The sequence below is a fragment of the Sceloporus occidentalis genome, unplaced genomic scaffold, assembly GCF_023333645.1.
Source record: "Sceloporus occidentalis isolate IW3139 unplaced genomic scaffold, rSceOcc1.0.p SCAF_3, whole genome shotgun sequence".
Classification (NCBI taxonomy): Eukaryota; Metazoa; Chordata; class Lepidosauria; order Squamata; family Phrynosomatidae; genus Sceloporus; species Sceloporus occidentalis.
The window spans coordinates 186,425,054-187,001,769 of NW_028316983.1; the positions used below are offsets into that span (position 1 = coordinate 186,425,054).

Consider the following 576,716-nt stretch of genomic DNA (forward strand, 5'->3'; position numbering starts at 1 on the left):
TGTTAATGCCAAGCTACTGTACTTTGGCTTCTGTCAGTGCAGTGACAGCTTATTTCTAAATTGGGCTCATGTGGTAGCACATTTTCCTTCAATGCTTAAATGAATCGAGTGCCTATGGCACAACTATATCATGTTAACATTTTTTTCCCAGCTAACAGAAAACTTTAGGACTTGGTTTTGCTAGGGATTGAAGAGACAAAAGTTGTAGCTTGAAGCTGCCTGTCATCATATACAGTATTTGAACAAAGATAGTGAGCACTCTCTCTCTTTGCTGTTGCTATATTTAACCACCGTTCCAGCCATAAAAGGCCAGCTGTGTTGCTCTCACATTCCTCTGACAGCAGGCAATATTTTTGTTCGGGATCTGGGAGCCCCATCCCCAACCCTGGTCCTCTCAACCACTCTGCTGCATTGAACCTCTACTGGATTTCTCTCTCCCTCTCAGTCATCTGTATACAAGGCTGGACTTTTATCATTATTAGTTGGGTTGCTGGTAAGTGTGCTATCTTAAGAAATATTATATGTCAAATAAATTTGGTTTTTATCTTATCAATGTGGGGCACTATTTGCCTTCTTTCCCTCTACCCCTTTCTTGCAATGTTACACTCTTCCCTCTCTCTTATTCATGTAAATTGGGAGAGCTGTAATAATGAACTGGAAGAATTTAAAGACTGAACTCTCAATATTTTGCCAGTCCAACTCTAACAACTCTTCATGTATTTTTCAAATAGACATGAGGTAATGAGTTAACTATAATGTTTTGCTGTGAAATAGTTATTCTCTCAAGATGTTTTCTTTTGTGCTTGCAATAGTTACTTTAAAATGTCTTCACATGAAGTTAAGAATCTCTTCTTGTTTTAATAACCTAATGAAATCTTGAAACAGGAAGAGATTCAATATCACTTTTTGGATGTGGAGCAAAACGCTCTTGCTCCTCCTCTAACCCATCTTCATTTCTGTAGGCAGCTTTGGACAAACAGCTGTTCTTCCTGACACTTTCTGCATATCAGTGAGCAGATCAAGATACTATTTCCCTGTCCATTTGCATTCTTTTAGCCTTACTTTAACATCCAAAGAATTAAAAGACTCACTACATTTTGAAGAATTGTGTTATTAATAAGATGTATATTTGTGCTTTTGTAAATATGCATAAAGAATTACCAAGCAGTTAAAAATAGTTGTAACAGATAAAAATAATGGTTATCCATAGACTGGATAATGATGTTCAAGCTGGAGATGGCAGAAGTTTTATCGGTTAGCTGGTGAGCTACTACAGCAGGTGCTTGTGATACTGCTACACAACTGGGAGTGTATCCACATTGCAGAAATAAAGCAATTTGACACCACTTTAACTGCCATGTCTCCATCCTGTGGAATCTTGGGATCTGTAGTTTAGTGAGCCATCAGAGTTCTCTGACAGGCTCACCAAACTACAAATCCCAGAATTCCACAGGATGGAGACATGACAGTTAACATGGTGTCAAACTGTTTTACTTCTGCAGTGCAGCAATAGCCTGGTTTGAGAGAGGGAGTGTAACTTTTATGTTGGAAGTTAGAGAAATAATGCACATGTCAATCATTAAGGAAACACTATCTACCTGTACTCAGAAATATAAGTGTGGGAAAATGTGTTATATATAGCTGAAAATATTGTATCTGTAATATTAATTCATATCAATTGTAAATGCTAACATTCAAAAGACCTGATTTACAAATATATATCTCAACTCTGAATTCTGCTCCTAAATTTTTATTCTAAAGGCAGCTGTGTGGCAGTATGTTTGATTTTGGACCAAAAATTTGAAATTACAATACAGAGTATTAGAATTTTGAATATTATTTTAAAGTTTAAAGTGGGAGAAAACATATTTGAATTTGAGACAAGTTTTTTTTTAACCCTAAAACAACTGATTCCTCATCCATCTCTTTGCAGTAGAATACAAAGTATGACAAAAGTTAACAACTGAAAAGTGGCCTTGTTTCTTGGCAGTTTCCCCTAGGAAACCCTACTTTGAATGAACTAAATATTTTGCTCTGTTCTTTTCTACCATCAGATTTCCTCTGCAAAAAATTATATCCTAATATCCCCATGGACATAAGTAGTCCGGTTAATGTTAAATAAGTGGTGTTTATCACCTAACTGGATAACTGAAATAGATGTCTTTTGTGCATTCTGAATCTTACATATGAGCATGTGAATATTATTGAATAAACTACCTTAATATTTGTCATACGTGCCATTAATATTACTAACATTTGGTGGCAGAGTTTTTCTGTAGGTCAATCCAATAAAGCCTAACTGGACAACAGTCTCACCTAGAGGTTTAATTTGATGCACCTATAGTCTCTGCTGCATTATTTATGTTTATTGAAACATTCTTGAGCTTAGAATTCAAAGAAGTGATGGGAGCAGTGCTGAAGGTGAAGAGTGTGATAAACTCCATAATAGCTGTTAGTCTGGAAAATCAGTGTACAAAGGGATCTTCTGGCACTTTTGAGACTTAACTGAAAGAAAGAAGTTTGTGTGTGTGTGTGTACTTTCTTAGAGCTTGTAATGGTGTTTTAGCTCTCCCTGGTTAACATAGCTTGTCCCTCTTCTTTTTTTTGGCAGTGTCTCAAAAGTTACAAAGTGCGCTAGGAAAAATCCAGGATGTCTTTACCATTTTACCAGAGGCACCATCAACATTTTGACCGTGCATATCGCCACAAAGAACTGGAATCCACCCTGAGTCAGTACCACAAAGAGGAGAAGCGCAAATCTGCAATCTATACTCATGGATCTGCTGCCTACAGTCAGGAAGCGTCACTGGGCTACCGCCATGGGTCAGCATCTTATGACCAGCAGTCTATAGCATCAAGCCATAAATCAGCTGAAGCCTATGCTCATGAATCAGCAGCCCATAGTAGAACATCTGCAGCTTACAGCCTGGGATCTGAATTGCTCAGTAAGAAGGCTGAGGCCTACCGTCTTGGATCTGAGTTGATCAATAAGAAAGCTGATGCCTATCGCCTTGGATATGAAACATACACTCCAAGGTAGGTTAAAACACAAAGTTTTGTTGAGTAATGGGGTGATAGGTTCATATTCTCTTTTATTTGGCTGAGTAGCAAGCATTCCATCGGCTTCAGCTAGAGCAGAATGACATTCCATGAGCTATATGTATTTGCTGGAATAATTAACTATTCCTCAGTGTAAATTGTTGTGTTTTTTCACTTCATATTCATTTACTAGGAGTTTATCACACGGGAGGCATCCCATGCAGAAACGGGATTTAAAACCTGAAAAAACCTAAGAAGGCATGCAAAAGCACAATTGATTTTCAGATACATTGGGGTTAACACAACATTAAACTGGCTAGAAAGTCAACAAAATGAAATTCTTTTTACTTATGGGATTTTCCGGAAGTAAAAAGAATCTTGTTTTGTCTTCTTTCTAGCCAGGTTAATGTCACGTTAATGCACCTTAACAGCGACGTCATCTGAAATCAGTTGTGCTTTTGCGTGTCTTTTCTACTTGCTGTCTGGGTTAATGTTGGGTTAACCTGGATGTCATCTAATAATCTGCTTTTGTGGGGGGGGGTGTCCACTTTAAATCCCGTTTTTGCACGGGATCCCTCCGTGCAAAACTAAAGAAAATGTCATGTGCAACATAATATTTCCCTCTTGAGATATTACACAACAGAGGGAATTTATAGTCTTTTGAGAAGATTTTAAGTACTCATGTCAGTTTGACCTGATGACCAGGACAGAACTTCTCAATGCTTTTCAACATTTTTCACTAACTTCTCAACAAGCCATTGTCTTTTCTAATTATGGGGAATATATATGTCTTCAGCTGTGGACTGCAAAACCCACTGTGTGACCTTGGGCAAGTCACATGCTCTCAGCCTCAAGGAAAGGCAATGGCAAACCTTCTGTGAATAAATCTTTACAAGAAAACCCCTTGATAGATCTGCATAAGTCAGAAATGACATGAAGGCACATGGCCATTTCTGGTCCCATCCATGCCCTACCCTGTTACATGTGTACTGGCTAACCTGCCTAATGTTTGACTCTGCTGTATAGTACAAGAACAATGCCATTCATGGGAGGGAGATTTAACCATACTACTACTTTACTACTTAGATGGTTTTTATTTCTACCAGGATCCATGCAAGAGTAGTACTTTGCTGTTTCCTGATATTTTACTTGAGGCATGAGCCATGCAAAAGTCAGCATACTTGTAAGATGTGCTTACTTTGCTTGAGGCAAGAGCCTGGCAAAGGCAATGTGTACAGTAGAGGGAGCAGATATTTAACATCTACATGAAACCATGTTAACCATGTTATTTAACATCTACATAAAACTGCTGGGAGAGGTCATCCGGAGTTTTGGGGTGCGGTGTCACCAATATGCTGATGACACCCAATTGTATCTCTTTTTTCCATCTGACTCCAAGGAAGCTGTCTCTGTATTGAACTAATGTTTTCTGTCACTAATGGACTGGATGAGGGCAAAGAAATGGAAACTTAACCAGACAAGTGCTAGGGAATCCTGGGAACTGTAGTTTATTGTGGCACCAGAGCTCTCTGACAGAGAAGGCTAAATGTCTCACAAAGCTACAGTTCCCAGAATTACCTAGCATTGAGCAAGGACCATTAAAGTGGCCTCAAACTGGATTATTTCTGCAGTGTGTTTTGGACCTGTGTCACTTAGAACTGGAATAGATAGAAGTGATGCAGTGCTTGAACCACTGCAAGAAACAGATACTTCTTGTAATGATCAGAGCAGCCTTAATCCATAGAGCTCCAGTCTAGATCTGTAGTAGAAGTGGGCAACTGTCAGGGGGTAAGGGGCTGCACTGGAGACCTAGGAAGACTACACACCCTGCCACACACCCCAGGAAAACAGTTCAATCTTTTAAAAATATATCTTAAATATCATGTTGGTTTTGACATGTTGTTGGCTTCCCCTGAGCCATTTTAAGTTCAAGAGAGCCCTTTTTACATCAGGAATTGATCTCTAGAGGGCTTTATGAACTCATTTGGAATCTGGTGGGGGAGGCAGTAAGGGGATCATATGCAGCCTATGGACAGTATTTGCCCACCCCTGCTCTAGAGCTATACATATATTGCTCCAGTCTACATTTATTTTTAATGAGACAGACAGGAGCTGACAGGGCCCTGCATTGCTTAGAGAAGCACAAGGTCCTTGTCTGCAAGTAAGAAAGAGAAATAACCCTTCTGCTACCTCAGAAAGATAATTGAAGCACTACCCCCCACCAGTTAGTAACATTAAACAAGTTTTGCTATGCAATGGTTTTATCCTTTGTTAGCCTGATAAGTGACTTGTTCCAAATAATCTTGAAAGAAATTACAGTATTTCCAAGCTCTGAGCTATCAGGTGTCTGCATCAAGAGAGCAGCCTGATGGGCAAAAATGTGTGGGCAGGCAGAAAAGGCGAAGTAATGCTGGGTGACAGATCAAGGAGACAGGCAGTGGTAGATGAGGTTAGCAGTCAGAGAAAGAATGAGGCAAGCAAGTAGATAACACAAGTAAGCAATATCCTTGCAAGTTAGGCATGGTTTCTGTGATGGTAAAGGAAGCTGGTAAAGTGAGCTGGTGGCATTGACTGCCAAACACTAAAGTGTCATGCTTTCAACCTGAGACGTCCCTAACTCACTAAGCCCTGCTATTTTATCCAGGTATTGTGTGAGCAGACCTAAGAGAAAGATTTGGTGGTGGGAGGCCAAGAATTGAACAAAAAATTGGTGGTGGTGGGGGGGGGTTACTAGATTACAGTGGATTGGAATTAGTTAAAGGAAACTACAGTCAGGCTGCAAAGAAATTACGAACTCAGTCAGATACTTCTAAACACTCCTGGATCCCTGGGTCAAACTGGACAGCAAGAGGAATTTGGTATTACTATGGGACATTTTCCTTCTGATAACTGGATTTCCAGAGAAATGCATATCTCAGCATTCACACTTACAAATTAAGACTGTGGAGTATATCACACGGAGCTTTCCGGTGGTTTTCTGCGTCAGTTCAGGCTAATTTCTGACGTGACTGCACTTCCAACGATGCGGTTTCACATTGTAAAGTGACTGTGTTATCAGACGCCATTGATTTCTATGGGAGCTCCTTGTGAGGCGCTTCAGCAGTGTTTCTTAAGTGACCCCTCATTTTGGTAAAACCGGTAGAAAAGGGACTTCAGAGAATTCGCTTCCAAGCTCCCTTTGATTGCACTGCGAATTGGTCTGGTGTGGAATGCAGCTTTGCTACTACTCTGGTACTCCACCACAAACGCCCCAGAAGGGAGGAGGAGGAGGCAGCCCCCTGTCCCTTCCTCCCCATCGGTGCCTGGCACCCGCGGGAAGGAAGGAAGGGAGGAGGAGGAGGAGGCAGCCCCGCCCCCGTCCCATTTCCCTGCAGGGTGCCGATTCGAATAGTTGAACCTTCCAGTGTGGTAATACAATGTGCACTCACTCCCCTTTGCTTGAATCCGCATCATGTGACTTGCTTGGAATCGAACTGACTTTGTTTCCTCCTCACTTCGGAAGGACAGCAGAAAGGCAACCAGGTGTGGTAAAACACCACGATTTTACCTTAATTCGCATTGCTAGACAGGAGTGACTCTGGATCTGGTGTGAAAAAACATCACGCTTTGCATTGCTAGAACAGGAGTGACTGTGGATCTGAGCTGCAAATCCCCCACGTGTGATAAGGTCCTGTGTTTATCTCCTGATGACCTATCATAAAATAGCATGCTGGAATGTAAGATACAGAGTTGAGGGAAAACATACGTTAGGAGAAAAATATGTCTTTCACCACTTTCTAAGCATAAGTGTATTGCTTATTTTAGTCTTATGTCTGTCTCTAAAAAATAAACAAGGAAAGGAGGAAGAAGCAATGGTAGCATATTTAACAACCCCATCCCCAAAGCATAGGATTTGGGGAGGCACTGAAAAATATGCCCTAGGATTAGAGAGTGGATATGAAATTGACCACTACAGTATTTTCACAGGGGAAAGAACCTTTGACAAACACAGTTTCTGGAGATGGAGTGCTGGCATTTCTAATGTATTAAAAGGGCTTTGCAGAAGGTCAAAGTTTGCTTCTTGAATTTGTGGCTTTCCCTGAGAAAGCAGCAAAACCAGTCTACGGGGGCCTGATTCAGCTCTATCTCTGTCTCTTATTTTGAGAATTTGAAGTTGATATTGGCAGAGGAAAGTGCAAAGGCAGGACTATTGCTGAACCTAAAGGAAAGAAAATAATGACCACAGAGGATGTACACAAATTCAACCTAGATAACAAGCAAATCAAAATATTTTTTATAGATTTCCTGTACCTTGGATCAAATATTGACCAGAATGGAGACTGCAGTCAAGAAATCAGAAGATGATTAGCAATGGAAAGACAGTTATGAACAAATTAGATAAGATCCTAAAGTGTAAAAGTATACAACTAAACACTAATGTTAGAATTGTCCAAGCCATTATATTCCCCATCACCATGTACAGATGTGAGAACTGGACAGTGAAGAAAGTAGTTAAGAAGAAAGCTGACTCATTAAACATGTGGTGCTGTAGAAGAGTGCTGAGGCTATTGTTGATGGCCAAAAAAATAAACCAATGGTTACTTGAACAGATCAAGCCTGAACTCTCCCTGGAAGCCAAGATGTGGCCATATGTTAGCCACATCATGAGAAGGAAAGACTCATTAGAAAGGACAATAACACTAGGAAAGGTAGAAGATATAGAAAGAGAGGAAGACTGCACACCAGATGGCTAGACAATCAGGGAAGCCATGAGTATGAGTCTTCAGGACCTAAGCAGAGCAGTGGAGGATAGGGGGGCTTGGAGATGTCTCATCCACAAGGTAGCCAAGAGTCAGGGTTGACTTGAAGGCAGTTAACAACAATTGACAGTGAAAATGCAATGACATCTGGAAACAGCATTGAAATATCCAGTCTCTCTCATCACTTTTGAAGGAAAAACTTGACTGAAGCAATTATTTTATTGCTTATTATTGGGTCATAGGCTGGCATTTACTTATTTGGATAAGTAATCTGTATGTGACCTTTATGACTTAATTGCTGGTGCTAATGAGAATATGATTGCATTTATTATTTAATTGGCTATGTTATTTCAAATTATACCAACAACTGAATGGTTATTGTTCAAAGTTTTACTGAAGTTCCGCTAAAACAAGGGTTCTTGATTAGATCAACGCACAATATTTTGTACCCAAAGTATCATACTTGGAATCCAACGTTTATTTTTAGCCCTTGTTGTCTTCTACAATTGTTCTTTCATGTGTTTTTGTAGAAAAGCTATCCTTTTCTGCTGTAATGACTTTCCCATATTAAAGTCTACAGTTTTGATTTTAGTTCTCAGGGAAATTCAAGCATCAGAGTCTGTGATGAACCACTGCAACATTTTTGTACCATGGCCAAAGGGTGACCCACTGTTATAGTAGTTCTCAAAGTGTAACTAAAGACATAGCCTTTTATGTGTTATTAGCTATGTATGTATTCATCAGTTTGGGTGCAGAGGAGGAGACACTGGTCATTTGATATCAAATGAGTTTGCCTTTAAGGTTCAGAGCTAATTTGCATGTCACAGAGGCCACAGGGAGATTGCCACTTTGTGCCCCTTATAGTATGGTGAGCTGTTGATGCATAGAGCAAACAACCCCAACCTCTCTGTGTTATAGATTATTAAGCTAGTAGTAGCTTAAAAAATAGTTCCTAGGATTCTGAATGTGCCACAGGATTTCAAAACTGGCCATGGTGCATGCTCTGTCAGCTATTTCAGCATAGAGCCATAGGCATGCACAAAGATACAAATTTGTTAGTATCGTTCACAGATGCTCAGGACAATGGTGATTTATATGGCTTGAATCCAACTGTTAGTCCCAGCCAAATTCATAAATTTGTCCAACTCACATGTATAGTCCAAACTTCAGACTAATAAATAGGATTCAACCCATTATCTACTGATGTGTTCAAAGGCAGGGGAACTGAATTCCATTACCCATCCCCAGTAGTATCAGATCCAACAAACATACCCATCTATGAGATACTGTTCAAAGAGATAACCATATTAGTCTGTTTTAGCATAAAAGGATTCAGTGAATCCAGTAGCAGCTTTGAGATTAACATGGACATAGTCCACTTTATCAGATGCATAGCATCTGCAAGATGTATGAGTGGACTCAGTTTACTCATATTCCTCTGCGACACAGGCAATATGTTCTGCAGATATCCATATAGACACAGTCTTATATGTAAATTACTTTTGCTAAATCAAGGAGCTTGTGTTTAGCAGTCAAATGTATAACAGAGTCCAATGGCAAAATGTTTCCCTTTATATCATCATATATGCCTGTAAGCATTGTTTTCACTTTATTTACTTGCTGCGTCTGATCCTGAATAGGAGCTTGTATGCATTTATTGTATGTATTTTAATATCCTGTTTTCCTTATAAATTAATTCAAAGCAGCTGTATGTTTTGAGGTTTGGTTGACCGTAGCTTAGCAGTCTGCATTTCCAGGTGATAAACATCTTGTACTGGTCTTTAAGTGCCCTAAGCCTGTTTGTAGCTTGTTGCCAAGTTTGAAAGGTTCTGCACTTGACACTGCAAGTTGAGGACAACCTGCTGTCACATGCTCTTACCCACCCTAATGCATGGAAAAAAGAGCTCTAATTCTTCAGTCATCTGTCTGAAGCAACAAAAGGTGCAGAAAAAGCAAGAAGGAAGAAAGCCTTTATTCATCCAATAGAACTGAACACTGAATACTTTTGAAGAGCTCACCTTCAATAGTCAGATCAGAACTGTCCAAATATGTGTGTCTCTGAAGAGACAGATCACAAAACAGATACTGTAGCTCTACCAGTACAAGTTCAGAGTCTGGGCTATCTCCAAGAGGATCCTGTTACTCTGTTTGACCTAGCAGTATATAGATCCTACTCCACCATACTGGGAGGAATGTCCATATGCAGTATTTTTCCAGAGATATACCTGATAGGTCCTTAGAGTGCATCTGTAGTACCATGTTTGCACACAGTTTAAGCAAACCTAGTGAAAAGGAAACAGTTTATTTCGTGAATATTTGGAATTACCACTGTTGACTAGTGTAAACATATAAACTGTCTACAACCAGTAGTTTGAACCTAAGTGCCAAACTAAATGATACTTTAAAGACATAACTAGCCATTGTATCTTTTTAACCCTATAATAAGCATGGGGGATCCAATTTGAGTCAGGGCCCTAGCATGAGAGCGGGATTTTTTGTTTTGTTTTGTTTTTGCCCATCCTTGTGGTCATGATCTCAATTCAGGGGGCAGATATTGCAATTTTTATTGCCAAAATGATGCATAGAGCAAAATGGGTTAATTTTTACCAATAAAAATAGCAGATGGTGGTTCTTCAATATGAAGCGGGATCACATCAGGAGACAAAAACCCCTCAACCTCCACACCAATGTCTTATTCTGGATAAGTATCCCTAGTTATTCCAGAGTAAGAGAAATATGTAGTTGCTAGGAATGTACTTACAGTATTATTTAGTTTCCCCTTAAGACATAAATGACATTATGAAAATAACTTAACTCCCAATAACCTGCTAGGAACAAATGGTTTCTGATGACTGATATTTGGACCTGACTTACGCTCTTCTAATTTTTAAAATTGTATTTTTATTATGGTTATGGATTTAAAAGTCACAAGCAGGAATGAAAAAATTGACTTTCATGTCATTGCTGTGTGAAGAACATCTGACCTTTAAACAATGTTGGTGATGCAGGTTATGTGATCAGCTATGAACTCTGGTGTTATGATGAATTAGAACAACAGTTAAAATAAAATGAAAACAGAGGTAACTTCTTAATCAGCAGGAAAGGCTTGACACCATCTTTTTTTTTTTCCTGGTGAAGTTTCACATTTATGGTTTGAGGCTTTCTTTTCACAACATTATTCTCTTCAGAGTAAACAAGCAAACAAAAACTGTAGTCTGACAGGAACTGAGTTTAATTTTTACAGTTTCTTACTACGCAGGGAAACATTGTGTTGGATCCAAAGAAAGGAAAGTCTGACTCTAGTTATACAATCCTCCGATGTGATTTATGCCATACTATGTCATCAGTGCCCACCAGCACTCTACATCGGGCAAACAGGCCAGTCCCTGTGCCAGAGGATAAATGGACATAAATCAGACATTAGGAATGGGAATACACAAAAACCGGTGGCAGAACATTTCAGTCTCCCTGGGCATTCCATCTCAGTCAGACCTCAGAACAGCAATCCTGAAGACCATCCTGTTCAAAGAAGCTTTCCCAGGCATTGCATAACTGTCACTTGCTGTTTGATGTTCTTTTGTTGCCTGTTTTATTGAATCATTTCCTGTATTGCTATGTATTTTATATGTATTATCCTACTAGTGAGGCAGGCTAACTCCAACAGGCCTCCCTGGAAGAAGATTAACCATCCATCATGAAGCCAAGGCCTCCCTCCAGTCCATCTGCCTTGGTCCAGGCCTTGGAGGTAGAGAGGAACTGCTGGACCTCATCCCCTTCCCCTCCACCACTCGCTTCTGCTTTTGTGTCATGTCTTTTTAGATTGTTAGCCTGAGGGCAGGGAACCGTCCAATTAAAAAGATTGTATGTACAGCGCTGTGTAAATTTACAGTGCTTTATAAATAAAGGTTAATAATAATAATAATAATAATAATAATAATAATAATAATAATAGAACTACAAAGATAGATTGGAATGAGAAAGAGCAGAATTGGAATTCATCCATAATGTACAGTCCCTCAGCAATGGATCGAACAGGGATAATGGCTTCCTGGCTCACTACATACATTTCAACACTATCTGACCCCATTCTTGGGGATGGGGGGATGTCCTACACGCATCTATTTTCCCACCTACAGGTTAGTTTCCAAAGCCAAACTGGTCTTGCCTCTTCATTTCCATACACATTGGCGAGTTGACCAGGTATTTCAGTGGGACAGAAAAATTAGTATAATAAATACTAAAATGGAAGTTCCTTTCCCTTTGCACAAGAAACTTTTAGATCTAATCATTTACCTGCAGAAAGGTAATAGTCTACTTTCTTACCCTAACTCTAATATTCCCCTTGTTATAATATAATAATAAAGGCTTTATTTATATACCGCCCTTCGAAGCATCAGGGCGGTGAACAGCAATAAATATAACAATACAATGCAGCATATAAAAACAATACAATTAAAACAATAAAAGAACTCATGCCAGGTCACCAGCTGCTAACAGAGGGGGGGGGAGGGCATTCAGGGAGGAAAATCAGGGGTAGGCCTGCTCGAAGAAGAACGTTTTCAACCCCTTCTTGAATTGGGCCAGGAAGGTTGCTGAACGGAGCTCAATGGGCAGCGAGTTCCAGAGGGTGGGGACCGAAGTGGAAAAGGCCCTTCTAGTGGTGTTGACTAATCTAGCCTCCGGAACTCTTAATAGGTGCTGCCCAGTGGATCTGAGTGTGCGGGGCGGATTGTACAGAGAGAGGCGGTCCTTTAAGTACCCTGGGCCCAAGCCATTTAGGGCTATATAGGTTATAACCAACACCTTGTATTACACCCGGAAGCGAATAGGCAGCCAATGTAAGTCTTTTAAGACCGGTGTTATGTGACTGGTCCTAGATGTATTAGTGACCAGTCTTGCTGCCATGTTCTGCACCAATTGCAGCTTCCGGGTATGGTACAAGGGTTGCCCCATGTAGAGCGCATTGCAGAAATCCAACCGAGAGGTTACCAGAGCATGTACTACTGTTTCAAGGTCCCTCCGGTCCAGGTAGGGTCACAGCTGGCGTATCAGCCGAAGCTGATAACAGGTGCTCCTGACTGTCGCATCCACCTGAGACGTAAGGTGGAGCGACGAGTCAAGGAGCACCCCCAGACTGCGTACTGAGTCCTTCACAGGAAGCGTGATCCCGTTCAGGACAGGTGGAACCACCTCCGTCCCGGGGCCCGGAGAACCTATCACGAACACTTCCGTTTTCTCTGGATTCAGGCTGAGTCTGTTTTCCCTCATCCAGCCCATTACCGACTCCAGACAGGCCACGAGAGGAGAGATGCCATCCCTGGTCACTGCATCAGTCGGAGACATAGAGAAAATTATTTGGGTGTCATCAGCGTACTGATAACCCCGCGCCCCATGTCTCCGGATGATCTCTCCCAGCGGTTTCATGTAAATGTTAAAAAGCATGGGAGACAGAATGGCTCCTTGAGGGACCCCAGATGTTAGGGGCCTCCTGTCAGAGCACACGTCTCCCAGCTGCACCATCTGGAACCTCCCAGAGAGGTAGGACCAGAACCACTGGAGCGCAGTGCCCCCGATTCCCACCTCTGCCAGGCGCTCCAGAAGGATACCATGGTCTATGGTATCGAAAGCTGCTGAGATGTCTAAGAGCACCAACAGGGACACGCTTCTCCTGTCGATGCCCAGACGGAGGTCATCGACCAAGGCGACCATGGCAGTCTCAACCCCATAGCCCGCCCGAAAGCCGGTTTGAAATGGATCTAGATAATCCGTTTCCTCCAGGATTGATTGGAGCTGGATCACAACCGCCCTCTCGATCACCTTACCCAAGAACGGCAATAGCGATACTGGCCGGTAATTGTTGTACATCAGGGGGTCAAGGGAGGGCTTTTTTAATAAAGGTCTTACAGTGGCCAATTTTAGATTCGATGGAAATTGCCCATCCCTGAGAGATGTATTGATAATCCGGTGTAACATTGAAATTACAACCGGTCCTCCCTGAGCCGCTAGCCATGAGGGACAGGGATCGAGAGAGCAGGTCGTCTTCCTAACACTTCCAAGGATCCTGTCCACATCCTCAGTACTTACAGACTCAAAGTGATCCAGTTTAACCAAGTCCACAGAGGCTCTGGGCACCTCTGTTCTGGTTTCTGCTCTAATACTGGCATCTAGACCTTCGCTTATCCGAGAGATTTTATCCACGAAGAAGTTGTTAAATTGGTCACAGCAGGCCTTAGAAGGTTCAAGGATCTGGTTCGGGGCAGGAGAGAGCTGAGTTAGCTCCCTCACAACCCTGAACAACTCTGCCGGATGCGACTCCGCGGACACGACACGTGCACCATAGAAAGAATTCTTAGCTGCACGTATCGCCTCTCCGTAGTCCTTCAAAAGATGGTCTAGGAGAGTCTGGTCGGATAAGCGCTGGTGTTCCGTCAGCGGTGCTCTAGCTGTCTCAGAACCCGCTTCCTTGCCCGGAGATCTTCTGTATACCAGGGCTTCCTTTTGGAAGCAGGTCTGAGAGGGCGCTTGGGAGCGATACCGTGTATAGCCCTAGAGAGATTTGTATCCCAGATGTTAGTCAGGGCATCAACAGAGTCGCCGTCGGTTCCAACTGTATACCCCTCTAGGGCTTCTTGGAACCTTTTGGGTTCCATCAGCCTTCGAGGGTGGACCATTTTAATAGGGGAGGATCTGGGTAGAAGCCTTGATTTTTGCCTCCACCAGGAAATGATCCGTCCATGACAAGGGGGAAATATTAGATATTTCCACCCACGGAATTTCCATGTCCGTACAAAAGACCAAATCAAGTGTATTACCCGCAGAATGCGTAGGCCCCAAGACCAGTTGTGACAGGCCCATGGCTGTCATGGTCTCCATGAATTCCCGAGCCGCACCGGATGGAACATAGTTGGCCATGAAGGGGATGTTGAAGTCTCCCAGGACCAGAAGCCTGGGGGACTCCAACATCAGCTCCGAGACCAACTGTGTCAGCTCGTTAAGGGAGTCTGTTAGCGCACGGGGTGGCCGATAAACCAACAGAATCCCTAGACTGTCCCTGGCCTTCAGGGTCAAGTAAATACACTCAATATAGGAAGTTTGACGTACATGGTTCCTAGTTAGAGACAAGCTGTTCTTATGTACCAAGGCAACACCCCCCCCCCCCGCCCACCTAACCTGGTCTGGTCCTTCACTGAGTACCCGGCAGGTAGGGCCTGAGCCCATACAGCTTCTCCCTCAGGCCCCAACCAGGTCTCAGTAATGCAAGCCAGGTCACAATTGTTGTCCTCGAGCAGGTCATGAATAATATGGGATTTGTTCTTGATGGACCTGGCATTGCACAGGAGCAGAGACAGGGTTTGTGGTACGGTTGGAGCGACCCTCAGGTCTCTTTGGTTAGAAGAGGGACAGGAAGGCGGGATAGATATTAAGCATCGATCTCGCCTTCCCCTGTAACGCTGGTCCACTCTCCTACCGCCATACCTCCCCTACCTCCCCTTGCCCCACACTACCTCAATGGGAGCCCCGCCCATGCAGAAAGAGTTACCCTCTACTTCCCCAGCCGAAACATTCCCCGAGTCCATATCCTCCCCCTCCCCTGGCAGTACAGTGAAAAGGGCAGAGAAAAAACACTTCAGTCATTCTCTGCCCCAACCGGCACGGGAACGGCACCCCTGCCCTCAAGCTGCCGCTAAAAAAGCGCAACTGCGCTGCTGCGGAGATGCAAAGTCCAACAGCCAGTCTGTGGGCGGCTCCCCCGGGACGGTGCACAGATGCACACCTCCGACACCCCGGGGAAGACCGCCCGGCAGCAGTCACAGCTCCAGCAGCAAAGCGTCCGGTGGAAAGCAGAGGGGGCGTGGCGAAGAAGGGCCAGGAAGCCCGGCTTTTTATGCGCACCTCTCTCACTGGTGCGCACTCTTCCCCACCTTCCCCCCAGATGTCCTCAATTTGGCTCTCTCCGGGCCGCCGCGGGAAACGCTGGGATGGAAGCAAAGTCCAACAGCCAGTCCGTGGGCGGCTCCCCCGGGACGGTGCGCAGATGCACACCTCCGACACCCCGGGGAAGACCGCCCGGCAGCAGTCACAGCTCCAGCAGCAAAGCGTCCGGTGGAAAGCGGAGGGGGCGTGTTGAACTCACAAGTAGTATATGAATCAATTTTGGAACAGACATCTTTTTTGCACCCATTGCAGTGGCTTTAAAAATTAGTGCTGTTAATGCCAATGTGTAAAAGCATTGTGGAGGAATGTGCCAGTCATGCATCTTCTCTAGTGATGATTCCATGAGCCATATCTCGTTGATATCCAGTGTGTTATTCCACAGGGTCATTTCTGAATCTGTTTTGATTAAGTGTTGTAGCACTGTGTATTTATTGCAAACTTAATCATACTTGGAATAAACCCACTGAAATCAGTGGTGCTTAAATGAAACATGACTCTAAACATGGGCAAAATGCTTATCACATGACACTGTTATACTGTAACTGCAATGACTTTGTGGAGATTATTGCATGATATCATGCTTCTCTTGGCGCTGAAACATGTGGTACTGCTTTGGATTGCTTGGAAATCTAATCTTTTCCCACTGGAAATAATCCATTAATGATCTCCTATTACACTATGATTTAGTTACCATTTTGTTTTGTTGCAATACTGGGAACAAAGTGAGTATAGTTTCATTGCTCCTGTCTTGGGATTCCCCAGGGATTTCCAGTAGAGGAACTCCCAACTACTTTGATTGGACTGGGAGGGCACTGGGATTCCTGGGAGTTCCCAAGAAAACTACTGAATGATTGTGCTCCATTCTCTGGCATTTCTTTTACATTATTTTAAATTGTGTATATATATTTAAAAATAGCATAATAACACAATTCTGATGTAATCCTATTAGAAATTAATTCCCTGAGAAATCATAGGTTTCAGGAAAAGTTTAAAGATTCAATAAAAGTTTAAAGAATAATATATAAAAGCAGAACAAAGCACATTTGGGTTTGCAGAAAAAGGCATATAAAAATGGTGCAAGTGGTGTGTGTTATCTTTCCAATGTGAGCAGGGCCTGGGGGAGGTGTTGTATAATAGCATCACTATTTAACTGTGCAATTGTACAATGCAGCTTCCTGACTTTTATTTTATAAAAAGCCTATCATAGAGTAAGAGTAGGAACAAACAGGGTGGTGTAAATGATATTGCCATATTTTAAATGTTAGAAAGAAAGCACAGGAACTAATGCCATTTGCTTGCAAATGCAATGATGGTAGAAAACAGAACATTGCCATTTGCTACCCTTCTGAGTATGGGAGAAGTAGTTTTCCAGGTGGAATGACCCAAAACAACCAACTAATGTGATAAGCACCCTAGTCTGGAGCCAGTCCTATGTTTTCTGATATACTGCATCTTTATGAAACCCATCTCCTAAATTTCTCCAGTGCAAAATAATATGCCAGACTTTGCCTTTGTAGGGGTTCTCAAAGATACATAAATGAGCAGCACCACTGACTTACATGCTTTTTCATTACACATCAATAAGCAGCAAGAGTTATCAGTCTATCAAAACATTGGCGATTTTTAAAAAGTCATGCCATTAAATACATGCCATTGAAGAATATGAAGCTGCATGGTAATTTGTACTAACCAGGTTCATTAACAAATCCATAACATAAAGATAAATACTGAGATAGTGTTCTTTAAAAAAAAGAGGTTGCTAATTGGCATCAGGATTTTAATTCTGAAATCTCCCAAGACTTTAGCATTCAGGGGCCTCTCATAGGTTGCCCTGCTCTTTAATGGCATGAGCCAGTGGTATAGGGGTGAGATGGAGGAGATAATATAATTCTTCAGCTTTGTTGAGATTTCAAAGTGGTTCAGTCGTTCACTATATGCCATTGTAAACAAGAGTATACCAGAGCTTTCACTCACCTTATCTAGAGATGTAGCTGCTAGTCTCAAAAGTAGAGATGGGGATTCAGGAGTTTCTTTTGAGAATCTACGTCCTTCTACTAGTGGTATAATACATTTGTTTAGTAACTTTTAAAATGCTATTACCTTCTTTTTTCTTTGTTTGTTTTTTCCCAACAGATAAACACAGCTACACTTCTCAAGAATTTAAAAAACAACAATGTGTTCATTGCACATTGTAGCCTCAAGGTTACTGCTAAATGTTCTGTAGGCAGAAAGGTTTCTAGAGTCTCAAGAGGAGATTTCAGAACCTTACCCTTTAGCTGGAGCTAGAGATATATGTTGTAACCAGGGCTTTTTATCTGGTATGTGGAACAGGATCTCCCCAGAGTATGACCTATCACCCTTTCTTTGCTCTCTGGTTTCAAGGAGTACAGCTCCATAACCTTTATGCCAAATTATGTGTGTGTTTTCTGAGTCAAACATAGTCTGCATCTTGTTGTCAGGTAGGCTTCCTAGATTCGGGGACTGACACAGGCATTTCTAGTTAATCCTGCTTATGCTTAGTAATATTTTCCACATGGAGATAAGTTTTGACGTTTGGCATTATCTCTGATCAGTCTAGTTGCCTGATATTAATACTTCCAGTTTTTATCATTTTAGTAAAATGCTATGCAGAAAATCTGGACATTACAGGTTCTGTAATTAGGTTAATCTAATTTCATAATTTTGTATATTTGGGTTATATGTATTTGTTAGCTTGTTTTTGTATTATAGTGCTTTGATTTTTTATGTTTGTATTTGGTTAGATTCTTTCAGAGTGGTATTGTAATGGTTTTAAATCTTCCTTCCTTCCCATATTTTTTTTGAAAATAAGATTATACAGTGGAGCCTCCACATATGCTGTCTTTTTATAGGCGGCTTTGAGCATAGGCGCTCAAAGCCGCCAGTGCGCGCGGGGCGGAAGGGGCGGCGCATCCCATTCAATTGAATGGGTGCGCACACCCGTTGTACCTCCTGCGCTGCCGTGCCGCCGCGCACGAGCCCCATTGGAAACAATGGGGCTCGAGCATAGGCGGATTTTTTTATACGCGGAGGGATCCGGAACGGATCCCCCGCGTATAATAAGGTTCCACTGTACAGAATTGGTAGGGCTGTCTCGTTATTTTATTCTGTGATGTGCTTTGTGTATATTATAGGTACAACAATAGTCATAATCACAATCACAATAGAGACTTGGCCCAGCATGGGGCTGCAGATCCCGATATGAGGCAGAGCATCTGCTGTCCGGTGGGTATCTCCCATCTCACCCCCACACTGAGAAGGAAACATGGAGTACCAACTGTGTGAGCTATTTGGCTTTAGGCCACTGTGTGGTATCCTTGACCCATGGGAATGAGGTGTCCAGTAGCCCCTGAACTAGGCCTGACTTTGTTAGCCTACACCCTCAAAGTCCCTTAGGGGGATTGCCAAACAGGCCCATGCAGCATCATCAGAGTTGTGATAAAAACAAGCAAACAAACCATAAGGAATATAAAGTGACAAAGCACAACAAAACCATGCACATGCCCATATTTTAGGGAGGGTGAATGTGAAGGCAAAGTCCAGCTGAATTCCAGAAGCATGTCAGAGGTGTTATTTATATCTCCAGATTTGGCCACAGAGAAGCCTAAGTGTCCCAATGGCTGCCATCAGAAGAGCCTGCCCACTGCAGCAGTTGACTGGCTGGTTTCCTAGAGATCTGTGAAAACAATGTGCAAGCCTCTGAAGGGGCACAGATGCCAAGGGTCAACTCAGGAGGTTCCTTGCCTGCCCTTCAGTCCACAAACAGCTTGTGTGGTGAATTGGGACGGGCATGCTTACTGGGGTATTAGCTACTCCTATTTTGGTGTCATCTGCAAATTTGATAAGTATACCCCCAATTCTGTCATCCAAGTCATTGATAAGTTCAGTGTTTCAATAGAATAGGGCTGATCACTGCATCTCAGGGCAGTAGGGCAGATCACGTGGCAAATGTTTCTCTGTCTTTCAACAGATTAATGGTCAGGGGGCTCAGAAGGAACAGCCAAGAAAATGCCTTGCTGCCCTTCAGCATCTTGCTCCCTCTGCCTGACACCCTATCACTGTGTTTACTCATAGATTTGCCACCTGAGTGAAAGAGAAATACTTGACTCAACTATGTTGACCTCATGTATAAGTCAAGGGCAGGTTTGGGGGCCAAAATTTTGGATTTTTATACGATCTGTGGATAGGTCAAGGGTAAAACCTAGGGGCATATAATGAAGAATTTTACATTAATTTAGAACTTTATCGCACCCATTTTTGTCTCCACTACGGGTACAGAAAGAGGATGCTTGTGTGTGTGCAGCCTGCCAAAAACGGATTTTACTGTACGCCAAAGCATCCTCCAAAAGGCCCTGTTCCATCCCCCGGCGCCAAGCTGTCCCCATTCAGTGCTGAGGTGTGTGAAATGTTCTGGTCAGAAGTCTTCCGACCGGGCAAAATGGCACCCGTCAGCACTGAATGGGGATGGCTTGGCGCTGGGGGACAGAACGGGGCCTTTTGGAGGATGCTTTGGCATGCGGTAAAATCCACTTTTGGCAGGTCGTGCACATGAGCGTCCTCTTTCCATACCCGTAATAGAGACAAAAACGGGTGCAATAAAGTTCTTAATGCAGCCAAGGAAAACAAGGCCAATGAACTTACAAAATTCCAGCAGGCATGTTTGGTGGGTACAAGGGAGAGGGACCTACTCAATGGTTGCTCCTGAACTTTGAAACTCCCTCTGTAAGGAGGCAAAGATGGTTCTCTCAGTGCCCCCAAGCAAAAATATCCTATACCAATCAGCTTTTAGGAACAGACTGCAATGGGCTTTTAATTATTTATTTTTTGTTTTGTTTTTTGTATCCTGTCTTTTAACACATTTTCAAATGGTTTTACTTCTATAGTTAATTTTTTTTTACAATAACATATATATTTTGCTGATCTTTTTGTAAGTTTTTCATCATTTCTTATTTTGATCTTCTGTAATCCACTTTGAGTCCCAATCATAGGCAGGATATAAATGGGTGATGATGATGGTGATGATGATGATACGGCCTTTCCCTCTTCTAGAAAAATGATAGAAGACCATTCTCTAAAGCTGAGTCCCAAAGCAAAGCGAGCTAAGCAAAGTTGGTTGTTGGAGGAGAAAGAAAATACCACTGTGGACTATGTAGTACCTGTATTCACAGGAAGGTATGTTTCTTTTTTCCAATTTTATGTTTGTTCCGTGAGGGCTAAAGGAGAAGAAGAAATAAATATGACAGTATGTCCCTTTAGCCTGTAATGGCTTTACTGCTAGAATGAACAACAAAGCAAAGCTCCTTACAACATTACTTCTACTACATGCAAACAGTTGGGCATGGAAGGGGACAAGGAAATTGAATACTGGCAGTGCTTATTCAGAAATAAATTCAACTATCCTCAGTGAGGCTTAACTTTCCAGTAAATACATATACATATAGGATGGGAGCTCATATGACTAGCAGAAAAACACTGGAAAGATAAGAATGATGTGTTCTTATGATACTGCTCTTTAGACATTTACAGAGATGGTTTCACATTTTTTTTCCTTTGATGGTTTAAGCATCTTGCATACTGCCTACAAAAACAAAGCTTATCTCAAAACAAAATACATAGTATGCATATGTGACCTGAAGAAATCTTTGTGCAGCAAAACTCAATCTAACACCTCTTTCACAATATAAAATTATAGCATTTTCACACCACTTTAATGGCCATCCCATGCAATCCTGGTATTTGGAGTTGAATGAGATATTTAGAATTCTCACCAAGCTTCAAATTCCTGGATTCGATAGGATGCAGCTCTAGCAATTAAAGTTGAATAATAGTGCTATTGTAACAGAAATTTCAGGAAACTTAAATTTCTAGGATTGGCAGAGCAATAGGATTGGCAAGAGGACCTAGTAATTGAAAATCCATAAGTTTATTTCCAGTTGTCGACAAAGGAAAACAATGAACTCAGTGGAATTCAAGTTCCAAAAGCTGAGACCCCGAACAAGACAAAATGGCTCTTTTTATATTATTCAAGACAAAGAAGCTTCTTCAATACACCTGATTGGCTAATTACAATTTAAACATACAGAATTCTTACAATCAGAACAGAAATACATGCATATATTAAAACTGCATCATCACTCCTTACCCCCTCCTGTAGGAATTCAGTGGCTTTCCTCCTAACCTTGCTTCTGAATGTCCTTATCTCAGTAGTTTATGTTATGTCTTTTTACTGGTGCCAGCTTCCATCCAGGTCAAGACGCACTCATTATTCCTTTGCTCTAGTTTTTCTAAACTCCAAGCCTTTATTTCAAAAACCATCTCTCTGGCTGACAAAGGTGACTCCATTTTTCTATAGTTTTTTATTTCAACAAGGAATATTTCCACCACACTATAATTGTTCATTGTGCAAACACATGCAAACTGAGCATTTCACACAAAAGGCAAATAAAAAACAAACTAAACTGCCTTGCTTTTTCTCTGTTGTAATCATGCAACTTCATCAATTTCTCCAAGGATGCATATACACTGCAGAAATAATCCAGTTTGACACCATTTTACTTGTCACAACTCAATGCTATGAAATGCTGGGAATTGTAGTTTTGTGAGACTTTTAGCCTTCTCAGTCAGACACCTCTGGTGCCACAACAAACTACAAATCCCAGGATTCCATTGCATTGAGCCATGCCAATTAAAGTGGTGGCAACCTGGATTATTTCTGCAGTGCAGATACAGCCTAAAATGCTAGACTGGATGCTAATAATAAGATCTGCTGCAGAAATAGCTAGGAGTTGCTGGCATGTAGTCCAATGAGTAACAGCTAAGAGTGTCTGGGCAAAATGAAGCATGGAAGAAGGGAGGCTGGTCGAAGCAAAATGGGCTTGAGTAATAAAAGCAGTTGTCACAATGACACCTTTATCAATTTGCTAGCAATCTGCATATGACCTTTCAGGGTATACTATAACACAATGTGCTTTCACCACATATTGCTTGGTACTTAAGTGAATCACTTATGTGAAAGCATTGCCAGTGAATATTATTTCTTATTTATTTGTCTGATTTATATTCCATCTTTCTCCCAAAGTGGCATCTAAATTAGTGGCTTTGCCAAGGATTTTATGGACAATTTTTACTATTTAAGCATTTGTTTCTATTGCAGTTTTGTGATTGTTGTATGTTTTCAAGTTGTTTACAACTTAGGGGTGACCCTAAAGCAAATATGTCATGGGGTTTTCTTCATCCCTTTCATTGGATTTGTTTAGAGGTGGTTTGCTTTTACCTTCCTCTGAAGCTGAGAGAATGTGACTTGCCAAAGGCCACCCAGTGGATTTCTGCGATTAAATAGAGATTCACACTTTAGTCTCCAGAGTCATTGTCGAAAACGCAGACCAGCATACCAATGTGGCTGTCTTTTGAAACACTTACTGTTCTTTTTTCATTTTTGCTGCCATCGAAGCATAAATATCCAAGTACATTGCAGCGGCATTTGTTCTTGCTGTAATGGCAGCTGGCAGAGCTAGACCACGGGACAGGCTTGCAAGACTGCAATTCTATTCAATTTTTCGTTTTGCCTCTTGCTTTTTATTGCACATGTTTTAAATATTTGAATTTGATAGGGAGTTTAATTACATTTTTAAAATAACTTTATGTAAGTTCTTTTCTATATGTTTTGTTTTTGGTTTTACTTGTTTTGTTATTTTGTAAGCTACCTTGAGTTTCATCTCTGGGGGGAAAGCAAAATAGATCAAGAAACAAATGCAATTCAAGAAAATATTCTTATTTTGGATCAAGACCTACTGACCTTAGTAGAACTAGCATCAAACCATAGATTGTCTTTCCTGCTCAGAAATGATTTCAAAGCTGGTGCTTTTTAAGTTAATCTAAAAATCACCCATTTGTGAATACTGTACATCCAATATTAGTGGTGAGTTTAAGTAAACCAGTAGTAAATATCTGCACTGTAACAATACCAAGGGAAACAGAATATAACTCTTGTATTATGTGAAAGGTATTTATTTTTAGATGTTTAATATTTAGTAATTGTTCTTGATGGCCAGGATGATGTAGTTGAGAGGGACAGCCACCTACAATGGCCACAGAACGATTGGGCAGTTTAATGATTACAGCATAGCATGGCCATGCAATCTAAACTAGAGATAGGAGGAACGATGGGGATTGTGAAAGATTAACCAGAACTGTGGAAACTTGCCAGGAAGGCAGGAAGGCAGGAATGAGTCAATAAACTGGTTTTGGGAAATGTTAAAAGGTAACTTGAACAAGATGTTGCTTAAAGCTATGCTTGCATTTTTAGAATGTATAAAAGGTTTGAAGAAAGACAATTGGGTGTGACAGTCTTGGAATTGCCATCTAGGCGGCTGTCACCCCGTACGGAAAATAAAGGTGTGCTTATTTTGAACCACAGTTCGGACTCTTGACTCTCTTTGTTGCTGGGTGCTCCAAGGACCCTTCCGGCATAGGTTGGGAGGGCTTGCACCCTCCCCCTTCATAGTGGTTTGAGTGGGTTACAGAAGGCCAGGGTTTCAATCCCTGCTCAAGCATGGAGACCCACTGGGTGACACTGGGCAAGTAACACTCTCTTAGTTTCAGAAGAAGGCAACAACCTACCTCTTCGAAATAAATCTTGCAAAGAAAACCCTATTATTGTATCACCATAAGTTGGAGTAGACTTGAGAACATGCAATGGCAATAGTATTTATTCTTGATTTACTTCCATCCTGCTATGATCTCAGCCTTCATGGACAGGTCTTCTGTAACATGTCCCCTGGAGGTTTGCTCTGGTGTAAAAGGAAGTTAGCATTTCATGCTATGCATTGGGTGAATGTGCATCCCAGGAGGGTCTTCTGTTTGAAAAGGTGTCAAAGGCTGTTCAGTCCAAGTCTTGTTTAAATATGAAAGAGCTTAACAGGGATAAGTTGGGGCTTTGATGTTGGCCATGAGCAATTAATACCTGGGCAGCAAACCAAGCAGACAACCAGCCAATCAACACCTGGATAGCAGACAGTAGTTAGTACTTGAACATAGTCTGTCCCAGTGTGATGAAAAGTACATTTTCCAAATTTACATCTTTAAATATTGGCAAATTTTATGCTTATTTCTGCCCTATTTTGTCTTTCTTTGACAACGAATAAATGGTTCATTTAGCCAACTATGATCAGGCTTCCGTTTTTGCAAGAATGCTGTAAGAATCTCTGCTAGAAAGCTGAGGATGGTATATCTGAAGTTGCAAGTAGTCATGTGCTCTGGTAGAAGCCATATATTAGCTTGCCTACATGCTGAAGTTATAATGAGGCTTGACTTAACATGATACTCGAACAGCAGTGACGTTGCTTGGAAACAGATATTTCCATTGAGACTGGTACCTAAACCTTCAGGGAAGGTCAATGTACAAACAGTTCCTTTAAAATACTTTAAATATTTTGTTTTGCTTCCTAAAATATACCTAGGGGATATTAACTGAGAATATTCTGAGAACCAATTCATCCTGATTTTATTAAATTATATGGAAACTCAAAGTGTTATGCTTTTCTCCTTGAAATGCTGTCCAGCAGAATTATTCCAAGTGGTAAGCGACCAAAATGAGGTTGTCAGAGATCAAGACCGTAACACTCAGTTACTGCCTGTTATAATTTTGCTAGGCACTTAGAATAGAAAATTATACATTTTTGCTCAGAACTTGATGTGACAGCTACTGCAGAGGCTGGAGAAGGGTCCAGTGTTTAGTCTGCTCAGATTTCTTGGGATCAATTTCAGTTTGTGGAGCCTGATAACGTGGACATGATGCTTGAATTTTAAGTGCGATCCTTGCTGTTTTGGAGTGGGAGACCCACCAAAACAGCATTTTAAAGTGTTGCATTTAGTTATTCTGAGTTTTTTCCCCCAATTAAAAATATGAGGAGGGTTTGATCAAAACGTGGGGAGTAGTGAAGCTTCTAGGAGCCACACTGTCCTCCTTGGGCCACATGCTATCTGTAGGCTGCATGATTCCCACCCCTAATTTAGATACACAAGAGTCAAGACCAATGAACATGCCTTTAAAAAATTAACTTGTTCAGGCCCTATTGTAATAATGAGACTAACAAGTGTTTCCTTGAGAGAGAGAGAGAAAAAAATCTACTGTTGTTTCCTTTTTTTAAAAAAAATCTATACACAGGAACATTTAAGGCAGAAGCTACAAAGTTACAATATTCTATAAAGTGTGGAATGCTATAAAAAGTTAATATCCTTTTGATCCTTAGGGCATATACATTGTTGAAACAACTGGTTCACATATATCCTTATGGTCAAATATGCATAAGTCCACTGTCTTTAGACTCCACTAGTCTTGTATTTTTGGCACCAGTGTGTTATGAAGGAGTGAAAGGGCAAAAGCAACTCCCCGACCCTTTGAGAAGACTCTGCTATAATGAATATTCTCTGTCAGTATTTTTTAGAGTGCTGAAAAGCTTATTCAAGCCATTGTTATATGTTTCTACAAGTGTGTTGGCATGACATCCATCTTTAGTGTCAGAATGGCTATGTCACAGCTATTTATTCTCTGAAAAATAATAGTCCAGACATACATGCAGTGTGCAACTTATATATCATGCCTCAACTATTTCTACACAGTCAGCTTGCATCTTTCTGCTGGCAGCTGATTTGCCAGAGAGAGGGTGTATTTTATTTTTAAAAAAACACATCAAAAGGCGATCTAGAGAGCTGAAATATTTGCTGCTCACTGTCCTGGCTGCAAGCCAACAGACCGAGTTGGGTTCAGACTTTTATATGAAGTTGAAGAGCTAAATTAGGAATGGTCTGACTGAATTCACTCAGCTAAATCACCCCCTTTTATGTTTCAGTCCTATATGCACACTTACTTGAGACAAAATCCCATTGGACTCAAGTGCTGTAGCATTGTAGTGCAAAACTTTGTTTTCCACAAAGTTCATATAAATATGAACAAAGTATTAAGGAGATTAATACTTTGATTATGATTATATATATTAAAATCATGATTATAAATATTTGTATATTGTATGTTGTTTGTGTGACTTCAAGTCATTTTTGACTTCTGGTGTTCAGAGGAGGCTTTCCATTGCTTTCCCCTGAGGCTGAGGAATGTGACTTGCCCAAGGTCACCCAGTGGGTTTCATGGGGTAGCTGGGAATCAGACCCTGGTCTCCAGAGTCCTAGTCCAACACTCACACCACTATGCCTCATTGGCTATCATGTATTGTATACATGATACCAATGCTATAGAAATCATCATGGACATGAGTCAGACTCTATCAGATACAGAACAGGATGCAGAATGAGTACAAAATCAAATCATTTGCATGATGATCACATGGACAGGGAGTTTTAGTCAAAACTGAAACAGATATATAACTAGTATGATATTAATTTTGCATTGGATGGTTATGTTATCATACATATATGATAATACTGGTTATAGCACATATATAATTATACTAGTAGTAATGATCTGACGTAAAATACACTTGTCGTACATTGACAAGCATGTGATTGGTAATGCTGATATTGCAGAAGTAACAAGCAAAAAAGGTAATCTCATACATAGGCAGCAGAATAGAATATGTGACAAAGTATCTTTTCAAATAAGCAGCAGCCCCACTAGAGCATCTGTGTTTTGATAAACACATCTGTGGAGTTTCACTAATAGGCAAATATCTTTTATTCTTTTACACCTCTTCTTTATTTAACAATGTTTCAACTAGTTTGAGCTTGTTATCATTTTTGTAATGTAATCCCAGAATCATTAGGGAGATAGAAGCTATGTAGTTTGCATAAGAGATATGGCTGCTGCCACCATTTGTCAAAATAGCATGACATTTTAGGAAGGAGGCTGGGCTGTATCGGTCTCGAATTCTCATAAATAAGCTGAAGTAATGTGTTTGTATCCTGGAAAACATCCAGATTTGATCAGTAATGATGTTCACCCTCACATTTTCTTTGCTGAAAAATATTCTTCATTTGACCTGAAACTCAAGACTCTAATCAAGGCAGTAGTATGTAAATAACTAAGTTAAGACTGACTTTTAAAGCCAAGTTGGTGCGTATTATGTTTTTATTTAACTTGAAAGTGACAATTGCATTTTAAGAAATTCCACATTCAGAAATAATTCCAGATCCTAAGTTTTAAAACATCAGTAGATCCCTTGGCTGAAGAATTAGAATCAAATTAAAAGGGAAGTTCAGTCAGATGTAGGACCACTATAGTGGGACTACAGTACATTCAGCAGGGGTATTTTCCCCAGCTATTGCATTTACTTTTTACATTAGTACAGCCCCATTCAAATTTCTTTGAAACTCACCTGCTGTACCCAACACTTAGGTATGCTCTGCGGTTAGCAGATTCCTTCTCACTACATGTTCTTTGAACTTATAAGCATCTTATCACACCACAAAATGCCATTTTGTGTCACTATACAAAATAATATTTATGTCACATATATATCATTTTCATGGCTGCACCATTCATGGGTCTTTCAAGTAAGAATATTTTATTCCCATTACCAACATATTCCTTTTATCAAAACATTTGACAAATTATGAGGGTCTTTCTATGTTATTCTTCCATTTTCTTCTTATCAGCAGATGCCAGGGTCTTTAATCTCTACCTTCCTGTTTTACTGTAGCTTCACAGTGAGCAAGATGAAAGGTGTATCACACAAAACTCTGTGATTTTCCACCACAGGTGTTTATTTAGCTTCTTTGGTGGTCCTAGAGGAGTTCATAGGTTCAGGCACATCATATGACTCTGGGATCTCAATGAATATGACTAAGGACTTTATCACATGCAGCTTTTAAATCACCATAAAAGTTCAACAATAGCGCCTTTGGCAATGCCTATCACGTGATGACACCTCCCTCTCATTGTTGTCTTGCCTTCCAATCATGGATAGCCTATGCCTTGCAATTGATGAGGAAAACCTGTCAATAAGCTCCCAATCACTCAGGGATAGTGTTAGCTCACAGGTGTTGTAAATTATCTTGTTGCAATTCCAGGATTGTGTGGTCATATGGTGCCAGTGTCTTCTCCATTCCCTGTCCCCCTCTCCTTCACTATTCCAGAACAGCTATTTTTGTTTTGTTTTGTTTATTTTTTGGCTAAATCAATTAGCACAACTCCAGAATTGCATTAAAACACACACATGAAAATCATGCTGAGTAGGGCATAGGGCAGGGAGTCGGGGTTAAGGACAAAGGTGGAAGAGAGTGTGCAGGACCAGCAACACCTCGACCCCGGTCATGCTAACCAAGAGACATGTGTTAGGGAGTACTCTCAAACTGGTATATATCCTCTTCCTTCATTAATGTGATCACAGCAAGAACAGAGGTCTGGTGATAAAGTCCTATGTTATTTAATTTTCCTGCCAAGAATTATACTGATAACGGATATACAGTACTATAGTAGAAATTAATATAGAATTGTACATAGTTGTTCAGTATCTTGCTCTACTGTAATTATAACAAAAGTGCTATGACTAAGGAAATTATTGCATGGACAAATAACCTGACTGCTCCGTAACGCAATACAGTTAGGTTGCAGGATGCAGGCAGGTATTATCACTTGTAATTTGCTGGGGATTCCACTAGGCAGCTGCATCCCGGTTGCAAACCGGGTCTCAGGTGCACTCCAGAGGCTGCTTTTCAAAGACGGAAAACTCCCAGCTTTGAAATGCGGCCTCTGAAGCGCGCCTGGGACACAGCTGCTTGGAGGAATTGGTGGTGAATTATGAGCGATAATATCTGCCTGCATCCCGCACCCTGGCTGCATCCCATTAGAGAGCAATCGGGTTAATTATCCATGCAATAATCTCCTAAACCTTGACTCAGGATTACCAGATTTTCAGAATAAACTGAAAACATCAGAGTATTATTGATTTTTACAGAAACCATGTGTTACTCTGACAATGGTGAAAATGTAAGGCTGAATTCAGGACTGGTCAGATATAAAGAAGTGTAAGACTAAGAAGAACCAGCATTGTATAGTGGGCTGTCAGACTAGGACTCTGGGAGACCAAGGTTTGAGTATCTGCTCAGCCATAGGAACCTCACTGTGTGATTGTGGGCAAGTCACTCTCTGCCTAAGAGGAAGGCAATGGTAAACCACCTCTGAATAAATCTTGCCAAGAAAATCCTAGGATAGGGTTGCCATAAGTCAGAGACAACTTAAGGGCACATCCATGATAGGCATACTTACTCCCACATTCCCAACAGGAAATAAAGTGTGGCATTACTTTCAGAGCCACATCACCACATAGCAAGGACACAGCCATCTGGAACTACCAGAGTCCTAATGAGGATGCACACAAATTAGATTTTGTTTTGTACCAGGAAAAAGAAAATGGAATTTTGTTTTGAGAAATAACCCTGGAATTACAGGAGGAAGATGGAACAGCAGTAACCTCATGCAAAAAGCCCCACTCTTTCCTGTTGCTATCAAACCTCTATTGCACTACATAAGTCCACTGCAAAAAAGACCTAAATTAGGATCCAACCAGTGTACAACTTTGATTAGTTGAAGACTTCCTGTTGCTTTCCTGTATTTGCCTTTCTCTGTTTCAGATTAAAATGACATTAAGGGGTTGTATATCTGAAATTTAAACTAACGTTAAATAGTAAGTGATTTAACATGTTTTTATGTTACAAAAGTATCTAACCAATGTGTGATTATTATTTTTTTTCTTATGGTTGCAGACAAACCTATGTTAGTGGGATTACAGACACTGAAGAAGAAAGAATTAAGGAAAGTGCTGCATATGTTGCCAGAAGGAACCTTATGGCAACTGGAGAAGGAATTACTTCAGTCCATAAGGAAAAGTCATCTTCTGTAGAAGAAGAAACACATGAGAAGAAATCAAGAAAAATAGCAATCCGAGAGACAGCTGAACGAATGTCTCTAAAGAAAACGGTATTAAATCACGTTCATCTATGTAGTGATGATGGGTCTTTTTTTGGAGGGAAAGAGGGGTAAAAGTACTGCCAACAACGGGACATGATGCTTCTGTACTTAAGCACTTTTATGATTTCAGAGGCAGCAAAAATGAAGCATGTTCTTAATTTGCTTGCTGAGATCAGTAGGACAGAAAAGTGCCTCTGTATGGCTAGATTATGACCATAGTTCCTTAAATTCTGATATTTAAATATGTAACAGAATGATTTCTGTAGGAAATACTGTAATTTAACAGATTTAGAGGACTCCAAGGAATGTTAAAATCTCAGCATTCATCATACGAACACTTACATTGAAACATACCACAAACAGTTCTTTTCTTTATCATTATGTATATCTGTCATTTTGTATACACTGGCTATATTCATTGTCATAAAACAATGAGTGAGCCCTGTGGCATTAAAAAAATTAGCACACTGTTCTGAAGGAATACATTTTGTGCCCTAGAACAGACTTCATCAGATGAATGGATGAATCTCTGTCATTCTTTGGCCCGTTACACATGGGCTTAAAAGTACGCGCAGAGAGTGTACTAGGGTTAAGGCGGGGCGGTGCTTCCGCACCGCCCTAACCCTAGTGCGCGCTGTGTGTGCACAAAATGGCGGTGGCCGTTCCACACATCTGCCATCATCGATACATCACGGCCGCGCCGCCTCCAAACGAGGCGGCGCGGTTGTGACGTATTTGGGACGCGGCAGGGCGCCTACGGCGCCCTTTCCGCAACCCCGGAAGGAGCTCCATTTCGGAGCTCCTTCCTGGTTTGGTCCGCTGGGCGCAGCCTTCAGACGGCTGTGCCCAGTGGACCAAAGGAGAAAGGGGCCAAACGGCCCCTTTCTCCTTCTCCCCGCCACCGCGGGGTGTCCTTGAGGCTTGAAGCCCCAAGGACACCCCTTTCCAGGCTGCGGGGAAAGGGCCTTTTGCCGCTTCCCCGCAGCCCAGAAAGCGGCAGATCGGGGCCTCAGCAACTGCCACTCTGGCCGCTGAGGCCCCGATCCGGCGGGGAAAGGTGCGCCTACAGGCCGCCCCTAAGGGGCGGTCTGTAACGCGCCTTTGTCACAATTAAGTCCAGGCTCAAGGCTGGAGTGGGAGAAAAATAAAAACAGCATACTGTATATACTCATGCATAAGTCTAGAAATGTTAGTCAAAAAAATTAACCCAAAAAACTTGAGTGAACTTATCCACAGCTCAATGTAAATATGATACCCCTTTCCTCCATCCGGCCATTAATGTGAGCACAAACAGTTGTAACCTGCTGGAATTTTGTAATTTATTTGGCATTATTTTACTTTACTTCATCCTTTAGATCCTTTGTTATATACGCCTAAACACATGTCCCTAAGTTCTACCCTCAATTTATCCACAGGTCATATCAAAATCCATAATTTTGACCCCAAAACGTGCCCTTGACTGAAGTCAACTCATAGTCAAATATATACAGTAATTTTGTTTCAAATTAGATCTTTTTAAGTAGCTTGCTTTTATGCACTCTGAAGAGGAATGGGATGAAATTCTATTGCATCCCATTTTAAGCAGTGTTTATCATGTGACATAAAAATGACCAGAGCACTTTGATTTAACCCCCCCCCCCCCCCGGCCGCCTTTTTTGTATGTGGCTAAATTGATGCATCTCAATTGTTATACCATTCCCTACCCAAACCTCTGCTTCCATGTAGTCCTGTACCTATATTGCTATGGTAATGTATGGGACTGGCAAACAGGGAGATCACTTGGATTGCATAATTACTTGCCATATGAACACTTCACTTTTAGTAGTTAAAATGTGATGGATACAAATATCTGCAGTGTTTGAACATAAGAGTACTGTTTGATTTTTTTTTAAGTAAAAAAAAAAAATCTAGGACATGACAATGTCAGAGTCATACCCTCTCCCCACATGTTTTGATCTCACACAGATTGACCAAACAAGCACTGATGAAAGAATGCATTCCTACACATGTGTATGTTTGTCATTGTGAATATATATTGCACTAGACAAAAGAATCTATCTTCTCTATTATGAAACTACAGTGTGTCCAGATGATAAATTTTAAGATGAAATCCTTGCCTTCCAGTTAAGAGAGACAGAGGAATTTCACAGAAAACTGAATGAAGATAGCCTGCTACATGCTCCAGAATTTGTTATTAAGCCTCGTTCACACACTATTTGGGAAAAACAGAATGTCAAATTTCACTGCACTGTGACTGGCTGGCCAGAACCTCGTCTTACATGGTAGGCCCACTTCTTTATCCACATTATAAATTGTTGATTATATATGTGCATTTTAAAATAGGGAAAATAAAAATGAAGCTAGTTGTATATTTTACTGAAAGAGATAATCAAATTGATGCCCAGAAAAGTTATTCTGTCTGTTAATCATTATCTTTGGTCAATACCCAATTAGCTTTGTTTGTGTATGAAACCATTCACACTGCTAAACATGTTTATTTTATTTCTCATTTTGAATTTCAGGACAAGCACATATGTGATAATCTGCATCTGGTTTTTATTCTTGCTACATTGTGAAAAGGGCTTGAATATCTTAGATTTTATATATATATATATATATATATATATATATATATATATTCTTTGAAGGGTCTGTAAATTCATGTGCAAAAGACAATTGTATTCAATACAATCCATGTATGGGAGTTGCAGTACACATATGGAGTCATCTTCCATCTCTTTGCGTATACACATTTTAAAAATATTCAAGGATAACTTAGTACATAAAATCTAAAATGGAATCAAAATGCCTTCCTACTGTGTCTTAATGGAGAAAGGTATATAAATTACATGCTTTACATGTGCAAACTGATGTTACATTAAATTAAATCAAATATAAATGCTATATAAATGTAGAAAGACATAAGCAGAGATTCCAAATATAATAATTTACTGAACATTGGGATTCTATTGGCTATTTAGTCAGCAATTCTAAGCATGTTTTCTTCGGAACATTGCACTTACTGAGCCTTACTTTCAACTAAACAGGCATAAATTTACACTGTATGCAGTTAGAGACCATTGGAAAGAATGAAGGTCGGGCTCTGAACAGGTGTTTTGCTCTGGGATATGAAATACAATGGACCTGATCTGACAGCCTTCATTCATCCCTTGTTAAGCAAGTGTCATTCACATGCTCCAATCAAACAGCACTTGTGTGAGCATGGAGAAGTGATAAATACTGTAAATGCAAAAGCTTCTGTGGGCTCTTTCAAATAAATTCTTGTATTATATTGTGAAATTAATCCTTTATTAGCATCACTAAATATCACTGGGGAGGGGGGATATAGAAGCTCTAAGTTATTTGACACCATGAACATATGCACAAAGTGTTAGCACATCATTATAGTGAGAGCCTTACAGTCCCAGATTAGCAAATGACTTGCCCCTCCTGGACTTTTGCATATCAGATTAAATAGTCTTTTATTTCTGGGACTTTTTATTTCTGGTCACAAAGGCCTAAATCCTAGAGTAGACTATTGAATAAGTGGAATTTACGCCTGTGTTAATTTAACAGGTTCCTTAGATTTAGGCCAAATAATTGCTTTCCTTCTGAACCTTAACACAAAGAGGCAAAGGAATAAAGAGTATTAGAGATAACATAGACCCTGTTCGGACCAGCCTGGAAGGCCAGACTTGGGGCAGAGTCGGGACGTCACGTCCAGACGACACATGCCCCGACTCCACCCCCAGGGCGCCATGATGCCGTGCACCGCTCCACATGGCGTGTGGCATTATGGTGCCACACGATGCAATGCCAAAGGAGCACCATATAGCCATGCCGCTGTGGCTATGCTGCCCTTTTGAGGGTGCAAAGGAGCTCTACAGACTGCCCCTAAGAGACGGCCTGCAGCCGCCCCTTTGTGTGCCGGATTGGGGCTGCAGCAACCGCACACTGCAGTCCCGATCTAGCCTTTGCAGGGCACGAAAAGAAGCAGAAAAAAGTGGTGCCTCTTTGCGCCGTGCAAAGGGCGCTATAGCTGTGGCAGAGCAGCTATATGGCGCTCCTTCAGTGCTGCGTCATATGGATGCAGTGCCAGACGCACCATGATGCCATGCACCATGTGGAGCGGCACGCAGCATCATGGTGCCCAGGGGTGGAGTCGGGGTGTGCATCATCTGGACACGATGCACCAACTCCGTCACCAGACCAGCCTTTTAGGCCAGTCTGTACAGGACCAAAAAGGAGCTGCTTTTTTACCAAGAGTTTAGCATGTGATAAACTCCATTTTCACTTGGCCATGCATGTCCCCTGCCCATGCCCAGAACGGCAACAAAAGTGTGTGTGATAAGCTCCTAAGTCAAAACATCCTCTTCAAGGCAAAATAGCAGAGAATTTGTTTCAGTCAGCACTAAATACTGAAATCTAGGAAGCTTATGCCATTAACAAGTAAGCCATCTTACCTCTTCCAGCTTGAATTCAGGATCCAGGATGTCCCCGGATGTTATCATACCTAAATCGGTGCCTATCTAGCCGGGATGCCACTGCCCAGTTGCACCCCGGGTTGAAGACTCGCTCAGCCAGCACTTTTTTGAAGTCGGGGAGTTTTTAAAAAAAGCCAAAAGTGACATCACATCAGTTCTTTGGGAGCAATTTTTGGCTATCATTTCAGGGTTTGGAAAGATGGGGGTTAAGACAAACAAATTGCTGCAATTACAGGTAATTCTTGGGTGTTTGGAGTGATTTGGGGAGTTAAAATCATCTGCAAAATTAGCATAAAGGAATTGAAGAGGTCCCTGGTGTCATGGTGTGAGGTATAGATTTCTAAGTACCAAAGTACCTAATCAAATTAATCAGGACAAAACAAATGAAGCAGCACATTTCCAATTTATTAGCTACAGTCTTGCAAAAAGGGGTGTCTCAGGCAAGTAGTCTTACCTGTCGCAAGTTTTACACAATATTTATAAGGCATTTTCTGTTGCAGTTTTCTTTATCTCAGTTTTCATTAGCTGATATACAAACTTTTAGAAACTCCCATTACATATGTATTTTCCACACCTTCTTCATACTACTTCATACAATGCATGTCCATTTAAAATTTTAAATTAGTTATTATAGATTCATGGGTGTGTTACTAATATTCATAAACCTCATTAGGCATGCTCAGAAGAGAAAATCTCTTGAACTCTAGTTTACCTTTTAGAAAAAGTGAAATCTGTTGCAGTTAACTATAGCCTAAGCTTGTGATTTCTCCTCCAAAAACTCCCACCTCTTTATTTATCTTGTTGGCCTTGTCTGTCAGCTGAAAAGAATGTGTGTTGCTTTGAAGCTTGTACACCCCAAATTGTTACAACTTCAGTGCTAGCTATTCCTTTATCTTAAACTAAAAAAAACAAAAAAAAAAAACATTGAGTCTGTATTCTCGGCACATTATTAAAAGATGTTTTGCAAGGGTTGAAGAATTTAAAAGGTAACCATCTTCTTATCTGGGGCCTGAGGTCCAAACACTCTTTACAGAGGATGTGTGTATGTGGTGTGTATTTTAAAAACCATTCCTGTCTTTTATATGGGGCCTATCTAAAGCCTAAACTCTTAATTTTATTTCTACTTGCTTCATATATACCCACACACACAATTATTATTATTATTATTATTATTATTATTATTATTATCCTTTATTTATGAAGCGCTGTAAATTTACACAGCGCTGTACATGCAATCCATATCTATATATGAACATATATTTATTTGTGTGTTAAATCCAAATATTCATTTTCCTCACCTGGGTGCTTGAGGGGCTTGACAAATATGGCTAGGGGCCATAGGCAGCTCATAGGTTGGTCTCATGCAAGCCTGTTTAACTGGGTTAATCATGGCTTCCCTACAAGCTTCATTAAATAGACCATGGATATCCTTCACTATATGATGCAGAGGGAAAAAGATGAGGAGGGTAGTCTCAGTGTTGCTGTCTCTGAACTGTTCCTTGCTCCCTCCAAGGAAGAGGGCACACATCAGCATGTGGAAGATCCAAAACTGCCGTTTAAAAGTGATGTGCTTTTTTTTTTTTTCTCACCTCCTTCGCTGTTTTATGCCCATACTGTAACTGTTAATTCAGTGCAAATGCTAAATAGTACAGAATCTGCTAACAGCTCCAACTCTTGGCTTTGGAATTCAGTTTAGCACCATTTATTTTTTAACACATGCACCTTTGTGTGGGTATGCTGCTTTTCATTCTTCAAAACAGATGCTGAAGACTGATATATAAGAAGCAATGTTAGTTATGACTTTGTTCTGGAAGAGCAAAAAATACATTTGGATACAGTCCACATGGTGTCACTTCATTGTTTATCAAAATGGATTGTGCCACTAATACATTACTTCTTTTTCATTCTCTTTTTTTGTTTTGTTTTTTATCAAATGGAAAAATGACATGCTTTAATGTAACAATTTCAGCTGTCACTCTTTATTTCTTGTTGCAGGAAAAATCAGTATATCAAAAGTAAGAAAATGGATCTGTTGTGTGCAATATTCAAAATTTATTTCACATGTATAGATGTCTGTATCTCCATCATATGATCTATAACTGAAATAAATCAAAATACTGTAAAATATGTTAAATGAAAACTAGCCTAATTGTAGCATAACAGCAGTATCTGCAGACCATAAACGTTAATGAGAAAAAATATCAGCTGACCAGTTTCTCCAAAGTCTGAACAAAAGGAGAGAGTTTAATGCTGCTTAACATAATTAAGGAAGTCAGATCAGTCCTCCTGGGGAAAAATTTCCCATTATCTAGGTGCCATTACTGAGTAGGTCCTGTCTTGTGTAATCGCCTACTATACCTTAAATGATGAGGAGAAACAAAGCAGAAGGTTGTTAAGTAAATGGGCAGTTTCAAATGAGAGAGAGTAAATGAGAGTCAGGGTAGTGTCGTGCTTTGAGTATTGGACTATAGATGTAGAAATAATGCAGCTTAACATCATGGCTCCACCCTAAGGAAACCTGGGATTTATAGTTTTGCAAAATTGTTAGCCTTCTCTGCCAAATTGCTCTGGTGCTTCATAAAACTACAAATCCTAGGATTCTGTATGATGGAGCCATGGCAGTAGTGTCAAACTGAATTATTTCTACAGTGTAGCTGCACCCAAGATCCTGGAGATCAGGGTTTGATTCCATGATTAGCCAGGAAACCCACTGGGTGACCTTGGGCAATTCATGCACTGTCAGCCCCTAAAATACCCATGATAGATTTATCTTAGGGCCACCATAAGTCGGAAATGACTTGAAGGCACACAACAACAACAACAACAAATGTTAGGTATCCTGGCTACAGAATATTTAAATTTGAGTACAAGCACTTTGAATTGTGTTCAGAAACCAGTTTGAAAGTGGACACGTGCTGTGGTTGTTATGTGCCTTCAAGTTGTTTCTGATTTATGTCAACTCTATCTATAGGGTTTTCTTGGCAAGTTTCTTTGGGGGGGGGGGGTTGGTCTTGTTATCCTCTGAGGTTGAGAGTATGTGGCTTGCCCTAGGTTACTGAGTATGGTTTCAATGGCCAAGCTGCAATTCGAACCCTGGTCTCCCAGTGTCCTAGTTAAAAGCTCAAACCATTATACTTTGTGCATTATATCTTAATTAGAACAGTTGCTGCCCTCTTCTAGATCAGTCGTAGTTTCCATTGTTAAAAAGGCAGGTCCACAGAGAGCTTTTTTCAGAGACAGGTTCATCCTGGTCATTATCAGGTCATGAGTGACAAAGCTAGATTCTCCTTATCCAGAATAAGATGACATTAGCCAACCACCCAGATGGTTAACTCAGCAGCCATCTGGACATTCAAGAATTGTGATAGCTCCATCAGGTGATAGCTGACACCTCCAACCTGTCTAGATGAATTCTCAATTTGCATGCTGAATACCAAAGGAGTGAGGGTGGAGGAATAGAAGTAGCTGAAAAGAAGTAGCCAAATTTCGAAGATGTCAAATTGAATGCATCCGTGACTGATATCAAGATAATATAAGAAATTAAGGTTTCACTATACTGATTGGGCTAGATGCATTATGGGCAAATCCACTGAAATAAATAGGGGTCATGGCTGGCATTCAACATGGTAGCAGCAGTCATCCATTAGCACAACAGAACTTTCTTTCCCCACCTCCTTCCCATTCTGAAATCATCCGTATCATCTGATAATCTGATCTGCAGTGTTCTCTAGCCCTATGGAGCAGATTTTGAGGTTGTAGCCTCTGGTGTAGGAAATGGAATAATTTCCCTCCCAGTTCCACTGATGGAAGTTTTTCTGGATTCTTAATGCTGTTAGTAATGACTAACCTAAATCATACCTAAATACAACCAAATCTGGATTCAATCCATTGCTTCACTCATCTGACTTGAGACTATCTCTAAACAGATATTTATATGAATAAATGTCTGCTGTGTATGCAGTCTCCCCCTTCCCAATTTTTCTTCTCATGTGTATTACTAGTTAGATGCTTTAAATACTCCCAATCAGCTGTTCAGAATGTGAAGCAGGTGGCTGGATTTAATCACTTAACTTTCCATTCTCAGTTGAACAGCTGATACCACAAGAATGTGATGCAATTTTATTGGGATTTATTAATTTGTATATTACTTTTTTCATGATTATTCATTTGCTTTGTTTCATAGGTATAAAAACAATGTTCCCATCAATGTCCATGCTCATCCTGGCAAGTATGTCATTGAAGGTCGCTATGGGATGCATTCTTTGGAAATTAACAAGTAAGAGAATAGCATTTAACTTAAGTAATATTTTCTGTAGTAATTTAGAATTGTGTAGTAATTTTCATTATATATGTGTGCATGTGTGTGCTTCTCTGAAGGTGGTGGTATAAAGCCACCTATGTCAAATGGATGAATCTGCTGTGAGCGAATCCATTCTGGTTTTTAATCTTTTTCGGAAATTGAATTAAATTGCATAGGTTATAATTGTATTGAGGCTTCAATTAATGGTTGTCCCCTTGGGCTAGATGTAATGGGCTCAGTCTATTTCTATTATAATAATGATTAATTAATTCACCTGGCATTGTTGTCTATATAATATCGAGGCATGTGTTTTCCTGTAGTTTAAACCTAACTGAAGCTCTGAGTTTTAGGGTTATGGAGAAAAATGGTCAATTTCCAATGTCTTTACCCCTTTTGTCTTAATGAGTCTGGCTATGGAAAGGGGGTCCTTTCGTTAATATTTGTGTGACCTTGCATTTATACAGCTCCATAGTGGTTGTTAATACCAGCTTTCAGAAATGTTATAATTTTTATATGTGTCATGTAATTTTGATATAAGAATGTAGGTCTGCCTAAGATTTGAGCCTTCAAAGCCACCTGAATCACAGATATTTCACACCCTCAGACCAGCTCTCTTATTATTCTGTAGTATTGATTTTGTAAAGAATGTTATGATCCCTTCATGTCTTACTGGAACAGGTGCCACGTGCATGTTTAACCAGCAACAGATCCTCTTGGTCTAGGGACTTTCACATATTCTGATTTCCCATGACTACAGGGGCCACAAAGAAAACTGCCAATCCTGCTCAAGCTACATATTCTGGGATGCTGTTGCTAGAAGAACAAAACGTGTATATGTTTATGGGATGTAACCCTGGAAAATGTGGGAGGAAGATCTGGATTCAGTTCTCTTTTACCTACTGGGACAATAATCATTTTTCAGAGCTACTAAAATGATATTTATTTGAGTCCATTAAAAGGTGTGATTATTGTGTAATATGATCAAAGAGTTAATATACACATGTTATTCTATAATGTTTCCATAAAGGAGATGGTGCTGTAATGAAAAGCTAGTAAAAAGTACTCTATAGGATTTAGGAACTGCAACAGTTTACATTATGTGAGCCTAGGGTGTATAGCAAGGATGGGGAAACTTTAAAACTTCAGGTGTTATGTACTTCATATCCCAGAAGATGCACCAGCATGACCAATGGGAGTTGTAAACCAGAATATCTGGGAGATCAAAAGGATCCCACTTTCAGAATACCAATTTAAATCCAATCAAATTGAGTTATTCCCAGTAAATATGCATAGGATACTTAGGATACAAAAGCTATACTCGGTGAAAGTAAGAATACTACAGGTTTACTTGATTAATTTGATACCAGAGTAAAAGATGCCACCTAAATCACAATACATTTAAATCACCTATACTGCTGAGTTTGACAGCAAACTAGTAATGCCAACAAAGGCAGAAAGGTAGCTTTCAGATATCTGGTTCTGGTCTTTGAACCCTTGGCAGAAAATACAAAATATTATCTAAAAAGGGTTTGTTCTCTTTATGATGTAGTTCAATAGTTTTCTTTAGAGTGTGAGATGGTTGTTTTTGTGTGGTAGGTAGGACATAGTTCTAGAAACCCTTTTATTTTCATATTTCTGAGTTCCTTAAATTCACATTTTTGCACACCTCTGTTAAAATGCAATCTCAAATACATATACTGATGTAGAGTCGTATAACTTTGTTATACTTTGTTATCACGTGTAAATGTTATTTTCCTGCATTACTGAGATTTTGTTATCTTTTCCCTCCTTCTACTACCAAAATAAGAACATCTAAAAAAGAGATGTAATTGTTGTAGAAAAAAATGTAAGACCTTCAAATTTTTGTAGTTAGGTAGTGATACAACTCATAATACTTACATCAGTGATGGACAACACAAAATAATAACAGCTTATTATTACATCTAACCCTATTTGACCTTATGCTGCATTTTAAGAACAGCCATATTAATTCAAAAGATCAGTGAAACATTCACCTTCATAGTGGTTTGCCTTAATGCCAAACCATGGTTTTGTGGTATAAAAAAACTCTGGATGGTGTTTTAGGTTCACATGCTCTCTCTGCTGTTTTATTTATTATTTCTTAGTTATAATGAGGTCTAAATTCCCTGAAGGTACCAGATCCCATCTAATTTTGGAAACTAAGAAGAGTCAGGCCTGGCTGGTACTTCATTGGGGGCCACTAAGGAATACCAGGTGCTGTAGGATATATTTCAAAGGAAGTCAATGTTAAACCATTAAAAATTAAAAATTCATTATGTAAGAAAATCCTATTAAATTCATGGGGTCATAATAAATTGACAGTTGATTGAAGGTACACAAACACACACATTTAGGCTTAAATCAAATGTTATATTGCTGCTGCAGCTTCAGTGCAATGGGACTTTCTTCCCTTGCTTACTACAGCCATGAAAGTTCTTTTGGTTCTGAAAAAGGAAAGATGAGAGTATGTGTCTTTGAGAGCCAGGTGTGGTCACTGATAGAATGGGTATGGAGGTAAATGTGGTGGAGGTCTGATGAGGTGACAGAAGAAAAAGCAATCTGACTGTATAGTTGGTTATCCTGCTTTATGGGCAATCTCTCGGTCATCCCAATATGTTGTATGATAGACCTGTGGGCTTGAAATTTTTGTTGAGGAAATGAGAAAAGATCTGCCTCCCAGGATTAGATTAGGGATAAACATGTCATCCTGGCATGTATTATGCATCCTAAAGACTGGGCCATATGAAGGGGTTATTAGTTCATTTGTGTCCACCAGGATTTTCTGTACACCAGCAAGCTTAAACTGAGGAATGATACGAATAATCATGGTCTGTTGGGTAACATCACCCTAATGAGGTTTTGCATCCTGTCTTCACCAGCCTTTGAATGTGTGTTTCTAAAACTGGGTGTTGTGTCAGGACAGGGATTCTCTTGGTGTACTACCCACTTCACCGCCCAAAAGTCCCAAACAAATCTGAACATGGTGACCTTGCTGTTTGTTCTGGAGGAGAACAGCATGAATGTTGAGGACTTCCTATTATGATTGGTTTAGGAGACCATGGAAACCATGGGATCTCCTCAGATGTTTTTGGTTTTACACATTCAGTTGGACATACCTTTGGCTTCTTTTCTTTTTTCTTTTTTTGTTCTTATGGAAATAAGGTAAGGATAGTTTACGAATACGGAAATGTAATACATTTCCTGTGTAAAGGAAAATATTACTTCTACTTCTGAGTAGCATGGCAGTAGTGGAGCAGTGTCCTTTCAAAGCATCATGCCACTCTTTGCAGGGAGTACAACAGACTTAAAATTCAAAGGGGTGGTGTAAGATGTGAAACACCAAAAAGAGTATCCTATTTTTCCTCAGAGTAGCTCCTATTTAAGGAAAAGTTAGTTAAATAGTCCTATATTTAAGGAAAAGTTTACTTTGTGACTACATTATTTTTGTTATTTTGTTTTGTTTCATAGGGTTATACCACTAAATGATAAAGCAAGTGGAGAAGAAAGTAATATTAAATAATTTAGACTTTAAAAATATTATTTAAAATTATCATAGGCATTAGAAGAACAAGCTGCCCATCACCACTCATGTCACGTAGGCAGGCCCTAGATGAAATGAAGAAGAATTATGTTTTCCCAGTAACAAAATGTTATGTGTAGGTTGTCATGAAGATGCAACTTCTTTACTCTGAGGAAAAATTCCCACTCATCATATATTAATAATTTAATGTTTGCACACACGCACACACATGTGGTAGGTTTACTCTTATATATTTATTGTTTTTATGTACAGCGCAGTGCAAATCTACAGCGCTAAATAAATAAATAAATAATAAAGTACCTTACAGCTTCTGTGAATGAACTCAGAGTTTCTCCTAAGCCTCAAGTGAGATTTTTTAAAAAATGTTTTTGTGTAGCATGTAGTAGCAGAACTGATAGAAAGATTGCAGGTTGCCAATAAAACATGTAAACTTTGTCTTCAGATCTCCTTATTCTCAAACTTACTTTGGTGATGGGAATTATCTGACTTTTGCGTAACTGCTTGATGAGACAAATTTTATTAGCGAGAGTAAATTAATATTAGGAAGCCCATTTTATAAATAATCTAATTTTTTCCAGGGTCCTTTGATATAGAATTGTGATTTGGATGTGAATATTTAATAATTTAATTCTGTATATTTTAAACAAAATGAATGGTAAAATTGTTGCTTTCTCAGTTATCACCCTTTTCTTCACAGAATGGAGAAGGTTAAAGCAGCTGGGTTGTATTGTATTCTCCTGCATTGCCTGCAAAATAATCTAGTTCCCCTCGTATTGTGTTAAAATCCACTCCATGGCAGTTAGCAGTAAAAGGGACCTTGCACCAGTAGTGTTCTCCTACATGACGTTTAGTATTATGCCCAATTATATACCTAAATAGTGATGTTTTGCACAATTAGTTGGAGGTTACTTAAGAGAAGGTTACTATAGCTGTAAGAGATGTTCAGAACATTTTAACCACTTACACAAAACATAATCTGTTTTTGGAACTTGAGACTGAGCACAGCACCTCCCTCTTCCAACCACTTCTCTGTTTCCTTATCCATCTTTAATGTAATCTTGTAATGGCATATTTAAAAATTGGCATAGCAGGAGAAGTGACAGGAGTACAGAAACCACAAATCAATATCAGTTGTAAGTGGTTCATGTTGATGGATTCTTGAACAATGCTTGCATGGTTAATGTGGTCGGAGACAGCCCAAGGAATAGAATTTCGTGTCTATCATTGTTCACAACAGCTTTCACTAACCTATTGTCTTCTAGATATCTTTTATATAAGAACTCTAAAGATATGAAAGTTTAGACCCAATACATCTGGAAGGTACCAAGTTGGTGAAAGTATGGTTTTCACCCAAAAAGGCTGATGAGTTTTATAAGTTTTACTAAATAATTGTTTTACTGTCTGGCTTCTAAACACCCTCTAAATTCTCAACAAAGTATATCCACATATAATGTAATATTGTGACATATTCATGGCTTACAATTGAGGAAGAAACTTACAGTCACTCAGTCCAACAATTTCTACAGCATCATTATTAGGAAGGAGGTCATTATGTAAGCAGTTATAATTGCTTTTTTCGTGTTTATCTTGTTTTCCTGGTAGGTCCTAATCCAACTCAGAAAGTGGGATTTGAAAATACAATTTTTCCACTTCCATTAACTAGATCATAGAACTTTTGAGTACTTACTAGTCACTAACAGTGAGGCTAAACAGGCCTTTTAGGCTGACACTGCCCTTATGCCAGACATGATTTACACTCTGTATGTGTAATGAGTTCTTTCACCAAAGCCTTCCTCTGATACATTCAGTCTTTCAATAGAGTCTTGTATTCCTGGACTGACTCTGAAATTTATTGACTTTTAATTTTTTTTTAACTATGAAGACTACTTTCTGGAAAAACTATGGGGTCATGCAAATGGGGTGAAAGGAGAGACCAGAGGCTGCTCCTACCCCAATTGGCATGGGGCCGTGGAGACCACATGGTCCCAGTCTCAATTCAGGCTGCCGCCACATTCCCAAATGCGATGACAGCAAAGAGCGGACTTTCTCTACTCCTTTTCTGGCCGGTTTTTCCTAAAAGTTGGCAGTTTTAGCCCATCTGCGTTGATAAACTGTGAATAAATAAGATTTCATTGAGTTTGTGCCTATCTATCTATCTATCTATCTATCTATCTATCTATCTATCTAGATCTATCATGCTAACTGACAAAACATAGGCTGTCATATTTTGAACATATAATTAGAAGACAGGACTCATTAGAAAAAACAGTAATGCTGGGAAAGGTGGAGGGAAGTAGAAGGAGATGAAGGCCGCAGGCTAGATGGATGGATTCCATTAAGGAGGTGACAGATATGAATTTGCAGAAACTAAGCAGAGCAATAGAGGATAGGAAGTCTTAGAGATACCTTATCCACAGGGTTGCTATGGATCGAGATTGATTCGAAGACAGTTAACAACAACAACAAAGGGACTTTCCTTTGCCCTTTCTCTCTCCTTAGGACAAAAGAAATGTCAGGAGGTTCTCCCTGAATGATATGCAGTTTGGCACAGTTGAGGGCATTAGGATCTGATGACAGCTCTGCTATGCACAAGTGGAAATTATTTCTGCTCACACACAAATGGTTGACTTGGCATCCAAGCTGTTAATATGTCTCTTCTTGTATTGTTTCCATGCAGTGAAAGAAAATTATTGTTTATCATTGACTTTTTTTCTCAGTAAAAAACACTATACATTGTCTCAAGTGAAATTTAAAATAATTTGTGAATTACAAAGTGTCTTCTGTGGTCTCTGCTTAGTCTAATATGGTGCTGACTTCTCACCAAACAGAGCTCAGGAGATTTCAATTCCTAATATAATCAGTATATTATTGATAATTAAGACTGGGATATTAGTGGACATGACAAAAGACACAGTGAAAATACAATGCTAGCACAATGCAGCATACTGTCCTGTTTCTTCATTGGGAAAAGACAACCCTGCCCTATAAACCAAACCAAATTGTTCCATGAAGAAAAATATGTCCATACAGGAAACTGCTTTAGTGGAGAAATTTGTTCCAAAGATGAAGTTTTAAGAACGTGAGGTAAGGCTGAAAGAACTAAGACAAACCCTCTTAACAGCTGCTTTTCTCATTCCTCTTTCTGTTGAACCCTTCAATAATATTCCAGCACTCTCCCCTTTTACCAGCTCTAACGACTGTGCTGTATTCCTATGACGTGATTCCTGCTACCCTTCCATAGCTCTGAAAGATGTTAGCTTACATCTTGTGTCTACTAAATAAAATTTGTCAATTCTTTCACATGTGCAAAATCTGAACTCAGCTGAATAAGTACAACTCTTCTCTGTATTTTTGTTGCGTGAGTGAGCAAGACAGAATGCAAAATGTGAGGTGTTTACTTGCATGTATTAGTGTAAGAATGCTGTTGAAATGTTGGAAGTAGGGGAGTGACAATCTGCTGAAATATCCTGTAAAAGTGAATAGGCATTTTAGTTACTAGTGAGTATCCAAGCATAAATAAAAAAATGTAAAAATACATTAATAAAAATATTTATATCCATGCTGTGGATATCCATGCTATTTAATTGGACAATTGAAAACTGTCATTTTAAAAATGATATTGCCTGTTCTAGACCACATCTATTCTAAAAACATTTATCATAAGTGTACTTATTCCTCTCACTCATAAGTTCTACAATAAGCAATCAACCTTCTGGCAGCCATTTTTAATACTAACACATGTAATTTATTTGAATTTATTTGAATACATGTCATGTATGTATTCTTTAAAACATGTTTAGCAACCTTGAGCAACAATTTGCTAGTAATTTTGTGGGAGAATATTTCTTTTAAATGTATAACACAGAAAAGCATCACTTTTTTGTGACATTGATGTTATTCTTGCTCCTCAATTCTTTTCAGATGTGATTTTGAAGACACTGCTCAATATCGTGCTTCCGCTATGAATGTCAAGGGAGAGCTGTCAGCCTATGCATCTTTGGTGGTCAAGAGTATGTTTATCACAAATGCATTCTTCAAATTGTTTTGGTATTACATGCTAAAAATTACATGCTTAAGACCACAGGACCGTTTCCAAAGACTTCTTGCCCTTTTCTTCCCTAGGATACAAGAAAGGAGAATTTGATGAAAGTTTTTTTCATGCGGGAACTGTCACACTCCCTTTGAGCTGTAAGTTAATAATTGATCAGATTCTATATGAGTAAGCCCAAGAAAGTGATTTAGTAGCATCTGGTTTTGGAAGTTTTAATTATCTCTTTTCAGGAGCCTGAGCAGTGAGAGACAGGCAGCAGAAACAGGAAACTCTTCTGTAATTTTAATGGCTAAGTTCCAAAAGTGGACATCCACTGACAGAAACAGATTTATCTGTGCATCCTTAGAACAGTATTTTCTCGAGCTGGCTGGGAAATACTTCAGAGCAAAGTTTTGGGTAGCGAAGAGGACATGGGAAGGAGAGAAAGAAACATGTCTGTTGCGATGCTCTATGGGAGGGGGGGAAATGGTGAAGCTGCTTCCAGGCATTTTAAACAACATGTCTTAAAATACTATCTTATGATAAGCATTTCAAATGTATTTTGGTTGTTCTTGGAAAGGACGGTTCACTTTTGTCTCTTTGTAAATAATCTTCAGTCATGCAGCTTTTATGGCCTTCCATTCTGATTCTGATTTTATTCTGATAGTAGACTTTTAGGTTAAGACTAGATAGGCAAAGTATTTTTTCACTTTTCTAATTCATTCTAGCTTTTGGCATTCTCTGGCATCTGTGCTCTACAGGGAGATTAAATTTTCTGATAATAATAAAATCCTATAAATTGGTGTGGGAGGAAGTTAAAACCTAGTCAAATTTTGAGCCATAATGCTCTACTCCTAGTGCAATGGACCTTCCAGTAGGGCAGTAAAACAAATGGCTACAGTTTTGTTGGCAGAAAATCTGTTTGCACTGCATAGTCTTTCTTTCTGGGCATAGCAAACTTTACCACAGTCTTTTTCCTCTTTGTCCAAGATAGCTGAAGACAGAGAAAATCACATATTGTACGCAGTTTAAAAAGCAGGAAACATGCATCCCAAGTTAGGTTTCACCAAAAGAATTACAGTTTGAATTTGCAGATCAGAGAAAGGATAACCAAACTTCTTTTTAGAATTTAGCCACTGCATTTGGGCGTTTAACCAGTCAATATAAAGCCACTTCAAGTTCTGTATTTTTTGTGCAAATTGGAGAGGGATTACTGATATAAAAGCCATTTAGGTGCAGAACATATTAGTGCTCACAAGGCTTTAGGCAGAAAGTAGGAAATTCACCTGACATATTCATGGGACAGTTGGACATGAGTGCTACTTAAAAGATCAGGTTAGAAAAGGGTTGAATATGATTTTAGGCTTCTGCTATTTGGTTGTGAACATTTCTCCTACAATGAATGTGCCTATCTGTGTATGCCTATGTTTCTGTTGTTGTTGTTGTGTTCCTTCACATCATTTCTGACATAAGGCAATCCTAAGGTGACCCTATCATGGGGTTTTCTTGGCAAGATTTGTTCAGAGGAGGCTTGCCACTGCTTCCCCTGAGGCTGAGAACATATGACTTTCCCAAGGTCAACCAGTAGGTTCCATGGCCAATCTGGGAATCGAACCCTGGTCTCACGGTCATGGTCAAACATTCAAACCACTAGTGGTGTCCCCATGCCTAGTGTCACCTGGTGTGTGTGGGGCCTGCCGGGGGGATGATGGCGGCTGAAAAAGTGTGCTTGCTTTGCTCCCCTGCTGTGGCAGCCTCTTCCTGAGGAGAGAGCCGGTGCCATGGCAGAGCCTGGAGAGATGTGCTTGCCCTTCCCCTTCACTGCAGCAGTGATTTCCTCCTGAGGAGAGAGCTGCCACCACAACAAAGCTGAGAAGGGGAATTCACCCCTTCTCATCCTGGGGGGCCCAACCAAGTGTCACCCCTCTTCTGAGGTATCACCTGGTGCAGGATGAACCCCCCACACTCCCTTAGTGATGCCACCGGGCTTTTAATCTGTTTTTTGTTATTATTGCTAGCCTCTTTGAGCATCTTATTTGTCAGAAATGTAGAATATAGATTTAATGAATAAGCGACTCTCATTGGTAGATGATCTTTTGATTGAAGAAAAACAATATCAGAAATACATTGGAAAGAGGCAGCTTTGGTGAAGGTAAAAGGCATAAGCATGTTTTCTTTTTCTTACAGATGGTGTTACTCCACATGGCTATGCTTCCAGGTTTGAGATCCATTTTGTGGATACATTTGAAGTTTCCTTTGGAAGAGAAGGTGAAACAATGAGTCTTGGCTGTACAGTTATTATTCATCCTGACATTAAGCGTTTCCAGCCAGAAATCCAGTGGTACAGGAATGGTGAGTATGTGTGGCAAGACCAACTTTTTACTTAGAGCATTCATGTATGCATAGCCCGTTTCTGCGCTTATGCATTGTAGAGAAACATTGTGAAAAAGCCTGTGAAGGGAGGTGAAATGAGGTATGGCTGACTCCTACCCAAGTACTGCCCTTTGTATTCTCAAACTGCATTGCCCAAACCCACTCTGACTCCACAGTCATCACCATCCACTGTGCAGGTACAAGATCTTTGCTCTCACTGAACACATGCCACAAGTTGATGCGTGGAGACTGTATACGATAAATGACTGCATGCCTCTGCCAAAAATACTCCATACACTCTCACTGTTAATAATAATAATAATAATAATAATAATAATAATAATAATAATAATTTATTATGCGGTCACAGATCCATCAAAACTAATAAAATATATAATAACAGTTAAAAATTAAAAATTACAGAATATACTTTAAAAGCCAAATTAATTTTGTGAAACAGGGGAAAGAATTTACTTACGTGTTCTTCATGCAGAAAAAAAAACTTAGCCACTATCTCTGTAATGGACTAGTTTGTATTCTGTAGGACTGTGATAGTGAACCTATGGCACGCGTGCCAGAGATGGCATGGAAAGCCATTTTCCCGGGCATGCAGAGGGCAGGGAGGAGGAGGAAGAGGCATGTGCCTGTTCCTCCTGCTTCTTGGCCATCCCAAGCCTTCAGCTGCATCTCTGGAGGCAGCTGAATCCCAGGGCTGGTGTGGGAGAAGGAGGAGGAAGAGGCATTCGCCTGTTCCTCCACTTTCCAGACCCTCCCCGGGCTTCAGCTGCCTCACTAGAGGAAAGTGAATGCTGGGAATGGCACAGGGGGAGGAGGAGAAAGAGGTGCATGCCTATTCCTCCTACTCCCATGCCCTCCCCGGGCTTCAGCTGCCTCTCTGGAGGCAGCTGAAGGCTGGAGATGGCACAGGGGAAGGAGAAGGAAGAGGCACATAACACCCAGTACCAGATTTTGGTTTGGACATTTGGTCCCTAAAAGATTCATCATCACTACTGTAGGAGATGTTTTAAGTGCCAGTCCAAGCTCCTGTTAACTGACATCTACATATGAAAGAAGAATAGGATATAAAGTTTATATGTACAGCTGTCACTTGGGGCTTGTCTACATTGGTACAAAATCCTGGACTTGCCCCCACTGGTGTCCTGGAACATGCTGTCACCCGTTGTGGGAGGCAGAGCTACTGGGCAAGACAGGGGCAGGGCTTCCAACCTGGAAGGGGTGGGCCTCTACGAGTAGGTACACCCTGCCCCTCCTTGTCGCTGCTCAATTTTCCACAGGAGAACTGGGCTGCAGAAGGAGCCAGACTGGCTGTGTGCACCACCCTGCCCCTCCTTGCTGCAGCCTGGTTCTCCCCTGAGGAAAACTGAGCCATGGAAAGGAGGGGCATTGAAAGGAGGGGCATTCAACCCGGCTCCTTGCTGTGGTGCCCCTCGCACTCCCACTTGCTGCTGCTCAGTTTTCCTCAGGGGAGAACTGGGCCATGGCAAGGAGGGGTGAGGTGCATGTACTCAGCCCAGCTCCTTGCTGTGGCCTGATTCTCCCAAGGAAAACTGAGCTGTAACAAGGAGGCGGGCCTAGTGCGCACACACACCCTACTCGTTGTGGCAAGGAGGTGTGGGGGCGTGTATGCTTGGCCCAGCTCCTTGCTGCAGCCTGGTTTTCTCAAGGAAAACTGAGCTGTGCCAAGGAGGGGCAATGCAGGGGGCCCTGACCAGGTGTCACCCCCCTTTGGGGTATCACCCAGCGCAGTTGGCAGCCCCCACATCCCTCCAGTGATGCTATTATCGCCCCCTATCTACTATGATCTGTTTACATGACACAAGACCAGTTCTGTAGTGAGTCTTCTTCTTTGGTGTGGTAATCTGAATTAAAATAAATTCTTTTTTATTCTGGAGTTCTCTGTAAAATGTTTTCTTGGCTGTTGCTATGATTGGACTTGATTTGGGTGGAGCCCTTCCATGTGATCGACCCCCCCCCTTCTTGATAGCATGGCTGGATGCCTCCTAGGGTTCTGCTGGGTGGGGTGCTTGGTTAGGGTGGCAATGGCAGCAGAGGACTCATCGGAGGAGGCAATAACAACACAGTCCAATTTACATGCAGGCTGTGGAACTGTGCAGACATCTGTGTTAGATCGCTTCATTAACAATCGGCGTAGCTCTAATGTGTTGGATCTGGAGCAAATACTCCAGCCTGTGCGTAGAATATTTGTGCTGGTGCAGTCAAGCCTTTGATCAAGGAAATCTAATTGATTAATTGTGATTCATTGGTGTAGCAGTTTGTGTGTTGGACTATGACTCTGGAGAACAGGGTTCAGTTCCCAGCTCAGCCATGAAAACCCATTGCATTATCTTGGGCAAGTTACACTCTCTTACCCTCAGAGGGAGGCAAAGGCAAATCTCCTCTGAACAAATCTTGCTGAGAAAACCCTGTGATAGATTCACCTTACGGTCAGCATAAGTCGGAAGCAACTTGAAGGTACATGGTAACAACAACAAAGTCAAGCCCTTGATCAAGGAAACCTAACTGATTAATTGTGACTAATTATATGAGGCATATTTAATTAGCTATAAATCAGTAAGTCTATATATAATCGTACATTAATACAAAACTAGTTTTTGAGAAAGGTGCATTGTTTCTTTGTTTTCAGATGATGTATGCATGAACTACAGAAAGCAAAAGAGACATTACCTCTCATGTATGAAAGAAGGGAGAAAGCCTCCTGTTACATGCTAATGGTTATCCAAATGAATTAACAAATTTATACTAATGCCATTCCCAGCTGAATCAGTCCAACATGACATCCTTGTTCATATTTATGTACAGTACTGGAGTGTTGTTTTTTAAGTAGCATGTTGCCACTGGTTCTTACTTTTTAAAAAGTACCACTGTTTGCTTTAAAAAGGGATTACAGGAGTCAGTGTGATGTAATGGTTTGAGTGTAGGATTAGAAGTCTGGGAAACCAGAATTTACATATCTGCTCATCCATGGAAGCCCACTGGGTGATCATGAGCATGTAACACTCACTCAGTTTTAGAGAAATGCAGTGGCAAATCTTCTCTGAACAAATCTTGCCAAGAACACCCTATGACAAGGTTGCCATAAGTTAGAATTTACTTCAAGGCACATACCAATAACAGCACATTAATAGCAACTTGCTTTTTATTTATATTATTATTGTTGTTGCTATATTTTACTGTATACTTAGAAATAAAATGGACAAAAATTACCCCCCCCCCCAAAAAAAAAAAACCATCATTATAGAAGTACATAGTAAAGATTATTCATTACCTGGAAGGGCATTACTGGTCATTAGGAGCCTTTAAATTTCAACAGTTACACATGCATAAAAGATTCTGTTTTGCTTCATCTCTTTCACTTGCAGGAATTTTGATTACTTCATCAAAATGGGTCCAGATGCATTGGAGTGGAGAAAGAGCTACACTGACTCTGACTCATGCTAACAAAGAGGATGAAGGTCTTTACACCCTTCGTGTGGTGATGGGAGACTACTATGAACAGTATAGTGCTTATGTTTTTGTTCGAGGTAAGATTTAGTGGTAGTGGTGATGGTGGTAAAAACTTTCAGTAACATATATATGCACACATCTGAATGCATTAACCTGAACACCCATACACAATATAAGCAATATGTTTTAATGTTTTGTTGAAAATAAGTTTTATTTTGCTAGACTGTGAAGATTATCACATGAGGGGAAAAGTGGGGAGTAAAAGGGAGAAACCATGAAAGTAGTGTGATTGTGCCCAACCTTTTCAGATGATGTTGTCCTCATCCGGGACTGCTCTTGTGAAGAACCTGGCATGCTCTAGCAACAATTCAGTCGCAGGGAACTACCGTGAATTAGTTTCCAACAGCCAGATTGAAGTGCGGTTGAGCAGGTGCGAAAAGCAATCACACTTCAACTGCGATGTTGTGGGGGCATCCGGGGACATTTACCTACACTACAGATGCAGTGGATGATGGGACTCTTCCCAGCAGCCAGTTGCAAACAGCCCCTGCAACTATACGTGGTCGCATTGGCAAGATTTCTTCAACTGGAGGGGAAAAAACAAGCTACTGAGGACTTTAAACAATATGCTCTCAAAAGGGTCATTTTTGTTGTTTTGTTTTGTTGTTTTGTTTGTTTGTTTTTTGGCAGATCAGCACTTTTCCAGACTTCCGCTCTATGTTGTTCCTCACCTTGTCATTTTCTTTCTGCCTGAGACACACACACACACACACACACACACACAGGGACACACAACCTGGCACCTTCTCTCTACCCCTCAGATTCCCTTGAATGAAGACTGGGAAATTGTGACACTGCTCCTGTAAAGACCTATGGGGCGAGGAGGAGGAGGAGGAGGAGGAGGAGATCGTCTCCACCCCCAAATATCATGCTGCACTTATTTGATCTCATTTTTTTCTGTCATTTTATTCTGTGCTTGATGGAAACATTAATGTCAGGCATGCGCTGTCATGCCAAAACACCACATGCACAAGACGATCACCCACATTGTACAAGCGATTCATTCATACATTTTCATTCTTGCAAAATTGTGTGACAGTGTGAAAATAACTAGCAGTATAGCACTTCTGTTGCACTTCCCTCCAAAAGCACCATTGTGGCTGAATTGGCCTTGGTGTGATAATCTCCTATGAGTAAGAGTCTTATTGCATGAGAAAAGACAGCTGGAACAGAGTGGGAGAGTAGTGGTTTTCTCCATGCCTCCCTGCATTCCATTATAACACGTCCGTTATCTTCCTGAAGGAGATAGATGTAAAAGTGTGCCTTTTGTCATGCTGGAAAAGTCTGTTCAACAAAAGGCATGCTTTTACAACCATCTTCCTTGGGAAGAAAATGGAAATGTTAAGACAGCATGCAGAGAGACACAGAGAAAGCCATGACTTTTCCACCCCATTTTGGCTTTCTTTTCTCATGTGATAAGGCACTTAGTGGTAGTGGAAATACTAAGCATGAAAGTACACTGTAGGAAAAGGAATTGGGTAAGATAAAGGAGAATAATTTCTTATACTTCTCATAAGAATCTTCAATATATAGGATAGGAAATTAGTGAAAAGGCTGTAAAAAGATGAGATAAAATATTGTAGTCAGTACTAATCTTCCTCGTGCCTTAAAATTATCGTATTCTCCTTCTAAAAAAATTATGCTGATTTGTGGGAGAAACCGTCTACTCACTAGTCAAGAAAAGCTCTATTGCTGTTATTTTTAAGTATACAGACACTCAGTGGAATAAAAAGACAGGAGAAAGTCTACAGCTAACACCCAGTATAGAGGTTTAGTCATGCAGTCCTATACATGACTACTTGAAAGAAAAGATCCATTGAATTCAGTAAAATTTATTCAGGTACGTGTGCAAAGGACTGCATTCTAATTTGTTTTGTTTACAATTAAGAGGTACAAAGATTAAGCATTTTGAAAACTGAGAACACTGATGCTTTCTAACGTGAAGGGGAAAGGTTTTATAAAGCTCTAATAGAATTCTCATGGGTTATTTGAGCAATTTTTGCTGATTTAGTAGCACCTGTTTTTGTGATACCACAAATAACCACCCCCTGGGATTTTTTTCAATAATTTGTGATCATGCCCACTGTGGTCTTGGTCCACAAGCGGACTGTTATCTGCATTTCCCTACATTCTGCTGAACAGGGCAAAGTGGCGCCATTCTGGGCTTAGTCAGAGAGCCAAGAATTTGGGTTGGCATTACTCTCTTCAGCTGCCTTCAGCAGCTGGGACTGATTTAGAGTCACTTCATGAACCAGTGAAATGTGATGATACCAACACTTGTTCAAGAGACATTCAAGCACTTGTTGAGGATAATTTCTCTCCAAGAGAAATTACATTCATTGTTGAAAATTCTAAAAACAAAACAATTAAAGGAAAGGAAAGCAAATATTAGTTATCCCACCCAACACAATCCTGTGCATGCTTACTTTGACATTAGTCTCACTGTATATATAGCATTTGCACCTATAAATTTAAATTAGAATTTCAAACAAATAGTGCATTTTGCCTCCAGGAGAAGATAATTCTGTATGGATTCTGGTATATTTGATCTTACTGTGGTTATTGCATGTTACAAGGCACAGGTCTCATCCATATGTTTGTGTCATAATATTAATATTGGGGGAAGGGAATGTTTCAAGGAGAATATTAGTCGGCAGAAAGGACCTTTATCTTTCTTTGCAATTTTACCATTTTCTATCATGGAAATATTATAGTAGGAACAGTTGAAATTGTTTAATTATTTTCATTTTTTAAAAAAAGCTATCTACACATGCACAGTTATTTTTAAAAGCATGATATATATACAGTCCTGACCAGCCATTTCTCCTAACGTATGGATTTCTGTACATGATTTTCTCTGCTGTATGACTTCTCATATCCATTTTTGAATACGTTGTAAAATATAGGTAAAAGTAAAAATTGCAAGGTAATTTTTTCAGGTCTCCACTTTCATTCTGAAAGTGCAAATGAAGTTGTTTGTAATGTAATGCAAACTAAACAAATTTCTCCCTAATCCCTAGATTTACAAAACTATTAGAAAGAAAAAATTTCCTCCCCTGCCATATTCCATTTCACAGCATTTGACCCACCAGCCACTCTGGATTAGGGAGACAATACCATGAGAGACAGTGTAATACAGTGATTAGAGTGCTAAAGCAGGACTGAGAAAATCCAGGTTCAAATCCCCACCTGGTCATAAAGCTTATTGTGCAATTTTGGACACACCATTATTAGTAAGACTAATCTATCTTGCATGTTTACAGTACAGTAATGATTAAATTAGTATGTGATGCTGCTTTTCTCTATAAGCCTTAATGAGGCTATGCTTTTAGTGCTTCTACCATTCAGTCAATATTCTTTATTTTTAAAACTATTGATTATTTAAAATTATACCAACAGTGCTTCCAATTTTGATGCTTGCAGAGACATATTTTGCCATATTTAAAACTATTCATTACTGGTTGCTCAGCTTTGTAAAATGTGTTTCTCCCTCCATATAGATGCTGATGCAGATATGCCAGGAGCCCCTGGTTCTCCACTGGATGTGAAATGCCTGGATGCTAACAAGGATTATGTCATCATCTCTTGGAAACAGCCAGCTATTGATGGTGGAAGTCCCATCTTGGGATACTTCATTGATAAGTCAGTATTTACACCATGCTGAAATTACAACTAATCTCCATGACAATGTGACCTTAAACATCTCTTAGTCTGGGAAAATATCTATCTTCTTTCCTGATGTCTTGTCAAGTGGTGGGCAGACTGCAGGTCTGTGAAATCTATTCTTAAAACAACACAGAAATCTACAAACCAGAACTGGGTGGAAAAGCAACGGAATTCTGGGATGAGAGATTTGTTTTGTGTTGTTGTTGTTTGATGTTGTGTACCTTAAAGTGGTTTCTGACCCTAAGGCCACCCTATCATGGGTTTTTAATAATAATAATAATGATAATAATATTACTGTGTTTAACAATGGGGGTGTCTAAAATCGTTCCTTATGTACTGCATTGTACAAATTGATTTAATCCTGTAGGTCCAAATATGAGTGTATCTGCACTAAAGAGTTATAGAACCTTGATACCAGTTTATGTATCATGGCTCCATCCTACAGAATCCTGAGATTTGTAGTGTGATGAGTTGCTTAGAACTCTTCGCTTGAGAGCTGTACTCTTTTAAAGCAGTCCATTAGCAGAGAATTCCATGTACCTTAGCTTACCAAACTGCAAATGCCAGGATGAAGTCATGACAGAGTGGTATCAAAGTGATAAACCATGCACTCTATACACACTCTTAATTAACTTATGAAATTCACTGTCATGTGATCTGGTGATAGATTGAAAAAAAAGATAAGAAGGAGGAGATGTCCATCAGTAGTTATCAGCCCTGGTAAAGGCGGTATCAAACTGCAATAACTGAGTAATGGAGATACATTCCTACGTTCTGCCTACCCTTGGTCAAGTTAACTTATGGTCAGAAGTGAGTTTTGGCAAATACTGCTGTGGCACACTCATAAAAATGTCAAGAAACTACTGTGTGCTTAATAATAACATGTTTGATACTTTTTCCTCCGTGTGCTCATTCTTTGTGTAAATATAGAAGCAAAGCACTACGCTCAAGTAGGGCTCTCTTTGCATAATTGCCCTTTCTCACATTCTTGGCTCTATGTGTAGAAACCAGGTCTGGTGCTACTGAAATAATCTTCTTCTTTTCTCCATGCTTAAAATGTAGTTGTGGAGAAGAAAGTATGAAAATTGCAATGTCACAATATTTATAAACTTGAATGCACAAAATTTTATTTAGGTAATCTGAGGGAACTGGCTGATTTTAAAAATGAGAAAGACCCAGTTCCTGTTCTTTCCAATTTTATATTGGAAATGGACACACATTTTGTTTATCCCAGAATATTTTCAGACAGCTCCCAGTACAATCAGAAAATTTTTATGCCATCTCCCCCATGTCAGTTTGTTTTAACTCAATATATTTCAGAGGGAGGAACTGCTAAAACCACCTCTCAGTATTCTTTGCCTAAGAAAATCCTGTGAAATTCATGGGGTCACCATAAGTTGACAGGCACCTTGGAGGCCCGTACACACACACAAAATCAGAAAGCACAATAATAAAATTTGGGACTTTTCCACCAGTCTGGATGTGCCCAGTGAGAGCCACTTCAAACATGAATGCTCAGAAGCCTAATGTGCAGAAGAAAGGGACAGAGGGGCTTGACAGACCAGCATTATACTCCAGCAGAAGGATGGTGTCGAGGTGTGGTGTATGCACGCTGCCCACCCCAACTCTGCCAGCGTATCTCTGGATATGAGTTATGTCAAAGAGGTGCACTACAGTCAACACTGCATGAGAATGTAGCTGGAGATATTTGGGTGTATATTCAGAATTTACCTGAGTTAGTAAAAAGGTTTTTCGTTTCCTCTCCTCATCCTCAGATGTGAAGTTGGCACTACTCGCTGGTCCCAGTGCAATGAAACTCCAGTGAAGTTTGCACGCTTTCCTGTCACAGGCTTAATAGAAGGACGCTCCTATGTATTCCGAGTCCGAGCTGTGAACAATGCTGGAATAAGCATACCATCTCGTGTTTCAGAGCCTGTGGCAGCACTAGATCCTGCTGATAGGGCTAGGCTTAGAAGTAAGCACCTTTATAATAGATTTCCTCAAGATGTTTTAATCTTTAATTTTGGAAAGATAAGCAAGGTGAAAGTGCAAGAACTTTCCAGTAGAGGGAGTAGCCATAAAGCAAACCCTTCATCATTCAAAGTTGGACTTGTTAACAATGACAACAAAAACACTCTTGTTATGTTTCTCATTATTCACTGCTGCTTGAATATCTTCACTTGAAATATCCAGCATAAGAACCAGAACTGGAATAGTCTCCATGATGAAGCTTAAACAAATCATTTCATGCTGAGAAGGAACACATTTTCAATAAGATGTTTATGTTGTGATATACTTAGAATAATGTTTTAGCCATCCCCATTGATTATCTTGTCTCAAACCACTCCTGTCAGATAGGCTGTCAATATCTTGGCATCATACTCAAAAGAATCTTTCTAACTGTGATAATGGAATTTGTCTGAATAATTAATGTGTCTCTTAAGGATCTATATCATGCTGGAGCTCTAACCTAAAATTATATTAGAAATTATCTCTGTCTTTTTGGCCTGGTTAGGATTGATATAGTGCCAGAGAATTCTCTGTGAATTTTCGTATGTTCAAAGACATTTACAAGATACCAAGGGAATCGTTTTCTCTATTGTTTTTGGCCTCTCCCCCCTTCAAAAAAAAATCCAGTTGTGATACACAAGGTTCACTGTTCATTTTTATGGGAATAAGATTGCCAGGTCAGGATAGTGTTATGCCCTGAGATTTCAGCACCAAAACATCAGACCAGAGACCACCCATTGTGATGTCACAGGAAACAAGTCCTGGTATTGTTATAGGGTCAATACATGGTGATCTTATAAAGCACAATGTCTAAAGCATCAGTTACAGTTGCATAAAATATGTTACTCCAAGAAAAAATACCAAGTCTAATACATAAGGAAAATATATATATTTACAGACTTCTCAGGGCAGTGCCTGAAGGAAGTAGGTCCTTAGATCATAGAACCAGTTGAAATGTATATTGAAAAAAGTATATGCTCACATGTGGAACCTTGAATTCAGTTTTGTAAAAACTATAAACGTAATTCTAATGGACGATAGAGTTTGCTGACAGCCATCAGATGTAGTAATCCACTTGCACAGTCGTCCCTTAGTATCCACGGGTATTCTGTCTCAGACCCCCCTGTCAATACAAAAAAACATAGGAACTCAAGTCCTATGGTTTTCAATGACACCACATGCAGCCTTTAGAGATAAATATCTGCTATCTGCGAATGTTTACATTTGCAGATGGCAAGTCTGTGGTTGGGGCGGGCAGGCAGTACAATTCAGCACATTCTGTTTTATTTATTGAAATACTGCTTCCATAGTCCTTTGTTAATATAGAATGTTTCAGATATAATTGCATTGCTTTGTTAGATAAGCCCTAGTCTGGTTGAACTCTGCTTCTGTTTCAGGTCACCCTTCTGCCCCCTGGACTGGACAGATTATTGTCACTGAGGAGGAGCCTACAGGTAAATTCCATATTTTTATGAAAGCAGCTTGGTCTACATTCTTTGTTACATTTGTTTGTTTTTAGACTTTGTTTGTGTTGCTGGTTTCAAATATTTTTTGGGGTGCCTTCCCTCATGAATATTTATTAGTTTTGTGTGATGAATGATTATTCTCTAGCTGTTTAAACTAATTATGAATATTGAATTTATACTAATGATGACTATTGAATTTTGACGATTGAATACTGAGTTTTGTAGCAGATTGTATGCCTCTATGTTAACAGACACCATTTGTGGAAATCATTTAGGGCTGGAATGATTTGATTAATTTTTTAAAAAACTGCACATAAAGCAAGTGAAGGATGAAACAGACTGCCTCAAAGAGGCGGCTTGAAGGCACCCCTGAGAAAGCTAGATTAGGGCCATGGCAACCGCACACTGCGGCCCCAATCCGCCCTTTTGCTGGCCTAAAAATAAATGGTAAATAGCTGCTCCTTTCTGCGCTGGCAAAAAGTCTGCTTTTTCACCTCACAACGGATGGAAGCCAGCTTTCAGGTGCTCCGGTAGCATGTGGCATGTAAATGCCATGCCACCGGAGTGCCCAGAAGCTGGCTCACATGTGGGCAGCCAGGCATTGTGAAGCTGGGTTCCAGGCGGCTTCAGAGCATGCAGCGTCAAAATGCCATTCTCTGAAGCCACCCAGATGGTGACACAAAGGGGCGGTCTGTTTTGCCCCTTAAGTTCCCTAAACCTGTCTGGAGTATAATAAGGTGCTGACAGAACACCTTCCACCAGCACAGCCAGAAGGAGAGTGCCACTCCTCTCCTGTGTAGCATCCAAAGAGTCTTTTTTTTTTCAACAGGAAGAGATCCAGTTGTTGACTTCTACATCACTTCCAGCAGAAAAACAATCCTTTCCTGGGCCTAAAACAGACCACAGGGGACTAAAAGTTTAGTGAAAATGCACACTACACACTTTAGGGAGTGTTTGCAGGCATTTTGAGGGGATATTCCCCACCCCACATTTTGCAGGGGTAATAATGGGCAGCCTTCCAGGGGCCCTTATGAGATGGCCCCCTAATCCCTGACAGTTGACCACACCAAATTAGATGTGTATTCTGGGATAAAAAAACCTAAAAATGAGGAAGTCCATATTTATGTAGTTCAGTGATCTTGCATTATCCTTTTCCCCAAACCATTGTAATTGGAGAGCGCTGGTGAGATTTTTCCCTGGGCTGGAAGTTGGAGTTTGTTAGTGAGCAACCTTCCTCCTCTCCCCCATCAACATACCATGCATTATGTGGTGCTGTTGGAGCCGCACTGTCTGGATTTGTTGAAATTGTCATTTTCACCAGTTGGTCCAAATGCCTCTGAATCTGGACCAAACTATTCCAGATATGAATTGAACTAAGCCAATCAAATTCAGATCTGATGTGAACTGGTTCAAAATTCAAGTTTTGTCTGATTACAGAGCCCTAAATTTTATCTGCCAACCTCAGGTTGCTTGGCATCACAGAAACAAGCCTTACTAATAGTTAAAAGGCTTACCTACTGCATGTCTCTATTGTAGCTTTGGCTTAGTAATGTCAAATATTATAAATACCATTTTTCCTTCACTCTTATTTTATACAGAAGGCATTGTTCCTGGATCACCTTTGGACCTTCATGTTACAGAAGCCACAAAGAACTATATTGTACTTAGCTGGAAACCTCCATATGAACGGGGTCATGAGGGTGTCATGTACTTTGTTGAGAAGGTAAAACCAAATTTACCTTACATTAATTTCCCCTTAGGTCCTTTTTTCTTCTCAGAATAAGAGCTTCAGCCTGCTGTATTTCTTATTTTGAACTATGTTTATTCCACAGCAAGTACAAAAATCATCAGATAATGTTCACTGCAATGAAGAATGAAGATTGCAGTGAACAGACAAGAAAGAACTGAATGGGTAGCAAGGACCTCCAAAGTAATCTCTCCCCCTGGACACACAATATTTTCATTTACTTATATTTACTTTTGTCATGAGCTATTTATTTTGTGCAATACAGAGGATTCAGCTATAATTACAGTCTATAAAAATAAGAATTGTCAACAAATGAATAAGCTAATTGATTCTATTCTGGGAGACATCACATTAATTCTTCCAATTTGTAATTATTTTCTCCAATATATGTTACCTAATATTAAAGTATTAACTGTCTTGAGACAGGACTCAAGACAACTTGGAGGGAAAGGCAGAAAAAGTGATTGATTTTAGTAGTGTTAGACCCTGAGAGCTCTGACAGTTGGCAGAAGATGCCTTCTCCACCTGGTTTCCCAACTGCACTCTTTGGCTGCACCCACACTGAGAAATAATCCAATTTGACACCACTTGAAGTATGCCATGGCTCAATGCTATGGAATTCTGGGAACTGTCATTTCTTGTGGCACCAGAACACTCTTGATAGAGAAGGCTAAATGTCTCATAAACCTACAATTCCCAGAATCCCATAGCATTGAGCCAAGACAAAGTGATATCAGACTAGATTAATTTTGCAATGTGGCTGTAGTCTCCGTTTCCCCCAAAAGTTGCACCTGACAATGAGGGGACCTTCTTTGCTCTGCTCTCAGGTGATGCTTGTTATTGATTTGGTCTGAGTTCTCCCTCACCTATCAGCTTCCTCCATTCTACCAATCCCATTTGGGAGGAAACACAAATCATGAGGACCTGATTTTGGGGGGAATACATGGAAGAAGTAGAAGAAGAAGCTGACAGGAAAGTACCTTTACAGAAACTCCTTTCTACCTGCAAATCTCAGATTCCAACCCTCTTTCCTTCTTCTTCATATTTATAAAATTTGACAAGATTTGATTAATGTCTACTGGCCTGCTTACTATCTTTTTAACTAACTCCATTATTCTGTAGCTTGTATAAATCTGTACAATAATGTTGATCATTCTTGTTGTTGGTAACAACATATTCTTCAGCAATTTAATTAAGGTAATAGTAGTAGTTCACAACTCTAGGGTGACAATTATATCTTTTTTCATTTCGATACTTTGCCTTCCCCACAACTTTCTTTTCTTACAATCCCAAGAGACAAGGAGAGGCAATGCTGTGGTTGCACAATTCCATTACCTACTTTCAGACATGTGTAAATAAATTAGACTTACTTTATTTTTGCAAAATAAGATATAGCTAAGAGAATACTAGAAACAAGAAGAGCATTAATCACCCAAAATATGGACATTTTTGCTGCATTTGGCTAAAAGCAAGTTTGGCTCCCTTCAGACAGAACCTTCAAACACCATCACAAAATGGTACTCCATTTTAGTTTAGTCATGAACCATCATGAAGCACTGTGACAGAATAATTTGCTTGCTTTTTGCTGGACGGCTGCACAGTTCCTTGCTGTGAGAGTTCTCTTTTGTCCAATTTTAAAATTTTGATTTTAGTGTGTTGCAGGAACTGAAAACTGGCAAAGAGTGAACACTGAGATCCCTGTAAAGTCCCCTCGCTTTGCACTTTTTGACTTAGCTGAAGGGAAGTCCTACCAGTTCCGTGTCCGCTGTTGTAATTCAGCTGGAATTGGTGAGCCTTCAGAAGCCACTGAAGCCACTGTGGTTGGTGACAAACTTGGTAAGTGTATAGTTGCAGGTTGGTATTTTCATTGGTAAATGCAAAATAATAATAATAATAATAATAATAATAATAATAATAATAATAATAATAATAGCAAGTCAAAAGTGTTACCCGGTGCAGGTGATGGCTTCAGTGTTAGTGGAGTGGTGAAGTTGCTCCAGGTTTCAATATGAACTTGAAATAAGCTGCCCAAGGTGATGAATCCAGTCCCCAAAATAGATTCAGCATCATGAATAGTGATATTAGAGTTCAGACTAAATTCCAGAAAGGATTCACCATCCCACTGATATGGAAGCTACCAGCCACAACTGGGTGGTACATTTCTAGCTTAGCATTTCTTCGTAGGCAACTACCAGGAGATGTGACTGGAAAGACCCTGTCAACACTTGGCAATAGGGTACTGTGGAACTGTGAATGCTCACCCATTTACTGTTCGGAAGTCATTGGGTGGTGGTGCAATTTGGTCAACCTGCTTTCAGATATCTCAGCAATCAATATGGCCACAGTGATGTCTATGAGACCACCCTCCAATTAAAGTTTGTTACCACTTGCAGAATGGACAGAGCAATTTAATTTTAGTTATTTTGGTACAAATACCTCTGTTTACTAGCTTTTTTTCATCAATATTTTAGATTAATTTAGATTACTTGTAGCTTTTCTGTTTCACCTCTGTAACAATGGCCCAAAACACACAGGCCTAAAGGAGCGGCTTCTGGCAGCTTCAGGTGTGTGGCATGCAGATGACACATGCCCCCGGATCAGCTGGAAGCTGCTCTGGCCAAAGTCCATTCCTTGCCAGTGGCCCACTTTCAGGGCATGTCATGGTCCCAGGCCAATCAGGACTGGAGCAGCCAGAGGCCCCTCCAAGCCACCAATCTGCTTTGCCCCATTGACAATTAGAAAGTAGGAAAACCCACATTTTCTCAGAATTTATAATGTTGTCCTCACCATTCAGCCTTTGGCTCATACACTCAACACATTTTAAAAACTGCTCAGGTAAAATAGATAGACAAAACAAAAGCATTAGATTCATCTACACTACAGCACACCATCTGTGTATTGGAGCTTCTGCAGATTGCCCTATCACCATATTAGCCAAAGGTGACGCACACCCATGGTGTGCTGCCCATTAACTAATATGGACTTGAGCTCCCGTGGATTTTCCCATCCCTGGGAAAACAAATGGTGATTTGCTTTAATTTGCTAGTAATTATTTATCACTTGATGTTCAGTATTATATTTACACTAGCATGGAAAAACAGTATTTTAATGTCAACTATGTTGATCATTATTTTTTTTCTTTTTATCTCTAGATATTCCTAGTGCTCCTAGCCATGTTGTACCTACAAGAAATACAGACACCTCAGTAGTTATTACTTGGACAGAATCCAAAGATGCAAAAGAATTGGTTGGGTACTACATAGAAGCAAGCAAAACTGGATCTGGTCACTGGGAACCATGTAACAATAATCCTGTGAAAGGCACAAGGTAGTAGGCTTGTAGTAAGCTTCTAGGCAAGCTTGCAGTTTTCTGTACATTGAAAAAAATATTATTTTGATATCTCAAAAATGTTCAAAAAAGGACATTTCTTCAACCTCAAATTAAACTTGGGATGAAGTCATGGTTTAATGATGTTATGCTGAAACACCATTTGGTACAGACCTAAATGTCATTTTGCTAGGAAAAAACTTTAACAACAAGGTTATTGTTATTAGATAATAACAACAGATGTTGTTATGATATTTTATCCACAGCAATATGTGTCCTTTAAAAAGCAATGCATTAAGTGGCACAATTTCAGATTTCATTGGGAAAGTAGCAAAGTTATCTGCAAGTATATTTTAAAGGGGGTCTATTTTAAGAAAATTTGCTTGCTTTAAAAACAAACAAACCTCATAATGACTGCAGCACAGCTATCTGCAATGTTATCCTAACTTTTAAAATTTAAATCCAGAATATTGATGGCTTTGGTTACAAATGGACATAGGCCCATTTATTTTTAATTATTTTATAGCAATTGTCACCTGATAGGTAGAAAACAAAGTTAGGATATGTGTGTGTGTGCATATCAAATATTAAAAGATACAATGCATATATTAAATAATTAATTGTTCAGATTTTTTAAAAAATGCACAGCCCAGCCCAGCCTTATTGCTGTTTATAAGGATGAAGGTCCATAAGGCATAAATCAATTATTGAAGGGAAGTAAATGGCCAATGGTCTTGGCAGGATTTCATTTAAATAGAGACCAGATGCATTTTGACCTATGGTTTTCCTCAGTGGCCAGTGAAATTCTTGTATTTTCTAGTTCTTTTCTCCAGACAAAGGTTAATGCATCAATATACATTCCTGTAGAATGAAAATCCTCTTCTGCTTCACTAACGACAGCTTATTTAATATAATTATCTCTTCCCCTGCCTGGATTTGCCCTTTTTCCCATGCTGCTCCCTATTCCTTGAACCTCCTTCCCTTACCTCTCTGGACTGCCATCTCTTTAACCAACTTGAAGACAGAACTAAAAACATTTTTGTTTAGGGAAGCATTCCACCTCATAACTTTACTGAATGATTATTATTGCCATTGGCCATTCCCTTACATGGGGGATCCGTTCCAGACCCCCCCCCCCCCCCAATAAGAGGAATTCCACATATGCTTCAGCTCCATTTAAATGAATGGGGCTTGTGCACATGGTGCGGTAGTACACGCACCCCCTTCCAGAGTGCACCGCCCCTTTTTCCAGCGTGGCTTTCAGCATATGCTAAAAGCCGCATAAGGTGCACCCAGGTCATACACGAGAGCACTGTTTGTCATATTTTATTATATGTTTTAATATTATTATTTTTGTTTCCTTAGATTGTACACCTTAGGCAGGTTTTTAATTTTTGTTTTAATTTTATATACTCAGCATGTATGGTACTGTGCAAATTTAAAGTGCTTTATAAATAAAGTTTAATAATAATAATAATAATAATAATAAGGCTGAATGCATGCACACACGTACACGTTTTATATCTTTGCCCTCTTTGTTTCTACTGTTTTTGTGAGCTAAAGCCTATATCATTTTCTTTTGTTGTGCTTTACCAAGTAGGCAGAAATACTGAGCTGTTCAATAAATATATGTTCCTGATGAATAAATTAAATGTGACTCAAAACATGAAGTGGGATTGCCTCCTTTGCATCCCCAAAATGTCATCTAACTATATACCCTGTCTGCTGAAATGTTTTCTTATCAGGACTGTGCCAGAAGAGAATGTTCCTATTACATCTTGGATATTGCTGTCCATCATAGAGTGGAATGTTTATTTTCTCTGAAAGAACTATTATAGTTCTTTTGGAGTAGGTGGGAGCTTTCACAGAATACTTGGCCCATTCGGATGTATCCACTCAAGTGTTCCTCCAACATATGAAAGAGAAGAGTTGGGACATATGTCCAAGCTCTCCACATGTTGAGGTGTACAAGCAGGATTATAAATTGCACAGAGTGGCTTTATCCAAAGAACAGATTCCCTGTCCCTGCTGCAGACATTCTTCACTAATGCAAGGATAGCCTGAATGATTGGAAACACAGTGAATTCATAAAGTTTGCATTTTCCAGCTTGAGTTTTAGTTTAACTCAGACCTAAAACATCTAGCCAAATTTTCAGACTTCCATACTTCTTCCCTTCTTCTTCTTCTGTCTATTTTTTCACTACTCAGCATGAAAAAGGTTTTGGAGAACCCAAGAGCTTCCACACTGTAGATCCAAAGCTGGTCTTAATATTGCCTCCATGTGGATTTTATATTTGGGTTAGTTCTCAGACCCAGCACAGGAACTTCCATTTTTGTTGTGGAAGTGGGGAATTCAATGAACTCCTCCCTCCCTGTGCCTCATCATTTGAGGGAAAGCATGCCAGAGGAGACACCCAGGAGACAGGACATACTGTCCCAGAATATTATTTCCCCTGGACCTGCCCCATTCAGTGGCCTTTATGGCCCTGTCCCTTGATTTAGTGCAGCCTTAAATAATGAGATGCTAGTGCAGTTTCTTATAGAAGTGTTAGAACAGAGGTTCCCATATTGAAGTGCTCGCACCCCCAGGGAGTGTGAGATGATATTCAGGGGTGTGTGACAAAGAGTGGCTTGTGCCCTTGAGTGATGAGTCACAAGTCATCACTCATTTTTTTCTGAATAAATTAGAATCTAATTGCTCAATTTAGATTTGTATTTAATGCACTTAGTTAAAAGCTTTTTTTTTAAAAAAAAAGTTCAATTTGTTCGCCCACAGTATTGCATGTGGTTCAAAAACTAGAAATGAGACTTCTTCATCTTCAAACATATTACTTTTATACGATGTGCGAACATTAGTCATACATTTCCTAGGGGTGTGGGGCATAGAAAAGGTTGGGAAGCACTATGTTAGATAATAGCATTCACAAAATTTGAAAGCCCATTCAGTAGTGATTTTTCACTATTTGACTTAAGATTCACTTGCCATGGACTTTCTACGGGAGACCACTACATTTTCCGGGTCAGAGCTGTCAATGCTGCTGGACTCAGTGGGTATTCTCAGGAATCAGAAGCAATTGAAGTCAAGGCAGCTATTGGTAAGTGGCCTCCTATTCCTAAAGCATAAGTGGAAAGCAACCTAATTATTATTATTTAGGGATGTGTTATTTATTTACTGTATTTTTGTACATATGCGTTATATAACATTTGATATTTCATTTCCATCATTTCACAGTCATCCAGTCGCTATATATATGTAGACTTTTCACCTTCACCATCCCAGACTTCTTTGAGTGTGTTCCCTGTAATCCTGTATGGAAAATATGCTCACTTCACATTATCCAGTAAAATGACCTGGTAGTTTTCATTCCATAATATGATGCCTAGTCTAACATGCCCTAGCTTGAAAAAGTGCATTCATTAATTGATATGCCTAATTTGCTTAACTGCTTTATTCCATTAACATAGTTATTCTTATTTTGTTTGTGCTTGGATCCTTTTTGGTTTGCACGTTGTCAGCAAGAAACTTGATATGATGACTAAATCAGTAATCCTAACAAGAACAGCTGTTGTGGTTTATTTTATAGATGATATGTTCCTCCAAAGAAAAATTCTGACTTTAACATAATATTGTCTTTGAGCACATTGGACAATGTTCAGTGTATAATGTTGAGTATATAACAAATGCCAACTGCATGCAAGTATTAACTGCTTAGATGTATGATACTTAATACCAACTGACATTTCATATAAATCAAACCATATGTCATACCAATTTCCATGTCCTGTTTCTATCCAGCTATGTGTCCATTTCTTCATTCACTTAAATAATGGAGAATTGGGAATGAATCAACTCTAATTTCAAATGTCTTTATTATTTTCTGGCAATTATAGGGGGAGGATTGCTTCATGGTGTATGTCCTGGACTAAGTGGTAAAGCTGATGGACTAACAGACCACACTACCAACTGGGAAGGCATGCATGAGTCCTCCCAGCCTGTCTTTGACACAGATGCTTTGTTAAAATGCAGTGCTAAACCTAACAGGCAAACAGTGCCCCATAGCAATGGTAAGCAGAGGAGTCCGACAGACAATAAAATGAGTGAAACAGTTCCTACCTCTTCATCACAAAAGACAACTACAAAGCAGGCAAGTAAATCTCATCCTGGGGATCGCTCAGCACTGGAGAAAACGAAGAAGAAAAAAGATATAGGTGAGCTTTAGTCATATGGAGTGACTTCACTGTGTTAGAACCTTCATTTCAGACCATTATCATCTGTGATCTTCCAAACAGCAAATGGACATCTTGCCAATGCTACATTTGGAATCATCTTCATCTAATCAATGCTCAGCATTTCATCTACATTTGGAATCATGCCACATTTGGAATCATCTCCATCTAATAAATGCTCAGCTTTTTATCTAGGCCATTATATGGTGATGATTAGAACTATGGCACATATATACATATGTTGCATTTAACAAAAAGCTTGCATGTTGCATTTGTTAGCTAATTTTATCACATTTGTTTCCTTGTCTTTATGTTTCTGTTTATCAGAGAAAGGCAGATTGATCATCATGCACCCTATCATTTCTTTATATATTATTAACAACTTTGTTATCTGGTAGGACATGGGAACAGACAATTTGCTTCCAGTTGATTGTTTTTAGTTGATCCATAAGCTACTTGGTGTACCTTTCCAGTTGAAGAGCACTGTAAAACATTTTAGATCAATAACAGACATTTGCATTGGTAAGCTGTGGAAACTCTGACTTAGCATAGATGACCAGTGTTGCCTAGCCTTTTGTTCTTGTGGCAGGAGCAGCTATACAATGTTTACTATGTCCTGCCAAAAATGTGAGCATTTTACCTTTTCTGCCCCCCCCCCCCCCGCTTTGTCCCATCAAACCATAGAATGACTCAAGGTTTCATTTTTGGTTTCTTTCTCTGCTTGTATGTGCAAATATCATGGCATACCTATCACATTTGTATATGGTATGGTAACAAAAAACAACTCCATTGACACTCACTAATTGAAAAATTAAGCTCTTACCATTGGATATGATACATTGCCCAACATAAAATTGTGTGTGTGTGTGTGTGTGTGTGTGTGTTTGAAAAACACCTTCGACCACAACCATTCCAAAAAGCCAAATAAAAGCCTTTTCTTGAAAGCATTTAAGAAGCCAGTTGAAACTAATGGGCATCATGATTGATATACTTTGGTTTAATGAGGGCAGCAGAGAGCAGCGGGGGCTGTGTTCCAGCAGGTAGGTGATGCATTCTACTTGAAGGCATCTGTTAAGAAACCCTTATTCCATTCCAGATTAACCAACGTAGTGTAGTGGTTTGAACATCGAACTGTGACTCTATATATCAAGGTTCAATTCCCTGCTCAGCCATGGAAACCCACTGGGTGACCTTGGGAAAGGCACACTCTCTCAGTCCCAGAAAACCCCATGATAGGCCTTAGAGTCACCATAAGTCAGAAACAATGTGAAGGCACACAGTGACAATTAGTTCTTATATGCCTTTTATTGGTAGCACTTCAAGCCCTCATTCATATTATGTGGATCCATGGAATTATTTATAAAGGCAGCTTTGTATTTTACTTTTGCTAGTTATATTTAAAATGGTTTACAAAAAAGTCAGCAAGTAAAAAAAAAAAGGAAATGTAACTAATTTATATCCAAGGTCCTAACCATGGGTAGTACTGGCCTCTGGCCAGTAATCTCAGGAACAAGTGGCATTGCAGTAAAGAGGTAAAATATTACATGGGAATTGTGGTATTGAAAAGAGAGGCCTCCCCACTCATATGCCATGCATATGGAAAAGCATTGCTCCAGATATTTTCAGCCATCCTTCAGGTGCAATCATATCAAACACTAGGAATAGAAGAAAGAGGAGGTGGGAAAGATTTGCAAAACTAAACTGTTTTTACTCAGTAAAATAAAATATACATCAATGATGTTGCCTGTTAATTTAAAAGAATACAATTTAATAGTGGTTTCAGTTCCACAGTTGAATTATTTTGAAGTAATGACTCATCATGACCCATACTCACCTTACATCACATTAGTTTCTATTGACAAGTTCCCTTAAATATTGGGGATTTTAGAGAATTTGAATTTTTAATGCATTAATATTTCTTTCTTAAAGGGTGGAAACCTCAGTATGAACCTAAATAATCCCAAGCAAATGTTTTATTAAGTAATTGAATCATCCTGTATTGATAATAAACTATTCACTCTAAAACAGCTACTCCATCTCCACCATATGACATCACGGTACTTGAAAGTGTTCGAGACTCAATGGTTCTTGGATGGAAACAACCAAAAATTATTGGTGGAGCTGAAATAACTGGCTACTATGTGAATTACCGGGAAGTGATTGGTGGAAAACCTGGGGAATGGAAAGAGGCAAACATTAAACCTGTTAGTGAAAGAGCATATAGGGTAAGAAACTGATTTCATAATGGTAGATGGGTATCTTATGTCTGATATGGGTGATTTTCACCTTTCTGCTTCATTCCAGCTGACAGTTCCAGCTGGTACAACTAGGATGAGGAATAGGATGAGGAATAGGATGCTTCTGTCTCTGAACTTCTGCAAATTAACTTCATTTAGGAACCAATTCTATGATCTGAGTGCTGAGTTAGCAAATGTTGTGTTAATATTAGCAATAGTAATAGCAAGTACGTTTCTATACTGCTTATCAGTGCACTTAAGCACTCCCTAAACAGTTTACAATGTGTAAGCTAATTGCCTACAACAAGCTGGGTACTCATTTTAGTGACCTCGGAAAGATGCAAGGCTAAGTCAACCTTGAGCCCCTGGCTAGTATTGAACTCACAACCTTGTGATTTGTGAGTGGGTGACTGCAGTACAGGCATTTAACCACTGCGCCACCAGAGCTCATTTTGGTGAGTACTATTAGGCCTCTAACAAATTTTCAGTGGTCTGCAGGAAAAAAAGTTGGAGAAGATTATATTAGACTACTAGATATGTTTTCTGTATCAGTATATATGGTTATGTATGTATATAATTAGATATACATTAATGTAAAAGCATGCATAGAATTTCAACATCAGGAAGTTACTTGGCTTCCTGTATTGTGTAACTACAGTGGTACCCCGGGTTACGAAATTAATTCGTTCCGCTGCCGCTTTCGTAACCCGGAAACTTTCGCTAGCCGAAATGCCCATAGGCGCTAATAGCGAAAGCCGCGATTTTGTGTGAAATCGCGCCGAAAAGCACCAAAAATTTTCTTCGTAACCCGGAATAACCTTCGTAACCCGGAAACATTTAATTACATGGATTTTTTTCGTAACCCGGAAATTTCGTAAGGCGGCGCATTCGTATCCCGGGGTACCACTGTATGTTTATACAACCTTAAGCCTGATGCTAAGAAACAAATTATATGGTACCTATTTCTTAAGCATACAAAATTGCTAGTACAGTACCTTTCCATTACTGATTGGTAAAGATTGTAAGAAGCATGTTTGTTACTGTGTAGATATGTCTGTTACTGTGTAGTGTGCAGCACATTAACGTTACCTGTACTACAGGTACATGACATGAAGGAGAACATGACATACCAATTTCAAGTTGCTGCTGCTAACCTAGCTGGACTTGGCATACCTTCTCCAGCTAGCCAATCCTTCAAATGTGAAGAATGGACCATTGCTGTTCCAGGTTAGAACCATATGGGTTATTTAGAATTGACAAAAGATCCTTTTTCAGTGTTTCATGCCGAATTGAATCATAGATAAAATAGAATAATAAATAATAAATAAATAATAAAAATTTTATTTATATACCTCCCTTCCAACAGATCAGGGTGGTTTACAACGGATTAAAAACAATACAATAAAACAATAAATCCATACAATACAATAATTCCATAAAAACAAAGACAGAAAAGCCCCGGATTAGCCGATCCCTTTGCCAGTGCGGAGGAAGGAGGCCTAGAGGACTTTAATCAGGGAATGCGATCCCAAACAGGAAGGTCTTTAAATCCCGTCTAAATTGGGCCAGGGAGGTGGCTGAGCGGAGCTCTATGGGCAGCGTGTTCCAAAGGGCCGGGGCGGCGATGGAAAATGTCCTCCTAGTAGTGGAGACAAACCTCGCCCCGGGAATCCTAAGTAATTGCTGCCCAGATGTTCTGAGGGTGCGGGGCGGAATGTATGGGGAGAGGCGGTCCTTCAGGTATCCTGGGCCCAAGCCATTTAGGGCTTTATAGGTCATCACCAACACCTTATATTGCGCCCGGAAGCGAATGGGCAGCCAATGGAGATCTTTTAGCACCGGAGTTATATGGCTGGCCCTGGAAGTACCAGTGACCAGCCTGGCTGCCATGTTCTGCACCATTTGTAGCTTCCGGGTTTGGTATAAGGGTTGCCCCATGTAGAGTACATTGCAGAAGTCCAGTCTCAAGGTTACCAGAGCATGTACCACAGTTTCAAGGTCCCTCTGGGCCAGGTATGGGCGCAGCTGGCGAATAAGCCGAAGCTGATGACAGGTGCTCTTGACCGTCGCATTCACCTGAGTAGTCAGGCGAAGGGACGAGTCAAGAAGCACCCCCAGACTGCGCACGGAGTCCTTCACAGGGAGCGTGACCCCGTTCAGGACAGGTGGAACCACCGCCATTCCTGGACCAGGGGAACCTATCACAAGTACCTCCGTTTTCTCTGAATTCAGCTTGAGTCGGTTTTCCCTCATCCAGCCCATTACTGACTCCAGACAGGCCACGAGAGGAGAGACGCCATCCTCAGTCACTGCATCAGTCGGAGACATAGAGAAGATTATTTGGGTGTCATCAGCGTACTGATAACCCCGCGCCCCATGTCTCCGGATAATCTCTCCCAGCAGTTTCATGTAAATGTTAAATAGCATGGGAGACAGAATGGCTCCTTGAGGGACCCCAGTTTTAAGGGCCCTCTCATCGGAGCACACGTCTCCCAGCTGCACCATCTGGGACCTTCCAGAGAGATAGGAGCGGAACCACTGGAGCGCAGTGCCACCGACTCCTACCTCTGCTAGACGCCCCAGAAGGATACCATGGTCTATGGTATCGAAAGCCGCTAAGATGTCCAAGAGCACCAGCAGGGACATGCTTCCCCTGTCGATGCCCAGACGGAGATCATCGACCAAGGCGACCATGGCCGTCTCAACCCCGTAACCCGCCCGAAAGCCAGTTTGAAATGGGTCCAGATAATCTGTATCATCCAAGACCGCCTGAAGCTGGAGTGCAACTGCCCTCTCGATCACCTTCCCCAAAAATGGCAGCAGTGAAACTGGCCGATAATTATTATGTACCAGGGGGTCGAGGGAGGGCTTTTTTAATAAAGGTTTTACGATGGCCAATTTAAGATCAGATGGAAATTGCCCTTCCCTCAAAGATGTATTAATAATCCGGCGTAACAATGAAGTCACAGCCGGTCCCCCCTGGGCTGCTAGCCACGAGGGACAGGGATCGAGAGAACAGGTTGTCTTCCGAACACTTCCGAGGATCTTGTCCACATCATCGGTACTTACCAACTCAAACCGATCCAGTTTAATAAAGTCCACGGAGGCCCTGGATGCCTCTACCCTAGGTTCTGCTTGAATGTCGGCGTCAAGACCTTCGCTTATCCGAGAAGTTTTATCCGCGAAGAAGTTGTTAAATTGGTCACAGCAGGCCTTAGAAGGTTCAAGGATCTGGTTCAGGGCAGGAGGGAGCTGAGTTAGCTCCCTGACTACCCTGAACAACTCTGCTGGACGCGACTCCGCGGACGCGATACGAGCACCATAGAACGAATTCTTTGCTGCTCGTATCGCCTGCTGATGAACTGCTGACTGGAATAGTAATTTCTCTTTGCTCCTGACAGACCATTTGCTGAAGTTGTCAGATAAATTTTTATTTTGCAAGTGCTAAACACTTACTCAAAATGTTCATTTTGGAAATTAGCCCCCATTGGAGTCAGTTCCTGAAAATCCAGATCACCCTTTGCTTTTGCAAAAAGGAGGTATTTACTTTATTATTACTTCAGTAGATAAGTTTAGGATGTAGACCATTTGTTTCACGACTCTTCAAAATTTGCAAGCTGAAGTGTATGTACTCCAAAAATGTAAAACCCATTTTATGTTGTAATAAAGTGTGAACAAAGAAGGATGGATGTCATTGTGTTATGACACTTCTGTCTATCTTCTTGTGTAGCATTTTGGTCACACTGAGATTACAATTTGTTCTTCTTCTTCAGTAACCATTTCTTTGGTACTGTGCATTAATCATCACTGTGGTTTCAATTGTCTTCTGTCTCCTGTTCATCTTTCAGGACCACCCCATGATTTGTCATGCAGAGAAGTGAGGAAGGAATCGTTGGTTCTATTATGGAAACCACCAATTTATGTTGGCCGAAGTCCTGTGACTGGTTTTTATGTTGACATGAAACAAACACATGCTTCAGAGGAACATTGGAAGAGTGTGAATGAGAAAGCAACTGCAAACAAATTCATAAAGGTATGACATTTTAGGGGAAAACCTGTACTGTTAAAGAAGTACTAGTACCAGTAGCTCTATTTTTGTGATACTAGTTTCTTGTCTAGGATCAGTTGTATTCCCATATAAAACTACTGTAGTTGCACCAGGAGAATAACTTGTTCACTACATCAGAAATAGAAGTGTTGTGTAAATAGGATAGCATGACTAATGGTTGCTTGTAAACCAGCATGGCAGGGGATTGGACTGGATGGCCTTTGTTGTCTCTTCCAACTTTATGATTCTGTAATTCTACAAGTGCTGAACAAATGCATACCCAAGCTAATATGCATTCTATTCAGATATAGTTGTGAAAATATAGCAAAATTGTTGTTTTTGACTTATTACGCCTTGTCTACTTGTACCACAAGAAATTATTGATTTCAGTTTTTATAGCTAGACTATATAGTGTTACAGAACATGTTCTTAATATAAGGTTACTGTATTTGCAAGTCAGAGGCTTAAACCCAATTGCTAGATCCAACTAGAATATATCTCTATCTATCTATCTATCTATCTATCTATCTATCTATCTATAAAATCAATCAATGGGAACTTGGTAAATCAATACTTACATTAGTTCCATTGATTTCATGGATCTATTCTAGTAGTACTAACAATAGGTTTTAGGCCAGGATAGTCTTCCAGGATGGGCATAATCCAACTAAAGATAGGTTCCTTTACGTTTCATTGGTCTCAATAGCAGAGTTAAACATATATTCAGATGCCTCTAATTGAAATAGAAGTGATCTAAATATGCTTCACTGTGTGGAGCATGCCCTATACTTTAAATTCTTAATTATATTAATGCTGTAATTAAAATGTTTAATGCCTGTCTGTGGATCTGTATTAATCTATTCTTACCCAATGAATTAACTATATAATTAATTCCCCAGGGCTAAAGCAAACAGAGAAAATTTTTTCTTTGCCAAGAGGAGCAAGAATGCTTCAGGGGTAGGGAATGAATTAATAGCTTAATGGTGAAATTGTAGTGGCCTCACCACCTTCATAGGTGTGACTGATGACATAGGAAAGAGCATTCTCATCGGCTGTTCCTAAACTGTTGAACTCCCTTCCGTGGGAAGTTAGTTAGCCCCCTCCCTGCTTTCTTTCTTCTAGCAGGTTAAGACTTACAGTATTTGTTTGGACAGAACTTTGACTGATTTCAATCATATGGCAGAATAAATTTCAAAGAGATGTGCTTCTATTTTTATCATGCTTTAAAAGCATTTTAAAGCTGTTCTTAAGTTTGTATTGTAATAGAATTGATGTTTAATTATTTTTAAAGTTTTGTAATAGTACACTTTTTAAAAAAAGTCATTTAAAAGCTATTTTTAGCTTTTATTTTATTAACTTTTATTTTAAAGTTTATAAGCAGCCTTGGGCCCTTGGCAGGAGAAAGGCAAGATATAAATTGAGATGATGATGATGATGACGACTCAGAAATGGTTTGTGAAAGGGGTTGAGTCTAATGATTTAAAGGACAGAAAATTGCAGGGCCAGGGGAAATTGTTCCAGTCATGTTGAATAACACAATAATAATAATAATAATAATAATAATAATAATAATAATAGATTATTTATTTATAGCCTGCCCAATCACAAGGAATCCGGGCGGGTTACAGCAGTAAAAGTACATTAAAAATACAATAAAATTCAAAATTAATACTTTCCCAACCCCCCATCTCAATTCTAATAGTACAATATAAAATAATCATAATTTAAAAACAGTAAAATACAATAGGATAAAAACTGGGGAAAATTGGGTGGACAGAGAGACATGGATCACAATCGAGTCATATTCGTATTTATATTCGGGGAGAGGAAATGGTAGTGTGCAGATGGAATTGTGAGAAGCAAATACATTAGATTGGTTAGGGATATCTCTGGTGGCAGCTAGAGTGAGGAGGCCTTCTTGATGGCAGATGGTGAGGTATGCCATTAAAAGAAAGGAAACTGTGAAATGTTAAATTCGCCCCATGGGAATCCCAACGTGAGTTTTCTTTCTTGAGCACCAAAACGTCTTGGGCTATCAATAGAGTTTGAGCAGATTAACATTTCTGAAGGAGGGTAAATGCAGAACAAGAAATAAACAGACTCCTTAGTTGTTGGAAAATAAAAGTATAAATACATAACAGCAACAATAAACACCTCATATCTAATAACCCAAAATATTTCTTGGTGTACTATCAGGAGACTACAGACAACTATAATATCAATGCAACTCATTATGCCAGTTCTACATGACATGGAAGCCTCTCACAGGCCAATGTGGTCCATTTAGAGTGCTTTACTGAGTAAATTCAGTAGCTGATAATAGACCTGACCCCAGATGGACAAAATAAGCAATGTGGATAAACAATATCATAGTACTTTGAACCAGTCTGCCAGCAATTTTATTTTAATTTGGATAGCTTGGGGGTGTTACTAATGTACACATTCTGCCTATAAGGAGCCTTTCACTCATGCTCTCCTGTGCTGGTTTTCACTAGATCAGTGACCTAAAAGAAGGTACTAGTTATGTATTCCGTGTAAGAGCAGTAAACAAAGCTGGAGTTGGAAAGCCTTCGGAGCCCACTGATCCTGTAATAGCTGAAACTCGACCAGGTTTGTTAATGTTTCATTGTGATTTAGCTTATGTCGGAAATAAAAATGTCCATGTATATCTGAATGATTAGAACTGGGACACATAAGCTGTCTTGGCTATAGCTATTAATAGGAAGTGAGAACATCATCTCATACAAGCAGACTAACTTTATATTGCCTCTTTGAGCCCTTCTGTCCTAGAACAGATGAAGGCACATACAGATCTTTAAGAGCTCTGCAACCTCACACACTTGATGTATTTCACAAGCAAAAGAACATTAAAGTAGATGGTGGGATGTGAAGGGCAATGCAATATAAAAGAAGAGTATGTACTGTAGATATGGGATAGCCTCTTACCTTATATGTCCAGTGACCTCCTAAGAAGATCATCAAAGGAATTGAGGAGAACAAACAGAGCCCCAGTAATATATTCTTTTCACTGTATGAGAAATTTTAGCTCAGGGCCCATTTCCTGCACCTGAAGCACCTACAGATACTGCTGTTGGTTTTGTATGGAAATCTGAAGACACTACATTCTTGTGTAATAAGACCACATGGGAATTTCCTGTCTTCCACCAGGATCTGAGAATTTAACTATACCTCTGTCAGTAGAGGAGCATGTAGTTTAATCAGGAAGGACTAGAAACAGAGGAAGGAATGGGCCGAGTAAACTTGCCTCTCACTGAAATGACCCATGTACTATGCTAGCCTGACATTAGCACTGAGGTAGTGGCCCCAAGCCAGCTTCTAATTGTACAGACATTTACAGTAGTTTTTTGGGGCAGCGGGGGGGGGGGGGGGGACGACTAAATACATTGTAATTTTGGACCCAATCAACATCTTTAAATTGCACAAAACATTTAGAGTGTACTAGTTTACATGCTGCGGATGACACAGTGATTCTTGAGAAATCCTATGCTTAAAATGCTTATTTCAGGAAAGAGGTGATCAAGTGCAGCTGCTTACAGATGTGCTTTTGTGAAATTTGGACTCCACAAAGGCCACCCCTGATGCCCTCACACATGCCCCCCAAAGAGATTGAACATTTCACATTTGGCTTGTTTGTTTTTTAAATAATAGGGCACAGGATCCCCAAACCTTCCAAAGTTTTTTAAAACCCTGAAGTGAAACTAGACCTCTGTCCACTTCCAGGTTTTTTTAATTTCTGTTAAGTTTTTGGCCTTCCTTGGCGAGATGGTCCTGAGAGTGAAAAACTGTTTCGAAACTGTACAAAGTTGCCCATGAAAATATCCACTAAATCTCTGTAAATCTAGGCCCTTTCAATGCCATCATATCAGAAATAACTCCATACTCATCATGCCTGTGTAATGTATCAATGAAATAATTATCAGCAATATTTATGCTTGGAGCTCAGTTCAGCACCAGTGGCCCTGCAAATAATCCTTCCTCCCCTCCAATACAACCTTATAGGAATAACAACAAATAGATTTAAATAACTTCACATTTTATTTCTGTCATATAAAATATTGGGCCATAAACAACTAATCTGATCTGCAAGAAACTGGAAGGTACATTTCTCACTTCATCATAACTCATGGTTTATCACAAAGATAATAACATTCTTCTGGGTCCACAAGATCCATCTCAATCTAATGGCAATGTGGAGAAGTTTAGAGATTTTTCTTTCTATTTATGAATAATTATGACAGAATTGTTAATTTTAATTATGATTTATTTTAAACATTCAACTTTAAACCATGATTTATGAAGCTACTTTATTTCAACAAACTACAGTTAAAATTTAAGTTTAGGATTCTAATAAAACACTAATTTGCACTGAAGGCGTCTAATGATCTGGTTCAGCTCCAATAAAGAGATGTAGTCTTGTTAGCCCATAGGAAAGCTAGACACATTCCCCTCATGACAAACCAAGGGAGAGTCAATTGTAGACTGAAGGACGGATGGGGCCCCCAGGATCTTGCCTCTAAAACATTTCCAGCAAATAAGGGAATTCCTCTGCTATCGGAAACTTCCAGGATCAATGGTTTTACAGTAAAATGTCTCCCCAACTTTCCATGAACTCAGAAATTGGCTTCTGGACAGTTCTCATTTTTATTTTCTCACTGCTTTTACTCTGCATCAATACTGGCCATGTGTTTGAAGGGGCTTGCTTATGCTTACCGGCAATGTTTCCCCCCGCCCTGAGTTTTGTTTCCAGAGTTGCTTTTCTCTTCTCTTCTGCCTAGCTTGACAAGAGAGGACTAGGCAATACTCCAAATGGAAGAAGTAAGACAGATTTGGCTTAAGGTCTTCCAGTTTCTGATGAAGCAACTTTTGTCTAATAAGAGGTTATATTTTCCATGGCAGGTTTTAGTTAACATCAAATGCCAGATATTTTTTTTCTTTTGATCTTCTAGGGACAAAAGAAGTTGTGGTCGAGGTAGATGATAATGGAGTTATTTCACTGAACTTTGAATGTGATCAGATGACTGCAGACTCTAAATTCATTTGGTCCAAAAATTATGAACCCATTGAAGATGAGTCCCGATTAGGAATTGATACCAAAGGTGGAAAGTAAGAAATTTTAGAAACAGAACAAATCGCTATGCAGAAATACATATTTGGTAACATGTATACTTTATGCTCTTTTCATGAATTAGATTCTTTTAGTGGGATACCAGTCAGTCTGTCCTGAAACTGTGATAGAAATTCAACCCAGTCAGAAGAAGTCCAGGATGCCATATTTTTCCTGTGGCTAGTAATAACTTTACTGTGTGTATGTGTGTGTTTCTGGTAGCTCCAATAGGAATGTATAATTTTGTGTGACTTTTACGACTGGTCAGCTGCACAGGGGAATTGTTCAGAATCGCTCTTCCTGCACCATATCCCAGATCCAAACTGTCCTTGCTTATGGCTACTTTTAAGAGAAGAACAAGTTAATGGGGGAAAGCCACCAGAGAACTACCATGTAACATCTAATCTGATTCCTCTGTGTTATTTGTATGATCCCTTATTGTGTACTAGCAAGAGCAATAGCATTTACATTTCTATACTGCTTCATACTGGACTAAATAGTCTCTAAGGGGTTTACAACATGTATTGCCCCCCCAACAAGATGGGTACTCATTTTAGCGACCTACGGAAGGATGCAAGGTTGAGTCAACCCTAGAACCCTGAAATCAAACTCACAACCTTATGGCTGCAATACTGGCTGCAGTACTGGCATTTAACCACTACGCCATCAGGTCTCCTCAATTTAAACAGATTTAAAAGATTTAAAATATTAATTTTCCAAAAAAACTATGTGAGTTTACGGATGCTTGATTAGCTTCCATGCACAGTTTGTGTTACTAGTTTGTATTATGTGCAGCAGTTTAGATTTTACCCATAAAGCTTTATGTAGTTCTGTATACTTGAAGCATTCATTAGATAAAGAAGCCAGTGCATGCCTGGGCTAAGAGTCCTACATGAACATGCTCACCAGCCATTGCAATTGTATGTGAACATTTCTGAATATATGGTCTGAGTGTGTGCATGTGGCTTAAACAAAGCTCTTCTCTCTTAAAGGTCAAAAGCTGTCTTTAAAGACCTCAGTGAAGAAGATTTGGGTATTTACTCCTGTATTGTAACTGATACAGATGGCGTCTCATCAAGCTATACACTAGATGAGGAAGGTGAGCAGCTAAACCTTCTGTCTACAATACATGTTGGGTTTGCCCTTTGCCTATTATGTCATATAAAAACAAACTATGCTTCAATAAAAATGATAATTGTAAAATAAATTGTGTAAGAATATCAAATGTGTGACATCCCCCCTTATTTCTGTCTTTTGCAGAAATGAAACGCCTCCTTGCTCTCAGCCACGCACATAAATTCCCTGGTAAGTGTTAACAAAGTGGGGAAAGAGTAGTATGTAGCATTAGTATTTCTGGGATACCTTAGAATAGTGGCTTCCACATGTCAGCTTTCGTTACAGTCATATAAAACACACTACTGTGACCTTAGGTTCTGACAGAGGTACCAACCTTTATTTTATTAATTAATTAATTTATGTTTATTAAACTATTTATATCCCACTCTATATAAAGAATCTCATGGGTGGCTTATGAAAAGCATTACACATTTAAACAAGTTACATAATTAAAATAATAAAATAATAAAATAAACCAAAAATATATTAAACTGCAGTAATAAGTTAAAACAGATTTAAAATGTTTTTTAAAAAACTATGTACACCGTATTTGTGATGAGTTTACAGATGCCTGATTAGCTTCTATGCACAATGGGACTTTTTGTATAAATTGCCCAGAACTCCAGCATTCACTTCCTTGCAGTATTTGATTGTTTCTTTCTCTGTCACTATTTTATAATTAAGATGGTGCCTGTTCCACTATGTATTTAGGAACTCGAACTATTCTTCCATTCTGTATTATTTTAATAGGGATTTTTAATTTATATTTTTAAAAATGTGCTTCAGCTAATGTTTTGGACACAATTCTTTGGAACGCAAAAATATATACCATCAGTGAACCTGCAAGTCTAACAAGACTGTTTCTCTCTGTCAGCATGGAAGAGGGGGGAAAGAGAGCATTATTTGTCTAATTCTTCACATGTGTTACAGTTCAACAAAACTGAGCTGGGAGGAAATTCTTTTATACTTTTGTTTTGAGGCAGAATTTGAAAAAGTTACTTTTTTGGATTAGCATTCCAACCCTGGGAACAGGGACGTAGCTAGGATTTTAGGAAGGGGTTTAAGAATAAGTGCCACCATTATAATGGGGCTTGGGTGTGGCAGTGCGGCAGCACACACCATTCATTTTTCTAATGGAAGGGGGGGCGGACCCCAAGAACCCCCACCCCTTGGCTACGTCCCTGCCGGGAATTTAAGGAACTGTCATCTCCAGCTTTTTCCACTCTGGTTTGAAATGAAAGAGGCCCAGTAAAGATCTTTTTTTCTCCACAGCAGTGAAGGGTTTTAAGGCATTCTTAAGTCATTCTGTTTTAGCCTCTGGGTGTTGTGTCTGCTTTTTGTTCTACTTTAGGTTAAAATATTCACAGCTAATTACATACAAGAATTTAAAATTGCCACAGATCTGACAGTAAGACAAAAGCAACATAGCATAATTCCTCTCCCCACTCCCCTTTATACCCATAGGCTGATGCAAGTACTAACACATGTGGCAGTAAGCTTGTCTGGGTTTAGAAGGTACATAAGGTCATGGGATTGTCTCATTCTACTCCTTTTCAAATGCTATCATAATAAATAGGGCTTCTTTTTCCCCCCAGGAGTATTTAAGAGTGATAGAGGCCAGAGTTTGTTGCTTGCATGCTGGTCTATATCTCATGGTTCTTCTTAAGAAGGAATAGTATTATTCAAAGGCAGGCCACAAATTAGGATGCAACTGGTTTTATGGTTTGAGTTTTAGCTCCAGGAGATCACAAGGAAGAGCAAACAAAGTGAAATCATGATTTGCCAATGCCCTACTTCCTTAGGACCTTGGAATCTTTTGCAACATGGCTGTGGAAGATTCCATAGCCTATACTGCACTGTTTCCAGGGAGATATAAAATGAAATAGAATCTAAATTTGGGAATATCATTAGTCTAGCGTGTGCTCTTCTTGTATCTCACTAGAAGTCTGAAATAATGTTTTCGATTAAGTAGGGCACATGGATGTGTGTCATAATACACTTAACTAAGAATTAAACAGTCTCCTTTATGTGGATGTGTAACAGAAGGAAAGTAAGTAGGTGTGTGTATATACATGTTGCTTTCAAGAAAGACGTTAGTAGGGATCTAGCATTTATCTCTGTCACCAGATACCCAGAAGGCTCACTCTATCAGGATCAGCAGAAAACAGGAGACATGTCTGAAGATGCTCAATGGATGAATGATTTATTAATAAAAAGTCAAAAATGTTTCAGCCTCAGAGGCATCACTAGAGAGGTGTGGACTACACTGGGTGTCACCCCAGATGGGGATAACATGCAATAGGGCAGTCCACCTGGAGGGACTGGTGCAGCTACTGGGTGAGCAAGAAAGGGTGTCATCTCCTTTTCCTGTTCATCCAGCTGCTGCACCAGACCATAAACAGGCCCTCTAAAGGCTGCAGTTCTGCCCCCTTCTACACAGCCACATTGTAAAGGACTTCTTAGGGGGTCTGTGCCTTCAGGATCCAGCATGGCTGCTGGAAGAGCAGCCATACTATACTTTGAATGGGCACTCCAGAGCTGCAGTGCTGCCCCCCTCAGCAGCAGGTGGCCCAATAGATAGGAGGGAGGGCAAGGCAACCCCAGTGACACTACTGTTCAGCCTGTATATGCTTTCAAATGCCTTCTTGGGGGCTGTTTTACATTTCACCTCAGACATTTCTGTAGCCAGAACTGTCACACCATTTACTGGACAAAGGCTGTCAACCTTTACAACCTTTAGGAATCACGCAAGCTAAAATAACCCAATGTGTAAAAGAAATACATCCTGGAACTGGTAGCAGAGTCTTTGTTTGGGGGCAGACCACAAATATCCTCTTTGACATTATTTTTCTTTGTTAACAGTCATCCCCCTTAAATCTGAGTTGGCAGTTGAAATTTTAGAGAAGGGACAGGTGCGATTCTGGATGCAGGCTGAGAAATTGTCTGGCAGTGCTAAAGTCAACTTTGTATTTAATGACAAGGGAATTGTTAATGGAGAGGTAAGCTAATCATTGCTTGCTGCTAAAAGTGATCTGCTGTTATGATAACATGAACTTTAAAAAAAAAAGTAAAATGTTCAGATAGAATCTCCTACCAAATTATATTGTATTATATTATACTGTGTTACACTGTATTGGATATGATTTTGTTATCACTTTTGGAAACTGTTTAATTTGCATTTTTTATTATTTGATTGCCCAGTTTTATAGTTATAATCTATGTCATGTGTTTAGTAGAATAGCAGAATGTAATTATTATGTTATATTATTACAGGGATGTAAATCTCATTTGGAGGTGCCAGTTTAGCTCCTGGGGATCTCACTGACAGCCCCCTCACTCTCTCTCTCTCTCTCTCTCTCACACACACACACACACACACACACACACACACACACACACAAAGCGCCCAGCTAAAGTACCCTACATTTTCCAGTCAGAAGTCTCACTTGGATTCTAACACATTAGGATAAGTAATTCTGTTTGATGGTGATTAGTTTCCCCCAAGACAGCAAAAATACCTTCACTGTACCATAGAAGTGACTAGCTGATAATGCTTCACTTCTGTTTATCTAAAATGAGAGCTGTGCTGATATGGAGATCGAGAGAAGTCAGAACATAGGAGTTGGTGTGGGCTTTATGCCTGCAGAGATCCAAATTAGACCCCCACCACCTTTGCTCGCTGGGACTAATTTGGATGTTTCTTCCTCATCCTTTCCCATCGTTGCTTTAGGAAGGCTTTCCAGTATGTGATTTTTGTTTTCAAATGCCTCACTTGTTTTTCAGCCCAAACATGGTATTGTTGCTAAAAACAATACAAATTTAAAATAATTTTAATAAGAAGAATAGAGCCTAAATCCAATTGCTAGACCCAATTAGTGTAGATCCACTGAGTGAATGAAAAGAGGATATATCCCCATATATTCCGTCCCGCACCCTCAGAACATCTGGGCAGCAACTACTTAGGGTTCCTGGGGCTAGGCTTGTCTCCACGACTAGGAAGACTTTTTCCATCGCCGCCCCGGCCCTTTGGAACATGCTGCCCATAGAGCTCCGCTCGGCCACCTCCCTGGCCCAATTCAAAAAGGATTTGAAGACCTTCCTTTTTGGCAACGCATTCCCCAATTAAGTTGTCCTACGGACCTCCTTCCGCTGCACCGGCAAGAGGACTGGCTAACTCGGGGCTTTTGTTTTCATTGTATTGCTTTTAATGTTGTATGTATGATGTTTTTAAATGATGTAAACCGCCCTGATCTGAGGAAGGGCGGTATATAAATAAAATTTTTATTATTTATTTATTTATTATGTCAACGTGTAAATAAGTTCCATTGATTCAGTAGGTCTTCTTTAGTTTAGCCTTGGAATTGTAATTTAGACTTAGATGTTAAAAAAATGTGGATTCCTCTAAGCAGGTGGTAGCAGTGTCTTTGTGACTGAAACAATGGCCATCCCATCATCATCAAGGAAAGGGGAATGTCTCTGTGACTGGCACAATAATTCATCAATCAAACAAGGATTTTGCTGAAACTAATGTAGGGTTTGCTCAACAACTTTCCCTTATGTTTGAGAGGGCAAAACTTAAATACGTATTCAAAGTTTAGCTGATGTGCTGGTTTCATAAAACTTTTAGAGGCTTAGAGAACATTACATTTCAGAAACTCTGAAGATGACTTTTCAACTCATTTTTATGTTTGTTCTTGAAGAAATATAAGATGAAGATTGACCACAATTCTGGTATGATTGAAATGGTTATGGATAGACTTGAAGATGAGGATGAAGGTACTTACACCTTTCAACTTCAAGATGGAAAAGCAACCAACCAATCCAGTCTTGTTCTTATTGGTGATGGTAAGCACTACTGAGATGCTTTATTTAAACAACTACCTAGTACAGTTTGCTATTAAATGCTTTGACTTGAATATTATTTCCATTCCTGAAAAATTGTGATAATACAGGTATCCCACATTTTAGGGCCTATGTAAGCTTTACTTTGTAGTTTCATAGTATGTCAAAATTATTAAGATTTAGAAAGTTACTAGCTAACCAATGGAAGCGAATTAATTTGGTTCATACTGTATAGTCATATTGGCCTGTTACAGACAGGCCAAAATAAAGCTGCTTCGAGTCACTTTGGAGGTATGGTATTTCAATGATGCATGAGTCTTAAGAGTCCAAAAGCCACACAAGAGCTGCACTCCAGTCCTTAGGACTGAAGCGTGGCTTTGGTGTGGCTTTTGGACTCTTCAGACGCATGCATCATTGAAATACCATACCTCCAAAGTGACTCGAAGCAGCTTTATTTTGGCCTGTCTGTAACAGGCCATTGTAGGATTAGTTGTTGGAATGTTCTGTTGAAAGTTCAACTGAAATCATTATTCTGTAAGACTGCAATATTTACAGTTCATAGATATTCAAGACTAGTTCCTCACTTTTAGTGGAATTTGTATTTTTAAATAGCAGCCTTCCATGTTATGTAGGGACATTTATGAAACTTCTGCTTCTGTCCATTGAAGAAACAATAGTAATTCAACTGGACATACAATATTCCTGAAGTATTCTTTGGAGCTTGGCCACAGTATTTTGTAATGACTTTCTAACATATACACTAGTAATAATTAGGCAGTGACTGTATAATTTATATTCTCTGTTGCAAGTCTATGTAAATAAATATTCAGTTTATATTTCAGATGTGATGGTTTAATGGAATCAAAACTATTTCATCTATAAATGATGATTCATATTATAACTATTTATCTAACATATTTTTAAGACAAGTGGTACATTTTCAGTACCTGCTATTTTTATTATACCAGCAACAGCAATATTTACTTATCATTATTGCACTTCCAAAATATTACAATTAATTTAATAGGATTTAGTCATTGATTTGACAGACCCATAACAATTCATGTGATTTAGATATTTGCTTAACCCATGCCAGAATGTAATAATAGCAAGGGTAATCCAGGTCACCTGGGATAATCATTCTGTAGAATTGGTTAGTTCAGAATTTGTGATGTGTAGTGCAATACAATACTCTTTTGCTTAAATCCAACTATGGTTGGAACTCAAAGTTGGTGTAATGGCATGGGTTGCACTTCAGTTCTTTTAATTGGGACTTAATATCATTCTACTTTTTCAAACAGACACAAAAATATCCTGGCTAGTTTGACCTACTTTGAAACAAATGGCCCTTTCATACTTCACAATTGTAGAACTTTGATTGCACCTTAACTGCCATGGCAACATCCTGTGGGATCTTGGGGTTTGTAGACTGGTGAAGTACTAGAGAGTTCTCTAGCTGAGAATTCTCAATTCATCTCCCTAACTTTCAATCATAGGATTCCAGGCTGTTTCCATGGAGGTTAAAGTGGAATCACAGCACTGTAACTGTGTAGTGTTAAAGGCCCCAAACTACATTTTTCTCTTCCCATTTCAAGTAGTAGCTCCAGTTCTCCTTTTAAAAACTAGGTTCACCTTAGGGTTGCTGTAAGTTGGAAACGACTTGAAGGGACACAACAACAACAAAAATATTTATCCCACTGAAATCAGTTTTTTTTTAAAAAAAACAGAATATATGGATGTGCATCTAGTTTATACCACTCAATTTAGCAGCCGATTTGTATGCAGAAGCTTAACTAAGGCTACAATCCTATAAATACTTATGCCCTATTAAATTCAGTTGGGTTTACTTCTAAGTAGACATGCACCAGCTAGCACTTCTCATGTACATATCTTCTTAGCCAGATTAAGGTATCTGTTTTGAATTCAAATTAATGTCTTTCAAGGATGGCTATACTTTGATCTGTTTATTTGTTTGTTTATTTTAAATCCAGTGTTCCAGAAACTCCAGAAAGAAGCAGAATTCCAGAGGCAAGAATGGTTCAGGAAACAAGGTAACACCACACAAACATGACAGGGCTATATAAAGCTGATTACCTGGCTTAATTCATCTGCATATGTTTGAAATTTAATAAAACCTATTTTTGTCATATGCTAACAATAATGTAGAGACTATAAAATGATATACTTGATGAATCTGCATGAAAAATACATTTAATTCTGTTTATGCCATAACATGTGAGGGAGTTTATTTTATAAATCATTTCAAACAGGTCCACATTTTGTTGAGTATCTGGGATGGGAAGTTACCCCTGAATGCAATGTGTTACTGAAATGCAAGGTAAGTAACAGTGCGTCTTGGACAGCATTTGTTTACAGAAGCAAAATTAACCAATATAGACTCTTTTAGTGGTGTCACGTTTTTGTCAGGTGTGTCAGTGGAATCAAACATACTTCTTTTCCACTCTAAGTGAACATCACAATTATAGATTCAGCACAAACATTCATAGATGGATAGTTAGATGGATAGATGTATGCATGCACACACATACATACAATTCATTGGATTGATTCAGAATCAGAAAGAATAAAGTCAGGAGGCAGAGTGGTCTCATAGCAACATAGGAAGGTGCTGTATACTGAGTGAGACCCTTTCCCTATCTAGCCCAGGGCTGTCAGCTCTGAATGGCAGCCCTGGCTTTCCAGGTTTTCAGGCACAATTTTTTCTTAGCCCTACTTGGAGATTCCTGGTGTTCCCTGTTCGTATCCCATCCACGTATTCCCCAGCCGCAAAACTGTTTAGCTTCCAAAATCAAAAGGTCAGCATGTACATTTAGGGTCGTATCCCTTTTAAAGGGATAATTAACACTTCAGTATCATAATATAACTACTGCTCGTTGTGAAATGAGCTGGGGTCTTTCTTTGTAAAAGTATAGGATGCTTTTTAACTGCCTCAAGAAGAAATGCTGAAAAGATCAAATGACTTTCCTTAGCTTATTAAGATTTTGCATAACACGATATCTTGCTTTGTAATTTTTCTGATGATTAAGAAACTGATCCTACTAAAAAAATTCCATTTCAGGTGGCTAATATAAAGAAAGAAACACACATTGTCTGGTATAAAGATGAAAGGGAAATAATGGTTGATGAAGAGCATGATTTCAAGGATGGTGTGTGTACTTTGCTGATAACCGAGGTGGGTAGCCATTTTTCTGTTGAGGGTGGCCACTTTAGATAAGAGAGTTTTCCTAAATGGATAGTATTTTGTGGGAGCAAAAGATGTGCAGACCAACTGATGTGACCAAGGCAGAAGTTACCATGGAACAAAGCTGAAGCAGACTGATGGTGTTTAGGAGACAAATGACACAACTGTGCATGTCTGAATGGTGCAGCAAGGCCTTTAAAGTGTTGCCATGGCATGGCAATGTAATACAACTTTGTGCTTTCTGTCAGGCATTAAAATGCCTTGAAGTAGCACTGAACCTGAGGATCATTTCCTTATTTATTACACAATATATAATGTGTGCACAACTGTCAGAGTGGGGAACCTGTGATCCTCCAGCTGTTATTGAACTACAGCTTCCATCATTACTTAACATTTGCCATGCTGGCTGGTGCTGATGACAGATGGAATTCAACAATGTCTGGAGGACCACATGTAATATGCTTCTGAACACATATGTATTTCATCACCACTGCATGTTTTCAAAGGTTAGATGCTATTTCTCCTTTACGTAATAAAGCTTGGAAGAGTATGGTTTAATTTAATTCACCTCCAGTCTGCTGAATAACCAGCATTATCTGGGTAATACCATACACAAAATAAAAATACCTCTGTCCTATTATGTGATTGTGCTAATGAGTTGTGTGACTGGTTGTACTGTCTCAGAGTAGGCTTAAAGACAATATCCAATACAGTTTTTATTACCCAAGCAAATGACCAATATAGTTGTGTAATCACAACAGGCTGCACAACTTTTAACACAACTACTTGTGCAATCCACTGTAACTGATTTAGTAGGGATTTTCACTCCATTTGCACAAAATTTAGGCCTATATCATTTCCAAGTGGGCAAGAAGAGGGCAAAAACATGCCACAACCACATTCCTTTCCAACTTGGCCCATTAAAAAAAACCCAAAAACAAAACAACGCCCCCTTATGTTGAGATGTTGTATGCCATTTTGAAACAAATTATTTTTATCTCATCTCCTAAATCAGTTATTGAACTATTAGAAATCAAAACTGATACCATGCTCTGTATCATAGAGTCATTGAGTTGGAAGAGACCTCAAGGGCCATCCAGTCCAACCCAATTATGCTATGCAGGAACACAGAATTAAAGCACCCCTGACAGATAGCCATCCAGCCTCTGGTTAAAAACCTCAAAAGACGGAGACTCCACCATACTTCAAGCTAACATATTCCACTGTCAAACAGCTTTTGTTGTCAGGAGGTTCTTAATAATATTGAGGTAGAATCTCTTTCCCTGCAGTTTGAATCCATTGCTCTGGATCCTATTCTCTGGAGCTGCAGAAAACAAAGTTGCTCCATCTTCAATATGACATCCCTTCATTTATTTACACAGGGCTATCATATCATCTCTTAACCTTCTCTTTTCCAGGCTAAACATACCCAGCTGAAAACTTTCGGAATTTTTTTAAAATAGCGAGGGAAAGGGGGGAGGATCAGAGGATGGGACAGTGACACCATGTGACTGCCAATAGTTTGAATGCCCTGGGAATAGCTTTTTGCATTTGGGCATCATGCAATGGGCAGCTTATTCATGGGTTTCCCCTGTCTATGAGAAGGGACAGCAGGGGGACAGGACAGACATGGGACGGAAGTAGTGTCCTGCGATCACCGTCGCTGATACAGCTTCCCTCCGAATGAAATTGCAGTTTAAAAGCCATGTGCCATAAAGCCCTAATAAAGATATTCAAGTGGCAGTGAAGAATGTATTCAAGAGTGATTTGCTAATCCAGCCTGTGCAATAATTGTTTTCTTTTTAGAGTAGCACCATAAACTAGGTCTGATTGATGTGATGTAAATAACTTTAAAATGCTAGAATAAAATGATCTGGAGACAATCTATCTGGATACTCGGTAAAAAAAAAAGTGAATAAAGAATGTTAGTCTCTCACTAAATAAGTGGTGTGGAAGTAATCAGAGACACTGACAAGAGGTGACAATGCTAATAAAAAGGCAGGAATAATTGCCTAATACAATCTGAATTTAGCAGATATGAAGGGATGGAGGAAGGGACTTAAACTGAACAAAGAACTCTTCTTCAAATAAGTGCCTGGAAGAAGGAAGTTAAACTCTGGCTATTCTCCCAGACTTCATTAATTCAGAAGCCAAGTGTCATGAATAATTCCATTCCTGTCAGCATTAGAATATTTGTTCCATGTTTGTACGAGGCTATCAGATCTCTTCCTAGTTCTTACCTCTCTGGCTTTTCACTGCCCAGAGAGTTGCCCTTCTGAATCCCTCCACCTGTGCAAAATCTAAATTACAAGACCATCATTTTAACCTTCACTCAGCTATATAAGAATTAGCTCTTACTGGAAGCAGATTACAGTACATCAGTTAGGGGAAAGCCATGCGTTTTTTATATATATTTCTATTAAACCTTTAGGGTGTATTGCTGTAGAACCTGAACTCACGTTTTTCTTTATTGAATCCTTGAACCACATTAAAGTCATGTCAGCTTTAAAAAAACATATTATTTGACCTATTTTTTTCTTCCCCGTGTACTGAATGGTTGGCATGTCAAAGGCAGTGTGGGAGAAAAAGAGACTTTTGCCTTAGGCCTGGTAGAGGGACTGTGGTGTGGTGGTAGCAGCAGTGTCACACATCAGGATAACATGGCATGGATGTTATAGCTTCAGCATATAGCATCTAATTGTTTTTTTAAAACTTACTATTGGTTCTCTTCAGAAAAGAACAAAAGGCTCATTACAAAAACCTTATTAACATTTTCTGGCCTTCATTTTAAACTTCTATGTTTTCTGTTACTTTTCAGAATAAGGGATATTTCCTTTTATTAACAGCTCGGTTTTTTCTTTATATTCACCAGCTGTTTTATCCTGCTGATTGAGATCTCTGTCATCCCTATATTTCACTCTGTCCTACTTTACTAGGTTGTTGGATGAATTTTAAAACATGAACTTTTTGTGATTAGGGTGAAAAAAATCACTGATTAATACATTATAAGAAATATATATATACACACTAATTATGGCAGAGCTATTATTTGTTCTCTTCCTCAGGCCTCTCAATATTGTTTCTTCCACCCTCACCACCCTCATTGCTACTAATTTATATTCTTTCACAGTTTTCTAAGAAAGATGCTGGCATATATGAAGTAATATTGAAAGATGACCGAGGAAAGGACAAAAGCATACTGAAACTTGTGGAAGCAGGTGAGAATTTAATGTTGTGCAACATGCAGCATATTCTTCTGAATGTTGACTTGGAACTAAGCCGGACAAAATTCATTTGGCTTGCTCCTTAACTAAATACAGTGCGCCCATGTCTTGCACTTTACGTGGCTTTCAGCATACGCTGAAAGCCACATGGGGAGAAGGGGAGGCATGTCCCATAGGGAACAATGGGACATGCGCCCATGGCACGCGCATATCGCTGTGCCACCGCATGCACAAGCCCCATTCATTTAAATGGGGCTCGAGTATAGGCGGAATTTGCTTTACGTGGGAGATTCCGGAACGGATCCCCTGTGTAAAGTAGGGGCGCACTGTATGCATATAATTGTGACCTTCATTTCTTTGTGAATCAGCATGTATTAATCTATTAATATATTTTAATAGATTAGGATATATTAGTGCACAACATGATTCCAGCAGCTCTCGAAATGAACCTCATATTGATGGATTGTTTCTGTCTGCAAAATTGGCAGTCTGTCTCTAGAAAGGGACTAGGAGTAGCCTAAGCTGTTTTGAAACCCTTAGTTGCTTAGCCTTCTGTCCAAAAGGTGTATCCCAAAAGCCCTTGGGAGACCATGGGGACATTCAGATCCACATCTTAAATTTCAAGATACAGCTGGCAATGTATGAAACATCACAGGGGATTTTTTAGGGCACTAGTGTTAAGATTGCTTGGTTAAGCTGCCAGTGCTTTCTTGGCAGTGCAGTGCTGTCACTTGGATTACTTTGAGGTTAGGTCAGTCCTGAAGAAAAATTCAACATTTCCAATGAAGATTTTATATATAATGTTTAAATTCAATTAACTAGGCAACAGCATGCATGGTGTTTTCCATGTCAAATTCTCTTGATGAATAGCAAGCCAAAGGGGTTAAAATGGCACTAAAACAGGGAGGATGCAGATTCCTTGAGAATACTAATAACATTTTAAAAGGCAAGTAAGATTTCCTAACAAGAATCCACTTACAGGAACACTCCAGATTAGCCAGGCAACTTCAGGGCATCCTTCAGTCACAACCAGGCATGTCTCATCTGGGAACACTGAGTCTCAGTCTCTGGATTTGTTTCCACAGCTTTTGCAGATTTGATGACGGAAGTATGCAAAGTGATTGGTGAGTATTTAATTCCCCTTCCTGATGAATGACTCATTTGTACCACTCCATTAATGACTGTAAGAGTCTACAAAAAACATGTGTTGTATTTTCAGCTTTATCTGCAACAGAACTTAAAATTCAGAGTACAGAAGAGGGTATCAGATTGTACTCCTTTGTTAACTACTACTTGGAAGATTTGAGAGTGAGCTGGTCACACAAGTAAGTAGATGAACTCTTACCAATGATTGACACTTAATTCAACAGGAACATTCCATACCTATTTAAATTTAGGATATATTCACACCAATGCATTTCTCCAGGCTAGTTTTAGATCAATACTAACACAACCAACTCACTTGACATATACACTGTACCCATGGGTGTCAGATGTGAAGAAATAATGTACTAAAGCAGAAACAGGACCAAGGGCCCAAATGCCAATGAAATGATACCCACTGAGATGAAATAAAGCACAGCACAATTATAGGCATGGGACAAACTGGCGTGATAGGACGCCCTCGTCATGTGCGAGGGAGCGATGCTTCCAGATGTCCCTCGCCGCTCGCACGTGACGAAGACGTCAAAATGGTGGCACCCTGTACAGATGGGCGCCGCCATTTTGACATGATGGATGCTTAACGTCCTCATGTCACAGCGCCATAATGACGTCGCGAGTGCGCCATTGGCACACTGGCGTCATTATGGTGCTGCAAAAAGAATGAGCTTTTGGCGGGTTCTTTTTGCTGCACAAGGAAGCAGCTTCCTCGCACAGCAAAACAAGGCACGGGCAGTCTGTAGACACACATACTGTGGTTCCTAACTATGCACTGTTTTCCCAGTTCCTGGGAAGGACAATGTATTGCTTTCCCATGTGAACTCAGCAACATGGAAAGGCATCTCCCTGGTCCCAATCTGCCTAGGCCCAAAGATAATGTCATGGCCTCCACAATTTCACAGATGAAAACTGAGACACATATGGCAAAACAACATCAGAGTGTGTCCAAGATGGCAAAGGTTATCAATGAGGAAGAACACACAAGCCAGGAGATGCTGCCAGGAGAGACTGCTACAATTTGATTTTATGTTAGCCTACTGGGAAAGACAATATTCCGCCCCTCATCTCCTCTCCCCTTTCCTCCCTGAGTTAATTGAACTCAGTTTGCAGCAGTTTAAGTAAGCTGAGGACAACATCTGAGTGTGAGAAAAATTATTAATGAGAAAGAACACATAAGATAGGAGAAGCTGTTTTTGTCTGACCCAACTGGAAAAAGTAATATTACACCTTCTCCTCTCGCACAGTTGAATTAAATATGTGCAAACTACTTTTGCACTTTGAGCTAATTTTTCAGCAACTGGAGTAAGCTGGGGACAAAAGGAAAAATGGGGAGAGAGAAACTGGGACATTTTAAAAACAGTTGAAAAAGTGGAATGACAGAGAATTAATAAGAGACTGTCCAGCCAGATTGGGGCAGTTGGAGGGTATGGAAGGATAGCCTTTCCCCTTACCCTGAAATTTTTATTAAAATTGCCTCCTCTGTAAAGCTACTCTTTTCAGTGGGAGAGAAGCTGCAAGCTTTCTGCCGCATAGTACACAAAGAAGGACAGAGAAAAACAAACCTAGTCATGATGATCCATGAGAATAAAAGAAAGAGAGAGAAAAAAAAGAAAGGATGAAACTGAACATGTGGTGCTGGAAGCTTTATGCACCCAACAGAGTTTTCTTTAAGCACTGTTGTCAGTACCACTGACATAATCTAAAAGTATGATGATTAAAAGCTTTTATCATCACTCCAGTTTTAGTGCTCATAGTCCTGCAAGGAAATAGTATGTGTTGAAGTTCAGGTTTGACAGGTAGGGCTGCTCTAGGCTTAAACAGCCCTTTGAAGTAGTTTAGGAAAAACTCCTTTGAAGCATATAGCATTGTTGGTTGGTGAAAGAAAGAACTAGAACAGACATTTCCGGAGGGGTAGCAGTGTAAATCTGATGCAGAGGGGGTTAAAAACCCTCAGTCTGTCTGCTTCTGGAAAGAGGGTACTAAAATCTCAGCATATGCACAATTAAAGGGGAAGTGTCATGCAAATAGCATTTCCATTATTACAAAAAGGCAATGTTTCTTTTTGTTTGTTTTCAGTGAAGTCAAAATTAAGTATACAGAGAGAGTTAAGACTGGTGTCACTGGTGAGCAAATCTGGTTGCAAATCAATGAGCCCACAGCCAGCGATAAGGGGAAATATTTATTGGAACTCTTTGATGGTAAAACTGGACACACAAAAACTGTGGATCTTTCTGGTCAAGGTAAATAGCAGACATTATCTGTATGACTGTAGATTGCATTTTTAATTAGTACGGAAACAGAACAAAGCTGTGATGAGTGATAGTAACAACACTTTTTACCTTCCTGGTTATATGCTTCTTAACATTACTCTCAGTAGCCCAAGATGAAAGCTCTGACTATGCCAGCATTAAGCAACACTTTCCCACCCCTGCTGCCTTTCAGATATTTCCCCCACCGCCAGCAGCATTATTTATTTATTGTTGCAAAGTGATACCATGATTAGCAGTAAATTGCTATTCTAACCTTTCTTTAAATATGTCACAAAATGAACCTGTCTGCCACATTCAATTAATAAGTATGTTTTTCATTATATAATCTGAGCTTCCTTTGTTTTTTATTACATGTTCCAACCTGTTCTAAATTTGTCAACATCTAGATGAAAAAATGATAACACAAATGCACTTTTATAAAGGCTTCTATTAATACAACCCTATTCTTCTCTTTTAAGCATTTGATGAAGCCTTTGCTGAATTCCAGAGGTTAAAGTAAGTAACATTCATGAAAGATTCAATTTAAATAAATTAAAATTAAATTACCATTTTAAAAAATTATGCTGTAATCTAGCTTGTATGTTATTCTCAAAACTGGAGCGTCCAGTGCCTTTTCTACTTATATGAAAGGTAATTTCAGCATTCATTTCAATGTTGAATTGTTGTTGTTGTTCTTGTTATTGCTGAGGTACAAGAAAATTGAATCATTCTGTGATTCAAGTGAGATGTTCTGTCAACAATTTTGTTCAACTGTTTAAAGTTTCGCACAAAAGAGTAACTCCTTTTTAGTCCCCATGCATGAAAGTGAAATTAAACTGAATTTTTTTTGTCTTTTTCAATTCCAGAGCACTAGCTATTGCAGAGAAAAGTAAGTGATATGTCTTTTCATTTTTTGTTTGCTTGCATTATCAGTAGGATTTAATGCTCTCCACTTTCCTGAATATTACAAAGACTATTACTATTACCACAATTTCTTCCTCTTTTCCTTCTGCGTTTTAGAGATATTTTTGTACTATATCTCATTTGCACAAAGTCAGAAGCAGATCACAGGTTTTAGAGCAGTTTTCTGATGTGGAGTGAATACTTTCTGCAAGTTGATAAGCAGGGAGATAGTCAGGTATTTAGACAAGCTGAGCTAGTTTTGAAGCATTATTTCCCTGCTCCCACAGACTGCAAGGGCAACTATAGCACTGTAGAGACTCTTTCTTGCTAGTCAGCTTGAAGAAGGTCACATTGCAAAATGGTCTATCCTAGCAGATGGTTATAACCTGCATTCCTTGTTGTCTCTTAATCCTCACTCATTATTTGAAAGCTGCAAAATGGAACAACATGCAGCACTTTGATAGCACTTACAATGTGCTAACAGAGGATATTAAAGTGTTACCAAGCAATTCTTACTTTGCCAACATTTGTAGATTTATTTTAGAGATATATACTTTACTGCTTTCAATGAATTCTTCTGGCAGTTTACCAAAATAAATTAAAAAAATAAAATAAAAATGACAGTAAAACACAGAACACTGAGATTCGCACCCACTGCTGAGTCAATCAATCATTACATCAAATGTTTTGAGTAGAGGCTTTTTTTTTTTGGTCAAAACATGAAGTTCTGCCACATGGAAGCCAATGGTGAATTACATTTCTATCAGCAACTACTCTGATGGATCCAGCCTTTTCTGTTAGCATTGCCAGCTAGCTGTTATGCTTCAAAGAATAGGAACAGAATCTTGGTCTTATTTGTGGCCTTGTAAAGCATATTTATATAGTTTGCATTAGCAGAACTAGTCATTGGTAATCAAATATTAATAATGTGACATCCACAACAAATTTGACATGACTTTCATTCTCATCATTCTCAGTTTGCATGCATCACTGACAGCTTCTACAAAAATAAGATAAAAGAGGCATCAGGAAAATAAAATCTAGAGCAGAGCTATTTAAAGACATAATGTATTTTTTTCCAGATCGTGCACGGGTGCTGGGAGGCCTGCCTGATGTTGTTACTATCCAGGAAGGCAAGGTACAGTAAATTGTTTAAAACATTTAAAAAGTCTGGTCTGCAGCTTTCTCAATCTCAGAGCAAGAGAGATTCAGAATTACTCAAAGGTTCTGGCATTTATGAAGAGGTAACACTGCTTATTCCTTTTCAAAGTGGAGAGTGTAATTGCACTATTGTACACAGGCTGGCTTTATGTATTTGGGACACACTGACTGAAGTGGTTAGGGAAAAAATGAAGAAGGTGGCAGCCAACATTTCAGGCTACAATCCGATTGAGATCTAAATTATGTTAAGCCCCACTGATTTTCAGTGAACTTCACTGTACTTACCTTTGGTTTAAAGTTCACAGGTCAGTTTCATGGACAACCTATCAATAACTACAAAATCCATCGTTACTTTAGTCTGAATTTTGCTCAGCCAGTCAGCCAGACATATGCATTTTCTTATGTAATGGCACACATTTCAAGAGAAATAAGAGTAGTAATGAAACAAAACCTAATTTTTTTTTAAAAAAAGAAAACCCTCTGAAGTACTTAGATCAGGGACTGGCAAAGTATGGCCCTATGACCACATGTCATAGATGTTTTGTGGCCCTCGAAACCTCCAGAATAACCATTTTCTGACTAACAGAGAGAGTGAGTTGCCCCCAGGTGTAATGGTTTGCCTTTTAAATAGGTTGCAAAGCCTCCCTGTACTGCTTGACTCTTTCTACTGAAAATTAAGATCCAGCTTTTCATTGCATGTCAAAATGAACAGAGGATATTAATCTAACACCACGATGGAGCTAAAACAATGCCAGATAAATATTTTCTCACTATACGCACATACACACAAGTACACACATATCGACACACACCAGAGCTATTCACACCAGATTTTGTTCCAGATGCTGTTAAAATATTGGAAAACCTCATGGCAAAATAATATATAGCTATCAGTGGTAGAACAGATATTGTGATGGTTCTGTTTCATTTAATTCAATCGGAGTAAAAAAAAAATAGATTAGCAGTTATAAGTGTCACATATGTAAAATTCTGAATAAAAAAATTAATTCAGGTTTGCTGCCAAAAATATGCAAATGTTTACTCTGGTCCCAATTCAATTTTTTTTTATCGTCAACCACATTTTGGAGCAATGGAGAGAAGACAACCCATCAGTACTTTCTAAGTACTATTTAATTTTGTAAGAAAAAGGTGACCCGCGGCTACAAAGCATGACTTTGGCTCTGTGATTTCATTAGCATTAGCTTCAACTGTCCTGCTAAGAGTAATTTATTGTGAACTAGCTGATCCTCAAAAGACTTGGCCATTTCCTCCTGTTCTAGTCTGTATGCTTTCCTGAGATCTATAAATACTAACTTCCTGTTGCTGACCTTGGGAAAAAGAGCTGAGGCTAGACAGATGGTGGGAAAAGCAGAAGAAATCCCACTGAATGTACAATTAGAATTAGTCTCATAACATAAGCCCATTATGGTGGTTTTAAAAGTGTAAAACAACAAGCACCTGCTGGAATGAATATCTAGTTGTGGATATGCATTAGAAATCATGTTGTTCCTTCAAGCTGCAGCCTGCGTTAGAAGCTGGGGAAGTTTGGTGTGCATATGTCTCCTTGAATCCTGTTTTCTGGGCCCCATTTTTTAATTTGTCTTGCCTGTCTATTAGAAATTACAGGGGGAATTTACATCAGGGAAATACCATGTGGGAGTGAAAACCCCTCCCTTAGGACTGTGAGCCTTATCCATTTCTGGTCCATTGACCAGCAGCTGCTTTTCAGACTGAAACAAATGGTCCTGGACAGACGGGCCCTTTGCAGCATCATGCCGACGTGCTAGGGTTGCCCCACAACCCTAGCATGTGATGAGGACATTGCAGCTGCGTAGCACCATCTACATGGCGTGCACAGCTATGATGTCGCAGCAGCGCAGCATCAAAGCAGCGCTGCACATCTGTGACGCCATCACACCATCTCTGGTGGTTTATGGTGTCACAACTGCACCGCAAAAAGGAGCTGCTTCTGGGCGCTCCTTTCTTGCTGTGCAGCAGCGTCACACAATTTGGTTGCTGTGGCACTGCTGCGGAGCAAGGAGAGGTGCCTCCCCGGCACCTCTTTTTGGCACTCTGTACCGCGCCAAATGGCAGGAGATCCAGTCACGGATTTCCTGCATCACATCTAGCTAGGGTTTCACCATTTTATTAAGAATGGCTCTGGAGTAGAACAGAAGAAAAGAGTGCTCTCATTTCACACAGCCTGACAGATATCTCATAGGCAGCTGCCTTTCCCTTTATCCCTTCAGCATTGTATAGTTCCATAGGGATACCTGACTTTACTACCTTCATTCTCATTATACATTTAAATAATGAAACAGTGTTCTCAGAACTCCATGACTGGATAATAAAAATTCACTCCAGTCTGACTTTCAGCATTCAAGACGATACATAGGGAGTTTTATGCCATTAGAAAATTGAAACCACATTTTCCAGACCAGTGGAGGGGTGGGGGGACAGACTGAAATGCTGTCGTTTTTCTAATTTTAGCTATACGATAAAGCATTTTTCTAAGAACTAATCAACAGTAATGTAATGTGACACTACGTGTTATAATAATACTTAGTCTACATTATTAGTGTTGGTATAATTAATATAATTGCTTTTATTACCAATTTGTAAAGCATTTTTGTGCATTGGGTCACTATGTCAAAGAGAGTTTCCTCAATGATAACCTGTGTTCTAAAAAAAAAGTCTAATGGAAAAAACCCTACCAGTTTTGACTTTATATTGACTAGCTTCACATAATCGACATTGCACAGAATTGTTCGTAAAGGACTTGGGATGGATGCCATAAATGTGAACAAACTCTTCCATGTTCTCAGCACTTCTGGGGACAAGCAGAGCCAGGAGGAAAGGACTTACAGCAGAAAACTTATATGGGGTCTTAATCCGGGAGGGAGTTTCACAGCTACTCTTTCTCCAAAATAAAGGCATCCATATTACAGACATATTGTACTTGTTTAAACACATGGCTAATATCATTTGTAGCTGCACCTTTGGAATTTGTTTTGATTAGACAGGCTTTGTTTAGCCTAGCTCATTGTTCATAGCCATATCTTCTTTACTTTTATCTACATGACATAGAAGATGGTTTTAGGAGTACTTCCAGATTGACAAGCCACTGAACCTTTGATAGGCACTTGAAAATAAATCCTAATGAGGGTCCCAATTTTCAAAGGTCTCTGATTTGTGCTCCCACCCTGGAACATCTCAGAGGCATGCCAAATGCCCTTAACAGACATAATAGAAATACCAGAGCTTGGCAAAGGGAGATGGGAGCATGTAGGCTAACATTCTCCGTAGTTTATTAGGTCAAAATCATTGTCTGAACCATCTCACCCTCATAAAATATGTTGCCTCTGTGGTTTTGTCTGGCATGCACACCTATTTCACTAAACTAATATTTGTTAAGAAAGATACAGATTCTAATGCTTGGTGGCAGAATAGTAACTCATCTACCCCTGTAGAATTCCATTCTTCTCATCATTCTGGTTCTTCGGAGAAAAGAAACAAACAAACAACCTATTTTTCTTCATGTATGGTGGATTTTTGTTTGTCTTTCTTTAATCTTTTGGTATTTTTCCTCCTCTTTGTTTTCTTGAAAATCCATGGAAAATTACAAGAAATTATCTGCTGTGCTCTGCTTCACCTAACTCCTTTTCACCATTAAGGCATCAAAGATGAAGCAAAGAATAAGACAGTAAACTAAATTAATAGATCATAGGTCTTATCATGAACTGGTAGTTATACAAATGTGTCTCTTAGTGGTATTTTTAGGGTGTTGTTTTACAAGTTGCTCACCAGAGAGAAACACATAATATTGTACAATAGCATCCAAAATCCACAAAACAGCAATACCTTTATTTGACCAGCCAACATGCACAAAATACATGAAGCTCCACTGGCTTCTTCATCAGGCAAAGATGTTAAAAATCATACAGGAGAGAAAACAACAACTTTTGACTGTGTTAGTCACAAGGTTACATTTTTTCCAAGATGTAGCTGTTCTCAGTTCAGATGATGTGGAAGGACATTTATTCAGGCAGACCCTTCCTCCTCCTGGCCATGTAGAAGAGGAGGGCCTTGCCTGGGTGAATGTCCTTCCACATTCCCAAAACATGGAGAACATCTTGACAAAATGCAGATTTGTGACCAACAGCATCATATTTTTTTCCTCCTGTGTGATTTTTAACACCTTTGCTTGATGAAAACACCAGTGGAACTTCGGAGGCTTGCAACATGTATTTTGTGCATTTTGTTGGCCCGATAAAGGTATCACTGTTTTGTGGATTTTGGATGTTATTGTACTTTGCTACATGGCCAACACAGCTATTCCTGGATATGTTTTCAATAAGATAATACTATCCATTCCAGATATATATAAGTATTTCTTAAATATATTCAATTTTTCATGTAGATAATTATTAGAAACAGATTTATTGTGTTTGAAATTTTTCTATAACTTTTAACTATCTCTTTAAACTATGTTTAAGTCTAATTTATTGAAATTATGACATCCTATTGGCTCATATCTAGGTTCTTCCTCACCTCCTCAAACATGTCCAGAAAATAAATTCTCTTGGCAAATCCTAAGCTAGCCGACATGACCTGCTCGCCTTCACATACTGGTGTCCACATTATGATCATAGAGGCTGAGTTTATAGCAACACTGATATCAAAGAGGAGGGGTCAGTCTAGGTATATGTAGGGCTAACACATCCCTATATAGAAGAAAAGTGACAACACCATATTCAGGTAGCTTTGATATGTGAGAGATTTATTCATAATTGCTATTTATGATTTTTTTTCCTGTTTTTTTCAGGCACTTAATCTCACTTGCACTGTCTGGGGAAATCCCGTGCCAGAAGTGTCATGGCTGAAAAATGAAAAGCAGCTGACTGGAGATGACCACGTCATTCTGAAATTTGAATCAGGAAAACTAGCCTGTTTTGGTATCACTGCTGTCAATACGGTGGATTCGGGGAGATACAGCCTTGTAGTGAAAAATCAATATGGTACAGAGACAAGTGATTTCACTGTAAGTGTGTTCATGCCTGAGGAAGCATTGGAGATCCCACATCCAGAACCTAGTAAAGGAGATAAGAAAAAGAAAGCATAAAGCTAAACCTAAGGAGGACAAATGTTGGTGAGAGCTAGACTTCTACCTGGTTTAATCGTGTGTGTAAACTGTTTTGCCTATGCATAGGAGGTAGGTCTGGGTCCTTACACTCACTTCATTTCAAGCACGATGACTTAGTTATACTAGGCAAAATTAAACCACTGCCCTGCACTTCCATATACACGTTCTCCTACTGTTGTCTCAGCCTTCCGTCTTAAATGGAGCACAATTGTTCAATGAGTGCATGTGGCAATAAGGGTATGGATATTCTGTCCTGGTGTTCATAAGCCACAACCATATGTAATTAGTGAGAGGAGTGAAAGGATATGTAATAACTGGATATGTCATAGCTAGTTTACTGGAGATTCTTTTCTCACCAAGAATCTACTGTATATACTCATGTATAAGTCTAGAAATGTTAGTAAAAAAATTAACCCAAAAAAAACTGGGTCGATTTGTTCATGGGTCAATGTGAGTAGTGTACTTTAATTGTTAAATATATATTTAAAAGGTGCCATCCTTTTCTCTGAGTAGAGTGGCAAAAGGCAAGAGCTTAGTCCATCTTGGGAGCACCTAAAAGAAGCATTGGCCCCCTCTGTTCTCTCATCCATGCAGCCTTTAGGGTGAGCACAAACAGTTATGCCTGCCATAACTTTATAAGTTCTTTGCCATTATTTTCCTTTGCTTCATCCTTTACATCCTTTGTTACATGCCTCTAAATTTTACCCTTGACTTATCCATGGGTTATATCACAATCCATAACTTTGGCCCCAAAACCTGCCCTCAACTTATCCACGAGGTCGACTTATAGTCAAGTATATATGGTAGATTTGATCACATTGGTAATCTAATATCAATTGAGTGTACTGTAGCATAATACTAGGAAGCAGATGTTAAAAGTAAACAAATATATGTGTTGAGACTATATTAGTAGGCACAAATGTCAATGAACCCTCCTCAGTGTTCACAAATGAATAAAAGAAAAATTTCTTTCATCTTGGTTTTGTGTTTTGTTTACTTATTCTCTGTTGCCTCCCATCATTCATGTACTCCTTTCTTTATACCTTTTTGGATGTCATAATCTTCAATGAGGTTTCTTGTTGCACTCTCAGAAAGCACAACAAGCTGACATTTTCATGCAATCTGCACTATCCTCTGCCTCTTTCAGTCTCTGCTACAAAAACTACTTAAGCATTCCACCCACTTTAAGCTTGTTAATAACTGCTGAGCTGAACAGAAGGCCTCTTATTCAGTGTCCAAGAAACTCTTAGGTATTGTCCATTCTTGACAACAGCCTTGTCCCAAGCCTTTTAGCAAGTGGGGTAGGGGAGGAGGGTGGCTGTAGAGGCCTTGATGCCATGCAAATGACATGCTTACAGCCATCCATTGAACTAAAGGGTGAGGCAAAATTTCAATGGAGAGTATCTAATTGTCTGGCTATTGGCTTATAATATTATGCTAAGCCACCTGTTGTAAGTATACTTTGAACATGAATTTGTTCACATACCTATAAGATTATTCCATTTTTTAAAAAAAATATATAAATAGGAGAGGATAGGCTGAATTTCTAGCCTTGCTAAAAGGAATCTGTAAATTATAATGAACAGCTCTTTAATGTCATTTGGGACTGCATCAACAGAAATTTTATAGTAGAAAGGTGGGAGATGATGTTCCTACCTTACTGGAGAATAGTTAGGAAGCAATCAAGGTTTCCGTCATCCTGTTTCGATCACCACATTTTAAAATGAGTACAAACAATGGAAATTTCAGGGGAAAGCAACAGAAGATGCAGGAATGATGAGTTCAAACACAGAGAGGCTGAAAAGGCTTGGTATGTTTAGTTTGGATAACATAGGCTAGAATGAATAAATTGACTATCAACATTTTGAGTAATGAAGCTTTCCACATCCCTTTCTTAAAAACTGGCATGCCTTGTCATCATTTTAATAAGCAGATTTTCACTTCTGAGTTTGTTAATCCATTTCTTTCACACATTAGTTTCTTTGGGTGCACAGGATCCTGGAGGTGGAGGTATAGTAGTTACAGATCATAAAACTTAAAATAAAAGTAATACTAGTAGGTATGAGAAAACCAGATAGGTTAATTTACCACACCATGACTCTCACAAATATTTTTGTTTGAATCTCTATTAATATCAGTAAAATAGCAGTGCAATCCTGTATATATATATTTACCCAGCAATAAGTCACATTGCATTCAGCTGGAAACTACCTTTGAAAGACCTGGGAATTTCAAGTGTGGGTTTTGACAGGAAATGTGTACAGAATTGCAGCCTAAATGAACCTCTGGATGCTTATTCAGCTAGAAATAAATACTGCAGTTTATTTATTGCTTCCTCTTAGCTGTCAGTTGAACATTTTGTATTTTTTGTTTTATGAAACTTGAAACTATGATGGAAATGCATTTAAACTCAAATATACCCCCTTAAAACGATTTGGAATTGTAACACAATAATATATTTATTATTTTTAATAATAAATTAATAATACATTTATTTAAAAAATTAAAAGTATTTGATGTATCCAATCAGATAGGGATTGTTATGCCATTGAAACATTATGAAATGACTAAGAAGATCAAGGTCAATCTAAGTTAGCACTGGGTCTTTGTAGTACCACAGTGGTGACAATGGCCACAGATTCTTCATCCACAGGTTCAACCATTCACGGCTTGAAAATATTCAATATATATATACACATACATTCCAAAAGGCAAACCTTGATTTTGGCATTTTATATATTTAACTATGCCACTGGAATTAACAGGAATTGAGCATCTATGGATTCTGGTATCCATAGGGGGTCCTGGAGCCAAATCCCAGCAGATACCAAGGGCTCACTGTAATAACATTTGGTTTCATTCCTACGATCATGGCGGTGTACAACAATTACATAATACAAAAGTACCCAAACAAACCTCCATATTATTACAAAAAAATACAATTCAAAAATCCAACATACAGTCAAATAACACAATAAAAGCAGCTTAGAATACCATAATACAGTGAACACGCATCCAGCAACGACAATCCCTCGCCCAACAGCAACAGTCCCTCACTGCCTCCCGATGGTGTGGGGGTGTGTGCGGCGTCTCCCTGGGCGCTGGCGGGCCGGCTTTATGGAGGCCGCTCCCACCGGTCTCCTCCCTGGGGGAACGCCACAGCTGCAGCGAAGGCAGGGCAGCAGCAGCAGCAGCAACAGTCCCTCGCTGCCTCCCGATGGTGTGTGTGTGTGTGCGGCCTTTGTGTTATCCTTGCTATAAATTATGTCTCAGTAGTGCACTCCTGAGAGTAAGGGGCGAAACAGACCGCCCTGAAGTGGTGGCTTCAAGCTGCCCCTGACAAAGCTGGATTGGGGCTGCGGCAACAACATGCCACACCTCCAATCCGTCTTTTTGCTGGCCAAAATATGCACGGGAAGCAGCTGGCTTTTTTGTCCTGGCATGGCAGGAAGCCAGCTTTAAGGTGCTCCAGTACCATGTATCATATGAATGCCATGCCTCCAGACTGCCTGGAAGCCGGCCCCCATGTAAATGGCTGGGTGGCCTGAAGCCATCTTTGGGGCATGCATTGTCTGCACACTGCATCTCCAAGCCAGCTGGAAGCCGGCTTTTAATGATGGTCTGTTCCAGGTCTTAAGACCCACTTAAACAGATCAGGTGATATCCTCTGTGACAGCAGCATCTCTTAGTGTAAGAGTTCTGATGTAGTGATAAGATATTGTTTAATCCAAAAGTTTGTACTCCACAGGGCCATCCTTACCAATAGTCAGACTGGGGCCACTGCCGCACCAGCTTGTTGTTTCTGAGTCCCTTGGCCTTCCTTTTCTCTTCTCTTCTCTTCTCTTCTCTTTGCTATATGACCTTCTGTGTCCTGTGATCTCATTGCTGATGTTTAAAACTTAAATGTGATTCCTGTTTGCTTCCATATGCAGAGCAGAGAGATACATTGTTCTAGGTCAACCCTAGCCCTCTCATTTAGGGAGGAAAATCAATAATCAGTGGTGTCACCTTACCAATGTTACATCACCTGTTTTATCGCCCTTCATTAATTATGCTTTGAAGTACACAAAATCTTTCATACTCTGTGTTAATTCATAGCAAATGTAAATTGTTACCTCCAATCATTAGCAACAAATTTACTGTTTTTCAAAAGCATGAAGAGATACAATGATTTAATAGTAAAGGAGCCTAATGAAGATGTTGCTGGAAAATAACAGTAATTATTCAGATTAGGTTATCAGAATCTAATAGTGCACAAGACAATTGATATTAAATGACAACAAAAAGTGAAATAGAGATATTAAATATATATGCTCTTATAAAATTATATACTTAATCAGATGAATGGGCTGATGTGAGAAGAGATTCTGAGTTTAAATAGCTCATCTGTCAATACTGATTCTGAAATGAAGAGGCCAGTTTTATAAATGTATAATAGTTATATATTGGTAGAAACTGCCTTCTGTTGATAAAAGACAATTGTTTAATATGTTTTAAAGCATTCTGAGCAGTAAATCACTGGCTGCATTGCTGTTGATGCTATAATAGGATCTGGTTTAAGAGTCACTTTTTGAGAGCATATATTTCCCCTCCTCCCACCAAAGAAGCCAAAAAGGAGATCTCTGTTAACTTTCAAAGCACTTATCAACTTTGAACAGAACATGGTTGAGAAAGAAAGACAAATCTTTTGACCATATGCTAATATAACAGAGCTAAGAGTGTATGACACAAACAGAAACCATATTATGGTATGTTAAATGCCACATGTATAGGAAAGATTTTTTCAAGTACAGCCAGGAGATTATTCAAAGGTTGGAAATATTTTATCTGTTTCCAAGTAAACATACATAGCTTCAGATTGACTGACAGACTGAAGCTTAGATGAAGGACTGCTGTAATTCAGCTGCATCAACTGAAGGACTACTGAGGCACTGGAGAGCAGAGCCTTGAATGATCATGTATCCAGTCCCTTCCCACCAGTAAGGTGTGGTGCAAAAAACAGTTGCGACAGGACCCTCCAGGGCCAGGCCTTGCTATGAGGAATGTGTTGGACAAGCCATCATTGAGCATCTTGCTCTCCAGAGCTTCAGGACTGCTTCGGTTAATGTGGTTGCCTGGCTTCTAAGGTGGTTTGGCAGGCTTGAATCAAAAGATGCAGCTATGACGGGGAGCTCTGTTTTTGTAACTACGTCTGAGGTTCTCCAAGCATAGTAATGGTCAGTTCTACATGAAGAGAATGCGTACTTAGGCTCAGTTTCAATAGGGTGTTGTAGCTTTGTGGCAAAGTGCATGCTTTGCAAACAGGATGGCCCCCAAAGGCCTGGAAATTATTCCCATGTGAAACCTTGGAGAGCTCAGGATACAATACTGAGCTAGTTGGACAAATGGTGTGACTCAGTCAGCATGAAGCAGCTTCCTATGTTCTTCTTATATCCTGGATGCATGAAAAAATTTAATAAGGCCTTGTATACAAAATAATGAGCATTGAGAAAAGTACACAAACAATATGACCCTGTATACGCTTAGGTTGATGGGGTTTCTACATACCAATGCATTAGCCTGATATTATAGCTGTTCTGTTTCATTCAATATTAATAAACACAAATGTAGTAATAATAAACAAATAAGAAATAAATAAATGCCATATTTTTTTAAAAAAATGTAACATATAAAATTAAGTCCAGATTTAAAACCCACTCTTGTGAAGCATCGTAAATTTGATTGTAAAGTGCCTCTCAAGTCCAAGTATTAAAAACTGATGAGCTAGAACTTAAATTCTAGAGGCTGGGTGAAAATCATTGGTTTAAAAATATCCAGCACTTTAAATTTGGAAAAAGAAATCCTACGTTTCATGCAGGGTCCTTGTAGAGTGTCACTTTTCAAAGGTTTCTGCTGTTTATGAAGGCTACAAATTTATACTCTAATACTTAAAAGTGCTCCACTGGCACATGCCCCAGGCCAATAAAAGGCCGGCACTGCAGCTCTTGAGACAGCAAGATTGGCTGTATTCCAATAAATAAAAGCAGAAGTTTTGTGCATCAGTAGCATGATGTCAGCATCAAACAGGATGAATGGGTGATTCATCCTGCATGCTTATGTGTACTGCAGTATTTGCAAATAGACATGCTGCCAACAATAGCTGTTAAAGATTTCCATACTCTACTATTATATACTCATTTAAAAATAAGTATAATCAGCCCTATATTATTCAGACAGGGGTTATCTGAGCTCACCAGTGAAACGCATCTGTTATTAGTAGTATCAGAAAACAAAGATGGAGATTCCCAGTCTTTTGAAAAGATAATATTTCCAGGGAGAGGCTTGGATTTTCAAGAACAAATCGCTCAAAAATACATTATTTCAAATTTCACATGTATTAAAAACAAAACAAATAAGCAACACGAAGAATATGAATATCTTTAACTGACATTTTGTATATAGGCATTATGAGATTATTTTACATCTGTGTCTATGGATGACCACCAACAATTTCATTCAGTATAGGTCAGAGCAGATGGACTGGAAGGAATGGCCTGAGGCCACTCCGGCTGCAAGTGGGTTGGGACTGAAGCGGCCACATGGCCAGCTCCCAAAGTGGGCCACTGCTGCAGGGAGAACCTGTACCAACCGGAGTTGGATTATCCTGCTCCTTTTTGTTCTGGTCCAAAGGACTGGAGCATAGCGCCAGAGTGGCTTGTGGGGCATACGTCATGTAAATGCCACGCCATCAAAGTGGCGAAAAGCCACTTCATTTGGCTTGACTGTTCTGGGCCTATATCATTCCATTTAACAAATGAGCAGAACAAGTTGACGTTTACAACCATCAACCCAACAGAACCTATGGTAAGTTGAAAGCTGTATACTAATAAGTTTACAACTCTGATCTTCCCCTTGCCACATCTCCATATGAACAACAGGTAAAGCAGCAGGTGTGCATCTGGAGGAATGCTGCAGCACGTCCCTTTGTCCATCAACTCAGACTACTGAGATCAGACATCAGATCAGACAGACAAGGAAGAGGAAACAATACTGCAAGTTCAGAAGAATATAGTTCAGAGGAAGGGGCGTGCTTAAATTATTCAAATACAGAAGATAACATTCAGATATCACATCCTATTCCCGGTAAACAAAATTCCAGGATACCCCGCTATTGTCTGCAATTTATATTAACCAGTGTGCTTCTTTATGGATGTTTGAATTCTAACCCCTGAGGGGAAAATAACCATACTGCTGTGGGCTTTGTTGATCCTCTTTCTCTCCATACCAGCATTTAATTCACCCCTTGAATGGGATAAACAAAGCAGAGACTGAACTCAGCTTCTATAAAGCAGGGAACACCCACCTCTCCACTGTGTTAGTAATGTTGCTATAATCACGTAAACACGACTAACAGGAATACCAATACCTGCTATGATCCCCAATGCTATAAAACCAGTTTGTGTGCATCATGATGTATATGAGTCGCTTGTGTCACTGGAAATTGTTTTATGACTAAACAGTTTCAAGAGTTGATAAAGAGAAAGGACACAGGAGCACAGGACTTGTGTTTGTAGCCAATTTTTACGGCAGGTAGTTGACCGAAAATGCATAATAACATATGGAAGTCATGCATGCAGAAGTGAGGCATGGAGGGTATTTACAGGAATACAGAGAGTAGTTACAGATCTGCTTGCAAGTGGCAGGAATATCAAGGCGATGCGCTTAAATCAAGAGAATACAATGTAGGTGTGGCATGCAGAAGTATAGATAAGGCAAAGTGATTTGTTTCTTGGAAATATTAACATTAGTGTGAGACATGCCCCGGTGATAAAAGGCAAATGGGGGCAGACTACTCAAGGTTGAAAGTACTGTTTTTCCTTTCCAAGTACTTCACGTGGCTAAGATAGAGTGTGAGTATTTTACCATCATTGGGATGTTATCACTCAGGACGTGACACTATGAGAGAAGCCACAGCTACACTGATGGATCATACTTCTACCCTGGCAACCATGCAGTGCCTTCTGGAAAGCACCAGGCTAGTTTAGGGGTTGCCCCCATATATTAATGGTGAATGGAATGCATGGATACGGAGGGCGGACTGTGTACAAATCCACCGGATTATACGCGGCAGGGATGTGAAGAGGCAAGGGCCGCATCTGCACTGCATACTTAACCCGGTTTCATACTGTTTTAACTGCCATGGCTCAAGGCTCTGGTGCCACAACAAACGACCATTCCCAGAATTCCATGGCCTTGAGCCATGGCACTTAAAACAGTATGAAACCAGGTTTATTATTATTATTACTATTATTGTATTTATTTTTTATCCCACTTTTTTCTCAGAACTGAGACTCATTAAAAAAAGTACAATTAAAAACACAGAAATTAAAGAAAGCAAGAAAGAGGGAGGCGAGGAAGCCCCGCCCACTCTCTCCATCGGTCACTAATTGGCTCGCTCGGCTTTCAGTCGCAGTTGGGTGGAATCCCTGAGCGCGCGCCAGGCGGGTAATCACACAGTCGCGCGAATGCGCGTGCGCGCACTGCCTCGCGCACAAAACGTCTCTTTCCTTTCCCTCCTCTTCCCCCCTCCCTCATCCCTGATCACGTGGCTTTTCCCTCACTCGCTCCAAAGATGAAAAGCGTGAAGTGCTAGAAACGAGGGGGGAAGGGGGGGTGAGAATTTCCATTCGGCGCATGCGCGCGGGCGTCAGCGCGAGGCGGCGGCTGCTGCTCGCGTGCGTCACCTTCTCTTCCTCACCCCTCCTCCCTCCTCTTTTTTTTTTTTGCTGTTGGGGCCGCGCGCATGCGCGTTCGTCCGCCTCACCCGCTTAGTCGCGCGCGCCTCTCCCTTGATTTCATTCAACAGCCGCCTGGAAGAGGAGAAGGACGGTTGGGCGCTGCTTCCCCCTTTTCTGCGAGGGAGCTCAAAGGCAAAGGTGAGGCGGCGGGGAAGGAGCCTTTTATGAGGATAGCTCTCTTTTTCACCCTCTTCCCCTCCGTAGTAGCGGGGCTAGCAAGCTTGTCTTCTGCTGCTCCAGAGAATAATAGGACTTGGAGCAATGGATGCTAGCCACAGGGAAAGAGATTCCAGCTCGACATTAGGAGGGACTTCCTGACAGTCAGGGCTGTTGGACAGTGGAACACACTCCCTGGGAGTGTCATGGAGTCTCCTTCCTTAGAGGTCTTTAAGCAGAGGCTGGATGGGGATGCTTTGAGTGAGAGTTCCTGCATGGCAGAATGGGGTTGGCCTGGATGGCCCTTGGGGTCTCTTCCAACTCTAGGACTCTGTGAGACCAGGGTTAATTCCCAGCTCTGCCCTTGCCAACCCATTGGGTGGGTGAGTCACGCTCTCTCAGCCTCAAAGCAATGTGGTGTAATGGTTTGAGAGCTGGACTACGACTCCGAAGACCAGGGTTCGAATCCCCATTCAGCCATGGAAACCCACTGGGTGACCTTGGGCGAGTCACGCTCTCTCAGCCACCAAGGAAGGCAGTGGGAAACCCCCTCTGGACAAATCTTGCCAAGAGGACCCCATGATGGACTCTTGCGTTACAGTCGCCATAAATAGGAAACGAGGTGATGGCACACAGCAACAACAGCAACACAAAACTGTTCAGTAGCTCCCAAACAAGGGTCCAAGAGGCATATTCACCAACAGACCAACACACAGATTAACATGTAAGTCTCTTCCTCTCAACCAAGGGTCACACAGTATCTGTGCCCCACACACTTCCATGCCTCCGCCTTCTGAAGATGCCAGCCACAGGCAAAACATCAGGGATAAATTCCTCCAAACTTGGCCACATAGCCCAAAAAACTATGGGCTTCGGCTGTGAAAGCCCTTGACTTCACATTGTTCAGTAGCCATTTGGGGCTTTGCCTTGTGGGTGTCTAGCATTCCCTGGCTTCAGCCCTGAGGACATCTAGGGCCCTGGGCTTCAGAGGGAGCTGTTCAGGATCGTCTTCTCTGGAAGCCTGGCTTTTCCTTTTCCATGCATTCATATGCTTGATGCTCTGTGGGTTTTGCCATTTAGTTGTCTGGATGCTGGTTGTGGGCGTCTGCTCTGCCATCAAAACCACTGTTTGCACATCTTGTGGTGCATCTGTGTAGGTATTTTGTGGTGGCAGCTTGTTTGTTTAAAGTGAAATGTTGTGCTTATACTCCCAGCTCATTTCCGTCCAGTTCCAGTGGTACTGTTTTGATGCTAAACCAGTGTCTTTTGTCAGTAATGGACCTGATGAGGGCGAAGAAGCAGAAGCTTAATCCAGACAAGACAGAGATGTTCTTGGTCTGTCAAAAGGCCAGTCAGGGATATAGTGATTCAGCCTGGATGGGGTTACATTCCCCCTGAAATCTCAGATTTGCAATTTGGGCATACTCCTGGATTCATCCCTGAGCCTAGATGCCCAGGTTTTAGCGGTGACCAGGAGTGTTAAAACTAGTGCACCAACTGCCCTTGTTCTTGGAGATGTCAGACCTGGCTATGGTGATACATGCTTTATTGCATCTACTGTCCTCCCTCCGTTCTCGCAGTCTTTGGACTCGCGTCCTTCGCTTATGCACAAGGGACGAACGGAGGGAGAATGAATGGGGCGTGTGCCCATGGTGTGTGCCTGCACAACCCCGCAGCAAGCACCTGTGCCTATATTCAAACCAATGGGGCTTGAATATAGGGGAAACTCCGCTTTCATGAGGGGGTCCAGAACAGATCCCTCATGAAAAAGGAGGGGCGACTGTAATTTCAGTACTGTAACACACTCTGTGGGGTTGCCTTTAGAAACTGTTTTCAGTGTCTTCCTGGGCTGTACAACACTTTCCCATCAGGTTTTGCCTGCATGGCAGGGGTTTGAACTGGATAGCCCCTAGTAGCCCCTATGGCCCTCTCCAACTCTAGGGCTGCAACCACTCTGCAGAAATAACCCAGTTTGACACTACTTTAACTGCCATGGCTCAGTGCTATGAAGTTCTGGGAATTTGAATTTGTTGTGGCCCCGCCAAAACAAACTCCAATTCCCAGAACTCCGTAGCATTGAGCCAGGGCAGTTAAAGTGGTGTCAAACCGGGTTATTTCTGCAGTGTGGATGCATCCTTAGCTTCTTTGACTACACTTACCCATCACCTTCCCTGCTCTCTTTTCTTCATCATGTAAATGGTTTTTTGCCTATGAACTGTTATAGGAGGGCTTTTAGTGGCGAGCACTCCACTTTTGTTCTTAGTGTGACTTTTAAAATTTGTCATTAGATTATAAAGATCCTTTTTAGTTCCATATTGTTTTAATCTGTGTTGTGAATTGCCTTTGATTACATATTGGGGGAAAGATGGGTCATTAAACAAACAAACAATGTGAACCGCTTTATGGACAGCATTTGAAATTTAGGAGACATACCTGTTGAATGAATGAATATGCTACAGTAGCTTTCTGAAATCTTGGTTGATAGTACCACAAGTGCTTGGCAGGCTGGCTATACACTTGCAAATATTACTCTTTTATTAAGTCTTCATGATGGTACACACATTCTCACGATTTTGAAAAAAAGGTATTTTGTTCCTCTATTCCATCATTCTTTAAAAGCTGTAACCATAAGACTTCATAAACCTTCAAATAATTCATGTCCTGCAATTGTATGTATGGTTAAAACTGGTGCCTGATCTATATGTTTATTCACAGGATATTGTAGCAAGTTTGACTTGTTTGTTATATCTGGTAGTAGGAGTTATGGCCACATACATAGAAGATGCTTATGCTCACGGGCTGAATCACAAGAGAGATCTAAAATCATTAAAATACTTACAAGTGAGGTAAAGCCCTGCGATCTGTGTTATGGGCAGTCTAAGGTTTCCCAATTATTATAAAAAATTAGACGCAATACACTTTTACATCTCTCTTTCTCTGTGTCTGAACTGAGAGTCATTGTACCTTTGTTGGTGGTGTTTGTCCTATACTTTTAGTTGATAGTTAATTCCAGGTAATTTGGAAAGTTTGAATTTGGCATATATACAGCTCAGGACAATGCAGATTACTTGAAAAATCTCATAAGGTGACATTTGTGGATTTCTTCCTAGAAGGGAAGTAATTGGCTATATCTGTATGTCACCATAAGCGAAGGTTCAGAGAGCATTGAACCTTGGCTTGTTTAGAACTGCTTACTAATGGATGCTGTCCAATCCCTCCCTTTGCAAATAGAAGTGGCTGAACTAACCAATGGCCTTCTGTTTATATTTTGCTGGCTGTGATGCCCAAACCCAGTGCTGTGTCCTGTCAGGGAAGAGATAAGACAGATTGAGTTTGAATATCAAAATAAGTAAACCATGTAGAGAAGGTTAGTGGCTTGTTTAGCCATTTCTCCTTGCAGTGGAAGCAGTTGGTAGTGTGTACTTGCATACTGTCTCATTCATGATTGTGAATTGCATAAGTGTGCTTAATGAAATCATTAAAGAACAGCTGAGGGAGCATTCTTCCTAAAATAGTCCAGGAAAATGGCATTTGAAGTACAAGCTGAGTCTCCCTTATCCAGAATTCCAAAATCTTTGGAGCTACAACACAAATAATGTAGTACAGTATGTACATTTGAGAGACTGGGGAGGGATGTGAGTCTGGACATAGATGTGAACTACCAGGAGCCCCGCCATTTTATTTTATATAAGGGACCTTATTATTGTTTAGGAGTTCTCTGTGAAGCCCTCCAGCAACCTGCTTCTGCCTTTGAGGCAATTGGGTAGTATGCCCCTGCTTGTTGGTTCATAAGCTGTCAAATATTCCAAAATCAGCTCCTTTATATAAAACAAATGGATCAGTATTTGTGGGTTGCAGAAAGATGCAGTTGGGGAGAGCAACTTAAATTTTGTGCTGCCCATCATATACAGATTACCAAGGCTGCTCTTCCTGAAGACTGCTCTTACTGGGCCCTATCCCCCACCAGCTTCTGATGCTGCTTGCTTCCTCCCACCAGTGCCCTAGTAATCAGAAAGTTTATTTTTCATGCATCTTTTAAAAAGCAAGTTTTTGAAATCTCATGCCTCTCTCTGCAACATCACATCTCTTGTGTCTATCTGTAGCCTGCAAATACTACACTATTTTATTTTATATAAAGAACATGATTACTTTACAGGAGATCTCTGGGGAGCCCTCCATCCATCTGCCTTTGCCTTCAAGGGGGTTGCTGCGGTCCTCCTGGTCATTCATTCACTTAGCAGTTAGCAAATATTCCAAAAGGGAGAAATTTGCAAAATCTGAAACACTTGTGGTCCAAAGCATTTTGGATAAGGAATACTCAACCTGTATTTAAAGCTCAAGAAATAAGCCTGAAGATGGGAACCTATATCTAATTATCAAGTCAATGTACATAGTTTTCCTCTTAATAAAGATTAGCATTCCACTAGATGCAACTTGAATATGGGAGACCATATTGGTAACTGTGGGATTTCTATTGTGGCTTCATTTGGTTTGGAGAAGGGTTGTTCCAGTTGCAGCAAGAAACTTAATTACCTACTTAACTACTTAACTAAAATTCACATGTCATTTAGTAGTACTCCATATAACCAAAACAGATTTTGTGATTCCTGCCCACATTTTGATTAGATTTTATTGGATTTTTCTTTAAAGTTCTATATACTTTTACCATAACCGAAGATTGCCTACACCAATAATAAGATCTGAATGTTTTGGCAAATACGCCGATGATTTCTTCAGCACAATATTGTTTGCTGCTTCTTAATATTCAGCATAATATTATTCATTGTCTTCCTGGTTGATTGAATTTAAAAGCCAAACATGTCCAGCACTCTATTCCTAGCCAAATGTCTAGGGATAATCACACCAGTGTTTGATACTGAGATAGCCATCTCTTGTTGTCTTTCCTATTACCAGAGACGGTTATTACTTGTGTTGTTGTGTGCGTTATACAGTCCCAGAATCTACAAGTTTTATTCTTAGCTATTATTGATAAGAGTTTTATGATAACTCGTCTTGATCAGTAGAGTTTTCTGGTCCCTTTAGCAGCCAGACAATGGGGTAGACATTGTGATACTACAGGCTGACATGTAGGAAATCTAGGACTCAAGCAGTTTGTAATGCTACTGCAAGTCTGAGCTAATCAGTTCTTCATTACAAAGGGCCAAAAGACATGTGACATTATTATTGCTGTCCTATTGATCCATTCTTTGTTACCAAAGGTCAGAATATATGTTGTTCTTGTAATTAGTAATTGCATGAATGTGTTTTGGTTTAAATACATGTGTGTGAGAGAGAGAGAAAGAAAGAAAGAAAGAAAGAAAGAAAGAAAGAAAGAACAAGGACTAAGGATGGGGGGCTTTAACATGCTACCCCTCACACTGGTTCCAATTGGTGTCAAGGCCAGTGCTGTGGACACTTTTTGCACCGACAGAGAAACTGCTTTTATTTCTAGTAGATGCTTACATCATTCAGCAAATATCGTGATCTTTCACTGGTGCTATTTACTTTAAAAACAATCTCATGTTCACATAGTTATTCATTTTAGCTTGTAAGCTGATCAGAGATCTAAAACCTCGATTGTTCTTTAAACCTATTATTTTTCTCTTCAGCTGTTATATTTCACCCTGATATGTAAGATTAGACAACACATAAATTATTTATTTATTGAATTTATAATGTCATTGACTAGCTGTTTCTAGTCAGTGATAGGAAAACAAACACAAGAATTTTAAGTACTAAAATAAGATGATCTTTAAAATGTATCGGTATCTCATTTATTTGCCCTGTGATTTTGAACTAGACGAGGCAATGCTTATGCTTGATTGGTGTTATATTACCCAGTTACAAGATTATGTTTTCAGGGCTGACCTTAACCTGTTTGTATGAAGTTGGCAGCTAATACTTTGTCAGGCAGAGACTGACCACATTATCGCACTACACTCTTATAGTGCTGCTATTCCACTTTAACTGTTCTGGCTGACTCCTGTTGCATTTTGGGGTTTGTAGTTCCATGAGGCCTAAGAGCTCTCTGGCTGAGAATTCTAAATGCCCCTCCATAAACTGCAAATCCCAGAATGCAACAGGAGGCAGTCAGAGGAGTTGAAGTGGAATAGCAGCACTATAAGAGTGTAGTGCGGCAATCTAGTTAGAATACATTTCTGTAAATATAGGGAATAATTTGGTTATAATGGAATTCACTTATATCTCAGCTTCAGAGGAAAGCAAAGGCAAACTCCTCTGAACAAATCTTACTAAGAAAACACTGTGATAGGCTTGCTTTAGAGTTGCCAGAAGTCAGAAAAGACATGAAGGGACACAAAAATGACTCGCCATTCAGCAATTGATTCACTGGGTCTACTTATGATTCTAATATAAATAGGATCCAGGCCATTTTCATGTTTGCTACTGATCTTTATGTCAGGTTCTTATCCAATTACCTTTGCAGAAAATTTCTTCTGACTTATTGAGATCAGATACAGTGGGAAGAAGTATTCTTTAATATTGCCCTCCTTTCAAACTGCACATTTTGCTAAGTTTGTGTCACTTGTAGAGTCCAATCTACATCTTCCCACAATTCTCAAGGCTTTTACAGGCTAAGAGGCTTCACAATACATTAGGCTATATAGATCAAATTGCAATTGACGAACAGACAGGCCAAATGAAGTGGCTTCAGGCCACTTTGGAGGTGTACTGTTTAAACAGTGCACGCATCCCTAAGAGGCCGGCCTCTTAGGATGCGTGTGTCCTTTAAACAGCACATCTCCAAAGTGGCCCAAAGCCACTACATTTGGCCTGTCTGTTCGGCTCCAGAGATACTAGATTACATGATGCCCTGGTGGTATAGGGACTACCATGCTGTTCTTCTTTAAATAAATAGAACCTAAGAAAAGCCATCCAAATATTTGTTCCAAATACAGTGATATCAAGATTGGCTATGGAAGAGTACTCAAATTAGGCCATATTTGTCAATTATTTGTATGATTTCGGAGATATGCCTGATGATGCAGACTCATTTACGGACAATTAAATTAATCTCAGAAATGGCAGTTGTATTCTTGGATGAATAATGGCTAGTAAAGACCCCCATCAAAATTTCCTGTAAATAGTATTGATTTGCTGAAAGTAAACATGAAAGATATACAATAAGAGAACATGCAATATCTGTGGTAAAGCATCCATCTTATAGAAACCTTGAATATAGGCGCATTTCCGTTTTTTTTTTGGGGGGGGGTCCAGAATGGATCCGCCATGAAAATGGAGGGGCTACTGTATTTCCTAATTTCACACACCAGTGGTTTCAAACATTGATGAAATACCAAAGGGGAGAAAGGAAATCTTTGTTGCATATCCTTGTTCACCTTAAAAAGGAAAAATAAAAAAGCAGAGAATACCCATCTGCCAGTTGATTTTACCAGTATAAAGTGAAATAATGGCAGCATGGGATCAGTCATGGAAAAGCAAGACAGAGAAACAAGCCTGAAGGTGTATGACTCAATCACAGATAGAGATGGGGACTTTGGTTTTATGGAAGAGACTCTGGAGAATTTGAGGGAGATCATGGGGGCTGCAGAAACAACCTGGACTGAAAGAATTAGGGAAGCTGGTGATCAGCACTCATATGAAGATGGGGGTGGGGGCAGTCTGTGAGGAACTGCAGGTGATTGTTAAGGGCACCAAGAATTATGTGGAGTGGAAGAACCACTTCAAAGGGGATGATATAGGCATGGATTTGGGCTACTTTTTGGATGGCTGTTCCTATCCCAGGTTTCAGATAATTTGCACTTTGTCCAACTTGACCCATGCCATGGCAAATATTAGGTAGAAAACCCATTTTAAATTTAAATAAGATGGGTAGCTCTAGCACTTACACTTCTATACTGCTTTATAGTGCTAGGCACTAGTGGTTTGCAATGTGTTAGTCAGTTGCCCCCTACAAGCTGGGTACTAATTTTACTAACGTATGAAAAGATGGAAGGCTGAGTCAACCTGGAGTCCTGCAGGATTGGCCTCTCAACATTTTGGCTGTAGTACTGGCATTTAACCACTGTGCGACTGGACTCTTGCCACCAAGGTAGTGAGAGGAGGGTTAGATTTTTTTGGATTTTGGAATTTGGGTTGTTATTTGAGGCTGATTTAAGGTAATAAATTTATTATTTAAAATAAAGGAACATAATTTTAAGGCAGATTTTAATAGGGTTGAGTCTTTTATGTATATTAAGAATAATTGAGAAGGCACTGGAGACTTATTTAATGGATGATTGTGGTATAATTAACGGCTTTTGAAAACGAAGAGAAGAATGTAATTTTTAGTTTCCTTTTTTAAATGGAGATGAGAGATACAGCTGATGTTCTAATACACTGAGGTCAAATGGGATTGATTTTAAAAGAAAGGGTGAGGGTGTAAACTTGTTATTATATAAAGGTGGTGTGTATTAATTTTGATTAAAACTAGGGGAGATGTAATAGCATTAGAAATAGCTAATGATAATTAATGTTGAATATTAATATTAGATTTTCTGTTCAAGACTTTACTAATAGGAATATAAGGCATTAATTATTAAAAATTAGATTTTATAGAAAGGAGGTGATTTGTTAAATAAGAAGGTTTTTGATCGGTTTTTAAGAGAGTGTGTTGGGTTAACAACCGCTGAAATCGCTTTTGGAGTTGGAAGTCGCTTTTAGCTTTTTTCTTCCTTTTTCCTTTATAATGCATTTAATTCTTGTACTTTTAGCTTTTTTGAATTTTGCAGTTCCAATCACTTTTCTTATTTTTTTCTTTTTCATTCTTTTTGTTTGTTTGATGTGTTGTTGTTGTTGATCTGTTTTAGATATTTGAAAATTTTAAATAAAATCATTAAAAGAGGGAAGATCCAGGCTGTCCCTGTCATGTGTGAAGCTTACTGCTCCTTTGTTAGGCAGCGAAAATTGAATTCCTGGGGGGAAAAAATCCCTATACTATTACATCTGGGGAGAAAATTAGGTTCTGCTTAGGTAAAACTTGCCATGTGTATTCTAAATGCAAAGGTTTTACCTTTGTTGGAAGTAAAATTCTCATAGAGTTAAGTCCTTGCCCATTGGTTCCTTCTTCTTAAAGTTTCCACTGTTGCTGCAAATTTCAGTATCTTCAAATCCAGGAGACATTTTCAGGGTTTGCTGGGTTGGTCATGTGGGAAAATAGAACAAAATCCATAGCTCACAAAAGAGCAATACCTTGAGTAATTGAAAACAAATCATCTTTGTGAATAAGAATGACAACACTTTTGCTTTTGTATAATTATCACTCGTGTGGTTAAGACATTGACTCTGTTGATTGCAAGATCGGCAGGTTGGCAGTTCGAGGCCCGGGTGCCGCACGATGTGGTGAGCTCCCATCACTAGTCCCAGCTTCTGCCAACCTAGCAGTTCGAAAGTATGCAGATGCAAGTAGACAAATAGGTACCATTCTGGTGGGAAGGTAAACAGCGTTCTGTGCAATCATGCTGGCCACATGGTCGCAGAGCAGTCTCTGACAACGGCTGGCTCTTCAGCTTAATAACGGAGATGAGCACCACGCCCTCCTGTAGGACACGACTTGACAACTGTGTCAATGGGGAATACCATTACCTTTTAAAACTTTCAAACCCAGTCTTTGCAAAGTTGATCTTTATCAGACATCAAAACATGAATCTCCAGTGGAAAGATAGCATCAGCTTTTAATTTTTTAGGCATAGCAAAAACCTGTCTTGCCTTGTTAGAGGTCCTTGGACCGTTAAAATTTCACATGATCAAATTTATAAACACATTAAGGTATATCTAGGGTTGCCATAACCCTCCTGCCGGCGGGACATTCCCGGTTTTTCACCACTAGGGGGCGTCCCTGCACGGTTTCCTCCTTGACTCAGGTTTGTCCTGGGTTTTTGTGTTGCCAATCTGGTGACTTTCACACCAGAATGGGTCTTTTTCAGAGCCTTTGGTGTGATTTTGGTGGTTGGTTTTAATGGTAATTTTGAGAGTTGAAATAAGTTCCAGTTATTTTTATTCAATTAGGGCTACGTTTTATTGCCATATTAACATTACAGGGACTTTTCAGGGTTTTTGACTGAATACTTGATGAGATATGGGGGGGGGGGGGATTTGGTGAGTTTTGGCCAAACGTTTGGGGAATTATCTTGGAGGCTTGTTGGCAACAATTGTTGCCAGACTCAGGAAGAGGAGCGCCTCCTCTGTTTGGTCCCAGCAAGGCAGCAGAGGGGAGAGGGCCATTTCCTTTGGCATCGAGGCGAGGATGATGATGATGATGATGAGGAGGAGGAGGAGGTGCATGGCCATTTTTAATATTTATTTTGCCCCCGTGTATTTTTTCTAACTATGACTGCCAGGGCTCAATGCTCTGGAATTCTGGGGTCTGTGAGGCATTTGGCCTTCTCTGTCAGAGAGCTCTGGTGCCACAATAAACTACAATTCCCAGGATTCCATAGCACTGAGCCCTGGCAGTCAAAGCAGTGTGTTTTGGACACAGATATCCTCCTTTTGTGAGTTAATGAATGAATCCAGTCCCTAGCCTTTCTATCTCTCTCACACTCTGCAGGAGTAATAACCCACTTTGAGACTGCTTTAACTCAATGCTAGGGAATCCTGGGAATGCTAGTGTTTGGGAGACATTGAGACTTCTCTGTCAGAAATGGCTCTGAGGCCACAATAGACTCCAATTCCCAGGATTCCCCAGCACTGAGCAGTCTCAAACTGGACCATTTCCTCAGTGTGGATGCACCTGGGGAGGAATTCTAGGCACTGCAGTTATGTCACTCCCTGTCAGAGATAGCTCTGGGACCACAGTGTACTACAATTCCCAGCATTCCTCAGCACTAACCCAGGACAGTTAAGTCACTCTCGAACTGGATTATTTCCTCAGTGGGGATGCAGCTTTGGTGAGGAACTCTGGGCATTTCAGTCCAGCATTGTTTTATTTCTGCAGTGTATTTTGGACCAGAGACAAGGTGACTAGACAGCCTCCTCCTTTTCCAGGACATGTCCTCTTCTGTCAAATTTCAAAATGTCCTCCATTTTGATCATGCCTAAGAAACATGGATTTATATGAACATTTTTTTAAAACCATCAATTTTTTTCGCATGTCCTCCATTTATTAAAAATGTGTCCTACATTTGTCCCAATTTGGAGGTCCTGACTTATGGCAACCCTAGGTATATCTATAACTTAATAGATTAGGGATCAAAGCCAGCTGCCCAATTATATATTTGATCAAAACAATTTGAAGTGAAAAGGAGAGAAAAACAACAATAAATGGATATTATAAAAGGAAAGGCAGATGGAAAGAATCCAGTTTTTCTAGCTGAGAGTATGGTGTGCCCATTGTATCTTCTATTTCTTATCCTCACTTTGAGTCAAATCTGTTCTAAGCAAAAACCATCACATTACTATAACCCACAATAAGTTTAGAATTTGAACACAGGTTTTTGTTTTTTTTTAATGTTTGAAGGGATGTCATATTGAGGAGGGAGCAAGCTTGTTTTCTGCTGCTCCAGAGACTAGGACCCGGAGCAATGGATGCAAGCTACAGGAAAAGAGATTCCACCTCAACATTAGGAGGAATTTCCTGACAGTAAGGGCTGTTCGACAGTGGAACACACTTCCTCGGAGTGTAGTGGAGTCTCCCTCCTTGGAGGTCTTCAAACGGAGGCTGGATGGCCATCTGTCGGCGATGCTTTGATCTGGATTTCCTGCATGGCAGGGGGTTGGACTGGATGGCCCTTGCGGTCTCTTCCAACTCTATGATTCTATGATTCATTTTCATGCCCAAGATTACTCAGAGGCAGATAGTAGATGAGTAATAAAGGATTAAATAGGTAAACATACGAAGTAGTAAATGGAGTAGTAAACAGTTAATTTGAACATGCCATTAAAGACAGTTGTGAGGAACAGTAATTATTTTATCTGAGAAAAGACTAAAGACACCAATGTATCAGTGTTTTAACAAAAACAAAAGTAACACAAAGTACTTTCATCTAGAAATTTACAATCAAGGTTACAATTTAACCAGAGAAGAAAACAAACCAAATTAAACAGCAAGAAGGAGGAAGTGGTGGTGAGACCATTACCAGAAAGGGGGGGAAATGCCCCACCATTTGTAAAATTAATGGCCAATCTCCAGTATTGCTTTCTGGGGTACGTTTCTAGAGCACTGTGACCTCTAGGCTCAGGAGGTGCCTAGATGAGATGTATTATGTAAATCCATTTCAGTATATCTTCAGGCTTATTTAATGGATACCGCTTTGGTTGCTTTAGTGGATGACCTGTGCCAGAACTGGACAGAGGGAGTGTGTCCCTGTTGGTTCAGTCAGACCTCTCAGCAACTTTGATATCATCAATATTGCTATCCTTCTGGGCCACTTCTTTTAATGTGAAGTCAAAGACTTTCACAGCAGGCATCCATAGTTTTTTTTGGTTTTTTTTTTTTGGGGGGGGGGGTATCAGGCTGTGTTCTAGAAGAGTTTATTCCTGATGTTTCACCAGCAGTTGTGGCTAGCATCTTCAGAGAATTTTCCCCGTAACAGTGCATGTTCCATTCGATTATATATACAGTTGGCCCGTGGGGATTTTAAGGTCCTTTTTGCTGTGAGAAAGTGTGGTATGGTATGTGTGTGTCTGTAGCGTAGTAGGAAGGTTAGTGAGCAGAGTAAATGTGCTCTCTTGGTCCAGAGTTTTTCCAGTCTCCGGTTGTCTTGGAACAGTTTCTCCCCATAGAGTTGGCCAATGTGAAATCGAAGGCTTTCATGGCTGGCATCCATAGTTTTTTGTGGGTTTTTCGGGCTATGAGACCATGTTCTAGAAGAGTTTATTCGTGACGTTCCACCAACAACTGTGGCTGGCATCTTTTAATGGGTATTTGTGTGTGCGTGCTTACTTTTATTCTTGCTGCTTTAAAAAATAACTTTCATACTCTTTTAAGGTTTAGGGTTTTAATAGTCTAACTTATTTAATTAACAAAACAAAACCTTTTTAGCAGCAGGTTTTTAGCTAGTACTTTGTTTTGACCTGTATTGTAAGATGCCGTGGGTCCTGTGTCAGGAAAAAGGCAGTACAGAAAATACATACAGTGGACCCTTGTTATACGCTGGGGTTTGGTTCAAAGATCCCCCATTTATAGCAAAATTCATGTATGCTTATGTCTCATTAAATATAATGACATAGCAAAATGGTGTCCTTATAAAAAATGGAAAATCAAGGATTGATATTTGAAATTTATACTTTTTTTAACATTTTCAAACCGTGTATGCTTGAATCCGTGTATAAAAAATCAGTGTATAAGAAGGGCTGACTGTACATACATACATACATACATACATACATAAAACAGGAAAAAACCCAAGTAGTTTAAAACTTAATGAAGACAAATATCATGCCTCATTTTTCCTCTTTTCCTTGTATCTCTTCTGGCCAGTGGAGTTGTTTGGAACATTGCAAAAAGATAGATTTCAGGGAACCTCTGATGTTTTAAACCAGGGGTTCCCAACCTGGGGGTCGCGACCTCTTCGGAGGTTGATCGACCCTTTCTCAAGGGTTGCCAGGTTGGGATTCGCCCCTGCCTCCTCCTCCTCCTCCACTCTTCCCTGCGGGTGCCGGCTCAAACACCACCACCGCATGGGGACAAGGCTGCTTCCTCCTCCTCTCCTTTTCCCCGAGGTACCGGGGCAAGCGCCACCACTGCGCAGGAATGGGGACAGGGACAGGGCTGCCTCTTCCTCCTCTCCTCTGCGCCGCCACCGTGCAGGGATGGAGAAGAGGACGGGGCTGTCTCCTCCTCCTCCTCTCCTCTTTCTTGTGGGTACCAGCGCCAGTGCCGCCACCGCACAGGGATGGGGCTGCCTTGTCCTCCGATGGCAGCCGCAGCAGGCCAGAGCAGGCCTGGCTGGCATGGAGGAGGAGGACGAGGGGTGAGGAAGAGAAGGCGAAGGGGCTTCCAGCAGCCTTTGCGGCTGGAAGTCCCACCTTTTCCTCCAGCTGGAGGCCTCCTTAATTGGTTGGGAGGCCGGGAAGGGGCGGGACTTCTGACTGCAAAGGCCACTGGGGCTTATAAGTGACCAGAAGTCCTGCCCCTTCCTGGCTTCCCAATCAATTAGGGAGGCCGCCGGACGGGACTTTCACCACAATAGGGGGCACGGCCAACAAAGGTTGGGAACCACTGTTTTAAACAGATGAAGATGATTAAACGGATAGAGGCAAAAAGTGGCAGGAAAACTCATCAAATCTTTTAGGTTTTTTCTTTTGCCAATTTATGGACTTAAAAAAGGGACGCCTCTTATCAGCAATCTCTTTAGAGAAATCACAGTGTGGACAATGTCTTGCTTCATTTTTGCTCTCAAAATTGTAATGCATGTGCATTAGATGGTTCGAACAGAAGCCTTCAAACATCGGAATGTAAATGGGCAAGAAATTTTCTGTCAAGTTAACACACTTCTGTGAGGCTTAGGATCTCCAGTAATAAGCTTTCCATAAAGCTTATTTATGGAAAGTGGCCTCCCTTTGTTTTCTCACTGGTCACCAGAATACACAGATGTACTATCAAGACTGAGCTTCCCAAGATATTTACTTGTTTTTTTAATTAATATGGAGCAGTGATACCAGCCTCAGTGTTTACAACATGATTATCCAGTATTGATATTCCAGTCTCTACAGCTCCAAAATAGGAAAAAATATTATCAAAATATGTTACATCCCATTTGCACTGTTGCAATGAGCTTTACATGTCTTTGAAAAGCTCTAAGAAGCTTCACTTGGCCAAAGAACTGCAGCCATATTTGTTAATTGGGGCTTGGTACAAGGAGCATACACTCCCTTGTGCTAACATCACCACTGCTGTCCATTTATGGGCACAATTCAAAGTACTGTTTATGACCTATGAAGCCCCTGCATGGCTCAAGTCCAGCTGTTTGAAACAGTGTGAACCTGACTGGGCTCTAAGATCTTCAGGGCTAGCTCTTAGCTCAATCTCACCATCATCTCAGGCAGACTTAATGGGAACATCAGATAAGGTCCTCTTGGTGGTTGAGCCCAGGCTTTGGATCTCCCTCCTTAGTGAGGCTAGAATTGATCCTTCTGGCAGTCTTTCATTTGGCAATAGAAAAGCTTTCTGTTCTGACAAGCTTTTAGGAAATGACTACAAAGTCTTTTAATGTTGTGCTGCTTTGCTAATTTTTATCTGATTCCTTTTTATCTTTAATCTTTAAATTGTTTTTAAAAGATTTAATTTAATAAATAGTATAATAATGAAAAGTAATAACTTTTTAGACATTTTACCTTTATCGTTGTAAGTGCTTTTAATGGTATATGTTTTAGGTTTTGTAAGCCACACTGAATTCAGTATTAGGAAAATGGTGGGATATAAATGAACTGATAGTGGTGGTTGTGATGATAGTACTGTAATGATAAAGATGATGTTGAGAACAGCAAGAAATATCTTCATAGTATTCATATTCCAGCTACTGTTTTAAGTAGTACATTGAGATCTTCTGCCACTGTTTCTTACTATTCCAGTGGTACCCATTGTTCTTCGGTCTCAATAGGAAAGCAGGGATGGGTTTTTCCAAGACAGGAGAATTCTTTTCCTTTGAGTCTCCTTTTACTGTCATTAGGATCAATAAACAACAGCCAGCTCAGTAGCATGCACACACAAAAAACCTTTGCCTGATTTTTAGTCCAAAATATGAGGATTGAAAACTAGGATTACTGTATATGCTTGACTATAAATCGATCTCATGTATAGGTCAAGGACAGGTTTAGGGACCTAAATTATGGATTTTGATATGACCCTTGGGTAAGTCAATTGTAAAACCTAGGGGGCATGTAACAAAGGATGAAAGAAAGGAAAACAATGCTTAGAATATTCCAACAGGTACAACAATTTGTTTTTACACTAAGGGCTAAGGGATGAGAGTATTGGGGGGGGGGGGGGAGTCAGTGTTTCCTAGACAGATTACACTCTTACCTTTCACCAGGATGGTTTCTTTTTTAAAATAAGAGTTAAAGTACAGTACAGTACTTACCTTGACCTGTGAATAAGTTTAATTGTTTTATAAACACTGTATTTTTAATGTTTCATATTGTTTTCACTTAGGGCCGGTACAGATGGCCCTAAAGGGACGGCTTGATGCCGGCCCTTTGAACGCCAGATTGGGGCCGCAGGAACCACATGGTGCAGTGCAGAAGGGACGTCATCATGGCGCACCACTGAACCTATGACACCCTTTCCAGTGAGCAAGAAGGAGCCACTTTTCACAGCTTCTTTTTGCTCCCTCTGAAGGCCATGGCGTGTGGTTGCTGGAGCCTCCATCCAGGGCAAAAAGGGGCAGCATTTAGCCGCCCATCTGTACAGTCCCTATGTGAGAAAAGGTTGTCTCAGAGACTGTTCCTGTATTCTGGAACTCCCTTCCTCAGGATAGAATGATCCTCTCTTTGCTGTCTGTCCTGTGTGTAGGTAGCAGTTCGTAATTTCCAACAGGTTTCTAGGAACTAGGGTTTTTTTTTAAAAAAGGGAAAAAAAGAAAGGACTTTTAATAAGGTGTTGTACAGTGTTTTCTTAATTACTTCATATTAATGCATATTTTAAATTATTCTTGGTATGTATCACAGATACGTAGTAGGGTGAGGCTGGGGAGTGTTATCTCTCTCAGCTTTGTCCATCTAGATTCTCTGCACAGAAAAAAGGAAGACCTGGGGGAGGAGAGGGGAGGTGGAGTTGCACTGGTCTACTGGGATTCCATCACCCTGACCTGGTGCCCTGTCCCCTGTTCCCATAGTTTTCTGAGTTTGCGTGTGTATACCTGAGGCTGGGTGGCTAGAACAGATTAGTGATTCTGTTGGTGTACCACTCCTCTTGCTGCTCAACGGTCTCACTTTGTAGGCTTGAGGTTGGCATTGGAGTCTCTTTGATTGTAGTGCTGGGATATTTCATTATTCATGCTGAGACTGACCTGTTTGCCATAACAACCATGGGTCTGTCCCAAGTGGCAGGCATACTGTTTTGCCTTTTGAATATATACTCACAAGATTGGACATTGATATTCTATAACAGATTTTCTCTCAGTGATATCAAGAAGGGCCATATTTCACGAAGAAAGAATACATTTACGATCTTAGGTTGTGCATTTTACGTTGACCTTGTTCAGAGCAACCTATTGTGGCATTTAACAGCTACTTTAACAGAGAGGCGTTCCATTTCTTAATCATCTGAACATGGGTTTTTTGCACTTGTTACTTCCAGACTACTGTATTGTCTTTTTCACCCTAGCTCTTCCCATTATCTAAATTAAAGCAAAGATTAGGTTCGGTGCATTTTGTTCTCTGCTTTATTATAGTAATATTGAGACACCTAATTCAGCAATAAACTGGCATACTCAGTATGCTTGTGCAAAAAGTGTGGTAACTGTGTTGACACAGTATTTTAGGCATCCGGATTCACTCCCACATTGTTCTTTCTGAGTACGTAAACAAGTCAGATATGGATAGTTGAGCAGTATGTATACTGAAATTCAGAAATAATGCTAAGCTCCCTATGTCTGGCTAATTTACTTGCTTCTCCAAGCAGGAAGAGGAAATGAGAAATGAACAGATTGCATCTATATGTAGTTTGTGCATGTTACAGTTTGATAAGCCAGCATTTCTGGGTTATCATGGTTTGTACACAGAGTATATTTTGTCTGGCTGGGGTAGCAGAAGTTAATAGTATCCATCATGCCTGTGAAATATGAGAGTAGTCCAAACCTTTACAAATACTGCAAATACCTAAAGTGAGATTCTAGGTCTGTCTGGTCATGTAATGATATAATAATGACAAAGCTAAAACTAAGCTAAAAATATAACACGCGAGCTGTTGTGGATAAAGATATCATTGTAGGATAAGGGAATGATACAAAATATGTCCAGTTTTTTTTTAAAATGTAGAAAAATTATTTTAAAAGTGTATTTCTGATTGCCTTGAGTAGGAAAACAAATAAGTAATAGTTTAACAGTTCTAGAACCTTGTTTGTTGACACACATACATCTGTTGTGTTCTGTAGTATGAATAGCAACATATCCAAGAAACCTTTAAAACTTTCTAATCAGAGCTGGAAGTATATGCAGTCCGCCCTTACCTTACGCAGGGGATCCGTTCTGGACGCACACACCCCCGGTAAGGAAAAAATGCGGATGCTCAAGCCCCATTCAAATGAATGGGACTCGTACCCGCAGCAACACGGCAGTGGCGTGTGGGGCTCATGCCATGGCAATGTGTGTTATTGGCCTGTTACAGACTGCCAAAATAAAGCTGCTTCGGGTCTCTTTGGAGGTATGCTGTTTAAATGATGCGTGGGTCCTAAGAGTCTGGAGGTCGCACCAAAGCCATGCTCCAGCCCTAAGGACTAGAGTGCAGCTTTGGTGCATCTTCTGGATTCTTAGGATGCATGCATCATTTAAACAACATACCTCCAAAGAGACCCGAAGCAGCTTTATTTTGGCAGTCTGTAACAGGCCATTGTATCCTTCTGTCGCAGCTTCCAGCGTATGCTGGAAGCCGCATAAAATGCACCCATGTAAAACGTGGCCGCACTGTATATTTGATTAACCACAACTTCTCATAGAGCATTTCCTGCTGCAGCCCCTAAATTATGGAACAGTCTGCCAGAGGAGATCCCTCTTATCACCACCTTAGATGCCTTTAAGAAGACACTAAAGACAGATCTGTTCCGGTGGGCTTTCCCGTTGGATTTGGTATAGAGACGACGATCAAGACCCCCCTCTCTAAGTATGATGGTATATGAACTGATGTTTGGAGATTTTAATGAACTAATAGGGATGTATAATTCAGTATTAGTATTTTATTGATTGCTTAATTATAGTGTATCATTTTAATTATGTAATCCTGCTTCGATCCTTGGAAGAGGTGGGACATATAAATAAAAATTATTATTATTATTATTATTATTATTATTATTATTATTATATCACATTTTAGGTGTCATTTTGTGGAAACAAATAATACCGATTTCTTCATTGTTTACTTGGTGTGTTCGGAGAATAAAAATGAAGTTTTTAGATATTACACATACTTTATGGCTTTGTAATATCAAGTAGTAAGACTTATTTTCTATGTATAGTGAGCCCTTGGCTTATGCGGGGATCTGTTCTGGACCCCCCCCCCCTGCATAAGCCAAAATGTGCGTATGCTCAAGCTCCATTCACTCCATGCGGCTCTCCACAGGTTTGAGCATATGCTCAAACCCGCATATACCACGCCCGCGTATGATGAGGGCGCACTGTACTTTTGTTTTCATAGATAAACACTACCATTGGTTTCAACTGATATACTGTGGAAATATTTCCCTTTCTGCCACTTTCCCCTGTATTTGTGGGACAGCCCTTCACAATGTGGTATCCTATAGGTTATTTGGTTATACCTCCTGTCAGCCCCAGTGAGTATGGTTGGTAGTCAGAGACAGGAGGCATTCTGCCTCTCCCTCCCCAAATAAAGGCCCTTGACCATAACACTTTGGGAGTAGCTGCTCTAGGAACAGGCAGTTAATATAAAACAATAAAGTCAAAGATCAATTTCTAGTCTCTTGCTTTGCAGATGCTTCATCTTGAAAATTTATGAGACTGAGACATTTTATTTTGGCATATGCCTTTCCCTCTAAAGACAGTTAGCATTAGGTTTTTTGCAACCTATTTGATGGATCACTCAAAGGTGGAAAATGAATGTAAAAATGGGTAGGACTGTGTTTTGTACTAGGATCTGGTTTCTCTTTCTCCACGCAAACCTTCCAACCTAGCTTGACTATAAATGCTTTCTATTTTTATTTGCCTGGGTGACATTCAGACTCAAGCTTTGTTTGTGTAGCCTGTTAATTTTCTTCTACATATCATTGCCTGACATCCTGCCATCCCATCTTGTTTTGGACTCAGCCTGCTTCTCTGAGTTTCTGTGTGCATGCTACATTCATCCTCATTCCAGCTCTTTTCAGTCAGTTCTCTTCATCATGGCTTCAATCATGCTCTTCTCTTGGATTAACATCCTATGATTCAGTCTCAGTTCTCCACTTTGTCTCTTCCAGTTCTACTATGACTTGCATTTGTTTTCACCTGTGTTAACCGATGAATGCTGCCATGCATCCATATATCCCTTACAAATTGGGGATATATATCCATGCCATGTTTCCTTTTTGCACAGATGGGCCAAGATGCAGGTAAGCAGCAAAAAAGTTAACACAAACCCAGATTAAAAAATGGTTGGGGTAAAATAGGGAAAGGAAAATTCCCATCCTTTTATCAACTTAACTAAAAGCTCATGGTAAATATTTGGCAGTGAGCAAGCATATGACTGTTCCATCTGCCTCCTGATTAGGGCCTCAAGGTAATCTACACACTCAGAAAAAGTATGTGGTAAGTACAGCAATCCTGCGATTGCATTATCTTAGAAAACATATGGGGGAAATCACATATTAACCTTAAAAGGAATGAAATGACTATAATGTTATTTGATGTAATGCAACACCATTGCCTATCACTGTAAACAGATGTTAAGTTGTGTCCATGTGACTTATCTCTTGCAAGACTGCTGGGGCAGTCATACAGTAAAATTTCTGCATGGTTTTCTTGAGATTAGTTATTTTTAAACTGCACCACTGCTATGTTAGGAAGCAGAGAATAGCCAAGTACTGTACTGTATTCTTCTGGTAAAAATTGTATCCATTTAAAGAAAAACACACAAATGTAGGTAATGTTTTAGTAGAGTGTTTAGCTGGACTGAGAATAATGGTAGAAGTGATTAGTGGTATTTACAGCTGGCCATTGCTTATGAGTGTGCCTCCTGGTATCATGATGAGTTTTAAGGCTTTTATCATATGAAGTTTGGCAAAATAGTTAACATTTTCTAACTTTTTCTAATTGTAGAAAATAATACTAATAATGGCCCAATCCTGTACATTCTTGTCAGTAAATTGCAGTAAACTCAACTGTATTTTGATTTTGATTAAACCCTTGGTTTTATTATATTTATATGCTTCCTTACACCATTAATTATTCAGGGTGACATAGGCTCACCATGTAAATATTTCAAAGAGTTCTATAAACCTCTCATACTAATCCAGCAGCACAGAATGTAAGTGCATAACTGATTTTTATTAGTAACTCTGTTACTTGTTGCATGTTTTAACTGTTATTGTTGTGCATACTATTTGTATATAATGTAGTTTAAGCCTATTCACATTTATTGGAAAGTGAGTTTTATTGTTTTCACTAGACTTACACTTCATAGGATAACTGCTTTAGTTCTCTTATTTCATTTTGTTATCCAGAAAGTATATAATCCATTTTGAGATCAAATAATCTTCAAGTTGGTTGATAGTTTTTGTTGTTAACTGCCATCGCTTTGACATTGACTTATGGTGACCCTATGAATCAGAGTTCTTCAAGTGACCCTACCATAAACAGTTTTGCTCAGGCCCTGTAGGCTCAGAGCTATGGCTTCCTTGATTGTGTCTATCCATCTGGAATGCAGTCTTCTTGTTATCCAACTGTCTTCTATCATAGCAAAGATTGTTCTCTCTCTTTTTTTACTCTTCTCATGATATGGCCAGAGAATGGCAGTCTCAGTTTAGTCATCTTGGCTTGTAGGGAGAGTTCAGTCTTGTTTTATTCCTTGGTTGATTTGTTTTATTGGCGGTCCATGGTATCCGTAGAACTCTTCTCCAATCCCATATTTCAGTTGAGTTGATTTTCTTTCTATCAGCTCTCTTCACTGTCCAGCTTTCCCAGCCATACATAGAAATGGGAAATGCAATGCCATGGACAATCCTAACTTTAGTATTCAATTATATATCTTTACACTTCAGAATTTTGTCTAGTTCCTTCATAGCTGCCCTTCCAATCCTAATATTCTGATTTATTGACTGCAGGCTCCATTCTGATTAATGATGGAGCCAAGGTATGGAAAATCTTTAACTATTTTAATGTCTTCATGGTTTGCTTTAATGTTTAGTTATAAATGTGTTTTTGTGTTTTCCTCCTGTCTTTCTTCAACAATTTTTCCAAATCTGCTCTTTTCTGCTAGTAGTATGGTATCATCTGCATATACTACATTGTTGATGTTCCCTCCTTCACTTTTCATGCCTCCTTCCTCTGAGTCTAATCCTGCTTTACATATAATAGCTTTATGTATGATATGTTTGGCATACAAGTTAAACAGATAGGGGAATAAAATACAGCATTGCTTGACATCCCTGCCAATTGGAAATAGATGTGATTTGGTACTGAGTATGAACTGTGTTTTGTTCAGTTAGATTTAATAGTAAGACTTTCACTTACAGGGCTTTTTAATGGACTTCCATGTAATAATATATAATTGTATAGCCAGAGTGTAACTGTGAATATATGTGCACAGGGAATCCTGATGTTAGCAGTTTCCTGATGTGTATACAAATCTGGGTTTGTATCTGTGTAGCCTACAAGTTGGGCCATAGTGCAACTGTGACCTGTGTTTTTCATCTTGTGTGGATGACCTGCCTGGGTCACTTCAGTTTGTTATAACATGATAATGAATTTGAGATTTTTTTTTCCTACCTGAATGAACAAACCTAGCCTCTTAATATGATATGCATATTCACCATTTCTCTTTACAAGTTAAATATGTGTGCTAGTTTTTAAGTGTCCATCTAAATCTTTTCTAGCCCATTGAAGAAATTATAAGAGATAATAAGTATAGAACAAATTGTTCAAATCTGTTTTCCTATAGCATGGAAAATGTCTACGTAATCTCTTGAATGAAATATGTGACCTTTGAATCTAGAACAAAAGTTCCAATCCATCTCTTTTCTCCCCACAGCCTTAAAGTATGAATTACGTAGGACAGCTTGCAGGACTTTTGGTTACTGTTAAGGAACTGTACAAAGGCATCAATCAGGCTACGCTTTCAGGATGCATTGATGTAATCGTAGTTCGACAACAAGATGGTACATTCCTGTGTTCTCCATTCCATGTCCGATTTGGAAAGCTTGGGGTCTTACGTTCCAAGGAGAAAGTGGTGAGTACTGTGTATAGATGTATAGAAGGTGTATAGAGATTAAAACTATTCTGTACATACACAGACCACAGCTTCAGTGTTAATGGGTCATTGGTGAGGGGCTTTGGGAGTTTAGTATATGAGCTGAGAGAGTAATCCTGTGGGTCTATAATAATAATGCAAAGTCTTGGTGAGCTCTTCTTGAATATCTGAATCTGAAGCAAATGTGTCACAACTTTACTAAAAATGTAATGTTTTAAACAACTATGTCTGGGCCATGTGCCTTCCATTTAAACAAATGCATGATCTCACTAGTTGCATTTAGGAAACATAGTGAAACCAATTAGGAAATATCTAAATATTTTATTTTTAGATATAATCATACATATAAACAATAAAAGCTCTAAGACTTAAAGTGGCAATTCTGCTTTTGTTCCTTTCTTTTAATTTGACCTTTATGAGTATGGCGTTGCCAGCTCTTTTCTGTTGTGTCTCAACTTTAGCCAAAGAAGCATTACTGTTGTTCTTTCTTATCTTATTCAGCCTTCCTGACTTGTGTTCTTCTTACTGTAGTGGTGTACTAAGTTCAGGTTGACCAGGAAGCCTGCCTGTGCAACTGAATCATATGTTCCCTGATCATACTTGCTGCAGGTGCCAGTCAGAAAAATCCAAGGAAGTGTGGTCATTCATTCAGCTCAATAATTTTGGGAGCACATCTAGCCAGATTGCAGGGGTCAAAGGCTCTACTTTGGAGGCCATACTGTGCTGCACCTACCACTGTCCCCATACCCTACAACTCCCAAAATTTTGGCAGTCCACTTCTAGATGCCTCTAGTGAGTTGATTTACCATTTGGGGTCATTTTCAGGACAGGTAGGCCTGTTATACAGGCCATGTTTCAAATGACTTCTGGTCCCTTGAAAAAGCCCCCCCCCCCATATTAGAAGCCTGTCACTCCCCCAGAAATGACCATTTGTGCTCTCTAGAGGCTTTGAAGGATTTGATTTGACAATTTTAGAGGCATTGGGGCAAAACACTCTAAAATAACCTTTGAGTTGTATGTGGTCCATGGCCTGCACTTACACCCTTCCTTACACAGTGGTAAACAAGGTTGTTGTAGGTATTTTTCTTGTAAGTACATAAAAGGCAATTATGTTTTCCACAGATTGATATTGAAATCAATGGAGAAGCAGTTGATCTTCACATGAAGTTGGGTGATAATGGCGAAGCTTTCTTTGTGCAGGAAACAGAAGAAAATTTTGTAAGTAGTATAATGTAAAACTCAAGGCCTTTTGTTCAGCTAGAACTTTAATAAAGAAATAAGATCTTTCTTTAAAAGAAATAGAAAAAAGGAATAAAATCAGTTTTAAAAAGGAGTTGAATATTGTTTGCTTTCAGTCCACATGTTAAGTCACAGCATTCTCCTAATCCCTCATTTTTTGATGTTACCACACCTTTTTTCTTTCTCTTAGTTGTGCTTTCTGTTCTTAATTTTCCTTTTTAATTTTCTGTTTCTTCTCATACTTGCTTTTTCTCTCTTCTTTTCCAAAATTGGAAGTTGTTTTAGCTGGGTGGTGTTAGCAGATTGCAGGGGTTGGGGGGGTGTTAATTTCAGAATATATTCTGGCAAAATTTGACAAAATTTCACTCATAATCAACCTGTCAATTTGATTTCAATGCTTTTTCTAGTTCTTCTAGTTTAGTGATCCACAAACTTTGGTCCTCCAGATGTTTTGGACTTCAGCTACCAGAAGCCCCAGCTAATGTGGCCAGCAGCATGGAATTCTGGGAGCTGAAGTCCAAAACATCTGGAGGACCTAGGTGTGGGGACCACTGTTCTAGTCTATAGAATTGCTTAACATTTCCCAATACCACATTTGGGGCTCTAATTAATGTTATTTGTAACTTGATTGCTCATTGTTAAAATAACAATTGGTGTAATACTGATGTCAGAAGTAAGATTTATCATTTTTAAGTTTTAAAAATTCAAATACATGAGGGTATATTCTCTTTCAGCTTTGCTCACTGGGTTTCTCTGTAAAGCAGCAGGTGAGGCCTAGGGCAGGGAGGTAAAGATGCAGTAAACTATTGGACTTTCACCCCCTTGACCAGGTGACCTATCTCACAGTCTGTTTGGTTTGAGCATGTGCATTTGAGGATGAGACACTCAGGAGGGATGATATCTACCACCTTGGTCATTTTTCCATCCCATGTTCAACCAATTCAATCTAATTATCTGTCATGGTATCAAGAAAATCCTAAAGAACTATCAGGAAACCACCTGGATCTGTCAGTCTCCTGGGACTGCCTCCCACCCTGCTAGGGCCCCAAGTTCCAGTAGGTCTAAACCCCACCATATATTTAGCCATCTGCAACAAAACAAATTAGACATTTTTTTCTACTCCAAGATCATCACTATCTAATCACCAATACAGCAAAGAAAATTAGGTCCAGAGTGTATCAAACAGTATGAATTGGGCTAGATACCACTTGGGACATAGCCCTGATTATCATGGCAATACATAAAGTACTGAACCACAGGGAAGTATGAATGATTAAATCCTCTAGCACAACAAGCTGAAGGAAGTCATAACACCGCTGATATCACTCCAAATTTCTCAGAAAAGAAGACTTAAACAGCAGAATGGACAGTACCATCAACAGAATCCCTATTTTTGTCTTGCCTTGTTGCAAGCATTTGGCAGTACTTTTGGTTTAGGTGTAAAATTAAGATGCAGGTAATACAAATGGAAGGGGGCACTTATTATCTCCTGAGTGGGGAAAAGGGTATATGAGCACAAAGCTTGCTGCATCTTTTTCTTGCTATCATCAACTGTGGCTTAATATGAAATTTGAATATAATTTAGGAGTACAAAACTTGGTGACTGTTTTGACAATCCTAAACATATTTTATATCCAGAAATTCACATGTGTCTGTGTGTGTCAGCATTCAATATTATGTGTCTGTGTGTGTCAACATTCACTATTTGTCTAGAAAGAGAGGAATTTTTTTAACCTTTAGGCAGTTTCTCCACTTTTGAGGATGTGAGTGAAACTTATGTCTGGGCATCATGACATGTTTTTGGAATCACACATAAATTTGGACCTGCAACATGTATGTCATATCTTTCTAATAGTCTAGTAATGCATATGTAATGCAAGTTATAGTCATTCTTGCCTAAATTACTTTTTAAAGGAAGAAGTACCTGCTCATCTGGCTACATCTCCAATACCCACAGAAGCACAGTTCTTCAAAGATACTGATGATTATTTGTTAAAGTCGGGTGCAAATGAAAGGATGTATCCAAGATCAGAAATCCCACAGATTGAAGAAACAGAGCCTATTTTTTCTTCTGGGTCAGTGAAGAAGAAGAAACGGAGGAAAAGAAAATGTAAACAAGATGCCAAGAAGGAAGATCAAATTTCTTCTCTTGGAATGGAAGAAGTTTTTGAAATGGAAATAAGCTCAGATGATGAGAGAAGTGTTCAGCCTGTGAGGTAAATGTTCACTTGCCTAAACTGTCACATTATGAAAAGCTCCATAGTGATATGTGTCTTACTGTATATACTCATGTATAAGTCGACTTCTGAGGGCAGGTTTTGGGGGCAAAATAATATATTTTGATATGACCCATGGATAAGTCGAGGGTCAAACTCAGGGGCATGTAACAAAGGATCTAAACGGAGGGGAAAACAACCCCACTTCACTTCCTCCTTCTCCCTCTCTGGACCTCTCCCAAGGGTCACAGTCTGGCCATGCAAAATGTGGAAAAGGGGGGCACAGACCTCCGATTTCCCTCCATTCCCCACAACTTCCCCAAGGCTGATGGCTTGCAAAAAGGGGAACAGAGACCTCTGATTTCTCTCGTCTCTCTCTTTCCTCCCTTCTCCACAGTTTTCCCAAGGCTCACAGAGAACTATTACCGTATTGTCTCGTATATAAGTCTACCTAGGATTTTGGAGCCCATTTTTGTGCTTAAAATTTTTGACTTGTAGACGAGTATATATGGTATATTTCACATTGTGAAATTCAAAAAGAAATTTTCTCAAATTTTATGATAATACTGTTTAAATGTTTAATGTCTTAATGTTCAGATATTCAAAGTAAATAATAACATTTGAATCAAAAAGAGCTAGGTGAATGAATAATAGTAAAAGTTATAGTATCACAATTATGTTTAATTACAACAGAATTTTTATCAGGATAGACATACTGTACTGTACTTTTCTAACACCATAATTATCCACTTGAGATTATTTTTATTATTGTCAAACAGGAAAAATTAAAAAGTCTTATAAATGTGTGACATTAAACATACTTAACTCATTAGTAAGTACACTACATTCCATAAATTTATTATGTACAGTGTGCCTTTTGTTTACGCGGAGGATCCGTTCCGGACTCCCCCACATAAAACAAATAACGCCTATGCTCAAGCCCCATTTAAACGAATGGGGCTCGTGCACGTGGCGGTGCGGCAGCGGATACACACCCCATTCAACCCTATGGGATGTGCCGCCCCTTCCTCCCTCCGCGGCTTTCAGCGTATGCTGAAAGCCATGTAAAGTGCGCCTGCATATGATGCGGGCGCACTGTACGTATTTAATCTCATACATTTATATGAATTTTTCATTTTTACTGTTTGACAATAATAAAAATAAAATTCTAAGTGAATAATTATGGTGTTAGAGATATGTATCTATATTGATAACAATTCAGTTGTAATATAATTGTGCATACTATAACCTTTGTCATTATTCATTCACTCACAGTAACTGTTTTTGATTGATACAAATATTATTTACTCTGGATATGAATCTCCAAACATTAAGTAGTTAATTTAAACAGTGTTGTGGTAACTTTGGGAAAATTTCTTTTGGGATTCCACATATTGGAGCAACTGAAGATACCTTTGTGAAGTCGAAGGCTTTCATGGCCGGCATCCATAGTTTTGTGTGGTTTTTTCGGGCCATGTGGCTCTTCTAGAACATGGCCACATGGCCTGAAAAAACCCACAAAAACTATGAAGATACCTTTGTTTATAAGGGACAAAATATTTCCATACAAAAACCCAAAAGGTAATTGTGCAGCATATTTTTCTAGACTGGAGTGGGACTCATTTAACGTCCAGATGTTGCTGGACTGCAGATCACAGCAGTCCTAGCCAGAAAATTCAGTGGTGAGAAATTCTGAGTAGCAGTTCAACAATATCTGGAGGAGCATGTGAATCCCAGCCATGGTTTAAACCTAGAAGAAAAAGTACAGTCTATCATAGAGAAGCTTTGGGACAAATCTGGTTCTGAAGGCACACATATCATTTTTTTTCATGCTGAGGCACAAAGAGATGCTCTTTAACCCTCCCAGATATCATGTGATAGTGAACAGTTTGCTGCTTTCTCTCTCCCTCTCCTTCCCCCCTCTCTCTGTGTGAAAGAAACTCTTTTTTGCCTCTGCCACAGCTCACAGTGTTGATTATATTATTTAGATCAAAATACAGTAGACCCTTAGTATCGGCAGGTTGGCAATCTGTGAATTTGACGACCCGCAGCTTGCCACTGCTCTTATTACTCAATGGCAGGGCTTGCACATGGATGTGCTAATGTGGGTGTTCACATCTTGCTACCATTACATAATATAGGATGCAACCATCTGTGTTTTTTGCCATCCATGTGAAGGCTCAGAATCAATCCCCTGTGGATGGGAAGGATCCACTGTATAGCCCCTTTTGAAAAGGAATTGTTGATCTATAAGGGAGGGTTGTCTCACAGCTTTCCTTTCATTTTTTTTAACCCTTTGAGCATGTTAGCTACACTATGTTATCATGATTATTTCTGGAGACCTCATTTTTAATATGCTAATTCTTTATTTCCATAGAAGTTCTTCAGATTCTCCACCAAAAGATGAAGACTATAAAGAATCATTGATTTACCATTCAAAAGACCATTACCCTTTGTCAGATGGAGACTGGTCTCCTTTGGAGAAGTAGGTCATTTTCATATGAAGAACAGTGATATTACAGACTAATGATTTTCTGACATTAATATTATATAAGATGTAGCTATTTACATCTGATTTCTACTGCTGTAGTTTACTGTATTTCCAAAGATGATGTTTTCCTGCATTTAACTACTAAGCTTTCCTCATCCTAACATCTGATGTTAGAAGCTTTTTAAGGGTATGGGGAAGCCGTTACCTTAGTAACAGTGGGAATTCTTTTATGATATTTTGGTATTCTGAGCACTTTTCATATATCCTGAAATTGGCCAAGAACTAAAGCCCCTGTGCTTTGTAACTGAGAAGGATCAAATTTTTAGTGTTCATAGCCTGAGTGGAGTCAGCCAGACATGGCTCTTGGAATTCCAAGAAAAGGAGGCTGAAGAGGAACAATTGGAGGTTTGACTATCCAGCTGTCAAAATAGGATCAGTTAGAAATAGACATAGGGTTAGAGATAGGAATGGATATGATCAAAATAGATTAGTTGGATGGTAGCTAACAGGGTAGTGATGCACGGAGTAAAGAGTTCAAGGAAAATCTGAGACTTTGGTTCAGACTGAGTTGTTACCTTGAAATACATATGGGCCAGTGTCAAGTGATACATTTAACCTGTTTGTCAACATGCCTTTAGTAAAGCCTACTTCTCTGCCCTAGGTATATCTGCAGTAATATCAGCCAGTATCAGTTACCTGTTCTTTTCAACAGTGGTGTATTTTAGCCATAGTAGAAGAGGGCAAATTGGAGAATGGTCATAGTAACAAGAAGATAGCCCACTGAAAGCTTATGACACAAAGACTCCCTAAAGTATGTAAACTGAATTGGTATGAGAAAGTAAAATGGAAATGGACAGTAACGGAGTTATGAAATCATACTGGACAAATCAAAGAATGTTCTTCCTTTGAGGCTTTAAAAACTATACTTCCTCCCTAAAAGAATACCATATATACTCGACTATAAGTTGAGAAATTTATGCCCCAAAATTGACTCTAAAATTTTGGGTAGGCTTATATAAGGGTGAGTATATCAGTAGTGCTTAGAAAGGTCCTAAAGCAAGCAAGCCTGATGCCCCAATCTCCAGTGAATACCAATTCTTTCTTCCTTCAGTCTGTTTTGCAAGCCTTTGCTTCCTAACATTTAAATCCACTTGCTTTTCTCTCTGCTCCTTTTTGCAAGCCCTGGCTTCCTGTGTAAAAACCTCTCCATTTAAATCCACTTGCTTCTCTCTCTGCTTCTATGGAAACAACTCTCCATTGAAATCCACTTGCTTCCTTTCTCAATCCAATGTTAAAACCTCGCCTTCAGCACCTGGGAATTGATTGGGAGAGGTACAGAGAAGGAGAAGGAGGGACGGAAGTGGTATTTCCCCCTTTCCATCCTTCCTTATAGCCCCCTAGGTTTTACCCTCGACTTGCCCATGGTTCATATGAAAATCTAGGATTTTGACCCTGAAACCTTCCCTCGACTTCTACATGAGGTCAACTTGGTACACGAGTATATACGGTACAACCCATTTTTAGTTACAACCTGGATTGCAAGTTTCATACAATGTATTTGCATTACTATGAATATTCCAGTATAGTTTTTTTTTTAAGTTGGCTGTGTCTTACTTCTATTCATTCCTATAAAATAGGAACATTTTGGTGACAGGGAGAAGTGTGTGTGTGTGTGTGTGTGTGTGACATATAACGTATTTAAATTGTAATAAATCTGTTTAGAAAAATCAAATTAATTCATTTATTGTAGTTTTTAGTTTTACTCTCTTATCTCACAGTCTGGAACCCCAACTTGGCTTTCTGCCTTTGTACTGAACAAGTGGGCCTCTATTATACTGGAGAAAACAAATTGTAAAAGGAGATGTACAACGAATGCCTTGACACACAACTTTGTTGTTGCTTTTTACAGCCAAATTTGCAAGTCAACTTGTCCTAAAAGTGATTCAGAACTGGAAGTCAAACCTGCAGAGAGCTTACTTAGAACAGAGTCTCACATGGAATGGACATGGGGAGGCTTTCCAGAATCTACCAAGGTAAATATATTTATAAATAGATGTTGTTGTTTTTTTAAGGAGCATGTCTCATATGCTGAAAAATACGAGCTGTTGTGAATACTATTTTAGTAGAAATAACATGGATGCAGCCCCCTTTTGTGGTTAAAATTATTGATCCTCTTCTAAAAGAAGTTGTGAATAAATTTTGTATGTCTTGCATTACTGTGTATGTGACTGAACAAAGGAGTAACCTGCATAGCTCCTGCTATAGTATTTTGTGCCCCTGGCATCTCATGGCTGCTTGGGAATGGTTTTATTGTCATTTTTGGTGGGTAGGTAGTGCTAAATCTGGGAACAAATTAAGCAAAAGATCCAGTCGTTTGGTTGATGCAGATTGTGTGTCCTAAATGATAACAGCTTGCAATCTAGAGTAATTTTTCCTATTGTATCTTAGAAATCTAGACTTTAAAAATATTAAAGGTATAAATAGCTGCCTATAATATGCATGGTCACTTTAAATTATCATAATTTTATTTTGTATCTTTCTTGGGCATTGTGATGTTGAAGGCTTTCACGGCCGACGTCCATAGTTTTCTCTGGGTTTTCTGGGCAATGAGGCTGCATTCTGGAAGAGTTTATGCCTGACGTTTCACCTGCATCTGTGGCTGGCTTTCTGTGGCTCTCATGGACATTATTTGCGTAGTGTTATGCAAAATGAATTGGTATTCATATTGGAATTGTCTATATTATTATATAATACAGATAATGAATGAGATCAAGACATTTTTTTTTTAAAAAATGGATGATTTCCCTTTCAGATAAGCAAGAAGGAAAAATGGGAACATCCTAGAACAGCCACCATTGCTCCATCAGAGAAGACTCATTTCAGAGTTATATCTAGCATCGATGCAGTTGAAGATGATGTTTTGGTTAATGAGTCTGTCTGTACCGTCCTAAAACCTGAACCAAGAACTCACCCGCTACTTAAGGAGTTAGATATTAAAGAGAGACTTAGTACTGTACCAACAGAACCTGTTTTGGAAATACTCCAAAGTTCACCAGTATTAGAGTCTGATACTATCCCCAGTCCATTGGTAGATTCTCCATCAGATATTAAACCACCAGCAAAACTTGATTCTCCGTCAAAGAAAAAAGGTATCTACCTTTGACTGGATTCCTGTTAACTAAATACATTTCTGTTTCTGCTTCTCTCCAAATATTTAACCCTTTTGTAGTAAACAGTGCTGTCTGTGTTTTTGCTGTTTTAGCCTTGGTTGCAACCATTTATTCAGCATTGCATAAATAATTAGGAATGGCTAACTGAGGCCTGAAAGAGAAAGGTGAAAAAAGCTCACTTCTGGGTGGCTTGGGGTATGGTAATTTTATGCCTCCAAGCTGCCTGGACCCAGAAAAGCTGCCCTAAAAAGGAGCGGTAAAAATCGCTCCTTTTCAGATGGCTGTTCGGAACCACAGCGGCAGGGCAGATTGGGGCCACACGCATGCAGTTACTGCAGCTCTAGGGCAAGTGGCTCCAAGGCAGCCTCAATCCTCCCTTTTTGGGCGGTCTGTTTTGCCCTTTAGAGATCAAATTTTAAATCTCTCAGCATAAAGCTTATACTGTTTTCTTTTTCTCTTTCTGCAATGGAGGATATAAATTCATATTAAATAAAAACTATACAGAGATTTAAAATGAATGTGTTACAATTAATTTCTCACATTTTAACACAAATGCTTAAATAGTCCTAAAGGCAATTCTGTGGATTGTAGTAACTTATTATAACTGGAGCCCTAAGTATGTGTGTGAAAGGGAGACTGAGGGAAGGTGACTTTGCCATTCTCTCCTTTCCTTTGTAACATTTCTTTTGTAACAAAAGCATTTCTGAAGGAAGCTTCCTAAAGATTATGGGATGGAATGAAGGAGCTGGGTGGTGGTGGTGAATTGCCCTAATCAAGTTGAAGCAGTTCTTATGGCTCACTCATTAATTTTTTGTTCATCAAAAATTCTGACAATGAACACTTTGTGGAAATGTTACAATTTAGTGGTTTTTAATAAGCCTTTGCTGCCTTTTAATATATATCAATCTCTTGTCTGAAATGCATCCTTTCTTTCAGGAATACATAAGAGAAGCCAGCACCAAGGACCAGATGACATATATTTGGATGACCTGACAGCTTTGGAACCTGAGGTTGCTGCTCTTTATTTTCCCAAAAGGTATTTTGGGCACAGTCTGGCACACTTAAACATTTAGTTATATGCAGTTCTTCAAATGGATGTGAATAAGTGAATTCTAAAACTTTTTCTAGAAGGAAATAGATTCTTTGAGAATTTTTTGGTTTGCAAACCAGAAAACTAAGCAGAGGCTTAAATAGGTCTTAGAAAATGCTTGTTTTAGCTTTGCATTAAAGAAGTTTGAATCAAAGTTTCAAACAGTGTGCAGGCTCTTATATAAGCAGAAGAATAAGAAGTGCTGCCCCCTACCTGTTACAGAACTTTCTTAATATTTAAGGCATCCTTCCAAAGCCTGGTGTCCTCTAAGTCAGTTGGACTATAATGCTGTAGTTCTCTTTAACCTCAGCCAACATGACCAGCAGTTAAGAATTATACAAAATGAAGTCTAAAACATCTGGAGGACACCAGGGTAGAGAAGGCTGCTTTAAGTGTCAGTAGTATGAGTGATTCTTTTGTTCTGATCAATAGATTTTTTTAATGCAAAGCACTGAACTTTAAGGCATGGTACTTTTGACTTGTATATCGTACGAGCATTTAAAATACAAATAAATAAAATATAGTCTTGCATGCTAAGCTCACCTGCTCCTTATTTTCTATGCAGTCAGTGTCAATGTTTTTTACTCTGTCTTCTTCCTGCATAGGTTTTGAGTGTCACTGATATACTGAAGAAGAAATTAATTATTTATCATAATTTTAAGGATGCATTCCATAAATCACTTATTTTCATCTTTCTAGATTACTGCACTGCACTCTTATAGCACTGCTATTCCACTTTTACTGTTCTGACTGCCTCTTGTTGCATTCTGGGATTTGCAGTTTAAGGAAGGGCATTTAGAATTCTCAGCCAGAGAGCTATTAGGCCTCACTGAACTACAAACCCCAGAATGCAACAGGAGGCAGCCAGAGCAGTTAATGTGGAATAGCAGCACTGTAGGAGTGTAGTGCAGTAATGTGGTTAGATTTCCCCTTTCTACTAAAGAAGAAACATTTCAAAATAAGTTATAGAACATCTTTAAATTCATCTCACTTTTTACACAGACAATTAAGCCATGCAATCCTACCTACCTACCAGTCATAGAGTTGGAAAAGATCACAAGGCCATCCAATCCAACCTCCTGCCATGCAGGAATGCACAAAGCACTCCTAGCAGATGGCTATCCAGGCTCTGTTAATAACCTCTGAAGAAGGAGACTCCGCCACACTCTGAGGCAGCCTATTCCACTGTCAAACAGCTCTTACTATCAGGAAGTTCTTCCTAATGTTGAGGTGGAATCTCTTTTCCTGTAGTTTGCATCCATTGCTCTGTGTCTTAGTTTTTGAAGCAGCAGAAAATAAGTTTGCTGCCTTTCAAATGTTTAAATGTAGCTACCATTTCACCTCTCAACCTTCTCTTCTTCTACCTAGCCCCCTAAGCTTCCATCATAGGGCATGGTTTCCAGACTTTTAAAAAATAATGCCGCTGTCCTTTCTTCTGTTGTGATAGCCTAAGCCATTTCTAGCTTTATTTCCCAAGTCACACACTGAAAGTCCCTCCCACACTGCCAACATATTTGGCTTGTTATAAAGTGACCAAGTTGTTGCTCTTGTCAGTACATACTGGGAAGCAAAAATATTGTAAAGAAGCAAAAATGCCTTTTCTGCCTGATGGTCTCTAAGGCCCGTTACAAACGGGCAGGAAAGTACGCTCGGAGCGCGTACTAGGGTTAGAAAGGGGCGGTGCTTCCGCACCCCCTAACCCTAGTGCGCACTCTGTGCGCACAAAATGGCAGCTGCCGTTCCACATGGCTGCCGCCATGAGGACGTCACGACCATGCCGCCTCTATACGGGGTGGAGCGGACGTGATGTCCTCGCTCCGCGCCAGGGCGCTTAGTGCACCCTTAGCGCGGAGCAGGAAGAAGCTCCGCTTCGGAGCTCCTTCCTGGTTTGGTCCGCTGGGCGCAGCCTTCACATGGCTGCACCCAGCAGACCAAAGGAGAAAGGGGCCAAGCGGCCCCTTTCTCCTCCTCCCCGCCGCCACAGGGTGTCCTTGGGGCTTGAAGCCCCAGGACACCCCTTTCCAGGCTGCGGGGAAGGGGCCTTTTGCCGCTTCCCCACAGCCTGAAAAGCAGCGGATCAGGGCCTCAGCGGCTGCCGCTCTGGACACTGAGGTCCCGATACAGCGGGGAAAGGGGCGGGTGCAGCCCGCCCCAAACGGGCGGTCTGTAACCCGCCTAACTCACAGTATTGGGTTACCCTGCACATGCTCAGTGCATCTTCAAAACCTTCTGGATTAGTTCCATGTGCTTTTGTGTGGTAGATTCTCCCACCCTCAGCTCTAGCCCTCACTGTTCCTGCTTATTTACCTCAGTTCCTTTTTGTCTGCCACATGAGCAGCATCAGAGGAAGCTCCCTAGCATATTTGTCTCTTTTTTCAGAAAATATTTGCAGTTCAATGAATTTGGCTAGGTCTTTGATGATTTCGCCTTTACCTTCTGATTTGGCTTCTTGTGATTTATTCAACTTTGAGCTGGCTTGTCTATCACTGTTCTTTCGAACATCCCTCAGCTCGGCTCTTCTCTCAGTCTCTTGATAACTGAGTTGGCCCATTCATCATTGTCAGCTTTCTTTATTAGTCAAGATAGTGTTGTCTGCTTCTTTTAAGAGGTGTCCTTACTGTAGGACTAAATTGCCTGATCGTGATGGCCACTCCTGGTGTCTCCTGTGCCTAGGAGAGAAGCATGATGTGCGAACATACACTCACTGCAAGGTGTTTACACCCTAGGCCCCAAAGAATTTGGAATCATGCCTAAAGGCTGTGCTATTTGAGCAGGCCCTAAAACCACACAACTCTAATGACAACAGTGTCTGCTCCATTTTTGCTAGTACACATATTTTTGTAAGCAGTTTCCTCATATCATGTGTTGTACATATTCTAATACATGCTTTTTTGGAGCACATTTGTCTCCTATATATGTACCTTGTACACATTTTTTGTTCGATGAATATTGTCACATAATTCTTAAAAGAGCAAATGCTGAAGTCTCTCTTTCTGGCACACAAGTCCAGTCAAGAATGGTAAACATGATACGCTTGTTTCAAAAGGCAATGAACAGAAGTATCCCCATTTACAAAAGTAAATGTCTACTTTACTGTTTTCAGTGACTCTGATCCAGGTACCAGGCAGTGGGTGGAGTCTGATACCCTTTCTGGTTCCCAGTCTCCACAGTCAGTGGGAAGTGCTGCTGCAGATAGTGGTACAGAGTGCATGTCCGATTCTGCAATGGATTTGCCTGACGTCACATTATCTCTTTGTGGAGGTCTTAGTGAAAATGGGGAAATATCTAAAGGTATGTACGAATGCCCAGTTTTAAAATAAGGTTTTGTAGCATTAATTTGCATAGCTTTTAAATAATAATTTATTATGAAACAAAATGCATAATCAACATGTAGCACATATGAAGTGTTTTAAGAATTTGCTTCACCATTAATATAGCTCAATTTCAGGGGTCAATCTACTGTTAGCATTTTCACAAAATACTATTGGATTTCTATTTTGGCATTTGAAGTTTCTTACTGGCTGTTATATTAGTGAGTGAGTTTGAGGGCTAAGTTATCACTTGATAAATGATATTGTCCTTCAGAATTACCCCTGCGTTTCATCATGAGATACGTCTACCTTTCCATATAAAAATTATGGTGTTAGATGATTTCTCTGCCCCATATCAAGAAAATTCCCTGAAGTTGTGTGATCTACCCTAATCACTGTATCTTCCATACCACTGAGAAGCTATACCTAAGAGTTGGGGAACCTTGAGAACCAGTACGGAGTCTTGGATTCCATCCCAGGAGAAATGAAAGGCAGGGTATAAATCCAATAAATAAAATAAAAATATGGGGTGTAGTGTTGTGGACTGCAGCAGCTCAGAGGGACTGGTGGAAACTAGAGCCCTGCCATACATGCAGTAGAAGTACTTTTCTCTTATCACAAGCATCTTTGGATGCAAGGTGATCATGCCAACAAGTATGAAAAAATGTACAGGTAATAAAAATTTTGCCTGTTTACATGTATCAGAATGATGAAGTGGTAAGTAGGAATCTGTCTGCTTAGAAGAAGCTGTTATATTAGCTATGTTTATTGTAGTGGAGCCTTTAAAACTACAGTTAAGTGCTTGAATAAGAAAATTAGTGAATTCTAGCTAAACAAATGTTTATAAAGTGCAATGAAGACATTTAGAGGCAAATGATTTTTAAATAGTCACAGTATTGTTTTATCTGAATGGTGCCATCAGACTTTCTTCTGGAAATTCTGTAAGTTGTATATACAGTGGAACAATTGTATAAATATGTGCTGTGGTATAAAGCTGCAGCCATTAACATTTCCTTCTTCTTGATAGCAAATTAACATTTGATCTATGTTGTAAAACTGTTTCATAAATAAACTGACATTTAAAAAGAAACAGTTTAGTTTAAGATACCTGGCTTCTCCTTCACCTTTTTCTGCATTAAACCACTGTCTGTCTTTGAAGCCTTCTGTATATTCGCCATGGACATAAACATGAGAAATGAGAATAGATGAGGAACACTTGTTACAGGAATGTCTCATTTTGTTTTAGCATATTGCTTACCTTCTTACCCCATTGATCATTCCATGTTTGAGGCAATTGGTAGTAAGACTATTGAGTTTCAAAACAAGGTGGTATTGACCTATATCATGGGATGGAATGTGTAAGCTCCTACTGAGACATTATATATGTAAAACACTGGGAAGTGCTAATACATCTCTTTCTTCCTGGCACATCTTATATCATAAAAAGCTCCAATCTTTCTATAGGATATACAGTGGACCCTTGTTATATGCTGGGGTTTGGTTCCAAGATCCCCCGTGGATAACAAAACCCATGTATGCTCAGATCCTATTAAATACAAATTGGTGTATAAGAAGGGTCAACTGTACTTCTGAAATTGAATCAGTATTCCATCTAGAAGAATATTCTGCTTTTCAAGGAGATCAGTAACAGGACAGAGAACTCCATTCCTGTTTTTTCCACTTCTAGCTTAATTCCAAGTGGCTGTTTATTTTCTTTTTTGTTGAAAGCTACTTTTCAGGCCTTTATGCCAACTTTCCTCGTTATTGCCTTCAAAGAATTTATGTGAGACTGTTTGAATTTGAATTGGAAGGTACTAGGAAATATATTCAGCAGGTGGCAGTATGTATAGGCTTTTTAATATCTGGACAGAATATAAATATTTAATTTAGATCAATCCACTTGTAAATAGCCTGTAATGGTACAGTTACTATAACAAGAAGTAGATTAAGTCATTGTTTGTAAACAGGAGCAAAACATTTTAATCAACTGATACAGTATCTTTGTATTGCAGAAAAATTTATGGAGCATATCATTACTTACCATGAATTTGCTGAAAACCCAGGACTTATAGACAGCCCTAATCTGGTAATAAGGATATATAACAGGTAATATTCCCTGACTCTTCTATTTCTTTTGCTACAGTGTTTCATAATAATTTAACTTTTGTGAATAATTTTTGACAATTTGCAAATGTTGTCCTGCAGTAGTTATACTTTATCAAATCTGCCAAAGGAATTAGAAAAGATTATCACAACTAAGGCACTCATCTGTGTTTAACATAGTTACCATACTTCTACTGAGAATATGTTTTGTACTAGAGCCATACTTTTAAAAAAGCTGTTCTCTGTATAACAGGTATTATAATTGGGCATTGGCTGCTCCCATGATTCTCAGCTTGCAAGTGTTCCAAAAGAGTTTGCCACAGGTAATTCCATGACAGTAAATACTGCAGTCACCAGCTTTGATCAACCATAGGGGCAGAGTAGAATAGCAAAGGTCATGCTCTCTTCTCACAGCAGAGTCACAATGGAAGCAGGAGTTGAGGTGATATGGTGTGCAAATTTAGGTTGTGCCTTATAACATATATTTGGTGCATCTCCTTATTTTGTGAGGGGAAAAGCATTGCAAATGACACAGAGTAAGATACAGCCGACACCGTACACTCCCTCTGAAAATTGTATACCTGCATGATGCAGCAGTTACATTTAGGAAAAAAGATTCCATCTGCATGAATAGGACCTTTTTTCCTAAGCAGAATTATTGGGTGAGATGGAGAAAGAATGGGGAGGGCTTACTGTAGATGTGTGTAAATTAGTAGTAAGGATGGATGGATGAAAATGAATGGGGTTGCATGTGTGTGTGAAAGGAATTTGTCATCCCCACCTCAGTCTTCCCCATTGCTGGTATTTTCTTGCTAGTGTATTTTCTTGCTACTACTGTGATTTGGCTCCTATTACTGGTCATCCAGTGAACTGGAAAAGGAAACAACTACAAAGTCAGAGTACTCCATAAAAAAGGAGTGGCAGGCACTGGTTTGACAAAGATATCTTGCAACGTGCTTTAATGGAGTGGTTCTGATAGAAGCAGGTATCATTAGCTGCTTTCTGGAGAAGATTCCACACTGGGGAAAGCTTCACCAGTTTAGGTATACCTCTCCCATTTTAGTAGTTTGTTGAGCTGAAATAAGAAGACAGGCACATTTCAGAAGTTCAGTATGATCAAACATGCATGTATGCAATACTGTACAAGCAGTTTTCAACAAGAAGACAAACTTGTGTATTCACACTAAATGTTGATGTGTTTAGGCTACAGTTGAATCTTGGATTAAAGATAAAATGCCCAAAAAATCTGGGAGATGGTGGTTCTGGCGTAAGAAGGACAGCTTGATTAAACAGGTAACATGAATTTCTCAGCTTATGGTACTGTGTCAGGTCAGATGTAGCATCCCCAGGTTTATCAGTCATAATTTATTCTCTTAAGATATTAAGCCAAAAATTAGCACTGGGCTTTCATACTCTTGTTCTGTGTACTCATTGTATGCTGATTTCATTCCAGAAGAGGAAATTGTGGCTGAATGGTGGTTTCCTGACTAGAACCTTAAACACATTGTGATCCTGGCTTAAGATCCTAGTTAGTTAACTGTCTTTGAACCATAGTTCCATGATTTAGACTTAAAGATGAACTGTGTTTAAAGAGATTCAAGATTGCCATACTGAAGCCAGGAGAAAAAAACAGGAGAGAACACTCATTTCTGAATTCTTAAGCTGTTGTTTGGGAAGCTTTAATTGTTATATGTGAAACATTTCACAATTGCCTTTCTGAAAACTTATTTTCTCTATGCTTATCAAATCGTTGGCAGTTAGTGATCAAGTGTAATTTAACTCAGTTTAAATACTTGATTATATTGTCTTGAAGCCGTTCTGATTTTTTTCTAATGAAGTAACAAAGCAGAATTCTTTCCCTCTTCCTTGTAGAACTCAAATTGTACATATGTCATCTTATAATGACAGTACTTTATAGCCAATAATGTGGAGCTGGAAAAGGGAAATTCTTAGAATAACATATTTTGACATGATACCCATTGAAATTTGGTGTGAGAAGCTCATGAGTCTTTTTTAAAATCTAGTTCTTTATTGCATAAAGACCTAATAATAATAATAATAATAATAATAATAATAATAATAATAATTTTATTTAATTGTTTTTATCTGTCACCTCTCTAATATAAACGTATCAAGTTAAAACCAACAATTTTAATACAAGACTGCTATCAAGTAATGCTGATCCTGTTCTAGAAAAGAAATACATTTGCATAATCTATTTTTCTTTTTTTAAAAAAATCTTTTTCTGCATAAACTATTAAAAACTTATTTTGGCTAAGGAACAGAATGGTTTATTTTTCTATATTAATTTATAACTTGTTATTTGCACAATAACCTGGCAGCCTGTTCAATAAGTGTTGCAAGCTGGTTTTGGTTTAGCAATTAATTATACATGCAGTTTCATCTTACGCGAAGAAAGAGTTAAGTTTTGTGAAGTATGATGAATGAAATCACTGGCCCTGAAGTAGATTTCAAATAATTGATCAGTAAGTACTGCTGGGGTTTTGTTTTGTTTTGTTTGTTTTTTGGAACTAGATTGACATGTCAATCAGAAATACTGCAGGTTTTCTTTCTGTTCAGGTGGCAGTACTAAATGCTGTCCTGTGCTGATGTGGTCTCAATGTGCTTTTCATATACTAGCTTCCAGAGGCAAAGGAAGGGAAATCTGAAGCTCCAAAAAATGACTCATCAGCCAGTGCAAAGGAAGAAGTTGAAAGTCGGTATGTTTATTTTGAAGCATTTTGTTTTTAGAGTCAATAGCATAGGAATCTGCTATTGAATAATTTGAGAAAGGGTTATGGCCTAGTGGTAACGCATATTCACTTAATACAGAAAGTTTCTGGTGTTTCTAGGTATCACTGAGAAAATCCCTGAGACATTGAAGAGTTGTTGCCAGTCAGTGTAGATAGACCAATAGTCTGACTTAGTGTGAGAAAGGAATAATAGGAAAGTATTAAAAGAAGGAAGCAGTGAAAGAATATTAACTTATAATTAAGTAAGTTAATTATTATTAACTGAATAAAAAAACTGGGTAGTAAATATGGATCATTTCTTCAGTACATGAAAACAGCAGCAAGAATATTGTTTGCTCTAATTTGGAGTAAAGGACTGACGATGGAAGAATGGATTTTTAAGGTTGCTGAGCAGCCAAATTAATGTGAGGTCTAAAGGATAAGCTAACTGAAAGCTTATTGGAAATGTTGGAAACAATGTATGGATTTTTTGAGCAATAAGTAATATAATGATGTAATAATCAGTGGCTATGGCTATAGTAATTTTAGTAGGATTATGTAATTAAAAGTGTAAAGGTAAATTCCCCCCTCCCCTTTTCTTTTAATTACTGTCAGGCTGGGGAGGGGGACAGGTCAAGGACCTACTGCATATTAGTTGTACTGTATCTCTTTTTTTCTTTTTCTCCTTTTTTCATTATTTCTGTTTCTTTGTCTTTGATTGTTTATTACTTTGATTGTACATTACATTGTTCTCTCTAAATGTTAATAAAATTTAATCTAAACAAGAAAATAAATAAAAATTAATTTCAAAAGTTAAAATCCTCTCTGCCCATTGTGTCTAAGGCTAAATTGATTACAAAGGCATATAGGCATCTGTTTTCATAATGAAGGGAAACAGCATTTTTGCTTTCATTGCCACCCTAAACTCAAGCTGGAAAATATGCTTATCTTTTAAGTTTTATTCAGAAAGAGTCCTGCATGTCATAGAATGTATGAAAATATATTTAAATTGTTTCTGAAGTGTCTGATATGCTGTTATTTTAATGTCATGTTAGGCCTTTAAATGATGATTCTTCTACTGATGATGAAGGATCACAAGAACTGAAAGAATCCTTAAAAATAGATTCTTCACTTGAACATACAAGCCACGGAAATACGACTTCTTATAAAAAGTCTCTTAGGTTGTCTTCAGATCAAATTGTAAGTGATTGGTTCTTTTAAGTGCCCTTGTAATTTTAAGTAATTCTGTATCTAATTCAATAAAACTTTCAGAGAGAGAGAAAACAAGAACAAGAACAAATAGTGGTGTTTCTAGGATAATTGAATACTGGAATTGATAGGGCAATTTTTGCAACTCCAAAGAAATCTTTCTACACCAATATAGATCATAGAATCATATAATTGTAGAGTTGGAAGAGACCACAAGGGCCATCCAGTCCAACCCCATTCTGCCATGCAAGAACTCTCAGTCAAAGCATCCCCGACAGATGGCCATCCAGCCTCTGCTTAAAGACCTCCAAGGAAGGAGACTCCAGTACACGCCGAGGGAGTTTGTTCCACTGTCGAACAGCCCTTACTGTCAGGAAGTTCCTCCTAATGTTGAGCTGGAATCTCTTTTCTTGTAGCTTGCATCCTTTGCTCCAGGTCCTAGTCTCTGGAGCAGCAGAAAACAAGTCAGCTCCCTCCTCAATATGACATCCTTCAAGTATTTAAACAGGGCTATCATATCACCCCTTAACCTTTTCTCCAGGCTAAATATCCCCAGCTCCCTAAGTCATTCCAAATAGGGCATGGTATCCAGACCCTTCAACATTTTAGTCACCTTCCTTTGGACACACTCCAGTTTCTCAACATCCTTTTTAAATTGTGGTGCCCAGAACTGGACACAATATCCCAGGGGCCTGACCAAAGACACTATACTTCTATTGATGCAGCCTAAAATTACATTGGCCTTTTTAGCTGCCTCATCACACTGTTGACTCATGTTCAACTTGTGGTCTACTTGGACTCCTAGATCCCTTTCACACATAGTCTCCTTAAGCCAGGGTCCTCCATCCTATATCTATGCATTTCGTTTTTCTGCCCTAAGTGCAGTACCTTACATTTTTCTGTGTTGAATATCATTTTGTTAGCTTTGGCCCAACTTTCCAGTTTATTCAGGTCATTTTGAATTTTGGTCATGTCCTCTGAGGTGTTAGCTACTCTTCCTAATTTGGTGTCATCTGCAAATTTTATAAGTATACCCCTAATTCTATCATCCAAGTCATTAATAAAGATACAGATAACACTGGGCCTAGGACAGAACCCTGTGGAACCCCACTGGTCACTTCTCTCCAGGATGAAAACAGAAATATGTTTCTTTAGTTCCATAATTTGGATCTGAGTGATAGGAAATCGTTGATAAAAATCATGTTTCTGATGATAGGCACAGATTATAGGAAAATAGGCATATAACTATCAAAAACACATTATAACAAAATTATAGCAACAACTATATGTTTTTTAAAAGTATGTTTTGGCTGAGGGAAATAATGTTTTATCCCATTGCTAAGTTGGTAATTACAGTACTTTGAAGTGGTAATAGTGATACATCATTTGACCTACCTTATCATTTGACTCATGGGCGGGTTACAGACCGCCATAAGGGATGTCCTTAGGACGTCCCATTTTGAAAAAGGGCGTCTCTTCCAGACGCCCCTTACCCTGTTATGGATAGAGTCTGTAACAAATGGCGGCGGCCGTTCCAAACGGCCACCGCCATTTTGACGTAACAGACGCTCTGCGTCCGCACGTTGTGGCCCGGAAGTGACGCCACGAGTGCGTGCTTTGGCACTTGCGTCGTCTCTTCTGGGTTGCCGGAAGGAGCGCGATTTTCACGCTCCTTTGCAGCGCGGAGGAGTCGTGCAGTTTGGCTGCTGCGACTCCTCCGCGCTGCAACCGGGAGCGGCCCAAGACTGCCCCTTTTGGGCGGTCTGTAACGGGCCAATGATTGATATTTGTTAAGGTTAGCATGTAACAGCTGTCATCTTATGCTAAGTGAAATAACTAGAAAGTAGAAAATAATTTTAGAAGATTCATAATGTTCCTAGTGCCCTGAAAAGCAAATAGAATAAATCCAGGTTTTAGTGTGATAGACACTTCAGTTTTAAATGTGTATTAACTTTTATTTTGGTCAAATGTTACTGGCTTGCATGCTTGGTACCCTTGCCTCATGAATGCATCTCATAAAATAGAATAAATTGGTTCTGCTTCCACCCTAGTGTTGGATGTGGTAGTTCATTTAATCTGGAGAAGGCAGGTGCTGGTACAATCCTGAGATGTGACTTGTGTCATTCCTGTGTGCTCACTATTCAGGTCTCACCATTAAGTGATTGCTTCCCTTACCACCTTTAGCATATTGTTTATAGATGGTAGATTTTCTAAACATCATTTACAATTATTGCACGAAGATCTGGAAATGGTGCCAGCTTGAAATATTCAATGTATTATCTGAATGTTTTAATTTTGGCATCAGCATAGGAAGTATTTTGGAAAGAAACTAAAAAAGTCTTGTTGTTGTTAACATTATTGTTTCTTTTTATTTTAAAGGAGAAACTGAAGCTCAGAGATGGACCAAATGATGTTGTGTTCAGCATTACAACCCAGTATCAAGGAACCTGCCGTTGTGCAGGGACAATATATCTATGGAACTGGAATGACAAAATAATTATTTCTGATATTGATGGCACAATAACTAAGTAAGCTACAGTTTAGTTTTACTCTACTGAATCATTGCATTGTTGTGTTAAACTAATTTATGTAGAATAATCTCTATAATCAGCCTGATCAGGTTGCTCACACAGACACCGACCCTGGGCTCCCATCCCTCATCTTGTCCCTAAACCCTTTAAACCACTCCCTGGCTTTATTATTTGAAGGCCCTGAGCTGACTAAACATTGGACCAATGAATATGTTCTGTGCTAGGTTTGGTTTTGTATATGCATGACCAATTTCCTCTAAAATCTTCAACAATCAGACAGAGGTGTAAAGAACAACAACAGTTTACTGAATCAAAAGCTGCTAATGGTATCAAGCTTGTAGGTTCACTCAGTACTTATTGTAATGTAAAAAACTGTTTCTGTTTAAAACTCTCCATACTCTCCCTTCAGATACTTAACCACCAACTTCTCCTCCCTAGTTGTCAACTTAGTAAGATCAACCATATTCCCTATCTCATTTGGACTCCTTCTCTATCTGATGGTTAAACAACCAAGCCTCCTCATTTTAGATCCTTCTCCTTCAGCATCCCTTCACAGTATTCAAAGGGTGTGATTGGCCAGTTATATGCTGGGCATTTGTCCTGCAGTCCATCATACCCTACTGTAAGATTTTGTGCTAAAACCAAGTAATTTGACTTAAATTCTTCTGTTCCTACCTCGCAGCTACTTCTGTGCAAAGTTTTATATTTTATAGCTAACAGTATAAGCAAGAGAAGGCAAGTGTTTAATTAGAAAAAGAAATATGGTAGGTGTATCTTGAATAGAATATTAATTTTATTTATTAGATAGACTGGTATCCTGTCTTTTGTGCAGTGAGCTCTTCGTCACTGCTCTGTCAGCTGGCATTAGCTGTTCTTACTCTGTTCAATTAAAATGTTTGTTCACACTGTTCTATTTCTAACTTTTCCTGGTTTAGGTCTGATGCTTTAGGACAAATTCTCCCACAGCTTGGCAAAGATTGGACTCATCAGGGTATTGCAAAACTCTATCATGCTATTAATGAGTGAGTATATTGCTTATGAAAGATTTATGGTACATGACAATAGCTAAAAGCCTGAACTTAATGTTTACATATTTTCATGGTTTGGGCTGATGAAAGATGTATGTTAAAGTTCTTTACTGTAGAGTAAGCAAAGCAGTTCAGATGTAAAAGTTATCCATATAGAAATATGTTGGAAGTTTTAAGGCAGTTCTGCTATGATTCTTATGATAACAACATAAGCAAGCATGAGTCGGATGTTGAATTTGCAAGTTGAAAAGAAGAAAATGTCAGTCAAATGATCTGAAAGAAAGCTTGCTAGGTTTCTTTTTCTTCTCATGCTAGCTGAGAGAGAGGGAGAGAGAGAGAGTAATGGTTTAAAAAGGTTTAATGCAGCCTGATGGGTTGTTCAATCTTAATAAATCCAGCTTGATCTGGTATTTTAATGTTTTAAAAGTTAACCTCATCACAGAGATGTTTCTGACTTAACACACCAGCTAAGCATTCTATTCTTTCTTAGGAATGGCTATAAATTTCTGTATTGCTCTGCTCGTGCCATTGGAATGGCAGATATGACAAGAGGATACTTGCACTGGGTCAATGACAAAGGAACAATCTTGCCCAAGGGTCCATTGATGTTGTCTCCTAGCAGTTTATTTTCTGCTTTTCATAGGTATGTAAGCTAAATGTAAACAAAGTATATCTTAGCATCTTTATAACTGATTGTACAATATCATGTAAGGAACTGAATGAAATAACTACTTTTGACACCAATGATGATTTGGTTGTACAATTGCATATTACATGATGCTCCTAACAAACTGTATATTTCACCTGTGTACTGTCAAATGTGGCATTGAATTAAAAACAAACAAATTCCTGACTCTGGAGAAACACTGGCAAAATGGATTGTTCAGAACAACCAGTTGGAGTCAGGCTGGCAAAAAGGTGTGCGCCTGCCTGATGAATGACTATAAAAGGAAGAGGAGCTGTTAAGAAGGATGAGTGTGTCTTAGAACTGCCAGGAGGGTAGTTGGAAATAAAGTTTCAGCCTGAATGGGATTCAGACTCCCATATAAGGAGAAAAGGATTTAAAAGGACAAAGGAAGTCCTGTGAAATCAGTTCAAAATACACTCATCCCCCATATTTGTGGCTTTGATATTTGCAGATTTGATTAATATGTTCACTTGAGGAATATCTAGGTCCTCCAGTGCATCTCTGTGGTCAACTTTAACTAAAAGTTGCACTGAAAGACCTAGAGATTCCTAGAGAGAATATTCTACTAGGCATTTGTAGCTCCTCCAGTGCAATTCTGTGGTCGGTGTCTGTCAGATGTTGACCACAGAGTTGCACTGGAGGACCTAGAGATTCCTAAAGAGGTGTCCTCTCAGCTAAAAACATGGTGTTTTTGTTATTTGTGGTCTTTCCATATTAATGGGGGTCTTGTGCCCCAACCCTAACAAATATGGAGGGACAAGTGCTTTACCTTTTGGGGGAAGTGGAGAGCCAGTAAAGGGAAAGCTCATATCTGCCTTATTCCGAGGAATTGTAACTTATGAATAAAGGTAGAGTTTCATAGGATTTATACTCCCAATGAATGAGCTTTAGTGGAAGGTATGTGTAAAGAACTAAAACACAATTGAAGTGTAACAAGTTATTGACTGAACTAGAACAGAGTCCATTTGAAACAAGTTAAGTGAAATACATGTTGTAACCACACACTTTGAGAAATAACTACCAAAAGAGATAGCATCACACGTTATTTCTGTAAATAAAAGTTATTCTCTTCTTGTTCACAAAAGAGTAGCTACTAAGAAAATTAGAAACACTTAATATTAAAGAAACTGAAGAAAGTAGGAGGACCAATAGTTAGAGAAATAGTTCTGAGGGAAGAAAAGCCTCAAATTATTTAGGATAAAACAGGAGAAAAACTCTTTGTAATGTGGTGGTCACAATGACATACTGAATACAAAAATTAGTCTAGAACAGGAGTGGACAGATGGTATATCATGGTCCATTTGAGGACTGTGTAGTCTTTGCTGGACCCTGGTCTGAACCTAAAAAGTGCTTCTTGTATTCTTGTTTTAGCATGATCACTAGAAGATGGAAGTAATTTGACTTTGTCACCAACTCTCTAACAAGCCTAGAGAAAAAAACCTCTCCACACTGTATTTGGTGGGGAGATATGGGAATTGTATATAGGCTTTTTGTTTACAGGGTTGTAAAGATTACCAAAAGACAATACACGTGAAACACGTATTATAATACACGTGACATAGATGAACTGGAGATATCAGGGATTGAACCATTTAATATGTGTGCTCTTTCACTGAGCTATGGCTTATCCTTCCAGATTAATGCAAGAAGGTAGCCAGAAGTTGCAAGCAGTTAAGTGCTGAAAGGGGAATTAAAAGGGCATTAAATAAATAGTTTCACTGATTTATTATGAGCACCCTCAGTGCCTAGCTGTTTTTACACCATGTTTAAATAGCCTTTGGCCTTCCTGGAAAGGGCTGATTTATCATTAAAAAGTATTGATCTGCCTTTTTCAAAAAAGAAAAAGTGCCTGGAACTATTTTCCTATATATCTGTATTCTTTTTCCCCAGGGAAGTGATAGAAAAGAAGCCAGAGAAATTTAAAATTGAGTGTCTAAATGATATCAAGAACTTGTTTGGACCATGTGAACAGCCCTTCTATGCTGCTTTTGGGAACAGACCTAATGTAAGTCTTCATCATGGTAAAGCAAGCAAAAGAAATGCTAAATGGGAATATAGGTGTGTTTTTTAAAAAAAAAATTATTACAGATTTCATAAGGAATCTGACAGGCTAGGATATTTCAGGCCTGTGTGAGAAATCACACCACAGTCTCTAGCAACTTTAGTTTTCTTTTGGCTTCTCCTTCTTTTTCATTTGGTCTATTTGTCCTTTATAGCTTATATCAAACAAAGAAAAGGGTAGGAGTCCTGAACAAGGCTCTTTCTACTTGGATACTGGACTTAGCAGGTGGTGATGCTTTCCCAAGCTACCTTTTCCAATAGAGAAACTGTTTCCATTATGGCTGGGAGATATGAAGTAAATACATAGGTTTTCATTTTAAGGTATTTTGACTTAAAGGGGTTTATGGAAGAAAAACTTCTTTTCACTTCTACATTTTATGATGTAGTGTCAGCGAGATTAAAAATGGGTGACAAAGTCTCTTGATTAAAATGAAATGATGATATATTTTGTGGCATTCAGGACGTGTACGCCTACATGAAAGTTGGAGTTCCAGATTGTAGAATATTCACAGTCAACCCAAAGGGTGAATTAATTCAGGAACAAACAAAGGGAAACAAATCTACGTAAGTACCTCTTTGAAGCAAAGAGAAGCTGTTTTAATCATTTGTATAGGAATGGTGTGTAATTCAGATTTTAAAGAAAATATGTAAAATCCTGTGTAAAACAGTAAATTGACTAAAATGACAGTAACCAGCATTCTAGTATTGTGACTAGACATTGTTGAGTGGAAATATGTATACTTTGAAGGGCTTCTTTTCATGCAAGTATGCTCGGAACCAGACTCAGATGGCTAGGTTAAGGCTGTGGTCCTGTGCACACTTACCTGACAGTAATTCCCATTAAACATAGCGGAGCATATGAATGAGTAGAAATTGCATTATAAAGTAGGCTGAATATGGAATTTGAAAATGAGAATAATTAATAACTATTATTTATTTTTGAACACAGATATTACAGACTGAGTGAACTCGTGGAACATATGTTTCCACTTCTTAATAAAGAACAGAACTCTGCTTTTGTATGCCCAGAATTCAGCTCATTCTGCTATTGGAGAAAACAGCTTCCAGAGGTGAACGTAGATGATTTAGCTTGAACAACGTCCATTGTTCACACTGAACCTTTTTCCAGAGAGGCTACTTTCAGTGCCATGTGTCTTATTAAATACAGGAAGCATCATGGGTTTGGCACCAACCAGTGAAATGCAAGGCTGATATCTCTTTGTTCTTTAGATGTTTATACTGAATGATTGAAAGCATTGTAAAGATAATTGTCCTTTGAAATAGTAGACCACCAAGAAGACAAAAAATGAATAGGAATTTATGGGCAGCTTTGCATCTTCATACATACAAGACACAGTCGATATGTGTAATGTTTTGTTTACTAGTCTTCTTACTATAGCATCTTGGAGGAAAACAGAAAATGTTGTAGAACTGATAGGCAAGATTATATTAGGCACAATATAGAATGATAGGAAAAACTATATGAGGTGCATTATAAGAAGTATATCTAGTGTTTAAATACCCACTTACACTATTTCAGGTACAACATGAGATTTTGATAATTCAGGACTCTTAAAAATCTCTTCAACAATTTACAAGTTAATATGTAATGGACACTCAATTTTTTGTCTAGAAGAACTTGAGTGTTTTAGTTGAGATGGCACTTTGTTTAGCACTCACTTTGTGGTCTTTGCCTCTTGCAGTTGGTAAGAAAGAAACCAAAACGATACAGCAAGTGGGCTGCCTGAGCTGCCTTTTGTTACTTGTGACATTTTATGTTTTGTAAGATGCTGTGTGAAATTGGAATCTATAGAATCGATATTTCATTTTTGCTGCAACAACAGTACAGTTGACATCTCTTAACTGCCTTTGGTATGTGTGCAATGTATCATCAGTAGGCAACATATACATGCACTTTTCAGGGATAAATTCTTATCTTATAGTAAAGGTAATGTCTATAGTCAGACTTTAAAACTGGGAGTACTATTATGCCTTTACAGATCTTTCTATTGGGGTTTTTCAGTTTCACAATAGAATCCAGTGAAATGTACTATGTATCAGCTATAAGTGTCAGTTTAGATATTCTGATTAAATTTTTATGTGTCACTTATACCGTGAATCCAGCAGCAAATGGAGTGCTGATTCAGTGCTGGCATTATTTGAAGATAATATTCCTGTTCACCCTGTAAATCCAAGATTAAGAGTTACAACCTCCCCAATTTTGTTGGACCTCAGCTTCCTTAAGCCCCTAACCATTGTCTGTGCTGACTAGAACTGATTGGAGTTAGAGTACAACAACATCTGGAGGGCCAAAGTTATCCATTCTCATGTGAATGTATTAATACTGTACATTATTTGCCAGGTATGAATTAACTCAGTTTTGAGGTTTACTACTGATTCTGGTTTTATGTTGAGCCAGGTGTGGTGGTAAGTGCCTGAGGTCTAGGTTCATTAGGCTCTCTCACAGTGCCCAAAACATTGGCTTGCTCCATAGTGAATTTGTAAAGGAAATATATTGGCGTCAGAATTAGAAATGCCAGCTAGCATCCTGTTAGCTAATTACACTAGCATAAGTCAGACTGAGGCTTGCACCCTCACAAGTCACTTTTTGGCCAGTACTGAGATTGGAATTATCTTCCAACCACCCAAAGATCAAAATCCCCCCTCAACCATGTAAGCAGTGCAGCTGCCCCACCCTTCCCAAAAAAGCATGTCTATTCCCAGGTTGCTGGAGAGTGTGAGTTTGTAAGGACATACCCAGTTGTTTTCCTGTAACTAGATGCACTCCAATGATGTCACTTCCCAGCATCTCCTGGGGACTCCCAGAAGTCCTGCAGATTCCTGTTGCTGACTTCCAGATGCAGGAAAATAGCTTTTGTCTCCCTACTGATTCTCTCCCCCCCGCCCCACTTTCCTGTGACAACAAGGAAATGACCATGTTGCAGGTGGCTATTGCCATGTTTTAGCTGCTTACAAGGGAGACATAGCTAGAAATGTAGCAAGATGGTACACATACATTTCCTGAAGCAGGATCTTGGCTGTTTTGTCAATCATTTTTTCTGAGATTGCACTAAATCATCCATGTAAACTTTATATAAACAAGCAGTATTTGGATTGTGCTGATGTGTTTGAAATTACTTTCTAATTAGACTACAGCTATGGAATCTCTGGCCCTCCAGTTGTTGTTGAGGTCTAGTTCCCCTCAACTACAGCTGGCCTGGGCAAAGTTAGGTATGATGGGAATTGTAGTTCTTCAGCATATTGGGCCGAAGTTTCCACATCCCAAAATTATACTTTAATCTCTCAGCTGAGTACAAAAAACAAAAGTCTACTAATTCAAAATCTGCAATACTGGCTGAATTTCATCAGTATGTGAAATTTGCTAATTTTTGTATGACCTTGTATTCTGTAAAGGATTCTGAAAATTTGCCGTCTGCCTGTATTCTGTCCCTCTACATTCCAAAACCAAATAATTTATTCCACACTTTCAGTAATACCTAACTTATTTTAATAGCTATTGCTCTCTCAGTAGTAGTAGTAGTAGTAGTAGTAGTAATTCTGAGACAAGTAGAGTGGAGCAATCTGTATTTGCCACTTGAACATTAAGAATTTCCAAAAAGCTTCTGGAAAGATTTTCTTTCATAATTATAGACAAACAGAGTTTATATGTTTAATGCTGAAGTAAGTTACTGAGCCATCATAATCCAAACACTTTCAATTTAGATAAATAGGCACGCACATCTAAAGAACTGTATACTTTTGTTTTATGCTCTGTTGATCTCACTTTAGGTATCTCTATGCAGGACATTAGATACTCATTTTGGATTTTACCTCAGTAATTCTAGAACTGAACAGTGGTATACAGTGCCCTGATGCTGACAGGCAAACTGTCTACTAGAGCTCATCTTTGGTCTGTTTTCCTTGCTGTAGTAGAAATGAATGGCTTGGATCTGTTTTTGGGAAACTAAGCTAAGTATTTCATCTATCTCAGATCAGCATGTTACATTATTCTTTCTGTGAAAGAGATTTGTGTTTATGAACAATCGTCTTAAGGATCTTTTTGAAAATACATTTCCTTTTACTTTGGAAGTGTATTGAACAGCTTCTGTGCACGTCTGAAATTATTTACTTAAAATTTGTCATTTAAAGTAAATATGACAGTTTTAAAGAAGAAGTGGGAAATAGTCAAAATTTCTGCTGCATTTAGTAAAAATAAATAAGACAAACTCTGTTTGTTATGCAAGAAAACAATCATTTTATATTACCATTTAAGGTTTGGGATTTATTTTTTCTTTGATGTGTTCAAACTAGTATTTGGAGAAGAGAACCTGTGTGCCTGTGGATGGATGTGAGAAACTCTCATACAAAAGTATTCCTAGTACAGAAGAACTGGTGTAGTTCTTTAAAAATATTACTGTGTTGTTATTGATATAAATTACATGACTCAGAATTGGAAAATTCTAATGGATCCAGTTTAATTTAGTATGACTGTGTGATGTAGGCTAACTGTTGGTGTAAAATATAGCTGCTGGAGTTCCTAACAACTAAAGGAAAATATCAGATGTATTTGAACATATGGCTTTGAGGTTAGCCTTCTAAGGAAGTTGTTTTGTTAACCAGCAAAATATTTAGAGACTGCTTTTGAAAACAAATTTGTATTTTGATTGGTTCTGAATGCTAGGGAGGAGAGAACGCCTCAGTAAATTCTGTATAATTGTGTTACAGTTTTTGCTTTGACATAATTTTACTCACTTATTGATCAGTGAACATTCCAGTACAGTGTTTTTGTAAAGACTGGGTCTGTTAGGGAAGAAAAATGTCATTTTGTTGTATTTAATAAAATTGACACTAAAACCTCACCTGATCTTGTCATTTGTGTACCTTTGAAGTTGATCCTAGTACAGCTTAAAATGACCTGTGGCCTAATAATCACAGAAATGCTGACAGTACAATAAAGGAGGAAAAAGAAATACATCATCTTGGATGCAGGATGAACTTTGCTGGTGCTAAACTAATTGAAAAAGTGAATATACAGCTTAATTCTAACTGACAGGAGATAGAAAAATCAGTGTCGCAGTAGAGTTAAAATTCATTTTTAAAAAATACAATTATCTTGTAGAGCCAAAGATGAGCATCATGTTGTTACTATTACCTGCAAACAGCTCACAGACTGAATGACTGCACTGAAATTATTGGTGTCAATATGTTTCATCTTTCCAAAGTTTATGGAGTAGTTGCATATTGCAAATTTTTAGAAGAACTGGTCTGGGTGTTGAATGGTTCTGTTAGTACTTGATATTCCTATAATTGTATAAGGGAAATAAAAGCTAAAACCATTACAAACCAGTGTTCGTACATATGTACTCATTTCCAAAATGACTTATAGTGGTTGGTAGTGTACATTTGATAATATATAATTCTGTGAAGATGCCAGCCACAGCTGCTGGTGAAACATTAGAAATAAACTCTTGTAGAACACAGCCTCATAGCCCGAAAAACCCACAAAAAACTATATATAATCTCTCTTTTCCAAAAGATTAGATCTACGTGGAAAACCCTCCACGTTGAACAGGGAGCTACCAAAAAGGTTACATTAGTAGCCCTCACCCACCCATTCCCAAAAACCTGTAGAAAAAAACTTAAAGGGCCTGGGCTAAAAGAGCCCAGTGAGGAGTGGGCACATTCAGAGGACAAAGAATACTTACTTGCTCATTGGGGGTGGAGGATGGCATGGGTAGAAAGGAGTTGCTCCAGACTTGAACAGGATCCCTCTGCACAACAATGTCTTGTTGTAATTCCCACTTGTAATTTTTATTGCTAATTGGCTTTTTGTCAACATTCAGACCTACTTATCCTAAAAATCACTCAGACATCAAAAATAGATAAAATCCTTTATGCAAACTTTTGCACAGTCAGTCTTCTTAAAGCCATATAAGGTAGAGAAGGAGGGATTATAAAATGAATTGATTCTGGCAGCTTTTCTCTAGGAATGCAAAATGTCTGCTCCTATAAGGTTATGGAATGTGGGGTGGTAAAGAGGGTCACGGAATGTGCAGAGGAAATCAAGCAGAAATGAGTTGGTGACAGACAAGAGAAGAGCATGATAAAGAAAGGGACACCTCTCCGTTCCTGAGTGTGCACATCCAGTGTATAATTGCCTCATTTGGTTGCACAAATTAGCTAAAAGCCAGAAAAATGGATGTATACATTCTGGGTTTCAGCTTATCTGTATAACTATTTTCTCATTGTTTAATAAGTACTTAAGGTAGTTAATGCATAGCGTAAAGAAAATATTTAAAGCATCTTTGAGACTGTCAGTCTGCCTCTCTTTATATCTAGCTCAGATACTCTTACTCATTATAGGAAAAATGAGTTTCTTTGAGGACAGTAGTTGTACCTGGATAAAAATAGGCTTTGCCCCAAGTGTCTAGAAGATTTTACATAAGATAATATCCTCTATGTAAACTTGGGAATATTTACCATTTATTTGCTTTGTTATCACAAAATGAACAACAACAACAACAATTCCAATGAAAGCAATCCCTTAGAATTGTTTTGGTTCTATTGTTCTTCTTCATGATTACACTTAGAGGTAAGCAACCTGTTCTTTTAATTGTATGCCACCCTGAGACTCATGCTAGAAGAAAGGATTGAAGTGTTTTGATAAATAATCAATAAATAAAATTAAATTTCCACCTTAGCAATTTTGAGAAAATACGTAGTTTTGGATTTTCTCAAATATTTGAAGACAAACGGTCTGAAAATGTGAAAAAAGGCCCAAATAATCTCAGCTTCAGAAGGAAAGAGAGAAGACAAAAACCTGTCTTTCCTATAATGTGTTAAGTGGCCCTGAATCATGATAGTAGCCTGATTATCTCATGTTCATATTATGTTATGTTTTAATAATTTATGTTTCAATTTTTTAAGAATGTAGGGTACAAACTAAAATATAAAAATAAAATTATTGTCCAGTGAGCAACAAAATGAGCTTATAACCTGTAGAACAAGGAGAGGTAGCTGTAACTTCAGTATTTTTGTGAAGAAGATATTCTGTGTACAACTTTTAATCACTTGACTGAACTGGAAAGAGTAAATATTTTAATAAAGAATGTATACTATAGTTTCCTAATAATAGCAGTTCACTATGAAGAAACTAGGAAATGTAGAAGACATTTTTTTGTAACTCATGCATCAGCTTAATAGTGTGAGCTCATCATTTAGGAGGACGTTTGCTTTATGTTGCCTGGAAACAATTCTTAAGGGGATAGCTGACATGACTATGAAATAAAACCATAACTATTTCTGAGACCTCAGGGGAGAAGACTAATAAGAGAGATATTTTACAAGCTGGTTCATCAAGCAAGTTATTTCCTTAACTGCAGGAAGTAACTTTCTGAACACTGTTAGTAGATCACCAAATTGGGGAAGAAAAGAAAACAGGGTGTGTCTTCCTTAGCAGGATGTTTTTAACATTGTCTGTTACCACAAGGGGAAAAAATGTCACATGAAGAGGGAGTCATAGGTTTTTGACCATGTTGTGTGAGGTCTGTTTTTGATTTCATGATTTTTGTCATGAATACGTGAGTTCGTTAAAGAGGTAACAAGTGAAAACAGCATTTTTATTATCCAGCCCCACGGGAAGAGAGTTGCACCAAATATCAGGTACCATGTTATACATGAAACCAGATACTTTGGCCACAGGGAGAAAAATGACACATGAGAGCTCTTAAGAGATCAACAGAATTTTGTGACACCTTCTGATATTCCTAGTATGGTGGCTAACAAAGGCCTAAATACCCTAAAGGCACAAGATCCTGTCTGGTCTTGGAAGCCAAATAGAGCCAGCCCTGGTGCTGTAAGCTATATTTCAGAGGAAGGAACTGGCAAAACCACCTCTGAGTATTAATTGCCTAAGAAAACCTTAAGAAATTCACGGGCTTGCCTTAAGTTGACAAGATGCATACATAATGGCTGATTATAGCTATGAATCAGAATGGCTCTGATCAGAGTTCACTTCACTTTTACATGTCTTTACAAAAGGTACAGGCTCAGCAGTCACACCAATTAGCAGTAGGCAGCTAACAATTGCTCGGACAGACTGCCCTAAAAGGGCAGCCTGCCGGTGGCCTATTTTCCTTCGCAGGGACAGCGCAGCCCCCAAATGGCATTCTGTCAATGTGGAGGAAAAAGAACCTGGTATTTCCAGGTTCTTTTTTGGGCACTGCAATGATGTCGCGAGTGCGCCACTGGTGCACTCACAATGTAAGCGACGTGCGGCACTTGGACAGGATGCCACCATTGTTACGCTGCCACTGCGTACTAGGATTAGGGACTGTGAGGTTGTCGTGCGGTCCCTAACCCCAGTATCAGCGCTGGGACGCCGCTTGTTGGCGGTGTATACCAGGCCAATGATTTACATAATTGTTTAAAGATTGCAGTGCTGTATGAAAATGGGGAAATTGACAGCTCAAAATCTAATCATAAGTCCTAAACAAGCAAACAGGTCAGAAATCTGATGAGCACTCTTGTCCCTGATGAGCCAGGAGAAAGGAGGAGAGAAGAGGCTGAAGAAGACACTCTGGCCTGCAACGTAAACTCCCAAGAAAGTATGGCTCTCAACAAAAAGAAAGGTTCCCATTCTTGAAGTAGATGATGCATTGAATGTGTTTTGAACCTTTATGAGCACTATTTAAAAATCAACACAGAGAGCCAGAACTATTGGTATAATTTTCAATACGTAGCTCAGGTTAGAAGGAATAAAGCCTCTGCTCCTTTGTTTCACCATCTCTTTCATGATGATATATAGTGATAATGAACAGCAACTATATTGTAAGGACAATATAGTTTAAAAGCTGACTAGGTTCCAGTACTCAGATTGACATTAACTTCTAGAAATTAGCAAATGTTGAACATTTTACACTGATAACACTACTGCAACTACTTAGCTCTTTTAGTGTATCTAGAAACCCAGAATTTAGTAAATGAAAGCAAAGTGAGGAAAATAATATACAAGTATCCTATATCACAGTGGCAGAATCTAAGAATTTTAGAACCAGATGGGGGCTGTCCCTGATCTCGTCTTTCCAGGGCGCAAAAAGGAGCCGCAAAGAACGGGTCCTTATTGTGCCCTGGAAAGGGTGCTGTAGCCGCCCTGGCTTTATGGCGCTCCTTTGGTGCTGTGTCATCTAAACCCAGCGCCATAGGAGTGTTGTGATGCCGTTTGGTGCAGCATGGGGCGGAGTTGGGGCATGCGTTGTGTGGACGCCATGCCCAAACTCTGCCCCCAGGTTGGCCTTAATGGCTGGTCTCCATAGGCCCTCAGTCTCTCCCAGCACACTTATGGAAAGTGCCAGAAGCTGATCCTTTTGCCTGGCTACTTCCTCCATTTCCCCCACCAACAGCTGCAATCTATCTCCAACATGCACTTGAGCTTCTTCCAGCTGCTCTTGAGCACAGAGAGGGAGCAGTCCCCACCCCAACATCAGGTTGCTCCTTCTAACCATCTGTGCTTAAAAATAGCTGAAGCCTGGCCAAGTACACACTTGAGAGATGGCTGTGCACTCAGCAGCTTTCTAGCTCTTAGTGGGAAAATAAGGTAAATAGCCAGCTAAAACTAGTGAAAGGCCAGTGAAATGGAACTGTGTCCAGCAGGAGCACCTCCTGACTTTTGTGTATCAGGATTAGCTCTTGTAGAAGGAGAAACAAAAAATACATATGCAGGTGTGACCACCAACCACTCCATTACATACATACATACATACATACATACATATATATATACCATCAACAGAATGCTGACCTTAATGTCCAATCTTAAACATACCTCCTATTGGTGCCCATGGAAATTCCACTTTGAAAAAAATGTGCATATGCTTGCATCCATAAGCATGTAAAGGACTATACTGAAGTCTTTAAAGTTAGAAGGGAAAAAGTCGAGAAAAAGGCAAAACACTTCACCATTTATTACAGTTACTTTCTTCAGGATCATTTTACTCATCTTCTCTTGCAGCACACCCTACACATGAGAAACAGAAGGGTATAGAAAAACCCCACTGAATGTGGAATACATTTCATCAGAGTCTGTGTAGGCCAGCTTGCCCCCAGTAACGACAATGCTTACTTCTGCTCCAGCTTTGAGGTGAACAACAAGATGGAAAGCACCAGTTCCACCACAAGTCCGTTTTCCTGATCTCGGTTTGTGATATTCAAGCAGCTCTCTTCTATAGCCAGCTGTATGGAGCTGAGCAATACTTGAATTGGATACAGACAGTACAGCTTCTACATATTCATCCCTCTCAGGAGCTAGAACAGCTGTGATCAGATAACGGCCTTCATAAGGTGATGTGAAGATACCTGCACAAAATACACAACTTTACTTAAAAGTCCACTGTTGGTATAAGATCAATTCCTACTGGATCCCCCCCCCCCCACACACACACACACACAATCATGCAAGTATTTGTGCAAAGAGATGTTATTAATCTGAAAAGTTTACATTGGCTTTTGATTTGAAAAGAAATGGTGTTCTTCACATATTAGTCCTCTTACACCACAGATTAACTCATTCTCCCTTAGCTCCTGCACATGCTTATTATACATTTTTTATCCACTGAACTGACTGTGATTTCATTTCAGCTCCCAAATGTATACAAAGGAGTGCAATGTATACAAAGGAATGTAATTCTATCTTCTGCTAGGGAGTTCCTCATCCTTCAATTTTGTCACTTTCATGGAAGCCTCTGGGAGTGAAGTAAGGACACTTCTCTCAGTGCTTGAACAATTTTAAGAAGATCAAGCAAGATAGGGCAACACCACCCTATGAGGTCTGAGAGATCTGAAAATGTAGTAAAGCAAGTCCATCAACGCACCAACTTGGGCCGAAAGGACAACCAAAAGGAAGCAAAGCAATTAATACTTTTCTTTCATTTATGCAAGCTAGCAGGCTGGCCCAAAATGTGGAATTAAGATCTTGACTGTCATAGGAAGGATGAGGAATGTGTTTACCATTGGCCTGCAGCTCCTGCCACAGACTACCTAGGGATGCAGCCCAACAAGATGCAGAGAAATGCCCATTTCCTACTCCTATAGCTTACAGGTTATTTTATCTTTGAATTCTAGCTTAGATCAAGGCATTTCTGCACGTGGATTGTTATTATTAAGCAAACAGAGGGGTGAAGATGACTATTCCATCTTGACTAAACTAAACCAGTCAAAGGTTTGTAAGATGCCTTGATCATCATCTGTGAACCTGAGCTGGCACTACATATTCTTATTACAAGAATTGTCTATTAATATCACTAACCACAGCACAGGCAACTATGCAAAGTGCATGATTAAATAATAATAATATAATAATATGTTTTATTTATAGACCGCTATTCCGCGATGATCATAGCGGTGTACAGTAAAATCGTTAATACAATAAAAATACAGTTAAAGGAGGGAGAAGTCTCATCCTTCAGGCAGTCCAAGATGTTGCTGGTCTGCCTGCTGGCTCCCTCTGAGGCCGAAATGACAGCCGAGGAGGGAGGGGCCTCTTCCTTCAGGCAGTCCCTGATGTTGCTGGTCTGCCTGATGGCTCCCTCTGAGGCTGAAATGACAGTTGAGGAGGGAGGGGCCTCTTCCTTCAGGCAGTCCAAGATGTTGCTGGGTCTGCCTGATGGCTCCCTCTGAGGCCGAGATGACAGTTGAGGAGGGAGGGGCCTCTTCCTTCAGGCAGTCCCTGATGTTGCTGGGTCTGCCTGATGGCTCCCTCTGAGGCCGAGATGACAGTTGAGGAGGGAGGGGCCTCTTCCTTCAGGCAGTCCCTGATGTTGCTGGGTCTGCCTGATGGCTCCCTCTGAGGCCGAGATGGCAGTTGAGGAGGGAGGGGCCTCTTCCTTCAGGCAGTCCAAGATGTTGCTGGGTCTGCCTGATGGCTCCCTCTGAGGCCGAGATGACAGTTGAGGAGGGAGGGGCCTCTTCCTTCAGGCAGTCCCTGATGTTGCTGGGTCTGCCTGATGGCTCCCTCTGAGGCCGAGATGACAGTTGAGGAGGGAGGGGCCTCTTCCTTCAGGCAGTCCCTGATGTTGCTGGTCTGCCTGATGGCTCCCTCTGAGGCTGAAATGACAGTTGAGGAGGGAGGGGCCTCTTCCTTCAGGCAGTCCAAGATGTTGCTGGGTCTGCCTGATGGCTCCCTCTGAGGCCGAGATGACAGTTGAGGAGGGAGGGGCCTCTTCCTTCAGGCAGTCCAAGATGTTGCTGGGTCTGCCTGATGGCTCCCTCTGAGGCCGAGATGACAGTTGAGGAGGGAGGGGCCTCTTCCTTCAGGCAGTCCCTGATGTTGCTGGTCTGCCTGATGGCTCCCTCTGAGGCTGAAATGACAGTTGAGGAGGGAGGGGCCTCTTCCTTCAGGCAGTCCAAGATGTTGCTGGTCTGCCTCATGGCTCCCTCTGAGGCTGAAATGACAGTTGAGGAGGGAGGGGCCTCTTCCTTCAGGCAGTCCAAGATGTTGCTGGGTCTGCCTGATGGCTCCCTCTGAGGCCGAGATGACAGTTGAGGAGGGAGGGGCCTCTTCCTTCAGGCAGTCCAAGATGTTGCTGGGTCTGCCTGATGGCTCCCTCTGGAATTGGAGGAAGTGGACAACTCTTCCTTCCAGAAATAGGGGCTATTTGCCAAATTATCCAAATATATTCCTAACTGTGACGAAAGTCTCTAGAGCACAGTTCATTGCTGCGTACATACTGGACAGGTTCATCTTAAGCACCAGTTCACATGTCCATTAGCTTGTGGCAGATGTGTTGTAGTAGGATGAGATAACTGTAAGAATACTGATGTCAGAAACTGAGATCAAAACAGATAGGTTTTTGATCCTCTGACCATAAGTTAGTTTCCAAAGTTAACAAACAACTAACTTTTAAGTCACAGCAACTTTCAGCCTGTAAATGAATAGTCATTTACATTGTTTAAATGCCGTGTTTACACCTTTACACTGTTTAAAACAGCCAAAACAATTTACAGCAGTGGGTTAAAGACAATGTGCCTTAATTTATTTGTCTGCAACTGCTAACTCATACCACAAGGTTGTATTAATAAGAGCACCTTGAACATTTTCTTTTGAAATTAGAAAGAGAAAGATGCAGTGACCACATGGAAAGAAGAGCAGGCTTCCTGTTCCATGAACATTACCATCCTCCTTTACATCTGGTTTCTGGAGACAGAAAAACTGACAAATTACATGGAGTTGTTTCTCCTGTTTCTCCTCCTCCTCCTTACAACAACTATGACAATATAAAAGTGGGTCCCAGGATGTAAAGGTGAATTCCAGAGCTGACAATACTGAGCATTGTTCTCTTAATTTATATAGCACTAAATAATTATCTGGTAAAATATACTGACCAGGAATTCTCTTGTCGTTTATGCACAATTTTCCTACCTGTGTCAGGGTTATAATAGTTTCCATCATTTACAAGCACTTTGTTAAAATGTACCACACCAACATCATTAGGAAAAGGCTTCTGAGTGAGACCAGCTGAGAATGAAACCGGTGAAGTGACAGCTGCTCCTGAAATACACAAGTCATCATAATTCAAATAAAAGTGCTCTATACATACACAAAAACGTCTCTTACTTTTTAAATGAACACTTTAGGTGGGAATAAGCACACTCTTGCAATCAGTTGTTTGCAGCAATATTACCAATGTTACACTGAACAAAAGTTATCATCTATTTGCACTTGTCATCTATGAAATGGATTGGAGTATTTTTCCTGTTTTACTGAGTAGTATGTAAAGTGGAAATGACTGAGTCAGATACAATAAGTAATAATAATAACATTTTTTTATTTATAAACCGCCCTGTGGCGAACCAATCTGGGCAGTTTACAACATTAAAATGACATACAGCATAAAAACAATATATTTCCCTGCCCCCTTAAAAAGTTATTAAACTGCATATCTAATTTAAAACCACAATAACTAGTTAAAACAACAATAAATTAAACAAAATAATACCAACCAATAAACCACTGCAATAAGAGACAGCTCAGCCAGATCAGTGAATCAGGGTGGATTGCCAGTTGCTTGGGACATTTCTGGCAAACTGATACATGATTAAGAATTTGCAATGTACGTCTAGATCACAGATTTGCAACAAACAAAAGCAAAACCCAGTGGCAGGCAAGTCATTGGGGTGAATGTATGTTTTTAGATGAAGAACTGCTGAAAAGTTAAATCGATTTACCCAAAGCTACCTGTCACTGCAAAGGAATTTGAACATAACTTCTCAGATCTTAGAGTAAAGGCTAATAAAAATATTACAGCCACTGACAGATGTTGCTTTAAAGCACACCACGTGATGGTGGTGGGGTTCACTTTTCAGACCATTTGTTGAGAACATCTTATTTTTGAGGTATCATTGTCTTTGTTCTATTGCAAAAGTATATGAAAGGGAAAAAACAATGGACTAAGTCCAGACTAAATTAGTTGCATTTTGATACCATTTCAATTATTGTAAACTGTCATAACTCAAGACCCATTTACTGTTTCAATGGAACTAAGTGTGACTAGCTCAGCCTTGATCAAACCTATAATGTTTATATAATATGTAACCTTGTGCTCCATATAAGTGACACTAAAAGAGGACATCAAGGCACGAATGGAGATGGCCTCCATTAGTTTACAAGAACTTCAATTAAAGCTCTTGGTCTTGGACTGTATCATTCCAGCACAGCCAAACCAAAAGTGCTTGGCCAGTCTGCAGATTATAACTACCTGGTGGAAGTCACTCCAAAGTGTTCAATTTCATAACCATCTCCCTACCCTGGTTATGGCTGGGGTTGTTAGTTTCTTATCCATACATCAGTTGATTACAGAGCCAGCTGAACATTCTTGTCCTATGTGCAATTTCTCATTTAGGTCTAGGTCAGGAAGGCAAAGTCGTACATGGGGTGCTTCCCTGCATGCAGATGTGTGTTTAGTTATACATTCAGTTATGCGACATGGTCACTCAGAACATGGGTTGCATAACACAATCAATGCATTGCTCCACATGCAGATATTTATGCTATGCAATCCTGAAGTAGGATTTTGACCTCAGTTTTTCACTGCATCTCTTTATTTCTGGATATCTGTGCTGGCATATGACAAAGGCCTTGCCATATATAAGTGCATAAGCACCAAGTGAACACTTGTTCCACTCCAGCTCAAGATCATATGTGGGTAGTTTTGTTTCCTGACTTTCTGCTGAAGCACTGGATGAACAGCCCAGCCTAGAGTAATTCTGAGGAGTGGTGCACCTAAATCTAGCTTTTCTTCCAAAGCCACCTGTCACAGAGGAGAATCCTTCACCAAATGATCAATCAATCAATTGGTTAGTTTATTTGTCTACCACTTTCCTATATACCAAACTAATCAAGCAGTCACAATAAAGCACAACAAAAGAAGATAACTTAATATCCATATTAAAGTGGGAGAAAGGATTGCTGCTTTTCTAAAAGTAGCTAATACTCCCCTGAATGTTTTCTGATTATTTATTGTTGTGTGCTTTTAAGTCGCTTCCAGTTTATAGCGACTCTAAGGCAAACCTATCACACTGTTTGCATGGCAAAAGGATTTGCCTTTGCTTTGCCTTTGCCTTCCTCTGAGGCTGAGAGGCTGAGGCTGATTTGCCCAAGGTCACCCAATGGGTTTCTATGGCCAAATGGGGCCACTGGTCTCCAAAACTGTACTCCAATGATCAAATCACTGCATTGTGCTGGCTCTTTATCTTGTTGTAACACCAGTTTTTTTACATTCAAAATCTGTCTTTCACTTAACTAAACCAATTCATCTTAAACAACTTCCTTTCGCTCTTTAATCTAACCATTATTATATATTTGATATTCTTACAGATGTATTCCTATGTTTTAACTATACAACTGCACAATAAAATTCAGTCTACGGGAGTCTACAGGAGGTTAAGGCATTGTCATTTTTAGTTGCAGGCTGTTCCCCCCCCCCCCCCCCCCATTTTTTCCTACTGTATTTCTTGCATGAGAAAACTCATGGAAGGAAAAAGATGAGGAGCTGCACAATGCTTTTCCACCATGAAGGGTAGAAGTCCTCTGTATGGAACCTCTCTAAGAATTAGTAAATTTCAGTAGAAGTCTAAGGAGGCTGTCCTGGTCCTAAACCAGTGTTTGTCATCACTAATGACATGGATGAGGGCAAATAAGTTGAAACTTAATCCAGACAGATCAGGTAATAGGGATCCAGCCTGGATTAGACGGGGTCACACTCCCCCTGAAGACACAGGTTCACAGTTTGGGTACTCCTGGGACTCAGCTTTGAGCCTTGAGGCCCAGGTCTCTGCTGTGACCAGGAGTGCTTTTGCACATTTAAAACTTGTGTGCCAACTGCACCCATTCCTTGAGATGCCGGATCTTGGTTCAGTTGTACATGCTTTGGTTACATCCCATTTGGACTACTGCAATGCCCTCTACTTGGAGCTGCCTTTGAAGAATGTTTGGAAACTTCAGCTGGTCCAAAGAGCTGCAGCCCGGATGCTAATGGGAGCAAGTTATAGAGGTCATACAATGTCCTTGTTCAAACAGCGCCTCTGGCTGCCAGTTTGTTTCTGAACACAATTCAAAGTGCTAGTTATGACCTATAAAGCCCTATTTGGCTCAGGTCCAGGCTATTTGGCAAACCGTATCTCCCTATATAAGCCAGCCTGGGCTTTGAGATCCTAAGGGAAGGCCCTTCTCTCCATTCCACCACCATCACAAGCATGGTTTGTGGGAACACAAGAGAGGGACTTTTCCATGGCTGCCCCTAAACTTTGGAACTCCCTGCCCAGGGAGTTCAGAATGGTTCCCTCCTTGATGGCCTTCTGCCGACAAGTGAAGACCTTCCTCTTCAGACAGGCTTTCTAAACAGAAAGCTTTTAAAGAATGGCCTGGGGTGCTATCCTGTTTTAATATACTTTAAACATTTTTTGTCTTTTTAAAGTATTTGATATTTTAGCATGTAATTTGTTTTAATTATTGTAGTAATTTAATTCTATTTGAATGGACTATTTTTGTACATTTTAATTGTACTGTTTTTTTAATGTTGTAAGCTGCCTGATAATAATAATAGTAACGACAACGACAACAACAATAACAGAACTTCTCTCTATTGATTTCTTATTAATTCTTATTAAATTAGGTAAGATAGCTTCACAGTTTTGCAGCCTGATAATGAATCTGTTATTACAATCATAATTTTATTTGATGCCTTTACTGGATGATGAATTTACAAGCAACCTTTTATGAGCAAGCTGAAATTAATCTAAGCATTAGTGGCGCTGTGTGCTCTCTGCATATTTTACACTAGCAGTCACCTGCGGAGAAAGAGGTCTGGAATATGTCAACAATTAATTACTTTGAACAGTTTCTGATGTAACTAACAGCTCTGTATTTTATTTAGGTAGTTCCCTATGCATTTACCCTTGTATGGGGATAATAAACTGAAACAGATGTACCTCTCTCTGGATGCCATGATACAAAATCTGGTCAGATCTGTACCCACTGAAGATATGGGTGGGTAATAGCTGCTGTTTCCTCCTGGCTGAAGAAGTACAGCCAAATGATATCTAGTCACCATGTGTCCTCCTTTGGCAATCCAATGGTAATGGGGATGCAGTATGCTGCTGGAAAACTCCCTTCCATATGAGGCAAAAATGGCAGAGGAATTGTTTGGGCATCTCTGCCTGTGCAATGTAGGATCCCAGTCTTAGCGCAATTTCTAGGTATAACAGATACAGTATCTGCAATAGCATTTATAGTGCAAACTGCTTCAATAAATACCAGCAAGCATCTTATGGGAACTGAGAACATAACACAGAACAACAACTATATTACCTTTTGCTGCTGTAGTTGGAGATTGTGGTTTTGGCTTTACTTTTGGATAACCTACAAAATGAATGTGTATAAAGAAGATAACAACATTACAGTCTGCTAGTGCTTCATCACCTCCAGCACCCCCACCAAATGTGATTCATTCCAGCACCAATACCCACTGCTGCAGCCCTCAGATAATTTTGGAGTGGTCCTTTTAAAGCCAGTGGCATCATTCAAGTCTAAGTGGTTTGAATACTGATATCTAAAATCAAGAATTTAGAGAGCTATGCTTGGAGTGTTCTCATTTGTCTCTTTCTAAAGTGGTATAATAGAGAAGAAAGGAAGGGATTGGTTTGTGGCATCTGCACAGTGTCAGAAGCAATCCGTAATCTTGTAGATAAGAACTGCTGCTATCTTCAGACCTCTGCTAAAAAGTCCAAAGAAAATATTGGAGAGTGAACTGTTAGAAGACACTTGTAATCTGGTGGCATGGGCACTGGACTCTCCAGAGCTGGAGATTTTTCTTAGGAAGCCAAATAGTAACACCAGATATCACAATGAGTGAAAGCTATTTATATTCAGTGTTAACCACTACAAAGTCATCCCATTACTTATCGCACCATATTGAGAATGGCTATATACATAATTTCATTAGTGGTAAGAAAACCTCAATCTGACACATTATCAGAATTCAAACCATCAAGAAGTTTTCAATATCAGGGCAGAACTCCTGTAGTGTAATGCAGTTTGGGCAATATGCAGAATTTGTTTCTCTTATAGATTAATAACCAGTTACGGGGAGAGAATGCTAACCATAGAGTTCATGCAATGTTAGTTCCAGAGCAACAGAATTGCAACAGAAGTTGCACTTGTACTCTGTATTGCACTTGGTGCCACTTCTGGCAAGTCACTACAACAATTATTAAGAACAAACCCACATGGATAAATGCTGGCAAAAATGCACCAAAACACGCCCATTGATAAATAAGAGGGAGATATCCGCTCTCTTGGGCCTGCTGAAGTATGCATTAAGAATAATATTTAACCTCTCTTTAAAAAAAAACAACCATATGAAGCAATCTATCTTTATCCCCTTCTATCAGGCCCATATAGAAATAAGGGCTTTATGTAGTCATGGAGTGTGGAAAATCAGTTGTAACAGAATACAGTTGGGAAGATTGCTGGAGATGGGAATGTCTGGCTATCTGAAATCTTGAACTGGAGCACTTCTACTAAGGTGGGCAAATTGCATCACTAGGACCACATACAGTAGTCCCACCTCCTGTCAACTTTTTTATGGCCTTTAATCATCCTCCCCTGACTGCCTTCTTTCTTTATAGAAAAAGGGAATTACCCACACTTGGAGCAGTTCAGGAGTGGCAATTTATTTCTAAAATAGATCACAAGGCATCCTCTGCACTCATTAATACCTATTCGTTTTTCAAAGCAGTAAGGTTTTTTGGGGCTGAGGTTGTACTTTTATCAATCTATGCAGCCCCAGAGAATCCTGGGGCAGAAAACTGATTTGCCACAATTGTCCAACCATGTACTAGAAGGTGAGGATATATTTCAACTTTATGTTGCAACAAATCCAAAACCATAATGACAAATGTATTATTACTCACATCTCTTTTTCAAATCCTGTACTACAGTTTTAGTCACAGGCTGCTGTGACCTGCTCTGCATCTGTTCTCAATGCAATTGGTATCCAGACACAACATGCTGGTTTGGACCAAGTGCCACTTTTCTTTTACACATAAAATAAGATCACCAGATTCCTAAATGTTAAAAGATAGATGCTAATTTTGTCAACAACTGGAAAGAAGAGATCCCTTAGATGAAACTTTGACTTTGCTCACCTGGTGCTCCAGCATACCCTTCAGAAACAGGCATGCTTCTGTGGCCATCTTTGCCATTTATGGTTTTGGGCCGCCCTCTTCCTGACATTACAATAGTGCCAGGAGGACCTGCCTCTCCAGTCACCATAAATATCCCACTTTTCCCAGGTAAGGAAGGTAAGTCTGATTTTGATCCTGGTAACGGTTGCCATCTGGAATCTGGTGGCTGAACAGGCACTCCGTGTAATGGTGGCTGCAAAGGTATTCTTATTTCTGGAATCTGAAGTGGAGTTCTTGGGTGTGACGGTTGCATAGGCTCTCCTGGATGTGGCTGTACTGGAGTCATTGGTTGTGAGGATACTGGGGGTATCTCTGGCTGAGATGGCCGTAATGGTTTTCTTGGATCTGATGGTGGCAGGGGAATCTTTATTGTTGGTTTCCTCGGTGCTAATACTGATGGCTTTTCAGCTAAAAGCAAAGGAAAGAAAATTTTCTAGTTATCAGCATTTACCAATTTAACATGGAAGAATATACTTACAAAACAACTCAAAACTAAATAGCGAAGCGGAAGTGAAAATCTAATCATGTGCTTCTGTTTTCAAAACAGACAGAACATACCAAGCAACCCGTTACAACTGCAAAACATGCCTAACTCCTCAAAATACCACAGATCATTATTCGGTGGAGAAACCTTTGCTAGAACAGTATTTAAAAATCTCTTTTGATGCTAAGTACCATATAAAAAGTTCACTTAGTAAATTGTTAATTAACAAGTCTCACTGATTCAATCTACTACATATGGCTAACAATATGTCTTCTACATAACCCTAACGTTGGATCCAACCCTTTTAATTTAGTTATTTAAACATTTCAGTACTACTAAAATATTTTTGAGTCAGAAAGATCAAGTAAAATTCTGAATATGAAGGCAACACAGAGAACCATTCCATTTCCACAGAAGCTCTGGCAATTGCTTACTCCTGAAATATTAACAATAGTAAGCAAAACAGGTGCACACACAAATTAAAAATAAGCTCCAATATGAATGAATTAATATACAATTTTGTCATCCAGTTTTTGGCTGAGTTGCTGAATGCCACAAAAAAGTGCACAGGCCATAGTGTCTCATATGTATTTTAGGAGCAAAACCTATTCAAAGTGTGTTAATACTGAATGTGGCTACTAACATGGCATTTTGCACACAAACATTCAAGCAAACGTACTGAAGTAATTTCTAAATAATGCTTTCCCCTTTAAAGGCAAATACAGTCAGCCCTCCATTTTTGCGAGGCTCCACCTCACGAAAATAGAGACTCACCGATATTCAAGCCCCATAGGCTTGAATGGGCCGCATGCTTGTCAGGATGCACAGGGTATGCGCCATGGGAACACACCCCATTGAAATTAACGGAGGTCGCCCCTCCGTGAATATTCAAGACCACAGATCTCAAGTTTGCAAGAACAGAGGGGCGACTGTAAGTGTGGGTGTCATCCTTTCTCCATTTACATGTATTTTTTAAAAGACAGATAAGTACAAATTTACATACATGTGCCTCCTTGCTCCGCATTTGTGTGTGTGTGTGTGTGTGTGCCATGCCTTCAAGACAACTGTTGACTTATGGCAGTGCCATGGATTTCATACAATTTCCTTGGGCAAATACTCAGAGTTGGTTTTTCCAGGTTCTTCCTCTGAAACATAGCCTATAGGGCTGGGTATTCATTGGCAGTCTCCCATCCAAGTACTAACTAGGGCTGACCCTGCTTAGCTTCCAAGATCATATGGGATCTTGTGCCTTTAAGTTATTTAGCCCCCACCTATTTACTTCTCTTTACTTATGTTTTTACTAAAGTGTAATACAGCTTAAAACAATCAGTCATGCTAATCTTCTTTGCAGTATATCCCAATATCAATATATGTTTGACCAAAGCAATCTATTTTCACTTGTCATTCTGAATTCCTTGGGTACAAAACATGTCTTGTGTCATTAGTGAATGGCCATTGAACAGTAATTGATGTTTTTCTCTCCAAAATATATGGACGTGATGACTGAAGAATGAAGGAGTTTCCATGCAATGTTCCAAGATAAGCAGCAATCAAAACATGCATGTGACATTCACAACTGATGTAAGACCTTACATATTTCATATCGGAGTATTTGTATGTGAGAACAAAAGGTCACATTTTGCATCCCTCAGTGTATCTGCCAAAAAAGGAAAGTGAAGGTTGGTTGGGCTTGAAAAAACATCCCCCCAAAGCCTATGCTAAGAAGGAAGTATGTGCTAATGGTAGGTAGGAAGCTGAGTGAATAAGGAAGAACAAGCCAGGAAGCTAAAGGAGCTGAATTTTTTTTAAATATATGGCCAAACCTTACATTTTCCATTGATTTAGTGCTTGGAACTAAAAGGAAGAAAGTGAAAAGAAGGTTAACAGTTGAACATTAACAAAACAAAACAAACATAATGATCACAGATAATTTACAGAACTTTCAAGTAGATGATGAAGACATTAAAATAGTTCAAGATTTTCCACCTTGACTCAGACATTAATCAGAATGCCATCAAGAAAGCAGAAGGCTAGGACTTGGAAGGGCAGTTATGAAGGAACTAGACAAGATCCTGAAGTGTAAAGGTTTATAAAAGGTAAAGGTTTCCCCTTTGACAAGGCTATCAAGTCGTGTCTGACTTGTGGCCCTTGGGCCTCAAACTGCTGACCTGCTGATCTTGTGATCATCAAAGTCAGCGTCTTAACAGCTGAGCCACCACATTGTCCCTGCCATCTTATTTCAATTTCTATGTATGAATGTGACAGCTGGACAGTGAAGAAAGCTGATAGAAAGAAAATAAACTCATTTGAAATGTGGTGCTAGTGAAGAGTTCTATGGATATCATGGGCTGCTAAAAAGACACATAAATGGGTCCTTGAGCAAATCAAGCCTGAACTTTCACTAGAAATCAAGATGACTACACTGAGGCTGTGTTACTTTCATTCACTAGAAAAAATGGTAATATCTGGTAAGGTAGAAGGCAATAGGAAAAAGGAAGAGTGCATTCCAGATGGAGAGACATAATTAAGGAAGCCACAAGTCTGAGTCTGCAATACCTGAGTAGAGCTGCTGATGAAAGAGTGACTTGGACTTGGGTCGCCATAAGTCAAAATCAACTTGACAACAGTTAATAAGAAGAAATGCTGAATATCCTAAGAGCCTTTATACCTACTAAAGCTTTGTCTAAACAGAGTTTCCATAGCTTTGAATGAAATGATCAGTCAGGGGCACACTTTGTATAAGCAGAATGGCAAAGCAGGTTGCTTGATTACCTCCTTAAAAGAAGGATAGGATGGTATCGCTCTCCAGATGTTGATCAAATGCAATTCTCAGCATCTTTTACCATGGCTATATTAGCTACGCTCTTAAAAGTTTGTTTCATTTTATTTATATCACATTTTTCTGCCAATATCAAGTCCCAGGCAACTCACAGCACAGATTAAAATGAAGAACTAAAAAACATACACCCTGCAACTGTCCCAGTCTGTCAGGGACAGTCCCAATTAATCCTCTGTCATCCCATTTTTTCAACTGATTTTCAAATGTCCCACTTTCCCCTTTCTCCTTGGCTTGCTTCAATTCCTGCAAACTGAATTCAAAGCCTCAAAGTAATTTGCACCCATTTAATTCTGCAGGGGAGAGAGGAGAAGAAGGGAAGTTGTCCTTCTGAAGACACTCAGGCAAAAACAAAGTGCTGCACCTCTTCTAGATTTTGGAGATTACTTCATGTGCCCTTCAAATCATGATTAGATCCAGGAAAAAAAGAGGTTTTGTAATACTTATCACATGCCACCATCTCCAGCCTGTACCTGCTGGGGCCCCAACCACAATTAGAGTGTCCCTTTCCATTGACAGAGGAAACCCATTAATGAGTTCTCAATAGTGCAAGTCCACAGGTAAGAAATGTTGCTGCTGGGGCAATCATATTATTGATAAGCATGTGGTGTCAGAGTCTCCCCTGCCTCCCTCACTATTCCCAAGCAACCTGATTAGTCCCTCCCCATTTCTTCTCTTTTTTAAAAAAGCAAAAACAAATTAAATTCTATGATTCTATGAATCTAATTAAATTGCAGTAGCAGAGCTCTGGAACTGCACAAAAAATGAAAATGTTTAAAACATTAAAAAATAGAAGGCATGCTCAGTATGGCAAAGGGCAGAAGAGCAGGATTAAGGAGTCAGTCAGGAAAAGAGCAGAATGGCAGCAGTCACACAATTGTGAAGATGTGCGGTGATACAGTGAATAAAACAGGTATAATTCCATTTTCACTGACAAGCAAGTCTGTGACAAAGTTATACAAACAGGTCCTTGCCTGCTAGTGAAAGGACAGCACTGAGAATAGCCCTCAGTGAAAGAGAGACCTCAGAGTCTTGGAGCAGCCAACAAGATGACCCTCTCACATATCCTCACCAGATGTTCCTTGTGACAGTGGGAGGACTGAGAGAAAGCCCTCTCTTGAGGATCTTAAAACTTAGGCACGATCATATAGGAAAATTAGGGCTTTCAGATAGTCTAGGTTGACTATCTGGAAAACCCAGAGGAAAAGGTTAGTTTTTAAAATGTTGGACAAGGGGTGGAAAACTGAAATTGGATCCAGGTATTGTGTAAACAGCCTTTAACCAATTCAGGAGTTTGGGGCTGTGTGGTGTAAATGTCATGCAGTCACCCTGGGGGCAATTCAGGGTATAGAGCTAATGGAAACAAGCCTTGAGAAAGCCAGAGAAGTTGCATTCATAATATTCCTAAACTCTGTAATAATGAGTGTCGAGGCATTTTGGGTCTCCAGTGCTGAGTTGCTGTGTATCTTGGACTGCTGATTTGAAAGGCCTAGGGAATCATGTTAAAGGAGACATCATATGTTAGACAAAGCACATGTTAATAATCCAGACAACAAAATTCATCCCAGGTGTCAACTCCGCTATAGTCAACTCAGTGAATTACAAGGGTACATTCAGAACCGTCTCCTTCTAGCTTTGTGTTGGATAGACTGGAACGCAGACACATGTTTCCACAGCCTGCAAAGCAGCTGGAAAGCCAACAGTACTTAGATCATTGTTGCATTTGAAAATAGAATGTCCCTAGGGCACCATCTTTTTCAGCAGTGCTCATAATGCTTTGTTTACTATTGCCAACTTAGAAGATGACACAGCAGGAGGCAACATGCCAAGTAACGTCATTCTTTTCTTCTTGGTCAGATGTCAGCCTAGGAAATGGGTTTTTCTACAGGCTTAGAGTTTAAAACTTTTGACCCACCATTTTCACTAACTTAACAGCATTTTTACTAAGCTAGAGATATGTCAATTATGAATAAAGGGAAATAAAAGCTAAATCTTGTTTACTTGCTTGTGCAGAAAATATAATTCTCTTTAAAAGAAGAAACACTCATTTTGGAAGAAAGGCAAGGTGGAAAATAAATAAATAAAATAAGAGTTGAGCAATGGTGGTGGATAAAATTGGCTAAGAGGTAGTGAATCACTGATTCCATTTGTACAAAATATTGAAGACTTATGACTTAATATTGCAATTGTAAAATTACAACCCATCACCATAAATCAAAATGAAAAATCTCATTAAATCACTGCAATAAGGAAAAATGGATTAGGAACATAAGGCTATGAAATTTTGCAGTCATCTAGAGCCTTTAAAGAAACTTATGAAGGAGGAAAGGATATTGGAATCATCTTGAACCTAATTTTTCTAGTGTGCACATGAGATAGTTTTAACCCAAAACATTAATTTAATTCAAAACGTTAAAGGAAAACTATGACCATAGGAACTTACATGCAGACTCTTAGGCTGCATCCACACTGCAGAAATAATGCACCACTTTAATTCTATGGCTCAATTTTATGAAATACTGGGATCTGTTGTGGCACCAGAACACTCTGACAGAGAAGGCTAAATAGGTCACAAAACTACAAATCCCTGAGATTTCCATAGCATTGATCCACGGCAGATAAAATGGTTTCAAACTGCATTACAGTCAGATGCGATCTCATTCTTTTTTGCAGGGGAAATGCTGAAATTTTCAGAGAAAAATGCTGATATTTAAAATATGAAGTTGCCTATCTCTTAAAATTTAACATGCCCTTAACATCAGCCATGATATCAAAGGACTGGAAACTGGGTGATATAATATCAGTTTTTAAAATGGAATATAGGGGAGGGTATTCAGGAAATTACAAGCCAGTCAGCTTAATGTGTATTCTGGGTTAACTGGTGGGAAGTATAATTAAATATAATATTATCAAATACACAGAAAGACAAGTCCTGAGAAAAAAGGATCTTTATTTCTGAAAATACAAGTCCTATTTCCTAATTTTTAGGCATTTTTCAATATACCGTATATTTTTATTGAGCAAAATTTGTAATAAATGGAAAATTCAAAATCAGGTGTCATCCTCATTTAGTGTTGGTCTCCTCATTTGTGGGGGCTCTCTACATTAGCAGAGGAGCAGAGGAGAAAATTCTGTATGGTTGGATTTCACTCTTCTTAGGTAACCTCTGTATGAAAGAATCATGTGATTTAGGAGATTACTTCCATTCCTTACATAGGGTCATTATAGTATCCTGCACATAGGTTCTTTGGTCACTTTATGAAGATGGCATGATTGGAAGCTAGCAACACAGGAACGAAACAGACCGCCCAAAAATACTGGCTGGGGGCTGCTGCGGCAACCACATGCTACGGCCCCAATCCAGCTATTTGCTGGCACAAAAAGAAGCAGCAGAAAGCTGCTTCTTTTTGAGCTGGCAAAAAGCCAGCTTTTCCACTGCCACCACAGCTTTCCAATGCTCCTGCAGCATGCACTATCTAAACACCACGCCACTGGAGCGCCGTAAAGCTGCCACCATGTAAATGGCTGGATGGCTTTACAACAGCTTCCTGATGGATTGGGGGCATGCATTTTGCGTATGCTACGCCCCCAAGCCATCAGGAAGCTGGCTTTTTCTGCCGGTCTGTTCAGGCTCATAGACATCATTATTGTGTTGTGTATCCCTGACAGTTATTATTCCTAGCATTTTATTCATTTAAGATGGCTGCCTTGTACTTCTGGATTATAAACACTTGGACTGAAGCATGGACAGGGCAAGATTGTTTTGTCCCAGAAAAGACATGCTCATTATTCATAGGCTTTGCCATTCTAATATTGTTGGAAGGTATCCATAATGTATCATATCCTCTTGCTATGCCTAAGCATAGCAAGTATCCTATTACCTTTAATGGAAGTGCTGAGTATTCAGGAGTCAGGACCAAATAAGGATTTGGCTTGTGGTTTAGTCTACACAATAACATTAATTAATCCATCAACATACATTTGGACTGAGTCATTTAAAATGTTCTTGGCTCCATGCTGTTTAAAGTAAAAATTGAAGCTAAAGCTAGAATACACTTGGCTGCAAATCAGCACACCTTTGCCCTGTTTAAATGTTAACAGGGGCATATTACATAACAGGGTTTTGTTTTATTGTTCTTGTGATGTCCCACCATAGTTCTGCAAATATATAAACAGAATACTATTTAGGCTGGAGTGGTCCAAACCAAAGTGACATCATTTAAGTTAGTGCTTCTCAGTCTCTGGTTCTCCAGGTATTTTGGACTGAAGTTCTCAGAATCCTTGAGCAGCTGGCTGAGCCTTCTGAGAGCTGAAGTCAATAATACCTGGAGAGTCAAAGAAGGAGAAGCACTCATTTAAGGTATAGAATATCCCTGTTCAAGCAGATTTTCAGACCTTTGGTTGAACAGATACATAAAATTAAAATTAACATATATAAGACAGAAGTTAAAGGCTGTTAAAACACATAGACACTGTGTGAGATATTGCAACAAGGCCAGAGTTAACCATGATTGCAATGAAATATATTTTGCAGCCAGGGAAAGTCCTACAGTGACAAATGAAGGGAAGACAAGAGGCTACAGGCAAAATGGATATAAGAAAGCCTTCTTTGGAATCAAAGGTTAGGATCTCTGCTTAGGTTGAAAAATAATTCTTACGTTGTTTTAAAACTCGCAGAACGTTCATACAGACCTTTCCAACAGGTGGCTTTCTAGAAACTAATGGACTGCAACTTTCATGAATCCATGGGTTGGCTAGGGCTGATGAGACTTCATGTTCCAACAACAACAGCTGAAGGCCTAAGGTTGCCGAGCCCTATCATACACATTGCGCAGGTGATACGCTCGATGTCGTCTTTAGTACAGATTGGGATAATCCGTGGGCAGAGGTATGTAGTACCTCTGCTCTGTCATGGACGGACCATTTTCTGGTCGAGGTCCGACTTAAGGCAACTACCCAAATCCCCCCCGGGGGTGGATGACCTATTAGGATGGTCCACCCTTGAAGGCAGATAGAACCCAAAAGATTCCAAGAAGCCCTAGAGGGGTTTATGGTTGGATCTGACGGCGATTCTGTTGATGCCCTGACCGACATCTGGGATAATGACCTCTCCAGGGATATACACAGTATCGCTCCTAAGCGTCCTTTCCAGGCCGCTTCTAATAAGAAACCCTGGTACACAGAAGATCTGCTGGAAATGAAGCAGGCCGCGCAATGACTAGAGCGCAGCTGGCGGAGACACCAGCGCTTATCCGACAAGACACTTCACTTCATCAGGTCCTTTTGAAGTCTTATGGAGTGGCAATAGGTGCAGCAAAGAATTCCTTCTATGCTGCACGTATTGCGTCTGCACAGTCACATCCAGCAGAGCTGTTCAGGGTGGTGAGGGAGCTAATCTAGCTTCCTCCCACTCTGAACCCTATTTTAGAACCAACTAAGGCCTGCTGTGACGATTTTAACAACTTTTTCGCAGATAAAATCTCTAGGATAAGGACTGATCTTGACACTGGCATTTCAACAGAAACAATAGAAGAGGTGTCCAGAGCTTCCGTGGACGCTATTAAACTGGATCACTTTGAGTTTGTGCATACTGATGAAGTGGACAAGCTTCTTGAAAGTGTTAAAAAGTCGACATGCTCTCTCGATCCCTGTCCGTCTTGGCTGACCGCCCAGGGTGGTGATGCTGTAACATCATTATTACAACATATAATTAATGCATCCTTCAGGGAGGGAAAATTTCCATCGAGTTTAAAACTAGCTATGGTTAAACCGTTGCTCAAGAAACCCTCCCTGGAACCCCTGGTAAGAAATAACTATAGACCGGTCTCATTATTGCCATTTTTAGGTAGGGTGATCGAGAGAGCAGTCACCTTCCAACTCCAAGCAGTTTTGGATGAAACCGATTATCTGGACCCATTTCAAACTGGCTTCAGGGCGGGATACGGAGTTGAGACTGCCATGGTCGCCTTGGTCGATGATCTCCGTCTGGGCATCGACAGGGGAAGTGTGACCTTGTTGGTGCTTTTGGACATCTCAGCGGCTTTCGATACCATTGACCACGGTATCCTTTTGGAATGCCTGAGGGAGTTGGGCATCGGGGGCACTGCGCTCCAGTGGTTCCGTTCCTACCTCTCGGGTAGGTTCCAGATGGTGCAGTTGAGGGACACTTGCTCCTCTAAGAGGGAACTGACATCTAGTGTCCCTCAGGGAGCTATTTTGTCCCCCATTTACATGAAACCGCTGGGAGAGATCATCTGGAGACATGGGGCGCGGTGTTATCAGTACACTGATGACACCCAAATATGTTTCTCTGTGTCTCCGACTGATGCAGTGACTAAGGATGGTGTCTCTCCTCTGAATGCCTGTCTAGAATCAGTAATGTGCTGGATGAGGGAAAACAAACTCAGTCTGAATCCAGAGAAAAGGGAAGTGCTTGTAATAGGTTCCCCAGGCCTGGGGAAGGAAATTTATCCACCTGTCCTGAACGGGGTCACACTTCCCCTGAAGGGTGAAGTTCACAGTTTAGGAGTACTTCTGGACTCGTCCCTGCAGTTGATATCTCAGGTAGATGCAGCGGTCAGAAGTGCTTGCTATCAACTTCGGTTGATACGCCAACTGCAACCCTACTTGGGCCAAAGGGACCTTGAAACTGTGGTACATGCTCTGGTAACCTCTTGCTTAGATTTCTGTAATGCACTCTACATGGGGCTACCCTTGTACCAATCCCAGAAGCTTCAGTTAGTACAAAACATGGCAGCCAGACTGGTCACTGGTGCATCCAGGTTTGACCACATAACACCTATTCTGAAAAATCTTCACTGGCTGCCCATTCGCTTCCGAGCACAATACAAGGTGTTGGTTATTACCTATAAAGCCCTACATGGCTTGGGCCCAAGTTACTTGATGGACCGCATCTCCCCATATGATCCGCCCCGCACACTTAGAACGTCCAGGAAGAATCTCTTGGAAACACCATCTTCCAAATATGTCTCCACATCCCAGATGGCTTTTTCAATACCAGCCCCGCGGATCTGGAATAGTCTTCCCGAGGAGCTCCGTCTTATGACCCCCCCGGAAACATTTAAAAAGAGACTTAAAACCGTTCTCTTTCGTCAAGCCTTTCCCCCTGAAGAACAAAGTTTTACATCCTTGTTGCCACCGACCCTCTGCCTTACCCTGGATACGTATGTTGTATCACTGTGTATTATAGAGTTTGTATTTTGAAATTTATTTATACTTTTATAAGATTTTTTGTAATGGTTTTTAATAGTCTGTAACCCCGCTTCGATCCAATGGGAGAGGCGGGGAAACATAAATAAAATTTATTATTATTATTATTATACAGGTTTACCATATATATTCAACTATAAGTCGACCTCGTGTATAAGTTGAGGTCAACTTTTGAGGGCAAAAGTATGGATTTTGGTATGCCCCATGGATAAGTTGAGGGTCAAACTTCCTGAGGGCTGTGGACAAGCTGCAGGGCGATTTCTCACCCTGCCCAGCCTCTCCGTAATGGGGCTTTCTCTCGCGGAGGGAGCCGGGCTGGGAAGAGGCTTTCAGGCGAGAAAAGCCCAGCCAGGAAGAGATTTTGGGATGGGCGATTGTCCTTCCTAGTCTCTCCCCAGCCAGGCTGTCCCTTGTGGAGGCAGCCCGGCTGGGGAGAGGCTCAGGTCAATTACTATGGACCTGTGTATAAGTCGACCCAGGTTGTGAAGTTGAAGGCTTTCAATGGCCGGCATCCGTATTTTTTTGTGGGTTTTTCGGGCTATGTGGCCATGTTCTAGAAGAGTTTATTCCTGACATTTCACCAGCATCTGTGGCTGGCATCTTCAGAGAATGTTGTCATAGAAGAGAGCTGGATATATATATATACTGTGTGTCACTGGGTAGGGAGGAAATTCCATGTTAATCTGTGTATTTTTCTGTTGTTTATGGCAGAGCCACAGGGTGAGAGGATATGCAAAGTATTAGCAGACACTAAATTAAACTGTCCTGCCATTGGACAATGCAGGCATCCTCTTGGATATTTCTGGGTCCTCCAGAGCACCCAGGCAATAATGTCATCATGGTGAGTCAGTCTTTAAATACATAGTTAGGCATACTTCTGTTGCCCCAACTCCATATTGGCGGGTAAATGGCCAAGTTTGGGGAAGTGTCAGGAAAACAATGGGTCTGTGAAAGGGAAAACCTTTCTCCCTGTTGTGAGAACTATTTTGAAAACTGCACAGTTTTTGAAGGTATTCTTATTGCAGGAAGGAAACTGAATAAACTAGTATGAACTGAACAAAAATAATATGAACTGAATGAATACTGAACAAAATAGTATAAACAAAAATGCTTGTTCATCCCACAGGAATGAATTTACATTTACAGCATTACACCCCTAGTCAGACCACAGGGGAACAGGACCATCCTCCGAGAAGCTATATAGTGGAATTCATGTCTAGTTTTCAGACAAATCTAAAATTTAGGTCAAGATCATGCATAAAGCTTGCAGACAATAAAGTGCAGATAGCATATTTACAAAGAAGCTGGAAGGGAGGACAGAGGTGGCAGTATGTGGAAGCTTTCTCAATATGCATCCATGGCAGTGGAACATACCTTGGAATGTGGTGGAGTTTCCTTCTTCGGAGGTTTTTAAACAAAAGATGGATGGCCATCTGTCAGGGGTGCTTTGATTGTGTATTACTGAATGGAAGGGGGTTGGACTGGATGGTCTTTGTGGTATCTTCCAACTCTGTGATTTTATGATTGGCCTTTGGGGGTTGGAAAAGGTGATACTGTGTCTAGGCAACATGCAGTTGCAATTCCACTGCCAAGAAAACCTCTTCTCAAGGAGATATTTGATACCACTTTACACAACACTACAAAAAGTAGATCAGCTAATTGAAAATCTGGTTATGCTAAAATAAATCCTCATCGATTCCAACTTTAGATTAAATTAAAAACCACAAATATTTAATTCTAGTACTTTGCAACACATAAAGCACTGTGATAAAAGTAACATATGTTTAAGCAGTGATTCCATATTGTATAGAGCAAAACTGTAATAGATTTGGCTCAAACTGGAATTATTTAAATACTTAAATAAAATAAAAGTTTAATAACACCATTTAATAAGTTTAAATATACTATAAAAAATAAAAGACCATTTAACAAACCAAGAAAAAATAGTAAGGGAAATCATGAAAAAACCTATTCTCCCAGTCAAACTGGTATTTTAAAATCAGTTTAATTTCACACCATTGTCACTATAAATTTTAGATCTAAAAAATTGACATATAAAAAGGCAGAGTAACTTACATGTAGATGTATGAGTTTTCATGAAGTCCTGAAGGTCAACAGCAACTTTGTGGATCTGGCCATGGAACTGTTGGGTAGAATTCTTGAGAAGGAAAATATCCTTAGAATGGACTCCTATGGTTTTGTTCATCTGATTGACACAGTTCCAAAGACTGGAGATATGTTTATTTAATCCTTCCTTTATCCTTTGAAGGCTGCTAGATACTGCATCTAATTTCTTGCAGGTTTTCTCAATGTGCGACACTCTTCCCTCCAAGTTTGAGATGCCTGGGAATTTATCCTTACATTTGTTCAAGTTATAAAATCCTCTCTCATTTAACTGTTCCATCTTCTCCTTCAAATCATTGCAACAATTATCACTTGGATAAGTCGTTTGATTGCCTACTGTTTTCTGTATTTCATCTATCTTTCTGAATACACCAAGCTGTGTCTTTTCACAGGTAGAATTAATACCTAGAAGCTGCTCTCTGCAGCTGTTCAAACCACCTTGAAAGTTTTTTACATCTTTATCAATGGCATTCAGACCATAACGGACCATTCGTAAGTCCTTCTGAAGTTTCTGAATGTCACGTTGGCTACCTTTAATCAAATTAAACTTTTCATTTAAAGAGCTATTTAAAGATTTTAAAAGACCCAGATTATTCTCTGTTTTCAAAAACAGTGAATCATATTTACTGTTGCAGTTTTCTATGTCTTCACGGACGCCTTCCATATTTTGTGGTACAGACTGGCATTTCTGCCAGCATAGATTTTCAACATCTTGTAGTTTGTTCTTTATAATACTAACCTCTAATGTAAGTTGCTCATTTCTAGATCCTGAACTGCTGTGTAAGTATGGCCCTGGATCAGTATGTATTTCATATGGATCTGTGACATTAGCAATATCTAGAACAGTAGCACTGAATCTATTTTCCAGTGCTTCAAGTTTTTTGTCAAATAAGTCTCTGACTTCATCTACTTCAGTTGCTATAACACCACGAAGAGTTTCCTCAATATAAAAACAGTGTTCTTCAGCATTTCTTTCTGTAATATTAAGCCTTGCTTCTACTTCCTCCCATTTTGCATCAAAGCTGCCTTCTGAATATGGACTGGAAATATGCTTGATTTCATTATCTATCCTAGCATTTAAAATGTTGTTTGCTTCTGCAATTCTGTCAATCTTTTCATCCAAATGTTTTATCTGTTGTGTAATTTCATCTCTTTTAGCATCCTTGCAACACAGTGACTGGTTTGATGGAGCTTGAATAAGACTCTGGAAATATTTTATTTCTTTTCTCAGATCCTTTTCTTTTTCTCCAATAAGTTGTCTTAGTTCTGAGCAGCTGGCTTCATGATCATCACAATGTTGCTGAAGATCCATCAGTTTATACTCACAAGAATTTTTTAGATCTGCCATTTTCTTTTCAAATCCTTCTAACATTTCTTGTCTCAGGGCTTCGAACTTAGCATCTATATATGCTTGATACAACTGGCTGCTAGGCATGGTTATTGTTGGGCCTTGGGCAGCTTCTTGGTGCTGCTTCAGTTGCCCTTCATAAACATTTACTTTCCCATTCAGCTCTTCCAGCTTTTCATTTTTGGCCTTCAAGTCATCTTTTTCTTCAGATAATTCATATTTCTCATTTACTTTTCCAAATTCCCTTTGGTTTTTATTTCTAGACAGATCATTATTCTCTGTTTCACCCTCACCCATACTATCAGGCCCTGGATGGTCACGAAGGTTGTTCAACCACGAGACAAGCATCCGACTTGCATCTTCTTGCACTGTAAGCTTCAGGTTTTCATTCACACCTGTTAAGGAGGACTGAAGTTCTAGGACCGTCTGTGTAAGGCGAAACAATTCATCCTCAAGGTATTGAATTTTTTTATCCTGTGCATCCTGTTGTTCTAGTTTTGGATTAGAATCTGTGGAAAGAAAAGGAGGAAAAAGAGCCTTTGATTCATTTTCCAAACAACTCATTCACCCATTCTTGCCCAAGAGAATAAGTTAATTCACATGTATACATTTAACTGATTTTTAGTTTTAAACTTTGATTCCTTGTTTGCATTTTAAAACATGTCAGAAACATATTGAAATAAAGCTGAATTCCAGATCTCTACAAGGAAGATCCCTACAAGGAATCCTATCTGCTTATGACTATATTTCCTACCTATGGATTGCAGCCCAGGGAGTGAGGAGATTCCCCACTCTATGATATAAATAGACACATATGCTACAATTCAGTATTGTATATCAAACTTTCATAAAATGAAATCTGTTGACATTATTAAGAGATATTGAGCTAAATTCTCTTTTAGTCCTCGCTAGAGTAGAGTAGAGTAGAGTAGTAATACAGATGTGACAGTTGGTCAGTGAAGAAAGTGGATAAGAAGAAAATCAACTCATTTCTGATGTGGTGCTGGAGAACAGTGCTGAGGATACTGTGGACAGCCAAAAAAACCACAAATGGGTCCTTGAACAGATCAAGCCCAAACTTCCACTAGAAGCCAAGACAATCAAACTGAGACTGTTGTACTTTGGTCACATCATGAGGACGCATGAATCATTAGTAAAGACAATAATGCTAGGAAAGATAGAAGATAGTAGAAAGAGAGGATGATTACATGCCAGATAGATAAACTCAATCAAGGAGGTCGTGGGCCTGAATTTACACTACCTAAGCAAGGCAGTGGAGGATAGGGGGGTCTTAGACAAATCACTGAAGTTGGAGTTGACTCAAGGGCAGCTAACAACAACAACAACAACAACAGATTAGACCCAATGAATCTATCACATTTATTTATATGCTTATTCACCATGCAAAAACTGATTTAATGGGCCAATTCTAGTTGGAACTAACCAATAAGATGCCATCTATAATTTCAATCAAAGATCTATATGTGTTCAGTTAATGGCTAATTATTTTCCTTAAAAGCTTGTTTGTTTTGTTGTGTGCCTTTAAGTAATTTCTGACTTATGGTGATCCTAAGGCACACTTATCATGGGGTTTTCTTGACAAATTTTGTTCAGAGGAGGTTTGCCATTGTCTTCCCCTGAGGCTGAGAGCATGTGATTTGTCCAAGGTCACCCAGTAAGTTTCATGGCTGAGCTGGGAATTGAACCCTGATCTCCAGAATTGTAGTCCAAAACTCAAAGCACTATACCACACTGGCTCCTTTACTCCACAGAAAATATAAATTCCATAGCCTTCCTGATCTCCACTTCTGCAAAGCCATCTTTTCATGTTCAATTCCAGTTAGGGGATATATCATATTGAATTTACAAATGTGCCTTATGTTATGCTTCAGCCCTCAATCAGTATATTTTCAAGTAGTGCATATTAAACAAGAGGTCTACATGTTTGTCATTTTTATTTTATTTTTTTTAAAAACTAAAACCCTTCTAAGAAAAAAAATGGGACAATTAGGACAATCACTAACTATGGGAAGGGATCTTTACAACTTGCCTCCCCTGCAAGTAAAGTACCTCCTTTATAAGATGCTTCTTACATTATCAGGTACATTAAAAAGCGTGCTAGCACCAAACAAGAAATATGGAGCTCAAGATTCAGGAAAAAAAATGCTGTTTTCAGACTACGCCACACCAGTAATCAGCCAGTCTGTCATTCAGAGCATGGTTAAGCACAAAGAATTAGTACCAAAAAGGCTTATTGCAGAAGCACCCACACAACTCCCCAGTAAAGTTAGTATTTAAACATTCATAGTACTTAGATGGGCACTATTTAGCCAATGGATCATTTTCAGCTCCCCCTATCAAAGATATACCATCTCTATGTTGACCTACTGCTGTTGAATTCTGAACATTTTCTGAACAAGGAAGGCAGAATTGCTTGTAACACGACATCAAACAAAGCAAGAGGGAAAACAGATCTTGTCCACTGAAATGGAGAGAAATTGCTTTGCTAATTAGAATGTATTGCCAGCAGGGTGACTAAATGTCCTCCTTTGCCAGGACCTGTCCTCCATTTCAACCTTCTGTCCAGGAGGAATTCCAAAATGTCCTCCCTTTTGAGCATGACTAAGGCTTTTTGCTTTTAATTTGTAATGTCCTTCTTACATTTTTCTGGAATATCCTACATATTGCGGTGCCTTATCCACTTTTGTTAGGACATCTGGTTATCCTAGTTGTCACAGTAATTGTGATAGTTTCTGCATCAATTACTGAGCTGAAGTTATGAACTAGAGTTTGTGGGAGAGTAAGATCTAGGAGTTTCAAATTTACAATGATTGCATTTTAAAACAGGGCAGGAAAACATGTAGCTGTCCTGATGTACTTTCTCAGGAAAAATCCTGCAGAAAGAAATTTAGTGTAGCTCCATTCATTTTAAGAACTGTTCACTAACACACTGTTTTTAACTATATATAAAATGAAATAGCAATAATGACCAACCTCACGGGTGTGTTGAGAATAAAGAGTGAGTATAGGCATTATAAAGCACTCTGAATGCTGAAAAGTATAAAAATACACCAAAAAAAAAAAAGTTCAATGCATGGCCATGAATAACAAAATCCAAAGAAAAAGTTACCCAAACTGGTCTTGATATCATGTGGTGATAAGTCTGCTGGGTAAATTACTGGTTTTGACTTTTGCGGTACAGCTTCTTTGCAATCTACACCCATGTATCCAGGACAACATCTCCATTCTAATTCAGTCACTGTCTTGTACTTTATTGTATATTTAGGTCTGAAACTTGTACGATATCTGCAATAAATAAAAGTGAAAAATGATGTCAACTTTAGAATAATCAAATAAAGCAAACAAAATGCAAATGGAATAGGAAGTACTATCGCTGGAATAAGAAGTATGATTGCTGTAGTTACGAAAGATCAGTAAGCCATTCCTGAAGTATAACTGTGATGAATTTATTCTTCCACAATTTAGAATGGTGTTCAGAGAAGAATTACATAAGTTAAAAATGCAATTACAGTGGGTCCTTGATATCCACTGGGGTTTGGTCACAGGACTCGCTGTGGATACCAAAATCCATGGATACTCAAGTTCCTTTAAATACAATGGCATAGTGAAATTGTATTCCTTATATAAAACAGCAAAATCAAGCTTTGCTTGTTGGAATTTATATCTTTTTGGAATATTTTCAAGCTGGGGATAGTTGAATCTGTGGATACGGAGTACCAACTGTATTTATTTTGTCAACTGTATTCACTAAGAAACTGTATATGAAAGCAACTCCCCTTCCACAGCACACACTTTATTGTACAAAAGAGATTATGCTGACAGAAAAACAAACAACCAAGCAACTCCCATTAGCTATAGAAAAATAGATGTATTTTACTTTTATATGATTGGAATAGAAATGTGATTAGATCCAATTCAATCTAGATGCATTGGGACTCTTAATTTCTATTTTTACCAAGGACAGACTCGCCACAATTATATGTATTCTGCTATGGTTAGCATTGCACAATTGGAAAGAAAACAGGTTAATATAAAATAGAATGCATTTAAATTATGATTCCACTTTAGTTGGCATGATTCTATCTATGGAATCCTGGGACTTGCTGTTTAGGGAGGAGTACTGAGATTTCTCTGTTAGAGAAGTGTAGTGCCACCCTAAAATGCAAATTTTATGATTCTGTATGGAGCAGCTATGGCTATTACAGTGCTATTAAAATGTTACCATTGTGTAGTGTGAAATAGACCATAGTTAAACTGATCTAAGAATCTTATAACATGATAATATAGTGATAAATAAAATGATCAAATTGATCCAATCCAATTGCTCCACAAAACAAAATTGCAATCTTATAGCAAAACTGAAAGTAAAGTCCATTGAAAACAGTAAGACTTGCTCTTAAATACATGATTGTACTATAGATAAGTGGAACACACTCCCTTGGAGAGTGGCGGAGTCTCACCTCCTTGGAAGTCTTTAAGAAGAGGCTGGATGGCCATCTGTTGGGGATGCTTTGATTGAGACTTCCTGCATGGCAGGGGGTTGGACTGGATGGCCCCTGTGGTCTCTTCCAACTCTATGATTCTAAGATTTATAATTGCTTTGATTTTCAAACTTTCTTAATATGAGAATCAAGCAGTATCTGCCATTATATTGGGGATGCCAATGTGGTCCAAGTAAAGGCAACTGATCCTATCTGAGCTTAGAAGCTAAGCAGGACCAGCCCTAGTCAGTAATTGGATGAGAGACTGCAAATGAATACCAAGTGGCTATATTTTAGATGAAGGAATTGGCAAAACCACCTCTGAGTATTTCTTACCTAACAAAACCCTATGAAATTTAAGGGGTTGGCCTAAGTTGACAGGCAACTTGAAGGCACATATATACCCACAGGGAATGTCAAACTTAGTCAACCAACAGGAGAGAACTATAGCTCCAGTGAAGCCAATCTAAAGAATTAAGTCAACATTTCCTTTTCCACTTAAGTTACATATTTACTGGATACACAGAGTAGACCAATTGCAAATTTCCTGCTAAAACAGTAAAATATATGCAGCTTTGGGTCATTCAGTGAGGTAAAAGAAGTTTGAGAACCAAAGACAGCAAAAGCTAACTACTGAGCATCATGGCAGAACCAAGATTAAAAACACAATTGTCTTGTATCCCATTTTATATGTCTATTGACTGCATCAAATGACTCTGGGAAATTTAGTAGGTACATGATGCATGTATATACATGTACTCTGCTAAAAAGAAATACATAAATACTTCCTTTAGTTTCAAATGAAAAGTATACAGCAGCTAAAGAATACAAACATAACAAAACATAACAAATGAGTATATGGGGATCTCTTTTCCATGACAACTTTATCGTAACAGGGATCAGATGCCCAAACAGCAAATACAGCAGGAACGGAATGTTTCTTTAAAATGCAACAAAAGCCACTGGCAAGACTGCTAGTGAAAAACAGACATCCTAAGCTGGGCAGGGCTCCGACTGCAGTTGTTGCTCTGCTGCTGATCTCTCCCCTCCTTCGTTACTTAGGACCTGCTCTGTTAATAAGGTTCTACAGTTTTGGGATTTTTATGTCTGCTTTAGCTGGTTTCGTTATTTTAGATAAAAACCAAAACCAACGGTGTCCTGTTGTACACAGTATTATATTTTTAATTTTAATTATTCCTGAAACATCTGTCAAAACCATTCATTTTAGCCAAGTATTTAAAAGGCAAAAACAATATCCAGAGCAAACCTATCCATGTTCACTCCCACTCGTCCTACTGTATTTCTCATAATTGTTAGCTGAAGACCAAGAGTATATGTTTATGTTAACATAAACATATTAAAAATTCATCTAACAGAATAGAGAAGACAGAAATTCTAACATCCTGGCCACCCAAGGTGTTCTCTGGTTCCCTTGTTCTCTTGTCTGTAATATAAACCTACTTATTACAGTAGTACATAAGTAATTTAGGTAGGATGGCTGTAGTCAGTGGCAAATGGAATACCAAGTATTTAAAGAAATCTGAAGTAATTAGAGAGACACCCCTACCATGATAATATTTAACTCTGAAGCTGATCTGGTAACCCTGACGCATATACATGTTTCTTCATCTTGACTTCAGTATCTGAACTGAAGCAACTGGGTAAAGGTATGAAAAACAAAGAAGATTACCGCATTGGGGATAAAACGTTCCCCGATGTGTTACAATGGGCATGAGCAGAGCCACACACGGAGCGTGATGGGAACCCGATGGGGCCCAGAACGCTAGTTTACCACACAGGGAATGCCGCCGCCGCTGCGCATTCCCATCGGGTTCCAGGGGATGCCATTTCTGGGAACTGTTTAGAAACTGTCCCCAGAAATGGTGTCCCCTGGAACCCGATGGGAACGCACGGCGGCGGCGGCAGCGTTCCCTGTGCAGTAAACTAGTGTTCTGGGCCCCATTGGGTTCCTATCACGCTCCGTGCGCGGCCCCGCTTGTGCCTGCTATAACGCATCGGGGAACTTTTATCCCTGGTCCGGTAAACTTCATAGTCTTTCTAAAATCCATCTTACAACAATTAAAAATTTCTGTGAACAATTTTTATTATCAAAGGTATATCTTGAATATTGGAAATTTCAGTTATCAATAGCATTTTGAGATTATTTCAAATCCATTGCATTTCAAGAATGGATATTTGATGTTATTGGTCAGTTAAATAATTCATAGATATCAGAGTGAAATATCTGCTTAAGATCTTTGTACTACAAGCCATTTAACTGGTTTTCTTATCAGTGTGTGCGTGTGTTTTTGCTTTCAAGTTGCATGTGGAAGTATGTAATTCAAAATACTGTTTGTGTCACATTTTGAAACTATCCATCCAATTTTCTAACAGTGTCACAATTTCCAAATGTTAATAAAAATGTATGAATTACAAATTCTAAGCCAAGTCCCTCGTGTCCTTTAATTTTAAAAAATCTGTAATCCACTATCCTCATAAACCAATCACACTCGGTAGGTATTTAAGGACTACTCATTATTCCAACTGGTAGTTCATTCCCAATGTTCATAACAGTGGGAATCAGGAATGAACTATAAATCAAGTAAATAAAACTAAAGAGGCACATCTAGTTCTTATAACTGTGCAACTCCTATGGAACTGAAAATCCTCTCCTCTCTCTCTTGTGTATAACACTGATTTAATGAGTCACCTCTAAAATTCTGAGGCCTGATCTTTGTGAATCATTGCCTCAGAATGATGACTATGACATCAGAACTGAAGTACTCAATACGACTGTGTTGAGCATACAGTGAAGGGAAATCTGATTTAGTCTTAAACATAATCTGAATCAGTCCTTGCTACTCTTTCGATATGGATTATACTGATCTGAAAAAAGACATTTATGAACAGTTCTTGGAGTTAATCCTAGTTGGTAGACATAAGTGCATTCCAAGTTTTATGAACTATAAGGGAGCATACTGAGACATTTTGGGGAAGCTAGTGTCTGTCCATAGTACGCTTCTCTGTGGTCTGTCATCCATCACATTGCCCCACAGACTGTCCAGGGTTCACATTCTTCCTGTGACATCTTTTGCTTTCTCCATTTTGCTGGCAGCCATAATTTTTATAGCCATCTTTGACACATTATATGCAAGCTGATACTAAGCCAGAGAAACAGCAATGCACATACATATGTTGACGGCATGTGGTCTGTGGAGCAGAATGGAGTGTGAACAGCTTCATTTACCTCTACTCCATTGAGTTGGAAAGTTTCAGCAAGTGTGTGGGCATGTTTTCTTCAAACATTGTCTCTATGTATGCATGTACCTGCCTGGATGTCATGTTGCATAATATAGGTATTAGAGGGGGAGAAGCCACAGTTGGAAAGGTACAGAGCCGGAAGAGACAACGGCAGTACAAATAGAATAGTACCAAAGGGGAAGCTTTACTATTTCACTGCCCAAGGCCTGCAAAAATCTTGAGTCAGCTTTACGTGAGTGAGCTTTACTGAATGACAGAATAAGAAATTCTGTTCTTGTAATATATATCAAAGGTATTAGTCTGGCTCCATATTACTTTATTTAAAGTCTTATTTAAAGGATCAGATACTGTATATTTTTATACTATAACTGTTAGAAACACTTAGTACCATTCCCTTTTATTCATCTATGAAATCATTTGCTCCTCATGGAAATTAACTTATTCACTCTTATTAAGTAAGAGGGTACAATGAACACATAGCCATGTACTGTTATGTTGTAAATGTTCAGACTTCCCAAGGTTTCTTTCTAAATATTGCTTAAAGGAGGGTGAAAGCCCCAAATAATCTAGAAGACTGTAAATTATGTCTGTTGGGGATTACTTAAATGTTAATTTGCTTCACAAACATCAGTAAACTAATTAGTTCACAGAAGTGTTTGAGGATGAAATAAATACTACATGCATTTTGTATGTGTGTGTGTGTGCATGCATTGTGTGTGTGTGTGTGTACCGTAAATTGCCTGGTGACTTTTGCCAACCCCATGAATTTCAGAGTATTCTTAGGCAAGGAACGCTCAGAGGTGGTTTTGCCAGTTCTTTCCTCTGAAATACTGTATAGTCTACAGCATCTGGTATTCATTAGTGATCTCCTATCTAAATGTTAACCAGGATTGGTCCTGCTTAGCTTCCAAGATCATACAGAATCTGGTGCCTTTGGGGTATTCAGGCCCCCATCTGCATTTTTGCCAGAAAGAACATATTTGGACTGAATGACTAAAACTGCTTTTCTGAAATTGAAGTGCATTTCACATGAAGTCCCACTTAAATTAATAGGACTAAGAACACTTGAAGTTATGTGTATGGGTCAAACCTAAATAGTTGATTCAGCATATTTGTTGCTAGCAAATGAATCTAAATCTCCTAACTCTGAACTGCAGTTCCTTTATTTATTTGCTCATATCCTTTTAAAATAGTCAGAACTATCAGCAAAGTGGAAAATCACTGTGTCACATTACCTCCAAAATCTAGAAAAACGGAACTAGAAATAAGAATTATCTGCATTTGTACTTTAAGAGTCCTCATATCACTTCTTCTTCCCTCAGCACCTATACAGTGATGTCCATTTTGCAAATACTGGTATGAAAGAAAATGCTGCTTGAGGTCTTTCACATGTGGCTTTTTTCATTTGTAACACTAAACTATAGTTCTGATAAGTTCTCATAAATTATTAAACAAGCCAGCAAAACAATCTCAGGTTTGTAGCCAGCTTGTTCAGTAAATAACATTATTTACAACTACCCATTCCAAATTCATATATAACCACCAGTCAGGAAACAAGCAAAGTTCAACCAGATACTCTTGGCTATGCTGGAGTAAAAGAGGAGCAGGCTTTACTTGAGTAATGAGGCATTATTTGGAGATGCCTCCACTTCTGGAGGTAGCACTAAACCATGGCTTAATGTTACAAGTAAATGTTTTTGGTATGTATAAGTTGAAGAGTCACAAAGCAGCTTGTTAGCAGAGCTGTGGGGCCAGAGAAATAAACCAAAACTTCTGACAGAATATTGTACTTTCTCTTTTCCCACAGATATGCTAAGTACCATTCTTGCTAACATGACAGTTCACCTTAAACTTCTAGAGCACCATTATCCCATATGGCTGTTCTCTCCTTTTCCCAGTTGTTCTGTAACACGAACAAGCAAGACGACCCTCTTCCTTCCCATGTCATGTTCTGTCCATTCCTGCAAACAATAGAAGAAGTTCCACTTCCTAGACTGACCTTGCATTAACATATATTCCGGCAATTGTGTCTCCTCTCATTGAACTGAATTGTGCCTTCAAAGGACCTTATTTAGCACAATAAGAATGAGGAAATGTGGAAAGTGAGTCATAGATATGCTACAAAAATAAAGCAAGATCTGGAATATGAATTGGCCACTATGTCCAGAGAGTACACATCATATACAACAGAAGAGGAGATCATGTGGCCTTACTCAACTTGTTGAACTCCACCTCAATTTAGTCACAGTCAGCATGGCCAATAAACATGCATAATAGGAGCTGCAGTTTAAGAACCTCTGGAGGGACACAGGATTCCTATCCTTGATATACAATTCCCACTTAATTAGTAATCCTGTTTTACTGTTCTCATCAATGTCACTACCTATCCATGGTTTTACCATATATTACCTTGTGTTATAATTATTCCCAAATCATCTATAGACGCAGCCAAATATTACATTTGTAGAGCATTTGTGTACCTCCCTTATCAGGGCAGGATGCATGTGGTCAGTCAGTTAATACCACAAAACTAATGATTCTTTAACCTACAGTGCTGTGTTATAATATTGGGCAATTCTTGGTGCCAGCATGAAAAATTAATAAAATGTTTACAAACTGAAGTGTTGATGTCTTTTTTAAAAAAATCAAGCTTCCTCTATAGATTAAAGAGGTCAACTGTACACCTTACTTACTGATGAAAATATTAAAAATTGCACTGAAAAGCATTTTCTTCTTTTGAAATGTAAGAAAGGAAAATACAGAAGAAGCAGGCTTCTCAATAGGAAGCAGCTGAGCAAAAGATCTTCTATTTGGTGGCTATAATGAGTTAAAGATTTGGGCATTTGTCCAGAATGAATACAAGCAGTAGCTTGTTTAAATCTCTATCAAGTATTATCAAAGCCCAAACACAGAAGTATGAGCACTATTTGTAGTGAGAGAGAATTTATGTGGATTTTTTGGAATTGTTATGAATGCATGCATGAAATACAAAATTGCTATGGAAATCATGTACTGTATAAGAAAGAGTGAATTGTTATGCAGTGTTTACACAGAGAGAGAGGTAACACAAGGTCAGAGACATACAGCCAAAGTTGTTCATCCCACCCAGCAATCTGAGATCATGAAACAAACATGCCAAGATGGTGAAGTGCGTGGTTTTTGTTTTTAATACAAGTCTCTCAAATTGCATGCCCCATGGAGTCAACCATCTGGCGCCTACACCAAAAGCCTCTCCCTGGATCAGACAGTAGTCCTTGTTCTATAGTCAACAATCTCCACTCTTAATTTATTTGAAAACATTTCTGACTACTTGAAAACATTAATGAAAGCTCAATGTTTTTGCTTGAGTTGGATGAGCATACAACTGTATCCATCTTTACAGTGAATCTACTTAAATGTTTGTTCACATCTGCTTATCTATAAACATGATTATGGAAAGAAACAAAGTAAATTAAATATTCTAAGGATGAAGCACATGGAAAGTGACCAGTGCATGGAGACTGATCATGGGGAAAGCTATGGTTAGTAATCTGACAATCTAGTAATCTCCAACAGGCTCTTTCCATTCTGCATGGATGAATCAGAACAGGACTTGGACTGAAGCTCAGGGTTCTTAGCTCAGACCTCCTGCTCAACATCAGACCAAAGAAGGAAACTTTCCTCCTTCATAGCCTCAACTTCTTGGTATCGTGCCACGTCCCAGGAAAATACTCCTGTTCCCAGCTTCTCCTAGTCCTTAAATGTAACCATTTAATCAGTGCTGATTTCTCACAGAGTGCATCTCTATTATCCGAGGCAAAAGCGTTTCAACTTTTCTAATGTCTCCTGTGGCAGATAGTGCCATGCCTTCATTTTCCTAGCATCAGATCAACTGGTCCCAGCCTACATCTCCTCTCCTCAGTTCCTTACCTTTCACAACCTGTGGCACCACCTCTGCCCTGACCTAAATCCAACTGCTAGTCCCATTTAGAGCACACCCAATAAATCCATTGGTTTTAGATAAGTACTGACTTAATGTTCATCAAGCAATTCAAGAAATAGTTGGGACTGGACTTAGACCATATTCTTAAAATAGTTTCTTACAGCCGGTAAGATCAGACAGAAAGAACAATGACTAACATCTTGTGAGACTTCAAAAACCAACAGATTTATGACATACATATTTGAATACATCATCTTTTAAGTGATACAAGAGTTCCCCCACACACATACACAACAGACTATCATATACCCACCCTCTGAAACTTATTATAATAATAACTACCAGATACCTGGCTTTCCTTTCAGACACCATATGCACAAAAACACCATTCCAAAATCTCTTTTAATCTATTTTTGTCCCTGATTCCAGTGTTATCTGGAAATGTGTAAATATTCTTTATACCTTGTGCAGTTAAAACCCTTAAAAATATTGATAAACTCAAACAGGGATCCAAGGAGTTCTTAGAAAGAGGGGGAAATGATTAAAGATCTTGCTTGTTTCTTCACAGGTAAATTCCACTGATATCATTAAAAGTCATTTTTGAAAAGAGTTTGTACTGCACTGTGATATAAGTCAAGAAATTATAGTCAAAAAATTGACCCCCAAAGACCTGAATCAATTTATCCACGGATCAATGTAAGTTCTATACGTAACTCTTATTTAAAAAGAAACCATCCCTTGGTGAAAGGCAAGAGCATAGTCTGTACTGAAAGCACTGACCATCCTCTACTTTCTCATTAATCCAGCCTTTAGTGTGAGCACAGTTATGCTTGCTAGAATTTTCTAATTTATTTGGCATTGTTTTCCTTTGCTTCATCCTATAGATTTTTGTTACGTGCCCCTAGGTTTTACCCTCGACTTATCCACGGGTCGTATCAAAATCCATAATTTTGGCCCCAAAACCTGCTTTTGACTTATATGTGAGGTCGATTTATAATCTAGTATATTTGGTATCTGATTTTCCCACCTGTTGCTATACTTTATTGTTCTCTGTTTCTATTTATTATAACATAGGTATAAACCAACTACTTCTGTCTGAGAAAAAATAATGGAACTATTTTGCATTCTTACACTGGAATCTTTTTGTTACACACACACAGTTAATATACAAATTATATTTACATATGACTGTTTCTGTGTGCTTTATTTCATCTCTGTCCATTGTGTCTTGTCTTTTTTCTGCATTTACTGTATTCTGGCTTAAGTTGCATTTCTTTATAGCAACAGCGTATTTAAGGAACAACTGACTGGAGAGCACTAATTTAACAAAACTGCAATTTAGGATTTTGAACAGCTGTCATTGAAGATCTCTCTCTGAACTCTGTTGAGAACACCATCATGAAAACAAATCCAGTATGTAATCTTCCCAGACAAATGATCCTGAAAAGAATACTTTTACAAAAATAACTTGGAATTTCCTTTCAAAACTACCTTTTATGGACCTAGAATTCTTTATTGATGGCAAACACCAATTCAGACCATCTCATATGGACATCAAAACATTATCTTAACAGTTGGATGAATTAAAAAATTAAGGGATTAAAGGAGAAGTGCTTTGAATGATTTGAAACATCCTCTGAGATACCTTTGGAGAGATCAGACTATTTATGGTAAGGGTTTGCGTAGTCACAAGCCACAAACTGGACCAAGACTGTCTCTTCCTTTTGGAAGACTGGGAATGCATGCTTTTTGGATTTGATGCCTGATGACCAAATTGTTATACAGAATAGCCAATGGATCTGGCATTACTATTTCCTTGAGCTCTCTTCTTCACTGACAGATTTCATATTCAGAAGACCTGAAGCAGGATGCATACTACAATTACACTATCAGGGCCTTTTCCTGTCTTGTAGTGTTGTGAGTGCCTGCCCTATAATTGTGGAGTTCCCCTCCACAGTGATTCCATCAAAACCAGAAATAGAATACAGCTTGAGCAAAAGATAACCCCCTTGAAGAATTGGTTACAATCTAATGACTGGAATAAGACATTGAGGGATGTGGCTTTTAAACACCTGCCATCTTTTTTAGCTGTTTACCATCACTTTCCCAGCGGCAGCATGGTCTATACCCCCAAAAGAGTATGCCATTGCAGACATGTCCTTCTCCTTGGCTTCCAAAAGGTATCTGGTTAGTTACTGTGAGAACAGAATGCGGAATTAAAGCAGCCTTTGGTTTGATCTTTCTGGGCCTTATGTTTTTAAAGAGCAGAAGCATGGGTCAACCCAGTACTTTTGTTTATTTTGCATGGATATTTTAGTTAGCTATTCTTTATTTATTTTACTATGCTTAAAAATTAGACAGATCATAAAGGTGCTTTCTTAAGAGTAAATGTGTGTAAGATTGTATTACATATTGTAACTTCTTAGAACATCTTCAATTCCTATCAAAACCGAAACCACAGATGACATATTAGTGGAAGTGACAATCTTTTTACATGACTATGAAGAAATACTAAATGTAGATTTGAAAATATCACAGTACTTGCATTCTTCCAGATGCAGTCATACTTTGGCCAAGTTTGTACAAGTTTTTAAAGGTATTTCATTTCAATTTGACAGTAAGACCAAAGTTTCCATTCTTAACACTTATTCCAGGATACTTTAACCAAAGCCAATAGACTTTTCTGGCAGGTTTTCATATGCCCCTCTTTCAGCTCCTCATCCCCCACTTAAGAACTTAACATCTAGCAAGACCAGCTTGAGAGTAAGGGTTCCACGTTATACAATGACAGGTAGAAGGCCTCCCACAGCAAAACGAATAATAGGAAAAGTACATTAGCAGTTTGCAGTTTGACACCTGTAAATAATTATTATACTGATGGACTGTAAACATTTAAAGAATATTCATGATCTTCCTATATCAGGAACAGAGAAAAAGAACCAAAGGGAAATATGCCACTGATGCAGAAACCCTCTGGAAATAATATCTAATATAAACTTTATTAACTATGATTTTAGAGCAATTGGGTCATAGCTGGGCACAGACTCCTCAGAAATTCAGGGTGGGAACTGCACATATGGTTGGACGCATGGGATTTTTAATCCTCTTTACCACTGATGGGCTAGCAAGAACAACTAATTTCCCTCCCCACTGTCCTGTCACTTTCCACTAGTTGCTTGAAAAGTATGTCTCAAAATCCCCAGTAAAAGTAAAAGATTAGTAGGGAACCATGAGTTCCCATTTTTTCTTTTCCCCTAGGGTTGCATGCACCCACATCCACACCCACCTGTTTTCAATGCCAGCAGCAATCATGGGTTTAGAACATGCCATCAAGTTTAAAGTTTGGAAGTGAATTATATTTTTCACAGCCTTCAAAGAACATTATAGCAATGTCTGTCTGAGTTCATTTAGGAGGCTACGTCAATGCTCCTAGCTCCTGATGCAGAAACAGGTAAGAACTGATGGGTAAGAACATCTGAGCTGCTTGCTGAGATGATAAAAGTATGTCATTTGTCCAGACCTTCAAATGCTTTCTAGTTTGAGAGAAAAATAGTGAGGTGTTTTCCTTTGGACTTGGCAACATTTCTCAAGGGAGGTTGGCTGGCCAGGGTGTCTCATTTGCGTATCTACTTATCCTATTCAATAAAAATCATTGACTCCATTTTAAGACAAAACCCTTTTTCCACTGGGATTATGGAGCAACACACATTGTAAGCATGTTGGCTCAGAATTACTGGTACATTTGGGCTTCTTCCCAGTCATTTCAAAGAAGAGGACCTGCATTGATTTATAGCAAAGTTTATGGCTGCTCTGCATGACTAGAGCCTGAAGGTGAATGTAGGCCAAGGAATGTAATTGCACTCAACAGCAGGTGTTCACAAAACTTGCACAAAAATCCAGGTGCTAATTACTCTAACTCTGACAGAAATTTTATAAAAGGATATTTAACTGATGCCTGCTCCAAATTAGTGACACAAGGATGAAGTTTTAGCAATTTCCTTCTTTTGTCTGAATATTGTACAGTAATGTGTTGCATGGTCTGTTGACAGAAGAGTCAACATGGCTCTAATTAGTTGCAGCTGGAATGTGTTTGCAGTTTTAAAAAGAGTTTCTGCTGTAGCTTACAAATCAGATGTCAGAAAATGGTACACAGCCTAATGAAGTACCCACATGGTGAAGATTTTGAGTTTGAAAAATCCAACAGTCTGGCTAAATTGTGTGACAAACCAAAGGCTTTTTTGCCTAAAATACCTCATTGCTAGAAAGATGAACACATTCTTCCCCACCCACCAACCCATTCTCCTCTTCAACTTCTTCTGTTACTTACACTGGGGTGTGTGGGCAGGGCATCTGATTCCAGGCACAACTGTACTGTACTTGAACGTAACTCTCAGTGCCATCCATTACGGAGCAGCTCACATTCTTGTTCACAATATACGCACACCAATTTCTGAAGAGGAATAGGAGACAATAACAAGACAGAAACACTGTCTGGGTCAAATGTGCAATAACAAATGCTTTATTCAGGACAGGTCAAAGCAGACTTGTAATTAACTGGTTCCCACCTTTATAAGCACAGCACATGAAGGGGGTACAAGGTCAGATTTCAAAACTGTACAGCAGTTAGGAAACACAGGAAATCTACTCTCTTGAAAGCTCTTGTGGAAACTCAAGTACAGTGTGCCCTTGGTATTTGCTGGGATTTGGTTCCAGGACAGCTAGTGGATACCAAAATCCATGGATGCTCAAGTCCTTTTAAATACAATGGCATAGTAAAATGGTGTCCCTGATATAAAATGGCAAAATCAAGGTTCTGGACCCCCCTGCGAAAACAGAGGCTCGTGCATATTCAAGCCCCATAGGTTTGAATGGGGTGTGCCCCTGTGCACGCGCCCTGGGCATGTGCGCCATTGGAAATTGCAGAGGTGGCCCCTCTGCGTATATTTAAGGGTGCAGATCTCAGATCCGCGAGTTAGGAGGGGCAACTGTACTACAAATGCAACACAACGCTCCAATGCTCTTCCTATTTAGAGAGAGCGTGGGCATTTTTCAACCCTGCATTCCCCACAGGGGCCACACCGCTACCTCCAGTTCAACCAGAGGTGACATTATTTCACTTCCAGTTTTGGTTTGTTTGCTTGTTTGTTTACATTGCTAAGAAACTTGGGGTCTTCGTAGATCTTACCAGCAACACCACTGCATTTTGTGGTGGGTTTTAGTATTGTTGTGCTTTTTGGGCAAAATCTTTGTTTGTTTGTTTGTTTTTAAAATAATCTGGGAGCCTTTGAGGGCTGCAAAATGACTCCCTCCCCAGGGTTGCATGTTGCACATGGGTCATACTTTCCCCACCCATGATAAATAAAAAAATAATAATAAATAATAAAAGCTTTATTTTTATACCGCCCTTCTATCAATCAGGGTGGTGTACAACATAAACACAGAATACAGTGCAATAATAATAAAAATACATTAAAATTACATTAAAAATACCTTTCTAGTCAGTTCACCATTGCCGTCAGAGGGGGGGGGGGGGACTAACTAGGACTTATTTCGGGGAATGCTTGCTTGAACAGGAAGGTTTTTAGTTCCTTCCTGAACTGTGCCAGGGAGGTGGCCGAGCGGAGCTCTATAGGCAGCGTGTTCCAGAGGGTCGGGGCCGAGATGGCAAATGTCCTCCTCGCAATGGAGGATAGTCTTGCCCCTGGAACCCTCAGTAGCTGCTGCCCAGATGTTCTGAGTGTGCGGGGCGGATTGTATGGGGAGAGGCGGTCCTCAAGGTATCCTGGGCGGTCCTCAAGGTATCGATGGGATAAAAATTATCCCTCATTCTTTCTATCTAATAGACATAAAACTGAAACCAGCATCTTTTTGCTGCTTCTAGAAGAAAGGGAGGAAGGGGCATAAGATACCAAGCACATAAACTATGTGACAGAGGCAAACTGGATAACAAACCCAGAGACAGAATCCTCAAAGTAGTTATACAATGCGCTCGCACCATGCGTGGATGCATTTTATGCAGCTTCGAGCCGCTCTGATAGCCTTGGCTGAAGAGCGGGATATAAATAAATAAATAAATAATAATAATAATAATAATTATGCAGAAGCTGCTTGGGGAGGAAAACAATGGTGCGTGTGTGTGCCCGTGGTGCATGCACACCGCTCCGCCCCATGCACACGCCCCTTTATTTCCTATGGGGCTTGAGCATAGGCGGATTTTCCCTTATGCGGGGGGATTTGGAACGGGTCCCCTGCGAAAGGAGAGGGCCCACTGTATCTCAATATGTAGTCAGTGTTCAATACGTTCATGAATTCATGAACACCGTGTCCTAAATTCTGTGGATTAGTTCTAATTAGAGGAGATCCACTGAATCAACTGTTGAATGGTAAATCACCACATAGGTGAATCTCAGGCGGGATACAGACGGGCAAAAAGGGGTGTGTTCATGATGTCATGAAGGTAGAGCCTTCAGACGGCCCTTACCTGAATGCCGCCATGAACACGCTGCCCGCACGCCCCAAGCGGGAAGAAGCGGCATTAAAAAGGTGCTGCTTTTCCCCGCTTCTTTTCTGTATGATGCGCAGCTGCGCAGCTCCATCTGTAAGCTGCTGCACCGGTATGCCAAAATTGTTACGCTGCTAATTTAAGTTGCCCATTTAAAAGCTTCGTGTCTGCTGCGTCACATAATGAGTTGGGGTCCTGGAACGTGCGCAGTTTGCAGTCAGGCTTTAATTGCAGCGTCAGCTGCCATGCAGGTGTGGAAGCTGCAGCACAGCTGCAGTGCATTTTAAGACTCGTAACCCTAACCCTAACCCTAGAGCAACATGTACGCATGCGCTGCTAGAATTGGGGAAAGTTTGGAATTTAAAGTGAACCCCTACACACATTCCTGTGCCATTTTCACCTAACAATAAAAACCCCTAAAACTTTAAATATTTACATATGTACAAGGGAGGTGATGGGGGATGGCAGGGGGACAGCGGTGGCAGCGGCGACAGCTGTGGCTGTGCATTGCAGATTCAGCAAGAGCACGGGGACCAAAGGAGAGGAGGCATCCATGATGCTGGTGACATTGGCAACGTGCAAGCGGACAAGGATGCCAACACCAGCTGATCACCAGCTGGCAGGAGACCACTATTGTTCTTGGGCAGGGCGAGGGAAAAAGTTTTAAAGGGGCTTGGGCGCTTTAAATGTGCACATAGGCTTTCTGCCGCCGGTGCTGAGCGCCGCAGCTGTGCAGCTGCGCATCCGCCAGCCGGCAAAAGAAAAAAAAAGCCCCGTTTTTGGCCGCCCGTGCAGAAGCTGCCTCTCTCTTTGCAGCGTCCTCCGAGGTGGCGGTTTGGAAACTGTGGGTCAGAAACGGCCCCAGGTGAGGCGTCTTCACTGCCCCCCATGTGGAAGCCCCAACACCTGAGCCACGCCCCCGGGGTGGGCGGTCTGGAGGCTCCGTATTCAGCAGGATACACCTCCAAGACGTCTTCCCCTGCCCGTCTGTATCCCGCCTCAGTGATTAAATGAGTTTACTCAAGTTAGGACTAACATTAGAATTTAGGACTGTGTATTTTTGCTGAGTACTTCACCGATCCACCAAATAAGGAACATGCAGGCACAGCCTTGACATCTGCCTTATCTGCATTGTTGCGGTTGTTGTGTGCCTTCAAGTTGTTTCTCACTTATGGTGACCCTAAAGTGAACCTATCATGGGCTTTTCTTGGCAAGATTTGTTCAGAGGAGGTTCTGCCATTGCCAAAATCTGAAGTAAATTTAGGTGGTGCATACATGTAATGGGGACTGATGATGTGGAATGATGGGAGGGAGGTAACACGAAGATGTTTCTTTAAGCAGTGGACATGTTAAAGGTGTAACAATACATTTAACAACAGGTGGCATGAGGTGCGGTGTGTGCGCGCACTAAGTGATGAGTTGCCTGTGTCAGCCATTATAATACTGCACAGAGGCTGCAGAATTTAAAAGATGCAAACCCTGACCTCTGCCTTCAGCCATGGGACTAAGGAACAATGGGAGTTGCCCCTTCTGCTTGCCAAGAAGAACATCACACCAAGAGGATGACCAGCCTTGGCCTCTTCAGGGACAAAAAAAGCAGCTGCAAGTAACTTGTTTCCACTTCCTCTGCCAGAAGGAACAATCCCACTACAAGAGGTTCTGTGATTTAAGATCTAAAGAAAAGCATATTTTTGCTTAACGGTTAGTCAAAGGTTTTGTTTGGGGAGGAGGGTATCCTTGTTGTTGCTATCTGTTGTAAAACTTGGGTGATCATTCTCAGTCAAAGGCAGGAATAAATTTAATTAGTCTTCATAATCTCCAAAACAATTAGTATTCTACAGACTAAAAAATACAGAAAGGACTTTCCTACCCTTTCAGGTCAGATAAGCAGATTTCTATAGTATACTGCCATTAAACTCAGTTTACACCACAGGCACCCCAGCCCCAAATCTATTTCCCAGGCCGCTGGATATCCTCCAGACATCTGAGCGAATGTCAGCATTACTGCCAAAACTCCCCTTCCCAAGTTTAAATGCGATGTAGGTGGTAATTTTCAAAGGGAATTGCAGCTGGGGACTGCAACGATTAACCTCTTCTTCTCCACACAGTGTAACGCTGCCCATCTCCTTTGCATAACAGTTATATTCAGGAGGGGAAATCCCACTAGTTCTAACAGAAGTGAGATTCCCCCACCGATATGAAATGAAAGCAATTATCTTGCATAATAGAAAGAGCAATAAGAGGGCCAACAGAGCAGCAACAGCGACAGATGTTGAGGAAGAATGAGAGAAAAGGTGTGCCTATGCTCTCCTAGGAGCTTATCACATGGAGAGCAAACTGGTAAAATCCCATGCAGAAACTGGATTTTAAAATCTGGGTGTTGTCTGTCAGATGCGTTGGTATGAAAGAGAAATAACGCAAAAATAATCCAAATAGAAAGCTCCTTTGTACTTTCGGAATTTAGCAAAAGTAAAAAGGAGCTGGTTTTAACGACTTTACGTTCGGATTATTTTCATGTTATTTTTCATTCATGCAAACTTTGTCTGAAAAACATCCTGCAAATGTGAGTTTTTTCAACTTTCTGTTCGGATTAAGCCCGAACATTGTCTGAAAAACGTTTTCAGTTTAAATTTAGTTTCTGCATGGGATTCGTCCCATGTGATAAACTTCCTAGAAGGTTGAACAACCTGAGAAAGAGGTCCTTCTCCAGGTATTCCAAGTATCTGTTAGGTGTGTGTGGTACAGCTCCTTCTAATCTTTGTGTGTCTCTTTGCTTTACAAGCATTGTGGCACACAGAGAGGTGGTTGTTATTTTAGGTATTTTCACTTTCTTTGCATATATGTGCATTGGGATTAGGAGGAAATGATACAAATCCTCACAACACAGATATGCAACCTCAGAAACTGCAGAATAGAAAAAGGGTAAGAAGGGCCACCTTCCATCCCCTCTGCTTCTTCCCCTTTCTCCTTCCAAATTCCCTCTGTTTCTTCTGTGCTACCTAGTCCTTCCTCCATCCTTCCCCTTTTTCTGATCCAAACCCCTCAAACCTAGGTGTTCCTTCCTTCCAGCTTCTACCTCCTTCCTAATCTTCTCTTTCTTTGTTTCCTTTGCTGTACCATCTCTGTCCTGCACCCTTGCCTTCTTTCACCACTCATTTAGCATCTTGACTCTCACCTCAAGAATTGTGCCTTTCATTTTATTTTGAATGTAACCTATGGGGGTAATGATGACTGATGAATGGGAGCAACTGACTAATTAAATTTTGGAATAATCTCAGAGGACACTGGGGAATTATGTGGAGGTGATTCCATGATCCAGTCTTTGCTTGATTGGCATCAGTGGTCAGTCAAATTTTTGAAACTCCATTTTGCTGCAAAAGTTGACAATTGTAAGAGTGCACAAACGGTGTCATTAAAAAACACTAGCTATTCCTTCCATGTGCATTTTTGCACACTTGTGTGTGGTCACTGCTGATTTCTTTTAACTGAAGCGAAACTATTTATTGAGCTTCCACACTGATTTATGATGATATAGGGCTGAGAGCCAGCTGGTGTAGTAGTTTGAGTGCTGGACTAGGATTCTGGAGACCAGGTTTCGATTCCCAGCTCGCCCTTTATACCCACTGGGTGACCTTGGGCAAGTCACATGCTCTCAGCCTCAGGGGAAGGCAATGGTAAACCACCTCTGAACAAATCTTGCCAAAAAAAAACCCCTCAACGGACAACCCTTAGGGTTGCCATAACTCAAAGGCAAACAACAACAACTAGTAATGGGCTTTACCTTGAACAAAATTGGTATATTTTCTAGTTACAAATGTAACATCTGTTGACTGCATGCAGTCATCCCCTTAAGTATGTGGAGAATGCTCCAATTCACACATTCGGCTGGGTTGACTATTAAATGATGGCACATTCATTACAATGCATCCTTTTGAACTCTTCCCAAATTCTGTGGGTGGGTGACACAACTCCAGTAGCACATACTCCCTGCAAACAAGGGGCAGCTGTTGGCCCCTCTGACAAGTGATGGGCCCCCCAAATGCCTCTAGCCATGCTCTGGTGCCACAACAAAGTACAATTCCCAGAATTCCACAGCATTGAGCCATGACAGTTAAAGTGGTATCAAAATGGATTATTTCTGCAGTGTGAATGCAACCCGTGTCTCCAACAAGGAAGGAAAGGCTAAGCTTCCCCACCACAGAGAGACGAGTCCTCTCTGAAAATTTTCTTTTAAAATTATGTGTTGGGTTCTTTTTGTGTTTTTATATACTACGGTGGGCATCGGGTTGTCCTGTTACTCTGGATGCAAGATGGATAATTTATGATTAATGGGAAATATCAAAAATAATACAAATGAAGAAATAAGTATTGCCCCAAAGTCAAAGAAAGTGCAAAGGTAGGCTTAATGCTGGACATAAAGAAAACAAAAATAATAACCATGAAAGGATTACATAAATTCATCCTAGAAAATGAGGAAATAGAAATGAAGAAAGAGAAGTCAGAAAGGGCCTGAAGGCACACAACAACAAAGCAAAAAGAGAGGAAGACCGCATGCCAACTAGACAGAGTCAATTAGAGAGGTCAGGGGTCTGAAATTATAGGACCTGAGCACAGCAGGGGAGGACAGGGGGGTCTTGGAGCAGAGTGACCAGATGTCCTCCTTTTCCAGAACCTGTCCTACTACATTTCAACCTTTGGTCCAGGTGGAATTTTTAAATGTCCTCCATTTGAACCATGACTAAGGCTGCATCTGGGAGTTGTAGTTTTGGGAGACATTAGGCCATCTCTGTCAAAGAGCTCTGGGGCCACAAAAACCTACAAATCCCAGGGTTATCCCATGGCAGTTAAAGTAGTGTCAGATTGGATTATTTCTGCAGCGTGGCTGCAACCACTTATATTTATATATTTAAAGCTTTTCTTTGGTCGTGTCCCACATTTCCCCTGGCATGTCCTACATTTTTGCGGGAGCCAGGTCCTCCATTGTGGTTATGGGGACATCTGGCCATCCTGTTCTTGGAGATGTCTCATCCATAGGGTTGCCATGAGTTGGGGGCAACTGGAGGGCAGCTAACAACAACAACCACCACTAATGGTGTCACTAAGGGGATGTCTGGGGTGCGAACTACACCAGGTGACATCCTAAGCGGGGGATGACACCACTGTCCCTCAAACATCTGCCTTTGGGCAGAAACAGGCCATGTGTCCCTTTAAAATGCTGAAAAGATGGGGTGAATGGGGCTAGACTTAGTGGGAAGAGACAGGAGTGGCCCCTGTTTTTAATGTTACTTTTAAAACATCACATGTTTATCTTTAAAAACATCACATGTTCAGGGAAGTCAAAGGGAAGGCAGTGAGAGGGTGAAAGAGAGATGAAAAGGAAGGAAAGGAAATGGAAAGGTATTTAGGAAGACGAGAAAAGGGGATGAGAAAAACTGAACGATAAGTGAGGTAGGATGAATAGGAGAGTAGGCAGTGTGGTAAGGTAATACAGAATTTAAAAAGCTTAGTGATAGAGTTAATAAGTTTAAATACATAGGTAAGGGGAAACGTATGGATTGTTATGTTATGGTACCGGGTAACGCATGGGACTGTTATGGGGTAATGTATGGGAGGGTAGCTGCAATAGCTCTGAATGGTATTTTATTTGTATGTTCTGTAGAAGATCTGTCTGTGTTTTATGAGTGAAGTTGAAGGCTTTCATGGCCGGTATTCATAGTTTTTTGTGGACCTTTTGGGCTCTGAAGATGCCAGCCACAGCTGCTGGTGAAATGTCAGGAATAAACTCTTCTAGAACATGGCCACAAAACAACTCTGTTTTATGTTAATACCATTTAATAATAATAGATATATTTTTAAAAATCACATTTTACTCGCAACTTTTCACTCTGACCCCCTGGAAACTACGCAGGCCTGCCTACTATCTCAAGGCATCTGGTCTTGTCATTTACAGGTAGCCTTGGGCAGGTGTTGTTTTATGCCTCACAAGTGTTACACTGGCACTGAGTGGCAGATGGGCATTAAGAGCGAGGAGCCAGCTGAGGGCAAAGCAGCCTCCCTGAAAGGGTGGGATGGGAGGGGGCCAGGGAAGGTGAAGCTGGGCTGACCCCCAGAGTGACCCCCCTAGGAAGAGAGGGAGGGAGGGAGGGAGGGGGGCCCTGAGCTGCTCTGCTGGAGGCCATGGCTCTGGGGAGAAAGCAAGCAGAGGCTCACCTGCTCCTGGCTCCTGGGCGTCCAGAGCGGGGCTGCTGCGGGGCTGAGTCCTGGCTGAGGCAGCCTCCCTCCAGGGAGAGCAGGAGGGCCAGAGCCCAGCCCAGGGCCTTCCAGCAGGGCCCCTCCATGGCTGGCCAAGCGAGCAGAGCCCCAAGCCCTCCTCCTCCTCCTCCTCCTCCTCCTCCTCTGCGCCTTCTCTCCAGCCCAGCTCTCCTCCTGACGCCAGAAGAGCCAAGAGCAGAACTCTCCTTCTCCTTCCAAAGTTCCCTCCCTCCCTGCCTCCTCTCCCCACGCCCACCGCCCAAGCCTCCCCTCGCCTGGCCTTGCCTTCTCCCCCCCCCCCACTTTCCCTCAGGGCTGGTGGGGGCCACAGGGCCAGACCCAGGGCAGGGCCAGAGGCACCCCCTCCTCTTCTTGCCCTGCAACGTTTCAGCCTCCTCTCAGGAGGGACTCCCAGTCAGAGGTCCTCCTTGCTGAGCAGGAAGGACTAAGAGGCATGGATGGACATTGATGTTCCCAAAGGTCTTTCCTTTAGAGCAGGGCTAAGAAGCATTACATTCCCAAAGGTCCTCCCTTTTGTGTAGGACTAAGAAGCATGGATTGACATTTATGTCCCAAACTGTCCTCCATTTTGAGCAGGACTACAAAGCACGGATTGGTAGTGATATTCCCAAAGGTCCTCCATTTTGAGCAGGACTAAGAAGCATGAGTTCATATTTGTAAGTGTGTTTTTAGCTCAGGGTGACCAAGAGTCCTCCTTTTCCAGGACACATCCTACTACATTTCAACCTTCTGTCCAGGAAGGATTCCAAAGTGTTCTCCATTTTGAGCATGGCTAAGAAGCATTAATTTATATTTATATGAGTGTTTTGCCTTTGTTCAGTCACGTCCTATCCTACATTTTTTCTTGAATGTCCTACATTTTGCGGTGCCTTGTCCTCCTTGGTGGCTGTGACCATCTGGTCACCCTGTCCTACCCACAGAGGACAAGGCACTGCAAAACGGAAGGGATTCCAGAAAAATGGAGGGCATGCCTACAGAAAAGTTCGAAACATCAATTAATGCTTCTTAGTCATGCTCAAAAAGAGGACATTTTGGAAGCTTTCCTGGACTGAAGGTTGAAAGGTAGGACAGGTCCTGGAAAAGAAGGACACCTGATCACCCTGGATTAAGAGCCCCAGGGGAGAGGTTTGACAGAGGAAAGGGCTCATTGGAGTTTCATCTTCCCTCTCTTCCCAAAATGGAGGACATTTTGGGTTTATCCCAGACTTCTGCCAACATAAGGTTAAAATGTTGGACATGTCCAGGAAAAGGAAAACATCTGGTCACCCTGGGCTAAGAGCCCCAGCAGAGAGGTTTGGCAGGAGAAAGGGCTGAGTGGAGCCTCGTCTTCTCTCCTGGACATAAGGTTGAAATGTAGGACATGTCTGGGAAAAGGGAGATGTCAGGTCACCCTATGGAGGAAGGCAAGACGTCCAAATGACTTCATGGTGGCATTCCTTTGGGAACTGACCCCAACACTCCTTGCGCCCTACGTGCGAATGACAGTCTTATGGGTATGGCCAGCTTTGCACACACTTGTGTCTTGTGCCAGAGACCTAGTTCAACTGGTGGGAAGAAGGGATGTGAAGAAATGAAGGCATTGCCTCCCGCTATTAAGAAGTCTGTCCCCCAAATAGAATTTCTTTTTGGACCCCAAATTTATTGCATGGCAGTAACTTAACCCTTGAGCATTTGGAAATGCAATGTAGGCACCCAAAGAAAAGGGAGAGGCAAAGCTAACCAAAGGAATAGGAACACCACAAATGGAAGAATTCTTCTAAGTCTGGATGATTTTTCAGTCTCCGTTTTTCACTGCAGTGCTAGGAATTTGGAGAGTAAAGGGGGGGGGGAATCAAGGAGGGGGCAAAATTCTTTTGGGAGGCAATGCTCTTATTTTAACACCCTCCAGTAGCTACAACCCGGGACACGTGCACCATTTTTGAGCGAGCCATGAGTGAGAAAATCTGCTTTCCCCCTCCTCACATCCACACTATTTCCCCCCCCCCAACCCCCCTTTCTTTCCATTCAACTGAGAACTGGATGAGCCGTCCTCTTTTTCCAGGAACACTATTAGGCAAGAGGAGGAAGCGCATCCAAAAAACAGAGTTTAATAAATGAAGCCTGCATTATTTTATGAAGTCAGGCCTCACGAACAGAAGGGGAGACACATCACCCTCCTAATCTACAGCAGAACTGGATTTGTCACAATACTCCCACCCTGTACCTATGGCAATAAAATCTTACTTGTTAGTTAGGACATCAGGGGGTGCACATACACTGTAGAAATAATGCAGTTTGACACTTTAATAGTCATGGCCCCATCCTACAGAATCCTGAGATTTGCAGAATTGTGAAGCATCAGCTTTCTTTGACAGAAAAGGCTAAGGACCTTTTAAAACTACAGATCTTAAGAATTCGTTGGATGGAACTACTGCACTTAAAGTGGTGTCAAACTGCATTACATCTACAGTGTACATGCACCCAGAGAGGACCAAACTATCCCTGTATGAAAGTACTCACCCCAGAAATAGTGGTTGGTTGGATGCAAGCTCCTGTGAACTGTAGTGTGATTATGATGGGGGAAGAAGCTGCATATGTTTCAGTATAAAACACTGGATTATTATACTTGAACTGATTCTTCCTTCTTCAAACTATTAAAAAAAAAACCCTATTTCTGTCATTTGTAACAGTAGATGGGTAGGCATGCTTAAATATAACTGAAGAAACTTCAAATAAAAGCAGACATGGTTCATGTCTTAGAAGTATGAAGAAATATTCCTTCAAGCGTGAGAAGGAAAGACAACAATTACATGATAATATTTTCACTTCCCCTTTCCTTTTTACGTTTTAATATACTGCAGTATATTTTCAGTACCAGCAATTTGTGGTTATGAATAGATTTTATGAGGAGCATAACTCAAACTGCATCTTTAAATTCACATTTTTAAATGTTTTAAAAATAAAATGTGTTTATTATTATTTTTAAAGGAAGTTAAAAGGCTCCACTATGAACAAAGAAAAGCAGCTTCCACCTACAAACAGACTAAGTGTGCAGTCTGATATTTCTGCACTTGGAGATATGTCCCACTGAATTTGGTGATGCTTGTTCCCAGGTAAATAGCTACATGACTGTAATTAAACTTATACAAGTACTGCAGAGGCAGAGGAGAAGGCACAGAAAAGAAAAATGGTAATAACAACAGATCTTGTATGATCAAAGGCAATACATGGTAAAGGTAATAACACCCTTTGGGAGGTATTAAATTTAAGCACACTCTGCACATGCAAAGTGACATGTACTAATAGTATACTAGAGCAAATCACATTAAGCCTGGCTAATATAATTTAAGCATTTCATGGCATAGTGGTTTAATTGATGGACTACTACTCTGGAGACCAAAGTTTGATTCCTAGCTCAGCCATGAAACCCACTGGGTGACCTTGAACAAGTCACACTCTCTCAGCCTCAGAGGAAGGCAATGGAAAACCTGCTCTGAACAAACCATGTCAAGAAAACCCCTTGATAGGATCACCTTAGGATTGCCATAAGTCAGAAACGACTTGAGGGCACACAAATACACAACACAAAAGTAACCATATGTTTTCTCTGGCAGTGTTTCTATTTCTTTAACAAGTACATGCATGTGCTAGGTTGACAGAAGAACACACAGATTTGAATAAAATTTGAGCATGGTTTTATATATATTCACACACACACAACTACTGGGAAATACCATGAGCAGGTGACTTATCAATCTGCTCAATCTGCTGCCCAGTTACCAACTCAACAGAAGATAAGCAACTGCTAGATCCTAGTTCTTTCTTATCATCGTCCTTAAAAAGCTGGGCTTGGATTGGACAGCCCTTAAAATATAGGTCACCTTCAAACAGAGCACTGCCCTTGGTAACATAGGACCTGTCACTGTTTGAGTGAGAGAGTTTCAATTTCATTTGGGATACAGCTGAGAGGAAATTAAACCTGCCTTTCACCCCAAACAGGATTGGGAAAAATGGTATCTGTAAACAAGTTTCTACTTGATATAACTGTTATGTCATGTACTTTTGATGTAAAATGTTGTTTAACTTAATGCATACATTGAGATAATTTATGTGTATTCGAGATAGCAAGGTAAGGAGGAAATAGAAAGCTGAGAATGAATGATGAGTGGTGGAATGTCTGAGTGCAGGTCTACACTTGTCAACATACTCTGGGGTGTCCCTGAAGTATTCTAGCTCCAAATCCCCCCCCCCACTGAATTTGCCCCTTACCTGCTCTATTTTGCTGCCGTGTTTCAGCTCTTGCAATGAGTGACTCTTGCCCACAGCACTGGTGCCAAGCATCCCACAGGGACTGTGAGTGAAAAGGCAGCCACTACTGTCACTATGAAGAGAGCCAAATACTGCAGCAAAAGATGAGTAATTTGACTGCAGGTTAGGGGATGAAAGCTCCGAATTGAGTGTGGGTGTTGTGAAGACAGTCCATACCTGAGTCAGAGGGCTCATTCACACTATGAAGTAACCCGGTGTGGAAACCGGGTCATTCCCAAGGCATTTATACTTGCACTGAGTGTACTCAGTGCAGTTTGCAGAGGGGCTGCCTCGAAACCCACTTGGTATATTCAATACCAATTTTTTTTCTGCATCTTTGAAAAGATGTGGATCACCACAAATGAGAATGTGCTGTTGATTTGATTCAGTGCATTCTGAACCGATTCTTACAAAATAGGGAGGGGTTATGTAAAGAGGGGAGGAACATGCACATCCTTCCTGGGCTTGCCAATGAAGACACTGGCTCCATAAATATAGCCAGTATTTCCACCACTACCTCCATTTAACATCAGAAGGCTTAGCACCAGAAGGCTTATTTATACATTTATACACTTTTTGTGTTCAGATTTGAACTGCCCGTGACAACAGAAGCAGAGTCACATCACCAACAGTGAAAGCAGAAGTGGAATGATGAAGATGTGCATCACTTCAGTGGCATTTTTAAAAAATAAGAACGACTGAATGCATTCGAAATGGAGGCTCTATTTTAAATCAATACGATGGTAGTGTGAATAGCAGTAGAGTTAAAATGCCACGGAGAGATTTGATTGTGGTAAACGTATTGGGAACTTTGATTCAGTATCGCATCGCCACGGAGATTCGGAACTCCTTGCTGCAAAAACATAAGTGTGAATGCACCCACAGTTTTAACCTTGAGTTGTATAAACAGGAGGCACCAAGATGCAGGGATGGGGATATAATTTGGGGATAAATCACTCATGTAGGCAAGGCCAAAAAGGGTTTAGATAAGGTTGGTAAATGACAGTTGTGGTGACAATTGGTATAGTCAGTTAGGGAAATTAGTTAAAGGAGTGAGTGAATGAGGAATAGGGTTAAGAGAGTCAAACAACCCTTTACTATATAATTAAATAGTTGCCATAATTGCTGTGAGAGAAAGAAGGACATTTTGCATTTTGCCAGGGATTTTCTCTTGTTCTTTGCAGATGTTGGGCGGTACATCAACCTCTAAGTATCAAATACATTCCTCAGATGCTTATATCATGCAGGAGGAACCTCTGGCTTAGATTGTGCTAAATCAATGTAGTGAACACTTTACTTCTAAAATGCTACAGTGGTCTGCAGCAAATTTTAACTAAAACTTGAAAAAGTAAAACAAATAATAATAATAATAATAATAATAATGTTTATTTATATACCGCTTTTCCAAATTAGATCAAATAGACCTGGAGTAGATAAGAAAGGATGTATCAGGAGTTCGTGCATTTACATAACCTTAAAATAAATGTGGGTTAGACATTCCCACACCCAGTAGGAAGAAAAGAAATTGATTTGGTAAGTACTGTCCAGGAGAAACATCAACCTATAGGGAACTTTGGGATATTTGTGTGTAGTTTCATCCAGTGATGGAAGATTCTACATTATGCTATTATTATTATTATTATTATTATTATTATTATTATTATTATTATTATTATTATTATTATTATTCCCTCTGTGACTGATATCAGCTCTGGAAGTGGGATGATTTGCTCTGTTGCTTGTTCTCCTGTGTTGTGGTCTTGTTCTTGCCTTTTGCAGTTGATTGAAGAATAAGAGTATGTTCTGGGATCCAATCCCATATTTCATAGGGCAAACTACAGGTTCTTTGGGTGCAGCTTTTTTTTATAGCACCCATTCTTTTTAGTTTAAGAACTCCTTTCTTGCAAGACTAATTTTTCCACTTGGTGACTGAATGTACTTCCAAGATTGATTTATGCTTCAAAGTCCAATCCTGCTCCACACTTTGGTTACACACCAGAAGAAGATAAAATGTTCATTCTCCCTTATTCAGCTGCTGGGCAGATCTGGGGTGGTGCTCCATTCCTACTGTTAGTTACATAAATTACATAGTTGTATATGATTTTGCAGGACAAAATTGCTCTGAACCTCCTTGCCCAAAATCCTAGACAGAAGATGAATTATTGAGGTATGATTTATCAAACACAGAGGATAGTGCTGTGTATTTAATGAATGAGAAGGCAGGTAACCGGGCTTTAACATAGTCAGTTGCTACTTCTAGATGATGCTGAGTAGGACAAACATTTTCTTGTATTGGTGGATTTAGAGGCTTGAAAGTAACAATATCCCTTCCCCCTCATGATTTGACTGGAGCTATCAAAAAGACAATAAGCTGATTATATAAAATAATACTGATAATAATACTGACTTGATTGAGGCTTCATGTGATACAGTAGAGACCCAGTGATCCCTTCTTACTGCCGCTGAGTGATGGCTGGCCTGGATATGATGGGAACTCTTTCATGAATTAATAAACTGAGGACTCTGTGCTATCCAAAATAGGTGCAATCATTGATCTATGGCTAGTGGAGAGAGAAGGAAATTGCTACTTTTGGGAACATCTTATTGTGAAGGAAAAGCTGCTTTCCACGTCTGACACAGAGACCACAGAGGCTTAAATATACCCATATGGCAAAAATACAGAAGCACACCACATGTGTAATGCCTTTTGGTTTGCTTGCTTTCATTTCTGTACAACTGAATAATTGAACAGATTTCTTGCTTTAACTGGAATGATATTCTTCCAGGAGGGATCTACAGAAGACACTTACACATTTGTTCTAATTTACAGTGACAGACTTGGATTCGAAGTGACCCTGTTTCTCCCTTGCTACAGAAGGGCTGCGGAAGGGCCCCAGATTGGACCTCCAGTTTCATGTGTGATAAGGCCCAGAGGCATAGTTCCACTTCTCTTCATAGTACAAGAAAATCTTTGATTAGAGTTTGGAATAGGTATAAGAGAAGACTCTTACCAAAAATGGGGTGGTGGATTTCCCCCCATGAGGCTTTTTTCAGAAGAGAAATGATCAAAGGTAAGAGATGGTATAGATATGAAGATATTCTGGAATTAAAAGATGACAATTGGGTAGTTAAACCAAGAGAGAAATTAAACTAAGAAGGCTGGAATGTTACGTGGTTTGCTCACAGGCAACTACAGGAAAGATTTAAAATTGATCAAAAAATATATGGTTTTCAATCAAGAGGAGAAAATTCAAATTTAGAAGAAATTCTAATGAAAGTAATAAGTTGATTGGGAAAATGTATAGTATATTATTGGAATATGACACCGAAGAAGAAGTAGTAAAGGATCAAATGGTTAAATGGGCAAAACATATTGGTCACCCTATCCTAATGTCGCAATGGGAAAAGGTTTGAAGAAATGGATTTGTTTTCACCACCTCTCAAAATTTGAGAGAAAACTTCTACAAAATGTTTTATCAATGGTACCTTACGCCAGAGAAAATAGCAAAAATTTACAAAGTTAAAAACGATATGTGTTGGAAATGTAAGAAGGAAGTTGGCGCATTTTATCACTGCTGGTGGACATGTAAATGGGCAAAATGTTACTGGGCAATGATAAATGATTCTATTGAAGAAATGTTAAAGATTAAACTGCAAGCAAAGCCAGAACTTTATCTATTGGGGATATTTGGTGATGAGGTTGGAGCTAAATATCAAAAATTTTTATTTTATATGATCTCTTTTGCTCGTGTATGTTTTGCGCAAAAATTGAAATGTAAAGATATCCCACTGAAAGAAGACTGGATGTTAAATTTATACGAGGGAATAGAGATGGATAAACTTACGCAAGCATTAAGAGATGAATCGAAAGGATATTCCTCAGAAGAATGGGATGCAGTGATTGAATTTCTGGAATTAAAGTGGGGGGAAATGGCAACTCTTAATTTACATTAATATGATTAGAGATTGGATCTATGAATTTAGTTATAAATGTAAGAAAGTCATGATAGAGAATATTGATAGGAAGGAAGTCGGTTTTATGTTTGTGAGTGTGAATGCAGGAAGAGAAGAACAAAGTAAAAAGAAATAGAGATGATTTAGCTTAGAGAAGATTTGTGAAGAATGAATGTGATATTGTATATGTAGGTATGTATAAACATATAGAGATACTTGTCTATGTATTGTTTTGTATTGGCGATGTATGATGTAGAATGTAATGTGTTTGTTTTTAATAATAAAATATTTAATTTTAAAAAAAGAAATATTTGCAAGGGCAACCACTGATGCTTTTTCCATGGAGCTTACTGGTTTGTGGCATGTTCTGCTACTGCTGATTTTTCGGGCTGGCCCAGTCTGCAGTGTCTCTCATGTTCCTTACATTCCTCATAGAAATGTAAACTTTTAGCTCTGCTCAAAATGGAGGACATGACCAAATAAAAAGCTGAAAACACTCAGAAAAATGTTAACTCGTGTTTCTTTGTCCTGCTCAAAATGCAAGACTTTGGAATTCCTCCAGCTGGACAGAAACATGAAATGGAGAACATGTCCAGGGTGACCAGATGTCCTAAATGCAAAAGAGGATAATGCATCATAAAATGTAGGACATTCAAGGAAAATGTAGGGCATGACCAAATAAAAAGCTAAAAAACCTTATAGAAATGTAACCTCATGCTTCTCCGTCCTGCTTAACATGGAGGACATTCCCAATAAATAAAAACACTCATAGATACTCAAATCCATGCTTCTTAGTCCTGCTCAAAATGGAGGACATTTTGGAATTCCTCCAGGACAGAAGGTTGAAATGTAGGACATGTCCAGGGTCACCAGATGTCCCCGCTGCCAAGGAGGACAAGGCTCAGTAAAATGTAGGGCATTGAAGCAAAAGGCAGGACCTTACCAAATAAAAAGCTAAAAGCACTAATACAGCCAGCCCTCCTTATCCACGTGTTATCGAGTTTGGTTTTATATAAATTTTGGGTGCCAAGCGATCAAAAATCATGACCCCTGACTGACCCCATCACAGCCGCCATTATCCCAAAAGCGAGCTGACCACATAGCCAGGCAGCCTAGCAAGGCATGGCTTTAGAAAAAGGTAGAATTCAAACCTTTCAGAACTAGTTTTGGGAGTCACCATTCGAGTTTCGCCGGTGACACAAGAGAATGAGGACAAAAGAAGTTTGCCTCGCCTATTGATGGCATTAAGTGCTCAGCCATCTACATAGTATTCTTCTCCCAAAGAAGTAGCAGACCCCTTTTGTGTATCCATTGTTTAACTTTAGAACAAGTGCTCTATATTAATGGTACTCAAAGGGCTCCTTCACACTATGAAATAACCCAGTGTGGAAATCGGGTTATTTCCATGGCATTCATACTTGCACGATGTGCACTTGGTTCAGTTTGCAGGGCAGCTGCCTGAAAACCCACTTACCTCAGTATATTCAATACCAGGGTTTTTTATGCATGTTTTGAAAAGATGCAGATCACTGCAAATGAGAATGTGCTTTTGATTTGATTCGGGGCACTCTGAACCAATTCTTCCAAAACAGGAAGGGAGGGATTACAGGCAGAGGGGCAGAACATACACATCCCACCTGGTCTTGCCAGTGAAGTCACTGGCTCCAAAAATTCAGTCAGCATTTCCACCACTGCCTCCATTTCCCTCGGCTTAGCATCGAAAGGCTTACTGATACATTTGTACACTTTTTGTGTTCGAATTCGAACTACCCAAGATAACGGAAGCAGAGTCACATCACCAACAGTGAAAGCGGAAATGGAATAATGAAGATGTCCATCATTTGATTGACATTAAAAACAATAACCCAAGAACGACTGAATGTGTTTTAAATGGAGGCTCCATTTTAAATTGATATGATGGCAGTGTGAAACAATATGGTGAAAATGCCACGGAGAGATTCAATCACAGTAAATGTAGTGGGAACTTTGATTCAGTACTGCATTGCCACATATTCTGATCTCCTCAATACAAAAACATAAGTGTGAATGAGCCTAAAGCGGTGGTTTAGGCATCAGTGTCAATTCCTTAGTCATTGGCTACCAGTCCCTGGTGAATTTCCAGGAGATAAAGAAGCAACTGTAGTAAATACGCACAGTTTTGATTCTGGTCCTTGACACAATGGGAGAAAAAAAACTGCTGGGTCTCGCACTTCATATAAGATGAGAAACACTGCTCTACATCACAACAGAACTAAGGAGGTATAATATGATACATGTGAGCCAGCATGGTGTTGTGGTTTCAGTATTGGACTAGATCTATAGCAGACCTGGGTTTGAATCCCCGCTCACCCATGGAAACCCACTGGGTGACCTTGGGCAAACCACACTCTCTCAGCCTCAGACGAAGGCAAAGACAATCCTCCTCTGAATAAATCTTGCCAAGAAAACCCCGTGAAAGCCCCTTACCCACCCAATTTATCAGCATGTAATGGGCATGAAAGATCTATAGGCAGATTGATGTATATATGCATCTCACAGCACAAACACCACAATGAAGGAAAAAATATATAACTTGACTGCAGTATGACAGCCTGTGCAGAGAGGGAGAGGGACAGACAGATGTCACACCATCAGAGGTTTGGGAAAGGATGGAAAAATTTCCCCAGGAAAATAAAGCATTGGGTTTTGTTGTTGTTGTCATCGTCGTTTTACAATCACATCACTGGTGAACAGCCTGGTGCTCCCATGCTTACCTTTGAGCCAAGCTTTGAGTGGTTTCTGGAAGATGGACTGAAAGGTTTCCACAAAGCTCTTGAAGTGGTTTGTAATGTGTTCAAATGTCACAGGCGTTGAAGCCAACTGATGTGCAGGGAACCTCTGCTTCAACATTTCCTTTTCTATCTCACTCTAGTCCTGGCAGGAGAGAAGCACATTTTACAAGCTCCGAATGTTGCCTGCTTTGTGTTCTTGTGTATCCACACTTCAGCTACAGCATGGGAGCTACTTAGCCATGGACTTAATCCACTGGGTTTCTGTTACATTTAAGAACCTGAAACTAAGTGGGAGAGACCAGTTGCACAAATTCTTCCTCAATTGGGTTCGGGGGAGATGATCAGGTGGGAAAGATCCAGATGACATACAGAATCAAACTATTGGTCCATCTAGCTCAGCTTTGTCTCACTTACAATGGCTAGCATCCTGTTGATGAAATATGCAAATGTAATTCCACCTTATGCTTGCCTATGTAACGTTTTGTGTAGATAGGTATTCCCTTGTTCCATCTACAATGACCAAAGTCATAATTCAAAATGACTTTAATAGATTAGAAAGCTAACCCAAAGCTAACAACATTAATTTCAGTATCGAGAAATTTAAGGTACTGTACTTGGACAGAAAAAAATGAAATGCATAGATATAGGATGGGGACACCTGGCTTAACAAGAGTACATGTGAAAGGGATCTAGGATTCCAAGTAGACCACAAGCTGAACAGGAGTCAATAGTGTGATGAGGCCAATGAGATCTTAGGCTGCATCAATAGAAGTATAGTGTCTAGAATGATCAAGGAATCTAATGGGACCACTATATTCTGCTTCGGTCAGGTCTCACCTGGAATGCTGTGTCCAATTCTGGACACCACAATTCAGAAAGGTTGTTGAGAAACTGGAGCGTGTCCAGAGGAGGGCAACTAAAATAGTGATGGATCTGGAAACCATGCCCTATGAGGAGAGACTCAGGGAGCTGGGTATGTTTAGCCTGGAGAAGGTTAAGAAGTGATATGATAACCTTGTTTAAATATTTGAAGGGATGTCATATTAAGGAGGGAGCAAGCTTGTTTTCTGCTGCTCCAGAGAACAGGACCCGGAACAGTGGATGCAAGCTACAGGAAAAGAGATACCAGCTCAACATTAGGAGGAACGTCCTGACAGTAATGGCTGTTTAACAGTGAAAAATGCTTTCTCAGAGAGTGGTGGACTCTCCTTCTTTAGAGGTCTTTAAACAGAAGCCGGACGGCCATCTGTCAGGGATGCTTTGATTGAGAGTTCCTGCATGGCAGAGGGTTGGACTGGATGACCCTGTGGAAGACCATCCTAGTATTCTATTTTTTAAACAATTTAAACTTTATTGAAAAAAGACAAAAAAACATACATTCATCAAATACAATCAAATTAAAACCATAAAGACATTACGAAAAGAGAGAAAAAGCAAATCTATATATCCATAAAGCTTACATACTACCACTCAACACTACTCGCTTATAACCTACCATCATTATAAATCTACTTATTCCTTTCCAAGTCTTCTTATTTCAGACATTCACTCTTCCATATCTTCCTTCCTACCTACCAGCTTTGTCTCTAATTTGTCAATATGTGGCTATCTTATCTTTGAAATACGAAGATTTAATTTCTTTATCCAAATCTAACTTGATGATTATCTATTATTTATCTATATTATCTTTCAGATCCACCTTAAAGTAGAAGGACTTGGAGTTTATACAGAATAAAATTTAATAACTGCTGTTTTACCCCATTCTGCATCAAAGAACTTGATTACCTTCCTCCATTGGTACAGCACTTTTGTGTCAAGATCATTTCTCAAAGTTACGACTTGTAACTTGAGGTGTCAAACTAATTAACTTGCTTGTGTGTGAACAAAGTAAAATTTAGGCAAAGGTATATTAAGGAACAATTTAGATACAATAAAGCTAACATAACAACAATAAAAATTTAAAACGAAAATCAGAATCAACTGCCAAATAGAGCATCTTATATTTCCCTTAAATCCTTTAAGCTTGGAAATTAGCAATTGAAATTAGATTGGTGGCCGGCAACCTGAAATTCGAAATTTAGAATTTGAAATTTGAAACCGAATTTTTGAAATTTGTAATTTCAAGGTTGAAATTGATGTTTAAGACTGGAGTCTTAATCAGAATCTGGATTTTCAGTAGCTCCCATTTTTGCTTCCTTATACCTCCTTTTGGCCCTTTCCCCCTTTGCCTTTTATCCTTTATATTTAGCATTTTTCTATCTTCGTTTAAATTCTGTTTCTCAAGATGTCAGCAAAGAAAGTTACATTTCAGTTACCAAATACTACTCAGCAAAGACCTTCAAGCGAATCAGTGGCTAAAACAGCTGAACCAAATGAAACAATGATGGAAGAAATTAGAAGAATGCTACAAGAAACAAACGCTGAAATCCAGAGATCTAGAGAAGAAATAAAATTAGAATTCAAGAAGGAACTGAGAGGGGTATCATCTAGATTGGATAAAATTGATGGTGATATAAATCTAATTAATGGGAAAGTTGAGAAATTGGAAGAAGATGTGAAGAAAATAGAACAGAAGGTGGAAACTCTGAGTAAGGACCAACAGGAGGATCGTGAGGCAATCTTAAGACTACAGATGAAACAAAGAGAAAATTCCTTGAGACTACGTGGTCTCCCTGAATGAAAAGGTGAAATTTTGGCTAAATTTATTAATGAATCAGAAACTCTTTTCCATTGGGAAATAAATCAAATTCACAGGGTAGAGTCCCACATAGCAAAAACCAAGAATCTCTCAAGAGATGTGGTAATTTATTTTGTCCGAAAACAAATCAAAGAGTTAATTCTTCAACAAAGTTATAAATCAAAACTTCTAACTGAGGGCAAAGAGATCAGAGTCATGACAGAGATTCCTGGGGGCATTTTGAAGAAAAGGAAGGAGTACAGTTTCCTGATAGAACAGTTGAAATCTTGGGGAATCACTTATAGATAGGAAGAAATTGAAGGCGTGTCAATAAATTGGAAGAAAAGAAAAGAAAGACTGAATTCGATCGAAAAGTCAAGACATTTTTTAATCGAATTGAATAATAACCTGGAGAAGACGAATAAGGATGAAGCAGGTGGAGGGAGTGGAGAGGTGAGGGAGGAGGACAGATCAAGAGGGGGGAACAGATACAAGAAAAAGAAAAGTCTGAGAAGAACTATTAAGAATTAATATTACTTTTAGTTAAATTGAATTGTGTGACTTTGTGGCTATCTCTTCTTCTACTAATGTGAGATCGAGTTGGATCGACTTAATATAAACTACATAGTCTCAATAAAATTATATCGAGAGAAGTACTGCTGAACCTTTCTTATTTGAGTCAATCAAAGGTAATAGAATGAAGATATTTTCATGGAATGTAAAAGGATTAAACTCACCACAGAAAAGGAAAAGAGTGTTCCTGCTATTAGAAAAAAATAATTTGGGCATTGTTTGTTTGCAGGAATCACACATAAAACTGAAAGATACTAGACTAATCAAAAATAGTAAATTAGGTAAGGAATTTATTAGTTCAATAAATAAAAGTAAAAAAGGAGTGATCACCTACGTACGAAATTTTCTAGAACCTAAAGAGATCTTTAAAGATGAAAATGGGCATTATTTAGGCATAGAGGTAGATTGGAGTGGGAAAAAGATTATAATTGTAAACGTTTATGGCCCACAAGAAAATAAGAGCACCTTTTATAATAAAGTGTAGAGGAAAATCTAAGAATTTGAATATGAACACAGGATAATAGCAGAAGACTTCAACGGTGTTATAGAACCCAAGCTAGATAAAACCTCACAAAATAAAAAAAATTGGAGAAAATCAAGATAAACTGCCCAGGAGTTTCTTTCAATTACTAGACAATTTTTCATTGACGGAAGTCTGGAGACAACTTTATAACGAGGAGAAAGTTTATACATTTTTTTCTGAGAGACATGAATCTCTATCAAGGATTGATTTCTTTTTGACATCAAAATGGTTGATTAAATAAATCAGAGGAATGGAAGTATTAAATAGAGAAATCTCCGATCACAATCTCTTATTATTAAATTTGAGGGAACCAGCTAAAAAACTTAAATGGAAATTAAATGATGACCTTCTTACAAATAAAGATGTAATAAATAAAGGGAAGGAAATTATTAAATTCTTCTTTAAAGAGAATGCGAACAAAGAAACCAAATTATCAGTGGTGTGGGATGTAGGGAAGGCAGTGTTAAGAGGTTTTTTTACACAACAAAATATAATATATCAGAGACAAAAAAAAAGATTGACTCTTCTAAGTACTACATTGAGAGATAAAGAGGAAGAGTTAAAGAAACATCCCCAAAGCAAAAAAGTGCAGAAAGAAATTAAAATGCTACAAAAGCAATTATAAATAGAAGCTACTACTGAACTAGAAAAGAAATTGAAAGCAACAAAACAGAAGAATTTTGAGCAGGCAAATAAATCAGGAAAATGGTTAGCCCATAAATTAAGAAAGGAAAAAGAGAAAAAAATAATAAATAAAATTTAAAAAGGGGAACAGGTGGTTACACAACAAAAAGAAATAGAGGAAGTTTTTGTGGAATTCTATGAAAAACTATATAAGAAACAAGAAATAGAAAAAACAAAAATTACCAAATACGTGTCCAATAATGATATAGAAACTCTCTCCCAAGCGCAACAAGAAAACTTGAACCAATTGATAACCAAGAAGGAGATAAGGGAAGCAATACATCACATTAAGATGAGGAAAGCCCCGGAGAATGATGGTTTAAATGCGTTGTTTTATAAGACATTTGCGGAGGAATTGATAGACCCCTTACAACAGGTGATGAATGAGGCATTAAAAGGAAATCTACCAGATTCGTGGAAGGAAGCCGAAATTATTTTAATCCAGAAAGAAGGGAAAGATATACAGGACCCATCAAATTATAGGCTGATGTCACTCCTCAACAATGATTATAAGATTTTTACAACTATCCTATCCAAGAGATTAAAAAATATTCTAAAAGAGACAATAGACAAAGATCAAAGAGGCTTTTTGCCTAATCGTTATATGAGGGAAAATATAAGAATTGTACTTGATATTCTGGAATATTATGAACACCATAATAACAAAAAATTAGGAATGCTTTTTATAGATCTAGAAAAGGCCTTCAATTCGGTGACATTAGTGGAACTATTTGGGGAAATAAAAGCTGGGGAAAATTTTATAAATTGGATCAGGAAAATTTACAATAATCAGAAAGCTCAAATCAGGATTAATGGGGAAAGAACAAAATTTATCAAAATTCAAAGAGGAACTAGGCAGGGTTGCCCACTTTCACCCTTGCTATTCCTGTTGATTATGGAACCCTTAATAAAGGAAGTAAAGACAAATGATAATTTAAGAGGGGCGAGGATTAAAAAACACGATTACAAAATTAGAGCATTTGCCGATGATGCTGTTTTAATAATAGAAGACCCCCAAGAAAATGTTGAAGAAGTTTTAAAAGTGATAGATATTTTTGGAGCGATATCAGGATGTAAAATTAATAAAGACAAATCTGTTATTATAACAAAAAAAATACGAAAGAGTGAAGAGAAAGAGTTAGAAGAAAAAGTGGGAATGAGAATTGTGAAGAAAACTAAATACTTGGGAGTTCAAATTACAAAAAAATCGGCAGAACTATTTGAAAATAATTATAAGCCCTTATGGGCAAAGATAAGGAAAGATTTAATGAATTGGAACAGACTAAATTTATCTATAATGGGAAGAGTGTCAGTAATAAAAATGAATGTTTTGCCGAGGATATTGTTTTTATTCCAAATGATCCCTATAATAACCACACTTAAATATTTAAAGAATGGCACAATTTATTTGGAGGGGAAGAAAACCAAACCTGCGGTTTAGTATGGATAAAAGAATGGGTTACTTTATCTGATGAAAGTTTGTTAGATCTGGAAGGAGATGGTACAAATTGGGGGTGGCATGCTCATTTGGCATATGATAAACAAAATAAAAACTATTTTAATCACCTTACTGTAGTGGTTTACATATGCAATAACATTACGTTTAAAATCACCCTCTTGAGCTACCAGCTTTGGAACCTCTTCTTGATGAGAAAAAGTGAGTGAAAATACTAACCTACCAAGTGTCATAGGAACGTATTGTAGGCTATTCCTGTTGCACTTACGCCCTGAAAAGAAATAAAAGTAGTTACATCCCTAAAGACTAATAAATGACCAGGCATCCCCAATACAGCAGAATAAACAGTCAAACTAACATATTTATGAGGCCATTGCTACGTTCTGCTTGGAATGACTAAAGTATTTAAAGTGACTAACCAAAAATAACAGGAAACACTGTCATGCCTTTATATAGAAAATTTTCTTGATTGTATTTTAAAATCCCTTTCCAGTAGATCTTGCTTTCAGCAGACTTGTGTCCTTTTGGACGGCAACAATACATTTGTTACTTCTATGGTAGCAAAATTTGGTTTAGCTGCTAGCAAGATTAGAATTAACTTTCTTGATCGGAATGACGGCTAGATCCATTCTAGTTTTATGGTTTTATTATTTTATCATTTATGATGTATTATTGGTTTTTTGTTGATGGATCTCTTTTACTAACTTTACCATGTTGTTTTTGGTGATTTTTATGCTTTGGTGTTTTAACATTGTTTTTGTATTTACTGTTTGGATATATTTTATATTGTGGCGGCTTTTAGTTTTTAACAATAAACTTCTATTCTATTCTATTCTTACTCACTTTAGATGGCAAATTTGTCTGTATAGCAAAAGGGAGGGAGATTGATACTGTATTTAACTGTAAGATGTGAGCTTATATCAACCAGCAGCTGCCTCAGTTATTCTTCTCCACCCTTTAGAGACATACAAGAAGCCAAGCAGAACAATTTTTCCACATGTGTGCTTCTCTTTAGGTTTGTAAAGGATCCATGTGATGGTGCAGAAGAAAATGTAAATTTTGCTTCATTATTATGCTTGTGTTTGTTTTTTTAATTATTGTTTTGTATAAGCAGTGTTAAGTCCACATCCTTTTGTATGGCCAAGATGGAAACTAGCCGACATTCAGTCACAAAACTCCTACTCATTAAGAAATCTAGAATTAAGAGTAGAATAATGTATTTGATGGGCCTGACTAAAACATTATATAGTACTTAACAGGGTTTCACATTCTGCAAATACCCTGCTTTTATTTATTCATTCATTTATTTTGTTTTTGAGGTGGTTGTTCAGGGAAGAAAAAGATATAACTTGGTGTGGGAGGGTTGAGCTAGCTTTTACTAGCTAAGGTTGACATCGGTGGTGGGCTCATTTTAATTTTTTTAAAATTTTATATATGTATTTATATATACTATTGAATTGTTGTGTTCTTTCAAATCATTTATGACTTATGGTGACCCTAAGGGGACCCTATCATGTACAGTGTTCCTATTATATTACTTTTAATAATAGTCAGTAGCCTTAAGTGTAAGGAAGAGGCAGAAAAGATGAAATAAACAGAACTTTACAACACAATTTGTTCATTGTGCTCAAATGGCAAAGGGTGGGTCAGAGACGAAGAATTCTTGGCTGTCTTTTATATGTGGAACTCCTTTTTTTTTCCTTGGAGTTTTCCCAGTATCTTTGTCTAAATGTTTTCTGCATGTAGTGCAAATCTCTTCTGTTGGAGCTGACTGCTAAACTATCAAGGGCATCTTCATCATCAACAACAGCATTAATGATTTACAGTATGCAAAATTAAAAGCTTCTAGGATAGTTTGCAAATTTTAAGTACAGCAGAGCTCTAATATCGAAAGATTTGTTTTTGGCACATACTGCTCTTTGGAAAAATGTCACAGACATTTTTTAATGTATGTTGGCAAGGCTTTCATTTATAAAATTAGGAGGTGAGACAACCATCCACAATCCCAGATTTGATGGGGTTAAGTCATATGTCTTTTGAGACAGACACCAGAGTGATGAGATGCATATGACAGATCTTGTAGTTGCTTTGTGACATTCTTGACTTACGGTGATCCTAAGGCAAACCTAACATGGGGTTTTCTTGCCAAAAATTGTTCAGAGGTAGTTTGCCATTGCCTTCCCATGAGGCTGAGAGCATGCTACTTGGTCAAGTTCCCTCAGTGGGCTTCAAGGCCAAGCTGGGAATGGAACCCTGGTCTCCAGAGTTATAGTTCTTCCAGGGGGAAGAAGCAGCTGCTGGTTCTACTGCTGCTTGGACCTCTGCCTTCCAAGTGCCTTCTAAGAAGCAGAGCCCTCTCTTCAGTTCATCTGGTGCCATCTGGCCATGGAGGGAGAGAATGGCCCAGCTCCATCAGGCCTGGCCTGAGCTAAGAAGAAGAGCCCTCCCTTCAGTCCATCTGCCTTGGTCCAGGCCTCAGAGAGAGAGAAGAACTGCCGGACCTGTTCCTCTTCCCCACCACCATTCCCTTCTCCTTTTGTGTCGTGTCTTTTTAGATTGTAAGCCTGAGGGCAGGCAACCGTCTAATTAAAATAATAATTGTAAGCTGCTCTGAAAGCCTTTAGGCCTGAAGGGCAGGGTATAAATACGTCAATAAATAAGTAAATAAATAAATAACAGCCCAAGACTAAAACCACTATGCTGCACTGACTTGCTAATATCTCTTTAATAGTGGTTTAAATTATGGAGTTTTGTTGTTGTTGTTGTTGTTGTGTCTTCAAGTTGTTCCCAATTTATAGGCAAACTTTATGCAACCCTATTGTGGTTTTCTTGGCAAGATTTGATCAGAGGGGGGTTGCCTTTGCCTTCCTTTGAGGCTGACAGAATGTGACTTGCCCAAGGTCCCGAGTGGGTTTCATGGTCAAGCAGGGGTTTGAACCATGGTCTCCAAAGTTGTAGTCCCGTTCTCAAACAACGACACCATGCTGTCTCTCATGGAGGTCTCGTTGTTGCTAACTGCTCTCGAATCAACTCCGACTCATGGTGACTTTGTGAATGAGACATCTTCAAGCCCCTCTGTTCTCCACTACTCTGCTTAGGTACTGTAGATTCAGGCACATGACTTCCCGAACTGAATCTATTCATCTGGCATTCAGTCTTCCTCTCTTTTTACTACTCTCTACTTTTCCTAACATTATTGTCTTTTACAATGAGTTATGCCTTCTCATGATGTGGCCAAAGTATGTCAGCCTCAATTTGATCATTTTGGCTTCCAGGGAGATTTCTGGTTCAATCTGTTCATCTTTTTGACTGTCTGAGGTATCCTCAGCACTCTTCTCCAGCACCACATCTCAAATGAGTTGATTCTCTTCTTATCTACTTTCTTCACTGTCCAGTTCTCACACCCAAACATGGCGATGGCTGTATTGAAAAGGTGTCTGCAATGAATAGGTTGTTGGCCTCATAAAATTCTATCAGATGGGCTCCTGCTTCATTTCTTATATGTAGGCTGAATCTTCCTACTGTTTTTGATCCTTCTTTGCTGCCATAGATTGCCAAGAAGATCAGCATTTCCTAATCCTCCCTTTCCTAGGTAGAGGTTGTTGCCTTTTGTGGCACTTAGCACATGATCTCATGAATTCCACAACTCATCATCAGAGAGTCTTAAATGATGCATAAGTTACCTCAAGAAAAGTCAGTGGTTTGACAGCATGTAAGGTCACTTGCTTTTGTAGCAGAGGATACCTCTAAAAATGCATTAATATGTATATATTAATGTGTTTTGGGAGTGAATCATAGCCTGAGAAAGTAACTTATACTTTTTGATTTCAACTCCCAGAATTCCTCAACCAACTTGTCTACTAATTATCATGGGATTTTGGAAGCTGTAGTTCAAAAGTAAAATTCTCAAGATCTGAGTCAGTCTTGGCTCAATTTAAGTCTTGCATAGCTTGCAAATTTCTATTTGCACTGTAAAAAAAACAGCGACAACCCTGAAACTCTATTCAATAGGGCTAGGAATGATAAATGAATTGCTTTTATTATGTTCTTGAGTACAAGCCTGGAGTATATATTGCTGCCATAAATGGCAAACAATCTTTGGATAGCAATCATATGGACTTCATTACTCAGATTGAAGTCTTTTGCTTCTCTCTTTCCTTTTGTCAATTAGCTTACTAAACCCACATTTAAACAAGCAAGTCTGACCACAAAACGAAATAAAGTATTTCACAACCAGTAACAACAGTGTAGCTCTATACAGTGTAAGCTTCTTAAATTGGGTTAATCTATACATATGACTACATTATAAGCAGGTTTCCAGTAAAATCTCTTCAGTCTGGATATTTTGTTTTATATCCAAAGGAAAACAGCAGTCCCTCTTCTTTGCCAAGATACGTTCTGAAGTTATGTGAAAAGATTAATCAGGCACACAGAAAGGTAAAAACAAAAGTACTGCCTTCTACCCTCCTTCTTGTATAATAAGTCAGTTAGCTTATAGGTTGCTACTGCTTGACCCTTCATTATGTTTGCTGCAAAAGGCTAATACAATTGTCTCCTTAGAAATTGTTATATATCTTCCCTTTTCCTATATAATGTACAGAGAAACCCTACTTAAGTCTGCAGGAAGTAACCCTACTTGAGTTTAGTGGAACATAGTCCCAGTTAAATTATATTCATTTATAGCCTTAGAAATGTAAAAATTTGTTTCAAAGACTTAAGTTCCCAGAATTCCCAAGCACTGAGCCCAGGCAGTTAATGTGGTCTCAAACTGGATTATTTCTGCAGTGTGTTTTGGACCAAAGAGTATTTCCCATGTAACACAGCATAATAAACATGTAACATAATAATCTATACAGAATGGTATTGGGCTGCATTTAATGTTTTCATAAAAGAACTTTAATTAGAGTTTACTAGTGAGGTGGCCAAGTTTACAGACAGTGCCAAATTACTCAGCCCCATGATGTCCTCAAATCCAGTTCTATATATGATCAAGGAAGACAGAATCTCTTTTGACTGTTCCCAGACTGTCTGTCCTGGCTTTGTTAGATCAAGAAGTGTCCCATGAATTTCACATATGTGAATGTTTAAGATCTGTAACTCTGTGTAGTTAGTTCATCTCAGTTCAGCATCCTTTAGAATGAGAAATTAGCGCCGGGCTCACAATCACTGGTTGTTGTTCTGAAAGCTAATGTTTCCCATACTTAAAAAAACCCAGCTCTGTAATTTAGGATAATGGTCTTGGTATGTGAAAACCAAAAATCTACAATCAAGTCTGTAATCTCTTTCATGAATATATAATAGCAGTGTAGCAAAATCTGCAGCTGTTTGACTTATTTGACAATGAGTTCGTTACCCACTACCTGTACCTGGTATATTTGGAGCACTGGTGGTAACCGTGCTTCAACGGAAGGTTTAGTTGACCATCACTTCCATAGAGAAATGAGTAAATAACAATATATTAGGCCAATTGAGCTGTTGCTTCTTTATTGAGGGGAATACAGTTTTTTTTATCTATGGATTCAACTGTCCACTTGATGGATGGCTTGAAAATATTGTGTGTGTGCATGTATTCCAAAAGCAAATCTTGATTTTGCCATTTTTAAGGGACACAATTTTACTATCCTATTGTACATAATGGTCCTGGAACCAAACCCCAGTGGATACCGCCCTATGGCAAACCAATTCGGGCAGTTAACAACAGTAAAATATAAAATACAACAATTAAAAACACTTTATCCCTCCTCCCCTTAAGACAATATTAAACAGTATAACATATTAAAACACAATATCAAAGCATAAAAACAACAATTAAAAACTAAAAACCCTGATATCCCTCTGTTGATCCTCAACTATCACTAAGATGGGGCCATGGGAGGAATGAGGGAATCAGGGAACCTGGGCCGGGATGGTTAATCTGGAAAGGCCTGCCGGAAGAGATCCGTCTTGACCGCTTTTTTAAAGCTGTCTAATGATGTTATCTGACGGATCTCATCCGGCAGGTCGTTCCAGAGTTTGGAACTATACTGGCATTTCTACTTAAAGAGCATTAAAACTGTATTTTACCATGAAAAACCAATGTCCTCTACCATGGGAGGACCGTGACCAGTTTTTAAAAACAATGTTTTACAGAAAAAAACCCTCAAGGCGATACAGTTCATGAAACAGAAGTAATTCAGGCATGGTACACACTGACCTTTTGCACCGTACTGGCACTGATTCTAGGGTTAGGGACTGCATGGCAACCGCATGGTCCCTAACTAACCCTAGCATGGCACAGTGGTGTAACAATGGCGCCGTCCCATGTACATGGGCACCGCCATTGTGACATAAGTGCCGCATGGTGTCTGCATGGCACCGTGCGGCACTTATGTTGCAAGTGCGCCATTGGCGCACTTGTAATGTCCTTGCGGTGCCGAATAAAGAGGACGGTTTTTCTGGGTTCTTTTTCCTCCGCAGTAATGGTGCACCAATTGGGGGCTGCGCCATCCCTGCGGAGGAAACTAGGCCGCTGGCAAGCTGCTGTTCCTCAGCGGTCTGTCCCAGGCCTCAGTTTGACACCACTTTAACTGCCAAAGCTCAATGCTATAGAATTCCAAGATTTGTAGTTTGTTGTGGCACTAGAGCTCTCTGACAGAAAAGGTTAAATGTTTCACAAAACTACAGTTCCCAGAATTCCACAGCATTGAGCCATGGCAATTGAAGTGGTGTCAAACTGGATTATTTCTGCAGTGAGGAAGCAGTCAAAATTTACAAATTAACTAACACCATTGTAAAACAGTCCCATAATGGATATCATTGGCTATCCAGAGTTAATGTCTATTTCAATCAAATGCATTATTCCATATACAGCCATGAATTATTGGTGCTTGTTGTGGCTCTGTTAATACAAAAAATAAACACAAGCCAAGTTTCTGTACTTATGTGTACATAATTCAATTTTTTTACTCTTTGTGTTAATTTTTCTGATAGAGCTAAATCTCATATTTTTGCATACCATGAGGTGATGAGGCTCAGTGTATTTCCTGATTTCCAAGTGCCCTGCTATTAACTGCCTAATCCAGCAGATAATAGCAGAATTTTTTATTAATGTGATATGTGGTAATTGAATATTGAACAGTGCTAAGTCTGACACACAGTGAATCTGCTGGATGATAGTATTACATATTTTTAAAAAAGATTTTCCTCCAAAATGTTGAGACAACTCTACAGTCTTTAAACATGGCTTTGGCAGGTGGAATTTTTGGGTGGCAGGTTGTAGCTCTCTCTCAATAGTGTTAAGTAAGAGTTGCATATTCCAGACAAGGTATGGGTCTGAAGTGACTATTCTTGTTTTGGAGATATTTGGACTTCAGTTGGAATCAATGGCAACTTTGATTCAAGAAGCAAGGTAGGGCCAAGGCCTTGAAGTCTTTGGTGTTTGACTTTTCTAATCCATGTGTTACCTTCTCCATTTATTTTTAAGTTCTCCATAAATGGAAATGACCAGATAGATAGAAGTGGGAGACAGTATGGCCTGTTACAGACAGCCAAAATAAAGCTGCTTTGAGTCACAGTGGAGGTATGGTGTTTCAATGATGCATGCGTCTTAAGAATCCAGAACTCGCACCAAAGCCACACTCCAGCCCTAAGGACTGGAGCATGGCTTTGGTGTGGCCTCTGGACTCTTAGGACACATGCATCATTGAAACACCATACCTCCACTGTGACTCGAAGCAGCTTTATTTTGGCTGTCTGTAACAGGCCTAAGTGTTTTTTTAAAAATAGTGTTGGTGTTCAATCATATAAACAGAGTTGGAAGAGGCCACAAGGATCATCCTGTCTAACCGCCTGCCATTCAGGAAGACATAATCAAAGTATTCCCAACAAATGGCCATCCATTCTCAATTTAAAACCTTCAAAGGAGATACTATCACACTCCAAGGGGTATAGAGTAGTGTTGGTACAGGCAATAACACTCTGTGTATATGCTTGTATATAAGAAAAGTCACATGCCACCCATAAAGAGCATAACAAATTGCCCACAAAAATGCTGGATGTATGAAAAGAGAAATTACAAACACAAGCAAACTCCCAGACTTTAAAGATGACAAGAGTAAGTCCACCCCTTCCTTAATTCTTTGAATTCTGGCAGTCTTAATCCTCTCAAAGACAACCGTGCCTGCAAATTTAAGACAATTTTGATTTTTAAAAAGGTGGTATTTGTCAATTTTCCTGTTGTAGTCAAGGAAGAAAATATCAGGTTTGGGAAACAACAGAAGGCAGTTTAAAGATGTATTTTTGCCTCTCTTTGATAAATTCTTGACTCTCCTTGAAGTTCAAAAACAAGCCCATAAGGACCATGCTTATCCCTTACTAGTGTTGTGCTACACAGGGGTCTCAACAGCATCCGTTTTCCCCAGCTTTAATGCAACTTACTTCAGAACGTCCTGTTTTGGTTTTTGCATGGGACAGAGCAAAGGAAGTATATTGGAACACTGATCCTTACTATGAACGTTCATTCTGATTTGGCACACGTGGGTTCTTATTAAATGAACTTATTCTTTTGATGATTTTTATGATGGTGATATTTGGCATACTAGTTCTTTCATGACAAAGCTATGAATGCTAGAAAACAAGAGATAAAGCAGAAATCAGAGATTCTTTCCCATCAAAGGGAATGGCAGCAACTGAGGTGTGACAGGAGTCCTAGCAGGTGAAATGGGCCCTATCAGCTGGTTTCTGCACCCAACTCTGTCAGTGGGAATTATTTATTTTTTGAAGTTGAAGGCTTTCATGGCCGGCATCCATAGTTTTTTGTGGGATTTTGGGGCTATGTGGCCAGGAAGAAACTCTTCTAGAACATGGCCACATAGCCCAAAAAAACCTACAAAAAACCTATGTATTTTTTATTTCTAACTCACCTTTTCCCCCAACAAAACATCAGAGATTTGGGTTGTGGGGAAAGACATTTTCTTCAAGGGTGGTGCTTTGCACATGAGGACAGCAGTGATAGAGGGGGTGAGGCTATGTGCTCCCATGTACAAAAAAGCATGTTAATATTGAACAGAACAAATGAAATAAAGAGCTAGCAAGTACTGAGGTTTGATTCTGTCTGCTGTGAAGAGACCGTCACGAATGGGATGTATAATGGTGTGTAAAAGTTGTAGAGCTAGACCAGAAGGATGCTTTCCATATTTCAGAGGGTGGGAGTGTTAGTAGAGAAGGTAACAAGAGATAGTGGATCCAGTGGAGACAAGTTATGCTTATGAGAGATACTGTGTCTTGTATGTGGTAAAAACAAACAACCTCTGCAGGCTTTCAAATGCCTGATTATACAGGCCTTTCTTCCAAACAAAGAGCAAATTTGTCAGAATCACTGAGTCCCACATATGTAAATTGAAGTGATTTGGTTATAGAACTGGGTTGTTACTTAAAGTGAGGAAAATGGAGTAGAACTGCAGGACCCAACCATTATCCTGAACATCATCATCTTAAGAGGCACTGTGAGGAGTTAACTCATTCATAGAGATCGAATCAAACCTAACATTACTGTAACTTTATACAATATATTTTAGTTCCCTCTCTTTTCTATCCATTTTACTAAGGAAAATATTAAGTGGGAGTGGAGATTCCTTAGCTCTCCAGATCTTGCTGAAATGCAATTCCAGCATTCCTCACACTGGCTATGTTGGCTAGGGCTGCTGGGACTTATAGCCCAACAGCTGAAGGACCCCATGGAAACCAAGGTTTTTTTCCTCATCTGATTTATATGTGGTTGATACTGGCTCAGAAGTATGTCATACCTACATATGCAGTCCCAAAGCATAACTGAATACACTAACTAAACTGACTATCAAAATATTTCTGAACCCAATTCAATGTGCTGGATTTAATCTGCAAAACCTTAAAAAATTCATTCCAGGTTATCAACAGACCATGTTCATTGATATGCTCGTATGTTATAATCTGCCCCATCACTCTCTTGAGTGTCCACTGTCAAGATCCATCAGGATCATGGCAACCTACAAGAAATACCTTACATCTCAGTCACACAATACCGGATCGATGTTCACACTACGGTTTACATGCCCAAAACTCTTTGTGGCATTTAAACCCTGGGTGACATTCACACATGCACTGGATTCAAAATGGAGGTGTATCTACTTCCAGAAACAATATTGCAAGATCTGGATCCTTTCAGTAGTGTACTCACACTTCCGAAGATCTGGAGCAATCCAGACCTTTGCAAAAGAAGCAGTAAGGGATCCGATGTCAAATACACCAGGTTAAGTGGGGTTCTCCGTGGTCCCCCCACAAACGGCACTGAGTGTATTCGGGGCCAGTGTGAACATCGCAGAAATAACCTGGTTCCACACCGGGTTATTTCTTGGACTTTGGAATGCTTTGTTCCCAGTGCCACATTAGCAGGAGGAGGGGGCTGCGTACATAAATATCCCTCCACAGTGCAACACAACAACAATGAACAATACAGAAAATGCAGCACTTTGACTAACATCATTTTATAATTTTCCCCCTCCTAATATGATTTTTTAAAAATATCTTTGCCTGATGAAGAAGCCAGTGGAGCTTTGAAAGCTTGCATCATATATTTTGTGTATTTTGGATGTTATTATACTTTGCTATATAGCCATTACGGTTATTCTTCAATAAGTTTTCTCAGTGGTGGCCCAACAAATAATTTTTATTGTGCCTTACCCCTTCTATAGTAGTGTCAACTGTGACTTGGAAGACTTACTTTTAATATGAGATTGTAATTTATTTGTGTATTGGTGGGCACCTGCTTAATGTATCATTCATGTTGTTTAATCTAGCAGTTTGGAATCTTTTCTCATGATTGCAGGTTCTTTGTGAAGATGTACCAAAAAACTATAAATACAATTGTCCCTTCTTATCTGCAGGGGATTTATTCTGGACCCTCCAACAGATAACAAAAAATGTGGGATCTCAAGTACCATTCTTTCGTATGGCTGTGTGATCTTGATAGGTCCCACTTAGGGTTGCCATAAGTCAGAAACAACCTGAAGGCACACAGCAACCCCACTTCCCTCCCCTCCTTCCTTAGCAAGGAGAACAAGTGATAGCCTCCCTGAGGAGGCGAGATTGGAATGTTGCCACGATCATTGGGTCTCCTTGCTGAGGAGTCCGTCTGACCCTCTGCCATCTTCAAGCCTCATGGAAAAGGAAGGAGGCAGAGACGCTTGGGATGGTTCCCTGCCTCTCTTGTGAGCCCTCCGACTATCTTCCAGCTCTACCTGACCTGGCTTCTCTCCCCTCAGCCAGTCACGGGGGAGTGCCCACTTTGGCTGTCAAAGTCAAGGCAGTTCTACTCCCTCCTGGGCTTGTCACTGCTCTTCCTCCTCTTCCTTGGTAGAGGAAAGAGAGGGAAGAGAAGAAAAAGGTTGCCCTGAGGAGGGCAAGGAGGGTGGCTGTGGCAGCTCCCGCTCTTGATAGTTTTTCCCATGCTATGGAATTCTGAGAAATGTAGTTCATGTGCATCCATTTAAAACAACAGGGCTTGCCATACAAGGAAGCTCAAATTTGTGGATGACAAACCCATGGATAAGAAGGGCCCACTGTCTGTATCTAAAGAATACTTTTTGACAAATTGAGGAAGGCTGTTAAGGAAAATGAATTAATTCTTATTTGGGCATATTCTAGGCATGTGTGATCTACTTTCTATTTTACTAGACTCTTGGGATGCTCTAACTGGAGTCTCCTACTACCATTGACAGCTAGTATGTAAAATATGAATTTTCTCTCATAGTTCATGGTACAGTTGGCCCTTCGTATCAGTGGGGGCTCTATTCTTCCTCCCCCATGCCAAATACCATAAGATCTCAAGTTCCATTCTTCTCAATGGCAATGCAAGGTGCGCATGACTGCATTGGTATGGCGGCTAATGAGCAGAACGGGGCGGAACTATCCATAGATGTGCCAATCCGTGGATGGCAAGCCCACAGATATGAAGAGCCGACTGTACACACATCCTTGTCTTCAGTTCTCCCCATTATTCACTACAGTTTCACCTGTAAGGACTTTACATTTGGACACAAGTTGCTTTTAAATTAACATTTATATTGTATATTTTTACTTGGTAGATATAAAGCAGTTTACAATGGAATATTCTACATAATAATATATTCCAAAAGAGAATTTATCACACTCAGCAATATAAATTAATAATGCTATATTGCACTACAAACTCTTTTAGTATTGCAATATTTTTATTGCAAAATTTGAAACTTTTCATAAATAAAACGTGTTTTATACTTCCACATGTTGAAGTCTAATAAATGCAGTTCAAAAATAAAAAAGTATACAAAATTAAGCTGCTGTTGCTGCTAACAAGAATATTTCTGTATCAGTATAAAAGTATTAACGATAGTAACAACTTGAACCTTCTTTCTGCAATTACATATTTAAATATATAGTTACTTTTAAACAAATCTAATTATTCTATGTTTTCTTTTTTCGAGATGTTCCATTAACGTCTGATGTGACAGTTACTGTTTGCTGCTGTTTTTTCATGGGAGAAGATGAGATCCATTCTTCTGAACTACAAAAAAAAAATACAGAAGTCTTTTAAAAAAATGAAAGTAACTGAAATGTCACCACTTTTCTTTTTGCTATATACTAAACATTCTGTTTACTACAATTCAAAACAGCATTAATGATCCCTATAAACAAAGATAATTTTGAAAATTAAGTAGAAGTAAAAAAATTGTTTGAAGATCATGGATCAACTCAAACCCATCTTCTTGAAAGTAGGAGGGAATAAACCAGGATTAAATTATGTAAGATTACATTCACACGCCAAAACAAGCACTTCACATGGAATTTATTTGCCAGTCAAAGTTGGGTAACTAATTACCATTATGTTTATTGAGTGGGAGACTCAATATGGTCATTGGGGGCTAACTCCAATGTATGGTTCTACTTTGTAGAACAACTACAGCAGTACAACTTTAATGTAATATTTTATGTCAGGAACTGACATATTCAACATTAAATAGACAGAAAAATCTTGCACTGGTGTAACAAAATTTCTGTATGAGTGGAAATCTTACCCTGCTCTTTAAGGTTAGACTCTGCATTAGAACAATAAAGAAAACCGGCTACTACTGAGTGAAAGTTATGGACTATCCCACTGGACGCCTACAAAGGAGTGGTTAAGAAAAGTTGGAAGTTATACATCAGATTATGCTGATAAGGTGCCATCTTGTATCAAATGGCACTTGCCCCTTTTGTATAGGATCAGCATGTTTAAGAATGTTTCTCAGGTGTAACAATCTACCCTCTATTCCATCATCTCATACACACATTGAGACTCCTCAAATTTGCCTGTCTAGCTGTTGTTGTATATGGAATAGGCTGGGAACCCCATTGTACATGGCACCTTTTCCCATGAATCAGAGGTGGGGAAGTTTTGGGGTTATTTTTTTAAACTCCAGGGTGCTTTAAGGGAGCTTAAATTCACTCCTTGTGATCCTGAAAAGTAAACTGCCATTTGAAAGGAAAAATAAAACAAATCCAAACACATCTATTTTTATAGCAGATTTTCTGTTTGAAGGGGATAATCTTGCTATATGAAGGTAGGCAAACTCACCTCTTGGGACCCCTAAATGCAGTCTCACAAGCCCTCCAGAAGTATTCCAAAACCCTCAGACTGCCCCCTTCCATTTTAACTGCTTTTCCAGGGTTATTTTAGGGCAGTGATGGTGAACCTATGGCACGCATGCCAGAGGTGGCACTCAGAGCCCCATCTGTGGGCACATGTGCCATCACCCCAGGACAGAGTTTGTTACTAGAAAGCCAGAGGGACATGGCACTTTGCAATAAATAAGTGGGTTTTGGGTTGCACTTTGGGCACTTGGCTTCTAAAAGGTTCACCATCACTGTTTTAGTGCATCTCCCCCCGCCCCGCCCCCCAAAAAAACCAGGGGAAAGACTACCAAGCCACTTGGCAAATGCACCTGTTTGATTCTCCTAACCTTCCACTGTCCTAATTCCACCCCCCCAAAAAACCCAAAATAAAATGGTAACATTAGTGATGAAATGTCACTTCCAATATACCAAAATGAGCTGGTGTAGTCTGGTGGGGTGGTGAATGACTCTTCCTCTTCCACAATTGTCCACCCTTACTCTAGAATGTAACTACTACCCTTGGAGATTTCCAGAGTAGAAAAAAAAGTGATGGAGGCTCAATACCTACAAAAATGGTCTTGGGAGGACAGTGTGTCCCAAAGGCTAGTCTGTTTGGCCTCCTGAGAATGTGGCACAAGAGGTGAGATGCTGGGAATTAAGTTGGTGGAGGCCTTAACTTGAACAACCCACTATTTTAATAAATTAGAATAGGTAGAATGCTAAAACTTGAAGCCATTTGCGCATTGATCAAAATCTTGCTGTTTACCATATGTCAAGAAATACTACATGCAGATCATTATAGCCAATATTTACCTTGATAGTCTATAAGGATGTACATAAATATTAATATGAAAGGAATGCATTTCAAAACAAGAATAAAATATTTCTATTTAGTATGTATATGAAAAACAAACCTATATAATCGTTTTGTTCCTTCTCTCCGCATTCTTTTTGGTGGACTTGGACAGTCAGTTAAATCTTGCTCTTCTTGAAGAAATGAAGATGTTGTGCATCGACCTGATGAAGTCATCCCTATAAGGATCATGAAAATAATATTTTAAACACTACTCATTTAAAAAAAAGCCATTTCCCTTTTTGCTGAAAAGATCCTGTGTGTGTTTGAGGAATTGGCCAGAGACAATGCACATCACAAAAAGCACCTTTTCTGGGACCAAACCTGTTCCACCATTGGTAGCAGCTAGATTGCAAGTTAGCAACAATCTACTTACTTCTATTCAGGGATGAACAGTGGGTGTGCCACGATGGAAACAACAAATGTACTTTGGATTTTACCCTCACATCTCCCACAGCTGCTTAAAGTTAAACAGCAGGTTTTCCAATGCTGGATGCTAGTTTGGCACTGTTCCTGTTCAACTGAAGTCAGCTGTAAAAGGAGTGAGAGTTAAATCCAGAGCAAATTCACTAGCCATCCCTGTTTTTGTTTGTCCTACTCAGTTCCCAGTAGCTCATGCTACTCCCTGTTAACATTTCCTAGCAGTATGTATTGAGAGGCCTTAGCATCTGCCCATTTTCTGATGGAGTGGTTCTCTGTTCATCTCTCAAAATTTTTGTATAAGGGCAGGGGGACACTATCACATGTAAGGTCTTTTTTCTGTCTTGCCCACCATTTAATCTCATGATGTCTGTATGTGAGTAATCCACTTGAGAAATACTGGTGGTAGTGCTAGTCAGAAGAAAGTATTTACTGAAGATCATGAATCAAAATATATTGGAGAACATTTATTGTTTGGAAAAACAAATACTTTTTTGGAGCACAAGTAACTAGATTGTGAGCTCATTACTTTACTAAACAAACATATCAGTTTTCTTAATGCCATCAGCTAGATTTATGCATGGATCCAGAATTGCAGAGAACAAAGCTCTACAGACAGAAATTGTGTGTGTGTGTTTGTGTGTAACTGATCCCACCTCCTTTTTGCATCCTACATGCTCCTGAAAGTCTGTTCCAGAGGGCTGGTGATCATTCTGAAATGGCACTGAACACTGGGATGGGAGATGCAGAATGAAAGAGAAACTGACAAATATTGCAACATATCCCCTACCACTTTTGCATGTAAGACATATCTGTTAGTGACCTAGGAGCTCTGCTGGATCTAACAGGTATAGAAACAATTTTAATGTTTGTGTTTTCAAGCTGACATACTATATTTCAAATAATGTGTTTTGCTAAAATGCCTAATCAGGCAGTAAATAGCTGGGTGGGGGTTGTGAAAAAGGAACATTGGTTCTTACCTATGAGATATTTCTTTTCAGTGATGGAGACAGAAACACTGTAGTAAAGTTGATTCCCTTCATTGCTCTAGTAGTCAGGAAACAAACTTAGTGGGATGCACAACCCCGGGGAGCAACCCACTACAATCTCTCTGTCCATGTTATAGCCAAGGATACAAAACAAAAAGAGCACTCAAGGCCAAACTTAAGTTTCAAAGATAGACACTCCCAAAAACTTAAACTAAAAAGTAACTAATTTACAATTATCCTTTCAGAGCCAAAGGAAACAGCCTCCTCAGTTCTGGGTGGGGATGATGTTTCTGCCTCTTTTGCTGAAAAGAAACATCTCACAGGTAAGAATCAATGTTCTTTTTACCAGTGATAGAGGGGGAAATATCCTATCATGGGACATACCAAAGTGAGGCATATCACTTACCGTACTCGACTATAAGTCGAGAAATTTATGCCCCAAAATTGACCCTAAAATCCTGGGTCGACTTATATACAGGCCAATACACTAATACTGGTTAGAACAGTTCTGAAACAAGCACCGCTGTGACACCCCTTCTTTATGCCACAAGGCAGGAGGTTTGTATGTGTATGTGTGTGAAAAAGTTTCCCAGTCTGATTTGAAAGCTTCTCTTCTCATCAAAGAAAAACAACTATTAGCTCCACTTCTGTCCCTTCCCAGTTCGATATGAAATCCTTCTCTTCCCATTAAAGAAAGACCCCTTTTAGCTCCACTTTGTTTCCTCCCCAACCTGATATTAAAATCTCTCCTCCAGCATCTGGGAAGTGGTGTTTGATGGTTGAGAGAGGTACAGGGATGAGAAGGAGGGACGAAAATCGTGTTTTCCCCTTTCCATCCTTTGTTATAGCCTCCTAAGTTTTACCCTTAACTTATCTACACGTTATATCAATATCCAGGATTTTGACCCTGAAACTTTCCCTCAACTTATATGTTAGGTCGACTTGTACACACATGTATACAGTATGTGGGAACTACAGATTATAATACGCATCTTCTGAAGGAAGACTCCTCTGATTCAAAGGCATTCAAGCAGTAAAGACATACAAATGTGGAAGACGACCATGTTGCAGCCCTACATATATGAGTGTTTGTTGCTAGTGTGGCAGAAGTAGCTGCACCATGAGTGGGGTAAGGGACAAGTAATAATAATAATAATAATAATAATAATAATAATAATTTGTTTTATTTATATACCGCTATTCCAAAGAAAATAGCGGTGAACAGCAAGTAAGCTAATTAGCAAGTAAGCTAATTTGCCCCCAACAGTCTGGGTACTCATTTTAGCGACCTTGGAAGGATGCAAGCCTGAGTCGAGCTTGGGCCCTTTTGCTGGTCTTGAACTCGCAACCTTGTGGTTTTGAGTGAATGGCTGCAGTACAGGCATTTAACCACTGCACCACCAGGGCTCCAAGTGTTCTTAACAGTAATAGCCCAGCCTTGTTGTAGCATGTTCCAAGGTGTGCCATGATTTTTCTAATTCCCTTTTTGTATTAGGAGAAAAGGATGGTAAAATTACAGTCCATCCTCGCCTTACGCGGGGGATCTATTCCGGATCCCTCCGCGTAAGGCGAATTCCGCCTATGCTCGAACCCCATTGGAAACAATGGGGCTTGTGCGTGGCGGCGCGCACGCGCGCAACAGGTGCACGCGCCCATTCAATTGAATGGGACGCGCCGCCCCTTCCACCCCACCGCTTGAGCGCGTATGCTCAAGGCCGCGTATGGCGCGCCCGCGTATGGCGTGGGCGCGCTGTATTTCTTGAGCTGTTTGAGATATCATGCTGTCTGATCTATCTCTGTCATGTTGAACCTTTTTTGTGTTTATTTCTACCTTTATGTGATCTGCTTTTAGAGAGATTAAACTTTAAGATAAAGCAAAGGAATGAGCAAAAAAAGAACAAATAAATAAAAACACAGTCTACATGGAGCCAAGGCAGGAACCAAACTAAGGAATTGTGGGAGTTGCTGCCCCTGTCTGTTTCCTGCCTACTGGAGTAATGAGGAGAATCAACACATAATAGGATGTTTCTCCCTCCATCACTGAAAAAGAGCAATGCATTTTGAAGAATGGTTCTACTACAAATTTCTAAACATGATATAGTAGCCCACTGCTTTAAGTTAACTGTATTGGCTTAAATCCAACTGCTAGTCCTGATGAAAAGAGACTCCTTCAATCAATGGGGTTTACATAAGGACTGACTTACTTTTCCACAACTGATTTAATAGGTTTACTCTAGCTGAAATTAATTAAATCAGATCTAGGGCATTCAGATTTATTAACTCTTTATTTCCATGAGATGAAAATAATATGCCATATACCTAATTCCTGCTCTATTAACTTGAGATCCCTCTCTTGGTCAGCAAGCTCTTGTTTCTTTGTTTGCATTTCTGGCGTTTTTACTAATTTTTCTTGATCTTCAAGTTCTGCCTTTACTTTATGAAGTCTGATAACAGCTGTATGGTATTGCTGAAGGAGATCTAAAAGGTAAATAAACAGATCGAACATTAAAATAAAAGGCACAAACACTTTTGCTCTAAAACAAACAAAACAACAATAACAAATAATAGTAAAGAAGTTAAATGGTGTTATTTAAAATATTATTATTGAAGACTACAGTACTTCAAGTGTAGACAAATGGTTGTTTGCATCTAAGATGGCCAGAATAGAGCCCATAAGCACTATGACAGCCCAGGCACCTGCACAGATGCTGAGGTCTTCCCATGTATATGTATATCTGTGCATGTGACCTGGCTTGAATGCTGTCTTCTAGCTAGTTTGTCACTTCGTTTTATTTCTCCCAAAATGTCTTAGGCTCACACATGATCTGCTCTAAAAGAAAGAGAGAAAGAGGGAGAATGCTTGGCAAGTTTTGAGTACTGGGGATGATAGCAAGGAGACACTTGGGGTAATACCATATACAGGTATTTCTTTTTGGGAGTGGGACACACAGGTTTATCCTGTATGTGAGTATGCTTTGCCTGCATATTCCTGTCTCTTTGGAGTGTGTGTTTGCGTGCTTCTGTATGTCTTTGTATTTTTTTGTGCTGAAAGAGTCCAGTATGTGATTTTGGTATTTGAGTTCAATCCCAAACTCTGTTTTCAGTTTCTTGAACATGTTATTTGTCCTTTGTGACTGGCAGGTTTCTATAAAAGGTATTTTGTTGTTAGCACTTTTCCTGCTTCATGACAGCCATTTTGTGATGGTGCCCACAAACATTTCCCAGATCTCTGTATGAACCCAGTAGTACAAAAATGTGGATGACCTCTAGTTTACACCATAATCTTGGATGTTTATCACACTATACTCTTAAAGTGCTACTATTCCACTTTGACTGCTCTAGCTGCCTCCTGTTGCATTCTGGGATTTGCAGTTTTAAGGAGGAGTATTTAGAATTCTCAGGCAGAGAACTTCTCTGCCTGAGAATTCTAAATACTCCTCCTTAAAACTGCCAATCCCAGAATGCAACAGGAGGCAGCTAGAGGAGTCAAAGTGGAATAGTAGCACTTTAAGAGTATAGTGTGAGAAACATCTTGGTATCAACTTTCATTTTGTGTTCTATACATTTTATTACACATAAGTGATAGCTGTAGATAGATCAAAAACATTTGTTGGAATAATTTTAAATCTGTTGGTATGGGTGTTTAAGAAAATGTTCATTTATGAAATGGCATTAAAATGCATAACGATGATTAAGAATATCAAATCAGTGTTCTCCATCAGAAACAACTATCTATAATTGTGAAAATCTACTACTGTTAGAGGCCATGTCCTAATGGCATTTAGAAATGGGCTGAAAAGTACTTTTATGTCACAATGATGTGGGTTTTCTGATAAAGTTCCCATTGCCTTGAATTAGTGGGAGCTCAGATATACAGTGGGCCCTTCCCTTATGTGGCGATCCATTCCGGATCCTCCCACGTAAGGGAAATTCCGCATATGCTCACGCCCCATTGCAAACAATAGGGCGCGTGCTTGCGGTACAACACATCATGGGCACGCACACCATTTATTTGTTATGCATCTTCAGTGTATGCTTGAAGCTGTGTATGGTGTGCCCGCATATGGTGCCGGCGCACTGTATATTGTGTATTGGACTTATACAGTAGTCTCTCAATTATCCATCCTTTGGTCATCCAACATTCCGGATTATCCAACGTGCGGTTGCTTGGAGTGGCTGTAGGCATTTCCACACCCCCAGATATGCCCCCAAACAAAAAAAAGGTTGTTACTGTAACCCAGTGCTTCTCAATTATTTTCTGTCATGCCCCCCTAGGAAGAAGAAAACATTTCGCGCCCCCCGCGCGACTGTAAATCGTATCATTTGTCTATAAAATTGTTATAAGTACACCTCTGCATAACGGAGCCTCGCGCCCCCCCGGGCGGCCCGCCCCACTATTTGAGAAGTACTGCTGTAACCTTACTGCAACGTTATTTTTACTGTTATTGCAATAAAACTTCAATACGTTTGCAATTCACAGTGATTTCAAGGCTTTTCTTGGACCCTCTGGATTATCCAACATTTTTTGCTATCTGCCTGTTTATGTCGGATAATCGAGACTCTACTGTTTATAGAACAAAATTAAAACATTAGTAAACTTAATTTAATGTGCTGAATATTTTCCCAGTAGCCAATATGATCTGAACGGAACTAGATGCTTTTTTTTAAAGGGGGGGATACTTTGTATATATGGATGTACTATTTTAACTGTTGTAAGCCGCTTTGATTGTTTTAACAAAAAGCAGGGTATAAATAACAATTTTATTTATTTAAAATACGAATATACATGAATATTTGAATAAAAATATGCATACAAAACGAACAAAATATTTTTATTCATATACTATGCCTGGGTGGGGGGATGAGAACAGCTTGTAGATGTAAAGTGGGTCACAAGGGTAAAATGCCTGAGAACCACCAGTATAGTGGTTTGAGTCTTGGACTATCACTCTGGAGACCAAGGAGCTGTGCAGACTTGCCCCTAAAGGATAGCCTGTAGCTGCCCCTTTTACAGCCAGATTGGGGCCATGACAACCGCACGCTGCTGCCCCTATTTGGCTTTAGCAGGGCACAATAGCTGCAGCTTTACGGCACTCCTTTTGGCACTGCGTTGTGTGGACTCAGTTCTAGAGGAGAGTTGTGATGCCACATGCAGTGTGGAGCAGTGCACGGTGTCATGCCCGCCAGGGGACAGAGCCCCCAAGGAATTTAGACCCCACATGGTTGTGGAAATTTGGCAAGTTACTCTCTCAGCCTCAGAGGGAGGCACTGAACAAACCCCACTCTGAACAAAGCTTACCAAGAAAATCCTGTGATAGGCTTGCCTTAGGATCGCCATGTCACAAATGACCTGAAGGCACACAATGACAACAACTAGCAGGAGTACTAGCAATACCAGTAGCCAAAGTGGTGTAGTGCTTTGAGTGCTGAACTAAGACTCTGGAGACCAGGATTCAAATCCCTGCTCAGCCATGGAAACACACTGAGTGACTCTGAGGAGGTCACTCACTCTCAGCCTGAGAAAACCCTGGAGAAGATTCTCTGGGATCCCATGGTTGTTGTGTGCCTTCATGTCATTTCCAACATATGACAACCCTAAGGCAAATCTATCACTTGGCAAAATTTGTTCAGAGGGAGTTTACCTTTGCCTTCTGCTGAAGCTGAGAGAGTGTGACTTGCCCATTGGGTTTCCATGGGGATCTGAACTCGTAGTTTAATGCTCAAACTACTACACCACACTGACTCCTAGTAGGATAAAGATTGGATAGCAAAAAATAAATCTTTGAACACACCTATCTGTGTAGAAAGAATATTGTAACGCTGTGGCAGAGGTGCTCCGAAAACCATCCCTCGAAGTTTATCCATAGGAGGTGCTTTATTTTGAAGGCCTCCAAACTTCCCATTGCTGCGAATTCTGTCTCCTTCTCTTGTCAGTAAAGTTGGGCAATGTGAAATTTTCACAATCTGTATATAAAGAAGCAAAACTTATTTAATTAATCAGTGACACGTCAGTGACATAGCTATTCTTTTAAAATTCAATGTTGCTCACTGTTGAAAGGTAATTATACAAAGTTTCTGCTTAGAATTAGTTATTTATATCCAAAAAAATCCCTCAAAAATATAAATTTAACAGTGTCAATGTATCAGCTGTAAATACTGCCTAATGTACTAGTTAGCAATGGTAGCCATCCTAAAAGTACTAGGAATTCCCTTTCTTGGAACTAGTGAAAGTAGGAACAAACTAGGACGCTGGATTTCTACAATGAAGGTCTATTCTTGATTGTGAGGCAAAAACCTCACAGTTTGGACAACATCTCTCATTGTTCAGACAGAAGCAAAGAATTACAGGACCTAAAGTTGGCTCCTCCTTCAGGGCCAACCTTAAGAATGAAATAACTAGAAGAGAAAGACCAAAGGAATACAAACAGGAAAGAACAAACTAGAGCTAAACATATAGCACACTAAGGAACCTCCTTTGAAGAGAGTTAGAGGATAGTCAGCCACTTTCTGGATGGGGGTGCATTCTTCCTTGTAGCCAACCAAGAATGGTTCTTCAGGGTAAATGTCTAATGTTCCATTCCCTGGCTGATGCAAGGAGGAATTCACATAGTTTGTGACATACACAAGTTATCCAGATGCCCATAATTGTTACTGATTAAGAACTGGAACTACACTTTGAAACTTCATTCTCACAAGGCAGCATTGCTGCCATTTACTTCTCTATTTCTAACTTAGTGTGAATGTAACTGAGCAGCTTTACAAATTCTAGCAGAGAAACATTTGTAAGAAAGTGCTACAAGTATACTGAGATTAGATGTCAAGAATGTTTTATGTGTCATAGGCTAGGGTGACATATTCCATAATTTCATATACAATAGAGAGTTTGGAAAAACTAGAACAGTAGAACCGAATGACACTAATAAAGATTCAACCTGTCTGAAGTGCTTAGTTTAGAGATGTTCTCTTTGAGAATACTAGAAATGTCTAGATCATGCCCAGCTCCCTCTGAAGTGTTTAAAGACCTTGGACAGAAAGAGGGGAAATTATTTCATGTAAGCAATTAAAACAGAGTTATTATTAGGTATAAAAACAGAGATTGAGGCAAAGTGCTATGAAGGAAATCCTATATTGCCTCTATAGGCAGATGCTGCTGAATTGTTTGAGCTATTGTAGTTATCTTGATTGGCAAACACAATCCCATTGAGGGGAGAATTTGGCTGAATTCTATATTCATGCCATTTGCAGTGTGCAATAAATAGATTTGATCATGATGGGATTTAATCTCATCTTCCAGAGAACGGGAGAGTGGTCCCTATAGATGCTGTGGGCCATTAAAACCACTGCCTTGCCCGACAGAATTCTGACTTTTTACAGGAGAATGTATTTGAACTGGGTTGGAAGCAATTAATGATTATATAGAAAGGAAATTTCTAAGTTAGGAACTAAGCTCAATGGCTCAAATAGAGATTGACCAGGATCCTCAAGACTCTATGTTCCAAATAGGTTCAAAAGAGCTGTCATTCCCACAACAATCTGTCCTCCATACAAGGACAGCTATATACCTAGATACATCACAGAGGGCAACATGAAAGCCAGTATTTTCCTTTTCTGACTATTGGAACATTAGATCATTCACTGGCAGCCTGGAGGAAGTCAAACATGATTTTAACCTCTGCTTTCATTTAATTTACCTTTTTTTACCACTTGACAAAGAACAAACCAGTGCACTACACTCCAGATTCATTGTTTAATGTCAGCCATGCAATTGAGGCCAGACTGAATCTTGGCTTAAAGGCTTCTTTATGTTAGAAGATGGCAAGATCACTGCACTGCAAGTGGCACCAGATACCAATAAGAAGTAGCTATCTAGAGCATTCCTAAAGTCCAGTAACTGAGGGAATAATAATTTGTTACAGTCTAAAGAATCCTGCTACTAAAAGCAACATCTATACAGTCCAGAAATTCAACTCAGTTCTTACTGAAGCAAGCTACTGTCCCCTTAACTCTGCTGAGACAATCTCCCTGATCCCATACAATGAGCCATAATCCATTCTGGCACTGTTCCACTATAAGGTGCCTATTAGTCAGCTTATTAGTATAAAATTCAATATTATTTTTCTTAGGGATTTCAGGTGGAAAGCCCATGTAAGTAGCATCATTAAACTCCTTGGTATGCTGAAAATAAAACTAAATCACATAATGTTACAATACATACCTCTTTTCTATAATGATTGGCAGCATCCAGATTGTCAACAATAATAGTATCTCCTAAGAGCATCCCAAACACTAAAATTAATGAAATGGAGAGACTTCAATACAGGATTCAGAATGTTAATCATTGTGTAGACCAGTTTCAATTTACAATAATGCATCAGCAGACTGAACATCAACATTAAATGTAAGGTTGGTATTTACCAGGAATGGATGAATGGAGGACAGCCCATACATTCATAGGTTATTCCCTGCATACCAGCTGACAATGAGGAGTGCAAAGTTCTTTTTAGTTATGATTGTTAACTCTTCTCTGTTCCACAACCACATTATTAGAAAGTTTTGCCTGTTCTATTAAGTCATTAATGGCACCTAGAAGTTTGTTAACAAAATAATTAGGAAAGAGCTGTGTGTGCATGTGTGTTTAATGTGTTGTCACATCTCTGGATGGAGATGGATCCAAGAATGATCTGTCACAGTGAGTAACATCCTGTCATTCTCTGGATGGCACAGAGGAACAATCAGTGGACTCACGGAACATATGTAAGCTTATTTAATTGTCTGGATAGGTGTAGCTACCTATTTTCTACTTTACAAAGTGCAACACCGTGCAACCAAAAGCCATGTGTGCAAATTTATGCTTGTCTATTTTGTAGTGCCTTATAAATCCAGAGGGTTATTTTCACCCTGCTGAATTGCAAACATCTTTTAGTGATGCTGACATATACGCATGTATAATTCTAGAAATATTAGTTAAAAATCAGCTTAAAAAACCTGGGTCAACTTATCGATGGGTCCGTGCAAGTACTGTACCTTTCTTTTATCAAAATAGAAATCATCCCCCTCTTTGAGTAGAGTGGTGCAAAGTGAGAGCTTAGTCCATCCTGGGAGAACCTAAAAGGAACACTGACTCACTCTCTCTTCTACAGCTTTGCTTTTGGCCTTTTTGAATGCCTGGATGGGAAAATGCCATCATTTTTCTTTGCTTCTTCCTTTACATCTTTTTTACATGTTCCTAAATTTTACCTTCAACTTATCCACGAGTCATATCAAAATCCATAATACTGACCCCAAAACTTGCCCTTGACTTATACATGAGGTGAACTTATAGTCAAGTATATACAGTAAGCTGCAGTTGTTGCCACTGAATAAGTAGACTGTGACCAAAACTGTGGCCTTGCTACCTTTGCATAGTCATACACTGCCACCGAACAATAATTGATTGTGTTGCTCTCTTTCCTAACAGAAATGAACAGTGATTCTACATGTCTAATATGGTTTTTTTCTTTTAATACAGACTTTTACTGTCATTTTCACATCCAAAGTATGCTACTTACTTTCTAAAGGATGTGCCAGATATAGACAAAAGGTGGGCAAAATGTATAACATGTACATAGTTCTTTGTGGGTTTTTCAGGCTATGAGGCCGTGTTCCAGAAGGGTTTATTCCTGACATTTTGCCAGCAGCTGTGGCTGGCATCTTCAGAGAATGCTGGCATGGAAAGGAGCGGGGTATATATACTGTTGGTTGAAAGGAGGTGATTTGCATGTTAATCCGTGTATTGTTCTGTTGTTGAGTGGCAAGGCCTACAGGATGTCCATTTATTTAATGATCCATTGTCTGCTGGGAATCCCCCTTACCCTGGGGGGTTTGCATTTGCAGAGTCCTGATTTTTGTGTTTTTCAGGACTGGTGGCCAAACTTTGTTTACTTTAAGGGTTTCTTCTTTCCTGTTGAAATTGTCCAGATGTTTATGGATTTCAATGGCTTCCCTGTGCATTCTGACCTGATAGTTGTTGGCATGGTCCAGAATTTCAGTGTTCTCAAACAGCATTTTATGCCCAGGATGGTTTATAATGTGTTCTGCTACTGCTATTTTTGTGGCTGACCAGTCTGCAGTGTCTCTCATGTTCAAACACTGTGTTTGTATGTAGACTTGTTCGCAGCTGCACAGTATGCAGTAAACTCCTGTAGCCGTGAGAGAGTCTCTCCTGTCCTTCGTTGAGTGCAGCATTTGCTGGATTTTCTTAGTTGGTTTGTAGACCATTTGGAGATTGTGTTTCCTCACCAGTTTCCCTATTCTGTCTGTGATTCCTTTGATGTATGGTAAAAATGCTGGCAAAACGTCAGTAATAAACTCTTCTAAGACAGAAAAACACACAAAAAACTACTGACGCCGGCCACGAAAGCCTTTGACTTCACATATAACATGTCTAGCTGCCCATCAATTTGGCCAGAAGGTTGGGTCTAATGTTAAAGGTGTCTTCATAAAACCTACACAAGTCAGGATTGATTGACAGTGCAGCAAATTCTAAAAGTTAATTTAAAGGTTGATAGCCTCCAAGTGGCTCAAATGGTATGCTTGTCAACACATTCCAGTCCCATGTAGGGAATTTCTGAATGGTTAGAGGAGCCTTAAGTGTTATTTCTTTAGGAATCTTTTTATGTGTAGATAGGTTGATCTTGTCTAATAACATTAATATTGTCTTTTTAGTGTATTTGGTTTGAGACCTTTTGATATTCCTTCCTGCAAGAATGATAGCACATGTGTGATGTCCACTTGTCATAACTATACTGTAAGTGCAATGTACCATGCCCTAAACATTTTCCAAGTCATGTTGGAGGTAATCTGAGTAAATATATTTTGGGATATATTGCTCTCCATGGGGGATCTGTTCCGGACCCCCCCCCCTGCAGATAGCAAAAAACTGGGATCTTAAGTCCCATTCTTTTCAATGGCCATGTGCCCATCCCCCTTATTTATTTGAAATGGACCATGAACTTACTTGCCTCCCATCATATATAGATGGATTTTGAATTTTTCTTGCCATATATGTATAGTTCCTTTTGGCTACAGAGAATGTTATTTTGCATATTGTATATATGTCTTTCTATTTAACTGTATACCTTTCCATTTTTCATAACTGTAATAAATATTATATTCATTTGTTGTTTGCCTTGTTCATACGATGGTCTTTTATGTCCTTTGCATTTGGAGCAGAGATCCTGCCCTTTTACTGTTGATTATACAGATCCTTGATGGACTAAATCTGGTATTTGATGGAAATGATGTGGTTCCAACACTGACAGACACCACTTGAGCTCCCTGGAATCTTTTTTTGGTAAGAATAGTCTGTATTATTAGTAACTCCTCTGGCCACATCACATTATTAATGTAGCATCATGAAATTCTGCTTTTACCTTTTCATCTTTTGAAAAACTCTTTTTAATTTGAAATTCTCACCAGAGAAAAATAGGTCTACCTAAATCTTGTTGGTTTGGGCTCCATTCTCCAGGTGAGATTTTGTGTCTGCTTAGAAAATCCAGCTTCTGATTTAATGTCCAGTTTAGATCAATTGTTGCTAATGAATTCTTGTCCCAATGCAAAATTCTTCCTGATTTTTTATGAGATGTTGAGAACAGGGTCCCAATGGGTACAAAGGTATACTTTCACTGTCATATTCTCTGGGTAGATCTGAACATCCAGATCTGTTTAATGGTTTGCTCTAGAATTTTTCCTGGTATTGTTGTCAGGCTAACTGGGTGGTAATTGTTCTCTTTTTTCCCCTTTCTGAAAATGGGGACAACATTTGTCCTCCTCCAGTCTGCTGAAACTTCTCCTGTTCCTGTGAGAAGACAGGGTGAGAAATTAATGCTGGAGCAGGGCCATCAATCAGTGGCACAGATAACTGGTCCATCAATTCTTTTTCAAATGTGTAGATTTTACTGTATCCAAAGAACCTCTTTAAATTAGGAGATTTTTGTTCCCTACTCAGATTCAATTAAACATTTCAGGCATTGTAATGTGTATGATTTGTAACAGAATTTTCTGTATCATTGATGTTGCTTTATTACTTTTTTTTCTTAATTTTCTTCCTTATCTAAAATTTGATCTGTGTGTAAAGCTAAATTTAACAGGACTTTTAAATACAGACATTTAAAACACTCTACTTCAAAGAGTCTGGTTTTGCCACTGTTTTTATTGGAGTCTATTTTTGAGGATTCATCATATACTCTCTGAACCACCTTCAGAATCTGAATCCAAGTCTAAAATTTCCTTTTTGTCAACTGAGGCATTTTTATTTTTACTGAATTAACTACATGTCTGGATTTTTGCATGCATTTCTCAGGTTGTTATGGAATTAAATTAATAACTATCTCCTTGTTTTGTGATTTTGAACAAATTAGTTGCCCTGACACATTTCTTGTACCTCTGATGAATTTAAACAGCCATCTCTGTTTACTTCTGTGCTATGCAATTGTTTAGAATGCATTCCTAATCTACTTTACCTTAGAATTGTTGTTAAATCATGCTGAGTAAAGTAATTCATTGAATTAAGTAAATTATTAAAATTTATTGTATTTAAAATGTTTTGGTTATCAAGTTATTTTTGTATTCATGCTTGGAATTCTGCATTTACTATGCCTTTCACTATATTTCTGATTATTGATACTGGAATGTGAAGCCTGTGCTGCTGCACAAGTCTCACTGTGGCTGAATCTATTTTCCTGTACCTTTGTCTAATTTTTGGCAAACACAGACATAAGATAATGTAAAAAAATGCTCTTGTGCACTTTTTTTGTGATCTGAGTTTAGAACTGGTGAATTCAAGATGGCGTCACAGTTGTCCTACCATCCTCTGCACATCCATTTATTCCCTTTAGATCCTTTTGTGGTAAGTTTAATATTTTCCTTTCCTTTAACTTGTTTATGTTTCTTTTCCTTTTCCAACTCAATCTTGGTCATTTTCTTCATCAACTACAACCAGTGATCTTCGGGGAGAATTTTGACGTTTCATCCTCTGGTTGCTATTTCTTTCTCTCAGCAGGCAAGTGGGACTCTTCTCTGTCACTATCTAATCTTGTAATTTTCACTTTTTAGTTGCAAAATCACAAGACATATTTTATATTTATCTTTACATAAAGGTTGTAAGAAAGAGGAAGAGAGAGAGAAAAACATGACCAGCTGGCAAAGCAAGAAAATAAAAAAATGTTAAGAGAGAGAGAGAAGAATCAATGGACCAAATGGAATTAGAACTTTGGGTCTCCTGTCATGATCGGTTGACAAAGGAAATAACCCATTAATTGTAAGTTGCTCCTTCAGTCAGTCTGAGAATTAAAAATTATGAGATCCTAACAACCCTACATGAAAAGATCTCTGGACTTTGGTTTGTCATAGCTTTCTTAATACATTGCTCTCTATATGGTGGTTAGGGATAGTAAAGTAATTCTGGAGGGTGCCACTTGGGGGCTGGTGTTTTGTTTGTGTGTGGTCTGTATGTGCCTTCAAGTCACCTACTGACTTGTGGTGACCCCATAAATTTCATAAGGTTTTCTTGGATATAATGCCTCATGTGATATTCTGAACAACACCTAGTTTTCCTAGCTGTAAAGCAGTGGGGTGGGAAAAGAGGGAGATATAACCTGAAAGAAAAACTATTTGTCACAAAACATATGAGGCCTGCTTACTTCTAGTAAAGCTACAGTTGAGAAAAAGTCCCTCCTATGAAGGAGTCTCCTTCCTGCTGCCCTCTCTGTTTACTAGAGGAGGTACTTCTTCTCATCTGCCAGAAACCCATACAGCAATCCAGAGAATTTTTTGTTTCTCTTGCTATGACAAGATTTCAACCCACTCAGTTTAATAATCTGTTGCCACTAAGCTTATTTTTGAGCAATTCAGCACCACATTTTGCCCACTTAATGACATTTACCTGTGTGGCAGTTCTCTGTATGTTCTGGAAATGTTAGCAAGTTCCTGGCAAATACAGGATTCCCCATAGGCTTGAAATAGTTTTTTCCATTTCGTAGGTGAGGTAAAGGCCTGGCCAGAAGATTAAAAAAATATTTTATTTTTCTATATCTGTTGTTAGTTTTAACACATGAAATAGTATATAAAATCTTGTTAACATGTGGCTATCCTGTTGCTGAATACTGAGATTTCCATGAGCAACCAGAATTACAACACAAAGCATACAAAGCAAAGCTATACATGAAAGCTTGAAAAAATCACCATCGGGATTGTGCAGATGCAGTTTATGGCAAACTATTTTTGTCCAGCTCTTACTCTTTTGAGTAAATCTTGTGAAAGAGAGAGGAATACTGGAACTTAACCGTGATATACCTATGTCAGCTGCCTCGAATCCCAGGTTGTGGGAGTAAAGTGGGACTGGCCCCTCCTTACTTATCAGACCTTCTTTCTCCTCACCTTCCCACTCGGGCCCTCCGTTCTGGTAGTCAAGGGTTCCTGTCTCAGCCCAGGATTTCCTCTGCCCCATCCCGGATTCGCCCCTTTTCACTTGCTGCCCCTCACTCCTGGAACCTTCTTCCCCCACAAACAAGAGCCATCACTTCTTTAACTAGCTTCAAAACGGAGTTGAAAACCATCCTGTTCAGAGAAGCCTTCCCAGGCATTGGATAATTGTCGCTTACTATCTGATGTTCTTTTGTGCCTGTTTATCGAACCATTTCCTGTATTGCTATGTATTGTATATGTATTATCCTACTTGAGAGTATGTATTTTCCCTGGAAGAAGATTAACCTTCCATTTTGAAGCCAAGCCCCCCTCCAGTCCATCTGCCTTGGTCCAGGCCTCGGAGGTAGAGAGGAACTGCTAGACCTCTTACCTTTTCCCGCCACCACTCCCTTCTCCGTGTCATGTCTTTTTAGATTGTAAGCCCGAGGGCAGGGAACCGTCTAACTAAAAAGATTGCATGTACAGCGCTGTGTAAATTTACAGCACTTCATAAATAAAGCTTAATAATAATAATAATAATATATCCCATAAATAAATAAATAAATTTAATTATATTCATTTTATTTTAATTCTACATTATCAGCTGCCTTGGTTTTCACATTGGGAGAACAGTGGGATACAAATTAAATTAAATTATAAAATAAATAAAGTAAAATAATACACAGTTTACAAAAGGTATCTTTTGATGAGTTGCTCTTCTAAACACTCTGATAAGCATTATGCTTAAAATGGTGCCCTGGAAGACTTACTGTGAAAGTCCATTCTTGCCAAGGAGAAGAACTCATCCATGAATGGCCTTCTGTATATACTCATATATTAAGTCTAGAAATTTTAGACAAAAAATTGACCCAAAAAAACTGAGCTGACTTATCCACGGGTCAACGTAAGTACTGTACTTTAACTCTTATTTAAAAAGGAAGAGCATAATATGTTGTGATGGATCCCTGAGGGCAAAGCCCTGTGCGTGACTCTTACTCCCAGGGAGTCCCTTAAAAACAACTTTTCTTTCGCTGCCACCACCCAGTGAATATTTATTCGTAGCCCCACAGCCACACCTCCCTACACACACACTGGGACTTGTGAGGGATAGAGAGAGAGATCTAGTTTCCTTTCTTGCTAACCCAGAGCAATTAGTAGCCGAGTTCAGGCACGTGTATACGAGTAGAGAGACAGTAGATGCTTTTAAAAGAAAGAAGTTAATTTTAAAGGAATAGTGTAGAATATAGAGGTATCATTCGTGCAAGAGCCTCCTTGCCTTGCAGGCATAGAAGTATGCTATAAAGTATTCATTTCAGGCAAGCTATTGGATAAAACATAATAAAAACCTAGACGCACTAACTAACACACTTTTCCTGAGCTACTCACACAGTGATGGGATTTGTAGTCCGTGTTGAGTTTTTCGGATACCAGGAGCTGCCCTCATGGCCTAACTCCACTGGCATCGCTTTGCCTGTGTGCAAGCACACAGCTGGTTTCCCCAAAACAAAACCAAGATGGAGAACAAAGGACGCATGGTCCTACAGGGGTATTTAAAGCCCTCTCTTTGAATCTTCTTGAAAAGGCCGCGCTGCCACTGTTGATTGGCCAAGTGAGCCTTACGTCAGCTATGATGTAGCTGCTCATTAGCATGTGATGTCAGCTCTCATTAGCATGTAACTCCCCCCAGGTTAACCCTTTGTAGTCAGGAGAAGTTTCCAAATGACCAGATGACCTAGTCATCACATATGTCCTGGAAGCACTGATTCCCCTCTATTCTCTCATCTATCCAGCCTTTAGGATGAGCACAAACAGTTGTGATTGTTGGAATTTTGTAAGCTGTTTGCCATTGTTTTCCTTGCTTCATCCTTTAGATCCTTTGTGACATGTCCCTAAGTTTTACCCTCGACTTACCCACACGTCATATCAAAATCCATAATTTTGGCCCCAAAACCTACCCTCAACTTATACATGAGGTCGACTTACATATGAGGAATTTTAAAATATCAGAAACATAATTTGAAAATGAAACATTTTTGAAATTAGGAAGGAATACATAAACTTACTTGTTCCAGTCTGGTAGATTTTTCTTATAAATAGAATCAAGAGGCAGTACTTGCTGTCGCCCTTGGGTTTCATCAAAGATACGGCGGGCAGCAGAAGTTGTTAGAGTGATTACACAGTCCATATCACTTGCCAGATGCCAAGAGATGACCTTTGCAGCTTCATTATCTTCAATGTGTGCCAAGTGTGAAATCTGACAAAAAATCCAAATAATGTATTTAAGAGGATGAGTTTTCAGCCCATTAGGAGGAAGGATGAGTTTAATATCCCCTTTCCTTTAGCTGAGCTAGAAGGAAAAGCCATCTCTTCTAATCCTGAGGAACAGCTATCTCCCTTAGAAGATTTTCTTTTTAGGTTGCTATAGAAAGGAAAGTTGATACAAAAACCCATCTGAGACTACTCTTCTCTTGATCTCACCACACTTTTCTACTGTTGGTAATGTTAGAATGCACTGCAAAAAATTTTTAAAAAAAAAGGGGGGGGGGGAAGCAAGATTTTGGTACAATCCAGTTTTATATAGTCAGATAAAAATTACATTTGACAAAACCTCCACAAACAAACAGGAAGAAGGCTTGTTCACATTATATGATGTGATAGATATGTGATAGAAATGGACAAATTTTATCAATTATTAAAGTACAACTCCTTAGAAAAATTTAATAATGTATGGTCTACAATATTTAACTTTTTTTTTACAAAATACATGGTGTAAATAGCAGTATTGGATTTCCAGACAGAGAATGTTTAAATTGATGATAAGGGGAAATCTATGTTATTATTATTTGAAGGGATAGGAAGCATGATGCTGAAATTTGGATGATCAAGTTAAAAAGAGAAAGTAGATGGAGTTACATGAAACTGTTACTTTTAAAGAAAATCATCAAGTTAACAAAAATGGAGTGGTGCTGGCACAGACAAAGTGAGAATGACATATAAATGATGAATGAATTAAATAAGTTAGTGAAGGTATGAGAAAGTGTGAAGGTATGCATGTGAAGGTATGAGTAATATTAAAGGGAATTTTATGAAGGGTAAGGAAAGGATATGTATGTGGGGATGTATATGGGAATGGAAAGAAAGAAGAAAAAATAAAAATGGAAAAATGGGTAGAAAGTGAAGAAGAAGGTTGCATACCTGTAATTTTGGTTGTTCAAGTGGTTATCTGTAAACTCACATACTGGATGTTCTGCGCCTGCACAGCACATCTTTAGAACCTTCTAGATTACATTTGTTAAAACTTTTTTGTGGTAGCTCTGCCCTCCCATCATCCTATTCTCCTCTATTCCTGTTCATTTACCTCAGTTCCTAAGGATGCAGGACACCAGAGAGGGGATTATGGGCAGGTTCGTGTGAGTTCACAGATGACCAGTGTAAGAACCACAGTTAGAGGTATGCAACCTGTTCCTCTTTCCCATGGTCTCTGTGATACACACACTGGGGAGATTAGTAAGGTTCTTGCACAGCTCGTATAAGTGTCATGCTGGAATACAAAAAAACAATCAGTTCAGTGGAAACACAACTTTAATAGATACCTTACCAAAACACCAATAACTAACGTTTATTTGAGACAAGAGAACAATAATGCCTGCCCAAGAGCTGCATCTAATCTGACCTGGGCATCCAATCAATAATGGGAAATAAAAGTTAATAGATGGGACCAGACAGCAGCTCTGCAAACATCCATGAGACACCCATCAGGAATGTTGAGGAGGTACCACCTGAATAGAATGAGTTCAGATCCAAGTGGGTGGTTCCTTCTTCATCAGTTCCTAGACTTGTTGGAATGTCGAAACCACCCACTCTGAGAAATGCTGAGGTGATACTGGATTCGAGGCCGAGTAGCAAACAAAGAGTATCGTGTTGTACCTCGAACCTGATGTTTGGTCAGTACAGAAAGCCAGAGCTCAGCAAACATCCAATGAATGCAGTGTACATTTGAATTCAGAGATAGGTTGCTGCATGAACACAGGTAAGATGATGTCTTGGTTCAAGCAACCTTGGGTAGGAAGATGTCAGGAAAGAGAACGACCTTGTTATAATGAAAGTGCAAATATGGAGGTTCATCTTGCAGTGCACATTGTTAACTCACCTGTTGAGCTGACCTTATGGCAACCAAGGATGCTATCTTCCACGTAGGTAGGCAAATATCACAAGAAGCCATTGGTACGAACAGCTTCCTAGGCAACTGAGACAAAATGAGCTCAAGGCTCCAATCTGGTGTCAGTCCCAACACAAAAGGGTGTAGATTCTTGTGGCCTTAAGAAACATATGAATCCCCTGGAGAGTACAACCTCTTAGAAAGTACAGTCCGCCATTCTCTTACGTGGGGGAGTGTTGAGGAATCATAAAATCATAGAGTTGGAAGAGACCACAACAGCCATTCAGTCCATCCCCCTTCCATGCAAGAACTCACAATCAAACCTCCTCCTCCTCATTTTATTTTCTTATATCTCACCTTTCTCCCAATATAAGGACTCAAGGCAGTTCCTTGACAACATGGAGGACGCAGGAATCAGTTTTAATTGTGGCCAAAGGTGGTGGAAGTACTGAGAGTGACTGCAGGGGAGAACTCAAAGATGCTTCCTGACCCGTTTGTGTAGGTGTTTCTTGAAACTCAGCTGGTACTTAGTGGCAGGTTGTTTCTTTCCAGATGAGGAAGACTGAGACTGGGGCTGATAATGCTTCAAACTCAGCGGACTGAACAACTGTCTTGGTCCCAAAGATGGGCACTGCTAAGGAGGTTGAGCACTGTACAATTCCTGGAACTGTGTTGGCATACTGTACGTCCAGGCCAAGGTGCATATATTTTGAGTATAACTGCAACTTTTTACCAATGCCCTTACTGAAGAGATCAGATTGATCAAACAGCAAGTCAATGGTGATGTGAGCTTGCATTGGAAGAACCAATGAATGCAGTCAGGCATGTCGATGAAGTGCCACTGCTCCTGTGATGATTTTAGCAGAACAGTCTATGACACAACAGGCTTTTTTGCCATTAGATAGTTTTCTTCCTTATCACCTGGAGTTGAGCCCATTTTAGGTAGAGATCTAGATTGTGAGGTCTTGACAGTTACAGAGTTGGGCCTGGGATGTTCCAATAGCCAGACCGATTCTATATTAGCTACCCAGTAGAGGGAATCTGTTTTCCTCGATGTAGAGGGGATAGTTAAAGGAGTAGTCCAGGACCTCTGAGAGATCTTCAGCAAGGAAGATAACAGTGGAATAGAAGCTGATGTTGGAACCTTGGCTTGGATTCAACAGTACACCAGATCCATTGGTTCCAACTCCTCGTGCTTGACTTGGAACTCCAAGGTATTGGCCATCCTGAGCATTTGTTCAGAAAAGGTCTAGACGTCATTGCTGGGACAGGCCAGCGCATTTTCCACCAGGTGTTGTTAAGGAGATCTATCCAGCTGAACATTTAAAGATGAGGTGTTGGAGATGTCTGCTCCCAACTCTGGTTAAGTGGAACACTGGGAAGCTTCAGGTAAGTTGTGGTCAGTGAGACAGACATCCTGAGGATGCTTTGGAGGACGATCCTTGGGAGCATCTTCATCATGTGGTTGTTTTTCACGTTGGTATAGTTGTGCCTCTGTATGGTGCATCTCCGTTTGCTGAGTCATGGTATGGCGGGCTTTGATATGGTGAGTCTCAATACAGTGAGTCTTGGTGCAGTGAGTCTCGGTACAGTATTCCTTTGAACACTGAAATCTCTTCTGTGTGTGTGTGCGCTCTGTACTTCTATGGTGTGGGCACAACACTGGTGCAGACTGCAGTATTATCAATCTACCTGGAGAGTGTCCAGAAAATACATGACAACATGGTACTTTGTACATCTGACCCTTGTCTATATAATAGCAGGTGTGACGTGAGCCATAATATGTGTCCCTCAATTGGGAACAATAAGGGGATTAGTACTGAGAGTGACTTTCATATCAACGTGTACATTCAAGATCTCTAGAATCTTCTCTAAATCTGCGTCTGGACAAATATCTGGAACCAGACCTATGATGGTGGACTGTTGATCGAGAGCCAACAGATGAAGAAGATAAAACCTGAACAACCCATCAAAGTTGAGGTGGGGATTGGAGAAGGGCCTCTCTAACGCCATGGCATAGAGTGAATGTCAGAGTGCCACTGCTGTGCAATCACCTGGATTATAGGGGTTGCCCTCAAATTTAATGGGGGCACATATGTACATTGTGTGCCTCATTCAAAAACAAAAGGCAACACAAATTACCATTCCTGTCTGGTAGCTTCACCGCACAATCAGTGCACCTCTTAAAGGAAGAGGAGGCAAATAAGCTCCAAGTCAAGTCAAATGTATCCAAAGAACAGGAGATGAAAGAATAGTAAACAAAACAAAGGAAAACAAACAAAGTCAGATTGGGTACAGAAAAACAATCTAAGAGCAGTCTGAGAAGCCAAAGTCAAGACCCATAAAACTGTAATCAAAACTAGCCTCAAAAGTAAGGGAGCAGGAATAGTGGAGAATAGGATGGAGAATGGACAGAGCTACTGCCAAAAAGCTTAACAGATTTAGTCTAGAAGATTCCAATGATGTGCTGCGCAGGCACTGAACACCCAGTGTGTGTCACAGAGACCACAAAGAAGAAGAGGAAGTTATGTAATGTATTTGGAAGTATCAGAGGTTAAACATTGATAGAATGTCAATATTTCAGTATCAATATGTAAATATGTGTTTGTATATATGTCTGTATACCATATATATATATATATATATATATATATATATATAGCACTTCAAAAAGATCCTAAATAACACCACATACATTGAACAGCAAACAGATCTCATTTAATTGCAAACTGTAGATCTTATGTAAAGATAATAAAACCAAGCAGGTAAAAACATATAAATAGAAAGAGGAAAAACAGATAAGGGAAATACACTCACTTTGCCCAGCACATCTTGACTACCTTTGGGATAATTGCTAAGTGTGCATGTTCTTCTAGGTTGTTTCATTATTCCTTCCTGCTCAGACTTTTTCTGCTTTATTAGACAATCAAGATACTGCAGCTAAAAATAAAGAGGAATATCACCATTATTTATTAGACTTTTTAAAATTAAATGTTGACATTGACATAAAAAATGATAGCAACAGAGGTTGTTATAATTTTATTTATAAGCAATGGGACTGGGAATACTATTCCTTCCTATTAGCTGATTTTACCCCAGAAAATGAAATGTAAAGGTGCAAGTCCAACCAACTAAGGAACTGGAAGGTCAATATCTTGGAAATGCATTACTGATTGTGTAGTGTACAGAAAATTCAATCAGAATGAAATTATGAGTAATGAAAAATGCATATCATTCGTCTAAAAAGCATTTTTCAAATACATTAATTTTATCTTTTGAGTCAGAAATAAAAAAGTGAATTATGGCAGGATACAGACCGCCAAAATGTAGCGCGGCGGCAGCGATTCTAGGGTTAGGGAGCGCACACCATTCACACGCTCCCTAACCCTAGGATGTACTCTATATGTCCAAATCGCGTTGTCCTGTCTACATGGGCGCCGACATTTTGACGTGACGTACATGCTGTGTCCAAACGGCGCGGCACGGGAGTGATGTCCTGGCACTGCTGCAGGCGCTTGTGGCGCCCTTTTAACAGCGCTGGAAGGAGCTCTGAAACTGGAGCTTCTTTCGCCGGGCGTATAGCTGGTGTGGCCTTTAAACAGCCACGCCAGCGATACGGAAGAGAAAGGGGCCGAGCAGCCCTTTCTCTCTTTCCCCGCTGCTGTCGGGTTGTCCTTGGGGCATGAAGCCCCAAGGACACCCCTTTCCAGGCTGCGGGGATGCAGCGTTTTGCCACTTCTCCGAGGCCTGGAGAAGTGGTGGATTGGGGCTTCTGGGGCTGCCGCTGTGGCTGCTCCAGCCCCGATCCGTCGAGAAAAGGGGCGGGTAAAGGCCGCCTCAAAGGGGCAGTCTATATCCCGCCTTAGGCACTTTCTAAAGGCTCTAGGGGTAGTTTGGGCTTTTCTATGCCCACTTGATACTTTAAAAAGTTATGCAGTGCTCTGCAGTACTTTAAGATAATTTTAATAAAAAGTGGTCTTTCCTGGGGAAATCTGTTATCTGATCAGATAACCACCCAGGTAAGAGGAAAAGAAATGTACATTCATTTCAATATACTTTTATCTGATCCTTTGATGCTAAGCATCTTCATGATGACAAATGCAAGAAAATTAAGAAGATCATACCCCCTCAGCATGAGGTATGTCAATCTGGTGGTGTCTTTTCAGATCATCCTTCAGTTGAGCCTCTTTTATTTTAGCTTCTTGGACTTGACCTAAAATTTAACAAATTAGTAGAATCAGTTAAACCTTGGCTGACACTGAATTAAGATAGCATATTTGTCACTTGATGAAACATCAACTGATGGCTGACATATGAATAAAGGTTTAAAGTCAGACAAAAATCATTATCAACTTAAATTAAAAACTCTCAGTGGGAATAGTTTACACATTCACAGTTAAGAATCATCACATAATTATGGGCCAGTTCAGTTAAAATATACAACTACAGGACTATACAAAGAAAGACTGATAATACATATAGCAAGATGCATGCAGTATGAAATAAGGGCTTTAACATCTGTTTGTTGTTAACTGCCATCAAGTCAACTTCAACTTATGACAACCCTATGAATGAAAGTCACTCTATCACTAACCCACACGTTCAGGTCTCCCACATTCAGGGCTGTAGTTTCTTTGACTAAGTCTATCCATCTGGAAAGTATTTCTCTTTTCATATTGTGTTCTACTTTACTAAACATTACTGCCTTTTCTGGTGAGTCATGTCTTCTCATGAAGCCTCAGTTTAGTTATCTTGGGCGAGTTACAGACCGCCCCTTTGGGGCAGCCTGTAGGCGCACTTTTCCCCGCCGGATCGGGGCCTCAGCGGCCAGAGCGGCAGCCGCTGAAGCCCCGATCCGCCGCTTTCCGGGCTGCGGGGAAGCGGCAAAAGGCCCCTTTCCCGCAGCCTGGAAAGGGGTGTCCTTGGGGCTTCAAGCCCCAAGGACACCCCACGGCGGCAGGGAGAAGGAGAAAGGGGCCGTTTGGCCCCTTTCTCCTTTGGTCCGCTGGGCGCAGCCGTCTAAAGGCTGCGCCCAGCGGACCAAACCAGGAAGGAGCTCCGAAACGGAGCTCCTTCCGGGGTCGCAGAAAGGGCACCCTAGGCGCCCTGCCGCGACCCCAATACGTCACAACCGCGCGGACTCGTTTGGAGGCGGCGCGGCTGTGACGCATCGATGACAGCGGCCGTGTGGAACGGCCGCCGCCATTTTGTGCGCGCACAGCGCGCACTAGGGTTAGGGCAGTGCAGAAGCACCGGGGGCCTTAACCCTAGTACGTGCTCCACACGTACTTTTAAGCCCGTGTGTAACAGGCCTTGGCTGCAAAGGAGAGTTCAGTTTGATTTGCTCTAGGACCTACTTATAGTCCAGCTCCCTTATTCACAGGGGATCTGCTCCCATGGTTACCATGGACACTATTTTCTGACAGAAGATGACAGCACAGTTGTGCTGGAGAGCCACCAGATGCCTAGAGAGATGTTTTTTCCCCAAAATGTGGGTAAGTGAAACCATGGTTACAGATTCCGTGGATACACAGGTTGAGTTGTACTTGTCTTTTTAGCAGTCTATGATCTTTGCAAAACTCTTCTTCAGTACCACATCTCAAATGAGTTTATTTTCTTCTTATTAGGTCTTTTCACTGTCCAGCTTTCACAACCATGTGTCTTTCTGATTTCTTGAGTACAGTCTGGATTCTGACTAATGACTGAGCCAAGGTATGGAAAATCTTGAACTTTTTTTTTACCCTTTATTTGTTAAAAAAAGGTAAAATAGCACAGTATTACAAGATATATATAATTTCTAGGTTTTGGTGTAAATTTAAACACAGATCGTCACGTCTCTATGTTGTACAGTTGATCCTTATCATAAACAACTTCAACTTATTTTTTAGTCTTGTTCTAGAACGTCTGCTAGGAGCGTAGGCAGAAAGACAAAAAGCAATTATTGAAGGTACCAGACAGGATGCTGAAGTGTAAAGATATATCAATAAATATTAAGGTTAGGATTGCCATTGTATTTCCTATTTCTATACATGTAGCTCATAGATTGGGTAGGATCAGGCATGGTCAGGGAGGTGAGGCCATAGGCCCTAGTTGAACCCAGTAATAGACCCCCAGTCAGGAAGAAATAAAAAACAGAGAAAAGCTGTCCTAGCTGACTTCCGTGGGCGAAAGAGTGTGACCTCCCCAAGGTCGCACTGACTGATGAAGGGCTTGTGTCCGATCAAGAAGCCCAGGCCAAGTAAATAGCTTATTTTATTTATCTTTATTTAATCTATATCAATATCACTATCTATATCTATATAAAGTCAAACTCAGAAGTCGGATGGTGGTCACCCGAAGAGAGGAGCACTGACTAGATGGTGGTGATCTCGCCCTGAGTGGCCCCCTGACAAGAGCGGGAATGATATATAAGTTCAAGGCTAAGCCCAGGGTAGCCCATAAGCGGTCAGAGCAAAGCGACCCTGAGATCTAAAGTGAAACTGTCTCATATGGGAGTCGACGTTTAAAGAAGTATGTATATAAATCTATAGCTATATCTGTATATATGGCTATATATCTATATATATAACTATATATATATATAACTATATATATATATATATATATATATATATATATATATCTCCATATGGCTGGCTATCTATATATGTCTGTCTGTCTGTCTATAAATTTGTATCTATATCTATATATCTATAAATATATACATATATCCATCTATATATCATCTCTATATATCTATATTGATAGCTATATCGCTATATCTATCTTGTGATGAGGAGGAAGGCCTGTAGAAAAAAAGGTAGGGGAAGGGCTGCAGCCACCATGGTATAAAGGAAGAGCTCTCTGATCCTCCAGAAGGTGGCACCCCAGCTGACCATGGAACCAAAGTGGCTGTCCCTATAATATGCCATGCGGCCCAAGATGGCTGCCCCCATAGTATGCCATGCGGCCAAAGATGGCTGCCCCTATAATATGCCATGTGGCCATGGTGGCACAGCAGCTACTGTAAATGCCAGCAAAACACAGAGTCTTTCCAGGCCAAGTCAAGGCACAGAGGCTTGTCCAGCCTGACTCAGAGGGTTGCTGGGGCTGCTGCTAGGGGCAAGCAAGCAGGCCCTCTCTCATCCCAGTGGTCTGGCCTAGGGTATCCCAGTGCCCAGAATGGGGGGTGAGGCTGGAGAAGAGCCCCCCCCCCCCGAGAGTCAGGTCTATCGGGAGCTCCCCAGGAAGGAAGGAGGGAGCTCTGACATTAACAAACTCTTGTAAAAATAGAGAAGTTTAAGACCGACTGTTGGAGTGGTGTCAGGGGAAGGGTGAATAAAGAAGGGTCCAGGGCTAATCATCACTGGGAAGGCCTCTCACATCCCCAAATGGTGGTCCCTGAGTATAATAAATGTGCTCGCGGCAAGTACTCACTGTTTAGTGGGAATGACCATCAGCAGGCTTGCCTCTCAGACCCCTGACCCTGAACAGAAGGGTGGAGGGAAGGGACCTCCTCAGCAACTCAAGAGAGTGAACTTCTCCCTGTCTGAGTCTCTGAAATCATTGTATAAGTTGTCTCTTGAGGCTCTGCTGTTGTGGTCCCAAGCCAGGGTGTGTGTGTGTGTGTGGGTGGGTGTCAGTGGAGATAACCCCCCCCCCCCCCCAAAGCCAGGCTCATGGTCTTTCTCCCAGTCATAACGTCCCAAGATAGGAATAATGGGGGAGGGCAGAGAAGACCCCTCAGGAATGCTGAGGAGAAAGGCTCCAAAGGCACGCACACACACACACACACACACACACACACAAAGAAAGGAACAGGCTCTGACCGCTTTGATGCAGAAGTTTGCTGGCTTGAAGAGACACATCCTGCTAGGAGTTATTTTTTAGTTAAATGTTAATAAAATTCAAAGTTTTATCTTATTGATGTTCCTAAAGAAATAGGGTTATTGGTTCTTACCTGTGATATGTCCATTTCCAGTAGATAAGAGCCCCACATCCTGTATCTGGAGTGAGTGAGAGGTGCATAACCCAAACTACAGGATGTGGGAGTCTTATCTATTGGGAAAATATTAACTCAATCATCTGCTATAAGCATTATTTTTGAAAGATTATTTCTTACTACTCCAAATTTTCTCACAATACATGTAAAGGCATTTCCAACTTTCCTTATTTTCACTATAAGATTCTCTGTCAATAACACAGGATATGTTATCCATTTCAGACGTTTCAATCATTTTATACAGTGCGCCCTTTGTTTACGCGGGGGGCCCGTTCCAGACTCCCCAGTGTAAAACAAATAATGCATATGCTCAAGCCCCATTTAAATGAATGGGGCTCGTGCATGTGGCAGCGCGTGCCCCATTCATCCCTATGAGACGCGCTGCCTCTTTCTCCCCACGCGGGTTTCAGCGTATGCTGAAAGCCGCATAAAGTGCGCCCACATATGACGCGGGCGCAATGTATAACCAATTATCCAAAGACGGTACATGGACTGTTTTCCAAGTTTATGTGAACAAGATTCTTGCAAATGAGATCATATTTAGAATTATTTTCCAGAATCTTTTTCAGTCTACAGTTTGTATATCTTGCAACATATTTAACAGATATAGCTTTGGTGTACATACAAAAGATATTTTCAAAATGTCACAAATTGTAGTATGGATGGCTTTCCAAAATGTTGCCGTAACTGGACATGTCCACCACATGTGGAACCAAGAACCATAACTTCTTTGGCACTTACAGCAGACTGGATTATGAGCTTTGTAAATGTCTGCCAACCTTGCTGGCTTCAATTGCCATCTGGTCTCCATTTTGAAGTATCCAGTTTTCTAAATGTATTTCTTTTCCAGTGTAATTGGTCCATTTTATCATATGGTCTTTTACAATTTCATCTTCTAGTTTTCTTTCAAGAAGAACTCTATATAGGCTAGCTATTTGTTTGGGCTTCTCAAGTAATATTATATTGTCAATCTCATTTTTTATAATGCATAGGCCTTGGTTTTTTTTTTATCAGTCTTGAAAATGTCTTGTAATTGATGATACCAGTTTATCCTCTGGTCCAAACTTTGGATATTATTTAGGTTTTTTAATTCTATATTTCCTGCATGTTTCTTGTCTTATGATGTCCTCATATCTCAACCAATTTTGGGTTGACTTGAATCTGCTTAACAGGGCTTCCGGTGAAGCCCTGAAAATCCTGAACTTTTTCAAGATTTTCATCATTTACTTGAAAGTTATGTAAATCACCTGTGTTCATTATTTTTGTTTTCTTAATGTTCAGCTGTAAACGTGTCTGCACTTTCTTCCTTGACTTTCTTCAGTAATTGTTCCATATCTTTGCTATTTTCTGCTAGCAGTATAGTGTCATCTGGACATCTGAAGTTATTGATGTTCTTTCCTCCAATTTTCATGTCTCCCCTTCTTCCATATCAAGTCCTGCTTTATGTATGACACTTCTGACATACAAATTAGACAGGGTGATAAGAAGTAGCCTAGTCTTGCTCCCTTGCCAATTAGAAAATTTCCTTTTGATTTTTTGGATCTTGTGGAAGAGGTCTCTTGTTCTTCCTTTTTGTTGTTACCTTTTATTTCTCTGTATTGATTATTATAGTAGTTTTCCTTGTCCCTGTGCATATAGACATCTGTTCTTAATCTATTACAGTGGGCCCTCCCCCTTACATGGGGATCCATTCCAGATCCCCCCGTGTAAGGGGAAATCCACATATGCTTCCGCCCCATTAAAAACAACGGGGCGCATGCTCGCAGGTTGGGACAGCACACACCCCATGAGTGTACATACCATTACTTTAATTGGTACGCGGCTTACGCATAAGTTGGAAGCTGCATGTACTGCACTCGCGAATGACATGGGCGCACTATACCAAAATTACACCTGAGTATTATTGAAAAAGAACAGTACATACAAAATCAAAAGATAGCTTTGCAAGACGACCTGTAAGAAAAAAATGTGTGGTCTACAATGCATGCAAATATAAATCAATTAATCAATAAATATGACATTATTACATTACTTACACTTTAATTCATCAAGAAGCTGATTGGTGGTGTCAAACAAATTTCTATATGCATTTATTGATTGAGAGAGCCTGTCCTTCTCTTTAGTAAGTGTTGCCATCTGCTGTTGCCTTTTATATCCTAGAGAATAATTAATACATTTTAGTCTATCCCAAAAAATATCAGAAAATCACACAGTGAAATGGCGTATGAATATTTGATCGAAAGAAAGCAACAAAAGTAGATTTTAAATGCTACAGGGAGAACATAAGTTAGATTTTAGGAGGGGTGGGGGAGAAACACTGAATCTCACCATTGAAAAAGAAAAAAGGCAGGCAATAAGGCTTCAAATGTCTTTTCAAAGTTGGTATTACTGGCTGAAATTCAAGAATATATTCAGTACTATCTTTTCCTGGACTATTTTCTGCTAGCACAAGATCCTGAAAAAACAAAATATATTTGTTATTTATATTATCTATTTAAGAATGCTTCTTCCTAATTATACTTGTACAAAAAGATTTAGCTATACCTTCATTCCATGCTGATGTACATACAGTCCTCCTTTCCCTTACGTGCGGGATCAGTTCTGGACCCCCGCCCCCACGTAAGGGAAAAAACACGGATGCTCAAGCCCCATTCAAATGAATGGAGCTCGTGCCCGTGGCAGTGTAGTGGTGGAGTGGGGGCACACATCACAGGAGAATATGTCATTGTTTTCTTATGGTGCGCGCCTCCCTCCCTTCCGGCGTGGCTTCCAACGTATGCTGGAAGTGCATAAAATGCGCCTGCGTATAAGGCAGGCGCACTGTATTTCCTAATAGTCTTTTAAATGCTTTGAAAACATATTCCATTTAAAATACCTATTATTGATCAAGCTTATCTTATAGACTACTATATAAAATAAAAAAACAGCTTTACTCTTCTAAACAATGACAGGTTTTAACTATAGTACAGTGCACCCACGGCATATGCAGGCATATTATATGTGGCTTTCAGCTTACACTGAAGGTGAGCTGCAATAGAATGCCGCGCCTGAGCCCCATAATATTCAGTGGGGCTCAAGCATACGTGGTATTCGCCTTACGCAGGTGGTGGTGATCTGTAACTGTATATCTTCAGAACTATATTTAAAAGCGCAATTTAGACATTACATCTTTTTTATTTAGGCTTTTATTTGTAATCATTAATTTTATTTATTTAAAAACAGAACAATGTTCAGTAATTCAATGTTCAGTGAACCCAAACGAGTAACATATTCAGTTCAATTCAATCTTTATTTTCAGTCAATAGACCTGTCGAGACACACTATAACTTAAAACTATATAAAAGAGAATAATGACTAATATATCGTCAACCCTCTGTTTTCACAGGGGATCCATTTCTGATCCCCCCGTGAAAATGGAAACTCACAGACATTCAAACCCCAGAGGTTTGAATGGAGGCCTTTACTTCCAGTGCGCGCCTTTTAAACCCCCTCCATTTGCTCCTCATAGCTAAGTGAGAGTTGCCGATCTGAAATCCGCACAAATGGGGGGGGGGGGGAGGCAACTGTATAGTAAAATAAAGCATTAAGTTCTCAATGTGAGATAGAAATCAAGAAATTACAGCTTTTCCAGGAAACATTAGATACATCCCATTTACAAATACTACATACAGTGGGCCCTTGTCTTACGCAGGGATCTGCTCCAGACCCCCCCATGTTAAGGCGAAAAATGCCTATGCTTGAGCCCCAATGGATATAATGGGGCTTGGGTATGGCGGCGCGTATGTGTCATTCATTCCATTGCCGTGTGGCTTCAACGTAAGCTGAAAGCCGGGTATAGTGTACCTTTGTATGGCGCGAGCGCACTGTGAAGATAACCAATTTGCAAATACTGAGCATGAGCTATCCAATTCATATAAATATGAACTATTTTCAAGGCCTAATTATTTTAATAATTTAATGGCTTTAAATTTCCCCACTAAAATTATCACAATGATTTAGATTCAAAATCACCATGAATGGCAATCATGCAGGCTTTCATATTTTGTCACGTATTCCTCATCACTGGCTAAACTGGCCAAAGCTGCTGAGAGTTGCAGGGCTATATGTGTAGGGCTACACAATTCCCACCTCCAATTAAACATATGTAATTTTGTGTGATCATTGCAACTTATATATAAATAACAGGGAAAGCTCTCTAGATATAAAGATTCAGAAGTTGTATTTGCCGTGAAGGGTCATTCTGAGATGGCGGGAGGAGCAATCCACTCTTCTTGGGTTTAACCTCACACACCATCTGCAAGTCATCATTCTTTTCAGTTATTTTTTCTGTTAAGATTCCTAACCCCCTTCTCCATCAGTTCCTTTATCTAGTAATGCTGTCCTGTTGTCACTATAACCTTTGTTGTATGTATGTACATAGATCTGTGTAGTTATTATCTCTTTGTATTCCTTTGTAATTATTATTTCCCTCCCTTTCCAGAAAAAAACGCCTTACTTCGAGTAAGGGAAGGTATGGATTGCCGACTCCTTTCCTATCTCTTCCTATCCCTGACTCCTTTTCTATCTCTTTAGTTGTTTTACCTGTTTAGTTCTAACAATTTTATCTGTTTTAAATCGAATAAAATTTTGGAGAAGAGGTTGCCTTCAACCGGACGGCAGGCAGGAAGTTAAAAACTGTTGGAGAAGACAGTTAGGAGTCATTTTAAAAAAGGATGGGTTGATCCTGCCTTGTGGATGATGTGTGGGGTAAAACCCAAGATATCAGTAGATTACTTTTGCTGTCATCCCGAGAATATTGTTGCAAAGTGAGTGCGCAGCCCTGTGTCAGTCACGCAGAAGCTCCTGTGAGAAGAATCACCAAGCGAACTGTCTCGGAGCGGTCTGGCTGTTGAGGAATCTCCTCCTTCTCTCTGGATGCTGATAAAGGCACACTAATTCAAGTGTCTCTTTCAAAGAGTCTCTTTAATCTTTCAGTTGCACTATATACAGAAAGCAAAACTCCAAAGCTACACATCCACCACCTCCAACCAACAAAAACCCACACTGTACGATGGAGCTTGGGCTTTTGCCATGCGGCCACCAAGCTCAGCCTCTTCCTGCTGTATCACCTTAATTGTTGTACCCCAACCAAGATGACCAAGCATATTCACAGTAGTTTCTCAACACTTCACAGTGCTTTCTGGCACATGATGACCTTGCAGATACATCACATGTCCTGACCCAGCTGTAACCAATTCCCTGGTTATCAGGCTACAAATGACCCATAGTTATCTTTGTAATTTTCTTCACATCTGGACATTTTACTTCAGGCTTTATTATCTAACAAATATTATGCGACATGTTTTGGGAGGAACACTTAAAGTCTTGGATTCACTGGTACAGATTGAACATCCCTTTTTTATAAACCTAAAATTCTCTGAAACCTGAAAGTTTTGGCTCCCAGCTGCCTTCAAATCTAAATCAATGTACTAAGTGCTCATTCTTTCCCTCAAGTCATTTGCATTTCCTCTTGCAACATGAAACAAAGGATTTCCTTGCACCAAAAGCAGTAAGCCAACCTTTCTGCTATTCCTTTTGTGTTTCCAGCCAACTTCCCTATCCATCCATCCAGGGGATATACTGATCCAATTGCTATTTTTGTCACACTAAGATTATAGCCATCAACCAGCCTGGAATCCTACTGTCGATTCCTGGGAAAGGACATCCACCCTTTTTTACCTTACCCACCACTTGAGGCTAGATTTTAGGTATAAATATGGATCTCAGAAACCTAGTCACATGTGCGTACAGTACACATGCAGTTCACTCAGGTTGTACTCCATGTTTGAAATGGCGCCCTCCCAGTCCGATCCACTCCAGCTTTCTGTGGTCTATTCATTGGATAGGTAATTACCAGCACCCTTGCAAAACCCTCAAATTCCACTGTCCTGTTTCTATATTTCCATTTCAGTTGGCTCTGGATGCGGTGTCTGTGTTGATTGTTGCTGCATGTGTAATTGCACTCTGCATTTTTCTAAATAAAACTCTCTTAATTCACCCCAAACCTGGAGTTCTCCTCAGTTATTACTGGTATATACAGATGGAAATGGTCCTAAAAGTTACCCAGCTTCTTGAAAAAGCTAATTTCGTCAAGAATTAAAGTAGCACTGTCACATTTGGTAGGGCCACTTCCCCACCTTTCTTTGTGTAACCCTGGTTCCTGCGGTTCTATTTTCACAAGGGACCTGTAAAAAGCAGACATCCCTGATACTTTCTTAGCTGTCAATACATCTTTCCACCCTTTTAGAAAAGTAGCCCTTGTAGCTGGGAAGTAGGAGATACATCCAATTGGATCCGGCTAAGTGAAGTGGTAATTCACAGTGGCAGTCAAATCCTGTGGAAAGGGTTGGAAACATTCATGTGGATTTGGCTGCCACTGCCAACTACTACTTCACTTGGCTGGATCTGCTTGGATTTTTCCCTCTCTCTCCAGCTACGAGAGTTATAGTGGCTGAAGAAAGCACCAGCTGGCAGCAGTGACTGAATCCACTTGGATATTTCCCTCCTTTCCAAGCTAAGAGCTCTATTTTCCTAGTAGAAAGTGTGCTGACAGCTGGGGAAGGATTTGGGATGTCTACTTTTTACAAGGGCCCTATGTGAGCATAGCTGCAGGAACCTGGGTCCTCTCTTTCCCTCTGCAAATTTCTGACAGTGGTAGAGTAAGGGACCCTTGATAAAAAAACTGAGGAGGTACTGAAATGTGTGACTAACCTCTTTCACCCATCCCTCATTATTTATAGGCGTTCCAAAATCCACCCCCTCAAAAAACAAAACAAAACAAAACAAAACAAAAAAGCCAGAATATGAAATATTTCTGGTTCCAAGTATTTTAGGTAAGGGATGCTCAACCTGTATTTAATACTAAAGTACACCACTGGGTCTTGCCAGTAATACACTAGTATTTTTCAGATCAGAAATATTACTTGAAAACTTACATTTATTAGAATATATATATTAGAAAACTCACCTCAATTTCAGCTACTCCTCTATGAAAAGGAAACTCAACTGCACTTGTTTTCCCATGGAACAAGGGGATGTCTGTATCTTTCTCAATCAAACTTTTAATTTTAGCTATTATTTTTCCATCTAAATCATTTCCAGTAGAGTTTTTGTATTCATCCTTAAGAAAACACAAAAATTGCAGTAGTAATATTTGCTCATGGCATTTTCACATTAGGACCAAATGGCTTTTTCATCTTTTTTTTTTTTTTTTTTTTTTTTTTTTGGTGGGTTTCTAGAGGTATCTGAAAATTTACAGGAACACTTTTTGGCAAAATACACTGTAGGTTGCTTAAAATATGTTTGGCAATTGGGCAAAAGATTGTTTCAGTAAAATAACATAAATAAAATACGGAGGTTACACAGCTCACAGACCAAAGTCTCTCTCTCTCTGAAAAGCTTTTTGATATTATCACTAAAATGCCGTATTAACTTAGAAGGCTCTTGGAGAGTATCTGCTGGGGGGAAAACTTTTTAAAAGATTAAGTGTTCTTGTCACAACTAATACCAATTAAATTGCAAATTAGATTTGACTTTTCACATATGTCTAATATTCCAATTTGACTTTCATTTGTATAGAATAGCTTATACTTATTTATATTCTTCTTTTGTTGTTGTTGCAATAATTAAAGGGTTTGAAATTATCATGTTGGACAATGGTGCCACAGTAATGGGCAATGGTTCTAATGATGTCTAATAAGATGAAGCAAAACCTAATGAATTTCCACAACAAATCTTAGAATTGCCAAATAACATGGCAGCTGATATATTTCACTTTCTGTTCTCCACAATGTCATTGCCATAGCTGCTACTACTGTGGTTATAATTGTTTTCCTGACTGTTTCCCCTAAACTGGAACTCAAGATAGCTTAGAAAAACTGAAATACATTGTGTATAAAAACACTTATAAGTAAAAATAAATAAATAAATAAAAAATAAAAAGAGTAAAAGTTATTGTTAAATTTTAATTAAATCTTGTATTTCTGCACTCATACCAGAAGGGAAAGCTTCTACAAAGGAATTTCTAAATGGGGAGACACTACACAGCTAAAAAGCATCAAGTACCATACAGAAAAAGCCCTGGAAAGTATTCCATAACGTTTTAGAAAACTGATATACAAAAGCAGGGCCCAGCAACAAAATCTTGTGTGTGTGCAAACTTCCCTTTCTCAGGAAAGGAAAGAGCGTAGATTTGGCCATTTCCTCTGGTTGTGGGACAGATAAAAACCTCTGAACAAACTGGCTGCGAGCTCATCCAATTTGTTTTCAAAAACAGTCCTCCTCAGGCAGTTGGATATCTTGAGAATGCTATGAAAGCCAACTTAACTTCAGGGGCTCTCAAGACATCTCTTCTCAAGTTTATTCTGTCAGTGCTGAGCAGACTCAATGGTCTTCAATCACACTTTCCTCCAACAAAATATGATCTTCCAACAAAACACAACACGATATTGTGTTTTGTTGGAAGATCATAATAAATCAATTGCAATCAAGGCCATCACCTTCTCATTAGCAATCCAAAACCCCTGCTGCAATTTCTAAAGATGTGGACACTAGACTCCAAAGGGGATCAGTTGTTTTTATTTATACTGTTAATGCTGGCTTGAAGTGTTATATTATCAGTACTAACATTTTGTCTTATTCCTTAATTTTTGCATTTCCATGTGATTTCTTTTTCTTACACTATTAAGTGTTGTGGTTGCCTTCAATCTCTTTCAATAGGCATATTGTGTTAACAGAGTATTTTGTAGTGGATATCCTGACACAGACAGAACTAACTTAGATCTTGATTTTCCCCTAAGGATTTAGACAGAAAGATCCTTTAGAAGAGTTACTGTGGGGCAAGTTGAAAGCTGTATATTTTTTTAAAATGAAAAGGAAGAATTACATTCTCCACTTTCAGGGAAATGGTAAATCAAATACAACTTGACTAATTATAGCAACAAAATTTTCATCTTTAGTAAAACAAAACAAAACAAAAGCTAACAATTAGATGACCCTTAATCCCCATTTACTTCAAAATACTGACTCTTAAGTAGTGAACACTTGCTTCTAGAGAGAATTAATGGTTCAACTTTAACATACAACATCTTTCAAATGTGATTCCCACCCCATTTTAAACCAGCTATTACATACAATTCAAATTAATTACCATTATAATGAGGGTCAAATCCTTGACAAGAGTCCGACTGCCAACAGCCCGAACATTAGAAACAGCAGGAGTATTTGGCAAAGTTCTTGGCATCAGCTGTGTTGGCTCATTAGGCACTACTTCAATTATAATCTTAACAAAAAATGACAATACATAGACTAAATTTACAGTTTGAAATGTGATCAGAGGTATTTTTAAAATCAAAATTGGCGATATCTTCTGAAGACTAATTCATTATGGTCATTAAAGTCTTTGTTGCAGGCTTGTTTTTCTAAACACTCCTCAGTTCAGAAGATACAGAAACAAGTAATTAGAAATAAAGGCTTGCAAGAGAGACCTTAATTTATGGCAGATGAGTTAGAAAAACCTGTTTTTTTTACTTGTAAGGACTATATACAGTATTGTACATTTTCTGGCAAAATACAGCATGGGGACAAGGTGGGAAATACCTCCTTTCTGCTTCAGCCCTCTGACCCATGCATGCATAACCACCGATCTAGTCTGATGGCTTGGGAAACCCTCTAGAAGCAGTTTTTGGGTATTCCTTAGGGATTAGGAAGTTCCATGGCAGAATTGGATTTAGGGCTAAGCATCTAGTAAAGATGACCTGAACTAAGCAGACTACTAACAATTTAACATATTAGCTTGTAATTAGTCCAAGTCTTCTCAGAATAATTGTAGAAACGACAATTACCGCAAAGTGTTTAGAAACATTTATTTGAATATGTAACTTAAAAGACAAACCTGTTCACTGTTAAGAACATTTATTTTGTCGATTGCAAACATAAACTGGATGCTGTATGGACCCACTTTCTCTGGAACAATTTTGTTCCTAAATTAGAAATACAGAGTCTTAGTAATAAATTGAAACATATAGCATTTATATTTTCTAACAGTTCTCCTCCCCCCCCCCCCCCCTTTAGATGTGGTAGCATTTTATAGATGCATTGAAATGTTCCCTTCTAGAAGATATTCTTTTGCCAGAGGAAGAGAATCTTCAGACTTCTTTCAAGTGAAGATTTTCACTTCTCCCTCTCATATCTATCTGTATCTATGACTGATCATTTTTATGTCAAGTTTATCAGGCAATAACTTTTATTCACATCTTTGTCTCCATCAGATGCCAGTTAAATATACCCAATTCCTTCAAATTGCATCCTATGACTTATATCCTAAAGGGAACCTACTTGGTTCCTTTTAAATCAACCATCAGTTTGTATGTAAGATTCTGACATATTAACCTAGAAAAAAAGTACCAAGTAAAGACCTTGCTGTAGCTACATAGAAAAAATTACCACAAAGCATTTGTATGTGTGTGTGTGTGTGTTGTGTGCCTTCATGTCATTCCTGACTTATGGTGACCCTAAGGCAAACAACCTATCATGGTGTTTTCTTGGCAAGATTTGTTCAAAAGAGGTTTGTCATTGCCTTCCCCTGTGGGTGAGAGTATGCAACTTTTTATGACTGAGCAGGAATTGAACCCTAGTCTCCAGAATCGTAGTCCAACCTTCAAACCACTATGCCACACATTTACTAAATATTATACTATTGTCTGATATTGTTTGTAGTTGGATTTAACCTATAGTTGTTGTTGTTGTTCTGTGCCTTAAAGATTTAGAGATGCTTAAAACAATTATGGCATTTTTGTATTTGTAAAAGGATTATACAGTAATTCAAAGGCACCTTGAGAAATAAAAGCTGTCTGTTTAGCTTATACAATTATCTTGCTTCTCAGAATCATGTATTTAAAAATATATTGGAACGTAAAACTATTTTTTACCTGAAGTAGAAAAAGCCGTCATCCTTATCTTTTGTTTTGGTACAGCCAAATGTTGTAACCTTGAAAAAAAAGAGCCTTATCTATGAAAATGTTTTAAAATTATTTTGTTAAATTCAGTGGTTGTGAAACATTAACATACAAGATATATAAATAAAACCCACCAGTAGAGAAAAGCACGTCAATAACTACATAGCAAAGACTGTTGTGCATGACTCTACACCAATCCCTCCACATTAGCGGCTTTGACTTTTGCAGATTTGATTATTCACAGATTTTATTAATATGTTCTCTCTAGGAATATCTAGGTCAGTGTTGCCAATAAGCCTCAAAGATATTCCTCGAAACGTTTTACCAAAATCCAAAATCCCCGGAATTCCCCAATATTTATCGGAATATTCCATCAAAATCCCCAGAAAGAAATTAATTAAATTCCCTGGATTCTGAGGAATTCCCCAGAAATTGACAACACTGATTTAGGTCCTCTAGCACAACTCTGTGATCAACTTGAACCAAAAGTTGCACTGAAGGACCTAGAGATTGCTAGAGACAACACTCCACTAGGCATTTGTAGCTCCTCCAGTGCAATTTTATGGTCAATGTCTGGCAGATGTTGCCTACAGAGTTGCACTGGAGGATCCAGAGATTCCTAGAGAAGTGTTCTCTCAGGTAAAAACATAGTGTTTTTGTTATTTGTGATTTTTCCACATTCATGGGGGTCCTGTGCCCCTAACCTCAATGGATGTGAAGGGACGAGTGTATTTGCCTATTCCTCTTAAAACATTTTTCGTCTTTCCCCCAAAAAATCAAAACAATGCAATCCTTCAGCAGATCATATCCCAACTTTGTATATTTATTTATTAAATATTGTTAATTGCTGTCAGGTTCATTTTGACCCTGTCATCAACAGCTCTGCTCAGGTTCTCCAAACAAAAGGCTGTCATTTTCTTGATTGAATCTATCCATGTGTTTTCCTCTTTTCCTACTGCCTTCCACTTTACCAAGTACAGCGCACCCGTGTCATACGTGGGTGCGCCTTATGCGGCTTCCAGCAAATGGGGATTGAACATCCATGTTTTTTTTCCCTTATGCGGGGGTGGTGGGTCCAGAACGGATCCCCCACGTAAGCGAAGGGACGACTGTATTATTTTCTTTTCTAATGAGTTATTTCATCTCATGATATAGCCAAAGTACAATAGCCTCAAGTTTTAATTATTTTGGCTTCTAGGGAGAATTCAGGCTTGATTTGCTCTAGTACCCAATAATTGGTCATTTTGGCAGTTCATGGTATTGGCAGAACTCTTCTTCAGCAGCACATTTCAAATGACTTGATTCTCTTCATTTCAGCTTTCTTCGCTGTCTACTGTCTAGTTTTCACAATCACACATAGAAATCAGAAATATGATGGCATGAACATTCCTGACTTTGGTATTCAAAGGCATAGCCATGTTAGTTGGGAAAATCAGTATGCAAAGGGATCTTGTAGCACCTTTGAGACTAACTGAAAGAAAGTTGGTAGCATGAGCTTTTGTAGAATTCAGCCTACATCCTCAGATGCATATTTGGTATTCAATAATATATATTTACACTTAAGGAACTTATATAGGTCCTTCATAGCTTGCCTTTCCAAGTCCTAGTCTTCTGATTTCTTGACACAGTTTCCAGTTTGACTGAGGACTAAGCCAAAGTACAGATTTTTTTTTAATATTTCAAAACATTAAAACAATTAAATACAAATCAGGATCTTAAAACCACGTAATTTAATACAGAAAAAATCCAGCACCAGGCCTAATAAGAACATGGATCTCAGGCAAATCTTTCCGAGGACATTCCATAATTGGTGTGTCTCCAGTTCAGCATTAAATGAGGTGAATGGGTGATTAAAAGAGAGGTCACTGGTGATATGACACCCTAACTGTGGCATGTCCTTTCCCCTAGAGGTCTGCCTACTAGTACTGTCCAATTACCTACTAATTGACTCTTTATCTTCTTTGGAGTATTTATTGGCCTAATCCAGATCATTACTGCACCAAGGTAGCAAGTCTCAACACCAATTCTAATCACTCTCTGCCTCACCTAGTTTAGAAAGAAGTTGTGTGATCTGCACAGCATGAACACAGTATATCTGCCAAAAAGCAGAACAATTATGAGTGAGTAGCAGACCAAAAAAGGAACACAGATTGATCAAGTAGTTGGCTCAGTGGACATTGTCCTCATTCTCTGCACCTTATCCACACTGTTTTCAGCAAGTGGAATTAAAAGCGACCTGATGGTGCTCTGGACACCTCTACTAATTGGATAGTAACTGTTGCAATCTAAGCTGTAACAGCTATGAGTGACTTCATCTTAGAAGTGTCTTGCAAAACCTGTTACTATTGCTGATTATTTAACCACACATTTTTCTAGATCAGCCTGCAATAGAACTTAAACCACTGAAAAGGTTCAGATGGACAACACTAACAAGATGTTTTGGTGATGGAAAAGGACTTTGCCACCATCACCACCACAGATTAGAGGTGATAAAAACCTCTACCCTGTGTTTGGCTAGACTCAGCCTGGGTCTTCCTGCATCTGCATTCTAGCTGTATCCCATTTTATTTTATTGTCCTAAGTTCACAGATATAACAAGGAGTTGCTCAGGACCTGCTCAGAGTGAGAATACTATATGGCTGCTACATGAAGGCAATTCTAATATGGGGTAAACCATTGTGGAATGTGTGGAATGGCTCACCATATAACTATAGCTATCTATCTATTAAAACAGACACAGTAATATAGGGAAATCATCTTATTCTACAAACTCAAATAATCTCTGTGAAGAATAACTTAAAGTGATACAGATTTGGCAGTCACATGTAAATCCATTTCAAATACTGATGTTTCCTCTAACTTACATTTTGTGATAAAGCACCACTACTGTGCCCTTTCCACATTTTCATGCAAATTCTTCCTGGATTTACGCTTACAATAATATTGCCATCTTCAGAAATAACACTAACCATGAAGTCTGCATGGGAAAAAAAATACAAAGAACATTCCACATAACAATGTGGAAGTAAAACCAAAACAAACACACAAGCAGAAAACTGTAAGATGCTTACAACATTAAATGCATTTAATTTATTTTACATCTTTATAAACCACTCTTAATGAAAAAGTGTCTGGGTATCTGGATAGCATTCTGGAGAAAGAGGGTCCTATTCAGGAGAAAGGTAGGATATAAATTAAATAAATAAAGTTATTAAAACAAATGACAGTAAGATTACAAAATAAGAAAGTCCAACACTATTTAACCAGAAAATAAATGAATTCATTAATAAATTAAAATAAATCAAATGTCTGAATAAAGGGAGTGTTTTGATTTGAAATTATAAAGAATGTAAGTTCAGTACAGTGAAGAGGTTCTGTAATTACAAAACTATATGCAATTGTATTTCACAAATGCACTGGTGGAACCTATTTCCCCAGTTCCCTTGTGTCAAGATATATTTATTTTTAAAACCCTTTTGAACCCATACTGGGCCCCTAAAATCACTAGCATAACTTAGCTGAAACATAATTTACAACGAGAAGAGAAATTTAATATAAAAATTAAATCCAAAAATTTATATAACAGCAATGAGATGGGCCTTTTCTAAACATCTGTTGACTGAATTAAATGGGAGGGATTCACATACAATATGGTTTTTTGTGGGCTTTTCGGGCTATGTGGCCATGTTCTAGAAAAATTTCTTCCTGGCGTTTGGCCAGAATCTGTGGCTGGCATCTTCAGAGAATGCTTTGCCTGGAAAAAGTTGGGTGCATATATACTGTGTGAGCCTGGGAGTGCAGGAGTGATTTGCATGTGTATTGTTCTGTGCTGATGGCTGGCCTCAGGCTGGGAGGCTAATGTAAAAGAGGATGAATGTCTGCTAATTGGTGATCATTATCTGCTGGGAAAGCCCCTGACTCTGAATTTGCATTTGCTGAGTCCTTATTTTGCTGTTCCTCAGGACTGGTAGCCAAATTTTGTTCACTTTAAGGGCTTCTTCTTTCCGGTTGAAATTGTCCAGGTGTTTGTGGATTTCAATGGCTTCCCTGTGCATCCTGAAATGGTAGTGGTTGGCATGGTCCAGACTTTCAGTGTTTTCAAACAGTATTTTATGCCCAGGATGGTTTGTGGCATGTTCTGCTACTGCTGATTTTACTGGCTGGTCCAGTGTGCAGTGTTCCTTGATTCTTGTTTGCACACTGCGTTTGGTGGTCCCTATGTAGGCTTGTCTGCACAGGGAAGCCATTGAAATCCATAAACATCAAAAGTAGAAATAGCCAAGTGAACAGTTCCCTGCCTTAGATAAAGGTCACTTGAACATAAGTAACTGTTCAGGCAAGATGTGCTTGGAGGAGGTTTTCCATTGCCTTACCCTGAGGCTGAGATCTCTCTCTTTTTCTGAACACTTTTCATTATCTCTTACCTCTGTGAGCTATTAAATGTGTGAGTATAAAGGGATAATATGTCTGGCTGGCAATGCAGAAAAAATAAAAACTATTCGTGAAGGAAGTGGAGCCAATGGTAGGGAAAAAAAACCTTTGACATATGCATTGTTGCCTGGCACGTGGGGAATAACCCATGAGTGTGTGAACTGCTCCTCTGTGCTAACTACAGAATGCACCTAGTCCTGTGGAAAACTACTCCCTTATAAAATGCTTCTGCACCACTTGCGATGGTGTTGTGCCCTGGTTTTGGTCCAATTGCCTCTTCAGTTTAGCACTTCTTTGAACGTAAAAACTTTACCACCACTTTTCTCAACCATTGTCCTGTTCAGGTTTAACTGGTAGCTGTCAGTTCTGTAGGTACAGATAATTCCATACTGTGGGATTACACAAGTGTGTCTAGCATCAGAAGCAGAAATAACCAAGTGAACAGTTCCCTGCCTTAGGTAAAGGTCACTTGAACATAAATAACTGTTTATGATTTGCAGTCTACAAAGGTACAGAGGAGGCTATTTAGTTTCTCTATGAAGCATCTGTTCTAAAATCTTGGGTTCAAATGGGAATTAGCAGCTCCTGCCTAAAAAACAAATGCCAATTAGGGAGTTGTTGGAATAATGGCTGGTATTTAGGACAGTAATTAAGGACTGAGTCTCCAAATGTTAATTTTTGGATAAAAACTTGCAGAATCCCTGACCAGTGGACACACCAAATGGAGCTTTTGTGAGATGACGATCAACAGCTTCTCAGGATCCACAGTTAGGAGCCACTTGATTAGAAAAACAAAGATCTTCCAAATGGCTACATTAAAATGTCAAATAAAGTACTTACCAGGAAAGGTGTTTCCAGCTGTAAAGGTGGCATCCTTGTCATACTTGACATTCAAACATATAGGTTTCTCGGGATCAGGCAGAACATTTAATTTAATTACTGGGCAATTCAATGTGTTTTTGTAGTATGAGGCTTTAAACTGCAATGTATATTCTCCCCTGAAACATAGAACAGTAGCTAAATCTCAATATATCCTTCCTAAACACTTTCAACATGTTCATAATGAAGTACATGGAGTCATGTATATCAGTGTTACTCAAGAGTTGTTGTCCATTCACCTGTGACAGTTCCTGACAAGTATCCAGGAAAGAAAGAAACAATTGTAGCCAACAGACACAAATACAGTGCTGGTCCCTGGCACAACAGGGGAAAATAAGAGAACTGGTCCCCTACATCACATGGTTTGAAAAGCACCGATATATATGAAACTACTGGGAGAAGTTGTCCCAAATTTTAGAGCTGGCTGCCATCAATATGTGAATAGCAAACTAGCTCTTCCCTCAGGTGTAGCTGCAGACATCATGAACAAGTGGCAAGAATCAGTGAAATGTTAAAAGATGAAGGCTAAATAGTAGCTAAATCTCAATATATCCTTCCTAAACAGAAAGTCAAATATATCCTTCCTAGTCCAGAAAGTCAAAGGTGCTGCTATTAAAAAGGAAAGAGTATTCAACCTGTTCTGGATGGGTTCAATTTCCCCGACCCTACTAAAGGTTTTTTCAGGGTTTGCTCATACTGCAGCAGTAGCTCACATTAAATGAATTAATTTTCACCATGTTGGCCAAGGAAAAAAATTCTACCCTTTCCTGAAGAGATGAATTGTCCACTGCTATCCATTCCTGGATAATGTTGTACAAGGGGCTGTCCTTGAAAAGCACCTGGAAACTACAACTGGCTCAGAATATGGTAGACAAATTCCTAACTTAAACTATCAGATATGCATTACGCTACTGTCATAGGATCCTCAAGTGCCTCTCAATTTGTTTATCAAGCATGATTTAAGTAAGGTTGCTTTTCTTTGATTTTACAACCCTAAATGCTTTGGACTGGGGCATCTGGAAGACTATCTTGTTCTGCATTGCTATTAATTAAAATCTTCTTTGCAGGATGTTTTTCAGTGTCTCCACTTTTGCAGGTTAGACTGTTGGCCTTCTTGACTGTGGTGTATACCACCTCCCTATATTTTATTAGTCTCTTCAATATTAATAACTAATTCACTATGGCCAAGGTCTAATTCATGGAGTTTCGTTGCCACTATTCCATTTGGTATATTCCCCTTGCTCAGATGGAAGCCGAGCAGACAAAACAGACTGAAATTAAGGTGCCACTGGGAGATCCACAAGAACTAAATATTTAAGTTCAGGCTAGAGGATTCACTGAATAAATAAAATGAAGCTTACTAATTCAAGAGTAAAAAGACGGTATTTACAGATGGAACACAAGAACTGACAAACAGATATTATTGTTGTTGTTAGCTGCTTGAGTTCAACTCATGGGGATCCTGTGAATGAGACACCTCAAAGTCTCCCTATCTTCTACTTCCCTGCTCAGGTCTCTCTGATTGAGTCTATCCATCTGGCATACAGTCTTCCTCTCTTTCTACTGCCCTCTACCTTCCCCAGCATCATTGTCTTTTCTAATCAGTACTGCCTTCTCATGATGTGGCCAAAGTATGACAGCCTCAATTTAGTCATATTAGCTTCCAGGGAGAGTTCATGCTTGATTTGTCTAGGACCCAGTTGTTTGTCTTTTTGGCCATCCATGGTATTCTCAGTATTCTTTTAAAGCACCACATCTTAAATTAATTAATTTTCTTCCTGCCTGCTTTCTTCATTGTGCAGCTCTCACATCTGTACACGGTAATTGAGGATAAGATAGCTTGGAAACTTTAGTGTTCAGTTGCATATCTTTACACTTTAGGATTTTGTCTGTTCTTGCATAGCCGCTCTTCTCATTCCTAATCTTGCTCTGAGTTTTTGACAGCAGTCTCCGTTCTGATCAAAGTTTGATTCAAGGTATAGGAAATCTTTAACTATTTTTGTTTCCTCATTATTTAGCTTGATTGTATGTAAATCCCCTGTGTATTTTTGTTTTCTTTATATTTAACATTATGCCTGCCTTTGCACTTTTCTCTTTATTTTTCTTTAGTGATTGTTCTAAGTCTGTGATGTTTTCCACTAGTAGTATGGGGTTGTCTGGATATCTTAGATAGATGATGTGCATTCCTCCTATCTTCATTCCACTTCCTTCGGTGTCTAACCTGCTCTATGTATATTTTCTGCATACAAGTTGAACAGAAAGGGTGATAAAATGCAGCCTTGCCTGACCCTGTTACCAATTGGGAACCATTCTGTTTCTTTGTATTCTGTTCTTACAGTAGCCTTTTGTTTAAGTACAGATTCTTCATCAGGACTATCAGATGTAATGGCACTTTCATTTCCTTAAGAGCATTCCACAGCTTTTCATGATCTATACAGTCAAAGGCCTAGTTATAGTCTATAAAGCACATGCTGATTTTTTACCTAAAATTCTTTGGCTCGCTCCATTATCCATATGTTTGTCATGTGATCCCTAGTGCTTTTTCTTTCCTGACCCCCGCTTGGACATCCACGATTTCTCTCTTCATATATGATTGGAATCTATGCTGCAGAATTTTGAAGCAAAGTTTTGCTTGCACGTGAGATTAGAACTATGGTTCTATAGCTACTGCAATCTTTTCTGCCTCCTTTTTTGTGAATGAGAATCTATACTGATTGTTTCCAGTCTGTTTGCCACTGTTTTGTTTTCCATATTTCTTGGTCTATTTTGGTTGATTCTGTTTGTATGGTTTGAAGCCATTCAACTGCGGTATTGTCTGTCCTGGTGATTTATTTTTTCCAGTTTCTCTGAGTGCCGCTTCCCAGCTGTTTTCCAAAATTTGGGGTTCATCTTCACATGTTTCTTGATTCCATGTGATAGATCAGGGGTAGGCAACCTGCGGCCCGCGGGCCGGATGCGGCCCGGCGAGGCCTTGGGACCGGCCCCAGCCCAGTCCTGCCGCCGATTGCCGCCGGGGCCTTTGGGGAGCAATTGTCTATAGAAGCCTCAGAAACATGCATTTATATTAACATTTTTTAAAAAAATCAGTAAAAAATTTTTGCGTGTCCTCCATTTTTTTAAAAAAAGTGTCTTCCATTTGAAAATTTTGTCCTACATTTGTCCTGGTTTATTTATAGATTTAATTTTTTAAAAAAAATTTAATTATTTATTTTTTGGCTTTGGCCCCCCAGTTGTCTGAGGGACAGCAACCCGGCCCCCGGCTCAAAAAGATTGCCTACTCCTGTGATAGATAATAAAGAAGACTGTCCTACCTCAACACTAACTCTAACGAATTTTGACTGGCTCTAACTGCATCAATTTTAATATGTTAAAGGGCGTACAATTAGTACGATAAGAATAGCTTACACTGAATCTACAAACTTGTCTCATAATCTAAGTCCAAATTTCAATCGACGAATCCTAGTCACCCATGACTCTGTGTTCTGCCACTCCTCACCCTGATTCTAACATGGAGGGGAGGGTTTCAGTCTCAACAGACAACTTGTCAGATCTCGATGACAAATGTTTCATTTTTATAAAACTAATCATCAATGTTACATTGGTACTGATGTGTGTGTGTGTGTGTGTGTATCAAAGTAAAATATACACAAATATTTTCTATTACAGTGCTAGAAATTTAAATTTGTATCTCTAACATATTTACATATTTTAATTAACATGAAATTAATCACTTACCTAGGAGCATGAATAGTAATGACTCCAAAATTTGCTCTACCATTTTCATCTGTTTTAAGAAGCAGATTTGAAGGAGTCATCTGTGAATAAAAATGTATTTTTTTTCTTAATAGCAAAAAGGCATGAGTAACAGTCACTGAAAAACAGGCTTTTCATTTAATTTATGTTTTCTCACGTTAGATGTTTTGCCTATCTAGCCTATGTACACTGAACTGATAAATTTGTAATTTTCCACTTTTTTCTCCTGAAGCTAAATTGATAATGTTGGTTCTATCAGAAGAGCATATTCAAATAGAGGGACAACTAAAGGCTGACTGTTGGATAGACTTGGTCAATCTTGTATTCCCTCTCTTACAGTATCTCTTCAGTAATCCTAGTATATAGCTTGCAAAACACTAGGAGATATTTTTATATCTTGAAAATGTATACAGGTACTTTGGTCATCCTCAGATTGTTATTAATCTAGCCATACAAGAACTGTGTTTCATATATGAAAAAGGTAAAGGTTTCCCATTGACATGAATGTTTGGTCATAACTGACTGTAAGGGGTGGTGCTCATCTGTTACTAAACTGAAGAGCCAGCGTTGTCTGAAAACGACTCCGTGATCATGTGGCCAGAATGACTGCACAGAATGCTGTTACCTTCCTACAGAACAAAGTGGTTCTTGCTTTCGAACTGCTAGATTAGCAGAAGATGTAAGATTATATAATAGGATTCCAGAGTCTTTAAAAAGATGAAATATAAATTGAATTAAAACTATTTAAAATTCTTCATTATTTAAAAATATGCTCTACTTCCAATCACAAAAGCTCTTCATCTTTACTTAGAAAGTACTCTACTTTAAACTCCAGTACACCCTGCTCATGATCATTCTCTCCCATCTGAAAGTATCCTGCTGCCTCAAAATAACCTGTTTTTCTCCCTTGTATGCTTGAAACTGCCTCTCAAAATGCTTGATGATGCTCCATGAAGAAAATATTTATTATTATTTAATATTTATTTTATTTATTTATATCCAGCCTTTCCCGATATTGGGACTCAAGGTGGCTAATAAATTTTGAACAATACAAGTTAAAAACAACATAAAAGCATTAAAACATGTGGAAAATGTGACTCTATGTAACACATGCAGAATCCCTATTCTCAGATTTGTCTTTCAATTGATCAAGAACACCTCTGTCTTGTCTGGATTAAGTTTCAATTTGTTTGCAGTCATCCAGTCCATTAAAGCTGCAAGTCACCAGTTTAACAGAGAAACAGCTTCCTTGGAATTAGGTGGAATAGAGGATAAAGCTGGGTATTGTTAGCATACTGGTGACACCTGACCCCAAACTCTGGTCATCTTTTCTCAGCAGGTTCATGCAGCTCCACCCTTTCAGAGTGCCTCTCCAAGAAAGAGCAGAACCTCTGCAGAACTGTACCTCCAAGCCCCAATCCAGAGAGGTGACTCAGAAGCCGCTGAGAGGTCCAGCAGAACCAACAGGGACACATTGCCCCAGTCCAGTTACCTCCACAGGCCATCCATCAAGGTGAGCAAAGCTATTTCTGTTCCATAACCAGTAGGGAAGGGGCATAATGAAGTATTTTGTGAGGCAATTTCAAGTCCTTCAAGACCCATCTTTCCATGAGGACTTCAGCAAAAAACAAAACAAAACAAACCCCTTGTTCTCAAACTCTTGTTTCCTTATTCCCAATCTCTACTATAACTAAGTCTTACATAATGTCAGTCTCATAATTTCTTCTCTGATTATCCCCTGCCTTGATTTGCCTTCTTCTGTTTTTCCTGTGTAAAAACTTACGACTGAAAATTAGAGGAGCAAGTATCTATCCTACTGTAAAGAACCAAACTGATGGCACCATATATACATTGTTCTAATCATTCCATATTTTGAAAAAAAGACAGGTTGTTTACCTGTAACTAGGGTTGCCATAATTGTCCACTTTTACCAGGGACAAAATGTGGAACAAATTCAAGACCAAACTGTAGGACAACTGCAGGACAAAACTCAGCCCAAAATGTAGGACATTGAAGAAAAATGGTGGACCTTAAATGTCCTACATTTTGAGCTGAGTTTTGTCCTGCAGTTGCCCTACAGTTTGGTCTTGAATTTGTCCTACATTTTGTCCCTGGTAAAAGTGGACAATTATGGCAGCCCTACCTGTAACTGTAGTTCTTTGAGTGGTCATCTGTGAATTCACACAAATGGGTTATTCTGTACCACATAGTAAAGCTCAGAAACTTCTGGAATCACTAGGCAAAAAGTTTGCAACTTTTTGGTGGTATCTCCACCCATCCCAATATAAACCCCCCCATCAGTCCCGTGCTTCTCCAGTTCCATAAAGTACACCACATAGCAGTGACAGAGTGAATTAGTAATGAGGAGGACACAACTGAGGGGAGGATGGGTGGGATTTGTGTGAATTCGCAGATGACCATTCGAAGAACTACAGTTACAGATAAGCAATCTGTCCTTTTTCTTCATGGTCTCTGCGAATCACACAAATGAGTTAGATTGAGAAGCTTTGGTCAGTGGAGGAGGGAGTATCATGAAACAGATATAAAGCAAATTTTGGAGTACCGTATATACTCGACTATAAGTCAAGAAATTTTTGCCCCAAAACAGTCTCCAGAATCCTGGGTAGACTTATGCAAGAGGCAATAGGTCTTTGACCAACCTTCTCCCCAGCTGGGCTGCCTCTGCAAGGGGCAGCCCAGTTGGGGAGAGCCCGGAAAGGACGTGTGTTCGCCCTGGAGTTTCTCCTTCGCTGGGCTGCCTCTGCAGAGGAAGCTCAGCGAGGGACATGCTTCCCAGGGCGAGCCTTCACCCTGGAGACCTCTCCTTCGCTGGGCTCTTTCCTCAGAGGAAGCCCAGTGAGGGACAGGCTTCCCAGGGCGAGCCTTTGCCATGGAGACCGCTCCCTCGCTGGGCTGCCTCCACGGGGGAAAGCCCAGCTGGGGACAGGTTTGCAAGGGCGTGCGTTCACCAGCAGCCTCTTCCCCGCTGGAGTCCCCCTTAAGTCGGACCCTCGACTTATCGACGAGTCATATAAAAACCCACATTTTGGCCCCTAAAGTTGACCTCAACTTATACATGAGGTCGACTTATACATGAGTATATATGGTAATTACTATTCATGCTCCTAGGTAAGTGATTAATTTCATGTTAATTAAAACAGGCAGAAACAGAGAGTCCACACTTCAGTTCCAAGTAGCATACACTCTATCGGAATGTCTCGAAACCAAAGTCCTTTGTATGTAAAAGGCTAGGGCATCCAGCGCATGCAAGCGCCACTCGGTATCAGAAGTCGGGTTCGATGCCAGGGTAGGCAACACAATGTCCTGTTCCACGTGGAAGGATGACACTTGGGGAGAAAGGATATGTCGGCCCGGAGCATGACCTTGTCTTTATGAGAAAAAAGTAGGGCTGGTCAGCCTGTACAGCACAAATCTCACTCTCACGTCAAGCTGAGGTGATGGCCACCAGGAAGGCAGTTTTCCAAGTTAGGAGTCTAAGATCTGTAGTGACCATGGGTTCAAAGGGCTTCCCCAATAGGAAGGCAAAGACTCCAAGATAGTGTCGGTACCGATGCAGGAGGATGAAGGCTGGTGAAGCCTTTGAAGAACTTTTTGATGCATTGATCCTAAAAGAAGGAGGGTTTTCCATCGAACTGATAATGGGAGCAGATGGCAGCCAGATAACACTTTAGAGTTGAAAAACTCAGTCCTGCGTCAGCCAGGGACATCAAAAAGTCCAAAACAACTGAAATTGTAACATCAGATGGTGAAAGACCTCTGGTGGTAAGGAAGTCTTGGAATTTTTTCTATTTGAAGGAGTAAGACCTGATGGTTGAGGGATTTTGAGCCACTAGGATGACCGTATGCACCAAAGCTGATAAGAATTTCTAAGGATGGATCCTCCACGCAACCAGTGGAAGCATGTCCATGTCTGACCCAACCGCCATGGAGGGTCAGGGGGTCTGGGCGGGGTGGCAGTTGGACGAATTGTCTCTGGGCCAGATGAAGCAGTGATGCAAAACATGGCTGCCTGGGCCACCACGGGGTTAATAGGATGGCATTCAAGCTGTCAGTCTTCATTTTTGCAATGACTCTTGTGATCAGAGGGAAGGGGGAAAGTTGTAGAGGAACTTTCCCGACCATTGAAAAATGAACACACCTCCTCAGAAGTTTGCAGACTGAATCCTGGAGCAGAATTGTTGGCACTGATTGTTCAGGTGCGTGGCAAAGAGGTCGATGTCCAGTGTTTCACATTTGGAGAAAAGGCTCCATACCGTGTTGGGCCTGACAACCTGCTGAGTTGGTCTGCTACTGTAGGTAGTTTTGATTCCCCTGGGAGATGGATGGACTGCAACTGTATTCCTCTGAGAATGCACCAGTCCCAAATGCAGAGTAATTTCCAGTAGGTCCGGGGACAGGGTTCCTCCTTGCTCCATTATCGTGGTGCTGTTTGCCATAAGGAGAACCGTCTGCCCTGTAAGCAAAATCTCAAAGGCCTTGAGAGCTTTCCAGCACATTGATGTGGAGAGTTCTCTCGATGAGGGACCACTTGTCTTCTACAGTCATGTTTAAAGTGTGAGCTCCCCTCCCTTCCAAGGAGGCATCTGTCGTGAGACTTGTCTGTGGTTGAGGAGAGAAACGGCATCCCTACACATACAGTGTTGGGATTGAGCCATCACTGAAGTGTCCTGGTGACTGGCCTTGGTATCGATAGCTATTTGTCAGGATGGTCAGCACCAGGGTTGAAGAACGAAAATAGCCAGGTTTAAAAAGGACACATCCTGAGACGTGCATGCGGGGTGACATAAGTGGTGGAGGCCATGTGTGCCACAGCCACTTGGGCAGTTCGAGCTGTGATCCTTCTGTGAGTCAAACAGTCTCTGGCCACATTGGACAGAGCTTGGAACCTGTCTCGGGGCAGGTATGCTAGGGACCTTTTGGAATCTAGCATGGCCCTGATGAACTTGGCCTGTTTGCTTGGTGTCAGGTGGGATTTCTCCAGATTGACTAAGAAACCGAGTGAGTCCAGCAAAGACAGGGCAAAATCGATATAATCAGACAGTTCCTCTCGGGACGGGGCCGCAAAGAGCCAGTCATCGAGGTAAGGGAAGATGACAATGCCTCATTGCCAAAGATAAACTGTTACTGGAGTCATACTTTTGGTGAAGATTCTTGGTGCCATGGAGAGACCAAAGGGTAACATTCTGAACCGGAAAGCATTGGACCCGACAGCGAATGCTAAGAACCTTCTGTGGTCTTGCCTGATTCTTATATAGAAATATGCATCCTTTAGATCCAGAATGGCAAACCAGTGGTCCCTGTGTATCAACAGCAAAATAGAAGAAAGAGTTACCATACAGAACCGAATATGACACGTAGAAATTCAAGTGTCTTAAATCCAAGATGTGTTGAAGGCCGCCATCTGTTTTAGGCACCAAAAATAACAGGAGAAAAAGCAGCTACAGGCCCGAGCAGAGTCAACGCCTTTTTGCAACAGAGAGCACACTTCATCGAGTAGAATGTCTAAGGGGGTGGTGGTGGAAATCCCAGCTCCAGTGGGTGGGAGCACTTTGAACTCTAGGGCATAGCCCCTACAGACAATGGTAAGAACTCACGAGTCAGAAGTCACCATGGCCCATGAGTTAGAAAAAGGGCCAAGTTTATCCCCAAAGGGGGTCAAGATGGCATTCTATCCCATCAGTGTTGTTTTTTTTTTTGCTTAATCTGAGCCCTTTTCGCAGAATCCCTGTCAGTACCGCTGCTGGGAAGGCTGTCACTGCCCAGATGAAGATGACTGGGATGGGTATCTTCTGTGCCCTTGGTCTTGAGCAGGGTATTGAAGTTCCTGTTGCTGGAAGGAACGGTATGGGTACTGATAATACCTCTCAATGAGAGTAAGAAGATCACTGGCCTCCATACTGGCACCTCAAATTGCCCCTATAAGTGGAAGGAGACATACCATGACGCCTCGCAGCCACTCTCATTTTACACTAAAAATTCAGCTTTTCATCGGTATCTTTGCTGAATAGTCTGGTATCATCAAATGACATGTTTTCAATAAGAGTCTTGCTTTGGAGTGTCAAGTTAGAGGACCGCAGCCTGGCATGGCACCGAAGTGCAATCGATCCCAAGAAAACCTTGGCTGAACAATTCATCCACCGAGTGTCGGGCTGAGTTAATCTGTTGGGCTCCCAGCGCGTGGGCCTCTGAGTGTAAAGCCAGAGTGACAATCCGCTTGTCATCGGGAATTTCATCAATGATGAATAGCATCCTCTCCCAGGATAATTTGCAACCTTAAGGTCAAGCACAGCGGCCACATAGAGCTTTTTTCCTATTCTGTCCAGTTTCTTACCCTCCTTATCTGTTGGGGAGGAGGATGTTTTTGGAGTAAAGGACTGCTGGGCCCCTGCGACAACTGTGGAATTCGGATGTGGGTGTTTAAGGAGTCAGGATGCTGAGGATGGTGTAATCTGGTACAAATTGTCTATTTTCTTTGATGTCGACGGGATAGCGGCTGGAGTTTGCCAAGATCGTTGAGTGATCTTTTGCATGGAAGGTAGAAAGACAATTGAAGGTGGTGTCGGGACCTTCCCATGTATACCTTGTTCAATAGGGTCCAATGAATCTTCGTCAGTATGGTTAAACTCGATACTGAGAGTGTTTGACATCTGTATAACCTGTTCTGTAAAGGTTTTGACATCGTCGGTCAGCGACACACTCTCGTGGACCACCAAGGCCTTCCTCACAGACTGCTTAGATCAGTGGTTGCCAACCTGGGGGTCGGGACCCCTTTGGGTTGAACGACCCTTTGACAAGGGTCGCCTAAGACCATCAGAAAACATAGTGCAAGGGAAGCTCTCTCTCTTTCTCCCCCCCTTCCCTATCCCTCCTCCTTCTCCTCCTCCTCAGCCCATCCTTTTGCCATTCTCTTCTTCCTTCTCTGTCCCTCCTTCCACCCCTCCTTTTTGAACTACCATCCCTTCCTGAGGAGGAGCCTTCTCCTCCTCCTTCCCCACCTCTCCTTCTTCTTTCCTCACCCCTTCCCTCTTTTTAAACTACCTTCCCCATATTTGAATCATAGAGTTGGAAGAGACCACTAGGGCCATTCAGTCCAACCCCCTGCCATGCAGGAAATCCAAATCAAAGCATCCCTGACAGATGGCCATCCAGCCTCTGCTTAAAGACCTCCAAGGAAGGAGACTCTATCACCCTCCGAGGGAGTGCATTCCAGTGTCGAACAGCCCTTACTGTCAGGAGGTTCTTCCTAATATTGAGGTGGAATCTCTTTTCCTGCAGCTTGCATCCATTGTTCCGGGTTCTGTTCTCTGGAGCAGAAGAAAACCAGCTTGTTCCCTCCTCAATATGACATCCCTTCAAATATTTAAACAGGGCTATCATATCACCTCTTAACCTTCTTTTCTCCAGGCTAAACATCCCCAGCTCCCTAAGTCGTTCCTCATAGGGCATGGTTTACAGACCCTTCACCATTTTTGTCGCCTTCTTTTGGACACGCTCCAGTTTCTCAATGTCCTTTCTGAATTGTGGCGCCCGGAACTGGACACAATATTCTAGGTGGTGCCTGACCAAAGCAGAATACAGTGGCACTATTACTTCTCTTGATCTAGACACTATACTTTTATTGATGCAGACTAAAATTACATTGGCCTTTTTAGCTGCCGCATCACACTGTTCACTCATGTTCAACTTATGGTCTACTTGGACTCCTAGATCCCTTTCACACGTAGTTTCATTCAGCCAGGTGTCCCCAATCCTATATTTTTGCATTTTATTTTTCTGCCCTAAGTGCAATACCTTACATTTCTCCATGTTGAATTTCATTTTGTTAGCTTTGGCCCAGCTTTCTAGTTTATTCAGGTCATTTTGAATCTTGATCCTGTCCTCTGGGGTATTAGCTATTCCCCCTAATTTGGTGTCATCTGCAAATTTGATAAGTATGCTCCCAATTCTGTCATCCAGGTCACTGATAAAGATGTTGAATAACACTGGGCCCAGGACAGAGCCCTGTGGGACCCCACTGGTCACTTCTCTCCAGGATGAAAAGGAGCCATTGTTGAGCACCCTTTGGGTTCGGCCAGTCAACCAATTACAGATCCATTTAACAGTTACTTTGTCTAGTCCACATTTTACAAGCTTGTTTGCAAGAATGTCATGGGAAACCTTGTCAAAGGCCATCCTGAAATCAAGATATACTATATCCACAGCATTCCCTTCATCTAACAAGCTGGTAATTTTATCAAAGAAAGAGATTAGATTTGTCTGGCATGACTTGTTTCTCTGAAACCCATGTTAAGTTTTTGTGATTATGGAATTGCCACCTAGATGTTCACAGACTCTTTGTTTGATTATCTGCTCTAGAATCTTTCCTGGGATTGATGTCAGACTAACTGGACGATAATTGTTGGGATCCTCTTTTTTCCCCTTTTTGAAGATGGGAACGTTTGCCCTCCTCCAGTCTGCTGGGATCTCTCCTGTTTTCCAGATGTTTTCAAAGATTATTGCCAATGGCTCCGATATTGCATTTGCCAGTTCTTTTAATACCCTTGGATGGAGTTCATCTGGTCCTGGAGACTTAAATTCATTTAGATTAACAAAGTGTTCCTCTACTATCTCTTTACTTATTCTGTGCTGAAATTCCCCTATTCTGTCCTCTGCTCCATTATCCTCAGGTTGAGCACCCTTTGCCTTTTCTCAGAAGACTGAGGCAAAGAAGGTGTTCAGTAATTCTGCCTTTTCTCTGTCCCCTGTTAACATTTTGCCATCCTCTCGACGCAGTGGCCCTACCATTTCCTTCTTACTTTTGCTGCAGACATATCCAAAAAAGCCCTTTTTGTTGTCTTTAACCTCTCTAGCAGGCCTGAGTTCATTCTGTGCTTTAGCTTTTCTGACTTTACCCCTACACATGCCTGCTATTTCTTTGAATTCCTTTTTCGTGATTTCCCCCTTTTTCCATTTCTTATACATGTTCCGTTTCAAACTTAACTCGGTTGAAAGTTCCTTAGTCATCCATCCTGGTTTCTTGAGACACCTCCCATTTTTCTTTCTCACTGGAACTGTTTGAAATTGTGCCTTCAGTATCTCCCTTTTGAGAAAGTCCCATCCGTCCTGAACTCCTTTTAGTATTTCTGACCATGGAATCGCCCTCAATTCTTCTCTAAGTTTATTGAAATTCGCTCTCCTAAAGTTCAGAATGTGTGTCTGACTATGCCTGGTTTCTCCTTTCCACTGTATTACAAACTCCAGAACATGGTCGCTTCCACCTAATGATCCCACCACTTGCACCCCATTAACCAAGTCATCCTTGTTGGTTAGGATCAGACCTAAAATAGTTGACCCCCTTGTTGCCTCTTCCACCTTTTGGGGGTTGTCTCTTTCTTTCTTCTGTCTTCTCCCATCCACGGAGAATGGAGGACATGATCAAACAACAGCTAAAAACACTCCTATAAATATAAATCCCTGCTTCTTAGTCCTACTCATAATGGAGGACAGTTTGGAATTCTTCCAGGACAGGAGACTGGAGTATAGGATGTGTCCTAGAAAATGAGGATGCCTGGCCACCCTGCTTCTCTCCCCTTTCCCTTTTGAATCACCATCCCTTCCTTTTGGGGGGGGGGGCGCATCTTCTGTTGTTCTCCTTTGCTTTTTGTCCCTTATCTTTTTCTTGCCCAACTGCCAACCCACCCATTTGTGGGGCTTTGTGTTTCCTTGGACCCCAAGGACTTCAGATGCTTCCACTCCCTGGAAACAATGCCTTGGGGGCAGCCAGACAGCTGAATTCACCAGAGAGCACACTCTCTCAGCCTCAGGGGAAGGCCATGGCAAATCTCCTCTGAACAAATCTTGCCAAGAAAACCCTGTGATAAGTTCACACCACTTTAGGATCACCATAACTCAGAAAAAACTTGAAGCCAGACACACAACAACACGTTTAATGCCTTCTCAAAAGCATTGAGTATTGGACACTGGGGTTCAAATCCCTGCTTGTCCATGGGAACCCACTGGGTGACCCTGGGAAAATCACACTCTCTCAGCCTCAGGGGAAATCCATGGCAAACCTCCTCAACAAATCTTGCCAAGAAAACCGTGTGATGGATTCGCCTCAGGGTTGCCATAAATCAGGAAAGGACTTGAAGGCTCTCAACACCACCAACAACAAAGCTCATTCACTGCCAAGTGAACTTATTTCTGCTCCTCTCTGTGCAGAACTAGGCTGCCTGTGAATTAGCAAACTATGTAGTCTTAAGCCATTTTATCTTAGCAGTCCAGAGAGAAGTGGCAACCTATGGGCCAAATTCTTATTTTTTTTTAAAGAAAGTAGTTTCCCTACAGGTTGAAAAATGCAAGCTCACATTTAGAAAGTGTATACATTGCGCGTATCAGATATTTACCTAACAGTAGCAAAATTACAGTTATGAAGTAGCAGCAAAAATAATTTTATGGTTGGGGTCACCACAACATGAGGAACTGTATTAAAGGGTCGTGGCATTAGGAAGGTTGGGAACCACTGGCTTAGATGAAGAAGACCAGGATGATCCCGGTGAGGTATCAGAATGGGCCCGAGGTAGGGGATGCTCATGTAGAGACCCATGGTGAACAGGTACTGGTGGAGGCTTGGTGGGTGTAGTGACCCTGGCAGCAGGTTTGCGTCGCGCCAGAGAAGGAGAGCGATGCATGCCTGAGGAGTTCTTGCAGAGTTTATTAATATCTACTGGTGTGTAATAACAATCAGTCTCATCATCATAAACCAGGTCTGGAAATTCTTCAAAGATGGGGTCATCATAAACTTGAGCAACCACATCGTGGTGGGGCTTGTAATGGACTTCAGCCGTCACTTCAACTCGATGTCCATGGCAAGCTGCAGTTTGGTCCAACGGCGGATGGCTGAAGTAGGCATCGAGACCGGAGGGTCAGGTTCCTGAATCTCACCGACTCCGAGCCGAGATTGGGCTGCACCAACTGGAGCTCCGGAAAAGGTTCCCTGGACAGCAGAACCAGCGGTTCAGATCAATGAGGTGTCAGGGTCCACATGGACATGAGTGGGGTCAGAGCCCTAGGATGCCAAGGGGGGCGCTTAGGTTTATCAGACTTTTCTCCCACAGGAGAAGCCAAACGGCAACTCTTGGAGGAGTGTTCAGGTGACTTTTCCCTCTTCAAGGGAGAGGTCTCCTTAGCATGGTGTTTGCACTTCGAAGAGCGTTTAGTTAGAGACGCGGGATTGGAGCCACGATCTCAGTCAGACATTTCCCGGTCAGATTTTTCCCTCTCAGATTTCTGCCCATGCCTGAACAACTTGTCCTTAGGTGACTTGCCCTTCAGCTTGGGAGAGTGATCCCCAGCAGCAGTGTCATCAGATTTAGATCTCTGGGGGCTCTCTTTAACAGATGAAGTGGCCTCGGCCTCAGAGGTAGAAGCTGGTTGTAGAGCCTGCTGATACAGTGCAGCTTTCAGGTGGGAATCCTGATTTTTTCAGGATTGGGGGTCAGCAATTTGCAGAATGGGCAAGAGGAAACATATCTTTCCCTAAACAGAGTAGGCAAGTATCATGGGGATCTTGGCCTGGGATTTTACCTCCACAAACGGCACGTTTGAATGAAGTAAAGTGGGAGGCCAGGGCGAAACAATGTAATCCGTTAAAAGAGGTCCAAGGGTCAACCGATTTGTGTCAATCACCGAGACAAAGTCCAATAGAATGATCAAACAGTCAGAATCAAATTCAACAAGAAGTAATCAATCCAAAATCATTTGGAGAATAGCGATTCCACAAATAGTTCCTTCAGGCTGCTCACACGGTGGATGAAAGGAACTAGAGAGATGCAGGACTGATAATGGGCAGAGTTACTGCCAAAAAGTTGCAAACTAAGTTTTCCCTAGTGATTCCAGAAGTTTTGGAGCTTTACTACGGAGGCGCAGAATAACCCCTTTGTGTGATTCCCAGAGACCACAAAGAAGAACTATAATTCCAAAGTATTTAAGAATGTAAGATATAATGGGGAGTAACAGTCAGATCTGAAGTACCTTTACACTTGTAGGTTTCAAAAGGCTGATTTTGACATTAGGTTCAGAAGATGGGTTATTCCACTCATCACAGACCTGGACTATAAGAGGTTTGTGTAATTCTTTGCCATTAATCACTGACAGAGGCTAGAAACAGAAAAAGAGACTATATGAAATTATGCAATGTGCTAGAAATTTACAGTATTCACTGGCTATGTCATTTACTGCTGACCCCCAGAGAATGGCTCATTGAGAAACAACAGATCATAACAGGTATTTTGATATAAATTGTTCCTTTTGTTTCACTGTTACCTTTCATGCTAGAGAATATGTTAAGTATTTCATATTACTAAAACTTATTAACTTATAGAAAGAACTGCCAGCATGACATACTTAAGTTAGTATCACATGACATACACTTACTTCTTCCAACGCTGTCCAGTCTACAAGCATCAGTTTGGCTGGAGGTCCTGCCACCAATTTTAATCTCACAAAATGAGAAAATTCACGCCAAGCAAAGCATAACTCTTTGATTCCAGGTGCACATGGCTTAAACCTGATGCCTGTGACACGAAAAGTTTGGGTATCTTCCTACAAAGGATTATATAATAAAGATAAGGAAAGAAAATGCCACTGAATTTTCTTCTCTGTAAAAATGTGATTAAAAAAATACTTCACAGTAAAGACCTGAGAAGAATAAACATGCATCTATTAAAACATACAGAGTTCAGTTTTATTTTTATTATGCATCTTTTTGACACTAAAGGAAGGGTGATCTGAGAAGATAAGGAGGCCACTGTTCTCAAAATGGAACTCTTCTTCCAGAAAAAGGGGAAGGGGTTTCCTAAAGGGTTTAGAAAGTTGTCTGGAAGCCAGAGGTAAAATGAACAACATGTTAACATGCAGGAAATGGCAAGTCATGTTGAAAATACATTCAAGTCCTGCTTTGCATGAATGAATGTGAATGTAGGGTTGGGAGACTTTTGTTTGTAGGCCCATATGCATAGAGACTTGCACAGGACCCAGAACCCTGATTACAGAGGAACAGTGAATGGAAAACAATGTAGTAAAAGAAAGGCCAATATCACCATGACTATTAGAATAGGACATGCAGAAGAACGGGCAAAAACAGAGCTTGAAAAGACAACAAACAATGGAAGCAAGAATTGGAAAGAGGAAGAAAGAAAGTGATCATGTGGTAACCTTCCTCTGGGCAAAGATGAACTTAATTGCATCTTTTCAACCCTGTGTCTTTTTGAAGGAGTTAAACCTGTTGCATGCCACAGAATTCCTGAGAAAATGTGAGCATATACTCTACTAAACTGACAAAGCATGAGTTACAAAACAGTAACTGAATTCAATACTAAGTAAAGCTGTCTTCATCATCATTACCACACGTTCATCACCCAGAAAGTTGACAAAAGCTGGTGCCACTAGGAAGGCCCTGTGGCACCTGAAAAATGACTGTGTTCTGAGAAACACAGGTTTCTATTTTTTAGTCTTAGCTTCATGTAGCACTGTCTTTACAAAATTAAGTATTTTCTTAGAAAGTTACTATAAGAAATTATTGTTCAAACCACAATATGCTATGTTCTGTAAAACTGACTGTGGACATTGTTCATTATGTTACTAGATCCCCTCTTAATAAGGATCCAAGTGAAAAACATTTAATAATAATAACAACAACAACAACAACAAAGTTTATTCATATCTTCCAGCCTCTCCCAATTGGATCAAGGCTGGATCACAGCAGAGTTTAAAAAATACAATTAAAATCTGTTTAATTTTAGTTTCAGGAAATTTTTTTGCTACACTTTGCTTCATTGTGTGATAATGAAAAATATGCCATCTTCTGTGTTTCCCTATTTGTGTTAATGGAAAACTCAAAGTTACATTTGTTGTTCACCTCTGAATATTTTCCTCTTTCATTGTAGATGTAAACAAAAAAAAATTGCTACTATTAATTTAACTACCATGAAAACAAAAGAGATTAAGCATGGAAATAATTAAATAAATAAATATCCTTACAGTCTCAAAAGTAATTGTCTAAGGCAGTTTTCGCAATGGAGGAACTCCTGAAATAATCAGGAAACCCCTGCATAAAAATTATTATATATACAGTTCAAAAATGTTTCTTTTTGTTTCAAATCTGATCTCTTGCCAAACCTTAGAATTCTTGAAACGTTGGCAGAGAAACCATGATCATCTGAAGCATACATTCTGCATATCTATATGAATGTTAAGAGGTACCGGCACCAGTTTCTTGTCTTGTTGTTTAAATATGAATCCTCTTGCAGATATAAATACTATATTGTGGGATATTAGGGAATACCTGCCACATAGTTTTCAGATCTGACCTATCCAGATCATTTCCAGAAATTCCAAAAGAAGTCACACAAGATGATGGTAGGGTCTGAATGTGATTTCCGTGCTGATCTGTAATCATCACCTCTTTAAAAGAAGAAGAATTAGAAATTGTGAGAATTCTGAATGTATAACTTATAAAATAAATTAAAGTAATATTGAAAATATAATCTTATAGCAAGGGCTACAATGAACATCAGAGTTGGGCTCCACACCTTCTTAATATGCTGCTCACTAACCCTATAGTTTCATTTTAAAAGGCACATGACCCAGAATAAAAAAGAAATGTATAGACTCATAGCACAACTTGTGTTAAAGTGAAATGTGGGAGGGTACGAGTGGGGCAGTAGCACTAGGAAATAAGATGTAGGTTCTGATAGGTTCAGGGTCCCTACCATTAGAGGCCCACCACCCTGATCTGTACTATAGATTACAGGATTACAACCTACACAGAATATTAAACACATTCATAGACCTCCTTGACACTTTACAATAACTTATAGATATCTGCATGGCAACAGCAGAGACAAGATGTCCCTTCCAATTTTACGACACTGTCATGCATATGACCCATATCCAAGGGTAGCCGTGTTGATCCACACTGTTTATAACAGTGGTTCTCAACCTTCCTAATGCCGCAACCCTTTAATACAGTTCCTCATGTTGTGGTGACGCCCAACCATAAAATTGCAGTGTCTCGGTTCCTAAGACCATTGGAAATATGTGTTTTCCGATGGTCTTAGGCAACCCCTGTGAATGGGTTGTTCGACCCCCAAAGGGGTTGCGACTCACAAGTTGAGAACCGCTGTTTATAAGGTTTTATTTTCAGGCAGGTGAGCACTGGATGTCAGCCTTAATTATTAAATCATATATTATGCGATAGCTATCTAGGCTACTATTATCTAAAATGCCTAGATTCTTGTTAAGCAGGATCTTAGTCAGCAACACAAGCATTCTTTCTTCCTTAGTTACATTTATATACTGCCTTTCCTCCAGTAAGATCCAGGCAGCATACAGAACTTTCCTCTCCTTTTACCCTCCAAACAACCCCATGAGGTACATCAAGCTATGAGAATTGGGCCAAGGTCACCCAGTGAACCTCTTGACTCAACAAATCTGGATTTGCCAAGTCCTGACCTGACAGTCTAACCACAAAACCTCAAAATGTAAGATCACAGAATGTTTTAAGTATCCCAGTTTAAAAAAAAAAAAGATTTTGTTAGTAATCCCATTTCAAAGTTTGTGCACATGGAGCTACTGATTCCTTCCAAACAGCAGTCCATTCCTTTTGCTTCCAAGCAGTTTATTTGTTCTGCTGTACACTGCCTAGTCATACAACACATTATTAAATAAATACTACTGTAATTATCCATAAAAACCTGAGTTTATTTCCAAAAACAATGTGCAACAATACAGATGGTGACAAGTAACAGCAAGCACATATACAACAACTACGTAGAACTGGGTTGAACAGGATGTATATTTAGAGATGACCCAGCTTACACTAACAGTGTAAAAATATAACTTTCACCAAGATCTGAAATACTGACTTTCTATATTCATCAAATTGTGAGCAGACTATGATGATGGCAATTCATCCTAAACTATTATATACCAACATTTATCTGAGACTTGCGCAAGTAAGGAATGGTAGCAAGATTTCAACCTGTGCAACTTACTGACTTTACACTGCTATAGCTTACACTCCATTCAGTGTTCCATCAAAGATATTAATAAAAGAGCAGGGTATAATACCGTAAATAAATAAATAAATAAATAAATATTCTCCAGATCTAGGAGTAACAATACAAAAATATTAAAAGAGTTACACATAGTAATGAATAAGATATTTATTTAGTTCATAAATTAACAAATTTGTTCCTTGGATTCTATATAAACTGGGGCTTAATTAAATGGTGACATTTACCTTTCAAAATTTTACAACATAATTTCCAAATCAATATATAGTATGATAGGTATAATAGTGAAAATGTGCACAAAATATTTTATCATTTACCAAAAATATTAAAAATGTGCATATTAAGATAAATGAGTGTGCAAATATGTATTATATACATTTTCAGGAAGATTATCAATACAGAAGGAAATGAAAGATGGAAAACAAGAAAACAAACTTACAGTTTCAATGTTCCCTAATTATAATTACTTACCTATTTCACTTTGTAGTGTTTCACCCATCTGTAATATATTTGATCCTTTTAGTTTGCATTTTATATGTTTTGGATCATCAGCAAGTGGTCTAAAAGAAACAAACATTAAATTCAGAACAAATACTCATTTTAGAGTAATCAGACCAAACTATAAACATTAAATCAAACAATATATCACCTCATTTAAATAATACTAAATATCAAAATATAAAATACAGTGAAATATTTGCTTCACTTCGATATGAAATAATTAGAGCCAGCAGATACCTAGTGTAGGGAATGACAGATTGGATTTACTGTGAAGATTCATTCAGAAATGGCCAGAGGACCAATCCACTACTAATGGATTTCCTTGTGCAAACCAGGTCTGCAGGAGTTTTGTTGAATAAAAAAAGAAAAGAAGAAGACATAAAAGGACTGAGAATTAAAGGACTTGAATATAAATTAAAGGCATTTGCTGATGATTTGGTTATAATTCTGGAAGATCCCACCCAACAAGTAAAAAACTTTTCAATATAAAAGAAGAATTTAGCAAGATTTCTGGTTTTAAAATTAACATAAAAAAGACTCAAATTATAACCAAAAGTTTAAGCAAAGAAGAAGACAAACAGATAGAAACCTGTACAAATTGTAAAATACAAAGTAAAGTTAAATATCTTGGAATTTGGTTATCTAATAAGAATAAGGACCTCTTTGACAATAATTATAAAGTGTTGTGGAAAGAAATTAAAAAAGACATGGAGAGGTGGCAAAAATTACAATTATCACTATCAGGAAAGACAGAAAGTATTAAAATGATGATTTTGCCCAAAATCAATTTTTTATTTCAAAGTATTTCCATACTAAATAATGAGAAACCATCACAAGAATGGCAAAAAGATATAAAGGAATTCATATGGAATAGTAAGAAACAATGAATTAATTGGAAAATCATGACAAGACAAAAAGAAGAGGGGGTGAAGGGGTTCCTGATTAAAATTATATTATCAAGCAAGCATATTAACCTGGATAGCTAATTGGATTCTTCTAGATAACACTAAATTACTGGATGTGGATTTACTAATCGTTTTGGTTGGCATGCCTACATTTGCTTTGTGTCACCACAAGAAGCTTTCATTGGAAGATGGTATAGGGTAGATAGATGGCTTACGTGATGGAGGGCAAAGATACAGTGAAGGTGGAATTGTAGAGCAGTGAACGTAAAGTCAGACTGAGAAGATCGGTACTGAGATGGATATCAAGACTGGGACCTGAAGCATTCTCAGTACCGAGGAAGAGATTGAAAGAATCTCTATGATAGCGGTCTCAATATGATGGTGAGTATAAGCGTTAAGAAGAAGGTCTCTCCCTTCAATAGTCCTCATGCTGCTCTCAATCAATAAAGGAAGCAGAGGTGTAGGAGGAATCATCCCCATAGCAGTATGTCCTTGAAGACGAATTAGATCTGTCAGTACACTCCCTGTATGATAAGGGGACCAGTCCACTCAAAGATGCAAGAGTTGGTGAGATGGAGGACGAGGAGTAGAAAAGCAGAAATCCCCGGATGGACAGACAAATATCTGCGATGGCAGTGAAGATAATACCAGGGGCAATGGAGACATCATAGTAGAAGGCTTCGAAACCAGCAGAAGAATGACCTCAGGATTTGATGTTACTGTCACCAGGATCGCCTTCAGTATCGATTCCACCATTGGTACCGAAGCAAGTGTAATAGACGTTGGTACTGGATGGTGTAGGGCCAGAAGGCACTGATTTCAATGTTGGTATCGGAGTTACTCCAGCCAAAGCCAATGTCAGTGGCTTAGGCTGTTTATGCCTTTTCTTCTCCTTAGGCCTTTCCGTCCCTTCAGGGCAATCAGTGTCATCTGTAGAGGCAGCAGCACACTTCTTTGTTTTGGAGGAGTGAGCTGTCTTGGAGGTCTGACAGACTGAAGGCACCTCCTGGACAGAGAGAGAAGCAGTAGGCAGAGTAACTATGCCATGATCAAGATCGAACAGTACCGATGGAACAGAACAGGTAGCTGTCAGAACCGAAAGACCACAATCGGTAGTGATCAGTATCGAAGTGGCCAGCACAGATATTGGAGGTGCAGTTGCTTTCAGAACAGCCTTCAATGTCTTCGGTAATTTCTGAGGTGATGCAACAAAACTGATGACAATGGGCCCTTAGCAACCGCATGATCAGCGACTGACTGACTTTTCCCAACAGTGGATGTTAAGTCTCTGAGCTTGATTTCTCAAGGCCTGAGGTGTAAAGAACTTATAAATCAACCAGCGCTCAATGATGTGACCCTCTCCTAAACAAAAATAGGGAGTATCTGTCCAACAACGAAACTTTTCTACAACAGGTAGAACAAAGCTTAAAAAGAGATGTAGAGGCCATGAAAGGGGGGTGGAGGGATGAAGGGCAGCTAAAAGATCTGATATGGAAGAGGTTTTTTTTAAAGAAAGAAACAAAGTATAAAATAAAGAAATAAAATAAACAAAATATAAGAGCAAAATGGTATAAATAGGAGGCTACTCAGCAGATAACAATCAAAGGCGGGGTACAGACTGCCCAGAAGAGGTGCCTCCTCGGCGCCTCTCTCTACTGCACAGCTGCGCCACAGCATATAAATTGTGCGGCGCAGCTGCGCAGCAGAAAAAGAGCTCAAAAAGCGGCTCCTTTTTGTTGCGCTGCAAAGTGCCAAAGACGGCGCATATATGTCGCAGCTGCGCCACTCCGTATGGAAGATGCGCAGCTGCGACGTAATGGTTACACACGCCGTATGTAATGCGCTGCGTAACGGCGGCACGTGCACAACATGCTAGAGTTGCGGGGCGTGTGCACGCACTGGCCCAAGGCAACCCTAGCACGTCGTGGATGCACCGCAAAGGGCCCATCTGGAGAGGGCCAAAGTGAGGTTTCTCTAACAGCAGACGAAAGAGAAATGAGGGTGGAGCTAGACTGACGGGCTTGGACATGCTCAGTGCACAGGAGTGGGCAGGGCTTTGAACTTCCGAATGAGTCTCTGTACAGGCGCAAAACCCTAATGTGTGAGACACAGAGACCACGATGAAGAAAGCCACGTTCCTATAATGGCAAGTATAACAACCAGAATGGCTGGTGCTGGTCGAAAAGCAGGATTCCCAAGTAGAGGATCTGTATCTGTAGTAGCCATGGTATCAACGGCTATGGACAGCCCACGGACAGGAGCAATGGTGTCATCAACTTTGGTACTATTGATATGAAGAAGCATAATCACTGTCAGAACAGGAATAAGAGTGTGACCTAGAATGGTACCAATGTCGGTGCTGATGAGGACATGGAATTGCTGGAAGATGTTTCCCTTGTATTGAAACTTGAGCTGGAGAAAGAGAAACTGTAATTTTCAATGACAGAAGATTCCTGTATTTCTCCCTCTGAAACGTGGTTCTCTTACCTTCTATCCTGGGTAGAGATTAACTCTGTTATCACCGTTTTGAAGAAGCCAGCAAGGGAAAGCTTGGCCTCACAAAAAACTATCTCTGAAGAAACTCCATGGAAGGGAGTAGACAGCCAAAGTGTCAGTCAAACATGAAGAAGAGAGTCGAGGTGTCTTCCTTTGATCTCTTCTTCTTATGCTTGTATTTTAGACCACTCTGCACCTCAACCTTGAGAATCCTGCCAAAGGTCAATGAACGATGAGACAACTTGTTTCTGGTACTGTCTCTGGCCTTCTTAGTGGACCTATATGGTCTACACCAATGTACTCATAGCCTTTCGTTTAGAGAAATCGACATCAGTCATGATCAAAGCTGTGTTTTCTATACTCGACTTTGACTTCCTCGAAGTTGAGGGCTAGCATGGCTGGAGATGCCATGACAGCAATAGATCTTCAGAAGATGTCTTCTAGTTTGAGTATGCAAATGCTGATCCTGATGAGGCAGTTGCAGCAGCCGACGAAAAGAAACTAGTGGGTTTCAGCGGTTGGCCCCTTACATAGCGCTGCCAGAGGTGGGCAAGGCTACCATCAAAATTCTTCAGAATGGTTTAGAATACTCCAAAAGATGGACTGCGCAGGTGCAGTTGTTTGAGTTATAGAGACCATAAAGAACATGTAGTTCATACAACTCCAATGACTATTAATTCGATACAGATTTTGATCCCCAATTTTATACTGACTTGTTTTGAAACTGGATTTTTGGGATACTGTGCACCTTTACATTGGCTATAGTTGTATGGTGTGGCAAACCAATTTAGTGAGACATATACAGGTAAAAACAACACCTAATGAGCTTCAGATTCATGTACCCTAGACATGAATACACCTGGAAGAATTCAGGTTTTGCTCCTGTTTTGTGATTCATCACAGCTTGCCATATTGTTCATATTTAGAACTGTGGTTAAATTTAACTATAGATAGCTTAAACAAGCAAGCTTCAGTATTTATAGCTTGAAATTGATTTATTTGCAACTAATTGTATTTAATGTTAGCCACAGTATACTGGTCTAGATAACATGCTGTGCTAAGAACAGAAACAAGAACATCTACACTCTTCTTTTTGCCCACAGTGGAGGAAAGGAGCTGAATGTGCATACCTAAGGCACACTGCGACTTGTTCCAACTTGTCTTTGTCCACTAAGCTATGTATAGTACAGTGGAACCTCGCCTTACATGGGGATCCGTTTCGGACCCCCCGCTTAAGGTGAATTCCACCTATGCTCAAGCCTCATTATAATGAATGGGGCTTGTGTGCGCGCAGCAGCTGCGCGTTCCATAGAGTTTACAGCGCAGCTTCCAAGTAAACCGAAAGCTACGTATAGTGCACCCACGTATGGAGTGGGCGCGCTGTATGATGTGAAAACATAGCCATTATGTTCAACAATAAATTTACTTAAAAGTAGGTAACATATAATGTATACCATATTGAGGATGCAAAAATTTAACTACTTAAATTGTTCAGGTACAAATTACAATAAAAATGTGTTCTTGTCTGCTATAATTAAAAGAAACAGCTATTGAACATTTTAAAAAATCCCTAGGAATAAAGTGTCTGCTATAATTAAAAGAAACAGCTATTGAACATTTTAAAAAATCCCTAGGAATAAAGAAGTACAAACCTGACTGTAAAATCACTTTCCAAAGATACATGTTCATCATGAAATGTAACTTGGCAATAGCGGAGATCTTTTACAGATGTTGGCACTTTCACATCAGGTAACATACCATTAAGCAATTGTTCTCTATTAATCTTTGGGGTCCAATTTACCTAGGAAATAAAATATTATCTATAGTATCAGGTGGAATTTAAAGTAACCTCTTCTTCCAATCAGCTCCTTTTGATCTATTAAAGGAGGCCAAAAGACCTCTTTAAAGCCCTTGCTTTAAATTAAGTTAGTGATTGATTTCTAGCACAGATTTGTAATTTAATGTGAACAAATATGTTTTACTGGTATCATATTCTAGAAGCACAGAACAATACAGAATCTTTTAAAGTACTTTGGATTCAACAGTCTTAACATCCCTTCAAATATAATCTCTCAGTTTTGAATCCCTGAAACACTTTTAAAAGTAAACCTGAACCCTTTTACACACCACAGACTATCAGGGAGCCAGGTCATCTCTACAGTGTCAGAGTGCTTCTAAGGGTTTCCTCCAAGAGTGATCAAGGTCATGATTTATTTATTTTTAGGCATTTCACCTTTCCACAGCAAGACAAGGCTTCAATATGATACCTCACAATATCCACCGGAAAATTCCCCAAAACATTCAGGAAGCTACTAGACTTGATGAATTTCCAAGGGCAGACAACTGTAATAGGTTCCCCCACACCAGCTGAATGTAACTACTGTTGTTAATTGAAATTTTAGCATTCATGAGTCTGACAAACCTTACAGACCACCTCATGTTCCACCATGATCTTAAAAAAACCCTTCAAACTTCTTCTAAGTTTGGACAGCCCACCTCATCCCAGTGCTATAAATTGCAGAGCAGTCAAGCAAAATACATACTGAGAAAAGGCTGGAAATTAAGAGTAAAGCTTAAGCTTGCTACAGGATTCTGTCTTGGAACTTTATGCATCTATGCCTGTCCTGAAATTTCTGCACGCTAGGATAAGAGAGCCAGCATGGTGCATTGGTTTGAGTATTGGGCTATGACTTTGCAGACCAAGGTTCAAATACCATCTCAAGAATATAAAATCACTGGGTGAACTTGGGCTAGCCACACTCTTTCAGCTGCAGAGAAAGGCAATGCAATCCTCCTCTGAAGAAACCTGCTATGAAAATCCCATGATATGTTCACCTTAGGGTCACCATAAGTCGTAAATGACTTGAAGGCACACCACCACCACCACCACCACCATCAGTGTAACCTAATCAGCTGTATATCTTGTATTACTTCCTCTGGAAAGGCCTAGGAATGCAAATTCCTTGGTACATTTACTAAATTGCTTTTGTAAGTATTTCTGCAAGTAATGTAAACTGAGACTCTTCAGTCAGTAATGGAAATAAAGCAACACCGTTTTTACACACACTTTTCTCTCTATCTAATATCGCTCCTTTCCTTTAAACCAGTTTCAATTTCTTGAAAATGCTTACCTTAATCTTTTCGGCCAGAGTTGGAGTTACTATGATCTCTCTTTCCCCCTCATCATACATTTGGAAAATAAGATTTTGCATCATGTCACCTGCAATCCAGTTAATTTCATCCCGGTGCTTGATCTGAATAGCTTTTTCTCCCCCAACACTAAATATATGTAGTTTTGCAACACGGCTACTGGGAAGCATTTTAATAGTCTTCTCCAGTGGTGGCACATTTTTACAACTCTAATTATAAAAGTATAAGGAGAAAGAACAAATGAAAGTTTTAATGAAAAAACTCTTAGCTCACAATATTTAACTAAAGAATTGAAAATACAATCTTATTAACAATTGTGCTTATCAATCTTTACCAGTGTCTTTTTTATTAACAAAAAATTATGAGTGAGAACCAAAAAAGACAATTTAAACTAGGGCACTGTGTATTCTTTTATTTCACTCCTTGGCATATAATATTTTTAAACTGTTTAAAAACAAAGAGGCTAAACAAAAGGAATCTTGCAGAGGCCCTGTCATCTGAGGAGAGAAAAGCTAATGACTTGCTCTTGAAATGTAAAGATTTAAGAAGTATCCATCACATATGCTCTGATATTTCTTCAAATCAAGAAGTCAAATCCTTTAAAAATTGTAAATCCAGTTTTTCAAGATTTTATAGGTTTCCAGTTTTTAAACTATATTTGTCACATTCGTAAAGGTCAATTTGTTTTCTAGAACCCACTTAATTCATATAAAAATCTATTATTGTCTCATCTGCACTGCGGAAATAGTGCAGTTTGACACCACTTTAACTGCCATGGCTCCATACTATGAAATCCTGGGGTTTGCAGTTTGATGTGGCAGCAGAGCTCTCTGAGAGGGATGGCCAAATATCTCACAGAACTACAAATCCCAGAATTCCACAGGATTAAGCCATGGCAGTTACAGCGGTGTCAAACTGCATTATTTCTGAAGTGCAGATTAGACTCTGTGACAGGCAATGAATCTAGTGCCAGCAAGTGTTTACTCACTAGCAACAAATCTATCTGATTCACTTCTACTCTAACTTATCTTTCATTATCCCTGATCATAAAAAGATATTCTATTCAAGCCTGCAGAAATGTGCTTCTACAGAACATAAATTGGACAAGCACCAATTGTGAGTAAGGCCAAGCATGGTTCCTTTTCAACTCAAAGGATTTTGCTTCCAAAAACAACCTTCTTTGACTAAAAAATTGACTGGGTTCCTAGCAACCAGACAGTGCAGTATCCAAATGTTCCACATCTTTAGTTTGAAAAATTAGGGATTGCTTTGAATATGTAGTTTACTTACAGGTATTTCAATCCTTGCTTTAAGTATTTGGTCCTTCTTTATATTCTGTATATGCAGAACTGGTCCTGTTAAGATATTTGATCCTGCACTGCTGCAGTCCACGGCATATACAGGAAGGTCGGGAGCGCCTGAAAACTAATATGATGAAGTTGGGATTAGTTTTCGTTGATGTTGAGAAGGCATTTGACAATGTGAACTGGAACTTTATGTTAGAGGTCTTGACAAGGATGGAAATGGAAACAAAGTTTATATCCCGGATAAGAAGAATTTATGAAAAACAAACAGCACAATTAATGGCTAATGGAAACAGAACAAGTACGATTGATATTAAAAGAGGAACCAGGCAAGGATGCCCACTATCTCCTTTACTTTTTAATTTAGTACTGGAAGTTTTGTCGAATAAAATAAGAAAAGAAGAAGACATAAAAGGACTAAGAATTAAAGGACTTGAATATAAATTAAAGGCATTTGCTGATGATTTGGTTATAATTCTGGAAGATCCCACCCAACAAGTAAAAAACTTTTCAATATAAAAGAAGAATTTAGCAAGATTTCTGGTTTTAAAATTAACATAAAAAAGACTCAAATTATAACCAAAAGTTTAAGCAAAGAAGAAGACAAACAGATAGAAACCTGTACAAATTGTAAAATACAAAGTAAAGTTAAATATCTTGGAATTTGGTTTTCTAATAAGAATAAGGACCTCTTTGACAATAATTATAAAGTGTTGTGGAAAGAAATTAAAAAAGACATGGAGAGGTGGCAAAAATTACAATTATCACTATCAGGAAAGATAGAAACTATTAAAATGATGATTTTGCCCAAAATCAATTTTTTATTTCAAAGTATTTCCATACTAAATAATGAGAAACCATTACAATAATGGCAAAAAGATATAAAGGAATTCATATGGAATAGTAAGAAACAACGAATTAATTGGAAAATCATGACAAGACAAAAAGAAGAGGGGGTGAGGGTTTTCCTGATTTAAAATTATATTATCAAGCAAGTGCATTAACATGGAGAGCTAATTGGATTCTTCTAGATAACACTAAAATACTGAATGTGGAAGGATTTACTAATCGTTTTGGTTGGCATGCCTACATTTGCTTTGTTAGGAGTCTGGGAGAATTTTAAGAAGAAAACATATAAAGGAAACCTCTCTGGGTGTCACCACAAGAAGCTTTCATTGGAAGATGGGAAAAGGTAGATAGATGACTTACATATAAATATCTTCTGAATAAAATCAGCTTGAATAAATACGAAATAAAATCAATAGATGAATTAAACCCACTTGACCCTAACATTGTTTTTTGTATCTACAGTTAAGAGAAAGGTGGCTGATGGATAAAAAAACTGAAGAATTTGAAGATAGCATGGAAATTGATAAGATTTTTTTTGATCCAAGGAAAGGAACATCAAATTTGTACAAGTATTTAAGGAATAGAGAACAGGAAGATTTGATAACAGATGAAATGATAAAATGGGCCTCAGGCTGTGATAGGATGATTGGACTAGAAAGTTGAAAGTATGGTAGAACCAAAACAAAGAAATTTACAAAGGCACAGGGATTGAAGGAGAACTATTTTAAAATGGAGCATAGGTGGTATTTAACTCCTAGTAGGATTGCAAAGATCTACAAAACAAACTCTAATGAATGCTGGAAGTGTCAAGAAAAAGGAGGTACATGGTTTCATATGTGGTGGCGATGCCCCAAACTAAAGGCCTGTTGGAGGAAGGTACACATTATGATAGAAAAGATATTGAACATAAAATATGAGCTTAGACAGGAAATGTATTTACTTAATATGTTGAACAAGATTCCACCTCAAATAAGAAAAAAATATTGACGGAAAACTACAGCCAGCTCTTCTTATACACAGATTTTTTATACATGGATTCAAGCATCCACGGTTTGAAAATGTTCGAAAAAAGGATAAATTTCAAATATCAAACCTTGATTTTTCCATTTTTTATAAGGAACACCATTTTGCTATGCCATTATATTTAATGGGACTTGAACATCCACAAATTTTGTTATTCATGGGGGATCTTGGAACCAAACCCCAGCGTTTAACAAGGGTCCACTGTAATATGATGAAGCATAATAGCATTTATTTATTTATTCGACCCTGTCTTTCCATTAAACAACTAAAGTACCCAGGGTGTCTGACATACAAGTAAAACCAATTTAAATAGTAAAAACTATTAAAATTATTTTCACAATTAAACCACTTTAGAAGGAAAGAATAAAAATATGTATAGTCTGCCCTTGCCATATGCGCAGGATCCATTTTGGACTCCACTGTGTAAGGAAAATTTCACGTATGCTGGAATCCCTTTTATTTGAATGGTGGCGCACTTAACAATTCTGAAGGAAGTGTCTTTCAAATCTGGGAGCAAAAGAGAAGAAAGGTCTCTCTTGCCTGCCAGTTATGTGGGCCTCTGCAGGTAGTAGCATTTTCAAGAAACCCTCATCTGGCCATAATGAGATGAGCAATCCCTGAGACAATACCATGTACAGATGCAAGTGCAGGACAGTGACAAAAGCAGATAAGAAGAAAATCAATTCATTTGAGATGTGGTGAAGAGTGCTGAGGTTACCATGGACAGCCAAAAAGACAAACAAATGGGTCCTTGAGCAGATCGAGCTTGAAATTTGCCTGGAAGCCAAGATAATCAAACTGAAGATGTCATACTTTGGACACATCATAAGAAGGCACAACTCATTAGAAAAAATAATAATGCTAGGAAAGGTAGAGGGAAGTAGAAAGAACAAGACTGCACGCTAGATGGATAGACTCTATTAGGGAGGTCGTGGTTATGAATTTATAGGACCTAAGCAAAGCAGTGGAGGACAGAGAATCTTGGAGATTTCCCATCCACAGCTGCCATGACTCACAGGTGGTTAACAACAATAAAACAAATCTTAACAAACTGATGTCATATTATTAAAGAAAAGCAACAGAAGGCATTGATCTACCTTGCAATGGACAATTAGTTTGGGCTGTGCTGTTAGGTTTCCTACTTCATCCAGCACTTCAACATGAAATGGAAATGCTGTTCCATTCTCAATCTTCAAGATATCAGAATCTGGCTTGACTTTTAATTGCCGAGGGGGACCTGTTCAGTTTAGAAATTGGACATTAGTTTCTTGTTTATTTTGAAAATTCAAACAACTACAAAGATAGCAATGAAAACCTAAAGAAACACAACATTTTAAAAGGGTTACACAACAAAGTATAAAAAGAATTTCTTATGTCTTTACTTCAGATACCAAATACAACAATTCGAGTCCAAAACACACTGAAGAAATAATCCAGTTTGAGACCACTTTAACTTCTCTGGCTCAGTGCTAGGGAATCCTGGGAATTGTAGTTTGTGCTACCAGAGCTCTCTGACAGAGAAGGCTAAATGTCCCACAAAACTACAGTGCCCAGAATTCCTTAGTATTGAGCCAGGGCACTTAAAACAGTCTCAAACTGGATTATTTCTGCAGTGTTTTGGACCTCAGTTGCACAGAAACTGCTTTTCTCTTAAGATACTTAACTGTTTAAAGAGGATAGATAAAACAACTAAAAAACATATAAAATGCCAAATCACTTTAGTTTAATTCTCCCCAAATACAAATTAGTTTAAGGTCACTGTCAGTTTTAGAGAAACCAACTATTCGAGACACATGAAAATAAGGAACCACTCCTACTTGCATGACAATGAAAATTTATGCAATACTATATTGCATTATATTATGGATTAAACGTGTATACAGTGCACCCGTGTTATATGTGGGTGCATTATACGTGGCTTTGAGCACATGCGCTCAAGCTGCAGGGAGTGCAAGGGGCAGCGTGTCTCATCCAGATGAATGGGGGGGGGGTGTCATGAGCCCCATTCAAATGAATGGGGCTCAAGCATAGGCGGAATTCGCCTTACGCCGGGGGGGGGGGGGGTCGGAATGGATCCCCCCCGTAATGCATGGGTCCACTGCACCGTTTTTTAAAAATAACATTCACATATTTATGATACTCTTTCGAGGAAATACTTTCATAGCATTCAAACACTTTTCTCATACCTGGGAGAAGTTTAATTTTCAAAAGCTGGGATTCTTCCTTCAATCCAGGAAGACTGATCTTCAAAGTAAAGTTCTATCAAAATGTAATAACGTCAAAGGTTAATTGTGAATAATGATCACTGCATTAGATATTAGTTTTTGGGGTGAAAACGATTTCTTAAACAAAGAGTAAAATGATTTAGAAGTTTCCTCTTCTAAAAAAGGACTTTACAAGTTCAGGTTTATTTATTTACCTGCATGGCATTTATCTGAATATCCTCAACTACAAAACTGTGATTTCTGAAAAACACTTACCCACTAATACAATCATTAGTGTATGATAGTTTATCAACTACTACAATGCTATTATTAATAATCAGCAAAGAACTTATTGAACTGAGTAGGTACACAGTTGATTTCAAATGCATCATTAAATACATCAAATATTTTTAAAGAATTACCTGTTACAATATTTTATACAAAGACTGCATACAGTGGGCCCTTCGTATTGGCAGGGTGGCAATCTGCAGACTCGACAGACCACAGATCATCATGCCCCATATTACTCAATGGCAGTGTGTGCACATTATCGCCACTGAATAATATGGGGTGCAACCGTCTGAGGTTTTTGCCACCCACGGGGGAGGGGGGTTGGAACCAGATGGGAAGAGTCCATTGTATATACAATCACACACTTATATTAAAAAATAAGGTATCATTTCCATAATGGAACACATTCAACTCACCTTTCCCTGCAAACTGCTCACAAGGCCTCTAGCAGTTATTCCTTTAACAGTACAATTTGGTCTTCTTTCTACTTCTTCATATTGTAATGTTAAACCACTATAAAATTAAAAGTCAAATTAATTTAAGAATTTATCTGATCACCTTTAAACTACAACAGAAAGATATACAAAGTGTTTTATGAAACAAGGTGCCCATGAGGATACAGGAAAGGACAGGATGATAATCTGTAACTGTGATTCTTCAAAAGACAAACAAACCATAGAATGATAGAATTTTAAAGTTGGAAGTGACCATGAAGAACATATAGTCCAACTAAACATCCAGCTGAAGTGCTCTTGAAAGATGCCCTGTTTAAAGACTTCCAAAGAGGGAGAGCCCTCCACTTACTGAGACATTTCACTGTCAAACAAGTCTTAGAATAAAAAAAGTTCTTCCTAATGTTTAGGTGGAACTTCTTTTGTAATTTGAATCTACTGGCAAAAAACAAGCTGGTTCCATGTTCTACATTCCTTCACATATTGAAAGATGACTATGATGTCACCTTTCATTCTTCCCTTTTCCAAGCTAAATTAATCCAGCTTCCTAAGACATTCCAAATAAGTCTTGGTTTCCAGACCTTTGATCAACTTAGGTCATTCTCCTCTGGACATGTTTCAGCTTGTCAATATCCTTCTTGAACTGTGGTACCCAGAACTGGACACAGTATTCCAGATGAGTCTGACCAAGGCAGAATAGAGTGGCACTGACACTTCCCTAAGTTGGAACACTATACTCCTGTTGATGCAGCCCAGAATTGCATTGTCTTTTTTGGCTGTTGCATCACACTGTTGAGTCACGTTTAGTTTATGGTCAACTAAGACCCCTAAATCCTTTACTTCTTGAAAGTACTGCTTTCAAGCCAGGTGTCACTCATCCTATATGTGTGGATTCCATTCTCCCTGCCTAGACGTAGCATTTATCTCTGTTGAAATTAATTTTGTTAGTTTTGGCTCAGTTCTCCAATCTGTCAAGATCATTTTGAATCCTGTCTTTTGAAATATCAGCTACCTCTTCCCACGATTTGCTGTCATCTGCAATTTTTATAAGCATGCCTTTTTTCCATCATCAAAGTCATTTAAACAAATGTTCAACAAAACCAGACGTAGGGCAGACCCATGAGGCATACTAGTCACTTCCCTTCAGGATGAAGAACAACCATTGGTGAGTACTCTCTTGGTTCAACTCTGTTAACTAATTACAGATCCACCTAACTGTAACACTGTCTAACCCACTGTTCAAAAGGTTGCATGCAAGAATATTATGGAGGATGTTGTCAAAAAACCTTACTGAAATCAAGATATATTAAACTCACAGCATTCCCGTGATCTACCAGTTTTTAACCTCTATCAAAAAAGAGAGATAACATTAGTTGGCATGACTTGTTTTTGAGAAACCCTTGGGTCTGTGTAAGGCAGTGCATACATAGTGAGAATTGTGGTCATTACTAAGTGTGCACAGACTGATTTTACTTATCTCTTCTAGAACCTTTCTTGGTATTGATGTCAAGTTGACTGGTCAGTAGTCACTTGGGTCATCATTTCTACCCTTTTTTAAGATGGGGACATTTCAGAAGAACAGGTTACTTACCCGTAACTGTGGTTCTTCAAGTGGGCCATCTGTGCCCTCAAATAAGTGGGTTGTGTGACTGTGCAGAGTCCCAAACAGAAAGTTCTAGAGCTAGTACCTTGGCATGGACATCCTACACCCTCCCAGCTATCAAGCAAGTCAGAGCCCACCAAGCTACCCTCTGCTCAGCTTCAAAGTTCATCATGTAGCCATATACGGCCTTTGAAAGGTTGCATCTACCCATATGAACCTGTCAGAGTTTTAAGATCATCAGCGGAAGGCTTCCTCTTGGTCCTGCCACCATCACAGGCTCACTTGGAGAGAACATGAGAGAGAGAGCCTTCTCAGTGGCTGCCCCCATCCCCTGGAACTCCTTTCCACGGGAGGCTATGCTGGCTCCCTCTCTTTCCTTTTCCTGGCAAGCAAAAACATTCTTATTTAAGCAAGCTTTTAATGCTTAAGCAAGCAGTGTTTTTAATACAGATGTATGTTTTATGTTTTTAACTTCTCTATGAGTTTTAATCAATTTTATAGTGTTTTAAAGTGATGATTTTAAATTGGTTTTAAGTTTTTTGTAAATGTTTTCAGTTTGTTGTTGTGGAAGCTACCTGGGAGAAAGGTGACATACAAATAAAGTGAATTAAAAAATACAGACGTGAGAGCAGGGAGGTAGGGCAGGTATGTATGAGGGCACAGATGAAGGCCCACTCTTGTAGCTATGCATGGCTAGAGTGCGAGCCCAGAGTTGCCTCTACATAATCGATACTTCTTGTCGGTTCAAAAATGGATTTCTCTGAATTCATGTTTAGACCTTGTCCTTCTGCAACAAGGCACTGATTTCTTCTAACAGTGTCTGGGAAGGCAGGGTGTGGTGAAATATGCCAATGGGTAGAATATTTGAAACCTCTATGGCAGTGATGTCCAAACTCTGGCCCTCCAGGTGTTTGAACTTCAGCTCTCAGAAGCCTCAGCCATCTGAGATTCTGGGAGCTGAAGTCCAAAACACCTGGAGGGCCAGAGTTTGGATGTCACTGCTCTATGGCATAGCCTGGACAGATGACAGTACATACCCAGATATCTGTGGTGATGTTCCACCAGTTGAAATAGCGGCTGTTTAGTTTTGGAGCCTGAAGAAATAGGGTGTATTGCAAAAGTGTGGTGTATTATAATTGGCTGAAAAGTCGTCCAGAGAGTGGAGTAAAAAGAGCGACTTCAAGAAAGAAGACGGCTTCTTTGAAGTGACAGACTGGTATTTTTAATTGTCTGAAGGGATGTTGTTGATGTACTGAGGACTGTTGAGAATATGTCTGGGAAGAACTAACTGGTTAATTATCGCATGAGAAAGAGGACTCAGAAGATTGTTTGCACCAGAGGCATGAATGGGCAATATTGTTACCTCTGGGTGCTAATACCCATTTTCTTTGCAGTCAACCAAACATTACAAAGGTGGTCCAAGGTTTTGTTAGTTTTTGTATTGAATAGGCCCTTGCCATCAAATGATCTCCCCCCCCCCTTTGAGTCAAGGGATGCTATTTAGCAGAACAACTGTGAAAGGGAACTTGCTTCAATGGTGGAAGAAATGAAACTGAGGAGAGTATAGCTTGGCTCTGACATGTTTGACAGACAGGAGGGGGTAGGGTGTCCCCACCAAGCTACTCAGCTCTAGAACTTTGTTTGAGACTCTGCAGGCGCACAACCCACATGTGTGAGGTAGAGACCTCAAAGAAGTAGTATAATTTCTTTGCTGCCACCAATACCACTGCATGCACTTTCCAATGAACAATAGACTGTGTTTGGTTGGACTCACTCCAAGTCTTCCACCATTGTCATTCTAGTCTCTGTCCCACTCGTTTCATCACCAGTTAAAGAACACAAGTCACAGTGAAATATTAAAAATAACAAGCTGTCCTTCAGCAACAACCTGTCCCCTATCTTTCCCATCAGTCTTATGTAACCAACAAATTGTAAAGATTTAACAGACAATATCTCCATGTTCACATGCAGATAGCTTAATTTATTAAGTAATTATCACCCAGCTGTATCGGTGCATCCTTAAGTGAATTACAGATTCACTGGATTGGGACCTTTCTTTAAAAGCAATCTAAAAACAAAACATAAAACTGACAGTTACCTGGCTTCTAGGACTGGTATAATATCATCTGTCAGATAAGTAGAATGACCAAATTCATCCTGAACATCTAGAGGAATACTGAATGGAAGCCCAACCCTAAATGGAGGATCCAGAAGACCAATTGAAAACTTCTGAGGCTTGCCCTCTGAGGCAGAGAAAAAAAAATTATTCACATCTTCAATAAGAAACATTTTTGTACTTATATTTTAGATATATTGATTGTAATTACTACCTTTAAGTAAGTACTTCCTTAATTGTGGAATAAACCATTCTGAATTGGCAAAAGACCAAATACTATTTCTGCTTTTTTATATAAGAGAGACATATTATAACTTTACATTTCTATTTCAGTCACACAAAATGTTTGATGTTGTGACAAAAGAGTTGATTAGTATATCAAAATACACTCAACATTAAGGTTACTGTAGCGAAGCTTGGTCTATTCCTGTAAGCTGAAAACTGGAATTGGATCTGTAGGCATTTCTTTCTCTGTCACAGACACATTGAGGTCTGATGTAGACATATTGATAGCCACTTACCGGTAACAGTTAAATAGGTCACAGGATTGTGCAAATTCTCTAGCCTCCCTTTCCCCCCCTCACACATGACTTCTTTGGATCCCTTAACTGCAAGCACTGCATAGCTAGACTGATACTAATTATGATTAATACAACCATTCCTAATGCTTTGCTATGACACCAGTGCTTGGGTAAGTATACACAACCTAGCACACCTTATGCTAGGTACTGGTAACAAAGGTGTAATGGTGAAAAATAGCTAATACTGTAGGGGGAATTTTTACAAAAGAGGGGAAGGGCTGGGAAGAGAAAATACACAGTATTATGGCCAATTTCTCATCTTCTAGCCAAGTTAGTGTCAACTAGTCTCATGCATTGACTGGTTTGTGTGATTTTGCAGTTTAGGTATTTCTTAGCACCTGTTACTCATATTCGAAATCACAAACAATCATATTTGTTTAACAGTGTTGGTCAAAAAACTTGGAACAAAATGTATTAATTACAAATTATAACATCATTCCCCCCCCCCCTTCAACTTCATCCAGGTCATTCTCCATATCATATATTAAAATGTGTTAGAGAATCACATCAGAATTCTTGATTAAAATTCAGTCACCACTTCTAAATGAACTTCTTCCCCCCCAAAGGAAGGCTACTTCCAGTGGCCCAGATTCTGACCTGCCCATGGCCCTTTGAATTAAGAGCATCAAGAATGAGCAATAGGCTATGTGGCTCCCTTTTTATCACCATATTTTTTCTCTCGTTCTGCTTATATGGATTTTAAATCCATTATTATGCTGTAACATAAACCAGTTATATACCAATTATAATATTAGATTACAGAGATTACAGGTTGATAAAAATAGAACATACAGTCTGTCCAGCCCATATGCGGGGATCCGTTCCCCCCCCCGCCCACGTATGGGGAAAAGAGAGTATGCTCAACCCCATAGAAAATAATGGGATGCGTGCTCACAGCAGAGCGAGTACACGTCCCATTACTTTTGCTGGGGCTTGCCTTCCTCCTAAGTTCAAAGCTGCGGAAGGCAAGCCCGCCTACGCATATGAATAAATAAGGAAAACCTTAAGGCTGTAGATTGAAAGACCACCTGAATGAAGAATAAACATTTCAACTCATTTATAATATGGTCAAGAATGCTTTCGCCTAATTTCAATTAGAAATACAGTTTTTACTGAATCTATCATAGCTAGGTTACATAAGAAAACAACAGGCATTGGATGCTTGGAGTAGAAGCAACCTTACCTATTATATTAAATTTAAAAGTTTTAGATGGAAGAGATCTTCCTGCGTAAGTGTCTGCATTGCTTTCATTCAACACCACTTGAAGTTTCAGCGTGTAGGCTCCAAGTTTATTAATATTTTCTGCATATAATCAGATACAACAAATTAAAATGAAGTAATCAAAATATTAATCTGTTTTACAATATATTTAGAGCAAAAGCACTCACCCATTTTTTTGAACCAGAATGGCCATTTACTCCCATGTTGACTGATATGAGAAATGATTTCCTTATTTCCACTAGGGGCTGGGGAAAAAAGGGGGGAGAGAGAACAATTACATAAAAATAGGGGGGAAATCCTTCCAAAAACATAAAGATTCAAGTAAGTAATTCAGTAAACTAATTTACAACACATTAATTTTTTTCTAAGGCTTGGGAGGCAATTAAACAGATTTTTTTTTAAAAAAATTGGATCTCTCTCATCACTGGTTATTTCTATACATCTTATGAAAAATAGTAAAATATTAAAAGTGACAGTTTTCAATGAAATTCAAAGACTGCCATGTTAGCATGTGTAAGTATGCAAAGGGATCCTGTAGCACCTTTGAAACTGAGAGAAATTACAGGTTGCTTACCTGTAATTGTAGTTCTTTGAGTGGTCATCTACGAATCCATACAAATGGGTTATTCTGCACCTGTGCACAATTTCAGAACCTACTGGAATCGCTAGGGAAGACTTCTGAGTGATAGCTCCGTCCATCCTCTATATAGGCTCAGTGTCTTTCCGCCCTTTCTCAGTTCAAACAGTCTGCCATAAGAGCAGACAAGGAAGAAAGAGCAGGATACGACAGAGGGGAGGATGGGTGGGATTTGTATGGATTCGCAGATGACCACACGAAGAACTACCATTACAGGTAAGCAACCTGTCATTCGTCTTTGTGGTCTCTGCGAAGCATACAAATAGGTTAGACTGACAAGCTGAAATTCTCCCGGAGGAGGGCGTGTCCTGGTAATGAAATAAATAGATTATAAAACCAGAAAATAGTGTGAATTTGTGTCATTTAACAGTTGTCAATTAACCTCAGTGAGTTGCAGAAAGAACAGCTCTGCCAAAAGATGCCTCCTGGCGTTGCCTGCTATCAAGTCTGTAATGCTTGATAAAGGTCAGCGGTTGAGACCATACCACAGCCTTGTAAATGTCCTCCGAGGGGATGCCGGAGAGGAAGGCAGAGGAAGTAGCTACCGCCCTGGTTGAATGGGCTCAGATTCGAGTAGGGGGCATCTTCCCAAAAAGTTCATATGAGCGGTGGATAGTGGAGGTCACACATTTAGAGAAATGTTGAGGGGTGACAGGCAGTCCCAGCTTAGGAATGGAATAGCAGAAAAAAGCTGTCGAGAACGCCTCGAGACTGAAGTCCTGTTGAGATAGAAGGCCAAAGCCCGCCTGACATCAAGAGAGTGGAGTCGACCCTCGGTGTCGGTGGTCGGGTTTGGAGCAAGTGTTGGAAGAACAATGTCTTGGTTGAGATGAAAGAGAGAAACAATCTTATGCAGGGTAGAGATGTCTGGTCTGAGGATGACTTTGTCCCTAAAAAAATTGAGATAGGGAGAGTCGGTACAGAGGGCAAAGAGTTTGCTGGTCCGATGTGCAGAGATCAGTGAGACCAAAAATGCAGTCTTCCAAGTGAGAAGCCTGAGGTTACAGGAAGCAAGGGGTTCGAAGGGAGCCGCAGATAGGGCTGCCAAGACGAGTTGAAGATCTCAAGCAGATGCCAGGGCAGCGATTGGGGGCTTGAGGTTTTTGAGTCCCGTAAAGAATCTTTTCACCAACATTGACAGGCAGCCGGAAAACTGAAAGTGGGCACAGATGGCTGCGAGGTAATATCTCAAGGACGAGATGGAGAGGCCGGACCCAAAGAGAGAGTTCAGGAACTCGAGGACAATGGGGACATCAACCTCTGAGGAGGATAGCCCTCTGACAATCAGGAATGACAAAAATTTGTTCTGCTTGAGTGAATAGGAATGCTGAGTGGAAGGCTTATGAAAAGCCAAAACGATCTTTCGAACCGGAGCTAGAAGCAGTTCAGGGTAGAATTCTCCAGGCCACGAGGCGGGGAGTCTTGACATCCGGGTGATGAACCTGACCATTGAGGAGGGTCAGGAGGTCGGGACAGAGAGGCAGTGGCCAGAACTGGTTATTGGAGAGCTGGAGAAGAGGAGCGAGCCACGATTGTCTTGGCCACCACAGGGTGACAAGGATCATATCTGAGCAGTCTGTTCAGAGCTTGGCTATCACCCTTGTGATGAGAGGAAAAGGAGGAAACAGACATCTTGTCCAACCAGTGGAAGAGGAAGGCGACTCCTAATGACTAGTCGGAAGGATTCCTGGAGCAGAACTGGTTGCACTGAAATTTCAGATGAGAGGCAAACAGGTCGATGTCCGGAGTTCCCCAAAGGGAGAACAAATAGCATACGACATAGGGGTTGAGTTGCCACTCGTACAAGAGTCTGGAGCTCTGCTTAGTTTGTCTGCAAGCACATTCTCCTCCCCTAGAAGGTGAATGGCCTGCAGAATGACACGCCTGGGGATGCACCAATTCCAAATCTGGATGGTGAGAGTGAGGAAGGTAGAATATCTGGTACCTCCTTGCTTCTTTAAGTAATACATCACTGTTGTGTTGTCGGTGAGGAGCAAGAGTATCTGATCCTGAAGCAAGGTTTCGAATGCCTTGAGAGTTTTCCGGACCGCTAACATCTCTACAGTATTGATGTGATAGCGGAGCTCCGCTGGGGACCATCTCCCATTGACGGAGAGGTCTTTGCAGTGGGCTCCCCACCTGGAGGTGGAAGCGTCTGTTGTGAGCGTGACCTGGGGCTGAGGAGGCAGAAAAGGCATGCCCACTTAGGCGTTCCGTGGGTTAAGTCACCAACAGAGGGAACGAGCCACCCGCCTTGGGATGGTGATCCATCTTTGTGGATGATCATAGGCTGGATTGAAGATGGAGAGAAACCAAGATTGGAAAGGGCGCATGCGGAGCTGAGCGTGGGGTGGGGAGACCGAGAAGTTGAAGAAGATGACATACTGTATTTATGGCCTGTGTTTCTCATCTTGTTTTTGAACTCCAGCTTCTCGTCAGTGTCTTTGTGAAATGGACCCGAAGCATCAAAAGGGAGTTCCTCAATAGCCAATCTGGCCTGGGGTGTCAGGTCGGAAGATCTCAGCCAGGCATGGCAATGCAGGGCCATGGCTCCAGAGAGTTGCCTGGCGGTGCAATCAACTGAGTGTCTGGCTGAAGTGATCTGTTGTGCGGCCAGAGAGTGTCCCTTGGCATGGATGGTGAGGGCCAGTTCTTCCATTTCCTATGAAAGGTTGTCATACAGAGGGAGAGCACGTTTCCACAAATGTTGCTGATATGCTGCCATGCAAGCCACATAATTAGCAACTTTGAGGTCCAGTATGGCCGAAGCGTAAGATTTTCAAACCATAGAATCAAGCTTGCAGCCCTCCGTGTCATTTGGAGTTGAGGCTGCTTTAAGAGTGAAGTGGGGCTGGGAGGCTTCAACAATAGCCGAGTAGGGACGGGGGTGCTCGAAGAGCCAGGAGTCATCCGAGGGGGTGATCCTGTACAAATTGTTCAGTTTCTTCGAAAGCGGCTGTAAAGAGGAAGGAACAGTCCAGGAACGTTTGACAATTTTCGACATTGAGGGCAGGAACGGGATCAAAGGGGGGGTTCACTGATGGGGTTGAGAGCTTCGGCATCAGTGTGGAGGACCTTGTCATGGAAGGCTTTGCCCATCCGGATGACTTGCTCTGAGAAGGATTTGACATTGTCAGAAGGGGAGGCTGCTTCAGGAACTGTGAGGGCCTCACTTTGATGAACATGAGAAAAATCGGACTCTGAATAGTCAGCAGATTCAGAAGAGATGTCGGCCTTGAATGAAGCAGAGAGGACCGAGGCAGTAGGAGCACAGTTGAGACCAGAGGCTTCTGGAGTGGTGGAAGGCACGGTTGGTCAGTGCAGGTCACCGGGAAGGCAGGGCGGGATTGAGGGGGCTCAAACATAGTGGAGGCCATCTGGGAAGGGAGCCAAGGTTCTTCAGTATCGAGGCTCTGTACAAATCGTCCAGCTCGAGCTTCTGAAGGGTCGAGAGGAATAGTAGGTGCTTGTCTGGTCATAAAAAAATGAGGTCTCTATCAGTAGGTTCTGGGAGATCATAAGAAAGTTCCTCATCAAGGTCTTCATCAAATTAGATGCCTTCCGACATCTGAGAGATGTGATCCACAGGGATGCACTGGGCAATTGTCAGGACTGGGTTGGGGAGCCGGCAGGGAGAAGCTTCAAGCTCCATATCAGAAAGCTGATAAGGTTGAGGGAGTTCCTGTAGGACAGGGAGAGACTCGGCAAAGTTTGTTTGGTACGGGACCGACGGTCGGCGTCCGAAGATGTTGAAGGGCAAAACTTTTTTCCTTATGATGGGAAGAGTCCTTGCCCTTATCCTTACAAGATCTGTGCACTTCTTTTCGCATTTGGAGCCATCTCAAGATTTCTTCCGCTTAGGGGAGGACATTTGTCCAGACCCGTTATCCTCAGTCAACTTGCGCTTCTCCACGACGGGAGATTGTGGAACCTCAGTGGAAGGTATGCCCTTGGAGGAAGGAGTCTTGGCTGTGACCTTAAAAGTTGAAGGTATACCCTTGACAGTAGGAGCCTTGGCAGTGACCTTAGACAGAGCGTAAGGCCTCAAGATTTGTGTGTACAGCAAGGAGCAGAGGCGCATCTCCCTGTTCTTCCTGGCCTGTGGAGTGATGGCCTTGCAATGAGGGCATGCTGAGACATTGTGACCCTCTCTCAAGCAAAGGAGGCACATAGAATGACCGTCCTGGCTGGGAATCTTTACTCTGCACTCAGTGCACCTTTTGAAGGAGTGCGAGGACATCGTCAAGCTGAGGGATGAGACAAGAGAGTAGTCAGACAAGCCAAGGGAATATTGTTAATCAGAGTCCAAAACCAGTCCAAATCACTATCCAAAAGAGAAGTGAAGAGCAAAAGGGTGGTCGAAAGCGAAGGAGTGAATTCCAAGCGAGGTTCCTATGCTGCTCACTCGGCGGACAAAAGAAACTGAGAAAGGGTGGGAAGACACTGAGCCTATATAGAGGGTGGGCAGAGCTGCCGCCAAAAGGTCTTCCCTAGCAATTCCTGTAGGATCTGAAATTGCTGCGCAGGCTCAGAATGACCCATTTGTATGCTTCTCAGAGACCACAAAGAAGAAGGTTGCTGCATAACCTTTTGTAGTCTAGGTCTGAAGAAATAAGCCCATTCTAAGAAACATACTACAAACTTCTTTCTCTCAGTTTCAAAATTGCTACAAGATTCTTTTGCCTACAGTTTTCAACGGAAGAGAGGAAAATATAACATGGTGCTAAAATCTCCAAAGGCCGTGATCAGAGGAAATCAGACATTTAAGAACAGGTTGTTTACCTGTAACTGTGGTTCTTCAAGTGGTTGTCTGTGTCCTCACACAAATGGGTTTGCACCCACGTAGAGAACACCTGCAGAATATTCTAGCACTGAGTAGCTTAGCAGGAATAACATGCCCTACCATCTACCATGAATGTTTCAGCCCACCAAGCTAGAGTTCAATACCGAGGGCCTTGAACAACATCTGAGAGGGGCTTCATGTCTTCAGGAGGCGATGAAGCTCCCAAGTCTTCCACATGCCCAATGGAGAAGAGTGCAGTGGAGAGGGGAATGCAGATGAGGAAGTCTCTGTGTCATAGTCGTCTGAGTTGTCAGTAGTCGCTTGTCCCTGAGTCATACCAAAAGAGGAAGTGGTGGTCAATGCTGCTCATGCAGCAGAAATAGGAAGCTGCAAAGCCTGAGAGACCAGTGGAACAGGAAGAACACTTGGTATTGGTGTTGACACGGCTGATGTACCAATATACTGAAGGAACAGATGTTGATGTCATTACAGTGGTAATCTATACTAGTGGCATTGAATCAATCGTGAAGAAGACAAGGTAGTAGTCATGCAAGGGGCCAGTGATGGAGGATGCTAGGAAGGTACAGGTGAATTGCAGAAAAGGTGAAGGAAATGAACCTTCTTGATACTGAGGCAGGGATGGTGAGCAGTGTTGAGGGGAGCCTCATCTCTGTCTGACACTTTGTTATGGGGATTGACTTCACTCCCGATGTGGAAATGATAATAAGGTGTAGGGTCCCTTTGTTTATATCCATCCTGACAGGAAGGAGAGTAGGAAAGGTTGGATGTAGGCATTCTCTCCATAAATCCTTGTGGTGATATTGATTGAGGTATGACACCAATATGTACATCCCTATAAAATCATCCCTGTAACAATAACCTGAGATTGAAGAAGCATAAGAATGCTCCCTCACAAAGGAGGACCTCTCCTGATGGTATTGATATGACAGATGCCTTGATCTCAGAGACAGAGTGAGAAGAGCTGTTTCCATTGGGATACGTCATTCTACACCAGTGTCTAATGGAGTATGTGGATGAGTGGTGGTGGTGGTAAGTTGAGAAGGTATGCCCAAGGGAGATGGTACAGCTACTCGGGAGAAAGGAGCTGATGATGCCAACAGTACTGCAGTATTGTAAGTCTAGTCAGAACTGCTTCAATGCTGGAAGGTTTGGAGTTTTTCTTCTTGTACTTCATTACTGAAACATCTGAATCACAGTGAGGATTAGTGTCCCTCCTGTGAAGTCTGTCTCTTATGACTAGATTTGGTAGCTTTTTGCCAGAGTCTTGAGAAGGCAGGGTCAATAAACAATACGGACTCAGCTTGTGTGGTGCTTGATACTGATGTCACTTCCATGGCAGGGACCAAAGGGGTCACTGACACTGAAGTGGATTTAGCTTTCCTTGGCTTTGAAATAGGAATTGTAGCCAAAGATGTAGGCTTGCTGGAAACCATGTCATCAGAGACTATCAATGACTGCTTCCAGCAGCGAACCTTGAGACACGCAGCTCTGTTCTTGAGGGTCTAGGATATAAATCCCCTGCAGATGGCACAGTGCTCCACAATATGTCCTTCCCCCAAGGCAAAAAAGACATTTGGAGTACAAGTCAGAGAGATAAACTTTCTGAGTGCAAGAAGAACAACATTTAAAGACAGATGTTAAGGCTACAGTAACAAAGGAAAGAACAATAGGCAAAAGAGAGGAGGGAAGGTAAAGCAACAAATAAAAGTCCTTTTTTTAAAAAATAGACAGTGGTAAGAGAAAGTGAAAGAATAAAAGAGAAATGTAGGCAAAAATAAGTAAAAGGGAAAAACTACTGAGCACTAGAGCACTCAGAGGAGACTGGTTCTGATAGGAGATGAAAAGAAACGGCGTAGATGATAGCTTGGCAAGCTGGAACATGCATAGCAGATGGAGGGACTGGTGTATCCCCACTAAGCTACTCAACTCTAGAATATTCTGTAGGTGTTCTCTGCAGAGGTGCAAACCCATTTGTGTGAAGCACAGAAACCACAAAGAAGAAACAGTTACATACTTAATTATAAATATATTGTCTGACGAGGATCAAAGAAAATCAGCTCATTGCAAATGTGTTGTTAGAGGAGAATTCTACAGATACCAAAGACTGCTAAAAAAACAAATAAATGGGTCCTTGAGCAAATCAAGCCTGAACTCTCCCTAGTAGCCCAGATTACTAAACTGAGACTGCTGCACTTTGGACATATCATGAGAAAACATGAATCGCTAGAAAAGACAATAATGCTTGGTAAGGTAGAAGGCAGTAGGAAAAAAGGAAGACAGTATTACAGATGGATGGACTCAATCAAGGAAGCCATGTCCCTGAATCTGCAAGACCTGAACAGGGCTGTTGATGACAAGGTGACTTGGAAGTCTCTCATTAATAGGGTCACCATAAGTCGAAGCTGACTTGATGGAGGTTAACAACAAGAGGCAGGAAAAATGAAATGCACAAATGTAGCTTTGCTGAATTCTGGCTTGACAACAATATATGTGAAAAGGATCTAGGGATCTTAGTAGACCACAAGCTAAACTGATTTAATAGTGCAACAAAAAATAGTGGTCAAAAAAGTCAATACAATTCTATCCTGAATCAACAACAGTTTAGTGTCAAGTTTAAGGGAAGTAATAGTACAAATTTTGCTTTGATCTGATCTCATATGGAATACTGTGCACAATTCTTTGGATCAAAGGTCAAGAAGGATATTTTCAAGCTGAATTTGCGTCTGAAGATGGGTAAAAGGCCTACAAACAAAGCACTATGATGCATGCCAAAAGAATAGTGGGCATGTTTAGCTTGGAGGATGGAAGATTGGAAAGTGATATGATTGTCGTGTATTGTTGTGTGCCTTCAAGTCATATCTGACTTATGAAGACCCTATCATGGGGTTTTCTGGCGCTGAAAGAGTGTGACTTCCCTAAGGTCACCCAGTGGGTTTCCAAGGCCAAGTGGGGAATTAAATCCTGGTCTACAAAGTTGTAATCCAACACTCAAACCACTATACCATACTGGCTCATTTTGACATAGTAGCCATCTTTAAATATTTGAAGGAATATCATGTAGAAGATGGAGCAAGTTTGTATTCTACTGCTCCTAATACTAGGACATGTGTAATGACTGGGCCCTCCAGTCATTTGGGGACTTCCCCTGAACCACAAAGGGTTAATCTGGGGGGAGGTACATGCTAATGAGAGCTGACATCACATGCTAATGAGCAGCTACATCATAGCTGACATAAGGCTCACCTGGCCAATCAGCAGTGCCAGAGCGGCCTTTTCAAGAAGGTTCCAGGAGAGGACTTTAAATACCCTGTAGGACCATGCTTTCTTTGTTCTCCATCTTTGTGTTTGTTTTGGGGAGCCAGCTGTGTGCTTGCCCTGAGGCAGGCAGGAGGAATGCAGGTGGGAGTTGGCAAGGAGCCAGCTCCCTGCATCCAGAAACTCAACATGAACTGCAAATCCCATCACTGTGTGAGTAGCTAGGAAATGTGTTAGTGTGTCTATAGGTTTTGTTATGTTTATCTAATAGCTTGCCTGAAATGAACATCTTTGTAACTGTGTTTTCTGACCTGCAAGGCAAGGAGGCTTTGCATGAGTGATATCTCCTATTCTATTCTATTTCTTTAAAAATAAATATCTTTCTTTTAAAAGTATCTGCTGTCTCTCTCTGCTCTTGTACACGCGTCTTAGCTCGGTTGCGAATTGCTCAAGTTAGCAAGGAAAGGAAACTAGATCTCTCCCTAGCAAGTCCCAGTGTGTGCTTAGGGAAACGTAGTGCATTGAGATTCACTGGGTGGTGGCAGTGAAGAATAGGACCTCAAGCGGTCTCATCCAGCTTGGCAGGGAGTGGGAATGGAGACCTAGGAGATCCTAGAGGGGAAAGTGTGAAGGGGATGCCCTGGGAGTAAGAGCCACGCACAGGGCTGGTTGCTCTAGGGATCACCCCCAGATCACCACATGGTTGGCAGGGGTGGTTTTCGGACTTTTGGAAGCATTGCTTGCTAGGCAAGGGTGTTTTTCACTTTGGGAGCTATAGTTGCAGCTAGGTACTTTGAAGAGAGGTTGGATTCTTGGACTCTTTCTGTTTTTCTCACTCTCTTCTTCTTTCCCTGCCTGAGGGCGGGAAAAGAAAACTCTGTGCTGGATTTCTTCTCTTTCTGTCTCTCTCTCTCTCTCACTCTCTTTTACTTGCCTGGGGGCAGGAAAAGGCAACTCTGTGCTGTTTCACTGTGTGGGTCTGCTCTGGTTTGAGGAAAAGGGGGGTAGCATTCCTTTTCAAACAGAGAGTAGGCTTGAGTTTTTTTCTTTCCTCGTCTCCTTGGGAGGAGAAGAGAGGGAAAGGATCTGTGGACTCTTGGAGGCACAAGGTTGGGGACCTGTTGTCTGTGTGTGTGTTTGAGCTGTTTGCTGTTAGGAGGGAAAGAAATTGCAAAGTCCCCCAGATCACCACAACATGAATCAATGGATCCATATTACAAAAAAAGAGATTTCTTTTAAAACATTAGGAAGAAGTTTATTCCAGTAAGAGCTGTGTAACTGTGGATGAGACTACGGTATGTCAGGAGATAGTAGACTTTCATTCACTTCATGTTTTTAAACAGAATTTGGATGGCCATATCTCAGGAGTGCTTTAGTTCTGGATTCTTGCAAAGTAATGTGTCAAACTATGGGTTTTTGTAGCCCCATACAACTCTAATATTCTATGAATTCATATACTTTTCATCATTTTCCACATTAAACCATGACCTTGTGACTTTAACACATCTCAAGAGCAAGGAAATACATAATTTTTTTAAAAAAAATCAGGACTATAAATCTTTAGTGCATTCACTGGAATACAATTTTAAAGCATATTAATGAAATTTTGAAATAAGCTAGGGAAAAATCTTGCATTCTTACCATGCAAGATAACCTTTAATTCCACAAGCAATTTCTTTGATCCACCATGCCTTGAACCAGGAAGTTTTTGCATAGCCTCTCCCTTTTTATTCAGTATTTCAATTTTTAGTGCACCTTAAAAAAAAAAGCAAAGTTAACAACAACAAAAATTAAAACATTTAAAGATTAGTGTATTTTACAATCCAGGTCCAGGCCACTTATTTTTATGCTATTTGTTAATATATATAATTTTTATCCTGCCTTTCAGCCCTTCTGATATGGGATCTAAGGCAGCTTACAGCTATAACAATTTTAAAGACAAGTTTAAAAAATTAAATCAGTTATCTTACTAAACCACTGATTTAAAACAGTTTTAACACGTTTAAAATACAGTAATTAATGTATAAGTACAGCACTCCCTCCCATTAAAAGACCCTTCTCACACAACCAGTTAACAACAAAAGGCCTATTGAAATAAATTTTAAAAAAGTATTTGCCTGCCAGGAGAAGATGGTGGGGTTGGGGGAAAAACCAGCCTCCTCTTGAAGAGAATTCCACAATCTGGGAACAATCACCTAGGAAATCCTACCACTGCTTATCGAAACATATGAAACAACAACAGGGCTGTTCTGCGCACCTTTGCCCCCGTGTCATGTTGCCTCTCCCCCAAGATTTATGCATACAGTACAACTGTTTGCATACAAAGGGGTATTGAAATAGAATCAAACTATTACAATATTAAAACAATTCACACAATAAAACAATAAAATATAATTTTAAAAGATAAAAGCTCTTTAAAACAGTTGTTAAAATGTCACAGCACCCCTAGCCTGTTTTTCAAAATCATTCTGGTCTCCCTGGGAAAGGAGTTCCAGAGTACTTGCAGAGCTGGTGTGACTGAGAAAAAGGCTTCTCCTGATCTCAGAGCCCAGGCTAGGTCATACAGATATGATCTGCCAAATAGAATGGATCTAAGCCATATAGAACTGTATAGGTCATAACCAGTACTCTGAATTGTGTCCGGAGGCAAACTGGAAGCCAGTGGAGCTATTTTAACAGTGACATTTTGTGCCCTTGGTAATCTGCCCCCATTAATAGTCTAGCTGCAACTTTTTGGACCAGCCAAAGTTCCAAACACTCTTGAAAGGCAGCCCCAAATACAGTGCTACACCACTCCAAATGGGAGTGAATAAGGTATGCATCACCATTTCAGATTAAACATTTCAAATAACAGGGACAGTTGGTACACAAACTTTAAATGTGCAAAAGCACTACTGGCCAATGCAGAGACTTGGGTCTCAAGGTTCAAAGCTGAGTCCAGGATTTCCTCTAAACTGCAAACCTGTGTCTTCATAGGGAGTATAACCCCACCTAATACAGTCTGAATTTTTATTCCCAGATCTGCCTTCTGAATGACTAAGAACACCTCTGTCTTGTCTAGATTAAGTTTTTTCTCTTTTGCCTTCATTCAGTCTATTAGATGGCAGACACTGGTGAAGGACTAGGACAGTCTCCTAGGAATGGTGTGGAAAGGAGTAATACACAGTCAGGTGTCACCTGCATATTGATGAGGCCATATCCTCAAAACTCTGAACATTGTTGCTGTTGTGAAGTAGAAAGCTTTCATGGCTGGCATCCATAGTTTTTAAGTGAGTTTTTCGGGCTATGTGGCCATGTTCTAGAAGTGTTTCTTCCTGACATTTCACCAGCATCTGTGGCTGGCATCTTCAAAGAATGATTGCCTGGAAATGAGTGGGTATATACATATTGTGTGACCTGAGAAGGCAGGAGGGATTTGCATGTGTATTGTTCTGTTGCTAATGGTAGGACTCAGGGTGGGAGGGTATGCAAAGGAGGATTAGTGTCTGCTTGATTAGTGCTCATTGTCTGCTGGGAAAACCCTGACCCTGGGAGATTTCTCATTTGCATTTGTTGAGTATTTATCTTGCTATTTTTCAGGACTGGTAGCCAAACCTTATTTAAGGGTTTCCTCTTTTCTGTTGAAATTGTCCAGATGTTTGTGGATTTCAATGGCTTCCCTGTGCATCCTGACATGGTAGCTGTTGGCATGGTCCAGAATTTCAGTGTTTTCAAACAGTATTTCATGCCCAGGATGGTTTGTAACATGTTCTGCTACTGCTGATTTTTGTCGCTGACCCAGTCTGCAGTGTCTCTCGTGTTCCTTGATTCTTGTTTGCACACTGCGTTTGGTAGTCCCTATGTATACTTATCTGCAGCTGCATGGTATGCGGTAAAGTCCTGTGGCTGTGAGAGGGTCTCTCTGGTCCTTGGCTAAGTGAAGCATTTGCTGGATTTTCTTCATTGGTTTGTAAACCATTTGAAGGTTGTGCTGGGTTTTTCTGGGCCTGGCAGCCCTTCTGATGTCTGAGCTGGTATAACATCAGAAGGGCTGCCAGGCCCAGAAAAACCTAGAGGAGTGAAGACAAGCAGCCACCCAAAGGGAAGGCATTTTTATCATACATCAAAGGAGTCACAGACAGAATAGGCAAAGTGATGAGGAAGCACAACAAACTGATGAAAAAAATCCAGCAAATGCTTTGCTCAGCCAAGGACCAGAGAGACCTTCAGTAGCAGAACATGTTACAAACCATCCTGGACATAAAATACTGTTTGAAAACACTGAAATTCTGGACCATGCCAACAACTACCATGTCAGGATGCACAGGGAAGCCACTGAAATCCACTAACACCTGGACAATTTCAACAGCATTGAAAATGTTCAGATGTGGCAGAAAAGCTAATGGACACTCACTGCCCTTAACCAGGGATTGGTTGCAGCTGTGGATCTAGACAGCTGGTGATTGTCCAAGGTCGCAGAGTGTGCCGGAGAGCAGCATGTAGCACTTAGGTAAATATGCTGTGTCATCTGGAATGGAGGACAGTAATCCAGGTAACACAGGGAATTGTACAGGAAGGGGTTGAGCTAGATAAGCTCAAATCATCTTTGTACAGTGTGGGTTTGTAGTTGGAGGAGTTTGTCTGTGTAGCTTTGTTCTCGCGTGTGTTTGCAGCAAGAATAAACAGCATCTCTTTGGAGAAAAGCCAGCCTACGGTGCTTTAATCTAGCAGCTGTTTTTCCTGGCAAAGCTCCAGTCTGCTAATTTGTCTATCTACTCACAAGCTTCCAAGATTACTCTGCGTTTGTCTCTGCATATTTTCCCAACAATAAACCCACTCATTTCCAGGCAAGCATTCTCTGAAGATGCCAGCCACAGATGCTGGCGAAACGCCACAAAGAAACTCTTCTAGAACATGGCCACATAGCCCGAAAAACCCACAAAAAACTATTGTTGTTGTTGTTGTGTGCCTTCAAGTCATTTCTGACATCTAGCAACTCTATCATAGGTTTACTTGACAAGATGCTATGCCTTTGCTCTTCCTTGAGGCTTGGAGAAAGTGTGTCTTGCCCAGTGGGTTTCCATGGCTGAGTTCAAATCCTGTTCAAACATATTCAGAAAGGGAATCCAGAGATAGCTGCTGTTTACCTTACCTGATGTAGGCTGGCACAACAGTTGTGGTAGGATTAACTAGAGTAGAATCCCATTCTTTCCCAGCTCCAGCTTTACTGGAAACATGCTGCTGCAACCAACCCCAAACATCTGTGTTTCTCCAGCCCTTCTTCACCAGCTTCCCAAAGAACAGAGGATGAAGAGGAAAAGTGGAGGGGGGAGGCTGAGCAAGCATAAAAGTATTTTGTAAAAGGAACTTTTTTTTTCATAGGCTTTGGCCCGTTACAGATGGGCTCTTCCAGCGCCCCCGTCACGTGCTAGGGGTTGGCTGAGGACCTAGCGTCCACACCGGCCTCACCCCTAGCACGTGACGAGGACGTAAAGATGGCGGCGCCCTATACACACTGGTGCCGCCATCTTTATGTGCTGGATGCATAGCATCCGCACGTCACGCACTGGATGTGACACCACGAGTGCGCGAGTAGCGCCTCGCGGCGTCTCATCCGGGGCGGAAGAAGAAGCACCATTTCGGTGCTTCTTATTTGCTGCGTCCAGGAACTGCGCGGTTTGGATGCTGCGGTTCCCGGATGCAGCAACCAGCAGCGGCGCGAGACTGCCCCTTATGGGCGGTCTGTAACGCGCCTTTGTTAACTGAGATACGCCTATATCAGATAAGCTTTGTATATATCCTAGAACTCTGGTTTTGGGCTGTGTGAAAGCCTCCACACATAAAGCTGCATATGTTAAGTCTCCTTCTCTGCAGATTTTCATGCTATATTGTAGCAATAATGGGGAAAGCACTGTGTCATGTACTATGTCATGGCAGGAGGAATTCAGTACAACCCTACTCTTTGCTTGCATGTTTGGATAAACACAGTTACACTTGAATGGGTCTTTAAATTAAATCATATCTGGAATAAACAAATACCTATAGTAGCTCCAGCAAGTTTTGTTTCATCTGGTAACAATTCATCTCCTTCAGGCCATGTTACTGACAGCCTATCAGGAAGCCTAGTTAAAAAAACAAACAAACAAAAACTGTGATCAATTCAGTGAATTATATCAATCAAGTTTAATGAAGTAAAATGCATCCTTGGTGAGGCAGGTAATTAAAAAAACTAATTAATTTTAATATAAATGTACTTTAAAGAATGCACATGATAGATGCCATCTTTTTAGTCATCTCAAAAAGAAAAACAAAGGAAAAGAGTCTACTATGGTGGGTTATAGACCGCCCATTTGGGGCGGTCTGCACCCGCCCCTTTCCCCGGTGTATCGGGGCCTCAGCGTGCAGAGCGGCAGCCGCTGAGGCCCCGATCCGCCGCTTTTCAGGCTGCGGGGAAGCAGCAAAACGCCGCTTCCCCGCAGCCTGAAAAGGGGTGTCCCTGGGGCTTCAAGCCCCAAGGACACCCCGCGGCGGCGGGGAGAAGGAGAAAGGGGCCGCTTGGCCCCTTTATCTTTTAGTCTGCTGGGCACAGCCGTCTGAAAGCTGCGCCCAGCGGACTAAACCAGGAAGGAGCTCCGAAACGGAGCTCCTTCCTGCTCCGTGTTCAGGGCGCACTAAGTGCCCTGGCGCGGAGCAAGGATGTCACGTCCGCGCCGCCCCGTCTAGAGGCGGCGCGGCCGTGACGTCCTCACGGTGGCGGCCGTATGGAAGGGCCACCGCCGTTTAGTGCGTGACGAGCACGCACTAGGGTTAAGGCGGTGTGGAAGCACCGCCCTTTTGTAACCCTAGTGCGTGCTCGTCACGCACTAAAGTGCCGGTCTGTAACCGGCCTAAGACAGTGTTTTCTCCAACAGATGGTACATTATCTGAAAAAAGGATGAATAGTTTCTTCATCAGAACTATTTTTTAATTTATATTATGATGAATGCTTACTTACACTGTAATTCTAACTCTAATCCTAGCTGAAAATACATTGGCAGTAAGAATACATAATTAGACAGTTCCTCGAATAGCAGATATCTCTCCTGACAAAATATATGCTTGTTCTGGTTCATCTCAGACACCTTGGTTAGAGAGCAATTTCCTACCAGAACATCTCTGCTAAGATCTGCTGGCAAATGAGACCACCCCTCCCAAAAAAGGGGATAAAGTGTGGGGTGAAGGTGGAACTAAGGCAGTTGCTGAGTGGTGCCATACTCAAACATTCTCCAGCCTAGGGACACGGTCACAATGGCAGCACTACATTAGACTGAAGGCTGGTTTTCTTAAATAATTTCCAGCATCTCCAGATAGGAGGGATTTGGATTTAGAACAACAATTGCTAGCCTTTTTTTCAATCAGGAATGTACATTTAATCCATTAACTGAATGATTAATTATTTAAAACTCATAAAATTAATTCACAAATAATAGCCCTTCCTTCCAAATCTAAGGGGGAAAAATTATTTAAAAGCAACAAAAAACAGATTTCTGAATTAGTCTGCCACTGGTCTAGAGAAACTTACCTGGCCATTTCTTCTTCTATGTATTTTTTGACTGCTTTGTCAGATGCTGAACAATCGAGTTTGTGTATTGGAATAACTTTTATTTCATCATATAGTGCCTGGGGTTCCTGAAAAATTTAACTGTTCATGTTTAAAAGGGAAGGAAGGAAACATGAAAAACACATAGTCTTTCTGCATATATATTTGTATCTGTTTACATCAACGTCATTAAGAAGCACAGTAAACAAATCAGATTTATCCACTGAAGCAAACCATAACCCCTTGCAGTTAACACCCTGAAAAGTTATGCTATTAAATATGCAGTATAAAGAATTTCTGATTGACTGATATGCCTCTTAGTTTTATGGTTTTTAGATTTGCATACAGAGGGCCCTTTCTATCTGCTGGAATTGGGTTTCAGGAACCCTGCCCCCCCCCCACCTCAATGAATACCAAAATCCATGGATGCTCAAGTCCCATGATATATAATGGTGTAGTAAAATGATATTATAAAATGGCTTGATTTTTGAAAATATTTTCAAGACATGGATGGTGAATCCATGACTAAAGAATGGCAAGCAACTGCATTTTAAATTAGAATTGTAAATATTACATCTATTCGCTGCTTAATCAAATAAAAATATGCCTTCATTAATTGGGCATTAGATTTTTTTAAAAGTATTCATTTTACTATATTTATAAAGAGATGACAAGTATCATCTTAAGAAAAATTTCTTTTCCTCTCACACAGGAAAATAATTTCTTCTCAAATAATTTATTTGTGTATTATCTAAAGACAAAACAGGATGCATTTGTGCTTCAGAAATATTGTTTTTACTCTATGCAAAGTTAATCACATTTCTTAGTACAACCACTTTCCTCAGTTCATCCAAATCCTCAGAAACCAGCCTTCCCAGCAAGCTTTTGAATCACCTGCTAGCATAGACACTTAAATAGACATAAATAAATGTAACTGATAAAATCACATACTAATGCCTCAGTTTCTCTTCTCTTCTGTTATTTGTCTTTATCTGTCAGATTGTTAGAACCTTGAGGCCAACTAAGCTTGTTTTCCTAGTGCTGTTCCCCTTCCCGTCCAGCCATGGTCTCTTGCTCAACTACCAGGAGTACCTTTTAAGATTATAATCCAATCACAATAGGATGAAGATAAGACATAGTGGGGGAGATCTGTAAGAACGAATCTTTAAAATTGTGTGCAATGTCAGTGGGTCTAAGGTCAATTTCACCACCATCCCTAGTCTGTTGCTACAGTTCAGTGGCAGCAGTAAACCCATTTTTTTTGTTAAACCAAGTCCGGCAGTGGAGCACACAGCTTATAAGAATAGAATCCTAGAGTTGGAAGAGACTGCAAGGGCCATCCAGTCCAACCCCCTGCCATGCAGGAAATCTCAATCAAAGCACCCCCCACAGATAGCCATCCAGCCTCTGCTTAAAGACCTCTAAGGAAGGAGACTCTATCACCCTCCGAGGGAGTTTGTTCCACTGTCGAACAGCCCTTACTGTCAGGAAGTTCCTCCTAATGTTGAGGTGGAATCTTTTCATGTATCTTGCATCCATTGTTCTGTGTTCTACTCTCTGGAGCAACAGAAAACAAGCTCACTCTATCCTCAATGTATGACACCCCTTCAAATATTTAAACAGGGCTATCATATCACCTCTTAATCTTCTCTTCTCCAGGCTAAACATCCCCAGCTGCCTAAGTCGTTCCTCACAGAGCATGGTTTCTAGACCCTTCACCATTTTAGTCGCCCTCCTTTGGACACGCTCCAGTTTCTCAACATCCTTTTTAAATTGTGGTGCCCAGAACTGGACACAATATTCCAGGTGGGGCCTGACCAGAGCAGAATAGCATGGCACTATTACTTCCCTTGATCTAGACACTATACTTCTATTGATGCAGCCTAAAATCACATTGGTCTTGTTAGCTGCCACATCGCACTGTTGACTCATGTTCAATTTGTGGTCAAAAATCACACTCCTAGGAAGTTACTTTTATCAACTTTTAAACAAAAATTTTTAAAAAACTGTTGCTGATTAATTCAGTGGCAAGGACCACAAAAATGCGCAGTGAGGACACATGCCACTTATCTTGCTCTGAAATCATGACACAGGATTCACTGAATGACCAAACTGGGCTTATTTTTAACTATGTTTTTTTTAAAAAAACTTACAGATTGGAAACTAAGACTTGCATATGGAAACCATACTGGTTTCAACAGAGTTAAAACAGGGTTGGAGAAAGGATGGCCTAGAGGCTCTTTGTGGACCTTAAGGCTGCTTTTATGCTGCTCCTAAGAATAATCATGCCCCACTCGTGACCTTTTTTGGTTCACTCACAAAATAACCAACAGCTCCACTAGTAGAGTGCTACTGACATTTTGCTGTTTCAGGGTTTTTGGAGTATTAGTGCTCAGACAAGGCTTTTTTTCAAGCCAGTCATACACAAACGGATTTGGAAGAAGCCCCCAAATTTGACAAAACAGTCAGTAGTAGTCCACCACAGACATTTCGGGCACCATAGGCCATGGTGAAAGGAACAGCTCACACCTCATTTTATTAGGTGGTCTTGGGTGGTGAAAATGGAGAAGGGGGCTCCAGGATCTCATGTATGGTCATATAGCTAACCAATCCCTCACAACCAGTTTAAAATGTAACTATTCACTTACCAGGGCTAACTGAACAAATCCTCCTGGAGCATATACATCTCCATCATGATTTCCATATAGAAAAAAATTCCTTATACTTCCATGGTATATTGGAACTGTTTTAGTTGATTTTACCTAAGAGATAAAGACAAAAACATCTGTACTGTATCTTTAAAAGCTTTCCACAGTGTGAAGCAGACTTAAAGAATTCATTCCGATTAAAAAACATATGGCCTAGAATTGCAATCATCATAAACATTTGTCTAACATAAAAACTGGACAAAAATGCCCCCCCTCAATTTTTCATAGTTTTTCCCCCCCCTGAGCCTTTCTATCTCTAATTAGGACACTTCAGTCTCTCAGGAACATTATCACTGATGTCAAAGTGGCCACTGTGGAACAAAATAATTTCAATGGAACTCTTGATTGGGAGAATGCTGAATTAGAATCCATTCAAAAAATTCTGATCTGTCAGCAAAAATAAGTATTGAGATAATGACTTTCTGGCACACTACATTTATCAACAAACTGGTTATCTTAACAGTGTTGTAAGCAATAAAATATTAATAAATCTGTAAGGTTCACGATTGAAAGAAGCAACAGGACACTGCAGTTTCAGCTCAACAGAACAAACCACTCAATGCCATGGGATCAAACATCCAAGAGAGTCTCAATAATACAAAACAATACAAAAATAATACAAAATTATTTAAAATAATATAAAAATAACAAAAAAAGTTGTTGGGGGCTATATAGAGAGGAAGAACAAGAACAAGGAAGCAATAGATCTGCTGCATCAAATAGGTGGAGAAATGCTAAAGATAGAAAAAGTAACTACTGAACACTTTATATACATCTGTCTTCTTTCCAAAGGAAAACAGTACTCATTCTGGTGAAAATCTCATCTGATCCTGGAGAATAAATGATACAAGTGAAGAGGCTGCAGCTAAAAATAGGTAAAGAGATGGCAGAAGACCACACAGCTGTTTTAATTCAATGCACATCTCCAGGGTCAGATGAGATGCATTCACAGATACTAAAGAAATATGCAAAAGTAAGCCCAAAGACTGTTGATGATCTGTGAACGTTCTGGAATTAAATGAAACTTCCTGCACACTGGGAAATGTTGTTCCCTTCTTCAAAAGGAAACAAAGAAAACCTGGGAATACTGACTCATATGTCAGCACAAAGCAAGTTCTAGAATATCTCAATAAACAGGCAGTCTGAACACAATTTGAAAAGAAGCTATGATTACTAAGAATCAGTATGGATTTATCAAAAACAAACTGGTCCAGATTAATCTTATCTCTTTTTATGATAGTTATAAGCTTGATAGATCAGCAGAATTCTGTGGATGCAGTGTATTGATTTTGACAAAACCTTTGATGAAATACCCACAATAATATTTCAAAAACGTGGGCTACATGGTACTATAGTTCAGCCTGGAAAGATTTCTCAAACATCTGAGGGGCTACCATGTGGAAGAAGAAACAAACTTATTTTCTGCTCTTCCATAAGAAAAAGAATGACAATTCTAACTTAACTTTTGGAGAATTTCACTGTTAAGAGAGAAACTGTGACATCATGGGATTTAAGTATAAAATGTTTTTTTAATTCAATTTTAATTTAATATATACATTAAGTTAATGTGGTTATGTATTAGAGGTGATAAGGCAAGAGAAAAGGTGGAGCATTAAGTGAGTGAAAGTTCAGGGCTGAAGAGATTCAGTCAGGTTTAGGAATAAACATGTGATGTTTAAGTGTGTGAGTTAGAAAAGAGTACACTTTAAGTAAGAATGAGAGATATCTTTTAAGTGTTTTGTTATGTTCAGCTTTCATTAATAAAATATTAGTTTTGTATTCATACACTTTTGGCCTTTGGGTATGCTATATATTATAAAGCTTGGATTCAGACACGGTGTCCCTGGTGGCAGCAATTAATAAAGAGGGGTGGTGTCTCTGGGGATATAAGTTGCATAATATTTCACATAGATACTTTGAGGGCATCTAGGAAGCTCCCACAGTTGGTGGCCACAGCAATAGGACATGAGGAGGTCCTTACATTGGTAGCAGAGATGGAGATGAAGGAAAGCCCTCATTCTTGGTGGTAACCATGAGATTTGTGGAAGTTTTCACATTTGGTGGTAGCAGAGACTCACACCTGGTGGGAAAGCAGTGGGTTAAGTGGTAAACCCCTACAGCCACCTTTCAGGGATGTTTTAGCTATAGATCCATGCAACAGTAGGGGTTGGACTATACAGCCTTGAAGTCCCTTCCAATTCTAAGATTCTATAACATTCTCATCATTTTACTTCTTCAGATGTAATAGACTGCTAAGCAGACTTTTATCAGATAACATGCTTACCCTGTGAATGGTATTATTTATTCCAAGGATTCTTGTGCTAATTGTTTGTGACCAGCACTAATACAGTTGCCCCTCCACACTCGCGAGGGTTAGGAGCTAAGGATGCTCAGGAAATGGAAAAAACGTGTATATATTACACTCCCCCACATGCATTATAAAGAGTCCTCTCCCACCAAGAACACCACCCATAACTCGCTTTGCAACCTTGAAACACATAGGCTCCTCCAGATTTCCAAAGTGCTTCCATTTTCAATCTGCAGTCACTGCTGCAGAGGACCCACCTTCTCTCCTCCCCAGCCTCCCTCCTAGCCAGACAAAAGCAACACCATATCTTCCCCACTTTTACAGACTTTGCATTCTCCTCATTTCCAAAGTCTTTCGACTTTGAATCTGATTTGCAGCCATCACCACTAAGGGAAGGTACAGTGTTGTTTTTGTCTAGCTGGGACAGAAGCAGAGGATGGGAGAAAAGTTGGATCCTCCCAGGGGTGGCTGCAAACATCAGATTCAAAGGGAAGTTCTTGGAAATGAAGAGGATGCAAAGTCTGGCAAAGAAGGGGAATGTAGAGTGTTGGTTTTGGCTGGCTGGCTGGCTGGCAGGAAGGAAGGAAGGAAGGAAGGAAGGAAGGAAGGGTGAGAAGGAGAGGGGTGAAGAGGTTATAAGCAGCAGCTACAAATTCACAAATACTCAAAACTGCACATCTGAAACCCATGAATGTGGAGGACCAACTGTAATATATTTTTTGTTTTTTCCATTAATAATGAAGAAAAATTTACAATACATTTTTAGAAGTTTACAGAGAAATTTTTAAATTTTCAAAACAAGAATCAAACATAACTGCTTTCCTCATACCCGGCAGATCTTGGGAGCTGGTCTCAGGGAAATCCAACACTATCATGACACCTAATGAGTTCTTTTTTCATTACACCTCAGAACACCACTGAAACTACAATCCCTCTTCCCTACTGCTTTTTGGAACACCTTGTTTCATGCAGATATCTGAAGTTCTTGAAAGCTTACACATAATTTGGTTGGAAAGTATGACAAAAATATATATTTTGGAGTGATTGCACATTGTTTCATAACCACATTAATGGCATATTAATTTAGATTTATACATTATATAAAAATGTTTATCATTTGTAATTTTTATGTTATACAGAATAATGATCCATTTTATTATTAGTTCATGAATACTTCACGTAGCAAACATAACAAGATAAAATTTAACTGTATTAATCTTAACCCTTTTGACTATACCATCAGTACAATGAGCCATATTTTATGTATCTGTTTCTCCAACAAGTTATTAACTTACTAGCTGTCCAACTTTATATGTTTTTCCGTCCCATTCTATCGCTGAGTATGTAGCCCAGGGACGCTGCTTTCTTTTGGAAGTCACTTCAGGTCGCGTAACTATTTCTCTGAACAGAGTAAATTTTATTTGCTTGTCATATTTTTCATGGCATTCCTTGAGCCATAATGCAAATTCTTTGTCTATTTTCATTCTTTGCTCCTATGAAGAATTTTGTACACATATTACACATTAACTAGACTTCAGCATGTATATTTTCTGAAAGTTTGTTTTTGTATAACTTTTCTCATTATTGCAGAAGTAAATTACCTTTTTTTCAAAAGTTTAAAATCACAAACATAAAAAAATAATTTACTGATAACTCAGTTTTTTAGTCCTAGTCTTATAAACCACGATTTTACGTCTATCTGATCTTTCTTGAAAGGAATACAAAACAATTACGGACAGGCTTCATAACTGTAGATCTTTAGCTGGTCACCTTTGAACTCACACAAATGGGTTTATCTGCATTTGTGCAGTGCATTATTCAGAATCTTCTACAGTTATTACATTAGCTTTTTGACAGTAACTCTGCCCACCTTTTAGGCACCTTAGCAGCGCACGTCCCAAGTACACCCTTCAGTTCCATGGACACTGAACACCAGCATTCAAGGATCCAAAGGGAGGCAGGAGAAGACGAGAGGAGGATGGGCAGGGTTGTCTGAGTTTATAAATGACTACTTAAAAAAATTATGCATGCCACGTTTCCTTCTTTGTGGTCTCTGACTCACACTAAAGGGTGGCCTGCAGTCGTCTTCAGCTGCGCCGGATCAGGGCCCTGGCAACCACATGCTGTGGCCGATTTGGCCTTTCCAGGGAGTGATAGTTGGGACTTTAAGGCTCCTTTGGCGCTGCGTCATGTGGACGCAGTGCCAGAGGAGTGCTGTGATGCCACATACTATCTGGAGCGGCACACAGCATCACAGCACCCTGGGGCATGCGGCATGTGGATGCCCCACCCAAAATCTGCCCCCAGGCCTTAATGACCAGCCTGCATAGGGCCTAACATGCTATTAACCATAGGAGGCTGCAGTGTCATGGCCCAAAAGAATGGTATAGACTCCTGGGTGTTATGTCACATAGAAAAACAACACAGCTCTCTCAAAAATGCCATCAGCTTTTGAGCTTGCATGCAGTCTATACTGAGAGATGAAGGTCAAAGGCTGTGACCCTGTAGCTGCTCTGCACAAGTCCTCCAGAGGTACACCGTACAAAAAAACAGATGATGCAGCCATAGCCCTAGCAGAATGGCCATGAACCGGAGGATCCTTCTTGGCCAGTTTATAAGCCAAGTGAATGGTGGAAACCACTAATTTCAAAAAGTGCTGACTCGAATAGGCAGTCTGAGGCCTGTTACAGACTGCCAAAATAAAGCTGCTTCGGGTCTCTTTGGAGGTATGCTGTTTAAATGATGCATGCATCCTAAGAATCTGGAAGCTGCACCAAAGCTGCACTCCAGTGCTTAGGAATGGAGTGTGGCTTTGGCGCAACCTCCGGACTCTTAGGACCCAGGCATAATTTAAAAAGCATACCTCCAAAGAGACCCGAAGCAGCTTTATTTTGGCAGTCTGTAAAAGGCCTGAGTTTCTTAAAAATAGTCTCAGAGTTGTGGAACTTGGCAGTCCTATCCACAGAGACGACTAAGCCCTTTCTGATGTCCAGGCAAATAACAGTCTGTTCTAAGTCTGTAGCAGTGTTCTGCATCAAAGCAGGCAATACAGTGTCCAGGTTGATGTGAAATAATGGCACCACCTTAGGTAAGGAAGAGAAGTCTGCTCTGAAGATGACCTTTTCCTGATGAAAACGTAAGGAGTCTTGATCCATTCTGAGGCCATAAAAGTCTCCTGCTGTCTTGCAAATGTAATGGCTACCAAGAAAGCTGTCTTCCAGGTAAGTAGATTATCACAAGATACCACGGGTTCAGAGGGCTTCCTGCAAAGCTGCAATAGTTCAAAAGCTGCACTAGTTGAAAACTGCATTGGAAAGTGAGTTCTGATATTGGAGGATGGAGATTCCTGTAATCTTAAGGAATTTCTTCACCAAAGAACTTCCTGATCAGCTGAAAGTTGGCTAAAGTGGCATATAGGTAAAACTTCACAGAAGAGAGGGAAAGCCCTCTATCATAAAGAGAAAGAAGGAATGTTGAGCCTGCCACTGAGATGACAAAAAGGACAGGAACTTTTTTCCACAACTGTAAGAATGTTCAAATAATGTGCTGCACTACTAATCTGCAATATTGATCTGTTTAATTGCTTCATATAGAGATGTTATGGGAATACCTTCCAAGCGTTCACATCTCATGTGTCCATTGTGGATGGTGTGGAGGTCAGGTTGGTACAGAACACTGAGATGGTTGTCTCAAGACAGATGGAGAAGAAGTGTGAACCACAATAGCTTGGTCCACCACAGTGAGCATGCCTTGTTTCTCTAGATCTTTGATATCCAGTCATCACTGGATTAGGGGGAAAGAAGGGAAAATGCAGACAACGGGAACTCCCCAGTGAAACAGGAAGGCATCGCTGTATGACTTCCTCCAATGAGTCCTGGAGCAAAACATCTTACACTGGTTGTGCTTGGAAGAGGCAAAAAGATGTACCTCCATTGTACTCCACTCTCATAGGACTAGTTGGAAAGCCTTTGATGGAGCATCCATTCATAGTACATGTGATGTTCTACTTGGAGCATCTGTTAATATGTTCTTCTCCAGGAAGCTGAATTGCAGAAATTGAGATGCCTCTGTTGTGTTCCAGTTCCATAGTTCACTTTGTTTGTTCAAATAATACATTAGTGTATTGTTGTTGATAACAACCAGAACCACCCTGCCTCACAGGAGTGTCTCAAAAGTTTGAAATGCTTTCTCCCTTGCCAACATCTCGAGAGCATGGATGTGGCGTTTGCTCTCCTTGTGTTCATAAAGCAAGGCCTTCAGTCTAGAATCCCAGTTTTAGCAGGTAGATGCAAGCTCCTACATTATGACTTTCATCAAAACACAAAAGGCATTTTGCATGCTTATTCCATTCAGAAATCTTAGCACCACATATGGTGCACTTCTTAAAGGAGTTCCATGAGGACCTAAGTCAGTCCGAAAGAAGAATGGCCAAAACAAAACTAATGGGCTAAACCAGTGGCTCCCAGACTTTGTTCCTCCAGGTGTTTTGTACTTCAGCCCCCACAAGCCTGGGTCAGCTTGGCCAGTAGTCAGAAATTCTGGGAGCTGAAGTCCAAAATGTCCAGAGAACTAAAGTTTGGGAACTACTAGAATAAACTGAAGAGTCACTGAAAAAAGAGCTGGAGAATAACAGAAAAATCCACCAAGCTAATTTGTAAACTGTTACAGGGAAGTCAAAAAACAATAAAAACCAAAAGTAACTAGAAAATAGATCTCAACAATTTTTCTAATACTGCTGATGCAGGGGATGAAAATGAACTGAGCATTTAAGCGGGAAGGGTACTGCTTTGGTGCCTAGAGAGGTGGAGTGGGATTACAACCAAAATGCTTATATAATAAATAATAAATGGACTCTTTCCATCCATGGGGGCTCAGTTTCAGGGGAGGGAGGGGCTGTGGATAGAAAAACATGGACAATCTTGGCCCATATTATTCAATGGGTCGCAACATGTGCAAATTTTCTTGCATGCTCTGCCATTAAATGATATGGGGTATGGTAATTCACGGGTGGCTGAATCTGTGAATTGCTAGCTTGTCATTGTGGCGGAGCAACTATCCCTGTAGAAAGTTCTGAACAATGGATTGTGCAAGCGCGGATAACCCCTTTTGCTTAGTCATACAGACACCCTTAAATAGCAAATAAGTCCTGATACAATAAAGACATAATCTTCAAGAAATATGCCATTTTTAAAAAACAAGCAACATCTAATTCTTTTTATATATATTTTCTAAATGTGCCAGAGCAGTTTTAGCAAGCTAATAAATAAATATTACCTGTCCATTGACAATTCTTGTAAAAAGTGTATTTTTGTCTTTTAACTTTAACTCCAAATCCATGAAAGTCAATTTGTTGGTGCTGACTTGAAATTTGTCATTTGTAAATAATACACCAGAAATTCTCTTGTAACATTCAATGGGGGTAAGCCCCCTCTTCTTGGGAAGAGCACACCACTCAAATCTTGAGGGAGAAAAATAATGTTTAGAAACTTCTAAAAATAAATTTTTAAAAGCATACGAATTACATATAGCACTGACATATTCTTACTCTTCCACAGTTGTATATGGTATTAGTCTTCCATTCCAAAAACATTCAAAAATAGGTCTTTTGCCTCTGGCTCTCTTTTCTACTGCAAAACATTCTGCTTCATCATCTTCATCTTCTTCTTCATCATCATCTTTTACTCCTATATAAAAATTGAGTTTTAAATTTTGAAGGAATACCAACAAAGAAAACTGTTCTTCAAACTAAACCCCCTCAAAAGACATACAATTTATTTAGAATTATGCCTATCAGTAGTTGTTACTGGCCCACCATGGCACTACTTCTCCATGGCTGTGGGACTGCATGCTCTTGTGAAGCAAGAGGCTATGCTGACAGTAGCATTATTGCTGAGAGGTTCAGCAATAAGGTAACCAAAGGCATAGCCAGAAACTACAGCATGTCATTCTCTAAAACTTGGGGGGGGGGGGGGGAGATACCCTCACAATGTGCACATTGGTTTAAATATACATGATTCATGACAGAAGAGAAAAATGATCTTGTTTTATAACAACAACAAAAGCACTGCTATTTCATATGCTAAGAAACCAATGATCAAAAAATGAACATCAGTATGTTAAGAATTATTTATGCTGCGAACAGTCTTGGATTTCATATTGGGAGAAAGGTAGAGTATAAGTTAATAAATAACATCAAAATGAAATAAAATGAATTGGCACTATTTGAAAAAGTCTGCTTTATCCTTAAAATATGTTCTGTAACCGTAATACTATTCACTATAAAACCTAGAAAGGTTTGGAAACATCAGTTTATCAAATTTAGTCTTCATTATTTAAATATCAACAAGAGGCAATAAAAATGTCCCCCAACTTACTTGAAGGAAAGCAAGGATCTTCAGGGTAGGTTTCTTTATCATACAAGAAAGGATGATAACGTATAATTCCCTCTACTATACCATCTCCTTCAACATGAGCCTTGAACTCAAAACTATCCGCTGCTGTGTTTATATATAAGGTCTGCATATCATCTTTGATTTCTCTAAGATTCATAATCTTGGGTGTTTTCCCTTTTTCAAATATTGAAATCTAAAAGAAAAAGACATTATTTGCTTCACCTGTATATGCATTTTTCTTGCTATATTTATCAACAGACTACAATGAAACATCAGTACCCTCTCTTAAATATTACCATTATTTTTTGAGAATTCACTTACATAGTGGGCGCTCCACATTCACAGGGGCTGGGGGGGGGGGGGACAGGACCCCTGTGAAAGTGGGGAAACTGAAAATTGAAAAAAACTTTTTTAAAACTAAGAGAAATATATTTAAGAAGCTCTAGATCCTCCAGCACAACTCTATGGGCAACATTCAGCAGAAATTGACCACAGAATCGCACTGAAAGACCTACAAATGTGTAGAGAAGTGTTTTCTCTAGAAATCTCTAGGTCCTCCAGTGTGAGTCTATGGCCAACGTCTGGCAGAGTTGTGCTGGAGGACCTAGAGATTCCTAGAAACAAATTAATCAAATCTGCAAAAACCAAAACCACACATGTGGAGGGACAACTGTATGTATTGTAACCATACTTCAGAATAGCATGATAAAATACTTTATCATTTTGTATATTAATATTCAATGGGCTGGAGCCAGAAGTTGCTTTAGTTAGCAGAAAGACATATTTGCTAATTCAAGGAAAGTCTAATTTCCCCCAAGCGACACCGCCAACCTTGGCAAGCTATCAATCGAACCATATTGCACATTTATTTAGCCCTATTGATATCATTTCCATTAAATAAAAGTACAAAAGAGAACAGCTTTATAAAAGAGGGGGGGAAACACCCTTATAATTTAAATATACATTATTCTTGAGGCTTCCATGCCCCTAAAGACTGGTTTATGGGCAGGGAGAGTGCTAAGTGGTGAAGCATGGAGGAAGAAGTGAAAATTCTAGTTCTTCAAGGAGAACATCATTTGTGAGTTTATATTTCCAATCCAACACATTCATTTGTAATGGCGCTCATCCTGCTCTTACCTCAATATCAATATTGTTGAAAGGTCTTCCCTCTTTCTTTGGCAAATTAGTTTCATTTCCTTTAGGACCATAGATATAGTAATGATATATGTGTCTGAAATATTAAGTTTGATTAGTATAGATTAAAAAATATAGACATGCACACCATAACATTCAAGCAAACAAGTAGTTTAAAGTAAAAAACTGACATGACATAACTAGAATCTGGAAGCGTAAAAGCAGGGCTAAGTGTATTTTGCAATAATATATCTGTGTATGTGCAAGTCACCTGTTGATGTATGGCAACCCAATGAAATGGATAGTTTTTAAGTAAGGACTACTCAGAGGTGTTTTGATAGTGTCCACCTCTGAAATATATCTGCAATACTGGTATTCCTTGGGAGTCCCTCATCCAAGTATTAACCATGCCTTAGCTCCCGAGATCAGGCAGTTTCTGGTGTCTTCATGGTATTTAGGCTACAATAATATATACTTCCATGAAACTACAGGTAATACAACTTGCATGAAACAAGTTTGTGGTTGTAACTAGATAACGCCTCCAATCCTTATGTTGATTTTTTTAACATATTTTTATTTACATCCAGTATCAGCGAGAGAATTTGCATAAGGACAGGTTGCTTGCCTGTAACTATGGTTCAAGTAGTCATCTGTGAACTTACACAAATGCATTATCTATGCATGCATTATTCAGAACCTTCTAGAATAGTACATAAGCATTTTGGTGGTAGCTCTGGCCACTCCTTGTATACCTAATGGGCGTGCTTCCCACCTAATACCTCAGTTCCAGGGATGCTGAAGCAGTAGCCAAGGATCTAAGGAGAAGACAGGACAAAATGAGGGGGTGGGATGGGCCATTGTGTTAGTTCACAGATGACTAATCAAAAGACTACAGTTACACTTAAGCAACCTTAAGAATGCACTTGTCCTTGTCCTGACAAATCTTGGCAATGACCCTCGTGATGAGGGGAAATGGATAAAAGGGTCCCCTCCAACTAAAAAGGAATGCATCACCTAGAGCTCTCCATTCCCTGAGGGCTCTGGAGCAGATACTACATTGCTTGTGAACAAGTCCACAGTGTGCCCCATTCTGTAATGACACTGCAGAAAACCCCTGGGTGTAGCTTCCACCTGTGATAGGATACTGCTGTCCATCCCAACATATCTGGTAGGATGCCCTCTTCACTAGATCTGCTATCCAGATTCCTCATGGTTACTGAGGCGTCAGAGAATGATGCTGCATGACTGGTTGTTGGGCAAAGAAGCTGAAGATGAGGAGGAAATTTCTTTCCTATTTTTGAGATTGATCACCCACTCTATTTTGACGCAATTGCTGTTCCATCTCTGATTTTGGCATAGGTGAAACTGGCAGAACAGACTTATGTGGGATCACTGGTTGATCTGATATCATTGATGGACAGTTGATATTTGGAGGATGGGTTGACTCCGAAGCATGTAGTGATGAATCCATGATTTCTCCACCTGAAGTTGTACCAACAAGCATAGGTTCTGGAGATGGAACAGGTGAATTCACCACAGGACTGTGTCCTCTGGTCAGATGAAGAGGACTGAATGACAACAGGAGCCAATGTTTGAACCTCGGTCTCAGGTAACAGTGGTTGATCTTTCTGTATCAGGTAAGCATGTTGAAACTGTTCTACCTCTCTCCGTTTTTTTCTTTTTCTTAAATGCTTCTTTGATCACAAGGTTGTTGGTCTGAACTAGTATCTCCTCCCAGTTCAAAGACTTTCCTGGTGTTGGTGGAACATGGGTCTGACCGATATGAGTGGAAACAGACTCTGTGATGGTCTCAAGAGAATGACTGGGTATCATCATAACTGTTGGTAGAGCTGCCAGTTCAGGGGTAGGACTTGCTTTAGTATGATATTTAGAGAAGTTGGTGGATGTCTCCATTAGAGAACACTTCAAAGCTGCCTGTACTGAGGGGACTGAGGCTTATGGTAAAGATGGAACTTGAGATGATTTATGAAACTGAGGTGACAGAGGCAACAGCCTTGAGTGCTTTCTCCCACAGGAGTGCTTTTAATCTCAAATTCTTGTAAAGGCCTTGGAATTAGAGTAGGCACCAATATTACAGCCCTTCCCAAGACAAAGAAGACATTCCAAGTGACAGTCTTTTTGGAATATTTTGCCTCTGCAGGAGGGGCAGCATTTAAAAAATGTGGAAGAAGCCATACACTGGCCAAAGCTTTGATAAGCAGGAGTTCCATCCGCAGAAAGGACAACAAAGAAAGTAGTTACAAGCCTGGTCAAATCCAATAAGACAGTCTGATCAAGCAATGAACACAAATGCAATAGAATATCTGTAAATCCGTTAAAACAATTCAAGTCAGAAGCAAAATTAGACAGAGGAAAAGAATGTAGCTTAGAAGGCACCTAACTGATACTGCTGCTATGGCAGACAAAAAGGAACTAAGGTGTTAGGTGGGAAGTGTGTCCATTAGGTGTACAGGAAATTGGCAGGGCTACAGTAAAAATGCATACATAAATATTCCAGAAGGTTTTGAATGATGCACTGTGCAAGCACAGATAGTCCATTTGTAGAGTCACAGAGACCACGAAGAAGAACCAAGAAAGACTGGAAGAACCTGATATAACAGGAAAGAGCTTACTACATACCCCCTTATAGAAAAATAATGCACACATGTGTTTGGGCAGCCTACTAGTTCACTTCTCCCAAATTACAAAAACAGTGGTTGAAAGGATGTACATGCATATTTTTCTTCTAGTTTCTAATCTTCTAATGTAATATCTTCTAGTTTCTAATGTAATATGCAACTTGTATGTTCTTGAGGAATTATTTGTGACAGGTTGAGTCCCCTTTATCTGAAATGCTTGGGACCAGAAGTGTTTTAGATTTTGGAATATTTTTGGATTTTGGAATAATTGAATATATTTAATGAGGTATCTTGGAGATGGGTCTCAATTGTAAACACAACATTCATCTGTTGGGCAAACCAGACCAGCATGATAACGCCAGCTTGGGGGTGGCGTGGGGGCATGATATTTAGATGATGCATGCCTCAATGCTGCCCCCAAGCTGGCGTCACGCTGCCTGCCCCATCAAAAACAGGCAGCATTACAGTGCTCCAGCAGTGTGGCTTTTATACACTGCACGCCACAGGAGCACCAAAAAAGGTGTTGCCTAAGCAGAAAGGACAGCTTTTTTTCCACCCCAAAAAGTAGCTGCTTTTTACTACTTCTTTTTGGGCCAGAAAAATGCTGGGTCAGGGCCATACTGTGCGGTTGCTGTGGCCCAGATCTGGCGCTCAAAGGGACTGCGTCAAGCCACCCATTTAGAGCTGTCTGGACCAGCCTTATGTTTCATATACATCTTATACACATAGCCTGAAGGTAATTTTATACCATATTTTTAATAATTTTGTGCATGAAACCAAGTTTGTATCCATTGAACCATAAGAAAGCCAAGGTGTCACTATCTCAGCTATCCGTGTGGACAATCCTTGATTTTGGAGTATTTTTGAATACTGGATAAGGGAGACTCAACATCTATAAAGTTCTTTCTTTATAATCTGTAAATCAACAGCCTTTCAGGGGGGAAAAATAATGATCAACTCACGTCAGCTGTCTCATCCAAAGATGAAAATTATTTTTTAAGTAGTGCACATGTTCTGGCTGTACACCAGTAATAACCACTGCAGTGAAACCTGTTTTGTCTTTTTCTTCCATGATAAGATTGTGCAGAAATCGTTCATCATCGTTAACAATATGAGAAGAGTCACGTGGCTACGAGAAATATTTAAAAATAAAGTGAAATCATCTGATAAGAAATACTACTAGTTAATTTCAGTCAGCAAAGAATATAATAACAGGGACGTGGAACCTAATGGGATTTAACAAATTTGGGCAAAATTTACTCTTGAATTTGACTTTCCTGCCTACTTATCTGAAAAGAAAAACTAGTTATTACAATTAAAACACTGAGAATGGCTCAGACTTAATAGCTACTTCTATGCAGCAAGATGAATATTTCAATTGTTTTAATATCACCAAACAAATTATTACATACTATTTACAACATTTCTCTAATGCCCCATAACCTGAGGGTCTCTGGATGGTTTACAACAAGCTAATATAAAAAGAACTAAAATGCAGGATAAAACCAAACTGTACAATCAATGGCACCATAAAACACAAACCAAAAACTCAGACCACACCAAATTAAAAACACATTTAATTACTATACCTTTCTGTTTCTAATGTAGCCACTGTACACAGATTCTTTGTTTTTCTCTTTCTTTTCAAAATCTTCTTTAGAAAGAACAAGCTCATGAACATCCTGAGAACCTGCAGGTTTGCTGATCATCTGTTCAGTATGTCAAAAAGTTAATGCATCAGAACCAGCTCATATTTATGCTAGGTACAATTACAGTAGTGCACACAGAGCAAGATACTGGGAATCACATCTACCCAAATTACACAGAAATCAAGTATGAACATCGCTTTATATTTACTCTAATGTAGCAATCACACCAGTACAATATTTTGTGGTGTATTAATAGTGCAAGACAAGGACTAGCTTCTCCTGCCAGCAACTTAGGTAATAGCATGCAGAATATTCTCACTAATTAGCTCTATGCAGTTACCATCTAAGCATATTCACTCAACATGTGAAGAAGGAAGTGGACTAGCACTATTGCTGACTGAAAAAGATGTGGCAGAGAGCCACAGTATGGTTAGGACAACTCACAGACTAACTTGTCATGGGACTTCTCATGGATAAGCCTTAAATGACCCTGCTGTTGTTACAGTCTAGACTCTATTCTGTAAAAACAGCAGGATAATAGCAGTTTAGACTCTAGACAAAACTCTTTAGTGCTCCATCTGTTGCTACCACAATATGAGAGATCATTTTTACTTTAATCACTTCCCCACTACTAAGCCACTTTCAATCTTTGCTACCATCATACTGCTAGTTTAGATAAGTATATCTAGACATAGAGCAGAACAAAGATCTTACAACAAGCATAGATTTTAAAACAAGCATTACCACATGAACTTCAGTGTATCAGTTGTTACTTCTATATTTGATACACTAGCATGCTAATAATTGATAATAATGCTTTTTAACTGCTACTTATAGTGGTACAGTGACTAAAATTCTACCACACAATGGAATAATTCCACCCCATTTAATACTCAAGTATGAGGTTGTTAGTCTCTACTTGCTCGACCTCAATTACTAACTTCTTCCTGCAGTTGGTCCAGCAACCAACCAACTCCCCAGTCCTAGCTCTTACCACACAATTAAGCGGTCAACTCTCTTGAGACATAATGACAATGGAAAGTACTGCCTTGAAAAATGCTTTCAGACTGTATTAGGGCCTGATGGTGAGCTTGTGCATCACTGAAAACTGACATGTCCATGAGTGAAATTTATTTTACTGAAAAATCTCCACACATTCTTGGGAGTGGTTATCATTTTTTGACAACATTTATAGATTATTTTCATAATTTATTTAGAAATTTTTGCCATCATCCATAGAGTAGTGTAGAATGACTTTAATATGTGTACCCACAAGACCAGTTATAGGTTCATGAATTAGTTTATTATGTGTATTTCTATTCTGTGTTATAAATGGATGAAATTCTACGTGAGGTCTGCATTTCTGTGATTGTGAGATCAACAGGCTGTTTGCCTGAACATCCTTTGAAAATTTTGCTAGCATTCATAAGGAGGTGCAGTAGTTTACTATGTGTTTCTATGGTCAGCAGAAAAACTGCACAGTCTTTAAGGAGCCCTGGTGATGCAGTAGTTAAGTGCCAGTACTGCAGCCATTCACAGCGACAAGGCTGGGAGTTCAATCCCAGGCAGGGCTCCAGGCTCCACTCAGCCTTGCATCTTTCTGTAGGTTACTAAAATGAGTACTCAGCTTGTTGGGGACAATTATCTTACACAGTGCAAACTGCTTAGGAAGTGCTTAAGTGCACTAATAAGAGATATAAAAATGTACTTGATATTGCTCTTCGTCCTCTCTATACAGTGGGCCCTCGGTATCCACGGGAGGGGAGGAGCCATGTGGCTGCACTACCATTAGGCAGAATGGGACTGGAGTCTCCACTCCCTCCTTCCTTCACCTCTCCCCCCCCCCCATCTCAGCTTGACTTTGGGGGTGGAGTCTGCCACCCAGCCAGTCAGGGCCAGGGCTTGAGTCTTGGAGCCCTGTCCCCAGGCCTAGCACCTGGGATGGAGCCTCTGGGCTCCAAAACTCAAGCCCCATCCCTGGCACCCTCTGGCCAACAGGGCTCCGGGGCTTGGCTGGAGGGTGCCAGCGCCAGAGGCTCCGTCCCAGGTGCTAGGAAGAAGGTGAGGAAGAGGGGAGAGGGGGAGGAAGGAGGGAAGGAGGAGGGTAGAGGGAGTAAAGGGAGAGGCGAGGTACTTTTGTCCCCAATGGCAGTGCTTGCCATCCACGGATGCTCAAATCCGTGGATGGCAAGTCTGTGGATAAAGAGGACCCACTGTACAAATCTTCTAGTTAAAACTGGTATAGTAATGACTTTCCGGCAATTAAAACACAGTAACAAAGTAAAAATCCAAAACATAGTGTTAGACAACAGTATAAAGAAGCTACATGAAACACTAATATTATATAGGGTTTCGGCAGCAAAAATGTTATTTGCAGCAAAATGGAAGGAGAACTGCCCAACAATGGATGAATGGTTTATTAAACTTTATGAATTCATGGAGGCTGACAAATTAACTAAATTACTACAAGTGAAAACAATGGAAAGTGTTTGGAAAGATTGGGATACATTTATTAAGTATTTAAAAGAATGTAAAAACTTAAGCTATTATTTGGGGCTAGAGTGATCCTTTGGTTTCTGTTGTTATTAAATTGAGAGATGATGGAATAATCATGCATATGAAGGAAAATGTCAAGAAAGCATATATATATTATTGATTTTGTATAAGAAACCCAAGACTAGGAAGTCCAGTAATTGTTCTAAAGTGTATTTGTTTATCTTAATTTGAGGTATAGAGATTCTTATAGAGGTGGAAATGGTAGGAAAGAGAAGTTATATTTTTAAGATTTCTTATGAGATGTTAAGTGTTTTGTATGTTTCTATTTGTTTTGTAAGTCTTTGTAGGTTGACTATATGTTTTGTATATTATTTTTGTATTGTATATTGTTTTTTAAGTTTTTTAAAAATTTATTTTAAAAAATAAAATAAAAAACTGGTATAGTAATGACTCCCGGGCAGTTAAAACACAGTAACAAAGTAAAAATCCAAAACAGATATTTGCCTCATCCAAATATACACTTCGATTCAAAGTGCTTTCTGTTTAATTCCTGTGGTTACGAATTATAAATAATGCCTGTTTATAATTTACTTCATTTATTTCTAGCTGACTTTTCTCCCATATGGAAGCCAAAGTGGCTGACAACATAACAGTAACAGTTAACACAAATACACACACACACAAGGCTTGTTTTCCAAAGATGCTCTGTGTGCAGTGCACAAGAGCAGAAATATGCCTAGCCCTGTTGCTGTTTTAAGTTAATTGAACATAATATACAAAATGTCTAAAACAAATATCCAATTTTACTTACTCTGGCAGATTGTCCAATAAAAAACACAGCTTGTTTACCACCAACCCCAAAATATGATATATCACTGTTTAAACTGCGAGGTACAATTGGAGGACGTACATATCCTGAATGATCACTAATGTCAAAACTGGATAAAAAGAAATATCAGTAAACATTCAATATATAGTGGTTAGCAAAAATAAATAAACAAACATTAACAAAGAAAATAAAAGTTTCCTATTTGTGACAGTATCTATTCAAAGCATATAAAGTAATTATAATAAACACATCACTCAGATCCACTTTATATTTATAGAATGTCCAAAGATGTTTCATGCTATCTACTAGAGCAGACACAGGAGACTGACAGCCTTGAGATATTCCTAGTATGGTTTGCAAAGCTTTTGGGACTCCATCCACTTTCCCCTTCAGCCCAAATTACTAGCTGAGTGGTAGGGGTAGTGATGGGCAACCTAGTTATTAGCAACACTAAGAGTATATCCATACTGCACAATTATAGAAGTGTCATTTCAAATGTCATTTTATAGTATTCTGGAATCTGTACTGGAGTTCTAGGGTATTCTTCTGTACTAAAGCACTAGAGCTGTCTGGCAGAGAACTAAGTATTTCCCAAAACTACAGTTCCCAGGATTCCACAGGATGGAGCCCATGCCCATTAAAGTGGTGCTAATGCAATTTAACTGTGTAGCGTGAATTTACTCCACTGCTCAGCCCAGCAGTGGTATCTAGCTCTTTCTAGACTCTCAGCTTCTAGAAGGAGGAGCCTTTGCCTCTGCATCATTATTTGGAAACCTGCATAAGCTCTTCTTTGCAACAACACCTAGAGCTTAAGAATGCACATGGATCTGGGGACATGAACTGGGCACTGTCTCTCTGTCTCACTATGCACACACACACATACACACACAAGAATGTGTGTCTGTGTATTTCTATGTATATATTTACATATGTATGTGTATGTGTGTATTTATACACACACATACACACACTATATTGGTGAGCTGTATATAAATATGCAATCACTAATGAAAAACAACTATATATTTCATTATTTACCAATTAGTCTTCCAGAAAGAACCCTATATGCTAACTCAAACAACTGACAAACTGAGTAAATGCTATAAAGCATAAGACACACTTAAATTATGAGATATCAAAAAGGAGTTACCTTGGCTTTTTATTTTTTGTTTTGATTTATAAACCTTTAAGAATATAGTTCTTGGCCTTTATTTGAAATGTATGCCCTAAACTGAGAAAGACTTACATAAGGCTTCATCTAATTTTGTGAGACTGTGTTTGTGCATCAAGAATATTAAACTACCCAAATATATTTCATTCCATACATTCTATCCTTTAGATTTTTCCTGTACAAAGATTTTTCCAGAACAACCATTCTGTTTTTTTTTTAATTTACTGTATTTAGGTTGCACACTTAGATAGGAGTAAGTTCCACTGGGGCACACTTCTCAGGAAACATTTTGGAATTGTGCTTCTACAAGCTTTCTTAGCTCTACTCTAGAAGTAGGAGTCAGAACTACATGAAATACATTATGTTATGATAATGAAGACTTCAGACAGCAAATTTTAAACACAGGGCAAATTAACCAATATTAGGTTTCAATGTTACTGAAGGTAGAACATCCTAACCTTTCCATATCACCTTGTCGTGTAAACTTTGACAATCGATACACAGCCCAGTTATTAAGTTGTTTAGAAGTCATGCCTCTTCCATTATCAACCACAGCAATAGCTGGCTTTCCCTGGGTATCATCGAACAACTATTGTGAAAAAGGAAGAAAAAATGTATGACGTTACTACAATAAATTAAACCTACAAAATATTAGACATTAAACATCAAGCCTTAAGAGTCTTACCAGCTTTAACTGTATGCTCCGGACACCGGAATTTTGAGAAGTAGCTGACAGTGAGTTATCAATTAATTCTGCAAGAGCAAATGCTAAATAAAAAGAAAGTAAGTTTCTAAGAATTATCATTTACAAAAGTTATATAATCAAATATGCATTTGAAAGGCACAACAAGCTACAGAGTATTCCCATTCAAGTGAGGCTCTTGTATTTATGGATCTTTTCCAAATGAGCAAGAGGTCAAATTTTCCAGGTGCTGTCACATGACTATGTTACCAGTAATGAGGGAAAATTCAAAATTATGTCAGTGTTCAACTCTCAAAAATGTTAAATCAAGCCTCTCCAAGCCATTAACATGTTTCTTCCCTAATAATACCTTGTAAACCTATTTAAGATTAAATCATAAAGAAAAAGAAAAAAGGCTATGAATCTTACACACAGAAAATAACATAAAGCATTTGATTTTCTAGAACATCCACAGGAATAAAAATGGAAAGGATATGTTTTGGCACAGAGCATCAAAACTGCTACTGAGTTATGTCATCATATCTTTTTTTGCTATATGGAAAATAAGAACATATTTAAAGATGGGTCCTGAACCTTACATAATAATAATTTTAGTTGATATATTTTTAGATTTCTTCAATTGTGTTTTAGTATTATAATTTGCTTTATTGGGTTTTAATTTTATGATTTACTATGTTTTTAATTATATCTGTTTTTATAATATTTTGTGAATTATCTTGAGTTGCAATTCTGGTAGAAAGGTGAAACATGAATTTAATAATTTATCAATAAACATTTCTATCATACCTCCAAACTCCCAAATATGGGTAATCTGCACCTGAGTCAGGGAGATAACCCTCTTCCAACTCTATTATTCTATGATTCTCCAATTTTTAAGAATATGAGAGTTGAGTAGTAGGTTTATGAGTGACTGTAAAAAAGCTTTTGACAGAAGCAGGTAGGAAGGTTACAGAAAAACCTTTCAAGTTATCAGCTTGAACATCCATAGGTCTGGGTGTCTCACTTTGCCCCAGTGAATGGTGAGGCCCTGCTGAATTAGTATGAGGAACACCCCTTAAGACAGGTGGAGGAGAGACGTGAACCAGGGCTGTCTGGGCCACTACGGAAAGATCAAGATCTATCATGACTTATCCTATCCGATCTTGGCTATCACTCTGGTGACAAGGGGAAATAGAGGAAAATCGTATACGATGGGACCTCCCCAACGGAAGAGGAATGCATCACCTAGCAAGTCCATCCCAAGACGAGCCCTGGAACAGAAAATCTGGCATTGCATGTTCAGGGGCAAGGCAAAGAGACCTACGGCTGGTATGAAAGGAGTGGGATCAAAGTTTAACTACAGATGAAATCTGGAATTGAAGAAGGTTGTTATTTCTTACTAGATATTCAGTGTGTATAGGTGAGTAAGCAACTTATTTAAGGGCATATGGAATGGTTGTTCTATTAAACAGTATGTAGAAAGGAAATTTCTATTAACTCTGTTTTTTAAAACCTTAAAAAATTACTTTAATATAATAGCCATGTATTTGTCACCCTCATTTTCCATGTGCCATGCACATATTGTTCAGAGAACACCTGAAATACTTACGCAGAGGATTTTGTCCTTCACTAGCATAATACTCATACATTCCACTTTTCACAAGTGTGTCATAATGTGGAAGGAAATCAATACGTTCCTTTGTTGCTGAGGGGAGCAACTGATCAACAGAGTGAAGCAGGTAACAAGTCATCTTGTCCTTAACCATATCACCTACAGATATGAATAGATTAAAAAAGATTAAAAGAAAGAAATCAACTTAATTTTCTATACCAACTTTACGATTTCAAAATCAGTAAATTCTTATTTACATTTTAAAATGTGAATGTATAATTACTTATTGTATTTTCTTTCCTCAAAAGTATTAAGAGTTAAGCTACTTTACTAATACGGTGCACCCATGCCAACCATAGACTTGCCAGAGACGCCAATTTGAGCTTCTGTGGCTGGCAAGCCCTGCCTTTTTAAATGGGTGTGTGTGTGCACACGGCAACATGCACCATTGAAAACAATGAATTTTAGAAACCATGTTTTTTTATATCCATAGGGGAGGGGGAGTGTCAGTCTGGAACAGATCCCCCATGATAGCAAAGGACTACTGTATTACATAAAAATAACTTAACACTGCAGCCACATATGACAGGACCTCCTCTACATATCACTATATGCAGATCACATGAGGTATGAAAACAGACCTTTAGGTATGGCTCAAACTTGTAAAAGACTTCAACAACATGGTCTTCTGGTCAGAAAGCCTAGATGAGAGCCCTGATTACTAGGACATAGTAGACACACCTGACACCACTGATTTTAGAGTCTACTTGTGCTGGCCTGCTCACTGGGCTAGTCCTGAGTCTTCCTGAATTTGTTACGTTCTGGAAGCAATCACCATTTCTAAATATGTTTTTTAAAACAATAGTGTCTTGTCTTTCCATGACAACCAGGCACTGCCCAGGGTCTTTAAACATTATGAGAAGGAGAGGTTACTCAATGCAAGTTCATTTTGGTTTATTAGTCTGTAAATGCTGCTTTTCAGCAATAACATTCCACTCTAGATGCTCTAGCTCAGTACAGGAAGATTCTGTGCTTTGGTACAGATATAAACTGCAATCTTGACCCCTTTTCAAAAGACCTTTTCCAGAATTCTGATGGTCAGACTTGCTGGTGATGCATCTGGCAAAGATCAACAATCTCTAAATGACAGGTCAGCAAAGTGATGGGCAACTCTGTGATGGCAGCTGGCAGAGATGTAAGACCTGCCGCACTTGCAGATGTGAAGAAAATTATGCACTGGCTTACATCCATGCAGGATTCTAATTTCTGTCATTACATAGTCCATAGACCATTAATCATGGCAACTAGGCTCAAGACAGAGCAAGAGTTTTCATTAAGTGAAGCCTGGGTCTGCTGCCCCATAGTAATCCAAGTCTTGGCTGCTGCAACCTAATAAAGACATAACTTTTTATACTCCAGCAAAGTGTTTACATATTGTCTTCCACTGTCCTTTGTTCCATTCAGGATACCCTGATATGTTGCAAACATCTCTGGTAAGAATGGGAGAATCCTGTGACACCTCAAGGGCAAAGAATTGGAAGAGATGAAGGAACTAATGTATTTTCGTCTTTCATTACATGCCACTTAAGTGTACATCTGATTTGTTGGAGGAACATAGGTACTTACCAAAGTTTTCAACTGTGATCTCTTTTCTGTTAGTTGTTGTGATAACAAAAGTTTCTTCAGAAGAAATGCCAAACACCTAGAAGGACATGTTAAATATTAAATGACACAAAGAGGAAAGGAGGACGTACAGATTAAAGTAAAAGCATTTTAAAACTTTAAGAAATGTCTTTTTGGCTCAGTCGAAAAGTTTACCAGGTCTAGAATCTGGTTTCCCGGAGGAGTAAACCACATTGAATCCATCAAGTGGGTCACAAAAGAAAAAGGACTCCTTCACTACTGACCCTACCAATTATCATCCAGGAGCATATTATCCCTGACTCTGGAGTCTTTGTCATAACCAATAGCTACTGAAATATCCTTCATACATTAATTTCTCTAATTTCCCTTTGAATTAACCTAAGTTAATGACCATTAGCACATCCTGTGGAAATAAATTCCATAAAATAATTACACTTTGTACATTACTTACCAGCAACTGTTGTTGTTTTTAGTTGTTGTCATCTATATACATAAAAATTCTACAGAAAAGCCAAATTCTGTCTAAGAAACTTTTAAAGGTACCTTAGAATTTGGGCAGGTGCTGTATCCTCAACCCCTATGCATATGCTCAAGGAGTAATGGTCCCTATACCACTAGAGCCTCCAAAAATATATTGTTTTGATTAGTCATATGGGGAGGAAAGTCATCCTCCCATTTTGAAGAGAGGAAAGGTAAAGGGAAATAACTATATTATCTATCTGGAATGATGACTTTCACACATATTTTTCCTTTACTGCTTTTTCACAATTATTCTTTTACAAAACAAAGTTTTGACTTTTTTAATTTAATGAATCAAATGGTACAATTTTATGTGCTAATTAAGTTGTGAACTTTATGTTGATAAAATAGTAAAATGTTTTAGGTTTGACTTAAAAGTAAGTAATGCACCCATTTCAATATTTCCCACCATTTAATTGCATTGTTCTTTTAATATTGTGAGCCACTCTAGATCCAAGTTCTGGGAAAAGAGTGAGATACAAATAAATATAAATATAATAGTAATTATAATAAATCTATCCTGACTAGAAATTTAGATACTTAACATCAAATTGACCAGGCCCATCAATTTTCCCTCCCTTCATTTTAATCTGTTTTCTGGCCCATGTCACATGATTTGGCAGAAGACTTGAAGTGAATCTGAACGAACATTGGCTACAGCCTATTTGAAGGTCTACTTCATGGCAGTGTGGGCAGCAAAAATTGATTATTTTGCTACCACCAAAACACCACCATCTGTAGGGAACCATCCAGCAAAGCTGTTTGAAGTGGTCAGAGGTCTATTACACAAAAAACCTCTAGTAGAAAATGCCAACCACTAAACAGCTCGCTGTGAAGAATTTGCACAGCACTTTGCGGACAAAATCACTCAGATCTGCTCCGACTTGGATATTGTAGTTGATACATTTCCAGTGGACATAACCTTGGCACTTGTCTGTCCACTATTATTGGATACTTTTCATTTTGTGCAGCCTGATGATGTACACAGGATCCTTGGAGAGGTTAGAGCCACCATCTATGTGTTAGACCCTTGTTCTTCAGGACTTATCAAACAGGCTAGAGGAGGACTGGCTCAGTGGGTGAAAGGGGAAGGCAGTGCAAAAAGGCAATGTTCCAACTTGCCTAAAGAGACAGTTGTGAAGCCTTTGTTGAAGAAGCCATCCCCGACTCCCTCTATATTGGACAATTAAATTAACAGGCAGTGTCCAACCTACCATTTTTGGGCAGGTTACTGGAATGTGTGGTGGCTGTCCAATTCCAGAGGTTTCTGGATGAAAACAGGTTACATAGATCCATTTCAACCTAGTTTCAGGATGAGAACAGAGACAGTCTTAGTCACCTTGGTGGATGATCTAGGCAGAGAACTAGATGGCGGAGTGTGTCCATGTTATTTCTGGACTTCTCTGTGGTTTTCAATACCACTGACCATGGTATCCTTCTGGGCCATCTTGCTGGGATGGGACTTGGAGCTACAGGTTTACACTGGCTCTATTCCTGCCAGAAGGTGGAGTTGGGGGACTCCTGTCCAACCCCCTACCCATTGACATATCGGGTCCCTCAGGGTTCTGTTTTCTTCCTGGTGCTATTAAACATATACATAAAAACGTTGGAGGAAATTTGTCCAGAGTTTTGGAATTCGGTGCCATCAATGTGCGGATGACACCAACTCTACTACTCCTTTCCATCTCAAACCAAGGAGACTGTTCTGGGTCCCAAACCAGTGTCTATCATCTGTAATAAAAAGGGATCTTGTAGCTAACTAAAAGAAAGGAGCTAGTAGCATGAGCTTTTGTAGATTTGAGTCTTCTTCCTCAGATGCATGTTTAGAGTAGAGAATTCAGAAACATACCTATATAAGACAGTTGTATTTGTGAATATCAACTGAAATTCAAAACCTTGTGGGTATGGCAATGAGGTGGCAAGTTCAGTTTTAATTATGGTCGCTGGGGAACAAAGGCAGGAGGAAGGATGCTGCCTAAAGCCAAGTAGAGCAGATAACCCTATGAATGAGTATTGGCATGTAGTGTGGGAACCAGAGAAATGTGATGAACTGGTCATCACATGACTGCCATCAATAACGGACTAGATGAGGGCAAACAAATTGAAACTTAATCCAGACAAGACAGAGGTGTTCCTTGTCAGTCAGACGGTAGGTCAGGGAATAGGGATTCAGTCTGTGTTAGATGGAGTTAAACTCTGCAGTTTGGATGTACTCCTGGACTCAGCTCTGAACCTGGAGACCCAGGTTTTCTCAGTGACCAGGAATGCTTTTTCACATTTAAAGCTCATACATCAACTGTGTCCATTCATCCGGGGAGGACCTTCTCTCAGTCCCACAACTACAAGCATGATCGGTGGCTGTCTCTTCCCAGGGAAACCAGAATGGCCCCCTCCTTGTTCACATCGATCTTCACCCATGGCGACCCTATTGATGAGACATCTCCAAGACCCCTTGTCCTCCAATGCTCTGCCCAACTCCTGCAAACTCATACTCATGATATCTTTAGTAGAGTCCATACATCCAGCATGTGGCCTTCCTTTCTTTCTACATCCTTCTACTTTTCCTAGCATTATTGTTTTCCCCAGTGATTGATGCCTTCTCATGATGTGTCCAAAGTACGCCAGCCTAACTTTTCTCATCTTGGCTTCCAGGGATAGCTCAGGCTTGATCTGCTCTAAGAAGCATTTGTTCGTGTTTTTGGCTGTCCATGGAATCCTCAGCACTCTTCTCCAGCATCACATCTCTAATCTTCCTATCTTCTTTCTTAACTGTCAAGCTAAGACATTTTTATTCAGACAGGCTTTTAAAACAGAAAGTCTTTAAAGAATGGGCTGGGGGTATTGTAGTGTTTTAATTAACTTTAATTATCTTATATCTATTTAAAATTGCATTTTATTATTTTAACGTGTAATGTGTTTTAATACTCTTGATAGTTTACCATATATACTTGACTTTAAGCTGACCTCATATATAAATCGAGGGCAGGTTTTGGGGCCAAAATTACGGATTTGATATGACCCATGGATAAGTTGAGGATAAAACTTAGGGGGATGTAATGAAGGATGTAAAAGGTTAAGCAAAGGAAAACAATACCAAATACCTTACACAGTTCCAGCAGGCATAACTATTTGTACTCATACAAAGGGTTAGATGGATGTAGAAGGGGCTCAAGTGCTTCCAGGGCTCTTGCCTTTCACCAGAAGATATGTGTGTGTGTGTGTGTGTGTGTGTGTGTGTAATATATGATTTAAAGTACTTACACTGACCCATAAATAAGTTAACTCAGGTTTCTGGGGTCAATTTTTTAACCTAAATTTCTAGTCTTATACATGAGCATATACAATAATTCTATTGGAATGCTCACTTTTGTTTGTTTTTAACTGAATTGTGCTTTTAAATTGTAAGCCACTTTGACTCCCAATTTTGGGGAAAAAGCAGAATATAAATAAATATCATCATCATAATCAGCTGTCAGAACTCCCATGAAAAAGTTGGTGTTTGCTGATTTATTTTTAGTTGCTGTTTTATATACTGTTTTTGTTACTGCCCTATAGAACTGTGTAAGAATGGAAGTGGGGTTTGTTGGTAAAGTTGATGGGATTTTTGGTACCTGTTCAAAGTAAAATAATTGCTTAGCTAGATAATGAACAGATGTGTGGTACCAGGATCCACCAAGGCCAGCTATGTGGGCAGCTTGAAAGGGCTTGGGAAAGATGTGTGGGGAAAAGGAGGGAAATTACTAACACTGGCTGTGGAAATGTTTTAGTTTGTGACCAAATGGAAGGAAACCCAACAAATATATGGGAAGACACATTGCAAACTCTGTATATGTAGTATCTGAGGGTAATGGTAGCTCTATCTGTAGAAGTCATACTGTTAACTTGTTTGGTTATTGCATTGCTGTTAAAATACAAAAGACTGATTTACTGACCCAAAGAGAGTGGACAATTCTTGACAATTCTTTGGTGGGCAGGTTCCACAAGGGACCTCTCTGTGGCTCCGAGTTCCCAGCTGCACAGTTACCACCCTCCTCCAAAAACACAGTGGCACAGCTTTGAGGAACAGAATCTTTAACTTGATGCTTTCACACAAACATTAACTGCTCTTCCCTATTATGTCTTATTGTCACAGGGAGGAGTCCATGCAGCCTCTTGATACATATTCCACCTCCACATCATTGGATTACAAGCTAGATGACAGTCCCACGTCCTTTTCAGATATCCCATTCTTGCAATTTGCAGTATCCACATTCCTACCTTAGTTCTCTCAATCTATCAAGAGCATTGGCTCAGGATTAATTACAGTACAGGCTATGCATCTGCAACAGATTTAGCTGCCTCATTGAGGTAAACAAGACACTGGGTAATGAGGTATTCACTTTGCAACACTTATGGTTCAAGATAAGGGGTACTCTCAGTTTATAGGCATACTGGAGTATAATTTAATATGAAGCTCCATTTCCTATGACTTGCACGGCTGCCTGCCCCTCTTTTGTTCCCATGTCTCCTTCATTCCTCTTTCTCCATTCGCATTGTCTCTCCTGAATAGGGTTGCCATAACTGTCAACCTCCAAACCGGGACAAATGGGGGGAAATGTAGGACAATGTAGGACAAAATTTAGCCCCTAATGTACGACATATTTTTAAAATGGAGGACACGCGGAAAATGTAATGCTTTAAAAAAGTATTGATATAAACGCATGTTTCTTAGGCATGCTCAAAATGGAGGACATTTTGGCATTATTCCTAGACAGATGGCAGAAATGTACTTCCATTTCTGGCCAAACACCCCTCCCCCAAATTCCAAAACTCACACAACAGCACAAGTCCAGGCATCCTTAGCATTTGAGCTGAGATAGACAGGTAGCCCCTTGAGCCGGCAAACTACATGTTCCAAGCCTTCTTAGCAATTCCCCCCCTTCCTCCTTCTCCTTGCCCCCTGCAACCCCCCCCCAACCCTCAACTCCTCTTTTTCCCCAGGTATATCTCAACTTACTGTAAGGGGGATTTGTGGGTCAGTCTTTTTTTTTTTTTTTTAACATGGAGGCAAAGCCCCGAGAAGCCCTGGATCCCTGAGAAGAAGAGAAGGGGGGTAAATAGATAGAGGGTTAGATAGAAAGGGGTTAAATATGGGGGTTAGAGAAAGGAGGGTTGGAGAAAGAGGGGCTAGAGAAGGGGGGCTAGAGGCTGGGTTGCCATTAGTCATAAAGGAGTTGGGCACACAACAACAACAACTACAAAAGGAGCAGCAGCAGCCGAGGAGGAAGGGGGGAGGAGGAGAAAAAGGAATGGGAAGGAGAAAGAAGAAAAGGAGGAGAAAGAAGAAGAACATGGAAAAATATAAAAAGAAAAGGAGGAGGAGGAAGAGGGGAAGAAAAGAAAAAAGGGGAAAAAAAGAAGAAGAGTAGGGGGAGGAGAAAGAAGAGAAGGAGGGGAAGAAAACAAGGAGGAGGAGGAGGAGGAGGGGAAAGAGGAAGAAAAAGAGGAAGAAGAGAAGAAAAAACGGGAAGAAAAAGGAAAGGAAGAAAAACAACTTGCCGGCAAAGCTCTTTCCTGCCCTCGGCCCGCGCGAGGGACCAAAGAGGAGACGCTCCTCCTCTTGAGGCTGGCCGGCCAATGGAGAGAGTGGAGCTGGAACAGCCCCACTCCCTGCTAACAGTCACAGGCTCCTGCAGCAGGGGAGGGCTGTCCAGCCATTGGCCAGCCAGCCTGAAGGGCAGGAGTTCCTGCAACAGCATGCAGGGCCAGGGCAAAGCACAGCAGGCAGTGGAAAGGCTGCAGTAGCAGCCGCAACAGCAATGGCGGTGGCGGCTGCAGAGCGGCCGCAGTTGTTGCAGCGGAGGCGGTGGCAACCAGCTCAACCTGGGATAAACCTGGGCAAGGAGCAAAACCAGGGCGGGACCGTGCCAACTGGCCAAAAATCGGGTTTGTCCCTCCCCCAGGCGGGTTATGGCAACCCTACTCCTGAAGACCTCCTTTTCAGCCTGGCCAGATTCCATGGCTGTGTCCTTCACCTTCACCTGTCATTCCTTCTTGCTTCCCCTAGTTTCCTCACAACTGCACACTTTCTCTGGCCCCACATCCTCTTGCTGTCCCCCTGTCTGAGCCTCCCTCTCCTCTTTGCAAGGGTTCAAGCTTTCAGAAGATGGCAACATTGAGAGATAGCACTGCTGCATTGGAGAGTAACAGTCATACTTTTAAAAGTTGCCAAAAAGAAAGAAGGGAAAAGAACAACATCTATAACTCTTTTTTCTTAGGAAGATATGGAAATGTGTCATCTGCCATAACTATATGGCAGCTAGTGTTGCCTTAGTATTAGTTCCACTAATTGTTGACAGGCTTTCAAATATGCACCTCATATGTTGTAACTGTAAGGGCTTAAATGTGAGTAACCTAACACATCTGACTAAACTGTTTCTGGTTTCCTACAGTCTTTACTAGGGATTCAGTTGCTCGCTCAGACCTGACCATTTAGTCCATGCTTACACTACCGGCCTCTTTATCTATCCCACCAGAAGCCTCTCCTCTTTTCCCTTTCTTCCCATCCTGCTGATTAACAGAACTCATTTGGGAGTCAGGAGTAATTGGGTCTCTCCACCTTCTCACCTTCCACTGGCTGGCTAATAGCTAAGAAAGTCCTTTTGGGTGCCAGAGACAAAGGTCTCTCTGCTTTCACACCTCCCACTGATTAACAGGAACCATAAGCCTTTCTCATCTCACCCGAATTAACATTTCCTACCACAGGCCTGGTAGGGTCATTACAAAGGAACTCTTGGCCCTGGACTTTATTGATAACATAAATAAATAAAATTTCATATTGCGTTTATGCGTTTCTTTTACAACTCAAACACATCCTTAGACAACTTGTAATATAGTGTAGAGAAAGAACACATTTTGGTCATTCTAGAGATAACTGTTTTAAGACAGCTTTACTTGCAAATTTCTAATTTTTAAGAAGTTCAGTAAGATACAAGGCCTACAATAAAGTTTTATTTGGCTCTAGAGCAAAATCTCTGGGCACCTAATCACAACTTCCTTGAGTTTGTTTTATACTTTAATTAGAAGTATTGCATCACTAGGTGTACTGCTAATCATTTCTCAGCAGGCTTCTATACAGAACAACAAGTTGAAAACAACAGTATTCATAAAGCTGTGTACGAAGATCTTTTCTCCCTTCAGGAAACAGCAGGCATAAGGGAGATGGCAATTCCTTTTAGCTCCATAAAGCAAAGGGAAACTCAGTAAACTCTACCTTCCTCTCCTAGACTTTCAACTTAAACCTTAAAAAGGGATATTGTAGATGGCTATCCTTAGCTTGCCTTTTTATTTAAAAAAGAAAAAAGCAAAGCAAAATACTTTTCTTTTTGACTAGTTCACTGACTTTATTATATGTATGATGATACCAATTTACCTTCAAATATTTGCAACCGTTTTTTAAAAAAAAGTCCCCCAGTAGTGTATTAAATTATTTTTTATCGTTAAAAATCTTCCTATTTCTCTTGGTTGTCTGGTATCACAGTGACTATGCATGACTAGAATTATGAATAACAAACCATCAAAGTGATAAGATCTGCACTGAATTAATTTATTAGAGCTGTTTTCTTAGCATTGACATTTTTAGTGACTTATGACATTTTTAGTTATTTAATGGAGGAGAAAGCCAGTAACCTCCACTTTTACTGGTATGCACTACTAGGAACTGTGTGGGCAAACTCAGTTCTGCTCTTCTGGATTCTGGATGAAACACAAGAATAGGTTGGGGGGAAAGGAGATGATAGTTGTCTGTAAGTATTCCCATCTGATTTAACTTATCCACCTGAAAGCCCAAGAAAAAAAGAACAGGGGCGCTGCTGGTGCACATCCACACTACCCCCAGCAGAAATGGTGGGAGACACTGATGTTCAGAGAACAGCAGTGACACCACAGCTAAGACACACTAGCACTGCGCACAGGGAAGCTAAGGTGATCCTCCCTGAATGGTTACCTATGAAAACCTTATGATAATACAGCCCCAAGTGAGACACTGGCAGGATAAGAACACAGACAGGCAGACAGATAGGAAGGAACAAAAGATAATCACGTCTGTCAGATGAGCCAAGGACATAGAAAAACTCAAAAGATGGTGAGCCAAGTAATACTGTATATATTCATTATAAGTCTAGAAATTTAGGTCAAAAAATTGACTCCCCAAAAAATTCAGTCGACTTATCCATGGGTCACTGTAAATACTGTATCTTAACACTTACTTAAAAGAAGGAACCATCCCCTGGTGAAAAGCAAGAGTATAATATGTGAAGCACTGACCCCCTCTACTCTCTCATCCATCCAGCCTTAAGAGAAAGCACAAAGAGTTGTGTCTGCTGGAGTTTTATAAGTTCTTTCACAATATTTTGCTTTGCTTCATCCTTTAGATCCTTTGCTATATGCCCCTAGGTTTTACTCTTGGCTTATCCATGGATCATAGCAAAATCCATAATTTTGGCCCCAAAACTTGCCCTCGACTTATACATGAGGTCGACTTATAGTCAAGTATATACGGTACCCAAAAATGCAACTGCTGTTCAAAGGAGCACCACACACATAATGGGAACATGTAATGTGAGAAGCATGAGCCAAGAGAAACTAGACAGAGTAACAATGGAAATGAAATGCATGGACATAGCAGTATTGGCGGTGAGCAAGCAAAACTGGGCAGGAATGGGCCACTTTGCCTCAGACAGCCTTCTACTCAGGGAATGAAAAGACACCAAGCAACCAGGTGGCTTTCATATTAAGCAGAGACATGGCGAAAGCAGTCAAAGTATACAATGCAAACCAGACCACATCATCTCAATAAGGCTCAAAGGAAAGCCTATTAATTTCACCATAATTTGAGTATGTGCAGCAGTCACAGAATCAGAGGAGGAAGAAATGGAGACAAAGAAGTCCAGGAAGAAATTCAGAATGCACCAATGCAAGATATCAGGCTGATCATAGCAAAAACAATTGACAACAGTAGGCAGATTTGGATTAGGCAAAAGAAATGAAGCAGGTGAGCGTCTGACAGATTTCTGTGACGCCAACAACCTGTTCATTGCAGGCACCTTTTGTATGCTGCCAGAAAGAAGGCTATACACATGGACATCACCAAAGATGGAATAGATTATGTAATTACCTGCCTCAATCCTAAAAATACAGGGAGAGGCGGGATATACATTATTATTATTATTATTATGATTATAAGTAAAAGATGGAGAAGCTCCATTCTGGTGGCCCAGATTAGACCTGAAGCTGATTGAGGCACAGGTCACAAATTACTTCTATCGAAAAATAACAGTAAAACCAAAGAAGAAAACAAAACCAGTCATTGTACCAAAATATTATCCAAGCAACATCTCCTCAAAACCTATCAACAATCTAAGGAACAGATCTGCACTACTAAGCCTAACAGACGGAGAAGCAGAGGAAGTATGGGCAGTGAAGAAAGCAGATGGGAGCAAAGTCCACTCATCTGGGATGCTGGAGAAGAGTGCTCAAGACACCATGGGCAGCCCCAAAAGGCAAACAAATAGGCCCTTTGACTAATCAAGCCTGGACTCTCCCTGGAAGCCACAATGAAGACATCTATCTCTCTCAGGACATTGTGGCTGCAATACCACTGCGCCACCAGGGCTCCCTATGGAAGGACCTAAGCGCTATAGGGTCACGGCCAGCAGCCTGGGAATGAACTGGCCTTTATGGCAGAGAAGGAACAGGTTAGATCTCTGCCTGTTAAGTCCGCCTTGGCGCCCTTGAGGCTGCAGTGCCAGCGCTTAACCGCTGCGCCACCAGGGCTCCTTCAGATACGCCATCCCTCTAGCACTCGGCCTCCCTCTTTATACCGAACGCGCCCTGCAGGTGTCGCTGTGGGGTGAACCGCCGAAGGAGCGCCTCCACTGAGAGAACGAGTCGACAGGCGTCAAAAAGGGAGACGCGGGCGCGAACAGGGTTTCGGTTAATAACGCCGGCGGCCTCTAGGGGGCGCGGGGGAGAAAGCAAAATGAAAGCGCGTATCTCGAGGCTCCAGGGCAGCCTCCCTTCGCACCTTCCTCTTTCCATGACGCGTTTGGACGGAGGCCTTTGGCGCCCTTTTTTTCGGCCCAAAAAGCTTAAACAGCCTCCCGAAGGAGTCCTACGCAGTTTGGCAGGTGGACGCCACATACTGGGTGGATCCGCACGTCTATCGCTGCGGTGGCTCAAGGCGAGGGCATTCTGGGACCTGTAGTTTGTTGTGGGCCCCAGAGCGGGGCAGAGCTCTGCTCTGGTGCCCACAACAAACTACAGGTCCCAGAATGCCCTCGCCTTGAGCCACGGCCGTTGAAGTCTTTCTCAGTCAGTCCCTTACCTGACAGACGGCGCTACGGAAGCCGCCGTAGCTCTCCCGACATTCTAGAAGTTTCTCGTCGTCGTCGGAGCAGTCTCGGCGTCGATCGTACACGAAGAGGGTTAGCACTTTGCGGCCGCTGCCATCGTCCTCGCTGTCACTTCCCTCCGCTGCCATGTTGGGACGGTAGTGCGAAGCCCCTCAGCCAAACGAGAACGCGGCCCCTCCTTATCCTCTTCTTCCTCCTCCTCCTCCTCCGCCTTCTGAGGCAGCTTCTCCGCTTCTCGGAGGCGTGGCCAGCCGTGCGGGGCGGGGCTTATCCGTCGGGGCGCGCAAACAAAAGCGTGAAAGAATTCGCAGAGGGGGCGGGGCCAGGAAGGGGAAAACCCGGAAGAGAAAGCGCTCGCGGGAGTTTCAATCCGGCCTCCGCGGCGCTGAAACGTCACGTCCGTTAAGCGTGCCATGGCAACGGACGTTGGGCGGGGCCAAAGGGGAAAGAGGCGTGACGTCAGGGAGAGGGGGAGGAGCGCCTCTTCTGTATTCTTTCTCGCTGAGAGGAAAACGAAAGTGAACCTACTTTAGGAGCTTTGCTGCCAACTTCTTCCTTTCAATGAGCCTCAAAGGTGCCTCAGAATCTGAGGAAACAGACTTAAGTGTAGGAAAGCTCCTGCTGCCAACTTTTTGTCGCCGTTTTGCTCTGCCATTACATTTAATGGGAGCTGAGCATCCAAGGATTTTGGCATCCATGGGGGCCCTGGAACCAAGCCCCAGCAGATAACAAGGGCCCACTGAACACACTGATTCCCCAGACTAACACGGCTGTGTCCTTGAATTCTAGTAACATAACAATTGATCAATCATAATTAGGGTCAAAATAAGGAGAACCGTTCTTGTTTTTGTTCTTCTGGCTAGAATAGCCTCCACAGGCGCCTGGAGGCTGAGGACGGGGAAGACAAGGAGCAAATTGGACTTTGAGACCCAAAAGAACTTAGACAACTCCAGCAGACACAACTCTTTGTGCTTTCTCTTAAGGATGGATGGATGGATGAATGGATGGGAGAGTAGAGGGGGTCGGTGCTTCGGATAGTATACTCTTGCTTTTCACCAGGAGATGGTCCCTTCTTTTAAGTAAGGGTTAAGATACAGTACTTCCGTTGACCCATGGATCAGTTGACTCAGGCTTTTTTCTTTGACCTAAATTGCTGTATATACAGTAGGTATGCATAGAGATGCCTGCTTAATTTTCTGGAGCATGGATCTTTCCAACAAAGGAAACCCTCTCTTAGTTCCCCAACCCTGCTTCATGAAAAGTCATTTTACTTGTGAAGGAGAAAAAATGAGAGACGGAGATAGAATCATGGAGTTGGAAGAGACCACAAGGGCCATCTAGAAGATGGAGAGTCCTTTCCAACCAGTTCATAAAAGAACAGGGTAGTTGATGCCACCCGCTTCAGAAAGTGTTGTGTTTATATATAGGTGGGGAAATAGTTGACTGTAACTAAAGCCGACATATGCTCACCTTGTGAAATGGAAGGCTTCTATGGCTGGTGTCCATAATTTCCTGTGGGCTTCTGGGCTATGACGCAATGTTCTGGAAGAGCTTACTCTTGGCGCTTCTCCTGCATCTGTGGCTGGCACCGTCAGAGAATGCTGGCATGGAAGAGTGTGAGGTGTATATACTTGTCTGGCCCTTGGTCACACATTCTCACCTTGTTTGATGCTAATGATAGAAAGGTGTTGGATTCACAGAATCATACATTTGGAAGAGACCACAAGGGCCATCCAGTCCCATTCTGCTCTTGTGCTGCTATGTGTGGTGCTTATGCAGTGTAGCTCCACAGCAGAATACTCTGGGCTGCACCAGGATTTTTTTTCTGCTGGTACAGATGCACTCTCAATAAATTGTAACAGATTGACAATGGAATAATGAAGAGTTGTGGATTACCAATAAAAATGACAAAACCCAGTCCCTAGACCTTGTGATCATAACTTATGGCTATCTAACAACTCATATACAACCATTACAGTTCATAACTGAGGGAATAGGATGGACAAAACAGTTACATGAAGCAGATAGAATCATAGCGTTGGAAGAAACAACAAGGGCCATCCAGTGCAATCCTATTCTGCTATGCAGGAGCTCACAATCAAAGCACCCCCATCAGATGGCCATCCAACCCTTGTTTAAAGACCTCCAAAGAAGGAGAGTCCATGTCCAGGAAAGCAGCCAACAGCTGATAACAAGTCCAAAAAACACAAAAGACCACACAGAGTTTGTGGAGCAAGATAAGCCTTGCAGACAAAGGCAGGAATCAGTCTGAGTATAAACCAAATGGTCAAGCTAAGAGCAAAGTCAGACAGTCTAGGTCAAGGGTTTCTGAAGAGCAGCATGATCAGTTGGGTCTGTAGTCCAAAGGGTCAAGCCAGGAAGCTTGACCCTTTGGACTACAGACTGACCTGACCATGCTGCTCTTCAGGAACCCTTGACTTAGACTGTCTGACTTTGCTCTTAGCTTGACCATTTGGTTTATACTCAGACTGAAGGGTCCAGCCAATCAAGTCAGGAAGCAAGGTACTTTCTGCAGAGAACTCAGATAACTTCTAATGAAAGCTCTGGCATCCTTCCAAGGCTTTTTATCATCATTCCTCATTAGTGAAGTTGGTTGCAATGAGCTGGTTTTTCATAAAGCCTCCTCAAGTGCTGGAGGCATGCCCTTTCTGATCTTCTCTGACTGAAGGAAGGTATATGATCCTCCTCCAGGTCCATAGTACTAGAAGGCCCTGCTGCCAGGAGGTTGGACTCCTGGTTGTCTTCTAAAGCCACAGCCTCTGCTGGATCTCTGAGGGCAGAGTTAGGGCCAGGCTCAGGTTCAGGGTAAAGCTCCAGCTCAGCCTCAGAGTCCTCCCCTGAGTACTCACCCAGGCTGGGCATGACACTCCACCATTCTCCCAGGGAGTGTCTTCCACGGTCGAACAGCTCTTACTGTCAGGAAGTTCTTCCTTTCACTGGAGGTGGAATCTTTTTTCCTGTAATATGAATCCATTGGTCCAGGTCCTATTCTCTGGAGCAGCAGCAAACATGATTTTTCCATCCTCAATATGACATCTCTTCAAATATTCTAAACAAGCTTTTAACACAATTTAGGGAACTATTCCTCCAGATGTTTCTACAACTCCCATAAAGCCTCCCCATTAGGCAGACTGACTAGAGCTAATAGGCACTGGAGATCAGTAATATTTTGTGATACTGCCAAGTGATGAGGTTTCTTTTAAAAATCAGAGGTGATGGGGTGGTGATGGTGGTGTGCCTTGTCTCCAATCTATAGTGACCATAAGGTAACCCTATCAGAGGGTTTTCTTGGCAAGATTTGTTCAGAGGAGGTTTGCCATTACATGCTGCTGAGGCTGAGAGCATGTGACTTGCCCAAGGTCAACCAGTGGGTTTCATGTCTGAGCATGGCAAAGTTTCATGGCAAAACTGGGAATCAAACCCTGTTCTCCAAAGTGGCCATCCAGCACTTAAGCCACTACACCATGCTGGCTCTCTTTTAAAAATGTTACCTGATGAAACAAAAAATATTGAGAAGGGAGAGGAGAGTATCTTCCAAATTCTTGAACTCTTTGCCCAATAGCTGCAGCAGGATTGTAAATAAACTATTTAATATAGAGGAAGATTGAAAGGGGTGCATTCAGTTTAATAGCACAAGATGTTATCACCACTGGTGGGAGAAAAAGTGAGCCTCTCCAGCAGACTTCAGTATTAGTAAAGGCACAGAGAGAGCTACACTGTTTCAGGTTCCAAATTCATCCAAGGCTTGAAATGTTACAAGCCATCACCTTGCATTAGGACTAGTGTATTGGTGTCAGTGCAATTCCTTTAAAACCAGTGTTACATGCTTTCTATATGGTGTTCTAGTCAATCGTCTGGTTGCTGCATTTTGTGCTAGCTGCAGCTTCTGAGTCAAGGGCAGACTCACATAGAGGCCCCAATACAGGTAAAATAGAAGTTACCAGTGCATAGATTATGTATGGCCAGGTAAGGCTTTAGACCAGTGAAACCTGGCCTAAGCAATGTCAAAGCACAGAATGCATCTGGACTTCAAGTGACAAGTGATGCAGCTAAAGGTATTCTCATGTTATGCACCTACTCTATCAGAGTAGTGCCACACCATCCAAAGCAAGTTCTTTACCTAACTGGACCTGAGAACCAATGATCCACAAAACCTCCATCTTATCATGACTGAGGTTTATTATTCTGGCCATCTAGCCCATTACACTACCAGGTACAGGTCCAATAGGCTTAGGCACAGCAGAGTGAGGATTTTGAAAGAAATTTGGGAGGGAGGGCACAAAGGGGGTGGGGTCACCCTTTTTCACAGGGGATTTCTTCTGGTCAGAACCGTCTCAGACCCTCCACACATGACATTTGATATGTGAACTTTTCCTTATAAGCTTTCCTTATTAGTTCATTCAGAAGCAAATCTAAAAGCATGTACAGTTGTCCCTCCATATTCTCTAGGGTTAGGGGAACAAAACCCCCGTGAATATGGAAAAAACGCAAATAACAAAAACACCATGTGTTTTTACCTGAAGGACACCTCTCTAGGAATCTCTAGGTCCTCCAGTGCAACTCTGTGGTCAATGTCCAACATACACTGACCATAGAATGGCACTGGAGTAGCTACAAATGGTCTTTCACTGCAACTTTTAGTTAAAGTTGACCACAGAGTTGCACTGAAGGACCTAGACTCCTAGACCTGGCACGCGAACTGAAAAAGGTTCGCCATCACTGAAATTCACTTTGTATAGACTTTATTTTTACAATCATTTGTCTGCAAAACTCAACCGATTAGTTTAAGTTGAATGCCTTAGTACTAAACTATACAAACAAATTTAATAAAGCTAGAATTCTTACACAACTTTCTTCAGATTAGCCCCATTTAAAAACAAAAGTTAACATTCCAACTGACAGCATCTGCGCTCCAAGGGGAGATAGTGAAAGAAGTGATAGCAGAGAGAACAAAAACACATAAACAAACAAAACAACAATAACAACAAAACTTATTCATCAGTGGTCAACTTCAACATGGTCCAAATTTCCTTCAGTAGATCTGCCCATTCAGCGTTAAATTGATCCAGAGACTTGTCCCTGAGTAAAAAAATCAATTTATCAATTTCTATCAAATCAAGCGTTTTCCATAGCCAATCCACCCTTGAAGGGGAAACATGAGATCTGTTTTTTAGCCCATACTGTTACCAAGTTTGGTTTTATATAAATTTTGGGTGCCTTGCGATCTGAATCTATGACCCCTGACTGACCCCATCGCTAGCTGCCATTACCCTAAAAGCGAGCTGACCATGTAGCCAGCTATCCTGCTAGGCTTGGTCAAGGAAAAAAGGTAGATTTTATCTTTCAGCAAGCAGCAGTTTTGGGAGTTGCCATACTAGTTTCGCAGGCTGCCCAATGCAGGAAGACAATAGCAGAGCTTCCTCCTTTTGGGAGCCAATGCTTAAGTTAACGGCTCCACCATCGAGATATTTGTCCCCTCCTGAAAAGTGCCAGACCTCTTCTCTGTGTATCCATTGTGTAAGTTTCAGCTTAAACAAAGATAGAGTCATCAAACCTTTGTTCGCCAGGCTGCCATAGCCTGAGGATATGTTTAGGGGTATATAAGGACGCCACTTCCAACCCTCCAGTGGGCATGTTGAGCTTTGAGTTCCAAACCTGATATCTTGCTTGTTGAGCAGCCTGCTCCAAGCTTGCGATCCTTGAGCCTTGGACTCCGCTGAAATCACTTGAGCTAAGCCAAAGCTCAGTTTCTCGGGCCTCTTGTTAGCTTTGCCCGCTGGAACTCAGCTCCTATCCACCGCGGTCGCCGCTTGCTTTCCCTGTTCCCGCGGCCGTGTCTCACCATTCACCATCCCTCACATCCGTCACTTTGGAGAAGACTCCTAAGGTAATTATCCCAACGGTGCCTCTATCCTTTCTCCTTTACTCCCGAACTCACCCCTCCCTTGCTTTAGCATTGAATGTGTGTGTGTGATCCCTTTTGTTGTGTGGCTTTAATAAATGTTTTATATTTTAATTGCACCTCATTGGCATCCGAGTCTGTCTCTTGGGGTTGGACTAGATGACCTCTGGTATACACATAGGGACCCGACCCCGCTGCGTGCGTTGTTAGGACACACCTCTCGTAATATTTGAGCTAATTAAATTCCCCTAATTCGATCATTCTTAACAATGCCATCCTGACCGCAGTTGTCATGTAAAACAGTCTTCTGCCATATTTAATACCATTAAATCATTTTGAATGGCGGCTGTATTTGTCAGGAAAAGAGCTTCACAGCAACTCTTCAAAGTAGACCATGATAGAAGGACTGCTACTGGAGGAAGGTTGCCAATTGCCATCATACAAGATGGCAGAACAGACTGCAAGACTTTCAGGTCCTTCCCCCCCCCCCTCCTCCTCTTCTTCAGTATTTCCCGGCTATGTGGGATGTGTAAATACCCCAAAAGGCAAGGAGGGAATCTGAGGAAATATCTGGGTTTGGCGCCGTGAGGGAGGGGTTGTCTGTTAAGACCTCCACATATATGATTTCTGTGAAAGCTACAGGTACCACCTAGTGGCTTGACCTGATACGCTATGCAAATAGCATTCTCTGGTTTTTCTGCTTCTCATTCTTCAGGAATTTGCCTGGATTTCCAGGGATGAGCCAGTGGACATATCTTGTTCTTCACAGAGCAGAGAGAAGAAGAAGCAATTTTACTGCCTCCTTTTGGTACTAAAAGAATAGCAGGAAAAAAATATATCTCGGTGTATAAGTACCTTCAGTTTCATGGGCTGGATTCAACAGTCACTGCATCCATAGAAGCAGTTTCTGGAAGTGGGAGGGGCCCAAAATCTAAATACTACTAAGAGCTTTATGTTGCATTTAAGCATAGACCATGAGGCTAATTTTAATAGAAGTCTCAGTTTAATGTTTGGTGTACTACTTGGATATCAGGGGAGTGGTATAACATTCAATTCATCTAAGTTTCTTAACAACTGGACCATAGTACAGTGCAGAAGATTGCATCCATTTGGAAAAGTAAACACGTAGCAGTACAACACAATTGGGACAAAAATATAAAATTAGCAAAACACAAACAACTTATAAAAGCTTAACATGCATGTGTATCAGGCCATTATTTTTTTGCAACAGTCATAATTGGCTGACAAGATCAAGTGGTTTTGTCTTAATTACTAAATGTCAAGAAAAACAAAAACTGTATTTACAGTATATCAACTAATTTGATAAATCCAACAATTAACCAAGTTCAGAAATTCAGACTTAAGCAGTTAAAACTCAGCAAACATTTATTCAATAACTATAGGGCAACACCAGAGACATTCATTATCAGAACTTAAACAGCAAATGTCAACATTGTCTAATTAAAACGCATCATTTCAAAATACTGATGGGCTGGCAATTCATTAGTTACATACTGAAAACAACTCTGGTTCTCTTTTCCTATACTGCCTCTTCTTCTTTTCTTCTATTTCCTCCCTAGAGTAATGACCTTGGATGTTTCAGTCCATGCCTCCCTCCTCTATTCTGTTGTTATACCACCTTACAATCATTTATTATACTGTATATCCCTTCACCATACCTCAGCTTGCCCCTAAATTCATGGCAATTAAGATACAAAAACAGCACATGCAATAATTTGAGTTACAGTAGTGCTTATGTCAAATAGCTGAGTGCAGCCTAGCTGAAGTTTTAGGAAATGTTAACATCAATAGACACAATAAAAAACAACAACACATAATTAAAAAAATAAAATTTACTATTTTACAGTGGATTACCTTGTATGTCAGTTCAATCAAAATAGAGCCACAGGGTTGCAGAATTTTAGAAGGGGAGCTACAAGATGCATTAGGTGAGACAGCGTCCTGGAAAGGGTATGGAAGGCCAGATCAAGATGAGTCTGGCAGTTTGGACCCATGCTTGAATGTTACATATGCATTGAAAATACCAGAGCAAGTATTTTGTTTCTGCCATTTTACCTGCTGTTTTCTTTATTTACACTTACTCCTCATGTTGACAAAGATAAAGGAAACATTTCATTTTGAGTCTCCTCTACAGATAATGGTGGCATGCCTGAGCCTTTTAAATAAAAACTTTAAAAATAGACCACTTAGTTGCATTTGGACCAAACTTCCTAATGTGTCATACCAAGGACAGAAAGTAAGAGTCCTAGAAAGAAAACAAATCACAACCCAGAAACATGGGGTTTCAGGCTGTCCTACTCTTAACAGGCTGGGCTGCTTTTTCCAGTTTGCCTCACTTAGGCTTTTGGAGCTGTGGACATACATTGTAGAGTAGCATATTATGCAAATAAACTCATGTTAACTTAAGGAAGGGAGCCAGCCTATGTATAAAGAAAGATGAAGGTACTAACTGACTTGTAATAACAATCCCAGCAGCACAAGGTTGCTGCCTTAATACCAGAAAAATATCGTCACCCCTGTATATGAGAAAAGGAGACACTAGTGTTAGGAAAGAAAACAAACCTCAAATAAACTGGTCTGGAACAGGTAGAAATTATGCCCACCTTACCTCAGATCCCTCTTTTGATTGAATGAGAAAGCATGGGAAGACTGCAGATTTTCCGCCTGATTGGTTTAAATGAAGGTGGAAGTAGGTATAACAGAAAACCCTTGAGCAGCAAAACACAAGATTTTGCTCTTGGTAAACTGGCCCACCTCTGCTGTCTCCATCAAGTGATTCCTTAAAACCTATGTTCCTATAAATGGTATGTCTTTTCTGATGAAGCTTGTTATTTAATACCCAAACAACTGCTGGTGTATAGATAAAACAGACATGCTTATGCTAGAAGACATAATTCTAATAGAGGTATAAACTTGTGCCTATGTCGTGTCTATGTTGTGCCACAAACGACGGCATATTTATACATGCTATTTGTGTTACTAGAATAAATCTTAGTGGAAAAGCTGCAACTGCTTCCCATGTTAATTTCCTAATAGACTAAGGTTTAAGAATACTTAAGGGGGAATACTAATGTTGATGAGATTATTATATTGAACTGGGTTTTACAAACTTGGGAGCTTTGGTGACCAACATAGCAGCTCCTAGAAAATCCAAACAGATTCAGGCCAACAGGTATAAGCCAAAGAAACTTCAGTCTTCTACAAGATATAGGCACGGAGGAACTACATCTGTGTCACTATCTCCATCTTCATGGGAAAATATCCTATACTCTGCCCAAGAGAAAATTGGTCCAAAGTGCAGAACTCTTTCAGCACATAGGGCTTCATATAATCTAAAGTATCATAAGCTGGTGCACAGGACACAACACAACCACACAATTTATCTCAAGTTTCCCTGTGTAAGCGGGACTGGTGAAGTCACTTTTATGTCTCCAGGCTGAGATCTGTCTCATGTCTACAATTCCTGCTTTTAACATTTGATAGCAAATCTGTAGCATGGGTGCAAAACTTGAAGTAAGAATAGTGAAATGTAGTAGAATGCACATGTTCACTTCCTCTGTGGCTATTAAAGCTGTAGGGTTCAACTCATAGCCTTGCAGATCTGCAGGGAAAGGAGAAAATAATTGTACCCTGGCTTGTTAGATCAGCAAGGGATCCTTTCCCTGCACCAAAATTTTGCATATTTTACAACGCAAACAGCTCAAGTGTATATCATTGAACATATCTGCAGGAACTTACTACTAATCAATGGGGAAAACTGGCATAAATTGCACAAGAAAGTGCACAAATGAGGAAAAACACTAATACGTATTTCAAGAAGGAAACAGTCTCACCATCTGTTATGGAACAAAGACAGGAAAAAATGCATGGGAGATGCAGAGAAACTCAACAGATTTTTTTAAACATAATATTGCACTGTAATAGTTACTTTCTTCAATTATAGGATCTAGATGAAAGAATAGTAAAGGATGTGTTTATTCATATTTACTGGGCACTTGTGCTTTGCAGGTCTATGCTACTAGTGCCAGAAAGGCAATTCTTTTTGGATATCTGTGCTCGTCTAGAAGTGGCCTTATTCAACATATATTTTAAAATGGTTTTAGTGTCTCTTGGTCCGAGGGGGAAAAATGATCATTACAGTATGTAGTCATCCCCCATTGCTGCTATTATACAGAAGAGAAATTTATATTCTGAGCTGAGGTGAAATACAGTTCTTAATATAATTTATTTAGACTAAGATCCACCATGGCTTTGTTCAATTCCTTGTATGTCCACAGCACCAAATAATTTAACTTTTACCATTGTTCATGTTAAGAAATAAATTGGAAGTGTGAAATTTCTTAATTGGAAGTTTATTTAACAGCTATAAAGATACTTTATTTTTCCAGAAAAATTTACATATGTGGAATATTGTACTAAAAAAGGAATAGTTTTAGGAAAATAAAGTTGAACATGACAGTACGGATTTACAGTTTGCATATAATACTATTTATCAACATTTTTCTGACTCATACAAAGTCTCAGTCTTCTTTTTGTATTTGTCTAAGATTCCTCTCAAGTTAGCCAGTGGATCTTCTGACATAAATTTCTGATATTCCTGATCAATCTTTATATTCTGTTCAGTCAGGTACATCTAGAAGAGTTATGATAGATCAGATTATATTGCAGCACTTCCATTTCAGTTTATATTTCAGAACATGCATATATATCAGATATCTCAGACTTTGTCAGATTATTACAATTTTCAGATAATGATAAAATATTTTATATTTATATTAAATATAGTATGCAATTATGAAATGTGGAAAATCAAAAGATATTGGGAACATGGGTTATTGACTGGCCCTGATCCAGAATTTGTATGGTTATCACTTGCTACATGGGCTGGAATCCTGTTTCCTTTGCTGGTGTAGAGTAGTTCAGATAATTCCCTAACAGGAACATGGTGCAAAAACATCATGAGTGGAATCCTGTTGGCATGTACTGCACGCATAATGGTCTGTTTATGTGAATACAGTCTCCAGGTTTGCACAGGGATAAGAACTGGATGTGGCATGAGAAAGCTATTGATTCAGGGCCTTCTATTTCTCCAATGGATGGTTTGAGGGAGGGCTTCCTCAAAATCAAGGTGTGTTCGATATGGACAAGTTGAACAATCTTCTGTAAAACAAGACAGGTGTCTGTCCATGCCCTTCCCATAATGCCATTCATCTAAGAAATGCTTGGCTATGTCCCTATAGTTAGAACAAAGGCAACCTCCAAGATCTCCTAGGCTTCTGTGGAGGTACTGGAGGATGATATTATATTGTTGTATGTCCAACTATAGCCAGGAGCTTCTACATTGACCCTGGACACCACATGGCCCTGCTGGGTGTGGGGACACAGGAGAAAAGTAAAATGTCAAGAGGATGGGAGTTGCTGGACCTAGATGCCAAACCTGGATGAGGGCAGTTGGTTATGCTTTCAAAAAACAGTGTGACATTCTTTCTAGAATATTGTAGTGTTATGTTACAATAGCAAAATCAAAAAGCTTTCTGAAGTCTTAATGTCCAACAAATTTATTATGGCATAATTCCTGAGAGCCATGTGATGTAGTAGTTTGAAAATTAGACTAAGACTCTGGAGACCGGGGGGTCAAATTCCAGTTTGGCCATGTAAACCCGCTTGGTGACCCTGGGTAAGACACACTCAGCCTCAGAGGGTGGCAATGGCAAACCTCCTCTGAAGAAGCATGCTAAGAAAACTTGTGATAGGTTCGCCTTAGGGTTGCCATAAGTCAGAAATGATACGAAGGCACACAACAACCTGTTTCAGTCAAAATGTTTCTCTAGTACAAACTAGGAAAACATATCTTGTGTGCTGTCAACTCATTTCCAACGTACCTTATTTACCTTATTCATAGTGTTTTCTCAGCAAGGTTTGCTCAGAAGGGGTTTGCCTTTGCCTTCCTCATAGCCAGGAATGTGTGACTTGCCCAAGGTTACCCAGTGGGTTTCTGTGCCTGAGTGAGGATTTGAATGCTGTTCTCTAGAGTCATAGTCCAATGTTCAAACCACTTCACTATGCTGACTTACAGGAAATTGTAAGCTTGGAAAAAATACTCCAGTATTTGTGTAAATTGCTAACCTTCTATTGATTAATTGCAAGGATTTCCCCCCAAAATCTGTGGTATTTGGTCAAGATGCAACATATTCCACGTCATGAAGTATGTTCCATGCTTAATCAGCTGTATCTAAGACTTGTTTGATTTTAACCATTTTAACCTTCCTTTTGAACGGTTAGAAAAAATATCAATGTATAAACCTCATCTAAAAGCCTCACAAATTCTAGTTTCCAGGTTATAATTGCCTGATGTTATTTGTGAATGCCTCAAGGATTCAAAATAGAACTTCCTGCATTCTTCAAACCTAAAGTTTCAGTACCAAACTATGGACATTTTATATAAGAGTGAGTAACTGAGCGCTAATTTTCCATTTATTTATTTATTTCCCACCACTCTCACAGTTGCTCCCTATTGGTTATACTGACTACAACTGATAGGAATTGTAGTAATAAAGAAGACATAAAGTACATTGATCTACACATGACTTCATGAAATAAGCAAAGTATCACAGATCAGTAGCCTTTGGAATTCTTTCAAAAGTCTAGAATGAGTTCTATCTTATATAGCATGAATTACCTCTACAGACTCAAGATGAGAAAATATCAGTTCCAGAAGATGTTGTAGATTTTTGTCCACTTTCCGACTCTCTTCAGATGTTGTTTTTATGACCACCTGATACCTAAGAAGTAAATATATTACTGTCACAATCCAACAGAAAAGTGTCAGTCTTTTGATTTCAAATGGCTTAGGCCATTTTTCAAGGGATTTAGTGGAGATTATGAATTGTTTCTTAGACCTTCATCCAGTACAGATACTTTGCAATGTCTGAGGCATTAAAAGCATTTATGTAATTAATACATTACCTTGTAAACAACAATAACTCGTTATAACTATTTCACAATCCACTCTTTTTATAGTCAACATGTTTTCCACTTCAAACTAGGAAATGGTATAGTGGGTTGGGAGAAAATAGAATATTCCTGTATTTGCAGAAACTACCTTCCTATTGGTGAATTGCAAGAATTACATTCAAGACCTATGGTGACTGATATAATACATATGTCACATATTATCAAACATGTTCCTATCTTTAATCACATTTAATCGAGATTGCTCTAAAACAAACTTCCTACTTCAGCATATATCCCTGCCCCTATTTCATATCATTTTTTCTAAACTACCCAATAATACCAAGTCTATGACTCTACCTCTTTCAGCAGAATCTTATGACTGTTTAGTTGGATGTAAAAAGCCCACTCATCTTATATCATCACAGGTTTATCCTTATCCTTGTGGGGGAAAACCCTAGATGCGCTAATTACAGTTCTTTAGACACATCTTTTGTTACATTTCCTTTGTTGTTGCCGTTTTCCACAATAGAGAAATGAAGACGGCAAGCTACTTTTTTAAAAAAAAAAAAAAACATTTTTATTGGTGATTTATCAATCATTTACTTGAAAAAACAAGATCCAATGATTTGCAAATGGAACCTATTTGCAATTTTATTTTGGATTGCCATTTAGAAAGGAATAATTCTAAACTGCATTTGTAATTTGAAGCAGGAAAAAAGTGACAAAACATGTATAAATTAAAGGAAAAACAAGCATTAAAAATAAAGCCTAAGACGAACACAATGCAGCACCTCAAACCCTTAGCCCACATATCAGAGCTAGGCAAAATGTGGCCCATGGGCTGCCAGGGGCCAAAATAGTGTTTGCATTTTGCCCCCAAATGCCCTCTAGGTGGCATGGGGGGACATTTTCACTACATTTTAGCCCCAGGAGAGGCCTTTTTTCAACACTGAAAGTGGCTAGGACAGAAAGATGGTGAAAATGCCCTTCCTGGCTTTTAAGGGGAGCAAAAATTGTGCATTGTTGTGGCTTTGGGTGCATCCTGTGGGGATTTACCACTTTTCCCACTGCTTTTCCACCAAGTGTGAGGTTTGTCTAAAACTCTGCTATCACCAAGTGTGAAGACTTCCACAAATCTCATTGTAACTACCAAGAGTGAGTGTTTGTGTGCTGTGTGCCTTCAAGTCATTTCCGACTTATGGTGACTCTATCACAGGTTTTCTTGACAAGTTTCTTAAGAGGTTTGCCACTGCTGTCTTCTGAGGGTGAGAGAGTGTGACTTGCCCAAGATCACTCAGTGGGTTTTCATGGCCAAATGGGGATTCGAATTCTGCTCTCCAGTCATAATCCAGTGCTCAAAGCACAATGCCACACTGGCTCACACCAAGAGAGGGCTTTCCCCTCATCCCCACCTCTCCTACCAATATAAAGATGACCTACTGTCCTGCTTCAGTAGCCACCAACCATGGGGCCCTCCTAGATTCCCTTGAGGTATCTTCTTTGTCTCACCACTATTGCAAGCACAGTTGGTGGGGGCTTGAGATAGGTCCCTCTTGGTGGCTGCCCCTATACTCCCAGGGAGGCCAGAATGGCCCTTTCCATCAGCAGGTTAAAAACTGCTTTTTAAACAATTTTTAAAAGAATTTGGGTTTGGGGAGGCGAGGAAGGAAGGAGAAACGGCCCTTGCCCACTTCTCCTTCCTTCCTCACTCTCCCAGGCCTAAGGCAGCGCTGTCGTGGGTTTGGGGAGGTGAGGAGGGCAGGAGAATGGGCCCCATGCCGGCTTCTCCTTCCCCCGCTCACCCTCCCAGACCCATGGCTGCACTGCCGTGGGTTTGGGGAGGTGAGGAGGGCAGGAGAAGGGGCCCCATGCCGGCTTCTCCTTCCCCCACTTGCCCTCCCAGACCCACGGCTGCGCTGCCGTGGGTTTGGGAAGGTGAGGAGGGAAGGAGAAGGGGCCCCAGCTGGAGGCCAGGGAAAGGGTGGGGGGAGAGTGGAAAGCCCCGCCCCCTGACACACTGTTCCCGCCCCCGGCACACAGTCCCTGCCCCCAGGGGAAGAAGCCCCGCCCCGGCACGCGAACCAAGAAAGGTTCGCCATCACTGGGCTAGGGGGTGCTCTATTGTTTTCACTGAGCTGTTGTTAAGAGCTTGTTTTTAATTGCATTTTGTTCTTTTAACTTGAAGCTGAATTTTTTTAATACAGTGCGCCCTTGGCTTATGCGGGGACCTGTTCTGGACCCCCCCTGCGTAAGCCAAAACGCGCGTTTGCCCCACTTGAATGGTGCTTTTGCACGCCCTGGCGGCGTGCGTGCGCCATGGGTGCACGGCCCATTCATTTGAATAGGACATGCCGCCCCTTGTGCCCCACACAGGTTACAGTGTCTGCTCAAACCCACGTATAGCGCGCCCCGCGTATGACACGGGTGCACTGTACTATAAATTGTTTTAATTCTATTTTAATGTTCACTTTTTGTATGTTTTAATTTGTCCTGTTCTTGTAAATTGTGAGCTGCGCTGAGTCCCAATTTTGGGGGGGAAAGCAGAATATAAATAAATACGATGACAATAATTCCATTCTCTCATCCCTCCTAACAACTCTTTACCATGTTACTTCTAATACAGAGCCCAAAAATAACAAAATTACCTTACTGTGTATATAGTAATATATAAACAGCATTGTACACCAAAGTCCATGACCTCACATGCACCCCTCCCCAAATTCCTAAGGAGCCAATGCAGCCTCTTAGCCTCTCACAATTACCCACCCCTGCTATATCTGGTTCAACTTACTGGCATCGAAATTCATGAAGTTCTTTTGTGGCTTCACTGACACCTTCACTGAGCCCATTATAAAGCAATTGTTTATATTTCTCCAACTGCTCCAACTCTTGATCAGCTTTTTCTTCTTCTTCTTCCACCTTCTATAATTAATACATTTCATAATATATTGTGAACATTAATATATTTTATTATACTGTGGTTCATAGTCTGTGGTGTACAGACCCCTGGGGGGCCACAACATTCTGACATGTCATCCACAAAAGCCTGAAGGTTGCTCAGCCCACCTTTTCCATTCAGCGGAGCAGCCACATGACATGTGAAGGCTGGCTGACTCTGCATGTTGCCTGTCACCTGTCCTCTTTGGCTGCAGGGTGGAGGCGGCTGAGTAACTGAATGACAGTTGAGCTGATAGCCAGCCTTTGCTCTTTTCTCTCTCAAAAATACAGGTTTAGTTTTTGAAGAAAATATAAATATTTTCAAATTGTGGTACACAATCATGGTGCATAATAAAAACTTTAACCTTTTTATATCTTGAAAGCAAAACATTACCAATTTTTATTTACGAATACATACCACAAGATTTATTTATAAACATGTATTCCCTATATACAGTGATGTACAGCTTATAATAGATATACTGAATCGTAAATGTCACAATCACAAATACAATATTTTTATCAAATACATATTATATACACATAAATACCATATATTTATAATGGTTAGACCAACCAGATCCTAATACTTAATTTTTCACTACCAAAAGCATTTGGGAAATACTAAACCCACCTTCATTTTCCGTTGATAGAGATCTTCCAGTTTTTGGGCCTCTTCTTTTAGCATTTTGATAATACTGTTCTGCTCTGCTTCCATTTTGTTTACCTTAAGGAGTGAATATTAATTAAAAGTGTCAACAGCAAAAAAGGGACAATGGGGAAAAGCTTGTGCATCTAAGCTCTGTCCTTTCTGAAGGCGATCAGCCCAAATATTAAGATATAAAAAATATAGCTAAAATCAAGTATCTTGTCAGATCATCTTAAGAGCCTACACATTTACTTTTATGTTCTTCAGCCTACATGCCAGACAGAGTTTGCAAATGTGTAGGCTGCATTTTCTGAGCACCCAGAAATCAAAGTCAGCTGGAAATGGCTTCAAAGACCTCAATATTCAGTTTCCATTCTTTTTGTAGAATCCCCTACCCTCCATACTAGCTACTTGTCCACATGCATTTATTTGGGGGTCAGAATTATTATTTTTCTCTGTCCTCTGCCACCATTTCCCCAGCTCTGGTGCTCAAGGCTCCTTAAAAAAACATTTAAAAAATCACATCACTAAAAATAAAACCATGGAGTCACAATATAATTAAATTATCAACAGAGGTAAAAACAATTTAAAAAAATATAGACAACACAACACATTAAAACCCCTTTCCCATAAGCAATCAGTTTCAAAATGCCCATCAAAATAAAAAAGTCTGCCTTCCACCAGGATAGCATGGAGATTTCCAGAACCTAGGAGTTATTACAGAGCACAGACCTGAAATTTAGTCACTTTATTGGAACCAAGTATTTAGTCACTCACCTGTTCTAAAGCATCCTCTGAACAGATTTTTGTTTTAGTAGCATTACCAATTTCTTCCTCAGACATGTTTATGAGGTGCATAAGAGGACCCTGCCACAATTATACAAAAATCAAAGGTGGAAAAACAGAAAAAATGTATTTTAGATTTTTGGTCAATGTGTTTTAGTTTTAAGAAACGAAGTACCTCCAAATTGATGTCATACTGAGTGAAATCAATTCCCACAAACTAACAAAACATACTTTCATGCAACCAAATCATTCCTTATCTTGAGCAAACTTATAGAAAACTATTCTTAGGGAAGTCCTGTTTAAATTGTTTGAGAACACTTTGGGAAATCTGTTATATTTTAATGGCTTTGAAAAAAATTAACTTTCTGATATACAGTGGGCCCTTGGTATCCATTGGAGTTTGGTTCCGTGATTCCATGTGGATACTAAAATCCTTGGATGCTCAGGTCCCATTAAATACCATGAAGAGTAAAATGGTTTCCCTTATATAAGATGGCAAAATCAAGGTTTCCGCTTTGTAATTTATGTATTGTTTGAATATTTTCAACCCGTGGATGCTTGAATCTGTGGATATGGAGGGCTGACTGTACTATCTATTGTGTCATAACATCATTCATGTCGGATAATACACAGGTGTGTCTAATCCAGCACCCTATTTCCCACAGTGACAAGTCTAACATCCATGGAAAGCCCAAAAGCAGGACAAGAATGCAACTGTTTATTTGCCTCCTGCTCTCCAGCAATATGCAGTAGTAATATCAGAGGCCAGGATCCACCATCATGTTGGTGCTGCAATACCAGCACAATGGAAACTCCAACCTGCCCTGCATCTCCAGCCCTTGGCACTGGCTGAAACCAGTCCCCCAAAGCAAGAATTTGGGTTGTACCGAAGACTGCCATAGAGATTGCAGATGACCCTCTCCCTCATTTGCAAGGTGGAAGTAGTTATGTCAGCAGGTGTTCACCTGTGTCTTGTGTACTGATATACTGCAATAGGCAACAGCATTAAGACAATTATTGTGCATAGTCAACAGAATTCCCTGTGACCAGAGTTGCCTATGAACTTTTCCTGTAACCAGCGTCAAGATCCCCAGTATACTTTAAATGAACTGTTGAAGCTCTTTTTAAGAATTATAGTGGAATTGCATATACGTACATAAATCTGAGACCTGTATTTTTCCAAGCAACTTGGCCCTTCATTAGGGTTAAACTTGATTTCAAAATCAAAGTCAGCAGAATTCTCTGAATTTATAGAAAATAATTTCAATTTACGAGCTAATTTGTGGTAATCTGCCAATGTGGCTTCAATCTGTTAAGAAAAAAACAAGACAGAATAAACAGTAAACCTAATGGAACTTCACAGTGATATATTAGTAGAAAAAAGTCTATTTCATAATTATATCACTCTGTGATAAAACACCTTTTCCTTTTTGAGAGAGGGGAGGGTATTACGGATTGTATATGTTCTGTATTTTTAACTTTGTTAGCCGCCCCGATTGTTCTCAGAGGGGCGGGATACAAATAAATGTATTATTATTATTATTATTATTATTATTGGCATTTTCTTGTAACTTGGTGCTTTAGGGACTCAAAATTATTTTCATGTTTGGCCATGAAAACCACTCTTTCTATCTTTCAAGGACTACTGTATTTAAAAAAAAATTGCTATTCAGATGCTATTTCATTACTGTCTGTAAAGGTGCTTTGCTACACCTAACCCAAACAAAATATGCACTGGTTATATTAATATAACAAGTCAAAATTTAATTCATTTTATGGAACGTTAATGCCAGTGTGTGTTATTAATCTAAGTGTTCTAGGTACGTCACATGGAAACTAGGGTTCAAATTCTTGCTCAACCATGGAAACCTACTCGGTGACCTTGACAAATGACATTCTCTCAGCCTAGAAGAAGGCAAAGACTAACCTCTGACTAAATCCTGCCATGAAAACTATATGACACGGTTGAAGGCACATAACAATAAATGGAAAATGAATATTCTTTAAAAAAAAATTAGGTTCACTTACTGCCTCTTTTCCTCTAGCATATTTTAATTCCTCATTCCACAATTGATGTTGTTCTGCTTCCAGTTCCTTAGTTTGTTTGTTGACTGACTGTTTTAACTCCTCAATTTCACGCTTTAATCTCTCAATATCTGTTATGGAGTACTTCTGGTTATCACAAATTAGTTTCAGCCGCATGTTCTCCTCTTTTAGTATTTCAATGTCCATGGCTAAATTTGAAGGAAAAATAAACTGTAAAATTTCATAAGGGAGGAACAAAAAATTTAACACAATACTAAAGTAAGAACTGTTTTCCTTTGGATGTCAGTATTTACTTTCACTTGCTGTCTTAATATTTTATTAATTTAAGAATAATTTGTTTGTTTTTGTGGATCAAGTTAAAAATGCTTGGAAACCTGTGTTTTCAGGAGGACTGCTTATTTTTCACACATTTGAAACTTACTGTAAGATGTAAGAAATTTAGCAATATTAGATCTTGCTTTTATCTACCCCTCCCCCCCTCCCGCTCCCCCCCCCCCCCCAGTACCACAGTTTATCTCTTTCTATGTAGGTCTCTTTTTTGAATGCTCTGTAAATATTTTCTTTCAGAAAGTCCCTGGTCAACAGAGATAATGAAGTAAGTTACTGATTATCAGTTTTTTTCTCCTCACCAGCAGCCTCCTGCTCCTCAGTAATACTCTTTGACTTCTGATGGAGACTGTTTGAGTGAGATTCCAGGTTGGCTAAATAAACCTCATATTTCTTAACATCTGTCTGTAAAGATGATTTCAGTTTTCGCAGGGTCACTAATCGGTCCTTTTACATAGAAAGAAGATAGAGAGATTGCTATTTAGTTAGCATACTAAGGTAAATCAGATTAAAAACACACAATTTTGAAAAAAAAACACCTTTTCCCCAGTACCATATACTGGACCTGCCACAGGCTCCAGGTCGGTGGATTCAAACAACCACAAATCTGGCCAAATGAGTTGCAACTTTGGGAGGGCTAGGAAAATGGTGGTGTAGTCTTTGTCACTTCTCTGTCAGTTTCGCAGTGAGACATGGTTGCCAGATTTGCCCTGGGATCGTTTGTGGCTCACTGATCCATGATCTGGCTTGCACCTGGTTTCTCGGTCATTAAATATATATTTTTATATGAGACTTGAGTATCTCTGAATTTTTGTATTTCCATGGGGCCCTGGAACGAATCCCCTGCAGATAGAGAGGGCCCACTATACGTAGCAATTTTTCTCACCGGTTCACTTTCTCTCTCCTTCTCACGCCTTGCAATCTCTTTATTCAATCTTTCTTCTTCTGTTTCTAGTGCCTCTACACGATTTTCATGTATCTTGAAAAGATCCTCTGAAAGAAAACAAAAATAATAAACTAAATTATTCTAACTTGTGAAACACATTACTATGTGAAGAGATCTTGTAGCACCTTTGAGACTAACCAAAAGAAAGGAATTGGAAGCATGAGCTTTTGTAGACTTAAGTTTGCTTCCTCAGATGCATTTCTCAGTTGCAGATCAGATGCATCTAAAGAAGTAGTCTTAAGTCTACAAAAGCTCATGCTGCCAATTCCTTTATTTCAGTTAGTTTTAAAAGATGCTATAAGATCTCTTCACATACTGAGACTAACACAGCTATATCTTTGAATTCTACCCAACACATTAGTTATACTATTAAAATAACAGGGCCCGGAACAATGGATGCAAGCTACAGGAAAAGAGATTCCACCTAAATATTAGGAGGAACTTCCTGACAGTAGGGGCTGTTCAACAGTGGAACACTCCCTCAGAGTGTAGTGGAGTCTCCTTCCTTGGAGGTCTTTAAACAGAGGCTGGATGGCCATCTGTCAGAAATGCTTTGATTGAGAGTTACTGCATGGCAGGGGGTTGGACTGGATGGTCCTTGTGGTGTCTTCCAACTCTACGATTCTATGATTCTATTAGTGCCCAAAATAAAAACATTAGGTTTCAGTAATTAGTACATACTAAAGCTTCAATGAACATTATTACATACTACCTCATGGTAATCTAATTATAGTGGACCCTTGTTATTCACTGGGGTTTGGTTCCAGGAACCCCTGTGAATAACAAAATCCGTGTACGCTCAAGTCCCATGAAATACAATGGCATAGCAAAATGGTGTCCCTTATATAAAATGGAAAAATCAAGATTTGATGCTTGAAATTTATACTTTTTTGGAATATTTTTGAATATTTTCAAGCTGTGAATTTTCAAGCTGTGCTTGAATCTGTGTATAAAAAAATCAGTGGATAAGGAGGGCCAACTGTATTTCTTTATACATTTAATATCTTATCAAGTTGCATCATTGCAAAGTAATTATACTAATTGTAATTTACACTGGATTCTTCGTGGCCTTTATTCTGAACAGAGTTCTAGCCTAGTAGTAAAGGACCAGAAATAAAGAAATGTGTGGAACAGAGGAGGGCTCATGCACAGAATCACAAGGCCATTTTCAGCTTTCCCTAACCTGACATGAACTGCACTGGCATCATTCTCTGGAACCATTCTGGTTAATTCTATTCACTGAGGCTATTTCAGATTTTCTGGGGTTGCGGTCACTGAAATAGCACTTAAAGACAAAACTGCACACCCAGACAATTTTTTAACCAATTTGAAGTTGAATGATCCAATGGCTGCACAATTCCCACTCTTAAGCTATAGGAAAGATTAAGTAATATGTATGAACACAGTGGTAAATGAGACCAGATTTCAGGAAGAAACAAAGAGGCAAATGCATGAGGATAAGAGGGTAAGAAGTCCTATCTGAAATAATATTCCAAATGATTTACAGACTATCTTTGTGGAAGACATTAGTGTAAAATACCTCAAAATAACTTGGTAACTGATAAAGCAGACTGGATCCACAATGCTTCTGGGTGGATGGGCAGGCCAGGGGGCCTATTTCCCTCAGGATAGGGGGCCTAACTCCCTCAGGATCAGTTGTTGGTTACACCAACTTTGGGGTGAAGCAGACAGGCAGGAAGGAGCAGCTAGAAGCTGCTCCCAACCTGGCTGCCCCGGCAAACACAGCTTTCAGGCACGTGTATCATGTAAACGCCACACCTCTGGAGGGCCCAGAAGCTACTACTACTAATAATAATAGGATTTATTTATATACCGCCCAATCACTGGGAATCTGAGCGGTTTACAACAGAGGAGATAATAGACGGTTCCCTGCCCTCAGGCTTACAATCTAACAGACACGACACTCCCATCTGCCTGTCTGTTTCAGGTCTCTCTTGAACAAACCTAACCACAAACCCATTTAAAACAACTTTGCCTTTGCCCTGGGTTTTATTTTGGTCAATCTGGGAACTGAGTGGATCACTGCCCTGGAATAGTTACAAACCCTTCTGTAATCACTCAGACTTAAAGGTCTGTCAAAATGAAATGTTGTCACAGCAGGACCAAAAACAATGACTTACTGATTACACTAAGTGGGATGCTGCTACAAAACCCAAGCTAAAAGCAAAGTTAGCTCAAATCACTTAGCTAATTGAAGGCAGTCCTTTGCCACAGACTCTCTCCATTGGGATTTCCACGATGAATGAAACATTTTCCACAACAGGCTGGTTTCCTGGGCTGGACCATGACAAATTTTGCATGTCCTCATTTCCTGATCTTTAAACATCCCATCTCCCTTGTCCAGATGGTGCTGACACTTTCCCAGGCAAAATGGGGGAAAAGAAAAAAAGAAAAAGAAGAAAAAATCATCCCATCCTAACTAATGAAGGAGCATTCTCCTAGGATGTTTAAGATGGAAACGTTCTTATCTGTCCCATTTGTGTGAGCTAAACTTGCACAGCCTAGTGGAAAAAATGCAACTACTGAAAGACTCGCTATATTATTATTATTATTATTATTATTAGTAGTAGTAGTAGTAGTACAGGCCTACTTTGTTAGCTAGGAAATACTCCTTGACAATTCTACCATAAATTATGAACACCTACATCTCCAGAAAAGGATTAACTTCAAAAGCCATTATTCTACTAGGTTTTTAAGTGAGAAATACTTACTTAATTTGCAGTGTATTTCAGCATCAAATTCTTCATATGTGTCTCCTCCCCTCATAAAATGATCATAACATTTTACAGTGTAATCTAAAAAGAGCTAAGAATAAAATAATTAGTTTGATTTTAGATATTTTAGGAATGTGCATTCTGGGCTGTTGAGAGGAGGAATCCATACAACTAGGGTTTTTCCCATTAACATCCAGCATCAAGCAGGAAGAACAACAGTCTCATGATAGCTGAAGACAGTCTTTGATGACTCCTCTCACTCAGGCATCTTAAGAGACCAGTCACAATGGGAGGAAGTTAATTCCTCCGCTCAGCTACCCAGAATGAACCCTCACAGTAAGTACCCAATGTGGGTTGAGTTAGTAACAAGAGGTATCCACAGAATTTGGGACATACTGAAGCCCTCAATCTCAAATATAAGGGAAGAAGTGAGTGCACACTAGTCTCTAACCACTACTTGCAGTGCCCTTCTTCCAAAGGTGGCATCTGTCAATCTGAATTTGTCACTCTTTTAATAATGAATGAAGGAAAGAAGGAGTACTTCTTGATGAATGACTGAAGGAGGAGGTGACTGCATTACAAATGCCAATGATAAAGGCATTAGTGTAAAACACCGCCAAGGTAGCCACTGCTGTGGTGGAATGTGCCATCACATTAGGTGAGGCATTCCTGTTAAATCATCTGCTATTAGGATGTATGCCTTAATCCATGAAACAATGGTGGAATAAGACACCCTGCATTCCAAAGAGTCCGGACTGAAAGAGACAAAAGAATCACAATGCTGAAGGGTCTTAATTTGACTAATGCAAATTTTTAACACACTGCACACATTCTACCATAACTTCTCTTGTAGGTGTGATGGATTAGGACAGATACAAAGAAGAATGAGTTTTTGAGACATGCTAAAGGTAGAAAAGCATGTTAGGCACAAAGGAAGAATCAGGACAGAGAAAAACATCGATCTCATTAAAGGTGCAAAGGTGTTCCCTAATTGAAAAGGCTGTGTGCTCTGAGAACAGCGAGCAGATGGGATGGTCACCAAAAAGGCAACCTTCAAAGAGAGAAGCATCAGGGAAACTTTCTGAAGCAGTTCAAAAGGACATTTCGCGAGCTGCTTCATAAACAATGCCAGACTTGTTTTTGAAGGCCAGAGATCCCAAAGATGGGAAACAGTGCCTGATCCAAGATGGCAAAAGAAATCGCACGTGCGGGTAGGAACAGAGCAAGGCATAGCAGCTGACTACTTTTTCAAGGTATCAGGCCTACGGCATAATACACTTTGCACAGGAAAAATCAACCTGAAGTCCCCTCCTTTCTTTGTAATAATGAAGAAGACAGAGTGAACCTCTGAAAAACATTCTGAGGAAGACACCTGTTCTATCGCCTTGGTGTAGAGCAGGGGTAGGCAACCTTTTTGAGCCGGGGGCCGGGTTGCTGTCCCTCAGACAACTGGGGGGCCGAAGCCGGGGGTGTGTGTGGAGCTTCCACCCCCCGGGGGTGGGGCCGCGTGCCAGGGGTGGAGCCTCCACCCTTTGGGGGCGGAACTTCCACCCCCAGGGGCCAGGCCACCTCCTCTTTGCCAGCCCCTGACAGGGCCCCAGGTCCTGTCAGAGGCCGGCGGGGACTGCCAGCGCTGGAGGCCTCCCCGTCTTTGCTGGCCCCTGACACCAGGGGCCCGCTGCCACCGTCGGAGCCCTCCTGGAGGGCCCCTCCGACGGCAACTGGCCTCCCAGGGGCCCTCTGCCGCCGCCGGAGCCCTCCTGGAGGGCCCCTGCGACGGCAACGGGCCTCCTAGGGGCCCGCTGCCGCCGCCGGAGCCCTCCTGGAGGGCCCCAGTGAAGGCAGCGGGCCTCCCAGAGGCCCACTGCTGCCGCCGGAGACCTCCTGGAGGACCCCAGCGAAGGCAACGGGCCTCTGGAAGGCCCACTGCTGTCACAGGAGTCCTCCTGGAGGGCCCCAGCCAAGGCAACGGGCGTCTCAGAGGCCCGCTGCCGCCGCCGGAGCCCTCCTAGAGGACCCCAGCGAAGGCAACGGGCCTCCCAGGGGCCCGCTGCCGCCGTCGGAGCCCTCCTGGAGGGCCCAGCGATGGCAACTGGCCTCCCAGGGGCCCGCTGCCGCCGTCGGAGCCCTCCTGGAGGGCCCCAGCGAAGGCAACGGGCCTCCCAGGGGCCCGCTGCCGCCGCCGGAGCCCTCCTGGAGGGCCCAGCGACGGCAACTGGCCTCCCAGGGGCCCGCTGCTGCCGCCGGAGCCCTCCTGGAGGACCCCAGCGAAGGCAATGGGCCTCTGGAAGGCCCACTGCTGTCACAGGAGCCCTCCTGGAGGGCCCCAGCCAAGGCAACGTGCGTCTCAGAGGCCCGCTGACGCCGCCGGAGCCCTCCTAGAGGACCCCAGCGAAGGCAACGGGCCTCCCAGGGGCCCGCTGCTGCCGTCGGAGCCCTCCTGGAGGGCCCAGCGACGGCAACTGGCCTCCCAGGGGCCCGCTGCCACCACCGGAGCCCTCCTGGAGGGCCCCAGTGAAGGCAACGGGCCTCCCAGGGGCCCGCTGCCGCTGTCGGAGCCCTCCTGGCGGGCCCCAGCGACGGCAACGGGCCTCCCAGAGCTCTGGTGCGGCTCCTGGAGCCCCGTTTCAGGGCTCCGGAGGCTGCAGTGGGCCTCTTAATGGGCAACGCCATTTTGAAGGACAAAATAGCGGCCGAAGCCGCTGAAATCGGCGGCGATTTTGGCGGCAGGAGGGACAGGGGGCCGGCGGAAAGGCGCCCACGGGCTGGATCTGGCCCGTGGGCCGGAGGTTGCCGACCCCTGGTGTTGAGGATGCCAGAATGCCTGCATGTGTATGCCTTCCTTTTTATCATTCTTTGGCATTGGAGTGGGCAGCAACCTGCTCCAGGGAAACTGGATGAACTTGATTGAATAACCTTGAGAAATTGTGGACAGGACTTGCGCGTCCGTGGTTGTCGACACCCAGGTATCCCAAAAGAAATGGAGTCTGACCCTACTGGAAGAGTGTGGGTGTCAGAACCTTCACCTGGACGAGGGTCTGGTAACCTCCCCTACAGTTGGAAGAGGACTGAAAGGCTGATAGAAGGGAAGCCTTAATCTATCCCATGAGAGTCTGAAAGAAAGAAAATACCTGGATCTGCCAAACTCCCTTGAGGGACAAAAGGAAAATGATGACTGAAAAGGTCCCATTTTTTGTCCTTAGTCTCCAATAGAATGTTCTTAGAGCCTCTTGTCCCAACAGATTAGTGCCTTTACAGGCTACTGTGAAGAGGTTTGTCCTAGAATGCACACACACCTCCCAATACTTGAGCCAAGAGGAGCATCGAGCCACTGTGATAGCATCTTTAGATCTTGCTGCAAAGATAAGGGGGTACTGAGTAGTGTCTGTTACAAACTGAAGTATTCCGTAAATCTTCAAAAGGCACCTAGGCAAGGACTTATAATCCAAGTCCTTCCTTCATAGTATATCCTCCACCTGGGTCTCCAGAAGCTGTTTTAACTATAATATTAAAGATTGCATATCTTCCCCATCAGATGCTTAATGAGATTTTGCTTCAAGGGTGGGGCATGAATGGGGGCAAGTTTCCAGCAGAGACTAATCCACTGTAATAGAACTGCCTCCTCCAAAGGAGGGAGGGGTGCTGGTCGAGAGTGGTCATGGTGATAGCTCTGCTGCTTTGTATTAGCAGTGTGCATTATCCATTCCTCACACAAAGCCTGTGAATAAGCTTCTGGTGCTGCTATGGGCAAAGGCAGGTAGAAGAACTGGCCTCCAAATGGCTGCATGGGAGGAGTCATCAAAGTCTGCCTTCAGCTACTGTAAGACCATGTTGTTCTTCCTGCTTGACTCTGGGCTCAGACAAACCAGTTGTGTGAATTCCTCTTCTAATTATACCTTCATAGTCTCTCTGCTAGTGAAGTGATCCCAAATTGATTACATCAGAGCCTTTCAATTCCTTTGACATCTGTGGAGCATCTCAATTGCTGAGTTGTTATACTGGATGATGCTGTGATGTATAACTGAGAATAACTGTAGTGAACAAATGCAAAGCGAAATACTTCTTGGCTTTGCTAGTTAGCAGCAACTATAGTGAGACATTTTAAAGAACTTTAGCGGGAGGCAGTGAGAGCTTTGTATCAGTTCTTTGGATGAACACAACAAAATACTTTCCTAGATATAGCAGGTAGAAGATTTCTTTGTTGTGACAATGAGAAGAACACCAATGAGAAGAATTGTTTAAATCCTTCAGCTCCCAGAATCCCAGACTATTGGCCAACATGGCTGAGGCTTCTGGGAGCTGACGTCCAAAATCTCTTAAAGAGGACTACTGCTTTAAAGCATTGCAGATCCGGATGGAAAAGGGCAAAGCACCTTTAGCCAAGATAAGGTAAGCTGCAAACAGCACAAATTTATGTAATTACATCAATTTCTGCAATATACTCCAGAAAATAATAAAGATAAAGATGGTATAAACCTAAAACATTTTTGTGTAAGATTAGTAGTATGTATTATACAATTTAGTGGGAGACAGTTAAAATACCTTATTATGCACAATTCCATCTTCAGTCTCTCCAAAAATCTGATCCTCATCAAATGATGATGGGTTCTCTTTCAAACAAAAATATAACTGGAAAAGAGAAAGATACCACATTTAAATCAGCTAGTAATGTCTCAGGCAGTGTGGTTGTGGCATATATGTCTGTACCTGGCTTCCTCTCTACCAAATGCATCTGAGGAAGTTGACTTAAGTCTATGAAAGCTCATGTTGCCAATTTCTTTCTTTCAGTTACTCTCAAAGGTGCTACAAGATCTCTCTACGTACTAAGAAAAGTGCTTCAGGAGGATTACCTGGATGCCACTGCCTTGTCTAAACCGGGGGTAGCAATCATGTAGCCAATCAGATATTGCTGGACTCCAGTTCTCAGCATTGCTTACTATGGGCTATGCTGGCTGGGGCTGATGGAAACTAGAATCAAACAAAATCTGGAGGGTACAATTCACAGCCCTGATCTAAATCTTCCCAAAACAATCTAGAAAAGGATTTCTGTAATTTTAATGTAAAAGGATCTTGTAGCACCCTTGAGACTCAAAGAAAGAAAGAAGGAAAAATGTTGGTAGTCTAAGCTTTCTTTGATTTCAGTCTGTTTCTTCAGATCCAATTTTCAATTGCAAAGCTTCTGACTGAAAAAATATATGCAGATTCAACAATATTGCATATTTTTTCATAGAAATGTTTGTGTTTAGAGACATATAAACCTATCTTGATTATTGAAAAATGAGCTCCTGCTCAACAAATTCCAAATTATTAAAAGTAAATGGAGATAAATGTTTTGCATACCTTAACGCAATCTGTCAGCCACACCAATGCTGCTACAATCTGAGGCCATGTATGTGGTGCCCCCACTGTATACATGGAACTTTTTGATAACTGAAAGGGATATCTGTAAAAAAATGAAGCAAAACACAGAAGTGTTACAATGAAACATGTAAAGAACTGGGAAAATACACAGAACATAAGGTCCAAGTTTGTAAGTTCAGTCAGATATGAAGAAAACCAAAACTTTTATTTTTAACTATGGGCCCGAACAGACAGGCCAAAATAAAGCTTCTTTGGGTCACTTTGAAGGTATGCTATTTAAATGATGCATGCATCCTAAGAGGCTGGAAGCTGTGCCTAAGAACTGGTGCGCAGTTTTGGCACAACTTTTGGGCTCTTAAGATGCGTGTCATTTAAACAGTATACCTCCAAAGTGACCTGAAGCAGTTTTATTTTGGCCTGTCTGTTTGGGTCCTATATATCAAAATAGACAAGAACAGGGTATACATTATTATTATTATTATTATTATTATTATTATTATTAACCTTAGTATTGCTTAACAGAAGTACTTGATTACACTTGCTACTGTATGAACAGTAAGTTAAAAGAAATATTTCTAAATTTATGATGAATATCTATCATAGGGATTGGCAACTGTGATCAGGACAATCCCACCACCCCCCCACTTGTCTGTTGGGCTGTGCACTGGCTTGACCATTTTTCTTTTTTTGAGTTTTTTTTTTTATTTTGGTGGGTGGGGGGGGGGTCTCTCAGTTGTTGGGGGATGCAAACTGCAGCATTTGTAGTGAGGTTGGCTGGTTTTCAGATAGAAAATCTTATGTAAATCAGTTTGAATTTTTTTTTAAAAAAAATGGAGCCTGAGGGCTGTGGTGGGCTCCCTGAGGCATATTTTGCCAACCTCTAATCTATGGGGTAGTATTTTTTAACTTAAGTAATGGTCCAGGCTCATAGTACTTATCTAAAAAATAAGCTCCATTAAACACAATGGGATTTACTTCTCAATAGGCATACAGTATATAGAATTCATTGTTAGCTAATTATAAACAGTGAACCAGTAGCTTATAGTGCTGGTAGTTATTTTTGATTAAGAGTACATCATGGAAATAGGATATGCCATATGCAGTTTTTGTTGCCTTGTCTAAAATTACTTCCATTATAGTAAGTCGTAGAAAATAATATTCATGTCATTTATGACATGAAATCAGCCAGTCTTGATACTCCTCCTGAGAGATATTTCAAGCTAGAGAGGCCTTTTTTTCTCTTAGTAAAAAGGTATTTGTCATCATGGTACTTACCCAAGCTCTTTAAAAATCTTTGGGACCTCTTCTTCACACTTGGAACTAGGAAACACATATGAAGGGCAAAGGAATTCATAAATAAAAGTGAAGATTTTAACAAAGTCTCTAACTGATGGAGTCTGGAGTGACTTGACAGTTGCAGGACCGTAGTTGTTTGCTGTAAGAAACTGAGAAAACAGATTAACTTCTGTTATGTATAGTAGATATTTTAAGGAGAATCTTAGTTGATTCATTATACATATTTTAAGTCTACAATGAACAAATTAAGTATTTTCAAAAACTGTATTTTATTTTTAAATTATACATGCTTTAGAGAAGGTGCTACCTTAGTCCCATTATGTGACACAAAACAGTAATATCGAGCATTGCTGGTTTTTAATGTTTGATCATTTGGGAATGCAATTTTAACTAAACAAAATGTATTAACCAAGCAATCTAACCAACGAAAAAACTGCATTCCTAGTTCAATTGCAAACCATTTATTAATGCTGCATACATCACTCAGCTGGCGGATACACTGCTGGACAAATGCCTTGTCATGAAGCGGCCTAGGATCCTTGATCTTCTCCATATTTCCAAATACACCATACTGGCTGTTTCGTAAGCTTCCAGTGCCACTGCATCTAGAAACAAGATAGTAAGATGACAAGTCTGAGGTTTAGTGCATTCTCAGTTTTCAACTATGAGAACAAAGCTATTTGGAAACAGAAAAGATAAGCTACAGGAATAAGACTTATTTAAATCTAGTACGATGCCTATTGCATGCAACATTATAATATTCTAGCTGAGTAATCACAGAATCATTGAGCTGAAAGAGACTACAAAGGCCATCCAGTTCAACCTTGCCATGCAGGAACTTACAATCAAAGCACCCTGAGAGACAGCCATCCAGCCTGTTTAAAGATCTCCAAAGAAGACTCGACCACACTCTGAGGGAGTGCATTCCACTGTTGAACAGTTCTTACTGCCTGGAAGTTCCTCCTGATATTTAGGTGGAACCTGTTTTCCTGTAGCTTGCATTCATTGTTCCTTGTCCTATTTTCTGGAGCAGCAGAAAACAAGCTTACTTGATCCTTGATATGACACCCATGCAAATAAAGGGCTATCATATCACCTCTTAACTGTATCTTTTCAAGGCTAAACATACCAAGCTCTCTAGATCTCTCCTCATAAGGCAGTTTTCAGACCCTTCACCATTTTGGTCACCATCTTTGGACACACTACAGCTTGTCAACATCCTTTTTGAATTGTGATGCTGGCAACTGGACACAATATTGCAGGTGAGGCCTGACCAAGGCAGAATAGAGCAGCACTATTACTTCCCTTGATGTAGACACTATACTTCCATTGATGCAGCCTAAAACCACATTGGCCTTTTTAGCTGCTATATCACACTGTTGATAATCATGTTCAACTTGTGGTCTCTCAGATCCCTTTCACATGTAGTCTTGTTAAGCCAGGTATCCCCCATCCTACATCTATGCATTTCATTTTTTATTTGTCTAAATGCAATACCTTACATTTCTCCATGTTGTAATTAAATTTGTTAGTTTTGGCCCAGTTTTGCAATCTATTAAAGCCATATTGAATTTTGATCTTCTCCTCTGGTATATTAGCCACTCCTTCCAATTTGGTGTCATCTGCAAATTTGATAAGCGTGCCCTCTATTCTGTCATCCATGTCGTTGATAAAGATATTGAATAGCACTTGGCCCAGGACAGAACCCTGTGGCACTGGTCACTTCTGTCCATGATGAAGAGGAGCCGTTGCTGCTCACCCTTTGGGTTTGACAGGTCAACTAATTGCAAATCCACCTAACAGTTGCGTTGTCTAGCGCATATTATACTAGCCTGTTTGCAAGAATATCATGGGGACCTTATCAAAGGCCTTACTGAAATCAAGATATGCTATATCCACAGTATTCCCTTCATCTACCAAGATGGTAATTTGATCAGAAAAAGAAAGCAGATTAGTCTGGTATGACTTGTTTCTCAGAAACTCATGTTCACTTTTTGAGATTATGGCATTCCCTACTAAATGTTCATAGACTCTGTTTAATTATCTGTTCTAAAATCTTTCCTGGCATTGATGTCAGACTAACAGGGTGATAATTGTTAGGATGAATGAATATATGATGTGGGACTTTCCTGGTTCTTAAGAGCAATGAGACTCCTTGGTGCCCCCTTTCAGCTTGAATACTATGCCGGTCCTTAAAAATAAATAAAAATAAAACAACACAGAATACTTGTGGTTCTAAAACAAGCATTTTCACAGCATTTCTTCTAATTGGTCCTTCCAAGTATAAACAAACAGTGCTGCATTTTTTCAGATTGGAATGAACACTGCAGCTACTTTGTCAAGTGTATGCATTTCATACATTTCTGTTACAGTGCTAAATTACCTTTTGCTGAAAGTACTGGTTCTCTTTTCTGATGTTGCTAGTGTATACTTCCCAACACTCAGCTTTGACAAGGTTGTCCTCCTTTCTTGCCTTGAAAAGAATATTAAATTGTGCAATGAAAGAAAACTAAATTATCTGTATTATATTAATAAATCCATCTGCTATTGCGATCACTCTGAAAAAGGTTCTTATTGAAATACAGGCATCAATGTCTTTTCCCTTCTGTTGTGATCTAAGATTATATACATACACAAATATGAGAACAGGTAACACTCCGCTTACAATGCATGCACATATTTTATTTTCCAGAAGAAAGGCTTTGTTTTAATATGCTAAAATTTGATATGTGGAATGCCTTTAAGAATCACAGCAGCAGTCTTTCTCTTTCTCCGAAATGAATACTCTTGGAGATTATAAAGAGTCCTCTAGCATCTTTAAGACTATTAAATTTATCTTACAGGATTCCTATGTGGACTAAATACCACGCTATAATGAATTTGTCAATCATAAAAGTGTCACTGACCTTATTTTTGCTGCTTTTATCGGACACAACTATCACTTACGTTTGAGGTGTATGAAATCCTGCCTTGTTGGCATCTGGTACCCTGAGAGGCTGGATGGACTGCCGGGAGCTGATGCGGCGAGTACTTGCACTACTCTTCATTGCTGAAGGGGTGAATTACAAGGCAAAGGGATGAAATGGCCTTCAGACCAGCCCTCTGAGGGAGCGAAGATGCCTTCCTGTCAGCAACCGAAGGGGGACAAGCAGGAAAGTGTAATCGACTCCAGGACACCAGGCGAAGTGAGCTGCTAGACCATCTGCCTATGGGAGGAAAGAGAAAGGCTTGAAATGCCTCAGGGAGTGTGAAGTGGGAAGGGAACAATAGCATTGGATGTCCTGGGAGGCTGGGGGTCCATCCTATCCCTTCCTACATCCACACCTTGGGTCCAGGAAGGGCTCCTGCAGGGGACAGTGTTCTGTTTCCTTGCAGAAGGAAGGCAGTGAGCTTTGTTTTGTTGAGGCTGTTTGAATACTCATTTGAGATGTGGTGCCGGAAGAGAGCACTGAGGATACTGTGGATGGCCAAGAACACAAACAAAAGGGTCCTTGAAGAGACCAAGCCTGAAAATCCCCCTGGAAGCCAAGATGATAAAGTTGAGATTGTTGTACTTTGGCCACATCATGAAGAAAAATGAATTAATAGAAAGGACAGTAATAGCAACTGCATGATACATGATGTGCCCATTTTGAGACTATGGCGGCTTGAGTCATACAAGGGATGCCTAGTATCACTGGATATCAAAGAGAAGGGGTGGAACATGACTTAGAAGCATGAATTTATATTAGTGTTTTTAGCTTGCATGTAGCCTCCTTTTTAATTGAATGTCCTACACTTTACGATTCCTTGTCCTCCTTTGCTGTGAGGACATCTGGTCATCCTGGTTCTTGCATTCTAGAACAGACAAAACCTGAACTCTCTCTGGAGGCCAGGATGACTAAATTGAGGCTGTTGTGCTTCGGATACACCAGGAGAAGGAAGGACTTTTTGGAAAAGTCATCAGTGAGCCACCGAAGAGAGAGGAGAAGAAGTGTCAGGTTTAACTTAAAAAAGGGGAAAGCAGGGATGGGTATATAGAAGTAGAGAGTAAAGAATGGAAGGTTAGAGAGAAAAGAAGGATTTTGGAAATGGAATTATAGCTAAGGAAGTATAGTGAGAGGATATGAAAGGATCCAAAAGAAGACAGAATCAAGGAAGGAGAGATAATATAATAGTAAGAAGACTAAGAGGTTCAAGAGATCCTGAATATCCAGGAAATGTCTTTCATTCTTGCTTTAGTGGCTTATTTTTGCTTATACATACACAGGGGCATATATATATATATGTATACACACACACACACACACACACACACACTGCTGTTTTCTCTTTTTTGTTTATCTGTTGATGTTATGATATGGTATTGATACATAAAAGGAGTTGAATGTTATTGTTTGAATGTAAATTTTAAATTCTGATTTGTCTAATAATTTTCTTTTTTAAAAAAGGGGGGGGGAGGAGAAGAGGAGGAAAAGGAGGGGGGAAAATAGGGATCCAAAAGTCCCCCTGACTCCTGCTGCCACTGAAGAAGGCCAGGAATGACAAGAGCGCCATTGAAACGATAAACAATAATAACCTGGACACACACACACACACACACACACACACACACACACACACACACATTTATTTATTTATTTGTGGGCATCTGTGATGATCCCTGGAGCCAAAGCCACACAGCCACCCTGTGCTTGGCTCTTGACCCCCAGGGGATCCCTTAAACTTTCCCTTCTAGAGTATCCTAGGTCTCCATTCCCGCTCCCTGCTGAGCTGAATGAGACCCCTTGAGATCATCTATTCCTCGCTGCCACCACCCAGTGAATTTTCAACAAACTACGTCTCCCTCCTCAGCACACACTGAGACTTGCTAGAGGGATTTCTAGTTTCCTTTCCTTGCTAACTTAAAGCAACCAGTTTCCTTTCCTTGCTAACTTAAAGCAACCAGCGAGGCACATGTACAGGAGCAGAGAGAGACAGCAGATACTTTTAAAGAAAGATATTTATTTTAAAGAAATAGAATAGAATAAGAAGATATCATTCATGCAAAGCCCCTTGCCTTGCAGGTACAGAAAGCACAGTTACAAAGTGTTCATTTCAGGCAAGCTACTAGATAAACATAACAAAACCTAAACGCACTAGCTAATACACTTCCTAGCTACTCACACAGTGATGGGATTTGCAGTTCATGTTGAGTTTCTGGATGCAGGGAGCTCCTCACAGACTCACAGCCGGGTCCCCAGATACACAGAGAACAAATAAAAGCATATGGTTCCCCCCAAGAGGAAGAAGTGGAGAGACAAAGGACCACATGGCCCCCAAGGCATTTTAAAGGCTTCTCATGGAATGTTCTTAAATCTCGCGGTCCTACTCTCTGATTGGTCAGTTGGGTCTTACATCAGCTATGATGTAGCTGCTCATTAGCATGAGATGTCAGCTCTCATTAGCATGTACCTCCCCCCAGATTAACCCTTTGTGGTTCAGGAGAAGTCCTCCAGTCATTACAGCATCTTTAAAACCATTTAAAGGAAATGGCTTTAAAGGCTAGCATAGAACCACATTGGCCTTTTTAGCTGCTACATCACATTGTTGACAGTCATGTTCAACTTGTGGTCTTCTCAGATCCCTTTCTCGTTAAGCCAGGTATCCCCCCCCATCCTATATCTATGCATTTCATGTTTTATTTGTCTAAGTGCAGTACCTTACATTTCTCCATGTTGTATGCAATTCATTTGGTTAGTTTTGGCCCAGTTTTGTAATTTATTAAAACCATATTGAATTTTGATCTTCTCCTCCGGTGTATGTTTAGACATTTCCGACGCACGTCGGCGACCCTGTCAGGAGGTTCTCCTTAAATTGAGAGCTCACCCCAGACTATTTATAAATATTTATAAGATATAGAATAATTAATAAAAATATTTTATGAAATATAAAATAATTAATAAAAATATTTTTGAAATATAAAATGTTTATAAAATATTTATAAAATATGGAATTATAAATTATAAAATATTTATAAAATATAAAATAATTAATAAAATATTTATAAAATATAAAATAATTAATAAAAATATTTCTGAAATATAAAATGTTTATAAAATTATAAACATTTATAAAATATTTATAAAATATGGAATTATAAAATATAAAATATTTATAAAATATAAAATAATCAATAAAATATTTATAAAATATAAAATAATTAATAAAAATATTTCTGAAATATAAAATGTTTATAAAGTATTTATAAAAATATGAACATTTATAAAATATGAAATTATAAATTATAAAATATTTCTAAAATATAAAATAATTAATAAAATATTTCTAAAATATAAAATAATTAATAAAAATATTTCTGAAATATAAAATGTTTATAAAATATTTATAAAAATATAAACATTTATAAAATATTTATAAAATATGAAATTATAAAATATAAAATATTTATAAAATATTTCTGAAATAGAAAATGTTTATAAAATACAAAATGTTTATAAAATATAAATATTTCTAAAAATATTGATAAAATATGAAATGATAAAATAGAAAATGTTTCTAAAATGTAAAATATTTATAAATACGTGGCTCATGGTTCGAGTGCTGGATTAAGACAACTCTGGAGACCAGGGTTCGAATCCCAATTCAGCCAAGGAGACCCACCGGGTGACACTGGGTCACACTCTCTCAGCCTCAGGGAAAGGCAATGGCAACCTCCCTCTGAACCAACCTTGCCAAAGAAGACCCCAGGATAGGTTTGCCTCAGCTCTGCAACGACTCAGTGTCGACCATAGTCACCTTTTTTCCCAGCCGAGAGCAGCCGCCATTCCCTCCGAAACCCCTTCAAGCCGCCGCCTTTTGTTGCATTTTCAAAATCAACCGCCACACAGCTACGTCACTGGTGACGTCATCACGGCTAGCGATGGGGAAAAGAGTCGCTGCTACTTCCGGCAGAGACCGGAAGTTTGCCGCGGGGAACTCAGAAGCTAAGACAGTGCGCTTTTTAAGGGATTTTGGACTTCACCTCCCAGAATCCTAAACTCTTGGCCAGCATGGCTCAAGCTTCTGGGAACTGGAGTCCATAATCTTTTTAAAGGCCGTGGTCCCCCAAAGTGTGCTGCTCTTCAAGGGATTTTAGACTTCATCTCCCAGAATCCCAAGCTATTGTCCAACATGGCTGAGGCTTCTGGGAGATGAAGTCCAAAATTCTCTTATTAAAAGGCACAGTTTGGGGAAACCACTGAGCTAAGACTTCCTACTCTATGGTTATATCATTGCTTAGAGCGGCCAGCTCCGAAAGGGAGCGATGATGAGGCGCCCAAGTCACGTGACTGGGAACGTAGGACAAAATGGCCGCGCCCATGGGACTTTCTGGCGTATTGTATTTTTTTCCTTCTCTGAGGGAGGCTCCAGGAGTGTCTCCTCAGGTGGGCTCCCGCGCTGTGTCCGCTTCCGGCTTCTTTGCCCTCTAGTTACCCAAACTGTGCCCTTTAATAAGAGGCTTTGGACTTCATCTCCCAGAAGCCTCAGCCATGGTGGCCAGTAGCCTGGGATTCTGGGAGCTGAAGTCCAAAATCCCTTAAAAGCGCACACTTTGGGGACCACTGGCTTAGCTTCTGATTTGAGCAGGTTTTGCCTTTTGTCTCAAGACCTTCTAAGCCTATAAATCCCAAGACTCCATAAGGAGTCCCCTACATTATTGATATTCCCTGAAATAATAATAATAATAATAATAATCATTATTATTATTCCCTATTAACAAGGGAATGGATCTAAGCGATTAAAAAAAGCTTTCCCTGCGTTTATCAACTTCGTTGCTGAGGTGAGATTTTGCTTGTTTTTTTTTAATATTCTTTATTAGTTTTAAAATAATAATAAAAACAAAACAAAAGAATAGCATAAAATCATCCAATCCCATTCTTTTTGTTTCATTGTGTGCTGGGTAGATTTAAATCGGAATTTTACTATGGTCAGAAGTTAAAAGTTATAGTGCTTAAAATGAGAGCAAAAGTTGTTATTCAGGTCAAATTCCGAAACGGCTCCCAACTTAACATTTTAACCCAAATAAAAGGAAGTACTGCATAAACAGCTTAAAGACAGTGAAACAAAACATAAAGATAAAAGATTGATTGACGTGGGATGGAGACGTATGTTAGGATATCCAATGAATATACTGTACATGGGTGTAAATCCAGTGTAAACAATGGAAATGTGATTTGTAGTTTCCTTTGTTCAAAATGCTATAAAAACTTGGTTCATTTTAGAATCGTGGTCCCAGTAATTTGGAAGAATTTCTTGCTGAGAACAACAGCTGCAGCTAAAAATAAACATGTTTCCTTTCCAATCGACTCCTTGGTCTCCCTGCTGAATTCTGGTTTAAATTCAGGGGTTTAAGATAATCAGTAATGTATAACAATTGTTTTCTGAGTTCACATCATTATTTATTGAGTTTTCCACCATCACTCCTTGACCTTTTCTTTCATCTTACAGTTGTCTATAACAGAGTTTATTTTATGTCCCAAACCCTATTCAGGTATTCTACTATTTTAGCTGAGGTGAGATTTTGAATGATGATGGGTCTCTCAATACAGAAGTGTAGCTGAAGAAATAAGTAGGGCAAGTAAAATGGTGAAGGGTCTGGAAACCATGCCTTATGAGGAAAGTCTTAGGAGCTGTGTATGTTTAGACTTGAGAAGAGATGATATGGTAGTCCTCTTTAAGTATTTGAAGCGATGTCATATTGAGGAGGGAGCAAGCTTGTTTTCTGCTGCTCCAGAGACTAGGACCTGGAACAATGGATGCAAGCTACAGGAAAAGAGATTCCACCTCAACATTAGGAGGAACCTCCTGACAGTAAGGGCTGTTCAACAGTGAATCACGTTCCCTCAGAGTTCATCCAGTTTCATCCCTGGAGGTCTTTAAACAGAGGCTAAATGGCCATCTGTTGGGGATGCTTTGATTGTGGTTTCTTGCATGGCAGGGGGTTGGACTGAATGGTCCTTGAGGTCTCTTCCAACTCTACAATGATTCTATGATTCCATTGAGTTGTGTGGCAGTTGCCCCACAGGAGATGAGGGTGTCTCTACACAGTAGAAATAATGCAGTTATTGCAACTGCTTTGGCTGCATCTGCGCTGCAGAAATAATAGTCCTGGGATTTCTAGTTTTCAAAGGTCTTGGTCCTTCCCTGCCAAAGAATGCTTGTTCCTCCTAAAATTACCAATTCCAGGATTCTGTAGGATGAAACTATGGCAGTTAAAGGCTGTGTCTGCACTGTAAAAAATACTCTAGTTTGATACTTTAACTATGGAATTCAGGGAATTGTAGTTTGCTGTGGCACCAGAGCTCCCTGACAGAGAAGGCTAAATTTGCTTCCTGGCGCAATACAAGGTGCTGGTAATGACCTATAAAGTCCTAAATGGCTTGGGCCCAGGGTACTTGGAGGACCACCTATCCCCATATAATCCCCGCACACTCAGGTCGGCAGGGAAGAACTTGCTGGAGGTCCCAACAGCACGTTATGTGAGGACCTCGCAACGGGCCTTTTCTGTATCGGCCCCTAGAATATGGAATAATCTCCCAGATGAGCTCCGCTCCACCACATCTTTAGATCTCTTTAAGAAGAATCTTAAGACCTTTTTCTTCTCCCAAGCCTTCCCCCCATGAGATGTCATTTTATGTTTTACCCCCTCTGTCGATGACCTTGCAATGTTATGGATTCCCCCCACTCAGCTGACCCTATTGTTGTTATTGTGATTGTTTTTAAATGCTGTTTTAATTGTTTTATCTTGATGTATTTTTTATCTAAATCTTGTATGCTGCTTTGATCAAAAGTTGGAAAAGAAGGATAAAAATTAACTTTTATTATATTATTATTATAAATGTCTCACAAAACTAGATCTCAGAATTTCATAGCTTTCAGCCATGGCAGTTAAAGTGGGGTCAAACTGCATTGTTTCTGCAGTGCAGATGCACCCACAGTGTTGTCAGACTTCATTGTTTCTACTATGTAGAGGCACCCTCTTTTCCTGTGGAGTAATTGCTACAGAACTCATTGGAATGAATTATTTCTTGAGTAAACCACGCTTCTGGCTGCACTTTTGTACTGAGAGGTCCACCATTCAAAATCTCAGCAACGAAGTTGTTAGACATGGGAAAGCTTTTTAATCACTTAGATCCGTTCCCTTATTAACACGGTGTTATTATTATTATTTCAGGGAATAATAATATAGGAGATAATGATGCTGAACTAAATGGGCTTTAGTTTTTTGTGGGTTTTTAGGGCTATGTGGTCATGGTGGATAGAGAATCTATGTATAAAGGGGTACATTAATTAGAACAGTGAGTCCTGCCACACCTCAAAGATTAACAGGAGCAAAAGCTGTGTGTGAATTGGAGACTGGTTCAGACTTCATCTGATTTAAACTGTTTAGAAATGCCTGAATGGGTTTTTAGATCACACATTAAGATGCCAGGGTTCCTGTACACCAGGGATGAGGTGGTTCTCTCTTCAACTGTGTCTGGCCTTTATCTGTTTTGATTAAGACTGATGTGACTTTATTCCAGTGACATCTGCAGGGTGACCGGTTCCCATTTCACCTGTACCCTGCATGAATAAAGCAAGAGTTGTAGTGTGATTCCTGTAAGAATATTAAAATGAATGCCTGCTGCATATCTGTTGCCTCATTGAAGCCAATCAACTGCAGTTTGGAATACTTTAAAATCAAAGTCTTTCAACAATTTAACCTCAGACATTGTGAGGAGGTTATCTCTCATCAGCTGCATTCCTAACCATAATTTCCAAGGCATAAGTCCCATTGGTACTGCAAGATTTACTTCCAAATAAAATGCCTGGGATTTTTTTAAAGAGATCTCAGAATGTTTGGGTCAAAATAATGATTTGTTGTTTTGTACCTTCAAGTAATTTCTGATTCATGGTGACCCTATCATTGGGTTTTTCTAGCAATGTTTGTTCCTTATCCTGCCCATGACAGCGAAATCCTTTTATAATGTGGCACTGATCCTATTATTATTGTTGTTGTTGTTATTGTTATTTATAGTATTTATACCCTGCTCTTCCTGCCATTGAAGTGGCATTGCACTAATGTGATCTATTAATTCAAAAAGTTGGTTAGTGCCACAACAATGACAGGACAATGACAGGATCAACGCAATGTTATTTGAAAAGCTTTTTGCACAATCACTGTGACTTGTGCTTTCTGGACAGGTTATTGTCCAGATAAGTGTGATGTCATCTGAATGTCCTTCCTGCAAAGGTGCAGGAAGGACAGGGACGGGACAATGACGTCCCGTCTTTTGTGTGATAATCTCCTATAATCCCAACATGCAAATTATTACATCAAGAAAATGATAATCTACTAGTAATTCCATAACATTTACTTCTTCTTTTTTCCAGGACAGTATTGTTTTAAGCAGCTATAATACCCAGTTGAAAAAAGAATGCTTTGAAAAGCAACAGAAGAAGCAGATAATGTCTGTTGTATGTAGTTTGTCGGCTGGGTGGATACTGGATCACCTCTCCTTCATAAACAAGTCTGGCTACCAGCGGTGCCATTCCCAAGACTGTTCTGGCTGGGTCTCTTTGAATGATTCGCTCAGTGCTGCTTCCTCAGATGGGGACGTTACTGGGCCTGCAATCCTGGGAGTTGCAGATTTTTGTGAAAATGATCCTGTTTGTGAGATCAAAAGTTCAGGCGAAAAAGCAGATCAAAAAATGTATGTGTTCCGGGAAGAATTTTTTAATGTGCTGAAACCACATATAGCTGTAAATTCTCCAACAGAACTCCAGCAAAGGAATTCTGTGTCCCGTCTAGAAAATGGTGAATCAGAACCACAGGAAAGAACTAAGAATGAGGAATCTTGCATCTTTACTGCTAAAGCTAAAAAGGTACAGTATATACTGTATAGAAAAGTTCCTGCAATATCTTCTGGCAATAGAGTTCTGTCAGAATTATTTTAGGGGAAACAAGAATTCTTCCACTAATTTTGTTTTATTAGTTACAAACTGTTTGTGGAGGTCAGTAGCCTATCTTTACGTGGGTTTTGAACCATCTACAGATGTTGGTCATTCTGCTGGTATATTATATGCTTGCAGCATTTATTTAAGAAATCCCATCAAATAAATGCAGTTTTACTAGAGGGATAGAAAATAGGTCCCCTACTAGAATGGGCTTACATTTTATTATTTTAAGGAGCTTCAGAATATTGTTGGCCTTATTCCTCCCATGGCATCATAATTGTGACTAGCTCTGTTGAGTAACTTGACAAAAAATTAACATGTGTTTGCAAGTATATTACCATCCTGGTCACACTGATGTCATTGAGTTGTAATCTTGGAAGGAAATCTAAATATATAGATTTTGATGGATTTGAAATGGTGTGCTGTATTAATATTTTCGTGACAACTGTAACGTTTTAGCAGTTTGGGGATACGTTAGCAACAAAGCTAATTAATTTTTCAGTGTTTATGTTCAATGCTAATTTAATTTTAACACTGTTATTGCTTTCAGTTAATAGAAACTAGTCTAGAACAAAAACAACGGGGATGTGTACTATATACCATTTGTTAGCTACATTGACATTTCAGCTACACTGAAATGAAGGTCATACAACTGTTCTTTTTCAGTAGGATTCATGCATAGTTATGAAAGTAGAAGTAACAAAAGTGAGACACTATTTCCACTCACTCTTTTGAAATCCCTGTTTCTCCACCAGTGCAGTAAGACTGAATGAGAAGTGACACGTGAGCAAAAATGTCACAATTTTCATAAAAAGTCCAGACCTGGGAAATGTTGTTTGTGCTGTTCATTAACATTAAACAGGCCTTTAGTTTTTAACATTAAAAAAGCATTTAGTCCATTGACATTAAATAGGCCTTTTTGTTGCTATTCATTGCCATTGTTCAGATGTCAATTGGTATGTATTTTCAACTTTAGAAACGGAAAAGAAGCAGTGAACTTAACCATGGTGAATGTGATGCTTTAGAATATCATCTAAAGGTAAGTCTGAAGAATAAGTGAGAAGTGAGATAGTTTGCATGACTTCATATGAACTCTTCCGTCATTCTGGTCGAAAGTACATTAGAGCATTTATCTGGTGTAAAGTTCACTATGCTAAGTCATGCCTAATTTATAAACGTTACTTAGAAATACTCTGAAATATTTTTCCTAGTAACTTCAAATAAAAGGGCATTCTAAGTAACACTATTTTTAAAAGAAATGAGAAAATATCAAAAATGGTTAGGCTCTCTCTGTCTCCTGGGGAAAGAGACTTCCATGAGGCTTTTCATAGAGAGCTTATTGAAAAGGAAATAACTCAGTAAAGTCTCGTACTGGTACCAATAGGAAGAAACAAAACTCACTGAAGTTACAGCGGGGCAATGTTTCATTTAAAGGCAGAAGACAAACACAAGAAGGGGATGTAGGAAACACTGAAAGGCAACAACAGTTTGGATGCTATCTGAATTATTTGAATACACTATATAAAATGACTGAAGACAAAAATGAGAGGTTGTTCCTTAAATTCTTAATAAAGAGCTGGTGCCAGCATATTTTTTTTTAACTCTGATGAACATATAATGCATAGGCCTTCAGTTCATGTTTTGTTTGTTGTTGTTGTTGTTAACTGCCCTTGAGTCGATCCCAACTCTTGGCAGCCCTGTGGATGAGACATCTCCAATCTCCCCTATGCGCCACTATTCTGCATAGGTCCTGCAGATTCAGGCCCGTGACCTCCCTGTTTGAATCTAGCCATCTTGGCTGCAGTCTTCCTCTCTTTCTACTACCTTCCTAGCATTATTGTCTTTTCTAGTGAGGCATGCTTTCTCGTGATGTGGCCAAAATATGGGAGAGTTCAGCCTTTATCTGTTTGTCTTTTTGGCCATCCACAGTATCACCAGCACTCTTTTCCAGCACCACATCTCAAATGAGTTGATTTTCTTCTGATATGCCTGTATGGGCCCTATGAAACCCTAATTGTGTTGAACTAAAACTCCATCTTCATACAGTTTGGTGCTTTATGTTGTAGTTGTTGTGTATCTCCGAATTGTAAACAATTTATGTTGACTCTTAGGGAATGCAACCAAAATTTATTTGCTGGGATTGTTTTTTTTCTTTTTGTGTGCCTACAAGTTTTTTCAAGATGAGGAATGTTCTTTGAACTTCTGCCAAATTTCCTTTTGACATGTTAATTGAGTTTGAAATGCAAATTAAATTAGCACCAACACACATAATTAGGTAAATGTTCAGTTTGTCTTTTATTGTCATCCTGGAAATCTGTGAAAAATACTTCTCTCAGCCCTTACAGGGAGAGACAAATAACTTTTTAAAAGTGGGACTTTAGAAATGAATAATTATTCTTAAAAATCAAGTTCTTAATGAGACGGAAAAAAATTGATTCGCCACAACACTACTTTTGTGTTGCCTTTTTTGTGGCTGGAGATATATATTGGTCATTTCCAGTCTGTTGTCCACCATTTTGTTTTCCATATTTGGTAGTATATTTTAGTTAACAGTACAATTGATTCTGTCTGTGTGAAATGTAGCAGTTGAATTGGATCTATTCTGGTGATTTTTACTTCCCAATTTCTCTTATGGCAGCTTCCACCTTACTTTCTAGAATGTGAGGTTCATTTTTGTATTGGTTCTTCATTCAATGTGTCATTCATTTTTTCATCTTTTTTGCATGGCTCTTCAGTGTATTGCTTCCATTTTCTCTCTATTCCTTCTTGATCCTGTAGTATATTCCTATTTTGATCATAGAATATCCCCTCCCTTGGTTTGAACTTTCCTTTGAGTTCCTGGCTCTTGTGGAAGAATTCTCTCATCTGGCTGTATGAAGAAGGCATTTGCAATTAATAAATTGTTGGCCTCACAAAATTCAATCACTCTCTCATCTGTTTCTTTTCTTGTACCTAATCCAAATTGTCATACTGTTTTAGATTCTTCTTGAATGCTAACTTTAGCATGCCAATTTCCTGTGATTAGTTTGAAATCCTGGGTTGGTGTGTTGGTGTTTTTCTTCAACTCCTTAATAGAATCTTTCAGTTTCTTCTTCCTCTGCCTCTGTGGTTGGCAAATATACTTGGATTATGATAATATTGACAGGTTTCCCCTGAAGTATTATTAACATGATTTGATTACACTTTGCATTGAATCCTTCAACTGCTTTTTCTATCTCTCTCTTTAGAATGAAGGCCACACTGTGTCTTCAACTGGTGTAATCCTACCCTTTCCCTTTGTTGTCTGTAATAGAGAGAATGCAGGGCAGACAACACTGTAGTATCCCTAGTCAGATGAGAGATAACATGGATTTTGAGCTCCTCTATCATTTCAAAGTAGGAAATTCCTTGGGGCTGAGTTGAGGAGGGGTAGGGTTCCCTGAAACTCTTAACAAAAACATTCTTCCTCTGGATTAAAGTATGACCCATTTGACTGATTTTTTGGTTTAACTTCTTAGACATGTACTTTTCTTGAATAGAGTAAATATCTCAAGGGTATTTTGTCTCATTTTGGAATTGTAACAAATAGCAATATGTGAAATAAACCTTGAGTGTTTGGATACAAGGTTGAGTGGGAGACTGCTTGGATAATTGGGTTTCCACCCTCTTCTCCTTACTGCAGTTCTATAGCTATCCAAAACAAAACTAAACAAACACGCTCTGTTAAGAGTTGAAGTCCTTCTCGAACAAAATGGGCAGAACTTTTGCACATGGAACACCCAGATAATTTTTATCTTGTCTCCCCCATCTTGACATAGACTGCAGTCTTTGTGTGCATTTGGCTATATGACTCTAAAACTAGGTTCAAATTAATATAATTTTTGTCTTAACTGTTGCTACATTTGCTTTAATTTGTACATGTAAAGCCTGTACACCTGAAATATCTAGAGTCTATTTTGCCTAAAAGGCAATAAATATTGTATACATCTTTTTAATGGTACTTATTTGTTCCTCGCTCTTAAAAAATTTAAATCTTAGAACAAGTTACTGAAGAGCAGAGGTGGAACACTGTTACTCTCTAGATGTTTTTGGCTTACAGTTCTCTTCAGCCTTCCAGTGCATAGCCAGTGGTGAGGGACTGTGGAGGTTGTAGTCAAAAAACTTGGAAAAGGTACAATAGACCACCCCTGTTGAATGTGCATGCATTGCAGCTCCACAAATACACAAATATTTTTAGAACTGAGGGCCAAAACAGATGGCCCTGAAGGAGTGGATTCAGTCTGCCCCAGAGAAAGCTGGATCGGGGCTGTGACAACCACATGCCGTGGTCCCAATCCAGCTTTTTGCCAGCTCAAAAAGCCAGCTTTTCCATCGCCACCACAGCTTTGCGGCATGTGACGTATAAATGCCGCACTGCCAGAGCACTGCAACGCTGCCCGCCATCTGGTTGGGCAGGCAGCATGACGCCGGCTTGGAGGCGGTGTGAGGTATGTGTCATCTAAACCTCACACCCCCAAGCTGGCACTTACTGCCAGTCTGTTCTGGCCCTAAATCACTTTTTAATGGACAGTTTGCTTCATGTAATTTCCCATTTCATCTTTTGTTGCTATACAGATCAGTGGTGTGATTTTGAATGGTACAAGGAGTTTAGTCCAGGAGGGTTTCAGAAGTGGTTTCCTGTGGCCTGTTTCATCAGAACAGTTTTGTGCCAAGATTCCTGCTGCAAGACACCATGATTGTGGTTTAGCTGAATTATGTGAGATGGCAAAGCAGTTTCACCCTGTGACTGAAGATGAGCAAAGAACTATATGCACAATAAATGAGGAATCTTGTGTTCCAGAACAAGTTCAGCTTTCCTTTGTTACGGAAAATACCACAAACTATGCAAAGATAATAACACTAATGGGACAGAAGTATCTGTTTCCTCCCAGAAGTGCATTTCTTTTGTCTGATATTTCTTTTATGCAGCCTCTTTTGGACTGTAAGTACATTTCCTACTAAGGTTATACAATGTTCAATGTCTACAATGTAATGACTCATTAGTATATTGACAGAGCTGATTTTTAGAAGGGAAGGGATTTAAGAAGAACTCCAGTCAGCTTCAGTTCCTGAAGCTGAATGTAGTTGTAATATATATTTTATTCTGAGCCTGCCTTATATGGCAGTTTGCTAGCTTCAGCAGTCTCCATCTCTGTCTTATGTAATGCTACGATATTGGGAAACTGACAGTCAAACACAAGCCCTGCTAATAAATGATATGCAGCATATGGTAATTTAAATATGAAATAAAGATAATGAAAAGTATTATTTTATGCGTAATCAGAGTTCTCAGTATAACCCGAAGTACAGAAGATGGAGTCTTGGGGATGTTTTATTAGTGGTTTCAAAAACAAGAAAATTTAACATTCCTTTTGAAAAACATAAAGATTAGATATTTAAGATTTGAGAAGCATTTGTATAAATTTAAATGTATTGTGATTACTGAAAATATTTCGTTTGTTTGTTTCCTTTCTAGATAAAAAAAAATTCGGCATAATTGTGATAGATCCACCATGGGAGAATAAATCTGTTAAAAGAAGTAATAGGTAGGCTTCAGTATTAAAAAAAACCCTAAACATACATTTGCATATGTTCAGCATGTTCCCTTCAGATATTGATATAACTGTGTTAGTTCTATGTCAGCTCACAATTTATGGTTCTGCTAGTGCGATGAAAGAGATACAGATTTTTGCAACAGGCTGTCTACACAGATTGGAGACCACTGTAAAGTCTTAAGAAGAGTAACCTAGGGACATCTTAGCATGTTTTTGTTTGAGTTCTCTTTTTTTGCTTAGAATCCTCAAATGTAATGGGTTCTGATGCTTAGTGTTCTATTAAATGGAAATCCTACATTAGAATGCATGGATCTAATTCTCCAATGGGTTACCACAATTTTATATTAGTAGAACTTCAATTAAATTGAATCATTTTAATATGAAAGGTTTATAATGCAGTGGGGAATCTGGTCTTAAACCTTTCTGCAATGGAAATATTATAGTTATGCCGGTGTTAGGGGAGTTAGCTGAAAGAGGCTGCATCCTTGTAAAAGTAGAGTGATTTTGGAGATTCTAGTATGGAACTGTTTTATTATTGAAAATACTTTGCAAATAAACATAGAAACCTGCAAATGATGTATCCCTGTGCCAGGAGTTTGTGCCTGGGGAGTGTTCAGCTCTCAGGTGTGCTTGTGATTTGGTTTTACAAAAGATGCTGGGCAAGACAAAACTAGCGTTTGAGTAGTAAACTGAGGAAAAGATTTAGAGTATTTAAAGTAAGTGATATTGAGCAAAGCCAAATCAATATAATTTCAACATCCATTTAAAGCTGGAATGAGAATAGTACAGCCCATGGACTGCATGTGCTCTCTAAGGACTTCTATTTGCCCTCCTTGACTATTAAGAACAATTTTTCTGGATTTAAAATGGAGAATCAAGCCTCCAAGGGGCATGATTGTAGACTTAACTGCTATGTCAGGTAATGTACACATTTTAACAGCCTGAAATAGAATTTTTAGGAAATCAGAGCTGGCTGTCCATTCACCTCTAGCTTTTTTTTAAAGGTGGGTGGCACCCTCATAGATCTCAGTAGTAATGGAAATTTGGGCATGTATGGCCCCCAGATCCTCTGTAGTCACCCAGCCCTGATTTACATACAAGGGACTCTTAAGGATCAGGACCAGCCTGATAGGCATTGATCTACACCTTTTTAATATATCCAAATGATAACTTCTGACCTGCACCTTGATATCAAGTGCATCTTGACCTGAGTAGCTGTATGGCCCTAGCATGGGATCTAAATAACAGGTTCCCACTGAAACAAAGGGAAACCATGGGTTTTGATATGAAAACGAATTTCCTTTCCCAGCTCTGACGATGGGTGAGATCATGCAAGGAGCTGTCTTAAAGCTGCTATCAGGCAGATGTCTTAAGGAAGTGTCTCTCTTTGTGATTGAGGGGGAGCCAGGTGAATCAAAGGAATGGCATTTGCATAGCCATTTGGATCCCTACTCTGGCAGAAACATTTGGTGAGACCAAAACATGGATCTAAGATGTGAAATACACTTCAAACATTTTCCTTTGATTGCCCTTTGTCTAGAGACCCTGTTAAACCCTTACAAGGTCTCCTAAATTTAGGGATGTGCTGCTACCAGCCACTGGCTGCTGCCAGCCACTCTCAGCTACTGTCAGCCAATGGCCTGTCTCAGGTCGTTTGCAGCCAACATCTATGTCAGTTTGAAGTCAGAGTCTCTCTGACTTGGTCTGCTAAGCCTTAAATATTAAGCAGACTTACAAACCCTTACACAAATTGGACTTCCCAAGATAGAACCTCTACATCAGGTGTGTATTTCCATGAGAAAAGCCTAATATCTATCCCACATCTACCACGTTATTTCCTGAGACTTATATGAATGCATGTGCCTGTGTGTTTGAACCCGTTTCCAATAAAAGAGACATTGATGGTACTTAGAGCCTCTGCCTCATTTCTGGATTTCTAGTTCCTGGTATACAGATCGAAGGGGCGATCCCTGACGTGTAGTAACAGGCCTCCTCTTGTGACCTTGAGCTAATTAAATTCCCCATTGATAATTTGGTCACTGTTCACTGTTACAAGCCATACCATTAGACAGAGTGAGGCAACTGCTCCAGGTGGCAAATGCTAAGGAATGACTTTCCCCTGAGACATCTGGCCATTTTCCTCTTTTACTGGTCAGAGCTATCTGTGGCACACTCTGTCTTTTCTCACTCCCTAAGGTAGCCTGATGTTCTCACATGTGGTGGGAGATGTCATGTAGTCACCACTTTTGAAAAAAGATCAAGCTACCAGTCCAGTTGACCTGTATGTTTAGAAGAGTGTGTGGCATTTTGTTCTTTCCTCAGGCAGCAATCTGTCTTGAATTGGTCCTGCTAGGGATGTATACAGCCATTTCTTACAGTATTATAATGTCATCATTGCTTGCAGGTCAGGGGGGAGATAAGTCTTGTCACCTTGAAACGTCAGACAGGCCTAGTATACACCCCCTTTACTACTACCAACTTAATAAACTGGAAGAAACAGATTGGATCCTACAGGGAGAATCAGGACAAGGTGTCTGATTTGTTTGCTATCATTGTGGTTTCTCATAACCCCTGCTGGGAAGAATGTCATGGCTTGTTAAATAGCTTTTTGACTCTGGAAGAGAAGCATATGATTTGCTCTAAGGCAATAGAGATGGCTGTCAGTTATGACCATAATGTTCAAATAGATATCAAGGATCTAAATCTGAATGTTAATCCACACTAGAACTATAATGACCTGCCTCAATAACAGCTATTGTATAACTTTAGATCCATAATGGCTCAGGCCTTAAAGTTGGCCATTCCATGGCCTAAGAATATCTCAAAAGTTTATGAGGTATGATACAGACAGGATGAATACCCTTCTGCTTATTATCAGAGACTTTGTGATACCATTAGAAAGTTTACTGACTTGGATCCTAGAAATCCGATGAATACTAGGATGTTCAATATGCTTTTCAAAGGGCGGTCTGCACTTGACCTTCAAAGGAAATTACAGAAGCTGGAGGGAGCTTCAGGAATGTGTATATCTCAGTTCATTGAAATAGCTCACAAGGTGTTTACAAATAGAAGTTCTGAAGAAGAGACAAGGAAATAGATATGGAACTGTAGGCCTCCCTGCAAGCTGCAGTCCTTTCAAGAGAGCCACAGAAAGGGAGAGGCAGAGGAAGATTTCAGTGCAGTGAAAGCTTGGGGAAGTCAGAGAAAGGCAGAGAACAGGATGAGAAAAGGGCTGGTTTAAAAAGAAACCAATGTACTTATTGTAAACAGGAAGGACACTGAAAAAATTCATTGAAAGCTCATAATGAAAATCCCTCCCTAAGGGAGGAACAAGGGGCTTATGCGATGCTACAGTTTGGATTGAATTGAACTGGGAACATTTTCTTTTGTAAAGGTTCACATGAGAAGCTTCTAGTTTCAATGGATGTGAGAAACAGACTTGTAGATTTTCTGCTAGACAGTGGAGCTACTCATTCTGTAGTAACTAATTTTAGAGGGCCTCTGAACAAGTTCAGAGTTCTTGTTGTGGGAGTGTCTGATCAGAAGAATGACAAGCCCTTTTTTTCTGCAATTGGAAATTCCAGACTTGAAATAGCCTTGTTGCTAGATGAGAAAAAGGCAGAAGAGTCTTAAATGATGTCTATCCTTTGGTTTGGGCCAGGGAAAGCAAAATTTGTTATAACAGTGAAAATAGAACTGAAGTCAAAGGCCCATCCAGTTCATGCATGTCAGTATCCTGTCAGTGTCATTACTTTCTTGGATGGAGAGGTAAAGGGAGAAGTTTAGATAGAGATGAAGGAGAAGGATGAAGCAGCACATCTTGTTATGGGACATGCAAAATAAAGAGCTGTCCTAGAATAGCATAACAACCCCATAAGCCAATAGTTCCCAATCTTTTCTGTACCCCACACTCATAGGAAATATTTGATTAATGTTCGCACCCCCCTACAAAAGTAATATCACATTTGAACAGGAAGATGTCCAATTTCTAATTTTTGAACCACATACAATACTGTTGGTGAACAAATTGAACTTTAAAACATAGGATTTAAACTCAGAGCATAAAATGCAAATCTAAAATGAGCAATTTCTAATTTATTCAGAAAAAAAAGTAATGACTCATCACTCAAGGACACAAGCCACTATTTCTTGCCCCCCCAGGAGTGCAGACACCCCAGGTTGGGAACCTCTGCTCTGAACACTTCCATGAGATTTATAAATTATTATTATTATTATTATTATTATTATTATTATTATTATTGCTTACTGCGAAGGGACAAACCATGAAACAAATACCAGTGCAACAATTTCTACCATTGAAGATTACCGTATTCTAGAAAACAAAAGCCTTGTTTAAAGAAAAGCTGTTCATTTGACATTATGAAGGCTTCACAGTCTATGCCTATTTAATGTACAGTTTGATACTAGGCAGCAATAGTCTAAACCTACTGACATCAGTGGAGTTAAACAAGTATAATTCTTCACTGAATCATATTTGGACTCCTGTTTCTTAGGGTCAGAATATTTCTCAACCTTATTTACATATTTATAGTAGCATTTTTACCCTGCTGTTCAACCCAAAAAAAGATTCTCAGAGTGACTTGCATATAGTCATTAAAAACAACAAAACAACCCAGTCCCTGTATGCTGGCTCACAATCTAAAAAGGAGACAGCACAAAAGGAAAAGAGAATTGGGAGGTTATGTGCTGGCCTGGGGTTGGAGCCAAGTAATTTTTCAGTAAGGCTGATGGAATGACCCTGCTGCCCAGTCATCTCCTTCTCAACGTTGCCAATTTCCAAGGAATTCCCCGGAATCCAGGGAATTTAATTAATTTCTTTCTGGGGATTTTGACTGAATATTCTGGTAAATACTGGAGAATTCCAGGGATTGGGATTTTGGTAAAACATTCCAGGGAATATCTTTGAGGCTTGTTGGCAACATAGTTGATAGAGGTGGCCTTTCAGCAGGGCTAGTGAAATGACAAGCCCTTTAAATTATTATTATATGTTATTTTATTCATTTATATTCTATCTTTTCCCCAATAATGGGACTGAAAGAGGCTTACAATTTATTGAAACCAGTTCAGATTAAAGCTGTACAAAAAAAATCAGTAAAATTATTTTAAAAACAAGCAATTTGTAGAGTAAAGCATTTAGTCTTCATTAAAAGACAATATTAAAATCCTGTCAATTCTTAAGTTTTTACCTGTTGGTCTCTTGTAGACAGGGGAAAAAATACTGGTCTCCTGAATACTGGGCATGCTGGCTGGGACTGATAGAATTTGAGTCCAAGAGTGACTGAAGGGCTGTAGGTTTTCTATCCATGACTTAAGTCATATTTCATATTTCAGATTTTTTTTTATAAAATATATATATTTTTAAAAATATTCTTTGGTAATCCAGTCTCTATGCACAATTGATGTTAGAAATCACTTCTTAATATGTTGTTGCAACCGGTAGGTGATTAAGCAGGCTTTCAATTTTGATGGTATCACATTTCACCACTGGATGTCACTATTGACTCAGATTTAATGTGTCTAAATGTTATTGCAAGAAAAAGTTTGCAAAAGATTGTCAGACTTTTGAGGAGTGTTTTCCTCTCTTGCTTTGAGCCGTCTCACACTTCTCAATATATCTGTTTATAGGTACAGGTACTTGTCTCATTGGCAAATCAAGCAAATTCCTGTGCCAGCCCTGGCAGCTCCAGATTGCATTGTGGTCACATGGGTGACTAACAGACAGAAGCATCTGCGTTTTGTGAAGAGTGAACTTTATCCCTACTGGTCAGTGCATGGAGTGGTAGAATGGTTCTGGGTGAAAGTAAGTTTGATTGAATTTTTTTAAATTTGTTTTTTGTTTTTGGTTATGCTGTATCTTTAATTCTTTCTCAATAACTTGTAGTTTTTACTTGCTGTTGCTTTTGTGTACATCTAAGTTGTTTCCGATTTATGGCGATCCTATTGGGTTTTCTTGGCAAGTTTCTTCAGCAAGGGTTTGCCATTGCCATCCTCTGGGAGAGTGTGACTTGCCCAACGTCACCCAGTGGCCGAGCCTGGATTCATACCCTCGTCTCCAGAATTGTGGTCCAAAGCTCAAATCACTACACCCTGCTGGCTCTCAATTATTACTTATTAAAATTTAATATTTATTTTATATCTCAACATTTTTCTTTCATTTTTTAAGCTCATGTGTTGACAAATCTTCCCTATTTCCCTTCATGAGCAAGTTAAAATTAAGGGTGTCACCTAAATTAAAGTATCATTTCACTAAAATACGTGTACACTAGATGGGGCAGAATTCAGGATTTCAGGATCTGTTTTGCTTTTTATTAGAACCCTGAGATCCACCACCTGGAGCCAGCTTCCAAACAGGGTTTTAGGCAAGCAGCTATGTGCTATGAATTAAGGAACACGATGCCTTGGAATGCATGTTTTACCTAGGAATTTGTGGTCAGTTCACAGGTCTTTTCACATAAAAATCCAATCCTTATTTTTCTCCCAAGTGTTCTTTTTAAAGCAACCTAGGACAATGAACACAGGTATTGTGCCCTTGAGAGTAACAAATCCCTGTCTATGTATTGAAAACCATCCAAATATCTATGAATAATTCCTGATTTAACTTTTATCAGCACCTGCTTTACCAGGGGCATCACTAGGAGGTGTGGGAAGTGCCCTAAGGGCGTGTGTGACACAGTGCTCCCCAAACATCTACCTTTTGACAGAAATGAGCTGTGGCATTTCCTGGATCTCTTTAAGACACTGAAGAGATGGTGTGAATGGGGCAAAGCTCAGTGGGATGAGAAAGGAAAGGCCCCAGGCTTTAATTTTTTAAAAAATTTAAAATTATTACAGTTAAAAGTATTTTAAAATTTTCTTTAAAAACATCACATCTTATCAAATTTTCACTTTAACAACTTGAAACAATGTACATGTAAATACATTTAGACTGCATATGATATTGTAATTTTAAGGTATAATTGTAATTTTGCTAGTTGTTTATGTCAAAACTATTGTTGTTATATTCAATGATATACATAAATTACAATTTATAAGTAACATTAGTACAAAAAACATTACTAAGGATTCTGTATGGTGTGGAATGGGAGGAGATCAATGAGGTGGTGACACCATACATTACTGCACTGGGTGATGCCAACCCTAGTGACGCTGCTCCATTTTACATGCTACTCAGAACAGGTTTCAATGAATTCATTGAGAAGTACTTTCAGGTTAGTGGGTGTAGGATTTCAGCCTTAATACATGAATTCTTATGTAACTGAAATTTCATAGCAGGTAACATCTTAAAAGAGGCATTTTCTTCTGAGTGAGAAGGAGGAATGCCTTTTCTAAGGTGGCACTGAAAATCTAGGATGGCACCTACCATTTACTTCCTACTGCTCTCCATTAGTTTTCTCCAGACAAATGTGTTAACAGCCATTCAGTTCCCAGTGCTCCGTACTTTCTTTTCCGTGGTCTGCTCATTTTTATCATTGCACCCACTGTATTTGTTTTTGTTAAACCCCAGCCCACAAATCTGCTAAATGTGGCCAATCTTCATTGCTGGTCAGAGCCACAGGGATAAACATTTGCCCTCCCCCAAACCTTCTGTGAAATCAGCATGTTTAGAAAGTCCTCATATCCTGGTGATTTTCAATAAATGAGAATAAAATAAGTATTAAGCCCCCCCCCCCCACTTATTTTGGCAGTTTTGTTTTGTTTTTTTCTTTCTTAACTTTTAAGGCTGGAGACACACTTGGGAAAAGGCCAAGTCTATAAGCTTTGTTTCTGAGTAAATAAGACTTATAGTCTAAATTTCCTTACGGTACATATGTTAAGAAGGTGCTTGACCCCTGTGTGAAAGTGGGGGCTGCTTTGGTTCTATTTAAAATCTTAAATCTCAAAGAACCAGATAGCTACTTTTTATTTAGGAAAAAACAAACAAACACCAGTATGTGGGCCTAAAATTATGTAAGGGGTATAAAAGCCATCCCAACACAAGGAAATGGCCAACAGAGCTTCTTCCAAAGAAGCCTTGTGGTTGCCATTGGCCATTTTAGGCTTATGTTCATGAACCCCATTTTGCAATTTGGGGCTGAAGACTGGGTAGACCTCAGGTGGCACATGGGCTATATTCGCCCCTCTGCAGTTTTACACATTCTCTTTCCTGATCAACTGACAAGTGATACAGCTCTGAGACTGTGTTCTCTAGTAAAAATTGAGACATCACATTTAAGAATGCTGACATAATGAGTTGAACCTTAAATTGTAAAAGATTGAAGGATTTTCTACTGTGGATTCAGTGGTTGTCCTAAGGCTAACCCATTATGATTCAACCTCACTGTTAATGGCACTGAGAATTAATTTCCCTTCCATACAATTTAGGCAACTCATTTGGTCATATTTTGAATTTGCTGTTCAAATCTCCAGTCTATACAATGTGTATTTGTGTATGTATCCATCCCAGATTACATCATACGAGCAGTGCCGTTTATCTTCAAATTACCCTTTTCTGTATGAGAAGTAGACCTCAACATATTAATAGAACAAGCACATACAAATAGATCATGTAAGCTTGAAGACTCCCTACCTCTGGACTAAAGTGAGGGGAAAACTTTATTAGAATAAATGAATTGGGAAAAATACATTAATTTATATTCACAACTTTGATTTTCCATTTTTTTTCTATCAGATTACAAGGTCTGGAGAGTTTGTATTTCCATTAGATTCTGTTCACAAGAAGCCTTATGAGGTTCTTGTAGTGGGTCGAGTCCAGGGAAGTACAAATGTGCCATTAAGGTACGAGTTCATTGATTTCTCTATATTGTTAATAGGCGTTATTATTGTATGACATTCATTAAGAATGCACAGTTGAAGCTGCAAACAAGCTTCAAGGAGTGAGAAATGGCCTTTATTAATAGCATAATTTGAAGACTGAAGTATGCTTGTTCTCTAGCTTCCATGGAACATTAGCTAGCTATAAAATATTCTAGTCTTTTTATTTTCATTTTGCTTTAGCTTTCTTACTCGTTTGTCTGTTTCCCCATGATGCTGCAAAATCCAGTTTTTTCAAAACATTGGTTTTGGCAAGTCTTGTGAGCAGATGCCTTTAATTGATGGGCCAATTATTACTAAATAGTTGGGTGGGATGTCATTGCAAGGCCAAGATCATTAGATGCTTTGAGTGTTCTTTTAATTGGAAAGCAAGAGAGGGGAGGGGGATGCTGACACATTCAGTTCCCTTACCCCTTACAAATCTTTGGATATGAACATAGGAGCTGAGCTCCAAATTGCAATTTAGGCTCATACAAAGATTGTACTCTATTCTATGTGGAATATTTCATTTTTGAAACTCCACAGTTTCCTTTTTACTAGGGGAAGGAAAACTGGTAACTGCTATAGGAGAAGCAGCAACAACAACATTGGCTCCTGGCCAGAAGTGGTTGTTTGACATGGTTGAAAACAGGTAGTGCAGTAAAGCCACTTGATCTAATGTGCAAGTGAATAAAATGTCATTGAGATGGAAAAAGATCACTTCAGCAGTACATGAACTCTCCTGGTGACATTATATAAACTGGTTAACTCTTATATCTTCCTTATTTAACTAAGCAAAAGCTGCAACCATCTCTTCTCTGTGCTATCTCATGTTAGCCCTGCAGGGATATTGGTACTTGCTGCCAGATGAATCTTCTGTTCCCTTGAATTAAATATAGATCTGTTTGTTAAGGGCAGGCAGTATTCTACAGTTGAAACATATATTGGTTGTAGTTGTCTTTTTCCTGTTGTCTTCTTCCTTTATTGGCTTTGCTTTTGCAGAAGCTTAAGAAATGTTATAAGCTCTCCTTTATCTTTCAAGAAACAAATACACTTAACATTTAGACATTTAGCTTTTCTATGACTTATGGTCTAATATGGTGGTGAAAGAATGTTTTCCATCTTCATCATCATCATCATCATCATCATCATCATCATCATCTTGTGTTGAGGTTTGGGGGCAGGAACGCACCTATGAAAGCATCAGTTTTTTTATCAAGGTATTTGTGTTTCTTATTTGAGAGCTCTCACCTTTTTTTTCATTTATACAACAGGATCTCAGAAGGTAAAGAGCTCCCACCAATTCCAGCTCAAAAATTAATTGTCAGTGTACCCTGCACGCTTCACTCACATAAACCCCCTCTTGCAGGTATGTTCTTGAAAAAACTCTGTAAACCAGCATATTTTTGTAGGGATCGATGCTTTCATTGATTGATAACACAGGGTAGAGGAGTTAGGGAGTTGAGTACTTTTGTTCATTTATCTGTAATGTTAGTTTCTGATGGACAAGACCTTTCCTCTGACATTAGAAGGAACTTACTATAGAGTTCAATTTGCATTTCACACTTCTTAGCTAGATCACGGTGGCTATCTAATTTGCTGCTTTATGGTTTGCAGTTGCTATAGCTACTTTTAAAAGGAGTTTGATCTTCAAGAATTAGTTGACTATCAGATCATACCCAATGCCTTTCCTGGGAAGTTGCACTTGAGTGTTTCAGCTAAAGGTCTCTGCACATTAGTTACAGTTACAGAAATTCTTACAGGTAGCATTTGGTTACACGATCTATCTGGTATAACTTAAGATGCTGATCCTGATCCATATTTGAGTCATATCTATTTCATAACTATAACTGATCTATAAGTATTCAAAAGATTAAAACTTCTGTCATGATGAATACATTTAGACCAATCACAGGATGTTCTATAGAAGAAGCAGTGATTCATTGTAACAGAAATATGGAAAAGTGGAAGAGAATGGCAAACATGGAAAAAATACTCAAAAATATTCAAAAAATGGTTGAAATCATGTTTTTGCATGTTGAGAAACCCTGATGAGAAGAATTGTGGACTGACAAGAAACTTTGTAGTTCAGGCCTGATTCTACACAAAATTCACACATGGTTTCTGCAGAAAATTATTTTAATTACAGTAGGACTTTATAAGACTATGATAATAAGTTTGTAAAAAGCATAGGATAAGATTTCTTATTGCTACAGTACATATAAATGACTTTGAGAAAAATAGATTCACTTATGCTTTCATAATACTGTGTACCTAGTGAACAAGTCAAGAAGGAGAGAGATATCTTTTCAACTATTCCTTTTAAAAAGAACACCTTCTTGAGTTGCAGCTTTTAAAGAAAGCAAAGAGAAGCTAATGCACAAAATGTAATTATATAAAAAATGATATCTCCATTCTCCACATTATTATAAAGAACATGAAAAGATGAGAAGATAGTTACGGACAAGAAATGCCTTCCATACAAAAATTATTATGACCACAGTCCTGTTAAGCCACCCCTACTCTGTTTAGAACAAACTTCATGACTTTCAAGATTATAAGAAAAGGTTATGAAGAGCACTTGTCATTTAGTTCTGAAGAAAAATAAAAACAATTAAGCAAAAGAAAACACTGTTAATGAAGAAGCACCATGATGATTGCTGAATTGGCAAGGCTAGATGACATCAGCAAGAATTTTCCTTCTTTCTTTTAAAAAAACCGAACACAATCTTAATGAACACAATCTTTGTTTTTATTGGGAAAAGGAACCTGATAGATGTTATACTTTATCTCAAAATCTGGCAAACCACTGAGTCTGAATGAAAGCAAGCTGTTTCCAAAGAGTGCATAGAAAACTAAGAAACAAAGTTCAAACAAATAATCTCCAGAATAGAGTCTGTGAGTATATTTCATAACCATGTCAGTTGCTGTAGAAAAATAAAGTATGTGTAATCATGAAAAATATATATCTAGATTTGCCAGTAGAGGGAAGTGGTTCCAAATTCTTACCCTATTTTGAACAATATGAAAAATGAGTGAAAAGTTGGAATGAAGCACAGGAAATCCCAGTCAGCTACATACATTTATGCTTTGTTTTTAGAAAGCTACCAGTGTAGTGATATTAGCATTTTTCCTTTGTGTTTTATTTCTTGTTGCATTTGCAGAGTAGTGTTGATGTGTATGTAGCCATTTAGTGACTGATTATAACAATTTATTTCTCTGCAGTAAGAGGAATTTGCAAATTAAAGCAAGTAATCAAAAATAGACATTTTGTTTCCTGCAGTGCACTTAACTCTAGGAGTTTCTAATGATACATGTTCTATGTTTAATGCTCACAACTTTGATGTGTCATTCTAACTGTATTTAAGCTATTCTCTGTAAATATGGAAACCAATATTCAGTTTAGATTACAGCAGGTTCCCCCCCCCCCCCCCCGCTGGTTCTAATTCATGTTGGAGAAGGAAAAGACACTTCCCGTAGAAACATGTAGCTTAACATAATATTTCATCCATCTAATGGAGTGGGTAATGGTCTGTGGAACCTCCTGTCATAATGAATTTGTTAGTCCTTTAACAAATTTTCAGCAGTGCTTTAATCTTTGAGACTCTTTGCTAAAGGTCTACTCTACTTCAAAACTCAACCAGACAAGCTCTCTGCATTGTTTACATACATTTGTTCTTTAAAAAGACAATCCCTGCCAATGGGCTTACAATCTAAAAAGACAATAAAAGGGGGATAAAGAGGAAAGGTGGAATGGCCCTATTCCTCATCTCATGCTATGCTGTTTCTCACTTGATCTCTCTCTGCTGCAGATTGTCTGGTATTGCTGCCAGTGGTTACAGTTACCCTGTTTGTAATGATGATACTTTGCCTTAGAGTCACTGTAAGTTGGAGTTGACTTAAAGGCGCTTAACAACAACAACAACAAAATATGCATAGGACTATTACCTTAAATGTTGAGAAACATCACTTCATCTTGATACTGAACACCTAGTATCTTCAGATATTTGGGTAGGTCTTTTTTTACTGAACATTTGTAAGATTAGTCTCTTTAAATCAGCAAATAAGATGATATGAAATATTTAATGATATATCAATGGATTTTAGTTGTAGTTCATTCTGTTGCTGTTGTTGTTCTATGCGTTCAAGTTATTTCTTACTGGTGACCCTAAGGTGGAACCTATTTGAACCTCAGAATTCATTCTGAGCATTATTTTTTATAAGAATGGAACATAAATATTTTCAGTATATAAGAACATCCATTAATAAGGTGGCTAAACTTTTACTATCCAGAAAGAACATTACTGGCTTTAAGTTTTAATTAATTATTTACCAACTTGTTTACATACATGTTTTGCTGTATCAGGAGTTTATTGTTCATTGCAATTTCTATAATTATCCATATTGAAAAATCACATTGTAGCCCTCTTAGAACAGATAATTTGCAATTCATGATTAAAATACAGCACACATATTTGAAAACCAAGCCAAAAGCACTTTGGACTCCCATTCAAATCCACTTTGGTACAGGATGCAGATGGGAGAACTGCAGAAAAGAAAAGAACACTGCAACTTTCCCTACAACCTCTTAAGTTGCTCCTTTGTTTAAAAGAAATAAGACTGAAACACATACCTAGCATGTTTAATACAAACATGGTGTGTTTATTATGCATCAAGTGGAAAATAATATACCATAGTAATAAGCGTGGCCTTGTGGAAATTTATATTTAATACAGATCCAAAAAGGATGGCTTAATAAAAATTATTCTCATAAAGGAATAGCCTTGTACTTGCCCAGTATTTTGCTTGCCTTATCACAGAATGCCTCATCAAGTACTAGTATAAGAAACTGTGTGGCACTCTGACACTTGTGTATATGAATGGCTATTCCTTTTTCCAATGGAAAAAATTGTAGAAGTATGTGTGGACACTTTAGTACTGCCCTATATAATAAATAATAAATAAAATAAATTTTTTATTTATATGCCGCCCTTCCTACGATCAGGGCGGCTCACAACAGTTTAAAATATACAAAATACACGATTACAAAATTAAAATCAAGCAACAAACAAAAACCCCATAGCCCAACCTCTTGGCCACGGAAGAGGAGGGAGGCCCACAGGATATTTATTCGGGGAATGCCTGTTGGAATAGGAAGGTTTTAAGATCCTTCCTAAATTGGGCCAGGGTAGAAGACGAGCGGAGCTCTGTGGGCAGCGCGTTCCAAAGGGCTGGGGCAGCTATGGAGAACGTCCTCCGAGTAGTGGAGGCCAACCTAGCCCCAGGCACCTTCAGTAGCTGCTGCCCAGACGTTCTGAGGGTGCGAGGCAGAATGTACGGGGAGAGGCGGTCCTTTAGGTATCCTGGGCCCAAGCCATTTAGGGCTTTATAGGTAATTACCAACACCTTATATTGAGCTCGGAAGCGAATGGGCAGCCAATGGAGATCTTTTAAAACCGGTGTTATATGGCTGGTCCTGGGAGCACCAGTGACCAGCCGGGCTGCCATGTTCTGCACCATTTGCAGCTTCCGAGTTTGGTATAAGGGTTGCCCCATGTAGAGTACGTTGCAGAAATCCAATCTCGAAGTTACCAGAGCATGTACAACCGTTTCTAGGTCCCTCTGGGCCAGGTATGGGCGCAGCTGGCGAATCAGCCGAAGCAGGTATATGACAGGTATATGAAACAGCTGCACTGAGAAGTTTGCCAGTGTCACTTGTTATCTGTCTTTCTCCCTCTCCCTCTTTCATTTCAAAAGGCTAGTAGGCTTCTAGGCCTTGAAGAGATGAGAGCAGAGCTGCTGCATGGTATCATGGTTGGGAGGGGCAACATCAGCAAAAGCAGCATCTCAGAACAGGGGTGGGAAGCCACCTCTGAAATTATTATGTGCAAGTTCTCCTAAGTCTGCTAAGACTTGTGCAAATGTTACATTTTATTAAATTGTCTAGCAGCCTTCTTGCTAAAGAGATTCCCCTTTCCAGCACAAGATAAATGAGCAACACTGGCATTTTATGTTACAGCAATAGCTGTCTAAAGAAGTTTCTGTGTTTCGGTTTACAGTGCTGGTAGCAATGAAGTCTAAACTGTTTTTAAAAATTGTTAAAGTTTGGTTGATAAAGAAGCAAACTTTGGTAGAGGCATTTTGAGGAAAGCAAGTATGTGGACAGGGTAGTGGCAGTGTTGACACCAATAGTACTTGTGGATGTTCTTCCAGTGGAAAATATATTGGGCTGAATTTCAGGCAGTTTTTCCAGCCATTGTTACTTCCCTGAATAAGCTTGAAGTGAGTTACCAGAGGTTTTTTTTTATTTTACAATGTTTCTTAGTCTTTTTATGTCTATCATATGTGTTTCTTGCTAAACCTTCCAGAAATGATGCTTCAAGCAATAAGCAAAGGTGTTTGGAACAAGGGGTCATGTTTACCATCGGTGGGGTGACACTGATTTACATGCTGAACAAGATTTAATTAATTGACACTTTGTGAACAGTGGGTAGACATTCTCAGTTTCTGCTAAAGTCTCAACAGTTTTGAAATAGTTGAATTCCAGTGTAAACCTAAACAATAACCATTCTTCGACACATCTTGGTATGGATTTATAAATAAGGAGCAAGTAAAACTCCAGCTTCTGATGAACCAGAACTAGTTTTAATCTGTATTTATTTTCATTTCAAGCATTTTTATCCTGTTTTCTTTCCTGTTCTGGTATAATAAGTCAGAACTGCCTTATTAAGGCACAAGAAGCGGTGCTGAAGTATGCATTTCTAGTCAGTGAAATTTATGTAGCTGTATTTTGAGTTCACTTGAAGGCTAAGAAGCACAGTAACCCCTGCTAGGTCAGTACAGAATTGATAAATCCCTGGACCTATAGATGTTATTGTATTGCATCTGAAAATTGAAAGTGATTTCTTTTGGAGAGTTTGTTGAATTGTTGTCAAAATGCTCAGAGACTGCATAGCTGAAATCACTCTAGAACTGTAAGATTGCAAGAACAACTGTGCTGGATCAGGCAAAGACCTATTTAGTATGGCATTCTTTTCCACAGCAGCTAACCATTTGTCGCTGGTTCAAACTCTGAAGTCCATGCCTTCAAACTGTAATGATTTGCCTAATAGCATTTTCCTGAAGTCCTAGGAAGGAATTCTGTGAAGGAATTATTTCAGCCATCTGTAAACCATCTGTAAACTAATTATTTCAGCATGATCTTCAAATGTAAACCACAGATTTGTTGTGATTTGGCCCACACTTCTAAGCCTGCAAGTATGAAGCTGCAAATTGGCACAATGCCAATTTAATTCCCATTTGAATGAGTGGGACTTTTTCTGAGTAGGCATCCATAGGCATGGGCTGAAAACATTATAACCTGGAACTTATCAGTAAAATCAATTGATACCTGGCACTGTTGTTTTTAAGCTTATACATTGAATTCCAAGAAGTAAAATTTTAAACATAAATATAACTGTCCACAAATTTAGCAGTCCCCATCAAGGGATGTTGATGGGGACAACTTAATGGCTATTTGTGGAGGTGCTGAAATTATCATTCTGTGGCTTTGAGTGAATACCAATAAATCAGAGTAGATGGAAACTTTGTATGTTCATACTCTCAAGATCATGTATTTCATATACTTTTCTGACTATAGATAGTAAAACTGGCTGATAAAAGCCTTGAAATTGATTTATTGTCTCTCCTTTTTAAAATGGAACATTTGATTTCCCCCCATCATCCAATAGCTTAGAGGCTGTTAAAGCAATAGCTTTTTTATTTCTTCATCACCATCTTCATTGTTAATATTTTTACCGTCATTTTTTCTCTTCAGAGATTCTGAAAGAATATGCCAATCCAGAGGTAGAATGTCTGGAGCTGTTTGCTCGGAATTTGCAGCCTGGATGGACCAGTTGGGGCAATGAAGTTCTCAGATTTCAGCATATGGATTACTTCACTCCTTTGCAGAATAAGACTGATTAATTAAACTTAGATTAATTTTTTGATTGTGGTAGGCTTGTTTGTTTGTTTATTTTTTTTCAGAACTTTATCTTTTATGCTAATGCTCCATTTGGAAAGCACATGAATGAACAAGATATCAGTATGATGGTTGTGAAATGTTTCCGATACCTTCAATTAGTTTTTGCATCTGGATCCATATACATCCTCTACTTTCAGTCATCATGTGCAAACCAGTCATTTGGACCACTATATAAATAGCAGCCCTTAAGAAATGGTCATGTCCTTTGAAATGGATTCATTGTCTGTAACTTAGAATGTATCATGTGTGGATCTTTCCATAGAGCATTTATAAAGTGATGTGTAGATGAATGTGAGAGAAGAGAATGTGAATGTATTTTTAAATGTGCAGGTCATATTTAGATATAATGTGCTAGAAATTAGATAATTTCTAACACACAGCTGCACTCTAATGTTCTGACAAATGTTGTACATGAATATGTCTGAATAATAACTATGTACAGTGGTCCAGGATAGCTGGTAGGTGAATCACAGTGCCTTGTAAAGTCCTGGAGAGAAAGGAGTGTACGTATTGGATAACAACTCCAGTCCTGCTGCACATATTATTCCAAATTAAATATTGGCAGCCATACATACACCTCTAGACTCCCAAATGCCAAACAATATATTATTCCTTTATATATTTGAAATACCTAGAGGGTATAATCAGAATTGGAAGTTGCATAACTGCCATGCTGGGGACATCCCCCTATACCCTTTTAAATATTATATGCTAACCCTTTTAAAATTGGTTTTTTTTAATTAAAGGCTCACCTTATTCTTTACATTTATTTTATAGCTTATTTAGCTCATTTTTATTATTTTTACATTTAGTTTATTTTTAACAAAAGCCTGGAAGCTTTAAGTTGGGAGTTGTTGCTTCTAAGATGTCAAATAATTGCTGACTACAATGATTTTCAAGCTGACATCAGACATGAGTATGTCACATTGAAAACAACAGTCATGAAGAATTTGGTTTATTGGTTGCAATGGAATTGCATCATGATTAACTCCAACTGGATCAATATTCAGATTAATCCCTATAGTTGAATAATTCTTTCCTTGCTAATGTACATGATTTTAATTTCTTAGAATGTATATTCTTCTGATGTGTTTTTCTTTAAAAATATCTTTTACAATGCTTACTGCAGTAATTAAATTATTTTTCAAAATGATGAACTATGTATGCTCTCCTCCCCTTAGGGTTTGCTTTAAAAATGCTCTAATTAAAATCACCACATGTTTGCATGTGAAACTTAAAGATAGGATATTCCAAGGAATAACTATTATTTCAAAGAGTGCAGACAGAATAAATTTTGGTCTCCTACAAATTAGATAAACTCTGGATTGCTTGGTATGCTGTTAAATTTTTAAACAAGCCCTGGATGTTCACAAGTAGAGGTTTTTTTGTACTTTAATATTAAAAAAATCAATTTCAGAAATATTTTTTCATGGTACATTATTTACAGGCCTCTCTTTTTCTCAAGTAGGATATTTGTTTGATTTAAAGTGGGTTCTTGTTTTTCCCCCCAGTGATAATAACAAAGCTTAAACAACGCCTTTTTCATTTTGGTTAGATTCCTCCTCCCATGCAAACACAACATAGAAGGAAATAGTGTGCTATGCTGGTCCTGTAGAACTGAATCCTGCTGAATTAAGTGGGGCTTTTTCCTAGCTGAGTGCTGGTTTTGCAGTATAAATTGTTGGTCATTACCTTTAAAGCCCTACATGGCTTGGGCCCGAGTTACTTGTGGGAACGCCTCTCCCTACATAATTCGTCCCACGCTCTCAGAACAACTGGGAAGAATCTGTTAGAAAATCAGTCAACCAGACTTGTATCGACTTCCCAACAAGCTTTCACAGTAGCTGCTCTGAAACTGTGGAATGGCGTCCTGGTAGAGATCTGCCATACTGCCTCTTTGGAGGCATTTAAGAAGGCACTTAAGATAGATCTCTTCTGGTGAGCTTACCCACCTGACCTCATGTAGGAGATATCACTCAACTTCTTGACCATAATATAATCTTATTATTGCTACAGATGGCGAGATAGTTTTAATGGAATAATTATTGTTATTGTATTTTATTGATGTGTTTTGTATGTATTTTATTGGTTTGTAATCCTGCCTCTGTCCACCTTGGGAGAGGCGGGAAAATATAAATAATTTTTAATTATTATTGATGATTGTTTTAAGAACATAAAGAGAGCCAGACTGATGGTCTATCTGGTCCAACTTTCTGTTCACATAATGTACAATCAGTTGTCTATGGCAAGCCACTATCAGGGCATGAGTGCAAAAGCATCCCCCAGCAACTGATGTACAGACAGTCCTCCTGAGATAATGGTAATAATAGGCATCCTGATAAGTAGCCACTCATGGCCCCCACTGTCCATGAATTTATCCGGTTCCCTTTTTAAGCCATCATAATGCTATCTTGTGACAATCCCACAGTTTAACTATGTGTTGCTACGTATACATGAAGGAATCCTTTCTTTTTTTATGTTCTGATCCTCCCACCATCCAGATTCACTGACCAACCCAGGATTCTAGGATTATGAGAAAAAGAGAAAAACTCCCTATTTTCACTGTACTGTGCCTAAATTTACACATGTTGATCATAACATGCTTTACTTGCCTTTTATTTATAAGACAAACAGCCCCAAATATTGTAATTGTTCCTCAAAGGGGAATTGTCCCAGTCCTTTGATCATTTTAGTTATTATTTTCTGCTCTTTTTCCAGTTTGGCAATATCATTTTATGCATAATGACCAGAACTGTGCTGTGTATTTCAAATGTACTTGCACCAAGTATTTGTATGAAGGCACCATTATATTGACAGTTACATTTTTCAGTTCTTTTTGAAATAACATTCAACATAGAATTGGTCTTTGTTCAGAGGCCACACAATGGATAGACATTTTCCTCAAGCTGTCCACCATAATAACAAGATTTCTTTATGGGCAGCTAGGATCCCATCGAAGTTGGGATTTTTTGTCTCCATATGAATCATTTTCTGCTAGTTCACACAATATCATTTGCCACTTTACTGCCTGAAATATCCCTTGGGAGCTTTTTACAATCCATTTTTGTTCTCACAGCTTTCAATAATTTAGTGTCATCAGGAAACTTGGCCACCTAACTCCAAATTGTTTATGAACAAGTTAAAAAGCACTGATCCCATGACAAATTCCTGAGGGACTCTACTGCTCACACTTCCCCTTTGTAAGAACTGACCATGCACTCTATTGATGAACAAAATAATGGCCTTATGTTCTTGCTTCTGGAGGTTATGGTGCCATATGTGATGACATTTACTAGGCTTGCAATAAATGAAGAATTTTTGATTGAAATAACTGAACATCTTAGATCTCTGCATGTTTACCCAAATGTAGATCCCATCAGTTCAGTGGAACTTATCCCCATGGGGGTGTTACACAGGCTTAGAGCCACAACTCATATCTGTTCTCTAATAGATTTGTACTTTTTGTTTAATGTTCTATCCATCTCTCAGAATGCCACTGGGTCTTCCAGTTGTGCAATAACTGTTTTCTCTCACCATACCTTTCCCTACATGCTGTAAAGGGAAAAATATTCTGCTACCAAACCAAATGATTTTGAAACTGTAAATTTTAACTAAAACTGTGCTTATATCTATTTTCAAAGATGGCTCTTAGTGGGCACTATGTTTTTCAGGCATTGTTACCTTTATTCTTGAAGAGCAGAGCACAAAAACATGGCCTCAGAAATTAATGCTGAAGCCACAAAAATTAATGCTAAAATGAATACTGAAGTCACAAATTCAAAATAAGATGCTAAAAAGCTGCCTGCTCCATCAGGCCTAAAAAAATAAAAACCACCCCACTGCTAGAAAATACCCTGTTTACTCAGTGGACCAAAACCTTCACTTAACAACTTGTTATGATGTCATTTCCCTAGTCCATGAATGAGGAGATTAAATGAGCAGGAAATCATGAAGTTAAAAAAGTGTGAACTTTAACAGCCTTCTTCAATTACAGTTTCAGAATTTCAGTTCTGTTTTGTACCCAGCCAGCAATACAGAAATGTGTCTGTGACCTTTGCATATATGTATACCAAGTTTCAGATGCCTGGGTTTCATGACCCTGCAGAAAAACACATACATGGATGCACAGTCTGTTTGATTAATATAGGTTTAAATATTAAATTATACTCACAAATTATACTCATATGAATATATTAAATTTTACTCACAAGCTGGTTTATAATTTAAAATCTGTAGTATTAAATACTACAGAGTAAAACCCATTACTACAGAGTAAGCCAATATGGTACAGTGATTTCAAAACTGGACAAGGGAATCTGGAAGGCTGGAGTTTGCATTCCTGCTCACTCATGGAAACCCGCTGAGTGATCATGAGCAAGTCATACTCTCTCAGCCTCAGAAGGAAACATGCCAAACCTCCCTTGAATAAATCTTGCCATCAAAACCATAGGATAGGGCCTCCATAAGCCAGTCAATTTGAGGTCAGAACAACAAACCCTGTTAGACAAAGGAGAATTTACTTCCAGGTAACTACTATTTGTTTTTGTTTCAACATGAGTAGAACCCTTTGTATAACCAGGAACCATGATAAAATAGGATTCAGCTTGTGTGCAAACAAATTCAAGTAGACATTCCCTATATGTTACTATAGATGGCCCACAGGTGACTTTAAACAAGGCAAGGCAGGCTTTATGGCTCTTACATGTGTTCTTGTACCCATCATATTTGAAGATTCTTGTCTTGGAATATATTTCTATATAGGAACAGGATGGGGTAAGGAAGGAGCATTTTTTTGAGATAAAGGGAGAAGGAAGTGGGGAATGAATAAGAACTAAAGAACTAATTTATTCTTCCATTCATTAGGGTAAGAGCTAGAAAGCAGCAGAATCTTAAGAAATTTAATTTGGTAATGCACAAATGTCCTGCTATTTTTATACATTGTTACTACTCTGTTACATAATTTGTGGTAGTACAGTCGCTCCTCCATTTTCGCGGGGGGATCCATTCCAGACCTCCCCCCACGAAAATGGAAAATGGCCGATATTCAAGCCCCATTGGCTTGAATGGTGGTGCGCACCTGCGAGCACGTGCCCCATTTTGTCTCCCTCCATTTGCTGCCCGTGAATGAGCAAGGGACGTGGATTCCAAGTCTGCGAAAATGGAGGGGTGACTGTATTTAATTTTTGCAGTTGGAAATTCTGTAATCAAGCCAGGTGAGAACTTTGCTTTCTGGTCTGGAAATTCTGTTTAAATACACATATGTGGCTGTTGTTTGATCAGAGAAAGGTACCACTTGCATATTCCATCTGCTCTTTCTTGTTATTAGAGAAGACAACTTATTCTTTGAATGTATTCTGATCTCATGTTAAGCTTATCTCAATGAATGTTATAATCAAACTTTTTTAAACGTGAAAGGACTGAGTTTGATTTTAAAATGTCAAATTAGCATATGACCTTTACTTTTTTATATAGTCTAATAAGCAAAAATATGGCTGGTAATGCTTTTGTGAGATATTTTTGGAACCGATAGATTAATAGAGGCAAACAAATTAAACTTGCACAGAAATCTTCCAGCAACCCCAAGAGACTCACCAGTTTGAGAAGGTGAAATTGCATGCAAAAAAAGTACCTGTGTATGATCAGTTGTCCTTATGTGACCGCCTTGCCTGCAGTCTAGCTGAATGTTCATGACAAGAAAGAGCAGACTTTGTAAAAGAGAAGAAAAACTTCCCCAAGACATATGCAGTATATAACAAAGGCTCCACTTTATCTTTACTCTCTATTTTGAGATAGCTAGGAAATATAAATTGGGGAGTTATACACAAATCACAATTAATAGATGGAATGCTGAAAGAAGTGTGGGCATGGTTATAATCACAGTGCTCAGGGAAGACTCATCATCATGATGATGATGACTCATTTTAATGATCTTTTAACTTAAGTGCATGGCTTCTGTAGCCTTCTTTGACTTTCTCTAAGGTGACTTTCAATACAGTAGGAAGTCACAAACTGGCTGATGCCTTCTAGTGCACTGCAAGGCAGTAATGTGTCTCAGTATAACAGTCACTGGGGAACAGAAGCAGGAAGGTAAATTTGCACTTATTTCCTTATTGGAAGCTCCCACAGAAAACTGCTTGGCTTCTCTGTGAATAAAATGCTGGACTAGGTAAGCCTGTGAACTGATCTTTGCATTGATCTTTTGCTGAGAACGGATTAAAAGCCAATAAGAGGGGGTATAACTTGCCTCCTTAAAGGGCTTTGGATTACTTCCTACTTCTTCCTTAAAGAACATGTGAAGGAGGTGGTTAGGCTTCTTGTGCTACGCCTGCTTTCTGCTTCCAAGACATGTATCTCTACCATCTGCATGTTCAGCTAGCATGTAAACAGATTTTACTTGTAGAGTCCCTTCACAAGCTAGGGGGGGTGAAAGTTTGGATGGCCAAAGAGTGGGTAGTTTGTTGTGACACGGGGCAGGGGACTGATGTGTGTGTGTGTGTGTCTGAACCCACTTCTTTCCTACCATCAGCAGGAGGAAGGATATTTCAACCATGCTTTTGCAGGGTTTTTATGTGCTTGTTATGAACAGACATCGAAGGGTTATCAGCCCTATTATGTTCCATCCATACACAAAGAAATATCTTCATTTATATACTGTTTCATACTGAACTAGCAGTGTCTAAGCGGTTTACAACTGTAAGCTAATTGCCATCAACAAGCTGGATACTCATTTTAGAAACCTCAGAAGGATGTAAGACTGAGTCAAGCTTGAGCCCTGGCTAGTACTGAACTCACGATCTTATGGCTTTGAGTGAGTGGCTGCAGTACAGGCATTTAATCACTGCACCACCAGGGCACTGGATTGATAATTTGTCCTTCCACTTAAGAAGGCCAATAACTTGCACAGTTTCACTAGCTCAGTGGTTTGCAACACTCCAGGTCTTTGGAATCAACTCCCAGAAGCCTTATACAGCATGCCTAAAGCTGAAGTCTAAGGGGTGAAGCAGATGGGTAGGAAGGAGCAGCCAGAAACTGCTTCCAGCCCAATTTTCCCAGGGTCTTGGCGAACACATGCCGTGGCCCCTATGGTGCCTCCTGCTGTGGTCCTGAAAGAAATGGAAAATATGTCCTTTTCAAACTGGTTTTGGGCTGCCTTAGTCTCCGCAGGGCAGCCCTGGGGCAGCTTCCAGGTTCTCTAGGGGCATACGTCATGTAAATGCCATGTCCCTGGAGTGGCCAGAAGCCGCCCCCATCTGCCCAGCTGTTTCGGGCCTTAAACTGAACCCAGGTCTCCTTAGCAATGGTGTAAAGCTTGGTCACATAGGCAAGTGGTAGTGCTGTAAGCATTAATACTGTTTCATTTATTTAAAAAGACCAGCCTGCCATAATCTCCTAACCTCCAACTCTTTCCCCATAAAATCACCAGCCACTATTTGAAAAGAAATACACTCATACCTCGGGTTACGAACGCGCCGGGATACGAACTTTTCGGGTTACGAAAAAAAAAAATAAAAATTATTTCTGGGTTACGAAGGTTATTCCGGGTTACGAATAACCTTTTGGTGCTTTTTGGCGCTATTTCGCACCAAATCGCGGCTTCCCTCCATTAGCGCCTATGGGTTTCTCGGCTTACGAAGACTTCCGGGTTACGAAAATGGCGCCGGAACGGATTATTTTCGTAACCCGGGGGCCGAGTGTAGTGCATTTCTCCTTTATTTATGTAACACTATGATGAGGTCACCTTAGAATCATCATACGTCAGAAATGACTTGAAGGCACACAATAAGAGAACACAAAGAACCCCCAACCCTTCCCCTATAAATTTATCAGCCACTGTTTGAAATCAAATAGTGCATTTCTCCGGAATCAGAGTGTATCCTTTTCTGAACCCCCCTGAACTCTGTCTATTCTTGTCTTTGGGGGGGGGGCGCTCTAAAACTCCAGCAGCATCATGGTAAAGGAGGGAGAGGCAAACAAAACCAATTCAATAGAATAATGTCATATTTTCCTCCCTAAAAAAATTCATTGGCAGAGCAATTTGTAGCAACAAGTGCACCATTTGGAAAGGTTACATCAGTAACAGATGTTGGGGGCTCAGTTAAAATGGAGAACTTGTCTGTTTCTTATTCTTGAAATGTCATCCTTGGCTTTTTACAGGCAACCTAATTAGGTGTCTGATTCTTAAGGAGCTCTTTGTTGCAAAGAAACCACTTTGAACCAAAATGTAAAAGACAAATGATTGTAAATAAATTTAGAGGCAATGCAGATGCTAGGACTCCCTCTAGAAGGATGATAGGATGTTATCTGTTGCTTAGATCATTTTTACTGTCCAGTCATTTATAACATTTTCCCCAATGAAGATATAATTGTTTTCATTTAAAAATCATGGCACAAGACGTCGAGTCTGAGACCAGCTGTGACACTTAGGTATTTCCTACTCTGATGAACCAGACAATCAAATAATCTGATTAGACTCCCCATGAGAAGCAGTCAGAAGTCTGATAGCTTCCCTATTTAAGAATCAATAAAATGGCAACATAGTAAAATGTGTCCAGGCCTCTGTAGTATAAATGCATTAGTATGAAGAAAAAAATAGAAGCATCATAAAACTCTTATTACTTATATCTTTGTTAGCAATGGGTAGTGATTAGCAAACAGCACTTAGCATTTTTCATAGCATTAATGTCTGAAAATGAAGGCAAACAGTAGTTACATTTGCATCTATGTGGAAATAACACATTACTGGTTTCTTCCTGGTCTTACAGAATTAGGACTATTGAGGCTGCTTTGCAATGGATGTCACATGAACAAGCATTCTAGCTTACAAAGATTATGTTGAAACCAAAAACAGATGTTCTTGTAAGATTCTTCCTATCAGCTACTTTAACATTCTGCCCTTCCTAAATAAGATACAGAGGTATAGAAAATATACAGTTGGCCTGCCATGTCCATGGATTCTGCATCCATGGATTCAACCATCCACAGCTTGAAAAATATATATTTTTAAAAAATCAAAACAGCAAACCTTAATTTTGCCATTGACAGGGACACTAGTTCACTAACCCATTGTACATAATGAGCATCCACAAATTCTGGTATCCATAGGGGCTCCTGGAACCGAACCCCAGCAAATACCAAGGGCCCATTGTTTAATCATTTTACCATTATGTCACTGTTTCATTTATAACGCTGTATATTGGTACAGTTTTGGCCTATTATGCTCCAGTTCCATGAACTAGAATGTCTATCTGGGGGATTGTTGAAACTGTGAGCCTGTACAGACAGGCCAAAATAAAGCTGCTTTGGGTCACTTTGGAGGTATGCTGTTTAAATGATGCATGCGTCCTAAGATGCCAGAAGCCACACCAAAGCCATGCTCCAGTCCTAAGGACTAGAGCACAGCTTTGGCACAGCTTTTGGCCTCTTAAGATGCATGTTTCATCATCTTATGTATGCCCTGGTTTTCATCTGTGAAATACTGGAGAGTGTGTGATACAAAGATCAAGATACACATATTAGACTAGATAGGTGGGGGAAGACCTTGTGCTTTTTGTTGTTGTTTGACTTTAGGGTTTTTTTTTTAAAAAAATCTTCTTCCTGATACTGATGTGCTATTTATTGCCTTCCGTTATCACAGAAAGGTGAGGATTACTGCATGCTGAGATGGCAGACAGTCTTTCTGCTTCATCTCCAGTTTGATTGCCCCAGAAAGATTGTTCCATAGTGTTAGAGCAGTTTATCTCTTTATCTCTCATTTGCACAACACCATGTTGACCATTGTGAATTGCAGCCCCAGAGAGTATAAGTCTGTTAAGAAATCAAAAGTTGTAAACACCCACTAGAGTTGCCTATTTTTATGGGGATTTTTGTATGTATGTGCATATCATCATACATGTTAATTGCAGAACACAAGAAAGATGTAGTGAAGAGTATAGTACCTTTGCAGATGGAAAATACATGTTTAGCATTTAGGAGTGATATGCAACTTTAAATGGAAAGTGCTTAAAAATGAAAGTCAAGGAATCCCACATCTGGGTTGACAAAGGATGTGCACACATCCCAATATTATCCTACTTTATCTTCACCTAAGTGTATTGATCTCTTCGGGCTCCAGCCTGCCTAACTCTCCATAGGACCAGCCTGTTCACTGGGGGAATCATACTCCAGGCTAAAAGTGATAAATCAGATAAATACAAGATTTGTACTTATTTTGATATTATTGTTATGGCCTATGGCCAAGACAAATACACATTTGTTAATGCTAACAAATGTTTTCTTCACCCCATGAATATATTCTGATAAACAGTTTTGGAAAACATCTCAACTAGCACTGAAATTTATATAAATAGCTTTGCATCTTTGCAAATCTGCACAAGTACTATAATGAAGAAATATTTTTCTGTAGGCTGTTTCTTAGAGTTCACCCAATGTGCCTCATAATTAATTTAAAAATTACATGATGAAACACAATAAATGAGAAAATATCCTATATGCAGAGGGCCCAATATAATACAAAACAATGAGAAGTCATTTCATGGACTTTTAAATGAGCCTTTCATAATGGCTTTTAATTGACACTAGAATTTAAGGTAACTTTTGAGTTTTACTGCAGTTTTAATGTCAGCACTGTGTTGTTGCTGCTGTTGTGTTGTTTTATTAATTGTACAAATAGAAACATGGATGGAGATTCTCTAAACATAATAACTCAGGCTTCTTAGAATTTGTCTCTTCAGTAGAATGGGTTGGTTCAACAACATTTTTCTGAAAGTATTGTGATGAAGTTTGTGGACTCCCATCCAAACGCTCAGAATGGCTCTTCTACCCAGAGGCTTTTCTTTTAAGGCCAAAGGCATTGCTTTGCCACTAAGGATCATCACTGATTGAGACAGTGGTGTAACTCCAATGAAAGATGGAGGGCTTGCTCAAGAAAATGTAGGGAGCCCTGGTGGTGCAGTGGTTGAATGCTGGTACTACAGCCACAAGGTTATGAGCTCTATAGTTGACTCAGCCTTTCAACCTTTCATAGGTCAGTAAAATGAGTACCCAGTTTGTTGGGGGCAATTAGCTTACAGATTGTAAACTGCTTAGAGAGTGCTGAGTTTACTGGTATAGAAATGTACATGCTATTGCTACATGCTATGTGTTAATGAAAATTCTTTAGCCTACAGTATGATTCTAATTTTCAGATCTAACATTTCAGACTCTGTGTAGACATACTCAGGATTGGACTTTTGGTTTGTCTATCTAAAATGCATTTTTCTTCGGGTCATGGTCTTGGCAGATTCTTATGACAAAGGTAAGAGAAAGAAATCCTTCTACATTACACCTTTAATTATAGAATCTTAGAGTTGGAAGGAACCTTAAGGGCCTTCTAGTCAAACCACCTGCCTTGCAGGAAGATGGAACTAAAGCACTCTGAAAGATGCCCATCCAACCTGTTTAAAGTCATCCAAAAATGGGGAATCCACCATTCTCCAAGGCAATTTAGTCCACAGCTGAACATCTCAAGTTTAAAACAGCAGGTATCTAATAAGCCTAGAATTCACTGCAACCATCTTGCCATAACAAAGGGATATAATTCCTCGACTGTTTTGTCTTTGGAAGTGAAGATGAATAATTAAAGTGGTTTCTCCCAGCTGTGAGAGAAACAACTATTTGTATTTTTCCTCTTTTTTGAATATGCCAGAGTATTGTGTGCAAGGATTATTCTGTGGAGAAAAATACAATTTTAACATAAAACTGCTATTTTCTGCAAAAAACAAAAACAAAACAGGTTTCTTATAGAAGAAATAACCTCTGCTGTGTAGAAAACCCATTTCTTACTCTACCTCTAAAGAAAGTGGTCAGAGCAAAGAAGACTAATTGCATCCTGGAACCAGACCTGAATCCAGATTGGACTGAGGTTTCATCCAAGAGTACCTGCAATTGAAATATCACCATTCTCTTAAGCACTTTACCCAAGGATAGGATATTTATGATGAAGTGGTAATACAAATCTCTGAGTTAAATGAGTGGTTGCATCACTTCTTCCTGGAAGGGAAGGGAGAAAACATCGTCATACAATGATATGTTTGCCATTTCCTGCTCCATCCAGTCAACCCCAACATCTGAAATTAGCTCAAGAAAGCCATTATGGACAAGAGTTAGATGGGCAAGGGTTGAAGAACAACTAGCGGGTCAAAAAGACCCACTGTTCCAGGTCTAGGCTGTTTCACGTGGTCACTGAACACACATATGTTGAGATGGGACTACACAGTACATTATTTTAGTTTGAACCCTGCCTTGTGCCTTGAGGAGAGGCGGGAAAGTATTTTTTTATATTTATTTATTATTTGTGAGGGAATTTGAATAGCACCTCCCTGTATAACTAGCAGAGTCCAGGAAAACAGTATAATAGATGCTATCCCAAATAGCTGTCTACATTCTATAACTAGTTTTGATGCTGCCAGACAAAGAAAATATTGAATAATGACATTTTTAATGAAATATTTGGCTCTAGGATCTTCTTTTAGTGACAGCAACACAATGCAGAAGCTATCAGAAGTTGTCATGGAAACAAAGTTCTGCAAGGGCTTTCTGCAAAACCAAAATAACAGTTACAGAAGGTAGTGACTTCAAATGAAAATGGTTCTTCTGCAATTTACTGTCCAAAATCGGATACATTTTTCTTGTCCTGTACATGATATTCCAAACTACAAAGAAAGATTTTTTTGGAGGGGAAAAGCAAGTTGTGAGAATTCTTTTTAAAAGGATAGAAAGACACCAACATTTTATGTGAAGCTTTCAGATGGTTCTTTGCAATCCACAATCTTTTCCTTAGTTAATTCACATTTTAAAGTACTCATGCAAGGGTGGTGGTATTAAGAACTGCATCCATCAGTTATATTTCTAAAACTCTTTCTCAACTAGATTGAGTTTGTGTGTTTGTAAGAGGGATTTTTTCTTTGTTCTTTTTTATTATTATTATTGGTAACATTTTTCTGCAGCAGTTGCTTTAATCCCTTTGGCAGGATATATTGATCAGTTTCCAACACCCTCCCTTCTTATAGCATTGCATTTTATCTCGCTATGTTATGTTTATCACCTTAATTTCTCTTTGTAGCTTTTCCTTTCACTTTAATAGGAACAATTTATCTGTCACTTTTATTTGCACTATTACGAACCTTTTGCAATATCCTTAATATATCCACTGCTTTCTAAAATTGCCAGAGCTCCATAGAGTAGTATACATGCACCTGATTTTAGTTCATAATTTATTTAGGACCATCAATACCCCTGAGTTGTTATGCCAGGCGCAGACATGAAACAAACATTTCTAGCTAGGAATTATTTTTCATCCCTGCCCCCTTCTTTCTAGTGGATCACAACAATTGCCTATTTTCGATGAGCAAAATAAAACTCATGAAAGCACAATTAATAATGTATAGAGTGTATAAACAGCTCAAATAAATAGTAAGGTGCTGCAAAGGATTAAAAGACTGAAATAGCAGGATCATATGTTTTTTAACAGCCAAATATCTTTGTCTTTATCTTCCTTTAGTTACAGTACAAGCCTGACTGAAAGATCTAGACTGAAGGAATTCAGAAAAGCACAGGCTTCATTTCCTATGTTAGGTTCCCACCAGCAGATCTTCCATCCACCAACCTAGTGCTCAGCTGGAAGATCCACTTTACTGGGGAGGATCTACTGGCAGAAGGGTCAAAAGGCCAGTTCCCAGGTCTCAGAATTCCCCAGATAGCTTAACCCTTAATCATATTGGCTGGGGGTTTCTCTGAAATGCAGCCCAAAAGGTAACTTTCCCAAGTTCTAAAAAAGAGTGTATGGTTTGGGCAAAGAGCACTTATTTTCATGCAATTCCATCCACTTTAAAAATATACTTACACTGAAGACATAAGCCACACAAGGCCATGGGCTCTGGGGATATGTGTGAATCTTACATGTTTTCTGAGGTGTGTGTGAAGAAATAGGGTTAGAACAGTGTTGTTGCCATGTTATCAGCCCTGGAATGTTCATAAAGAATAAATGAGATTTGATAAGGTTTCACTGAGCCCTACAGTTTGTCTTCAACAACAGTGTCATCTGTGTTTATAGAAGAACAAGTGGATTCTGATGGATAGGAAAATGAGATTTGATAGGGAAGTAGGAAGCCATATAGTGGGAGGAATAAAAATAAAGGTGTCTGAGTTAAAGTCTAAAATCTGTTGGGCGGGAAATGGGGACCAGATGTTTGGGATCTCTTCCCATTCCTGGTTCTATGTATTCAGATACATGCTTTTGCAGTGAATCATAGAATTGGAAGAGACCACAAGGGCCATGCAGTCCAACTCCCTGCCATGCAAGAACTCACAATCAAAGCACCCCGACAGATGGCCATCCAACCTCTGTTTAAAAACTCCAAGTGAATGTGTTCAACTGTCGAACAGCTCTTACTGAAGCATGAACAAATACCACTAAATCAAAGAAATAGCATTTCACTTAATCTTTGAATAAAGAGGACAGACTAGAGGACAAAGTTGAAAAATTAAAAAATTTATAACATAACCATGTGACCTTGGATGGCGCACATAACTTCTTCTTTCCTTTTTCAATGCAAGAAGAAAACAGTTTTTAAAATGAGTTTAGGGTGATAGGCCTCAACGATCATTGGCATACATGTTGGGGGGAAAGCTTGACACATTGTTACTGCTTTGCTGTGTTTCTGGCAAAATTATATAAATGTACAGCGTTCAGTTAAACATAATGGAATAACCTTGAATACCTCAGCACAGTCAATTATCTACTTATAACTGAAAATGTACTCATCTATCTATAGCCAGCTGTATCTTTGGTATTGTGTTTTTCATTCCTTTTGTACTTCTGATTCAGTAAATTCAAGGCTATAGGTTTAAATGCCTACTGGCATTTAGAGTCCTTGGAAAGAAGTACATACATTTCCTGTGCATCAGTATTTGCAAAACCTGCTGTTGACTATGACACATCCTTATTTCTTAAAGCACTTTGAAGTCGTGGAGCTGCGTCAGATTTTTCCATGTGAGGTCTTTCTGGGTTCAATTTGTGGGTCCACTATTCACAAACAGTATATATAATTTGCACCTTATCCCAAATTAAGCCCTTGATTAACGTACTACCAGCAACATTTTATGTAAACAACAAAAGGACCTCATTCAATAAGTACTGTACTAATATTCCTTCAGTATTTGAAGTGTCACCAAATAATGCCTCACATCCTGGCTGTTGCCTGATGGCCTTCTCCTGTATGTTATGTGAAAAGAGGCATGGAAGCACACTGCTTGAAAGGATTAAACAGCATGCCTTATTGTGTCTCCTCTTGAATAAATGTATTTGAGAGGGAGCAGCAGCTGTGTGTTGCTCTAATCCCATGAGGCTGCTACCCTCTCTTTCTGAATACATTTGCTCAAAAAGGTGGCATGACACTGTGCTGTCCAAAATATTCAAACGACACATTGTTGACTTCTCCTGAGTATATTTACATGAGAGCAGATTAGTTATTATAGCACCGCTATGCCTCTTTCTCATTTATTCAAAGGAGGTTTATGGCACCATACATGGCTCTTCACATTTTTAGTTTCAAAACAATCTGGTGAAGTCAGTTAAGCTGAGAGATAGTGGCTGTGCCAAGCTCATCCTGTGAGTTTCATGGAATTTGAATCCAGCCTCTCTTGGCCCTAGTTGAACACTCTTACCACCATACCATTCTGGCTCTCACAAGGGAAGAGAAGGGCATATGACTTTTTCTTTTTCTGAGTGGGGTTTAGGGACCATGACAATTGTTAGTTAGTTAAAGGTATACTTTTGTAAATAACCCAGCAATGTTCTTAGGGGAAGACTATGAGGAAGATTATAACAAATGTCTTCTGTTTTATCTCGAAAGAAATATCATTCAAGGTTCAATGTAGCGTTTGGAAAGCTTAGAGCGATATCTTTTTATTTTTGTTTAAATCCTCAGCATGTTAGCTTTATTACACTTGCTGGAGTTCTAAGGTATAATCGGTGACTTTGATTTTAATGAAACAGATGGAATAAAAATATCAAAAGTAATGCTGGTGACTTCTAATGTATCAAATCAAAAATGAAGGTTGAAGCTTCCCCTGATGTATCCTAAGGGTACAATCAGCAGAAAAATACAGTCAAATGTCTGTACAGACTTCTTGTTGATTTGTTTATTTGTTTAAGGAGTTTGTACTTTCTTCTTCTACAAAAAAGAATCTCAAGGTGGCTTACATTCAAGATACTCCATGGCTGAAAATTTGCAATCTAAAATATAGGATACAAATGTGTGTGTGTGTGTGTGTGTGGGGGAACCCAGAGGGTGAGAAATAAAAACAAACAAACAAACCCAGGCACCAATTGGTAAAATAACACAAACCTTATAATGACCAGCTGGAATGGAAACTTTTCAGAGGGAAGAAGAGCAGATGGACTGATGAGTAAATATGTATTTCCTGCTATTATAAAATTTCCCCACTAGGCATGCAGTTCCTTCAAAGCTCTATGCTTGACCAATCTGCTTGCAAATGAAGCCTGTGTGTATCACTTGATGACCAATTACAAGGCAAAAGCAAATTAATTTGCAAGGTGCATAGTGAGACAAAGTTGTGCTGTGATAAACAGACATCTTTCATTAACTCTTAATGGAATTCTGCTTTTAAGGCTGACTATAATTTAGTTTGGGCATGGACTTTTAGAAGAGTTGATGGAATGACCCTGTTTCCAAACTACTGCATCCTAATGGAATGGCTGTTGGAAGTTACAAAGTTTGGAATGCTGTTATTAAAGGCTAACATGTTAGTATTGTATTACTTCTTCTTTTTTAAAAGCTCTCTTTATTCATTTGGAAAGAATTAATAAATTACACTATTTATTATTAATGGGTTGCTAAAACAACATTTTGAAATTGCTTTGAAAGTGGACCCAAAATATGCAAAATGTAACAAGAAAGAGTAATGAAACATGATTGGTTCCACAGCCTCCTTCCATGTTTTAGTATTAATGCATAAACAAAATATTGAACATCTTTATCTTTTTATTATTCCCCTGAAGGATCATATTATGGGTAATGTTATTTGTAATGCTTTATTTCCAATCTTTGGCCAAATGACAACTGAGGGAGCTGATCTTTCAACAAAACAATCCTGATTTTCACCTCTCTCCATAACGTTTATACCTTCAGTGTATGGTTACTGTAATGATAAGTCAATGACTAGTAGTCATTGAAGCTTTATCTTTCATGAATTTACCCAAACTTTTACAGTTGCCCAGACTGACGGCCATCACAACACCGTGAGATAGCAAATTCTACAGTTTAACTGCCTGCTTGTGATCAGTGTTGCCAACAAGCCTCGAAGATATTCCCTGAAATGTTTTACCAAAATCCCTGGAATTCCCCAATATTTATTATTATTATTCAGTCAAAATCCCCGGAAAGAAATTAATTAAATTCCCCGGAAACTGGTAACACTGGCTGCAAGAAGCATTTTCCTAGAAAAAGGAAATCCTGCATTTTAGGGCGGAAAAATAAAATGCACAGATATAGGATGGGTGACACCTGGCTGAATGAAACTACGTGTGAAAGGGATCTAGGAGTCCAAGTAGACCACAAGTTGAACATGAGTGAACAGTGTGATGCGGCAGCTAAAAAGGCCAATGCTATTTTAGGCTGCATCAATAGAAGTATAGTGTCTAGATCAAGAGAAGTAATAGTGCCACTGTATTCTGCTTTGGTCAGGCCCCAGCTGGAATATTGTGTCCAGTTCTGGGCACCACAATTCAGAAAGGACATTGAGAAACTGGAGCGTGTCCAAAGGAGGGCGACAAAAATGGTGAAGGGTCTGGAAACCATGCCCTATGAGGAACGACTTAAGGAGCTGGGGATGTTTAGCCTGGAGAAAAGAAGGTTAAGAGGTGATATGATAGCCCTGTTTAAATATTTGAAAGGATGTCATATTGAAGAGGGAGCAAGCTTGTTCTCTGCTGCTCCAGAGAACAGGACCCGGAACAATGGATGCAAGCTACAGGAAAAGAGATTCCACCTGAACATTAGGAGGAACTTCCTGACAGTAAGGGCTGTTCGACAGTGGAATGCACTTCCTCGGAAGGTGATAGAGTCTCCTTCCTTGGAGGTCTTTAAACAGAGGCTGGATGGCCATCTGTCAGGGATGCTTTGAATTGGATTTCCTGCATGGCAGGGGGTTGGACTGGATGGCCCTAGTGGTCTCTTCCAACTCTATGATTCTATGATTCTATGAATGTCCTCAGTCTCTCACTATTAAATTGCAGTAGATGGCCCTGGATCCTAGTAGTATGCAAAAGGAGAGAAACTTTTCTCGTTTCTCTATTCCCTACACCTGTGGTCCTCCAGATGTTCTGGATTTCAGCCCCCAGAATTACTGGCTGTTGGTTAAACTGGGTGGGGCTTCTGGGAGTTCAAATCCAAAACACCTGGAGGATCAGAGTTTGGGAACTACTGGCCTACACCATACATAATTTTATACTTATATAATTATATATAGCCCTCCTCCCGACCACCATCTTGAGGGGGAGAGAAGCAGGCCAGCAACAACAGGCCTCGGCCTGCTAAGAAGACAAGCCCTTCTCCCGACCACCATCTTGAGGGGGAGAGAAGCAGGCCAGCAACAACAGGCCTCGGCCTGCTAAGAAGACAAGCCCTCCTCCTGACCACCATCTTGAGGGGGAGAGAAGCAGGCCAGCAACAACAGGCCTCGGCCTGCTAAGAAGACAAGCCCTCCTCCTGACCACCATCTTGCTTGTCTTATTGCATGTTGTTTTTATGATGTGTTAATTTTTATTGATTCTGTGAACCGCTTTGATCACCTCGGAAAAGCGGTATAAAAATAAAACATATTATTATTATTATTATTATTATTATTACTTCTTCTCTATCACATTTTTCCTTGCTTTCCTTTTTTAAGTATTCCCCACAACCAAAACTTGGAGGAGTTATTTAAAGGATAATAGCTCCCAGAATTTCAGTGAGTATGCTGGCTGAGGGATATAAGGAGTTTTGTTTCTAAAAGGGCAAGTCTCCCAAGTTCTTGTCATAGTGCCCCCTAGTGCAATGCCACTATGGAACATTGTGGGTAAGTACAGTGGCAGCTTTCTGGTGCTTATTATTGGATTACTGGAGCAGCAGTACCTTCAAAAGCAGTGAGAGCATTGCAGCTCACAGAGCAATGGATGCAAACTACAGGAAAAGAGATTACACCTCAACATTAGGAAGAAGTCCCTGACAGTAAGAGCTGTTCAACTATGGCCATCTCTCAAGGGTGCTTTGATTGTGAGTTCCTGCATAGCAGGGGATTGGACTGGATGGCTCTTGTGGTCTCTTCTGATTCTATGATTCTAGCTGCCTCAAAATGTCATTACTATAGTTTGATTAGAAACCAGTTTCATGGGGCTTACTCTGCCATCTCTTTGAAACTACAGTGAAGAAAGGTTCCATATTTATTTGTACCATGTTTAGCAGAGTGTATCACTAGATCAACTTGAAATATAATCCAGACTCAAGATAGGAATGTTTTAGTCCCATTAGGATAAATGACAATTGAGTTAGTCATGGTTACCTTGTCCCATTGATTTCTGGATCCAACCATCTGTGAAGTGTGTTTGTATAAATGTTTTAACAGACGTTTCCAAAATTTAAAACGCTTAAATTATTGGGTTTTCTGAATGCTGTTGATTCACTCCCCTGTTCAATTGAATTATATTTTATTTTTTTCTCGTACTAGAAGTTTGCATCCCAATTCTCAGATGTATTTAATAACATTTGGTACAGATGTTCCATTGCCCATTAAACAAAATGCACTTTAATTAGGTTTGGAGTGGATTCCACATGTTGTTATTCAAGGTTTTCTTGCTATATTTTCTCTTATATCTTTGCTAAATAGGAAATTACTCAGAAAAAGCTTATGTATTATAACAGAAGCCATAATTCAAAAATGCAATATTCTTTTTCTAAAGCTGTTAGACATTTCTATTTTTTAATGTTCTATGCAAGAAGAATAAATATGCGAAAGAGAACACCTAGATTCAAATCCCAGCACAGGCTTGGGCACAAAGGCATCTGTGAGCAAATTATCTCTGTCTCTCTTTCTGCTCTGTAAAATAATAATAATAATAATCTTCCACATAACTAGAATGCAGATGGCTTCTGGCTATTGAAGCTAGTGGGAAGGAAACCATGATCTTGCCGAGAATATCAGTAGCTGTCGGGAACTTGCTTCTGCTTCCTACCAAAAAACATTCCATTGCTGTTACTCAGTGCTATGTGGCAATGTACCCTGGTTGCCAGCTCAATGCCAGTAGTGCTTGACTGTGGGATTAAGGCTGCGCCAGCTTTGGACAAATGTCCTCACTTTGACCAGAAGCCCAAATGCTGAACACAGAGCATAGCTGACAGAAACTGCAAAAAGATCAAATCTGTGAGATCTTGTCCTAATCCCCATATTTGCTGACAGATGTGGCTCTCTAGGGAGATTATTGCATCCAGGTTTGTTGCACAGTTTTTCAAATATGGGAAAATCCAGTGTAGGTTTAAAGTATTGGATGCTGAAGACCCAAGTTCAAATTTCTACTTCGTTATGGAATTTGTCATATGACCATGGGCCACCATTACCTCTCAGCAAACCTACATGACAAGGTTGCTGTGAGGATTAAAAACAAGAGGCAATCCATAGGAAGTGGATATGTACATTCAAAGGGCAGTACAAATAACAGAACAATAACAGTAATAATATGTTGTCATCCACAGGCAGTTCCAGTGGTATTCTTATCAAATCACTATTTTGAGACATATTTTTTCATTCTTGTTGAAAAGCAACCATGTCATGCAAATACCAAAGGAGACCATGGAGAGTGATTGCCATCTCATTCACAGGGGAAGATACAGAAGAATTTAAGGACAAATGGGAGTACTAAAGGAAAATGCATGATCCGATTACCTTCAGACAATCAGAATAAATATTTTTATTATAACTAGAATACAGTCTACTGTAACTTTCTTCCATTGATTTGCGTTTTTATCAAAATGTACATGCCAAGCAGCTCATCTTTACTAGATGTGTGCTCTTCCATCCAATTGTTTGTTAACACCATTTAAAATAATGCTAAATGTCTTTACATTTTAAATTTCAGTTCCTTCTTATCTCAATGATTGCACCTTCCCACCCCAACCATGTGTATAAATATCTGCCAACATGCATCTGATGAAGTCCGCTGCAGTCTACAAAAGTAACAGACATGTTGTTCTTCCTGCAAACGATTAACACAGCCACCCTAGTGAAAACTATGAAAGGTATTTCTTGGTCTAAGAAAAAAAATATATGAGCAAGTGCCAGACCAGAGTTAGAAGTATTCCCCTCTTAACACAATCCTTGTACTTCTCAATATTCACAGATTTTCTCCCTTAGATTCACAGATTTTCTCCCTATTTGTTTCTTTGAGAGAGTTTATATTGTAGAAGTAAATGATATTCCTTTCTGACACTTACCTTAGCAGGACATATATGTGAGTAGACAGTTAAAATGCCCATGTAATATTCCCAAGACAAATAAATGTGAAGTTAGTTATCACAAAAATACTTTATCTTTTCATTACCATTGTTTCGATCAATTTCCTCCAAATCTGAATACTGTATTCACATCAAGCATCTTACTTAATAAGATTTATAAGATTAATATGCTTCTTTCTAACCCCTCTTCTTGTCTTTTGGCAGCTCCTTCTTTCCTCAGAGTAGCATCAGGAGGTGGTCACCTTAGGGGGCATAGCACTGATCCTGTGTTCTGCTTCTGTGGACATCCACTACTGGAGGACATCAGCTGCTTTGTCTGTCAATGAACTCCCAATTTTCCACACCCCTATTTTCCCCTTCCCAAGACTCTGCCATGCCCCCCTCTGCTGTTCTTTGAACTCTATTGGTACATCTCCTTAAATGCCTCCTTAAATGCCTCTGCATTTAAATGCCCAGGCATGCTTAAATGCTTATGGTAAACGTTTACTCTGAAATACAAGTAAATGCTTAAGCAATGGAGTCTGATCAACCATATTTCACATAACGAAGTCATCAACCGAATGGAGTTTCTAGGTTCATAGACAATATTTGTTACCTGGATTTTACTTCATTTCATAAAATCGTAGCTCTAAATGAACATTTCTCTTTCCAATTTGAGGATGTATTCTTCATATCCAAAGTTCTTATCCAAGTAAATTTATTGTCTGTGGTAGTAAAATATGCTATTTGCGGCTACCTCCATAGCACATGAAATTTAGTGAAACCCACCCAGGCTTTGAAACAGCATCCTCAGGCACATTTATCATGCATCTTATGTTATTACCATTTGAGCAAATAAAAAGATTTTACTTGGCACCTAGCAAAAATAATAGCTTTGGGCTACATATAATTTTTGATGATATTTTAAATGTTTCATTTTAAAAAAAAGTCTGTTATACTTGCTTTTATTATAGCCACCAAGGTTTTTGTTTATCTGTTGTAAACTGTCTTGGGTGATAATACTGAGGAAAAGGAAGAATATAAAATGATCCACATTAGATTTAATGTTGAATGAGGAAATGCAAACAAGCTTGGCTAGAGATGATCTGGATGGTCAATGTCCTTTTTCAAAACGTGTCGCTGAGCTTTGGTAAAGTGCTGAAGCACCTTGGCCAGATATAATAACTGGAGCCTGTCTGATTTTTATAAAAAAATTAAAAATATCAAGGGATGACATCTTTAGGACACATAAGATGCACCACATTATTCAAAGCTAGAGGAGTCCCCACTCCATGTGTGTCATTCAGTTTGGTACAGCATCAAAATCTGATAAACGATTGTTGCTGTATTTTAAAACTTTTACTAGCTTCTCTGTGTTGGGGAACCATAACGTACAGGGAGGAAGGTTTAATGTTCTGGATAGTGTTGCTGCTGTTGGGAGCTCTTTCAGCCCAAGGCTTCAATTCAATTTCAGAAAAGTTCTTAGGGACCACGTTCCAGAGCTGAGCAGAGTAAATGGTGGTACCAAAAATCAGCACATTTTAGCGTGAAAATATCACTGCCAATAACTAAACCTTAGGAATGGCATTTCAACATTTTAGAATGAAAGAGGGGAACACCATAAAAAAGCTGGCAAACCACCAAACTTTCTGACAGTAAGGCCTGTTCGACAGTAGAATACGTTGTCTTGGAGTGTGGTGGTGACTCCTTCTTTGGAGGTTTTTAAACAGAGGCTGGATGGCCATCTCTCAGAGGTGCTTCTATTGTGCATTCCTGCATAGCAGGGGGTTGGACTGGATGACCCTTGCTGTCTCTTCCAAATCTATGATTCTATTATTCAAAAGATGATGTGGTGGGTTATCTGGGAACATCAGAAGGGCATATTAGGATCTTATGATTACCAGATTCAATCCTGATCTTCGTATTCCCTTCCTCTTTAATCCTTTCTTTGCCTGAGGCCCTCATGAAATTTTTCACAGTGGAGCAGAGAAAGTGTGTCTGTGTGAGTGAGCTCCCATTGCTGCCAATGGAAACTTTTCTTTTGGTACTAATAACGCATGGGAGGGATTTCTGTCTGGATGCCAGGAGCAGTCCTACAGGATTAGGCAAGAGGGAAGTGGTAGTGATAAAGTACTGGATGACTTTGCCTGTGTGCCACGCACCCTGGTCTAAACTACTCTGTTACCCTCAGGTGGATTCTATTTCTCCATCACTGTTGGGATAATATTCAAATGCCAGTCAAACTGGCTTTTCCCTGTGGAGGTGGGGTAGGATGGGACGGGGCTGTGTTGGAGGAAGGAATCATGTTGTCGGTTTCTTCAGACAGCAAAGTGTCATGGGCATCTTGTTGGGAAGGAAGAATTAAACTATTCTTCATGTGTGTCAGAGGAAAAAAAGTCCTCCCCTTGCCTATTAACAAAAGAAAATAAACATACAAATCCTTCAAAAGCAACTGCAACAGATGTGTTTGCTTTCAGCTCTGATTGGCCCATAGTGTAACTTATGGTGCTTTATGATGAACCTTATTTTTTTCAATCACTGTGCCTCAATTGTGGAATTCTACAGAGGATCTGGATGATGACATTTTTCATTTATAAATCTTCCATGTTGATGCACTGTTTCTTTGCACATAGCGAATGAGGAATGTTTGCACAATGCCTTTAGCTTGGAGCTGTTGATCTCAAAGCACCCTTGGATTTCCTCTGTCCCTGATGAAGGTTGGTTTTCATCTATTTTGTACTATAGTTTAACCCTAGAGCATTTTATGTCATTATCATCCGTCATTAGTGCATCTACCACTCCCCCAGCCCCTGGTCCATTATGTCCATAGAACAGCAAGGACAGAGTGAAACAAATGTAGTAATGAGGTGAATGGGTTCTTTTTGATCTGTCAGCAAAGAATCGGTTTTCCCCATGTTTTGTGGCTTGATCAGGAAGTAAACTCAGTGATACAGTTTTGGATGCTTAGTATCTTTTAATATTTCATTTATGCTTGACAGTGACATTTACAAACAGAGGGCTAAAGAATATTGCCCTATGAAGCAGAGCATAGTTTAGGAGCTGTTTGTTAGTGTATACTTTTTAAAAACCCATCAATTATTTTATTTTATTATTTACATCTTTGATTTTCTCTGATATAGGAACTTAAGGCAGCTAACAGCAAATTTAAAACAATACAAATTGAAAACAATACAAACACATTAAAAGGTGTATGTGTGTATATGTATGTATGTGTGTGTGTGTGCAAAAATTAAAATTATGAAGTTAACAATATTAAATGTTGAAAGCGTAAAATGTATTTTAAAAACTCTATATACAAACCTTAAAATCTAAATCTCATAGCATTTAAAAGCCCAACCTTCATCAGTATAAAAAACCCTGATGGCACAAAAATGTTTTTAGCCTGTTGATAAAAGGAGAGCAGAGATGGAGCCATCTTGGCCTCTCTGGGAGCACCCGAGAAGGCCCTCTCCCTTGATCCCACCAAACTAGCCTGAGAAGGTGGTGGGACAGAGAGAAAGGCCTCTCTGGAGAATCTCTCTGTTTAATGGGCTCATAAAGGGAGATATAGGCGGGTTACAAACGGCCCTCAAGGGGCTGTTTTCCCACCGCCGCCATTCGCTGCGTAGGGAAGCCCCAGCGGCCAGACCGCGAGGCTTCCCCACGCAGCGAAAAAGGAGCACCGAAATGGCGCTCCTTTTTGAAACGTGGAAGTGGTGCCGCGAGGGGCGGAGTGCGCCCTTGCGGCGTCACTTCCGCCACGACACGTCTAGACGCACAGCGTCCAAGACGTCAAAATGGCGGCGCCCATGTGGATGGGCGCCGCCATTTACGACGCACTCCGTGCGTACTGGAAGGAAGGGCCATGAGGAAGGTAAGAACCTTCCTAACCCTAATACGGCCCTTCCTAACCCTAGTACACGCAAAGTGCGTACTTTATGGCGGTTTGTAACCCGCCATAGTCCTTGAAATGACATGGACACAAACCATATAGGGCTTTATAGGTCAAAATTAGCACTTCGAATTGTACCTGGTTACATGGATTTTTAATTGGTTGGCTGGCCGAAGCCAGAGTGCTCAACAATGGCTCCTTTTCATCCTGGAAAGAAGTGACCAGTGGGGTCCCACAGGGCTCTGTCCTGGACCCAGTGCTATTCAACATCTTTATCAATGACTTGGAGGACAAAATTGGGGGCATACTTATCAAATTTGCAGATGACACCAAATTAGGGGGAATAGCTAATACCCTAGAGGACAGGATCAAGATTCAAAATGACCTGAACAGACTAGAAAACTGGGCCAAAGCTAACAAAATGAAATTCAACACAGAGAAATGTAAGGTATTACACTTAGGGCGGAAAAATAAAATGCACAGATATAGGATGGGTGACACCTGGCTGAATGAAAATACGTGTGAAAGGGATCTAGGAGTCCAAGTAGACCACAAGTTGAACATGAGTGAACAGTGTGATGCGGCAGCTAAAAAGGCCAATGCTATTTTAGGCTGCATCAATAGAAGTATAGTGTCTAGATCAAGGGAAGTCAAGGTGCCACTATATTCTGCTCTGGTCAGGCCCCAGCTGGAATATTGTGTCCAGTTCTGGGCACCACAATTCAAAAAGGACATTGAGAAACTGGAGCGTGTCCAAAGGAGGGCGACTAAAATGGTGAAAGGTCTGGAAACCATGCCCTACGAGGAACGACTTAGGGAGCTGGGGATGTTTAGCCTGGAGAAGAGAAGATTAAGAGGTGATATGATAGCCCTGTTCAAATATTTGAAGGGATGTCATATTGAGGAGGGAGCAAGCTTGTTTTCTGCTGCTCCAGAGACTAGGACCCGAAGCAATGGATGCAAACTGCAGGAAAAGAGATTCCACCTCAACATTAGGAGGAACTTCCTGACAGTAGGGGCTGTTCGACAGTGGAACAAACTCCCTCGGAGTGTAGTGGAGTCTCCTTCCTTGGAAGTCTTCAAGCAGAGGCTGGATGGCCATCTGTCGGGGATGCTTTGATTGTGATTTCCTGCATGGCAGGGGGTTGGACTGGATGGCCCCTGTGGTCTCTTCCAACTCTATGATTCTATGATTCTAAACCACTAGCCAACAGAGCTGTTGGAACAAGGGAGTAGTCAGCTCCACACCAATTTAGCACAGGAATACCTTTCTTGGAATGATTTGGAAAGGACTGATAGAAATGGGTATCATCAGCATACTGGTGACACTTGAACACAAAACATCAGACAACCTCTCTCAGCTATTCCATATATATGTTAAATTGCACAGTGTGCAAAATAGAATCCTGAGGGCTTCAGAGGGCAATGTTCAAGGAGAGTGTGGCCTATAATCATCTAGTATAGTAAGATCCAGGAAACTTTTGTTTTCAGATGTCTTACTACAGACTCATTCTGGCATGCTGGGACACTGCCTTGTATAGAGGCATTCATCATTTCTCTTATCCATCAGCCAGTCCTCCTTTGGTCTGTTTAATTGGCCATAAAAAGCAAGGGTCTAGTGCACATGTGGTTGGCTCACACCTCTCCAAGGATCCTGTCCATATCTTTAAGCTGTACAAATTGGCAAGTTTCCATCAACACTAGACACGCAAGGGGCCAAGGTTACATCCACCAGAACCACATCAACTAACTCAGAGAAAATCCGAATGATTTTATCTGCAAATGGTGGGCACATTCTTTGCAGCAAATGTTAAGTGACTTATATTCTCCTTTGGATGAGAGTATAAGAGATCCCCAACCACTTGAAATAGCTCTGCAGTTTTGTGCACCTGCGATGGTGTTAGCCAGAAAAGACTTTTTTCCCCTACTTTTCTTGCCCCACCATAAGCCTTCACATAGATTTTAGCTTGTTTTTGGTTGGACTTGCTCTGAATTTTCTGCTACTGTTGCTCTATACTCTGTCTCATTGCTACCAGCTCCTTAGGGAGCATCTGCACTAAAGAAATAATGCAGCTTGACACCACATTAACTGTTGTATCTCCATCCTCTGAAATCCTGGGATTTGTAATTTTACAGTGTCTTTAGCCTTCTCTGACAAAGATTGCTGGTGCCTCACAAAACTACAAATCCCAATATTCTGTAAGGTTGAGCCATGGCAGTTGAGATGGTTTCAAACTGCATTATTTCTACAATGTAGTGCACCCTTAGAAAACCAGGGGGATAGTTTAGTTCCACTCTGTGAGAAGGGACACTTGGGAGTAATTGTGTCTACCCTGATCATTCCTCCATTCCAGAGATCAACCAGGACTTTGACAGGATCCTGGCTGATGTCTGCCAAGGCAGCAGAAAACTCCCCTAGAGCCATCAAGATCTATTCTATAAGGCTCCTGGGTGAGATCATCTGAGTCCCAGCAAGTTTAAATCTGACCAACAAGTGATCTGTCAATGACTCTGATGTTAAAATCTGGAGCTGCACAAATCAGTGTATAAACATTAAGCCATGCTTGCAATATTAATAATGACTCTGAGACTTTGTATTGTAAATAGAAATTATTTTGTATTTTTGTACTCCTGTAATTAGAATATACCCTAAAGGCACTTTTAAAACTGTCTAATGCAATATAATTTCCTCCAATGATTAAGTATTGTAAAGGCTATGGTACTGAAGAAAATTAATTTTAAAAATTTATGATGAGATAGAATGAAATCATTTTTCTTCTATAAAAATGAGCTTGTATATGACATCTTTGAATGAAAACAAAAGGGGAAAATCTTTCTACAGAGTAATTGGTGATATTGTGTCATACTTTACTTAATCTTTAGTAAATGGTACTGTAATTTTATTATAACATGCTTCACTGGCCTCACAGTCATACGTATATTTAAGTAGGAAGTAAGTCACACAGAATTCAATGGGGCTTTTTTCCCAAGTGGAGGATTTCAGCCTGAGTGAATATATGAGTGGGAAAGATTGAATTGTAAATGTTTTTATTTCCTGCTTGTTATTTCCTCCCTAGTTGTTTCATTGTAGAGTTTATATCTGACACTCTTCCAACTCTACGATTCTATGATTCTATGATTTTCAGGTGGGATCACCAGAAGCATCCTGCCAGGAAGCTGACTATGTGCCACTGCCCCCTTCAATTCCAAACTGATATTTACATTTCTCACTTTTGGTCAGCACTATCGACGTATTCCTTGAGTGATTAGATTTCCTCTAAACAAAATGTACAATTCAAACCTTTATGTGGTGTCTGAAGCACTATACACCTAGTAAATGTGTTTCTTTTTATTTTAGAAGGCCAAGTTGGTAATAAGGCCAAAATGTGTTGGGCATCTTAAAAAAATAAACGTTTTCCAACCATCACATAGTGCATGGGTCTTTCTCTCCTCTCATTCTTCCACTAGTGTGGATTCAGCCTCAGTGTACAAAAAGGGAGGTAATGTATGCTGACAATTATTACTGATTAAATTTTACTCTGCACATACTCAGACACAATCGCATATTAATATTTCGCAATCCCAGCACTGGAAAAGGAGAGTTTGGACATACATCTAGTATTCAGCTGTCCCTCCTGCTCAATTCCTTCTTTTCCGAGGCTTTCAGTATTGCCCAGCAGAATAAAATGTTGTTCATTTTTGTTAGTGGTTTGAAATACGTTGCCATTTCCCATTTTTGCTCCTCTGCTCCCAAAGCAGATTGGGGAACATCTATGATTTTTGTGCCAGATCTGTTAGGATGAAAACAAATCCATGTAAAAGATGAGTTCTCCTTCTCTAAATAGCTTATGACCTCTGAATCATATCACTCTGTGTAACAGAATACATCAATGTTCTGTGAATGATATTATTTATTTAACTTCATAACACCTTTTAAAAACATTTTCACACACTTCTTTGGACTAAATCCAACATTACACCAGTGGTTGTAATGGAAATCTTCTCTCCTTTTATCCCTCATAGAACATTTCATGTTGCCTGGATTCAACTCTGAGCCTGGAAGCTTAGATTTCATGAGTGATTAGGAGTGCATTTGCACAGTTAAAGCTTGTGTGCCAGCTGCACCCATTCCTTAAGACATCAGATCTGGCTACCTACTCATACCTTAGTTACATCTAAGCTGAATGACTATAACACACTTCACATGAGGCTGCCTTTTTGCTCAGAAACTTCAACTGGTCCAAAAAGCTGCAGCTAGTTTGCTAACTGGGAAACCACGCAACTCCCATCATGAAACAGCTTCAGTGCCTGCTAGTTCATTTCCAAGTACAGTTCAAAGTGCTAGTTTTGACCTATTAAGCCCTACAAGGCTCGGGTCCAGGTTATTTGAAGGACTATATTCTCCCTTACAAACCAGTCTGTGCTTTGAGATCCGATATGTTTTTTATTTGTTTTAAGCCACCTTGAGTATCGAGCTAATGAAAAGGTGAGACAGAAATAATAATGAAAACAATTTGTTGTTGTTGTTGTTCACCCCAAACACAGCTCTGGAAGATGTCTCAGGCCACCAGAATTATTTTTGATAGTGCTTACAAAGCTACAATGGAAGGTGGGACTACTACTACTTGGTTGTACTAAATTCTTGTATCCTACCAAAGAAGGTTTTACTATTTGATCTTACATCTTGACATCATTGTTGCAGAATTTTAAAAAGTGGAGGTTTCTAAGACTTGTACATGTATAAAATATGGAGGTGGCATTCCCTTTTGATTTGTTTTCTTTCTTTTTACCCCCTACAAGCTGCCATTAAATTGCATAAGGAATTGCTCTTGGCAGCTTGTTTCTGGTTGTCTCCAGTTAACTCCCCATGTATTTGCTTCTTCATAGAACAGCTGTACTAATATTCTTGTGATGTCCTTTGTTTATGTTTTTGTCCCACAGTGGCCCTTATCCTGTATGTGAAAGAGAATGTTGCTTTCTCTCCTCCTCTTCTTTTTTTTTTTAATGAACTAATCTCACCTTACATATATCCACCCTATTATATAAAGAAAGGAGAAAAGAAGAGTATGAGAAGGTGGAGTGGGTGCAGGGCTTGAGAAACTGGTGTGACAGGATGTATCCTCAGGTTGGTCCTGCAGTTCCAGTCCTTGAGCATCATTCACTCACCTTGTCCTTTTACCGTCAGGATTCCTCCCTGGATCTGGTACTAAGTCCTCAAGGTAATTCCTGCTGTGAACAAGTAACTGTGTTGTTTAGTGGATTCCTTGGAGTAAGCGCGTCCAATCTCCTCATCAGTTCTTAAATGGAATAATCAGACTGAGTTATAGACAATTAAAAAGTAAAGATTTATTATATAACAAGTTAAACAAGAAATCCTTGAATTCTTTTCTCATATACAACTACCCCATTCCTGTTCAGATCTGCTTCCTCCCTGTCTCTGACTGCCCCCCCAAAATATTTCATTTTCCCCCTGTGGTTGCATCCACACTGCAGAAATAGTCCAGTTTGATACCACTTTAACTGCCACAACAGCTGTGAAAGTGGTATCAAACTATATTATTTTTTGCAGTGCAGATGCGGCCTATCTCATTTTTTTTGCCACATAAATCTCTAGACTGTATCCTTTCTCTGCCATAGGCCCCCATCATGGCCTTCCTTGAGCTGTGATTGACTGCCTCCAACCAGACTTTTCCAGCTTCATTCTTCACAACTGTTCTTTTTTAAAAATTGTATTAGGCATTTCCTTCTCTCCAAAATCTAAAAAGAGATACCGGGAGAAATAAAATAGTAGATGAGCTATTTCTGACAATCCTTCTAATGTACTGGTAGAACATAAATTTTTAATAAACATTTTTATAACATAAAAAAATTCACATAATTGTTTAAAACTCTTCTAATATAAATTTATCAAATCAGTTATTTTAGCTTATTAACAAGTAATATGCCGTTTCCCATCAACACTCCCATTTCTCCCTCCTTCACTCCGGATTCTCTACGTTCCCTCTCAAAAAAGAAAAGGGTCTCTTTAACATTCTCCATCATTCTTCAATAATTTCTTCATGTAGATGAGAAGAAAAGAGATTTAAAACCTCATAATTTTGACTGTACCAAGAAACACTTTCTATACATAGCATTTGAATGGTTTTCAGTTAATTAATTGCAAAACAACAATGACAACAATGACAGTCCTGAAGCCAAAAACTAGAGATAATGTGCTAAGTACGTATAGAAAATATGCAGCTATTAACACCAAGGCCAAGGGAAAATCACAGTGAAGAGAAATGTTACAGACAGGCCTTTCTATTCCTAGCTGGATGGCATGAATCCAAATATATGTGCCAAATAGGTTCATCCTTGTAATCTATTGTGATTAAATGAAGGGAATCTTTCATCAGTAATTTGAATAAAGGCTTTATATTTGGCTAGAGGGGATTTTTCAGCAAATGAATGAGTTGTTGAGACTGAAAGGTAGGCAAGCAGACAGATAGATTTATAGAAAACATTTTAAAGAATCAAAATTCATATTAGGAAGGTGGTGGAGGAGAAAAAAAGCTGGCTGATGTTGGAAGTTATGGAGTTTGCCTTTAGTTATGGTCTTAAAATGGATTGTAGGAGGCTTTAGAGTAACTTGTATGCTTGTGCCTGAGGGCTGAAGAGTATTTGCATAAAGCTTTGAACAAGTGACACCACATATTTCTTGAGGTATTCTCTTTTTGTAAAAGTACCGTGGTTTATTTTCTAATTAGAACCATCCAAAATTATCATGAAAGATTTACAAAGGGAAATATTTCTAAAAGGGAATACAGTAATCCTAGACTTCCAGCATTACAAATTGAACCTTCTAAAAAGAGGATGCACTTCTCCCAGGATGAACCTACAGTATAGAATCAATGCAATTTGATACCTTGGCTCCATCCTACAGAATACTGGGGTTTATTGTTTTGTGAATTCTGGGCATTATTTGGCAGAAGTTAAAGACCTTGTGAAACTACAATTTGGAGGATTCCCAAGGATGGAGCTACAGCACATAAAGTGGAGTCAAACTGCATCATTTCTACAGTGTAGATGCACACCCAGGTGAGACTTTTACCATACAATCATATTGCCTTATAAACTAACTTTTATGAATTTTATCATCTTTAATTTGCATTATTGTGGTTTTTTTGGCACCACTTCTGCCTTTTTTCTCACCAGAAAAACCATTGAGGAAAAAATGATCAAGTATAGAAGTGGTCACACTACTCCATCTGAAAGTATCCATAGACATGGGATATCCATTGAAAATTCTGACAGCAATGTGAACAAGATATTATAAGCTGTGTAATTAAAACAATGGATTTTACGATTTAAACCCATAGATGGTGCTATACTATGTTATAACAGCTTAATTACTGATCTGTACAATATTGAGTGCCTGCAGGAAGAATGTTGAATTGAAGTGTGCATTGTAGGAATATTTGACTTCGGTAACTTGAAATTTTAGAGTACATTTCTACACATACTTTCTCAAAGGTAAGCCCCACTCAGTGACATGGACCTTAGTCCTTTGTAGGTGCAAAGATGGTAGGTACAACTCACAGGGAATTTCCTTACAGGGAGTAATGTTAGAATCAGTAGACTTTATAAGGGTGAACTTTCTGCATGGAAAGCAGTGCACCTAATACAAAGAACAATATATTTAGGTTTAACGGCAAAGTGATTCTTGGAAACTTAGTTCAGAATGATACTGCCATGTCATTCAGCTAATAATATGAAGATTTTCCCCCTCATTGTTTCGCCTTCTTTTTGGCAAATTAACATCAAATGACACAAATGTGGACCTTCCTCTGTTTTCAACCACCTTCCAAATAAAAAAGTTTTATAGGACAATTCAGTGCACGTTTGCTTGGAAGTTATTTTGACTGAGCTCATTGGGTCTTACTCCCAAGTAACTATGTCCAGGATTGTAGCCTGAAAGTGGAATCAGTAGCCTACCTGCCAAGAATAGGTACTGTGGGTTTTACTACAAGTCAAAAGCCATACAAAGCATATCACTCTGAGAGTCCTGACCTGACTGAGTGTCTCCATTTCCCACCTTTTCTGGGTGTTGCTTTGGTGACAATTGAGTGTTAATTATTTCAACTCCATTTCTATACATTCCTGACGAGAGTATGAGTTATGTAACCTAAGTTTTGACATTTATAAGAATCAATGATTCATTGAGAAGCCACTAAATAAAAAGCAGCAGTGCACTTCATTCCAAAATCCAACATCTTCAAAACAGGGAAGAGGAAATTTCAAATTCACATATCAGGTTGGTGCCTCTTATAGAGAGTTGAGTTGTTGATGAGAGGCTAAATCCTAAATGCTAAATCCTAAAGAACAGAAACTTTAAAGAGACATTGCATGTACTAATATTCTTTACTAAGGCCCCATACAGACAGGCCAAAATAAAGCTGCTTCGGGTCACTTTGGAGGTATGCTGTTTCAATTATGCATGCATCCTAAGAGTCTGGGAACTGCGCCAAAGCTGCACTCCAGTCCTTAGGACTGGATCATGGCTTTGGCACAGCTTCCAGACTCTTAGAACTTATGCATAATTTAAACAGCATACCTCCAAAGTGACCTGAAGTAGCTTTATTTTGGCCTGTCTGTATGGGGCCTAGGAAATGCATTTTTAATTTCCTAAGGTTTATTTTGATGGTGTCCTTACTCCCAAAACAAGAGTAATTATATTAACAATTATAAATTAATTTATGTTTCCACCTTCCTTCGTTCATAACAGCTCTGTAATTTTGCATTAAAGGGTGCAACACCTGTCTCTTTTCTAAGACACATACAGTATATATTCATGTATAAGTCTAGAAATTTTGGTCAAAGAATCAACTCAAAAAACCTGAATCAGTTTATCCATGGATCAAGTAGTAGTGTAAGTACTGTAGTTTAACTCTTATAAAAAAGGGAAATATCCCTTGGTGAAATTCAAGTGTATAATCTGGCGTGGTAGCACTCTACTCTCTCATCCAATTCAGCCTTTACGGTAAGCACAAACAGTTATATCTGCTGGAATTTTGTAAGTTCTGTGGTATTGGCGCTGTACAGACCACCCAAAAAGGGCAGCCTGCCGGTGCCTGTTTATCTGCTGGAGGGTTCCGTGGTTTGGCAGCTGCGGCTTCCCTGTGGTGGAAAAAGAACCCTCGAAAAGCTGGGGTTGCATAGGGGAGTGGTGTTTATATGACACAAGCCCCCAAGCTGGCATCATGCCGCCCACCTGACCAAATGGCAGACAGCATTACGGTACTTCGGGGGCACAGTGTTTATACGCCACATGCCGCAGGAGTGCCTCAAAGCTGCAGCAGTGGCGGAAAGGGTGCCCTTTTGCTGGCTCAAAAAGGAGCGGCATTTTGCTGCCTCTGTTCTTTTATGGAAATGTAAAATGTCATGATTTTGTTTCAAACAGGTAAAACAATTTGAGATGCTGAGAGACAGGTTTTAGACTGGCTGTTGGCATATTCACTGTCTTCAGTACCTGTAGTTAATTTTGTAATGTTTTGCATCAGTGAATTTACATACTGATCTTAGGAACTGCCTTTAGGTACAACACTATGAATGGTGGATTGTGTTGCTGCACTTAGAACCAGACCAAATGAATACTGAACAAGACCAAATCATCCGGTTTCACCTTACTTGCCACTTGAATTTCTGGTTAGAGGGAGAAACAGACATGAGAGTGTACTGATGCAGCATATCCTGGACCACTGTCAGATGTTCAATTAAGACATGTCACCGAATAGTGGCAGGAATGTTGGAAACAGAAGAGGACAAGGGGTAGATAGAACTGTGTATAAAGTGACAATACTTGAAAGCCTTTTGTTTTTTGTGGATTTTTCAGCCTATGTGGCCATGTTCTAAAGCGTTTATTCCTGATGTTTTGCCAGCCTCTGTGGTTGGCATCTTCAGATACATGGTTTAGATATATGCACATCTTTCTCTGAGGATGCCAGCCACAGATGCTGGTGAAACATCAGGAACAAAATCTTCTAGAACATGGCCACATAGCCTGAAAAATCCACAAAAAACTATGGATGCTGGCCATGAAAGCCTTCGATTTCACCTTAAGCCTTTTGCTTTCTTCCTTCCTTTGTCAGGCAAATGAGTAGGCCTATGGTCTCTCATCACCAGTGACGGCTACTAGCTTTGCCCCTTTTACAGGAGGCAGCTTTAGGGGTTTCTGTAACCAAATCTAAGTGAACTCTTTTGTTTATCTACTATCCTATCCTTCACTTGATTTACTGAGATCATAAAAGCAGTGCCCCCCTCCCCTTTACCTTACTTATAAACATCCAGAGTAAATATTCCAGATTTACCAGAAGCTCATATTGCGAATCCCTATTGTACTGTGCTAACACAAATGTCAAATATTCTTACAAGACAGAACTTGTAGCAGTTCCTGGTGGTTGCATGTATAGCAGTACCTGTCTCACATCATGGAGATACCTATTGATGCCATTCTGGTTCCTGACCAGTTACTCTTAGGCAGTGGACAGTAATGGCATTGCAAGGTATAATTCTAAGTGAAGCAAAGAAACAAGACTACCGAGAGCAAGGGTAAATACCTCTAAGAAATCTCATAGAAATTTAGATGTTTTAGCTCTTTGTTGGGATTGTAACATGCACTTATCCATCTTATGTACGGATAAGTAAAGTCACCCATTATGCAAAACCTTTCTCTTTCAGATTTTATCCCAATGCCATTTCCTGTCTTAAGATCACCCTGAGCTTGTTCCTAGGACTAAATTGCTTTTGGGGCCTTTTATTGTCAACCAAAGTGATTCTATGAAGCAGACTCTGTTTCTTTTGAGCTTTCTCATATGACATGAGACATGATGTTGCCTTTGATGTTAAAAAAAATGACAACATTGCCAGTACACTTTCATCTGCCATTCTCTAGACTTTGCATCAGAGCAGTTGACCTTATCCCACTGCTTCTCTCCATTTCACCAGATTTCCATTATGCTCAGTGTACCAACAGTTTCCTTTAAAACCAATAACCTCAACTGCCCCATATTTATCCTTTATAAGAAACACTTGTAAAGAGGATCCCTCCACAAATGTCTTTGGTGTGTGCATTACTGTCTATGTTCCTTTGTTCCATTCAAATGGCTATCATATTCTACTGCCAGCATGGAAAAAGTGTGACCGTGTGCAACTCCTGACCCCTTTGTTGTGATACTTTGTTAGGACCTCCATAGGCCCCCAAGGTCCCTGGATCTGCAACATTTCCAGTATATCCCTCAAACATGTCAAAATACTGCCAGCAACTTGTGTAACTCAAACCCCAAATATTAGGATGAATAGGGTCAATTTTGGCTGTATCTGCATTGCAGAAATAATCCAATTTGACACTACTTCAACTGCCATGGCTCCATGCTATGGAATTCTCAGAACTGTAGTTTGTCATGGTCCCAGAGGTCTCTCACATAGGAGACTAAATGTCTCACAAAACTACAGTTCCCAGAATTCCATAGCATTGAATCAGGCAGTTAAAGTGGTGTCAAACTGGATTATTTCTGCAATGCAGATGCAACCTAAGTCCAGTGAACAAACTTGCTAGTGAAATCCCTTCTAAAGGGCAATTTTTCTTTTCCTCAGAGTGATGACATCCTTTGCTGAGAACCTCATGCTCCATGGGAGGAGAGAAGATGTCACTCCAGGTATCGCTTGCCACTGTCACAGTTCTGAAGGTACTGTCTGCCAGTTCCTCTCAGCTTTTCCAGTTCAGTTAGTTTGGATCAAAGGAATGAGAGCCACAAAATCATAGCACTGAACACACTCACAGAAAGTTTGTTCAGGAGGCAGATGATTATACATGTGACACAATTTACTATATAGTTCCTCAGAAAATGTTAGGTGTTATTCCTGTACAAACCAATTTTATTTTGGAGATCAATATGTTATGTTCTTCATCTCAGTGTATTTCCTGGGAGCTCCTGGCCTCACTAAAAATTATTCTCATTCCACAGGTCAGTTTAAATTAACCCAGTGCTTTTCAGAATGAAATATATCAGCTACCTGCCCTATGTGTTTCTACTGTCTCAGAGCCACTAAATTATACCAGTTAAGCATTAACTAGTATAATAATACAGTCAGCCCTCCATTTCCATGGATTCTGCATCCATGGATTCAACCATCCACAGCTTGGAAATGTCTTTTTAAGAAATTCAAAAAGCAAACCTTGATTTTGCCATTTTATATAATGGATGCTATTATATTGTGCCATTGCATATACTGGGACTTGAGCATCCACAGATGTTGGTATCCATGGGAGGGCCTGAACAGTCCATTTCTGACAAAAGGCAGATATTTGAGGAGATGTGGTGTCACCCACTCTTAGATCATCACCCGGTGCAGCTGCATTCCCCCCTCCCCCCCGTGTGACACCCTTGGTTCAAGGGTAGCTATGTTGGCCTTGTAGCAAAATACAGCAATAAACCAAAACAGTAATAGTTTTATAGGCCAACCAAAATGGACAAAAAACATCATGCCAGCTTTCAAAGCTTACCTTTCTTCATCAACCAATGGTATCTGTTTGGAGGAGTTTTGCTGGGCCAAGGGAGAAAACTGTTGGCCTTTTAAGTGATTTTAGGAGATTTGGGGTGGTTGGGGGCCAAATATTGCTCCAGAATCAGGCTAGGTTTTTTTTTTAAATTAGGGGCTTTGAGGGGCTTCTGTGAGGTCCCACAGGCCATACTCAAGGGTCCTAAAGGACACATGCAGCCTATGGCCGTCACTTTAACCACTCCTGCTCTTAAGGATACAAGTGCATTTTAAGTGAAAAGAATTATAACTGTTAATGGGAAGGGGCCTTAAAGTCACCTGGGGGGAGGCTGCATGTAGCCCATGGGCTAGACTTTCTCTACCCCTGCTTTAGATACATGCCCTTATTTTAGAAGGTTTTGGCTAGTAATGTACCAGGCCATTCCCTTCAGAGTTCTGTAATAGCCTAAATGTCATGGAAGCAATCTTGTCATTTATCATCATAATGCAATATAACAAACCGTACCTTATAGGGATTAAGATGGAAAAGGCATTTATATGATTACATCACATCATGATAAATGCTAACAATTTATGTTCATTATGAAAGCAGCATTCCAAGGAAAACATTGCTATAAATTTTGCCATTGCCCCTTCTTGTCAAGAAATTTATATATATTATAAGGTTAGAAATCAACCAGCAAGCTGAACCACCAGACTGGTAGAGGAAATGAGAATGTGTGAATAAAAGCCCATATCTTGTTCAGCTGAAAAGCTTCCAATTATAACATAGAGAAAAGGGTAAGAGAAAAATATCAGCACAATTACTGTAAAACAGTTACTTTCCATTTCTTTTTATGACCAACAGTATTGTTCCTCAATTATCGTTTAAAGTGCTGTACTGCAAAAGTAAAGACTTCTTTCTGTTGCTCTTCTATATTCATGGCAATGAATAAGTTGTATATCAATTGATGTGAATGGTCAGGGTAACAACCACCCTGACAGATTACAGGTTAATCCAGAGATGCATAATTCACAAGTGGAACTAGTAACATATTTTCCAGCAGGAAGTGTTCCTGTTTAACATTCTAGTCAACAGTCTTCTTCTGGAATATTCCATTCCATTCTTCTTTCTACCCAGTTTTCCACTCATCTTCTCCACTGTTTTCCATTGTCACTGAGCATAATTAGTCATCATTAAGCTGCTGGAGACCTTAAAAAGAAAAGATCTGCAAGTTTTTCTGCACCTCTTGGGCTTCTCCCCATTCGCAAGCCTTGTATGCTTTCTTCTTGTTCATGGGAGGTGATCTTTTGACTAAATAAGGACTTGTACTTTATGAATTAATTCATTATTAGTATACAGGTATATGGGAAATTGTGTTAAGAGGAATGGCAGCTTAGATCTAGAATCCACATCTTTCACACACAGGGCCCCAGACCAATTTGCTGGGTTTTCCAGACACAAGATCAATAGAAAGTGATGGGGAAGATTTTGCTTGGGATTTTCGAAAGCCCATCAGAATAGAGAAAATTATATTCTGCCCATCAGAGCTAGATGGGAAATCTGGAGGGGAAAAATTTCCTTATGTTTCTATGATCCCAGTTGATTTATGAATGATTTCAATGTCACTGGGATGAATATGGATCCCTGGAGCACCCCACTGCTTACTATTTCAGTTGTGAGAACTATCCTTTAATTTGATGTTGTAGTGTTGCACACTCTCCAATAGTTCACAAATGAAAACTGAAACATGCAGCCATACAAGATGAGAGTATGATCAAGATGACAAAAGTTCTTAATGATGAAGAAGACACAAGTTGGAGAGGCTGCAGCAGCTTGCTTTTGCCTGAGCCTACCATAAATGGCATTATTCTGCCTCTTTCTCTCCTCTAAGTAACTTCAATGAAAACTACTTTTTTCACTCTGAACTCAGTTTCGAGCAATTTAAGTAAGCTGGGAACAAAGGGGGAAACTGGAAGGAGGAGAGAGTAACTGGAACAATTTAAAAGTAACTGAAAAAGAAAGAATTAATTAGGATTGTGTCTTCAAAAATGAGGCAGTTGAAGGATTTCTATGTGCTGGCAATGCATGTAAAAATTTGCCCTTAGGAAAGAATTTGCCCTTGTAGGAATGAGGTGTTATACTGTTTATATGATACATTAAAGGAGAAGAGAAAACTTTGTCATTTGTCTTATGTAATTCTGTGCTCGTTCTTTCACTGTGGCATGACTTCACCTTCTATGTCTTTCTTTGTTGGTATACAGGACAGGAATGCGTATGAAGTGAAGTGCATATTTGACATAGCTGATAAAAGAACAAGTAGCCTTGTCTAGTTGAAGGCAATTCTACTTGGTTCTCCTTGGAAATCTTCCTGATAAATTCTTCTTCTTGTACCAGAGGTTCTCATAAGAACTTGGCTGATCCATAGCAATTTTCCACCTGAGGCAGAACATCAAATGGCATTCTACCCCCCCCCCCCCCCATAATGCCTGTCAAGGGTCATTGCACTAAAGCCAGCCAAAGTATTTTGTCACATTAGGAGGAAAGCATCTCACAAGCACCTTGGCTTAAAAGTACAATGCTAATAAACTGAGGTCTAAATCCAATGTGATGTTCACAGCTGTATTGGATTTTTGTTCCTTCCCCTCTGCAGTCTTCTCCAGTGTCAAAAACATGTTACAAAGACATTTCAAGCTATGTGGAGTAGATTTTTGGGATGCTTGGGGTAGCTGCTAAAGGGAGGAGAGATTATAGATTTTATCACATGAGGCCAGTAAATCAGAATTATAATAGGACAGTACTGTATCATCTTTGGTTGCTACTTATCACACGACATCCTGCCTCTCTTGTTGCTACTTAGCATTTCATTAGTTGTTGGGGTGTGCATTTTCACTGATGTGAAAACCCATCAATATCTCCCTGTATTGCTGGGATAGATAGTGTGAGAGGTCCCTTCCACTGCAGTTCTGCTATTCTGGCAGTCATGTTGAATCTATGGCTGTGATTCTCTTTCTCCCCCCCCTTTCTCTTCTTGCTTTTCCCCCAAAGCAAAAATAAAATAATAAAATAAAAACATATTTTGTTACCTTTCCTGACATCCAAATCTGCTTCTTGAGGCAGCTGCATTATTCTATATGCTATATACTATCCTATATGCTATATACTTTTATAAAGAATTATGTATATATTTCCTTTTAAGGCATATCTGTTTCATTTGAAATATTTTTCCAGTTCTTACAATATATTTTTCAGACATGGACTATTATCAACCTTCTATGCAACAAGGAGTTTGTAGGTACAGAAATGGTGTCAGCCAATGAGGTGAGCCAGAAAAATAAATTTCCATAGTTATTCAGAATATTCAGTTGTAAAAGTCATATGAATGTTCTGAAATGTAAAAGTATCAGATTAATCTATGGAATTGTTTCTATAAATTGCTACAAAAATGTCAAGAAGTTACTTAGGAAGTATGATCCCACAAGCACCACTTTCTTAGAGTAAAAATTTAATCACAGTAAATTAAATAATTAACAATATTTTCCAAAAACCAGCTGCCTGAGGTAGTTTACTTACTAGTGGTAAAGCTGGCCCTGCAAAACCACTGATTTATGATTTTATGGGTGTTGGGGCATGGGAGGGAATAATAGTTAAACAATACATTACTCAGTGTAACTGGAATGTGTTTCAGTGCTCAGTTTATATACCATTTACAATCTCATTTTAAATAGCAGGCAGCATTATATTGCTGATGGCAAGCTTGTGGAAGATCTGCACATAGGTGAATTGTCTCAGTTTGGGACTATACACTCTTGGTCATCATGTCAGTTTTCCTTAACTAATGGCAATGTTTGTAGCAAGTATTGGTATGCTGAATGAGACATCATGCAACACTGCAACAATATTACTAGCTCTGACTTTGAATTGGTTTAACAGTCATTGTTGACACATTGGCTCTGACCTTTATTGTGGTTTTATGTATCACAGAGGACTGAGAAAGAGCTGAATTGTTTAACGTACATCAGAGGGAGGAATCTGAAAAACTGCTGGCCTTCGACTGAGTTGCAAAATGGTTTCCTGCCAGGTTCAAGCTAGGGGCAAATTGAAATAAATTATTTCACTACCAAAATGAACAATTGTGGTATCATACTATGAAATAGTTGAATTAGGGAACCTCTACTTTTGGAAAAAAATACTATGTAGTGTAAATTCACTCCTTTGCAATTCTAGTTATTTGGTATTTTTTAAAAAATAAAGCTTTTAATAACATGCCACAGTTTCTACAAGTAAACAACAAAAATAACAAGAAATACTGAATTAGCTTCAGGCAAAGTCAAATGGGGCTTGTAGCTCTGATAGTTGAATCCAGAGAATAAGGATAATTATCATTTTATTACATATGAACTGCATATGAACAGATTCATACTCTAGTCCTGTGGCTCGATGACCAAATGGAAGAAAATAATAGCATTTGGTCCTAACCATTCCACCAATAATGTAAGTGGCAAAAAATAGCTTTTATTCTTGTTTCAGACAATGAAAAACAAACAACAATGCTCGGCAGTATATCACCCCCATTACTTATTTATTCACATTTGTAGCCCATCTTTATTAAACACTGTGTTGTGTTCTTATGCTGGGAGATTAATTTTATCCTCAGAATCAGAAATACTAAAATAATGTCTTTGTGTCTGTAGAGTGACCTGGTGTTACTCTCCCCTCCATCAAACTTCTCTCATACCACACCATATAGAATCCCAAGTAATGTTTTTAGTAATAACGTTACTCATAAATCATAATTCCCATTTATCAGTAAATGTAATGGCTATAGTTGTGACATCAGGACATTGTGCTAAATACTTCAAAATTTTAATGAATGTTTTTGTTTGTTGTCCAGATTGAAGTGCCCAGTTTTAAGATGGAAATCCTAGCAAGAATTTCACTAGAAGCAGCCATAACTCATTAGAAAATTCTGGTAGATATATCAAAATTTGGCAGTGTATTTCTGGTTGTTGTATAAATTGCAGTGCCCAGTCTTGACCAGACTGAGGTCTTGAGTGCAGCCCAAGGACTTACACAGTGAATACACTAGACTATCACATGAAGCTTGAAAAGTGTAATTCAAGCAGGATAGTAGTGTCTGTGGCTTTACCTTATCACATGATGCTGTGTCTGTCCAGTAGCTGTTCTGTAGCCTTTCCATTGCTGGAGCACTCCTTCTCACCAATGGGTGAAACCCATCAATATCTCCCCATTGCTCTGGTTTTGCACTGTTTATTCACATGTGATAAGTTACTCCCAAAGCAGTTCTGCTATGCAGGCAATCACAGAATGTGAGTGGACATGATCCTGCTCCTCTCCTCTTCTTCCCCGTCTCCCTAGCTATTTCCAAGCAGGCTGTTTTTCTCCCTCCAATTTCTTTTTTCATTTCTTTTTATTCAGTGGATTGCCATGATTGTGCAATTGCATTAAGATAGATAGATAGATAGATAGATAGATAGATAGATAGATAGATAAGCAGGCAGGCATACTGGGAAGGTGATAGGCAGGGAGGCAGTGGTGTCACTAGGGATGGCATCACTGGTATCACTCTCCCCCATCAAACTTCTCTCATACAACACCATATAGAATCCTAAGTAATGTTTTTAATACTAATGTTACTCATAAATCATAATTCCCATTTATCAGTGAATGCAGTGGCTATAGTTGTGACATAAACAAATAGCAACATTAAAATTACACCTTTAAATTACAATATAATATGCACAGCCTAAGTTTATTTACACATATATACTTTCATGTGTTCAAAGTGAAAATCTGGTAAAATATGAAGTTTTTAAAGTAAATTTAAATAGAATAAAACATTAAAAACATTAAAAATTAAATATAAAAAAATGTGGCCTTTCTCCACTGAGCCTTGTCTCACTCACACCATCTATTCCACTAACTCAGGAATTTCAAAGGGATACAAATACCACACCCTGTTTCTGCCAAAAGGTGGATGCTAGGGGAGAAGTGGTGTCACCCCCTCCTTAGGGTGTCACTTGGTGTGGTCTGCACGTCTAGTGATGCCCCTGCAGAGAAGCAGGGCTATGGAGACCAGCATGAGGAAGACAGAAGCTGGGACAGAAGCAGCACCATCTCAATAATGATGTCCCCAACCAGGTACATTTGAATTTCCTAGACTAACACAGTTGTAATGCTTTACGGACCTGGTGTGATAAACTCCATTTCATCTGATGTACTTCCACAATTACATAGTTCCTTGAGCAACATAGGCTCGGTACATACCTCTCTGACAGTCCGGGCTGCAGACATCCAGTTTTCCTCCGGAGGGACGCCACAGCAGCCAAATTGCGCAGCGTCCCTCCAGATCAAAAAGAAACCCTAATGAGGAGCATCCTGGGCTGATGAGAATTTTCACAGTTGCGACTTATTCTCTGCAAAGAGAGCATTGTGAGCATTATCGGCAATCTTATTCATTTATTTATTTCTAGCAGCCTGTTTTCTAATATCAGCCTTCCAGGGGGAGAAGATCCTCTCTTGCAGGCCCATCAAATAGAAAAGCTCTCTCCTCTGTGTCTGTCAAGTAGGTCTCCACAGGCAAGAGCTTCTCTTGAAGAGCTTAACATCCAGACAGGCAGTCCTTTAGACAGCCACAGTCTAAGCCATTTGGGGTTTAAAAGGTTAAAAACAACCCCTTAGATTGGCTCCTAAAGCAGCTAGCAACCAGTGAGGGTTTTAAGTATCAGAATAACATGATTCTGATGCCATGCACCACTCAGCAACTTTGTACCAGCTAAAGTTCCTAGATGCTTTCAGTTTAGCCCCACATGAAGCACATTACAATGTAATGAAACTTGGGCATGGATGACTGTGCTAACAGCTCAGGAAAGGTTATTACTGGAGTACTAAATTGAATTGTGCAAAAGCATCCCTCAGTACTCCCGCCACCTGGGAGTCTATGAACAACACAGAATCAAGGAGTACTCCCAGGCTTTAAATCTGTACTGGGGAGTGGGTGGGTGCACTCCTTTGCAGAACAGAATGAATCCCAATCTGCAAGCAGCAACAACTCATTTTTGTTTATTTCTCTAGAATAAATTTCATCTTTAGCTCACTATTGAACCTAACCAATGTTTAAAGTTATTATCTGCTTCTTTGGTATTACGTAGCAAGAAGCAATAGAACTGAGCATCCTCAGTATCCTATTTTGTGGGGAAGAAGTCTCACATCACAGAAAACTGCAGTTTTGTGAAGGTTAGTAGGCAATGAGCAGCCATGGGAACAGCGCATTTTGTACACAACGATTATACTGGAATGATACTGCAACTCATTTGGACTCACCTTCGTCTCTCATTCAAGCACCTTTTATGCAGCCACACTCCCTCTCACTCGAGTTGTAGCAGTGCCTGCCATAAGCACAACTGGCATCACCATACCTTGAAAGGTAATGCTTCTATACAAATGGCATTGTTGACAAAGATGGTTTCCAGAATGTAGGTCCCTACTGTGTGTATGTGTGTGGCTGGGAGAGGACATGTAGTAAGAGACAGGATAAACACTAACTCACAGCAAGATAAGGATCAGTATAAATATCTCATCTCCCTACTAGTAGTACTAAGTTAAATTGTTAAATCATTATGGTAAGTGCACCTGTATCTGTTTAAAAGACAAGTAGGATTGATCTGTATTGATCTACAACAAGACAGCATTTCAGCCATAGTAAATGAATACAAGTAGTTAAAGCCAGAGATCGGATTTGGTTGTCCAAACTGCCACGGAACAATCTGAAGACAAATAATGTAGAAACCTTTCTGGAAATAAAACGTCTTGGTCTAATTAGTGCCCAGACACCCAATGAAAGTTATTTTGTGTTTCTTGGAAGGAAAAAAAGCATATAAACAAATAAAACAATTGACACAATTTCTTCAACAGATGCTAGTATTTGTGGGGGAAGGAGGAAACAGGATGAGCAATTGTAGGAGTTGAATTTCCTGGAGTCCTTTTTGAAAACAATAACAACCCCCCCCCCCCCACCACCACCTTCCTTTCTTTTTAAAGTTAGAGGCAAATTTCTGTGGCTTGGTTGACTAAGGCTTTGTATCTAAAAGGAAAAATGATGGTGAAATAAAACTGGAAGCACCTAACATATTCTTTTAAAGAGAAAGAGAAAAGATTTTTTTAAAAAATAACAAAATGTAGCTCTTGACTCTTCAGATTGTCTATGAAAATTTTTTTTGCATCTTGTTCTGATCCATTGCAACTGTTTATTAAAGGCTTTTCAGTTTGATTAATTCCCTCAAAATCCAGAGGTCTTCTCATTAGCCATCTGTGATAACTGAGGAGGCCGCCTTATTATAGCTTGAGAGCAAAAAATGAAATAAAATAAATGTTATTCTTCATACAAGCCAATATCGTAAATGTGCTAGCAAATGTGATGGCCTCACGCCAGGCAGTAGGACATTGAAAACATTACTACCCATGGACATTGCAGGCTTTTCTGCATGTTCAGAAAGTATAGAATGGGGGCGGGGGGGGGGGGAGATGACGTTGCAAAGCAAAAAATAATAAAGACAGAAAAATTCATCTATTATGGCTGCACAAGAGAAAAGCCCCCCCAGCTATTTAGAGCTGGTGTAGACTGCTAGACAAAAATGGATTACTGCCTCACCATTTTCAGTGACTGAAGGAAAAATATAGCAGTGAAGTGATATGAGAGACACTAGTCCACAGGGAAGAATGAAAAGAGGGCAGAATCACAAAGATGAGGGAGAGACCACAAAATTGCGAAAGCAATAAAGATGAAAACATTGTAAGGAAATGGGGGTGGGGTGCAACCACCAATAGTTAAAAAAACAAAAACAAACAAACAAAGATAGGGTGTTGAAGTTTGTTGAATAGCAATTATTTAGTGTTCAAAATAAAATTGTAGTGATTTAAATAAATAGATATGAAAGGTCTGAATACAAATACAAAGGCAGAACCTTGGTTAGGGGGAGTTCTTGGAAGCACTGCCTGTGTTGAAAAGAAGAAACAGCTAGACATTTAGCTCCATTAAATAAAGATAACTTAAGAATAAAAAAGGATGTTCTTCATACAGCCCCAATGCATGCAAACCAAGTACCATTACAAAATCATATCTGATTTAACATCTGCTATTAGACACTAACAATAAGCCAATAAAGATTGCCATCAAGCTGTTAGGAAAAAAAATCTACAGTTTCTTCTCATCCTTCTGTATAAACTTAGCTGGCTGCTGATTCATGGATCATTTTATTTAAAGATTCAAACTACTATCTGATGGGAGGCTTAAGAAAAGCCTATTGCAACTCCTCTCCGCTTCATCATGGGGCTTTTGGGAAGGGATATATCTTATTCTTTATATGATGGCCTGGTCTTGTTTTGCATGAGAGTGTGGAGGAGATGTGGATAGAATGACACCAGGAAGTTCTCCTCCACTGCGATGCTGAAATTGTTGCCTTTTATATATCACCGAGGAGAGAGTGTCAATGAAACATAACACTTTTGACTGTTGAGTATGGGCAAATTTTGTGGGAGTGTCTGCTGGTGCTTACTCCTTACTTGTTTCTACACCTGTATTTTTGCTTTCTGTTTTGCTTCTAGCTGTACAGAAATATCACATTGACACAACTGTGCTGTAGCAGTCCTGCTATAGCAGGATTGTGACCATAGGCTAGGGGACTCCTAAATTGGAGCAGTACTTCAAGACCACATAAGCAATATTCAGTACAAGTAAGCTTTGCTGTATAAAATGTTTTATTGAGATCATACATGTATGTGAAGTTCCGATTTGGCTGCTGAAATGACTTACAGGGCCTGAATTCAGCACTGGAGGAAATGGGAAGCCGATTTGAGGGGAAAGTCCATGCAATTAAATCAGCCTAACTTCTGAATTTGGCTCAGATTCGGAAGAGGTAACTTGACCACTGCAGGCAGTGTGATAAAGCCCTTAGTCTGTTTCAGGAAGAAAACAATGCGAGAAGCTAGTGAGCCAAAGCAAAGCAGTCCATTGCCTTTCAGAAGTAACAAACAGACATATTGGTTTTAAATGGAAGGAGGAAAGAAAATGACTTTGGGTGAAAGCAGGCAAGCAAACTTATTTGTCTGGGAAACTGTAATTCTAAATTTAAGTTCTCCCATACAGCCTTGAGAGTTCCATCTGACTAAATAGCTATGACACTACAGATACTTTTATTTTTAAGAAAAGCTTTATCTGCTCATTCCTTTCCTGAATCTTTCAAGGACACTAAAGGAGGCAATCTCCTCTTTGCATGGCTCTTCTCCCAGCAGTGGCACAGGCTTTTATGTATGATATATGTGTGTATGTATGGGTGTATTTGTGTGTGGGAGAGAGACAAAGCAAGGAGACCTTGAAACAGCAATGGTTTCCCCATCCCTACCTTTTTATTGAGAGACTGATTATTTGTGGCCATTTAGCAGTTAACCTGTTATGTATTTGGAGTTCCTTCTTGTTTACTATTTTGGTCCTTTGAGCTTCCCAAGGTTGTAAAGAGCAATATTGTCAAGTATGGGTGTTAACGCCAACATACCCCATAAGCACACTTGAAATTTTAGAATTTTAGAAAATTTTATGACAGAAAAACAAACAGGTAGCATCATAATTTTTCTGTTTATTACAGCAAGAATGTATACATACAAACACTATCCATGGGGAAAGTCATTACATCACAGTGACATCTCATTGTCTAGGCACATTATTGCAGAAGTTATGGAGGCTTTACAGTATCTAAACTCATTGCTCATTGTGTTTTGGACCCAAGTCACTAGAATTAAAGAAACACTAAGGCAGGATACAGACTGGCAAAATGTAGTGTGGTGGCGGCGGCAGTAGGGTTAGGGAGTGAGCACCATTAAGACGCTCCCTAACTCTAGTACGTACTGGCGGCGGTAAAATGGCAGCGCCCTGTCTACATGGGCACCGCCATTATGATGTGATGGACGCTTAGAGTCCTCATGTCCCGGCGTCATAAGGATGTCACGAGTGCGCCATTGGCACATTGTGACGTCTTTATGGCACTGCAAGAAGGACCCGCTTTTTGCAGGCCCTTTCTTCTGCGCAAGGGAGCCGTGCGGTTTGTCCGCTGCGGCTCCCTCGCGTAGCAAAGCAAGACGCCAGCAGACCGCCCTTTTTGGGCAGTCTGTATAGCATCTGTGTCCTTTTTGGCTTTCTGCCTTCAAGTATGATTAAGTATCATTATGATGTCAGGTTACACATGGTTGGATTCTCATTACTTTTTCTGTGAACAAAAACAGACAAAAACAATTCAAAAAACAAAACCTGGGTTTCTTTTATTGTTATTATTATTCTCTTGTTTACACTTTCATGGGCACCATGCCCAGCAAGTACTGAAGCACAATTTTATGAATACAACTTAACCCTTTTAACCCTAAAAGACACTTTTCTTAAACTACAGTACAATTATTTCTAACTTTGTATTATTAACATCCTACGTCAGGTCCTGAAATAAGCAAAACCAACTACACAATATATAACAATCTGCTCTGGCATTCATGAATTGGCAGCAGTTACTCTCTTATTTTCCCTGTCTGCTAACTCGATTGTCTATGCAAACAGAAATCTGCCTTGGCATTCCTTAATTTGAAAGACCCTTTCCTCTCTGCATCCACCCTACCTGTATTTAATCAAATAATAAAACAAAACAAAAAATTAGTATATCTAAAATGCAGTGGTAGCACCAGAGAAATGCGATGGATGTGGCACTGCATGACACCTTAGAAGAAAGGTGACATTTGGGGCTCTTTCACATGAAGGAGGCAAGTGTCATTAAATCATGATTAAATCATGCTAACAGCATGATCGGAGAGAAGATTATCACCCCCCCCCCATATGCTTCTCCTATTTATGGCCTATGCGTAAACTGTAATGGATGAGTCATTGGGTAATAATGGGAGTTTCTGTTATTACCCAATGGCATGTCCATTACAGTTTACACACGGGACATGAATGGGAGAAGTGCATGGGGGTGTGGTAATATTTCCCCAGATCGTATTATTAGCACGATTTAATCACAATTTAATGACGTTTGCCTTCTGTGTGGGGTGAGAAGCAGCAAGTGTGCATGTACTGGCTTCACTGCAGCAGTGCCTCCTTCCTGCTAAAATAATACCACATTTTAAACTTAAATTCTATTTGAAGTATATTTAAACTTTTGTTGTTTATTGTTGCATGCAAACAAGTCAGCTTTGACTTACTGTGAGCCTATGAATAAGGAACACCCATCAACTCCTGTAATCAACAGACTTCAAGTCTTGCATACTCAGGACTATGGTGTCCTTGAATGAATCAATCCAGTCATACTGTGGTTTTCCTTTTCCCCCACTGCCTTCCACTTTTCCAGTAAGTCATGTTGTCATGCGATATTTCCAAAGTATGCCATGATCAGTGTCATTATTTTGGCTTTGGGTGAGATTGTTCAGTTATTTGCTCCTGTGGATATGTGGCTTCACTTATGGTGACTGCATGGATTTCACAGGTTTTTTATAGTTTTTATGGTTTTTCCAGTTCCTTCCTCTGTAATATAGCCTACAATATCTGGTATTCATTGGTGGTTCCAAGTACTGGGATCTAGTGCCTTTGGGGTGTTTAGGCAAAGACTAATTTGTTCTCACTATATCTAAATGGTATTGTTTAGAAGTGTTAGAGAGAAATTTCCTGAAGTGTTATTATTTGTTCAGAAACTGTGAAGGCCCACTCTCACATACTGTCCTTTTTATCCCTCTACTGAGAAACCTTCTACTTATGTCCACTAGAACAAGCTCCAAACCTGCCTTAGGCTGGGGTGAGAGGGCACAGGACAAAGCACAGAGATTTTAAGAATCAAAATGTATTTATTTTAAACTGCCTTGTATCCTATTTGGGGAGAAACGTGGAGTATGAATTGAATAAATAAATAAATATTCAATGTATTTATTATTACTTTCCCCCTGATATATGAAAAAATAATAATTCTTATTATTGCTATTTAACTGTCACTTAGAATGGTGTTTAGGCTAAACATTCTAGTTCCTCCAGTACTAACCACCGGTTCCCCTGCCAAACTCCACTTCAGTCAGCTCACAGTCTGGGCACTCTGCCCATGTGGACCATTTCACAGTACACAGTTATAGCACTATGATTCCATTTTAACTGCCATGACAACATCCTATGGAATCTTGGGGTTTGTAGTCTGGTTAGATGCTATTGTTTTCTGGCCAAGAGTTCTAAATACCCCTCCTTAAACAGCAAATCCTGGGCTTCCACAGGATGTTGCCATGGCAGTTGGAATCATAACATTATGATCGTATAGTACAGAAGTGCCTCTAGATGGTAATGAGAAACTTCAAAGTGCCAACCTCTGCACAGAAAGTGTGATTTTCTGTGCTTTCGCCTCACTCTTAGGCTTTCAGCTACTGTGAGGGCTGCTACCAATTGAATCTTCCCTCTGACACATACCATCCTCAGGCGTACCTTCTACAGTAAATTCAGCTCTGTTCCTACTGCTGACTGCACTCTGCCTTCTTTGATCCTTGGTGCAGTTCTTTTCTTCTGTTCCCTTGGTGTTCCTCTTTCTCAGATCGTCACATCTCAAACTCCAGTCAGTTTATTCCCTCTGTGGGTTTGTCACTTTTTCTTCATCCTGCCAGCCCTTTCTTCTCCACAAGTGTCCAATGGGATTTAAGAGGCCCAACACTCCAACCCTCCTTCCCTACTTTATATTCCCCACTGCTCAGGTTTCATGGAAAATTGTTTGCTGGCATTCACTTCCTGGAGGTGTCCACCATAGTCATCTCTTGGCACAACAAAATCAGTTCACTTAATGTCCCTCAACACCTTTTATTATGTTTTACCATAGGTAGTTCACATTCCTTGAACCCCCCCCCCCCTTGCATTTGAGTCATGTAGGAGGAACCACACTTAAGGGGAAAGATTTCTACCTTGAGCAGCACAAGAAACTGGGAAGCTCCTAGGGGTGAGGATAACTATCTGTGGGAGTGGACTTTGAGAGATGATAAGGCACTTCATTATCTGACCCATGGGCACTTAGATAAGACTTTGAAGTGCACCATTATTTCTATTAAGTGATTCTAGGATCTAGTCTGCACACCTGACAAGTCATTGCATGATCATGACCTTGCTACTCCTGTTGCATGTCTCATGGTTTCATCCTCTTATCTAGTGGAGGCTACATCAGTAGCAGGTTTAGAACTGGTAGGGGTACAGTGCTGCACTTGTTTCAAGGGTGGCAGTAAGGCTTTCTTTTTGGACTAGCTCCTGCATCCTAGGTGATCGTCTTGGCCAAGCTCTGATTGTTTAACCTTTTCCTCCCTCATGCCAGGTCTGTACCCTCCTTTCTAACATCTCTGTTACAGGGAGAGGAGGTGGTGAGCTACTTGTAACTTTGGCTTGACTGTTGTCTATCTACTCTTCTTAATCCTCTCCTCAGAGAAATTTCACTGCTTGGGATGCAGTGGAAGTCACTTCTGGGCCTGATGCTCATGCATCTTCATTTCTGTCTCCTCAAATTTCTCCCTGACCCATTCTGCTGTCTCTGAAGCTTTTATTTCTCCTTGCCCTCTTCCTCTGAGCAGATGCACCCAAGGCTTTGTTGTATTGCTAGGCAACCAGTTGCCTGGCAGCCCATTGGAAACACTTCTGCAGATGAAGGTGCAGCTGTGGTGATCTGTGACACCCTGCTACATTGTCCAGTCAGTGTTGCACAATTTAGATTCTCTCTGTCTTTGTAAAGATTCAAGCAAGAAATGGACTGGTAACCAATCTCTTCCAGTTAAAACCCAGTAGCAAACAAAATAACAATTCGAAGTTGAAGGCTTTCATGGCCAGCATCCATAGTTTTTTGTGGGTTTTTCGGGCTATGTGGCCATGTTCTAGAAGAATTTATTCCTGACGTTTCTCTGAAGATGCCAGCCACAAATGCTGGCGAAAGGTCAGGAATAAACTCTTCTAGAACATGACCACATAGCCTGAAAAACCCACAAAAAACTATAAAAATAACAATTCATCTATACACAACGTATCTCCAAACCAAGAGCTCTCTTTTTTCCTGTTGCTGTTCAACACAAACATGGCCCCTTTTCCAAAGGTTAATACAGTATACACACTCTGAATACTGAAAGCTGACACACATCTGGCTTGATTCTCCACACACACCAGAGCCTCAGTAAATCATGAGGATTTAATCTGAGCCTGGGAGCAGGGAATATGGAGGCTCTGGTTCACATAGCAATGGCTCACATCTGATTTTGGTTGGATTTGCCCACATTTTATTCTGAGTACTACAATACCAACACTGCAGTGCCAGTAGTATTTTAATGGGTCAATTTATAGCTCATGTTTCTGTTGCAAAACTAAGCTCAAGTAGACTTAGGACTTTATCACACTGCTTCCGGTGCCTGACTTACCTCTTCCGAATTTGAGCCAAATTCGGAAGTTAGGCTGATTTTATCACATGGACCTTTCTCTCAAAATAGCTTCCCATTGCCTCCAGTGTTGAATTTGAGCCCTGTAAGTTGCTCCGGTGGCCATTTCTTTCCCAACGGGAAGCTTTGGAATTGGAAGAAATGGCTGCTGAAGTGACTTACTGGGCCTGAATTCAACACTGGAGGCAAAAGGAAGCTGCTTTGAGAGAAAAAGTTTGTGTTATAAAATCAGCATAACTTCTGAATTTAAGCCAAGCTAAGTCGGGCACCAGAGGTGGTATGATAAAGTCCTTAGTTTCAAGATACTGTAAGATATTAATAAATATCATACCATGGTACAAAAACACTCCTTTACAAATTTCTAGTTTTATATTTCCACCTGTACATTTAACTTTGCTTAAGACCCTACAATTTCATTTCTATTTTTGATCAAGTTGACAGGCTCTGAAGTCATAGGATTCCTCTAATATGAATGTTCTCATGGCACAGAGCTTGTATGACAAATGTCTTCAGAGTTATATGAAAGTCAACCTCTGTCAGGGTAAGGAAGCAGTCCTCAGAAACACCAGCAGAAATGAAGCATACTCAGCATTGTTTAAAACTTTGGAGAGAAGGAAGCACAAGAAAAATTTAATACACTATGAATGGATAATTCACATACAACTATAAAGAAAAAAAAATCTTTATCTGTCCAAGGATGCTGCCATTGAAAAATAAAATATGGCAGAAATGTTCAAAATAAATAGTTTAAACTGAAGTCCAGGGGTAGTATGTCTTCACAGGATCAATTTGCTTATGTCTTCTCTTCTAGATATGCATTCTTTGAGTTCCTGTTGTACTGTCATCTTGTTCTTTGAAATCCAATCCCTGAGCAAATTCACTGAGAATCTTTTGTAAGATCCAAGAATTATAAATGTGATCCCTGAAGCACATTAGTGTCCAATTCTAGCATTTAGTCATAAAAACTTGGAAAGCTCACCACTCTGACCTTAAGCAAGAAAGGCCAGGTCCCTATTTGCTGCCTAATCTTCTTGAGTGACAGACCTGGGATATAAGAAGACTTATCATAGCTGAGCCTCTTAACAGCTTTTCAGCCATAAAATAATTCATTTTGCAGTCACACTGAGCTCTATGCCACTATCTGACTTTATAAACGTCATTGATTTCTTTTGCCTGAAGAACTGAGAGTCTTTATTAAAGACAGGCATATCATTCTCCATCTGCTCAGGCTTGGATTTTTTTTTAAAAAAACTTTGTATATTTCCTGATAGATTTGCACACTTTGCATTGAATCAACACTTGCCTGTCTGCTGCATTAAAACAGATCAGTTGAAAGAATTTCCAAGGAACCTCCATTTCTGTCATTTTGAGGAACTCATGCCAAATTATTGAGGTCCCTCTCCCTGCCTTTCACTTAGACATGAATGGAAATTAGAACAGGAACAGGAACAGGAACTTATGGCTCTATACTATTTCACTAGCATTCCTGGAGCACTGCCCCCCTTCAGTTTTATGACAATTACTTTTCAACACAGGATTAGATTTGCCAGACCTTACTGACATGTCTGTTTCCATGGTTTACCTAGCTCTTATTGCTCTGCCTTTTGAAGAATAGATTTGTTCTGCCGACATAGCAGGAGATGTCTTGCAGCCTATCTCCTATTGCACACATTTGCTCTCCTCCCCCCCCCCCCCCCAAATAAAGTTTTTCCTTCTTTAAATGACTGACAAATGCAATAGCTAGAATTAATTATATATGGGGTCAAACATTAATGAAAGCACTACAGACTTTGCATTTGAGAAATAACCTTGAAAACTACCCCGGTGTACTGGGAACCTGTGCACATGAAGTATCATAACTGACAGCCAGCACAGTTTCACTGCACTATGTGTGCAGATAAAGAGCTTTTATTGACTTGCAAGGCTTTTGTGAGAATCAGCCACAGTGTAAAACAGCACTCCCCCAACTTTTTTAGGCTACCGACCTCCTTTCTCTTGAGTGACAACCCTAATGCCCCCCACCCCCCCACCCCCAAAGAACACATATTCCTTAATGTTCTACTGTACATTCAAAACAATCAATCTGTCACTGTTCCCTTTGCCACCTGGTCACTCTGGGAACAGCTGCCAAATAGCCGACTGAGCAATGGCTGAGATGCATCTCACCCATGCTGGCCTGACATCTGCCACTCCAAGGCAAAGGACTTTTTCCAAGAATTGACCCAAATGCTCCTCTCTCTTCTTCCCCAGAGAGGTGCCTTCCCCACACAGCTTCAAGTGTTCAGCCTCCCCCTCCAATTTTTTTTAAATAATATGTGTTTCTTTGTTACCTCTTCTTTTGGCCTGTCCAGTGAACGAAAGCAGAAACAGCAGTGCAACTCCAACCTGCCAGCCAAGTCCTGGCAAAGCTTGCAAAGCTTAAGCAGGGTCCCAAATTTGAAAGCACATTTTTGCCACCACTTTGCCACTACTACCACATGCTCCAACGCCTCACTCCAGTCAGTCAGCCTGCCCCAAAATGGTGCTGCTTCAAGACTCATGAGAATTTCCCAACAACCACTCCTAGCAGAAGACACAGCTAAAGGAGTGAACCATCTGAGGAGTCCAGGGGTGGGAGAAAGCACCACATAAAGTGATCACCACAGCTGTGCAATGATTTTAAAGGGCCCTGGAAAGACATTTCATGCAACCCCCATCCCCACCATGGCCCTAAAGACTGCTGGTTCCCCTTGTCTTTCTTATGCATCAAAGCCCCCCTGATACCCCCTTTTCCTGTCATTGCCCCTTGCTGCCCCCTATCCCTCTTAATTCCCTCTTGGATCTTTTCACTGCCCCCTGGGGGGCACACCACCCACTTTGAGAATCACTTGTGTAAAACATGACTTGAAATGTAACTTGTTTCATTGCTTGTTATGAGACCCCAAACTAACTAACTGGTGTCAACATACAGGGAGTGGTATGGAGGTTTAAGCAGAGCTTGGAGTATTACTGAAAAGGGGGACTCATCCAATTTATTAACCCACTGTGTTGACTTGCTATTCCTTCCTTCCTTCCTTCCTTCCTTCCTTCCTTCCTTCCTTCCTATATTTTCTATCTTGCCTTTTACTTGATATGGGACACAAGACTGCTCACAATATACACAATGTAGTTTTTAGTTTCACAAGATTAACACATTACATTGCACATTCTTGGTGTTCTTAGCTGCCTTTGAGTTTACATTAACTCATGGCAACCCTGTGAATGAGACATCTTCAAGCCCCTCTATACTCTACCTTTCTGCTCGGGTCCTGTTGGCACATCAGGCTTGTGGTTTTCCTGACTGAGTCTACCCATCTGGGATGCGGTCTTCCTCTTTCTACTGCCCTCTACCTTCCCCAGCATCATTGTCTTTTCTAATGAGTATTGCCTTCTCATGATGTGGCCAAATTATGACAGCCTCAATTTAGTCATTTTGGCATCCAGGCAAACTTCAGGCTTCATTTGTTCTAGGAACCAGTTGTTCATCTTTTTGTCCATCCATGGTATCTTCAGCACCACATCATGAATTAATTAATTTTCTTCTTATCTGCTTTCTTCACTATCTAGTTCTCACACCTATAAATAGTAATGGGTAATACAATGCTGTTTGTTCCATTACTTGTTCCTAGAATAGAATCATAGAATCACAGAGTTGGAAGAGACCACAAGGGCCATCCAGGAACCCGCCATCAAAGCATCCCTGACAGATGGCCATCCAGTCTCTGTTTAAAGACCTCTAAGGAAGGAGATTCCACTACACTCCAAGGCAGTGTATTCCACTGTCAAACAGCCCTTACTGTCAGGAAGTTCCTCCTAATGTTGAGGTGGAATCTGTTTTCCTGTAGCTTGCGTCCATTGTTCTGGGTCCTAGTTTCTGGAGCAGCAGAAAACAAGCTAGCTCCCTCCTCAATATGACATCCCTTCAAATATTTAAACAGGGCTAACATATCACCTCTTAACCTTCTTTTCTCCAGACTAAACATCCCCAGCTTCCTGAGTTGTTCCTCATAGATCATGGTTGCCAGACCTTTCACCATTTTAGTTGCCCTCCTCTGGACACGCTCCAGTTTCTCAATATCCTTTTTGAATTGTGGTGTCCAGAACTGGACACAATATTCCAGGTTGGGCCTGAATAAAGCAGAATACAGTGGCACTATTGGTTCTCTTGATCTAGACACTATACTTTTATTGATGCAGCCTAAAATTGCATTGGCCTTTTTAGCTGCCGCATCACACTGTTGACTCATGTTCAATGTCTGGTCTATTTGGACTTCTAGATCCCTTTCACACGTAGTCTCGTTCAGCCAGGTGTCCCCCATCCTATATCTGTTCATTTCATTTTTCTGCCCTAAGTGCAGTACTTTACATTTCTCCGTGCTGAATTTCATTTTGTTAGCTTTGGCCCAGCTTTCTGGTCTATTCAGGTAGTTTTGAATTTTGATCTTGTCCTCTGGAGTATTAGCTACTCCTAATTTGGTGTCATCTGCAAATTTGATAAGTATGCCCCAAATTCTGTCATCCAAGTCATTGATAAAGATGTTGAATAACACTGGGCCCAGGACAGAGCCTTGTGGGACCCCACTGGTCACTTTTCTCCAGGATGAAAAGGAGCCATTGTTGAGCACCCTTTGCGTTCGGCCGGTCAACCAATTACAAATCCATGTAACAGTTACGTTGACTAGCCCACATTTCACTAGCTTGTTTGCAAGAATGTCATGGGGAACCCTGTCAAAGGCCTTACTGAAATCAAGATATACTATATCCACAGCATTCCCTTCATCTACCAAGCTGGTAATTTTATCAAAAAAAAGAGATTAGATTTATCTGGCATAACTTGTTTCTCTGAAACCCATGTTGACTTTTTGTGATTATGTAATTGCCTTCTAGATGTTCACAGACTCTCTGTTTAATGATCTGCTCTAGAATCTTTCCTGGTATTGATGTTAGACTAACTGGATGATAATTGTTGGGATCCTCTTTTTTCCCCCTTTTTGAAGATGTTACAATGTTATTGTATTAATTACAATTGTTTCGTAGGCCATTGTTTCTTGGGCTTTGCACTTATTTTAAGTGCCCAACTACACATGGAAAGAAGAAAATGTCAAAGAAAACAGTCAGTTTGTGAATAAAATGAAAAGGTAAGATCTAATTCTATGTTTTCTACTAGCTGAACATGGTTGTTGCAATGTTGAATTTTTTTTTTTTTTTTAACAATTATCAGGTTAGGAGAAAATGACTCAGATTTCTATTGGTAACATGAGAGAAAGCTATTCCCCAAGAATATAGGTGAGGTCTGACATCTTTTCATGCACAATCTTACAAAAGGAACTCTAGGACAAAGGGAATAACTGGTAGGGCATGAATTCAATCAAGTTCTAGATGGCTGAACTAGTGCAAGATGTTCATTCAGGATCAGCCAAATGTTAACAAGACACTCACGGTCAGGTAGTTACAGAAACACTACTTCCTTTGAAGCTAAGAATTCCTTCATATGCTAATAGTGTGTACAAAAGGCTTCTTCAATTCAGATTCCTAAAGAGATTACAGAGTAGAGGCTTTCAAAATTTACCACTTCAAAGGAATGGATGCACTGTTAAGACAAAATTTATCTAGCTTTTCTTGTAAAGCAAGGGCAGATGTATGGATAAGATATGTACATTTATAAATGCCTCACATGAGTGATATCAAGCCCAAAGAAAGGAGTTAATTGACATCAGACAGGCCATGTTTACGAACCAGAGATATCATGTATGATGCATCAGCTTGCCCTTATGGATGTAGGTTACATTTAGAAGCAATATAATGCATCAAAAAGGGCTCAAGAAAGGATTTCACAGATGAAGATAAATTATTTAACATTTCTAAAGAGAAGTGTGGGGGAGATTTCCCATGTGTTTGAGTTCTCCTTTTCTGTCCATTAATAACAAATAGTTTGATTTGCTGTCTTTTCTATTGCTAGAAAAGTTTGTTACAGACAAAATGTTTCCCTTGCTATTTTCAGAGTTCTTGGAATACTAGTGAAGATTATCAGATTACTTAAAGATTTCATCTAGTTGAAAATTCAAATTGCAAGAGCCTCTGGGAAATAGATTTGTTATTATTAAAAATCACATGAGAGTAATTCAGAGCAATTGAAAAACAGTGACCATCAGCTGTGACTATAGAAACTTCTCCTATAAAATCTCACACATCTTCTGCTATAGCTTGAAACGAAAGATGTTCAGATGTTCATTAATTCTTTACTTACTGTTCTTGGATAATTATGAGGAGGTGCTGAAAAGTTCCCAAGCTGACCCACTTCTCAAAATGAGGGTAATTTTGTCACTGTAGCAGGAAAGAGTTTTCTTTTTATTATTGTAAACTGTCAATTTGCAAGCTTGTAATTTCTGAATTTTTTAAAAATAGTTTTTATTAGTTTAAAAAACAGTTAAAAACAAAAAAAACCCCATCATTATATTGTGACATTGCATTGTAGTAGAATGACATTTATTTCCTTATCTCTTCTAGTCAATAATATAGCATCTCACTATATTATTCTCTCATTATATTAATACACAAATGACTCCTTATTCCAGTATATACATAGTTCTCTTTAAATCTTCTTGACTTTTTAAGTGTTTTAAGTATCTTAAAATTAAAATTACTCCATATACTTATTATCTGTTTCCATTATATCACTTTATTTCTAAATCTAAAATTCTCATCAATCCAATGCAATTGTCATCAATTCATCCTTTTTCTTTTTAAAAAACATCAGGATCTTGCTTAGTTCATTCATAGCTGCTCTTCCAAGTCCTAGTCCAAGTCTTCCTTCTGATGCCTTGACTGTAGTCTCCATTCATATTAATGACCAAAGGAATTGAAAATCTTGAACTATTTCAATGTCTTCATCATCTACTTTAAAGGTATGTAAATCCATCTGTGGTCATTATTTTTGTTTTCTTAATGTTCAGCTATAAGCCTGCCTTTGCACATTCTTCCTTGACTTTCTTTGCTAATCATTCCAAGTCTTTCTTATTTTCTACTAGTTATATGAAATCATCTGCATATCTTAAATTGTTTATGTTCTTTCCGCGAATTTTCACATCACTTTTCTCTGAGTCTAATATTGTTTTACAAATTATATTTTTGGCATACAAGTTAAACCAATAGGTTGATAAGAAGCAGCCTTGCCTGACTTCCTTGCCAACTGGAAACATTTCATTTCTCCATATTCTGTCCTAACAATAGCTTCTTGTCCTGAGTACAGGTTAGCCATCATTTTTGAATTATAGCTCCCAGAATCTAATTACATGTTGTCTTAACCCAATACAGTTTTATGTCAAAATACTGAGATTAATGAACTGACAGAACTTAGTATTTAAGGACAGCCATCAACGAAGACTTTAAACGACAATGTTATTCATAATAGTAGCATGGTTTTGATCCAAAATTAGTATTTTTTTCTTAATGCTTTTTTTTAAAGTTGTCACAAATGTATTGTAATAAACAGCAAAGTAATGACAGGAATATGTGGGTGAAGGTAGAATTTGGTCTAAAAATGGCTGACACACAAGTAATGAGACCCAACTGAGAAATGAGTGAATCACTAGCATTAGTCACCCTGTGTTACAATCCGCTGTGAAACTTAATGTCTTCTGAGTAATGCAAATAGACATAATGGGATGCAGCTTGGGAAATTATTTATTTGGAAGAAAACACTTTCCTTGCTTAACTGTTTCCCCAATAATTAGTACAGTAGCAATGAGAACCATCTACTTTACCAGACATTCCCAGTTTAAGGGATAATCTAATAATGTGAAATCGTTCAACCCATTCTTAAGTTCTGATATTCAAGCATAATCTTCAAATCAGCTCCTCGTTGTCACAAAAATGATCAAAATAATTTGGGAGGAAACTATGAATTTCAATAGAGTAGCTATGTTCCCTTCTTTTGAGTTATTTTGTACCCTCATCTCTCTCTCTCTCTCTCTCTCTCTCCCTCCCTCCGTCCCTCCCTCCCTCCTAGTAAACACCTAGGACAAACAAAAGAGGCAGGTGGTTGAAAGTGAAAAGGTAGGCAAATCTGATTGTAGTTTGATTCTATTTCAAGTCTTCTTGGGCCAGAAAGTGATATTGAGTAGAGATTCAGTTTGCATTTCATTCCAATTAGACCCAACAAGAGAAGATCAATTGAATCAACTTACATAACTTACACACCTAACAATGAACTTATCTAAGTGTTACATTTTCAAATTCTCATCGATTCAGTGGGTCTTCTGTAGTTGGAAGTAACAGTTGATTTAGCCTTGAATACAACTCCCTGGATCCCAAGACTACATAAGATACACAAGTACATAAGATATTTTATGATGGAATTTGCAACCACATTCAATTATTATTCTTTTTTTATAAGGAATTTTTTTGAAGAACTGTGAAATATTAAGCTTTATTTTGAAAATAATAGTGTTAATGTTTGATTTTATGTTGAGTTACTCTATTGCCTATTTACTGTACAGTATTAGCTAATTCATATGTATGCTCATTAGTTTTTGTTATTTGAATCTTCCTAAAAGGTAGGAGAAAGATGGGAATAAAGTACAGTTATGAAGAAATGACAGAAAGTTGTTGGGTTCTAAATATTTAAATAGTAGAACCAGCATGGTATAGTGGTTTGAGATCAGAGAGACCAGAGTTTAGATCTCATCTGAGCAATGGAGACCCACTGTGCAACTTTGGGCAACTCACTTTCTCTCTCAGCATGAGAGTAAGGCAATGGCAGACCCCCTTCTGAATAAATCCTGCCAAGAAAACCCTGTGACAGGGCTGCTATAAGTCAGAAAGCACATAACAACGACAAACAAATGTCTGGGACTTGGTGACTGGCTGAATTTCCATAGGACCATAGGACCATCTTAGATTTCTGATTTCAACTTTGACATGTGCAACTGGGCTGGCAAAAAACAGATTTCCCTGCCCTCTTTTCCCCACAATAGAATCCCAACCCACATTCACAGATATACATTTGTGAGTCTAGGGTCTAATCTGCAGTGCAGAAATAATGCAAGTTGACACTGCTTTAACTGTCAGGGCTCAACACTATGGCATTCTGGGATTTGTAGCTTTGTGAGATATTTAGCATTTTCCTGCAAGAGAGCTCTGATGCCACAGCAAACTACATAGGGTAGAGCCATGGCAGTTAAAGCTTATTTCTGCAGTGAAGATACAGTCTAAACCAGAGAACACTCCATTAATAAATTAAACTACCTTTCTGCCAGCATGGAATTCAAGGCAGCACACAACTTTCTAAAATGATATACAACTAAATAACTCTTATTACAAAAGTTAAAACACAGTTAACAAAAACTTCTATTTAAAAAATACAAGTTATAAGCAGTTTGAAAACATATTGAAAGCTCCATTTGGTGCAAAAATAGTATACATTTTATTAAAAAAATCATGGTATTTACATCTACAAATTTAATCAATTCCATTCTATATTTTAACAACAATAAAGCATCCTTCTCAACCATCTCACTTACATACTTCTCTTTACAGCAGCTCCATTACCCCTTTCCTTAATAATCTCTTTTCATTACCTTCTTTTCTATATTTCATATCTTTACCTTACATCTTCTCTCCCTCTCTCTTCTTATCCTCTTAAACACTTACTCTCACTCTCTAATATTTGCTGTAGATTATTGAAAACAAAATGCCTCCCTAAATAAATTTTTGCCTGGTAGCAGAAGGACAACAAGAAGGGGATCAACTAGATCTCCTAAGGCAGAGAGATCCACAATCTGGGAGCAGCCACCCAGAAAGCTCTTTCCTGTGTCCTCACCAAACATGACTATGATGGTGGTGGAAATGAGAGAAAACCATACTCTACAGATTGCAAACCTTGAACAGTCTGATATAGGGAGATACAGTCATTCAGATAATCTCAGTGTTGATTTATCACATTCCCATTAATTCAATGGGTTTATTCTTGCTGAGACCAGCAATTGGATTTAGGACAGAAGATGCAAGATGTAGGCTGGGGAATGCTGTAGAAAAGGGTGAGATGTGCGGAGAAAGTGAAGTACCTGAGCAGTGGATGAAGGGACCTTCAGTAAATGATTTTTTTCACTCCATCATCATCATCATCATCATCATCATCATCATCATCATCATCATCATCATCATCCTTTATTTATAAAGCGTTGTAAATTTACACAGCGCTGTACATATAGTCTTTTTAATTAGACGGTTTCCTGCCCTCAGGCTTACAATCTAAAAAGACACCACACAAAAGGAGAAGGGAGTAGTGGTGGGGAAGGGGATGAGGTCCAGCAGTTCCTCTCTACCTACAAGGCCTGGACCAAGGCAGGTGGACTGGAGGGAGGGCAGTGCATGGATCTAATCCACTGAAAATTATTATTATTATTTTATTTTGAGATAAGAGTTTAATATTCAGGGAGGGATGCGTACACAACGCACTTGTGTTCTATATTTTGAAATGTTTTGGTATTTTATCCTTACAATATAGTTTGTTGTTGTTGTTCTTGTGTGCCTTCAAGTCATTTCTGGCTTATGGCAGCCCTAAGGCCAACCTATCATGGGGTTTTGTTGTCAAGATTTGTTTAGAGGAGGTTTGCCATTTCTTTTCCCTGAGGCTGAGAGGATGTAACTTGCCCAAGGTCACCCAGGGGGCTTCATGGCTGAACAAGGAATTGAACCTTGGTCTCTAGAGTTGCAGATCAATACTTGAACCACTGTGCCATCCTGGCTGTTGCACTTAATGAAAATTATACCACAGGATGGCTTTATTACCAAGGATTGCATAACACTCCAAGAATTTTAAGAACTTTGTTACCATGAGTTAATTTATCTTCTTATGTATCTGCATTACATATTGATAATTGCTGTATTACAACTGTGTCCGATAAATCAAATGGCAATTAAAATTCACTTTGAGAGCATGTAGTGATCTGAAAGGGATGATACACAGGTAGCCTTTGGATGTGCTGGAAAAGATTGATGGAGAAAATGTTTTAAGACCCTAGAGCATCATGAGCCTTGTTCAAAGAGCGGGCTGCCTTTCATCTAAGAAAAAGAAAAGCATGTTACAGTTTCTGAATTTGTTTCATATAACCTCTCTAATTCATGGGAGATCTAGTTCAAACCTGAGTTCTAATATTAGAAGCTGCCTTATTTTATCAAAGCAAAGGATTTGTCAGATGCCAGTAGCACTTCACTCCATTTCAAATTATTCTTTTGTTTGCTCACTAAAATTGCAAATTTAGAGTTTTTGTCCTTGAAGTGCATTTCACAGTATTCTTGGTATTGGTATGAAGACAACTGCACTGGATCAAGGATGTTTGATTTACAGAAGAGAATAGATAACACTTTATAGCAGAACAGGGGATCTAAAGGATACTTTAAAAAAATATCTAAGGGGCAATTGCTGTTCAGCACAACATTAGCTAAGTACTGTATTGAATAGCCATCCAAGCTCATTGGAGGAGAATCTCATCTTCTGTGGTGGTGGTAGGCATGTAGAGATGGAGAAAGTGGTGGTGCCATTGTCTCATGCTCCCCTTTGATTTCAGTTGGGATACTTAACTTTCTTTTTTGATGTCACATTAGATAAATGCTAGGCTTGGCTCAGGCCATAAGCAACCACACAATTTTGATTAGGTCCTGCTTGCTACACTTTATGATGGTGCTCATTTTTCCTTCCTGCTGTACTGGAATTCCATCAGCATTATGGTTGTGTTTGAAAACTGTGTGCCCTAAATGTAGCAAAAAAGACCTATACATCAAGGTTGGAAAGACAAATACCACCTATCACTTAATGTGAGTATTTGACAGCTCTTTCTGTGCATGAATGTGTAATTTATAGACACTCATTTCAATCAGATATTTTTCTAGATATATGGGCTGGTGATTTACACAGGCATAATTGGAGTTTATGTCAGTGTAACTACTTCTCTAGATGTTGAACAAGGGGGTATCCATTACCCCTTTGCGCTATGCTTTGCCCTAACTGTGCAACTGTAGCTGGATGATACCCAGGCACACCTACGCCCCCTTGACCCAAACAGTCACTGATACACCCTTCCAAACCTCCAACATAAATGGGTTGGCAAACTTTATGCTCCATCAGCATAAAGTATGATTTTGGCAATGATCAACTTAAATTAATATGCATACCTGGCTCATAATAATATCCTATGCATTTCCCCTCTTTCCTTTCCCTTTCCCTTTCCTTTTCTTTTCTATGTGCAAGAAAAAAATGCAAAACAAAATTATATGCCAACTGTTTTGACATACTGTTTTTCATGTGCAGCTATAACATAATTTAAACAGATTCCTGATGCTCACATATCTTCTGGCATCATTGAGACAAGAGACCTTAGTATTCTGCACCCTTCCAACTAGCATAAAAGTAGGATAAGAGTGTGCTGTTGGTATCAACCCTATCCTTAGCCATCAGAGTACAATCACACAATTAGTTACCTTGGAATATATTTTGGCATGTTGGTTAATTTGCTCTGATCTCACACGTAGCATAGAATATTGCAGAATATTACATTTAGGTTTTAACTATGATGGAGTTTAACTATGAAGGAGCATGAGAGCAGGTCAACACTGGACATAAATCATGAAGTGGGAGGAGAACAGAGACTGATAATGGGAAGAATGATGAACTGTGTAAGTCTTGAAAGGCCTGTCCTCTACTCATAGGCAGTGCTGCCTTGCTTTCTATGGTTTTCTTTTGGAGCTCACTTGGCACTTTGGTGCCTCTCAAGAAGTGGTATTGAGCAATATGCTAAAACATATCCAATGCAACTCTGCAGATTTATGCCTGTTATATATTCCCCCCTCCCTCTGTTGTTATCTAGAAGGGTTTTCACTTGACAAAGATGTGAATATAATGAGCACTATTTCAAGTACTCTACCTTGTTAGCAATTCCATTTTCTTTGCAAAATCTTGCCCATAATGCTTTATTGATGGCATACTGTTTGAAGCTTCTGAACTACATTCTATGTTCTCAGGAGCATTTTAATTTCAATATCTGTGTGATCAGTTTAAAAAGGCATATAAAAGAACAGATATCCTTCCTTGGATGTAACAGAAGCATTATTGAAAAAATAAAACAAAAAACCTAACTGAAGCATACTAGTACATATATAGAGAGAACTATATTGAGTTTTTGCAAATGATCATTTTCAGGGTTAAATGGGAGCTTGTAAAGGGCATCAAAAAGGTATTGACTACCTTTCATTCACCATATTCTGTTGACAGTAAATTCACAGTCTGATCAGGTGCCGCTTTGTGGCCAATAAAAAAGTGTATTTTTCCTGAGAATAATGATACCTTTGTGTAGGTATTGAATTTGTCTACACATCAGTGTCATCTGAGGACAAATACATCTAATTCAGAGTGAGAGCCATGCTCCCTGCAGTACACCTTTGCAGAGATCAGTTGCAGGCTGCTTTCCTCCCTTCTCCATTAATGATGGGGAAGGAAAGAAACAAGCAGAAGAGGGATGCAATAGAAATGACATGTCAGTGGTAGATTACATATATAGTTATCACACCAGGGACAGTAAGAACATACTTATCCCCCCCCCCCAAAAAAAAACAGCAACCCTATACTGTATTTCCATTTCCCCAATGAAACCTATTGTTCAGCTGCTATGCTGAGAAAGGCACACATTTCCAGATAAAATTCTACCATGTCCATGAACTTGGTTGATGCTGTTATATACCTTCAAAGTCAACTTTGGTCCAAAACACACTGCAGAAATAATCCAGTCTGAGACCACATTAAGTGCCCTGTCTCAATGCTAGGGAAGTCTAGCAATCGTATCATAGAATTTACTTGGCAAGATTTATTCAAAAGAGATTTGCTCTAAGATTTGAAAAAGTGTATGATTTGCCTAAGGAAACCTAGTGGATCACAAGTCTCCAAATTCACCAGTGATACAGATTTGTGTCCTGTGTTGGAGGGATGCATACAGGAGGAATTGTTACTTTCTTCCTGGGGGTGGGGTAGAGTGATTGGAAACAAGTGTGGCCCCCATAGTCTTCTTGAAATTATTTCCTTTTGGCTGGCTGATAGGATGGCAAGTTGGTTCATCCAGGGAGTGAGACATCCTGAGCAGCATTGAATGGAAAAGTTCCCACTATGATGGCATATAAACACTTCCCTACTGCACTGCAGTCACCTTTGGGTGACATTTTAGTCATGTGTCAAGAAACTGGATGTTCTATTAGTGCAGCACAAGACTGAGAGTCCTGCCCCCCCAAGCAAGTCTACTAGGAATCCTGCATGACTCCATCAAGAGCAACTGCTTTAATTCTAGGGGATGTATACATTACTTGGACATGGGAGGGCCACACATCTCCCAGAATTCCCAGGAGCAATCTTTCTAGGTTTGTGGCTTCTTTTTCAATTAGGAGATGACCAGGGAATATTGTCCCTAAGAGATCTTCTGCCAGTGTAACCCCCAATACTACTGCTGCCCAGTAGCTGTTTGGAACATTTAGTCTAATCTTGATGCTTCTTCAGAAGTATATCTACACACAGCAGAAAGGAAACTGTGAATTTTATCGCATCAGAACCTGTAACGTTCCCATCGAGTTCTGAAAATGTTCAGTGGCAGAAATATATGTCATCTTTGGGGGCAGAGATTGGAATACAGCATATAACACATATTTCAATTGTGTTTTAAACTGTTTTAACTCTTGTGTTTTTCCCCAAAATGGGTTGTTTGTATTTTTGAAAAAAATGGTACATAGTTTTTAGTTGGTGTTGCTTCTAATTGGATGTTAGCCACTTTGGGTCCTTCTTTCTAGGCACTCGCACTAAAATAGGAGAGTGGGTCATGGTGACAGAAATCATTCTTTTGCATTCTTTCTCTTCCCCAGGGAAGCATGCTCTGCTAGTAGAAGATTCTGCTGTAATGAGGTCTTGGCCTCTCTTTCAGTTCTCCCGTGGATCTGGGTGGTCTGTCGGACTTGGCAGTGGCACCTCTCCCTTGGCTAGCAGCACCCAGGGGCTTCCCTTCTGTTAGATCCAATCAGATTTTATCTGTTGTTAACCCAGTACAGTATCTTGTGAACTTTGTGCTCAAGCTTTGCTCACCTCTTCCACTGGAAGCAACAGTTTTGACCTGAAAAAGATTAAATCAATTTTTCTGAATACATGTTGAAAATTAAAGCAATATTTATCCATGCTAAAAATGTTTGCCACATTTCCCCAATCTGCACCTGTGTGTCATTGTTGATGTTGTGCATGGGTTTTAGGAGGAATTTCAACTGAAGCCTCTTACTTCAGCACTTGGCAAAACTAATAAAAACTAATAACCACCTCCACAGTGAAATTCTAGTGGATCATTAACTAGAGATTTGTTGCCTTGGATACTGAGTCAGGTAGATATCTTAGCTTTTCATTTCTTTTTTTCCCCTTTCCCCTCAAAAAATGAACCTAGCATTTGACTAGTGTGTTCAGAAAACAGAAGCAATGTATTGCTTCTTGATATAAAATGCCTTTTATGATAACAGCATAATTTCTGCAAAAAAGAGAAAAGATTTAAATTGTTATGGGGACACACTCAATGAATACTTAGTATCAACAGCATTATTCAATAATTTAAACATAATATCTGTGCAGTTTTGAGAAATCTTTGTTCAAGAACATTGGATATTTTGCTAGTGGTTCAAATTATCCAGCAAGTGTTCCTATATAAACTCATTAAGGTTACAGTCCTGGGAATAAATGCCATTGACTTTATAAGTATTTACATGAATAGGATTGTGTTATGAGGTGAATATATTTATGTTAGTTTGTGGGCAAGAATAGGAATCTTTAGTGGTATTGCAATGATGATAGTCTCCTTTTTTGTATGAAGCATGTCCTGCTTGTTAACGGTAAGAAAGACAGTTCCACAAACTAGATGATAATTATAGCAAAATACTAATGTTGAATCAGTCCTTTCAGGGGAAATCAAAAGTTTGTATATTCTCTAACTGGTGCAAATGTCTCTTGCAAAGATTAACAACAAACCATGGAAGGGTTTGTACATGTCACACAGAAGAATCATTAAGATTTTTAAAGGTATGTTATGTTTACTTAGTGCTTTGAAAAATTTAAGTTTTTTAAAAAATATTGCAATAGAATAATTTCTCCACATTCTGAACATATTACAAGTAGGAACCACATCAAAATGGCGCAGTTTATTGGGCTCACTGCTTTCCTCATCCTTGCCCAAACAAAAAGTATTTCTATCCAGGATTGCAGCTAGCTAGCTATCCTCTCTTCCAAGATCATATAAGCAACCGATGGGGAATTTGTGGTCCTCTAGAATTGCTGGATTACAGCTTCCAGCATCCTTAATGACTAGCCATCCTGGCTAGAGCTTATGAGAACTGGACTGCAAAACATTTGGAGAACCCTAGGCTGCTCATCCCTGCTGTAATCTGTAAAATTCCAATAAGGCTACTGAGGCTTAATCTTTCAAATCCCCAGGCTGTTGTAAGGCTGTCCTCTCACAGCATGAAAGGTAAAGGGAAATGATGCTCTGGTTGTGGTATTTTTTGGAAAAAACTCTTAGTTATATGCAGTGTGACATTTTCTATTAGGTTTACATTTGACATATTTATTTGATGATGCAGCAAGCCTTTATAGTGGTTTGAATGTTGGACTACAACTCTGGAGATCAGGGTTCAAATCTCTGCTCAGCCATAGAAACCCCAAGTAACCTTAACTCTCTCAGTGTCAGAAGAGGGCAAAGGCAAACTCTCTCTGAACAAATCTTGCTAAGAAAACTCTGTGATAGGTTCACTGCAGGATTGTCATAGGCTGGAAATGACTCAAAGGCACACAACACCAACAACACCAACAACACCAACAACACCAACAAACATTCGATGATACAAAATGTGGTTATTAATTGTCATCAAGTGGCAACCTTCGAATGATACTTCCAAGGCACCTTGTCATCAACAGTCCTGCTCAGGCCATGCAAACTCAAGGTTATAGCTTCCCTGATAGCATCTCTCCATTTGTAATGCTGTCTTTCTCTTATCTTACTGCCTCCCACTTTACCTTCTTTTCTATTCAGCAAAGTTGTCTCATGATATATCCAAGTAAAATGGCCTCACTTTGATGATTTTGGCTTCTAGGGAGGTTTCAAGTTTAATTTGCTGTATTTTTTTTTTGGCAGTCTATGGTATCTGTAGAACTCTCCTTCAGCAACACTTGTGTCAGTTATCTTTCCCTCAGCGTTCTTCACTGTCCACCTTCCATAACCATACATAGAGATTGAAAATATTATGATCTTTTCACTTGAGGATCTTATCTAAATATTTTATAGCTGTCTTTCCAAGACATTGCTGTTTTCTTGACTACAGTCTCCATTTTGAATTAAGACTGAACTACGATATTGAAAGTCTTTGACTATTTTGATCATCCACTTCAAAGTTAGGTAAATCATTTGTGCTCGTTGTTTTTGTTTTCTTAATATTCAAGTGTTATTCTGATTTTCAGCTTTCTTACTTGACTTTCCACAGTAGTTCCAGGTCTCTGCTAATTTTTGCTAATGGTATGGTGTCATCTGCATATCTTAAATGGTTCAATTTAATTCACTTGAAATGGTTCAATTTCCTTCAATTTTCACACCTCCTTTCGCCCAGTTTAAGCCAACCATCCTTATTATATGTTCTGTGTATAAATTAAACAGATAGGGTTATAAAATGCAGTCTTGTCTGTTTGCCTTTCCAATTGAAAACTATTTTGTTTCTCTTGGCATTGGCTTCTTGTTCAGAGTATACATTATGTTTCAGGACAATAAAATGTAATGGCACATCCATAGTTTTTCATGAACTACACAGTCAAAATATTTACTATAATCTATAAAATACAGAGAGATTTCTTGTAATATCCTTTGGTGTACTCTATTGTACTTTATTTAAGAACTGATTTGGGTCCCTTTGCGGCAGAAAGGCTGCATATTAATTAATTAATTAATTAACTAACTAAATATTATCCAAGGTACATTTATAATATGATTTCTAGTGCCTCTTCCTTTTCTGAAACCAGATTCACCATAAGGCATTTCTGATTTCTTATATGGTAAAAATGTTTGTTGTAAAATTTTGAGCTTGACTTATTATTTTTTATTATATATTTGTGTTCTAATTTGAAAGTCATTTGGGAGCCACTGACTGGCTGAAAAACTGAGCAGAGGGTTATAAAAAAATTGCAGAAGAGCTAATCAAAGTAACTAGTGTGTGGGAAACATTCTGTGATCTTCAAGCTTCAATTTATCACTTCTGTGGATGTTTTCTTGGATGGAGAAGTGGAAGAGATGGGAAATGGAACCATTGCAGTTGTTGCTTGATCTGTTCAAACTTGCACTGTGATTTTGGAAGTAGTAAACAGTAATAATAATAGTAATTTGTTTTATTTATATACCGCTATTCCAAAGATCATAGCGGTGAACAGCAAGTAAGCTAATTAGCAAGTAAGCTAATTTGCCCCCAACAGTCTGGGTACTCATTTTAGCAACCTCGGAAGGATGCAAGCCTGAGTCGAGCTTGGGCCCTTTTGCTGGTCTTGAACCCGCAACCTTGTGGTTTTGAGTGAATGGCTGCAGTACAGGCATTTAACCACTGCGCCACCAGGGCTCCTAGATGAGATTCTACCTATTACCTAATGTTTTTCATGACATTCAATAAAATTAAAATGAACAAATGGGAAGGAAAAGCCATCATAGCTTCTTGCTTTGCTCACTTTGTTCTACTGAGGTCAAGGTCAGGGATCAAGACTGTAATTTCAATACGTCTGATTTCTCTCACTCTTGCACACAAACTTTACATTTATCAAATATACTGTAGAGACTAAAGATGTCTAAAGGGCAGAATAGACTGCTGCAGTCCCAACCTGCCTTTTTGCTGCCCAAAAAAGAAGTGGGAAAGAGCCACTTCTTTTTGCACCATTGAAAAGACACCTTTCCCATGCCGCTGTGGCTTTAAGGCACTGACAGTGTGCAGTGCCTAGACATCATGCTACCAGAGTGCATGGAAGCTGTCCCATGTGTGGCTGGGCAACTTGAAGCCGGCTTCTGGGCATCTTGGGGGCATACATCGTGTGTGCACCATCCCCCATGCTGGTCTGTTCCAGCTCTTTGAATATGTAGTAATTGTGATAGTTTGTCAAGCCTAATTATTCTATCTAATTATTCTATCTATTATTCTGTCCAATTATTTAGAGTATAACATGGAGAAGTCAAAGATATAGCTGTGTTAGTCTTTAGAATCAGTATGTAGAGAGATCTTGTAGCACCTGAGAGACGAACTGAAAGAAAGAAGTTGGCAGCATGAGCTTTCGCAGACATAAGTCTATGAAAGCTCATGCTGCCAACTTCTTTCTTTCAGTTAGTCTCTCACATGCTACAAGATCTCTTTACATACTAACATGGAGAAGGTATATGTAATTCTGCATTTTTTCATGGATTTTTAAAACAGTTATGCAGATTGACTTCAAGAAGAGATCAAAGATTATATAAGCTTGCTGGCAATTAAATTCCAAAGACTGTAAAAAAAATATTGTAAGCTTTTCATATTCCTTATACATTTTGTAGAAGATTTAATTTCCTTCTTCAAACACATTGTGTTGTTTAGTTTGTGTGACAGTGTTTGAGATCACTACCTAAGAAGCCACTTTACATTGGATATCCCTGCTCAGATACTGCAGTTACTAGGAAAAACATTTTTAATAGTGCTTCAGTGTTCCTTTTGATTAATCCATATTCACAAGGCTCAGGGAATTTAATATTGCAGCATCTGCCTTGTGGAACTGTCTCTCTATTAACATCAGGAGAGCACCTCAAGTTGTGATGTTTGTTTGTGTGTGTGTGCGCGTGCGTGCACACACCTTCAAGTTGACTTGTGATGACTCAATGAATTTCATAGGATTTTCTTATGCAAGGAATGCTCAGGTGTGGTTTTACCACTTCCTTTATCGAATTATAGCCTGCAGTCGGGGAGCACACTAAGCCTTTTCTTTTTCTCATGAGGAGTCTGGCACCACCACAGTGATGTCAGGAGGGGACCACTTTGCCATTCTCACCCTGCAGTGGGAGAGGGCCTGACCAGGTGCCACCCAGTGTGGGCCCCTCTAACCACCCAGTGATGCCACTGTCTGTGAGGTGATGGTCAGTGCAGAGGGAGGAAAGATATATTGACTTCTTCATCAACCAATAGGAGGCATACACAGGCATAAGACTTACTTATGCCTGCACATGGCACTAACTGAATGCCAACCAATGTGCATTTTATATTGATGAACCTTTAAATTTTCTTACTGATTATTACATTGATGCTTAATATTTTAAACCTGTAAATAAATGCGTGCACGTGCACGTGTGCACACACACACACACACAAATGTGTGCAGTGGGAAAAAAGAGAGCTTATTTACTAGCTGTCATTTTCTGAGCAGTATATAATTACTGCAAGAAAAGCAGGAAGCCATTTACTCCATTTCCTGTAACATGCAATATCACAATTTTGTCTCTTGGAATGATTGATGAATGTAATAATTTTGTGACTTTTTCTCAGAAGAGGGGAGCTTCATGAAGCTCTGTCTATGTAAAAAAAAAATTAACTGATCACTATTTGAGCAATTAGATTTGCAAATGTAACCAATGTTTTCCATTATAATGAACAAACATAAACAAAGCGTGCATCTGTTTCAGACAGAGAACTGAGGAAAGATGCATGCTAGGGCAAAACATATGACCTAAATATCCCAAAGGCACCACATTCTCTCAAATCTTGGAAGCTAATCTGGATCAGCCCTAGTTAGTATTAAGATGGGAAACCGCTAACAAATACCAGTTACTCTAGGCTGTATTTCAGAGTGAGGAACTGGCAAAACCACTTCTGAGTATTCCTTGCCTCAGAAAACCCTATAAAATTCGCGGGTTACCATAATTCGATAGGCAACTTCAAGGTACATATACACACAGGGCAAAAATGTGTCTTTTGTTATGTAAGGGAGTATCACTTCTAAATGCGGACTAAATGTATTGTCTTGTTTAACCTCAAGACTTAGTGGACAAAAGGAATTCCACTCTATAGCAATTGCAAAAAGAGAGTTGGTAAGAATATATTCATTGCCTTCATTCATGAATTTATTGCTTTCCTCCATTTTCTATAGATTTCTCATCCCTTAAATTATTTCCCAACAATCTATCTCTTTAACACCATGTGAGAGCTTGAAAGTATTCCAAGCGGTACCTGTTAAAAGCACTAATAAATATATTTGACAAAAGGTGAACCAGCAGTGGTATTATATACATGGACAGCAGTGTGAGTTGTTGTGCTGATTTCTGTTTATACTCTTATAAATTCACTAGACATTTCAGCACCCTGTTGGTTTAGGGCCTTAGAAAATAGTTAATGCATGATGTGATATAATTCTTCAAACCCAGGAGGCTACTGTAAAGAAGCTAGGGTTCTTAAAGAAAAATAACTTGCAAGATTGTTCATAAATTTACCTAGCTCACTGTAAAACCAAAATTCTTTCAACCAGGGAAAAAAAAAAGAGAACTACTGATGTGGAACTCAGCTCAACCTCCATAGGCTATAGAACTGTCATACAAAACCATGCACATGTCAAGAAATTAGGCTGACATTGTAAAAGTTCACCTTGAGAAACAACGAGCCAATTAAATGTACAGGAAGGGGTGATTACACAGGGGAAGAGACCAATCAAACTAGCAAAACTCTGAAAAGAGCATGATCCCTATTCAGAATCTTGAAAGGTTACATGTTGTTGAAGCTTCATAGCTGGGCAGGAAATCAGTCAGATAACCATCTGGACACCCACAATGGAAAAAAAAAGTTGTAAAAAGAATGCCAGAATCAGACAACCCAAAATTATGAATTAGTTCCAATAAAATCATAGTCAAGTGGGGAGCAGATGATAATGTTAACGGAGCCCAGCATTTGGGAGGCCTTTTGTAAAAGTGGAAAATGTAGGTTCTATAAACTGAGTTCATTCTTTTTATTCTAATCATTACCAAATATAGAGATAAATAAAGAGAGAGAAAAAAGAGATTATAAACGGCAATGAACAGAAGCACATATGTTCGTGCAGCAAGTATAAATTATATTCACATTTCCTGTTATTACGGGTGCAGCCTATTGGAATCTGGGAGATAAATATTAAAATAAATTTGTCACTTTCAGAGGACAACCTTTCTTGATTAGTATGTAAAGAGATCTCTAGCACCTTTGAGACTGTGTGAAAGAAGTTGTAGCATAAGGTTTTGTAGACTTGGTCTACTTCCTCAGATGCACAATTAGTCTCAAAGGTGCTACAAGATCTCTTTGTATACTGATATTCCAGACTAACATGGCTATGTCTCTGAATTCTACTTTCCGGATCAGGTGATGGCTCAGCAATGCATAACGGATATAAACATCCACAATAAATTGGTTGTTGTTGCATGCCTCAAGTTGTTTCTGACTTATGGTGACCCGAAAGTGACACTATCAGAGTTTTCTTGGCAAGATTTGTTCAGAGGAGGTTTGCCATTGCCTTCCCATGAGACTGAGAGCATATGACTTGCCCAAGGCCACCTAGTGGGTTTCTTGTCTGAGTTGAGAATCAAATGTATATTTCAATTTCCAGACCTGTCAAATCCCACCATGTTCCAAATAGTTCCATTCAGGCCAGAGCTATCAATATAGAAGGAGCAGTGATTTATTTTTCCCCAAAATGTGGATGGGAGCAACAATTGGCCACACTATTCGATGTTCTGAATTGTGAACTCATTGAGTACTACAAAACTTGTCCTTAAAAGCTTTCAGCAGGAGGGCATTCTAGTCATAAATGAATGAGTGGCCCTTCCTGCCTTATAAAAACAGCTAGAGAGACTGAGTGGGTAAAGAGAGTGGTGAATGCTTCACTGAAGCAAGGCAAGGTTCCATCTTGTTTTAAAGAAGTTCTTGTGAGGCCTTTACTGAAAAATCTTTCCCTGGTCTCAATGACACTAGATAACTACCAACCAATATCTCTCTTGAGCCATGGTAGGTTCCCAGCGCCAATGATTTATGGATGAAATGTATTATCTAGATTTATTTCAGTCCAGCCTCAGCCCCTGGTCACCTTGGTGGATAACCTCTGCTGGGAACTGGAGAGGGGAACTTTCTGTTGGACTTCTCAGCGGTGCTTGATGGCATCAGCCAACCCTTCTGGGCTGTCTCTCTGGGAGGAGACTGGGGTATTATTTTACAATGGTTCCAGTCCTTCTTGGAAGTGAACTCAAAAGATGGTTCTGGGAGATTTCTGTTGGTTTGCAGGGTTCCTCAAGGCTTGGTTTTGTCTCTCAGTCTATTCAACATCTATTCAACTTTAATCATCCATAGTTTGGGTGGTGGCTGATGGCATGCAACCCTATCCCTTCTTTTCATCTAATTCCAAAGAAGATGTCTTGGTGCTAAACTGATGTCTAAAGAAGAAATTGAAGCTCAGCCCGTACAAGACAGATGTGCTCCTGATCTCTTGAGCAGCATACCAGGAAACAGACATTCATCCTGTGCTGGATGGGGTTACACATCCCCAGAAATCTCAGATTTCTAGCTTGAGCATACTTTTGGATTCATATTTTTTGCATTTACAGAGGACCAGGTTTCAGCAGTGTCCAGGAACATATTTTCACAGTTAAAACTGGTATGCCAGCTGTACCCATTCCTTGAGATGTCAGATTTGGCTATAATGACACATGTCTTCATTATGTCCTGTTTGAATTATAATGCATTGTATGTGGGGCTGCCTTTGGAAGCTGTTCAGAAACTGTAGATGTTTAAAACGCTGCAGCCAGGCTATTGAAACAGATTCACTAGCTAATGGTTCATTATTTCTGGGCAAGATTCAAAGTGTTTATTATGACCTATAATGTCTTATCTGGCTTACATCCAGCCTCTCTGAAAGACATCTTCCAAACACAAGCCTGGGTGGGTCTTAAATTCCTCAGGGAAGGGCTTCTTGTGCTCCTACCATCAACATACGTGTGGTTGATGAGACACAGGAGAGAGTCTTTTTGGTGGCTGTCCTCTGGACAGCCTCTCCTTTGAGAGCCTAGTTTGGCCTTCTCTTTGTTCCCTTTCAGCTGGCAAACAAAGGCTATCTATTTATCCAGGCCTTCAACTGTTAGCTGGTCATTGCAGGAATTTTAAAAAATAACTATTAATATGTTTACCTGCCTTTTAAACTATTTTAAAATCATAGAATCATAGAATCATAGAATCGTAGAGTTGGAAGAGACCACTAGGGCCATCCAGTCCAACCCCCTGCCATGCAGGAAATCCAAATCAAAGCATCCCTGACAGATGGCCATCCAGCCTCTGTTTAAAGACCTCCAAGGAAGGAGACTCTATCACCTTCCGAGGAAGTGCATTCCACTGTCGAACAGCCCTTACTGTCAGGAAGTTCCTCCTAATGTTCAGGTGGAATCTCTTTTCCTGTAGCTTGCATCCATTGTTCCGGGTCCTGTTCTCTGGAGCAGCAGAAAACAAGCTTGCTCCCTCCTCAATATAACATCCTTTCAAATATTTAAACAGGGCTATCATATCACCTCTTAACCTTCTTTTCTCCAGGCTAAACATCCCCAGCTCCCTAAGTCGTTCCTCATAGGGCATGGTTTCCAGACCCTTCACCATTTTTGTTGCCCTCCTTTGGACACGCTCTAGTTTCTCAATGTCCTTTTTGAATTGTGGTGCCCAGGACTGGACACAATATGCCAGCTGGGGCCTGACCAGAGCAGAATATAGTGGCACCTTGACTTCCCTTGATCTAGACACTATACTTCTATTGATGCAGCCTAAAATAGCATTGGCCTTTTTAGCTGCCACATCACACTGTTCACTCATGTTCAACTTGTGGTCTACTTGGACTCCTAGATCCCTTTCACACGTAGTTTCGTTCAGCCAGGTGTCACCCATCCTATATCTGTGCATTTTATTTTTCCGCCCTAAGTGCAATATCTTACATTTCTCTGTGTTGAATTTCATTTTGTTAGCTTTGGCCCAGCTTTCTAGTCTATTCAGGTCATTTTGAATCTTGATCCTGTCCTCTGGGGTATTAGCTATTCCCCCTAATTTGGTGTCATCTGCAAATTTGATAAGTATGCTCCCAATTCTGTCATCCAGGTCATTGATAAAGATGTTGAATAGCACTGGGCCCAGGACAGAGCCCTGTGGGACCCCACTGGTCACTTCTCTCCAGGATGAAAAGGAGCCATTGTTGAGCACCCTTTGGGTTCGGCTGGTTAACCAGTTACAGATCCATTTAACAGTTCCTTTGTCTAGCCCACATTTTACAAGCTTGTTTGCAAGAATGTTATGGGAAACCTTGTCAAAGGCAATGATGTTTTTAATATGATTGTTCATTTAACTGCTTAATTTTTTTTGGTGATCTTCACTTGTTTTAACTGTGTTTAGTTTAAACTAATATCACCTTGGATCCCATCTTGGGAGAAGAGTGGGATTAAAACTAAATACCTAACTAGGGCGCGTTACAGACCACCCCTTTGAGGCGGCCTGTACCCGCCCCTTTCTCTGGGGTATCGGGGCCTCAGTGGCCAGAACGGCAGCCGCTAAGGCCCCGATCTGCCGCTTTCTAGGCTGCGGGGAAGCGGCAAAAGGCCGCTTCCCCACAGCCTGGAAAGGGGTGTCCTTGGGGCTTCAAGCCCCAAGGACACCCCGCGGCAGCGGGGAGGAGGAGTTGCATCGCTGGGCGCAGCTGTGTGAAGGCTGCACCCAGTGGCACCAACCAGGAAGGAGCTCCGAAATGGAGCTCCTTCCTGCTCCGTGCAAAGGGTGCACTAAGCGCCCTGGCATGGAGCGACAGCATAGAGGTGGCGCGGTCATGACGTCGTCATGGCGGCCCCCATGTAGATGGGGCGCCGCCATTTTGTACGGACTCAGTCCGTACTAGGGTTAGGGGGGTGCGGAAGCACCGCACCTTCCTAACCCTAATATGGACTGACTCCGTACTAAAAGGCCTGTCTGTAACGGGCCTAGCTAACTAACAAATGTTGTTATTACACTATCCTTTATTTCCTTTTCAATGATCAGCAAAGGGCCAGTTGATCATGTGTAGATTCCAGTGATTTAACACTGAGCAGTAACTTCCCAGTCTGCATCTTAGTCTTCTTTGGTTTACAGTTTGGCAAGCTATGGTATGGAACTATGCTTTGGTTGGTGTTGCACTGAGGCTTATTCTGGCGTAGATATTAAAAGAATTGGGATGTGCTTTGTATGCCTTGTGGGAAAATATCCGAACAGATAAGAACTGCATCCAACCCTGTCTTTTTTGCTTGACCTTTTGTCTCTACTGTGTTATTATTTGCCCTCAACACAGTTTGCCTTCAAGACAATTTGTTGTTATTATTTGCCCTCAAGAAACACTTTCCAAATTAGAATTTGGTCCATTGATTGAAAAAGCTTCCTCACCCTTGGTCTAGGAAGTAAAAGTATTGTTGTCTTTAAACAAATGGGCACAGAGAAAGAGTAAGAATAACTGAAAGCCTGCAATGAGAATAGCAGCAGTTACACAAAGCAAAAATAAATCATTGCATTACCTCTTCCAGTTAGCTGGCAGTAAGAGAAAAGCATGACAGTTCAACAAAGTGGTCGCTTTTAAAAAGGAATCACCTCCAGCTACTGAGCAAAGTCTATAATGAGAGGCCTGGGATAAGTTACAAAGTGTTTGCTGTATTGAGGAAATTATTGAGCAGGGAAAAGATAAAAATGAATTGCACCATATGGTTAATGAAGAAATGTTCACCAATCTCTTTATTTTAAAGCAGACCTCTAAGAAAAGGGTGCAGTTTGAAGCTCATGCATTCAAGGGCTCCAAAAGGCAAAGCCTCCATGTCTGAACAAGCACTTTCCTTTCTATTTGAAATATTATACCCTGTTCTTAGAATGTTCCACCTGCCACACATATAGATTTCTACCAGTTATTAGATCATTTAGTATAATCTGCTGATAAGTATGTTTACGCAGAATTTCCATTGACTTCAGGAAAATTTAACCTCTAGAATGGCTGCCCAATGATGCTATATAAGAGGATGATGGGTTTTTTGAAGTAAATGGACAGTAATCAGTGGTGATCCTCCATGACATACTTCCAACCCAGTGACACTGGCATTCATGGGTGGTCTGAGGAAGGGGAGAAGGGAGAGGATTTTTCTTGATCCTTCAGCAACTACCTGTGTTTCTTGCTTCAAAAACTTGGGAGACCTCTACAAAACTGTAGCAGATGACTGAAGGGAGGAGATGAAGCAAAACAGTGAACATTTATTCCCCATTTCCTTTGGAGAATGTCTAATTCACTCAGATAGTTTGTTATGAGCTCCATTAGGTTAAAATGAACTGGGAAAGTAGTGTTTTAAATAATGAAAATACTGCTACTATTACTGAAATTATTACTACTACTCATCTCTTGCAAAGCCAGGGCTGTAGATTCCTTGACTGAGTCTATTCACCTGTAAAACTGCTATACTAAATAGAGAAACTGGCCTATAGCTTTTAACTTAAGAAAAATATAAGATGCTGGGTGGGGATGTCAGCACCTTTTAAGTTGTTGGAAGTCACTCATCAAAATTAAAATTCCTATAATTAAGCCATTTCTTACCCCATTGCTTGAAGCTTGCCATGAATCATCCCCAAACAGATCTCTTTTACACTGGCAAGCTTCAGATCAACAGAATAGTTTTGTTTTTTTTTTTGACATATAAGATGTAGAAACTACTTGCCTCTCTTTGTTTTCTGGTTGTCATAGTAGAAGGGATTTCATTTGATTCGGTTTAAGATAGGTCTGTTCCTCTTTGCTAACACTTTTTATTCTTTCAGACCTCAGGATATAAAATATTACTATGATGTGAACTCTGATAGATGATGGATAGAACTGAAGGTAAGGGTATTCATTTGTTTGTTTAAATGCATCTGGGGCCAGTTTTTTGGCTTCTATTGGCCCATATAGACTGTGAAAAAAAATGATGGTAGATAATAACAGTAACAAAAAAATAATACTCACTGCCACATAAACATACAGAATAGTTTGTGGTGGAAAGTTCCTAAAACTTTTGGTTTTCAGTATTTGTTGAACTCTAAATCTTGTACTTGTCACTTGAAAGTGCATTCTTATGTAGTTAATATCTTCACATGGACTTTGAACAGGGAATAGAAGTATTTCCTAGGAGGTTTGCTATCTTGTGGTGTAGTTGATTAATGACATAATTATGTTTTCAGTACACACTACATAAATGATTATATCCTTTAACATCTAATTACTTCATATATTTTGCTGAGTTATTTGAAGATATTGAGTTTAAAGCACTTGCAACCATTGTTATGTGTTGCAGGGATATTTGCATAATATGAATACTAATATTTTGTATTGTAAAATGTATGTCTTGAACTACTCCTTGAAGACATATGTAACCACTAACCTTTTCTCAGTAATTATCCTATTTTATGGAGAGTACATCAACCATTTGTTATGGTTTGCGTATTATTTTGGAAATTTAACCTATATGATCTCAGCTAAAATTTACTTTGTTCCTTGAATAAAATAAAGTATTGTAAAGGCCTTTAGCTATATCCAATAAAGTGTATGACGATGAATAAAGGATCTGATACATTTTGTTCCTCTTCAGAATCTGTGACCAGTGGGTTCCTCCTACAAGTCAAATGTAGGCTTGATGCCTTCCCTCACTGCAATCCAAGCAGGAAGCAAAATTTTGGCTCTTTACATATGCTTCCAATTTTTTGGTTGTTCTAATAATTAGGAATGCCACAGAAATCAGAACAGAACTTGGTTGACACTGGAATTCTGAAGTTCTGACATAATAGAAGGAGATGGATATAACCACCTGTGAAACTCAAACATTTACTTATGTAGATGCATCTGCAAAAAGTTGCAGTACATTTTGAAATTTTCTATGGCCTGAAACACATGAGCAAAATGATGCAGCTTCAGGCTGCATTGGGGGCATGCTGTTTACATGATACACACCCTGAACACACCCTGAAGTTGCATCAATGAAAAAGAACTAGGCAGCTCAGTTCAGGACTGCAGTGGTAGCCCAGATTGGGACAAGGCATATGCAGTTGCTGCAGTCCCAGGATGAATGCCATGGGCATAACCTCGCACAGCTCCTTTGGGCCCATCTGTTTCAGGCCTATAACTTGATTTGAACTCTGCTTTGCCAATAATTACTTATCCTCTTCTACTCCTGCTCCCCTCCCTTCTCCTCCACACTGCCCAAAAGTTCTGGGGAATGTTTGGGCATTCACTTTCACCTTGTAACAGGTTTTTGTCTCTGCTCCTTTCTTTTCAACTACTCTCTCTCTCTCTCTCTCTCTCTTATGTTTATCACACTATACCCTTAAAGTGCCACAATTCCAGTTGGCAGTTTTAAGGAGGGGTATTAAGAATTCTCAGGCAGAGAAGTTCTGCCTGATGCTGATGTTGGTGGGAGTCCCCAGGCCATTCCCCAGCCATTCCATGGCAGCTGATTTTGAAGAATAGTTCAAAATTGTCCTTCAAAATCAGTGCTGGGAATGGCTTGGAGACTCCCAGTAGCATCGGCGGCATTCTCCCCACCCATTTCGTTCCATTCCATTCCTGTTCCAGCAAGTGCCATGTGATAAGCTCTAAGATTTATTAGAGGAAGTTGGCCATTTCTTTTCTTACCTCTCATCAAGTCCCAGAGCTTTTAGCCAGTCTGGAGGAGGCCTGAGACATTATTTCTGCCCAAATGATATACACACAAATACACACTTAATTCAGAACAGACTTTTGTTCCATTAACTTTCTAGTTCAGATTTATTATTGACCGGGAAGGGCTATCTGACTAACAGTTCCTTACTTGATAAAGTACAATGCAGTAAATAGCATATCTCTTCTAAAAATGAAGTCCAACTCCTAGTGCTCCACGGCCATTTTTATTCTTTTATTTCCCGTACTTCCATATACATTTTCTAGAGAGTAAGGTACATTGGGTTCAATGTGTTTTGCTTCTCAGTAAGCACACACATGCAAAGAGGATATATATATATATATATATGTGTGTGTGTGTGTGCCTTCAAGTTGCCTGTGGACATATAGCAACCTTATGAATTTCATAGTGTTTCCTTAGGCAAGGACTACTCATAGGTGCTTTTGCCAGTTCCTTCATCTGAAATATTACACTCAGTCCTTGTTGATGTTCTCCCATCCAAGTATTAACTGGCCCTGCTTGGGTTCCAAGATAGATGAAATCTGGTCCCTTTAGGATATTTAGGCGGTGTGTATGTATGCATCTGTGTATACTTACAGAGAGAAAGAGATTGGGGTGGGTGTGTTCCCCTTCAGAATACTATGTCTTGCATGTACCAGTGTTCCTGTTGTCTGTAGTCTGTTGCTAGAAACATGCAGACAAACAAATATCCTGAGAAAAGAGCATTTGTTTATTTGAGCATTTAAAGAGATGAACTGTATGGCTGTCTGTCAGTCATTGATCGCCAGTGGAAAATTCCTTGAGATGTCAGTGACAGTTCCCTGGCAAAGTCTGTTTATGGTTTTATAAGTTGGCAGTTTATATGTTCCCCAGTGAAGTGATTTACTGGAAAGTGTCAGGCAACCCTGTTTCAGATTAAGGACTTTATTACACCAGGCTGCTAAGATGCCACAATCACGTTAGCGTAAGAAATGCAAACATACCGGTTTGGGCAAGTTACATTCACACAGTTCTTCAGAAGTGTCATGGTGTTGTTATAGACCCAGGCTCTGTCTTCAGCAAACTGGCTTTCATAACCCTGCCATCTGGCCCTATGCCCTTCCCAGCATGTTTTTTGGCCTGTTTTTTAAATTTTCAATTTGTAATCACAGCAATTGATTAAGAAAAAATAAAGACATTTTTAAAAAGGAGCCTTCTTGGGAATAGCAAGGGGTGGAGGAGGGTATCATAATCATGCCCACTTGCACCTCATGACTGCCTGCATATTTGAAGTGCAGTAGGACAAACTTATCACACATTAATTAATAATGGAAAAGCATTGCAGTTGGGAGATATTGAAGGGTCTTGCTTTTCAGTGAAAAGGAGCATTCTAAGAAAGGATGGAATATGAAGCAGGTAGAGGACAGACATGTGTATGAGGTATGGTCACAAATCCTACTAGCCTGCTGTAATTCTGCTTTGGCAGCCTAGTGTGATAAACCCTTAGATTCTGATAAACTAAGATGCTTGTGATTCTGTATTGAAATTCACACTATCCTCCTAATTTCTATAATCCTGTCACAAAATTACCCATGTATCTTTATAGGCAATGTATGTATCTGATTCTGATATTATCCAGTCCTTCCCAGATGAAACCCCACCCCCCCAAAAAAATCCTTGTCAACACAGCAGCTCATTAGTCTATTATCGTTTTCACATCTTTTATCTTTTGCCATTAGGCCATCATGATTAAAAACAAAACCAGCACTTTTTGCAATACTTGCTTCTTTCTCAGCAGGATTGAGGGTGGAATGCTGTTAGTAGACACAGACACAAAATATTTTTATTATTTGACTGCTCTGTTCTGTCACCTTAATCTGTCAAACTAGCATGAACTTGTAAGAAGCACTTGAGGTTGGTTTTTCACACAAAAAGCCTAAAATGATAATCGTGATGGTGGATGGAAGGGAAGGTGATGGGCAATCCCTGCCCATTTTCACTCTGCAAGTTCTCATACATCCAAACAAGCATGTTATGAGTCATAAGTAAAGAAGAAAAATATTTACAATGTACCATTCATATCACATCTTGGGTTTTTGGTCAAGAGATCAAATGTAATGTAATCCAAACAGGATAATCACATATGCAATCATAGATATTTGAATACTAACAAACACTACCAGATTAAAAAAAATTCTGCTTTAGTATAGGGTAAGACATTTTGGAAAAATATATTAATTCATCATATTCTCTCAGAGAAGTCGTATGAAATACTTTCCTGCTGTTTGTCAGCTCTTCTAAGTCTTTCTCAGATAATTAAGACTGCTGGTGAACAGTAAGCCTGGATAACGTGACAAAGAATTAATGGGGTTTTTTATTACCTTCAAGTAGAAATTAATTCTGAATCTAGAAGGAAAGTTGGACAATAATAATGAAAGTAGCTGAAGCAAAATTCAGTTTCGCTTAATCACTCACCTCTTCAACAAATTTCACAGAATATCTCAATATCCACATGACAGAGAGACAAGGACATCACTAAGGGATGCAGTGGATACAGACTGTGCCGGGCACCACCTCAGAGCAAAGTGAACACCTGGTGGGGCACTCCTTCACTGTCCATCCCAAGACACCACCCTCTGCCCACCAAGGTACCTCTGCCATCACCCTGCTGCAGCTGCTGGTGGCAGCCCTGCCAGATCTGGAAGGGGCTGCCGGCTTGTAGCAGCACCCAATCCACATGACCACCCACAGCAGGCTGACAAAAAAATGCACTCTTGCTGGCAGAGTGGGGCAGACAGGGAATATGGTAAGTCTCATTTTCCAAAGCTCAGGTGTTCTGCTGCTCAGCCTCTTCAGCAGGGAAGGGATTTATCTATCATCACTGCATTTTTCTTTGAGATTTCTGGAAATCCCAGAGCAAAAGGTACAAATTTTTCAGTGAAGGACAAGGGGTGGAAACCTTGAATTTTGTCTGGGTACTGTGTCAATTGCCCAAACCCATTTCAGTGTTTTGAGGATGTGTAGAACAAACAGCATATAGCTTGCCTGGGGAAATTCAATGTCATGTACACAATCCCTATGACATTAATGGTGACACAATTAATGTACTTGAACCAGGCTTGGCCTATCCAGTCCTGTTTTTCTAGATGGAGTCTCTTTCCCGTCATATGTTAACATGCCAATTTTTGCACGGGGACTTTCCTTTCCTGAAGGCCTTCAAGGGCAACAGTTTATCCATAAAACAAGTTTGGGTCCACCAGCAGGAGACTCTCTTGAAAGTCCTAAATCAGACATTGATATCCAGCCACTTTCAGTTTTGTGTTCTGCTTAGTTTTTTGTTTTTTATGGGGGGGTGTTGTTTGTTTGTTTATTAACTCTCAACATTTTTCACCATGTCTAGGCCTTGTGGGCCTTAGGGAATTATGCTGGTGGTGAAAAAAAATGTACCCCACTTATTTCAAATTTGCCCACTTTTGCTCTATTATCTTTCACAAAAACCAAATGGAAACATTGATTATGCTTTGCAAGTCAAACTTTGTGGTGGTGGTGTTGATGTGCCTTCATGTTGACCCTGAGGTGAACCTACCATGTGGTTTTCTGGGACTGAGAGGTTGTGACTCACCCAAGATCATCCAGAAGGTTTCCATGACCAAGTGTGGAACTGAACTCCAGTCTCCAGAATCCCAGCCCTACACTCAAACTACAACACCATGTTGTCTGTCAGGAGTTAAGCTAGGCCAAAGTCATCTGTCCACTAAATAAAGGATGCTTCCATCCTCTATGGCCTGTATGAAAATGCAAGATATGGGCAGGCAGGAGAGAGGAATGCTTGCTCAGTTAGAACTGGTTTGAAATGATCCATACCTCTCCTCCCCCCTCTGCCCATTTCTTAACTGGCTGTTGTTGAAGAATCTTCCTGTGTGGACTATTCAGAAAAGCAAAAGAGGCTTTAGATGGAACATAAGTATGAAATTCTTACTACTTGCTTGCTATACACAGCCCGCAAAATCTTAATAAGACATGATTTCCACATAATGCCCATAAGCCCAAAGCAAGACAAGGAGGTTCAGTAGCTTTGTAGAAAAGTAAGGACTTCTTAAAGCATAATATTTACAAATGGACACAAACTTAAGCATGACAAAACTATATCTAAATGCCTCAGGGTTTGGGAGAGTTGTTTTGATTTTGCTTCAAGCTTAAGTATGGAAAATATTCAAATACCATTGTATGCAGATCTAGTTTTATGCAGACATTTAAAGCCTTTGAATTAGTAGTTTGAAGTGGAACCTATATGTTCATTTTCTTTATTTTTAAATTAGGGAAGTACCTATCTATAGTTTTTATTAAAGCACCACAACACAGACTGATAATCTTCTGAGTTAAACATTTACATTTCAACTATGACGCTGATAGCAGAAAAAGAGAGAATCAAATTCTACATGATAGTTCAGTTCTTGACCCTGTCCATAACCTCTGCAGCTTGTCACTAGAGGCCTTGAGGGAGAGAGGCTTTCTGTAAGATTTAATAATGGAACTATGACAAATTAAAATGTGTTTTGAATTAGCTACACTTGAGACATCTCCATTTAATAGAGGCATATATATTATCCTTATTCTGTCCTGCAGATCTTCTGGCTGAACACATATCCTTCATCTGCTACCCCATTTGCCAAGTGGTCATACTGGCTTCTTTTTTTTCCAGCTACAGATTTTATGTGCATGTTTTGTTTCATATTCTTCTACATGTTTTTGTATGTATAATCATGAACACACATCCAGTAAACTTGTATTTTATGTCCTTTTTTACATTAAAAAGTAGGTAAAAGGTGTGTCCCTTGTGTTCCTGTATCTTATCTTCCTGCACTGAAAACACAACACGAACAATGCAACATGTACCTGGCACAATGTGCCTCCCCCAAAGATTTTTGTGGTCCTCATCACCTCTAGTGTCCCCATGCTGATCTCTTTACTCCCAACAAAATAGGGTCAACTGCTATTCCTGAAGCCTCTGGGTGCAAAAATTCACTTTTTAATAGGTTTCAAGGCCTCCTGTACTAATTAACATTAAATTTAGCATTTTTTTGAGAACCAGAAGCTGAATTCCAGACATTTGATTTTTTTATTTTTCATGTGACCCCCCCCCCCCCTTCCACCGGAGCATCCTGGGGCACAAAAACAGCTCTTGGACCTGTCACAACTGTTTACCTTGTTTTAAGTGGAACCATAAACCTGTGATAGATGTATGTTATAGGGAGGTGGAAATCTCTGTCTCTGGGTTTTTCTTTATAATTTTGGTTTGTTTGAGGCCCATCTGCATTTGTTTCCCATTGTTCTTTGGTACTGAGATCTGAGAATTTATTTTTTCATCCTGAGTTGAAATTCATATGCATTTATTTATGCACATTTATTTGCATATTTTGTCCAATGTATGTCTTAATGTTTTATATTTAAAAGCCCTGTCTTTTTCAGGACATGCTGATAAAGGTAGATGATTTTAGGGGTTTGCCCTATTTTTCAAAAGAAAAAAATGCAGAAAATAAGAGCATATTGGTTTCTGTTTTGATCACATACCTTCTTTTTTTTTTAAAGAATGCTTTACTGATAATATAATACTGAACAATTGTTATGAAACAATTAATTAATTGAGGAAATAAATTACTTGTCAGTGGTCATATCAATGTGACACTTAGATTAAATAGTGACTCAGTCCTTGTCTGCATTTGTTCTTATTTGCAAAGTGCATGAAACTTCATTTGGATATGAAGAAGACTATATATGTGTCAAATAATTAGGAACAACAAAGTGATGAATCCAAGGGGGAACTAAGTCTGAATAATTGTCACTGGCCAAGATAAGACAAATAGTTTCACCTTTCAATGGAAAATGGATGGAATCAAATTAACCTTTCCCTAATATGTCTCTTGTTTCAGACAGCAACTTATAGTGTTCTTCCCCATCAGATCTACAGAGGTGCCATTCCCTAGCAACTACAAAATGCTAATTCATTACTTTGATTAAAGTGTCTAGCTAGGCCAATCTAGGTCTCCAAACAGCCTTTTAATGTCTTGGATTTATTCCTTCAGCAAGGTGCCTATGAACAGGTTATCACTGCAGTTTAGACAGCCCACCAGATGAGTGAGAAGGGAGACATGTAAATGAATGAAGTTTTTTTATAGACAACTCCACTCATATACAACATCATCAGCCACTGCATAATAAAGAAAGGTACAGATTCTTCACAGAATCAAGGAACCATGGATATGTCCTCTGACTGAAAGATTATCAATAGAAATTATACTGTAAAATGTTGTTTAGAATTTAGTATTGCTCTCTGTTTTGGTTTTTTTGGGGGGGTTTATGTAACCTTTTGGTTGTTATAACAACCATAAATCAGAGTTGCTATTTATTTGCATTAGTTGCATGAAAAATAATGCCTTGAGAAATGAATAAAATCTATTTTAAAAAAATAATAATGCTATTGCCTTTTATTTTTAAGATGGGGAAAAATGTCCGTTCTTTTCCTTACTGCCGTTCTAATTTATTTAAAGCTACATGTACATTATACATTCAACAAGTATTTTAACACAAGCATCTTTACAAAGAAATACAAGAAGACAACAAAAAAGGAAGAACAAGAACCTCTTACACAAGACCTGAGAAATCAGAGGGAAATTTAAACCAAGAACAGGGATGCTGAACAATCAGCAAGGGAACACATTATACATTAGCTAAATGCCAATTGAAGCAACGCACTAAAGAACTATAGAGACGAGCTGAAAGGACAACAGATTCCTTCAAACATTCCCTCACACATTTTACCTCCAAAAAATGAAGAATGAAGCAATACTTTTCAAATTAGTTATAACTAACATACAGTGGTTTATTGGTGTTAGCCTCTCATGAAGTGATTCTAGAAAAGGGTTTTATCTTACACTGTTGTCTTCACTGAGTTCAATGATGGATGATATATTCCTTGGTAAATAAATAATCTCAGAGGCAGGTATTCTTTAAAAGAATCGTTACACTTTACACTAGCTGGAAAACAGGATGAATGCTGGAATCCTATGCAGGTCTACTCAGCAATAAGCCACACTGGGTTCAACAAGATTTATTCAAATCTTGCTCCCCCGTGAGCAAGAACCATCACTTCTTTAACCAGCTTCAAAACGGAGTTTAAGACCATCTTGTTCAGAGAAGCGTTCCCAGGCATTGCATAATTGTCACTTGCTATTTGATGTTCTTTGTTGCCTGTTTTATTGAATCATTTCCTGTATTGCTATGTATTTTATATGTATTATCCTACTAGAGAGGCAGGCTAGCTCCAACAGGCCTCCCTGGAAGAAGATTAACCATCCATTAAGAAACCAAGCCCTCCCTCCAGTCCATCTCCCCTGATCCAGGCCTCGGAGGTAGAGAAGAACTGCTGGCCCTCATCCCCTTCCCAACCACCACTCCCTTCTCCTTTTGTGTTGTATCTTTTTAGATTGTAAGCCTGAGGGCAGGGAACCGTCCAATTAAAAAGATTGTATGTACAGGGCTGTGTAAATTTACAGCGCTTTATAAATAAAGGTTAATAATAATAATAGCTGAAGTGAGTGTTAGCAAACCACTTCCTTTTTGTCTAAACAAACCGTTTATATCTCACCTCCTCAATAGGCCAGGTCCTACATAGACAGCTAATCTTGTGTAGAAGGGACATGGTGTATGAATGAGTCCTTCATATTTTCCAAGATTCTAGCTGCAGGAAGATATGCATATGATCTAGATCAGGGGTTCCCAACCTGTTATTTGAAGAGCCCTTAGGGTGCTGTATGCACTTCCCAGGTGATCCACAGCCACTCCAGGAAAATGAAAGAAATAAAAATTGAATGAAATTAAAGTATAAGAATATACTTCTAAACACCATTAACTTTTAAGACATAGGGTAGCCCTCTTAGGGACTACACCATAGAAATAAGGGCTTTGAGAGTCAAAAAGGTTGGGAACCCCTGGTCTAGACTTTCAGTTTTACAAGGTGTGTTTTAGTTTAGTGTGTCCTGTTTAGCTTAGCTGGCAGCAAGCAGGGAGTAGTAAGTCAAAGCAAGAATGCCATTTGCACTGCTCCTGGCTAGAGATTGCTGTGAGGCTATAGATGCCTCCTGCACTTGTGGCAAAGGAGCTGATTCACCCGAAGCCTAAGGATGGAAACTCTGATGGGTCCACCTTTCAATTCCCAGTGCAGACTGATATTACTAAGTAACTAGTTGTGCATTCCCCATCTTTGAGGGCATAGATTCCACAACTCCTGAACATATATAGTTGTCTAAACAGAACTGAGTAATAAGAGGAGATTATCACCCCACTGAAAAAAGTGTCTTACTACTGTCGAATTCAAGCTTCATTTGGGCTATAACCTGGTGTTACCACATGGATTTTCTCCTCAAAACTGCCATCTGGGTACAGCCCGGCTCCAATGCTGGTCCCTGAGCTCGCTTCGGAGACCATTTTTCAAAGTTGGAAAGCTCCCAACTTTGAAAAATGGTCATGGAACTGAATTCAGGGACCAGCATTGGAGCTGGGCTGTACCCAGATGGCAGTTTTGGGGAGAAAAGCTGTGTGATAACACCAGGTCACAGCCTGAATGAAACTTGAATTCAGCAGTGGTAAGACACTTTTTTCAGCAGTACAATAATCTCCAGGGACAGAAACCATTCAACTTAACAAAAGTTCCCAGAAAAGTATTTGAAACAATACTACTCAAGTTTAAGGCACTACAGATCATATTGTAAGCATAGGTTGGCTAACAGAGTGCACTGAAGGAAATATAGGAGAAAATCAGTTGCTCTTCCAGAATATTTGAGGAACAGGTGCCTTATTTTTTATTGTCTAGCATCTTATTGCGCTGAGTGAACCATGTAATAAAGAGTCTTTTCCTTAATCTAGGCTGACATTGGGGCAACTGTAGTCTTTAATCTATCAATTGCAGACTAGATTCACTTGAAAATAAATGGGAGGATTAGCATATTCAAAAATCCTAATGAATAACATATACTGTACTCTCATAAGCACTTTGGCAGTATCTCCTCCTTCTAAAACTCCATTTAAGTCCATTTTGATTTCAACAAGCTGTTCAACAATGTATGCAATTCTATAAGAGTTCATGACTAATGGTATGAACTTGCTGACTTTAGCCCAAGAAATATCATGGCTGCTCTGTGCCCAATGTTATTGATTATCCAGCCCCTAGAAACATGCCTATGCCATGAAAACAGATTTATGCATTTAAGGATCCATCATGTGCAAGCCTGCCTAGAAGCAGGTTTCATTGCATGAAATGGTATTACCCCCAGAACTGAAGCCTAATGAGAAAGAAGTCATAATGTATTCTCACACTATGTATTCTCTCATCTATCCTCACACCCAAAGAAAATGAAATTAAATTCATGTATTGCATTTGCAGAATTGCAACTAGTTTTCAAAAACTGCACAGTTTTGAAAGACATTCTTGCAGCGGGAAGAAAATTGCTAAAATTACTTGTTGGTTCCTTTGAGAACAAAATTAACAAAGAATTACATATCTAATTCATGCCACCCCATCTGCTCAACACACATTATGTAGAAGATTAATATGTCCTCATTGCCCTATAAGCTCACGTAGTCACCTTGAGATAATCACAGCCTCTCGGTCCAACATACTTCACAATATTGTTAGGATAAAAATGGAGTGGGAGAATGGAAAGCCATATACAATACCTTCGGTTCTAGAAGATAAATAGAATTAGTTGAATTACAGTGGGCCCTTGGTATCTACTGGGTTTATTTCTCCTTGTCTCTCCTTTCCAGTCAGCTTCTGCCAATAAGCCAAAAGCAAACAAAAAGGCTGTCTGTCCTCACCCACTTTACTCGTTAGGGCATTTTCCTCGGATAATTCATCTCATCCACTTTTTAACTGATGGATGGGGACAACCTGGTGAAAACATCCAACAGTTTTAATCCAGGTAGTGGGAGAACTAGCACTGGAGTTCTGAATCCATGATTCTTCTAGGGCAGGCAGTATACTGGAAACCTTGTAGGTTCCTAAGGAGATTATTGCAGCTTTTTGGACACTTGCAGGGAATTGACATATTTATGATTTTGATAGTGGAAGTATAGAAGGTATTTCACAATTGAAGCTCTAGCTAAAGTTTCAGTCTACAAGTAATTAATTGAAAAAGAGCTCATTTCAGTTGAAGGGATGCAAACCCCAATTAGGATATGCAGAAGATTTGCAGTGGTACCAAAAATGAGGGGTTTGATATATCTTTGAAACAAAGGTTAGTGGGTTCATGTGTGTTGCTTATCTTTTTGCTCAATTTTGATGCTTTTTAGCTGCTTCAGTGGTGTACCTGGGGAATCCTAGCTAGAGCTTTGTTTTCTCTCCCTATTGCAACTTTTCCTCCTGATACTTGCCTGCATAGAGGGGAAACAGTTTCTTTTTAAAGTTTCTCTCTTCAGCTTTCCTCTTTTGAAAGGCCTTTATTATTTTACTTCCTTTATTTTTCTTTGCCTTTGTGGATTAAGGCACTTTTAACCCTTTGCCAAGAGAATATTTTAGAATACATTTTAGACTTTTTGGAACATTTTTCTGAAATAATCTAAAAATCCCAAACTTTGATTTGGATTGATAAGTGTGCATTTCTCTTGTAGCTTGGAATTTAAAATACTGGAGTGGGGCTGGAATGAGTGCTGGATGAAGCTCATCTTTATTATTCAATACAATATTTTCTTATAACCAGTTCCCATTTATTATGCCTTGATTACTTTATAGAGTTTTATTATTGAATCAATTAATTATTCTGTATTAAATGTACACAACAATTACTGAATTATTAAACAGTCTTTTATATTAGCCACATTGTAACTGCTTCAGTTGGTTTGTTGTTTGTTGTTGTGCGTCTTCATGGTGACCCTAAAGGAAACCTGTCATGATGTTTTCTTGGCAAGATTTGTTCAGAGGAGGTTTGCCATTGGCTTCCCCTGAGGCTGGGCACATGTGTCATCCAGTGGGATTCATGGCCAAGCTGGGAATTAAACTGTGGTCTCCAGAGTTGGAATCCAACACTCAAACCATATGCCAAGCTGGCTCCTTCAGTTGGTAGGATTTAATAATAACAATAACAATAATAATAATGCTTATTGCAGTACTTTGTTTTTATTGTTGTTACTAATATTTATGATTATTTGCAATTTTGTCTTTTCTCAATAAATTTGAAATTGATTTTATTTTTGGTGTGGTTCCAGTTTAATGGTCACTCTTCATATGCTCACTAAAGCAAAATAAAAGTGTATGTCTTGGGGGGGGAGCCAGTTTCTCAAGGACTATTTTTCATTTGTTTGCTCATCAAATAAACACTACCACTATAAACTGATGAAGGATCTTAACACCAGGACCACAGCTTTCTCTCGAATCTAACAGCTTTGCTTGCCAAAATCTGACCTTTTTAGAGAAGCAGTGCAAAACCAGCAGAGGCTGGCAAAGCTTCCAGAGAGCTAGCAGTTGTAACACATCATCATCATCATCATCATCATCATCATCATCATCATCATCATCATCATCATCCCTGCCTTTTTCTTGATATAATACTGAGACTCAAGGCAGCATACAAATTGAAATGATTGCAATATAATTAAAACATATAAAAGGTCAGCATTAAAATAGAATTAAACCATTAATTCTATATTAAGAAATGGTAAAAAGCAGTTAGTACAGTTTAAAACAACACAGTGTCCTCTTTCTTTAAAAGCCTTCAGTTCTAAAAGCCTGTTTGAATAAAAAGGTCTTTGCTTGCCAATGGAATGAGAGCAAGATTTTTGGAACAGAATTATGGCACTATGATTCTCCTTTAACTACTGTGGTTCCATCCTATGGAATAGTGGGATATGTAATTTGGTATTATATCTGTCTGTCTGGGGAATCCAAATAAGGTAAAGGTAAAGGTTTCCCCTTTCACAAGGTTGTCAAGTCATGTCAAAGTATAGGGGGCAGTGCTCATCTCTGTTCCTAAGCCAAAGAGTCAGCATTGTCAAAGACAACTCTGTGATCATGTTGCCAGCATTACTGGATGAAAAGCTGTTACCTTCCCACTGAAGTCGTACCTATTTATCTACTTGCACTTTTATGTGCTTTTGACCTGCTAGGTTGGTAGAAGCTGGGACTAATGATGGGAGCTCACTGCGTCATGGGCCTGCCAATCTTGCAGTCATCAGAGTCAGTGTCTTAACTGCTCAACTACTGCATCCTTCAAAATCCAAATAAACCTCCCTAAACTGCAAATCTCAGGATCCCAAACAGCGAAACCATATCAGTTAAAGTGGAATCGTATCACTATAAATAAATAGTGTGAATTTTTGCTACCATTACAAGTACTGGAGGGAAGGGGTCATTCAGACTTCCCTTGAGAGGGAGTTCCAAAGTCTAAGGGCAGGTACTGAGAAGACCATATTTCCTGTTCTGACCAGCAGTTCCTGTGAGTGGTGGGACTGAAAGAAGAACTGCTTCTGTGGATTGGGTCCAGGTGGGATGATAGGTGGACATACAGTCTGTCAGATAGACTGGACCTAAACTGTATAGAGCTTTGTAGGTCATGAAGTCCTACAGCACATCCACAAAATATATTACATTGAAGTTTTGTAAACAGAACAAGCATTTTGAAGAGATCTACATAAACAAGGACTGAAATTGTCCAACAGGAGGTAAATAGGAAAGAAGAAAGGAATGGAATGGAGTCAGCTTTTCACCATAGGGAGATCAAGACAGGGGGTCCATAGGATAAAGAATTCACCATTAATTTCAAATAGATTGGTACTCAGATGAAGGCTGAGCTGAAGGTGTGATCTTTGGGTGTGAAACTGAAGCTGTGGAGATTTGTTGGGGAGAGAGGAGTAGACTCTTGAAAGGCTTTGCCTGGAAACTTACCGCTGGTAATGGTAGGCTTTTCCCACCATCAGTGGCAGCACATAGAAATAAATTTACTCTCCCTGCCTTTTCAATAATTACAGGCAAAATACACATTTAATCTGCTTTTGTATAGTCAGTATAATACTGAGGTGTATTTGCATGTGTCAAAGTTTTTGGTTTAATTAATGCAGAGAACAAGAATATGTATAATTACAGGCAAAGTGTGGTATTTGATAAGGTACATGTGGAAAGATCAAATATGTATTCTAGTTCTTTGCCACTTTCCTCTTGTTGGACTGTATTAATTACAGGATTTGTATTGAAAGAAAATGTTCCAGAATGCATGAAAAGAAACTCATGTACAAAATTTGGTTAGCTATCAGGAGCTGTCACCTACTTTGGCTGGTTAATTGGAATATGTCTAGGGTTTGTCTACTGTGACTGTTTTAAATTTCAGTGTAAATGTTTTGTAAGTTTCAAAATGTCTCTCATTAAACCATTACCTGGCTAGCAATTAGTTCAGCACTTTATGTACAGCAAAGTGGATGGCAGTTTAAAAAAAAAAGGAAGGATGCAGTTAGTGGAAATAGAGAGATAATGGCATCCTTTCCTGGAAGACATTTATATGTGACTTGTTGCCTGTTGACCTATTCTGAATTAGTTGAGCAGAGTTCATTTTTATCTAGACAGTCCCTCCTTTTCTTTCTTTTCTAGTAACAAGCCATTTATGGGTGGTGGTGAGGAGACTTGCTATGTCTTTGAATACTCACAAGCAATTCAAGACAATTACTTCTAATAATTTTTTTGTGAATTAATATCTTTGTTGGCATGATTGAGCCCCAGAAACCCTTTTCATGCAATATGTCAAGGTTAACTGAATGTACATGGCTAGGAGACCACATAACTTACTTTATGGTGGCAGGCTCCTACCCAGTAGGTACATTCACCATGATACTCCAAATCTGCTCACACATTTGTATAGGTGAGCAACTCTTGGACAGATCTTTTATTATACTGTGAATCTAAACACTTTATAATCCATGAACATAAATACTGAATCCACTGAAAACATGTTTAATAGAATCATAGAGTTAGAAAGGTCTACGAGGACCGGCTAGTCCAACCCCCTATCATGCAGGACTTACATAACTAAAGTACTACTGTGAGATGGAAATATAACTTCTGTTTAAAGATCTTCCAAAAAGGAGAATCCATCACATTATGAGGCAATGTCAAACACCTCTTACTGTCAAGATGCTCTTCTTAGCGTTTACAGGGAATCACTTTTCCAGTAGTTTGAATCCATTGGTTCATGTTCTAGTCTCAGGAAACAAATTCATTCCATCTTCTACTTGATATTTGATATTTGAAAATAGCTCTCTTATCACTTTTCAGTCTTCTCTTCAAGCTAAACAAAGTCAGCTCTTTGAACCATTTCTCATAATACTTGCTTTTAGCATTATGGTTGTCCTTCTCTAGATATGTTCCTGAATGGTAGTGCCTAGAAGTGGAAACAGTAATCCAGGTGAGATATAACCAAAGCAGAATAGTTTGGTGAGATCTATCACTGCAGCTACCCCCCCCCCCCAATATATTATTTGTCACCCTATATCATTTGCCACTCTAGATATTTTTTGTGGAAAAATTTTAGGGTCAGGGTTAATACTTTAACCCATAATATTTGGAGGAACCATGACCTACCATGATTATTCCAAGGTAAACACTTTTAATTAGCATTTATTTCAATTAATATTAGTAAAAGAGTTAAGTATGTGAAGTCAAAGTGATATAGACACACTAACTTTTGGCCTGACAGTGCTCATAATTTTTTGATGGGCCAAATTTCCTGTGCATTAAAGCAATTCATTGGATACTCTGAGTAAATAATAACTAACCTTTTCAAAACGTTTCCTTCTGATTGTTTTCAATTTTATTTAAATAAACAAATAAAAAGTAAAAATAGTGCAATCTATCTCCTTTAGTGCTCTACTGTCTTCATTTAATGATAGAGATTCTCATGCCATTGGTCTCTTTCCCTGACAATTCCAAACAGTAAGTGCACAGCTGTAGTCATAAACTGTGATGCACAGAAGAGAGGGTAGATCTTATCTTAGAAGAATTTAGATTCATCATAAGTTTTTCCATTTGAAAGGTTTCATTCTCTCTCTTTTCATAATTGATATCTTTAATGCAGCCTAATTAGACAAATTTATCATTGGAGACAATGTGTTTATGCTTGGAGATGTAGGATTGTAGCTTTAAGCATATTCATATCCCATTAACTTTGTCAGGGCAGTTTGACACGCTATCATGGGATGAGAGAGGGAATTTATGAAGGAGCCCCCTTCTGTAAACTCCAGTCAGTAACAAGTAATTCACATTAGTTCTTTGGATCTTAACCAGTACCCAGTAGAATTATATTTTTTCAGTAGAAAGAGTTACATCAACATGAGCCGATATCCTTAGAAATGAGCCTGTATCTCTCCCCCCCCCACCCAACTGCAGATACCATACTTTAAAAATTTGGTTTTATTTTGTCTAGTACTGTTGCCTTCAGTTTTTTCAGTGGGATCTGTGCAGAGTTGTTAGTGTTCATAGCAATTCCACTGCTGTTTACCCGTCATGACAGTGAGCACTGAAAACACCCCCATATTAACCTTTAGGCTTTCATTGTATGGGCTGTCATTGAAATAAGCAGCAGATTTAGGAATGCATTCTAAAAATACTGTAAGTATAGAATTAGCAACTTTAATTAAATTATGCAATTCACTCCCCCCCCCCCCCCACTCTATTTTAGTTCCAGTCTATATCAATTCCAATCTATTAACTTCAGATATTCCAAAATTAAGTCTTAGTACTTTTATGACTACTTGAATTACAAAAGCAATAAGTGGTAATATATTAAAAAAACAGACATGAGTCATGATTTGGGTCCTGCAGTTCAAGTGCAGGCAATGTACTCATTGATCTCAACAGGAAGCTTGCTTTTGTAACAACTGCAGGATGAAGCCCATTACAGACAGTGAGTCACCATAAGATTATAAAAATCAACCAATATACAAGAAGGAAAAGGATATGTGATTCTTCTTTATATGTTGTTGCTTATAATAGACTGTTTTACAATGTTTATTGATAGGATGTCAGTGCATGTGGAAACAAAACATCCTTGCCGATTTCTGTCAGTTTCTCAATCTTCTGAGTCTGCCTCCACCTTAAAACATATTCTAGTGGCCATATTGGCCGCACAGGTTTGGGAACTGTCATTCAAAAAGTAATTTTTCAAACTATGTTCCAACTTTCCTCGTTCTTGCAGTAATCATGTCAGTTAAAAAAAAAGGAAACATTCAGAGCCCAGAGCCCCAATATTGCATGTCTTCAGAATTACATGACTGGGACTGTTGCTGCCATTGCTTTCTCTTCCTGAGTCCCCTTTTACCCCAACTCCCTACCTATGTACCTTTGCAGTGTAGTGTTTCTGTTTGGACAGTCAGTAAAGGATTTTTAGGAGTCTGGGGCCTATGACATTTGGTGAAGTGAGCATCCTCTTTCAATGGGTTGTCTGTAAAATTCAAACTGTGATATCAAGGTACTTTGTGTGACTCAAAGCTTGAGAAACGTCCTTTTAAAAACCCTTCTCTTTCCAGAATATCCCAGATAATGTGTTTCTGCTGGCTGGCTCTAGCTGCATCCCATGTCCCTTTTACAGCTTCTGGTATGGCTGCATTGTCAGGCTCTGCTCCCATAGTGCTTCCTGCCTGTGTCCCTGGCCAAATCATCATCTGCTCTGTAAGAGGTATGTGTGCATTGGTGGATTTGTAATGCCACTGACAGTACAGCATGGAACAAGAGAACGCTCTGTGATTGTTGACAGATTCCATAGCTATGGAAGGCATGAGCATTCCCCTCCTACTTGCAGTGTGTTAACTTTTCTGGGGGTTTGTCACACCTGTCCACGAGGACTGGGGGGTGGGTGGATGGGTAGGAATAGGATATAGTAGATTTTATAGCAGTTAGCCCCTGGATGAGCTCTGAAGTCAGAATGCCTCTGTCTGGAATCTTCTTCCAACATTGATTTAAGATCTGTAACAGTGTCATGGTCCAAGAGTTACAAATTTGTAAACCAACCTCTGTTCTCTAAGAAATAAAAGGTAGCTAACTGCAAATTGATTTTACTTTGAATGCAGGACAAAGCTAACACAATTTTAGAAGTCTGCCACAGCAAAACAATAAGATAGTCAAGGTGCCATCAGACTCTTAGTAGTTCTTAGAACATAACAGTGTACATATAAGACACCCCAAAATCAATGGTAATCTACAATTGATTATATTGCAGTTTCTTTGTGGTGAGTATCTTAAGGAAGCTAAACAAGATGTAAACTCTAGGCAAAGAGAATTAGAATGCCACTACTCTTGGTTGTTGCTCAGGCTATTACTTTTTGCTAACAGTTCCTGCTGCTAAATGTTAAATATTGCTGCAAGTAAATGTCTTATTTCTTACCTTTGCCAGTGCTTCTAAGTAGTATGCTAGCAGTGATGGGCACCACAGAAGTGAAACTGTGATGTTCAGTAGAGGAAAGACTGTATGGTAAAATTAAAAACATTTGCCTGTGCTACACATTTTGTACATCAAAACAATGCCTTTGAATGTATACAAGGCAGGGTGGGGTGCTCTGTCCAATGACACAATAACTTGGCTCATATAGGGTTGGTTTGCAGCCCACAGAGACGCTGGTTCCCCTCTGTTTCCCCTCCCCTACACCCAGCTAGAGATGGTGGGAGTGAGGTCTTTGTTGTTACTTCTGTTTAGTGACTGAGGATAATTGTGGGAATGCCTCCTGCATGATACTGTCCCTCTCATATAGAGGAAAGAGTATTGGAGAGGGAATAAGGAAGGAACCGATGGTGTCTTTTCTAGAATATTCTAGAATTTCCCAGTATGTTGGGAAGAGGCAGGAGGAGCAAAGCCACAGTTGAATTACAGCTGGCTATGAGTGCTGCATCAATAAAATATACGCATGGGCTAGAATTGTTCAGTGCACTGTTTAGAACTGGATTATGGAATAAACTTCTAGAGTTCATAGTCATCATGGCACTAGGCATGGGGTCAGAGAGAGACCTCATAAGCCGTTGCTTGCTTTGAGGGAAATGCAACACACATGTGCACACACACACACCTCTCCATGGGCCCTGGTGACTTGTGGTGTCACCAAAGGAATGATCCATCACCATAGAATTTTGGGGTAACACACATCCACCTCTCCTTTTATTTCTTAGAGAACATGGGGAACTACAGGAAAGATAAATGTAGTTCAGATGTAGTTCACATATTTGTGTTTAAATTGTGTTTAATAGCTATAACTAATGTTGCAATATCCCAGTAGCACAAATATGGCCTAATTATTTGCTAATCCAGTTGCACAAATCTGGCTGAACAGATCCAGAAAGAGTGAAGCAGCTCTCCTCCTGCTGATGTCTTTCTCACATCACTACCAGAAGAGAGAATGTAATTGATGCAGGTGAGAGGGAGACATTTACATATTCTGTATATTATAATTAAGATGTGGTTAATGAAAATATACATATGGCTTGACTCAATTTTGTAAAATATTGACTGGGACACCATGAAATATTCTCAGTTGAATATAAAAGTCCTGAAACAACCATTTTTAATAAATTGGGCATTCAGAGAATAGTCAACTGTTTGGGTGGCACCATATATTCAGAGAAACACATGATAACTTACCTGGGATTACAGATAACCCATATTGCTAGAATAAATGGTGTTCTACTGCAAAATGTTTGCAAGGTTGTTCCCTTGATGCTTTAACAATTATTATTTGTCACTGTCTTCTCTTCTTGTCTCCTTTCACTCCCCTCTCCCATATATACTCAAGGAGAGAAAACTCTGTTTATCCTTAATATGAAAATACAACCATTGCTTTAAAACATATGGGTATGTCAGGTGCTCAAACATTTAGAGACTTTAAAAATGATTGATACTAAAAGAAAGTTTAAAGGGAAGACAATTTAAAGGGAAGACAAATATAAATATAAATTCTCCCATAGGTATTTGCAAACGCTTACTACATTATGTTGGTAATACGTCATAATATTTGCATTTAGATGTATAAAAAGATTCTAAATAAGAATATCTGCTTGAATATCTAAATAAGTCAAGTTACTATATAGACCAAAATAGTAATATGTTTTTGTCTCGAATGACTAATTACCTCTATTGTTTCCTCATGCCCTATCATTTAAGAATTTTACCTATAAAACTATCTTTTGCAAATCCAGCTATAATTGGTATGTGTTTACGTGAGGATTAATTTCAAAGGCTTCAATCCAGTATTCAATTATGCATATTTAAACACCATTGATTTCAAAGATTTAACTGTCTTCTCTTCGGGATCCAAGAAATGAATAAACCATTCAAGAATAATCTGAATTTAATCCCTTCTTTCTTCTGCATGGAAAAATGATTGTATTTTCTCCTTATTGGCTTTGTTGTCCACAGATAGTTGTATGCAGCCATCTTTATGAGAGTGGAGAGAATGATTCCACAGTTCCCACCCCTCACACAACCAACAATGAATGATAGATCCATCCAGCCATTGACTAGGTATGGAGGAAGTTTGTATTATCGTATCAGTGTTTTTAAAGTGATGCATTATATGATTATAGCAGTAAGGCTGTTATATGCTCAGTAGTGGAAAAGCAATTATATACAAAACTAGAATTTTGGGGATTCTTGAATGCATAAATACAGTGGGCTCTTGGTATCTGCTGGGGTTTGGTTCCAGGACTGCCTGTGTATACCAAAATCTGTGGATGCTTAAGATGCATTAAATACAATTGTATTTGTAAAATAATGTCCCTTATATAAAATGGCAAAAGCTTTGCTTTTATGATTTTTAAAAAATATATTTCAAACTGCGGCTGGTTGAACCTGTGCATAAAGAATCTGTAGATATGGAGAGCTGACTGTATAGATGAATTAGGAAAGAATTTTATAACAAACAGATGTATTTCTGGGTTGTGGAAGCTAGATAAGCAGATTAAAAAAAACAGTGTTTTGAACCTACAACATTGATTGCCAGTGTATTTCCTTGTCCCATTTATAGTGCTGTTGACCACATTTAAAGTTTTAAACTTTCTGGATTAAATTATTTGCACTCCCCCAATATTTGTATCCCCCTCGCGACATTTCACTGGTGAAAACCAGGCACATATGGACAAGTATCATCAGAGTGTGGTCAAGATGACAAAAGTTATTAATGAGTATGAACACACAGTCTAGCAGAAGCTGCAGCACTTTACTTTTCCTGATCCTGTTAGGATGGATAAGATTCAGCCCCTCCTCTCTCCCACATTAACTATGTAAAATTAGGGATCTAGCCAGTTGACAAAAGATAAAACAGACACAACTCAATGTTTACTTGCACAAAATTTAAAATATAATCAGACTGTCAATAGAATTACAATTATTTTAAATGCATATGTATGAAAGGGAAAAACCAAATATAAAATATGCATTATTAAAGTCAATTTCTTCTTGATCAGACAGTCCTGAAATGCCTGTTGAAATGAAAAAAAAATATTTTCACTGCCTATGGAAGGATATTGAGGAGGGAACCCTTGTGGTCTCTCTAGGAAGGGAATTCAGAGCCCAGGAACAGCCACCTAGAAAGCGCTCTGATGTATTTTTTTGATGTGGGTATGACAGAGAAAAGGGCCTCCTTTGAAGAAGTCAGAAAATAGGCAAGCTCATAAGACAGAATATAGTTTTTCGGATTACTAGAAGACTGACAGAATCAAAATTCCATTTTATTTTGGCCATTTGATGGTAAATGATCAGATTAGGGGAACACAGCCCTCCTCATATTTGCGGCATCTAAATTGTATTGATTTTCCACCTATGTCCATCTTTTTATATATTTTAATAGTAGTAGCCTCAAATATACTGTTTATTTTCTGCAAAATAAGGCCTGGTATCTGTTAATAGAAAATTGCCATAAAATCTTCAAGACCATTCATGGTAAGGTTAAAGCAGTGTTCATATACACTGCTGTAGAAATCACATGGGGGAGAAAAACTGAGCCAGGTTTTAACTTCCTTAAACCCAGACAGTTGCTGACATTTTGCAGCAGGAATTCTTGGCCAAGAGAGTAGCTGACAGTGCTTTAAATCTATCAAATGTTAAGGTCTCTCCAATATTCTTATACTACCAAGGCTGGCAAATAAAGTGCCAGAGATAAGAAAGAGGAAAGAATTGGACATATATAGAGCGGAAAGCAACACTTCCTTGCAGAAGCCACAGTACATTGGCAATCTGTCTCTGAAAGTCAGTGATTAAAGTTCAGTCAGGGATTTAACCCACCCCCCTCATCTTCCCAGTGGGGAGGATCAGTCAGGAAGAAGGAATCCATGGCTCTCTTGCACAGAAAGATGTAGAACTCCGTACATATCCTTGCACTGAAAATTCTAAGATGAGGATTGGGAGTGGGGCCAAATACTGTCAGAGAAATAGACAGATGAGGAGGGAAGAGCCCTGCTCCCTAACATCATCTCACCTGCTGTCCTGGCCCCAAGGAACAATGTGGCCCCAGCATGAAAGGAGTCCTCCACTCCTGATTTACAGTTTTATTTTTATATTACATTGAGGTTCAACTGTGCTCAAACTATAGTGCTAGTGCCATGACATTTAAAGGATGTTCTGCTGATGAGATGTGTTAACACTTCAGCAGATGTAGCATCTACTGATGAATGGCTTTGGCATTCATTGCAAGAACATTAACTAGATGAACCCATTTTGGTGACAAAGTAATTCCTTGACCTTGGGGAATTCTGTTGCAGTTTCACATTTATAAAGAAGACTGCTGCCTGCAAGACATTTCCGCTGTTGCTTTTAATACATATATAATAATTTGGCATGCACACACACACACACACACACACACACACACACACATGCTATGTATATAAATAAATGAGCTAGAATGATATCTGATGCATACATGCATGTTTTTTGGTTACATATAATAATGTTTCAGTATATCAAAAGCAGGAAAATAAAAATACAGGAGGAGAAAAAACTGTATTAGTCGTAAATTGCTATAAAAATTGGCTATATGTTCAAATATAATTGCATTTACAAATTTCATCTATACATCATTTGAAATGTTAGAAGGATTGTTAGACATTCTATCCATTGGATCACAAGTGGAGAATAATTATTGTTACAGTAATGATGCATCAATCTTTTACCAGTTTGATCTTGGGTGCTCGGACTCTGTTTTTGACTGGTTTAGATCTTATTTATCAGATAGATCCTTTGCAGTGTTCACGGGTGATCAGACCTCATCCTCTGTTCCCTTATCTGTTGGAGTTCCCCAGGGCTCTGTTTTGGGTCCCCTTTTGTTTTCTCGCTACACATTGTCCCTAGGTAAACTCATTAGTTCTTTTGGCTTTTCCTATAATTTGTATGCGATGACACTCAGCTGTATCTTTCCACCCCTGGCCTTTCTCTGAGTCTTGAACAGCAAGTTTCATCTTGTCTTACAGCTGTCTCTCAGTGGATGTGGCATTGACGCTAGAAGCTCAGTATGCTCAAAACAGGACTTCTCGTTTTTCCACATAAGTCTACTCTTCAATACTCCTTTTCTATTTCTGTTGATGATATTTCTATTTGACCAGTACAGGAAGCCCGCAGTCTTGGTTTTATTTTTTATTCTTCTCTGTTCTGTATCCGCCAGATCCAGACCACAGGTAAGGCATGTAGATTCTTTTATACAATATTGCCAAAATCTGACCATATCTCTCTGCCTCTACTGCCAAGATTCTGGTCCATGCCCTAGTGGTATCACAACTTGATTTCTGTAACATCCTTCTGGCAGGGCTTTCTCTTTCTCACCTCCATCCTTTAATTTCTGTCCAGCATTCAGCTGCACGCATTATTACATCCTCCCACTGCTCTGAACATATCTTTCCTTTATTAACATCCCTTCACTGGCTCCCCCTCCCCTTCCGTATTCAGTATAAGCTCCTGTTGACTTTTAAAGCCCTGCATGGGCTGGCCCCTCCTTATTGATCAAACCTTCTCTCTCTTCACCTTTCTACCCATGCCCTCTGTTCTAGTAGTCAAGGTCTGCTGTCTCAGCCTAGGATTTTCATTGCCCGTCCCAGATTCGTCCCTTTTCAGTTGCTGCCCCTCACTCCTGAAACCTTTTTCCCCCACGAGAAGCATGGGTCATAACTACTTTAACCAGTTTCAAAATTGAGCTGAAGACCATCCTGTTCAGAGAATTGCTCCCAGGCATTGTGTGACTATTATTTGTTATTTGACTTTTTAATTTGTTGCCTGCTTTAGTTTACTGAACCCTTTCCTGTACTGTTTTGTTTTATTTATATGTATTATGCTATTATTTCTTAGATTGTACACCATGGGCAGGTTTACTTTATCCATTTTATTGTTTGTATGTACAGTGCTGTGTAATAATAAGGGCACAAAAATCTGCATGTACTTGAATATCAAATCTGCTTGTGTGATTACTTCTTCTCAAAATGTATCTACTATCAGACAACTCCAAAATATGTGCATTAAGGAAGTGTTAGCAGTATTACATCTCCAAACGTTTTGTTGATTTAGAAGCCCATCCTGGAATGAGGGTTGTGGCAACCAATATACCTGAAAGAGCAATTTCTGCTGTAAAACACAGCCACACTAGATATAGCTGATAAAACTAATGACCATTGGTTAGCCAGAACTGGATAGTCCAATTCTCTTTTCCATTCTTGCTGTAAACCTCACATGCCATATTTATTTATAAATAACACAAAATTATATCAGTTGTTGGTTTGGATACTTGGTTGGCCTCATTAACATCTAATATTAAGAGAGCCTCAGATGCACTTGAAGCTGCAGGGCCAAATCGGGATTGTAACAAATTTTTCAGTTGTAAATATTTGCAATTTAGCTGACAGAGGTAGTTTAAACTACTCTTGCAAAACTGAAAAAGGTTTACAATAAATAAAAAATAAGCTGCTCTGAACACAAATGGACCTTTCTGAGTAAACAAGTATATGATTGCACTGTTAATTACTTTTTGTACATTATGTTATCCAAGTTTAACTGAAGACCAAATTTGGTTTTCTTTTGTAAGCAGAAAATACATTTATGTCAGATATTTGATACCATAGCGCTCTGAATACACATTGTGGTGATGGTGATGATGAAGATCATTGCCATCATGATCATCCTGATCCTGATCCTGATCCTCATCCTCATCCTCATCCTCATCATCATCATCATCATCATCATCATCTTCTTATATATGCTAGATTGCAAGCCCCTTTCAATACAATCCTTTGCATTTCTTCTGGGAGGTAAGCCCCAGTTCATCAAGACTTATTCTCAGGTACATCTGCATATCATTGTGGAACTGAACATTAGTAGTTACCTAGAGATCTCCTCAGTGCCCTATCAAGCATAAATGGTAGGCCACCATCCTTCTTGCAGTTCATCAGAGGTCTTTTGTGGGCCATTTGTATTATGTTGGTCAGTGGCTGGGTTTTCCTGGGTGAACAAAATCTGTCTAGTCACCACTGCAACACTATACCCCCACTACTTCCCATTCAGCATTCTTTTTATCCAATATCCTTTGGTGCTGGTCTTATATGTGGACATGGGTTGCTATGTGAATATCTTTGTATCATATTCCCTTCTTTCTTATCACAACTTTAGGTGGTTTCCCCATAAGGCAAGAGCTAGAGTATTTTTTGCAGAAACTGGATTACATGTCTCTCATCTCCAGTTTGGGAGATGTGCCAATTCAGGGATGATTGGACCTACCTCCGACACAGAAAACCATGCAGTGGCTTTTGCTCATTTGGGATTCCTCTTCTCTCATTCCACGATTCTCTCTAGATACTGAGGTGGGAAGTAGGTTCCCATGATCAGCAAGTAGGTCATCCAATGCCTGGATCCAATGTCCCATGCTAAGCCAAGTCTCTTCAGTTATAAACAATACATTTATGACTATTTTAACTTCAACAGTAGGTTTATTTATGCTGTGCTGTGTTACCCACTGTTGATAGCAAATACATTGCTTTAAATAAATGTAACTAAATCTGATTCCCCAATATTATTGACTCTTTGAGAATTGTTTATATTAATATCTTTGTTGTTTTTGTGTATTTGCACAGAATCATAGATTCATAGAGTTGGAAGAGACCACAAGGGTCATCCAGTCCAACCCCCTGCCATAAAATATTTTCTTGCCAATATTTTTTCTTCAGACTGGTTTGCCATTGTCTTCCTTTGAGACTGAGAAAGTGTGACTTGTTTTAGATGTGTTCAAGTTGCATTTGACACACACTCTATCCCCAACTGAACGAACACAAACATATTGGCCAGAATCTAAAGGTACCTTCTCCCACCAGTAGAAGCTAGGGGAGGCATCCTCCTCCTCCTTTCAGCCATCACCATGCTGTTAAAGGTTGGTTTGGAAGGCTGCCAATCCCACTGGGACAGGTTTCTAGTTTTATGGTGGACTGAATAATGGAAGAGAAGATGATACAGTGGGCTCTTGGTATTCACGGTGGTTTGGTTCCAGGACCCCCTGCAGATAAAAAATGTGGATGCTCAGGTCACTATTTAAATTTTAAATTTACCTTCAATTGAGGGCAGCTAGGTTGAAAAGCTGTCTCAAGTCAGGAAGGGAGGTTGGGGTGGGAAGACTCGGGCACCAGTGACACATTCTTCCTGCTTTTGCTGTGATTTGGCTTTGAAGGGACAGCTGGAAGAATGTAGGCATGGGACTTGGGGCTTGCCCCACCCTCCCTCTTGTTTTATTGAAATCCCCCCCCCCCATGTCTGCTTGAAATCAATCTCATAAATCAATCATTAACTTCTGGCTCTCTTGTTAACACCTTGAAATCTGGGATTGAGACTGCTTTTAGACTAGATGTCCTCAATTGCAGGTAAAAAAACCAATGTTTCTTCTTTTCAGTTCATAGATATGGAAATCCATGGATACCAAATCCACAGATACCAAGAATCCACTGTACTACCAAAAGTGTCATATTTGATTTGGGTCATTTCAAAAACACTTGCTATTATCTCTTTTATATCTCCTATTTCTTATTAATACCACAGAGCAATCACCTTCTAATTTGAAATTGATTTGTGTACATTCATGAATATGACCACATTTCATTCTTACTCACCAGTACTAATTCAATGCAGGACACAAGATGGCAGGAAATCTGTAATTAGCTCTTCTGCTGTTTGTAACAGCAGTCATGAGATGGAGGGGCCCTGCATCCAGTCACAGCTGTACAGGGAGGATATTTTTAATTCCTCTGTAACCTTCCCTGCCTGTGCCCTACAAAACTCCTCTTGATGTTTTCCCAGTCCTTCTGAGGAGGCTTTTAGGTTGTCTGTATGTGTGTTTGGGTGGGCTACTGGAGGAAAGGGGATGGCTGATTCTCATGGAAGCAGTGAGTTCAAGCAATAGTTGGATTCTGTCTGCAGCTGCTATTTTTTTTATAGTTAGTCACTCAGGATGCAGAAACGGTGCTTGGCTAAAATGTGCCATCATTAATATATATATGCATATATGAATGTGTTCATATCTAGCATGCAGAGATACCACAATTTATTGTATTAATATTTGTGCACACTGTTATATAACAGTAAAATTTTAGCTGCTGGATCCAGAGATTATGTGTAAGCTATGTGATAACTGGAGATAGATTTAACTGCTGTACACAAAAAGTTACAAATACACACACACACACACACACACACATATTGGAGTGATATGTTTTATCCTGATGAGAAAACCTGGGTTTTCCCAGGGTTTCCTGAATTGCAGGGAGAATGTGCTGACTACATCGCTAGCTCCCACAACGAACTAACAACTGATCACACTGTCCTCCTACCCATGTGAGTATAGATCCCCCCCCCCCAATAACGGAACAATTACATCTACAAACCGCACCACACAATTATTTTCTCTGTTCCATTGCAAATGCATGCACACAAGCCATAGCACTGAATTCTATAGCATTGAACCATGGCAGTTAAAGTGGTATCAAACTGGATTAACTCTTCAGTGTGGATACAGCCCTAGATGCAGAATCCAACAGGGTACTTCGTTTGCTAAAACTGATTCTGTCCTTGGAATCAGGAGAGGGGATTTTCTCTTTTACATAGCAGCCCTCCATACACCCCAAAAAAATCTGCTGTGGAGAGCTGGGAGACCCACTAGAGATGGTTTTCAAGTGGCATTAGGGATGCAAGAGGAGTGAAGGGGAGAAATGGCGTTTCATTAGAGCTGCAGTGCTCATCTATGCAGTGCTGGATTTAGGTTGTACACTAAATGATTAACCAACAGATTATTCATTAATATTATTCTCTACTAAAACAAGGGTCAATGACGTGGATATAAAAGACATTTCAATTGCAAATGTGTAATTTATGATAATCTATTGTAATTTCATTTATTTGGAAACATTTCTTTCTGAAAAAGGCAAACAGTGAGCTGATTGCAAAGCATTTCCTGAGAAATGATAAAGAGATAAAACTGAGTCTGTGGTGATGGAACCACTCATGTCAACACATGCCTTGAGACAGCTTTGTATAAGAAGATTATAAACGAGTTTGTACAGAGGCAAAATCCTCAAAGAAATATTTGTTCGATTCCAGCAGGTTATCACAAAGATAAACTATCTTCTTGTCTGGTGCAAATAATATTTTTCCTTGTTACTAATTTCTCAAAAAGTGTATAACATTTTTTTAAAAAAATATCATGGAATGCCAACAGGAAAAAAACTCCCCTGTGTTTTTTTTAAAAATAGTGTGATAAAGACAGGTGTTGCCATGTGGTCTTAAGATGTGACATTGAAATAAAGTATAGTATCCAGTACAATACTACATGTGTCTATGAAGATGTAAGCTCCATTGGGATCAACTGGACTTATTCCCAAATAAGGATGTATAGGCAGCAAGAGTATCATTTACTAGCATACTTTATATAAATTGGGGAGGGGAACCTTTTTAGACAACAACTCCAATAATTTGTTACACTATAGCTTTCTGTTTTCATGGGACAATAACAATCATGCTGCTTAGATGATTCTAGGAGTTATAGTCCAAAGAAGCAATTTTTCCAAGCTCTGCCACAGATGAGGACATAATTCATAACCATCCATTATGAAGCCAAGGCCTCCCTCCAGTCCATCTGCCTTGGTCCAGGCCTCGGAGGTAGAGAGGAACTGCTGGACCTCTTACCCTTTCCCTCCACCACTACCTTCTCCTTTTGTGTCATGTCTTTTTAGATTGTAAGCCTGAGGGCAGGGAACCGTCTAATTAAAAAGATTGTATGTACAGCGCTGTGTAAATTTACAGCACTTCATAAATAAAGGTTAATAATAATAATAATAATAATAATAATAATAATAATAATAATAATTCTATGATGTGCTGTTATAGGTTGTCTACCATTCTGGTCCCATAATGGGCAGCCACTTGCCTATGGGAATCAAATAGGCAACACATGAACACAGTGTCGCAGTACATAAATTGTTGTTTATTAGATGAAATTTGACAGGAGCAAAACTCCCTTTGTTTTACAAATAGTTAAATGCTAAGAATACATGGAGATGGCCAGTATATCAAGATACGTTGGATTGTTGGATGCCAGCTCAACCTCCCCTCTTGAGTATAATTTATTTGTTGAGAATAATGTTGTTGTTGTTTTGTGCCTTCAGTTTGTCTCTGATTTCAAGTGACCTTATTATACATTTTTTTTGGCTAGGTTTATTCAGAGGACATTTGGCATTTCCTTCCTCTTGGACTGAAAAAGTGTGACTTATCCAAGATCAGCCATTGGGTTTCCATAGCTGAGAAGGGATTTGAACTCCTTCAGTTCTTTCACACAACACATTTATAGCATTACTATTTCACTGTAATTGCCATGGCAACATCTAATGGAATCCTGGGATTTGCAGTTTAAGAAGGGTTATTTATAATTCTTAGCCAAGGAGTTCTAGTGCTGCACCAAATTGCAAATCCCAAGATTCCATAGGTTGGTGCTATTGGTTTGTCTTACTCATTATCATTTACATTGACTAGCCACTGATCTACAAGACCTCAGGTGTTGATCTCATGAACATCTGCAGAACTCTTAAGAACAATATTATTTGTACTGAATTCAATCTCAAGTGATTCTTTCCAGAAGAAAAAAATAAATAATATCAAGCCATTTGGCTCTCCAGATCAATGCTAATTTATGATATTTTTCATTAATATATGTCAAAGTATTTGTCCCTTGTTGCTGGGCACTTTTAGGCATCTATACCAGTACACAAGAAAATAATTAATCCTATGCCTGTCTACTCAGAAGTAAGCCTCACTGTATTCAGTGATGCATACTTGTATGAGTTTGCAAGCTAAATCACTGAGATTTATTCATGGTAATCAGAAGGGATGATAGAATTTCATGTGAGTATGATTAGAAGGTGTTGGTATGAGACAGTGACATCCCAGCATTTATTCCTTTTATTTATTTGCAGCATTCACATGTGACAAGAACCATTTTTCAACTCAAGTTTTTCTTTGTGTGAAAAACTGATAGTGAGAACTGAAAATGATTCACTTTCTTTGAGACCTGAAGAAACATGATTTATTATGACTTTACTGCCAGCTGCCTCACTCTGAATTTGTTTGCCCATTTATGCTTGTGTGATCTAACCTGGATGGTATGTCTGGTCTTAGACATCCACAAATCCTAGCTGCCTCTTGTAGAACACTATCTTTCTCATGATGAAGGAAGCAGTCAAAGGACTCTGCTGCCATCTCCCTTGTTCTGTGCAACATAGGAGGCTAAACATAGCTTTCAGTAAACAGTGACAGTGCCATATATCCTTACTGAGAGAAACTGGAGAAAACTCTCTGAAGGATAACTGAGCCTTACTGAGGTGATAATAGGTGGCCAGAGGAAAAACAGAGGAACTAGCAGGAGGTAGGATAACATTATTGAAAGATGATATAGCTTGTTCCAAGGATGTGGGTAACACAGGAGATGTGTTTTGTTCATAAATGACCATACCAAACACAGTTTTTTTAAAGTTAGCCTAGGAATAGAACTTCATTTAACCATTTGAAGGCTGTTACACTGCAAGAAAGAGTAAAGGATTTGTGGAGCAGACTCTGGGATTTCCAGAAGTCTTCACCCATCTAACGATTAAAGCTATCAAAATGGCCTGTACTTATTTAGAAGACATGATTTAATCACAGCCTAGTGAGCCTAAGTAAGAATTTTTTAAAAAATATTTTCTACATACTTCTGGCTAGAGGGTTAAATTCAGAAAATGTAATGTTTTCTTCTGACAGCGTGACAGTGCTGGGACCTCTGGAGATCCCATTCAGAGTATATGATCCCATTCAGAGTATATTTAGACTCTGACTAAAAGGCAGTGCTCCCCCCCCCCCCCCCCAGCAGCAACCATGATGAAGAGGTGCTGCTGCAAACCTCTGAGGATCAGTTCAAGGTCTGGCACTATTGCTGGGCAAACGTGAAACGCAGGCAATACCCTTTTTCTCTCACCCAGCAGTTGGTTCATTTTATACCTGCTGCATCCCCTATTGGTGCCTCTGGGTGCTGTAGGCTATATTTCAGAGGAAGGCAATTGGCAAACCACCTCTGAGTATTCTTTGCCTAGGAAAACCCTGTGAAATTCATGAAGTTGCCATAGGTTGATAGGCCACTTGAAATCTATACGTGCACGTGTGTATGTTTGTCTCATCTTTTGTCTGCTGCATCTTTGTTATTATTCTGATCTGGGAATTTTAAGAGTAATGGGTTCCTATTAGCTGCCCTGTGTATAATGTATATACCGATAGGGTGTGATATATGTTTTTATATATAACTAAATATGTTTATATGTTATGCTTTATATAACTTAATAAAAATGAACATACAAATAAATGAATAACAACATTTCCCTCACAAATAATATACAATAATTTGAATCTTAGTTAACAAATGCATGATGCATACAGTCAGTGTTACCTGCTATGCAATTTTTGTGGCTTGCAGTGATTTCATACACACAATAATGCAAGTCTGTTTTTTGCTTTTTTTGCTGTGCTTTTGCTAGTAGTAATTCCTCTTTTTAATAGCATTCTGTAGGTCTTTTCAAAGTAAGTCTTGACTGACATTTATTTAAATGAATAAGAGCAAATAAATTCCTGGGTTGAACGAAGTATCGATTAAAAGAATTAACAGGTTTTCTTTCAATCGATACTGATATTTACCACTGACTGTGGCTGAAAAGGGCAGCAGGCGGTGGCAACTAACATTCTCCAGTTAAATAAAACAAAATGGAATAAAACTACTAGCACAAAGAAAGAAGTAATATGCTGTTTTAATCAGTCATTGCAAAAGCCATCTGGGGCCATACTCCCACCGAAACAAATGACTTGAACTACCTTGATTTTAAGGAGGGCCTTTTGTAATTTGCAAGAAATCTTTTATTGGTAGGGAAACTTTTAAACGGGGTGATCTTCAAAGCACCTCACATAGCAAGTTCCTCTTATGTCTGTAGATCTAGCATGTGCAGTTTTCGGTTTGATCCTAGCTAGGAACAATCAGGTCCATGTGTGGAAGACTAACCATGATTTTTACTGCTATGGCCCTCTCATCTTTTGATGCAACAGTTCTGACTACTGTAGGTGGTAGCAGCTACTAATTACACTGAGCACAGATTTGTCTCTTTATCAGTGTGAAAAACTATACTGGAAAATGTGTACTGCTTTCACACATGGGCATGGTTTCTGCAGATTCTGTCCAGGGTTTTAAAGGTCAGAATATTATACTCATTAGTTGATTAAGTGAGCCATAAATACCATGATTTGTTTTATCAGAATCAATAGAACTGGATTTCAGATATGAATATACAGCCAGCCTTCAATATCCACAGATTTGTATCCATGGATTCCGTGAAGTTGAGCATCAACAAATGGTACCCATGGAGGTACCTGTCACCAAACCCCAGCAGATACCAAGGGCCAACTGTAAATGGCCTTAGAAAAGCAAGTGCATGAAGTTGTTGGATCAACTAGGGACCAGGGCATGAGTGGGCACCACCAGCCTTGTGCTCTGGACATGTATGGGTTGACCCAGACATCTGCAAGGAGAAGCAAACCACTGCAGATGTAACTGCTTGGATATTGCCTTCCACACATTGAAGATTCCAATGGCATTGCAGGTCCTGAGCATGTGGAACACTGCATGCAAACAGTGGTTCTGCATAGCTTTCCCCTTCTCTAGATGCCTGTACCAACTAGACATGTAAAGAATATTGATTACATTTTTGAACAACATGCAGGAATGGAAAGGGGACCTTGGGATTTCTCCTCAAGATTAGGCTGGAGAGGCTGAACCCCCACCCCAATGATCTAGAAAAATTAGATAACTAATAACCATGACATGCATGTAGTAAAGCCTCTTCAATAATTATTAATTGGAAGTCTACTAAATGATGAAGCACAAAAAAAATATTAAGGCAGTAGCTGTGGTTGAACCCTTCTAGAAATAACAAAGGCTATGTGCATTTACTTAAGAGTAAGTTACTTTGGAAACCAAAAAAGCACTTGTACATACTCATTGTGCTTGCAAGAGTCCCCATATTTAAAGAAGTTTCAATAATGATGCATGGGAAAACTAATTTGTGCTCCACATTACAAGAAACTATAAGTAAGCAAAATGAATAACTTAACAGTCAATGTTGAGTCCCTCTACCTTAAAAGTAATTCTGGTGTCCTTGCCAGTTTATCCTGTTGTTAGTCCCAACCAGAAAAGACCCATAGAGTCAATGGGATTTACCTATGTGTTGACTGACCATTTATCACTTGATTCCATAGGTTCACTCTGAGCTTGGGAGGAACCAGTAGGAGTCAGACCATCATGCCAAAAAAGAAAGAAAGAAAGAAACTGCTACTACTGCCCGAGTAAACAAGGAGTGTATCTCCTGTCAGTTTCCCTGTAGCTTGCAGAAGAAGCCTCTACACAAAGCTAGCAACATGAGGCTGTTTCGGTCAGATTAGAGTAGGATGGATTTTGTGCAAAATGGCTACTGTTACTCTATTGGGTAATTACAGTGAAATCTTAGTTGGTAAAATGAAGTCATAAAAGCACTCCAGAAATGTAAAACCAGTGCTTAACAAGAAGAAGCCTTTATATGAGAGTTCATTTATTTACAGGCATTTCAGTCTGACTTCACCCTGAGAGTACTTTCAGTAAGACTAGAAGAACTATCATATCCCTGAAGATGGCTTAAGTGCATAAACTAACAAAGTTCATTTGTCTTTAGGGACAGTTATGATGCATTTTCGATGAACATAGAAGAAAAAGCAGATGAATAAAGAAATGACTTTGTGCAAACTGGTAAAACACGTAGGATTCTTCTTTTGGGAGAGGATCGGCATTCCTAAAAATTCTGCCTCCGTTCATCAATCATGAAGTTGTGAACTGAGACCCCCGACCCAATAGCAGTGGGATGGCATAAATTCATGCACACAAACCTTTGACATCTTCTTGATTTTATTCATAATTTAGAATTCTACTTTCTTTTTAAGAGAGCTTTTATTGGCTAATATGTATATAATTTTGAGACATTTTGACATTTGGTCAAATCTGTCTATCTTTGACATTTTCCAATTCTGGCCGGTACATATGATTAACAATCTTCAGCTGATGCCTTTTCAATTTTTTAGATAGACATATCATATAGTTTATGCTTTCTCATTCAATGTATAAAGCCTGTATCAATTTTTGGAAAGTTCCCTGATTATGTGCAAAAATCAATACTTCAGATAAAAAGCTTCCTCTCCAGTTCCTTGTATGATGTAGACCTTTTTCTTCCAAAACAGGAATTACTGAGAGCCAGCATCATTTTCTCAAAAATGAGCCAACATAATTTTCTCATACCAAACAAATTATGTCTCTTTTGTGGCAGATTTATAAGCTTCATAGATCAGGGGATTGCTGTGGATGTAGCACATCTTGATTTCAGTAAGGCTTTTGAAAGATCCTCAACACTATTTTTGCAGACAAACTGGTAAGATTTGGGATAGACAGTGCTACTGATAGGTGGATTTGTAACTGATTGACGAACTAAACCCCAAAAAGTGCTTACTGATTGTTCTTTTCCATATCTCAGGGATGCTTTAGTTGTATATTTAGCATGGCAGGGGGTTAGACAAGTTGTCCTTGTGGAATCTCGGGATTCCATAGGATGGAGTGATGGCAGTTAATGTGGAATCATAGTGCTATAGCTGTGCAGTGGGAACAGGCCCCTGGAGAGCACAGGTTGCTTATCATGACTTAAAGAATGAAGATAAGCCCCCCTAGTCATTTTCCTGAAGACTGTAAGGTGCAGAGGAACAAGGGTTGAGTACATTTCTGCAGGCCTGCCTGACATTAGCTATCCAAAACTGAGAGTGGATGGTTGTACTGATGCAGCCAAAACAAAAACAAAACTGACAGTCTGAAGGTTGTGATCTAGACAGGTCTTTTTTTAGCATGTCCTGAGACCATGAGGAGTTATGAACATTAAAGCATAGCTTGTGTGGCTTGAAATGATGCTATGATCTGGGACCAATGCAAAAAGTGAATAAAACAGTGCTGTGCCCAATAAAATATATTTCGAGGTAGCCAGTCACTCTCATTTGTTATCACCAGTAGGAGTAGACATTTTCTCAATTCTTGAAGCCTGGAATGGGGAGATGAGCATTTTGGCTTTATAAACACAGAGTTGGCTGTCACTATCTCCTTCGACAGCCTATTCAAGTCTTGTGCACTTAGCCCTTTCCATTGTTTTCACCATGGGGGTTATGCACAAAGCTTTTACCTGTTTACCACAGCACAAAGGTACAGCAGGAGTGAAGTTCTTATTTTCAAATGCAAAACCAAAGCAAAGAATAGTGCAAATTCTACCGTGTGCTTTTATTTGAAAGAGTGAGGGAAATTTTCTATTAGAGCTCCCTTATGGTTAATCTTGAGCTGACAAGGCCACTGCTTTCCCCACAAATGCCAACCCCTGGGAAAGTTTTAGCCTTCAACATTCTAAGGACTCAAGGAACCATCTGCTCTGAAGCAACAGCCACAGCTGTTATCATCATTCAGGATTATCATCTATTCAAAAGCATTGCTTGATTGCACTTCTTTCCATTTCACAAATTTCCTCTGAGCTTTGAGGAATAATTGTTAAAGGCTACAATTTTTTAAAATTATTTTTTGCATTCAGATCTAGCCATTACCTACCCACAATTGTTCTTTGGAGCTAATTCACACAAATTTTTGGACTTAGTGCATCCTCCTAATGTGCAACAAATACTTGATGTATGATGATGAATTGATATGAATACAGTACTCTTTGCCCACATCTTGACTTTCTCCTTGATAAGTGGTGTCAGTTAATAATAATGTGGTTATTTCATCATGATGATAATAAACTAGCAGATGATGAAATGAATTAGAAAGCTGGACCTTTAGCAACCAACAACCTTCAAATGGCAGATGCTGCAGCCAATATCAAGAATACACTCTGTAACCATCATGCAAATATCTGATTTTTTTGTTGTCGTTGTGTACCTTCTGGTCATTTCTGACTTATGATGACCCTATGACTGACTTGTCATGGGATTTTATTGGCAAAGGGGGTTTCCCATTGACATCCTCTGAGACTGAGAGAGTGTAACTTGCCCAAGGTGATCCAGTGGGTTTCCCTGGTTGAGATGGGATTTGAACCTTGGTCTCCAGAGTCCTAGTCCAACACTGCAACCACTACACCATGCTGGCTCTCAAAATATTTGATTAGCTGGTGGCAAATGAGAGTCATCATTTTAGACTGTAAGCCTGAGGGCAGGGATGCGTCTAGTTAAAAATAATAATTGTAAGCTGCTCTGATAGCCTTTAGGGCTGAAGGGCGGGGTATAAATACCATAAATAAATAATAAATCATGGTGTAGTGGTTTGAGCAATTAGTCACTTTGATTCATTGATAGAGGAGATTATCACAAGGGGACAAGATAGGGACAAAATCACTCCCCCGTCCTTATCCTGTCCATGATCCAAGTGAAAGTGATTGAGCAAGTCACTTTCACACTACAGCCAGCTGAAAATTGCATTCAGCCATCAGCTGAAAGTGCTTTCAGCCAACATGGTATTAATGGGTTAAGCTGTTAATACAAAAGACTGCAAATGATGGCTGAAGGTGCTTTCAGCTGATGGCTGAAAGAGGTTTTCAGTCTACTGCAGTGTGAAAGTGATTTGCTCAATCACTTCCACTTGCACTTCCCTGCTGGGTCAAGTGCGAGTCACATGCAATCGGGCAGGAAGGACGGGACAGGGATGGGGCGATGACATCCCATTCCTCATGTGGTAAACTCCTATGAAACACAAGACACAAGAATGATTGTAGCACTAGGTGAACATGTTACTGATTGGTAATTCCTGAGGCATGAGTTTCATGGATGCGAGAAGTGGCTCTCATGACAAAAGGTTAGTGAATGTTTAAAGGAGCTACCCAAAGTGCTGAACTCTGTTACCAAAATAGGCTCAGGACCTTGGATAGCATCTTAAAATTTGAGTCTAGAGGCCAAAATGACAGCCACTGATGTGGAAGCTATTAGCCACTTCTCCTGGTTAGAATATGAATTAACTTTAGGGCTACCTTGTCTTACTTGCCTATCACTGTGGGAACTCTGGAGTGAGTGAGAAGGGAATGTCCATTTATTTGTGAACTTGGGGCAGTATTCCACAGAGAAGTGAACATCTGGCTATCATTCCATGGATCTGGGTGGTTTTATTCAATTTCCCTCTAAATATTTTTCTTGGATTTAGATCTTAGAAGCCTTCATAGGCAACCCATACAAATTGCATTGATAGTTGAAAAAATGTGATTTTAGTTTTAACCTATTTTTGTGTATCATTTTTTTTATTTGTTGCTCCAGCCAAAACACCAAGGTCAAATCATCTAGCTCATGTTAACACAGGTGCCGTACAGAGCACCAAAATGAGGCACCGGGGAGGCGCCTCTCCTTGCTCTGCAGCACCGTAGCAACCAAATTGCATGGCGCACTTGTGCCATGCCAAAGCACCAGCAATGGCCCAATGACATGCCAGCAGTGCAGCCCAGTTTGGACGCTGCGCTGCTGGCATGTCATTGCTGTGCACACCACCTGGATGGTGCCATGCAGCTGCGGCATGCCCATGACGTGCTAGGGTTGCGGGGAATGCGCACACCCCACCCCCAAGCAACCCTAACACATCATGGGCGTGCTGCAAAGGGCCCATCTGTACCGGGTCTAAGTTGTGGACTCTGAATAGGTAGCAATAAGGGTGATTGTTACACCGTTATTATCTATACTTATTAACTACAGTAGGGGATTCAGGAATTGAAGTTCCAACAGCCAGACCTATTTAGGATGGTCAGCTTTTTGTGACCAAGGCATGTGTGTGCCTTTCAGAAATGGATCATAAATGAAACTCACTGGCTACAAATTTCCTATCACTGTATCATTATGCAAGGAGAACCTTTCAGACAATTAAAAAAAAAAAGAAATTCAAAATCTCTAAGATTTGTCTCACTGTTAAGACACTTACCACCATGTATGACATTTAAAATATATCCTACTGAGTGAAAAAGGAAAGGAGACAGGCAAGCATAGTAGAGACAGACACTTTGAAATGTAATTTGGAAATATTTCAAACCATGCTTTTATTTCAGGGTGTTGACGTGTTGTTCATAGAGTAGGGGATGTCTGCCCATCTCCTATAAATAAAAAACAACCACTGTCTCCCAGACGTTCCTGCATTTTAGATATAAATGTAAAATATTATAAGTCAGATTAAAGTATAAAAAATGAAGAAGTATCATTGTGTCAAATCAATACCTCATGGTGATAGATACTTTGGCTGTACAAATGATCCAGAAGAGCTAGTTTTTGCCTTTGTCTGCTGTGTGCAGATTAGTGGGAAGCAGAGAGAAATACAATTGTTATGTTCTGTATGTATGTCTGACAAGAGCTACTAAAATAAATGAAACTCTTGAAACTAAAACCCACAAATATTAAGATTGGAAGCTTAATTTGCATAACCATTTAAAATACTGTGATTGTTAAAAACTAAAGTGTAGGCTTTAATGTATGACAAAATACTTTTGCCACAAAGTAGTAAATCTCAGCCTGAGTTATAGTAGCTGACCCAGTTCTGAGGGTTCCACTTCAGGAACTCTTAGTGTGTGACTATATGTGTGTTTGTGGTGATAATCTTTTAAGTATGGCTAAGAGATGTATCCACTACAGTTTGTCACTTATAGCACTAATAACTCTTTACTTGTGGCATCAAATTTGCATTCAATTGATACTGAAATCCTTTTCATGTCTAGTTAGAAGTAAGATGGACTAGGATAAACCCTGTGCTGCACTAGTGCTAATATCACAGCTTTCTTCCAGGTACCTTGCAGTTTTCTGTAGCAGCAATAACCTGCTCTGGAAAGGTAACCAACTTTCCAGAGCAGCTTTTTAGCACTGCTGGGGTACTGCAGGAGAGAGGAGGAAGATCCTTTCTTTTCCTTCTCAGGTCCACTGTCAGATCCTGGTGGATCTTTCTCATTGGCTTCAATAGAAGCAGTTATCAGGTAAGTATGAACAGGACCACAGCCTAATTTATATTAGGATTTATCTAAACAGCATTTTAGACAAACTAAAGGGAAGACAAACAAACTACAAAACCTGATGTACTTGAAGAAATTATCCACTTTGTTGTCTTCATTCCTCAGGTCTGCTGCACAACTGAAAGGGATGGATGTGCTTGCTCCAGTGAATATTAAACAACATAATGTTGCTAGGGAGGGGAATGTGAAAGTCTCAGGCAAGGTTAATTATGCCTTTGTATATGGCAAGTGGTAGTGGATTCAAACACCATCTTGCTTCTGATTAACAGCTATACACCTGATCTGACCATGGTGGCACATGCCTCAATTACATCCTGTTTGGATTACTGAAACACACACTACTGTACACGAGGCTGCCTTTGAATACATCTTCAGAAGAGGCCCTTATCTCAGTCGTGTCACTTTCACAGGCATATCTGGTGAATATGGAAGGCATGGCCTTCTCAGTGGCTGCCCCAGGCTCTGGAATTCCCTTCCCAGGGAAGTCAGAATGGGTCTCTCCTTGCTAATCCTTGCTAATCCTTCTTTGTCTGCCTTTGGGGATGTCTACCCTGAGGTAGATCATAAGGTAGAGCTGGACAACGGAGTCCAGGCTCCCAGCATCCAGAAACATCAAGGACTACAAATCCCATCTGAGCTGATGACCCTTCTTTTGATGCTTTGGAGAGTGACTACAGCACTTTTGATTGGAGTGACAGCTGTCACGATTTCATGGCGATGGGTCCCAGCCCAGCTCCTGCTATCTTGGCAGGAGAGGGACAGAGAGAAAGGCCTGCCAGCTTCATTGGGCCTGGCCTAAAGTAAGAAGAAGAGCCCTCCCTCCAGTCCATCTGCCATGGTCCAGGCCTCAGAGGGGGAGACAAACCGCTGGACTTATTCCCCTTCCCCAGTGTCATTCGCCTCTCCTTTTCTGTTATGTCTTTTTAGATTGTAAGCCTGAGGGCCGGGAACCTTTCAAATAACTATCTGTAAGGTGCTCTGAGAACTTTTCTGACTGAAGAGTGGGGTATAAATATAGTAAATAAATAAATATTATTTCATCAGCATACAAATAACTCCCCCACCCCCACATGGGCTTTTAGAACTGAAGATTTTTAGAGAAAAGGCTTTAGAGTGTGATGTATTGTTTTTATTGAACTGTTTTAAACAATTTTCTGTCACCTTTATGTGTATGCTTTAAATTTTTCAATTCTGTGAATAGTTTAATTCAATTTGAATGCTGACCTTTTAAAAGATACATTGTCCTTGCTTTAAAATGTAAACCTTGAGTCCCAATTCTAGGGAAAATGAGGTTTATAAATAAAGTTAGCAACAACACAAGAGAAAAAACAGTCGTGGCTCATAAGAGGCAGGGTCCACAGTTACATTGCATATAGTTTTATTTTTCTTGGTAGTATCATTATTTGTTGATTATTTTTGGCATCACTATAAAATTAATAAAATCAAAAAATAAAATAATGGTATGCAACATTTTGTATTACAAAATCTTAACTTCTTTTTTTTTTTTTACCATCTGCCCTTGGTGCAGGAAGGAGCATGTTTGGGGCCCAGATGAGGGAAAGGAAGGTACAGGTGAGCAAAGACATACTATATTTCAGTGATAATTGAAATAATTTTATTAGTTATGTTATGATTATCTAAATATTAGATTACACATGCTATGAGATTTACAGAGAATGGCGTGGAGATTCTTGCCTTGACCCTTTGGCCACATTTTGGTACTGGCTGTTTCAAAATTGCTATTTTAGTCCTTTTAAAGTTGTGTTGCTTCAATCTAGAATTCCCCATCCACCCACATGGATTCCAACGCCAATAATATGATTGCAGCTCACCCTGTATAATATCATCCAGGTTCGTGTATTTTGCTATAATATTGCATAGAAAGCAGTCTGTAAACAAATCAGTAGAGTTCAGAAAGACTTCTTAATCTTTATTCATTTATTTATTCAATTTATATCCTTCCTTTCTCCAAAGGTGGGCTTCAAGGTGGACTAACTTTCCTTCCATACAAGCCTAGGGTGGGCACAGTGATCTTTCAGACTTAAATGGCCTGATTCTATGAAAAGGCCCTGGTTGCTTGAGGGTCTTGATCTTCAACAAAAGTTCATCCTCAACCATGCCATCCCATTCTGTTCTGTTCTATCACATTCCAACACTCATTTTCCTAATTTTCTATTCTTTGGTTGTTGTTTCTTCTGCTGCTGTTATCTGGTCTCCAAAAGTTCCCTTTCTCTATCTTTGTTGTTGTATACCTTCAAGTCCTTTCTAGCTTACTGAAGTCTAAAGGTGAACTATCATAGCGTTTTCTTGGCATGTTTCTTCAGAAGGGGTTTGCCATTGCCATCCTCTGAGGCTGAGTGTATGTGTGACTTGCCCAAGTTCAACCAGTGAGTTTCCATGGTTGAACGAATATTCAAACCCTGCTCTTCAGAGTCATATTTCAATACTCAAGCCACTGCACCACATTGGCCTTCTCTTTCTACCCTGCCTATAAACATAGGCCCGCTCAGGCCGCTGCCGGTTGCAGCGTGGAGGAGCCGCAGCAGCCAAACTGCGCGACTCCTCTGCGCTGCAAAAAAGGAGAGCGAAAATCGCGCTCCTTCTGGCAACCCGGAAGAGACGTCGCAAGTGCCAAAGCGCCACTCGCGACGTCTCTTCCGGGTTGGGACATGCGGATGCAGAGCGTCCGCTACGTCAAGATGGCGGCGCCCATCTGTATAGGGCGCCGCTATCTTGACGTATCGGTTACACGCGAGGGGCAAGGCACATCCGGAAGCGCCGCCCCTCGCGCGTAATCGCGGCGCAAGGACGGCGTCTCTTAGGCCTGTCTGTAACGCGCCATAGTCATTGCTTCATTTCCTCCAGTCCTATTACTGCTTCTTCTGAGACAGTTGCACTTGCTATTTTGTTGAATGTCACTGAGAGGGAGATCCCACCTTTGTTAATTGTAATGAGTTAGAATGACGTAATTTGCCAAAGCATATATTTATTTTTATTTTAAATTGAGGAATCTAGTGAGTTAAGTGAAATAACTAGAAAAACCTATTGAATTAATAACTTAATAAGATTATTATTATTATTATTATTATTATTATTAGGTGTACCACCATTGGTACTTAGGCTACATCAATAAGTGCAAATATTATTGCACAAAATGTGAAAAAATGTGATGAATGAGAAAAGAAAAACTTAAAAGAAAAACATATGGTGTGGATACTTTTTTAATTTGAAGCAGGAATTTTACTGGGGCCAAACTCTCCTCTACAACGAGGAGGACGTACTCCATCATTGCCCCGACCCTTTGGAACACGCTGCCCACAGAGCTCCGCTCGGCCACCTCCTTGGCTCAGTTTAGAAGGGACTTAAAAACCCTTCTATTTCGAACTGCATTCCCCGAGTGAAGTCCTAGATGGCCTCCCTCCCTATGTTGTCGGCAAGATGGATGGCTGTCCGGGGTTTTTAAGTTGTTTTTAATATGTATAATGTATGTACTGTTTTTATCATGTTGTTCACCGCCCTGATCAATGGAAGGGCAGTATATAAATAAAAATTTTATTTTATTATTTTTATTATTATTTACTAATTGGCTGCTTCAAGATAGGTATGGGATAAAAAACGGAGCTAGGAGGGAAAGGAGTGATCTGGGTTTTATTTATTAAAAAAGTTTGTGGAGAGAGGGGTATGAGTGAAATACAGACAGACAAGCATTTCAAGACTTTGCAGTAATAAATCTCACTTGGAAGCACGTAAGACAGACATTTTCACTTAAGCACATGTGTACATAGATGCCAAGACATAGAGTGGCGATGCTGGAGCAATGACAAATGTAATTTCAGCAATAGGACAGCTGTGTCATGAGCTGATAAGCTGAAGCTAAAGCCTAGCTATGATAAAAGTAGGTGCAGGGAGAGTTTAATGGAAAAGTCATGAGAGGTGACAGATATGGGGTCTGTGTCTGAGAAGA

The 576,716-nt window shown here is 39.7% G+C and overlaps 6 protein-coding genes across 16 annotated transcripts; 3 read left to right on the forward strand and 3 right to left on the reverse strand.

The window, feature by feature from the left end:
- Positions 1-320: 320 nt before the first annotated feature.
- On the forward strand, positions 321-104,754 carry MYOM1 (myomesin 1). Of its 3 annotated transcripts, XM_089517109.1 has the most exons (38): positions 321-493; positions 2,612-3,036; positions 20,781-20,903; positions 30,447-30,660; positions 32,776-32,933; positions 39,319-39,411; positions 46,919-47,007; positions 47,120-47,185; positions 49,215-49,379; positions 52,802-52,963; positions 56,447-56,588; positions 58,388-58,587; positions 60,020-60,076; positions 61,687-61,811; positions 63,488-63,671; positions 64,988-65,162; positions 68,136-68,257; positions 69,054-69,371; positions 71,418-71,614; positions 72,727-72,853; positions 75,475-75,659; positions 78,170-78,284; positions 80,642-80,798; positions 81,792-81,898; positions 82,060-82,104; positions 84,778-84,914; positions 86,616-86,760; positions 88,749-88,808; positions 89,028-89,095; positions 89,837-89,950; positions 93,090-93,177; positions 94,269-94,307; positions 94,403-94,508; positions 96,421-96,584; positions 97,073-97,109; positions 97,460-97,482; positions 98,579-98,634; positions 103,483-104,754. In XM_089517109.1, the coding sequence occupies exons 2-38, from the start codon at positions 2,651-2,653 to the stop codon at positions 103,777-103,779; spliced, it is 5,046 nt and encodes a 1,681-aa protein (XP_089373235.1). In that variant the 5' UTR covers positions 321-493; positions 2,612-2,650; the 3' UTR covers positions 103,780-104,754. The 3 variants fall into 3 exon arrangements, with proteins under 3 accessions (XP_089373235.1, XP_089373236.1, XP_089373237.1); XM_089517110.1 differs by lacking the exon at positions 20,781-20,903; XM_089517111.1 differs by lacking the exon at positions 69,054-69,371 and having other exon boundaries at positions 322-493.
- A 7,881-nt stretch (positions 104,755-112,635) lies between these two features.
- On the forward strand, positions 112,636-166,532 carry LPIN2 (lipin 2). The gene is made up of 20 exons (XM_089517127.1): positions 112,636-112,715; positions 135,586-135,783; positions 136,927-137,022; positions 138,958-139,259; positions 141,637-141,744; positions 143,660-143,783; positions 144,563-144,899; positions 145,857-145,956; positions 149,114-149,301; positions 151,334-151,427; positions 151,678-151,747; positions 152,628-152,717; positions 154,065-154,144; positions 155,212-155,356; positions 157,745-157,893; positions 158,832-158,918; positions 159,415-159,567; positions 161,503-161,617; positions 162,134-162,237; positions 162,623-166,532. The coding sequence occupies exons 2-20, from the start codon at positions 135,595-135,597 to the stop codon at positions 162,765-162,767; spliced, it is 2,676 nt and encodes an 891-aa protein (XP_089373253.1). The 5' UTR covers positions 112,636-112,715; positions 135,586-135,594; the 3' UTR covers positions 162,768-166,532.
- A 36-nt stretch (positions 166,533-166,568) lies between these two features.
- On the reverse strand, positions 166,569-220,027 carry EMILIN2 (elastin microfibril interfacer 2). The gene is made up of 8 exons (XM_089517126.1): positions 219,830-220,027; positions 211,445-211,567; positions 198,563-198,738; positions 194,037-195,941; positions 181,372-181,818; positions 179,534-179,584; positions 175,088-175,216; positions 166,569-172,026 (listed from the first exon to the last, which is right to left on the reverse strand). The coding sequence occupies exons 1-8, from the start codon at positions 219,955-219,957 to the stop codon at positions 171,689-171,691; spliced, it is 3,297 nt and encodes a 1,098-aa protein (XP_089373252.1). The 5' UTR covers positions 219,958-220,027; the 3' UTR covers positions 166,569-171,688.
- A 28,889-nt stretch (positions 220,028-248,916) lies between these two features.
- Positions 248,917-386,842, reverse strand: SMCHD1 (structural maintenance of chromosomes flexible hinge domain containing 1). 3 transcript variants are annotated; one of them, XM_089517129.1, is made up of 49 exons: positions 386,536-386,620; positions 377,387-377,474; positions 375,636-375,711; positions 374,007-374,168; positions 372,401-372,483; positions 372,174-372,304; positions 370,527-370,653; positions 367,160-367,279; positions 366,533-366,699; positions 362,935-363,028; positions 361,780-361,990; positions 360,951-361,089; positions 360,680-360,863; positions 356,701-356,898; positions 353,038-353,151; positions 350,372-350,478; positions 348,850-348,932; positions 344,473-344,586; positions 334,303-334,380; positions 334,097-334,216; positions 332,315-332,459; positions 328,578-328,674; positions 327,853-327,925; positions 326,764-326,903; positions 323,781-323,915; positions 322,472-322,699; positions 320,993-321,141; positions 315,910-315,998; positions 313,707-313,825; positions 311,798-311,965; positions 311,396-311,521; positions 299,345-299,424; positions 295,571-295,728; positions 293,164-293,276; positions 290,273-290,331; positions 289,237-289,324; positions 288,493-288,624; positions 286,312-286,464; positions 281,634-281,760; positions 281,342-281,461; positions 275,449-275,537; positions 274,142-274,264; positions 269,229-269,419; positions 266,645-266,754; positions 260,939-261,009; positions 258,516-258,687; positions 255,043-255,201; positions 251,376-251,493; positions 248,917-249,373 (listed from the first exon to the last, which is right to left on the reverse strand). In XM_089517129.1, the coding sequence occupies exons 2-49, from the start codon at positions 377,387-377,389 to the stop codon at positions 249,274-249,276; spliced, it is 5,943 nt and encodes a 1,980-aa protein (XP_089373255.1). In that variant the 5' UTR covers positions 377,390-377,474; positions 386,536-386,620; the 3' UTR covers positions 248,917-249,273. The 3 variants fall into 3 exon arrangements, with proteins under 3 accessions (XP_089373255.1, XP_089373254.1, XP_089373256.1); XM_089517128.1 differs by lacking the exon at positions 377,387-377,474 and having other exon boundaries at positions 386,536-386,838; XM_089517130.1 differs by lacking the exons at positions 248,917-249,373; positions 251,376-251,493; positions 377,387-377,474 and adding an exon at positions 251,510-251,845 and having other exon boundaries at positions 386,536-386,842.
- A 10,001-nt stretch (positions 386,843-396,843) lies between these two features.
- Positions 396,844-423,442, reverse strand: LOC149317227 (kinetochore protein NDC80 homolog). 2 transcript variants are annotated; one of them, XM_089517133.1, is made up of 17 exons: positions 423,322-423,442; positions 419,491-419,750; positions 418,928-419,017; positions 417,023-417,149; positions 416,524-416,693; positions 415,228-415,330; positions 414,430-414,516; positions 409,885-409,978; positions 407,093-407,199; positions 406,509-406,653; positions 405,862-406,067; positions 404,990-405,142; positions 403,825-403,914; positions 403,033-403,125; positions 402,253-402,383; positions 399,187-399,289; positions 396,844-397,140 (listed from the first exon to the last, which is right to left on the reverse strand). In XM_089517133.1, the coding sequence occupies exons 2-17, from the start codon at positions 419,589-419,591 to the stop codon at positions 397,000-397,002; spliced, it is 1,941 nt and encodes a 646-aa protein (XP_089373259.1). In that variant the 5' UTR covers positions 419,592-419,750; positions 423,322-423,442; the 3' UTR covers positions 396,844-396,999. The 2 variants fall into 2 exon arrangements, with proteins under 2 accessions (XP_089373259.1, XP_089373257.1); XM_089517131.1 differs by having other exon boundaries at positions 423,254-423,442.
- Positions 414,201-452,282, forward strand: METTL4 (methyltransferase 4, N6-adenosine). Of its 6 annotated transcripts, none has more exons than XR_016280607.1 (10): positions 423,502-423,950; positions 427,939-428,430; positions 429,479-429,541; positions 433,096-433,462; positions 433,997-434,066; positions 439,722-439,896; positions 442,765-442,871; positions 444,161-444,255; positions 446,699-446,897; positions 450,703-450,787. XR_016280607.1 is itself a non-coding variant. In XM_089517136.1 (9 exons), the coding sequence occupies exons 2-9, from the start codon at positions 428,014-428,016 to the stop codon at positions 450,849-450,851; spliced, it is 1,443 nt and encodes a 480-aa protein (XP_089373262.1). In that variant the 5' UTR covers positions 414,201-414,276; positions 427,939-428,013; the 3' UTR covers positions 450,852-452,282. The 6 variants fall into 6 exon arrangements, 4 of the variants coding, with proteins under 4 accessions (XP_089373262.1, XP_089373261.1, XP_089373260.1 ...); XR_016280608.1 differs by lacking the exon at positions 450,703-450,787 and adding an exon at positions 445,652-445,784 and having other exon boundaries at positions 446,699-446,760; XM_089517136.1 differs by lacking the exons at positions 423,502-423,950; positions 446,699-446,897 and adding an exon at positions 414,201-414,276 and having other exon boundaries at positions 450,703-452,282.
- The last annotated feature ends 124,434 nt before the right edge of the window (positions 452,283-576,716 follow it).

What these genes read in the sequence shown, in the direction of transcription:
- MYOM1 (XM_089517109.1), top strand. Translation starts at nt 2,651, where the DNA reads ATGTCTTTACCATTTTACCAGAGGCACCATCAACATTTTGACCGTGCA. An exon ending in TCATGTACTTTGTTGAGAAG is followed by an intron (nt 61,812 to 63,487) that starts GTAAAACCAAAT and finishes TTTTGATTTTAG; the next exon opens with TGTGTTGCAGGAACTGAAAA. An exon ending in ACTAGCTATTGCAGAGAAAA is followed by an intron (nt 97,483 to 98,578) that starts GTAAGTGATATG and finishes ATTTTTTTCCAG; the next exon opens with ATCGTGCACGGGTGCTGGGA.
- LPIN2 (XM_089517127.1), top strand. Translation starts at nt 135,595, where the DNA reads ATGAATTACGTAGGACAGCTTGCAGGACTTTTGGTTACTGTTAAGGAA. An exon ending in GCTTTCCAGAATCTACCAAG is followed by an intron (nt 143,784 to 144,562) that starts GTAAATATATTT and finishes TTTCCCTTTCAG; the next exon opens with ATAAGCAAGAAGGAAAAATG. An exon ending in AAGGAAGAAGTTGAAAGTCG is followed by an intron (nt 154,145 to 155,211) that starts GTATGTTTATTT and finishes ATGTCATGTTAG; the next exon opens with GCCTTTAAATGATGATTCTT.
- EMILIN2 (XM_089517126.1), bottom strand. Translation starts at nt 219,957, where the DNA reads ATGGAGGGGCCCTGCTGGAAGGCCCTGGGCTGGGCTCTGGCCCTCCTG. An exon ending in TCCAACTACAGCAGCAAAAG is followed by an intron (nt 175,217 to 179,533) that starts GTAATATAGTTG and finishes TGTGTATTTCAG; the next exon opens with GAGCAGCTGTCACTTCACCG. An exon ending in CTATTATAACCCTGACACAG is followed by an intron (nt 172,027 to 175,087) that starts GTAGGAAAATTG and finishes TATTTTGTGCAG; the next exon opens with GTATCTTCACATCACCTTAT.
- SMCHD1 (XM_089517128.1), bottom strand. Translation starts at nt 386,691, where the DNA reads ATGGCAGCGGAGGGAAGTGACAGCGAGGACGATGGCAGCGGCCGCAAA. An exon ending in GATCACAGTTGAAAACTTTG is followed by an intron (nt 374,169 to 375,635) that starts GTAAGTACCTAT and finishes TCATATCTGTAG; the next exon opens with GTGATATGGTTAAGGACAAG. An exon ending in TTTTAAATTTAATATAATAG is followed by an intron (nt 332,460 to 334,096) that starts GTAAGGTTGCTT and finishes TCTCTGCCTCAG; the next exon opens with AGGGCAAGCCTCAGAAGTTT.
- LOC149317227 (XM_089517133.1), bottom strand. Translation starts at nt 419,591, where the DNA reads ATGAAGAGTAGTGCAAGTACTCGCCGCATCAGCTCCCGGCAGTCCATC. An exon ending in ACCAGTACTTTCAGCAAAAG is followed by an intron (nt 417,150 to 418,927) that starts GTAATTTAGCAC and finishes TCTTGTTTCTAG; the next exon opens with ATGCAGTGGCACTGGAAGCT. An exon ending in AATACAGGTCTCAGATTTAT is followed by an intron (nt 403,915 to 404,989) that starts GTACGTATATGC and finishes TAATTGTGGCAG; the next exon opens with GGTCCTCTTATGCACCTCAT.
- METTL4 (XM_089517134.1), top strand. Translation starts at nt 423,873, where the DNA reads ATGGCCGCGCCCATGGGACTTTCTGGCGTATTGTATTTTTTTCCTTCT. An exon ending in CTCCAGGAGTGTCTCCTCAG is followed by an intron (nt 423,951 to 427,938) that starts GTGGGCTCCCGC and finishes TCTTTTTTCCAG; the next exon opens with GACAGTATTGTTTTAAGCAG. An exon ending in TCTGTTAAAAGAAGTAATAG is followed by an intron (nt 434,067 to 439,721) that starts GTAGGCTTCAGT and finishes ATCTGTTTATAG; the next exon opens with GTACAGGTACTTGTCTCATT.